Source organism: Balaenoptera borealis, assembly GCF_965194805.1.
Source record: "Balaenoptera borealis genome assembly, chromosome: 3".
Classification (NCBI taxonomy): domain Eukaryota; kingdom Metazoa; phylum Chordata; class Mammalia; order Artiodactyla; family Balaenopteridae; genus Balaenoptera; species Balaenoptera borealis.
The window spans coordinates 91,739,934-92,316,649 of record NC_138866.1 but is presented as its reverse complement, the minus strand read 5'-3'; the positions used below and the strand labels follow the sequence as shown (position 1 = coordinate 92,316,649).

The window sequence follows — 576,716 nt, the reverse complement described above, 5'->3', positions numbered from 1 at the left end:
TCAAAAGCTCACAGTAACTACAAACCAAAAATATATAATTGATATACACACAAAAAAGAAAAGGGAATCCAAACACAACAGTAAAGATAGTCACAAAATCACAAGATAAGAGAACAAAAGAGGAAAGGAAGAAAAAAGACCTACAAAAACAAATTTAAAACAATTAACAAAATGGCAATAAGAATATACATATTGATAATTACCTTAAATATAAATGAATTAAATGCTCCAACCAAAAGACACAGACTGGCTGAATGGATACAAAAACAAGACCCATATATATGCTGCCTACAAGAGACCCACTTCAGATCTAGAGACACATACAGACTGAAAGTGAGAGGATAGAAAAAGTTATTCCATGCAAATGGAAATCAAAAGAAAGCTGGAGTAGCAATACTCATATCACACAAAATAGACTTTAAGATAAAGACCATTACAAGAGACAAGGAAAGACACTTCATAATGATCAAGGGATCAATCCAAGAAGAAGATATAACAGTTGTAAATATATATGCACCCAACATAGGAGCACCTCAATATGTAAGTCAAATGTTAACAGACATGAAAGCAGAAATTGATAGTAACACAATAATAGTGGGGGACTTTAATACCCTCCCTACATCAATGGACACATCATCCGGACAGAAAATCAATAAGGAAACACAGGCCTGAAATGACACCTAAACCAGATGGGCTTAACTGATATTTATAGAGCATTCCATCCAAAAGCAGCAGAATACACATTCTTTTCAAGTGCACATGGAACATTCTCCAGAACTGATCACATGCTGGGTCACAAAGTGAACCTCAGTAAATTTAAGAAAATGGAAATTATATAAAGCATCTTTTCCAACCACAACACTACGAGATTAGAAATCAACTACAAGAAAAAAACTGCAAAACACACAAACAGGTGGAGGCTAAATAAATGGTACTAAACAACAAATGGATCACTGAAGAAATCAAAAAGGAAATTTAAAAAATACCTAGAGACAAATGAAAACGAATACATGATGATCTGAAACCTATGGGGAGCAGCAAAAGCAGTTCTAAGAGGAAAATTAACAGTGATACAAGCTTACCTCAGGAAACAAGAAAAATCTCAAATAAAAAGCATAACCTTACACCTAAAGCAACTAGAGAAAGAAGAAAAAACAAATCCCAAAGTTAGTAGAAGGAAAGAAATCATAAAGATCAAAGCAGAAATAAATGAAATAGAGAATAGAACAATAGAAAAGATCAATAAAACTAAAAGCTGGTTCTTTGAAAAGATAAACAAAATCAATTAACCTTTAGCAAGGCCCATCAAGGAAAAAAGGGAGAGGGCCCAAATCAATAAAATTAGAATGAAAAAGAAATTACAACCAACACCACAGAAATACAAAGGACCATAAGAAACTACTACAAGCAACTATATCCCAATAAAATGGATAACCTAGAAGAAATGGACAAATTCTTAGAAACGTACAATCTCCCAATAGAGAACCAGGAAAAAATAGGAAATATGAACGGACCAATTACAAGTACTGAAATTGAATCTGTGACTAAAAACCTCCCAACAAACAAAAGTCCAGGACCAGATGGCTTCACAGGTGAATTCTATCAAACATTTAGAGAAGAGTTAACACCTATCTTTCTGAAACTATTCCCAAAAAATTGCAGAGGAAGGAACATGTCCAAACTCATTCTATAAGGCCATCATTCCCCTGATACAAAAACCAGGCAAAGATACTAAAAAAAAAAGAAAATTACAGGCCAATATCACTGAAGAACACAGATGCAAAAATCCCCAACCAAATCCTAGCAAACTGAACTCAACAATACGTTAAAAGGATCAAACACCATGATCAAGTGGGATTTACCCCAGGGATGCAAGGATTTTTCAATATGGCACATCATCAATCAGTGTGACATACCACATTAAGAAATTGAAGAATAAAAACCATATGATCATCTCAATAGATGCAAAAAAAGCTTTTGATAAAATTCAACATCCATTTATGATAAAATCTCTTCCAGAATGTGAGCATAGAGGGAACCTACCTCAACATAATAAAGGCCATATATGACAAACCTACAGCTAACATCATACTCAATGGTGAAAACCTGTAAGCATTTTCTCTAGGATCAGAAACAAGACAAGGATGTCCAGTCTTGCCACTTTTATTCAACATAGTTCTGGAATTCCTAGCCATGGCAATCAGAGAAGAAAAAGAAATAAAAGGAAGCCAAACTGGAAAAGAAGTAGTAAAACTGTCACTTCTTGCAGATGACATGATACTATGCATAGAAAATCCTAAAGATGCTACCAGAAAAGTACTAGAGCTCATCAATGAATTTGGTAAAATTGCAGGATACAAAATTAGTACAAAATTAAATGAAATCTGTTGCATTTCTATACACTAACAATGAAAGATCAGAAAGAGAAATTAAGGAAACAGTCTCATTTACCATTGCATCAGAAAGAATAAAATATCTAGGAATAAACTGACCTAAGGAGACAAAACACCTGTACTCCAAAAATTATAAGACACTGATGAAAGAAACTGAAAATGACACAAAAAGATGGAAAGATATACTGTCTTCTTGGATTGGAAGAATCAATATTGCTAAAGTGACTATAATACCCAAGACAACCTACAGATTCAGCGCAATCCCTATCAAATCACCAATGGCATTTTTCACAGAACAAAAAAATTTTTAATTTCTATGGCAACACAAAAGACCCCGAATAACCAAAGCAATCCTGAGAAAGAAAAGCAAATCTGGTGGAATCAGGCTCCCTAACTTCAGACCATAATACAAAGCTGCAGTCATCAAAACATTATGGTGCTGGCACAAATACAGACATATAGATCAATGGACAGGATAGAAAGCCCAGAATTATACCCAGACACTTATAGCCAATTAATCTATGACAAAGGAGGCATGAATATACAATGGAGAAAAGACAGTCTCTTCAATAAGTGATGCTGGGAAAACTGGACAGCTACATGTAAAAGAATGAACTTAGAGCATTCTCTAACACCATACACAGAAATAAACTCAAAATGGATTAAAGACCTAAATGTAAGACTGGATACTGTAAAACTCTTAGAGGAAAACATAGGCAGAACATTCTTTGACATAAATCGCAGCAATATTGTTTTGCATCCCTCTCCCAAAGTAATGGAAATAAAAACAAAAATAAACAAATGGGACCTAATTAAACTCCACAGTTTTTTGCACAGCAAAGGAAACCATAAACAAATGAAAAGACAACCTACAGAATGGGAGGAAATATTTGCAAACTATGTGACTGACAAGGGCTTAATCTCCAAAATATACAAACAGCTCATGCAGCTCAATATCAATAAAAGCAAACAACCCAATCAAAAATGGGCAGAAGATCTAAGTAGACATTTCTCCAAGAAGACACACAGATGGCCAAAAAACTAAAAATAAAGCTACAATATGATCCTGCAATCTCACTCCTGGGCATATATCTGGAGAAAAACATGGTTCAAAAAGATACATGCACCACAATGTTCATTGCAGTGCTATTTACAATAGCCAAGACATGGAAGCAACCTAAGGGTCCATTGAGAGATGAATAGATAAAGAAAATGTGGTATATATACACAATTGAATATTACTCAGCCATAAAAAATAATGAAAGAATGCCATTTCAGCAACATGGATGGACCTAGAGATCATACTAAGTGAAGTAAGTCAGATGGAGAAAGATAAATATCATATGGTATCACTTATACGTGGATCTAAAGAAAAAAATTCAAATGAACTTATAATATTTACAAAACAGAAATAAAGCTATAGACATAGAAAACAAACTTTTGGTTACCAAAGGGGAAAGCATGGGAGGGATAAATTAGGAGTATGGGATTAACATATACACACTACTATATATAAAATAAATAACCAACAAGGACCTATTGTATAGCACAGGGAACTATACTCAATATTTTGTAATAATCAATAAGGGAAAAGAATCTGAAAAAGAATATATACATGTATATATATATACACACACACACACACACATATATATGAATCAGTTTCCTATATACTTGAAACTAACACAACATTATAAATCAACTATACTCCAATAAAAACAAACCAAAAGTAACATATATATATATATATATATATATATATATATATATATATATATATATTTACACATATATAAACAGCTCATACAACTCAACAGCAAAAAAACAACCCAATTTAAAAATGCATAGAAGACCTAAGTAGACATTTCTCCAAAGAAAACCTACAGATGGCCAACAGGCCATGTTAAAAGATGCTCAACATTGTTAATCATCAGAGAAATGCAAGTTAACACCTCAATGAGATTTCACCTCACACCTGTCATAATGGCTATCATCTTAAAGTCTACAAAGTCTACAAATAACAAATGTTGGCGAGGATGTGGAGAAAAGGAAACTCTGGTACAGTGTTGGTAGAAATGTAAATTGGTTCCACCACTGTGGAAAACAGTATGGAGGTTTCTCAAAAGCTAAAATAGAACTACCTTATGACCCATCAATTCTACTCCTGAGTTTATAACAAAAAACAAAAACAAAAAGCCCACCAATTCAATGAAATGCCATTTGCAGCAACATTGATGGACCTGGAGATTATTATACTAAGTGAAGTAAGTCAGACAGAGAAAGACAAATACATGATATCGCTTATATGCAGAATCAAAAAAAAAATGATGCAAATGAATTTATTTACAAGAACAGAAACAGACTCACACACTTAGAGAATGAACTTATGGTCATCAGGGGGAAAGGGTGGGGGGGAGGTATAGACTGGAAGCTTGTGATTGACATGTACACACTGCTATATTTAAAAGAGATAACCAACAAGGACCTATTGTAAAATAAATAAATAAATTAATTAATTAAATAAAAACCCCCACTAATTTGAATCCCCACTAATTTGAAAAGATACATGCATTCCAATGTTCACAGCAGCATTATTGACAATTGACAAGATATGGAAGCTACCTAAGTGTCCATCAACAGATGAAAGGATAAAGATGTGGTATATATGTATAATAGAATACTACTCAGCCATGAAAAAAAATGAAATTTTGGCATTTGCAACAACATGGATGGACTTGGACGGTATTATGTTAAGTAAAATAAGTCAGAGAGAGAAACACAAATGCTATATGATATCACTTACACATGGAATCTAAAAACTAAAACATACTAGTGAATATAACAAAAAAAGAAAGTGACTAACAGATATAGAGAACAAACCAGTGGCTACCAGTGGGAAGAGGGAAAGGGGGAAGGGCAAGATAGGGGTAGGCAATTTAGAGGTACACGCTACTATGTATAAAATAAGCTACAAGGATATATTGTACAACACAGGGAATATAGCCAATATTTTATAATAACTATAAATTCAGTATAACCTTTAAAATTGTGAATCACTATTACATACACCTGAGCCTTGTATAATACTATAAATCAACCATACCTCGATAAAAGAAAAAAAATCTCAGTTGAAAATTTGGGTATTTCATTGGCCTTTTCTACTTGAAGGGTTCTGAAATCCAGCTTTTATATCCTCAGCACCAAGGACTACTAAAATCTGTTTAGCATTTTAGCCTCTTGGTAACAGATTTCTGCTTTGAAGTTTTGGTCTCTTAACTTACAGACATATAGCTTAGAAGACTTAAAAATGCACCAAAACAAAAATTGCATACAGAAAGTCAGACTCATTTTTCTTCGGTTCCCTTTTCTCGAGAAACTTGCCTCAAATCCCGGATGTTTTGTCGCTCTGGCTTAGTGAGATTATCACAGCTCTAGGCCACCACTTTTTTCCTTATTTCCATGCCCCGTGATTTGAATTGAGAAATGCCCTGGGGGAAAAAGCAGTGTAATATACGAGACTCTCTTAATACATGCACCTACTGGCCCCTCAAGTTTTAGCGGTCTTAGTTGCTTTCTTATCTTTACAATCTATTGTCTAATGGTATTCTGTCCAGCTTTTATAATTGTTATCAATTACTCTCATAGTTAGAAATGTAAATGCATATACCCTCTGGAAGTACTGATTTTGAAATTTTGTATTTTGTTTAGAGAGAAAGTCCAATTATTTCTGTAAAAAACATGGTCCTGATGTCTAGTTTGAGCTCTAACTTAATAGCAACATAAATGATTCCTAGGATTATTTATCTAAACCTTACAAGTAGATCTCTTCTTTTAGTCTTTCATCTTTGAAGCTTGAGAATGGTTTTTGTACTAAATGGATCAGAGAAATATGTACTTAATCCTTTCTACCACAATCCTATTGTTCCTTTAAAGATGCTTATGTCTCTTTCCTGCTACATATAAGGAAGTGTATGACCTTCACCCTTGTCATCCTTACTCTTTTTTTTATCTAGCTTTAGACAACTGGAAAACAACTAGCCCACCTGGTACAAAATAAACACAAAACAAATGTTGATGAAGGGAAGAATAAATGAATAAAATTACTTCATTATGTGAAAAATAGTTGAGATAGTTCTTTGATTCTTCCCTTTCATTGTCAACCTCTCTCTTATTTTAATAAAAAGTCATCTAAAGTATTCAATAACTTGAGGCCACTCTCCCAGGCTCTATATTTAGTGAGATCCGAGGGACTGAATTTCCCAAATTTTTAATCCATATAAAGTTATGCCAACAAACTCACTTATTTATTCTGAATCATTTATTTGCTTGTCATTTAGGTGGTCATCCAGAAGTGATTTTTGACAAAAATCTCATTGTATACACTTAGCTAATCTTGACTAGTATAAACAGCTTTTGTCATGTGAATCTCTATTTGCGGATATGAGATAACTAGTGAGACATTGCTAGACTGTTCATTGCCTGGTCTCATTTTTAAAAGTACCTCTCTTACAGTAAATTTAGAAACAGGAACTCACTGTGTTATGGACTGAATGTCTGTCAGGGCCTGCTCTGTCATGTTTCTAGATCTTTGAGCATTTTTTCCTATGCCCTGAATGTTCTTCTCCCTTTTGCCTGTCTGGTGATCAGTGTCCAAAAAAGTTATCTCCTTTGTGAAGCTTTTCCAATATCCCAGCAACATTACATGCTTCCTCTTCTGGTTTCCCTGTTTCCTGGTTTTCATCATAGTAAATTACAGTTGACCCTTGAGCAACGTGGAGGTTAGGGGTGCCAACCATCTGCACAGTCAAAAATCCACATGTAACCTATAGTGGGCCCTCTCCATATGCAGTTCCTCACATCTGTGCTTCCTCTGTGTCTGCGGATTCAACCATGGATTGTGTAGTACTGTAGTATTTACTAGTGAAAAAACTCCATGTGTAAGTGGACCTTTGCAGTTCAAACCCAGGTTGTTTAAGGGTCAACTGTATTTATGTGTCTTGCTTCTTCACTAGACTCTCACAAGGGCATGGAGTGTGCCCAAAATAGCAACTGATACTTGCTAGATCCTCAGTAAAATTTTTTTTCTTAAAGATAAATCCACCCAATGTCAAATTCATCCTTTTAAAGTGCACAATTCAGTGTTTTTTAGATTATTCAAAGTTGTATAACCATTACCACTACATAATCTCGTAAGATTTCATCACGCCAAAGAGATCTCAACCCAATAGCAGTCACTCCCAATTTTACCCTCCTTTCAGTTCCTGGCAACCACTAATCTGTTTTCTGTCTCTATGGCTTTACCTATTCTGGACATTTCAAATAAATGAATTCATACAATGTGTGGCTTTTGTGTCTGACTTCTTTCACTTATCATAAAACTTTCACGGTTCTTCCATATGGTAGCATGAATCAGTACTTCATTGCTTTCATGAGTGAATAATATTCCTTTGTATGGATATAGCATATTGTGTTTATCCAGTCATCAATTGATAGGCATTAGGATTGTTTCCACTTTATGGCTATTATGAATAATGTCACTATGAATACTCATGTAAAAGTTTTTGTATGCATATGTGTTTTCAATTCCCTCGGATGCATAGGAATAACATTTCTGGTAACTCTATGTTTAACTTTGAGAAACTGCCAAACTGTTTTCCAAAGTTGCCATACCATTCTACATTCCTACCTATAGTGTATGTGGATTCCAATTTCTTAAGATCCTCTCCAGCACTTGTTACTGTCTGTCTTATTGATTATAGCTATCCTAGTGGATGTGAAGGGGATCTCATTGTGGTTTTGATTTGCATTTACATAATGAATAATAATGTTGAGCATCCTTTCATGTGCTTATTGCCCATTCATGTTTTCTTCGGATAAATTATTATTCAAATCATTTGTCCATTTAAAAATTTTGTTGTCTTTTTATTGTTGAGTATTATGAGAGTTCTTTATGTATTGTGGATACTAGACCCTTATTAGATGTGTAATTTGTAAATAGTCTATTGTTTGCTCCAAATGTTACCCACTGCTTCAGGCAGCCATAGCTACCTGTAATTGTTTTTGGCAAACACCCTTGGAAAAAGCTGTTTTCACTGGGCAAGCTCTGTGCCAGGTTAAATAAAGACAGCCTTGAAGTGGTGTCTTCCATGGAACCACTGAACAGGTCAAAACTTCTCTGGGAAGATAACTCTGGAGGAGCTCCAATCCCATTCTGTCTCCTCCAGTTACCGCCAAACTGTTGGTTTTTACCATGACTGTCAGCTGTAGGGCTTTAACGCTACCACAGAGTTGGAGCTGTGAGGGGTGGGGGTAGACTAGGGCACATTAAATCACCCCAAAGTTTGCTTTTCTTATCAGGATTTGGCCATTTTTCTTGAATAAATACTCCCCAGGTTGCTGTAAGCCTTTGATTAAATTCCAGAGTTCTAAAAAAACTGATTCTGATAATTTTTTGGGAGGGGGACAATGTTTATGTCACTTTCAAGGAAGAAAGGTTTTTTGGAGGCCCTTCCTCCATCATTTTTACTGACATCCTCAGGACATGTTTGTGCATAAGTGAATGAATAAATGAATTAATTACATGCATGCCCACTGAAATGCCCTTATACTCCCCAATTCAGCCAAGATATTCATTTTTTGAACTGATTAATCTGCTACAACCTGCAGACTTTGGGCTAATTGAGCCCTGGAGCTGACTGCTGTACCAGAAAGTGAGAGGGGATAGAAGTTGTTCTCAGTGTTGAGGCGATTCATATTGGTTGTCCAGATTTTTTGCTCTGGTATAGAGGGTACCACTTGCTGCATTTCCTGCAGGAAGTGTAATTACTTCCAGTTTCCTTTCTAAGGCTTTCAACCATGGTTTTTGATAATGTTTTGGTATTACATAGTTTTGGTTCTTTTGTTTTTGCCTTATTTGAGCAGCTATCTTGTCTTGAATTCAGATTCTGTGAAACCATTGCCTTATTAATCAATTTTTGTATTCATTATGTTTTTCCAGTGCAAATACCTTAATGAATTTTGAAGTTGAATCATCATCTTGTTTTAGTCTTTCTGATCCTTCTTGGCCATCAGCCTTTACATTTAGCTGGTCTCTTGCCTGACTACTAACCTTGTATTTTTGCGTTGGAGATGATGCTAAACCTTGTACCTCTTCTTAGTGATCCTTTGCCACCGATGCACCCTGCAATGATATCCCCTTAGCAAAATGTAAAATCTCTTAAGTGCTTAAGTCCTTTGGCCTAACACGTGAAAAATTATGTGACTAGCCTTTTGGAGATATACTAAGTCTTCCTGGCCACTAGGATCCAACACACTGAATGAGTACATTTTAAATATGTTGTTTTTAAAGCAAATATTTGTATATCAGATTGTAATATTCCCTCATTGAAATATATTCTAATTCTGAAGATCAGTTACCATAGATGGAAAAATAATTCTTGTGTTAAAAGATAAACTAAAGTACATTAAAATTTTGAAGAGTTTATTTGAGCAAACATTGATCTGAATTGATCAATGCCAAACCGAAAATGATAGGAATTCTCTAGCGGCAGGAGCTAAGGTAAAGGCTTTTATAGAGCAGACGCAGAAGCAAAGCAAGGAAGTTATCTGATTGGCTATTGCTTAATCTATTGCCTTATTTGGCAAAGTCTAGTCAGGTGTGATTGGTTGTCCTTAAGTTTCAATTTCTTAATCTTGAGGCATTTACAGTAATTGATTCTTGCTTACATTTCAGTTTGCTTACTTAGGCTGCCAAGGCATTAAAACCACCTTGGTCTAATAAGCTCTTTGCTTAATTACTTTAACACTTGCGTACATTTAAAATCATTAAAATTCCCTACTTTGGGATCCTTGAAAATGCTTTTTGTTCTGTTATTTTATTGTGTTAACTAAGATTATATATTTTTTCTTCTCTTTCTCCTCTCTAAGCTTCTCTTAGCTTCTGTGTCCAACCAAAAAGATGTATTAAATCTAATTAAATAAATTATTGCTTTGGAGTTTTTCTTTTAATTGACTAATTACTTTGCTTTTCAGTAGCTATGAAAGCATCAAGTAAACATAGTCTGTTGCCTTTAATTCACCTATGCAATAGAGTCTAATGGACTATTACTTATATAATCTTCATAGTCACGTTAAGAGTTCACATAGATTATCTACCAATTTCTTTATTAGGTACTTAATTAGTTCTCTTCATTCATTCTTTATGGGATTTAATATTGAAATAGCTAGATAAGCAATATAGTTTTGAGTTCTGAACCCCACTCCAAATCTGGGGAGAAAGGATGAATATCTCTATGGAGATGCTTTTATTAGACTTGACTCAAACATTCGTTACTGAATGTCTAGTATTTAAAAACACAGTTACCTCCTTGCTGAGGAAACTATTCTTGCTTTCATTCTAAAAGTCATCACCACAGTCACTTCAATTAAGTGTTTATTCTTGATAATTTTGGAAATTACTTGTAGATACTAACTCATTGCAAGTACTTTAAGAGAATAAAATGAGACCCCAGCTTGGTTCCTTTAAGGATTTATTTTTATTCCAGGAAAAGAGATTAGACCAGGAGACCTGGACAAAAAAAATCTATGGAACAAATTACTATCTTCATATCTTAAATTTGTATATAGTCCAAACTACGCTAAATACATAAAGTATAAAGCAAGATTGGTTTTTAGTGAAGATTCCCCATGCTACTCATAAATGAACAATTCCCTTCTCTTTTTCTTCTTCTTTTTTTTTTTTTTTCTTTAAACAGTATATAAATCAGACCCAGTTACTTACTTTAGGGGATAAGGATAAGCCATATTTTCCAGATGTTGATACTGGGGAGGCATGGAGAATTTGGACCAATCTCATTCTTTACAAGATAAAAGCAGGATAGAAAGGAACAGATGAGACAAGCATCCTCTCTATGTGTGTTCTCCAGAGATCTCACACAAGTACAACTTAAGATTTGTTACAGTTCATACTACTGTAGGAATTCAAGTTTTAGTCTTCTTCCAAATAAACAAACTTATTGCCGTGGGTGGTGGGCAGAAAAGTGACTTTTAAAAAATCAATGCATTTTATCCACTGTAGTTCTTATTTGAAAGTATTGCCAGACAAATTAAGTAAATGTCAAGTCTCTCTCAGGACCCCAGTGATAAAAAGGAATTTAAAGCCCCAGGTGCTACCACAAGTATTGAAACCTGTTTAGTTTGGATGCTACCAATTACAACATGGAACGTAGAAACTCTCCTAGCAAAGTCCTTCTTTAAGATCCTCAGAATGAATTAGAACATGATGAAGAGATATCAGAATTAGTGTCTCTTGTCTTTTGACTTTATGCCTTACAAAGTCAGACATAAATTTTGGGAAGGACCTCCCTGAGATCAGAGATTTGAACTAGTATTTTTCAAGGGAATGAAGAATAGATGCCAGTAATTGGCCTTCAATATTTGTGAAGATGTCTACAACATATTTAGAGACCAGCAATAAAATCTACCAGATTTGAGGCCTATCATCTAAAGAACGTAAAGAAATCATGATAGCTTCTTCCTTGGCTCAGATAGTTTATTAACTAAAAGAAAATATTACGAGTTTGTAATTTAATTTGATGAGTACTCCAAGAATTTTCAAATAGTACCAAGTGCCAAGAAGAGTCTATAGAGGTTTAAACAAAATACGAGACTCACCAGGGGAAACTTTTGCTACACAGATCATTAAATCTGTACACTTGTTTTTAAGTTGGAAATGAGTTGAACAAGGAGAGTTAAATGTGTTGGCTAAGCACTCTGAGACAGCATTGTTGGTTCACTTTTGACTTTCACCTAGGGTCACGGTTTTGATGAGAAACAAGATTATTTGATCATGATCCTACAGTTTTATGTAGAATCCTACCAAATATGCACCATAACCCTCTTGTCAGCTATCCTGGCAAGGGCATAGAAGTATGAAGCAATAAATGATATCCATTTGGTTCTTTTGGCTTAAGGAATTCACACAACTCACTTTGATATTGCCTATAGAAACTAAAGATGGCAACTAATCTTCCTACATTTTTAATGTGCTTTTGAGCCTTTAAATCTCTCACATCCTAGTCATGAGAATGTGGGCTTCATCTTCTGATATGGAAATAATCTTTAGACAAAAGTTATATCTAAATATCTGGTGTACATTCAAGTTTCCTGTAGTCTCAGGGTTCCAAATAATCCCATATCTCTCTTAAAGTTTTTCCTAACGTCACTGAGAATTGATTATTTCTACAGAAAACAGCCTATTTTACATAGAGTCAAAGTCATTGGTTGAGTTCTTTGAGTAGCACTCACTATCACCAGCCTGTACTCACTCCTCTATTTGTACTGAGTCCTTCTGAATATAGATTCCAGCTTTTTCATGATTCTCTTTCATACAGACACAACCCCAGACCTGTACTTGCTTTCCCCCTATAGACAAAAAAAGTAAGGGAAACTTTGGAGACAAACCAGCCTAAGTTAGAATATTTTACTGTGAGTCACAAGCAGGGGCAGGCTGCACTTAGTGGACCAGTGATAGCTCTGTGTTCTCTGGCTTGGAAACACTGGATTATCTGGCTACACAACCCATCAGCCACCAAGTAGTGGATGTATAAAGATCCCACTGTTGCTCCTGTCCCAGCCCTCCCACATAGCTTCACAGGTCTCCGTGAAACAATCACCCAAGCTGTCATCATTCAGAAGTAGTCACAGTTTGAATCAATTCAAGCTTGGAAATGATTCCAGAGTCATTTGGATCTGGAATAAGGATCTCATTAAATGAAAATCCAAACTGGTTCAAATATTGGACCAATTATAGTCTGATACAAACTACATGCGGAAATGGTTTCAGATTTGAATCCCTTCAGGCACTGAGCAGATTCAACCCAGTAAGAATATTAAGTATTATCAAAGTATCTGGGGAAAAACAAGAGCCATCTCTTACCAATCCTCCCCATTGCTCCATCTCACATTCCTATCTTTTATAAGCATTCAACATGATTGTGTTGTCTCAAGGATATACTCGAGCTAGGTTTCTTGGCTGATCTGGCCCAATCTCCAGGATATCAGCCACACCCTGCAACTAACAAGGCACAAGGAACCCCCATCATTCATTGGCTTTCACAAGCATCTCTTACTGGAAGGCATCAAATTGAAATTTGTATTTCCTTGGATACTTGTTTGTGTATTTTCAGAGGTTGACAGAATTGCAAGGCTTAAAGGACTACAGGGGTCAAGAAAAGACAGGGTCTTAGCCACTGGAAACTGAGCCAGTTCAAGAAACCCTGTTCTCCTTTGAGGTTCAGGCCTCCGAGAGGGATTGTCTCATTTACCTCACATTTGGAAGGTCTTTCTCATTTGAATCTACTCTTCTTGCTCCATTCTGTTCTCAGCTATCCTTCCAAGTGAAAAGTGTCTGTAAAGAAAAGCCAGTCAGATGGCTGATCTTGTGAAAACTCATGAGGTAGATAAAGGGTGCCTAAGGGTGGTGGTTCTTAAACTTTGTTGGCTCCATCCCAGGCTCACTGAGCCACAGTATCTTTGGATGGAGTCCTAGCATTTGTATTTTTTTTAAAGGTTCCCCCAAGTGATTCTAAGGTAGTTGTATGAACATTTGGGAAATGCTGATATAAGGCACACACTCTCTCCTTTCCTTAGCTTTCTCTCCTAATACCTTCTCACCACACAATACCAGGTCTTTAGTGCTGTCTCTGGTTTTCCAGACTACCCAGACTGTCATCATAACCATGAAAGATCTCTCTATTGCCTTCCCCAGCACCTCATACACATATACCCACCCAATATTCTCAGCCCTAATAGGGTGAGTATAAACAAATGAAATTATACTAAATTGCAACTGAATCCCAAACAAGCTTAATGTGCTAAATCTTCCAGGGGTAATTGTATTTTGAAAGAGGATAGAAAGTTTAGGGAGAACAAAGGGGGGATTGCGGATACTATCAGCGAGGGCAGCCTTCTTTAAGACCTATTCAGAGTTCCAGCGCAAAAATGACAGCAAAGGAAGACCCTGAACTCATCTCCTTCTATGGACACATGGAATCTACCTCTACATACAGAGGAATTCCCCCTGAAGAAGAACTGAGGGCTGACTGAAAATCATTTGCACAACAAATCAAAGAGGGACCACATAGAGATAGGTAGGAAAGATGGAGACACAGTACTGAAGGGACCCCCACCCCTGATGCAACAACATGCAGTAGGGCAGGACCTCACTGAGGGGGCCCATGCCATACTCACCTGCCCTGAGGCACAGAGGAAAAACAGCAGTTAAAGGGCACCTAGATTATGTATGAAGGAAATCCACTTACTAACACTAAAGCACCTGACAAATGGGTGGGGAAGGGTTGGAACTCTCTTCAAGGGTCAGAGGAACTAGAGAGCACCATATTTTGCATTCCCCCTCCATCTTGAAAGCACAAGTGAAACACATTCCAGGCACTCTAGCCCTGCCAAAGCCACCCCAATGTGCTTCAGGCCTCTGGGCCACAAAAGCTCCAGCTTTCTGCCCAAGGTAGCCCCAGTGCAGGGTACCCCAGGGCCCCCTGGCCTGTGCCCATTGCAGCTCTACCCAGTGTGCCAAAGCTGCCTGACACACACAGTCTACACAGAGGATGCTTCCACACAAGGCCACACCTTCAAGAATGGGAGAGGTAGCTGTTTTACCTAATTCATAGAAACAAACAAAGTCAAACAAACTGAGGAGACAGACAGACAGAGGAGACAAATGAAAGAAAAAGATAAAATCCCAGGAAAAGAAAACCCCTAATGAAACAGAGATAAATACTTTAACTGACTAAAAGTTTGAAGTAATAGTCATAAAAATGCTCACTGAACTCAGGAGAAGAATGGAGGAACACAGTGAGAATGTCAACAAAGAATTAGAAAATATAAGAAAGAACTAATCAGAGCTGAAGAATACAGTAACTGAAATGAAAAATACTATAGAGGGAATCAACAGCAGATTAGATGACACAGAAAAATAAGTCAGGAATCTGGAAGACAGAATAGTGGAAATCACCCAACCAGGACAGCAAAAACAAAAAAGAATTAAAAAAAAAAATGAGGATCGTTCACACAACCTCTGGGACACCACCAAGCATACTAACATACACATTAAAGGGGTCCCAGAGGAGAAGAGAGACATAAAGGGGCAGAAAACTTATTTGAAGAACTATGACTGAAAACTTCTTTAACCCGAGGAAGGAAACAGATATCCAGGTCCAAGAAGCACAGAGAGTCCAAAACAAGATGAACCCAAAGAGATCCACACCAAGACATATCATAATTAAAACGGAAAAAGTTAAAGACAGACAATTTTAAAGACATCAGGAGAAAAACAACTAGTCGCATAAAAGAAAATCTCCATTAGACTATCAGCTGATTTTTTTCACCAGAAACTTTGCAGACCAGAAGGGAGTGGCAGGATATATTTAAAGTGATGAAAGGAAAAAACCTACAACCTAGGATATTCTACCCAGCAAGGTTATCATTCAGAATTGAAGGAGAGAGAGTATTCCTGACAATGAAAAACAAAGAGTTCATCACCACTAAACTGGCCTTACAAGAAGTGTTAAAGGGTCTTCTTTAAGTGGAAAGGAAAAGGTCATAATTAAAAATAGGGAAATATATGGAAGAAAAAAATCTCACTGATAAAACCAAATATATAGTAAAGGCAGTGAATCAGCCACTTAAAAAGTTAGTATGAGGATTAGAAGACAAAAATAGTAAAATCAACTATAACTACAGTAAGTAGTTAAGGGATACACAAAATAGAAACACATCAAATTGAACATCAAAAACAAATGTGGCAGAGAGTAAAATGTAGAGCTTTCAGAATGCACTCAAACTTAAGTGACTGTCAGCTTAAAATAAACTGATACATATGAACTTCATGGTAACCACAACTCAAAATCTACAACAGATACAGGAAAAAATAAAAAAAAAGGAACCCAAACATAACACTAAAGAAAATCATCATACCATAGGGAAGAGATCAAGAGAAAAGAATGGAACAGAGAAGAACTACAAAAACCATGAGAAAATAGTTAACAAAACGGTAATAAGTACATACCTATTAATAGTCACTCTAAATGTAAATGGACTACATGCTCCAATCAAAAGACATGGGGTGGCTGAATGGATCAAAAACAATACCCATTTATATGCTGCCTACCAGAGACTCACTTCAGATCTAAATAAACACACAGACTGAAAGTGAAAGGATGGAAAAAGGTATTCCAGGCAAATGGAAACAAAAAGAAAGCTGTGATAGCAATACTCATATTACACACAAAATAGACTTTAAATGAAAACTAAAAAAAAAAAGACAAAGAATGGCATTACATAATGATTAATGGGTCAATCCAAGAGGAGGATATATTTATGCACCCAACACAGGCGCACCTAAACATATAAAGCAAATATTGACAGAGAGAGAAATGAACAGTAATACAATAATATTAGAGGACTTTAATACCCCACTTACATCAATGAATAGATCATCCAGACAGAAAAGTAATAAGAAAACACTGGCCTTAAATGACACATTAGGTCAAATTGACTTAATTGCTATATATAAAATATTTCATTCAAAAGCTGCAGAATACACATTCTTTTCAGTGCATGTGAAATATTCTCCTTTCTGCAGGAATGACTCTCACCTTCCAAATGGACAAGGTGGGCCCCAATCAATCATATTCAGGAAAGCCAAAACTGGCTCACTATAGTAACATGGAAAATAGAGACAGCTATGCTATTGCTCCTAATTAGCTCCAGACAGCACTGGGAAAGAATTCCACCTGCTAAGGTTGCCTAATGTTGCTCTGGCCAGTGGCTGTGGCATATTCAGCTGGGATGATGCCATTGCAGGGGTGGCGTCCTAAAGCATAGGCTTCTCTTTCTTGCTTTGCTTGCTAGCTGCCCCTGACTGCACTCCAAAGCCATGCTCAGTGCCCCCCTGGTTTGTGCATCTCAAGCCTCAGTTACCCCCACAGAAAAGGTTATGCAAATAACCTTTAATTGGCTACTATATAAAAAGCTGAAGAGACCTAGTAATTTATTTAAATGAAAAGAAAATGGAGTGTTCCTTGGGATCCGGAGAACAAGGTGTATTTATATTACTGGCCATGTTAAATGCCCTCTTGCCTTCTGGAACGTAACTGAAAAAGCAGCTGCATAATCTATGGAAAGTGATAGGCAAAGCAGAGACCCTTGTAGAGGGGTTTTCAGTCTTCATTGCTTCCATATCAGGAGCAGGGAGTCCAGTACCGTTGCCTTTTGATTTGCCCTTCTCACATAAGCCTCCCAAGGCCCTTACTGTTAGTTGAGATGCTGGTCTCCCAAGAACTAGAGAGAGTCCAGGGCTCAGCTCACCATAAACACAGGAAATTTAACTCATGCTAATGACCTGAACTAGACACGAGACTCAAGAAGCCAAAGGTTCCATGTCCTTCCACTATCCTCTGGAGTCATCTCCTCTCTGCCTTGCAGTTTCACTTGATGTTTCCCAAATAGTGATATACCATAGACTACAAAAAGTCTTCAGCCAAATTTCAAGATAAGACTGAGCTGGAAAAGGCTAGGTCAAATCTGACATTCTCTTCCCTCACCTATACTCTGTTCAGACTCCCTTCATATCTATCAATCTGTCTTTGCATTTATTTTACTTTCAGCTTATGGTGAGTGTTTTTCTAGAAAGAGCCAACTGGAGGCTTCTAAGCTCCTGAGATTGACTACAGCTGATGCCTTTATGTCTTAGTTCCCCGAACCCTGCTGAGCATCAGAAATGTTTTGTGATTCTTGGGCCCAATCTCAATGCTACTATATCAGAATCTCTGTGGTGGGGTCAGGTAACAGGGTCATTTTCAGTGTCCTAGGTAATTACATGGTAACGTGGTACTACACTCCCACTAGACTATTCACCCCTCTCCTGTTTCAGACTGAGATTGGGTCTCCTGACTTCTAACCCTTGATTTGCCACTATACGTGCTACATGACCTTGCCTAAGTCACTTAATCCTCATGGGCTTCAAGTTCCTTATCTAAGGGAGGCGAGGGTGGCTTGGGGAGCTAGGTCTTAGCAGTGATCATCAACGTGTTCACTTTTGGAGCTTTTGAAAATTTTGGATATGATGGTTCAGTTTTGTTTCTCTTTGTATCCTCCTCCAGCCCCCACCATCACACAACCATTCTGAGGCTTGGCACATTCTGAAACTAGGATGCACTCTTTTAGCATAATACATGGGAGCCACTCTTGTAGGACATTAATCTTGTCAAGGGAGGGTTAGCAAAATATATAACCTGAAGGGCCTTGGAAGAGAGGAAAAAGGAAAAAAGAAGACCCAAAGGAAAGGGGCTTCTTTGCTGATCACAGAATGGGTGGCATATGGGGGCCACCAGTGTTAAGACCTCAAATATACTGGAGGGGACAGGAATAGGGATATTCAGAATAGAGTGAGAAAATCCATTTGAGACTCTTCGCTGCTCTGTGCTATTGCATGTGTTGAAATATACCACTGAAATTCAAAGAGCCACAGTCTTCTGGATACTATGTAGGTGTGGTAAGATCTGAGATCTTAAGGTCTTTCGGTGTTGGAATGTACAATCCACCCATAAGTGCTAGGGTACATGGGTGGTCATTCTTGGAGATTCTGATATAATAGGTCTGGAGTGGTGCATAGTCATTCAGTGCATTTTTAAATAATGTACTTAAATGCTCAGATTTACTTTACAATTTTTATCTTTTGATTTGTCCAATTTCTTATTACTGTCCCTCTCACTGCCCCAAGTCTGTCCTGCCTTTGTGAGAAGAGATACCCCCTCCCCAAGTCAGACCCCTCCCTGCTCCAGATCAGGTTTGGCAGGCAGAGCACAAGCTAACTTCCCCCTGGACTAGGTGCCTTGTGTAGAGCACAACTTGCATACCTGTGACCAAAGGAGGAAAAAGAGCATTGGCTTTTAGAGATGGCAGATTTGTGTTTCAGTCACAGCTCCCACTTTCTAGCTGTCTGAACTTGGGCAAGTTGCTTAATCTCTTTGAACTTCAGTTTGATTATGTCAAAGAGGGATAAAGACACCTACTAAAATGACGGGATCCAATGGCAATAATAAATCTACCAAATCAATTCTGAGGCCTCAGAATTGAACCTATGAGCAGCATTTGACCCTTTTGATCATTTCTGTCTTCTTGAATCTCTTCCTCTGCTTAGCTTCTGGGCTATCACTCCCTCTTCGTTCCTTTCTTGCCTCCGTGACCATTCTTTCCCGGACTCTTTTGCTGAATTCTTTTTACCTTCCCAGCTTATAATCATTGGAGTACGTAGGACTCAGTCCTCAGACTTCTTTTCTCATCTGTTTACGCTGATTTCCTAGGTAATCTCATCCACTCCTTTGACTTTAAACATAATTTTTATGCTAATGACCTTCAAAAGGCTGTACCTCCAGACACAACTTGTCCCATTAATTCTAAACTCTTAAATCAAATTGCCTACTCAACAACTCCATTTGAATATATAATAGGTATCCCAAATTTAATACGTACAAACTCATTTTCTTCCCCAAACTTATTCTTCCTACAACCTTCCCAACCTCAGTATGTAGCCTTTTCATTTGTCCAATTTCTCAGGCCTAAGGCCTCTTTATGTCATGCCACACTTCCAATCCATCAGCAAATCTATTGGCTCTACCTTAAACTACATTCAGTACCTGGTCCCCACTGCTGTCATTCTAGTCTCATCTTCCATCATCTCTCTCCTCTCCTCGGTTATTGCAAGAAAGGAGTAAGTGGTTCCATCCATCCACGTTACTTCATCAAAGTCTATATTCCCCACAGCATCCAAATAAATCACTTCTCTAGTCAAAATCTTCCCATCCCTTCTCCTCTCACTGAGAATAAAATCACAAAGTTTTCCCATGGCCTTCCCATGAGGGTTTATATGACATTCTTCTATTATCTTTCTGACCACTTAGATCATTCAGCTTCTTGATCACTCCTCTCCAGACATACTGGCCTCCATGTTGGCCTTCAAACACGTGACATGTGTTCCCGCCAAGAGTCTTTGCACTCCTAGCCCTCTCTGTGGAACATTCTCTTTTGAGCTATCTATGGCCCATCAGCTTATTTCATTCAGGTCTTTGCTCAAAAGTCATTTTATCACAAAGTGCTTCCTTGGTCCTTAATCTAAAACAACATTATCCCAACTCCCATATCCTTTATTTTCTTATCCAGTTTTATTTTTCCTCATAGAATATATCACTACTTGACATATTTATATATATTTTTTGCTAATTTGTTTGTTGTCTGTCTCTCCTCCCTTGGAATTAAGCATGTAAGTGTAGCTGTATTCCCAGCGTCTAGAACAGTGCCTGGCACATAGTATAGGGCTCAATAAATATTTGTTAAGTGAATAAATACATGAAAAGATGTTAGTGATATAATAATTAAATGAGATAATGTATATGAAGGGTTTGGTACATGCCTGAAACTTATTAGATACTAACTAGTCATTTCCTCTCCACTTCCAGCTTTTGTCTCTCCCCCCGAAATAGTTATTGAGCCCCTCCTCTAAGCCACTCACCCTATTAGGTGATGGTGATAGAAAATGTCTCCACTATAAGAAACTCATGTTCTAGTTGCTACATATTGGTGGGAGAGACAGAGCTATAAAGAAATAACCACCAGACAATGTAATAAGCACTGCAAAAGAGACAGTATACTGTGAAAACACAGATGAGGGGGACAGTTAGGGAAGGCTCCAAAGAGCAGCGACATTTAAGCTGAGCCTTGAAGGATAAACAGGGATTTTGTGCAATAACGGGGAAGAACATTCCGTTCAGAGGAATCCCTGGGGGGGGCGCATAGAGACACAAAAATAACCCCCTCAAAGGGAACACAGTTTCTTAGCTCCTTAGTTTAAGAGAAAGAATAGCAAAGTGAAATGAAGCGAAAGTGTACCTATTAAAGCATAATTGTTGACATCACCAGCTGTCTCCTCACCTTGGTAAAGAACATATTTTTCAGAGTTCTTACACTATCTCTATTTCTTTTGGCTTAACAATATATCGGCAGGTAGTGATCTACTTATTACACAGCCAAAGAAACTAAGGCTCCAAGGCCACACAGAACACTAATGGAGGATCTAGGGCTAGAATTCAAGACTCCTGTCTGGCTGACGATTTCTAGCAATATGAAGTGAAAGGCAAAAGATTCTCTTCTCCAACTGGTTGAAAACATTTCTAGAACAGCTTTCTAGAGGTAAGCATGTCATGTTGCCTTTTAAAAAATTTTTTTTAAGCTGGCCACATCCAGCTGCCATTTACTGAGAACCTATCCTACTACACACTGTACTAAATTCACCACACATATCATTTCACTGCTTTTCACAATGACCCTGTGGCAGGTGATGTTGTTATAGTTATTTTATAAATGAGGAAACAATTGCTTTAGTAGATTTAAAGTGCTTAATTTGTCCAAAGATACTCAATAAAAAAGAGGCCGCACCAGGTTTTAGAATCTGGTTTGACACCAGTGCCATGTTCTTCCAGCTCTGTTACATTTCTGAAATGAAATCTAACCAAATGCACAAGTCCATCTTCTATCTGTGCTTCCTCTGAGTTATCTATATGGCAGGGTATGGCATTCTTGGCCTTCTACATGTAATGCAGAATTGTTTACTCACGGAAATTTCATCTTCCACTGTAATTTTATATTTATACATTTCTCTAGCCAAGTTATACCACATGTACTCATGAACTATTTTTCAGCTTTTGCTGTCATATAAGTGTGGCCATATGAATCATTCTCATGTATACAGTTATAACACTGCTAAATAGGAAAAAATGACCACCAATGGTAAAGTTAGCCTAGTCAATATGCTTAGCTTTTGTAAAACCATAAACAAAATCAGGAAGAAAAATTTTTTGAGCATTTTGCTGACAGCTTTTGCATAAGCCAGTAACCACAAGGAGAATATGGACATTTCCTTAACCTACATCTATCCTTCCTTAGATTAAAAAAATATTAAAATCCTATTAGCCATAGACTTGCCTCCAAAAAGGTCCAATTATGTCTCTATTTTTCAAGATTTCTTTTTTGTTCTTAACTTTGGAGATGTGGTGACTGGTTTTTCTACTGCCTCCAAAGACATTACTGATCAATAAATGTGTTGATGGTGTCCACAGAAAGCAATCAGATGCACTGTCCTTCTGTGAAGGAAGTATACCAAACTTCATCTATTAATTCCTTGTCCTGAGAGATGAGAAAATAAGCACACTTCAGTTTATCCCAACGTGCCTTTTCTCTAATTTCTGATTTTTGTCAGCTATATTATTTTTACAATTTAAAGATCTGTAACAGTTATATTTTTTCTGTAACCATATTTTCATAATTGTTTAGTCTTAATTCTAAATTTAAATCTATTTACTATGTACCACAGTTGGCTTTTAAACCACAGTTTCTTTATTCCCAAGTTTTAAATTTTAATTCATATCTTATTGGCCTGGTTTCATTTTCAAGAAGATTTTTCTTTTTTTCATGAACAAATTATGGGTGCTGTAGTCTGCGGGTTTTTGCATGCTTGAGAATGCCTCTTCCCTTTATAATTGAAAAGCAACTTATTTGGGCATAAAATTCGTACTTCCCTTAGATTTTTTCGAGACTGTTCCATTATTTTCTGGTATCAACAGTTGCTGTGGACAAGTTTGAGGAAAACGCAATTTTCCGCTTTAATGTTAAACTTCTTCTGCTTGGATGCCTATATTATTTCTTTACCCTTAAAGTTCAGTAACTTCATCAGAATGTGTCACAGCAACCTTTTGTATTAATTTTTCTTGGCACTGGGCATGATTTTTTTCCTACCTACAGATTCACATCTTTATTTCAGGAGGGTTCTTTCTGGTAGCTTTCTGAATCTTTCTTGTTGATTGTGTGTGTGTGTTCTTTAGGAACGTGGGGTATTTTGTATATTTTACCTGTCTATTGTCTTCTCTGTAAGTCACAGATATCTTTTTTTTTTCATTTTCTCTGTATACTCTTCCATAGGCTGTTTTATATTCTATGTGTCATTTAAAATTGTACTTATTCTATTTAATGTTTTTATTATTTCATTATGATTTTCCTCTAATGTAATATTTTTCTTTGCTCTTCCAACTTGCTCTATTAATTTCCTTATTATCCTTCGTTCTACACCTTCTTGTTATCTCTAATTGAGCCTTTTTAAGTTTCAAATTTCTTTGAAATTATAATGATTTGAATTAGTTATCTTTTTCTTTAATTAATTCTCTCTTTATCTTCCTTGTATTTGTCTCCCCTACCTTTCCCCACCTCCCCATCCTAATCTGTGTTTTATACTGATGCTTTTCTGGTGATTACATATCTGATTGGGGTCAGGTATTCTTAAAGAACATAAAGGGAAGAGATGGGAAATGAAGTTAGGAAGCCCATAGCTTCAGTTCAGTTTGTCCTACTGGAACTCGTCTCCAGAGCTCATCTTCCTTTTGCTCTTAAGGCCCATCTCACCTCAGCCTTAGCCACCTGGCCCATGGGAAAGCTTCCCTTTCTTCCTATGCTCTCCTGTACCTATTAATCTGTATCACTTAGGAGGAGGGACTACAGGAAAAAACTGGAAGGTCAGCGTGATTTTGCCTTCAGCTATCTTGTTGTACCAAGTAAGGTCTCTCTGGCAAGATCATCCCCTTCTCTTAGAGTTGGCACATGCCTGTGGATTTGATTGCTCTAACTGAAGGAATATTGGACAGATACTTTGAACCTTTAATGCTCACTTGTAGAAAAATCTGTGTCCTGCTGGAAGTCCGAGGGCAAAGATATTGGATATCAATGCCTTCCCTTATTGAAGTTTCGGTTGTAAGCGGGAATTGCCACTTTTTTCACGAAACAAAGACTGACAAACTGGGTCAGTTTGGGTTTTCAGACTTGCATATTTGGCAGCAATTTTAAAAAATGAATGAAGTAAGCATGTCACATCAAGGAAAACAACTGACAGTATTTGCTGACAACAATAAAATTCAAGCTTTCAAAATTAGAAGTTTTAAAATCTTCTATTCACCACTACAAACTTGATAGCTTCTCAATACATAAATACTTTTCTGATGATATTGGTGGTGATTTTAACAAATGTGATTTTTTCATATTGCATAATGAAATTGTGTTAACACTTGTAAGATGTGCATAACTCCATAAACCAGTATTTTCCAAACGGTCAATCATGTATGCTACAAAATATTCCATTCAAAGTGCAAGGGAAATCAATGGATTTTAATGTAACAGAGTAGTAAATGACTCATTGATATAGTTTCAGATTCTACATTGCAGTTAACCTTTAAGAAACTACCACTTATCGAGTTTTGGTGTAATATCAAAGAAGAATATCTAGAATTATCTGGAAATGCTTTTAAAATAATTTCCCTTTTATGACTGCAATCTGTTTGAGGCCAGAATTTTTCTTCAAATACTTTAACCAAAACAATATATAGCAATAGATGGAACACAGACTGAGAATCCAGCTGTCTTCTATTAAGCCAGACATCAAAGAGATTTGCAAAACTGGGAGACAGTGCCACACTTATTAAATTTTCTTGTTTTGGAAATTATAGCTATCTTTACTAAAATATGTTATTTATGTTAGCATGAAATGAGGTTGTTATTGTTATTTAAAAATAAAGTAATAAATAATTGCTTGAAAAATTTGTTTTAATTCCTAATACAGTAAATATAGGTATAATTCACATAAACAGAAGATTTTTGGAACCCTTAATAATTCTTAAGAACGTGAAGACATCCTTAGACCAGTAAGTTTGAGAATCTCTGTGTCAGATGTACAATGTAGTATAGCAGTAAGTGGTGCAGGAGTGCAAAAGTAGAAGAAACACTATGGGTTGGAATTGGCTTTGTTTCAGAGTGGGATGCAGACCATAGATTGTGAAGATTCAGATGTGAGAAGCAGAGAAGCAACAGTGTGAGAAAAGGTGTGGTGATAACAGTGAGGGTGGCTTTGCAGGACGTTGAGAGTCCCTCTCATGCTTCAAATCTCTCCTTCTTCCACCTCATCTTTCTGACCCTTCTTTTGTCAGCACATTCCCCCTCCTCTCTCTTTCATTCGCTTTTGCTCTGGCTCTTGCTCTCTCATCACAGCTGGAAAAGATTCTCTGCTTTTAAGGACTCATGATTATATTGGGTCCACCTGGAAAATTCACATTAATCTCCCCATCTCAAGGTATTTTACTTTCATCACATATACAAAGGCCCTTTTGCCATGTACGGTAACATTTACAGGTTCTGGGGATTAGAACATGGACGTCTTTTAGGGACCATTACTCTGCCCACCAGTCTTACTCGGTTCAAGAGGCTATAACAAAATACCATAGATTGGGTGAATTATAAACAACAGAAATTCATTTCTTACAGTTCTGAAGGCTGGGAAGTCCAAGATGAGGGTCCCAGCATGGTTCAGTTTTGGTAAGGGCTCACTTTCTGGTTCAGAGCCAGTGCCTTCTCGCTGTGTTCTTACGCGGTATAAAGGGGGAAGGGAGCTTTCTCAGGCCTCTTTTATAAGGGTACTAACCCCACCCATGAGGGCTCGTCCTTCAAGATCTAATCACCTCTTAAAGGCCCCATCTCCTAATACCATCACCTTGGGGATTAGGATTCAACATATGAATGGCGGGGATGGGGGGGAAGCACAAAATTCAGACAATAGCACTACCAAACCATGGGATATTTTTGAGCAAGTAAGTGGCATAATGACAGTGGTATTGAAGGAAAAAAGTTCCCCAATAATTATCCAGTATGGAACTGACCTGGTGCCAAGTTTGGGGCAGAGCTGTGAGCTGTGGAAAACAACTTCCATGTGTTTTTAATGCAATACAGATGACGTATCCAGGAGGACATCTGCTGACATCCTGGAGGGCAGATCACTTTCCCATTGCCTGTGCTACCCACATTTGTCATTCAGGTCACCAAGAGGACAATCCTCCATAGCTTCAAGAAGCAGCTTCTCCTCATTTCTTACCTCTGAAATATTCCATGAAAAGAAAGGACGCAGAATTGCCATACTGGATCTTAGAAACCAACATGTTAGCAGAGCAGGGAATTTTCCCCTCTCAGGACCTGGGGTCTTAGGGGTGACCTTTCACATGAAGCATTTAGTTAAATAGTGTGGTGGGGTTACTGAACCTTAAAGTCAGAGGCAACATCTGAATGGGTTTTGGGTTGCCACCAGTACTCTGAAGAAGGAACAATAAGCTTAAATGCTTTTGAGTAAGAATTTATCAGGAAGGCTAAATTATGAAAAAATGCTTGAATTAGACGAAAGAAACCCACAAGATGGATGTAGTTCAAATATTTTCTAACATAAGCTTCCTTTGGAAAGTAATTTAAGTGTTTGTTTGCCTTTCCATCGCATTTATGTGTGATATGTTGAGTAATTAACTAAGGAGGACAGAAAGGGAATCCCTGTGGTATAAATTCCAGGAACAATTGCAGACTCATCCAAAGGTCACTTATAAATCAGAACAAGCCCAAATTCATAAGCTAGCCTCAAACAGAATCAAGTATCCTATAAAAATAAGACAAAATTACAAGAACCATTATTTCCACCCTCTCAAAATATTTACAAGAAAACAGGACACTGTTTCTTCAGTCAGGCAAATAACTCATCCAGAGCATTCTTAACTATTGATGCTGCATATTACAGCATAAGAAGAACTTTGGCATTTTGCAACTTGCATTGTGCAAAGTATATTATCTGTTCAATTCTCTTGGGTGTGTGCAGTTGACTATTTTTGTCTATGCATATATTCTTGGGGAAAAGATGTCATAAAGTCAGGACTGTTCTTAAGCAGAACAGGCAATATTTGCTCTAAAACTTTCTCAATTCTCTCTTGCAAGATTTTCTTCTCCTGAGGAAGCTATCACAACCTTTCTCCCTGGAACCTACCCCAGGCAGCCATGACATTGTTACCTAGAGCTCTGCACTCTCCTATCCCTAGTCCTTTGACAAGTCTCTAAATTCTATCTTCTCCTTTTGGACCCAAGGTGTTGTCCAGCTAATTGCAGACAGATGTAATGGATTAGGTTCCCTTCTAGGCAGTGTAACATCTGTAGCCTATGGACACCCCCACTCCCACTTTAGTTTTTTTAGCTCATAATTTGGGTAGGTTTTTTGAATATGTGAATAAAAGGTGATACCCAAAAAGGGAGAGCCAGGGAAAAGTGCTAACTTTGGGGACCCTGGGAATCTAGTTGGGAGAATGCACATACTGAGGCTCCAGAAAGTAGGTGTGAGGAGGGTGGAGAGAGTTTCTAAAAGGAAAGTTTTAACATATTAAAGAAAAATTATGTCTACTTCATAGGTTTGCCCTTGCTTCTGGCCTGCCATTTTTTGTGGGCCTTTTCAGTGTCTATCAGTTGCACTGAGAAGGCAGTTAGGTTCAGCCATATGGCTAAATAGTTTGTGACCTACTATGGGAATCACTCATACTTGGCAATTTTGTTTGAACTCCCAATTTCATTTCGGAGTTCAAGAGGTAGAAACAATGAGCCTTGGGAGATGTGGGTTTATAGCATGCCACATCCTGATCAGCCAAGGGAAACCGCCTGTTATAACCCTCAGAATACTCTGCCTAACCTTGGAATGCAGAAATGGCATATCAGTGCCTCAAGCACTAACCTTGTTATAAACTGGACTCTGGGTTTGTTTGTCAGAGTCATCCTTCTCCGTTGTTTCACACAGAACTACATGCATTGCAGATGCCCCTTCTTAATACCAATTTATTTTGATTCTTCATGTATTAATACTCTTCGATGACTTAGAATGTGATTTATATATTTATTAGGGTTAAAATTTGGGTATTATAATATTATCATGTGGATTTGTGGTTTGGAGGGAACAGAACTGAACTAGGAGTCAGGAGACTTGGATTCTACTCTGTATTAGTTTAGATAATGCTATCTGCTGTAACTAACAATCCCCAAATCTATAAAGGCTTAAATGCAACGGAAGCTTATTTCTCACTCAAGAAAGGTCCAAATGTGTATTCTTGATTGATGTGCTGCTCTCTTCCAAGTGGTAATTCAGGGACCCAGGATCCTGCCATCTGGTGGCTCTTCCATCTTTAAGATGTGCTTTCCGAGGTTGCTACGTTCATCTGTATCAAGCTGAAAGAAAAGGAAAGAGCAATGAAGGATTTTTCAGTTTTTAAACTGAGTTTTTTCTTTTAATTAATTTTTATTGGAGTATGGTTGCTTTACCATGTTGTGTTAGCCTCCACTGCACAACATAATGAATCAGCCATACACATATGTTTATCCCCTCCCTTTTGGACTTCCCTCCCCTTAGGTCACCACAGCACATTAGGTAGAGCTCCCTATGCTATACAGTATGTTCCCATCAGTTGTCTATTTTATACATAGTATCAATAATGTATATGTGTCAATCCCAGTCTCCCGATTCCTCCCACCCCACCCCTCTCCCCCTTGGTATCCACACATTTGTTCTCTACGTCTGTGTCTCTATTTCTGCTTTGCAAATAAGATCATCTATACCATTTTTCTAGATTCCACATATATGCGTTATTATATGATATTTGTTTTCTCTAACTTACTTCACTCTGTATGACACTCTCTAGGTCCATCCATGTCTCTACAAATGACCCAATTTCATTCCTTTTTATGGCTGAGTAATATTCCATTGTATATATGTACCACAACTCCTTTATCCATTCGTCTGTCGATGGACATTTAGGTTGCTTCCATGACCTGGCTATTGTAAATAGTGCTGCAATGAACATTGGGGTGCATGTGTCTTTTTGAACTATGGTTTTCTCTGGGTATATGCCCAGTAGTGGGATTGCTGGGTCATATGGTAGTTCCATTTTTAATTTTTTATGGAACCTCCATACTGTTTTCCATAGTGGCTGTATCAATTTACATTCCCACCAACAGTGTATGAGGGTTCCATTTTCTCCACACCCTCTCCAATGTTTACTGTTTGTATGGGCCAGACATGAAATGGGTGCATAGCATTTCAACTTACCATTCTTTGACTAGAACTCAGTAATTTAGCCTCAGATAACTGCATGGGAGGCTGAGAAATTTAATCTAACACTGTATCAAGGATGAAAAGGAAACAGGTTGGATGACCAGCTAGCCAGTCTTTGCCACATAATCGTAGTACTGCCACTGTTTATTTGATCTCTCCCTTTAGATTGTTTTAATAGTAAGAACATTTTCTTACCCATTTTTCCAACTCCAGAATATTTAGAGAATTGCCTTACATATAGTACATGCTCATTACTGCATGCTTACCTGATAGACAAAAAATGAATAAATAGTGTTGAATAGTCAAAATTCTACCCTCTCTACAGCTCAGGACATTGGGTGTTATTCTAAAGGACTAAGAAATATTTTCCCTCAAGAAGTGAAAAAATATCTTTCTCAGGATCTCTTTGACTGTGGAGGAGACTAATATTAATGCTGCAGCCAGGACAGGACGGCTCGAGAGGAGAAACTGCTGTGAAGAGCTGAATATCAGAAGAAAATCTGATGAAAGAATCAGTAACTAATTAGGACCAGAAGGTGGACTCTCCAGTACTCTCTTCATGCTGTCCAGGTTCCCTGGGAGAACAGAAACTGGTCTAGGTGGGTTGCGGAGGACTCTGACCGGGCTTGGAGCTTTATCAACAAAGGAGGGCATGTGTGATGGTCATGAAAAGAACAGACCTATAAGGATGTCACAGCCTGGAGAAGAACTTGCAGCAGTCTGCATGGGAATAATTAAGCAATGATAGATCCCAGAACAAGAGGTGTCCTCTCCAAAAACTACAGGCGATGCTGGGGACATTGTGGGGGCCTGGGCTGGAATCATACTACTGTCTACACCTAGTACCTCTGTTCTATGAGTAGTTTGTAGCAAGCATGCTTAGCAGGGAACATTAATTTGGGAGTCGAAACATCTGGGTTGTATTTCCAGACCCATAACTAACGAGCTATGTGAGCTGGGCAAGTCAGTCTACCTTTCTCGGCATCATTTTCATATTTATGAGGAAGGGTTGGATTAGATGGGTGATGATCAATAATAATTTCTGCTGAAATTATTCAAAGTAGTCAATCCTAAACTTGCTTACCCTGGCTTGCCTGTTCCCTCCCACAAATCTTGCTCACAGTTCTCCCCTCTCTCACTCCCTCTTGCCCAACTTTGGTGCTTCCGATTCATGTGCTGAAGTCCTAACCTGACCCCCATGGCATCATATGCCCCCTTCTACTGGAATCTGTGAACATTACAAAGTGTCTTTTCAATGGCAGTCATCTCGTGATCTGTTGGCCTTACCATACCTAAGCAATAATAAAACCTATATTAAAACAACATAGGATGGAACCTACGTGTCCCCTGAAGCAGATATCTCTAGAGTCCTTCAACTTTGAGCAATCTTTTATCCTCTTATTTTAGATAGGAGAGTATTGTACTGTTTTAACAATAGATATTTCAGTTATAATAAGTTATTGATCTTCTGAAGTTACCCAGTCATTAATTCCAATTTTTTTCTGAATCAGGAATTACAAAAAGAGAAATTCCACAGAAAGTCTTGTGTAAAAGTCATTGCTTAAGTGGAGGCAGGGGAAAATGGGGTCCTGTTTTAGGAAACCTTTCATTTTGCTTTATTATAGTTGAAGGTAAATAATCATTCTGGTGTGCTTTTTTTGGACTTCTGTTAACTTTTTTTTACTTTCCTTAGCTCTTCTCTCTTCTTTGCTTTTGGGTCAGAGTAGTAGAAGCTCCCTCCTGATAGTATATGATGGGATAGGTTTGGAATGTATGCTGGGAAGAATCAGGAAAATATTGGGGTAAAATTATCCTTTTAAAAGGCATATGAACATAGTGCTTTGTATGCAGTGTGTCCTCAATAAATACTTTTAAATGAATCTATTAACAATAAATGAACATGTGCTTTTGCTATTATTTTATTACACAGTATCTGTATTGAATTGTATCCCCACTCTCAAATTCATATATTGAAGTCCCAACCCTGGTACCTCAGAATGTGATCCTATTTGGAGATAGGGTCTTTACAGAGGTAATAAACTTAAAATGAGGTCATTAGGGTGGGTCCTAATCCAATATGACTGATATCCTTATAAAAAAGGGAAATTTTGAAGGCAGACACGCATATAGGGAGAACACCCTGTGAACATCAAGGCAGAGATCAGAGTGATGCTTCTACAAGTCAGGGAACACCACAGATTGCCAGCAAACCACCAGAAGCTAGGGGAGAGGCCTGGAACAGAGTCTTCCTCACAACTCTCAGAAGGAACCAACACTGCTGACACCTTGATCTCAGATTTCAAGCCTCTAGAACTGTGAGACAATAAAATTTTTGTGTTTTTTAAAAAGGACATGAGTATAAGACGAAACACAAGAAATATATCCTAGTATATGAAGAACTAGATTACTAATGGGAATATTATGGAATATTTCCTGAATGAATGAACTAAGCTATAAACTAGTATAAACAGTGATTGACTGTGTAGTCTTAATCTATCACCTCATCCTTCTTTGCCTTTACTTTTTGTTTGAAAAACAACTATTCCAACCTCTCTCTAAATATACTTCATAGAGATGTTGTGAGGAATCATTTGACTTTCTGGAAGTTGCTTTCAGTTACTATAAATTTGCAGAGATAGACTATGTGTAAAGCAAAATTATGTAAGCATTTGTGTAAGGGAATAAACACAGAAGTGTTTTTCAGTTGAAGAATTAATACTTTGACTCAAGTTATGGCTAAAAGGTACCATAGTTATTGGAAATCAAGAAAACAATTTAGTCTTTCTTTCAGAAGTTCTGTGTGAATTTTCTACTTTTGTTATTTATTATGTTTGGTTTTGAAAATGCACCTATTCACAAAACCTCTGGGCAGTTGGACAAAACAGATGTATAATCCTCTGAAATGGGACAGGACTAAAATTAAAGTATGATTGGCTGAACATTTAAGAACACAATGAGGGAAAGGCTCACCTTTCTCCTCTATCTGAAGTTGCCAAGTGAAACCTTCCAAATATTCTAGAGAAAGAGGATGCCTCTGACTCATATTCTGTTTGCCTTCGAGTCTTGCTCAACTTTTTTTTCCAATGGAAAAAGTAAGGACGAAGGAAACAGAGTAAAAGTCAAGGAACTAATTTTGCGTGGGAGGAAAGTACAGCTGTGTAATCTCTGGGTTATGATTGTATAGAAAGAAAACTTTGTAAAAGAACCCAAATCTTAACTTATTCAATGCTTTAATTTGAAGACGAAGGTAAGATGTTAAAGAATGGTGGGACCGAGGTGCTCCTTCAGAATCATGGCCTTTCTCTGTGTCTCAAAGACACTTGAAAGATTGCAAAACTTTCCTCCAGAACCATTTCTAAGGCTGGAGAAACTGCCTCTTCTGCATACTTCAAATCTATCTGTCAATGGAAATTTAACACCCCCAAAAATGCTAGCTTCGGATATACAAGGATTGAAATGTTCACAGAACCCTCTAGGAGTGTATGAGTTTGGCTGGATTTATCTTGCTCTAAGGTCAATTGAATCCTGAAAATCCTAAAGTCCCTTCCCTCAAATAAGGAATCATAGGTTCAGGTGAACAGTACTCTCTCTTGCTACAAAAAATAAATTGATATCGTCTGTAGGACCAAGACTTCTGGGGCAAAAAGAACAAGTAAAAATTAAAATACTGGGTGTACCGTTTAGCCCAACTCTTTCATTTTGAAGATGATGCAGCGGAGGCTCAGAGATAGAAGTACGCACTGAAACATCCTGAGGTCCCTTCTGTAGGTCATGCGGAACTAGCCTCACCCCCAGGCCTCACTCCTGGTCTGCCCAACCTCTTGCTGCAGTGATGGGAGAACTGTAAATATCTCATCAGGTCTCAGTGAATCCTTGCCTGGTTGACTGAGTCAACTAGAGAGGAAGAGTTAGGGGTCCTTATGGCCACCCTTCCATCCGCACCCCTGCTCTCTAGATTCTGAAACAGTAGGGGTTCTGGGCGCAGGCCTTTGAGCAAGCTGCAGGGGTGGTAACTGAAAATGCCAGCGAGGAAGCAGGGTTAGCAAGGGAAAAACTAAGTGGTACGCATGGCCCTTGCATTTTCCACCTTTCCTTCAGTTTTTCTTTCCTTTGAAAATGTTTTCTTTTGAGCAAGACTAAAGGCAAACAGAATATGCATCAGAAGCATCTTTCTCTCAAGACTCTGGAAGGTCTCACTTGGTATCTTTAGATGGGGAAGGAAGGTAAGCCTTTTCCTCACTGACAATGTCTAGCCAACCGTTCTTCAGCTTGAATCCTGGCCCATTTCAGAGGCCCCTGGTTGTACATCCATTTTGCCTGACTGCCCAGTGGTTTTATGAATGGACATATTTTCAGACAAAATGACTTGTTTAGAATGGTGTTCAAATTTTAATATGCATAGACATCACCAGGAGGGCCTGTTGAAACACAGATTGCTGGGCCCCATGCCTAGTTTATAATTTAGGAGGTGTCTGGGTGGAACAAGTTCTAACAAGCTCCCAGGTGCTGCTGCTGCTAGTTCCAGCATTCAGGGCTAATGGGAACAATGGCCCCCAGGACCCAGCCTTAGACGTGCTCACCTTACCTGCTTCCACATCTCTGATAAGCCCCCTTTTTGTACTGACTCAGTGAGAAGCCATAGCTCATGTGAGAGGGAGACAGTGCCAATAATGAGCACTGTCATCTTCTCAGAGGAACCACCTTGCTGCTTTTATTCCTAACTCTTAAGGAACTCTTAGACTTCCTTTTAGGCTCTTTATTTATCTTACTCTTCACATATAAATGACCACAAAGTCCTAAAGATTCTGTATCCTAAGTATCTACAGAAGCTCTCCCCTACCTCTCCATCTCCTTTCTCACCTCCTTGACCCAGATGAACATGATCTTTCGCCCAGAATTCTGCAGCAGCTCCCTATTTGGTCTTCTCTTTCTCTCCACTATCAGAGCAAGGTTCCTAAAACAGAAATCTGATCCAAAAACTGGTCTGCTCAGAATTGCTCCAGTGTGTCCCCTTGGCTTTCAGGAGAAAGATAGAGGGGCAGCGATATCTTGGGGACATTTATTTTGCCTTTCCATCATCCTCTTCCTTCCTCCAATCATACCAACACTCATAGCATTCAAGATCACACTTGGCAGAAGGAGAAGAGGTTCAACTGGTAAACCTTCCACTTAAAACAGCTACCTTTCATTTTAGCTTAATGAGCATTTATAGCTACCTACTATCTGCAATGCCTGACACTTTTTGCTAATGCTCACAAAAATCAGGTGGGTTACTGGGAGGAAAGAATGAGACATAGAGTTAAGGAGCTCACTAAGGTTATATCGAGCTAGTTAGATGATAAATTTGGAAGAGAAAACAGGTCTCTTGTTGCCTATCCAGGTTTCTTGCTATTGAACCTCACAACAGCCTTCATTTGTTTTTCAAATGTATGAGTTAGGAAGTAGAGGGTAAATGAATAAGCCCTGGCTTCAGACACTCCAGATTAGAAAACTGGTTCTCTGATGAGGTAACCATGAGTACGTTTCTCACCTTTTTGAGCCTCCATTTCCTCATTCTGAATTAACCTTTGTTCATTTTTTATTATCCTTCTAATAATCCCCTTGTGGTAGCAGTACTCTAAGATGACCCCAGTGATCCCTGCCTCCTGGTATCCATGCCTTCATGAACCTTTCTCCTGTGGAATGTGGACAGGATATACAACTTGCTTCTAACTAATAGGATATGGTGATGGGCATGAGGTATCCCTCCCATAATTATGTTGTGTTACAGAAGGGATTTTGCAGATGAATGTAAATTCCTAAACAGTTTGACGTTGACTTAATTAAAAGGTGATTATCCTAGATGGGCCTGCCCAAATCAGGTAGTCCTTTAAAAGAGGGCTTCTTCTTTCCCTGAGCTCAGAGACTCCAGACAGCAGGGCTTCTCTTCCTCCTGCTGGCTCTGAGTTATACAGATGTAAGAAAATCAATTCTTCCAACATCCACATGAACTTGCAAGAGGACCCCTGAGTCTCAGGTGAGACTGCAGCCCCTTGAGTGCAGTCTTGTGAGACCCTAAGCAGAGGAGCCAGCTAAGCTTTGCCTAGACTCCTGACTCATGGAAACTGTGAGATAATAATTACATATTGTTTTAAGCTGCTAAATTTGCATTAACTTGTTATGCAGCAATAACTAACTAATACATCCCCCTTTCCCTGTAATTTCACCACCATCTCCCCCTCACCCCTCAAAAAAAGGGGTAGAAGGGGACAAAGATCAAAGAGCAGACTCTATGGACCGAGTGGAGCTGGTTTGAGAGCAATCCCATCTTTACTCACCTGTAACCCTAGTTAGACAGAATGGCTTTCAGAAGTGCTGCTCTGAGAAACCAGATGGTGTATGCTGATGGGGTATAGTCTACCGGGGACAGAGGAGTGTGGGGTTGGACTAGAGGACATTTGTCTTTACTTTTTCCATAGTTGTGCCTTTTTCTGGAACTCTAGGAGGGAAGAGTCATGCCAGGGAAGAGGGTAGAACTGGCTCTGGAAGGTTAAGTAACAAAGAAGGCCATATCAGATGACTGGCACAGCAATAATGCAGGAGGTTGAGAAATGGAGCTGGGTTTGAAGACACAACACCCACAAGTCATAGTCTGATTCTGTCACTAGTTGTTTTAGGACTACAGTTCCTCACTGCACCTCTTGGGATTTTGATTTCCTCAACTCTAACACAACAGAATTATATGTTTGGTAGTTTCTAATTTCTTCAGAAGTATACTGCCTTTCTCAATTCGCAAGTGAAATAGAGAAAAGAGATGAAAAGCAGAGCTGTTCTGGTTAAAGCAGAGGACCCAGCATAAAAACTACTGCAGGGGATGAGCCCCAGGCTCTCTTCTGACTCAGGTATCTCCTCATGATGCTATGGCTCTCTAGCAGAGGCTGGCCAGGATACAGGCTGGGAGGACGCATGCAGGTTTAAGCACCTTGCCACTTGCGCAGGGGCCGTACAAGTGTGGTAGGGCTGGTGGGGAGCCAGCTCGTGTACAAGAGCATGAGCCCTACTCCTGCAGGGCCTCCAAGGCTCACATCAAGAACAGACACAGCTGTCTTGCTTCTAGCCATTCCTTCACTGGGCTCACAGCTGGTCAGCTAAAACTTTCTCTGAGGTTCCAAAGACTGCTCTACTCTGAGTCCCAGTTAGAAAGGGTGAACAACATAAGTTTCATTCTCATTGCATGAACTGCTCCAGGAAAGTCAGTCTGTCCCTCAGAGACTCCAGACAGCAGGGCTTCTCTTCCTCCTGCTGGCTCTGAGTTCTACAGATGTAAGAAAAGCAATTCTTCCACCATCCACATGAACTTGCAAGAGGACCTGCATTTCAACTTCACATGGCATCAAGTAGAAACTCCCAGCCAACCCGTACTCCCATCTTCAATACTTGGTTTTGCAATTTGTCTGTTCCTATATTATACACATCTCCACCCCCACCAACCCTCAAAGCCAGCATTATAAACACAGACAGTAGAAGCAAACCTCTCTCCAGACCTTGTCATATGGCTCCAGCCAATTCCTTGTATAAGAGCTTGTGTGTCTGTAAGTTGTCTCAGATAGCTTCTTGTAGTGTGTAGAGAGAAGACTAAAGAATGAAAAGGATGTTCATGTTTTCATCCAGTGCATTTACTGAAAACCTACCATATGTCTGGTACCATTCCAGTCGCTGTGGATACAGCAGTGAACTAGATCGTTTCTACCTTCATGGAGCTTGCATTCTGTAGGGGGAGAGAAGAAATTTTAAAAAAAGTTGTGTAGGAGACATAAACAAACAAGAACATTTAGGGTAAATTAAGACCATTGAAAGAAATAAGCAAGGATCTGGGATAAATGGGTATCAAATGGGGTGGGGGAAATGACTTTGGTTATGGGCATTCCAGAAAGGCTTCCCTGAGGATGCAGCATTAAGCTGAAACTTTGAGGCTGAGAAGAAGCCAGTCAAGCCAAGATTCCAGGAAAACACTTCTAAGACACAGGTGACAGCAAAATCAAAGGCCCTGAGTCAGAAGAGAGCTCACCCTGTGTGAGGAACTGAAAGATCAGTCTGGAAGCAGTGTGGGAACATTGAGAAGGTGGCATGCCTTTCGAGTGGATCCAGCTCTCTTTTGAAAACCTTAGCTGGAGTGGAATGTGTGGGTTGAGCTCTGGCTTCGCCACTTGCTACCCATTAGCAGTCTGTAAGAGTCAATACAGGGAACTCTGCTCAATATTCTGTAACCACCTAATCGGGAAAAGAATTTGAAAAAGGATAGATACATGTATATGTATAACTGAATCACTTTGTTGTACACCTGAAACTAACACAACATTGTTAATCAACTATACTCCAATATAAAATAAAAAGTTAAAAAAAAAAAAAAGAGTCAATACATTTCCCCAAGTTCCTGAATCAGCCGCAGTGGCAATCACCTGACCCCAGATGGCGCAGGCTGGTTCTTCAGGCCACTGTAATGATTAGATTGAATTTCTTCAGTGTCTTAAGGTGAGTCCCCTGGGAGACAGACTCTGAGATGGAGATTTGTACGGATGAAGTAAATGGGGTGGCACACTTGAGAATAACTCCTGTGAGGGAGTTAGGAAAGCGAGATTTGGTAAAGCAGTTGCAGGAAAGGTCACAGCCGATCCCAAAGGGAAATCTGAAGCTGGAAGGCTTTTTAGAGTCATCTCAAACTGTGGTACAGACACCAGGCCTTTTGCCTCCATGTTGACCAGTCATCAGGTGCGGTCTATCCCTAGGTAGGGAATGTAACTGGGCCAGACAGCTCCCTTCGGCTACAGGAAAGGCCCAGAGAGGGACTCAGCTGTGAGTCATCAGCAGGCAAAACTCCGAGCCCTGGGAGAATGCGTGTGTCTGCCCTGCAGTGGGAATTGGGCGACACATCACAACGTTCGCTACACTAATAGATCTGCTGGCCGACCTGATAGCAACCAGCCATCACTGAGACTCAAATACCACTGGAATTTCTCCGTAGAGGAGACCCTAGCTATTGGGAGGAGACTATTTTGCTAGTCTCCATTTATTTTAAATATTTTCTGAGATTGCTTAGAAGTGTATTAAGGTCAATATTTTTAAGATGTTCTGTTAGGTAGGCCTCCAGGCAAATACCTTCTGTGAGGGTAAAGTATACAAACTGCAAAAGATACGTGTTCCTGGTCACTTATATGCTCTTCAGGATTTCTCAGAACTGGCCATACCCCTGGACCCCACTTTGCTGGATGGATTTCAGAGCAGGGACATCTGAAGTCCACAGAACCCAGTTCCTGGCCCTCAGAGAACAGATTAGTACAGCTCAAAGGAAAGGCTTCAGATTCACAGATGAGCTGTGTGGCAGCTCATGCTCCAGTGAGGTGGCTGTATGTCTCTGTGCAAATCCAATGGCAGGCCGTCACTGGGTATTGTGGTTGAGTACAAGACCAGCATCGGGGAATAGATGATGATGGGGGTGCCAGGTGCCATATTAGGGGAGGTCAGAAAGGCCTCTGGGATGAGAAAATGACATCTGAGTAAAGTGAGGAAGTGAGTTATGTAGATTTCTGGAGGTAGGAAGTTCCAGAGAAAGGAAAAAATGTGCCAGTGTGCTAAGGCTGAAGAATGTTCAACTCACAGTTAGAAGGTCAGTGCAGCTGGGCACAGTGGGCCAAAGGAGGAAAGGTCAGAGGGCTGCTGGGGGCTAGATCATGTGGGGTCAGGAAAGCAGGCCATGGGGAGGACTGGGGATTATTACTGTTTTTTTGTGTGTGAAATGGGAAGTCATTAGAGAGTTCTGAGGAAGGAGTGATATGATCTGACATTATGTTTTAAAAGGAACACTCAGAGAACAGACAGTAGGAGGGAAGGGTAGGCAGAGCACAAGTAGGAAGCTACTGTGGTAATTGGGACATGAGAATAAGACGGTTTAAACCAGGGTAACTGCGGAGGTGGTGAGAATTGATTGGGTGCTGGATAAACTTTGGAAATAGAATTTGCTGATGATTTGGCTATAGGTGTGTGAGAGAGAGGAATCAAGGATGACTCCAAGTTCAAGTGTCATTTCTGTGTACAGTCACTCTCCTCTCCCACCTCCACCCTCACTTTGTTTTACTACCCTCCTCTTCTAATCCTGAGGACTCACATTTCCTTACCCAAGCGCTTCAGTGTCACCTCACTCTCCCGCCCCAGGCCCGCCCTCTTTGATAGTTCCTCATACTCTGCTTCTAAATGCCTTTTTATATTCCAAACTTTTCTATACTGTGTCTTAGCCTATGAATTCCCTGCATAGTGACTGGTTAACTAGTTTGCAAAAGTAAATAAAGACCAAGGTGCTAGTTTGAAAATGTCATACACCCCTACCACCAACACCCCATACATTTCTATTTTTAGTGCATCACCCCTGCCTTATCTCACAGTCATGACCAATAAAGGAATTTTAGGCACTTGAGAGTCAATGGTGAGAGATGTGAGGCCTGGGGGCCTTTTCTAGAAGGAGCTACTTCATTTATATTATCCTCACAGCAATCTGATCAATATTTTTATTCCCATATTACTGAGCGAAGAACTGAGATTCCAAGGGCCTGGGCCCAAGACATGGCTGGTAAATAACAGAGTTGGGATCCAACCCAAACTGTCTGACTCCAGGGTCCAAGCTCTTCCCCTCCGTCCCAAGCCCTGCTGGGGCAGAAGGGTGTGCAAATGATTTCTGGGTTATAAGGACACCAAGAATGGGCCTGCTCTCGAGCTGTGGCACATTGCTGTTATTTCTGAGCTTCAGGCAGACAGGAGAGAACTCAAAATGCCACCTGGTAAATATTTCTAGTGTTTGTTTCTAGTGCTCAAGACAGTTTTACAAATGACTGTTACTTCAGAGCTATGCTCTGCCAATTCGTTAAAACTCCAAATTGCCTGCTTTAGAGTCTAGAAGCCCTACATGTGCTTTTGAGCACAAGCTCTGGTCATTTTCAGTCCTCTGGAACAGTCAGATAGTGGACAGTGGTAAAGTAAAATTATAGTTGGAGTTGGGATTTTTTTTTTTCTCACAGACACCTTGAAATGTGGTGTTTAGTATTTCCTGGCATGAGCTTGGGATCTACTCACATCTGTCTCACCACTTGTAATGTGACTGTAGCACATTAGGTGTATTCTGAATCTTTTTATCCTTCACCTCTATCTATAGGTTCAGAGAAAGAATGAACCATTAATGACCTCATCAATTTAATAGACTATGTCAACTTCTCTATCTAGTCCTATAAACAGAAAATCAGACTCGTGGTTTCCTGCTGCCCATCTGGATTTCCAAACTGCCTTTCAGCCATGAACTTTATTCTTCCTGATTAGAAACAGAGACATTATGGGGAAGGGGGATGGGGAGAGAGGAAGGAAATAGTAATGAATCTTATCAAGGCAACTTCCAACCCTGGGATTATGTCATTCAACTAGGATATGCTTTTGCAGGTAAGGATCCAGTTGGTATGTGTTCCCTTTCCTTGGAAAATCCTTTGTGTCAAACTATTTTTCATATAATACTGAAGTTTACTCATTAGCTTACATTGGCAGTCCATTTACCTTTTAGGAAAAGCTCACCACCACAGATCTATATTAAATTTTTTAGGTATTTAAAAGATAATCTTACGTTTTAGTAAGAGTAACTTTTATGAATGTTGCTGTTAAACTTTAGCAAACAATCAAATAGTCATACAGAAATGTAGCTGTAGCTTGATTAGGGACTATTAGCACTCAAATTAATTGATTTTAAATAGTAGTAATAAACTTTATAAGTATTACATAATATTTTTAAAGTAACAAATAAAACATCAATGTTTTTTTTTGTTTCCCTGGGCTAGCTACTTTTAAAAAGTAGCATTTAATGATCTTTGCTAATAAAGTAGAACAGTGGTCTAGCAAAAGGGAATTACCACGTATTCAACCATACCATCTGCTGTTACCATGTAAAACAAGACTAATTGATGTGCTAGGTATTTTACATATGTTGTCACAGTTAAATACCCGAATGACTAAATTCAGTGCCCTGAAAAGCTAATAATACCTTTGGACTACATTATATGGTAGAGGATCTGCAACAGTTAAATTTTAAATTTTATTTTGCTCAATTTTAAAATTGGTTTGCAATTCTGAGCATAGTTAATGCTTATAATGGGCTCATTGTCCTGAAGCTTAGAATTGTCATCTTTCATTTAGTCAATAAAGTGTTTATGGAGCAACTACAATGTAATAAAGTCTGGGGTGAATCAGATACAAATTTAATTCTAATAAAATTATAGTCAAATGCAATTTAAATCAAAACATTTCATGGAACAAGCTCTTTCATGGAACTTTTATAAGGTGACTCAAAAATTTTGATGGGGGCTTCTCTGGTGGCGCAGTGGTTGAGAATCTGCCTGCCAATGCAGGGGACACAGGTTCGAGCCCTGGTCTGGGAAGATCCCACATGCCGCGGAGCAACTGGGCCCGTGAGCCACAACTACTGAGCCTGCGCGTCTGGAGCCTGTGCTCCGCAACAAGAGAGGCCGCGATAGTGAGAGGCCCGCACACCGCGATGAAGAGCGGCCCCCGCTTGCCACAACTAGAGAAGGCCCTCGCACAGAACTGAAGACCCAACACAGTCAAAAAAATTTTTTTTGATGGAAAAGCAAATGGCCAATAATTGCCAGGATTATTTTGTAAAAATAGAACAAGGTAAGGAGTCTCCATCTACCAAATACCAGACTTATAATACAGACGGTGTGTATGGATACAGGGATGAATAAATAAACCAGTGCATCACAACAGAAATCCCAGAAAAAGACAGACATATATGAAAAAAATATATATATATATATACTTTAAACATCTTTAAAGTCCTATGAACTGGATCAAAACACTCAACTTTGGTGCAGCCATATGACTGAGTTCTGACCAACAGAATGTGGCAAGATGGCTCCTCCAGGCCTGGTCCATGAAACCTCCCTTGTATACTACATGTTCTTTTTTCCCTGGCCTTCTAGACAGATGTAGAAATTTTGGTGGAGCTCTCTGAGGACCAAAAATATGACAGAGCCACTACATGGAACAAGCCTGAATGACTGCATAGAGCAGAGACCCTGTGCCATCCTCTTTGTGTCCCCCCAGTGTATGGCAACATAACCAAGAAATAAACCTCTGCTGTGTTAAACCACTGAAATTTAACACTGCTTGTTTTAACAGTTAGCCTAGTTTGACTAATATACTCTATAATTACATTCATATTCCCGTCTCTTCCTACTAAACAATGAACTCTTTGAGGGCAAAAACACACAGTCCTTCATCCAATGTTGCTTAGCAAACAGATGATCAATAAATACTTACTGAATTAATAAATATTCAATTAAGCCAGGAGAAAGGACTAATATATTTTATAATGTTTCCTTGTACCTACTTCTCCTAAAGTGACTATTAAAACAACCATGCACAGAAAAAGAAATTTCTTAAGCATCAGAAAAATAAAATAACAAGTTAATCATATTTCACTATTTCTCAAGTATGCTAGTATCTGATACTTTGCTGCAGTAGAAAATAAGAGATTGATCTGGAGGTTTCCAAAAGACACAATCATGCATTCTTTAAAGCAATTAAAAAAAGAAAACTTTCCATCCACTATTCTCATGAGGAAAAGAACAAAATTTGCTGTATTCTGTAGGTCCAAGTTAATTCTGATCCCTAGGTTTGCATTTGAAACAAGAAAACTTTATGGAGTCACTTTCTCAAGGTTCTTTTGACTACACAGGCATTTCGACACATTTACTGGAGGCAGCCATTTGCCACAGTGTGGCAATAAATAATACACTAATAATAATAAATAATACACTAAGTCAAAGTGTATTAAAATGGCATTTAATGTACAACCTTCTCCCCCCTTTTTTTTAATTACTAAGAAATATTTGCAACACATTAACCCCAGGCAATCTTAGGAGACTTTCAATTTAAGAATATTAATATATGTGTTTTATTGAGTACTGAGAGAATCATTAAGTATAAATTAAGGATTCCCTATGGAGAGTGATGCTAATATTAATAGATGAAATTACTGCCCCAATATCCCCCCTTTCCCAAATACGATATATTTCAGGAAGCCCACAGAAAGTATACATGCCTATCTTCATTTTCAGATTTAAAAAGCCAGTTGTCACTATTAAGCAGAAGTTACATGTATTGATTTAAAATAAATTAGTATATGAAAAAAAAGATATATATATGTAGGTATTACTGAATCACTTTGCTGTACACCTGACATTAATACAACATTGTAAATCAACTATACTTCAATTAAAAAAAGAAGAAAGTGCTCCAAAAACTAAATAAGTAAAATAAAATAAATTAGTATGGCCATTATAGCTTTAAAAGAGAAATCAGAATTTGACACTTGAACCATTCACTCAATCATGTAAATTCTTAGAGAACAGACAGTTGCTTTAGTGAAGAATGACTGCATGGCCTTTTCGGAAATGAGCAAGTCTGGTAAATACATGTCTCTTGATTATGTGTACTGTGTCTGCTACATGATGTCTGGGGGTCTCCTCATCCCTACCCTACCTTACCCTTACCTTGTGCCTTACTAGTTTCTTTGCCAAGGGATGGGGTAAGGATATTTAATATTTAATATTTCTCAATATTAAAAGGAGTTGAAATTTTAATATGGTTTGTTTTGGGATTGTGTGAAAAAGTCCACACATCAAAATGGCTCCTTAAAAAGGCAACTGCAAAGTGCCATTTATCCCCTCTATCCTTTTCTGCCCAACTCCCACCATTTTGTCAACTTTTGTTTTGCCTGAATGGCTTCACGTCGAAGCAACTTCGGGTGCTCAGTTGGGTGATTTGGGTTTCTAATTGTTGAGCATCTTTTATCTCAGCACAAATAAAAGCACACATATTTTCTTAATATACTTCCATGTATGTTACTCATATTGTGAATGTTGTTTATGATTTGCATCTTGGTCAAAAAACAATCCTTGCTTCAATTATAAGGAAAGTTTTAATACGTTTCTTGGAAAAAAAGTAAGGAAAACATTTTGAATTGAAGTACCAAGAAAAAATTGAATGGCGAAGTATATCTACTATTCTGTTCAATGACATGTTTAAATTCATGTTAAACAACTCAATGTATTAAAATATACATTTTCAATTTTCTAATAATTCAAAACTAAGACATGAATTTTTAATATTTTTCCAGGTCAGCCAGTTTCATTATGAAAATACATCTGATTTGCAAGATGCTGGGCTATAGGTGTCATATATACACTCACAAAGGCACCAGTCCTGATCACAAAAGAGATAATGAAAGCAGGGAGAGATGGTTCTATAATTAGGAGCTTGAATTAGATGCTAGCGCAAGATGTAATGCGCTGAACTTAAAATGTCTGTAGAACCAAATCTGACTTTTAAAAGAAACAGCTTTACCACAGAAAGTCCAAATAGTGTCATCATTGTTCAAATCAAGAAGAAAGTAAAAAACCTCATAAAAGAGAAATAGCAGTGTTTTTTCAGAGCCATTTCATGTCTGCTCTTACAATGCTTACAAATGGAAATAAAGCACATTATGATTCAGAAGAAATGAAACAACAAATTAAATATTATCTAGTCACACTCCATCTCTGAGGGCTATATGCTCTGTTGTTTTTATGAGAAGGATTACTCTGTTCTGGATATCCCTATCCAGAAATGTCCCCAGGAAAATATGACAGGCTTTTACAGGATAGTGGAACAACTGTAATCCAAAACTAGTTGGACAGGGGCAGGAGGCATCAAGGAGTACGAGAGACTTCTCAGCATATTCCTTTGATGAGATGTGAAGACTGATGATGAACTGCTTTTACTATTTTCTCTCACAGTTTAGTTTTACAATTATGGAATGAAAAATGGCATTTTATGAGAAAACAATGTTGTCATGTTGATTAAGCAGAGTTATGAAAGAGAGGGAGGTCCCCTGAACAATTCAGCAGAATAATTATTCAGCTTTTCTCCTTTGTTCCTCTATAATCTCTCTCTATGACTCTATCAAAACCAAAATTTTCCCATCTTATGATGGCTCAAACTCTTTATTTACCCAGAATAGACTTCTATCTTGTTCTACAAACCCATGTATCCATATATCCCTTCCTACCTGACATTTTTTCCTCCTAAACATCCTCTAGGCACTTCAAACTCCACTCATTATCCTCACTGTAATTTGTGGTCATTCTGAGAAGTGTTGCAATTATTACTGCATTCTGAAATGCCTCACCCTTGACCTTCCCCATAAAGAATACACATCTCTGTATACAAAGAGACATAAACTGTTAATGATAGGTTTAGGTTGTTTCTCAAAGTGGTTCTTGTTCTTGCAGCAAAAAAATGGTATATTCCTCTACAGCCTTTACAAATATTAAAGAATAAAATGCTATAAATTCTTTTGATCTTGCTGGCAAAAACTATCTATGTGTTAAGGCTATCTTCTATTAAAGCAGCATTATTTTTGTAGATAGGTAGGTTGGTAGGCAGAGGATGGTTAGATAGACAGGCAGATAGAGGGGAAAAAATAGAGAAATAGAGAGGTATGGATATTGGTGTTTTATAAAATAAAGGAAAAAATGGATGAATGAGTCACTGATTCTCAGTGGGGTGGAAAGACATCCAGAATGTAGTGAGCCAATCTCTCTGCTGAGGGCTCTTTCTTGGTCATTACCTACATGGCTTGAGTTTTAGAGAACAATCTTATTTTCAAATATTTTGCTCCAGTATTATACCACCTGTATCAATTTTAGTCTTTAGGAAATTTGGTCACCAAATTTATAGTGGAAATTAATAAATGTGTCTCACATATTTTTGTTAGGGTCTTCAAATTTTTTCTTTAAGAGAAAATACATTAACTGTTCAGTTGTACGACGACTTCCATTTTTCAACTTTCCACTTTAGTCATTTCTCAGTTCTCCTCTTTCTTGACCTAACAGCAGCGTTCAATAAAGTTGATCCCTTCCTCCTTCTTGAATAGTTTCTTTACTTGGCTTTGGCACATCACTCTCTCTTAGTTCTCTCCTTACATCACTGGCTGCTCCTTCTCAGTCACCTTTGGCGACTCTTCCACAACTACTTGAACTCTAAACATGGTCCTGCCCCAGGGCTCAATCTTTGGATGTATTTATATATCTACAATTTCAAGTTGTTTCATGGCTTTAAATACCATTTATATACCACTAATGCTCAAAATTATAGTTCAGCCTGGACCTCTTACGTGAAGTCTTTTCTGTCTACTCAAAATCTCCACACAGATGTTTAATACAAATTTAAATTCAATGTGTTGAAAACAGAACTCTTGATTTTCCCCTCAGCTCTTATTCTCCTGCAGCTAGCCTTATCTCTACCAATAGCAATTCATCAATCCAGTCACTTGGGCCAAAACCCCTGCACTTTTCTGTGATTCCTCTGTTGTCCTCATACCCTACCATCAATCTTTTAGGAACTCTTGTTGGCTCCACCTTAAAAATACATCCATAATACTACCAATTCTCAGCATGTCTTTCTGTTCCAATTTTCTCACCCACATCCACTGCTATGATCTTGGTTAAGCTATTATCATCACAAACCTGGATTATTGCAATCATTTTCTAACTGTTTTTTTCCTTCCTGTTTCCCTATAGTCTATTCTCAACACAGCAGGCAGCGATCCTTTTAAAACTCAAGTCAGCTCATGTCCTTCTTCTGCTCAAAACTCTCCCATGGTTTCCTGTCTTTCCCAGAGTAAAAGCCTCTAAAACCTTAAGTGATCTGGCTCCCCAAGAGCTCTTCTGTCACTCTTCTTATTTGTTGTGTTCCAGCTATACTGACTTTCTTGCTTTTCCTTGAACACATGCCTAGCACTCTGCCACCTCAGGGCTTTTGCACTGGCTGTTCCCTCTGCCTAGAATAATCTTTCTTTAATACTTCCAAGTCTCACTGGATATTTTATTCAATTATCTGCTCAATTTTCACCTTATCAAAGAGACCTTCCCGGACCACGCTAATATAAAATAGTAACACCTCATTTTCTACCTCACTAATCATGGTTAATTTTCCTCTAAGGCACTTTAAAACCATCTGACATACTACATTTTGTGTTAGAGGGGACTCCCTGAACTGCATTATTGGATGTGGAGAAAATGTGGAATATTATAACAATGAGGAGGCAGAATCCTGGCAGGAATAAGGAGGACTGGACAGAGGCTCTGAGGAAGAAGATTGTGGTTTGTGAAAAAGAACTTTCTCTCTGTGGACAGAGCCTGGTGTTACCAGACAACCAGCTCTCATGGCCCCCAAATTGCCTTAATGACTCTGAAAGGGGTTAGTGGAAAGGTGGAGAGATTTGCAGGCTTGTATTTTTTTGCATATGAGATGCCAGAGGTGGAATCTTCAGTCATGGTTAGCATCACTTTCCTCCAGTCTTTGCCATGTTGAACTCTACCAATGCTCAAACTGCAGGGTTTCCCACAAGAGAGCAGGTATCCCAATGGCCTAGGGCAATTCCCTGATTAGGATGGCTCCCTCTTTTCTTATCCCCTTCTTCTGAGGCAATGGTTTCAATGGAAAGCAGTGAGTTGTAAATGCCATAAGACATCACAAGTCTGGGAGCTGGCGCTGGGCCCACCATGGCTTACCTCCAAATCCCTGGCTTCCCTAAAGCTGAATGCCTGGTTCTCAGCTTATCAAAGTAACACTCTGGCAGAGACCACTTTGAAAATCTGCACCCAAACTACAATTGCAGGGATTTGAGAAACCACACAACTAGCTTTTTCTTTCCATTTCTGTAAGTGGAGAAATGGAGGGTATTTTTTAAGGGTAAAGAGCTTTTCTGATTAAGTGGCTCCTTGACTAATCCTACTGCCACCAAAGCCGGTATTAACTGTCACAATCCCCAGACAGGATTGTAAAGTGGGAGAAGTGTGTTCTGTGTACCTTTCCACCCTGGAAACTCTCTCTCCAACTCTGTTCTCTCATCCTCAACCAAAAGGCCTCTTTAAGGCTATTTACTTCGTTCCCTCTCTGTGAAAGATGTTTTAGCTCTGCCGTAATATGAAGGCCACCATGAGTCACCAGAAGGATGGAAGTAAAACGTGGGGGCAAACTTAGGTCAGATGCTAAGAAGAGCAAGACACACAGGCCAAAACCTTGTCAGTGAAGCAAAACCAGGACGGGGGGCTGTGCTGGAGTCAGAGCAAGAAGCATTCGTCTGGGGAACTAGGATACACAAAAATGATTCATGGGCAAATAAATCCAAGATCACAGTGAGTAAAGGGTTGAATGACTTATGTTTTGGGGTAAGGCATAGGAAATAGGGCATGTACACAGTTGGTCTGAATGAATGCTCAGCTTTGTGTGTTTGTTTTGTGTGTGGGGGTGTGTGTCCTCTTTGGAAAACTAAAGACTCCTGTGTATTAGGTGCACTTCTACTGTTCTTATAGAGAGAACTAACATTTACCGCGCACTTTCTCTGTGACAGGCAAGGGCTTTACTTGCATTATTTTACTGAATTCTTGCAGCTATGGTGTAAGCGCTATGTTTACCCCCATCACTTGTTTAAACTTATAGAGTAATACATGTAGACTCTAGGCTTTGAATCCGACTCTGGCTGATTCTAGAGACAATGCCCACTCTAAACAGCCATTTGGCCTCCATATGGTCGAGTGTTGGATTAACAAACAGCCCGCATTTGACACACAGCTACACTCCCCAGGGTCTAAGTCAATAAACTGGGACTTCCTCAAAACCCTCCCTCATGTAATGCTGTTCCCCTGAAACTTTCAATGATCCTTCTAGTTCCCCAGGTTCTGTGATAATAATTTATCTGCTTTGATATCTCAGAATTTAATGAACTAGCCTTGGCCTGCAGGATCTGGTCTCTGGAATATTAGCTCTGATATGAAATCTAATATAACTTTTAATTCAATCCGATGTACCTAATAGAATCAGCCTTAAATAGGTATTACCATAAAGAAAACTATTACGAAGGCATAGGTGATGACAATTATATTATAAATTTTATCATCTCCTAATAACATGCCAGGCTGACCAAATTCTCCACTGGGATTCCTAAATCCCCTAAATCTGTGACCCAGAGGACACACTGCCCAAAGTCCCTGAAAGGATTTCTCCTAATAATTGGAGTACAATGCGTAACTTCATTTCTAATTCCCTAAACTCTATTCTGGAATACAGCAATATTGAATCAATGTTTGCCTTGGGTCTCCTCAGCCCAGGGACTCATGCATTATCACACCATTTATTGGCATCCATTCATTCAACACGGAATCACTGAGCATCTCTGGGCCATGCCTTGGGACTAAACAGTGAACAGGTCAGGCATTGTCCCTTGTGAAGCTTATGGTCCAAAGTGGGAGCTAAGTCATGTTGTAGTGTCGAGAGTACTAACCATGAAAGATTCCCATTCTACCTCCTAACAAGCTGCACTTTCCAGCCATATTTTTAATCTTAATAAAAATGCTATAAGGTCCTTCACTCAAGTTGATACTGCTCTGGGGTCTCACTGAGATGAAAACTACTCTTGAAAGACTTGAGCTTCCTGGCCATAATATACTCCATTTCAATAGAGAGTGAATTTATTCCTGCTTCTGTATATTCCTACTGTGTATACAATTTTCCCTTTCTGGAAAACTTTATCCTTCCACTTTGTTTATCTAATTCTTGCCTTCCTGAAAAGCCCAGCTCAGGTTCCCTTCTTTTCTGGAATATTCTGTGACATAAGGGAGTTCTTCACCTAAACTCCCAGGACCTTCATTATTTGTGCCACTTGTTATCATGACTCCTTAGATTACTTATCTTTTCTTATATCTACCCTCCAGGGGTTTTTTACCTTTTCATCTTGTATTCTGTTGTTTAGAAAATTGCCTAACACACAATAACCACTTTAGCCATTTCTGGGTAAAATGGTTATTGATGATAAAAACACATATTTCTCTATGAAACTGGTGATTACCAGGCCTAAAGAGTAAATCTTTCCAAGGTAAACACTTTATGACAATTAGCTTTTGGCCAGAAAGATTCACCCTTAGACTCAGGATCTGTATATTTCCTTTCAGGTATCTTTTCATGCCATAGGTCACGAGGTCAGCTTTTTCAGCACTGGTTTCATGTGTGCTGGTGTATTATAGAGAGGGAGCAAGAAAGAAGAAAGGAGAAACAAGGCTTATTGTTTACAAGACTGGCTATAGTAGCTGATACTCTGTGGGAAGTAGCTGGTTATTCGGTACCAGGGATTGTATAAGCACTATAAATAAGACTGAATAAAGAACTGAGTGAAAATCCCAGACGAGGCACTAGGAATTAGGAGAACAAGATACAACAATGAGTTCAAATACTCTTTGTCAAAGAAACATCAAGAACATAACAGAGAATAAGACAACTCATTTGATCAAAGACAGGGAAGTTATAAGTATCCAGACCACAGTCTAGGCAGGGAGGGAATGTGGAACCAAATCAAGTAAAGAATCTGAACAGCAAGGATCAGGAATTCAGGACAATAATTCTAAATGGTCTCTGTAGTAAGTGGTACTCAGTAAGTATTTGTTGAATAAGTGAATGAACAAAAAGGACACACTGGGACCTGACTGTAATCTAAACAAATCCATTTGCTCTCAGATGCATTCCCTGCCCTTGCCCCACTCCACTCCGTATCACAGGAAGATTGACCCCTGGGGGCTGCCATTTTCCAGGTGACTTCCTGTTGGGTTCAGCAGCACTGACAGGAGATTGGAGTGGCAGGGTAAAGCCAGGGTACTCTTCCCCTTCTATACGGCTCTGGTTGGCATTTCAAGCAACAGCTGTGTTTCCTTCCTGCCTCTAGTTCTCAATGGGTCAGACCACTGAGGTTCTGGACCCTGAGCTTTAGTAATGCTACCTACTACATTTCTCTCTCTAGCCCAACACCATCAAACATATATATAATGTAAGAACCATATATGTAAGTTTTAATTTTCTAATAGCCATATTTAAAAAGTCAAAATTAAAGGGTGAAATGAATTTAAATACTATATTTTATTTAACCCAACATATTCAACACATTTCTCTGTGTATTCAATATGAAAACTATTAATGAGCTATTTTTCATTCTTTTTTTCATATTAATTCTTCACAATCTGGCATGTATTTTACATTAAGAACACATCTTAGTTCAGACTAGCCACATTTCAAGTGCTCATCAACCAGGTGTGGCTGGCTACCATACTGGACAATACAGTTCTAGTCTACTGGTAAGAGGGGTTTCCTGCTACTGCTAATTTTGGGGTTGCTTCATCATTACTCCTTGTTTTGCTTTTAAGCTATGACATCACTTGTGTAACTAATTTCCTGAATTAAAACCCATTGTAAATACTTGAAGCAGTTTCTGGGTTTTTTAAGAGCCTGACTAAAACAGATTTACTAACAATACTAAAGAAAGAAATCAGATGGTCAGCCATGAAAGAGAGAAAAGGAGAGTCAAAAAATACTAAAATTCATATGGAACCACAAAAGACTCTGAATAAATAAAGCAATCTTGATCAAGCAGAACCAAACTGGAGGCATAACACTTCCTGATTTCAAATTATATTACAAAGCTATAGTAATCAAAACAGTATGGTACTGGCATAAAAACAGACACAGGAAAAAAAAAAAAAAACAGACACAGACCAATGGAACAGACTTGAGAGCCTAGAAATAAACCCATATATATATATGGTCAAATAATATTTGACATGGAAACCAAGAAGATTCAATGGAGAAAGGAAATCCTGCTATTTGTCACAACACAGATTAACACAAAGGATATTAGGCCCAGTGATATATAAGCCAGACAAAGAAAGACAAAGACTGCATGATCTCACTTATATGTGGAATCTAAAAAAAAAAAAAAAAAGTCAACTCATAGTAACAGAAAGTAGTATGGTGGTTACTAGGGGCTTGGGAGGGTAGAGGAAATAAGGAGGTGTTGGTCAAAGGGTACAAACTTTCAGTTATAAGATGAATAAGTTCTGGTGACCTAATGTACAGCATGGTGACTATAGATAATAATAATATTATGTATTGTATTATATTGTACACTTGAACTTTGCTAAGGGAGTAGTTCTCACCACAAAAATAAAGGGGGGTAATAACTATGTGAGGTGATAGATATGTTAATTTGCTTGATTGTGGTAATCATATCACAATGTATACATATATCAAGACATCAAATTTTACTACCTAAGTACAAACAATTTTTATCTGTCAATCATACTTCAAGAAAGCTGGGGGTGAGGGGGAAGGAAGGTCACAGAAGCAAACCTCAACAGTGATCACCATAGAGAGCAAGTTTTGCCAATCCCACTCTTAAAATTATGGTTAACAACATTATAGTCATGCTGGGAAGGGTGTTTCAAATTCTTTTAGCAAACACACGTTCTCATTCAAATATCATTCAACTTATCAAGAGACTCCTTTCCTTCCCCTGCTCCATTGCTGTAATTCCATGCACACTAAGCAATCCTCATTACAATTTGGCTTCCCATGCAGGCCTGCCTGTAAAATAGAAACCACAAGCTATGCAGATTTAAAAACTTGGTCTTTCTCTTCATGTCCTCACAGGATACTTACTTCAAGGTGTCTTCACCACACAGCATCCTGCTGCATGCACATGGCAGACCCTGGCAGGAGTCTGCTGTAGTGCTTCCAATCAGACATTTGACCTGGCAGGTCTTGGCTCTTTGGGCCTCCACCACCTCTTCTGTGAAAGAAGAGGAGATGGATTCAATTCAGCTTTTATAGCCATAGAGAGCTGGAAGGAACTGTAGTGTCTACTGGTCCAAACCCTTATTTTTTACAGATGGGGATAGTGAGGCCCACGGGGATTTAAAACATTGACCAAAGTAATGCAGCAAGTTAGTAGCAGAATGGAGATTATGACCCATATTTTCTGCTTCTTGGAACAGTGTTTTTTATACTGTGTCACATATTAGATTATTATCTTAGATCCTAGATAAAAATCTCAAAGTTATATTTGTCTAGCATTTAGATTCCCCAATGCAGAAACTCAAGTACTACTTGGCCTACTAACAAATGACAGTTTATTTGAAGTTTTATGTGTGGTATGTATTTGGGACATTGGGTTAGGATCTGAGATGCTACATTTAATATGATGGACATGAGCATAGTGCACCAGGTTGGTTAAAAGTGCATTGTTCTAACGTATGGACACCAAGGGGGGAAAGTGGCGAGGGGCGGTGGTGGTGGTGGGATGAATTGGGAGATTGAGATTGACATGTATACACTAATATGTATAAAATGGATAACTAATAAGAACCTGCTGTATAAAAAAATAAATAAAATAAAATTCAAAAAAAAGAAACAACTACTATTATATTTTTCAAAAGCTTCATAAGGCTACTTACTGCTTATTGAAGAAAATTGGGATTTCTTTCTCCAGTAATAAAAGTCCACAATGATACTTTCTGATTTATATATCTTGATGACCTTGCTGAATTAGTGACCATTTCTTCAATATGTCCTGTGGACTTTCTCCATTCCCTTTCTATATAACTATGGAAATTCCATCAATTCTTTAAAAAAAAATAAATGAGTAAAATAATTTTTTTTTAAAAAGTGCATGGTTCTCTCTCTCCTATTTTTTGCTGGATGATGCTGAGAATGGTAGTTTAAAAGTGGAAGGTGGGCTTCCCTGGTGGCGCAGTGGTTGAGAGTCTGCCTGCCAATGCGGGGGACACGGGTTCGAGCCCTGGTCTGGGAAGATCCCACATGCCGCGGAGCAACTGGGCCCGTGAGCCACAACTACTGAGCCTGCGCGTCTGGAGCCTGTGCTCCGCAACAAGAGAGGCCGCGATAGTGAGAGGCCCGCGCACTGCGATGAAGAGTGGTCCCCGCTTGCCACAACTAGAGAAGGCCCTCGCACAGAAACGAAGACCCAACACAGCCATAAATAAAAATAAATTAAAAAAAAAAAAAAAAAAAAAGTGGAAGGTAATTCATCTCAAATAATGAACTATTTTGCTTAGGTTTGAAAATAAAATATATAAAGATTCAAACTGACAAAATGCAATAGGATTCATTCATTCACTGGGTGTCTGTACTAATTCAAGGTCTTGACGATAAGGAGAAAACAATGAGCAAAAGAGAACAAATTTCTGCCCTTATGGAACTTAAAGGCTGGAGTAGAAGCCACATAATAAACAAGTGTCAGATAAAAAACAATTACAGACAGTGATAAATGTGAAGAAAATTGCAGGTTGCCATGATAGAGAATATCAGGGCATTTACTTTGGATAAGATGGCTAGGGAAGGCCTCTCTAAAATGATGATACTTAAGCTGAGTTTCAAACTGAAAGGCCAGAAAGAGAGGAGAGCATTCCATAAAGAGGAGAAATGTATAAAAGTGCTGAGGTGATAAGTTCCGGGCTTTTAACTATACATGATAAACTAGAAAATTTTGGAATGTAAGCAACTCTGTTTTGTAGTAAAATGCCATCAGTCTTAATTCAGATTTGTCTTACCAGATGAGGAGTGTAGACTCAATAGCATGTATGGACTTAAGGAACTGAGTCCATTCATAGCTCTGGCTCACATATGATTCCCAGAGACTTCCCATAGAGTGCCCAGGGGTTGCAACAGAGAACAAACAGACTAAAATAAAAAAGGCCCTGGATAAGGGTCCTGAAAATAAAAGGGAATATTCCCTCTTAATAAATAGCAGTTTGAGTTTGAGACTGTAGAGGGGAGGGCACTAATCATCTCCCCACCCTCTCTCTGATCCCTCAGAGAGGCCATTTTAATAGAGAAATTGCCAACAAAAAGCACAAAAATGTGAAAAACATCATACTAAATAGACTGCAAAAAGGACACTTGTTTATGGTATGAGAGCTGAAGTAAGAAGGCAGAGTGTTGCTTTACTCTACCTCAGCTGGGAACATGCCCATTGGGTGACAAATTTTTCTCCGCTATGAGCATGTCTGTGAATGATCGTGAAAGTGCCCTGAGTATTGATTTTGTGGCTATAAATAAATGTTAGCAAGTAGGCAGATTCACAGGTACAGACTCCATGAATAGTAAGGGCTGACTGTATATATATTGAGTATGTTTCAGGCTCTGTGCCAAGCACTTTATGTGTATCGCCCTATTTAATCCTCATAGGAACTCAATGAGATAGGCACTCCTTCTATAATAGTGTGCAAACTGAGATTAAGTAAATTTCCAGAAGTCACACAGTTTGTAAGCAGTGGAGCTAAGACTCCTACCCTGGGGTCTCTAAATCCAAAGCCCGTGTTCTTAACCATTATGCTGAATTGTCTCCATAAATATGATGCCTCCCATAAGATTTTCTTGCCTTGGTAGAGGCCAATGGATGAAGGGCATGTTCTATATATCCAAAAGGTCACTTCTTTAGAGGATGAGTGTAATCTAGAGCTGACTAATCCTGTCAATCACAGCACACTATCTTCTCAGCCTCTATGCCTAAAACACTAAAACACGGACTATCCGTAGGAAGAGTTGGCAAGATGTTCAACTCAGATATTTAAGTCTGAATTGTTCAATAAGGAGGATACTCAGTGCTACAAGAAAATTCTCTGAATTTAAGGCATAGGCTCCAAAGTTTAAATCCTTATAGTTTGAAGTTGTGGAATTGGATTTCCCGCCATCATTGAACCACAAGTATCAATTTTAACATGATAAGAAAGAAGAAACTCTGTTTTTAAAATATCAAAAATACATAACTATAAAAGGCGTCATTTATTGAAATCCTATTTAATGAGTGAATGAAAACACAATTAATGAGGCACTCACTGCTATGTGTAAGTGGTTTTGGATAAGCAATGAATGTTTTCAAAGCTTGCGAATACTTGGTTCTTTTTCCAAATAAACACTGTATGGATCTATATGCTCAATCCTTGACTGGCTCCCAAAATTTTCCTCCTATTGGCTTATTGATAAAGTGTTCTGTTTTTTTAATAGATTCTGCAATGAGCACTAGTTTCATGACTGAATGCAGAGCTTGTTAAACTTAGAATACTTGTCTCCAGCAATTCACAATCACTGATTGTTCTGTATTATTCTGTATCAAGTGTGTATGTCAGTCCCCACAGCATATAAATAGACCGTAATAATATTTAGCAATATAAAATGAGGACAATGACTATCTCTATCCTTCACTCCCTTTCTCATGAGGGTGTGGTGTTCATTGTTTATTGCTTGGAGAGATCTGCCAAGAACAATGGCTACTCAAGCCAGTATCATTTATTCCAGCTGCATCTTGAATTGATTAAAAACTATTTCTCCATGCAAAGAGTATTTTTCACCTTGAGCCAAAAGATGAGTGTGATTAAGGGATTTGATTGGATCATCAGAGAAACAATGACATGGAAACTGAGAGTAAAATCATAGTTGTGCTTGTCTTCTCAGTTACAATATGAACACATAACTATTTAGGTTTGACTGAACCAAATATCCAACTTTTAACTTAAATATGCAGGTATTACTTTTTCATTCATTGGGTTTTGATATTCAAGCAAAATCTGAATAAATAAATTGATGATAAAAATTAGGAGATTCATTTGGTAGAGACTGGGCACTCTGTGTTGTACTTTCAGTTTGTAACTGGTACACAAGTAAGGAATGTTCCATTTGGGTACAACTGGTAATACCCTGGGATAATTTAGGAAAATTATTAACAAATACAAAAGGAAATCCTAATTCTGAGGAATTGGGGTAGGAGAAAGGGTGAGTTGGCATCTTTGAAATAGTTCATTTATTCCAGGGAATGGGCAAGTGTTGAAGCTGAAGTAAGTTCCAAAGAAATAAAAACATCCCAGCTGGATTGGATGAGGAATAGATATGCTTCAATAATATTCATAAGCAGGAAAAGAGAAACTTTGGATAAAGATTTGCTTAACTACTCAGAATGGTTCTAACCAGTGACTAGAAAGTATATGAATTTAGAGGCCAATGCATAGATTAATTAGCAGAACACTGAGAAAAAAATCAAAGTAGGTATATTGGAAATTGTATGTTTTCACCTGCAAATGAAAACAGAAATTTTCTAATCCTCATGAGCACATTCCAAAGAGAACATTTTTTCCTGAAAAGTCTAGTTTAATCTAAGGACCTTTGCAAAGAAGGTAGGGAGATTTTGTCCAAAGAACAGGTAATTTAGAAAAAATATGAAGTTGCAATTGATTATTGAATACCAGTAGGCTAGCATTGCAACAGGGGAAGGGGGGTTGTTGAACAAAACATTAGAATTTTAGCTTAAACAATACTTAATGAATCTCACATGTTTCTAAACATATATCATCATGTAATACATATGCACTAGTGTTATAGGTGTAGTTTTTCTCTTACTAATGTTATGTGGCAAGACAGCACATTTGAGAGGTTATTTATGTATTATCTACCCTAAATCTCTCCTTTGAGGGACAGAGGGACAGGCCATTCTGACTCCCTGAAGACTGCCTTCAGCCAAGGAAGAACAGAGGCAGTTTTTAAAATATGTGGCACTCTTTTTTTCTGTTTTTATTAATATTTTCACTGCTCCCTCAAAATATATGTGAGCATTTCTTTGAGGAGCTTTAGGCTTGGATTCACTCTTTATAACTAATATTGTTCAAATTATTACATTTTATAGGAATATCTACTTGAGTCTACATGTAGATTCATGTGAAGTACTTAGTACATTCCAGGTTCAGTGTAAGAGCTGAATAAGCTTTAGCAAGCTACAGTTCACATATTTCATAAAAATAGCTATTAAGGTCTTTACTTGCTAGTTAGGAAGTGACAACATTGATCATTGAAAAAGTAAATATTTGTCAATTTTGTGATAATATTGCTGTCATTATCATCTTGTTCTTAGTTGATCATCAGTCAAATCTGTACTTAAACAGTTCATCTAAACTTCATAGGGGCTTCCCTGGTGGCACAGTGGTTAAGAATCTGCCTGCCAATGCAGGGGAAACGGGTTTGAGCCCTGGTCTGGGAAGATCACACATGCCGCAGAGCAACTAAGCCCGTGCGCCACAACTACTGAGCCTGCGCTCTAGAGCCCGTGAGCCACAACTACTGAGCCTGCGTGCCACAACTACTGAAGCCTGCGTGCCTAAAGCCCACGCTCCACAACAAGAGAAGCCACTGCAATGAGAAGCCCGCGCACCGCAATGAAGAGTAGCCCCCTCTCCACAACTAGAGAGCTCCCTCTCTCCACAACTAGAGAGGAAGCCTGCATGCAACAATGAAGACCCAATGCAGCCAAAAATAAATAAATAAAAATTTATAAAAATAAATAAATAAATAAATAAAATAAACTTCATAAAGAGTTATGACTTTAGCCTTAACATATGAAATAAATTCGTGCCTGTTTTCATCATGTATTTTATATACTTTTCTGCCTTTCTGTCACCAAAATGTACAACAGTAGACTCCTTGGAGAGACATAGGTAATTTTGAGTGCTTTATCCACCATGTCTTAGCTCCAAATATGTGACAAACTCTGAACTTGGTACTGGAGATGTCATGGAAGCTCTAACCTGGTGGAAAAGATAAACACAGTTGGATATTTGCATCACAATTACTGATAGAATGTGTGCCAAGTGCCATGAGAGCACAGAGAAGGGAATATCTAAGTGTGCCTGGGTTAGATGAGGGGATTGGTCTAGTGGGTCGAGGAATGCTTGAACTTGGTATTGAAAACAATAGAAATTGGGTAGGTAGACAATGGCTGAAGCACCTTCCAGGAAAAGGGAAAAACTTTACGTGAAATTAGGTCAGGTCATGAAGTATGTGAGGAGAAGTAGGAAGAGATGAGGCTGAGTTGAAACTTTATCCTATAGCTCGTTGAAGGAGACTCACTGAAAGGTTTCATGTCATAGTATGAAGGACAAGTTGTGAAGAATAAGAATGAAGACAGAAGAATCAGTTAGAAGCCTGTATTACAAAAAGTCCAGGTGATTGATAAGGTCCTGACGATAACAGGTATTTGAATTTATTTAACAAATATTTGCAGAGTACTTATGTATTAAGCCCTGGTCCAAGCATGTTATAAATATTAACTCACCCACTATAACTATAACATCCCTATGAAGTAAAGTACTATTATTATCATCCCTTTTTTTTTTTTTTTTTTTTTGACTGAGGAGACCAAGGCACTGAAAGGCTAAGAATTTTGTTCAAAGTCACACAGCTAATAAATGATAAATCCAGTATTTAAATCCAGGCAGTTTGGTTCCAGCATCCTTTCTTTTAATGATTATACCACAATGCTTTTTATAATCCAGATCAGGAGTTCATTCCACGGCTTGGGTAACTAGGTTGATGGTGGCACCATTTATGGAGACTGGGAAAACAGAAGGAGGAACAGATTTCTTTTGGACAAGTATAGCGCTAATATGTTCAGTTTTAGATATGTCAAGTTTGAGATCCTTCTGCCCAACACTTTGCTCAGGCCTAAATCACAATGGATAATTGTTGACTGTAGCCAATCATTTCTAGAGCCCTAGTAAGTGGGATAAGTGTCTATGTCAACAGTGGTGTGAAAGCTTCTTGGGGACTTGATGGTTTTTATGTAGGTTGAAAGTAGTGGTACACCAAGGAAATTGGTGGGACGTGTACTCATACTCCTGCTTCCCCTAAATTAGACCCCCAACACGGGGCAAACCACTGAGAGCTGTACTACTGTATATTTTTAGTGAAAGTTCAGGAATATGCAGTTCTTTTTCCTTCCCCTCAAATCCCATTGCAAAGATAAAAGACCTTTCATATATTATTTAGCACATTTTGAGCAACAGTCATAACCCAAAGGTCACTGAGTTAGGATCACTGTGACAAAAATTTCAAATGAATAAACATCTAGAAGATTTCACTGTAATTCATTTAAGACAAGGCAGTGAAAATAATATCTGCCTAAGAGAACTAAACTCAGCCAAAACTCTGCCCAAACCCTCAGATTCAACTTCCATTGCTGTCAGTTGGAATTATCCTGAAATACTTAAAAGAGGCAAGTCAGGTCTATGATACATTATTGTGCCAGGGCTTTTTGTCTGTTGCTTATTGTTAGTTTTATTTTTTCCACTTGCCAAGGCTTAAAAATGGGTACAAGATAAAACAAATTTTTGAAGCAGATTTCAAATCTTTGGTGGTTGTTGAATTCCATTCCTTAATATTCTTGCCTCAGGAGAAGAGGGAAATAAAACATTTCTCAACAAATAGGTAAGTCTTGACATATTGTCCTGTCATGCAACTAGAGGATGGGACAGGGAATGGCAAGTTGTTTTATATTTGAGCAAATGTTCTTTCATGTGCCGTGAGTCCTCTGGGAGTGTCTCTGAATTCGTTCTGTGACTCCTAGCTCTTCAAGGTGCATACAGTTTTCTCTAATTAAATTTTTGTGATGTAAGGGCTCATTCAATAGTTTGCTCATTGTCCTAGAGTGCAGTGAGTTCTCCCTTAATTTCTCCCAGAAGTTCATAAGTCAGGAAGTCAGCAAACCACTGTAGACAAACACTCCTAAGTTTTTGGCTGAGTTTCTAGATTATATTAGAGGTATCTCTCTCCAAGTACAGGCTGTACCCATAACAGAATGAAAGGCATGCCAAGGTACTCAAAATAGTCCTTCCAATACCAACACATGGGTCTGTATTAAAATACTATATTATTATCCTTGGAGAGAGTGAAGTAAATTTTTCTTTTAGATCCTGCTTATAAAAGTAATGAGTAGAATAAATTTTGTAGAATTGAAAAAAATAGCTTATAAATCCAATTTCATCTTTTCCTCTGGACTCATGACCAATATATTAGACTGCACACCAGACAGATTCACCAGGATGTCATAGATCCTCAGTCTCAACATGCCCAACATCTTCTCTGCAAGACATGTTCTTCCTATTAGAGTTTCTACTTCAGTTAGTGGCATTATCATGTACCCAAACCAGAAATCCAAGCGGACTTTTCAATTCCTCATTTTCCCTAGTTCTCCATATCAATCAACAGCCCTCACTTTGTGTATGATCTTCTGAATAGCTCTCAAGTACATTCTCTCTTTTCCATCACCACTGCCACAACCACTGCCTTATTTTAGGCCAACAACATCTCTCCTCTGGATGATTCTAATTGCCTCCAAACTAGGCTCAACTGTTTCCAGTTTCTATTCTCCCTCCACAAAGCCACAGAAGTGAAATTTCTAAATCACAATCGTATCACCCCCTTCTTAACTCTCTCTCTCACCCCTGCCTCAATGGCTCCTAAATTCTTACATAAGAAAGCCCAAGCTCCTTGGTATAGCACCTAAGGCCCTTCATGGCTTGGCTCCTTCAAACCATGTGCTCATTTTTGTTTCTCCTCCAGTAATGATGTCTCCAGTTCAGACAGGTCTCTGAACATTCCTAGGTTATTCATGCCTCCATCCCTATCCAGAATAAGTCAGTTCCCTCAACAGCTACTATTTAGGTAACATACAAAACCTCTATAAAGACCCCTCACAGCTATTTCTTTAGCTCTGGGAATTGTCCAAGTTTCCCTTATATCGGACTCCTTGATTGTCATCATATTTTACCCATATTTTCCATTATGATTTACTTTTACTCAGCTTCTCCTTAATATTTTCTGGTCTGTTTTTTTTTCCTTCCTGGTTCCAAGCAGGAAAGCCCTCAGGCAAGTGACACTCCATCCCTATATGTTACCCTAAGCCCTTCATACTAAATGCCAAAGGTCCATCTGGAGGGTGGGGTGAGTCTCTGCCTTTGTACAAGAATGCCTTCTCCCTCCTCTACTGATTATAATGCTTTTCATTGTCCTTCAAAACCTAGCTCAAATGTCCCCAACTTTAAAAGGACTCCCCTGTTATATCAATTAAGATAGTTGTACCTTCCTATTTGCAGCTCTATACCTTGTACAAGTTTCTATTTCATTTATCACTCTCTATTGAGTGATCTTGGGCAATATGTTTAAGGTTGTCGTGTGGCTGATCTATAAAAACAGGATAAATTAACTCTCAGGGTTGCCATCACATAGTAGATACTCAATAAGTGTTTACTAAGAACTGGTGGCAAGGATGCTTCTAACTAGGAACAGAAAGCCATATAAAGGCTGGGGATACATTCATGCCATGACTGTTTTAGGGATTAGGTGTAGCACTTCTGTAATTTTAAGTTCCTATTACCTATGTTTAAAAACTTATGGCCTGCAGATTTAATGTGACCCCTATCAAATTAACCATGACACTTTTCACAGAACTAAAATAAATAATCCTAAAATTTATATGGAACCATGAAAGACCCAGAATTGCCAAGGCAATCCTGAGGAAATAGAACAAAGCAGGAGGCATAACCCTCTCAGACTTCAGACAATACTACAAAGCCACAGTAATCAAAAGAGCATGGTACTGGCACAAAAACAGACAGATGGATCAATGGAACAGAATAGAGAGTCCAGACATAAACCCACACACCTACAGTCAATTAATCTTCAACAAAGGAGGCAAGAATACACAATGGAAAAAAGTCTCTTCAGCAAGTGGTGTTGGGAAAGTTGGACAGCTGCATGTAAATCAATGAAAATAGAACACACCTTCACACCATACACAAAAATAAACTCAAAATGGCTTAAAGACTTAAATATAAGACATGACACCATAAAACTCCTAGAAGAGAACATAGGCAAAACATTTTCTGACATAAATCGTACCAATGTTTTCTTAGGCCAATCTCCCAAGGCAATAGAAATAAAAGCAAAAATAAACAAATGGGACCTAATCAAACTTACAAGTTTCTGTACAGCAAAGGAAACCATAAACAAAACAAAAAGACAACCTAGGGACTGGGAGAAAATATTTGCAAATGATGTGACCAACAAGGGCTTAATTTCCAAAATATACAAACAGCTCATACAACTCAACAACAAAAAAACAAACAACCCAATCGAAAAATGGGCAGAAGACCTAAACAGATATTACTCCAAAGAAGTCATACATATGGTCAACAGGGACATGAAAAGATGCTCAATATCGCTAATTATTACAGAAATGAAAATCAAAGCTACAATGAGGTACTACCTCACCCCAGTCAGAATGGCCATCATTGAAAAGTCTACAAATAACAAATGCTGGAGATGGTGTGGAGAAAAGGGAACCCTCCTACACTGTTGGTAGGAATGTAAGTTGGTGCAGCCACTATGGAAACCAGTATGGAGGTGTCCTCAAAAAACTAAAAATAGAGTTGCCATGTGATACAGCAATCCCACTCCTGGGCATATATCAAGACAAAACTATAATTCAAAAAGATACATGCACCCCCACGTTCATAGCAGCACAATTTACAATAGCCAAGACATGGAAACAACCTAAATGTCCATCGACAGATGAATGGATAAAGAAGATGTGGTACATACATACAATGGAATACTACTCAGCCATCAAAAAGAATGAAATAATGCCATCTGCAGCAACACAGATGGACCTAGAGATAATCACACTAAGTGAAGTAAATCAGAAAGAGAAAGACAAATACCATATGACATCACTTATATGTGGAATCTAAAATATGACACAAATGAACTGATCTATGAAACAGAAACAGACTCAGAGACATAGAGAACAGACTTGTGGTTGCCAAGGGAGGGGGTGACGGAGGAAAGAACTGGGAGTTTGGGATTAGCAGATGCAAACTATTATATGTAGGATGGATAAACAACAAGGTCCTGTTGTATAGCACAGGGAACTATATTCAATATCCTGTGATAAACTATAATGGAAATGAATATATAAAAAGAATGTTTATATATATGTATATATATAAACATTCTTTTTATATATACAAAAGTTATATATATATAACTTATACATAACTTTATATATATATATATATATATATAACTGAATTAATTTGCTGTACAGCAGAAACTAACACAACATTGTAAATCAACTATACTTCAATCAAAAAAATAGGAGGAAAAAAAACAGGAAAAAAAAACACAAAAAACTTATGGCTCTGGACATGTAGAACTGATATAACTGGGTCCTCAATTTCACAAAATGCCTTTAGACAACCTTAGCAAAATTAGACAAAGAACATTAATGCTTGTGAACACAGATTATCTTTGTGTATCATTAGGAGTAAATGGTGTATTTATTCACACACTGGACTGCTTAAAATGAAGTTGTTCAATGAACTTATGAGTTGACTCCATTGGTAAAGTGGTCTCTGATCTGTGGTAAAGTGAGGACCTTAGATCCATTATTTATGGATAGTGTGTCTTTGTACAGACATACCCCAATATCAGGGCTTCCTATGTAACTGGAGAGAGTCATTTGAGGATTTCCCCAAGGATGGTTCTGTTCTCTAAATGGAAGGTATCCAAAAATCTGTTTTCTACCCTCATTAGATCATTTAATAGTCACTCAGTAGTCACCAACGATGACCTCCTCATGTTTTTCCTCAGTCTTTGTACTTCTTGCTCTCTTTGCACCTTTTGGCACTCTTGAAGCCCACCTTATTCCTTAAAATATTTTCCTCCTGGCTTCTACAATACTCAGCTATCCTGATCTTTTTCAAACCTTGCCTCTTCTGACTTTTATTTCTTCTGTCTAAAAATGTGAGTACTTTACCTGCTTTGATTCTAGGAATTCTGCTTTACCTTCTCTCTCTCTTCTCTCTGCTTCCCTTGGATGGATAGATGATACCAAAGCAATATCTTAAGCATTTCCTCTATCCCAAGACTCAGTTTGGAATTTCTTCTGTCTGCTGCACATTTCCACAAAGATGTCCTAATCATTACTTGAAACTCAATACCCTATGTCCAAAGCCAATAACTGTAATATCCCTCCCAAGAATGGATTTTCCTATCTCCGCTAATGATCCCTCCTGTTTCAGTTGTACAGATATTTGATTAATGAGCAAAAGTTACAGAAGCATTTGAAGTAATTTTTTTCTCCAGTCACTTGGAAGGCAGACAGGGACAGAGTCTGCACTTTTGCATAATTTTTACTTTTCAAAATTTCTATCATCAACAGGGTTAGGCTTATCCAGAAGAATATTCAACCAAAGAAATAGCTGCAAAAACCAATTTCTAAGAAAATATACCTATATTTTTTTCCTTTAAGGGGAAAATGGGAAATCAGGAGAAATAATGCATAAAAATTCTGTGCTCTTAAGTCAGCAATAGTATGTTACATATTTATTTTTTTCAAGCAATTTTCATTATCAGTTAGGATTTCTGAGTTTACTATGTCCCATTCTTAAGTAATAGCATTTTGGTTTCCAAGATCTTTAGTCAATGCTAATTTGTACATCAAAGTTTTCTAATGCAAGGATCTTGAGGATTCAGGTTTACAAAAATTTTAAATAACACATTTCCCTTGGATCTATACTAACTAAAAACAATCAAACTCTCATCACTTTCTCCATGGTACCTAACAATATCCTACAAAGCTACTGAAAAGAGAGAAACTCCTTTGTTGCCCCTGCTGGTAGAAGGTGAGTGGTCAGTTCTATTGTTCTTTAGGCCCATGAATATCATATGTTTAAATAAAACTCACAATTGGGTGAACCTTCTCATTCCATCATTTAAACCTCAACCAGGAGATGATTCAGACTGTGTTTATTCAACTGCTAACTATTTTCTGAACTCAACGTAGAAAATCAGTCAAGCCAGTTGTTGGGCTGCAAGTAGATAGAAAGGTCACAGGAAGTCTACAGAAAGCAGACAGGAAGAGGCAAGTTCTTTCTAGAAACCCAGAGACTTTTGTCTTTAGCTAGTTCCACGGAATAAAGCACGGAATTTAGCAAATTAATGGTTTTAGCATTACAAATGTAAAGGCCTTAAAATGCTAAGCAAAGATGCCAGGGTAATTGTTGAAGGTGATTATAGGCCTCATACAGAAAAATCTATTTTTCTTCCTTTTTAAAAAAAATTTTTTTGCTCCTGTTTTTCCCCTAATAATAAAAACAAAGGGGTCCAAAACATGTCAAAGAGTGATGAATGAAAGGAGACAATGCCATTTAGAGATCATTTAATGTTTGTGTGGTCGTTCTGCTTTAATAATATTCAGATGTTCAACCACTTTCTTTTTTTCCCCAGATTTTAAATATACAGCCATAAAAGATGTGAGAGGCCATTAGGAAATCTATCTAATGGTCAGAATTTAGGACAGCTACATTTGGTTCATTCTCCTCGCCCCCTCTTTTATTGGTCTCAGGACTCTTTAGAAATTTTCATAAAACAAATATTTTACAGTTGGGAAAAATTTTTTAGTACAGTTTTTCTGTGTAAATTGCCAGAAGTCCTTGGCTAGGCAAACTGCTGAACCAAACGTAGCAGTATAGACTGGGGCAGAATGTGGGTTACCATGAGAAAAGATCATCTACGTTGTCTGTGGTTTTGAATACTGCCTGAAATGGAGTTTGTGTTTGTTTGTTTATTTGTTTTTGCAATTCTGGATCCATATTTTATTTTCAGTCTAGGAAAGCATTCAGGGTGGGGAATTTTCTTGCTTTTACTTGATAACGTTCATGGCCATTTTACTAAGAAACACTGCTATTGGGCCATCTGAAGCAAATCCATCAACAGTTAGTGCCCATTTCAGGTATCAAAATAGCTTCTGATAAGGATTCTCTAAACATTACTAAACCTTTGCTTCTTATTAGAATCAAGAATATCACTGAATCATTTTCAAAAAGCTGCGTGAGAGGTCATTTTTGGTTACCTGTTTGGACATAGAGTTAATCACAAAAAGTTTGAGTCATTGACTTAGTTGTTTTTAATCCCTCAGGATACTCATGTATTTGGATGATTTTGTGGATTAGCCCACTATTTCTTCATCAAGCATTTGAAATTCATTAAGGCTTCAGGTAGTTTTTTTTTTTAAGTAAAGATGCCTGATAGAGGCAGTATATGGAAATGTGCTCTATTCAGATAAATAACGAAACTGACTTAGCAAACCATGTTCAGAACCAACTAATATTTGTTAAATCCTTCTAATATTTGTTTATTATAATGTACTGAGTTGGAGAATGAAATAGCTAACTAAATCGCTAACATAAAGCTATTGCTTTCTGTATTTGTTCATTCAGTGGATAAAAGATGCTTTGGACCATCAGTATATAATATATAAGAATGCAGGATATATGAGAATGGAATCTTCAAGGGTAAAGGAGTTTACATCACTGGGTTTTTTGCTTGTTTATCTTTTGTCTGGTATATGCTGTTATTATTTTGTTTATACACTACCATCTTCTAAATAAAGTCTTCAGTGAGTTTGGCAAGCAGGGGGAAAGAAATTGAGAGACAGTGATCTGATTTGAACCTGAAAAATTCAGAGTCTGGGAAAGTCATTAACGGTGTTTACCACTCATTAACCCCAGCAACTAAAGGAACCCCCCACTAACACTTAGGCATGGTAGGGTTGTCAGATTTAGCAAATAAAATTACAGGATGCCCTATTAAATTTGAATGTCAGATAAACAACAAATAAAATTTTAGTGTAGACAATCTCATTTCTACAAATGTAAATGAAGGATAAAAATATAAGCACCACTCTGAAATAAAGTGAATCATTCTGTCTGGGTAGAAACAGTTGCCAAATGGTGGTGTCTTTCTCCTGAACATACATAAGATACATTTAAAAACATTTTAATTTTTATTGAAGTAATTATTGTACGTAGTTTGAGAAATCAAATAGCAGTATAATGCTATCAGGGAGAAGAGAGGTCCCCTGCCATGTCATCCCCACTGTGGAATCCCACTTTCCAGAGGCAATCACTTTCAACACCTTTTGGTTTTTTCCTGGTGTTTATTTCCATATTTCTAAATTGTGTGCATAAATTGCTATTACTACTTTAGATAATATCTATTGATTTCTGGCTATGAAATATTAGGATACAGCTCTCTTGCACAGCCCAACTCCCCTCACCCCCCTGCCACGCACACACACACGCTAACACACACGCATACATTTTCTTTCTATGACCTCCCACCCATTATCGTAATATAATTACAATGCAGACTTTAGTTGAATAAAGAGTAACATTTACATCATTATCAAGATATGAATATGGTTTACAGTAGAATCACGTAGTGTGTATTGCATTTACTCTCTTGTACAACTTTTGTTTTCCCTGGAGTTAATAACAAATTAATTTTTCAATGATTACTTTTCTATGCACTAACTCTAATTTATCCTCAAGTCCTTTTAAGAGAATTCTAAAGTCCTTTTCAATATGGCAAACACAACCAAAAAAATTATAAGTTCCATATTATTTTTTCCTTAAGGTAGCCTCTCTGAAGCCCTCTGTCCTCTTGTTTTGAACTTGATTAGTAACGGTATAGTCCTGCTACCCAACACTGTCCTAGGATTTTTGTTCACTGTCATAATTGGACTTCCTCACGTCTACTGTATGGACATCATTATATCCTAGACCCTAGGTCTTCCTCTTTCTTGCTTTAATTTCTGTTGGTAGAGTACATTTTTTTAGGACGTTTTTAGGACTTTGGGAGGAAGAGCACATGGGTGGTACACAAAGACTCTTGACTACCACAGAGTTATATCATTCATTAAAAAAAACTCCATGGATCATAACATTTTTAGAGCAAGAAAAAATTTTTATACTTCATTTTACAAATGAAGAAACTGAGACTGAAATAGGTGAAGAAACTCTCATTTAAGTTACACTGCTATGAAATCTATGAGAGTCTATTCTTAAAAAGAAATTTTTAAAAATCTTCTTTGTTTAACTTTGAGAGGAAGCTTGTGATACTCTCAACTACCAGGTTAAATATGGACAGAGCTGAGAAAGAGGACAAATGTATCTATACTAAGGCAACTCTTACTAGCTCCTAATTGGTACAGGGTGCTGACTTATTAATAATGATCCTGAAATGAAATATATTTACTAATTACTGTTATAATTCGCTGACCTCCATTGACTAATAACCAAAGAGAGAAAGAGCTTAAGATTGATGGTGGCTCCATTAATCTCTTTGAAATCAATTAGAAAAGATTAAAAAAAAATACTATATTCTTTTGAGGATTCACATCCCAAAGTTTAAGGGACCTCAAAACTGTTCTCCTTTAAGCAATAAAAGACACTTTTTAACCCATAATGAGCCTGATTCAAGTAAAACTGTAGTATCCTACGATTTCTCCCAATATCTGGAATCTTTTAGTAAAACTGGAGACCAGTCATCTCTGAGGATCCCTTTATCTTTAAAAAGGAAAGCCCAGACATCCACAGCAATGAAAAGGATCTCTATCCCATGTAGGGAGCATAGAATAAGAATATTGTTTCAGTTGAGTCTAAAGAAAATAATTTTGGACAGTGCCTTTGTAATCCTTCAAATTACACTATGGACTGGGCTTGGGTTTGAAAGCAGAAGTTTTTTTTACCTTAAGGTAACAAAAGGCCTTTCATTGTTAAGCAATAACATCAAATTTAAATATCAAAGAGTTCCCAAAGTTGTCTAGTAAAACAGTCACAACTGATCCAGAGGGCTGTGCTATGGTTTACACCTAATTAATTAAAATAGAACCTGTGTTAGCAATATTAATTTTGGCCTGCACTGTTATAAAATCTTTTCATCAGTTCTCGAAGTTTTCCTGCATCCAAGGAACTTTTCCAGCTTCTGAAATCATGTGTCAAATCATTTGTAATCTGTTGAAAGATATTTGTGACCTTTCTTCAAGCTTAAAAAGAAATAACTTCATCTGTTGGCTACATCACCAGAGAATTCTGGACAGGGAGAAAGCTAAAAAGTAAAGAGAGAAGAAAGGCAGCCTTTTCTCCTGACCTTTGAAATTGTAATGTTATGTTAACTGAATCTGAATTTCTTGTTAGCAGCTATTTCATTGAACATTTCTGGGAACTGTATTAAGTCAAATGTTTATAGGAAAGCAGGTGTTTTCTCTCACATTTGTTTGTCTTCCTGTTTTCTACACAATATCCGTTTTCCCTTTTTCTCTCTGAGTAATTCATTCTCACAATGAGCTCCTGACTTTCTACCCTGTAAATCTTCCTTAGTGAGCAGTTCCTGTTTCACAAATATTTGGTAAAGAAATGAGTGATTAATAGTTGAAAATCATTGTATTCCCCAAAGTGAACACTATTTGTAGCTTTATCAGTAATCATTTGAGTCATAGGATAAATAATGAATTTTTGAGAGATCCCCATATAAATATGGTTTTTCATTTGCATCTTATTTTATGTTAAGATATATTAAGTCAGACAAAATCTATGCCTATATTTTTAAAAACTAAGGAAAAGTGCCTTTTATAGTTAGCCTATTTTAACTATTTCTTGGGATCTTCAATTCTTTGCATAAATTGGAGGGAAGAAAAGTAAGAAATGAGATAGAGAGAGAATGTCAGGTGGCCTGTACATTTCTATGATTTCTCAGCTGTCCTTGACTGTTGATTGGTAAATATTTTAACTCCTCTGTAAGCTTTCAACTCCCCTGCCCTCTGTGAAGGAGCATTTACGATCACAGACCCAGTGAATAGCACACCACTTCTGGGCCTCTGGGAACGAGGTAGGGTGATGTTGGAGAAGAGAAGAGCAGTACTGTGAAGGTTCTCAGAAAGACTGACCTTGTCTTGGGTCCATCAGATAAGTCAGTCATGCACAAGAGCTGCTGGCTGGAGGTCTTCAACAGCTTGCCTTAACAAGGACAGAGGTCCATTTGCAGAAGTTGAAACAGCATGTGGGAAGAAGATAACCAAAATGTAAATTTGGTATGATTTGTTGAACAGCAAACAGTAAGTGGAACCGATCTTCAGGGTCACTGATGACTTGGTTGCCACAAGTAAATCCTGTGAATTATCCTGAGGGCAGTGCCATAGGGCTCCAGAGATGAAGTGGTCCTCTGGAACATATTCGCTCTGATCAACTGGGATACTACAGGATAATCCAAGTTCAAGTTTTCCTATAGGTTTTCCTTTAAATACTCAGCCTCTCCTGGAGACTCTCAGTCTTAAGAAGCTCAAGTAGAGTCTCTTTATTTCTTCAGGAACCAGCCCTTGAGAATTCACAGGCCTCAAATGCAAGTGGGCATAACACTGAGCAGCCAGCAATGAAGGAAGTTTATTTCATCCCCACTGTCAATATTTCAGCGATCATCAAGGTCCATAATGACTCTCCCACTCGCCTCCATTTTTATTTCCACTACCTCCACCAAGAAATAAATAATAATTACATATACTTTGGGGAATTGTTGATAAACTGTTTCTGGAATCTTCCTGTAAACTAAATTTTCTTAGGCTGTTGTGTCATCTTGTAAAATAAATAAGATGTGATTACAACCTGGCATTTTTACAAAGCCAAGGGCTGGACTTACTGCTGCTCCCTTTTGTCTGATTTTAGTCTGCGCCTCAAAATGTTAGAAAATCCTGTCACAGATCTAAAACATGCTCTCACTTACTGTATACTACTTTGTACTTCCATTCCAGCATTTCTGATAACACAGAACATATTTTCTGCTCTTTTGGATGGTGCCCAAGCATTCTGACTTGATGTAGATATGTCTAGATCAGGCCTCTTGCAGGAAATGTCTTTCAAATCAGCCATCTTGTTCTGGGCTGAGATCAAGGGAGTATGAAAGCTATTAGTAGAAAGAAAATTAGAAATAACAGGAAGAATCAAATATTCTCTTCCTTTTAAAAGAAAGCACTTGAGAAACTAAAGTTTAGTTCAAGTACAGAGGATCAATATCAGCCAAGCTAAAGGCTTTTTAATGTTATCAGAAGTCAAAGCACTAGAATTAAATATGCAGTCTCTCAAAGACTGACTCTTCATTTTCCTTCATCCTCAGCTGAATATAACAAGACAGGGTTTTGGTTTTCTGTTTGGTTTTGGTTTTCTGTCAGTCTGGCAGGGGCTGATTTGCACTTTTTCCCAGCTCCTTGGTCAATGGAGCAATTTTCCATTGCCCATTTCAATCCCAAAGCAGGAGAATTATCCCAATTCTGTTTTATAGCCATAAACTTCTACCTAACAAACTGCCTAACTTCTGTCTTATAAATTCATGTTCTATGTCACAAAGTTAAACTCTTCCAGAGAGAAAGGAGATAATAGTAAGAATAAAGCCATCCCAATTTAAAAAGTCAACTCTATGTGCCTTACTGATGCTTGGTCAGGGCCATATTCATTTCATTTTGGTAAACACAGATCACCTGCTGTGTGCTGAATGTTGTGCCCGGTTCTATGAGGGATACCATGTCCTGCCCTCAAGGAGCTCAAAATCATGTGACAGGGATTGGGAAAGCATAATGAAAAATAAACACAAATAGCTATCATAGAAGACATGATGTGATAAATACCACAAAAAAGACATATAAAGAAAGACATGTATAAAAGAAATAAAAGATTAAGCCATCTCATGTTCGTTTCCTCAATGCTTTGTAATATATGTCTATATACGTCTGTGTACATAGAAGAAAACATACATGAGTAATATTATAATAGCTTTAAACTTTCCATTAACTTTTTACATGGTCTTTGACATACAAGAAAGTTAATTATCTTAGTTGGTAAAAAAGTTTCCCCTTATACTCCATATCCATATAGAGAAACCTAGGATATAAACAACTTATACAAATTCATATGACTTGGTTTTCCCAACCACAGTTCACTCCCTCTTCTCTCTTGGTGACATATCTCCCTCATCCTCTGTCATCTCTGTCTTCATTCACAAGGTCCCCATTACAAGGAGGTAGGTTATGTGCCAGATTGAATTGTCATTTCAACCTTCTGCCAACAGAATTCCACCCACCTTGTTCCTAAGGGATGGATCCAACATGAAGCTACCTTGACCCACAGCAGTTGGTACTTTGAGGATCTTACCAGAACTGGCTCTGTATGGTTCAGGAAATGTTCAAATGTCAAGTTGTCTGACAGTGACAACAGTGGAGAGTAAGAGTGCTGAATCTTCTCTACCCCACAACAAAAAGTAAGGACACTTCTAATGCGTGTTTTGGCTTCCCTATAACATGCATTCCAGCATGATAAGCACCTTACGTTCTCTACTAGATTATAGTGAGTATGTCTGGGGACGTGTATGCATTTAACGATCAAATGTTGTATCGTTAGTCAAGTTCCTTAGAAGCAGAAGCTGAGAAGGGGATTCCTGATCAAGTGATTTATTGGAGGAATGCTCTCAGGAGACGGGAAGTGAGAGAAGCCATATAGTGCAAAGGAACTAAGTAAAGCAAGAATAGCTTCCTGGGTGAGATGGCTTTTGCTGGGCTGAGAACAATTCTCTGGAAAAAGAAGTAGCAGTGAGTTGAGTTACTAGCATCTAGAGGATAGCTGTCCTGGCTGGTGAAGGGCATCTGTGCAGGGCACCAGCAGCATCCCCTTCATGATATGATTTCTAAAAGACTGTCACTTTTGGGTAAGAGAAAATTCACTTTGGGAAGTAGATGTCTGTAAAACCTGGTGAAAGTTGCTAAGCTGTAATTCAAATACACAGTGAATTGTCCTGGAAGGGTAATTGTTTTTTAAAATTTTTGCTTGAAAATTAATTACTTGGCCTTGTGTCTCCTCAGAAAGTCTAGTATGGTCTATAGGCTCTACTCAGTTAACAGATACTCAACTTATCAACATTTTATATGTAAAAATAGGATGTCTCCTGCTTTACAGAGGAGAGCATAGAGACCTTCTGGAATTTACTCATATTGATACACACAATATACCTACCTGATCATTGAGAATCAGTTATGATAATGGTCTAAAATGCTTTGTAAACAGTATATTACTTTAAAATGTAATACAGTTTTATGGTGCTTAATAGATGGATAAATAGGTGATAGATGACATAGATAGATAATTGGTTATAGGAAGAGGAATGGAAAAAAAATGGTTCCTTATATATATATTTACATTTATTTATGTGGTATATTATCTTATAACCACCTCACATCAAAAGATTTTGTTTTGTTTTGTTTATTTTGGGTTTTTGGCTAAACATAGTTAAGATAATCAGGGCCAGCTTTGTAAAAAAAAAAAAAAAAAAGGATTTTAGGCAAAGACTTCAACAATAGTGAGGGGTCAGTATCTTGAGCCAAAGAACCTGGCATCATCCTTGATGCCTCTCATTTTCTCACATCCAAAACCCAATTTGTCCGCAAATTCTTTGGCTCAATCTGTAAAATATATACATAATCCAACCACTTCTCTCCAAGTACATCTTTGTTGATACGCTGCTCCAAGATGTTGTCATCTCTCACCTAGATTTTTGCAATAGCATCTTTCTCTGCTTCCACCCTTGCCCACAACAGTGTATTCTGAACAGGGTAACCAGAGTAATCCTTTTAAAACTTGTCATGTAATGTCATTTCTCTGCTGAAAACCTCCAATGGCATTTTATTACATCTGAATGCAAGACAAGTTCCTTACAATGACCAACATCTTGCCTGACTTCGCTGACTGCATTTCCCCAAGGCTTTCTCCACTTCATGCTCTTTCTATCCCAGATATGCCCAGCACTATGATTGCAACGGATGGCTGTGTACAGGTTGTGCAGTACCCAACTGTAGAGAGCACCATTCACATTCATTGTCAACACAGATATGCATATTTACTACCACACATTTCTGTCAAGTGGCAATGAAGTGTTTTGGGAACGGAAGGCTATTTAGACTAGCAACAAAGCTGGTTCCATTTTAGGGTTCTGCAAAATTATTTCTTCAGTCTTGGAATTCACATCCAGTTATACATTTGGGGAACTCTCGTACCTCCTTTATGTCACTATTCAAATGATACCTTCTCAAGGTCTATCCTGACCATCCTATTTAATATGCAACCTGCACTACCCTCTAACACACATATACAATTCCTGAAACCCCTAAGCCTGCTCTATTTTTCCCAGAGCACTTGTCCCCTTCTAACATGCCATATTATTTACGACATTCACTGTTTTTTGTTTCTCTCCCCCCACTAGAATATATGCTCCCTGAGGACAAAGTTTTGGTTTATTTTATTTATTAATGTATCTGGAGTAACTAGAATAGTGTCTGCCATATAGTAATTTTTGTTTAATGAATGAATGTCTAATGACCAAGACATTACCTTACCTAAGTTCTCTTGGTTTCTGCTCATCTCTTACTGTTGAAGTGAGGATTCAGTGGTACCATAATGGTAACGTACGTGCTAAGCACACAGATGAAGCCCTTTTGATGTTATTTCTCAGTGTATATTCTGCTGGTGGTAAAAGCAAGTGATGACCTCCAGAAAAGAAAGTGTCCAGAGTGCTCAGACTCACATTCAAGACCAAGAAAGCATATTTGTTTTGAGATCAAAGGTGGAAAATTGTGAACTCCAGAACCGAAGCCACTCTCCTGGCAAGGTACTCATGTGTGCATGTGCTGCTCTCTTTCTATCCCTCTGTCTTTATCTCTTCCTAAAAAGCCTCTTTGTTGACGTTATCCTCAGGCAGCAAAGAGGGCCCCAGGATCTTCAGGTTTATTTGTCTGAATTTAGTACCTTAGAAAAAGAGAGAGTCTATGTTTCTCAGGGCCCATTTGAATCCCCCCAAAGAGGACTCTCTTGGTGCCTACCTGTGTCACATATGCAAGCCTGGATAAATCACTGTATCCAAGAGAATTGGCCAGTTCGGGACCTATTTACTCTTGATAGGGAAAAGTCAGGGCTATGTGATGAAACCCTAGCAATGGAAGAAGCATCAATTTTAAAAAAATGCTGAACAAGCAGAAAAATTAACAAGTATCTCAGAACTTAGAATAATGCCTGGATTATTGTGACACTCAATAAACGAACATGTGCATTATATTTTCATTATATTGGTCATGTCTGTCAGTAGTTTATTGGTCTTTTCAGGGAACTATCTGTTTTATTTATTATCCACTTTTAAAACTTTTCCCTACTTCATTAGTTGCTGATATTATCTTTATAAATTTCTTCCTTCTTTTTTCTTTTGGTTTTCTTTTGTTATTTTCTTTTTCAAAATTTCAATTGAATCTTAGTTCATTTAAATATTTTCCATCTTTTTTGTATTTTAATAAATATATGTATTGGTAGTATCCCATATGTTTTGATGTATTATGTATTCATTGTTATATTTTTAAATAGATTTATAAACAATCTAGTTTCCTCTTTAGCTCAAGGAGATTATTTGTTATTGAAATCTAAACATTCTGTTTTTTTGTAATTTCTAGTTTTATTATATTTTGGTCAGAGGATGTGGACCCTGAGATTTCTTCATTGGAGAATTTATTATGATTTAACTTATGACCTACTTGATCAAATTTTCTAAATGTTCCAAGAGTATCTGAACAGTCTAATCTCTGTTGTATATATCTATCATTGCTTATTTTTTCATTTACATCTTCAATAACTTCACTTTTTCCTGTCTACTTGATCCATCAGTTTCTGAAAAGAATATGTTCAAGGCTACTATGAAGATTAAGTTTCTATAAATGTCTTTGTGTTTCCAAAGATTTTTGTAATACATATTGTATGGTTATAATTTTTGTACATAAACACTTATGCTTAGTATATCTTCTTTGTTATAATTAATGATCTTTTAAAATTCTACTTTCTCTGATATTAATATTACTGTTTATGCTTTATTTGAGTTATCATTTGCTAAGTTCAACCTGGTCTACCCTTACTTTTCAAATTTCTGGAACTAAATTTGGAGTCAGTTACTAAGGCATAATAAGTTTGGCATAGGGCATAATTGGGGGTAGCAGACATCTCACTATAGATATCCAGAGTCTGACTGGAAGGAGATGCACTTCCCTTCACTCCTTTCCTCTTCTTCAGTCACTGACCAGCGACAGTTACAAGCTATCATTTGTACTCTTTTGTTTTGGAGCTCTTAACTCATTTCTACAGTGAAATGGTGGGGAGTAGAAGAGGAAAGACAGTGAGTTTAGCCTGAGTAGGTAAAGTGAACAAAGATGTCTTGGTGGTGGGGGGTGGGTAGGGGTGGAGGAGAAGTTATTCAGCTGTTCAAGGTAGTGGGCAGCACCTTGGAAGCACTGTGGTCTTGAGAAGTGATAAGAGCAAGAGTATCTCCTTCACAACAGCCTCTGAGCCCAACCCTGCACACGTTATCAATCATCTGCTCAAATACTGTGGGCTCCAGTTCTGTGAAGAGACACCAGTAATGTGGTCCTTAGATAGATGCAGACCCTGAACAAGCCAGAAGGTCTACCTACCACACCTCCTACAAAATATTTCCTCCTCCTTTTGGCCCCAGAGACAGACAGAGCATGTCTCTCAGTGCATTGGCAATTATGACATGTTTTACAACTATAAGAGCTAATATTTTAATGTCAAAATGGGGCACAGGGTGGAGGTGGGGCGAAGGGTCTGTTGCATCCCTCACTACTGCTTTCTGGTCTGGTGAGAGCCTCTAGGAAGGGCTCCAGAGGATTTTCAGGCACAAGGTGATAATAAAAAGCAGATGAACAACTTCAGTTGGCTTTATTATTTTTGAAAACTCTCTATAGAAAATGCATCCTTTATTGCCTGCACCTAGGGCAGACTGCTTCCACAGCTCCCCCACCCCCTCCTCTTGGGAAGCCACTGCTGGGTTCTCACATAGATCTCAAAAACTCACAATGCGGGTATCCCATAAAGTTCCACCATCCTTGTTTATTAAAAATTCCTCTCATAGACATGCCAGTTTTGTCTGCTATTTGAGGAAAGCTGAGAAATCTCATGTCTTCCTGCCTACAGGAGATTCCAGAGAGGAATGGGTACTGTTTCGTAGAAGATTAAGTAAGATTAGTCACGGAAAAGAGTTTAACCAAGAAGGCTTTGATCAAGGTCAGCAGAGTCCAAATGAGGCTTTCCCTCAATAATCATAGTATTTTCTTCATTTGATATCAAAAAGAGGGAATTATCTCTATTATCCTGAACAAATTATTAAAAAGTATGTACCTAAGGCTTCTCTTTTTAAAAGATGAGTCAATAATATCTGCCCTGTATTTCCCCAAAAGTTGTTCTGTAACAATAAGAAGATGACCCAAGAAAATCTGGGCAATGTGGCAACAAGAGTTGGACAGAACCTTTCCTGCCTATTACTCGCTGAGAAACAGGCCTCTTCGTCTGGACTTCTGGGCCTCCTATTCCAAAAGTAAAGAAATGACCTCTTACTAAAAGGTATCATCAACTGAAAAAGATACACAACCTAAAAGCTGAGAATTATGTTTTATTCAGCAGACTTCCTGAGGACTTAAGCCCAGAAGATTGCTTTGAGGGACTGCTCTGAAGAGGGAAGGGAGGAGGCAAGATATGTAGGAGTTTTTGCAACAAAAACCAGGCTGTCGGAACATCAAAAGATAACTGTTAATTAAAGAAAACCAGACATCTCAAGTTAATGAGTTTAGCACTTTTCTATATATGGGGAAATGCAAGAGTCTGGCTCACTGAAATCATTCCTTCGATATCCACCTTGGCTATCTAAGGCCAGTATCATGTTCTTTTCCATCCTGAATCCCCTCAGGGTGCACTGCTGGAGGTGGCTGCAGTGGCTGAGGGCTTGATGGCTGCAACATCCTTTGTTTACTGATATGGCAGGCGTCCACAGTATATTCCACATGCTCCTACTGGGTATACTCATTGTATATTATTATATTATATACTCACTGTCTATTATTGTATAGACATGGATTTACTGGTCTTTATTTTCTTTGTTCTAAGTACATTTTGAACCAACACGAGCCTGATACCTTTATTATCATTATTACTATTTATTTTTTTGAAATAAGACATACCTACATAAAATTATATAAATCATAAGGGTATAGGTCAATTATTTTTCACTAGTTAAGCATATCCATGTAATCAGCGCCCAAATAAGAAATAGAGCATGAGCAGCACCCCAGAAGTCTTCCCCGTGTCTCCTTCCAGTTACTGCCAACCCTTCCTCCTAAGGGTAACCACCATCCTGACTAACACAGCCATAAATTAGTTTTCCTGGCAGCTCTTTAACAGAAGACATGCCACTTCCATGTAGTTGCTGATAGCTCCCTCATTTTTGCTATATAAGCGTTTTATGATTTAATAAAGGACAGGGAAAAGGTGGGTAGAGTACAAGACAGATACAGAAGATAGGATCGGAAATTTATCTTCTCCATAAAATATTGTCGGTTAAGACCAGTGTGTCATTTCTAGCAGGCATGTGATCTTGTAAGATTTTTGGTAAAGGAAAGCTTAATGAAGTTGGAACTATTGTGTTTCTTTCGTCTCAGATAAATTGCAAAATACCATTTATAGAAATTTTTAAAGAGAAGGAAAGCATTTCTCTGTGGCTTAGCTTGATACTTGTCCAAACTTGGAAGAGTTAGAGATGTACCGTATAATATAACACTGTCATCTTAGTTTCTTTAAAGCCCTTTTACTGCGATATCCCCCAAAGTACAAACAGAAACCAAATACCAGATCTTGCCCAGATCACCAATATATTTCCTGGGTGAGGAGGAGAGAGTCGGGGGCAGGAGATGGGGGGAAGGGGAGGGACCAGGGACTTTGTGCCAACTGACTCAGGGCAGAAAACCTAGTTCCCTTTCCTTTCCCCCCCATATCAAATTCTCAACTGCATTCCACCGTCTGACTGGGCTGGCCACAGCTGTGGTTGTTTCCAAAATGAAGATGGAATCTAGCCACACTCAGATTTAGTATTCTCTAGAACTGCTGTTCTTCTGGGCATTATTTTTAGAAGTATCACATTGCATAGGTGCTTAATTTTTCTAACTGGCTTTTGGAAAATTTTGCAAATCCTTTTCCCCCCTAAATATAAAAGACTGATGTAAGAGGCTTCTGTTCATTATATTTTTCCTTTGGGATATCCTTACCCCAATGGAAAAAGACAACATGATTGCTTGACCCAGCTATCTGCCTAAAATAATGTTGCTGGGTTTTTTTTCCAGAGTGGATAAATTATAATAGCTCAACACAGCTGCATACTTGAGCATAAGTCTACAAAGTGAGAGACTGTATGGTGACTTCTTGTTACAGCTCTACCTGATTTAGATCAACCAACATTCTCTAAGAGTTTATGGTGTACCAGGCACAGTGACACAGATGACAAAATGACAAATAAGAATTTGTCCCTGCCCATAGGAGCTCACAGAGCAAGTAGCACAACAAACACAAAACCAATAATTACCATACAACAATTGCTTGTTAAAATGAAAGTACTATGTATAATATTTTGCAGAAGAAGAACTTATTAACTCTCACAGAATGTATGGTCTGGGACGAAGTCACAGAGGGGGTGTTACAGCAAAGACAAGGACCAGACATGCCAGAGAAAAGGAACAAAAAATGCAAAGGCCCAGAGGAATGGCATAGCCCACTGTTCTTCAGAAACTCAAAGGTGATGAAGATTGTCTCAGTGTAAGCTGAAGGGTAGCAGTTGGTGAGAATAAAGAGAGGGTGGGGGTCAGATCATGGAGGGACTTCATCTTCTAAAGAGTTTTAAGCAAAGGGCCAATATGGTTAGATTTGCAGTTTAAGGATTGACTCTGGCATAAAAGAAGCTCACTTAGAGGAGGATGAAAATGGAAGCAAGAAGCTCAATTAAGAAATAGTGTTGATCTCAGGCTTAAAATATGCCAAGCCTTTAGTTTCATGCACACTCTCATTCTCACCCTGGCCCATTCTCTTGCTTACTCCCTCTCTTTAATTTTTATTACTGCCTTTCTTTCTCCATACCCCTATAACCCTTCCTCATGCTTTATATAACACTGTAGAAATCTTAGGAAAAATCCTTAAAAATATCCCGCATCATCCCACAGCCAGTATACCCAAGAACTAAAAAGAACTTAGAAAAAGAAGAGAGAGGTTAGTATGACCCATTGATATAATACATCCTATTAATTTTTCCCATTATTATAAGTATGTTAGGGAAGGTACCCATTAAAAAATAGACTTGTCTGGTAGTCTATCTGCAGGCTTTATTTAAATGATGGCAGACTTGGTAGCAGAGCCAGATATGGTTTCACTACCATAACAAACAGCAAAGGAGAAAGTTTATCATTACTAGTGACCTGCTGGTATGCCTACCCTGCCCCAGAGCATCTGCTTGGCCTTTAGTCCTTGGCCAACCATCTCTGACCTGTCACTGGTTGTCCTCATGGGCTGTGACACAGGTGATTCCTCTGCATACTTCTGTATGGACTGGTTGGCATCTTTGTGTCCTGCTGCTATCTGGAAGGCATGGGTTTACAGGGGTAAAGGGAGGAGACCGTCTATGGTAGTGGAGCCTGCTCTATTTCTAGATATAGAGATGGGTCACAGTTTGACCAGTTAGGGTGAACAAGACTTTGAAGAAAACTAGAAGACTGCCAAAGTATCCCCAGATGAACAGGTATAGATGAATCTAGCAGGGAGAAATGATTTGCACTTTCAATATAAGGAGTGTATATGAATCTCAGGAGAGGGAAACATGGGGAATTTTTTTTAATCTAAAATTATTATTTAAAACTTTCTTTAAGTCAAAATGTTCATTTATTTAGAAAACGTAAATGTAGTAGAAGGAGAGTTTGGGATATTTGTATTTGTGAAAGCGGACCATGTTTATTTGTTGTTGTTTTTTCTTTTTTCTTTCTTTACTTTTTTTTAATACTGAGAAACACTGCTCTAACCTGCCTCTCTAATTCACCACGAATGGAAGAAAGCACAGTAGCGTGATCAGCCAGAAGAAAATAAAAGCTCAAATTCAACACCTGATTCAGTGGTTTAGTAGATTTCTTTCCTTCACTATGCTTCAGTTTTCCCTATAAAGCTAAGAAGTAACTCTTTGACTCCAAAAGGAGATGAATCCAGCTATTATCCTTTGCAAGAGATAGTCAGAAGGGCATGCCTTTAAAATTTGCATAAATATATGCAAAGCCTGTTTGCAATGAGCAATTTAATAAAATGTTTAAAGTGTATTCAAAGAACAAGGAAGACTTGTTCATTTCCTAAGTAGGTTTTGATATTTCCCTTTTAAGCAAAAATAAAATTTACTTGCTGCATAAAAATGAATTTATTAGGATCAAGAATTACATCACATAATACATAAGGGGTTTTTAGAGCTTTTAGAGATCCTGAATATTTCATTATGGCATAATGAAAAGAATACCAATTTATCAGTCAGAAAAATCTGGGTTCAAAATCCAACCTAAATTTCCACGGCTGGCCAAGATGGAGTAAGCCAACTACATCCTATCTCTCCTACTGATTACAGAACACTTGAGCAACACTATCAATCAACTTAACCTGCTTAACACTTAAAGGAAACTCCAACAACAGTAGAATATACATTTTTTTTCAAGTGCACATGGAAATTCATGATGATAGATCAAATCCTGGGCCACAATGCAAACCATAACAAATTCAAAATAATTGAACAATAATAATTTGTTCTCTGATCAAAAGGAATTAAATTGGAAATCAATAACAATTACTTTCTAGAAAATTTCCAAATGTTTGAAAATTAAATGGCACACTTTTAAATAATTCATGGGTCAAATAGGAAGTCTCAAAGAAAAGTGGAAATTATTTTGAACTGACTGAAAATGAAAAAACAACATATCAAAACTTGTGGGATGCAGCTACAGCAGTACTCAGAAGGAAATTTATAGCATTAAATGCTTATATTGGAAAAGAAGAAGGATCTGAAATCAATAATCTAAGTTTTAATGTGAAAATACCAGGAAAAAAAGCAAATTGAACTCAAAGTAAGCAAAAAAAAAAAAAAAAAAGGAAATGATAAATATAAAAGCATAAGTCAATAGAATTGGTTAAATAAAAAGTAGAGGAAATCCAGGTAAAAAAAGTTTATTCTTTGAAAGATCAATAAAATTGATAAACCACTACCTAGATTGATCAAGAAAAAACAGAAGACCATAAACCTTACAGACATTAAAAGGGTAATAAGAGAATCCTACAAGCAACTCACTGCCCATAAAATATACAACTCAGATGATTTGCCCCAATTCTTGAAAGGGATAAACTGTCAAAACTCATTCAAGAAAAAATAGTTAATTTTCCTATATCTATTCATTGAATTTCACTTATAAACTTTCCAAAAATGGAAAATTCCAGGCCTGGATGGTTTCATTGGTCAATTCTACCAAACATTTAATAAAGAAAGAATAAAAATCCATACAAGTTCTTTCATAAAACACAAGAGGAGGGAACACTTCCCAACTCATTTTAGGAAGCCAATATTACCCTGATATCTAAACTAGAGAAAGACAGAAAAGAAATAAAAAGCATACTTACTGGGAAGGAAGAAACAAAACAGTCTCTATTCACAGATGATAGAGCTGTCTATGTAGAAGCCCAAGAAACCTAAAAAAAAAAAAAGGTGAGTTTAGCAAATTCACAGGATAGAAGTCCAATACACAAAACAAAGCACATTTCTAAATACTAGCAATGAACATTTGGAAGTCAAAAAGTTTAAAAACAGTCACAAGCATAGTGTCATATAGAGGATGCTCAATAAATATTTGTTGAATAAGTGTTCAATTTAGCTTTCAAAGGTATTCTATTTTTGTTTTTCAATAAATTTACATTTCAAAATATGTTCTTCTGGGTGTTATTAACATGGTCTGATATCCTCCAAGGTATAACAATTACTCATGGACAGTAGCAGCTGAGAATAAGCTAGGTAGCTAGAAGATAGCTAGAAGCAGGCTTAAAACATTATAATGAATAGTGTACCTTAAGCTTCTAGTAGAATGCTAGTTTCCTGTAACTCATATGTAATATGCTCTGTACATTTGGGTCAATTAACGTATATCAGAAATACTGAAAAATTACATTCTATTTGCATCGTCTTAGTGATCTTACGTACATTGAATTTATTCATCTCTCAACACAAATAAGGAAGAAAAATTCTCAAGAATAACATTGCTAATAATAGCAGGAGATTAGGTCTTCAAATATTAGCATTATACATCCATTCCAACCCTCCAATTAGAATGAGAAACCACAGTATTTCTTGTTAGATAGGAATACATCTTTCATGAAGTAAACACATATTTATTGGTTATTTGTGATGAATTTTACTTTTGCATTATATTAAATATATAAAATATATAAAATTGCAGTTCTTTCTAATAGCTATAGCACATATTCTATTTTAGTGGGCGAAACAGAGAAGGTTTAAGGTCTTTCTTTGAGGCACCAAGACACAAACATCATTCATCTTAAAGCACTCAGTAATAAAACTATTAGTATCCAACTGTTCAAGCAGATAAATGGGCTATAAATCTATAAATGAAAAAAAATGAAATAAGAGCTTTAAAATGCTAAATATATAACCAGTTCATCTCTTGATATAGAGAAAACGGTTACTTTATATACAAAAATTGTACTTAAGATTTCTTTTTATTTCAGAAACGAAATTGAGTTATTTGTAGTGAGGTGGATGGACATAGAGTCTGTCATACAGAGTGAAGTAAGTCAGAAAGAGAAAAACAAATACCATATGCTAACACATATACATGGAATCTAAAAAAAAAAAAGTGGTTCTAATGAACCTAGGGGCAAGACAGGAATAAAGACACAGACGTAGAGAATGGACTTGAGGACATGGGGAGGGGGAAGGGTAAGCTGGGACGAAGTGAGAGAGTAGCATTGACATATATACACTACCAAATGTAAAATAGATAGCTTGTGGGAAGCAGCTGCATGGCACAGGGAGATCAGCTCCGTGCTTTGTGACCACCTAGAGGAGTGGGAGGGTGGGAGGGAGACGCAAGAGGGAGGGGATATGGGGATACACGTATGCACATAGCTGATTCACTTTGTTATACAGCAGAAACTAACACACCACTGAAAAGCAATTATATTCCAATAAAGATGTTTTTAAAAAGATTTCTTTTTATTTCAACACAAACACTTATTTGGCCTGTGGTTTATAATCAGAAGATATTCATCATAAATCACTATTGCACTGATTGGAAAATTTCAACTAGAAATAAGGAAGACTGTCAATGACTCACTTTGAAATCACCAACAGAAAAGCCTTAATTATGTTGAAATCTATGGTTTTTTATTTCCTTCCTTTACGTGGTTGCTTTTGTTTGCATAATTTTAGAGTGATTTTAAGTTAATACTGTCATTGTTCCATAGAATAAAACTGCTGTTATAGTGATAAATTGTTTGGAAGCATGTGAGCATTGGGGAGGTAAATTAATGTAGTCAATAAGCTTGAGCTTTTTTTAATCAGAAAGACTTAAGTTTAAATCCAAGTTCTCTCACTTATTTGCTATGTGACTTACACACTAAATTATTTAACCTCTTTGAGCTTTGTTTGGTTGTTTTTTCTAACCTTAAAATGAGAATAATACATAACATTGAGATGTATTAGAAGATACGTATTGTTGAGAAAATTAAAAGAGATAGTATGTAAAATTCCAGGTGCATGATTTCTCATTAGATGGCACTTTTTATTGTTATCTAGTCCGTCCTTAGATAATTATATAAACCCACGTATTTTAAAGAGTTCACATATTTTAGTTTTTACTCTTGGATCTCTTTTGTCGGGTGAGCCTCGTTACATCTTGTAGGGGAGAATCATTGGATGCAGCTATTCCTTTTTAACCAATTTTCAGAAGACCAGTGGGGATTGTGTATAGCAGACACAGCTGGCTATCTACTCAAGTGGCTTTCAAACTCTTTGATCTGTACTAAGAAATTCATTTTACATCATGACCGAATATACACACAGATAACTCATAAATTTTGTAAACCACGTTAGTGCCAAATAAGTATGATGAGCTTATTATTTCTACTTATTTTATTCCATTTTATTTAATTTTTTAATGTCAATTACTCTCCATTAAATTGGTTTCACGATCCACTAATGGGTTGTGATCTGAAATTTGAAAAATATTATTTTACCCAATACCCGTCCCCTTCCTCCTTACTTCTTTGCTTAAAAACTTCATTCAGAAGTGACTTCAAATAATGTATCCCTTCAATGAAGTCAATCCAGTTTAAAGGCAAATACTGATTGGGCTGCCCTTGCTGATGATTAGTTCAGGGTGTGCATATAGTATAGTTCTGACCAATGTGAGGAGAGTGAGGAGAGATTCTCTCTCTGGTTTCTTTTCTTATAAGGGCACGGAGTCCCATTCATGAGGATTCCACTCTCATGACCTAATCACCTCTGAGAGGCCCCCATTCCTAACACCATCACACTGGGGATCAGGATTTCAACGTATGAATTTGAGGGGAGCTGGGGGTGGGGACAGAAACATTCAATCCATTGCACCTTGGAAAAAAGATCTTAATATAGGTAGGTAGAAAAAGGAGCAACTCTCTATCCAACTAAAAAACTAGTTGGTTACCATTTAATTATGGTCAGTTGTCCACCAACCCATAAGTAAAATCTTTTATATAGAATGACATACAAACTATGCCATGCTTTTTAGTGAACTGAAATTTGAAATAGCAGATGTTTCTTGTTATTTCTAATATATGGTTATAAAAAGGTGATTGTCAGCAATTTGCAAATGCACTTCAATAAGCAATATGCTACTCATTATTTTTAAAGTGCACATTAAACATAAAGACCTAATGTTAGCAACCTTGGGGGTAAAAGCAATGATTAGTAAACCTTTGTTTTTCTTGTTTAGAGTAAAGGCTGTCAAGTATGGCTACTTTCATATACAACAGAATCACTGACTAGGCATTGAAAAAAATTCAGTCAGCTGTCTGGTTGATTAATATAGAGGATATGTGGTATCCAGTTAAACTATTTTCTATAGCTGCTTCAAGTGATGTTAGGTGGGTTTGCTGTTGTGGCTGCATTCAGCTGGTGGCTAAGCTGAGCGAGAAAGTTCAAGAAGGTCTCTCTCACGTGTCTGGGGCTTTGGTGTTATTGACTGGGGCATTTCAGTTATTCCCTGTGTAGCCTTTCTTTCCATGTAGTGCCCGCCTCCAAGGACCTGCCACATTTCTAGAAGGATAGCTTGGACTTCTCAAGATACCATGTTCCAGTTTTAAATATCTCTGTACATTGATTTCATCTGAGAAGTAAAATTAATTTACTTTTGGAATAGCTTCTCATTTATTTTCATTTCCCATTATGAAAATAAATTGAGGTGTCCAGACTTAAATTTGGAAAATACTTTTAACTTTACGTAAGTATTTTCCAAAAGTAACAAAGACTTCTGTTTTTTTTTTTTTTCAGTAAGGAAAGATTTATTCAAAAGGATTATGGGGCATGGAGGTGGGGGGTGGGAAGTATTGCATTAGGAGGAGAGAGATCTGTTACAAAAGGGAGAAACTCTGACCATAAGGTCTGCAAGCTTCTCAAGAGTTAGGCAAAAAAAGTTTTCCTCTCATAATGAGGGCTTAGCAAGGCTAGGAAGAACTATATGTGGGGAAATAGGATGAAAGGGTGGAGCGATCGGAGAGTAGATCAGAGAATGTTTGACTCTCAGGAAGAGCTGTCTGCTGCCAAAGTTCAGGAGCCTTAGAGAAGAAAAGAAGCTTGACCAAAGTTTGGTTAACAAACAGTTTGTTCCAAATGATCAGTGGGGACAGCATTTCAGCTAATCATCTACGAAGAAAAAAATGGGAGTTTGGAGAGTCTGTGTGTGCTTATCATTGGTAAACAATGGGAGCATCTGTAAGTCTTATCTAACGCATACAAAGAAGAGTGGTTCTTTGCAGTAAGCCATCTTTCCAGAACACAAGGGGGGATTTCTTAACCATCAGATAAAATTCAACATTGTCAGGATGGACTTGAGCTTTTGAGTCTGTGCTCTTTTCCTAAAGGAGGCCTGTTGTGGAACCAAATGTGCCCTGCCGGTGGAGGGACTCAGAGGAGGTTCTTTGCCAACAAGCATCCAGGAAACACATGCTACAGCAGAGCCTGCTCACCTGAAAGGGATGGCCGTGCTCAGGACATGTCCCCAGTCCAGTGCCCCACATGTGCTTAAGATGACAGATGAGCCCCATGTTAGGAGGAGCTCTCAGGTCACACTTCAGCTTCCCAACAGCCTTCTCCAGCCACTCTCCAGCCCTCCATCCTGCTACCTGGTGACCCATGCTCTCTGCTTCACTTCAGTTGACCTAAAACAGACTGCCAGTTATTTCTTCAGGTAAAAAAAAAAAAAAAGCGTTAATTTGGGATCAATAGAGAATTTCAGTTTGGGTTCTGCAACTGTGGTGAGCAACGTGCAAGTCCCCAGCAAAAGCAGAGAGGAGAACTCTTTTATAGAGGAGAAAAGGAAGTAAGACTTCTGTTTTTTAAATACAAAAAACATGTTCTCAGGGAAATGTGTCTTGAAAGGAGAAAAAGGAATTTTTTCCCCTAAGATTATAAAACATTAGGCTACTTGGTTCAATGTATTGTCTCCCCTTCCTTCCTTCCTTCCTTCTTTCCTTCCTTCCTTCTTTCCTTCCTTCCTTCCTTCCTTCCTTCCTTCCTTCCTTCCTTCCTTCCTTCCTTCTTTCCTCCCTTCCTTCCTTCCTAAGTGCTTTAAAATCAGAATTTATTGTGTGTTAAATTATTAAAAGTTTCTCTAGAGTTTCCTAAAGCATTTGTGAAATGTTTGCTTGAGAAACTGGAGGAAAAAATGGTTACAATAGCAAACATTTAATAACATATCACTGTGAAAAAAAAATCCACTATAGTAAGTGATAAAAAGATTAGATAATCTTCTCTGAGAATGGAAGAAATCTGGACTTTAAAAAATTCCATTATCTTTACAATCCATTATACTTAGACTTTAAAAAGCTCTGAAGTTAACAAAGCAATTTTTCTTTGGATTCAGTATAGTTATAAAATTCCAAATATGTAATCAATTAAAGAAAAAGGAGCCATCAATAATTAGAAAATTTGAGTCTATTTGCAGCATTGTCAAGGATATACATGTGTTAAAAGAAACCATTGCCCTTGATAATAAGATTGTAAACATTGTTATTGGTGTTCAAGAGGAAATAAGATAAATATTCTTTTATACATATTTGAGTTGCTTTTTGAACTCCCAGCAGAGAACCAGTTGGCATCAACACTTTCATACAGGATAATCAAACATAAATTCTTTCTTAAGCTAATAAATAGTTAGCTTTCACTCTAAAAATTTAACCAGAACTTTCACTCATGTTATTCTCTGCTTCATAAATTAACAGTTGTTTGTTAAATGCTCATGGATGCTTGTTATGACTGTACTGTATTACAATAACATAAATATTTATAATACATTTAATAACAAAACAGATATTACCTCTAAGTTTAACTTATATTCAAGTTTAAAAAAGTAGTATTAACTTTTCAAAGCTTTTTATGATGAGTCTAGAGAGGAAAGTAAAATATGTAGATGTCATCTCTTATAAACTCTTAGCACATCCAGAAGCCTATGAAGTATTCTCTACCATTTTTTATTCCCATCTTTATCAGCCAGAAAAATATTTTCAATGTCATAAATGATCTCGGGGCAAAGACAAAGGCCCAAAGTGCCAACAATAAAACATAGTCTCAGGGTTATAATAAATTAGAGGCTATAAGACGCTTTAAGATTTTAGAATGATGTCAAGCAATGCCTCATAGGCCCTGAAGGCTACAGAATAAATACTGTGGGCATTTTCTACAGCACTTGGATTCTCAGCCCAAGGTAGAAGGGGCCTGCCTAGAAGAGATTTATGGAAGTGGCTTTTGTCTAATGGGGTGGACTAATTTGCTAAATAAGGCTCACACAATTTTTAAGAAAATTATATTGATGAAGATACCATCAGTCAACTAAAAGAGCCAGAAGCAGTTCAAAAGGAAAAATCTAGTCCCCCCAATTCTCTACAGGTCTTTTCTTCTTAAGTCTTTTTCTCTTAAGCTCTCCTCTACAAACAAAAATATTGCTGTATCAGTTATCTATTACTACATTTAAAAAAAAAAATCCCATTTTCCAGCATTTAATGATTTCCTTACTGCCTTTTTCCACCCTCTACTAAGAGTTTGTTTACTATTCTTCAAGGCTAATAGCCTTTTAACCAACTGTATTATTATTTTTCTCCTGCTTGTGTAATATAACACCAAACTTAGCAGGCTTAACCAACACAAATTTATTATTATATAGTTCTGTAGGTTAGAAGCACAACACTGATCTCACAGGAATAAAATCAAGATGTTGGCTGAACAATATTCCTTTCTGGAGGCTCTTAGAGAGGAACATGTTCCCTTGCCTCTTCCAGCTTCTAGAGGCTGCCTACATTCCTTGGCTTGTGGTTCCCCTCGCCCATCTGCAAAGCCAGCAACAGAGTCCTAATTTCGTATCACTCTGACTTCCTCTTATGTATCCCTCTTCCACTTTAAGGACCCTTGTGTTTATATTGGCCCACCTGGATAACCCAAGGTAACCTCCACATCTCAAGATCCTTAATCACATCTGCAAAGTCCCTTTTACCACGTAAAGTAACATTCCATAGTTTCTGGGGATTAGGATGTGGATATCTTGAGGTAGGGGAGCATTAGTCTGTCTACCACACCGACCTTTCAGCCTCCACTAGCAGTCTTCTTGCCACTCTTCCAATCCCCAACCTGCTACCTAGTCTGAAAGCCAGTACCACATGTTTCTGCATTTTGTTAAGATTACATGCTACTCCAGATACCAATTTCTCTGTCTGTTGCTGAATAACAAATCACTCCAAAAAATGTAGTGTTTTAAAATAATAACAATCATTTATAAATTCTCTTAATTCTCTGTTTGACTGTTTATATTTTTTGCTCCCCATGTGTGCTGGGGTCACTTCTGCAGCTGCATGCAGCTGATCTCACTCAGTCACCAAATGTAGGAAGGGCAGGACTTGAAGCAAAGTGGCTCTCTGCAGTTGAGCTAGACTGTGAAGAAACTGGAAGCTGGAGGTTGCTGACTTCATTCCTTGCAGTTGGGCAGCAAGGTCTTTCTTGAAGATGAATCTGGGCAGCATATCTCTTTGCTTACCACAATCTACCCCTTGCTTCATATAGGTCTATTTCTCCATGTATGTTTAGGAAGCAGCTCCTACAAGAGTGAAGGGGCCTCTTTTCCTGAGGGGAACTTAGAAGATAGAGGTTAGTGGGACAAACTACAGTCCCAACTGCTGTAGTAATGCTGTAGAATACAATCAATACTTGTCATCTCCCCCCTCCACTATCAATTCTAGATTTCCCTCATCCTCCATTACCACCTCTGCTGCTGTTGTTGGCTTACCTGGTGTTGTGACCTAGACCCTTATTCCCTGAGGGGCCTGAGTTTCTGCCATCATGCATTTATCAGGATGGAGTTGCTATACCTTCTCCTTACAGTCACAATTTGTTAAGTGTATCACTTGGGCTCCATATTCACTCTTTTCTACCTTAATAGTGAGTGTAACAGGATCCCTATCTCCTTCTGATGATCAGAATCAATTATCCCTGGCAAGAAGGTGTCCCCTTTTCTTGCCTGCTGGTCTCTGGGCACAAGGAGCCCAAAGTACCCAGGTAGCAGCTGCAGCTTATATTTCAATGGAATTTTTGCTATATTTCTTAGAAGTGTATCCCCTTTAGGGACCAAGACCTCTCAATATGTGGAGTTCAGAGTTGTGAAGATAGGAAACATAAATAGCACTTTAAGGGTCATTAGAAGTGATTGTAAGGGCTAGGGACACTTCTGCTTTCACCCTTTGGCTTCTAGACCCATATTTTTTTTACTGAAGCACAGTGCCATATAAATATCTTTGATCCAATGCATATAATACATCTTGGAGTATGGCACCTCACTCTTTCGGAGTATTGCCTCTGAACTGGTATTCAGCTGTTACCTTCAGCAGGTTGCTCCGAGGCCCTATCAGGCTGGCAGTTTCTGGGTGGTGAGATATGTGACATTATCAGTGGATCCTGTGGATAAGGGTCCACTCCTGCACTTCCTTTTTTGCAAAACAGGTTCCCTGGTTTGATGTGACATTATGTGAGATCTCATGCTAGTGAATCTAATATTACATAAACACTCAGATGGTGGTACTGGCTGAGGCTGTTTGGGTAGGAAAAGCAACCCCATATCTGGAATATGTGTCTATTCCAGTAACAAGAAACAGGTGGTCACTCCAGGATGGAAGGGGCCTAACGTAGCCAACTTGACACTTGGTCTCAAGGAATAGTGTCATATCGGGAGCTCAGTGTTGCTCTCTATTGCTGGCAGTTTGGGCATTCAGCAGCAGCAGAAGCTAAATTAGCCTTGATCAGTTGAACCCACACTCTGTCTTCATCCCTTCTCCAGTGGACACTCCATTCATGTGCCCAAGGGCCAGCACCAGTTGGCCAATGACTGAGGCAGATGATGTCAACTGGGCAATTTATTCAGTCTTCTTTATTGTTTAGTGCCCCTTCAGTAGTGGATGCTCTCTGGTGGGTGTTACATGTGGTACAAAGACCTTCACTGTTCATGCTCACGCTCAGTGCCAATATGTCCATCCATAGGCCTCTATTCCAGACTTCCTGTGGTTGATCTTCCAATATTTCTTCTCCTAGGACAATTACCAGTTCAGCCACTCAGACTACTCAGTTCTGGACAAGCTTTGTGTGCAACTAAAGAGGCCCACTTTCTGTAGAGCATCAGTGGTACTTAGCCATCCAATTCTGTTATTCTTAAATCTATGAGTTCCTTCATGAGTCTCAAGTACTTGATATACTGCACTCACTAGTTCATTCTCTTCCACAGGTAAACTCTCTCATTTTACCACTGGTGAAAGCTGCCACCTTCAGCCAGGGGCTCTTTGTGTTCCATGTGCCACATGTGATGGATTCCTCACAGGCATCTTAGACCACTACTGGGACCAACTGTCACAGTTCGGTTCTCTGAAGATCCTGAGATGGAATTTGGGCTGCAAGATGTTTATCAGAGAACACTTGTCAAGGGAAGGGGAAGAAGCAGATTGTGCAGAGGGAGAAGTCAAGCTGCAAAGGAGGAAGCTCTGGAGTGAGTTTTGCCTGACATAATGTGATGCATTAGGCTGAAATGGCAAGGGTTTTACATCCCCATTGTGTTCGCTCCTCAGATCTAGGGAGGATGTGACCTCAGGTAAAGTGTTTTCTATAGCTGCTGCAGATGAAGTGCTGAGAGCTGGAGAATTTCTGTCCTCCACACTTCCTGAGGTTCATCAGCAAGTCTTTCCTGGAAGGATGATCAAGGCAGCACATCTCCATATCTATCAGAGCACCTAATCCATTTGCAAATCATATTTGGCTCTAACTTCAAATATATCCAGGATCTGACCATTCCTTACCACTCTTTTATTATCATGACTGCTCTTGTCCAAGCAAGTATCATCTTTCACATGGACTATTGAAATAGTATTCTAATTAATCTTCCTACTTAACTCCTTGCCCTCTTACAGTCTATTTTCCACAAAGGAATCAGAATAATCCTTTAAAAATATAAGTCAAATCTTGTCACTCCTTTGCTTAAACCCTCCAGTGGCTTCATATCTCACTCAGAGTAAAATCCAAGCATCTACCACGGTCTCCAAAGCATTAAAGATGTGACCCCTTATCCCTACTCCACTATGATCCTGTCTTCTACCACTTTTTCCCCTCCCACAAATTGGTCCAGCTAAACTGGCCTCCTTCCTATTTCCCAAACATGCCAAGTATATTGCTGCCTCAGGACCTCTGCACATACTTGTTCCCTTTTCTCAGAATGCTATTCTTTGTGTTATCTGCACGGCTCACTTTCTCTCCCTTCATTCAGGTCTCTGCTCGATTCCACCTTATTGAGGCTTTCCAAGATGACCTTATTTAAAATAACATCTCTTTCCTGCACCAGTCACTGTTTGTCTCTTATTCTGCTTTACTTTCCTTCTTAGCACTTATTACCTAATGTGCTGTATCCATTACCTAGAAAAGAATCTGGCACATAGTAGGCAACCAAAACTTTCTGTTGAATGGATGAATCCTGGGATTTCCCTTTGCTGCTTTCTTGATGCTCTCTCCTCCCTTCTGGTTTCTTCCTGCATTTTTAAGGCAAACATCCTCCAGTATCTTCCTAAACAACTTTACCTCAAGGATATATTGGACGTAAATTTTTTGAGACATAGTATGTCTCTAGTCTATACTCACACTTGATCGTATAACTGGAAACAGACACCAAATCGTTTTCACTTAAGAGTTCTGAAGTCATCACCCCAATGTTTTCTACTTTCCAATATTTTTGAGAAGTCCTATAACAACGTGATTCTTGACCTTTGTATGACCTATTTCTTCTCTTTGAAAACTTTGGTTATTTTCTGTGTTTCTGTGGTGTTCTGCAATTCCTTGATGCTAAGCCTTACTCTGCCTTTTCTTTCATTCTAAAGTGTGTCCTTCAGTTTTAGGATTTAAAAACATTTTTTTCCCCCACAATTCTCATTCTGTCTGTAACTCTTATTATCTAGATAAAGGGCCTCATGGAGTAGTCCCTAATTTTTTTTTCCTTCTATTTTTTGTTCCTTTGACTTTCTGGGAGAACTCCTCAAAGGGAAAAATAAACATCACTCTGAGTTTAGTAATGACCTTTAGAAAGAAAGTCAAAACAAAGTATTGTTTTTTGACTAGCTAGTTAGTCACTCGTTACAGTGGCAGATTTAGTGAATAAAGATACTGAGGTCATAGATACTAAATTAATCAGCAAAGTGTTGATGCGAACATTACAGCACAGGTGAGTAATTTTCTCCATCAAACACAATATTCTATAAAACTATGTAATGAGATAAATACTATTTATTATAACTACATATAAAGTAAGATTGCAATTGTCAGAATCTCAAGGGGATAATATAGAAACATCATGGTTAAAAATAATTTGGAGAGTAGTGCCTTGGTCCATCTCAGCAACCCAGCTAGAAACTCAATATGATTATAATATACAGTGTATGTGTTGATTAATAGATTAAAGCTATGAATAGACTCATTCCACCTGGCTAATACTCTATTTTTTGTTAAGTTAAGGTAACTGGTATACAAATAATCTCCAACTTTCTCCTTAACAACAAACGGTATTGGCTAGTATAAGCACTATTATCAGTGTCTTTCTCCTCAAGGTTTTTATTAAATACAACGTAACATGTAGCCTATAGTTTCAACTACAACTTTAAACTAAGGTTGGACTTTTTTTGGAAGTTATAATATTCTATTCATATGCTATATTTTCTCTTCCAACTCTTGTATTGATTTATTTCAGCGTTCACATTTTAATCTTTTTTTATTTTACATCTTACGGAAAAACGCGAACAAACTTTTTGACCAACCCAATAATTTACAGAATCTTTTTTCTTTTTTTTAACAACTTTATTGGAGTATAATTGCTTTACAATGGTGTGTTAGTTTCTGCTTTAAAACAAAGTGAATCAGCTATGAATATACATATATCCCCATATCTCCTCCCTCTTGCATCTCCCTCCCACCCTCCCTATCCCACCCCTCTAGGTGGTCACAAAGCACCGAGCTAATCTCCCTGTACTATGTGGCTGCTTCCCACTAGCTATCTATTTTACCTTTGGTAGTATATATAAGTCCATGCCACTCTCTCACTTCGTCCCAGCTTACCCTTCCCACTCCCCATATCCTCAAGCCCATTCTCTACTTCTGTGACTTTATTCCTGTCCTGCCCATAGGTTCTTCAGAGCCTTTTCTTTTTTTTTTAGATTCCATACATATGTGTTAGCATACGGTATTTATTGTTCTCTTTCTGACTTACTTCACTCTGCAGGACAGACTCTAGGTCCATCCACCTCACTACAAATAACTCAATTTCATTTCTTTTTATGGCTGAGTAATATTCCATTGTATATATGTGCCACATCTTCTTTATCCATTCATTTGTCGATGGACACTTAGGTGGTTTCCATGTCCTGGTTATTGTAAATAGAGCTGCAATGAACAATGTGGTACATGACTTTTTTGAATTATGGTTTTCTCAGGGTATATGCCTAGTAGTGGGATTGCTGAGTTGTATGGTAGTTCTATTTTTAGTTTTTTAAGGAACCTCCATACTGTTCTCCATAGTGGCTGGATAAGTTTACATTCCCACCAATAGTGCAAGAGGGTTCCCTTATCTCCACACCCTCTCCAGCATTTCTTGTTTGTAGATTTTTTGATGATGGCCATTGTGACTGGTGTGATGTGATATCTCATTGTAGTTTTGATTTTCATTTCTCTTATGATTAGTGATGTTGAGCATCCTTTCATGTGTTTGTTGGTAATCTGTATATCTTCTCTAGAGAAACGTCTATTTAGGTCTTCTGCCCATTTTTGGATTGGGTTGTTTGTTTTTTGATATTGAGCTGCATGAGCTGCTTGTAAATTTTGGAGATTAATCCTTTGTCAGTTGCTTCATATGCAAATATTTTCTCCCATTATGAGGGCTGTCTTTTCATCTTGTTTATGGTTTCCTTTGCTGTGCAAAAGTTTTAAGTTTCATTAGGTCCCATTTGTTTACTTTTTTTTTTTTATTTCCAATTCTCTAGGAGGTGGGTCAAAAAGGATCTTCCTGTGATTTATGACATAGAGTGTTCTGCCTATGTTTTCCTCTAAGAGTTTTGTAGTGTCTGGCCTTATATTTAAGTCTTTAATCCATTTTGAGTTTATTTTTCTGTACAGTGTTAGGTAGTGTTCTAATTTCATTTTTTTTATATGTGGCTGTCCAGTTTTCCCAGCATCACTTACTGAAGAGGCTATCTTTTGTCCATTGTATATTCTTGCCTCCTTTATCAAAGATAAGGTGACCATATGTGCATGGGTTTATCTCTGGGCTTTCTATCCTGCTCCATTGATCTATATTTCTGCTTTTGTGTCAGTACCATACTGTCTTGATAACTGTAGCTCTCTAGTATAGTCTGAAGTCAGGGAGCCTGATTCCTCCAGCTCCGTTTTTCTTTCTAAAGATTGCTTTGGGGGCTTCCCTGGTGGCGCAGTGGTTGAGAATCTGCCTGCAAATGCAGGGGACACGAGTTCGAGCCCTGGTCTGGGAAGATCCCACATGCCGCGGAGCAACTAGGCCCGTGAGCCACAACTACTGAGCCTGCACGTCTGGAGCCTGTGCTCCGCAACAAGAGAGGCCACGATAGTGAGAGGCCCGCACACCGTGATGAAGAGTGGCCCCCGCTTGCCACAACTAGAGAAAGCCCTTGCACAGAAACGAAGACCCAACACAGCCAAAAATAAAAATAAGTAAATAAATAAAATTAAAAAAAAAAAAGATTGCTTTGGCTATTCGGGGTCTTTTGTGTTTCCATACAAATTCTGAAATTTTTCATTCTAGTTCTGTGAAAAATGCCAGTGGTAGTTTGATAGGGATTGCATTGAATCTGTAGATTGCTTTGGGTAGTAGAGTCATTTTCACAATGTTGATTCTTCCAATCCAAGAACATGGTATACCTCTCCATCTTTTTGTGTCACCTTTAATTTCTTTCATCAGTGTCTTACAGTTTTTTGCATACAGGTCTTTTGTCTCCTTAAGTGGGTTTATTCCTAGGTATTTTATTGTTTTTGTTGCAATGGTAAATGGGAGTGTTTCCTTAATTTCTCTTTCAGATTTTTCATCATTAGTGTATAGGAATGCAAGAGATTTCTGTGCATTAATTTTGTATCTTGCTACTTTATCAAATTCATTGAATAGCTCTAGTAGTTTTCTGGTAGCATCTTTAGGATTCTCTATGTATAGTATCATGTCAACTGCAAACAGTGACAGCTTTACTTTTTTTTTCCCAATTTGGATTCCTTTTATTTCTTTTTTTCTCTTATTGCTGTGGCTAAAACTTCCAAAACTATGTTGAATAATAGTGGTGAGAGTGGACAACCTTGTCTTGGTCCTGATCTTAGAGGAAATGGTTTCATTTTCTCACCATTGAGAATGATGTTGGCTGTGGGTTTGTCATATGTGGCCTTTATTATGTTGAGGTAAGTTCCCTCTATGCCTATTTTCTGGAGGATTTTTATCATAAATGGGTGTTGAAGTTTGTCAAAAGCTTTTTCTGCATCTATTGAGATGATAATATGGTTTTCTCCTTCAATTTGTTAATATGGTCTATCACATTGATTGATTTGCGTATATTAAAGAATCCTTGCATTCCTGGGATAAACCCCACTAGATCATGGTGTATGATTCTTTTAATGAGCTTTTGGATTCTGTTTGCTGGTATTTTGTTGAGGATTTTTGGATCTATGTTCCTCAGTGAAATTGGCCTGTAGTTTTCTTTTTTGGTGACATCTTTATCTGGTTTTGGTATCAGGGTGATGGTGGCCTTGTAGAATGAGTTTGGGAGTGTTCCTCTGCTATATTTTGGAAGAGTTTGAGAAGGATAGGTGTTAGCTCTTCTCTAAATGTTTGATAGACTTCACCTGTGAAGACATCTGGTCCTGGGTTTTTGTTTGTTGGAAGATTTTTAATCACAGTCTCAATTTCAGTGCTTGTGATTGGTCTGTTTATATTTTCTATTTCTTCCTGGTTCAGTCTGAGAAGGTTGTACTTTTGTAAGAATTTCTCCATTTCTTTCAGGTTGTCCATTTTATTGGCATAGAGTTGCTTGTAGTAATCTCTCATGATCCTTTGTATTTCTGCAGTGTCAGTTGTTACTTCTCCTTTTTCATTTCTAATTCTGTTGATTTGAGTCTTCTCCATTTTTTTCTTGATGAGTCTGGCTAATGGTTTATCATTTTTTTTAATCTCTCAAACAACTAGCTTTTAGTTTTATTTATCTTGCTATCATTTCCTTCATTTCTTTTTTATTTATTTCTGATCTGATCTTTATCATTTCTTTCCTTCTGCTAACTTTAGGGTTTTTTTGTTCTTCTTTCTCTAATTGTTTAGGTGTAAGGTTAGGTTGTTTATTTGAGATGTTTCTTGTTTCTTGAGGTAGGATTGCATTGCTATAAACTTCCCTCTTAGAACTGCTTTTGCTGCATCCCATAGGTTTTGGGTCGTCGTGTTTTTATGGTCATTTGTTTCCAGGTATTTTTTGATTTCCTCTTTGATTTCTTCAGTGATCTCTTGGTTATTATGTACTGTATTGTTTAGCCTCCATGTGTTGTATTTTTTATAGATTTTTTTCCCTGCAATTGATATCTAGTATCATAGCATTGTGATCAAAAAAGATACTTGATACAATTTCAATTTTTTAAAATTTACCAAGGCTTGATTTGTGACCCAAGGTATGATCTATCCTGGAGAATGTTCCATGAGCACTTGTGAAGAAGGTCTATTCTGTTGTTTTTGAATGGAATGTCCTATAAATATCAATTAAGTCCATCTTGTTCAATGTGTCATTTAAAGCTTGTGTTGTCACTCCAGAGCCCACAAGCCACAACTACTAAAGCCCACATGCCAAGAGCCCGTGCTCCACAACAAGAGAAGCCCGCGCACCTCAACGAAGAGTAGCCCCCACTCACCACAACCAGAGAAAAGCCCGTGCATAGCAACAAAGACCCAACGCAGCCAAAAATAAAATAAATAAAATAAAATACATAAATTTTTAAAAAATAATAAAAAATAAAAAAAATAAAGCTTGTGTTGTCTTAGTTATTTTCATTTTGGATCATCTGTCCATTGGTGAAAGTGGGGTGTTAAAGTCCCCTACTATGATTGTGTTACTGTTGATTTCCCCTTTTATGGCTGTTAGCATTTGCCTTATGTTTGAGGTGCTCCTATGCTAGGTGCATATGTATTTACAATTGTTGTATCTTCTTCTTGGATTCATCCCTTGATCATTATATAGTGTCCTTCTTTGTCTCTTGTAATAGTCTTTATTTTAAAGTCTAATTTGTCTGATATGAGAATTTCTACTCCAGCTTTCTTCTGATTTCCATTTGCATGGAATATCTTTTTCCATCCCCTCATTTTCAGTCTGTATGTGTCCCTAGGTCTGAAGTGGGTCTCTTGTAGACAGCATATATTCAGGTCTTGTTTTTGTATCCATTCAGCCAGTCTATGTCTTTTGGTTGTAGCATTTAATCCATTTGCATTTAAGGTAATTATCAATATGTATGTTCCTATTACCGTTTTCTTGTTTTGGGTTTGTTATTGTAGGTCTTTTCCTTCTCTTGTGTTTTCTGCCTAGAGAAGTTCCTTTAGCATTTGTTGTAAAGCTGGTTTGGTGGTGCTGAATTCTCCTACCTTTTGCTTGTCTGTAAAGGTTTTAATTTCTCCGTCGAATCTGAATGAGATCCTTGCTGGGTAGAGTGATCTTGGTTGTAGGCTTTTCCCTTTCATCGCTTTAAAAATGTCCTGCCACTCCCTTCTGGCTTGCAGAGTTTCTGCTGAAAGATCAGCTGTTAACGTTATGGGGATTCCCTTGTGTTATTTGTTGCTTTTCCCTTGCTGTTTTTAATATTTTTTCTTTGTATTTAATTTTTGATACCTTGATTAATATGTGACTTGCATGTTTCTCCTTGGATTTATCCTGTATGGGACTCTCTGCGCTTCCTGGAGTTGATTGACTATTTCCTTTCCCATATTAGGGAAGTTTTCAAATATAATCTCTTCAAATATTTTCTCAGTCCCTTTCTTTTTCTTTTCTTATTCTGCAACCCCTATAATTCAAATGTTGGTGCGTTTAATGTTGTCCCAGAGGTCTCTATGACTGTCCTCAATTCTTTTTTTTCTTTATTCTGCTCTGCAGTAGTTATTTCCACTATTTTATCTTCCAGGTCACTTATTTGTTCTTCTGCCCCAGTTATTCTGCTATTGATTCCTTCTAGAGAATTTTTAATTTCATTTATTGTGTTTTTCATCATTGTTTCTTTGCTCTTTAGTTCTAGGTCCTTGTTAAACGTTTCTTGTATTTTCTCCATTGTATTTCCAAGATTTTGGATCATCTTTACTATCATTTTTCTGAAATCTTTTTCAGGTAGACTGCCTATTTCCTCTTCATTTGTTTGGTCTGGTGGGTTTTTACTTTGCTCCTTCATCTGCTGTTTGTCTTTCTTCTCATTTTGCTTAACTTACTGTCTTTGGGGTCTCCCTTTTGCAGGCTGCATGTTCATAGTTCCCGTTGTTTTTGGTGTCTGCCCCCAGTGGCTAAGGTTGGTTCAGTGGGTTGTGTAGGCTTCCTTTTGGAGGGGACTAGTGCCTGTGTTGTGGTGGATGAGGCTGGATCTTGTTTTTCTGGTGGGCAGGACTGGTCCGGTGGTGTGTTTTGGGGTGTCTGTGGGCTTATTATGATTTTAGGCAGCCTCTCTGCTAATGGGTGGGGTTGTGTTCCTGTCTTGCTAGTTGTTTGGCATAGGGTGTCCGGCACTGTAGCTTGCTGGTCATTGAGTGGAGTTGGGTCTTAGTGTTGAGATGGAGATCTCTGGGAGAGCTTTCGCCATTTGATATTAAATGGAGCCGGGAGGTCCCTGGTGGACCAATGTCTTGAACTCGGCTCTTCCACCTCAGAGGCACAGGCCTGACACCCGGTCAGAGCACCAAGACCCTTTTGGGAAGTCTGAGGTCTTCTGCCAGCATTCAGTAGGTGTTCTGTAGCAGTTGTTCCACATGTAGAGGTATTTCTGATGTATTTGTGGGGAGGAAGGTGGTCTCCACCTCTTACTCCTCCACCATCTTGAAGGCCTCCCCAGGATCTCTTGTCTAGTGCTTGTTCTTTTTCATACTATCCCATTCTTGTTTTGTGAATACAATATAGTTTCTTTTTTTTGAAGATATTTAGGTTTTTTTCCCCTTTCATTCTCTGCTTGTCTGTTTCCTTTGGATTTCCCCCCCTTTTTCTAATTTGGAGTCTTTCACCAAGTGTTTTTGATGGGTGGTGGTCTTCATTGCAGGCTCATTGAGTGTTTAGCCAAACTTTTCACTAGGGTCTTTTTTTTTTTTCCTATACAACCTTTTATTCAGGTGACCAAGTAGTTAATCACAGTTATAAATAATGTACAAATTAAGAATTTCCCTTACTCATGAACTTTATGGGTGAGTAAACTTTTTCTCCTTTGGGGGCTGTTGTTTTCTCTGCCTGGATTCAAGAAGTTTACAACTCTTAACAGCCTGTGTGCATTTAAATGTTTGCAGCTTCAGTGTGCTGTTTCTATCAATCACCCTAAAGAAAACACACACAGTTCTTTCCACTGAGGAGGTGGTAAGGGGCCACATTTTTTGTGACCCGGAGCCCTAACTTTTGAACCTGATGCTGAAGAAACCGTGTTGTGTCTGCAGCGCTGATGACTCAGGGAACATTTCAGTGAAGAGTTGTTCCTGGTTTATTGTACTGTTTTGTTTCTCTCTGTGGAGCTGGTTTCTATCATCCAGGATACTGGACACAGGGGGTTGTGGGTGGGTGGTTGAGACTGGTTAAGGGGCCCCCACACTAGGGTCTTTTAATTGCCAGTATTTGGAGGCAAAAGTGTGGTAAAATTATCACCTGCAGTAACATGGAAGACAGAAAATGTACCTAATACCTTCATGGCATTGGGTGAGATTTTGAGGCAGAATTTTGAAAGAATAAGCTGGCTGCTATTCACTGCAATTTATAAGGTACTCTAAGACAAGCTCAAAAATAAGGAAGTGGTAATACAAATATTATTGAGAGGGAATATAGAGCCTAGACTGGAAAATGAAATTGTTTTTCACCAAATCAAATGTTTGATCATTAAATATAACCTTAGGACAAAGAACAAATCCAGGGTATTGCCATTATGATGGCCTCAAGTAAAAGACCAAGTAAGGTCTAACTATACGCTCATTTTGTACAACCTCTGAAGGAGTTAAAGAGATGCCTTTCAGCTGAATCAAAGGGCTACTAGAAAGATTAAGGAAATTAGAAAAGCGATATATTCAATACATATACATTTCTACAAACTAAGCCATGAGTACTTTGAGTGTCTCGGGCCAAACTAGTTAGTGAATGTTTCTCTAATCCTCTTCTGCTGGTCTTCCAGACCTTTATTTCCCCAGCAACTTCCATATTTGGGTGAACCCCAATTCCTTTATTAAACCTCTTCATTCATGTATTACTTTAATGAATCTGCTTTCCTCACCAAATACAGACTAAACCACCTGGCTTCTCTAGAAAAGAGAGCCTCAGGCAAAAATTAAATCTATTACTTTATTAGAAGGGGCAATCCAGGCTGGTGAGAGTAAGGAAGTAAGGCTAGCAGAGACTGGGAGCAAATGCAAATTGATAAATTACTGTATAGCATTTGGTTTCTGTTTCATGAAAAGCCGTGAAGAGACACTGCTGCTAATTTGGTAAGTACAGTTGTTTAGCTACATGGTACATCTCTGGGCAGGAGGGTGAAAAACTATGCCTCAAAATAGTCCATGAGAAGGGAGAGGAATTTGTCTGATGGCTTCTTCTAGTCCATTGATCCAAGTTTTCCAGACAGTTAACTTCACTGCTCTTCCAGATTGCATCATCTAGCCCTTTTGATAATCACTGGGGAAACCCTGTGGCATGATGCTTCCTTGAGTCCAGAAGCGTTGGGATGGGCCAGAGATTCTGAGCACGTGGCTAGTTGACCTCAGGCAGAAGAATCACTCCAGCCTGCTAGTAGTGTGTCACTATGTAGGGTGGTAGCTATGGCAAAGTGGTTGGTGGTCTAGGAAACAGTGGGGCCAAGAATGTGAGAAGGCACTTGAGGAAGGTGTGTCTGATACTATATCCAAAGATGAGATATCTATGGGCACAATAATGCTGTATAATAATAGCTATAAAGCTTCAGAGGCATAACAATGGACATCCCTTGCTAACAAATCTGGAATCAGATAGGTGTCAGTTAGGTGGTTCTGCTGATCTTGGCTGGGATGGTTCACATACCTGGGGTTTGACTGGCTATCAGCCAATCGAAGACAGGATTTAGCTGGGGTGACCAGGGTAACCTGGCTCTGCTTCATGCATGTCTCACCCTCAAGGAGGCTAACCAAGACATGTATGTGTTTATGGTGACAGCAGTAGCACAAGAGTAAGTGGCAATACACCAGATGTTTGCAAATACATATGGCCCAGAAAGTACTTGAGAATGTACTTCAAAGGAGCATGAAAAAAAGAATACAGGGAGGAGTAAAAAACTACTGTCATTTTTACAGTCTTTCATACCAAAGAAAAACAAGACAAGTACAGACAATTCATTGTTCAAACAGGTATTATTATTACTTGGGGGGAAAAACTTAAGATTTTTCTGGCCTTAGTTATAAATTAGGCTCTTATGGAGCATATGGGTCATCTTTCTTAAGACAGCTGTAAGATAGGGGCAAATGAGTTCTTTTTTTCCCCCTCTCCCTTTTAACAATTATATTTTGTTGGTTTGGAGAGCCAGTTAAATGGCAATAGATTTTGGCTCAGGAAAGTTCAAATTTAGCCCAGAGAAATCCAACCCAACTTGAGCCCTGCTTAAATCAATTCAGGCCTTCTTCTGTTCCCAAGGTCAAGTTCTAAACATGAAGAAATCCATTTTAATTCCATTCTTGAAAAATAACTGCTAGCCAGTTATTGCCTATTAACTAATAGGCAAGTCAGCTTGTTTATTTGGCTAAGAGTATGGGACTAATAATGTTCAAACCTTATATAATCTATATTCCTTTTAACGAAAAGCATAATAAAATGGTGACCTCACTGAACCAAATCAGAAGTCCTAGATTCTAGATAAGGTTCTACCACTAATTAGTTGTGTGACCTTATAGGCAAGTTACTTAATCTCTTTAGGCCTCAACTGCCACATACATATTAATCAGGGACTGCTCTAAATTACAATGTTTCAAATGTTCTATTTCCACAGTATGTTAGCAGGCATTACTTATTCAAATAAGTTTAAGAAATACTAACTAAAATAAAGTTCAAAATGTTTATTTCAGGACTTTTCAGCACTTTCATTTTGTGCCTTTTGAATCTCTAACAGGGGAATATAAGGTGCAGCAAACAAATTTTACCAATAACTCATTTATTCATAAAAACACGTGTCCCACTGAGTATACTTTGGGAAATGTACTGTTATTTCTAGCACCCACATGGGTGAAATTTATCAGTCAGTGTCCCAGAAAGAGGGCAACTTCAAATGGGGACATTTGAGAAAAATATAATAAAATTACTATTTACAAAGGTAAAGGCAGGGTTTAGGAAAACCAGCAAGGTACACTGACCTACGCTGGGGCTATTAATACCCTGGATTCATTACGATATAAGTGAAAAGGGGTAAATGGAGGGAGCATGGGCCTGAAGTTAACTGGAATAACTGCTGGGAAAGGGATGCCTGATAGGATGACCTTCAGTCGAAGGACACACCCAACCCATGGTGACCTGGCAGGAAAGGAGCAAGGGAAATAAATAAACAATTTCATTTTCCTTTCAACCTCCAATCTCCTACGGTGCTTCCATTTGCTGATCCCAAGCAAAAGCCAGTGGTCAAGGGGACCTACCTCACAGAGCAGAGAGCAGAATGGGAAAGAGTGGAGGGTGGATCCAGAGGGCAAACAGAAGCTATTCAGCACAGTAGGGTTCCATTCACAAGCAGCTAGATTAGATGATTAAATGATGTCCTCAGGACTCAGTCTTTTTATCTCTCCACTCTGCTTTCTTTTGCTGGCTTCATTCTAAGGCAAGTTCTTGCCACCTGCAGCAGAGATGTCACCAGTAGCTCTAGGATTATATACATCATGCTTATTTCACAATTTCATAAAATAATAAAAAGAGTAAACACATTTATAGCACTTAGTATATGCCAGGTGCTGTTGAAAGCCCCTTAGATACATTAATTCAGTTAAACCTCACCATAATCCTAAAATAGCTACTGTATTACCATCTCTTCAGAAATGAAGAAACTGACAAATGACTGGTAGGTGAAAAAAGAAAGCTGAGACTTAGATTTAGACAGTCTAGCTCTAGAGTCTGTGCTTTTAACCACTGCTTTTTGAAAAATAAACCCTATCTCCTAGAGCATCCATATCACTTATCAAGAAGGATGTTGGGACATGTGCTCATCCCTGGATCAATCACTAGGCACTTTGCTTGCTAAACCGGGTCATATGTCCATCCCTATGATAGGACATGATTGCTAGCAATTTCTCCCTAAAAAAGATGCCAGGCAGATGAAAAAAGCAACAAATGTCCACCAGAGACAGTGTGGACTTAAGAAGAAATAGCCCTATGGGACTGGAGCTACATTTCTAGTTCTGCCCATGTTTGCCATTAACCTTAAACAAATTACTTGAGGAGATTCTGTGAGTATAGGTGGAAAGATATGAAGATCTCTAAACAAATATCTAATTATATCTAATTACATATATATAAATACAACACGTTATTATATTAAAATATGGTAATAAAATTGAGATATGCCAAATTTGAGCAAATAACTTCTGAAATGAATTTTTCGGTCAACACTATCTCTGAAAACTCCCTTAGAAATAACTTCATTTTAAAAAACATGAAGTAAAATAAATAAAACCTTATTTTTTCAAGTGGTCTTACAGACATTATACAGAAATATTTCCTAGGAATAAACAAAGCACAGTTATAATTTTATTGATTTTAGCAAAATAAAATTACATTAAGTGACTTCCTAAAAACTAATGGGTAAGTTTTCTTGTTTCCTTGCCTCCAGGGCATTTGGCATTCTTTACCAACTGGTGCATAAAAGAGTAGAAAAATAAAAGATTATCATATTGTCCTTTGTATTTCTCTTTTAAAATATCAGTATGATAATCTACCAGAAAGTAGTAAATGGCTTCAATTGTGGAAAGGAAGGTATCTGGCTTTCCTTTTTGATGGCGCCAAAAGCAAGTTTTTCTTGTTTTCAACTCAACTTGTAGCAACCCTGCCAAAAACAAATAAGAGAAGTATAAATATTTCCTGTTAACCACAGGATGTGGTACAATAATAATTTCCCTTAATTACTTTAAGGATTTTCTTTAAATTCCTTCAATCCCAATTCCAAATAGGATATTTTCTCAAATGCATTAAGGTATATACGGAAGCAATATAAAACACAGGATGAAATCTTATCCATGACAGTTATCTATAAGTCTTGGACCTGTAGCAAATGGGTTAAAAGTAGTTAACATTTAAGATGTTCAACTCTTTCTGTCTTCTACTTGCCAGTGTCTTTTTTGACTTTAATCTGTGACAGGACTAAATTCACCAATTTTCAGAAGAGTTTCATTTCCTTGATAAACTGACATTTAAAATATTGTTCTGAAATTCACTGAGACCAGGTAGGCAGGTTAATGGTCCTTAATACTGTTAAAACTACTTCTGGATTATCACTTTTTGGCTATATGTTCATGAACAGAGTACCTAGAGCTGTTTCATTAGCTGTCACATCTGTGTTTCAGAGACTCAATAACACAGTCAGCTAATGCCTTGCTCCTGTATATTTAAAGAGGAAGTGACTCATGAAATCATACAATAGTACTCTCATCTCTTACAACTCAGATGTCAACATACAAACCTAGAATGCTTTTAGTACCTTAGACCAATACTCAGACTCACATTATATTTAGTTTGCAAATACTTTCTAAAAATCGTATTTTATTTTAAAGTGAGAAAGAAAAGTGAAGAAGGTAATATCAAAATTGGCCCACTGACCCAGACTAGGAACCTCTGAGTCATCAATGATTTCCTACTATCACGCCTCACTTTAACCTAACAGCTACCTAAGAAATGTGGCAGAGAATGACAAGAAATAAATAATATAAAAACATACCAAGATATTAAGAGATATGAAGGATCAAATATATATCTAATAGGAGTTCTGTGGGAGACAGCAAAGAGAATGGAGGAGAGATAGCATTTAAAGAGATAATGCCTATGACTGTTTCAGAAACTATTTTAAAAAATGCAAAGTCACAGATACATGACATAATGTATCTCAAGGAGGATAAATACAAAGAAATCAGAGCAGAGATCCTTCTTATAGTAGTGTAACTGCAAAAGAGCAAGACTAAAGAGAATATTTTAAAAGTAGCCATTGAAAACAGACAGATCATATACCAAAGAAAGGTAATCAAAATGACAGGAGAGGGACTTCCCTGGTGGCACAGTGGTTGAGAGTCTGCCTGCCAATGCAGGGGACACAGGTTAGATCCCTGGCCCAGGAAGATCCCACATGCCGCGAAGCAACTAAGCCCGTGCGCCACAACTACTGAGACTGCGCTCTAGAGCCTGTGAGCCACAACTACTGAGCCCACGTGACACAACTACTGAGCCCATGCACCACACCTACTGAAGCCTGCACACCTACAGCCTGTGCTCTGTAACAAGAGAAGCCACTGCAGTGAGAAGCCCGCACACCACAACGAAGAGTAGCACCCGCTCACCGCCAACTAGAGAAAGCCCACTTGCAGCAACAAAGACCCAACACAGCCAAAAATAAAAATTAATTAGTTAAAAAAAAAAAATGACAGGAGACTTTTTATTAGGAACAATAAAATATTGAAGACTCTGGAATAAAATCTTCAAAGTGCCAAGAGGAAATAACTGGCAACCTAAAATTACCTACCCAGCAGAACTATACATCAAGAACAGGAGTGAAAAATATTAATAGACAAACAAAAATATGCCAATAAACATATGCCAACTGGAGATCCAATGGAAGGAATTTCTAGATGTATTTCAGAAAAAACAGTCTGAGTTATAAGAATGGTGAGCAAAGAAAATGGTAAACATCTATGCAAATCCAAAGAAATGATGCCAGTATTAAAGGAAAACAATAATAGTATCTAATTTGTGGCCTGAAAATAAATGACGGAACAAAAAATAATGAAGAAAATAACAATAACTAGGAGGGGGATGAATCAAGCTTAAGTGTATTAAGCCCTTACAGTGTTCAATAGGAGAGGTAAAATGTTGTTTGACTGAATTTTTTTAAGTTACATGTGCATAGTATAATTCCCTAAAAGAACAAAAATAGGAATATTAAAAAATGGAATATGAAAAATAAAAACTCAATCAATCAAAGAAAAGCCAGGAAAAGAAAAAAGTAGTAAAGAGCAAGACAAATAAAAATAAAATTAAGATGATAGAAATAGGTCCAAATAAATCAATACTCACAGCAAATATAAACTGACTAAACCTGCCATTTAAAAGACAATGATTATCAGATTGAAATACAACAGGGATGACCTCCACAAGGCTTCCATTCAATACTGCACTGGAGGTCTTAGTGAACACAGTAATACAAAAATAATAAATTAATTAGATGCACAAGAACTGAAAAGGAAGAAACACATCTGACATACACAGAAAATATTTTTTACATCTATGAACAAATTATTATAAATATCTTGGGGTAGAGAGGATTTTTAAAAGACACAAAAGTGGTAAACATGAAAGACTGATAAATTCTACACTAAGAATTTCAGTTCCTCAAAAGATAAAGAAATTTAAAAGAGGAGCCACAAACTGCAAGAAGATATTTCAAACATTATTATCTATACTCTAGAATATATAAAGAATTCACACAAATCAATAAGAAAAGAAAAACAAAACACTAGAAAGATGGACATAGATATTTCATAGAACAGGACATGTGTATGGCCAAATAAGCAAACAAAATGATGCTCAATCCAGTTAGTAATTAGAGAAAGGCAAATTATCAATACAATGAGATACCACTTTATACCCACTCTATTGGCAAAAATCAAACATTTGGCAAGACAATGGTAGGAGGGATTATGATCGATGGGAACTCTTACACATTAATTATGGGAGTATAAATTTGTATACCCACACTTTGGAAAACAGGTGGCATTGTCTCGGAAAACTGAACATTCTTATATGTAACAACAGAGCAATTCCACTTCTAGGTACGTTTCCTAGAGGAAGCTTGCACATGTGCAAGAATGTTCATAGTAGCACTGTGTGTAACAGCAAAAACTAGAAATAATTCAATTGTGTCACCAACAGGAGACTGAATAAACTGTAGTATATTCACACAATCAGATATTACAAAGCAGTGAAAATGAATAAACTATAGCTATAAATTTAGAAACAAGTTAAAAAAAAAAAAAATTAGAAACAAAATGGTAAGTTTACAATGTGAGTCCTGAGAAAACCACATACAGGTCAAAAAAAGCAAAACTAAATAATAATTTAATCTAAAAAGAGCAAATCTTTTTTTAATTGAAGTATGCCATATGATATTATATGTTACAAGTGTCCAATATTGTGATTCATAATTTTTAAAGGTTATACTCCATTTATAGTTATTATAAAATATTGGTTATATTCCCTGTGTTTTACAATATATCCTTGTAGCTTATTTTATACTTAATAGTTTGTATCTCTTACTCCCCTATCCCTCTATTGTCCCTCCCCCCCTTCCCTCTCCCCACTGGTAACCATCGGTTTGTTCTCTGAGTCTGCTTCTCTTTTGTTATACTCACTAGTTTGTTGTATTTTTTAGATTCCGCATATAAGTGATATCATACAGTATTTGTCTTTCCCTGTCTGCCTTATTTCCCTTAGCATAATGCCCTCCAAGTCCATCCATGTCACTGCAAATAGCAAAATTTCATTCTTTTTTATGGCTGAGTAGTAGTCTATTGTGTGTGTATGTTTGTGTGTGTTTATGTGTGTATATATATATATATATATATATATACATACATGCCACATATTCTTTATCCATTCATCTGTTGATGGACACTTGGGTTGCTTCCATATCTTGGCAATTGTAAATAATGCTGCTATGAACACTGGGGTGCATATGTCTTTCAATTAGTGTTTTTAGTTTTTTTAAAATATATACCCAGGAGTGGAATTGTTGGATCATATGGTAGTTCAATTTTTAGTTTTTTGAGAAACCTCCACTGTTTTCCATAGTGGCTGCACCAATTTACATTCCCACTAGCAGTGCACGAGGGTTCCCTTTTCTCCACATCCTCACCAACATTTGTTATTTGTGTTCTTTTTGATGATAGCCATTCTGACAGGTGTGAGGTGATATCTCATTGTGGTTTTGGTTTGTATTTCCCTAATGACTAGCATCACTTCATGTGCCTGTTGGCCATCTGTACTACCTCTTTGGAAAAATGTCCATTCAGTTCTTCCGTCCATTTTTTAATCAGATTATTTGCTTTTTCATGCGATGAGCTGTTTATATATGTTGGATATCACTCCCTTATCAGTCATATCATTTGCAAATATTTTCTTCCATTCAGTAGGTTGTCTTTTCATTTTGTTGATGGTTTCCTCTGTTGTATAAAACCTTTAAGTTTAATTATGTCCCATTTATTTATTTTTGCTTTTATTTCCTTTGCTTTAGGAGATGGATCCAAAAAAATATTGCTCTGATTTATGTCAAAGAGTGTTCTGCCTATGTTTTCCTTTATTAAAGTATCTGGTCTTACATTTAAGTCTTTAATCCATTTTGAGTTTATTTTTATATACGGTGTTAGAGGATGTTCTAATTTCATTCTTTTACATGTAGCTCTCCAGTTTTCTCAGCACCCCTTATTGAGTGATGAATGCTAGTTTTAACAATTTTGACTCCTTCTCCAACAAAAAGAAACCATCCTTCCCCACTGCATTCCCCCAAGCCTTTCTATGGTGGATCTTCAAGGATGTTACGCCATTTTTCACTTGTAGGCTTACATTTTATGATTAAATTAGGCACTCAAACTTCAAATGTTTTATTTTGACAGCAGTAAAACATCCACAGCTCTCTGTCTGTAAAGTCTGGCAAAACAGTATGTTACATTGTTAAGGGGATTCTTAATCTCAACATTCATAATAAGATAACAGAAACAAACATTCCAATACACTACATTTGAGGGTTTAAACTGAGGTTTAGAGTTGGTTTGTTCAGCTTAATCCTATCAAATGATAAAACGTTTTAAAACCTAATGGCAATGATTTATAACAAAAAAGGGCTGTTTCTTGTGGAAGTAACTTGGCTTATCTGGAAACTGGTATTTCACATATGTAGAGATTATAAATATGCCAAGCCCTAAATATTTCCTGTGGTGCAATGAGGAGCCAGAAGAGGCAGGGGGTGAAATAGGGCACGCAGAGAAGACTGACTCTAGAAATCCATTTACTTCATGATTTTGAAGGATTTAAGAAATCCCTTTTAAAATTCTGATGTAGCACAGAATTGAAATATATGATACTTTCTATGTGATCTGAGAAATAGAAATTTTTTGTACAAATGTGATTTGAAGCCTTAAGCACAACGGCTGGAAACATTTGAATTGTACCTCAATAGTTCCTTTTACAATTTTTTCAAGTGTTATCACTTATGTTCTTCACTTGACCTTTTCAATTACCATATAAAATAATTTAAAGGAAAGGCTCAGGAAAATCTTCAAACTGAGGAGTAACTTGCTGCTGTAACCATACAAGGTAACGTGGCAGGCAGTACTCCAAAGAGCGGGACTTTAGGGTTTCATCTATTAAACATTAGCAACAACGCTGCAAATCTTATGCTCGGTCATCTTTCTCTGTCTCTGTCTCTCTCTCATACACACACACACACACACACACACACACACACACACATTTCTTTGTCTCTACCTCTCTGCCTATCTGTCACACACACATACACCCAAGCACACAGAATTAGAATGACAAAGCAATCTTTCTAACATGTATGCTGTTTTCAAGAGGTATAAACTATATAAATTAAGCTAGTTAAATCCAGCATTGTCGCTCACTTTAGCTTGGGACTAATTATCACAGGATTCCAAAAAGTGTCATAAACTTTCTTTTCTAGAGGATGGATATTTTTAACAATTGCCTGGGAGAAGCTCTCCCAGTTTGAAACTGTTTTGGAAACTGCCTAATACCAACTGGGTAGCTCTTTTGCTTTCTAATCATACATGGTACACAAATAAAGCCATCAAAGAGCTAGAAATAAACCTAAAGTTTTTAGAGAAACTACTGAAAAAGACTGAAGAACTGAGTAAGGTGCAAGGGAACAAGACAAGTAATGTCCTTCATGTTACTAGTTGTGTTATTGGGCAAGTAAAGCAACTTTTTAAAAACATTATTATTAGACACTAAGCTTTTCACTCTAAGAGAAAAAGATACAAACATAAAACAAAAGAAAGTAATGTTAAATCTGAATTGGAACTATCCATGTGAACTCATAATATATATCTATTTATTTCTTTTGGCTCTGTCCACTGAAGCAATGACATCCAAGCAGTAATAAATTTACCAGATCTTGGTTTCTAATACCATTCCCCACTAAAAGGACCACAGCTCCTTCAAATAATTAATTCTAGATCTGGGGCAGGAAAAAAGTACAAGTGAACTTGGGCCATCCTGTTGTAACAGAAATACTAATGAGGCCATGCCACAAAGGACTTGAAGGGCTCCCAATAGCAAAATTTTAGACAATTTGGGCATCAAAAAGAATACAATCATGATACATTATAATACACTGAATTAAAAGGAAATCCATAAGACCACAGTGATCTCAAAAAGGGGTTGGGAGACAGAGAGAAAAAAAGAAGAGAGGGGAAAAAAGAAAAGCTCTTCTTTACATAAGAATGCCAGCTAACAAATGTAGAAGAAATAATAATATTAAAATTTCATCATTTTGTAATCCATAATGTAATTACTGATTTAGGCAACAGTCATCAATAAATACCAAAACCACTCAGTAAAAAGCAGTTGGGAAATAGTTCACAATCTTAAAGCATCACCCCACAGATTACTACTAATTTCAATGAAGAAAATAACCTTTATAATGGAGTAATTTGGCAATCACCACTTTAATCAAGGAATTAAAGTTATCAGCAGTAATGGAACAACTTACATTATATCCTCCTGATCTGATGTATACAACCTGAGCTATGAATAGGGTAACCATATAATTAATCAGCCAAACAGCTTCATTTCCGAGAGTGAAAGGGGATGCTATTAATAATTATATCAAAACAATAGATATAAACTGGAATTGTCATGGACAACCCTGTATTTATCCTTATCTGAAGTATCCTTGCAAAAATATTTAAACTGAATCCAATATTGAAACATTCAGACAATTGACCTATCCTCTTCACACAAGTCTAAGTCATGAAAAACAAAAACAGGGGACTGTTCTACATTAAAAGAGACTAAAGAGACATAATAACCAAATGCAATTTGAGTTTACATGCTGCATCAGAGGAAAAGAGCTACAACAGATATTTTGGGGTTAATTAGGGAAATATGAATATGGACTGCATATTAGATATCACAGAACTTTTGTTAATTTTCTTAGAGTGATAACGGTATAGTGATTATGCAATTATTCTTAAAAGTTGTACACTTAGGTATTCAAAGGTGATGTATTGCAAAGCCTGCAACTTACTTTCAAATGGTTCAACCACAAACATATATGATATCTAAGTACACAAACATACATATAACAGAGGAGGAAAAATAAAGCAAATGTGGCAAAATGTATGTGTATTCAATGCAACTCTTCTTGCAATACATCTGTAGGTTTGAAGTTCTTTGAAATGAAAGTTGGGGGACGGAACAATCAAAAACATGCAACATTCTTTTTCTTACCTTGCAGTCTCTCATCAGTGAATATTTTGTTTGTTTGGTTCCAGGTGCTATCTATGAATACAATTTTTTTCAGTGTTGTGTCTTTGCACTTGCTGTCATTCAAATCCTGTTCTTCAGTTTTCTTGCGTTTAATGAATGGCTTGTCAAGGTCATCATTTTTGCCTCCAACATTATTTTGAATCTTTTCTTGGAGATGAAAAGAAATTTCTTTCACTGAAACAGACTTAGGTCCAGGAAAAACAAGTGCAACCTAAAGCAAAGAAGCTTAAGTTAGTACTGTGCTATTATGATCTTTAAAATTAATAAATTCTGACTTAAAACTTTAAGAGGAAAACATATGTTGAGTATCTGAGAAACAAGCATTAGGTTCTATTATATGTGCCTCTTTAATATATATGGTAAATTTTTTGGCTCTTCCCTAGTAATTTGTAATCATAATATACTACCTAGAATTATTTCTGTACTTCAAAATAAGTTATTCACCTATTGAGAGAAGCTCAGTTAACTGTACCTTAAATCAAAAAACTAAATTCTATAATATTTCATAAGATAAAAGGCAAAGTATGGGGTACTTTGTAAAAGAACCATTGAAAAGTGCTCAATAATTAAATACCATTTTCAGCTATATAATAAGCAACGATAAAACAAATGATACAGCCAATGCTGGTGAGGAAATGGTGTAATAGGCCTTTACAGCCATTACTGACATCAGGTTTAAATAGTATAACTCTTTGTGAAAGCAATTTGGCAATTTAAGTCAAGAGTCTTGAAATGTTCATACCCTTTGGTCAAATAATTTCACATAGGGGAATTTATCTTAATAAAATAATTCTAAACACACACATACTCACAATACCCAGAATATTTGTTAAAGTATATTTATTACAGTGAAAAACTAAAACTAAAGAAATCTAACTTTCAAGGAATAATTCAGTAAATTATGGCACCTCCTTTCTTTCAGCATGTTTTTACTGAGACCTTATATACTGTACTGTATATCCAAAGTATAAAAACTCCTGCCACAAAGCAGGCATCCAGTAAATATCTGTTAAATGAACAAATGTTGATAGCATCACGGATGTTATCTTCCATACGTTTCTCTATTTCCCAAGTTTTCTTGAATGAAAATGTATCATTTTTAATACGAAAAAATAAATATTAAAATAAACTTTTAAATCTTGAATTTATAAACTTCGACATTATAAAAGTTTTTCAGACATTCACGATGCATGCCTACATTTCCCCCATACCCAGTAAGCAAAGTCCAGGGCTTCTTAGTTTTCTTGGACTATAAGCATGTCACATCTTTTTATATTACCTAGCACTGTGTTCTATTTAATTGACATAGATGATAACCTAGCTGACCAGAGAAGGAAATACAAATATATTCCTAGATCCGAAACTCATATATTATTTACAAACACAACTTTCTATAAACTCAACCAAAAAATATAAATATATTGATAGGAAAGGACAAACTTACCAAGTTCTTCCTTGAACAAATGAATGTATTTTTAATTTTGCTTCCAAATTAACCATACCAACAAATGTTCCCCCAAGAGACCTAAAAGGGTTTATGTGCTTCTTTCAGAAGTATTCAAGCCCTAGTTTTTTGAGATCTATTGCAACATCACTTTTCAACAAGACCAGTTGTCACTAACGTAACCATTTCAACTATGTGAAAACCCATTAAGAATCTAGAAATGAGCAACGAAGGCCTCTGAGTAGCCAAAAGAAATATTACAAAGGCCATGTACTAATGCTTTTAATTTAGAGAGAATTTCTAAAAATCCTTCTACCTTAGTCTGTCTCTTCTTCTTCTGGAGAAATTCCAACAACATTTGTAATCTGGTTTCTCAGTTTGTATCAAATTAGACTATCTATGTGTAGTATAGGCAGGAGAATGGAGAGGAGAGAAAAGTAAAAGCAGGCCTAGTAGTATTGGCAAAGAGTAAAAACCTGAAGAAATAATGCAGACAAACAATAAAAAGTAGAAAGACAGACTCAAAAAAGCTCAACATCTAGGATCATTTGATCTTTGAAGACAATGATGAAGTAAACTGTGCGTTGTTTACTGCTATATAAGATTTAACCCTAGATCACTAAACAAAATATTAAATTCTGTTCAAGTAAGTCCAGAAAGGCAATGGGGTTTAAAATTCATTTTTTGATTCAATGTGAAAAGTTGTAAAAAAAAAATAAGCTGCCTACTTCATGGTCCTTTTCTTCATATTCTGGAATACAAGGATATGTATAAATATTCACAAATTCAGGTGCTAAGAGTTTTGCATGTACAGCAGTGCTTTTGCCGTCTGTTTCATTTGGATGTTTAATGATGTCAATCTTCAATGGAAGCTAAAATTTAAAGAAAAAAGACAAATGAACAAAACAAATATAAAAATTCTAATTTTTACGTTAACAAAAATGGTCTTTAAAGCTTAAATAGCAAGCTCACACTAAGATCCTATAAATACACTTATGGATTGAAAAGTCATACTTTTCTATAACAAATACTAAGAATGGTAACAGTCATAAAGGAAACACAAATTTATTCCTCAATATTGTTAATCATGTACTAGAACAACTATTTTCAACTCATTTCACATAGAATCTTCTCTTATAGCAATGTTCCAATGTCACTTTCATTTAAATCACATTGGCACTGAGTCATATTCTTTGCATTTCAATATCTGTGCCAAGAACATTTTTTATAATTCCTATAAACTTTTAGGTCTATTAATTTTACAGTATATTAAAAGGAAACATAAGTTTGGGCAAAAGCTTTAGATCTAAAACTCAAGCTAAAATTTTGTTCCTTAAACATCTTCTGAGGTCAAAGGTATTATCTTTTATTTTAACATCATGATTCTCAGCATAATTAACAGCACAAGTGAAATTAATTATTAACTGGAAAAAACAGTAACAGAATGCTTCTAGGAGGTACACTCTTTATATAAGAAAGAACTCTCTTCAAAATCATTTTGCCTATTTTCCTTAAGATTTCATTATTTAATTACTATGAACTATGTCCTGTCTCTATGCAAAAATAATATTATCTGCAAATTTCTTGAGTTAGATTTTTCTATTATTTCACTGACTTGTTTGGTTTAGTTTTCTGTATAATGCTTGTACAAGTCCTGCATTCAGCCATGATTATGAAAATAGAAGACAAGTCATATCTCCATTATATATAAGAAACTCTCTGAGATGGATTCTTTGCTGTAGAAGTCAAATGACTTATTTGTTATGATAAGCATTCTTCCAGCTCCCATCCCACACTAAAAGGCAAGAATCTAGGCATTTACCCTGGGGCACATAGCTATTTTACCCCGGTTACAAAATAGTTACAAAACTATTTTTCTTGTTTTTCAAAACAGCTTTATTAAAGAGATAAAATTGATACAATAAACTAAACATATTTAAAGTGTACAATCTAATGAGTTTTAACATGTTACACCTTTGCACTCATCACCACAATGAAGATAATGAACAAATCCATCACCCCCAAAAGTCTTCCTGTGCCTCCCTCCTTCCCCTTTTCCCCATCAACTACCACCCACAGTCCTTAGACAACCATTGATCTGCTACCACTATAGGTTAGTTTGTATTTTCTAGAACTTTGTATAAATGAAATCATAAAATATGTACTCTTTTCATCTGCTTTCATTTAGAATAATTATTGTGAGATTCATCCATGCTGTGTGTATCATTAACTCCAGAACTATTTTTTAAAGGGGCAGTTGCTGTATGCTACTAGATGACCCCAACGGTACATAGTTTATCTTTCAGGATGATTATATGGAAAGAGGACAGTATATACCCTAGAAGGGCCATAAATATCCCAAATAGTTTTCAACCTAGGGTTTCAAACCCCATGTCTCCTACCCTCCCACTTAGGCCTAGTGATCATTTATAAGTTGGAGCCAATTGCTTCAAATCATCAAACCAACTTCTAGTTACAGAAAATCTGCCATCTAAGTAGGCAGTTCACAAACGATTTTACATCAGTCTACCTCTGGCTGAACTCTACATCAGACTTTCCTCATGATGCTCAGTCCCAGCTGATACTACATTCCCTTTCCCCAGTGTCTCTCAGTACCAGCTCAGCATTATCTTAGCCCAAGTAAGGTAGGAAAGAGGAAAGAAGAAAAAGAAAGCAGGTCATGACAAAGTATTCTAATACTAATGAAACTGACTTTCTAATACGGCTGATGAGGATAGCTGAAAATTCCAAAGGTAATCACCAACATTTCTGATCAGCTGGCTATCTCTGAAGGACATCATTTAAATCAAAAATGCAGGACTGAATGTTATTAATGTATTTTACAAATCATGAACCTAGCTATTATGGACTTAACATCTACAAGTTTAAAACAATTATGCAAAATTTGTGCTCAAGAAGTATTTCTGGGTGCCAGTCTAGGTATCTTTAGTTACCCCTGAGTAAGCCTGAGAGTTATGATACTATGAAACAAAAGGCCGGACACGGGTCAAATCATGGAAATAGGTAAATATATTTTTGTGCTCTAGTTCACACATTTTAAGGGAAGATACATCTTAAATAATGACAGGGTGCAGAGTAATACCACTAGAGTTGACCAGACTGAGTTCAAGTAGAGATGTTCTGTTTTCAAACATTTAAAGAAGATCAATCTGTTCTCTAACATCTATGTTTCCTATAAGAGATTTACCACAAATCTTTCTGCCCAAATTTATCAAAATGCCATTAGCAGAAAAACCTAAGCCTTTTTCCATGTGATTATCAACTTTCCCAAAGAGAGTCTTCTCAATTCTAGGACTCTAATAGAGCTGAAACTTTCTTTTATCTTATGGTTTTTTTTTCTCCTTTTTTAAAAAAAAACCAAGAGCACCTTTTACCTTTGCTTTGTCACGACATTTAAAAAATTATACTCTGCATTAAAAAGATACATATTTATGAATTTTATCCCTAGACTAAAATTTATAGCTTGGGAGGTACTTACTCATTATATAGTCATCTTCCCTTCCCAAGCAGGCTATCTAAAAGCAAATGCTAAACAATTTGTAAAAATAAAAATAAAGTAGAAATTAGAAAGAAAATTTTGTAGAGTTTTTATTACTACTAATAGTAATAGTATTTTAGTATTTATATTAACATACAAAATTTTATTTCTGGCAATGAAAATAAAACACTTCAGAAAACTCTGCACCATCCAGTAGGCCATTTAGAGTTGATCAAACTCTTGGCATAGTGTTTTGAGTCATTTTGATTAAATAGTGGACATCAGACCACTGATTTGAAAAATAATCCTCAATTATTAAATTCCTATGAAAACATTAGCTCTGCCAATATATTATTAACTTTTATTATTCTGATCTTCAATCCTTTTGAACAAAATATATCTTAAGATAAAACTTTTAATGGGATGTTTTCTATATGTGGCTATGACATAAATAGAAGATGAAATGATTCTGTGTATACCTCCAAAACTATACTTCAAAATGTAATATTCTTATAAGATAATGGCAACTTAAAAAGAATTATTGTCCTCAGGCTCTCAGTTTTTCTGAGGTAACTGTGAAGTTGATTGGATTCCATTCTTACTTATTCTTGCCAGTAAACTTTCCAATAGCCTATAAGAGTGATCTGAGACCCCTAAGCAGACCATGGACTTGCCAAGGTGACATGTAGGCTAAACTACAATTCAAGTAACAAAATATGAGTGTTAAAGTATTTTTCTTACTTGAAAATTTAAATGAACCTTAAAATCACTACATTAAATATCTTTAAATATAGTTACAACTTATTTTCTTACTGGCAAGTTCTAATGAGTCCATGTGTAGATTTGGTCTCTTTAAAGCCCTAACAGGCAGCAGTCAAATTTCATACACTATTTGATTTACTCCTAAAGTTCAGGTCACTGTTAGGCAAGTTAACATACACATAATAAATTTTTTGATTACGTAGACATGATGGTCTACAGACCTTTTATCTACTCAAAAATAGTCTTGGTAAGCAACAAGTATAAGGGAAGCAATCAATTCAAATCAATTTTTAAAATCTGGCTTAAAATCACAACAATTATAACACAGCCCAATGAGTAGGTCTTAGTCTTTTCAATTTTAGTTTTGTTTAGTTTTGGTCACTGACATGTGCTCCATCTCCACGTACAGGATGGGGCTAAACTCATGATTTTGCCTAAGCAAAAATCAACCCTAGTTCCTTCAGGATATGTTTTCTCAAAGGGTAGTCCAAGGCCCTTGAGGTAGTTTTTGAGGCTCCTTCATGCAGTCTGTAAACTTGTCTCTTGTAGTATTCAAGTTTATACCACGTTTTTTCCTATGTAGTAAATGAATTATAATCATTAATTTAAAAAAGTAACTGATTTCATTAAAAACAAGAGCATTCATCTCAGATTCAAGTGTTTTGGCAATGTGTGCCTCTTTTTCTAGAGACGAGGAAAAAAAATATAGGTTTACCAGTCTACAGGATTAAACTTGCTATTAATATAATTCATTTTCATAATGATATCATTTATCAAGCTTATCAGTTATATTAGAGTAGGTATACATAAGATGTGTTTTTAAAATCTATTTTCCTACGTCCAAACAATTAAATTTCTCACCAACCTTCACACGTGGTATCTGTTCAATAGGTACATTCTCAACTGGGACATAACACGTATAGCAGTAGAACATTCTTGAACCACCACACTTGAGACATTTTGATCTTCCATTTTGCTGAGCTTTTTGAAGAACTTCTTGAGATGCTAAGCATAAGTTTTGAAGAGGATCTTCTGCAGCTATGGATGTAGTTTGTGACTGTTGTATTTCCACAAATTTTGAATTATCTTCTTCCCTTTCTTTGAGAAATATAGGTGTGTTGAGAGACATTTTTCATTCAAACCAAAGTTTAACTTTTATTTCTAAAACACATATCATAGATGCACTGAAAAAAAAAGTGGGGGGCAAAATAAAAAACAGAAAACATTTTACTCACTGTTTCTACCAAAAAAAATTACTCAATTTAATTCACAACTGTGTGCTGTTTTTAGTATTTATTAACAAACGTTAATAAGTTTTTTAAACCACTAAATTAGCATGCTTTAAAATATAAAATTAAAAAGCAATAAATTCAAAACAATAAATTACCCTTTTAAGCTATTCCCTCCGTAAAAATAGGAAGGCTCTTGCCTAGAAAAATTATTTCAAATATAAAGTTTAGGTATGAACGATCTATTTTTCAGTGACTATTTTTGTTCCAGAAACAGTAATTTTGTTTATCAGGAATGTAATGTTTTAATGTTAGTATCAGCCAGGAGAGTATTCAACCCTGTAAGCTCTGACTTTCAATTAATATTACATGATATCACATCTCAGTCTGAATGCTAATGAAAATACAAGGTTCCAGTGAAATCAGTAAAATTTAGTTGGTTATGTTCTAAAAGATGTAGTCTTCTCCAACATAAATTAAAACACATAAAAATATAACTAAACATCCATTAAAATGAGAGGCATTCATTACCAATTATAACTTGTAAAATATCCCAAAAGGTGAAATAGATGACTATATATAAAGATATATGCATATATATAAAGATTAAAGTGTAATCTTATAAATGTTAAAATTTTACAGAGTAACATCAATGTTCACCCACTCTAAGAATTCACACTGCTTTTCAAAAATATATACCATTCAGATTCTTCAGTTCTAGAGGTAAAATAGTAATTTTCCCACTTAAATATTTCCTTCAAAGAAGGATGATGGCTGCCAAAACTGTTATTCAAATATTTTGTAAGCACAATATACTTCGAGGGAGAAAAGAGACTGGGGCCCTTTTGATTTGATATGCATTCCAAAGCTGTAAAATGATTCTCATATTCTAAAGCCTTATGGCATTGTGGTGTTTAACTATGAGACTCCAGGCACTTTGAGTACAAACACTGACAGGAGAAACGCTGTGACTGCAACAGAAAACTTTCTGTGGTCTCCCAAATAGAAAGTGAACAGAGTCCAGTGGAACATAATATACAACATAATTTACTGACAAGAAGTTAGTGATACTAATTTAATTAATCATCAGGAGCTTTTTATAGATTGTAAATCGCAGGGAGCTTAAGACCCAAATAAGGAAGTACAAAGAAAAAAGATGCTAGTCATCGAAGGAAAAGTAAAATATACTTGCCAAATTTACCCAAGGGGAAAGCCAAAATACAATAAATATTTTTGACGTGTACTGATTAGGTACAGGTTTACATTTTGGGTTGCTCAGAGAAAGTGATATTTGAAAATGATGATCCAACCCCTTCTCCTTGCCTCACAAATGGAAAACATTATCTGACCTCCACTCCAAATCATCTACCTAAAAATGGCTTTTATCTTTGTCAATATGCCCTCAATGACTGGGAAAGTGCAGGACATTAAGCTGCCACCTTTTCTTGAGGCTCAGATCCTTTTAACATTGCATGACAGTCTTCGACCTTATCTCTAGGAAAATGAACTTAGAGACACAATATTTTGCACACAATTTCAGGTGGTTTGCAGATTTCTAGAGTCCATCTACAAATCTGGGTAAAGAAATCTTGCCTAAGATCAAAAATTCATTCTAGGGCTTCCCTGGTGGCACGGTGGTTGAGAATCTGCCTGCTAATGCAGGGGACACGGGTTCGACCCCTGGTCTGGGAAGATCCCACATGCCGCGGAGCAACTGGGCCCGTGAGCCACAACTGCTGAGCCTATGCGTCTGGAGCCTGTGCTCCGCAACAAGAGAGGCCACGATAGTGAGAGGCCCGCGCACTGCGATGAAGAGTGGCCCCCGCTTGCCGCAACTAGAGGAAGCCCTAGCACAGAAACGAAGACCCAACACAGCCAAAAAAATAAATAAATAAAACTCTACCATGAATGTAATATTAAAAAAAAAAAAAAAAATCATTCTAAGGACAGGAGCAGCCTTAAAAGACTGGGAAGAGATCCTATTAGTCTCCAGAAATCGGAGCTACAAATCCTTTGTTGGCCAACAAAAGGTCAGCTCTCACAAGCCAACAGGTCTCATCACCACACTTAGGAAGTTAATTGATACCTAAATCCTCTTGGTTTGGGTTTGTTCTGGTGTTGCCTGAGGTTCTTAAAAACATTTTTAGGCTAAGTCTTGGGTTATCCAGGTCATGGGGCTCAACCTAAAAAAGAAATTGGAGTGGTCTAATTCAACCTGACTCCATTTCTCTGGGTATTCCAGTAGCTATGTAGGGGTTTGCATGTGCTGCCATACCAGGCCTACTGGGGAAGTATGCAGTCCCCAAGGGTGTCGTGAAAGTCAATGTGGTTGCCTGACATTCAATGAAAAACTGCTGGTGAGTTTTTCTAGAGCCCCAAAGTGCATTCCTCCTGAGATGCCTCAGAAATATCCCCCTATATTTCACTTGGACTTCCATCCATATAACTAAATGAATATCAGCAAAGCCTTATATGAAATGTCCTTCCTCTACAAAAATCAGACAACACAAATACCTTAAGACAGTGAAAGGGAAGTGCCTATGGCTCCCCGCCTTGCCCCGCCTACACACTCTCACCTATGGCTGAGGTGGCTACACAGAAGAGGCGGGCAGTTCCAAGTGAGGGAAGGTTCCCTCCAAAGGTCTCTAAAACCATATGACCAGGATATCTGTCCTGACCTAATCAACAGCCTGTCTCTAATTTGTACAAATCATTTGTTGCAAACATGATGATTCAGAACTTTCAAGACATACTTGTTAACATCAAATATGTGTGGGAAATACAAGTGAAGTGGTGGGGGTTACTGAGAAAACATTAAAAAACTTTATTCCTAAGAAATTAACAGATATTTTTACCTTGATGGTTCACCCATCATTCTGCAACCTGGGTTGAAAACAAATTAATTTTTTTCTCCTTCTACCCTCTTTACCCCCCAACTTAATTACTCTATCAAGTTGTATCAGTTCCACCTTGCACATAATCCTCTATTTTTAGTCTCAAAGTCAGGACTCTAGATGGCCCATGGCAATCTCTTACACCTCTTTACTTTCATGCACTTATTACTAGTTCCACATACTTAAGGAAAAATGTACTTTAATTTGGAGTTATCTTTTAGTGAAACTATCCCTCCTAGCAGTCAGCTCTCCAAGAGCAGAATTCTTTACGGATCTGTCCTATTCCTATGTCTTAGGGCAGCATGAGGAATTCAACAAATACTTGTTAACTAAATCAAAACCATTCTGAAAAAGAAGTATCCACTATGCACCTGCTACTGAAGTATCTGACAAACCTTTATGGGCCATCTGCAGCATGGCAGAATTAGCAGCCTGGCAGATTTTTTTTTTTTTTTTTTTCTAAAATAAAAATGGAAAAGGCTCCTAGCTACAAGTTGACTCACTTCCCAATGGAACATTATATAAAACTCCCCTATCCTGTACTTTGGACCAATTCAGTACTAGATAAAACCCACTTCAATGTTTTTCCCCCTATTTTTAAGAACCTGGTCACATATGTACAGGTCCAACATCCATGTTTAAAAACCCAAGGTACCAACTTTTTCATACAGGTTAACAGCACCCTCCATACACACCACCCAACATGTGGTAGAAAGACTGTCTTGCCTTACTTTTTCATGGTACATTGGGGCTCCGACAGAAGTAATTCTTAAAATATTGTGGTTTCGAGCAGCGATTTTATCATCCAACTTCGTGGAACTGGCAGCTTGCAGTGTTAATATACTTCCTGACTTATCCTACATTCCCCCCAAATAATTCAGACATAAGGAACAGCCTCTTTGCTTATTATGTAATCATAACCTTAAAATTTTAAATACATTGCATGGCACACTATGTCTGTACTAAGTTTCTCCTTCCCTGATAACCAATGCCCCACAAACCACTCCAAACACTAAAAAATAAAGAATAGGGTTCCTAGGGGACTAACTTTGCCTGGACAGACTTTTCTCGGGGTGGAATGCACTGAAAAAAAATTTTTTTAGGGAAAATTTGGGCACCCTTTTCCCAGAGGGCCCGCAAGATCTTAAAAATGCAAGCGCCCGCGCAGAAACCAGGTCCCCGCTCACAAAGCGACACCCGGCACGACCTCCGGCAGGGCCCGGCCAAGGAGCGTCCACTCCCGCAGCTGCCGGGCTCCGGCCAGACGGCTGGTCCCCACAGAGGCGAGGAGACCCAAACGAGGGATCTCGGTGGCACTCACACCTGCACAACCTGCGGGTCCTCGCACGGCTCCACGCGTCTTCCGCTCCGCCCAGGACCGCTGCGCGCGCACGGCCCTCGTCCCGCCGGGCGCGGCGGAGCGCTTTCCGGGCGACACCGGAGGGAGGAGCCCAGCCGTTGCTAAGGCCGTTGCTAGGGCCGGGCTCAGCGCGGGCCCCTTTGGCAAAGGTAACGGGCGGGGACGGAAAACGGTAACGGGGTTAGACGGAAAGTCCCGCCTCTGCGTCTCCAGTGGTCGCTGGTGTCGCCCTTTTCCGGAGAGACGGGATGGAAGACCAGGACCCCGCTCCGTGAGACTGACCCGGACCACTAAAGTGGGACGCGGTTCTCGAAACAAACTGTCAAGGTGCAGTTGCAGTGAGTTGTGAAAAATGCGGTTCCTACAGAACACTTCCCCATTTACCAATTCCCAAAATATTTTAGGCGTGAGAACTTTGTTCTATTACTTTTTTTAAGGCTATGTCAAGAGAAGTATTTCGTGCGCTGCATAGTAATGAAAGCTGTTAGAAAAATTATATCTTGATACTTTGGTTTGCTTTAAAACTACACGTGTAGAGTTGGGACTGCTTTGTGCACTTTTCCAGTTTGAAATTAAGTGTAATATGTGGATGGATTATTAAACCATTTGTCCTTGCCCCACCTCAAAGAAAATCCAAACAGAAGGAGTGCATGTTGACAATTGTGAGATTTAGAAACACAGTGACCGGATATTGAGCAATGGATTTATTGAATACTCTGAATTTAGCAAGTGAGAGATAAAAGACAGAACCTTACCCTAGAGGACCTTACGTATCAAGTTAAGCGTGGGTAGTACAGAAAATACAATATGACTAATAAATTATAGGACTTTCAAAAGAGTTCAGAGTGGTCAATGAAGTTTTATTGGCTGAACTTGAGAAAAACCTTGAAGAATGATTATGGTTTAGGGCAGTGTTATTCAAAGGGATGGTGTAGGTCCCATTGGTGGAGGTCCCATTTGTAAGCAAGGAAATCTATTTAGTCACAACTACACTTTTTAAAAAATGAAATGGTCTAGTGTGGAAATATCAGTGCATGGCACTTGGTAAAGTTAAGTTTTGCTTTATGGAGTTTTAAATTATGTATGTATGCATGTATGTGTGCATTAGGTCACGTTTATAAAATGTATTTCTCATTGTGTGTTTCTCTTAAAAAGTTTGAAAGCCACTGCTTTAGGGGGAAAGAAGAGTAGCAATAGCAAAGTCTCCAAGCCAATAATAAATAATTCACACCTTTATCTTTTTAAACTAATTTAGTTCAAGCACACAGATTAAAAAGCAAATGATTCTGTTTATTAATCAGAGTATTGGGTTACTATTGCTATGTGATAAATTACTCCAAAATATGGTGGCTTAAAACAACCATTTTATTATGTTCATGAATTTTGTGTTCAGTAGAACATAGAGGAACAGCTTTTTTCCTGATAACTCAGCTGTGAAAACTGAATGCTAGCAGAGCTCCAGTGTGTAGCCTCCCCATGTGGCCTGGGCTTCCCCACAGTATGGCAGTGGGGTAACCAGACTTCTTAGCCTAGGACCAGTGCTCCAAAGTCAAATGTTGCAATGAACAAGGCAGAAACTACATGTTCTTTTCTAACCTAGTCCCCAAAAGTAACACAGCATTACTTCTCTCACATTCTTTTTATTATAAGTGAGTTTCAGGGCATGTCTAGATTTTAGGTGAGGGGACGTAGATGCCACTTCTCAAAAGATTGTCAAGGAATTTGTGGCTGTTTTTTTTTAAAAACCAACACACTGAATTTACTGCTGTCACAGAAAACCCCCAAATTTCAGTGGTTTCATACGATAAATTTTTATTTCTCACAAGAAATCCATTGTGGCTATCACTAGTCAGATGAAATGTTAAACTTAAGAATGTAGGTTTCTTTTTATTTTTAGTGGTTGTGCTGTCTCCTACAACTTGGAGCCACAGCTTACCTGTCAAGAAAGCAAGCACGGTGAATCACACAAAAATTTTAGAGGTCAGCCCTAAAAATGGCGTATGTCACTTTGCCCACATTTCATTGGCCAGAATTTAATCCAAGTTCCGCTCTAACTGCAAGGGAGCCTCAGAAATGTAGAGAAACATACAGGTGTTGGTGAGCAATAACAGTTTGCCACATTCTAAGTTTTTAACCAAAACCCTGTAGTCCCCAACCTCTCCTCTTATCTCAATTCTTTTCTTGAAAGGAAAATTCTTTCAGGTATTTTAGATACTTCTGTTATTTACTCCATATGTCAAAATATACTGCAGTTTCTAGATTTTTCACTTTCTGAAAGAAGGCAGTGATAAAGCTCTTTTATAACACCACTCCCAGGTGTGTGAACATTCCTTCTCTCCCTACCCCTACACACTGTTATCTCCTCACCTCTCAATGCTGTAGTATCACAGTTTTTGTTTAAATTAACATTTGTAAGTATTAGTCAAGCGTGAGCCACATATGATCACATTAACATTTTTTTTGGCAGTCTCTTTTTTTTTTAACATCTTTATTGGAGTATAATTGCCTTACAATGGTGTGTTAGTTTCTGCATTATAACACAGTGAATCAGCTATACATATACATATACCCCATATCTCCTCCCTCTCACGTCTCCTTCCCACCCTCCCAATTCCACCCCTCTAGGTGGTGACAAAGCACCGACTGATCTCCCTGTGCTATGTGCCTGCTTCCCATTAGCTATCTATTTTACATTTGGTAGTGTATATATGTCCATGCCACTCTCTCATTTCATCCCAACTTACCCTTCCCCCTACCCATGTCCTCAAGTCCATTCTCTACGTCTGCATCTTTATTCCTGTCCTGCCCTGAGGTTCTTCAGAACCATTTTTTTTTTTTTTTTTTAGATTCCATATATATATGTTAGCATACGGTATTTGTTTTTCTCTTTCTAACTTCACTCTGTATGACAGACTCTAGGTCCATCCACCTCACTACGAATAACTCAATTTCGTTTCTTTTTATGGCTGAGTAATATTCCATTGTATATATGTGCCACATCTTCTTTATCCATTCCTCTGTCGATGGACACTTAGGTGGCTTCCATGTCCTGGCTATTGTAAATAGAGCTGCAATGAACAATGTGGTACATGACTCTTTTTCAATTATGGTTTTCTGAGGGTATATGCCCAGTACTGGGATTGCTGGGTCATATGGTAGTTCTATTTTTAGTTTTATAAAGAACCTCCATACTGTTCTCCATAGTGGCTGTATCAATTTACATTCCCACAAACAGTGCAAGAGGGTTCCCTTTTCTCCACACCCTCTCCAGCATTTATTGTTTGTAGATTTATTGATGATGGCCATTCTGACTGGTGTGAGGTGATACCTCATTTTAGTTTTGATTTTCATTTCTCTAATGATTAGTGATGTTCAGCATTCTTTCATGTGTTTGTTGGCAATCTGTATATCTTCTCTGGAGAAATGTCTATTTAGGTCTTCTGCCCATTTTTGGATTGGGTTGTTTTTTTGATATTGAGCTGCATGAGCTGCTTGTATACTTTGGAGATTAATCCTTTGTCAGTTGCTTCATTTGCAAATATTTTCTCCCATTCTGAGGGTTGTCTTTTTGTCTTGTTTATGTTTTCCTTTGCTGTGCAAAAGCTTTTAAGTTTCATTAGGTCCCATTTGTTTATTTTTGTTTTTACTTCCATTTCTCTAGGAGGTGGGTCAAAAAGGATCTTGCTGTGATATATGACATAGAGTGTTCTGCCTATGTTTTCCTCTAAGAGTTTTATAGTGTCTGGCCTTACATTTTGGTCTGTACTCCATTTTGAGTTTATTTTTGTGTATGGTGTTAGGGAGTGTTCTAATTTCATGCTTTTACATGTAGCTGTCCAGTTTTCCCAGCACCACTTATTGAAGAGGCTGTCTTTTCTCCATTGTATATTCTTGCTTCCTTTATCAAAAATAAGGTGACTATATGTGCGTGGGTTTAACTCTGGGTTTTCTATCCTATTCCATTGGTCTATATTTCTGTTTTTGTGCCAGTACCATACTGTCTTGATTACTGTAGCTTTGTAGTATAGTCTGAAGTCAGGGAGCCTGATTCCTCCAGCTCCGTTTTTCTTTCTCAAGATTGCTTTGGCTATTTGGGGCCTTTTGTGTTTCCATACAAATTGTGAAATTTTTCGTTCTAGTTCTGTGAAAAATGCCATTGGTAGTTTGATAGGGAGTGCATTGAATCTGTAGATTGCTTTGGGTAGTATAGTCATTTTCACAATATTGATTCTTCCAATCCAAGAACATGGTATACCTCTCCATCTGTTTATATCATCTTTAAATTCTTTCATCAGTGTCTTATAGTTTTCTGCATACAGGTCTTTTGTCTCCTTAGGTAGGTTTATTCCTAGGTATTTTATTCTTTTTGTTACAATGGTAAATGGAAGTGTTTCCTTAATTTCTCTTTCAGATTTTTCATCATTAGTATATAGGAATGCCAGAGATTCCTGTGCATTAATTTTGTATCCTGCTACTTTACCAAATTCATTGACTAGCTCTACTAGTCTTCTGGTAGCATCTTTAGGATTCTCTATGTATAGTATCATGTCATCTGCAAACAGTGACAGCTTTACTTCTTTTCCAATTTGGATTCCTTTTATTTCTTTTTCTTCTTTGATTTCTGTAGCAAAAACTTCCAAAACTATGTTGAATAATACTGGTGAGAGTGGACAACCTTGTCTTGTTCCTGATCTTAGAGGAAATGGGTTCAGTTTTTCACCATTGAGAACGATGTTGGCTGCGGGTTTGTCATATATGGCCTTTATTATGTTGAGGTGAGTTCCCTCTATGCCTGCTTTCTGTAGGGTTTTTATCATAAACGGGTGTTGAATTTTGTCAAAAGCTTTTTCTGCATCTGTTGAGATGATCATATGGTTTTTCTTCTTCAGTTTGTTAATATGGAGTGTCACATTGATTGATCTGTGTATATTGAAGGATCCTTGCATTCCTGGGATAAACCCCACTTGATCATGGTGTATGATCCTTTTAATGTGCTGTTGGATTCTGCTTGCTAGTATTTTGTTGAGAAATTTTGCATCTGTGCTCATCAGTGATATTGGCCTGTAGTTTTCTTTTTTGGAGACACCTTTGTCTGGTTTTGGATTTGGGGCGATGGTGACCTCGTCGAATGACTTTGGGAATGTTCCTCCCTCTGCTATATTTTGGAAGAGTTTGAGAAGGATTGGTGTTAGCTCTTCTCTACATGATAGAATTCACATGTGAAGCCATCTGGTCCTGGGCTTTTGTTTATTGGAAGATTTTTAATCACAGTTTCAATTTCAGTTATTGTAATTGGTCTGTTTATATTTTCTATTTCTTCCTGGTCAGTCTTGGAAGGTTGTGCTTTTCTAAGAATTTGTCCACTTCTTCCAGGTTGTCCATTTTATTGGCATATAGTTGCTTGTAGTAATCTGTCATGATCCTTTGTATTTCTGCAGTGTCAGTTGTTACTTCTCCTTTTTCATTTCTAATTCTATTGATTTGAGTCTTCTCTCTTTTTTCTTGATGAGTCTGGCTAATGGTTTATTAATTTTGTTTATCTCCTCAAAGAACCAGCTTTCAGTTTTATTGATCTTTGCTATTGTTTTCTTCATTTCTTTTTGATTTATTTCTGATCTGATCTTCATGATTTCTTTCCTTCTGCTAACTTTAGGCTTTTTTTTGTTCTTCTATCTCTAATTGCTTTAGGTGTAAGGTTAGGTTGTTTATTTGAGATGTTTCTTGTTTCTTTCGATAGGATTGTATTGCTATAAACTTCCCTCTTAGAACTGCTTTTGCTGCATTCCATAGGTTTTGGGTCATCGTGTCTCCATTGTCATTTGTTTCTAGGTATATTTTGATTTCCTCTTTGATTTCTTCAGTGATCTCTTGGTTATTTACTAGCATGTTGTTCAGCCTCCATGTGTTTGTATTTTTTACAGATTTTTTCCTGTAGTTGATACCTAGTCTCATAGCGTTGTGGTTGGAAAAGATACTTGATATGATTTCAGTTTTCTTAAATTTACCAAGGCTTGAATTGTGACTCAAGATATGATCTATCCTGGAGAATGTTCCATGAGCACTTGAGAAGAAAGTGGATTCTGTTGTTTTTGGAGGGAATGTCCTATAAATATCAGTTAAGTCCATCTTGTTTAATGTGTCATTTAAAGCTTCTGTTTCCTTATTTACTTTCATTTTGGATGATTTGTCCACTGGTGAAAGTGGGGTGTTAAAGTCCCTTACTATGATTGTGTTACTGTCGATTTCCTCTTATATGGCTGTTAGCAGTTGCCTTATGTATTGAGGTGCTCCTATGTTGTGTGCATAAATATTTATAATTGTTATATTTTCTTTTTGGATTGATCCCTTGATCATTATGTAGTGTCCTTCTTTGTCTCTTGTAATAGTCGTTATTTTAAAGTCTATTTTTGTCTGATATGAGAATTTCTACTCCAGCTTTCTTTTGATTTCATTTGCATGGGAATATCTTTTTCCATCCCCTCATTTTCAGTCTGTATGTGTCCCTAGGTCTGAAGTGCATCTCTTGTAAACAGCATATATATGGGTCTTGTTTTAGTATACATTCAGCCAGTCTATGTCTTTTGGTTGGAGCATTTAATCCATTTACATAAAAGGTAGTTATCAATATGTATGTTTCTATTACCATTTTCTTAATTGTTTTGGGTTTGTTATTGTAGGTCTTTTCCTTCTCTTGTGTTTTCTGCCTAGAGAAGTTCCTTTAGCATTTGTTGTAAAGCTGGTTTGGTGGTGCTGAGTTCTCTTAGTTTTTACTTGTCTATAAAGGTTTTAATTTCTCCGTTGAATCTGAATCAGATCCTTGCTGGGTAGGGTAATCTTGGTTGTAAACATGGCTCCCTTTCATCACTTTAAATATGTCCTGCCACTCCCTTCTGGCTTGCAGAGTTTCTGCTGAAAGATCATCTGTTAACCTTATGGGGATTCCCTTGTATGTTATTTGTTGCTTTTCCCTTGCTGCTTTTAATATTTTTTCTTTGTATTTAATTTTTGATAACTTGATTAATATGTGTCTTGGCATGTTTCTACTTGGATTTATCCTGTATGGGACTCTCTGCGCTTCCTGGAGTTGATTGACTATTTCCTTTCCCATATTAGGGAAGTTTTCCAATATAATCTCTTGAAATATTTTCTCAGTCCCTTTCTTTTTCTCTTTTTCTTCTGAGACCCCTATAATTCGAATGTTGGTGCATTTAATGTTGTCCCAGAGGTCTCTGAGACTGTCCTCAATTCTTTTCATTCTTTTTCTTTATTCTGCTCTGCAGTAGTTATTTCCACTATTTTATCTTCCAGGTCACTTATCTGTTCTTCTGCCTCAGTTATTCTGCTATTGATTCCTTCTAGAGAATTTTTAAGTTCATTTATTGTGTTGTTCATCATTGTTTCTTTGCTCTTTAGTTCTTCTAGGTCCTTGTTAAACGTTTCTTGTATTTTCTCCATTCTATTTCCAAGATTTTGGATCATCTTTACTATCATTACTCTGAATTCTTTTTTGGGTAGATTGTCTGTTTCCTCATTTGTTTGGTCTGGTGGGTTTTTACCTTGCTCCTTTATCTGCTGTGCATTTCTCTGTCTTCTCATTTTGCTTAACTTACTGTGTTTGGGGTCTCCTTTTTGCAGGCTGCAGGTTCGTAGTCCCCGTTGTTTTTGGTGTCTGTCCCCAGTGGCTACGCTTGGTTCAGTGGGTTGTGTAGGCTCCCTGGTGGAGGGGACTGGTGCCTGTGTTCTGGTGGATGAGGCTGGATCTTCTTTCTGGTGGGCAGGACTGTGTCTGGCGGTGTGTTTTGGGGTGCCTCTGACCTTATTGTGAATTTAGGCAGCCTCTCTGCTAATGGGTTTGGTTGTGTTCCTTTTTTGCTAGTTGTTTGGCATAGGGTGTCCAGCACTGTAGCTTGCTGGTCGTTGAGTGGAGCTGGGTCTTAGTGTTGAGTTGCAGATCTCTGGGAGAGCTTTTGCCGTTTGATATTACATGGAGCTGGAGGTCTCTAGTGGACCAATGTCCTGAACTTGGCTCTCTCACCTCAGAGGCACAGGCCTGACACTCGGCCAGAGCACCAAGACCCTGTCAGCCACATGGCTCAGAAGCAAGGGAGAAAAATATTTAAAAATAAAATAAAATAAAGTTATTAAAATGAAAAATTAAAAAATTATTTAAAATAAAAAAAATTAAAAAGTAATGAAAAAAAGAAAGAAAGAAAGAAGAGAACAAGTTAACCAAAAAACAAATCCGCCAATGACAACAAGTGCTAAGAACTATACAAAAAAAAAAAAGGACAGATAGAACCCTAGGACAAATGGTAAAAGCAAAGCTATACAGACAAAATCACACAAAGAAGCATACACATACACACACACAGAAAGAGAAAAAGGAAAAAAATATATATATCTATATATAAAAAAAAAGGAAAAGAGCAACCAAATCAATAAACAAATCTACCATTGATAATAAACTCTAAATACTAAACTAAGATAAACATAAAACCAGAAACAAATTAGATTTGCAGAAAGCAAACCTCAAGTCTACAGTTGCTCCCAAAATCTACTGCCTCAATTTTGGGATGATTCATTGTCTATTCAGGTATTCCAGGGATGCAGGGTACATCAAGTTGATTGTGGAGATTTAATCCACTGCTCCTGAAGCTGGGAGAAATTTCCCTTTCTCTTCTTTGTTCGCACAGCTCCTGGGATTCAGCTGTGGATTTGGCCCCGCCTCTGAGTGTAGGTTGCCTGAGGGCATCTGTTCCCACCCAGACAGGACGGGGTTAAACTAACAGCTGATTAGGGGGCTCTGGCTCACTCAGGCCAGGGGGAGGGAGGGGTACGGAATTCGGGGTGAGCCTGCAGCGGCAGAGGCCATGTGACATTGCAACAGCCTGAGGCAAGCCATGTGTTCTCCTGGGGAAGTTGTCCCCGGTTCACGGCACCCTGGCAGTGGCAGGCTGCACAAGCTCCTGGGAGGGGAGGTGTGGTTAGTGACCTGTGCTTGCACACAGCCTTCTTGGTGGCTGCAGCAACAGCCTTAGCATCTCATGCCCGTCTCTGGTGTCCGCGCTGATAGTCGTGGCTCACGCCCGTCTCTGAAGCTCATTTAGGTGGTGCTCTGAATCCCCTCTCCTCGTGCAACCCGAAACAATGGTCTCTTGCCTCTTAGGCAGTTCCAGACTTTTTCCCGGACTCCCTCCCAGCTAGCTGTGGCGCACTAGCCCCCTTCAGGCTCTGTTCACACAGCCAACCCCAGTCCTCTCCCTGGGATCTGAACTCCGAAGCCCGAGCCTCAGCTCCCAGCCCCCACCCGTCCCGACCGGTGGGTGAGCAGACAAGCCTCTCGGGCTGGTGAGTGCTGGTCAGCAGCGATCCTCTGTGTGGGAATCTCTCTGCTTTTCCCTCTGCACCCCTATTGCTGCGCTCTCCTCCGTGGCTCTGATGCTTCCCCCCTGCTACCCCCCCGTCTCTGCTAGTGAAGGGGCTTCCTAGTGTGTGGAAACCTTTCCTCCTTCACAGCTCCCTCCCAGAGGTGCATGTCCCATCCCTATTCTTTTGTCTGTGTTTTTCCTTTTTTCTTTTGCCTTACCCAGGTACGTGGAGAATTTCTTGCCTTTTGGGAAGTCTGAGGTCTTCTGCCAGTGTTCAGTAGGTGTTCTATAGGAGTTGTTCCACATGTAGATGTATTTCTGATGTATTTGTGGGGAGGAAGGTGATCTCCACGTCTTACTGCTCCACCATCTTGAAGGTCTCCCTCCACATTAACTTTTAATGCAGACTTTTATCTTCCTTTGTCTTAATTGCCATATTTTTATGTACTTATTAATCATCTGTCCTCAGAAACTCTGCCAAAGTGATAAAACATTACAAACACATCAATTAATCTAGCAGATTTTTTTTTTCCTTCCAGATATTCCCTCTAGAGCATTTCAACGTCTAGTTCATTCAGTATTAGTTTCTTTTACCAATCCGATAGTGCTCTCCTGTGTTGGATTCCTTGATTCCTTTTTCTTTATGGAATCCTTTGTTTTTCTGAAACATATCCTCTAGTAGCTTCCTGAGAAAAGGTAAATGTTGTAGACAGATAATAACTGCCCCCCCATCCCTGCCAAAGATGTCCACACCCTAATCTCCAGATCCTATGAATATGTTTTCTTATATGGCAGAAGGAACTTTGTGTATGTGATTAAGGATCCTGCAATGAGGAAATTGCTGGATTATCTAGGTGGGTCCAACATAATCACAAGCATCCCTGTAGGAGAGAGATAAGAGGTCAGAAAAGGAAGAAGATGCTACACTACTGGCTTTGAGTTTTGAAGAAGGAGCTAAGGAGCAAAGCAATGTAGGGGATTCCTAGAAGCTGGAAAAAGCAAGGAAGCAAATTCTCCCCTAGAGCTTCCAGAAGGAGTACTATAGCTCTGCAGATCCATTTCAGGCTTCTAAACTGCAGGGCTGTGAGATAAGGAAACCTGTGTTGATTTAAGCAACTAAGTTTTTGGTAATTTGTTACAGCAGCGATGTGAAACTAATACAGGGAGAAATGGTGATTTTTTTATATTTTAAAGTGGCTTGCAGATCTGAAATATGCCACGTACTTAATTGATGGGCTGTCTATATTTAAATTTCTAGGTTGAAAGTCATTTTCTGGAAATAATCATATTAGTTCTTATCTTTTTTCCTCTGATTCTTTTCTTTAACATTTTTTATTCTAGTTTCCAGAAGATTTCTTCAGCTATTTTCCCCCTACAAACTTTGTTGAATAATTAATTTATAGCATTATATTTGTACCTTAACTTTCTTTTCTTTCTTACCTCATAAAATGCTGTTTTGGTTTCACAGATGCATTATCTTATCATATCTCTCTAAGAATCTTAAAGATGTTTTAAAAGTTTCCTTCTGTTCCCCGTATTGTCTGTATCCTCTCAGATTTTATTTTGTTATCTGTTTGGATTTCTATTTTTTTATTTTTATCTTTTTTGAAATTTTACAGCTATTCCTTAAATATCTAGTAAGCCTAGGATTTCTGTTCGTATTGAAGAATAAAGATTAAAACAGTGATATAAAGCTCAAGCTCACTGTGTCTTCATAAGAGGATCAGATTTTTCCATTGGGAAATTCTCAAACATCTGTAGAATAAAGGCACTAATGAAGATAAGATCAGAAATCAATGAAATTGAAAACAAATGTGCACTATAGGAAGGCAACAAGGCCAAAATTAGTTCTTTGAAAGGATTAATAAAATTGAAAAGCCTTAGACTGACTAAGTAAAAAGAGAAAACTCAAATAGCAGGAGTGAAAGTGGAAACATCCTACAGATGGTAAAAATAATAAGAGGCTATTAAGAACAAATACTTATGTCAAAGTAATTGACATTTTTTGTTTCCCTTGAAAAACGCAATTTACCAAACTGATGAAAGAGGAAATAGACAATCTGAATGATTCTATAACAATATTGAGAAATTGCATCTATGTTAGTCTGCTCTAGCTGCCATAACAGAATACCACAGACTTGGTAACTTAAACAACAAAAATTTGTTTTCTCACAGTTGTGGAGGCCTGAAGTCCAAGACCAAGGTGCTGTTCGTGTTGGTTTCTGGTGAGACTTCTCTTTCTGGCTTGTAGATGGCTGCCTTCTCACTGTGTCCTCACATAGCCTTTGTGCATGCATGGAGAGAAAGATCCTTCTGGTGTCTCTTCCTCTTCTTATAAGGACAACACTCTTATTGGACTAGGGTCCCATCCTTATGACCTCATTTAAACTTAATTTCCTCCCCAAAGGCCCCATCTCCAAACACAGTCACATTGGGGCTTAGGGCTTCAACATAGCACCCAGGAAAAAAAAATAGAGTCTGAAATGAAGACTTCACTGGTTGCACTTAACGTTAATTATCCAAACTGAAGCACAGAGAAAAAAAGGTTGGAAAAAAAAAAACCAACAGGGGACTTCCTGGTGGTCCAGTGGTTAAGACTGTGACCTTCCAATGCAGGGGGCGTGGGTTTGATGCCTGGTCGGGGAATTAAGATCCTGCATGCCTCACTGCGTGGCCTAAGAAGAAAAACCCAACAGACTCAGTGACCTGTAGAACAATCTCAAGCTATCTAACATAGATGCAGTTGGAGTCCCAGAAGGAAAGATGGGCAGAAGAAAAAAACATTTGAATAAATAATGATGGATAATTATCCAAATTGATGAAAACTATAAAAGAACACATTCAGAAATTCAGCAAACCCAAACAGAATTAAGAAAGGAAGGACCAGGGGAAGGGAGGAAAAGGGAGGGAGGGAGGAAAGCAACCCCACTGACTGCTGAAAACCAGTGATAAAGATAATATTTGAAAAACAGCCAGAGGAAAAAGACACATTACATATAGGAGAACAAATATAAAATGATTAGAACATGTTCCCTTCTCCTTTATTTTCTGCAAGATTATGTATAAGATTTGTGTGATTGCTTTCTTAAATCTTGGATATAATATACTTGTGAAGCCATTTGATTCTGGAGTTTTTCTTTGTGAGATTTTTCATTACAAATTCCATTTCTTTAATTGTCATAAGGTATTTACCTTTGGTAGCCACCTACGAGGAATTAAAATGTATCCACAGACTTGTATGCAATTTTCATTGCAGCTTTTTTCCATAATAGCTCAAATCTTTAAACAAGGCAATGCACACACACACACACACACACAAAATGGAATACTACTCAGCAATAAAATGCAGTGATCTTGGATATTTCACAGAAAACTTATGTTGAGCAAAAAAAGCCAGATACAAAAGAGTGCATAATGTTATGATTCCATTCTTATGAAATTCTAGACCAGGCAAAGCTAATTTATAACTAACTAGTCTATAGTTACAGAAAGCAGATCAGTGTTGCCTAACGCCAATGGTGGGATATTTTTGCGTGGAGTTGTAGGGATCAACAATAAAGTAGCACAAGGAAACATTTTGGGAGTGATCTAAATATTACACATTTTAATTGTAATGGAGGTTACATGGATGTATGCATTTTTCAAAATTCTTTGAACTGTGACTTAAAATGGTAGTTTTTTTATGTAGTAATTACGTAGTAAATTATACCTCAATATAGCTGATTTAAATAGAAAAATCATTTATATTTCTATTTACTAGGAAGAAACAATAGAAAAGGACATGTTAAAAATACATTTGCAGTTTAAACATTTCAAACATACAATAGGAACAAAAATCATCAAGTATCCTGGGATAAATCTAATGAAAGATTGTCCAAGATCTCTAACAAACAGTACCAAATGAAATTTTAAAAGATCTAAATTAATGGAGAAATATACTATTTTCATGGGTTCAAAGATATAACATTGTAAAGATGTTAGTTACTCAAATTGATCAATATATGTCATCTAATCCTAATCAAAGTTCCAGTAGGTTTTTGCAGAATTTGACAATCTGATTCCTAAAACTTAAAGGGAAATGTAAAAGGATAAAAATAGTGATGAGCAAATCAAAGAGGAAAACAAAGCTGGAGTATGTAAACTATAACATATTAAGATTTAAAATAAAGGTACAGTTATTGAAACTGTATGGTATTGTCAAAAGAACAGAAAATTACACCAAAGGAACAGAACTGAGTGTCCAGAAACAGACCTACATCCTGACATATATAGCCACTTGAATATATGGCTAGGTGGTACTGAAATGTAGCAGGAAACACAATCTTTTAAAGTAATTGGTTCTGGATCAACTGGAAATTCATGTGGAAAAAAAAAAAACCCTCAATTTTTTAACCTCACCTAAAACACAAAAATCAATTCATAGACTTAAATGATCATAGACTTAAATGTGAAAGTAAAGAAGTATGACATTTAGAAGGTAAAATAAAAGACCATCTTTTTACTTTGGGGTAGGTTAAAAATTTCTTAGATAAGATAAAAATGCATAAATAATTGACTTTACTAAAATTAAAGCATCATAATAAAAAGCATTAAAATGGTGCACACTATTTTTTCTTATCTGACAAAGGCTCTACATCATAACAATAAAAAATTAATATGCCATCAAATCAATATCAATAAAATCAGTTAAAAATACCAACTCCCAAATAAAAATTGAGCAGAAGACTTGAACATTTGCTTCACAGAAGAATATATCCAGATTGCCAACAAGCAGTTGATCAACATCATTTTTCATCAAGGAAATGCAAATTAAAATCACAAGATACAACTACATGCCCACCAGAATTGCTACATTTAAAAGTATTGACAATACTAAATATACAGTAGTACTAAAGAATACTACATTCTTTAGTAAGAATGTGGAATTACTGGAACATTCATACACTTCTGTTCATAGTGAAAATAAGGACAACCACTTTGGAAAGCTACTTGACAATATCTACTAAAGCCGACCCAGCAATCCCACTCCCAGTTCTATATCAAGTATACCAAAAGACATTAAAAAAGCTTTCGTATTATCTTGATTTAATATATACAACATAATTTACACAAACAGAAAAGGACTCAAATGTCCATCAAAAGTAGAATGGATAAATTTTGGTATATGTTATACAATAGAATATTACACAGCAAAGAAAAAGCATTACTACTATATGTTGAAACAACATGGATGAATCTTACAGACACAGTGTCAAGTGAAGGAAGGTAGAAAGTGTACATATTGATTTTTCCATTCAAATGAAGTTCAAAAATAGGCAAAACTTATCTAGAGAGGTAGAAGTAGAATACTGTTTATATTGGGGAGGCAAATGACTGGAAAGGAGTAAGACATTACTCTGGGTTACTAGCAATGTTCTGTATGTTGATTTGTACATTGGTTATAGGGGTGTATAGATTTGTAAAAAAAAAAAAAATTATCGATCCATACACTTAAGAGCTGTGCAGTTTATGTGTTTTTTACTTTAACAAAAAGATTAAGAAACACAAATTAGTTGCACATATGACTTGGAAAAAACAAGCCATAATTATAACTATTATATTAATATTGGAACTGTAAATGAAGGCATAATTAAAGGTACTTTTTAAAGGAATTGTGATAAAATGGATATAAGAGATAAGGAAGGAGAAGGAAGAGTCTAAGATAATTCAGACTTCAAACCTGGATGATTGTGAAACCTCTATAATTAAAAATAAGAACAAGATTTACTGAGTAAGGACTTGTGCTTCAAGCAATGATCATGAATTGTGTTTTGAAAATACTAGGTTTGAATTTAAAATACCTAAATGTAAAATATTTATGCTCAAGTCTTCTATGAATCTTTAGAATAATGTGTCTTAAAAATCATTATTATGAATAAAAATCAGTTTTAAACAATCAATTACATAGAATTTTAAAATTCAGACATTAAAGATTACCACAAATCTCATAGCTTTGAATCCCACTCAACACTGATGATACATTAAAGACAATGTAAAGTTATTATAACTGATTTTGGAATTCCTGGGGTAAACTACACGTGAGCATGATATATACTTTTTATATCTGACTGGCCTCAAGTTGGTAGTAATTTGTTAAAGATTTTTGTATCTATGTTCTTGAGAGACATTTGGTCTATAATCCTTTTTTGTAATCTTGTAAGATTCTATTATCAAAGTTATTCTGGCTTTATAAAATGATTTAGGAAGTATTCCCTCCTCTATTTTTGAAAGTTACTATATCATCTTCTTTCAGTTTTGGTAATTTTTTTTTAAGGATTTGTCCATTTCATTTAGGTTGTCAAATTCATTGACATAAGTTTTCAATTATGTGCCGTTTAGTCATTTAATGTGTGCACATTCCCTAATGACATCCCCTTCATCATTCCTGGTATTGATCATTTATATTTTTTTGTTTTTTTAACTTCAGTCTATTAAGGTATCTTTTTTTTTTTGTCTTTTAAAAGACCAGATTTCAGTTTGTTGAGTTCTTTACTGGTTTTGTATTTTCATTTCATTGACTAACGCTCATATCTTTTTTATTCGTTTTTCTACTTATTTTTTAATTCTTCTCAGTTTTTTTAGCTTCCTAAGCGCTGTGTTTTCTTCTAAGCATAGATTTAGGTGCATCCCACAAATTTTAATACATTGTGTTTTCATTATCTTTCATTATCATTCAGTTAGAAAACTTTCTAATTTTTCTTATTATTTCCTCTTTGAGCTAGAAATGGATTATTTAATATTCAAGGATTTCCTAAATGTCTTTTTGTTACTATTTTCTATTGTTGTCAAAGAACACACTCTGAATGATTTCAGTTATTTGAAATTTTTGAGACTTGTCTTATGGTACAGCATAGGTCCATCTTGGTGAAGGTTCCATGTTCCATTACTTAAAAAGATTGTGGGACTTCCCTGGTGGCGCAGTGGTTAAGAATTCACCTGCCACAAGAATATACAGTGGAGAAAAGACAGCCTCTTCAATAAGTGGTGCTGGGAAAACTGGACAGCTACATGTAAAAGCATGAAATTAGAACACTCCCTAACACCATACACAAAAATAAACTCAAAATGGATTAAAGACCTAAATGTAAGGCCAGACACTATAAAACTCTTAGAGGAAAACATAGGCAGAACACTTTATGACATATATCACAGCAAGATCCTTTTTGACCCACCTCCTAGAGAAATGGAAATAAAAACAAAAATAAACAAATGGGACCTAATGAAACTTAAAAGCTTTTGCACAGCAAAGGAAACCATAAACAAGATGAAAAGACAACCCTCAGAATGGGAGAAAATATTTGCAAATGAAGCAACTGACAAAGGATTAATCTCCAAAATTTACAAGCAGCTCATGCAGCTCAATGTCAAAAAAACAAACAGCCCAATCCAAAAATGGGCAGAAGACCTCAATAGACATTTCTCCAAAGAAGATATACAGATTGCCAACAAACACATGGAAGGATGCTCAACATCATTAATATTAGAGAAATGCAAATCAAAACTACAATGAGATATCATCTCACACTGGTCAGAATAGCCATCATCAAAAAATCTACAAACAATAAATGCTGGAGAGGGTGTGGAGAAAAGGGAACCCTCTTGCACTGTTGGTGGGAATGTAAATTGACACAGCCACTATGGAGAACAGTATGGAGGTTCCTTAAAAAACTAAAAATAGAAATACCATATGACCCAGCAATCCCACTACTGGGCATATACCCTGAGAAAAGCATAATTCAAAAAGAGTCATGTACCACAATGTTCATTGCAGCTGTATTTACAATAGCCAGGACATGGAAGCAACCGAAGTGTCCATTGACAGATGAATGGATAAAGAAGATGTGGCACATATATACAATGGAATATTGCTCAGCCATAAAAAGAAACGAAATTGAGTTATTCATAGTGAGGTGGATGGACCTGGAGTCTGTCATACAGAGTGAAGTAAGTTAGAAAGAGGAAAAACAAATACCGTATGCTAACACATATGTATGGAATCTAAAAAAAGAAAAAAAAATGGTCATGAAGAACCTACGGGCAAGACAGGAATAAAGACACAGACCTACTAAAGAATGGACTTGAGGATACGGGGAGGGGGAAGGGTAAGCTGGGACAAAGTGAGAGAGTGGCATGGACATATATACACTACTAAATGTAAAATAGCTAGTGGGAAGCAGCCACATAGTACAGGGAGATCAGCTCGATGCTTTGTGACCACCTAGAGGGGTGGGATAGGGAGGGTGGGAGGGAGGGAGACGCAAGAGGGAAGAGATATGGGGATATATGTACATGTATAACAGATTCACTTTGTTATAAAGCAGGAACTAGCACACCATTGTAAAGCCATTATACTCCAATAAAGATGTTAAAAAAAAAAAAAAAATCCGCTTGCCAATGCAGGGGACATGGGTTCGAGCCCTGGTCTGGGAAGATCCCACATGCCATGGAGCAACTAAGCCCATGTGCCACAACTACTGAGCCCGCGTGCTGCAGCTACTGAAGCCCGTGTGCCCTAGAGCCCATGCTCTGCAACAAGAGAAGCCACCGCAATGAGAAGGCCGAGCACCGCAAGGAAGAGTAGCCCCCGCTCACTGCAACTAGAGAAAGCCCACACACAGCAACAAAATCCCAATGCAGCCAAAAATAAATAAAATAAATTAATTTAAAAAAAAAGATTGTGTATATTCTACAGTTGTGGGGTATAGTTATTCTATAAATGTTAATTAGGTTAAGTTCCTTGATAATGTTGTTCAGATCTTTTATCTCCTTACTGATTTGTGTGTGTGTGTACTTGATTCATTAGTTACTCAAAGAGATTTTAAAACCTATTGCCTATTATACGATCAGACCCCTCAAGATGGCTGCTCTCTTCCTCTTTATATATCCCCTGCTCGACCAGCCCCTTCCCCAGCCAGTTATTATTCTAATCCTTACACCAAAACAGCTCCACCTGCTAGTTTATCAAAGAGAAACATCTGCCCTCATTAACCGGAGGGGCTGTGAAGGACCCTCCTCTGCCGGTTTCCCAGGTAACTGATGAGCCAACCTGATGTTAATTGCCCCTATAAATAGTAGCCTCCTTTTCCCGGAGTAGCAAAGATTGTTGCTGTGTCCTCTCTGCTTTCGGAGGTGAGGTGTGGCTCCAGGCCTTTGGACTTGTAAGATTTCCTATCTATTAAACTATTGATGTCTCTGTCGCTGTTTTCAGGTTCTTTCTTCAGTCTTGCAACTGAGCAATTACAAGGCTTTCAGGCCTGTGAGGTGCAGCCCAACACCTATATTTCCCTTTAGTTTTATCAACTTCTGCTCTTTCTTTTGAAGCTCTCTTATTAGATGCAAATGCATTTGGCATTGGTATGACTTCTTAATGGAGTGACCTTTTATCAGTGTGAAATACCTTATTTATATCTGGTAATACTCCTTGTCTTAAAGTCTACTTTGATATTAATATAGACACAGTTTTCTTATGTTTCGTATTTGCATGGTTCTAGAAATCCCGTTCGCTTCTTTTTTAGAATTTGTTTCTCTTTAAATACTCCATGTCTTCATGCACTATAATCCAACCTATATTTTAAAATCTTTCATGTATTTATAATAGCTGTTTTTAAGTCCTTGATGCTAATTACAATCACTGGATTCTCAGTGAATTGGTTTCTATTGACTGCATTTTCTTTTGATTATGGATCCCATTTTCCTTCTTTGTACGTCTTGAAATTATATTGTGTATTAGACATTATGTGGAAAAAATTGTGGAGGCTGAAGTTTTAGTTTTGAGAGCGCAAGCCTTTTTTCTCTCCTTAGTACTTCAAGTGAGAGGCTGATTTTTTTTTTTTTTTTTTTTAATACTCCTAGATTTGAGTTGGGCTTTAGGGTTGGCTGCAGCTTTAATTAGATTGAGTTAACTTGTGACTAACCCAAATTCCAACCTCCCTCTTCACAGCCACCTGTTATATCTTGTCAATGTTAAGTTGGTACACGTGTGGAATGAAGTTTTAGATATTATTGGTTCACCTTTGTACTCAATTCTGTCTGGGCTTCTGGAACCCAAGTACTATAAGAATGTGTTGGCTTACATAAGTTCTGTATCTTTCCAGCCCCTCCTCTTCTACTGCTTTTCTAACAAAACTCGTAAGTAAGACTTGGGGGCCAGAGAAGGGATTGTTTGGTAGAGTCATTTATTCTTTCATTTGGGTATCTTTCAGACGCTGGTTCATTCCCCAGCTCATGCTGACTCTTGAGGCCCAGCTGATTTCTCTTCATCTCTTTGAAGTTACTGCCCCATGGCAGGCCAACTCTTCCCTCAGTGTATGTACAGAGCTCACTGTTGGGTAAGGAAGCTGCCACAGCTTTATGCTCACTTATGAAGGAGATGTTCCTCTCTGGATTTCAGGTCATCAAGGATTACAGGGAGGGCGGCTTCATGGGCTTGCAAGCTGTGCAGTTGCATAGGACCTACTGTTTAGAAGGACCCTATACTAGGTTTAATAGTCTGATGTTACCACCTTAAAATTCTTATTTTTTGAACAAGGGACTCTGAATTGTCACAAATTATGTAGTCCTGCTTACTGGCATCCACCACTTTTCACTAACCCCATAGAAAAGTAAGATTTTTATTTGGTCTGGGATTTTCATGTTGTTACCATGGAAGCATCGGTGTTTTTGCGTCCTTCTACATCCTACCAAGGTCATAAGTCTGTTTAATTTATGCCTCAGCTCCTTTTAACTTCCCCCCTAGAGAACTCTGGGATTGTGTATTGAAATTATCTGAAACTTTCCTATGCAAGTTTCACTTCTTCAATTCCTTTTTCTAATTCCCTTTAGTTGAAATGTGGGTGTTTTTAGGGCTTTGTACTAGAAGTGGTTTGACAGCCATTACAAAGGGGAAAAAAAGGTAACATTTAAATTGTTTTAAATCGGCTCCTTTGTATTCTGTGCATTTCAAAATATACTGATAGCTTTCTTCTAGTGAAATGGCTATACTCACTATCCCTGAAGATTATATTGTGAGCATTTTTTTTTGTCTCTAAGCATTCTGTGCACACCATCTCTTATTTCTTTTCTCAATTTGGCTAGGTCTAGAGCCCATGTTTTCCATAAAATTTCTTGACAGCTCTGTGCATCTTTGCTTCTGTACACTTGTTTTTTATAATGACTGTCACATATGCCCTTTATTTTATTATTGTATTATCTGTTATATATTTACTTATGTTCATCACATATTTTAAACAGTATTAAGACAGTGAAATATTGTATTCAACCTCAAATGTGTAGTTATTTTCGCAAAACATGGTATTGTGATTTGTAATCTTGATCATTTTATCTATTGATGTGAAATATGTTCTAGTAAATTAAACTATAATACAATCTTTTCAGACATGTCATCATCAGAGCATTAGGGTATTATATTAGGATATTCTGAATTCCTGTTATTTTTGCCTTCTTCTCACTGGTCTTTCATTCTCTAGAAATGGTTTTATTATTTTTTAAAATACCTACACATTTCTTTGACACTCGTCTTCTCATTTATTCATTAATTTATGCACATCACAGTATTTAATTATGCACTGACCATTGGCCAGTCAACACATGAAATTTTGACACTTCAGCAGTGATTACCCTACAGTTTTTGTCCTCATAGAGATACAAATCTGCTGTTGTTACTGTAAAGAATCTTTTGGGGGGCCAAGGAGGGCTTCCTAGAGAAAGCGACTTTTAATTTGATATTTGAAATAAAAGCTAAATAGGCCAAGAATGAATTGGAGGGAGAGGGTTTGGGACAGGGGAGCCTTCCAAGCATAAGGATGAATGTGCACACAGTCTCTAAGGCAAGGAATAGCAAGATGTCTTGATTAAAATTAATTTGTCTAATGAAAGAATACATTTTCAACTTACAAAGAAACTACTAACAAAAATGGGATTATTACTTACTACACTGAAACATTCAAAGATTTAAATTATTTTCACCAGGTCACCACTGTGCCTTTTAAAATATTTCATCAGTAAGAGGAGAATGTTATTATATTACTGGCTCTGAATTTATTGTAGACACCATTCAAGATAGCCCAAAATATCTTGGAACTCTTGTTGGAACTGGAAATGAGGATATTCAGCAGGATTCATATGGAGCTTTTCTCCAGGAGCAGTGTATGAGAGGGAGGCCTTTTACAGAATTTGGTTTGGAGGCTCAGAATTTAAACATTGATCTCTGTCCCTTTTCAAAGTGCAAAGACTTAACAAAAGTGAATATTTAACAATATCTTACAGCTCTGAAAATTATAACTTAAGTCCAGTATCATAATGTACTTAAATAAATTAGGTGTAAGCATCATATAAACAATCTGAATTTATGTTAATGAACAATATTGATTTTACTTCATTAGAAAATGCAAGAACCTCCAAAGAACATTGAAGAATTCTTAAAGCTTCAGAACTTGGTAAGTAGAATATCCTGTTTTATGGGACTTTGATATGTGACTGGTTCACACATCAGTCCTCTTCCTTTAGGAAAAAATAAAAATTCTTTTTGATTGCTTATAGAATTACTTTGTCAATTTAAAAAGAAATTGTTGAGAGTTTGATTAGAATTACAGTAGGCTTTTGAAATTACTTTTAGAAACTTAGTCCTTTTAAAAAATACATTCTAAAATTATATAATGTTAAAACTATAAAGACTTTATGTGCCACCCTCATCTATCTACCTCCTTAAATGTAATTTTTTATGTTTCAAAATTACCAATATGTTTTTTTTCTGATTATGACTAAGATAGTCATTTTAGAAAATTAAAAGAAAGAGATAAGCACTGAAAAGGATAAGCATCCTAATTTTATCATTTATAGATTAATCACATATATTTCACTATTTAAAGTAGGGAAATCATAATCTAATCAGGCTGGTAGAATTTCAAGATACTTTATTCACCTCATACTGTAATTCAGTATCTTGGACAAGAATTGTGATATCTCAAGTCTGGCATAAAGGCTACCTTTTTATGAACCTTTGTGCATATTGTAAAATCTGTTCAAATTCATTTCCATTTTAGCCTCTCCCCACTTTTCCCAAATTCATTTCCATTTTAGCCTCTCCCCACTTTCCCAGTGTCCCTAACGATAGCAACTGATGACCCATAACGTAAGGACTATGTTTTCAAATCTGGCTGTCATTCTAATTTGACAATGTTTGTCTCCAGGGAGTATATCTTGTGATCACATCTTATTTTTCTGAGATCTTTGTATTTTTGACACATCCAGATTTTAATGCTGGAAAACTTCCCCAGGTGGTTATGTGTTTTGTTTAAGATGTATGTTTATAGGATTTGGGAGAGGGCACTTATGTATCTAAGAAATATTCTCTTTTTCCAAAATGGCAGGGGCACCTAGATCCTGCTGGGAAACTTCTCCAGCATTAAAAGCTGGGTATTAATCAGGTACCTGTTATCATTAGAGAATACAGTGGGTTTAGGAAGCTTTTAAAGGAAGAAAAATGGAAGTAGAATAGACCAACACAGGTTTAAAATTTCTGATCTGCAGACTTCAGATTTATTCCCATTTAAGCTAAATTCTCAGAATATCTTACCCAAATTCCTCTTAAAGAGTTTCATCCTGTGAAAGTTCCTACTATTTCAGAAAGCATTCTCTTATTCACAAACCTTTAATTGTGTCAGCTGTATTTCTTTGTTTTGGTATTAAACAATTTTATTAAAAGATAAACTTAGATTCGCAAATATTAATATTGTGGTTCCCCTTTCCTTCCCTTCATTTCCCTTTCTTTTCTTCCCTTTCCTTGTTCTCCTTCCCTTCCTGAACAATGTAGTCCTAAGGCCATTTGGTGGCCAAAACAAGGCAGCATCCACATTGGCAGGGGGAGGGGAATGTTCTGTTGTCACCCAGAGTAGCCTTTCTGAACTCAGCCACCGTGGGGAAAGGTATCCATGTGATACCACAGGTGTCAGGGTCCAAGGGGGTGAGGATGGTATTCACATGTGGCCTCGGGTGGGGAGGTAGTTCAGGAAATGTGGAGGTAGGCTGTGGCCTGCTATGAGAAGTCAGAGCCTAAGCAGGATGAGAGGGGCATCCACATAGTGAAGTCTGGCAATGGATAGGAGAGATGGGCTACCTGAAAGGATTGATCAAATACGTACATATATTTAAGATAATGGCAGCTAGGTTTTTCACTGTTGGAGATGGTAATCATAATATGGAAAGAGAGAAAACTAGAATGTTTGGAACTGGAATTAGAGTTAGCAGTATGAACTTGTGGTTTTAATTACATAGACTGAGGAACTGTTGTAGACTGAAGGGGACTAAAGACATATGATGCTTAAACACAATGTGTGATACTGAACTAGAGCCTTTTGCTATAAAGAGCATTATTGATTTAGTTGATGAAACGAGTAAACTCAGAGAATTAGATAGGAACAATGTAACAATGCCAATTTCCTTATTCTGAGGGTTTGTTTTCAGAAAATAAATGCTAAAGTATTCAAGGATGATGGGGTCATCAGTCAAGTAAGCAACTTATTTTCAGATGATAAAAAAGGGTTTTGTAAAGCATCTGAAACTTCTAAAGTTTATGTTTTTTTTCACAAATTAAAAAATTGCATTTAATAAAAAATGCTATAGAATAAAGCCTCAATTTCAGCTCATTGATTTTTGAACTCTTCTATTTAAATTCATTTTAAAAAATGATTTAAGTTGTATTGTCTCATTTTTTGCAGGATCATTGGCCAAAGGAAATCCATTTTGGGGATAATGATAAATTGTTATGTACTCTGAAGAAAATAAAAGAAGATAGTTCATTTACTTCAATTTATACACATCTGTGGGGAAATGTCCCACGAGTACATGATGCAGCCATGGCCATGGAGTCAAGATTAGCAGAGTGTTCAATTCTTCTGAAAAACCATGTCTCTGAAATATTTGAGTGGAACAGAATAATTTCCAGGACAAGTAAACCTTATTTTTTATATGCGTAAAGTAATTGTCACTTGTGTGTGTGTCTATCACTGTGTGTGTGTATTCTCATACAGAATGAAATCCTAAGATATAAAATATCAAAACATAAACATAAATATATTCAATTTTAAAACCTCTTCATTTCAAAATGGTCCAATTTGGATTTTTAGTTGAAAATGAACATTTGCATTCAAAGAAAGTGTTGCTAGGATAAAGCCTAAAACAGTTCTGACCTTTGAGCTGGAGCAGAGGTAACCAAATATCAGGGAAACAGGGTTGCATCAACTAATACTGTTACCAGAGACAAGCAAGTCAGCAAGAGTCAGGAGATAAAAAAAGTTAGACCTACAACCCAAAGTAAAGGGAGTGAGACTTGAACTATATGAGCTAAGTTAACCTGTGAGAAGTACCTAGCATTCACTATTGGATAACTGCAGACTGAGTGAAAAGCGTATCTGTAAGTAATGATAATTCTTACTACTTTTCAGTATTTATATAACCTTTACCTAGTTGTGTTTATTAACACTTTCACAATAGTTTTAGATACTGATGGTGATTCTTATTCTATTCTTTATTTAACGGGCAAACTTGTAATATACGTCTTTTTTTTTTAACATCTTTATTGGGGTATTATTGCTTTACAATGTTGTGTTGGTTTCTGCTGTAAAACAAAGTGAATCAGCTATGTGCATACGTATATCCTCATATACCCGCCCTCTTGCATCTCCCTCCCACCCCTCTAGGTGGTCGCAAAGCACCGAGCTGATCTCCCTGTACCATGCACCTGCTTCCCACTAGCTATCTATTTTACATTTGGTAGTGTATATAAGTCCATGCCACTCTTTCACCTCGTCCCAGCTTACCCTTCCCCCTCCCCGTGTCCTCAACTCCATCCTCTACATCTGCTTCTTTATTCCTGTGTGCCCCTAGGTTCATCAGAACCATTTTTTTCTTTTTTTTTAGAGTCCATATATATGTGTTAGCATATTGTATTTGCTTTTCCCTTTCTGACTTACTTCACTCTGTATGACAGACTCTAGGTCCATCTGCCTCACTACAAATAACTCAATTTCGTTTCTTTTTATGGCTGAGTAATATTCCATTGTATATATGTGCCACATCTTCTTTATCCATTCGTCTGTCGATGGACTCTTAGGTTGCTTCCATGTGCTGACTATTGTAAATAGAGCTGCAATGAACATTGTGGTACATGTCTCTTTTCGAATTATGGTTTTCTCAGGGTATATGCCCAGTAGTGAGATTGCTGGGTCATATGGTAGTTCTGTTTTTAGTTTTTAAAGGAACCTCCATACTGTTCTCCATAGTGGCTGTATCAATTTACATTCCCATCAACAGTGCAAGAGGGTTCCCTTTTTCTCCACACCCTCTCCAGCATTTATTGTTTGTAGATTTTTTGATGATGGCCATTCTGACCAGTGTGAGGTAATACCTCATTGTAGGTTTGATTTGCATTTCTCTAATGTTAGTGATGTTGAGCATTCTTTCATGTGTTTGTTGGCAATCTGTATATCTTCTCTGGAGAAATGTCTATTTAGGTCTTCTGCCCATTTTTGGATTGGGTTGATTGTTTTTTTGATATTGAGCTGCATGAGCTGTTTGTATATTTTGGAGATTAATCCTTTGTCAGTTGCTTCGTTTGCAAATATTTTCTCCCATTCTGAGGGCTGTCTTTTCGTCTTGTTTATGGTTTCCTTTGCTGTGCAAAATCTTTTAAGTTTCATTAGGTCCCATTTGTTTATTTTTGTTTTTATTTCCATTTCTCTAGGAGGTGGATCAAAAAGGATCTTGCTGTGATTTATGTCATAGAGTGTTCTGCCTATGTTTTCCTCTAAGAGTTTTGTAGTGTCTGGCTTTACATTTAGGTCTTTAATCCATCTTGAGTTTATTTTTGTATGTGGTGTTAGGAAGTGTTCTAATTTCATTCTTTTATATGAAGCTGTCCTGTTTTCCCAGCACCACTTACTGAACAGGCTGTCTTTTGTCCATTGTATATTCTTGCCTCCTTTATCAAAGATAAACCCACGTACATATGGTCACCTTATCTCTGGGCTTTCTATCCTGTTCCATTGATCTATATTTCTGCTTTTGTGCCACTACCATACTGTCTTGATTACTGTAGCTTTGTAGTATAGTCTGACGTCAGGGAGCCTGATTCCTCCAGCTCTGTTTTTTTTCCCTCAAGACTGCTTTGGCTATTTGGGGTCTTTTGTGTTTCCATACAAATTGTGAAATTTTTGGTTCTATTTCTGTGAAAAGTGCCATTGGTAGTTTGATAGGGATTGCATTGAATCTGTAGATTGCTTTGGGTAGTATAGTCATTTTCACAATGTTGATTCTTCCAATCCAAGAACATGGTATATCTCTCCATCTATTTGTATCATCTTTAATTTCTTTCACCAGTGTCTTATAATTTTCTGCATACAGGTCTTTTGTCTCCTTAGGTAGGTTTATTCCTAGATATTTTATTCTTTTTGTTGCAATGGTAAATGGAAGTGTTTCCTTAATTTCTCTTTCAGATTTTTCAACATTAGTGTATAGGAATGCAAGAGATTTCTGTGCATTAATTCTGTATCCTGCTACTATAACAAATTCATTGATTAGCTCTAGTAGTTTCCTGATAGCATCTTTAGGATTCTCTATGTATAGTATCATGTCAGTTGCAAACAGTGACAGTTTTACTTCTTCTTTTCCAATTTGGATTCCTTTTATTTCTTTTTCTTCTCTGATTGGCTAAAACTTCCAAAACTATGTTGAATAATAGCAGTGGGAGTGGCCAACCTTGTCTTGTTCCTGATCTTAGTGGAAATGGTTTCAGTTTTTCACCATTGAGAATGATGTAGGCTGTGGGTTTGTCATATATGGCCTTTATTATGTTGAGTTAGGTTCCCTCTATGCCTACTCTGTTCAGGTTTTTTTTTTTTTATCATAAATTGGTGCTGAATTTTTTCAAAAGCATTTTCTGCATCTATTGAGATGATCATATGGTTTTTATCCTTCAATTTGTTAATCTGGTGTATCACATTGATTGATTTGAGTATATTGAAGAATCCTTGCATTTCTGGGATAAAACCCACTTGATCGTGGTGTATGATCCTTTTAATGTGCTGTTGGATTCTGTTGGCTAGTATTTTGTTGAGGATTTTTGCATCTATATTCATCAGTGTTATCGGCCTGTAGTTTTCTTTTTTTGTGATATCTTTCTCTGGTTTTGGATTCATGGTGATGGTCGCCTTGTAGAATGAGTTTGGGAATGTTCCTCCCTCTGCTATATTTTGGAAGAGTTTGAGAAGGATAGGTGTTAGTTCTTCTCTAAATGTTTGATAGAGTTCACCTGTGAAGCCATCTGGTCCTGGGCTTTTGTTTATTGGAAGATTTTTAATCACAGTCTCAATTTCAGTGCTTGTGATTGGTCTGTTTATATTTTCTATTTCTTCCTGGTTCAGTCTCAGAAGGTTGTGCTTTTCTAAGAATTTGTCCATTTCTTCCAGGTTGTCCATTTTATTGGCATATACTTGTCTGTAGTAATCTCTCATGATCCTTTGTATTTCTGCAGTGTCAGTTGTTACTTCTCCTTTTTCGTTTCTAATTCTGTTGATTTGAGTCTTCTCCCTTTTTTTCTTGATGAGTCTGGCTAATGGTTTATCAATTTTGTTTATCTTCTCAAAGAACCAGCTTTTAGTTTTTTTGATCTTTGCTGTTGTTTCCTTCATTTCTTTTTCATTTATTTCTGATCTGATCTTTATGATTTCTTTCCTTTTGCTAACTTCAGGGTTTTTTTGTTCTTCTTTCTCTAATAGCTTTAGGTGTAAGGATAGGTTGTTTTTTTGAGATTTTCCTTATTTCTGGAGGTAGGATTGTATTGCTATAAACTTCCCTCTTAGAACTGCTTTTGCTGCATTCCATAGGTTTTGGGTCATCATGTTTTCATTGTCATTTGTTTCTAGGTATTTTTAAATTCTTCTTTGATTTCTTCGGTTATGTCTTGGTTATTTAGTAGTGTATTGTTAAGCCTCCATGTGTTTGTATTTTTTACAGTTTTTTTCCTGTAATTGATATCTAGTTTCGTAGCATTGTGGCTGGAAAAGGTGCTTGATACAATTTCAATTTTCTTGAATTTACCAAGCTTTGATTTGTGACCCAAGATATGATCTCTCTTGGAGAATGTTCCATGAGCACTTGAGAAGGAAGTGTATTCTGTTGTTTTTGGAGGGAATGTCCTATAAATATCAATTAAGTCCGTCTTGTTCAATGTTTCATTTAAAGCTTCTGTTTCTTTATTTATTTTAATTCTGGATGATCTGTCCATTGGTGAAAGTGGCCTGTTAAAGTCCCCTACTCTGATTGTGTTACTGTAGATATCCCCTTTTATGGCTGTCAGCATTTGCCTTATGTATTGAGATGCTCCTATGTTGCGTGCATAAATGTTTACAATTGTTATGTCTTCTTCCTGGATTGATCCCTTGATCATTATGTAGTGTTCTTCTTTGTCTCTTGTAATAGTCTTTGTTTTAAAGTCTATTTTGTCTGATATGAGAATTGCTACTCCAGCTTTCTTTTGATTTCCATTTGCAAGGAATATCTTTTTCCCTCCCCTCACTTTCAGTCTGTGTGTGTCCCTAGGTCTGAAGTGGGTCTCTTGTAGACAGCATTTATACAGGTCTTGTTTTTGTATCCATTCAGCCAGTCTATGTCTTTTGGTTGGAGCATTAAACCATTTACATTTAAGGTAGTTATCAATATGTATGTTCCTATTACCATTTTCTTAATTGTTTTGGGTTTGTTATTGTAGGTCTTTTCCTTCTCTTGTGTTTCCTGCCTAGAGAAGTTCCATTAGCATTTGTTGTAAAGCTGGTTTGGTGGTGCTGAATTCTCTTAACTTTTGCTTGTCTGTAAAGGTTTTAATTTCTCCGTCAAATCTGAATGAGCTCCTTGCTGGGTAGAGTAATCTTGGTTGTAGGTTTTTCCCTTTCATCACTTTAAATATATCCTGCCACTCTCTTCTGGCTTGCAGAGTTTCTGCTGAAAAATCAGCTGTTAACCTCATGGGGATTCCCTTGTATGTTATTAGTTGTTTTTCCCTTGCTCCTTTTAATATTTTTTCTTTGTATTTAATTTTCAATAGTTTGATTAACATGTGTCTTTGTGTGTTTCTCCTTGGATTTATCCTGTATGGGACTCTCTGTGCTTCCTGTATGGGACTCTCTGTGCTCCTGGACTTGATTGACTATTTCCTTTCCCATGTTGGGGAAGTTTTCAACTATAATCTCTTCAAGTATTTTCTCAGTCCCTTTCTTTTTCTCTTCTTCTTCTGGGACCCCTATAATTCGAATGTTGGTGCATTTAATGTTTGTCCCAGAGGTCTCTGAGAGTGTCCTCATTTCTTTTCATTCTTTTTTCTTTATTCTGCTCTGCGGTAGTTATTTCCACTATTTTATCTTCCAGGTCACTTATTTGTTCTTCTGCCTCATTTATTCTGCTATTGATTCCTTCTAGAGGATTTTTAAGTTCATTTATTGTGTTGTTCATCATTGTTCGTTTGCTCTTTAGTTCTTCTAGGTCCTTGTTAATCATTTCTTGTATTTTCTCCATTGTATTTCCAAGATTTTGGATCATCTTTACTATCGTTACTCTGAATTCTTTCAGGTAGACTGCCTATTTCCTCGTCATTTGTTTGGTCTGGTGGGTTTTTACCTTGCTCCTTCATCTGCTGTGTTTCTCTGTCTTCTCATTTTGTTTAACTTACTGCATTTGGGGTCTCCTCTTCACAGGCTTCAGGTTCGTTGTTCCTGTTGTTTTTGGTGTCTGCTCTCAGTGGGTGAGGTTAGTTCAGTGGCTTGTGTAGGCTTCCTGGTGGAGGGGACTGGTGCCTGTGTTATGGTGGGTGGGGCTGGATCTTGTCTTTCTGGTGGGCAAGACCGTGTCCAGTGGTGTGTTTTGGGGTGTCTGTGACCTTATTATGATTTTAGGCAGCATCTCTGCTAATTGGTGGGGTTGTGTTCCTGTCTTGCTAGTTGTTTGGCATGGGGCCTCCAGCACTGGAGCTTGCTGGCCACTGGGTGGAGCTGGGTCTTAGCGTTGAGCTGGAGATCTCTGGGAGAGCCCTCACCAATTTATATTACGTGGGGCCCAGAGGTCTCTGTTGGTCCAGTGTCCTGAACTCGGCTCTCCCATCTCAGGGGCTCAGGCCTTCCATCAGGCCGCAGCACCAAGAACTTGTCAGCCACATGGCTCCAAAGTGACCTCTCTGTGATGCTCCCGAGGTTATAGTCATAGAGCTTTGTCAAAATGAGAATCACCTGTGATAAGAGGGTGCCCTTGGCTCCTGTGGCATCTCTGAGGTGCACAGTGAGGTTGGTTCTTTGAGTTGGAAAGACTGAAAACTGGATTAAACTGGCCGCTGCAGGAAGCACTCCTGCTGCCTAGATGAAGAAGCTTTGCTCCTCATATATGTCTTAAGAATGATACTGGTTGTACTTATAAAGTATTTTCTGTGTATTAAATAAATATAATAGTTATATAGCTATTTAATATCCTTTTTTGGACCTTGAGTTTTCAAAATCTGAGAATGTGTTTAAATACAATACTATTAAATTCACTACTGTTACAGTTTTCTTATTGAATTTTTTTTTTGACTGCGTTGGGTCTTCGTTGCTGTGTGTGAGCTTTCTCTAGTTGCGGCGAACGGGGGCTACTCTTTGTTGCATCGCAGTGGCTTCCCTTGTTGCGGAACATGGGCTCTAGGCGTGCAGGCTTCAGTAGTTGTGGCATGCAGGCTCAGTAGTTGTGGCATGCAGGCTCAGTAGTTGTGGCTTGCAGGCTCCAGACCGCAAGCTCAGTAGTTGTGCCACATAGGCTTAGCTGCTCTGCGGCATGTGGGATCCTCTTGGACCGGGGCTCCAAACTGTGTCCCCTGCATTGACAGGCAGATTCTCAAGCACTGTGCCACCAGGGAAGTCCCTTATTGAATTTTTAATTATTTTAATTTTAAAAAATATTTTTGAAATTATACAAGCTACATATATATAGTCGTGTGTGGCTATATAAACATATAGGGAGAGAGAGAGCACATGTGTATGCTTTTAAAAAATAATTTTCTATATATTCATTGTCCTCAATGTGTAAATATCAGAGCTTGGACTCAAGTCTAGGTTATCTGACTTCAAAGCCCCCCATAGTCTTTCACTGGGCCATGCTCTAAAGTACTGTACTGTATTGAATATAAGGTGACCGTGAAACAACCAAATGTAAGTGGCTCAGCTGTTTGAAAAACATGGGCTTGTTCAGTAGTAAAGGATTAAGGTAAAACTTTGGATATAGGAATAAGTACTAAAGATATATTAGTTGGAGCGTGACATTTCTAAATAGCAAAAGGAAACAGGAGATATAATTATTTAACTAAGACTGTGTGTGTCTAGCATTATGGTTGTCAAAATAGTTGATCTCATTGGTTTTATATATAATCTACTTAAAGTATTTAAATTTTTTCAATTTTAAAGGCTATTTATATATTTATATGTTGTGAATTCTCATTTTTTTAAAGGTTCTTATGGAAAATTGGAACAATATAAGGCATTTCTAAGGAATTACCGTAAGGAAAAGAAGATAATGGTATTGTATTTGTTTTCATCTTCCTTAAAAAATTATATTTTCACAGAAAATATAATCACTATAATTTCATAGATAAGTACTAATAACATTAAAAAATTTCCTTTTAGTCTTTTATCATCTATCTATCCCTGTGTTTTTAAAATATTTGGACTCATATTTTTCTTTACACACTCAATATGAGTGTTGGCATTTTCACATCACTACAAGTTATTTGAAGACTTATATTTCATCCTCTGGTTATTTAAAAATTTATGACATCTTAGGGATACAGGTCCTATATCAGTCATTTTCCTTTAGGAAAAAAATAAGTTATTTTTACTGCCTGTAGAATTACTTTGTTAATTTTTTTAAAAAATCTCTTTGAGAGTTTGATTAGAATTATATTTTGAATTATTTTGAGAAACTTAGTCCTTTTCAAAAATACATTCTCAAATTAAAGCTATAAAGACTTTAAGTGCTACCACTTGTCCATCCACCTCCTTAAATGTTTTTTAAATTTCAAAATTACTTTTTATGTTTTTTTCCTGATTATGACTAAGGTAGTCATTTTAGAAAATTAAAACAGATAAACACTAAAAAGGCAAGCATCTTAATTTTATCATTTATAAATAAATTACATATATCTCACTATTGTCATTTTCATTGTTCTTTAAAAATTTTTTAGAAAATTCAAATTAAACTGTATTTCTAATTCATTAAATGTTTTATGGAATTTTCATCATTAAATATCATTCTACATCATTTCAAAAATAAACTAATGTAATAGCCCTTTTGTTGGACATTTAGGTTAGTTTTCATTATTCATTATTATTTACAAAGGTGCTGTGAACATATTTGGAGCTAAAAATTGTACTTATGCATGATTATTTTCTTAATATAAATTTCAGAAGTGGAACCACATGGGAAAAATGTAAAAAGCTAAGTGTTTTGATACATACTGCCAAAATGTTTTCTAGAAAGGTGGCATCAATTTGTATTCGTAACAAAAGAGTTTGTGATTGATCCCTTACCCATCCCCTTGTCAATATTTAATATTATATTTTTTAATGTTTGCAAATTGATAGGCATAAATGTTATCAGTTGCATACATTTCACTAATGAAGTTGATTTTTTAGGTTTTTATTAGCTTTTGTGTTTCTATTATTATGAATTGCCTATTTATGAACTTTGGGCATTTTTTAGCTGTTCTATTTCTAAGAGCTGTTTATGCTTTAAAACTATTAACCCTTCTCAGTAGCATATGTTATACATACTTATATTACTTTCTTGGTTGACTTTTAACCCAAAAGTAGTTTTTCACTGTATAGAATTTTACATTTTCATGAATCTATAATTTTTATTGAAATCTTCTGCCTTTAGTGCCATAATATTAAGAAAGCTTTCTTCATTACAAGATCATACATATATTCACCTGTGTTCTGTTATATTGTTCTTACAGATTTATTTTTTTGTGTTTAACTCCAGTGTTTATTTTTGTGTAAGGGAGTAAAACATAAGGATGTTATTTTAGGTCTATCAGTAGATTTGTGTGCTTTTTTTAAGATTTATTTTTTTATTGAGGTAACATTGGTTTATAACATTATTTAAGTTTCGTGTGTACAACATTATATTTCTACTTCTGTATACCCTACAGCATGCTCACCACCAAAATACAGATTCTGCCTGTCACCACATATTTGATCTCCTTTACTCATTTAGCCCTCCCCACTACTCCTTCCCCTCTGGTAACCACTACTCTATTCTTTTTATATGTGTTAGTTTTTCGTTTGGTTTGGTTTGTTCATTTTTTTTGGTTTTTGCTTTTGTTTTTTGTTTTTATATTCCACATATACTCACGTAAAAACGTGTGATTTTCTTCATATAAGTTCTACACATTCCCTGTTAAATGTATTCCTAGGTATCTTAAATTTTTTATTACTAATGTCCATGAAATTAGTTTTCCATTATGTCATTAAATGGGTTATTGTTGGTATATAGGAAATTATTATTGGTATAGGTATATTACTCAACAATGTTACCAGTTTCTCATCTTGTCTGACTGACTCAGAAAGAATGCTAGTACTTTGCTATTAGGTACAACTTTAAATGTTTAGATAGCTTTTTTTTCAGATTAAAGAAATTTACATTTACTCCAAGTTTATTAAAGATATATGGATGTGGGTATAGATGTAGATTAAATATTAGATTTGAATATAGATATCACTGTGCACAAAAACTAAAAACATCTTCATGGTTTGAAATGGAGAGGAAAATAATCCACTGTGATGATAGCAAAAGCTATTTTAAGCCTTTCATGTGTGAATGTGGCCGATTACATTAACAGCTTTTCAGAAGTTGAACCATTCTTATATTAGGATATATTTTTCATGCATTACTGGATTTGGTTTGCTCTTTGGATTTTACATCTGTGTTTGATAAGTTATGATTATCTTTTTTGGTTTTGGTATAAAAATTATACAAACTTCAGAAAATGAGTTCCTTAGCTTCATCTCTTTAGTCTATAGATAGTTTGTTGAATGTAGGGATATCATTTGTTCTTGATGTTTGGCAAAAGTTGCTTGTGAACTTTTCTTGATTTTATTTATATTTTGCAGAGGGAATAGGTAGGTTGGTAGAAAAGCTGTCTGGAAGTTAACAGGCCCATAAATGCCAACTTGTGTAGATTGTCAAAACATGATATTCAGTGAGAAAAAGCAAGTTACCAAGTAATATGTACAGTTAATATCATTCCTTTAAATTTTAAAAACATACCAAAAGTCTGTATATTCTTTCTATATATATATACACATATATGTAAAAGTATTTTAATGGAATTGAGGGGGTGCAAACCAAACAAATGATAGTGACTATCTCAAGGAGGGGGGAACACACGGTTTGAACTAGAGATCATGGTAAAAAGGGATCTAATTTTATATTTTATTATATGTAAACTTCATATTTTATCTTAAATAGTCTTAAGCAAATACTAAAATAACAGTAATCCATTCTAGGTTGTGGGAACATGGGAACACTGGTAGTCACATTATTCATTGTGATTTCTGTATTAATTTTCAAAAGAATTTCAAAAATTCTAATGAATTTTATCAGATGACTTTCCAGGATCTATTGAAATGACCTTTAGATGAATTACACTAACAAAAGTTTTAATAATAATTTTTATTAAATATGTTTTTTGGCTGCATCGGGTCTTCGTTGCTTCACGTGGGCTTTTCTCTAGTTGCGGCAAGCAGGGGCTACTCTTCATTGCAGTGCACAGGCTTCTCATTGCAGTGGCTTCTCTTGTTGTGGAGTGTGGGCTCTAGGCACGTGGGCTGCAGTAGTTGTGGCTTGCGGGCTCTAGAGCGCAGGCTCAGTAGTTGTGGCGCATGGGCTTATTTGCTCCGTGGCATGTGGAATCTTCCCGGACCAGGGCTTGAACCTTTGTCCCCTGCATTGGCAGGCAGATTCTTAACCACTGTGCCACCAGGGAAATCCAAGATTTTAACATGAATTATTTATATTTTTGTGGTATCTTTTCCAGGTTGTATGACCAAGAACTAGTTCTGTGTTACTATTACTCTGTTCCTTGAAAAGTGTTTCTTTGCTTCCTGCAGAATAAAGCCAGGACTTTGAGATTAACATTAACATCTTTCTAAATCTGATGCCGTCTTTAATGACCAATTATATCTGTACCTGTCAAGCACACAGCCTTTTTTCTTATAATTGATCTCACTTTCCTTCTCTTTTTTATCCCTTTGCACATTTTTAAAAAATGCCAATAATGTGATCCTCTTTCATTTAGCAATCTGTAATCATCCTTTCAAATTGGTTTCCTATGTCTTCTCTTAAATAATATATGTATGTGTGTATGTGTATAAAATTTGCCTGTAAGCTTATGTATTTGGGGGAGGAAATGGGTATATGGAAAATAATAAACAATATATTAACATGTCGTCTAAATGATCAAAAACTAATTTATACAGAAGACTTCTTATTTTCTGTGTAAAGTAGTGCAGTGGACACAAAGATGTGCCTCCCAGATTCCCCTTCAAGGAAGGACCCGTTGCCCCAACTGCTAAGAGTGCTGTTAGGGGACACCCTTCAGCTGCAGCCCCTTCAAGGATTGCCTCTCACAGAGAGAATTTCCTCTCCCAAGTAAACGACCATCCAGGAGCCACTCACATACAATGACTAATCAAGTTGGAAACAGAAAGGCCTGGCAGTTTCAACCCAGTGCAGGACAACTACTATGGGTCCTTTCAATTCACAAGCTCTGCTTAGGGTCAGGGCTGTTAGACTTGCATCATAGCTGACTTCTCAATCTTCCCTCTCCTCTTGCCTTCCATAGATATTGATCCCAAAGGCACTCCCAATAAACATTCCGAACACTAAATTCCACCTCACAGTCTGTTTCCCAGTGGACCCAAACTGCAATAAGTAGTTTGTTTATATTCTATCATAGCCCTTATCTCTTTGTGTTTTGTATACGTATCTGATTCCTCTCTTGCCCTCTGACTAACTTGAGGGCAAGGAATATCTTTGCATTCCCAGCGTTCTAGGCCTCAGTAAGAGATGCATACACACACACACACACGTTAACTGAACAAAGTTACAAAGTATAAAAATTCTTAAATTTAGAATTTTAAAGATTTTATTTTAAATGTTTTCCAGCTTTCAGATGACATGGAGACAAAGAAGGATATAGAGGTATTTACAATTTCTGTTTTATGAGATTATATATCAAAAGTATTATGTGGATCTAAAAGAATGTTTACAATAAGATAGATATAGCTATAAATTTAGATAGGGTCCCCAGGAGAGAAAGTTGGAAACAAATACAGAAGCATTCTTTTTCTGCCTAGTCCATTTCTTTATGTGTAGTGTAGCTAAAATTCTTGGTAATTTGAGCTATGTCAAAATTAGTTCTGAAGTAATTGTTTTTACTTTTAGATTTGGCATATGAATATGTCAGTGCTCTTAATTTCATAGAAACAGATAATATGAAGATTTCTCTTAGGTGGGATAAATATATTTTACTTATTTTTAGTAAAAATATGTAAAATAATTATGTTAATGAATGATAGTTAAATATCTGTTTTCTGTAATCATATGAGACTACTATACTGAAAAGAATGAAGTAATTCCTGTTCTGTGGTATTTCCCTCTTTCTAGGGTTGCAACTTCCCAGGATTCAGAACAAATGAGCTTACTCAACTACCCAGACATTTGAATGCTGAACGAATTTATCTTTTTATTTTAAAAGCCCATAACTTTGAGGTATGTAAACATTATTTTATTTTTATTGTGTGATATATTTTGAGAATATGATTTAATGAATTAGACCTTAATTTAAAGCTATGACAGAGTAGGTGTTAAGCAAGATTTAATTCTTTTGGGCATTAAGTCTGGCAGGAAAGACCAGTGACATTTTTAACGCCCTAATCTCCAGAAGAGAATGTATTAGATTCTGTGTTACTGCCCCAGGAGTCTGAGGTTGCCCGTGTGCATTGGCTTGGCATGTGACTGTAACAGGTGTTTCACTCTCCCTCTTCCTGCTCTATAGCTCAGGATATGTTAGCCTGCTCATTTTGATCCCAAAATAATTTATGAGAGCCCTTCCCCACAACCCTACCTTTTGAACCTCCAAGTGTCTGGGGAATTTTTAAGAAATATCCCTACAGAGTAGCCAATTGATGAAAAACTGCAGGCATAGGAAGGTAACTAGATCATTGGACACTGATTGCCAGGGATAGGACGAGGGCTGAATGGTTACTGGTATTGATTTCCCACCCACTTAAATATTAAGCGGTCACCTAAAAAGGTTTCTGTTTCCTGGGGACTTGAACAGTGCTCCTTGTACCTCCAGGCAGATTCCTCTCGAGACAGTTCTCTAAGATGAACTTGGCCCCTAGTAGGCCCTCTTCCCATCCCTCACCCCCAGCTTTCCTGTGGCTCTTTCTTTCTCAACACAAAATCCCTGTTTTCTCTCCTGCTATAGTACTCTATAGTCCTTCAGAAGGAGTATAATCAACCATTAAATTTGGATGAATCAGCTCCAGCCATTATTTTCTGCCCATTTTTCCCTCTCTTCAAGATGGAAGAGAGTGTATTACTTTAGTGTTCCATCTTCAAGAGACAGTATTCCAAGAAATAATCTGATTAACCTGACTTGGGTCTCTTGTTTGCCCCTCAGTTAGGGAACCATAGAGCACCTCAGTTGAAAACTCCACCTAAAATGATTCAGTAATGACACTCTCTTTTATTTTCCATGCTAATACAGATGCTTTTCAATTCTCTTTTATGTTTTATGGGATTTGGGTGAGAGGGAAGGCTTAGTTTGCCATCTTGATCACCTGATACCATTTTTTTTAGAGAAAAACAATAGATGGTAATTGTTATGCCTGGATCATGAGCTTATTTGTTACTTTCTCTGACTATTTTTTCCAAAGCTTCCTCAGGGAAAAGGTTTGACTGTAAAAAGAAATTAATACAAAGTATTGTTAAAATAATCTTATAAATGTTCTAGACAATATAATCTTTTTAACTCTCACATTCTGTGTTCTAAAATGGGACTATATTTTAACTATGGATGCATGTACATCACAGTCATATAAACAAGGCATAGAAGTACAGCTATGATAAACATTTCATATGGTTAACTTGGAGGACGCTGGCATTATTGAAAGAAGTAAGAAAGTGAGGAGTGTAAGTAGGTATGGGTTTGGGGGAAGGGGTGCACAGGATATGACAAGCAGCTGTGTGTAGGATATTTTGAGTTTGTGTACCAGTGGTATATCTAGGTATATATAACCAGTGTTTTATTTGTTAATACCCCTCCCTGATTTCAAAAAAGAATTTAAATTGGCTTGCTAGAGCATGCACAATGCAATGGCATTGAGATAGATGATGACATTAAAGTGAAGAGAAAATAAGTGTAGGAAAATAATATCAGAGGGAAGGTTATTTCATAGAAATGCTTATTATAACATCTGAAACTTGGAAAAAGAAGGTTAAAGGGTTACTGTTACATGCTTGAAGGTGAGGGAATCCGTGGAATTGCCTGGATTCACGTAACCCCATCCAAATACATTCCTAAACGTATAGTCATAGATTAAGTTAAGATAAAGTATAAATTATCCCCTTTACCACCCAGAACGGACCCTTGGCTACAGATGATGCTCAGTAAAAATTTTATTGAATTGAGTGAAAAGGGGCCTATATTTTGAGAAAGCTGAGCCACAAAGATACAGATATACACAAACAGAAATTCAAGAGAACATTAGAAGTAGTTTTATCCAACCTAGGACCTGTATTAGGAGAAAAAGTTCCAAGTCAGATAATGTATAGGTTTTAAGGTATGTTTACATTTATTTGAATCAAAAAAGTATCACAAAAGGGTAGAGGGTGATGGAGGAAAGTACCATTTAACTTTTTAAGTTGGGTTTGGGGTTTTTTGGCTGATTTCTGTTTTTGGTTGTTTTGACTAAATACTGATATATTTTAAAGAATTTGGAATTTTCCTGAAAAAGAAAGTTAGTGATACTAAACATAACCAAAGCTTAGAATAGAAGCAATCATGCAGTTAGTTTACACTAAAAAGCATGTTTGCTTGAAATTTGCAAATAATTTCAACAAAAAATATTCAGATTTTCTCCTTTATTTTAATTTTCTACTTTTTTCTTTATGTACTTCTCATATGTTTTTGTAATTAAGAAGTGCTAAATAAGTTGAAACTGTTACCAATGCATATACTATACTTAGTGGCCTATGAAGGAGAAGTGCTCCCACAGTATGCATGACAAATAATCTCCTTGGTATAAACGTTTGCACGGTATCCTTTTTGTAGACTTGTACTTGAGGAACAGAAATTCATACCTATGGATTTCATTAAAAGAATTCTTGAACTCTACTGAATCTGGCATTACAAACTTTTAGTGAATAAAATAAAATGACTATTGAAGGTACCTATTTAAACCAAGACTTACAGTCTCTAGTAGTCATGGTAAATTAACTTTATGTGCCAATTTTGATGAATTGCTTAGAAAGAACACTATCTTTAGGGTCTAGACTTATGATGGGGCCCATTGGGTTAGAATCCCATGATTGTTGATACCTGTCTTCAGCATAAAAGGGAAATTGTTAACATATGTCTTGGATTTTTGCTATTCCTGGTCTAGCCTACACTGTCATTTCAGTGACTACTAATCAAATGTGATTATTGAGAATATGAAATATGCCCGGTGTGACTCAGCTGAATTTCTTTTTTATGAAGTATGGTTGTTTTACAGTGTTGTGTTAGTTTCTGGTATATAGCAAGGCAATTCAGTTATACATATATATATATTCTTTTTAAGGTTCTTTTCCATTATAGGTTATTACAAGGTATTGAATATAGTTCCCTATGCTATACAGTAGGACCTTGTTGTTTATCTATTCTATATATAGTAGAGTGTATCTGTTAATCCCAAACTCATAATTTATCCCTCTCCCCTACTTTCCCCTTTGGTAACCATAAGTTTGTTTTCTATGTCTGTGATCAGCTGAATTTTTAAATTTTATTTATTTTAATTATATATAAATTTTAAAATTAATACTTGATTCAGTTATTGAACAACTTTCAATTATGGTTGAAACAAAATTACAATCATATAGTTTACAAAATCTAATTATGACCTAGTATTTATGATGAAAATTTATGTTCAAATTGAGATGTGCTATAAGTATAAAATATACACTATATTTCAAAGACCTAGTACCCAAAAGAATGTAAAATATTTCATTAATAATTTAATAACAATTATGTATTAAAATATATTTTAAATATATTTGGTTAAACAAAATGTCACTAAAATTTCACCTTTTACTTTTACTTTTTTAAAATGTTTATTAGAAAATATATATATGGCTCACATTAAATTTCTATTAAGCAGTGGTAGTTTATAACTATTAAATACACACTCTTTATAAAGCCTATTTACAGTAACATGTCTTATAATATTATTAATTTGATCTCCATGTGTCTTTTTTCCATAGGGAAAAATTTTTAAAATCTGGAAGACTCATTTTCTCTCAGAAGCCTCTGTTGCTCTTTTGCATGATTCCTTTTGGTGGTGGTTTCTCCATAAATTTAAGGTATAATGATATTTTTTAAACTTCTTTTTTTTAAAGTTGATTTGCAGCATAATTAATTTTTCAGTAGAGGTAGCACTGGTACAAAAAATGTTTTTCTGATCCTGTCACAGAGCTTGGTTTTTTAGTATTCTGCACATGTTAGAAATCCTGTTTGAAATCTAGAGTTCTTTCAGAGAAGTTAAAACCTTAATATGGATTTCAAAGATCCAGAGTCTTTATTAATCAGAAAAAGATTAGTGAAATCAAACACTGTAGTGAGTAATAAAGTTGTAGCTTTACTCAATACTGTAACGTGCTGATGAACACGAAACAGAATATCCACTGCAAATCAGTGACATTGAGGGAGGTTTCACTTAGAAAACACTCTACAATATCAGATGGGGAGAGGGTCCTCACGTGATTCAGAAAGATAACAGCTCTGCTTAGGATTAAAAAGAGAAAGACGTGGGTATCTGGGAAGCAATAAGAGAATGGAAATAAGCAGTACCCGAGTCTTACATTAGAGAATGCGTGAGCCTGGAAAAAGTGGTGAATACCAATGACTGCCATGTGGCCTCTGGATCTAGAAGGATGGAAAGTAGGGTAACGCAGGGGATCGCAGTCTAAGCATTAAGAAGGTGTGCTACCCCATCAGGGGAGCCTAATAACAGGCTCAATTCTTCACCTCCCCACCTCAAATTACCCAAAGAAAACTGCTAATGGATTCTTTCATACCATGAAGGAATGGGTGTTACTAATTTTACATACAAACCATTTACATAGAGCTTCATGTTAGAATAATTAATGTAATTCTAGGTAAGATTATCTGTACTATGTTTCTATTATTGTTAGGAGTTGAATGAGGGATAGGAAGTGGTGTATCAGTTCTACAAAGGTAATTACATAGGGAAATTTGTGCAATCAGAGTTTCATTACCTTAAATTTCTTTCTCTAGATCTGAATCTCAAATTTATGTTTTTCCATGATAGAACATGAGAAGAAGCATTACTTTCCCACTTAAATCTGTTAGGATTATATATAGCAAGTTTTTGAAGGAAACATAATCTAGCAATGTTTCTAGTAACTTTGTCAAGCCATATAATATTATTTTGAACAAACAGATTTGACACAAAGATATTAATGACCCATTACATATATAGGATTATCCTTGGAATAAACAAGGATTAGAAATCTTTTCATCTTTAAGCAAGCTATTCTCTAGAAACTACTGGCTTCCTAAAATTAAAATGCAGTAATTAAGTAATAATTTTTTTGACATCTTTATTGGAGTATAATTACTTTACAATGTTGTGTTAGTTTCTGCTGTATAACAAAGTGAATCAGATATATGCATACATATATCCCTATATCCCCTCCCTCTTGCATCTCCCTCCCACCCTCCGTATTCCACCCCTCTAGGTCGTCACAAAGCACTGAGCTGATCTCCCTGTGCTATGTAGCTGCTTCCCACTAGCTAGCTATTTTACATTTGGTAGTGTATATGTATCAGTGGTACTCTCTCACTTTGTCCCAGCTTACTTTTCCCCCTCCTCATGTCCTCAAGTCCATTCTCTACGTCTGTGTCTTTATTCCTTTCCTACCCCTAGGTTCATCAGAACCATTTTTTTTTTTAGATTCCGTATATATGTGTTAGCATATGGTATTTGTTTTTCTGACTTACTTCACTCTGTATGACAGACTCTAGGTCCATCCACGTCACTACAAATAACTCAATTTCGTTTCTTTTTATGATTGAGTAATATTCCATTGTATATATGTGCCACATCTTCTTTATCCATTTGTCTATCGATGGACACTTAGGTTGCTTCCACGTCCAGGTTATAGTAAATAGTGTTGCAGTGAACATTGTGGTACATCACTCTTTTTAAATTATGGTTTTCTCAGGGTATATGCCGAGTAGTAGGATTGCTGGGTCATATGGTAGTTCTATTTTTAGTTTTTAAAGGAACCTCCATACTGTTCTCCATAGTGGATGTATCAATTTACATTCCCACCAACAGTGCATGAGGGTTCCCTTTTCTCCACACCCTCTACAACATTTATTGTTTGTAGATTTTTTGATGATGGCCATTCTGACCAGTGTGAGGTGATACCTCATTGTAGTTTTGATTTTCATTTCTCTAATGATTAGTGATGGTGAGCATCCTTTCATGTGTTTGTTGGCAATCTGTATATATTCTCTGGAGAAATGTCTGTTTAGGTCTTCAGCCCATTTTTGGATTGGGTTGTTTGTATTTTTGATATTGAGCTGCATGAGCTGTTTGTATATTTTGGAGATTAATCCTTTGTCAGTTGCTTCATTTGCAAATATTTTCTCCCATTGTGAGGGGTGTCTTTTCTTCTTGTTTACGGTTTCCTTTGCTGTGCAAAAGCTTTTAAGTTTCATTAGGTCCCATTTGTTTATTTTTGTTTTTATTTCCATTTCTCTAGGAGGTGGGTCAAAAAGGATCTTGCTGTGATATATGTCATAGAGTGTTCTGCCTATGTTTTCCTCTAAGAGTTTGATAGTGTCTGGCCTTACATTTAGGTCTTTGATCCATTTTAAGCTTATTTTTGTGTATGGTGTTAGGGTGTGTTCTAATTTCATTCTTTTACATGCAGCTGTCCAGTTTTCCCAGCACCACTTATTGAAGAGGCTGTCTTTTGTCCATTGTATAATCCTGCCTCCTTTATCAAAGATAAGGTGACCATATGTGCAAGGATTTATCTCTGGATTTTCTATCCTGTTCCATTGATCTACATTTCTGTTTTTGTGCCAGTACCATACTGTCTTGATTACTGTAGCTTTGTACTATAGTCTGAAGTCAGGGGGCCTGATTCCTCCGGTTCCGTTTTTCTTTGTCAAGATTGCTTTGGCTATTTGGGGTATTTTGTTTTTCCATACAAATTGTGAAATTTTTTGTTCTAGTTCTGTGAAAAATGCCACTGGTAGTTTGAAATGGATTGTATTGAATATGTAGATTGCTTTGGGTAGTATAGTTATTTTCACAGTGTTGATTCTTCCAATCCAAGAACATGGTATATCTCTCCATCCGTTTGTATCATCTTTAATTTCTTTCATCAGTGTCTTATAGTTTTCTGGATACAGGTCTTTTGTCTCCTTTGCTAGGTTTATTCCTAGGTATTTTATTCTTTTTGTTGCAATGGTAAATGGGAGTGTTTCCTTAATTTCTCCTTCAGATTTTTCATCACTAGTGTGTAGGAATGCAAGAGATTTCTGTGCATTAATTTTGTATCCAGCTACTCTACCAAATTCATTGATTAGCTCTAGTAGTTTTCTGGTAGCATCTTTAGGATGCTCTATGTATAGTATCATGTCATGTGCAAACAGTGACAGTTCTACTTCTTCTTTTACGATTTGGATTCCTTTTATTTCTTTTTCTTCTCTGATTGGCTAAAACTTCCAAAACTATGTTGAATAATAGTGGTGAGAGTGGGAAACCTTGTCTTGTTCCTGACCTTAGAGGACATGGTTTCAGTTTTTCACCATTGAGAATGATGTTGGCTGTTGGTTTGTCATATATGGCCTTTATTATGTTGAGGTAGGTTCCTTCTATGCCTACTTTGTGGGTGTTTTTTTTTTCTTATTATAAATGGGTGTTGAATTTTTTTGAAAGCTTTTTCTGCATCTATTGAGATTAGCATATGGTTTTTATCCTTCAATTTGTTAATATGGTGTATCACATTCATTGTTTTGCCTATATTGAAGAATCCTTGCATTCCTGGGATAAAGCCCACTTGATCGTGGTGTATGATCCTTTTAATGTGCTGTTGGATTCGGTTTCCTAGTATTTTGTTGAGGATTTTTGCATCAGTGTTCATTAGGGATATTGGCCTGTAGTTTTCTTTCTTTGTGACATCTTTGTCTGGTTTTGGTATCAGGGTGATGGTGGCCTCATAGAATGAGTTTGGGAATGTTCCTCCCTCTGCTATATTTTGGAAGAGTTTGAGATGGATAGGTGTTAGCTCTTCTCTAAATGTTTGCTAGAATTCGCCTGTGAAACCATCTGGTCCTTGGCTTTTGTTTGTTGGAAGATTTTTAATCACAGTCTAAATTTCAGTGCTTGTGATTGGTCTGTTTATGTATTCTATTTCTTCCTGGTTCAGTCTCAGAAGGTTGTGCTTTTCTAAGAATTTGTCTGTTTCTTACAGGTTGTCCATTTTGTTGGCATATATTTGTTTGTAGTAATCACTCATGATCCTTTGTATTTCTGCAGTGTCAATTGTTACTTCTCCTTTTTCATTTCTAATTCTGTTGATTTGAGTCTTCTCCCTTTTTTTTCTTGATGAGTCTATCTAATGGTTTATCAATTTTTTTATCTTCTCAAAGAACGAGCTTTTAGTTTTATTGATCTTTGCTGTTGTTTCCTTCATTTCTTTTTTATTTATTTCTGATCTGATCTTTATGATTTCTTTCCTTCTGCTAACTTTGCATTTTTTTTGTTCTTTCTCTATTGCTTTAGGTGTAAGGTTAGGTTGTTTATGTGAGATGTTTCTTGTTTCTTGAGGTAGGATTGTATTTCTGTAAACTTCCCTCTTAGAACTGCTTTTGCTGCATCCCATAGGTTTTGGATTGTCGTGTTTTCATTGTCATTTGTTTCTAGGTATTTTTTGGTTTCCTCTTTGATTTCTTCAGTGATCTCTTGGTTATTTAGTAGCGCATTGTTTAGCCTCCATGTGTTTGTATTTTTTACAGATTTTTTCCTGTAGTTGATATCTAGTATCATGGTGTTGTGGTCGGAAAAGATACTTGATATGATTTCAATTTTCTTGAATTTACCAAGGCTTGATTTGTGACCCAAGATATGATCTATCCTGGAAAATGTTCCATGAGCACTTGAGAAGAAAGTGTATTCTGTTGTTTTTGGATGGAATGTCCTATAAATATCAATTAAGTCCGTCTTGTCTAATGTGTCATTTAAGGCTTGTGTTTCCTTATTTATATTCATTTTGGATAATCTGTCCATTGGTGAAAGTGGGCTGTTAAAGTCCCCTACTATGATTGTGTTACTGTCGATTTCCCCTTTTATGGCTGTTAGCATTTGCCTTATGTATTGAGGTGCTCCTATGTTGGGTGCATAAATGTTTACAATTGTTATGCCTTCTTCTTGGATTGATCCCTTGATCATTATGTAGTGTCCTACTTTGTCTCTTGTAATAGTCTTTATTTTAAAGTCTATTTTGTCTCACATGAGAATTTCTACTCCAGCTTTCTTTTTATTTCCATTTGCATGGAATATCTTTTTCCATCCCTTCATTTTCAGTCTGTATGTGTCCCTAGGTTTGAAGTGGGTCTCTTGTAGACAGCATTTATACGGGTCTTGTTTTTGTATCCATTCAGCCAGTCTATGTCTTTTGGTTGGACCATTTAATCCATTTACATTTAAGGTAGTTATCGATATGTATGTTCTATTACCAATTGTTTTTGGTTTGTTATTGTAGGTCTTTTCCTTCTCTTGTGTTTTCTGCCTAGAGAAGTTCCTTTAGCATTTCTTGTAAAGCTGGTTTGGTGGTCCTGAATTCTCTTAACTTTTGCTTGTCTGTAAAGGTTTTAATTTCTCTGTCAAATCTGAATGAGATCTTTACTGGGTAGAGTAATCTTGGTTGTAGGTTTTTCCCTTTCATTACTTTAAATATGTCCTGCCACTCCCTTCTGGCTTGCAGAGTTTCTGCTGAAAGATCAGCTGTTAACCTTATGCGGATTCCCTTGTATGTTATTAGTTGTTTTTCCCTTGCTGCTTTTATTATTTTTTCTTTGTATTTAATTTTTGATAGTTTGATTAACATGTGTCTTGGTGTGTTTCTCCTTAGATTTACCCTTATGGGACTCTCTGCGCCTCCTGTACTTGATTGATTATTTCGTTTCCCATGTTAGGGAAGTTTTCAAATATAATCTCTTGAAATATTTTCTCAGACCCTTTCTTTTTCTCTTCTTCTTCTGGGACCCCTATAATTCGAATGTTGGTGCATTTAATGCTGTCCCAGGAGTCTCTGAGACTGTCCTCAATTCTTTTCATTCTTTTTTCTTTATTCTATCCCTGGCAGTTATTTCCACCATTTTATCTTCCAGCTCACTTATCTGTTCTTCTGCCTCAGTTATTCTGCTATTGATTCCTTCTAGAGTGTTTTTCTTTTCAATTATTAAGTTGTTCATCACTGTTTGTTTGCTCTTTAGTTCTCCTAGTTCCTTGTTAAATGTTTCTTTTATTTTCTCCATTATGTTTCTGAGATTTTGGATCATCTTTATCATTACTCTGAATTCTTTTTCAGATAGGTTGCCTATTTCTCTTCATTTATTTGGTGTTGTAAGTTTTTACCTTGCTCCTTTGTCTGTAAGATAATTTTTTGTCATTTCCTTTTTTTTTTTTCTTCTGATGGGTGGGGCTGTATTCTTGTCTTACTGGTTGTTTGGCCTGAGACATCCAGCACTGGAGTTTGCAAGCAGTTGGATAGAGCCAGGTCTTGGTGCTGAGATGAGCACCTCCGGGAGGCCTCACTCCGATTAATATTCCCTGGGGTCTGAGTTTTTCTGTTATTCCAGCTTTTTGGGCTCAGAGCTCCCATCACAGGAGTTCAGGCCCGACCTCCAGGCTGGGAACCAAAATCCTTCAAACTGCATGGCATGGCAAAAAAAAAAAAAAAGGTGCAGTACCATATCAAAGAATAAAAAACAAAATGTATTATGAAAAATAAAAATATAATTGAAACAACTGCAACACAGTAAAATAAAACCACAACAGAAAAAAAAGGGGGGAGGGGGAACAAGCTAAAAGGAGAGAACAATAACAGAGTATAAAGAATAAAAGAAAATTAGAAAAATAAAAGATTTATTAGGAAAAATAAATATGTAAATGAATCAACAAGGTAAAACAGAACCCCAATCTAAAAGAGGAAAAAAAAAAGCCTTGGCTATGGGGGTGTTTTGGTGGGGGTGGAACTAAAGCAGGAGTGGGGTTTTGTGTGTGGCGGGACTTAGGTGGGTGGGGGTTGACGTTTGAGTGTGGGGCAGGGCCTCTGCTTAGTACCTGCACAGAAGGGGAGAGGCAGTACATGGAAAGGAGGACCTGGAGTGTGGAGTTCCGGAGTTTGGAGTTAGGGCCCTGAGTGAGGATGTGTGGGTGGGGTTTAGGCCCAGCATTGGAGGGGGTCGCCAAGTGTAGAGGTAGGGCCTTGGGTGGGAGTGTAGGGGTGGGGCTTGGGCTCTGCACTGCAAGAGGGAGACTCCGAGGTCAGAGGGTTAGGCCCAGGAGCCCATCAGGCTTACTGGTGCCTAAGTAGACAGAGAAAGTGCTGGCCGCATTCCCTTCTGCTCCTCTGCACGCCACCACCACCGTCTCCCCAGGGTCTCCCCTGTCCCCGATGGACCCCTAACCGTGGGTGGGTTCTGCTGGGTGTAGGAACTCCTCCTCCCCCAGCCACCCCTCAGGGGTGCTGGTCCCGGAGGTCTGGCCTTTACTTTTGCTCCCCCTTCCCTCCCTCCCACTCCCTCAGGACCCGTGCACGGCTGGAGGGGGCCTCGGTGGGCAGAGGATCAGGCTCAGGATCTCAGCAGGCTCCCAGGGGCCCTAGTGGGCAGGGTAATCCTGGCCATGCTCCCTTTTGATCCCCTGCCCTCTCAGTGGTCCCCCAATTTACCCCTTTGGGCATGGGATCCCTTCCCCTCCTCCAGCTGCCCCTCAGGGGCGCCAGTCCCATCCTGCCTCCACTTCTCCTCCCCCTTCACTCCCCCCACGCTCCACGTTCTACCCGGTCACTGGGGGTTCCTCCTGTCCCCTTAGGTGTCTGTGGTCCCCCACCGGTGCCTGGTAGGTGCCCTAGTTGTGTGGAGACACAAATTCCGCATCCTCCTAGTCCGCCACCTTGACTCCACCCCCAGTAATAATTTTAAAATATTATAATTTAATAACATTTTCAGTATCAGTTAAGATTTCTGGTGTGTTTTGAGGAACAATATATGATTCAGCTGGATGAGTGTTCTGCTAGTGTTCTAGGGAACTGAAGGGATATCCAAGCCATATTGAAGCAACATTTCCATGATTTAACCAGAACAGCTCCTCTTTCATCTGTTCTGTTCATTACATTTCACCTATGGTTTTATTTCTAAGAGGATTCATTGTTAAATATAAATGTATTGAAGCCAGTGAACTAGATAAATAGCATGACCTCTTAGGTTCCTAAATCCACCAAATAAGTGTGGTGCATGCCCATACATTTTTACCAGCATTGTGTGGGAATATCTGTTTTGTTAGGTTAGCTCCTATTTCAAGTTGTACTACATTTTCAGGTGAGTACAAAACACATAAATTCTATCTATTTTTGAATCTACTTTATGAATAATAAATAATACTGACTTTATAACTGGAATAGAACCCTGAGCCACTTGTACAATTTAATTACCAACAGCATAATATGAAAAATATATATATAATCATACTCTAGAACATAGCATGGTTCAGTATGCTGGCTCTAAAACTTATTTCAGTAGTTTTTAGGTGACTAATATAATAGCAGATTTCCTTTATTGCCTATGATGTAGTGGTAGCTTGATCTAGTAGAAAAAGTGCTGCACTGGAATCCAGGAAATTAAAATTTTAAATCTGGCTCTCCCAGTAGTTAGTGTGAGACTTTGGGCTAGTCAGAAAATCACTCTGAGCTTCAGTTATGTCATCTCTCTAAAACAAAATAAAACAAAACAAACAAAAAACAGGTAAAAATAACATATACTTTCTTTTTTCCTAGAGTTGGTGTGTGTACTAAAAGTGACATGAATAAGATCCCTAGTAAACTGTGGAAATACTATATAAATGTAATATGAGATTCAATATAATAGAATTAAGATCTGGCTTTCAAAAACAAGTTTATCCACTTAGAAAATGATGTGACTTTGAATAGTTACTTACCTCTCTAAGTCTTTCATAAAATTTTAAAAAATTACCTACTTTATCTGTTTATCGGGAGTTACATTAGAAAATGCATGTTAAGTTGTTTGTTTACATGGAAGTAGGTGTATGGTAAGTGTTCAATGGTTACATCTATCATTATTATTTATTATCATATTGTTAGTGAGAATGCAGTGTTCTAAAAATTGCTGGCCAACGTGTAGGCTAATGATAAAAATTTCCTTGATGGTGTTTAACTAGAATAGTTCGAGTAATCATATACCCTTAATGTTTTCAAAATTGTCCTTGGAACATTGGCTCCCAAAAAGATTCAGGAGGCTGGAAAGTACATCAGTTCCACTCATAAAATAACAAAGACAAGCCATATATAACCCACAAAAGTCACAACTTTTTTGAACTCATTATACAGGGTAGCCTTCAAAGCAAAGAATATTACGGGGGAAAAAGAAAGTAATTGTATAATTATAAAGTAGTCAATACATCAATATGACATAACAATCATAAATATTTATGCACCTAATTAAAATGCTTTGAAACACATTTAATGAAAAAATTTTAATACTTAAAGAAGCAATAGACAAATCTATAAGTATAGTTAGGTATTTCAACACCTTATATTCAATAATTGGTCGAATGTGCAGAAAACCAGTTATTGATATAGAATGATGTAGATGACTTGAGCAATACTGTTAACCAACTTTATGGATCTAATTGATATTTCTTAAACATTCCTCATAACAACAGCAGAATACACATTTTTCTTATGTACCCATTAAACCTTTACCAACTATATTCTGGGCTAGGAAAACATCCTAATGAAATAAAAAGAATTCAAGTCATACAAAGTATGTTTTTAGACCAAAATGGAATTATATTATAAATGACTAACAGAAAGCTACCTGGAAAATCTTCAAATATTTGATAACTAAATAACACACTTCTCAGGAACTGTGGGTCTAACCAGAAATCAGTCGGCAAATTGAAAAGTATTTTGAACTTGATGAAAATGAAAATACAGATTAAAATTTGTGGGATGGACCTCAAACAGTATTTGGAAATTTAAAGCATTAAGATGTCTAGATTTGAAATAAGGAAAGTTCTCAAAAACCATGACCTCAACTTCTACTGTAGGAAACTAGACAAAGAAAAAGAAATGAAAACCAAAGTATGCAGAAGAAAGGAAATAATAAAGATCAGAGAGGAAACCAATAAAAGGAAAAACTGAAAAACAGAAGGAATTAGAGAAAATGAATTCAAAAGGTGGGTCTTCAAGAATTCTAAAAACAAGGCAATGCAGGAGGAATTTGAAGCCTCTGTTTAACTGAGAATAACCATAGCAAAAACAAAACCCAAATGGAGCTTAACATTTTACTTAGTTGACTCAGACCCCTAAAGGCTAACAAGAGAAGAGACATACCTATTCCCAAGCATAACTACTTTATACCTCAGGTTTTACTGTCCTATTGAAGATGTCCATCTCTCAAACAAGAATTGCAAGACACATAGAGAAGGAATGGAATTGCTGCATTGTTGGGTATGAAGATGTTCAACTTCACAAGGTAGTGCCAAGTTGTTTCCAAACTGGATGTACAAATTATTCTCACATTGTTGATGTATAAGAGTTCTTAAACAACCAATGATTCAAAGAATAAATCACAGGGGAAATTAGAAAATAACTTGAAACAAATGAAAGCAAAAAACACAATGTACCAAAACTCATAGGATAAAGCAAAAGCATTGCTAAAAGAGAAATTTAAAGTTTTAAATAAATCAAAAAACAATATATCAACAACCTAACTTTACATATTAAGGAACTAGAAAAAGAACAACAAAGAAGGAAGGAATTACTAAAGATTAGAGTGGAGATAAGTAAAATAGAGAATTGGTAAACAGTAGAGAAAATCAGTAAAACCAAAAGTTAGTCCTTTGAGATCAACAAAATTGACAAACCTCTAGCTAGACTAAGAAAAAAAGTGAGGACTTCCCTGTCAGTCCAGTGGTTAAGACTCCGTGCTTCCACTGCAGGGGGCATGGGTGCGATCCCTCGTCGGGGAACTAAGATCTCATATAAGATCTCATATGCCATTCAGTGCAGCCAAAAAAAAAAAAAAAAAAAGGACTCAAATTACTGAAGTCAGAAATGAAAGTGGAAACATTACTATTGTCAAAGAAATAACAAGGATTATTAGAGTACTGTGAACAAACATATAACAACAAATTGGATAGCCTGTATAAAATGGACAAATTCCTAGAAACATATAATTTTCCAAGAGGGAATAATGAAGAAATAGACAATCTGAATAGACCTATAACTAGTAAGGAGATTCAATCAGGTTTCCGTAATCAGAAACCTCCCAACAAAGAAAAGTTCTGGACTAGATGACTTCACTGATGAATTCTGCCAACATTAAAAGAAGAATTAACACCAGTCCTTCTCTAACTCTCCCAAAAAATTGAAGAGAAGGGAATAGTTTCCAGCTCATTTTATGAGACCAGCATTACCCTGATACCAAAGCCAAAGATATTACAACAAAAAGCATCTACAGACCAATATCCTCTTTGATGGATATTGATGCAAAAATCTTCAACAAAATACTAGCAAACTGAATTCAGCAGTATATTAAAAGGGTTATACAATCTGACCAATGAAATTTATTCCTGGAATGCAAGTATGATTTAACATATGTTAAATAGCTAGATCTAATGAACATATCAGTAACCTGAATATCCAAAAGCTGTAGGATACGTTTTCTTTTCAAGCATACCAAAACATGTATAAAAATTTACTGTACCATTTTGCTACTCAGTTTCCTGTGGAGGTATATATGTTGTGGACATTAGGTTGAATTGTATTAATCAAAGACATGTTCTGGAACTTTCTGTTTGGGTATTTCATCACACGTGTTAAGTGTAGATCATGTAACTGAAACATGCCAACTTTCTTTACTAGTAAATTATATATTATCTCATTTAATTCTCACACAACCCTAAGTCTTAGAACCACTGCCCATTATATAAATGATCAAGAATTGTTAACTATTAACATTATCATTATGATTTCTGCTACTATCTCCTCCCATAAACTTATTAAACAAGCATAAAAGCTGTATTGGGAGTTAGGAGACCTAGATTCTAGTCTGGCTTTCAGTTACTTAACTGTGTATAACCTTAAATAATTCTCTTAATCTTTCTGGGCATCAATGCAGTCATTAAAATAGAGGGGCTTAACCTAGGTGATATCTAACTTCCACTTTATGTCTAAGATCCTATGCATTTATGAATCCTAGCTCATATGGCATGCTAATTTCATAGAAAACTGCCACTAAATTTGATCATTTTTGATGTTTATTACCAAAACCTATTAATTCCAGCTTGTGCTTCTACTGTTGACATCATAAATGAATTTGGACTCTAATTCATCTTTATTGCTTAATTCATGGATTTGCACTCTAATTTATCTCTTCATTGCTTAATAGAGCAAGAATTCAAGGTGCTACCTTAGGACTTTAATATTGACATTATTATTATCTACAGATTTCTTCCTTCTTATGAAATTCTACTTACTTTGTTTTTAGTATAGTTCTCATGTCACAATTTTACTAGTTCTGGCTATGGCTGTCTCATTCCAGTAATTGCTTTGACTTTATACTGAGTTACTGATTATGAAAAATATGGAATGGTTATAGAATAATAGCAGGCAACTATGCCATTGATTGCCTTGTGCATGCCAACTACTATTCAAGAACCTTCATTAATTCATCAAATGTTGGTGTGCTTTCAGTGTGCCAGGCACCGTGCTGAGGGCTTGAAATACAAAGTCAAACAAAACATAATCCTTGTCCCTATTTAATTTTAAGATAATACTTTAAGGTATGTGATATTATCTATATTTGGCAGATAAGGAAACTAGGACTTAATTAACTTGCCTGGGATAGTGCAGCTAATGAATAATGGAGCCAGCATTCAAATACAGGTCTGCATGATGCCAAAAACCCATGCTCATTCCACTATAGCAACTGATCTGCCCTTTAAGAAGATAGAGTTACTGACATTATGTAAACAGATTCTAATTTTAAATTGTAGTATTAATGATTTTAATTCCATGTGTGTTTTATTTTTTAAGCCTGACAGAGAAAGTCAAGATTCCTTGTTTGATAGAATTTCAGAAAGTTATGTGTCACTTTTCATGAGCATACCTCTAAGTCGAAAGGATGCATTCTTTCAGGTAAATATAGAAATTAACTAATTATGCTAATTATTTTTATAGCAAGTGAAATATAAAAATAGTTATTTTATTTAAACACATATGAGAACATATTTTGTTACTTTGCAAGCAAAATTGCCTAAAGTAGAGTTAATAATGATAATATTTAAAAAGTCATGCCCTTCCACCCCAGAATATTGTATTCTACTGACTAAAAGCCTTACAGAATCTCCTCAGTGTGGTATATGTATTTGTTTGCATATTAATAATTTGAAAACTGTTGACTTGTTCTATGTACAGTCTTGGTTTTTTACCTAAAAATTATCATTTTTCTTTTACTTTATAAAGTATCTTTCGATCTAAGAGGACTTAACTTCTTGTGTTATGCCTAAGTACTAAGCACATGTTACAGTAAAGAACAATGGACAAATTTATGAATCAAATGTTTTACTATGTCTGTTATAGTAAAATAATTTGGTTAAAATAATTTATGTTCTTGAGTAATGTGAAATAAAGACATGTAGGAATTTCACTGAGTATTTTAAAATGTAAACATCTAGCATTTCAAAGCAGAAGCCACATTCAAATACTTTGTTGTACTGACATCTGTAAATCAGAAATACAGAAGTATTTTTGAGTCAGTCAATGTTTTCATGGGTAAAACCCAAAATAAAAATAAATGTCCTTCATGATGAAAACATAAACGAACTTAAATTGCCGAATATTTATGCTCAGTCTTGACTATCTCACAAACATATACATACAGTATTGTAGAAGGAAATCAGTAGTGGACTGGGCATAAGGAGACTTGGCTTCACATCTGGAATCTGCTCATAATTACCCAGGTGATCTTGGCAAGACATTCAGTCTCTCAGTTCCACAGCTGGTTGTCCATCAGATGAAGAGGTTGATCCATGATTCATAAATTGTTTATAGAACACTAATGTTCTGAAAGATAGACTAAGATTTTCTCTGCTAATATTAAATTTATTTTTCTTATTTGCAGGAAAATAATAGGTAATGGTTGGGATTTTTGGTCATTAAATTGTCTAGAGATGACAAAACCAGCTGTTTCTCCTATCCATAGGCTTTCACCTAGTCTATCCCTTTGTGGTGTTTCTAGCCTATACATGTGGCTTGATGAAATCAAGCATGCTTTAACACAGGGCTCTTAAGAAAAGAATAAAAGACCTATTTAATGTGAACAAAGGAGGTAGTGGCACCATTGCATATCCCTTATTCTGTAATTTCTGGTCTTACATTTATGGTCCAAATGTTCTCCCTTGGGATGGATGTGCCTTTTGGTAGATATTGTATTTATAACCCTTCTCAAATCATGACTTGATTTTTTTTCTAAGTCCCTATTTTCAGTGGCTTTTTCCAAGGAGAAATTAGAAGTTGTTTAACCAAGATTCAAAGCCTCACTTGAGAACAAATAACATGTACACCGTAATAATTTGACCCCTTGACCTTTGTTCAGTCATTTTATAATGTTCCCTCTCCCTGTCTCAGTGCTTGAGAACCACGCCACCTCCCTACAGGTATATTACCTCCACAGCTCTATAAGTAGAAATGGAGCCTCAACTCTCATTGACCAATTTCTATTATTTTTAACTCATTCAAATAAGAAGGTGTTTTGTTACTATTGGCTCATCTGATTTATCTTACCACAGAAAGAGAAAACTATTAATATTTAAGAATCAAAAAATTAGCTTCAGGTCTCACTATTCAGTACAAATTAACTAAATCTGAACATATTTAGTATAGCTTTTGCTTCAGTTTCTTCCAGTATCATACAATGATATTCCTTCAGAAATTTTCCCAACATCATTTGACACTTGATCTCTTTTTCCCCTAATCTCCTGAAGGTGAGATATTCACAGAAAACTTTTAAAAGTTCCTCTTACTTACCTTGTTCAACTTTTAAATTTTGATTATTAGTGTGATTTTATATACCACAATTATAATATGTGATTTTTCTGGTAGTAAAAATGTTCATGGTTCATTCAGTAAAATTAAATATATCAGTATTTTAAAGCATTCTTCCCTCTCCTCTTCTCCCCTACCCAAAAAAACTTATGGAGTTCTTCAAAGAATACCATCCATTACCAGCAGATTTTAGCACTACTGGATTAGGCGACTATATTAGTTTCCTATTGCTGATGTAAAAATTATCACAAAGTTAGTGGCTTAAAACAACAGAAATTCATTGTCTTACAGTTATATAGGTCAGAAGTCCAAAATGAGTCTTATAGGACTAAAATCAAGGTATCAACAGGGCTAGTTTCTTTAAGAGGCCCTAGGGGAGAAGCCATTCCTTGCCTCTTCTAGTTTCTGGTGTCTGCCAGCCTTCCAAAATAGTAGATAAAATATTTTAAATCTTTACTATAAAAATCTGGTATCTTCCTGTGTTTAGTCAGTCCCCGAGAGAAACTTAGTAGTCAAGCGAATTTAAGTCTAATAGAATACTGGTAGTACCATCTGTTTGTATGATACAAATATAAAATCTGATCATGATTTTACAGTCGTGGTTATAATATATTAACTCACCTAAACAGGCTTCAATTATTTAAAAACATGCTCTTAATTTTCACCACACACTCAAAGTGATAATTGTGTGACGTGATAGAGGTGTTAGCTAATGCTATGGTGGTAATCATATTGCAGTAAACAAATGTATCAACATGTTGTACACCTTAAACTTACATAGTATTACATGTCAAATATATTTCAATTAAAATATATATATATATATGCTTTTTATTATAATGACCTGAAAGACAGTATTCTTTTTCTGAAAGAGGGTATCAATCGCAAGGTTAAATGAAATAAATGTAGAATCATTAAAGTATCTTATCTTAATTGTAACTTCATCCTTTATCCAAATTAAATTTTTTTTCCCAAAATGCTAACAAATAGCCAAATTGACTGACTTTATTTTCAACTCTTCTTTGTTCATATTCCTCAGTTAGAAGTGCAAAGAAGTGCTAAATGGCCAAAAGCAAGCTATAAGAAAAAAGGGGCACGTATATTTCACAAATTTAGTAATTTCTTTGATAGTTGAGATATGTTAAATGAAATATGGAATTATTTTAATATGACTCTGTTTTTGGTAGGTGTATCCTGATTGTTTGGCACAAGCTATCTATGCAACATTCCAGGAAGCATTTCCAGAATCCAGTAATTTCTTTAATGATGAATTTAAAGAAGATCTAGGGAATAACATTTTTCTCTGGTTGTCAGGTACGAATGTCATTAAGTATTGATCATTATTGTGGTACCTAAAACTTTTGAATTGCAGCGTTTTGTTTACCCAGTCAAAAAAATTTGTAGTTCTTTGCCTTACAAAACATAGCATATTGATGTCTGTGTTTCAAAATAATAATGATTATTTATTTTATTCTGAAAATTCTGTTATACTAAAATTAATCAATTGTTTACTTTAGAAAGCCAAATAATTTTACAGGCAGTGGAATTATGTAGAAACCCAAATTGCCACAGAAAGAAAACCATACCATATATATTTTATATTTGTAAGAGAAATATTTTAAGCTGCTTTTGGAACACTGCTGGCATTTTTATAGCAAATAATATTGGGTAAATTCTAGAGCTAATTGAGTTCCTTGTAGAACATAAAATCATTAATCAAGGAAAACTTATTTTTTGAATCATGGTGTGTGTGTGTGTGTGTGTGTGTGTGTGTGTGTGTGTGTGTGTGTGTGTGTGTGTAGGTAGGAGTGGTAGGACTCAAAGGCTGAAGGGAAGTAAGATTCCATCCTAGAGTACTTAGCTAGAGATTTAGGCACTTGGGTTTAAAACTAAGCTATTGTTTCATATTCCTGGAAGGACCTCCCCAACATTGTTTCCTAAGACAACTATACTATTAAGGACTACCAGAAGCTATTGACTGTTTTCAAGTCCTTCTTATAAATCTGTCCAAATTTTGACTAATTTTTTAGAACTGTTTTGTGTCAATTCTTAGTAACCAAACCATTTCTTTAAGAAAATGTTTCATATTTTAAGGAGGGAGTCCTTGGGAGGTACATGCTAGAAAACAACCCTGAGGACCACCCACCTCCATCAATACACATAGGACAGGAGTCTCCTAATTATAGAGAAAAATCCAACTAATTCAAATATAAGAAGCAAAAAGAGAATGAGCACAGCATTCATACAAAAATACTATAAGAAAAAAAATGTGAAGAACAGAACAACTTTCCTACAGACCTGTTGTAGAATGAATTGTGTCTCCCGAAAATTCATATTGATTTCTGTGTGAAATTTTATAAGTCACTGTCTTACTTAATCCTTTTATTCAAGTTAGGGTCTTGATTGACTATTGATTGTCTAGGGTTTTCTATGCATATCATCTGCAAATATAGTTTTCATATTTCTTTTATGATTCTTATGCTTTTAACTAGTTTCTATTATGTAATTAAAGAAGAATGTATATAACATATTTAGATGAGCAATAGCAATGAGCTAGGAGATTTATAAGGAAAGGTTTTAAAGTCCTCTGGTAAATCCAGTGGGGGGTGTCTACTTCACCCTCTTCTTATGGGTCTTCAAAGCATTCCACATGCAAACTGCCTGAAGTAAAGGCAAGAACACTAATATAAATACCTTATCCTATTTAAATATCAGAATGGATAGTTTTAACTGAAGTAAACAAAAATTTTCTTGTTCAGGAAGTTTTATAGGCTATGACTGGTAGAATTAATCTGAAGGTTGAAAATTCAGCAATTTCTATTATTCTATTTTCCAGTTTACTAATTCTTTCTTCTGTCCCCTCCATTCTGCTGTTAAACCCATTCTTGATTTTTTTTAAAAATTTGGTTATTGTGCATTTCAGTTATAAAAGTTACATTTGGTTCTTTTTTATATCTTCTGTTTCTTCACTGAGACTTTGTTCTCTCATTTGTTTCAAGTGTGTTCATTATTGTTTAAGCATTTTTATGATAACTGCTTGAAAAATCCTTGTCAGGTGATTCTAACATCTGTGTCATCTAGATGCTGGCAATTGTCTTTTCTCATTCAAGTTGAGTTTCCTAGTTTTTTTATATGACAATTAAAACCTGGACATTTTGGGTATTATAAGACTCTGAATCTTATCTAAATTTTGTGTTTCAACAGGCCTCCTCTGACACTGCTCTAGTTGGGGGAGAAGGGCACTGTCAGGTGGGGAATGAAAGTCCAGGTTACCCACTTGGTCTCTATTGACATAGCGGTGGGAGGAGGGTTTGTTATAGCTCCCAGCAGACCTCTACTGATACCACCCTGGCTTTTAGGGACAGGGATGCCTTGTTACTGCTCCCCAAGTGGCTTCCACTGACACTATAAGGGGGAGGGTAGCCTTGTTATATCTGGGCAGTGGTCACAGTCTCCACTAGGCCTCCTCTGACACCACTTTCCATAGGGAGAGGAAAGTGCACCTCATTCCAGTCCTGTGGGAATAAAAGTCTTCGGTCTCTGCTCAGCCTCCTCTGATACTACCTTAGTGAGAGTGGAAGCTGAGGCTCTCCAACCACCCTTTTCTGGCAGTGGTGGATTTGGAGCAGCAGATTTTCCTGTTGTGTTTGGCTGGAGTAAGCAGTCATTGTCTAAAAGTTTTCTGTCCTACTAGGCAGCCCTTTTCCTGGTCCTTGGGCTAGAGAGAGGAGGATTTTCTTGAGACTTCTTTTATCTTTGCCTGTTACCATTTCTGGATTCTGGTTTCTCTAGCACCCAGTTTGAAATATGAGTCAAAAAGAAAACCCAAGGACTTCACTGTTGTGTTGTACCTTGGGTCCTGAGGTTCCTAGTTAGTCTGCCTTCTTGTCTCCACCTTTTAGAGTCTTCTAATGTGTGTTTATAAACACATCCACTGAAACTGGTGTTATTTCATATTGGGTTACCTCAGAATACCTTATGAGAAGGTAATATTGATCAGAGACTCAAAGGAAGTGAGAGAATGAACTATGTCGATATCTGGAATGAAAACTTTTCAGGTAGAAGGAACAGCATATGAAAAGGCCATGATGCAGGTAGAAGATTAGCATATTTGCAATGCAGCAAGGAAGCCAATGTAGCTGAGGTAAAATGAGAAAGGAATTGAAAAGTAGAAAGATGAGGTCAGAGATATGTCTGTAGGTTAGGGCATCTCATAATTTATAGGCAGTTATAAGGACTGTTTCATTATGAGTGAAATGGAAAAGCACTGGATGATTTTAAGCAAATAATACTTGTAACCTAAAATATGTTTATAAGGGATCACTCTAGCTTTTGGGAGAACAAGAGACCATAGAGGGGACAAGGGTGGAATCAGGAATGCAGTTGGAGATACTGCAGTAATAAAAGTGAGACATGGTGATTGGTTAGAACAAGTTGGTTAAAGGATGAGGAGCTGGCAAGTTATATTAGATAAGTCTGCTGGCAGAGTCCATTGGATTTATTGATATATAGAAGTTGAAAGTGGAACAAATAAAAGAGTCGTGGATGATGCCAAGAATTTTAGCCTGAGCAACTAGACAACTACTGAAATGGTGAAGACTGTAAGAGAAGGTTGTGGTGGCAGGATTTTATGGAATCAGGATTTAAGTTTGAGATGTAATATTCGTCAACATTTGCATTTTTTATAACAAAATCTCAAATTTTTAGTGATTATTTTAAAATATAACAAGGAGATGACTGTGCCCTAAATGGTGTCTACACTATAGGAGAATTACAAGAAAGAAATAGTAAACCCTAAAAGCATTTGAAAGCAAAGGAAGAAAAAGTACAGTGATAATTAAGGTAAACTTCATAGCCTGACTCAAGAATATAAGTAGACATTGAAGGAACAGCAGAACTATGCTAGATGAATGGATGCTGGACTCAGACTTGGGCAAGAATCTAGACATGACAAGTGGTCTCCATTTGTACCTATAGAAAGAGGGTTAAATCCACAGCAAAGTCAACAGCAAGCTGAGCAAGAGAAATCCACATTTTACATAAAAAATCCCACTTAAGCCTCAAAAATCCTTATTATAACAATATGCTATTATTCCTTTACAAAAGGGAAAACCAAGGTTAAGAGAATTTGTCCACAGTTACTACTAAGTAACAGAACCAGGATTTCAGCTTAAGCCTGTCAGACTCCAGTGTCTGAACTCTTATGAATAATGGATTATTGCCCCCTGAGGTGAATAAAATAAAAACACCAGTATTTAATTTATGAAAAACTGTTGCAGAGAAGGAAAAGGGAAATTTTTTCTGAAGACTTAGAGGAAGCAAGCCCTCCCTAATCCTCCCAGTGTTTCCCAGCAACTAGTTGGGCTTTATTATTCATATGCTAAAACACGTACTTGATTAACACCCTAGGATTCACAAAAGGTGGAATGATCTCAGTTTTATTATAAAACCATCTACACAGGCACAAAATTGGTCTATCTTTAGTAAACTTCATTGCTCACTTCTAGTCTGAATACGGCTGTTTATGAATGCATATCCTTCCAACATAGGCTAGTCATCCCTGTTGAACACTTGTTTCAATAATTCTCTGTGGGCTACTTCACCTTAGTAGAAAACGTTTCTGTAACAAAAGGATCATCTATTGTTTCCTCGCCTATTAACTTCACATCAGGCAGAAAAAATGGTTTAAAGTGGAGGGTAGGTGTGGCTAAAATGGGAAACTCGAGGAATCCTTGTGATGGAACCGTTCCATATCCTGACTATATCATTGTCTATATCCTGGTTGTGATACAGTATTATAGTTTTACAAGGTGTTAGTTACCATTGTGGGAAACTAAATAGAGGGTATGGGGATCTCTCTGTATTATTTCTTGCAAGTGCATGTAAATCTACACTTATCTCAAACAGAGTTAAAAAAATTCAAACCTGCATTTTCTTAAAATAAAAGGCAGCCATGCTGGTGGGAGTGTACAATCAGTATCTACTAAAGCTGAACATGTGCGAGTTTGGACCAGCATATCTATGACTCCTAGGTACATAACCTACAGAAATGTACATATTTCTGTACACCAAAAGCACAAAATGTTCTTAGCAGCACTATTTATATAATAATCAAAACAAACTGTCCAAATGCCCATCAATAATATGAAATTTAGATAAACTGTGGAATATTTATATAATGAAATACTACCAGCAATGAGAATGAACACACTATAATTATATACAATAGTATGAACAAATCACAGAAACAAGGTTGAGGGGGGAAAAAAGCCAGACACAAAAGAGTAGATCCTGTATGAATCCACTGATACAAAGTTCAAAATCTGGCAAAACTAATCTATAATTTTAGAAGTAAAGATAATGTTTATTCTTGGGAATTGGTCCTGGCTAGAAAGGAGGGCACCTGGAGTGCTGAATATTTTGTTTCTGAGGGCTGGTAACATGGACACCATATATTAAATTTGTGAAGATTCATTGAGCTGTACATGATTGTTCATTTTAATTTTTATGCATCGATAAAAATTTAAGTTGAAAACAAAGGCAGTAGTGGTAGCTGCACTAGAGCCTCTGTGGTTTATTTAATCATGAATATGTTTGTACAGATTTCTCTCGCAATGCATTTCTCACATTGCATACCTATCAAGAGTCACATGTTTTCTGAGTCTGTGCTCATAAACGACCTTTTCAACTTTTAGTAAGATTTCATCTCTCAGTTGTGATTAATTATTTTGTATTGGCTAGAGCACTTGTTGAAAGAATTTTATAAGACATGTTTTTCTTATTTCTTTGTTGAGGAGATGTTTATAGCGTAGATCTAAAATACTTGATTCAATTTCTCCTTATTAAAAACAATTCCTTTTTATCAGGATGAAGTAATCACTTTATTAGGTTATTTACATTATATTCAGTTTGATTTCTTACATTGTCATTTGGCTTTCATTTTTGGTTCGTTTTTCACAAACAAAATTTTTGTTACCAGAGTTCCTTATACACAATTCTTAGAGCACCAGAGACTGTGTTAGTTTCCTATTGCTACTATAGAAAATTACTACTTAGTTTAAAACAACATAAATGTGTTATAGTTCTGGAAATCAGAAGTCCAAAATGAGTTTCACTAGGCTAAAATGAAGATGTTTGGCAGGGCTGTGTTCTTCTAGAGGTTCTAGGGGAGAATCTGTTTCTTTGCAACTTTTCTGCAGCTGTTTTCATTCTTTGCCTCATGGCCCTCTTTCATTATCAAAGTCAGCAATGGATAGTTAGTCTTTCTCATATTGCATCACTCTGATACTGACTCCTCTACCTTCCTTTTCCATATTTAAGGACCCTTCTGATTACATTGGGCTCACCTGGACAAGCCTGCATACTTACCCTATTTTAAGGTTAGCCAATTTAGAAACTTAATTCCATCTGCTCCCTTCATTCCCCTTTGCCATGTAACATAACATATTCACAATTTGGGAAGATTAGGATGTGGAAGACTTTGGAGGCTACTTCTCTAGAGTAGAGACACATTAAGATTTTGTATGATTGGCTAGATTTTGGCACAAGCCTTATGACTGAATCCCACATGGCAGCCTTACAATGAGCAAGATTAAAATTTGTGCCATGACTTCTGGCTTCTGCTTAGGATGTAGAAAACTAAAATGATATTACTTCCACCCTTCCACCAAAAAACACTGGACTGTCTGCAAATTCAAAACTTTCCTTGAACCCATCAGAGATTACAGAGCAGTCAACCCAAAATCTAAAGAAGGGTGCCTCCAAGGAGAGACCAGATGCAAGCACTTGCTCATCGGGGGCAGATGCAGCCAGATACCATAAAAGCCAGTAAGAAGAATTCAACCAAAAAAAATTTTTTTTTTGTCTGCACCACGTGGTTTGCAGGATCTCAGTTCCCCGACCAGGGATTGAACCCTAGACCCCTGAAGTGGAAGCACGGAGTCCCAACCGCTGGACCACCAGGGAATTCCCTTAGCCAAAATTTTTAATGAATTGCTTAAAGCTGAGTATGGTCTAGTGTGAGAATATAGAACCCTTAGTAGCTACATAAAACGAGGGAGAAGTTGCCCTCACTTACAAGCTTCTCTCCACACATCTTACAAGAAATATTGAGGGTGGAATAACAGTCTTGAGAAAGCCTGGGGGAATGTAATAGAAGACACTGCAAAAAAGGCATAAAGCCTTGCCTGGACCCTTCTATCTCCTCTATGTTAACAACAACAACAAGCTTTAAGCCACAGCAGGAGGAGGGGGAAAGGTTGGGGAGGAGGAAGGGCAACAAATGCAGTTTCCCTTAGGGAAGAAGTGGAGACACAACTCACCTGGGAAACAGAGAAAACTACCTCTACACCAGAGGCCAGGAATACACACTGGGCCAAGAACAAGTTTGCTACAGCTGGGGCAAGGCTGGATTACTGAGAAGACCCTATCCCAAGACCCAGGAACAAAACCCAACGCTGATGCTGATTCAGAACAGAGAATACCTACCACTACCAGGCTAACAAACATCAACTGACAGGTAACAGCAGTCTACTGCTGGGAGAGGGGCACAAGTGTGGAAAAGAGCATTTCTGAGGAGACACAAAAGATCTAAAACTAAGAGTGGAGCAGATGCTGATGTGGAAGTAAACTAACAGAAAACAAAAACCTCTGGCAAGGCAGTTTACATCGTAAGAGGAATTTGAAGCATGTAGAGTACTAAAGGTAATCATAGTAACAACAAAACCCAAACACAGCCCAACTCTCAGTTCCCTTCCAGACTGACTTAATTACCCATGCTTAAGGCCAAACAGAAAAACAAAAAGCCCATTTCAAGGCCTGAAAACTATTTACTTCATCTTTACTGCATTACACAATATGTCTGACTTTCAACAAAAATTATGAAGTCTACAAAAAAGCAATGGAAAAAATAAACACACTATCAAGAGACAAAGAAATCATCAGAACCAGTTTTAGATATGACACAGATATTAGAATATCAGACAGGAAATTTTAAGTAACTATGATTAATGTAGTAAATGCTCTAGTGGAAAAGATGGATAGATAACATGTATGATCAGATATGTAATTTGAGCAAGACATGGAAACTATAGGAAAGAAGACAACATAGGCCAATGGAACAAAATTGAGAGCCCAGAAATAAACCCTCACAAACACAGTCAAGTAATATTTGACAAGGGAGCCAAGAATACTCGATGGGAAAAGGATAGTCTCTTCAATAAATGGTGTTGGGAGAACTGGATCACCACAGGTAGAATAATGAAATTGGACTCCTATCTTATACCACTCACAAAAATTAACTTGAAATGGAGGAAAGAACTGAAACCATAAAACTCTTAAGAAGAAAACATAGTGGAAAATCTCCTTGACATATGTCTTGGCAACAATTTTTTGGGTATGGTATCAAAAGCACAAGCAACAAAAGCAAAAATTAGTAAGTGGGACTATATCAAACTAAAGAGCTTTTGCATAGTAGAAAACAACAAAATGAAAAGACAACTTACGGAATATACTTGCAAATCATATCTGATAAGAGGTTAATATCCAAAAGATAAAAGGAACTCAGTTCAATAGCAAAAAGGAAACAATCTGATTTTAAAAATAGGCAGAGGAACCGAATAGATATTTTTCCAAAGAAGACATACAGATGTCCAACAGGTACATGAAAGGATGTTCAACATCACTAATCACCAGGGAAATGCTAGTCAAAACCACAATGAGATATCACCTCACATCTGTTAGAATGGCTATTATCAAAGCGACTACAAATAAAAAATGTTGGCAAGGATGTAGAGAAAAGAGAACCCTTGTGCACTGTTGGTGGGAATGTAAATTGGTGCAGCCACTATGGAAAACAGTATGGAAGTCCCTCAAAAAATTGAAAATAGAACTCCCGTGTGATTCAGCAATCCCACTTCTGTCAGGTAGACCGAATCTTTCCCCTGATCTCCTGCCAGGCTGTAGTGTGGAGTGAGGGGCACTGGGCATTTGCCCCTTCAAATTGGGAAGTGTGACAAGGGGCAGCCATCAGTGCAAGTCTCTCTCTGCTCTGATTGTTGGCAAGCCAGCACACGCGCACTCCTCACAATTAGAGTCTAGGCTTCTCCAGCTCTTCTGTCTCAGTGGATTTCCCAACAGGCATGGGGGTTCCCCAGGGCAAGGGTCCACCTGTGTGGACCTTCTCTTCCTTACAGACCCCTCCAGGGGTGCTGGTCCCAACCCGATGCCTTTTCCCCCCACCAAGTCTACCCAGTTACGTGGAGATCTTCCTTGCAGTTTTGGTTTTATAGGAGATACTCGGCCGGTTTCCAATTAGTTTTCTTTGAGTAATCTTCCACATGTAGATGTATTTTTGATGTGTTTGTGAGGGGAAGTGAGCTCCATGTCTTCCTACTCTGACATTGATCCCCCTCTCAATAAAAAAAACTGTCTTTTAATCTCCTGATCTGTTAGCCTTACTATACCCCAGATTTTCCACGAATACACTATATATTTTAAAACATAGACAATCTATTGAGAAACATTCAAATGAGCAACACTTCAGGCTTCTGAATATTTTATCTAGTGGCAACTAATGTGAAATAGACGATAACCAAATCTAAAAACACTTAGAAAATTCCAATTTGATATCAAAATATAGCAAATAATCCTCATTGAATACTCACTACTGAGAAAATACTGGCTATGTTTATGAGTATATCAATGTATATTAATAATGATAATATTAGCTCATATTTCCCATTTACTGAACACTTTAACATATACTGTCTCAACCATCAGAATAAACATATGGAGTACACAAAGGAATTTATATTGTTCTCATTTTTATTGCTGAGAATATAAATGTTTAGTGTGGTTAAATCAATTATTCAACCCTATACAGCTTTTGGAACAAAAATGGAACTTTTTAAATGGAATTTATTTTTATTTCTTTTAGGGTACTATAATTGATTCATAAACGTTATTTTAAAAATAATAGGAGCTACAGATAGGGAAATTTTTAAAACAATAATCACCTATGCTGAGAGGAAATCATGTTAATATTTAAGCGATAGTCACACATATGCATACGGTAAAATTGTCCTTCACATAAAAACATACTATGATTGCCTTTATATGTTAACAAATACTTACAAGGTAACTTTTAATGGATACTTCATGATCCACTGTATGGATGTACTGTTGTTGGATATTTAGGTCCTTTCCAAGTTTTCACAATATTAATCTCCCCTTATGTCCGTTTATGAACTTAGCTTATGTCTATGAGTTAGAAAGGTATGTATCAAGCTTATCTCTTTTCTAATTCTCAGTCTTATATGGTAAGACATTAACATTTCTATGTAGAGATTCCCTCTTTTGAAACTTGAGACTGACAATCCTCACAGGAGTGTTGTGAGAATGAAATGCATAATGCTCCTAAAACGGCTTTGACAAAAGATATTTTTAAAATCCTAATTTCTTTGGCTAAATATACATATTTGTATCAACAGGTTTAAAACCTAAAAAAGACTTTTGGACCCACTGGAAGCTGAACGAACTCTCCACAACAACCATTCATGGTAGCAAGAAAACACCTTCAGAATCTATAAAGGACAGGATTGCAAGAAGTCAAGAATGCATATCAACTTGTAAGTAAATTTATTATATACTGCCGATTGAAATAGCCAAAATCAAGTGTATCATTATTTTTTTGTCAGAATTTTCTAATGATTTATTTTCTGGTGAGGGTCTTAAAATAACATTTGATTTATAGATGGGTATTATAGTAATTTGAATATTGCTTTATATTTTAGTTTTTCATTATAAAAATGGCATGTGCTTAAATCCTTTTCTCATTTGCATGTTATTATGTTTTTATATTGATTTGCGGGAACTTCTCAGGTTTGTAAGAACGCCACAAATATTCTTACTTTTTAGCTGTATTGCTATCTGGTTAATAATGTGTTTTACCAATAGATAAGTTTAAAGTTTTTATTCAGTAAATTTAAATAATGTCTTTTGTAGTTTCAGTTTTGTGGCATGTTTGTCAGAACTTTCTTACCTAATATTATAAAAAAAAAAAAACTACCTGTTCTTTTTTTTTAGTACTTTTTTATTTCCATGTTTTATTAAATTCTTTAATCCACTTGGGGTTTATTTTGTTATAAAGGAAGGTAGTTGTATTCCAGTATTTTGTTTTTTCCAAATGCTTACTTATTAAATAGTCCACTTACAGACTACTTGAAATAGCAATTCACATGGATATATTTTTGTATTCTCTTCTACCTCCCAAATTCCTGTCCAGGACCAAACTTCTCAGTAACTCTACATTAATTAGCACTTTAAAGCAAGTTTATTTTTCTCTAATTTATACTATATTTCAATACTAAACATAGGTCTGGTGCTCAGGCCTCATTTCTGACCAATTAAATAAGAATCTGAGGCTCAGTATTTTTTAAAGCTACCCAGATGATTTCAGTGTGCAGGCAAAGTTAAGAACCACTAGTGTAGAGGGCAATACCTTTCCATCATACTTCTTGATATAAGCCAGGGGAAAGAGGGACTAACCTACTCAACCTACTCTTCTGAAAGCTGCTCGTCAGTTAATTTCTGATTCTAAAATTGTTTAATTAGTTAATTACTGCTCTTCTGATTAGTACTTTGATTTTTCTCCACTCTTATCTCCATAGATATCATCCTGTCTGATTTCTATCTTTTAGTAGTTATGTGAAATTTCTTATTTGCTAATGTCACCCTGGTTTTTACAGAACTTCATGCATATTTGTAATTTTAGATGGAAAGAGAGATAATCCACTGTCTTGACCCAATCTTATCTCTTTTTGTTTCTCAGTTTCACATGTGAATAACAACTTGGCTGAATATAAAATTAAGGAGGTTAGGGGAGCTTTCTATTTTTTTTAAATTTTAACTTACAGAAAAGTGTTGAAAATAGTATAAGGAACTCCCATATATCCTTTATCCACCAAATGTTTGAATTTATCCTATTTGTTTTATTGTTTTCTCTCTCCCTCTTTTATATAAACATTTAAAGCTATAAATTTTCCTAATTCCTGTTTCAGCTACATTCTGCAAATTTTGGTATGTTATATTTTCGTTATAATTTAATCCAAAATATTTTCTAATATCCAGTATAATTTCTCTTTTGACCCATGGGTTATTTAGAGATGTATTATTTACTTTTTAAATACTTAGAGCTTTTCTAGATACCTTAAAATTACTGATTTCTAATTTTTTTTTTTTTAAAGAAGGGTGAAGTTTTTTGTTTTATTTATTTATTTATTTATTTATTTATTTATTTATTTATTTATTTATGGCTGTGTTGGGTCTTCGTTTCTGCGAGGGCTTTCTCTAGTTGTGGCAAATGGGGCCACTCTTCATTGCGGTGCGCGGGCCTCTCACTATCGCGGCCTCTCCTGTTGAGGAGCACAGGCTCCAGACGCGCAGGCTCAGCAATTGTGGCTCACGGGCCTAGTTGCTCCACGGCATGTGGGATCTTCCCAGATCAGGGCTCGAACCCGTGTCCCCTGCATTGGCAGGCAGACTCTCAACCACTGCGCCACCAGGGAAGCCCTGATTTCTAATTTTAAATATACTGTGGTCTGAGAATATACCCTACAATCTTTTGAAGTGTATTGAGACTTGTTTTATGGTACAGTACATGGTCTGTCTTGGTGAACATTCAATGAGCACGTGAGAAGAGTGTGTATTTTGCAATTATTTTGTAAATCTCAATTAGATCAAGGTGGTTGATAGTGATATTCAGATCTTCAATATCAAGATTCAGCAAACTACAGCCTGTGGACCAAATCTGGCCTGCAGCCTATTTTTATACATCCTATGAGTTAAGAATGATTTTTACATTTTTAAGGGTTGTAAAAAAAAAAAACAATAAAGAATATACCACAGAGGGACTTTCCTGGTGGCACAGTGGTTAAGAATCTGCCTGCCAATGCAGGGCACACGGGTTCAAGCCCTGGTCCGGGAAGATCCCACATGCTGCGGAGCAACTAAGCCCATGCACCACAAGTACTGAGCCTGTGCTCTAGAGCCCGCGAGCCACAACTACTGAAGCCTGTGCGCCTAGAGCCCGTGCTCCACAACAAGATAAGCCACTGCAATGAGAAGCCTGCTCACTGCAACAAAGAGTAGCCCCCGCTCGCCACAACTAGAGAAAGCTGGCGCGCAGTGACAAAGACCCACTGCAGCCCAAAATAAATAAATTAAAAAAAAAAGAATATACCACACAGGTCATATGTGGCCCACAAAGCCTAAAATATTGGACTGTCTGACCCTTAATAGAAAAAGTTTGCTAACTCTGGTTCTGTATCTTTACGATATTTAATTGTTCTATTAATTACTGAGAAGGGGGTGTTAAAATCTCCCACTGCAATTGTGGAATTATCTATTTCTCCCCTTAATTCTACTGATTTTTGCTTTATGCATTTTTAAGTTACTGGGCACATACACAATTATTATGTTTTCCCTTTAATCATTATGAAATGTTTCTTCATATCTATGATAATTCTCCTAGGGGAATTATCTATTTATCTAATTATCTATGAGTTCTATTTTGTCTGATATTAATATAGCCACTTGAGCTTTCTTATGCTTGTGGTTTGCATAGTGTATCTTTTCCCATCATTTTACTTACAACCTCTTTGTTTTTTCATGTTTAAAGGTCGTCTTGCAAACAACCTATAGTTGAATCTTGGTTTTTTATTTAGTCTTACAATTTCTTCCTTTTAATTGGAGTGATTACTTCATTTACATTCAGCATAACTATTGACATGATTAGGTTTGTTTTTTACCATGTTCCTGTTTGTTTTCAGTTTTATCTCACCTGTTTTTTGTTCTTCAATTCCCCTTCCCTATCTTCATTTGGTTAAGCAAATATTTTTAGTATTCCATTTTAATTCTTCTATTGGCTGTTTGCCTGTACCTTCTTGAATTTTTTGCAATTGCCTTAGTGATTTCAAAATGCATCCTTAAATTATTAAAATACTACTTAAAGTTAATGTTGTCCTACTTCACTAAAAATGTAGGAACTTGGAGAAGGATAGCTACACATACTCCCCTTTGTCCTTTGTGCTGTTGTTGTCATATATATTAGAAGATCTACATGAATAATGGCCTCACATTATACAGTGTTAGGATTTTTGCTTCAAATAACTGCATGGTTTATTTCAGCTTTATTGAGGTCTAATTGATGTACAATAAACCACACACATTTAGAATATAAAATTTCACAATTAGACATATGTATAAACTCATAAAACTGTCACAGCTTTCAAGAGGAAACATATCCACCATTCCAGAAAGTTCCTCAGACTTTTTTGTAGTTCCTCCCTCCTTCTCAATCCCCAGGCAATTACTCATGTGATTTTTGTCACTACAGGTTAGTTTGCATTTTCTAGAATTTTATGTAAATGGAATCATAGAGTATGTGCTATCTTTTGTCTGGCATTTTCTACTCTGCATAATTATTTTCAGATTCATTCATCTTGACATATGTTTGAATAGTTTGTTCCCCTGTATTGCTGAGTAATAGTCCATGGTAAGGATATACAACAATTTGTTTATCCATTCACATGTTGGTAGACATTTGCATTGTTTCTAGTATTTAACTATTATAAATAAAGCTGCTGTGAATATTCATGTACAAGTCTTTGTGTAAACATAGGATTTCATTTATCTTTGGTAAACATCTAGTAGTGGAAGGCTGAGTAGTATGGTAAGTGTATTATAACATTTTAAGAAATTGCCAAATTTATCCAAAATTTTACATTCCTATCAGTGTACAAGTTATAGTTTACTTCCTCACTAACGCTTCGTACAGTCTTCTTAATTTTAGCCATTCTTGTGGCTTATGTACTGGTATTTAGTTAGGTTTTATTTTAATTTCTCTAATGACTAATTATGATGAGCTCTTTTCATGTGCTTATTTGCCATCTGTATATCTTCTTTGCTGAAGTATCTGTTTCAATCTTTTCGCTATTTTTATTGGGGTTGTTTGTCCTATTTTAATTCTGTTATAACAGTTCTTTATATATTCTAGACACAAATCCTTTAACAGATATATGTTTTACAAATATTCTTTTCTAGTCTGTAGTTGCCTTTTCATTTTATAATAGTGTCTTTTGAAAGGCAAAAGTTTATAATATGGTAAAATCAAATTTATCATTTTTTCGAGTAGGGTATGTGCTTTTTTGTGTCATATTCAAGAATTTTTTTGTGAAACCCAATTTCACCAAGATTTTCTCCCATATTTTCTTCTAGAAATTTTATAGTATATAATTTTATAGCTTATAATTGTAGCTCCTATTATACACTTAGGTCTCTAATTCATTTTGAGTATTTTTTGCAAATTATGTGAAGTAAGCAGTGAGGATCATTTCTTTGCATATTATTCTAGCACCATATGTTGAAAAGATTATCCTTTGCCCATTGAATTATCTTGGAATCTTTGTCAAAAAAACATTTGATCATATGTGTATTGCTCTATGCATGTACTCTGAATTCTGTTTCACTGATGCCAATACCAAACTACCTTTATAACCGTAATTTTATAACGTGTCTTGGAGTCACGTACTATAAGTCCTCCAACTTTGTTCTTCTTTTAAAAAATTATTTTACTATCTAGATTCTTCTCATTTCTATATAATTTTTTAACTGCTTATCAGTATTTAAAGTATATACTCTGGAATTTTCATTGGAATTAGGTTGAATCTATCAACTTAAGAAGCATTGACATCTTAACAATATTGATTTTCCAATCCATGAACATAGAATATTTCCACATTTATTTAGGACTTCTTTCTATCTCAACAATACTTTCTAGTTTTTTCTTTATAGATGCTGCACATATCTCTCAAATTATATTGCATATGGTGTTTTTAATTTCAATTCCTGATTGTTCACTGATAATATATAAAAAATACTATAGAAAAATACTTTTGTGTTGATCTTATATCCTACAATCTTACTAAACTTGCTTATTAGTTCTAGTAGCCTTTTTAGATTTCTTAGGATTTTTTCTTCATGGATACTCATGTCATCTGAGAGTAAAGAGCATTTTACTTTATTTTCAATCTATATGCCTTTTATTTATTTTACTTGCCTATGGCTAGGATCTTTAAGAAGATGTTGACTAAAAGTGGTGAGAGTGGACATGCTTGCCTCATTCCTGATCTTAGAGGGAAAATGTTAGGTTACCTTTAAATAGATTTAGGCTGAAGGCTTTTATAGATATCTTTTATCAGGTTGAGGTAGTTTCATTCCCTTCCTAGTTTGCTGAGAGGTTTTTGTTGTTGTTTGTTTTTTAACAAATAGATGTAGGATTTTAGCATTTGTTGAGATGAACATATTGGTTTTCTATTTTAGTCTTTTAATACAGTGAATTACATTGATTGATTTTTCAAGTGTTACCTAACCTTGCATTCCTGGGATAAATCCCATTTGGCAATTGTGTATTAACCTTTTCATGTATACTACTGAATTCAGTTTGCTAAAATTTTGTTTTCTTTTCCTGTACTGTCCTGTCACATTTTAGTAATAAGTGTAATGTTCACCCCTCTTCTCTTTTCTAAGGGTTAGTGTAAACTTGGTATTTGTTCTTCTTTACGTATTTGGTAGAATTCACCAATGAAGCAATCTGGGCCTAGAAATTCCTCTGTGGTAAGGTTTTTGACTAAAAATTCATTTCTCTAATAGATATAGTGCTATTCAAATGATCAGTTTCTTCTTGAGTAAATTTTGTAGTTTTGTGTAAATTTTTATTTTATTCCTTTAAATATTTTTGAGTTTTTTTCTGAGATGTGATCTTGTTATTTAGAAATATTTTGGTCTACTTGGGGCTTTATTTTAAGCTTCATTAGGTGGAACCAGAGAACTCTTTTGTTTAGGCCTAACATGCTTCCCCTACTGAGGCAGTACCCTTCTTAGTATTCTACCCCATGCTCTGTGTATAACAGATTTCCCATCTGGCTGTCTGGAACATGAGCTTTCTGTGAGCCCCAAGCATTGTTCTGCCTGCTCCTTCCTGTGTTTCTTTTTTATAAATCAACCTTAGGCAAAAATTCAAGGATAACCTTCTGAAGAGCTCCAGAATGCTCTCTGTGTGCATCTGTCTCCTCTATATTATGCTGACCTGTGAATTTTAACTTGCCTTGACCTTCCTGAATGCTAAATTTTATTTTTCAGCTCAGTTCTGCTTGGATTCCCACCACTTAGACTGTGGCCTCAAAATTTCTTTTTTAGAGACAATAAGATGAGACAACTGAAAGCCCTCATTAGGTTTTTTTCTCTTGGCTGGAGCGGGGGTGATTACTGTCCTGTGCTGCCTGTTGTCCAACACATGAAAACCATTGTTTCATATATTTTCTCCAATTTTTTACTTGTTTAAGAAAGAAGAGCAATCCAGTTCCTGTTACTCCATCATAGCAAGAAGTAGAAGTGATTATATGTATTTTAAAAGATTAAGAGAAGACTTAAAAATAGTCTTCTATATTTATTCACATATTTGCCATTCCTGGATCTTCATTCCATCCTATAAATTTGAGTTTCCATCTGGTGTCATTTCCCTTCAGCTTGAAAAAAAACTACCTTTTGGCAGTTCTTATAGTTCAGTTCTGCCAGTAATAAATTTTCTCAAGTTTATTTATCTAAAAATAATGTTCATTTTGCCTTTATTTTTGAAGGATATTTTTGCTAGATTTAGAATTCTAGGTTCACTTTTCTTTTGCCTTTCATCAAGATATTGTTCCATTGGGTTCTGGTTTGGTATTTTTTTTTTAATCCACTCTTTTCTATATTATTTTCCCATATAGGGCATTACAGAGTATTGAGTAGAGTTCCCTGTGCTATACAACAGGTTATTATTAGTTATCTATTCTATATATAGTAATGTGTACATGTCAATTCCAATCTCCCAATTTATCCCTCTCCCGCCTTTCCCCCTTGGTAAACGTAAGTTTGTTTTCTACATCTGTGACTCTACTTCTGTTTTGTAAACAGGTTCATTTGTACCATTTTTTTTAGATTCCACATATAAGCAATATCATATGATATTTGTTTTTCTCTGTCTGACTTACCTCACTCGGTATGACAATCTCTAGGTCCGTCCATATCACTGCAAATGGCATTATTTCATTCTTTTTTATGGCTGCGTAATATTTCATTGTATACATGTACCACATCTTCTTTATCCATTCCTTGGTTGATGGACATTTAGGTTGCATCCATGTCCTGGCTATTGTAAATAGTGCTGCAATGACCTTGGGGTGCAGGTATCGTTTTGAATTATGATTTTCTCTGTATATGTGCCCAGGAGTGGGATTGCTGGATCATATGGTAGCTTTATTTTTAGTTTTTTAAGGAACCTCCATACCGTTCTCCATAGTGGCTCTACCAATTTACCTTCCCACCAACAGTGTATGAGGGTTCCCTTTTCTCCACACCCTCTCCAGCATTTATGGTTTGTAGATTTTTTGATGATGGCCATTCTGACCAGTGAGGTGATACCTTATTGTCGTTTTGATTTGGATTTCTTTAATTTAGTGATGTTGAGCATCTTTTCATGTGCTTCTTGGCCGTCTATATGTCTACTTTGGAGAAATGTCTATTTAGATATTCCACCCATTTTTTGATTGGGGTTTTTTTGTTTTTGTTTTTGTTTTTGGTATTGAGCTGCATGAGCTGTTTGTATATTTTGGAGATTAATCCCTTGTCAGTTGCTTCATTTGCAAATAGGTTCTGCCATTCTGTAGGTTGTCTTTTTGTTTTGTTTATGGTTCCCTTTGCTGTGCAGAAGCTTTTAAGTTTAATTAGGTTCCATTTATTTTTGTTTTTATTTTCTTTACTCTAGGAGGTGGATCAAAAAAGATCAAGCTGAGATTTATGTCAGAGAGTGTTCTGCCTATGTTTTCCTCTAAGAAGTTTGTAGTATCTGGTCTTACATTTAGGTCTTTAATCCATTTTGAGTTTACTTTTGTATATAGTGTTAGAGAATGTTCTAATTTCATTCTTTTACATGTAGCTGTCCAGTATTCCCAGCACGACTTATTGAAGAGACTGTCTTTTCTCCATTGTATATTCTTGCCTGCTTTGTCGTATATTAGGTGACCATAGGTGCATGGGTTTATCTCTGGACTTTCTATCCTGTTCCAATGATCTGTATTTCTGTTTTTGTGCCAGTACCATACTGTTTTGATGACTGTAGCTTTGTAGTATAGTCTGAAGTCAGGGAGCCTGATTCCTCTAGCTCTGTTTTTCTTTCTCAAGATTGCCTTGGCTATTCAGGGTGTTTTGTGTTTCCATACAAATTGTAAAATTTTTTGTTCTAATTCTGTGAAAAATGCCATTGGTAGTTTGATAGGGATTGCATTGAATCTGTAGATTACTTTGGGTAGTATAGTCATTTTCACAATACTGATTCTTCCAATCCAAGAACATAGTATATCTTTTCATCTGTTTGTGTCATCTTTTATTTCTTTCATCAGTATCTTATAGTTTTTGGAGTACAAATCTTTTGCCTCCTTAGGTAGGTTTATTCCTAGGTATTTTATTCTTTTTGATACAATGGTAAATGGGACAGTTTTCTTAATTTCTCTTTTTTATCTTTCACTGTTAATGTATAGGAATGTAAGAGATTTCTGTGTATTAATTTTGTATCCTGCAACTTTACCAAATTCATTGATGAGCTCTAGTTTTCTGGTAGCATCTTTAGAATTTTGTATGTGTAGTATCATATCATCTGCAAACAGTGCCAGTTTTACTTCTTCTTTTCCAATTTGGATTCCTTTTATTTCTTTTTCTTCTCTGATTGCTGTGGGTAGGACTTCCAAAACTATGTTGGATAAAAGTAGCAAGGGTGGACATCCTTGTCTTGTTCCTGATCTTAGAGGAAATGCTTTTAGTTTTTCACCATTGAGAATGATGTTTACTGTGGATTTACCATACATGGCCTTTATTATGTTGAAGTATGTTGCCTCTATGCCCACTTTCTGGAGAGTTTTTATCATAAATGGGTGTTGAATTTTGTCAAAAGCTTTTTCTGCATCTATTGAGATGATCATATGGTTTTTATTCTTCAGTTTGTTAGTGTAGTGTATCACATTGATTGATTTATGTATGTTGAAAAATCTTTGCATCCCTGGGATAAATCCCACTTGATCATGGTATATGATTCTTTTAATGTGTTGTTGGATTGGATTTGCTAGTATTTTGTTGAAGATTTTTGCTTTTATATTCATCAGTGATACTGGCCTGTAATTTTCTTTTTTTGTGATATCTTTGGTTTTGGTATCAGGGTGATCGTGGCCTCATGGAATGAACTTTGGAGTGTTCCTTCCTCAGCAATTTTTTGGAATAGTTTGAGAAGGATAGGTGTTAACTCTTCTCTAAATGTTTGATAGAATTTGCCTGTGAATCCATCTGGTCCCAGACAGTTGTTTGCTGGAAGTTTTTAAATCACAGTTTCAGTTTCAGTACTTGTGATTGATCTGTCCATATTTTCTATTTCTTCCTGGTACAGTCTTGGAAGGTTGTACCTTTCTAAGAATTTGTCCATTTCTTCTAGGTTGTCCATTTTATTGCCATATAGTTGCTTGTATTAGTCTCTTATGATCCTTTGTATTTGTATGGTGTCAGTTGTAACTTCTCCTTTTTCATTTCTAATTTTATTGATTTGAGTCCTCTGCCTTTTTTTCTTGATGAGAACCCTACAGGTTCCATTTTAGAAGGCTCAACTCCCCTCCAGTTTCTACCTGCTTTTAGTCATTCCTTGGTATCTTCAAGTGATTAATGTCCTTTTTTTAACACTTTCAAGAATTCATAACTTTTATCTATGGGAGAGTCAGACTGATGTAAATTAAATATTTAAATATTGAGTTTATTTTCCAATTTAAATATCAAATTGTCAAATCACATTTTCCTATAAAACTAGATACTGCTTCATTATCTTCTGTTATTTAGTCTAGTAGAGAAGTCTAAACCAGCCTATGTTTTCTTCCTTTACAGTTAATTTATAAAATTTAGTTTTTACTTTTACTTATTTAGATGTTTCCAAGATTTTTTAATTTGTCTTTAAATTTGGAAAATGTCACTAGAACATGTCTTGATGATTTTCATAAGTTTTCACAATGCCAAAATTTATTTAAAATTCTTGGATTTTCTTAAGCTCTGTGGTAGACCTAGTAAAGAACTTAGCCAAATATTTCAAGTGAGACATAGAAACTTATATGGCCAGACTGAAGAGGGAGAGAAGGTGACACTGTTGCAGATATTTAAGGAAAAATTTCATTTCACCATTGGAGAGTATCCCTGACATTGAGGAAATAAAATCTCCAGAGAAAGGCTTCATATCCTGTTTTCACGTGGTATGCTATGACATACTAAATGTTGTCTTGTTATCTCATAAAAAATGAAAATATATAGGGATCAGTTTTTTAAAAATAGGATAAAGGCCACTACAAGCTACTCATTTGGCAGATGTGTAAACCAAGAACAGTCTTTTATTAGGGAGTGACAACTGAAAGGTCTTTGGAGGTGAGGCTGAAAGGAAAAAATCAAGTCCCTCAAAAGACCACGATTTTCAACATCATGTTTTAGCCAGTCATGGGCTTACCATTCTACCCGGTGCCCCTGGACTGTAGAGGCAAAAGTGACCTTGAGTAAGGGGCTTCTCATTGGATTCCCAAATAAACATCTCATTTCAGTGGAGCTTTTGCTTTTCTGAGTAAGTTTCTGCCAATGTGGATGAGGATCTGTCAAGACCTCCTGATGTGTACTTTCCCATCATGTGGTAAAGTATATTTATTATCAAAAACACTTTAAAATTTGGTCCCATTTCATGGACTTCAGATATAATATCAGTTTTTGTATTTACTTTCTGGTGCTGATGCAGATTTTCCTATTTGTAAGTTGTGTAGTTGTTTTACTTAGAGTTGAGAGATAGATCAAAGTGGTTATGTTTATCCCAATTTTTTACATGGGTTTCCTTTTAGATTTGTTTTTATTATTATATTTTATTTAAACATGCAGGAAAGTATAGAAAATATTTCCCACACATAACAAATATTTGCATTTTGCCATATTTGCTTTTCAAGCCTTTTATTTACATATCTTTTGTACCATTCCTAAATCTGTCCCTTCCTCCCTAGAGGTAATGACTATATGGGTATTTGTAGGCATTCTTCCTTTCTATAATATATATAACATTGTTTTTTATGTTCTTTACATAAATAATATGTATGAAACTGTTTCAATACTTCAACATTTAACCATAATCAACATTCAAAAATTAAAAATAATCAACAGATATTGACCAATATTTTTGGCCACCAAGAGAATACAGTTACGTTATTCCATAGTTTATAGAGACCATCAAAAATGTTTTTCTTTTATTAGAGCAAATACTGCTTATGAGCTTTTATCTCAATTACTTTTGTTCCAAATATTTTTTATATGTTGCTTCATGATAGTCCTGGTTTTTTCAGACGTTATTATTTTTGCAGTATCCATTTTATGCGATCTAAAATAAAGAATTGCTCTGGGTGGTGAACTACCATGCTTTAAAGAGGTTTTATACTGTATTTCTAATGAAATGATCATTTTAATTTGGAAAAATGTAAAAATTGTATTTGTTTCAAACACCCTTGATTTTCATATTAATGGAAAATCTTTATAAAACGCATCATATATTTTATTTACCCATAAATATTTGAAAAGTACTTTTTATATTACATTCTAAAACATCACTAGATTTTTCTGTTTCTGTATAAGATCATCTAAGTCCGGGGTATTATGGTAGGTTAGAGGTTTAATTAGGGCTTCTTTTCATATACTGCTCAAAATTAAATTTTAATAATTTATATTCAACTTGGGGAAATCTTCAATTTGAACTATGTACTTGATAAAGTGTGTTAACTTATTAGGGCTTTATTAGTAATATTCTTATGTAGTAGGTTGCTTTTATTATCAGTTATAAAATGAGGAAACTGAAACATGAGGGAATTAAATAACTTGCTCAAGGTCACATCACTCATAAATGGTGGAATATGAATTCAAATTCAGGAAATTCTGGCCTTAGAATCTGAACTCTTTAAGCACTTCACATACTGCCTCTCAGACATTTAATTTTACAAGCTTGTAAGTATGTTAAGGCTTAAAATTGTCATCATAGGATAAGAGTTTTAACTTAGGAGAATTACCATAGCCTTATTCCCTCATTCATGACTAATGTGAATGAGTGTTTATATCCTTTTCTGGGATCAAGTTTTAATATGTGAGAAGGAAGGAGGAAAGCTGTTAGAAGAGCCAAAGTGGGATGCAGAAGACTGGGGGAAAATCTCACTTGTTTCCCGATTTTGTATACGGATGCCTCTAGAAATAGCAAGCAATTGTTTGGAGAATGGAAAACCCACACTGTGGGGCCAAAGTGGTCCAGAGGTACAGTGACAGCAAAGAGTTGGAATTGCTAATCCTCTGAAAGAAGCTGAGCCTCCACTGGGGAAGCACGGGTCTAGTCTACACACCACTGTTTTTTTTTTTGTAGGGGAACTAAAAGGGCAGATGTACCACTTCAAAAAGGCAAGGATTGCATAAAGAAGTAGTCTTATTTTTCTATAAAGTAATTTTTTCTGTAGACTTCGACTTAGACTGTGACTACTAGGAAATCTGTTCAAGGTAGAATTTTGTTCAAATCTTTGTTTTTATTTGAACTTTGAGCCTTTTATATTTCTGTAGAACCTTAACCTACATTTAAAGCTGTCTTATGAGAATTCATATTAGTTAGTGATCAGTGAGTGCCTCTCCTCCACATAGTGATTCAGAGATCCAGGCTGCTTCCACCTTCTGGGGTCACCATCCTATAGAACTTCACAGTCAATAAAATTAATCTGTATCAGGAGAATAAAAGAGGAATAGACACACACTCATAAAAGTCTTGGCTCAGAAGTTACCCATATCACTTCCAATCATATACCATTAGTGAGAACAAACCATGGCTACACCTAGGTGTAAGGAGGGCTGACAAATAAAAACTCTGGTTGGGAAAGTGCTATCTAGTAATAGCTACATACTATGGAAGGGGGAGCATAGAGTTTGCAGGACAGGAAGTGTCTCATCTACAGGAATTAAAGAATAGTGCAGTAATCCTTATGTATGGAGTGCTTTTGCTATGGCCAATAATAAAATTTGAGCTTTCCAGTACTGATGAACCTAGTGGCAGGGCAGGAATAAAGACGCAGACATAGAGAACATACTTGAGGACACAGTGGGGGAAGGGGAAGCTGGGACGAAGTGAGAGAGTAGCATTGACATATATATACTACCAAATGTAAAATAGATAGCTAGTGGGAAGCTGCTGCATAGCACAGGGAGATCAGCTCAGTGCTTTGTGACGACCTAGAGGGGTGGGAGGGAGACACAAGAGGGAGGAGATATGGGGATATATGTATACATATAGCTGATTCACTTTGTTGTCCAGTAGAAACTAACACAACATTGTAAAGCAATTATACTCCAATAAAGATATAAACAAAAAAGAAATTTAAAAATGAAAATAATAAAAATTTTGAGCTTTCAAACAAATATTTTGAAGAACTTGCATCCACTATCATTATCTTGACAGTTTTCCAATACTTAAAGACCTCTGGTAATTCAGTGGTGATATTAATGTGATTTTTTTTTACTATAAAAAAATGTATCAACATTTAGAATATCGGCATAACTCACTGAACCAACATTTTGCAAATGACTAATGCATTATATTTTTTTAAATTATACATAGATTTTAAAAAGTGTGACAGACCAATGGATTTTAACACAACAGAGTACACAAAGCACAGTTATGTGTTTTCAGATTCCACATTGCAACCCACCATTAAGAAACTAGAACTTGTCACATTTGGGTATAGTATTCAAAGAATATGCACAGCTATTAAAATACTCCTCCTCTTTTTGACTAATCTATGTGATACTGGATTTTCTTAATATGCTTTAATATATAAATATATACTTCAAAAAATATATCACAGTAGAAGAAATGCAGAAGTAAATATTAGAATCCAGCTGTCTTCTACTAAGCCAGTTGTTAGAGATCTTTTAAATGTGAAACAATGTTACTCTTCTCAAATTTTTTTCTTGAATATAGTTATCTTTTTCAAAAAAGATGCCATTTATGTTAATGTGAAATGGGTTTATTACTGTTATTTTTAATGAAATAATAAATACATGTTTAAGATTTCTCAGTTTTAATATCTAATATAGGAAATACTAATAGATACAAAAACCCATATAAACAAAAGTTCTTGTTGTGTTCAGTTATTCTTAAGAGTATAAAGTGGCCCTGAGACTAAAATTTTGAGGACCACTCTCCTATAGGAAATCACTGCAAAGGGGCTTGGCCCATGGCATCTGAGAGCTACCATATTCTGCTTATAGTTTTATAGTTTCTGTGTTGCTTATCCCCAAGCTGGACTCAGTCGTAACTGTGGAGAATCCTCTAAACATAAGACTCAGATAATTTATTTACTAAGGACATAAGCATGTTTTGATTTGGAGACTTCTCTACAGTTTCTAATGTTTCCTCAGCTCTGATGTATTTAACTTGCACATAAAAGACTTGAATGTCCTTGAGTATGTCATATAATACCTCTCAGCCTTACTTTTCCACCTGAAAAAAATGAGGTGATTAGAATAGATTATTTCTATAGTTCCCTTTTCTAACATTTCATTACTCTTTGCCTTCTATCCATAGGTACTGAATAAACTCCCAAAGTGCTTGTTGAATGTTGAGGTGAAATTAGCAGTAGAGACTGGTGGCTTAGATTTATTATTTTGGAACTCTTTCCCCTCAACAGTTCTATCTCTGTGTGTGTGTGTGTGTCTTTGTGTGTATTACTTCCTTAATCTGTGTGCTGGAGAAATGCTGAGGCAGGTCAAGAGCTGAACTGGGGTAAAACATGAGTATATACATATGCATGTGTGTGTATATATGACTGTCAAGGAATGCAATAATCTGGGCTCCATGTATGCTGCTGTCTCAGAATTGCTTCTAATCTAAAACATTTTTAAAACATAATTTCTTCTTCTTGACATTTTAGATGCTTATTGTCATATGGGGTTAACTTTTCTCCAGAATTTTAAACTAAAAGCACTTTCCCTTTTTGTTTTTAATGAGTTAAACAGGCAGCAGGTAGTTAAAATTTGCCTTCTAAACAAAATGGCATATCTCCCTTTTTAGGACTGGAATGTAAGAAGTTACAGAATTTCAGTATCTGGAAGGACTCAGGATTTACAAGCCAGCTCCCCTTAACCAGTATATTGTTAGATTATTTACAAGACTAAAGTTTTAATGGTCATTTCTCTTATTGTGGTACCACACCATATAACCTTTTAAACTCAGATGAAGATAGTTTTTGAAAAACAATCTTTACACACCCCCCCCTAATTTTTAAGCCCAAATTTTCCTCTTTATCTGAACTTTAAGGTTAAAGCATTAACATACTTTATGGTTTTTTATAGACTATTGTTTAAACCACAAGTGATAAAAATATTTCTTATATTCAGTTAACATGTAACTTTTAAGTACCTCTGTGCACATCACTGTACTTAGTGACGTGAGAAGGCGAAAATTTTTTTTAAAAGTTACTCATACACAAGCACTAGTTGATATTTAGCAAATGACATGTTCCAAAAATGCTTCAAGTAATAGCCAGATGGATTAGCTACTTGAACTTTAATTTGCACCTTTGTCATTTTGCCATGTCTTCACTGTCAGCAATGCTTAGGGACAATAAAGACAGAACCCTTCAAACTTGAAAATAAGATAGCCCTCTGAGAATTAAGCCAGTAAAATCTCAACATTGTGCTTTTCAATATACATCATTAAAGAAAACCAGGAAATTTACATGGCTAAAGAGTGAGGAAACCCCCAAAACAGTAATAGGATGGCCAGAGATATAAACTCCCAAAGTGGCAATAATTTCAATAAGTTGTATTATTGTACTATTATTGGTTAAATTTTTAAAATTTTTATTGGGGTATAATTGATTTACAATGTTGTATTAGTTTCAGGTGTACAGCAAAGTGAATTGCTATACAAATACATATATCCACTCTTTTTTAGATTCTTTCCCCTTATAGGACAGAGTATTGAGTAGAGTTCCCTGTGCTATACAGTAGGTCTTCATTAGTTATCTGTTTTATTTATAGTAGTATGTATATGTCAATCCCAATCTTCCAATTTATCCCTCCCCTCCCTTACCCCCTGGTAACCATAAATTTATTTTCTACGTCTGTAACTCTATTTCAAAGATATAAGTTTTTGTAGATAATTTCATTTGTAGCCTTTTTTTTAGATTCCACATATAAGCAATATCATATATTTGTCTTTCTCTGTCTGACTTACTTCACTCAGTATGAGAATCTCTGGGTCCATCCATGTTGCTGCAAATGGAGTTATTTTATTCTTTTTTATGGCTGAGTAATATTCCATTGTATGTATGTACCACATCTTCTGTATCCATTCCTCTGTAGATGGGCATTTAGGTTGCTTCCATGTCCTGGCTATGGTGAATTGTGCTACAATGAACATTGGGGTACATGTATCTTTTTGACTTATGGTTTTCTCCATATGTACACCCAGGAGTGGGATTGCTGGATCATATGGTAGCTCAATTTTCAGTTTTTTAAGGAACTTCCATACTGTTCTCCATAGTGGCTGTTCCAGTTTTCATTCCCATCACCCTCTCCAGCATTTATTATTTGTAGACTTTCTGATGATGGCCATTCTGACCGGTGTGAGGTGATACCTCATTCTAGTTTTGATTTGCATTTCTCTAATTATTAGTGATTTTGAGCATCTTTTCACATGCTTTTTAATCTTCTGTATGTCTTCTTTGGAGAAATGTCTGTTTAGATTTTCTGCCCATTTTTTAATTGGGTTGTTTGTTTTTTTTTGGCTTTTATACTATGTGAAGAAAGACTATGTGAACAGAAGTGGGGTAAACAATATGTAGCATAGAATAGTTGTAGCCCAAAGAACCAGAAACTAGTAGTGTTTTTACAGAACTATCCAAATTTGATTGTTGTGAATTAGACTTCATAATAACTTGGATAATATATCTTTTGAAATCATTTATCCTCCCTTTGCTGGGATGCAACTTCTTAATTACTAATTTAGCTTCCAAGATAATTTTCCATGGTCTGCCATAGGGTGACTTGCGAATGCACCCCCCCCCCGGTACATTGGTCTGTAGATGGGTAGCAGTGGTCAGAGGTGCTGGTTAGTGTAAAAAGCAGCAGGTTCTTATCGTATTATTAAATGCATTAACATACTCCAGTGAGTGATGTGGAAATATCATGCTAAGGAGAAGTGAATAGCAAGAATTTGAATACTTCTTTTTTTTAATATTTATTTGTTTATTTGGCTGTGCTGGGTCTTAGTTACAACACACGGGATCTTCCTTGCCACGTGTGGGATCTTCGTTGTGGCAAGTGAGATCTAGCTCCCTGACAAGGGATCAAACCTGGGCCCCTGCATTGGGAGTGCGGAGTCTTAACCACTGGACCACCAGGGAAGTCCCAAGAATTTGAATATTTCTAAGAGATTAAGTCACTAGGTTGAACAAAACAAGGTGGTATGTTTCTTTTTTATTGAAGTATAGTTGATTTACAATGTTATATCAGTTTCAGGTGTACAACATATTGCTTCAACATTTTTATAGGTTATACTCCATTTAAATTTATTATAAAATATTGGCTATATTCCCTGTGCATTACATCCTTGTATCTTATTTATTTTCTACCTAGTAGTTTGTACCTCTTAATCCCATTCACCTATCCTGCCTCTCCCCCCACCCATTGCCCCACTTGTAACCACTAGTTTATTCTCGGTATCTGTGAGTCTGTTTTTGTTTTGTTATATTCATTCGTTTTATTTTTTAGATTCCACATATAGGTGAAAATGTGCATATTTGTCTTTCTCTGTCTGACTTATTTCACTAAGCATAATACCCTACAGGCCCATCCATGTTACTGCAAATGGCAATTTTTCATTCTTTTTTATGGCTGAGTAACAGTCCATTGTGTATATGTATGTTTGTATGTATATGTGTGGGTGTGTGTGTGTGTATATATATATATATATATATATATATATATATATATATACATACACACACACATACACATCTTATTTTTTTATACACATCTTCTTTATCCATTCATCTGTTGATAGACACTTAGGTCGATTTCATGTTATGGCTATTGTAAATAATGCTGCTATGAACATAGGAGAGCATTAATCCTTTCAAATTAGTGTTTTTGTTTTCTTTGGATATATAACCAGGAGTGGAATTTCTGGATCATATGGTAGATCTAATTTTAATTTTTTGAGGAACCTCCATACTCTTTTCCATAATGGCTATACTAATGTACATTCTCACCAACAGTGCACAAGAGTTCCTTTACTCCGCATCCTTGCCAACATTTATTTTTTGTTGTCTATTTGATGATAGTCATTCTGACAGGTTGGAGGTGATATCTCATTGTGGTTTTGATTTGCATTTCTCTGATGGTTAGTGATGTTGAGCATCTTTTCATGTGCCTGTTGGTCCTCTTTGAAAAAAATTCTATTCAGTTCTTCTGCCCATTTTTTAATCAGGTTGTTTGTTTTTTTGACAATGAGCTGTATGAGCTCTTTATATATTTTGGATATTTACTCTTAACAGACATACCATTTGCAAATATCTTTCCTCATTGAGTATGTTGTCTTTTTGTTTTGTTGATGGTTTCCTTTGCTGTGCAAAAGCTTTTAGTTTAATTAGGTTCATTTGTAATTTTTGCTTTTGTTTCTCTTGCCTGAGGAGAAAGATGCAAAAAAATCTTGTTAAGATTTACATCAAAAGTATATGCCTACGTTTTCTTCTAGAGTTATAGTTTTTAGTCTTAAATTTAGGTTTTTAATCCATTTTGAGTTTGTTTTTATATATGGTGTGAGAAAATGTTCTAATCTCATTCTTTTACATGTAGGTTTTCAGTTTTCCCAACAGTGCTTATTGAAGAGACTGTCTTTCCTCATTATGTACTTCTACCTCCTTTGTCCTAGATTAATTGACCATATGTGTGTGGGTTTATTTCTGGGCTCTCTATTCTGTGCCATTGGTCTATGTGTCTGTTGTTATGCCAGTACCATGCTGTTTTGATTACTATAGCTGTGTAGGGTAGTCTGGAGTCAGGGAACATGACATCTCCAGCTTTGTTCTTTTTTCTCAAGATTGCTTTGAGTATTCAGGGTCTTTTGTGGTTTCATAAAAATTTTAGGATTATTTGTTCTAGTTCTATGAAAAAAGTCATGGGTATTTTGATAGGGCTTGCATTAAATCTGTAGATTGCTTTGGGTAGTATGGAAATTTTAATAATGTTCTTCTAATCCATGACCATGGGATACCTTTCAATTTCTTTGTATCAGCTTCACTTGCCTTCATTAATGTCTTATAGTTTTCAGAGTATAGTTAAGTTTATTCACAGGTATTTTATCCTTTTTGATACAAGTGTAAAATGGAATTGTTTTCTTGTTTTCTTTTTCCAATAGTTCATTATTAGTGTACAGAAAAGCAACCCATTTCTGTATATTGATCTTGTATCTCACAACTTTACTGAATTCATTTATTAGTTCTAATAGTTTTTTGGTGGAGACTTTAGGGTTTTCTAAATATAGTATCATGTCATCTGCAAATAGTGATAGTTTTACTTCTTCCTTTCCAATTTGGATGCCTTTTATTTCTTTTTCTTGTCTGATTGCTGTGGCTAGGACTTCCAATACTATGTTAGATAGAAATGGTGAGAGTGGTCATCCTTGCCTTGTTCATGATTTTAGAGGAAAACCTTTCAATTTTTCACCATTGAGTACAATGTTAGCTGTGGATTTGTCATAAATGGCCTTTATATTGAGATATTTTCCTTCTAAATTAACTGCTCTGTGGCATGTGGGGTCTTCCCAGACCAGGGCTCGAACCCGTGTCCCCTGCATTGGCAGGCAGATTCTTAACAACTGTGCCACCAGGGAAGTCCTAAACTAACTTTTTTGAGAGTTTTTATCATGAATGGGTGTTGAATTTTATCAAATGCTTGTTCTACATCTATTGAGATGATCATGTAATTTTTATTTTTCATTTTGTTAATGTGGTATATCACATTGATTTGTGGATATGGAACTATCCTTTCATCCCTGGAATAAATCCCACTTGATCATGGTGTATGATCCATTTTATATGTTGCTGAATTTGGTTTGCTAATATTTTATTGAGGATTTTTGCATCTATATTCATCAGAAATATTTACCTGTAATTTTCTTCTTTGTAATGTCTTTGCCTGGTTTGGGTATCATGGTGGCTTTAAAGAATGAATTTGGATGTGTTTCCTTCTCTTCGATTTTTTGGAATAGTTTGAGAAGGATAGGAGGATAGGGGAGTTTTCTGATTACTGATTTAATTTTAATACTAGTAGTCAGTCTGTTCAGATTATTTCTTCCTGCTTCAGTCTTGGAAGATTGTATGTTTCTAGGAATTTATCCATTTCTTCTAGTCTGTCCAACTTGTTGGCATATATCTGCTCATAGTACTATCTTATGATTGTATTTTTGTGATATCAGTTATAGCTTCTCCTCTTTCATTTCTTATTCTATTTGTGTCCTCTCTCTTTTTTTCTTAATGAGCCTGGATAAAGGCTTACCAATTTTATTTATCTTTTCAAAAACCAGCTCTTGGTTTTATTGATTTTTTCTATTATTTTTGGGGGGGTCTCTTTTATTTATTTCCACTCTGATCTTTTTATTTCCTTTCTTCTGCTGACTTTGGACTTTGTTCTTCTTCTAATTCCTCTAGATGGTTGGTTAGGTTTTTTATTAGAGATTTTTCTTATTTTGTGAGGTATGCCTATATTGCTATAAACTTCCCTCTTAGAACTGCTTTAGCTGCATCCCATACATTTTGGAAAGTTGTGTTTTTATTTTCATTTTCATTTGTCTCAAGGTATTTTCTGATTTCCTTTGATTTCTTTGTTGACCTATTGGTTTTTTAGTAGCATGTTGTTTAGTCTCCATGTGTTTGTGTTTTTCCCATTTTTCTTCCGGTAATTAACTTCTACTTTCATACCACTGTGGTTGGAAAAAATACCTTAACTGTTTATTGTAGTTATAGTTGATTTTATAATTTTTGTCTTTTAATCTTCATACTAGCTTATTTAAGTGGTTGATTCACAGCCTTTACTATATATTTGCCTTTACCAATGGGATTTTTCCCTTCTTTTAAGTTCTTATTTCTTGTTATAGCCTTTTCTTTTTCACGTAAAGAAGACCCTTTAACACTTCTTGTACAGTCAGTTTAGTATTATGAACTCTTTTAATTTTTGCTTATCTGAGAATCTCTATATCTCTCCTTCAGTGCTGAATGACAACCTTGATGGGTAGAGTATCCTAAGTTGTAGACTTTTTCCTTTCAGCACATTAAATGTATCATGCCGCTCCCTTATGGCCTGCAAAGTTTCTGCTGAAAAATCAGCTTATAGCCTTATGGGGGTTCCCTTGTATGTAACTTTTTTTTTCTCTTGCTGCCTTTAGAATTCTCTCTTTAAGTTTTGCTATTTTAACTATGATATGTCTTGGTGTGGGTCTCTTTGTTTTCGTTTTCTTTGGGACTCTCTGTGATTCCTGTACCTAGATATCTCTTTCCTTCATGTTTGTGAAGTTTTCAGCCATTATTTCATCAAATACATTTCTACCCCTTTCTCTCTTCTCCTTCTGGGACCCCTGTAATGTGAATGTTAGTACACTTGATATTGTCCAGAGGTTCCCTTAAACTATTCTCATTTTTTAAATTTGTTTTTCTTTTTGCTATTCTGATTGTGTAATTTCTATTATTCTATCTTCCAGATAGCTCATGCATTCTTCTGTTATCACCTAATCTGCTGTTAATTCCTATATTGTATTTTTCAATTCAGTTATTGAATTCTTCAGCTCTGACTGGTTCTTTTTTCCATTTTCTAGTTCTTTCTTAAAATTCTCATGGTGTTCATCTATTTTTTTCCCCAAGTTCAGGTAGCCTTCTTATTACTATTGCTTCGAGCTCTTTATCAGGTAAATTGTTTATATCTGTTTCATTGGAGTTTTTTCAGGGGTGGTTTCTTGTTCTTTTGTTTGAAACATATTCTTCTGTCTTCTCATTTTGTTTAAATTTCTCTGTCTCTATGAAATTAGGTGAAACAGTTACCTATTCTGATCTTGAGGGTGTGTCCTTGTGTGGGAGTGTCCCTATGCAGTTTTCTTGTGCCCAGAGGCTTTGTTAGGTGGCTATACCTGAAATGAGCAAGGGCCAGGTCTTTCCCTGAGGTGTGCTGGCAGCCAACACCTTGGTGGGAAGTAAGGCTGAAGCCAGAGCCAGGTGCAAGCTGGGACTTCTCCTTTGCTCAGTGTCCATCACTGCTCTATCAGGGGTGGGGTCCGGGTCCAAGAGGTTGGAACAGGAGCCCTGAGGGAGTTGGGTTTCTCCAGGGTTTCTCCACCTTGGTTTAGGGGTGGCTGGGGCCTGAGGGCTTGGGGCTGCACTTCTGTGCTGGTTTCACTTTTCCCTAGTGCGCTTGCCTCGGTTAGACGTTGGGTCAGGCCAGAAGGGTTGGTGCTACACTAATGAGCTGGCTCACTCAGTGTGGGAAGGGACACATGCTCGAGTGTGATAATTGTCTCTGCCCTGGAGCTAGTCTCACTCCCTCCCAAGTCTGTGCACCAAGGTGCATGCTGGTATGCTGGCAATGGCTGCCAATACCCTGATCAGAGTGAAACTGCACCCCTTCAGATGTGACTTGAACCCAGCCACACTTCAGATGGGACTTGAACCCACAGCCTCTGACTTAGGAGAGGACTCAAACCCATTTGCACCTCAGCTGGGACTCGAACCCACAATCTTCTAACTGAAACAATGCAACCCATCTCAGGACTTAATGAAGTTCAGGTTCTTTATGTCTCCATGCAGAAGGAATTCAGTGAGAGGCAAAGTGATAGGCAAGAAGTAGATTTATTAACATCCTTTGTAAAGAATTTGCAGGAAAACGGGACATGAGAGGATGGTCATGTCCCAGGTCTTGGGTGAGTCCCTGGGATGGGCCCGCCAAGTGAGGGTCTTTGGCTCCACACAGAAAGAATTCAAGAGCGAGCCATAGTAAAGTGAAAGCAGAGATACACATTCCATAGACAGAATGCTGGCCATCTCAGAAGGCGAGAGCAGCCCTAGGAGAAACACACTCCAAAGACAGAGCGTAGGCCATCTCAGAAGGTGAGAGAGGCCCCGAAAGACGGGGTAGTTAGTTTTCACGGGCTGGGTAATTTCATAGGCTAATAAGTGGGAGGGTTATTCCAACTATTTTGAGGAAGTGGTGGGGATTTCGAGGAATTGGGCCACTGCTCACTTTTTGCCCTTTTATGGTTGGCCTCGGGACTGTCATGGCACCTGTGGGTGTGTCATTTAGCACGCTAATGTATTACAATGGGCGTATAATGAGGCTCAAGGTCTACTGGAAGTCAGATTTTCTGCCACCTTGGGCCTAATTGGTTCTAACCAGTTTATGTAGTATCCTCAACAGCTATGTCATTCTTTTAAAGGTTGTGCCCTGACCCGTTCCCTTCTGTCTCAAAACCCCTCACTCCCCAGGAAGGATCCCTGAGCCTGTGAAATAGCCCCCTCCTCTTCTGTGTCCTCTGCTAGGGATGCAGGTCCTGACCAGATCACCTCTCCCTTCCTACCAGATTGTGTGTGAATCTTTCCTCACAGCGTTGGTTGTAGAGGAGCCTTCCTGCTAGTTCCCAGTGAGAGTCATTCTATATGTAGTTGTAGCTTTGATGTTTTCGTGAGGGGAGGTGAGTCCAGCATCCTCCTATTCCATCACCTTGAGCCCACCCCACCTCAAGGTGTGGGTTCCGTCACCTTGAACCCACATTTCTATTCATTTGCAACAGCTACATTTATATATTGCTTAAATATTGGAATAATGCTTTGTAATGAGGTGTGCTCATTATTCTGTCACTGAATTGGAATTGATTTATCAATTGAATGAATATTTGCTGACTGCTTATTCTGTGCCAGACACTGTTAAAGGTGCTTGGGATATGTAAGTGAACAAAATAGATGAGATCCATTTTTTTAAATTAAGGACTAGAGAGGAGAAAAAGACAATGGGATAAACACAGTGGACTAAGGGAACTCTAAGGTTTATGGTGAGCAGTGAGAAGATTGGACAGATAAAGTAGAGCCAATTGTTTGACAGCTTTGGATGCTATTTTAAAGAATTTAAATTAAATCCAATAGGCAGTAAGCAGCTAACATGGATTCTTTAACTGACAACTGACATCGTCAAAGTAGTATTTCAGGAAGATTAAGGAAATAGGTAGTATTTGAGATGGGCAGGAACTTGAGACAGAAGAATGATTAGGGAACAATTGCTAAACTCTAGACATGAGGTAATGAGGTTGTAAAGGACCAAGAAAGACATACATCTGAGATGTTGAAAAAGAAGAGGCTAGCTAGGTTTTGGTGATAACAGATAGTCAAAGAGAAGTAGAGGTAAGAATAAAGCTGACTAAATTTTGAGCATAAATTTTAGGGAAAATGTTTATCCATTCCCATGTACAGAGGGTTGGAATATATATTGGAGAAAAGCTTTTTGAAAATCAAATTTGCAATTTACATTTTTAAAGGATTTAAAAATTATTGGTCTAATAATTCTGTTTCTTATAATTATCTTAATAAGATAATCAGAAATATAAAGGAGTATGTACAAAAAAATCATATTTATGTTAGTGAAAAATTTGAAACAGCCAAAATAACCAACAATAGATCAGTTAAGTCTCACCCAGCCTAGCTGGATCCATTAATTGGTTGATTAATAGAAAAATTTTTAAGTGGAGACTCATTAAATTGATATGTACATATGCCTTAAGTATTTTCTTTACTTCAAACATAACTGTGTACATTCATGTGTCAATTTTTTATATGGGACTATTGTCTTTTCCATATCAATGGGCATATCATGCCATTAAAATATTGTCTACAGTGTACAGTTAGAGTTTCTTTAAAATGGCATGAGAATTCAGTGATATCTGCCAAACAATCTGAGTGCATAATTCTAGACTTTTATTACTTTTTTTCCTGTTTTTTTCCCCATACCTAATTTAACATTTAAGTTTTTAATCACATTTTTCCATTGCCCCTCCATAGGCCACTCTAAGGACTTTGGCTTTTATTCTACTATGGAAAACAGCTGCAGTTTTGAATAGAGAAATTGCATTATCTGAGATATGATATAACAGAATCACTCTGGCTGCTCTGTTTGAGAATGGACTATGGTGTGTGTGTGGCAGGTGTTGGGAGTAGGGAGAAGGTGTCCTTTGTGCACTTTATACTCCATAATTGTTTCATTGCAAAAACAACTGTGGCTCTCTTTCCAGTGTTTGCATTTCCTTTTAGCCCCAATATGAATAACAAAATATGGAGACAATAGGAAAACCAGGGATCCAAGAAGCACTGCAGACTTTAGAACCATCTTAGAAAATATGGAATTAGGTGGGAAGCAACGTAAGGCTTTTCAGGGTGTTTAAGGAAGAAACAAAGATAAAGAATCAGGTATAATTCCTAAAAAGTCCTCTCCACCCCTGCTGCCATCATTTAGGTCATTGGTTCTCAAATGCATAGGCCCATTAGAATCTCCTGGAGAGCTTTAAAAATACCAGTGCCTGGGCCCCATCCCAGATATACTGATGCAGTTGGTCTGGGGTGGGGCCTAGGTCTCATTATATATGTATATAAAAAAATCCCAGGTGATTCCAATGTGCAGCTTGCATTAAAATAAATTGTTTTTCAAGTCTGTTTAGGTCTTATCCTCATATGATCTTGGGTAACTTGTGACTGATTACCTCCACCATCTAGGACAAAACTCTATGGCTTGAGGAATTTCAACTGGCGTTTATGATCTTATTCTCTTGAGGTAGGGTGGTGGAGGGGAAGGTTATCTTCATGTTGTGTCTGAAGGCAGGGTCATTTCCTTCATGTAGAGGCAAAGTGATGTTAGTTTTCCACCTACATTAGGAGATCTAAGGAGGCGCAACTCAAGCTAATAGGCAGTGCACACTGTGGTTCAAACCTTTTCTCAGTTATCCTATGTGGCATTGTACCATAAAGTATCCCTCAGGGAAGGATCAAATATGTTGCCACAGAGGATATACCTACTTCGTCTTTCTCTGCTGAATGGCTCACCACACCACTGAAAGCCATGAATTACTTGTTATTAGGCCCTAAAGAATCCTGTCTTTGTGGCAGTGGCCTTAAAAATATTGTTTCTGACTTGTGTTAGTCAGCCTTTAAGATGGCCTCCAGTGATTCCTGCTTTCTGGTTTGTATGCCTTTGTTAATTCCCTCCCCTTGAGTACAGGCAGAAGTGACAAGACACTTCTGAAGATTAGGCTATGAAATACTGTGACTTCTGTTTTGAGCACTCTTTTTCATTCTCTCTGATTCCTTGCTCTGTGGGAAACAAACTGCCATGTTGTAAGTGGAGCTATGGAGAGGCTCAAGTGGCGAAGAAGTGGTATTTCAAACCCACAACCAGTGAGGATCTAAGGTCGATCCCTCTCTGAGTTGAGCATTGAGGTAACAGATAACTGCAGTTCTGGCCAACACCTTGATTGCAGCCTTATAAAAGATTCTAGCTAGAGACACCTAGCTAAACCATGCCCAGGTCCCTAACCGCATTAACTATGAGATAATGAAAACTTGCTGTTTAAGCCATTAAGTTTTAGGATAATTTGTTACACAACAATAGATAACTAATACGTGTCTGGCTGGATTTATCAAGAGAAAGGCCTTCCATCTTCAAGCTAAATGTTATTATTCATTTCACATTTCAATTATTAGACTAAAAGTTCTATTCATATGAAAAGAAAATAAATTTTTATCATCTCATAAATTCAATTTGAGGATTTGGAAACTCCTGAAATTGAAGAGACTAGGACTTTCTCTGTTGCTTTCTGGCAAATCTTCTCAACTCAGGAGAAAGTAAGGAGGACCTTCAAGATGGTGGAGGAGTAAGACATGGAGATCACCTTCCTCCCCACAAATACATCAAAAATACATCTACATATAGAACAACTCCTACAGAACACCTACTGAATGCTGGCATAAGTCCTCAGACTTCCCAAAAGGCAGGAAACTCCCCTGGGTAGGGCAAAAGAAAAAACAGAGACAAAAGAATAGGGACGGGACCTGCACCTCTGGGAGGGAGCTGTGAAGGAGGAAAAGTTACCACACACTAGGAAGCCCTGTCTCTGGTGGAAATGGGGGGGTGCGTGGGGGGCAAGCTTCAGAGCCACAGAGGAGAGTGCAGCAACAGGGGTGCAGAGAGCAAAGCGAAGAGATTCCCGCACAGAGGATCAGTGCCGACCAGCACTCACCAGCCTGAAAGGCTTCTCTGCTCGCCCACCGGGGCGGGTGGGGGCTGGGAGCTGAGGCTCGGGCTTTGGAGTTCAGATCCCAGGGAGAGGACTGGGGTTGGCTGCGTGAACACAACCTGAAGGGGGCTAGTGAGCCACAGCTAACCTGTGGGGAGTCCGGGAAAAAATCTGAAACTGCCTAAGACTCAAGAGACCATTGTTTCGGGGTGTGCGAGGAGATTCAGAACACCGCCTAAACGAGCTTCACAGACGGTGCGAGCCACGGCTATCAGCGCAGATGCCAGAGACGGGCATGAAACACTAAGGCTGCTGCTGCAGCAACCAAGAAGGCTGTGTCTAATTGGTAATTACCATTACTATTAATTGATATTTATTGGACATTCCATCCAAAAACAACAGAATACACTTTCTCCTGAAGTGTTCATGGAACATTCTCCAGGATAGATCATATCTTGGGTCACAAATCAAGCCTTGGTGAGTTTAAAAAAATTGAAATCATATCAAGCACCTTTTCTGACCACAGCGCTATGAGACTAGATATCAATAACAGGAAAAAAACTGTAAAAATACAAATACATGGAGTCTAAACAATACACTACTAAATAACCAAGAGATCACTGAAGAATTCAAGAGGAAACCAAAAAATACCTAGAAACAAATGACAATGAAAACACAACGACCCAAAACCTATGGGATGCAGCAAAAGAAGTTCTAAGAGGGAAGTTTATAGCAATACAATCCTACCTCAAGAAAGAAGAAACATCTCACATAAACAACCTAACTTTAAACCTAAAGCAATTAGAGAAAGTACAAAAAAGAAAAAATCCAGAGTTAGCAGAAGGAAAGAAATCATAAAGATCAGATCAGAAATAAATGAAAAAGAAATGAAGGAAACGATAGCAAAGATCAATAAAACTAAAAGCTGGTTCCTTGAGAAGATAAACAAAATTGATAAACCTTTAGCCAGACTCATCAAGAAAAAAAGGGAGAAGACTCAAACAGAATTAGAAATGAAAAAGAAGTAACAACTGACACTGCAGAAATACAAAGGATCATGAGACATTACTACAAACAACTAAATGCCAACAAAATGGACAACCTGGAAGAAATGGACAAATTCTTAGAAAAGCACAACCTTCTGAGCCTGAACCAGGAAGAAATAGAAAATATAAACAGACCAATCACAAGCACTGAAATTGAAACTGTGATTAAAAATCTTCCAACAAACAAAAGCCCAGGACCAGATGGCTTCACAGGCGAATTCTATCAAACATTTAGAGAAGAGCTAACACCTATCCTTCTCAAACTCTTCCAAAATATAGCAGAGGGTGGAACATTCCCAAACTCATTCTACAAGGCCACCATCACCCTGATACCAAAACCAGACAAAGATGTCACAGAAAAAGGAAACTACAGGCCAATTTTGCATCTATGTGTATCGATACACATAGATGCGAAAATCCTCAACAAAATACTAGCAAACAGAATCCAACAGCACATTAAAAGGATCATACACCATGATCAAGTGGGGTTTATCCCAGGAATGCAAGGATTCTTCAATATATGCAAGTCAATCAATGTGATACTCCATATTAACAAACTGAAGGATAAAAACCATTGATCATCTCAAATAAATGCAGAAAAAGCTTTCAACAAAATTCAACACCCATTTATGATAAAAACCCTCCAGAAAGTAGGCATAGAGGGAACTTACCTCAACATAATAAAGGCCATATATGACAAACCCACAGCCAACATCGTTCTCAATGGTGAAAAGCTGAAACCATTTCCTCTAAGATCAGGAGCAAGACAAGGTTGTCCACTCTCACCACTGTTATTCAACATAGTTTTGGTAGTTTTAGCCACAGCTATCAGAGAAGAAAAAGTAATAAAAGGAATCCAAATAGAAAAAGAAGAAGTAAAGCTGTCACTGTTTGCAGATGACATGATAGTATACAAAGAAATCCTAAAGATGCTACCAAAAAACTACTAGAGCTAATCAATGAATTTGGTAAAGTAGCAGGATACAAAATTAATGCACAGAAATCTCTTGCATTCCTACACACTAATGATGAAAAATCTGAAAGAGAAATTAAGGAAACAATCCCATTTACCATTGCAACAAAAGAATAAAATACCTAGGAATAAACCTACCTAAGGAGACAAAAGACCTGTGCAGAAAACTATAAGACACTGATGAGAGAAATTAAAGATGATACAAACAGATAGAGAGATATACCATGTTCTTAGATTGGAAGAATCAACATTGTGAAAATGACTGTACTACTCAAAGCAATCTACAGATTCAATGCAATCCCTATTAAACTACCAATGGCATTTTTCACAGAACTAGAACAAAAAATTTCACAATTTGTGTGGTAACACAAAAGACCTCAAATAGCCAAAGCAATCTTGAGAAAGAAAAATGGAGCTGGAGGAATCAGGCTCCCGACCTCAGACTATACTACAAAGCTACAGTAATCAAGACAGTATGGTACTGGCACAAATCAGAAATAAAGATCAATGGAACAGGATAGAAAGCCCAGAGATAAACCCACGTACATATGGTCACCTTATTTTTGATGAAGGTGGCAAGAATATACAATGGAGAAAAGACAGCCTCTTCAATAAGTGGTGCTGGGAAAACTGGACAGCTACATGTAAAGGAATGAAATTAGAACCCTCCCTAATACCATACATGAAAATAAACTGAAAATGGATTACAGACCTAAATGTAAGGCCAGACACTATCAAACTCTTAGAGGAAAACATAGGCAGAACACTCTATGACATAAATCACAGCAAGATCCTTTTTGACCCACCTCCTAGAGAAATGGAAATAAAAACAAAAATAAACAAATGGGACCTAATGGAACTTAAAATCTTTTGTACAGCAAATGAAACCATAAACAAGACAAAAAGACAACTCTCAGAATGGGAGAAAATATTTGCAAATGAAGCAACTGAAAAAGGATTAATCTCCAAAATTTACAAGTGCAGCTCAATATCCAAAAACAAACAACCCAATCCAAAAATGGGCAGAAGACCTAAATAGACATTTCTCTAAAGAAGATATACAGATAGCCAACAAACACGTGAAAGGATGCTCAACATCACTAGTCATTAGAGAAATGCAAATCAAAACTAAAGCGAGGTATCACCTCACACCAGTCAGAATGGCCGTCATCAAAAAATCTACAAACAAGAAATGCTGGAGAGGGTGTGGAGATAAGGGAACCCTCTTGTGCTATTGGTGGGAATGTAAACTTATCCAGCCACTATGGAGAACAGTATGGAGGTTCCTTAAAAAACTAAAAATAGAAGTACCATACGACCCAGCAATTCCACTACTAGGCATATACCCTGAGAAAACCATAATTCAAAAAGAGTCATGTACCACAATATTCTTTGCAGCACTATTTACAATAGCCAGGACATGGACACAACCTAAGTGTCCATCGACAGATGGATGGATAAAGAAGATGTGGCACATATATACAATGGAATATTACTCAGCCATAAAAAGAAATGAAATTGAGTTATTTGTAGTGAGGTGGATGGACCTAGAGTCTGTCATTGACAGTGAAGTAAGTCAGAAAGAGAAAAACAAATACCATATGCTAACACATATATATGGAATCTAAAAAGAAAAAAAATGGTTCTGACGAGCCTAGGGGCAGGACAGGAATAAAGATGCAGACGTAGAAAATGGACTTGAGGACATGGGGAGGGGAAAGGGTAAACTGGGACGAAATGAGAGCATGGCATGGACATATATACACTACCAAATGTCAAATAGATAGCTAGTGGGAAGCAGCTGCATAGCACAGGGAGATCAGCTCAGTGCTTTGTGACCACCTAGAGGGGTGGGATAGGGAGGGTGGGAGGGAGATGCAAGAGGGAGGGGATATGGGGATATATGTATACGTATTGCTGATTCACTTTGTTATACAGCAGAAACTAACACCATTGTAAGGCAATTATACTCCAATAAAGGTGTTTAAAAAAAAAAGTACGTTTTCTTGGCAAACCATTCGAAGTTAGAGGATGAGTGGAAGCATATGTGGGCCGGAAGGTACATCACCTTCATTGAAAGCAGCCGCTCTGCTGTATGAATATAGAAGTGGAAAAAAGAGTAGCCTGGGGGTGGGGCAATATAGGGGTAGGAAATTGAGGTACAAACTATTATGTTTAAAATAAGCTACAAGGATATATTGTACAACACAGGGAATATAGCCAATATAATATCTATAAATGGAATATAACCTTCAAAAAGTGTGAATCACTATATTGGACACCTATAACTTACCTAATATTGTATATCAGCTCTCTATCAATTAAAAATAGTAAAGCTTAAAATAAAGAGTAGCCTGGCAACAGTGTTGAAATAGGCATGAAGGTTTAATGAACTATGTCATATTAAGATATGCATTAAGAACTCAAATCAGAGAGACCAATTAATAGATATTCTCTAAAAACTTTTAAGGTGATCATAGAAATGGTCAAGGCTGATAATCATCAGATACCCACAAGTTAGTCACAGTGGCCTGAATCTATTCTAATAGAGCAGTGGTATATTCTAATTGACCAGTAACCACTCATACTCATCATTGAATATTTTTAATGTCACTCTGGTTCATAGTAAACTTTTACAAAAACTTTTGGTTTTCTTTAGCCATGTGTCACCTGCGTGTAAAGTTGAAGTATGAGAGGTACAGGATCTCTTGTGTCTTATTTATGCCCAAGTATATGGCAGTGGGATAGTAGTGTAAATGAAGCCACATGATAAAGCTTACATATCTTTCTGATGCATCACTTTTTCTCACTGGTGTGAATTTTATGCTAAAGCAAACATAAATATATTGTGGAATAAAATGCAAAAATCACATGTGTTTTAAGAGAATGATTTTCAAGAAAATCTGTGTCTTTGGTGGGCTACCTTTGCATTATTCCTTAGACTCTCATTCTCTACCTCTACTACTATTAGTATTTCAGTAGAAAATTGTGAGAGGCTCTGATTTAGGATATTTGTGGATACAGAATTGCTTTTACTATAGCCGGTCCCATAGTCCATCTCTATGTTATTTGTCACTTTAGAGAATCAGAAGGGCAAACTCTAAGAGATGGGAACTAAGAATTTATCTCCAGCATCCCTTCTCTTCTGTCATTAAGTTGAATTTTAGCCAACTCAAAGGCTGATAATTTATATTATAGCATTTTTTATGTAACAATGTTTTAGTTCACTAATTGCATTGAAAGTATCTTTTTTATTACTTCTTTTGTTAACATTTTATATTCTTCTGTTTAATTTTTTCCTTCCTAATTCTTGGCAACCAATGTATTTAACCAATTTTCTCTTTCAAAGAACATTTAGAAAAGGTTACTCTGTTTATCTGGCTATTTTGCACAGTGCTTTCCATTTGTAAGTAAAGAGGTGCATTTAAAAGTTGAATAGGAGTCAGAATTAGAAATTTCATCATTTTTTTCCTCCTTTTGAGTCAAATATGACAGTATAGACTATTATATATGAAGTGAAGTGCCAAAACATGTCACATTTGCATGCAAATATAAAGGTTATATGTCAATAGGAATAATTTTTTTAAAAGACCACTAACTAATAATCCTAATCATCCAAGAGCAGGAAGTACATGCTGAATGACCTAGACTCTTGTGGCGGCTCTGAACCTAACCAGCTATGTGATTTGGGATCTGTTACAATCTCAATTTCCTGGTCTACAAATGAATAGTAAGGACTAAGGCCACTTGCAGTTTTTAGATTCTTGAATTCTAAGTGTATGTAACTAGTGAAGATTTTATTTTCTAAAATTTTCATGTTAAGTGTAAAAAAAAGGGGGGGAGGGAGGATAAAGAATTATAAGTAAGTGTTTCTAGAAACACTACTGGATTGGACTTACTGCTAAATGTTGGTTAATTCAGCGTTGCTTTGTAATTTGTTCATAACTATAACTCTATAGTCAGAGTATTTGGTCCTAATATAGCTCATATCTTATATACATACACACTGTTTCTGTTTAAATTTCCATATAATCATGTTTGCACCCTAACTTTTTAAAATAAAGTACGGTTAGTCTCATTATGAATTTTCTTTGATACTCAAACATTGAGTGAATTCATATAAAAAATTGATTATGGACAGACACTCTGCTAGACACTAAGGAAACAAATATGAAAAACATAGGTCCTCAAAAAAAAAAAAAAAAACCACATAGGTCCTCTTCTGCTCTCAGTATGTTCACAAGACACCAGTAACAGAAGCCTGATCTAGGAACCTAGGCTAGCAAGGCCCTTGAATCATACAACAGTTAATATCATTCATGGCATTTCCCCAGAGTATATCTGAGGAAGGGCAATTCTTTCTAGCTTCCTGCAGCCTCATCATGTAGGTTGAGTCACAAGAAAATCAAATGAACCTGTTATTTCTGTTAACTTAGCCTTTTCATGTAACTCTCTCTTATAAATGTATTATCAGATAATATTTGTATAAAATAAAGGGACTAAAAAGGCAAATACTTTGAAATTAAAACCACCCTTATTAGCATACCACCAATTTAATTTAGATAAATGTTGGCCTTCTACTGATGAACAATAAAGTGCTAACAAGATCTGCCAATGCCAGAATTATGAAGTAGAAATTTATCTTTCCAATAAGTCCATTATCTGTAGCCTGGCCTCAAGCCTTCATTGCTATTCAGGGCCTCAAATCCCTAAGTATAGACTCTACTTTGAGCATTGTGCTCTTGCCATTGAACAGGAAAACAACTTTCAATGCTGCCATATTTTGAATGGCAGAGATTTCTAGAGATTAGAAAAACTACTAACTTTAAATATGCATATTTTTTAAATGTTGTACTATTCTACTCATGAACTCAAATATAGTTTAACTTTAAAATCCTGTAAGTTCTTTTATCTACAGTGATTTTACTTATAAGATCCAATTTAGTTGACAAGAGTATGTGGCAAAACATATTTCACATTTTTGTATTGTTCCCTGTGAGACGTCTATTGTAAGAATTGCTGCAGGCTGTCATTTTTGTCTGCTGTCCAGGATTTGCTGGCCTGAGTACTGTGTACTAGACTTGGTGTTGCTCATGAGGGGGAGGGGGAACTTGCAATTGAGCCAGACGGTTTTGTTATTGCTTTAGAATTAAAAGCATATGAAACAGATACAGCTTATTAAGGTTTTTTTTTTTTTATAAATAACATAAACTTAAATAACAAAACAGTAAAGTTCAAATACAACTTAAAATAGAGTTTAATGCAGTAACCACAGGAAAAAAGCATGATTATTTGTGGGAAGAACATTATTAAAAGCCATATTCCCGAATATGAATTATACAAAAGATAGATTATGTTACTTGAAAAAAACATAAAAGATTTTTGAATTTTACTTTTAGGGATTATAAAATGTTATTTTGTGGTGAGTGAGATGAAGTACAGTATTATCATCATTATTGCTATTTTATATACAAGATTTTTGAAAACATCCTTTAAGCAATACCCTTTCAATTGGGAGCAGCATTAGGAATTTTGTTCTTGTTAATAGGTACAAGCATGTTCTAATCTTATACTCTTGTAAAACTACCTCTTTGATTCATTTCCATAATAGAATTTTTGAGAATATTCCTTCTTTTCTGATTAGAATTTAAGTGGTTCATAATTTTTCACTAGAAATCATTCAGATACTGCTCATCTTCCATGGTTAGTGTTGGCTTGATTATCTGACAAATCATTCCAGCAGCTTTTAGGTCTGACACATCTTATATAACATCATCTGCATTATTATTATTATAGCAGCCATTTTATAAGCAGATAGGAATATTTAAATAATCATTATCAGATAATCAAATCTAACATAGTCTTAAGGGTAAATTAATTTAAGAAAAAAACATTACTATTACTGACATCATGATTGTACAACCAGTTTTACAATTTTTTACAACTTTTAGTTACTAAATCTGATTTTTGTGTATATTTTTTCAAATCTTTCTTTAATGCAGTCTCTTAAAATAAACATAAATGCGCAAGTCCAGCTTGATCAGTTTTTCAGTAGTTTTCCAGCCTTTCTTGGTTACTTAAAAAAAAAAAAAAAAAGAAAAGAAAAAAAGGAAGAAAACAGTCCACTTAAAGAAATCTCCCTGCTGGAACTGGTTTCTTATATGCCATATATGATTAGGTTATTGCCATAGGAAGAAAGTGGGCTGTTTTTTGTTCTTTCTTCGTTTTTTTCCCTCTTACAGGAACCCCCTTTTGATTTAAGGCAACAAACATTTCTCCTCCACTGTGTGTCCATTTAGCTGATGCATATGTGTTGTAGTGGTTTTCCAGAATTAATTCTTTGAAGTTACAATCTTCATTGCATTCTTTCTGCAAAGAACAACAAACAAACAACATTATCCAAATGATTTTTGGAGGGACTCAATTAGACAAAGAATAAGCAGTAATCTTTGGTAGAATTAAAACATACATGACTTTTTTTGAGCAGGCATAATGCAGTTTATTATACATACTTAGCATATTTGAAAAAGGATTAAATTTTTTAAAAGATAAAATGATACACATTTAGTTATGCAACATAGTTTCAAACATGTAGCTTTTTGGCAGTCAGTTGCTACTTTTCTTAAGTATTAAGAGTTATTTCCCCCTAATTAGCAGCTCTCATATTACTATGCCCAAGTCACTCTTTCCCTAACACTGACATTTTGATACAACTAGCAGAGCCTCTGCCTCCCTCAGCTGAAGGACATATTTCACAACTTTTTTTCATTTACTATTACACTGCCTGTGATAGTGATGGAAAATAAAAAGTTAATTTGTTCATCCATCCAACTATTCATTCATTCACTTAAACCTGTATTTTTATGTAGTCTGTGCCAGGAATACAAAGGAAAGTCAATTATACTTTGTTATAGTGGGATAAACTGTTGCATATTTCATGTTATAATAAAGTGGGAACAATGGGAATGCTTACAGTTCAAAGCCCGTGATTGTGAGATTGATGTTGATAAACAAACGTCTGGATTTTTTTTCCCCAAGAATTTTCATGTCAGCAAAGTGCACATTGGGTGAACTTTAACAAAAAGAGCTTTAATACTGACAGATGGACATTTTAGATTTTTAGAATCTAAAGTACAAATGGAATTTTAGAGCTGGAAGGATCCTTAGAGGTCAGTTAATCTGACTTGTTTTACAGATGAAGAAACCAAAGTCCAGAGAACTTAAGCAAATTGTCCAAGATCACACAGAAAATTTAATTCTTAAGTATAAAATATTTTAATGAAATCATTGAATTATGTAGTTTGAGAGGAATTAATTTCATTTTTACTTTTCAGAAAGGGAAGATATTTTTGACAAAAATAAGTTTGAGAAATTAAGTCTAAGCTATCAATTATCAATACCTTTGCATAGAGTTTTCCTTCCTTGTTCATTGCAAGATAATATTCACTTTCCACTCCTTTGATTGCTACAATTCCAACGGCCACTGTCCTGATTTCCATGATGTCTGCAAGGAATCACAGAAAGATATGTCAGTTATTCACTCAGCTTTGCAGATTATCCAAGAATGACCATTTGTCCTTATTTCTGTTTCATTTGGAAGTTAAGATTATTAATGTGATTATTTACTCAGCCTGAGACCCCCATCCACCCATAACATGTACACACAAACACCAGATTAGTCCTTATTAAATGTGGGAAGTGCGAACTATTGATTTTTTATTTTGTAGAAAAAGATGTTTGAATTCAAAAAAAAGAGTTACATATTTGAATTTAGCTTTTTCTTCTCTAGAATTACAGTTCTAATTTACTATAATAATAATAATAACATCAATAATACCTAATGTTTACTGAATTTATACCACATGCAAAGGATTGTTTTAGCACTCATGTATTAATACATGTACTTATCACCAAGACTATAAGGCAAGTACTCATATTATCTCCAGTTTACAGATCAAGAAACTCAGGTACAAAGAAGTAATTTGCCCAAATTCTAAGCTTGTAAGTGGCAGAAGTGGAATTTGAACCCAAAAGGTCTGGCTCTTAATCATTATATAATGCTATGAAAGTATATAATTAGCTAACATCTTTAATTTTCTACTTAAACTTTATATTAATAATTAGCGCTGACAGAATATTTCTTGAATATACTAAAAATGAATAAAATTCCGATTAAAGCAATTGTAAATGATGGTAAACAACCAACTACCTTTAAAAAATTAAATATTTTATTTTGATTTACTTTTTAAAATTTTTATTAGAGTACGGTTGATTTACAATGTTGTATTAGTTTCAGGTGTATAACAAAGTGAATCAGTTATACATATACATATATCCACTCTTTTTTAGATTCTTTTCCCATATAGGCCATTACAGAGTACTGAGTAGAGTTCTCTGTTCTATACAGTAGGTCCTTATTAGTTATCTATTTTATATATAGTAGTGTGTATATGTCAATCCAGTCTACCAATTTATCCCTCCCCTCCCTTACCCCCTGGTAACTATAAGTTTGTTTTCTACATCTGTAATTCTGTTTCTGTTTTGTACATAAGTTCATTTGTACCCTAAAAAATATTAAATATTTTAAACTGATAGTGAGTTTTTTGATAATGAAAACACAGTCTAAAACCAAATTATGAGTCCTGCTCATATAATATTTTATAACTTTACACCATTTAATTAATTTTTTAACCATTATTGAAATTGCCACAAGAATGTTAACTTACTGTTTCATTATATATCATTTCCTAAAGTGCTGTATTTTAATGACTCTAACTACTGTAAAAAACTCTCAATTTTTTTAAATGGTGTAGAAATTAAAAGTTTAGTGAACCATTTTATGTAACTACTGTTAATTATACTTTCAACTTGAGACATTCTCTTTCTTGCGCTTAACATAATGCAAAGAAAATTCCAAGTGAAAATTATCTGCATAAATCAAGTTTCCAGAAGCTGTTTTCTAAAATATTCACTTAAGTGGAGGAAATTCTAATTTTTTATTCCATGCCTTCACTTCATCCTCTTATTTATTCTTCTGGCTTCAGTTTTCCTATCTGGAGAATAAAATTTTTACCCATTTCATCAGGATTAATGTAGCCTAGTTAATATGTGTTATCTGTTTCCAATATATGCTGCATATAGAAACCATTTTCCCACTATACTATGCTTAGCACTAGTCAGAGCTCATCCAATTGAGAGTTCTACAGCTGCTCATCTAGAAATTGAGGTCTATGAAGAAAATGCAAAGGAATGGATATTTATCTTTTAAAGTATTTATGAAGCATTGTCAGAATGCATAGAACTGTATGGTAATTTTAGGATACAAATTAAGAAAAACAGCACTGGTTTCTGAACTAGAAGTTAAAATCTAGTATAAACAGCAAAACATATATGTCAACACACACATAGATACACCTTAATTAAAAGAAAAGTAAACTTCTGGAGACACAGCCCTGAAGGAGAGGCTAAGGGAAATGTTAACAATTGCTTACAAGCATGTGAAGGATGTGTTGCTGATGCATTCATGCAAAATTCAACAAATCTTCAGTGAGAGCCAGTTCTGTGCTAGGCTCAATTCAGAGACAAACCCTGCCCTCTTGGAGCACTTTATGTGGCAGCTAACTCTTCTTGTTCAGCAAAGGAAGATCAAAGGGAAATAATTTATTACGCAGCAGAATCCAAATAGGTTAAGTTTATATCAATACAATGAAGAATACTAAAGAAATTCACTGATTCAACCAATTTGCAATACCTTCAAAATTGAGTAAATATATCTATTTAAAAACACACAGAATAGTTGATTTCTAAAGATCTTACCACTGTAAAATGTTTTGAAGTCAGTTTTTTCCTTCTAGTCCCTTTCTCCTGCTATTTCCCTCTTTATTCAATATTTTCTCTTAGAAAGGAGAGTACTGATGCATAGGCTTAGGGTATCTTTCATGCTCAGTTTTAATTAGGGAATGAAATCTGTCATGTTTGCTGGCTTTTTCGTTTATAGACCAACTGTCTACAAAATATAACTATAGAATGATAGAGGTATTGTTGATTATGCTATGTGGACACTTTCCCTTCAGGCTCAGTCATGACAATATATTCATATTGTCCCATCTCTAAACCCTTTTCCTCTATCCCCTGCCTGCCCGTTGCCCACCATATTTTTGTTACACTCTGACACTCAACAGGTGATAAACATTGTTAATCTTATCCCTCCACACATTGGGGTTAAGGACATCAAAAAATCTTTAGATTTTTAACAACCCAATTAAAAAACGGGCAAATTGTCTGAACAGATACCTTACCAAAGTAGATACACAGTTGGCAAATAAGCATATGAACAGATGTTCAATCTTTAAAGATTCTACTTTTAACCAGGATGAGGACAGACTTGAAAATGGCAAGGTTCCTGACACAGTAATATTCTATATTGTTTGATGTATTTAAAAAATCATTTCACTAGGAAATCAACAGACCTAAAAATATATTGCTTGGAAGAGCATTAAGTAGTACTGGCAGAATTAATACACTATCAATCCTGACTTTCTGGTCTGTTTTGCCCCGTGTGCTGTGCCCTTTTTTATTCAAGAAAACCCAAGAATGAAGAAACTAAAGTTATCATTCTTTCATTTAAGTACAGAGTAGGAAGTAGTGTTCCTACAGATTTTAAAGTGTTTTAACTTTCCTGTTTTCAAAAAAAGTTTTTATTAAGAATTTATTTTTTAGAGAAGTTTTAGGTTCACAGCAAAATTGAAGGGAAGGTACAGAGATTTCCCATCTACCCCCTGCTCCCACACATGCATAGCCTCCCCGGTTATCACATCCCCCACCAGAGTGGTACAGCTGTTATAATTAATGAACCTACATTGACCATCATTATCAACCACAGCCCATAGTTTACTTTATGGTTTACTCTTGGTGTTTGGACACGTATCATCATTTTTGTATCATACAGAGTATTTTTACTGCCCTAAGAGTCCTCTGTTCTCGGCCTGTTCATTTCTCTCCCTTACCCGCAACTCTTGGAGACCACTGATCTTTTCACTGTCTCCATGGTTTTGCTTTTTCCAGAATGTTATATAGTTGGAATCATAGAGTATGTAGCCTTTTCAGGTTGGCTTCTTTCACTTAGTAATATGCATTTAAGGTTCCTCCATGTCTTTTCATGAGTTAGCAGAAAAAAAATTCTTAGTGTTTGATCACGTAAAAATCCACCAATCCCAGCTCCTTCAATATTTCTTTTCCCTGAACCTTTTAAGATTTATATTTAAAAGTTTTGGGGGGCCATATATTAATATAGATGTTCTAGCATGATAACTAAGAATTATTTTAAAGTTGAAAATAAGTGGAAACAGTGGCTTAATGTTTATTAGGCCACTCAGAACATTTAATTTTGTCCTCGACCAAATATACTTTCTTGGGCACGTTAAAACTAAGAATTGGTACCAAAAAAGAAAAACATTTTAATGTTAAATGACTTTTATGATTTTCTGTCAAGCTGGGATTGTTAGATGGAAAATCTTCACCGTTATATATTTATATTACATTCAAGGCTATAGATTCCATTCATTTTTATATCATAGAAGTACATCCAAATACATACATACATGTACACAAAAAATACATCTCGTATTTCCAAAATAAAGAACTCTTAAAACTCAACAATAAACAAATAAGCAACCCAGTTAAAAAGTGGGCAAAAGGTCTGAACAGATGTCTCATCAAAGAAAATACACAGATGGCAAATAAGCATATGAAAATATGCTCAACATTATATGTCATTAGGGACTTACAGAATAAAACAACGAGATACCACTACACAACTATTAGAATGACTGAAATTTTTTAAGATACCATGTGCAGACAAGGATGCAGAGCAACTGGAACTGCCATTCATTGCTAGTGGGAATGTAAAGTGGTACAGCCACTTTGGAAAACAGTTTGGTTTCTTACTGAATGCTAAATATACTCTTATCATACAATCCATCAATCCTGCCATAAGTGTTTATACAATTGAGCTTAAAACTTAAGTCCACAACAGAGTTTTATTCTAAACCATCAAAACTAGAAGCAACCAAAATGCCCTTTAGCATATGAATGGATAAGCTACGGTACATATGCGCTTTGGAATATTTTTCAGCGATAAAAGGAAATGAGCTATCAAGACACAAAAAGATACAGAGGAACCTTCAGTGCATATTGCTAACTGAAAGAAGTCAGTCTGAAAGACTCCATACTGTGTGATTCCAGTTGTATGACACTCTGGAAAAGGCTAAACTATAGAGACAGTAAAATGATTAGTTGTTGCCAGGGACTTGGGAAGAGGGCAGTAGGATGAAAATGTGAAGCATGGGATTGTTAAGGCAGTGAAACTGTTTTATATGATACTGTAATAGTGGATACATGATATTATACATTTGTCAAAACACATAGAACTATACAAGGCAAAGAGTGAACTTTAGTGTAGACTATGGAGTTTAGTTAACAATATGTAATTACTGATTCATTAATTGTAACAGATATACCACACTAATGCAAAATGTTAACAGTAGAGGGACTGTGTGGGGAAGTGGTAGTGGTATGTAGGGACTCTACTATCTACTCATTTTTTCCTGTAAATCTAAAACTGTTCTAAAGAAAAGTCTATTAATTTAAAAAATACAGTCTAGATTTTAATTAATAATATTATATGATTGAGTATATAAGAAACTATAGAGTTGACGCTTAAACATAGCAGGAATTAGGGCACCGACCCTGACAGAGTAGAAAATCCATGTATCAGAGTCGGCCCTCTGTATCTGTAGGTTCCGCATCCACAGGTTCAACCAACCGCAGATCATGTACTACCTTAGTACATATTTATTGGAAAAAAAAATCATTTATAAGTGGACTAACACAGTTCAAACCCATTTTGTTCAAGAGTCAACTGTAGTGGAACTTTTTATGATTTATTCTTATCCCAAATATGTAGTACTTCTGGGGTTTGTTATTAATTACTACTAATAATGTCTTTGGTGATGGATTAAGAACTGCTTACCACGTTAATGACTTCTCTTTGTGAAATATGGACAGTTACAAGGAGTAAGTTTACAATGCAAACACACTTTGGGAAGTGTAGGAAATACAAATATTCTATATACAGACCACTACTACACTCGTGTGTGATATCTCTCAGGTGTATTGGGGTAGAAAAATAACTGAGGTCCAGGAATATTTTAGAAACCTGATCTGGTGACTTTAATTGTGATGTCATCAAAATATCTGGATATTAATAAAATACATATCAAAATTCAGTTAGTATTTCCTCCTACAGAAAACAAAAATGAATGATACCCAGCAGTATATGCCAAATGCTAAAAAGAACAGGATGGAAAATCAATTCAACCATTATTCAGAAGAAAGAGGTGTTACATATCCTAGGTGGTCAAGGAAGGATTTGAGGAACAGATAGAACTTGAATTACATCTTAAAGGATAGATAAGGTTGACATAGGTAGAATGGAAACGTCATGCTAATTGATAAATAAAAGTATATGTAAGATAGTAGAGTCAACGATTCGTAAGTTATTTTCAGAAGATTGAAATTAGAGCTATCTGTCTGGAGTAGGAAACGTATCAAAGAGATAGAAAAAGGTGGAAAAGGAGTTAGGATGAGATTGTTGAGGGCCTTGATTGCCAATTTAAGGAATTTTGACTTTTGTTTGTAGACAATGAGGAGTCATCGAAGGTTTGAAATTTGAAAAATGTCAGGATATAAATTGTGTTTTAGAAAAATTAATTGGATGTGCAGAGTAGTTAGAGAAAATTACTAGACTTGTATAAGCCTGATTTTCTTCCTCTGCTAATAGTATGAGTTGACCCATAATGGGCTATTGTTGTGATTTTTAAGTTAATAGATAAATATTTTCAAAATGTCTCAGTTTAACTTCGAATACAGGAAGTATCAGTAGTTATAACCCATATGAACAGAAGCTCTTTGGTGTCCTCAATAATTTTTATGAGTGTTAAGTTGTCTCAAGTCTAAAAAGTTTGAAAACACCTTTTCTAAATTAATTTTATTTCTCCTGGTCTGTTTAGTTGCAGTTTGTACTTTGTATATTGTACCCTTATTATTGTAGGTTAAATAGTTTTGGCCACTTCATATATCTTTCTACATACATAGGTTTATAAATAAAATCTCCATGGCACATGCATACAGAAATGCTCAATATATTCCAAAATGTCTGGAGAATTTCTTAATGATATTTTAAAACATCAAGTTGCAAATTATAATTAAATTATGTAAGTAAATAGTAAAACATGTAAAACATTTGTTTGATCACCTTGGTTACTAGTTTAATGTTAGTATGGTTTTAATTAAAGAGTAAGGCTAAGAAATGTATTTACACTGCTCTGATTTTTGTACACTGTTACAATTACAAGAACAGGAAAGAATTTTTCTAAATATGTGTTGTGTATTTGACACATTAAAATCCTGTATCTTAGTGTTATATTTTTTACATATCCTGCATGTGATTGCTCCAATTGTTATTAAACTTGTGTGTGTGCATACACACGCAATATTGTAAATTCAAAAGAATTGACTTCAAAGAACAATAGACTCTTGATTCTGTATACTGTGTCTCTCTTGGACATCTTCAGTCCCTCCCTTCATTGCCTTTTGATTACAAAAATCCACTTTCCAAATTTTTCTCTCAATAAGGCTGTTTTAAGATATTCATAGACCCTAAGTACTACTATTTCCCAAGACCACCCTATACCAATCTAACATTAAAATACATCCATATTTCTCATTAGATACAATATTTTATAACTTTTAAAGTTTTATACAAATTTTCTTTTGAAATTACTTGGCCGAAAGTAACTCATTTTATTTATCATTTGCTATCAACTTTCTGCAAATATTGTACATTCTAGGGAGTTCTTGCAAAGTGAAAAAAAATTATCAAATTGTTTTCAAATGTTATGAAAAATATTGATAAATTTAATAAATAATGAAGTTGGCTTGATATATTTTATAAGTTAAATATTTGCTAATCTCTTTTTATTTTTTTGTCAAATTTTACTGTCAATATCTAAATTTCAAAGGTTTAAATATATTTGTAAGCTTGATGTTTTCACAGGCTCTAGGCTCTGTGCCTATGGGCCAAATGAATAAAATGTCCCTGCCCTTAACTCTGAAATCTTTTCAAAAGACTATCCCGCTTCCTTTTCACTAGCACCGAATTTCTTGAACGTGTAGACTATATCTGCTCACTTTTCCTCAATTTAACACTTGCATTCTAACTTTTAATCTGTTTAATGGCTTTATCTCTTCAAGGCCATCAATGACCTCCTCAGCGCCAAATTCAAGAGTTTTTCTGTAGTCATAAATTTCTTCTCTGCATCTTTTGGCACTCTCAACATCCCTAGTTCTATTCCTAATTCTCACTGTTTCTCTAATCCTGCACTACCTTGATCTATTAATTTATTTTAAAATGGTTAATTTTTGTGTAGCCATATCTATGTATCTTTTTCGATAATTTATTGTATTTTTTTATGCTTAAAAGTATTTTTTACATTCCACTATCTGAAATACATTTTATTCTAGCTTTTGTAATTTAAGTTTTAAATATATCTCTTAAATTCATCTGGAATTAATTTTGGGATATGATGTGAGATGAAACTCTAAACTGATATTTTATTCCTGCAAATAGCTAGCTAATTTTTTCAATATTAGTTATTAAATATGTCATTACATTTTTTACTGATGCAATGCCTCTCTTTTACCTTACATTGGCTATCTTGTTTTGTCCCATTGATGTATGTATCTGTCTGCTATGTACCCACACTAATTTATTGTAGGTTACCAATTCTGAAGTGACTCATTACATTTATAGGTAGCTCTGATCCTAGGTGTTACTAAATACTCTCAGATATATCCTCTAAAGCTATGCAGAATAAATCAAAACCTTTTCCACATAACACCCCTTCAAAGAGATGAAGACATTGGTCATGCCCCTCCATCAGGCAAAGCATCTGTAGTTTCTTCAGCCATACCTTATACTGCATGGATTCCAGACTCTTCACCAGTTACATTACTTACTTAAAACCAGTTTCTCAGCAAGAACTAGATCTATATAGATAGCCCAAGACAGAATACTGTTCATTATTTCCCTTAATATAGACCATAAACTACAGTAATATAATCTCACCATCTTCCTTAAGAATATTTTTAATCATTTCATTAATTTGGAGTACTGATATAATAAAAAGTGTGCATATCAAAAAGAAATTTTATTTCAGATTAGCATATTTTCAAGGTTATTTTATAAAGTTTAAGTAAAATAATAATTCATATTTTATATATAAAGACAAATATCAGATATCCCTTTTAACACGATTTATTTCTTTATTTTTAAAGCATGCTTTGAGGAAAAAAAATTTCAAAATGATCTTATGTGGTATGTGCAGAATTGAAATGTATTAAATTAAATGTAGATTAAAATATGAATGTCATAGTGTTAAAGGTGACAAAATACACTTTGCTACTCCGATCTGATTAATAGAATACTTCTATGCTTTTAAAAGATTAGGTCATTTATTTTTACAATTTCATCTAGTTTTTAAATGGTGAGGTAGGAGAAATAGTGTAGTAGTGCTCCACAAATAGAGTACTGCAGATAGAGAGAGTCATTATACCCCCAAAATAGTGAAGCCAACTCCAGTATGATTGTCACAGTATTTTCTGCAACATACGAAATTATAGCAAATATTCATTGAGTGTTTACTATTGCCAGACCCCATTCTAGGCACTGGGATTTTACCGATCTAGAGAAGAGTATCTAAAAGTGAATTGTGGAGTTATCTTTATGCTTCTTATTAGCTTATATTTAACTCATCCTTTATGCTTCCTATTATTAACTGACAGCCTGTTAAGGTTATAAATTTATCACCGTATGACAATGAGTGAACATATTTATATAATAGTGAAAACCATCATGATTTGATTATGTAGTGAAAGGATTAGTTAACTAAGTCATGAGCAAATTTGTCTCATCTCTGTAATTGCCAGGCATCTATATTTGATATGTCTGTGTAGGCACTCAAACCATTCTTTTCTAAAGTAGAAAAATATAAAATTGATTTTTTACAAAAATATATAGAAGTTGGGAGAAGATTATGCCTTTAGTTAACTTAATCTGCCAAGCACCTTGGAAACTGCTGGGTGATATACTTAAAATCACTGGAGAAATGATTAGTTGAATTTTTTAATTCAACCTAAGATTATGTTAACTATTTTAGAAGCAGTGACACATTGATGGCTTATATTGAGGTTGTAAAGTGCACAAGACTTTATTCATGTAAGTAAATCACATCGCCATTTTGTCATCATGTGATTTTTTTTTACTAAAGTTCAGGTCTTTATATTTCTGTCTAATATTCAATATCCCTGTCTGTCAGATGTTTAAAGTTTTAATTCAGCCACCTTAAATCCTATTTGTAAATTGATACGGAATAATTACAAGTAAATGATACATGAGTATATTAGAAAAGTATGATACCCGACATATTAGCTATTCCTTTCATTTATTTGTCATCAGCAAATTTGAGAGATGTCTTCATCTCTAATGTGCAATGTTATGTAGCTCTTTTCCATCTTCTATTAATCATTGCACTTTGCGCTTTTTTACACCCATTAGAAGTTATAAGTTTTGATCCTAGCTCTTTTCTCTTGAGGCATACTGGGCTTCCTATTCTCTCCTTGTCATATCTGCAGTCCTTAAATATTCATGCTATGACGGCATGGTGTCATTCATTCATTCATTCAATCATACGCAGGCATTTTTCTCCCCCACTTTCTGAGCAAAGACTATTTATTATTCCCCTATTTCCATTCTCCTCTTTTTCCACAGCTGTAGAATTTTTAGCTGGCTGCACATAATGAACATTACATTTCCCAGTCTCCCTTGCAGTTCAGTTTGGCCATGTGACCAAGTTCTAGCTGATGCAATGTAAGTGGAGTGAAATATCCCATGGCAACTCCCAGAAATCTTCCATAAGGGGTAGCCAGCAGGAACCCCTTATACCCACTTTTTCTTCCTTTGTTCCATTCTCCTGCTGGAATATGGATTCTACCCTAGATTATGAGAACAAAGTGATTGTGTAACTGTGAGCTGACTGGAGCCTGTTAACTCTCAGATGATTTTATGGAGCAGAGTTGTCACTTCTCTAGGTGTTCATTGGATGGAGAAATAAATGATTTTGTTTAAGCCAAACCAAATCTTTAACTAATACACATCAATTTCATTTTCCCATCAGACACATTCTTCACAAAATGCACATAAAAATACAGGAGCCCATTTTTTCAGTTATTCTAAGCCACCAGCCAGAAAGGGAAGTTCTGTATTCAAAGGGAAGTCCTATTAACTATTGTTAATAGTCAGGTACTTACTTTCATAGTTTTTTTCTTTTCCACTTCTGAAGTCAGGAATTTAAACTAGACGAAGGAATGAAAACAGGACCTGTGCTCTCATGCCCTTCATTTTCCTATTCAGAACTTCAGTATCGCTAGAGATTCCAAGTTTCTTCTGGTGCAGTCATTCATTCCTACACGTGTCAGCATTCAGTTAGCTTGATGAATCTTCACCAGTCCTTCTTTACATTGATACACCCATCAGGAATACCCTGCCCCCACGCCACAGTGAGTTATGTCAAGCATGTGTTCATTTGCTTCTTAGGTAGCAAATGACCTAATTTCAGCTAGCTTTTCTTTTCTTTTTTTTTTCATAAATGTATTTATTTTATTTATTTATTTTTGACTGTGTTGGGTCTTTGTTGCTGTGCGTGGGCTCTCTCTAGTTGCAGTGAGCAGTGGCCTTTCTTGTTGCGGAGCATGGGCTCTAGGCGCACGGGCTTCAGTAGTTGTGGCTTGCAGGCTCTAGAGCGCAGGCTCTGTATTTGTGGCACACAGGCTTAGTTGCCCTGTGGCATGTGGGATCTTCCCAGACCAGGGATCGAACCCGTGTCCTCTGCATTGGCAGGCAGATCCTTAACCACTGTGCCACCAGGGAAGCTTTTCTGACTGTTTCTTATTGTGACATAAAGCATGAGATGCTGTTGCCAATCTTTCAGAAAGACCTGATTCACCATTCTTGGTTAGAACAGCGTAACTGTTCATTTGTGAAAAAAACAATTTATTGGGTACTTAACTATGTTCAGTATTCTGCATATATGTTCTCTTTCTCATCTATATTTATTTCATTTGCCATATTCTTAATGATAGTTTAGATCCCCTAGCCTCTTTAGTTTTTTTCTTCTTGGCTTCCTCCGTGAATTAGTTTTTTTTTTTAAACCCACTCTAAAAATTCTTCTCTAATAAGCTGGAGCATAGAAAAGAGAATCTCAAGCCTTTTCACTATCACATCTAGCCAAGAAAAACAGCTTATATTTCTATTACACATGATTGGTGGCCGTCTCAGACACAAGGACAAACACAACAGTTACATCCCAAGTCACTCCCAATAGTTCACTGATGTCCTTACATCCTGGGATTTCTCCTGGCTAGTCGTTGAGTTCCTGGAAACATTTCTTTTCATTCTTTCTGGATGGTTCCCTTGTCATTGCCTGTATACTTTGTTAATCTTCTAGGAAGTGGAGCATAATACTGGAATGAACCACCTTGATGTTAAACCTAGCTTCTTTCAGTAAGTATGATAAAACACAAATACTCAACATATTCTTGACAACAGTGGTTCAAATTATTTCTATCCCATTTACTCATTCCTCTTGCTGTGCCCATTTCCTCAGCTTCTAGGCCCAATGGATGTTGAGGCTAAGACATAAGAATAGGGAATTAGAGAAGTCAAGGATCATTTTAAACCTGGCTAATTTTGAGAATGAGTACCTGAGAAGAAGTTGGGGTGGGACTAATAATGTGTTGAGTTTTATGAAGATGCTGAGTTTGAAGCAATGGCACTTTTCTGTATCTTGTTCCTAAATTTTGCATAAGCAAATTACTCTGTGATATAAATCCACAATTAAATTCTAGCTGTGCTAGATGTATAAGGTTAACAGAATTGTTTGTTAGCAATAAAAAATAATTATGTGTAGCACCAAAAGTTTTCAGGTGTTATTGGACTTTTAAAAATATGGCGATAATGTTAGTGTTTTTAAAATTTTTAATATTTACCCAGCATTCCCGATATTCACAGTGTTAAAGGGGAATATCTGTAGCCTTACATACACTCCTCTAAGCCTGCTTCCCCCTTTAATCTGTAATCTACAATCACATCCTGGAATTTCATCATTTTCCATGCTCTGATCACAATACTGAGGTCTTCAAAAGATGAAGTAAATCAAAATGTCCCAGTTTGATTATCACTGCATGCAGGGCTTAAATTTTACTAGTGGGAATGATATTGAGACATGTATTGAAGCATAACTACTCTTTCTATTTAATACCTTCCTCCATTGATAAAATGGAATCATTGAACTCTTTAATTATACTATGGAAATGAGAATTCTTTGGTTTGAAGTGACTAGATAGTTCCTCAGCTCTTTCCTTGCCATTATTTTTCATTTTGAATTTGTTTTTTTATTATTATAACTTCCTGGAGTCATAAAATATTGAAAGATAATGGCAATATATTTTAGCCAGTAGCTTCTCAATCATATTATTGCTATTATCAACCACTTTTAAAGGCATAGCTTAGTTGTGACAAGATCTTTGTAATTAAGATTAGTTTATTCACTGATGCCAGTAGTTGTTATAAATGAGCTCCTCAACTACTTTTAGTCTGCTGTTTAGTGAAATCAGGATCTTTAAGTAAATAGTTTGTTGAATTCTCAGTGACAACTAGTAATTTAATCCATAAGTCACTGTTTTGGCTTTGACTACAAAAAGAAAGCTGTTTGTACTGTTCTGACTCTAAGAAAGGGAATAAAAAGTGTTGTGCCATTAAAAGCCAAATGATTTGTTGGTCTGAGATTTAGAATGAAATAAAATAATGTTTATAAATTGTATATAATTATGAGAACTGAATATAAAATATTTTGATGATTAAACGAATTTTAATGCTCCACACCCTTCAAATAGAATTATGTTTAATTTTAAAAGTATCTCTGAAAGAAGTAGCACTTTTGTTTATAGATGGTACTCAGTGAAATGAATGATACATTTACCTCTAATCAAGGAATGATTCTTTAAAGCAAATGTGTTCGAAAGCAGAGTAACATAAATCATATATTGACCATTGTAGATAAATTGCTTATAGGAAGATAAAAGACTCATGTACTACTTTAAATCTGTTTCAGTCTTCAATTTATTTTTCAGATAGTTTATGAGTCATTTATTTTCTTTTAAACAACTTACGCCTGGAACTTCTATCATGAACCAAGTTTTATCAGAATGTGAAAATTGCTTAAGAACGTGTAGCTGCCAGTATTTTGTTTCAAGGTGTCAACCTGAAACACAAGCAGGTGACCTTTAGTAATGTATGCATGTTATTCAAAATTGACTTCCTCAAAAGTTATAGTAAAACAGACAAACACCAAATTATCTTAGTTTGAAATAAATTTGTTCCATCAGGTAAGCAAAGTGACTGCTTAACGTGAAAGGCAAATTTTATTTTCAGGCTAGTGTTGGTTTAGGACCAGCAGGTGGATATGCTACGCACACACTGACTTTGCTGTCCAGAGGCAATAATTCAGGGTCTGAGTTGGGAAAGAAGTGAATTCGCTTTCCCTGCATTTCTTTATTGGCTTCCACTTGGAGTAGGTGACATAAAGGACTTTGTGGAGGTAGTGACCTCCAGCAGGTTCCAGTTTCTCTTACTTTGCCCACGAACCCCAGAATCCACTGTTGTAAGATAACACAATTGATACATGTGGGTGATAATGCTAATCTTGTCTTTGGATCACTTTACCCTAAAAAGGCATGCCCTGTAACTGTTAAATAACAGATCTAAGACAGAACTTTGGAATACACTAAAAGAAATTAGAAAACTGATCAAATCAAAACCAGCATAAAAGAAACACAAATAGATAAATTATTACCGAAACCCAGAAAGTGTAATTCCCATCAAACCAGCATGAAACTCAAAACAGTTCCACATGATTGCATAATTGCCGGTATCAAATGTAACTGAAATGTTCTGCAACAAGAGAATTGATTCCACACTGTCATCATCACTGGGGGGTAAATCAATTATGGTTCTTATCAATCCTATATCTATTCTATAATGATGTCAAAAAGCACTTAAATGACTTGTCAGGTTAGGTAAAAAGAATCATGTCGCTCATTCAGGGATTTATTAAGAAAATAAATGAAACATTAGAAAAAAACTTTAGAAAGTACATTGGCTTGTGGTACAGTGATGGCAGTGTTTTGTTTTGCAAGAATTTAAGTTGCAACAGCTTGTTTCAGCAGGGTTAGAACTATGCCAGAATTAGAAGCAACTATTCAGTTGTGCAACAAAGAGGATGATTCCAGTGGCATATTACTGAATAATATCATGGGGACATCATTGAACTGTATTACACAGAATTAAATTTCTATACCAATTTACTGACCTTTCCTTATCATTTATGGCCTCTTTGGAACATAAGGGGGCCAATTTTCCCCTTTGGGCCAGGGAAAGCATGTTCCCTGAATCAGACAGGAAGAAATACTCTTTGTCCTGTTATCTCTGTAGGTTCTATACTTTTATTCAGAAAGAATTCTTTACCTGATCATGTAAAGTATTTACATCTGCTAAATACAACACTTTACTGTCCTTAAAATGGCTCCAAAATTATCAGAATAGGTACAGATACCATATCAGTAGATGTGAGATAAATATCAGATTTGTATGTGAAAGAGAAATAATCTCTTCCTACTACCTAGAAAATCTCTCCCATATTCTGACTTTTCCTCAAGTCTAAGATACCTCCAAGAGGGAACCAAGTTTTTTATTACATAGGACTAGAGATAAGGCTCAAAAATATATATACCTTGGATGCGTAAAACATAGACATAAATGCGTACTACGTTGTAAGTGACTATATCTTCTCTGACAGCAGAATTTGATTGTGCTAGAAGGGAATGAGTATAAGGACACCAAGAATGAAACTGAAAGGGGAAATGGTCATAAAAGGAAGAAGTTATGGAAACTCTCATTCACACTTTGCATACATCTAGCTCTAGGAGTCAACACATCTGTAGGCTTCATCTAATTCATAGAGACACCAGCTTAGAAGATAAACCACACATCCACTTCATCCCTCTATTTTAACTTTAATATGTCCTGTGAAGTTTTGCTGTCTGGCAGATATATAATGTAATCTATCCTCTTTCCCTCTTTAATTTATATTTAAATATTCTGCCACCCAGGCAATAAAATAATTCTAAACACTTTGCTTTTCAGATCATGATGGTAATCAGCATTGAAAAATTAAATCATGATTTAAAGCCATTTTGGTCCTTGGCTTTTAGTAAGTTTTAGGCACACGTTCTTTGCTAGCAGTCTAAATGAAGAGTTTAATACAGATTAGTTATGTTTTCAACAACTGAAAATGAAAAGAAAAAGAAATAAAAAATATGAGTTTACTGAGGAAGATAGTACAAATATTAAAAAGGAGATCCAGACACCCCAAACTCTTACCAGAAACTATCACATTTGCCCTTTCTGTATTACCAAATGTGTATCTAGTACTTCTCTTCCGCTTCCATTGCCATCACTTTAGTCCAGGCCTTCGTTATTTGTAACTAAACTATTATTATAGTTTTTAAACTAGATCACTACCTCCAGCCTCTCTGACTTTATATTTACCCTTTTTGTATTCATAAAGGACATGTTGTAAAGTTTACTCTTCTGCTCCCAAACTTTCAGTGGTATACTCTGCTGTAAAGCAAAATAAAATAAAACCTCCTTTCCTTGGAATTCAAAGCCCTCCAAAATCTGACTCCAGCCTACTTTTACAATTTTCTTCCATTGTTCCTCTACGACGTACATGAGCCTTCAGCTCCAAACTGACTTACTCATTGTCTTCCTCTCCCGTACAAATTGCCAGAAACTTTTCTTGCATCTGCCCACCAGTTCCCGTAATTACATTGCATCTCTATTTCAGTATTTCCCAAACATTGCCTCATGGACTGGCTGCATGGAATCACATGATGAACTCTTTTAAAAATTTCAAACGCCCAGTTCCTACTCCTCAGAAAGTCTTATCCAATAGATTTGAGGTGAGGCTTGGGAATCGTTACTTTAACAGCTTCCATTTAGCGACACATTTCTTTCAAAGCCAAATAGAAATTCAAGTTTCTCCAGAACGTTTTACAGTTTTCCAATCTGTCATCTATTTTACTTTAAGAACACACTGCTATACTATGAATTAGCAATCACCTCTGTTCTTCTATTGTTCCTCAATTTTAGCTTATTTTTCTTCGTCTAAATCACAAGCTGTTTGAGATTATCTTATAATTCTGCAAATCCCTAGTACTTAGTATAAGGCTTTGTACTTGGCAGGCTCTCATTAAATGCTGAAGTGTAGATAGAATAATACATAAATCCCATATTAACTAGTGTGTCATATTATAAATCAGCAAATATAAATCAGTAATATTCCAGGGTTAAAGAATTAATGAGTGTCTTAATCATACTAAACATCAGAAGAACCTAAGGGTGAAGATTGATTAACCAGAAGTATTTGTTAAATTTCCTTTTAATTTTCGTTACATTTTTTGAGTTTATCTAATTAGATAAGAAGCACAAAATTCCATGGTTAATTCAAACTATAGTTCATCTCAGATTATATTTTATGATGCCAACTCAAAAAAGTTGAGAGATTCCAAACATCTCTAGTTATCTAACCAGTTATAGGTTTTGGCTAAACCTCTCTTGAACCTATTTATATTTTTAGCATACAGTACTTGTGTGTGTAACAACTTCCATATGTTTTCTGTTTGCTGTGTAATATAGCACATCTATTTTTCTGTCTTGCTCCTAGCACATCAAGGCTTTAAGAAGTACATGCTAGTTCTAGTACTTCATGACCTGACTAGCAAGTCTCTATTCTGCTTATCCACGTTGTTATGATTTTATAGACATAGAATATAGTCCATCTTAATATTCATCTTAATAAACATTTATTTTTCTAGATCATAGCCCAAATTTTTTAGCCTATGCCATGGATGTCTTATATCATTCATTCATTCATTCTAGTTCTAGGATGCTTCCATTGTACTGTGTAGTCCTTATTAGTACTAAGCAAAGAGGACGACATCTGTATTCCAGACGTAGATATACCATGTTGTTTACACAGAACTATTATAATATGTTCTGTTTTATGTCTTACTTTCTTCCCAATGATGCCCATTACTTTATTGGTCTTTTGGGTACAAGTACACATATCTTTAGGGAAAACATCCAGAGTGATTTCTTGATGCTTTTTTTGGTGAGGAAGTTACTGTTCAGAGCCCTTTATCATATAAATATAAATTAAATTTTACTGAAAATTATAAGCTCATCTGCCAGTTTTCTGCTTACCTATATACATATGTTCTCTCTTGCAGAATTTTATCATCATTAGCATATTTTACTAATTTAAAGATGTTAGCATAATCTGCAAACTTGGAATTTTCACCATATATTCTCACTGTTAGAAAATTGTGACTAAGTTGGATCATTTTACTGATCCCTGAGGAATCTCACTGTTATATATTTTCAAAGTATTCATTCAGACTAATTCTTTATTTTGAATTTGTTCCTTTTTCTTTAACCAGTGTTCTCAGAATGATGGGCTGGGAGTTGGGGTGGGGGCAGGTGTTGTTGAGCAAAGAACATCCTTCAGGGAAAAAGGTTTCAGAATTACTGGGAATTTTTAAAACTGCACACATTTCATGGAGATTCTGATACTTCCTCCGCATCCTTGAAAAGCCATGTTCTGCCCAACCCATCCCTTATGGGACTTATCACTGTAATTAGCCAGTAATACTGATAAAAGTATTCTCTATACAACAGGTATTTGAGGGTTGAACAAAGTTACAATCTATTCAAAGACAGGTTTTAAAAAGTATCTCCCCAATAAAAAGGATCAGCTTTGTCTTAGCATCATAATAGTAACTTCTTTTTAAAAAAAACTTGTTTTTGAACCACGTCAGATAATTTTGAAGATCAACAAAATGATGTCGACATGCTTATTTCCTCAGAGAGCTATAGTAAATAGGCACAATTTTCCTCTTACAGAAACTGTCTTGCCTTTCCTCAACATCTATTCTACAAACATCATAATATTTTGTAGCAACATAGTAGTGAGATAGGGCAAATTAGGCAAAAGGAACTATATGAGAAAAACACAAATTATAAACTACAGTGGCATTTTGGGGTTACTTTGCTGTGCTTGTAGCATATACAAGGTGGACTGCCAAGAGAAAAAACAATGAAAATAGCAAGGGCCAGATCATGAAGAACCTTATGTGGCTAGATGAGTTTGGGTTTTTATTTTGTAGGAGATGGGGAGCCACTGAAAGTTTTAGAAAGATGCTTCTATTCATAGTGTAGGAGATGGATTGCCAAGAGGCAAGACCAGTGAGGAGATGACAGCTCTGGTCTAGACAAAAGCTGATGAAGGCCTGCTCCAAGGCAAGGGTGATAGGGGTTGGGGATTGGAGGTGAGTGTACTTGTTTCCTCAATACATTACACTTGCATAAATGGTTAATACAGATTCTCAATCCTATTTTGAGTGATTTAAGACATAACCTCTTAAAAGACCTCAAAGTATTGTTGATACTTAGAGAATCCGATAATGTTATAGCTACCACAGCACAGCTCCAGTATGCCAAAACTGAATGTTTAAATGCCCAAGTTAGTATCTAAAGAAGAAAATTTTATTACTTGTTTTCAATGTAAGATCAAGTTTATAATGTATCAATAACCTTCAAGAATAGTCATCCCCTTTGTACATTCCAAAATCTTCACTAGTCTAAGCTACATTCATATTATGATATCTCACTTGTTTATCTTTCAAAGTTATGTTTTAAATTAATTGGAAGCAAAATAAATTAAACAGGAGAAGGAGGAGAGAGCAGTCATATAATCTGTGAATAAAGGTAAATTAGCTTTCCTCCTCCTGGTAAGAGTCACTGTGACCTGCCTTTACCTTCCTTCCCCGTGCTTTCCAGTTGTGTGCCATTGAGAGTGGATCACACACGAGGAATTAGGAGATACCGAGAATAGAATAGAATGATGAGAGAGTTGTAAGCTATATTTGCCCGTGCTAGAAAAGTGAATTGTGGGACTAGATTAAAGATATTTATGGATGAAAGCTGGATTTCTAGGCAGTGTAAGGAAAGAAAGGATTGCAGAACAACCCCATATTAAGAAACCTCATTTGAGAACATCTAAATTTAGTAGACATATATATTAGGAGCTTACTATTCATCCTGAAAAATACTTTCTTTGGAAAGGATTTCTGACAAAGTATTTTAAATAATAGGATCCTTTTTTATGCATTCAGATGTGATTAGGTATAAAAAACACAATAATCAATTTTTCAAAGTTATGTCTATTACATAAATCAGGGTGCCTATTAACCATATACAGATAGTGAGCTCTCAGCTGTTTAAGTTAAATCAATATAATTAGCATAAGGAAATTCAGCTCAATTTTCTGTGATATCTCTTCTGTGATGATGTTTTAATTGAGTATCAAAATTTTTCCTTAAAAAAATCAGGAATTGCCCTTACTTTTTTGATGCCTTGAGAATATGTGTACTCTATCTGCACTACCTAGATGCACAGTGTGCAGACTAATCTAGCCAATGTATTGCAGGGATCAACCTCATATGATCAAGTTAAACAAGAGTGCATGGTTCTTTCACAGAGAGACAAGACATCCAGTACTAAGAGTGGAGAAGTGCCAGAGCGTGAAGTATGCAGTTTTTCAAATCAGCTAAAGTTTGCATTGAAAAATAGACCTGATGTCAAATAAGCCACTGTTCTTTTTATAACTGTAGTAATGACCAAGGAGTATGTCTATTTAATAGTTTTCAAATCAAAATAAAATGAAGCAAAGTCTTGACTGTGTACCTGCCCTATGTCTAGAATTGTACATGGATCCATTGTGTAGAGTGTGGGAAACACACACACAGAAATAAGTTGATAGCTCTCTATCTTTGAGAAACGAATTGTCTTTGGGAAATAAAGAGACCTACAGTTAACCCACGTGACAAGAAAGACTTTCAGTGGCAAAGTAGTAAAGAAGAGAAAAGATCAGTGTCAGTGGTCCAGTAAGGAAGGACTTCTGAAGACAGGACAGCCTTGAAGAAGTCCCATCAGGATGGGAAATATTTGAATCAGGGAGAAACAGACTAGAAGGAAAGAGACTAAGACAAATGGCAGAGGTAGGGCAAGGGCAGTGTGTGCAGGGGAAAGCCGGCCTCCCTAGATTAGATAGCGTTTCTCCTTTGTGGCGTGTGGATGCCAGCTATCCACACTGGACTCTGACATAGTAGAATTTGCCTTGGACACGATTCCTTCAAGAAAGAAAAACTAAAAATCAAACAATTTATTAAAACAACAAGCAAAACAAAAAAGAAACACACAACTCTCTTCTTTGCTATTTACTTAACACACAGAGACCATACAGCTTTGACCTCTAATATGTCTCTGCTCAGTACAGGAAATTATATTGCCAAGACAGAGAAGCTGCACAATTTTTACAAGTGCTAGAGGGGTTCCAGAATTGTTTAATCATTAATATACATGACTGTGGTTTTTTTTTAAGACTATAATGAGTACAATGTGTGGGGGTTAAAATATTTGTTTTATGACTTGGCTGTTGTTAGAACATTTTTGGAATTCGCTAATACTCCCACCTCGAATACTTGGTAATAATTGCCTAGACTGTGAAGAAATGTCAAAATATAAGTAGTAAAAACAAAGGAATCTTGGTACTACTGATTTAGAATTTGAGCTAATTTGATTACATGTGTTCCAGACCCTGCAATGCAGTCAGAGATTATATGTGGACACCCAGTACATACCCAAAACATGTAAATTATATTTCATTCCACTAAAAATCAAACTTCACCTTTCATAAGCATAACTATATGTGTGTCTCAGCATATTGTTATCCGTGTGTGTATCAGTGATTATGTATGATGTAACTAAGTGTGCAGTTTATCCATGTCTAGGCGCAATGAGTTTTGGGGGCTTTTTTTTGGTGGGGGGCGGGAGACCTTCAGAAGTAACTTCAGTAGGTACCAGGGAAAGGATATCGCTTTTCTTCCTCTCTTCAGAGTCCAGGGCCTGCCTCTTGCATGGTACTTGATGTTTGGGTCTGACTTTCCATGTACAGGTTGCCATAGCACTAACAAAATGTGAAGTCTGTTTTTGGTAGAGACGAACGCGTCAAGTGGTGAGGTATGGTGCCAAGGGAGGAAGGTGATAGCTGTGGAAACTTCCACAGGCAGTGGGTGTGCTGGTAAACATCTAACAACTGGCTCTCCAGAAGTAAAGAACAAGGTCTGATTTGTAGTCTTTGCCAATTCCCATGGTGTAAATACTCCCACATGTCCAATTTCATACCCTTATCAAGCTACCAACATGGTTTAAGAGATAAATGTGGGGTCGGAAAAAGATGCACACTGTTGGCTCTCAGGAGCCAAGGTGGGCTGGCTCCAGTGCACTACTGCCTTCAGGCTTCAGGCACAGTTTGTGCTGTGAACCATAGCCTGGCCTTGGTCCCTGAAAATGTGTAAGATCATTTTTTAAAAGCATAAAATAATAATATACAGCATTATACAAATATTAGTTGTAACTATGCTCCATATCCTATGAAGTTACATAAGAACAAAATTTACAAAATAATTAAAGCAATGTAAAAGAAAACAAGAGGACTCTAAGGTATAGTAATTAAAGATATAGGAAACTGTAGCGCCTTTATCAGATGGAAAAGGAGAAGCATTAAATATGATGCTGAAATGCAGGTTAATTTTTTAAAATCACTTTTCACTCTCTTCTATCTCAAAAAAAAAGAAAACCACACTACAAGAATGTACAACACATGGATGAGGAGGTTCAGAAAACGCACTAAATAGATTTACTAAAAATAGGTATTCTAGTTCTAAAAGAGTTTTTGAGGTTTTGAGTTTTGAGTTTTCAGTTAAATATATATAACTGAGTCACTGTGCTGTACACCTGAAACTAACACAACTTTGTAAATCAACTCTACTTCAATAAAAATAAACAAATCGAAAATAAAAAAGAAACTTCCCAGGAAACTTATAAGATACTCTGTAATGTTTGTATCCATATCACCAAAGGACAGGACATGGTCAAGTATTAATTACACGAGAGTAGTCTTTTAAAAAAAATAAATAAATAGGAAATAAGGATAATCAAAGGAATTGTCTTACTGAACTGGATAGCAGATCAATATTTTTACAATCAGTGGTAACTTTTATCAAATAGCTTAATAAAAATAAATTGATCACTTATAATTAAAGAGCAGACGTTGGGCAGCCTAGTAAAAAAATAAACAAAATACTTGTGCAGGAAAAAAGCTTTGAATTTATCTGTAAGGCTTATTTTTTGGTCTATTAATTAAATTTATAGAATAACTTTTTAAAAGACAAAATTTTAGGAACTTCAAAAGTATCCACAACTGTAACTAATCCCATTGCTTTTATGAAACATTATCATGAAGTTGATTTTGAGTTTTGTTGTCTGGGGCATTACATTTTCACTGTGTATGAGAGTCAGAAAGTATGGGAACATAAAGTTCACTCTGATTTCTATAAAGACAAGAGCTTGGCAATGGTAAAAAGCAATTTCTAGTCATCGCGTTCTTAAAGAGTTTTTTCTAGTGAGTATTATTTTAAAATGCATGAAGTGTGTTGAATCTTAAATTGGGAAACAGGGAACAGGAAAATCTTGGATGAAAAATAATCCAAATAAAACTGAAACCTCTAAATGATAATTAGAAACACAAGTTAACTAGGCTGGAAGTGCATGTTTATGAGTTTAAATGACCTTTAAATATGACTCAAAGCCAAATAATAGCTTATTTGTGGATTATGACTATTTAAATGTCCTATTTTCTTTTGTTCTTTTTACCCAGGGAGTTAACAGTTTATGTTAGTAATTATAAATACCTTGACTTATTCATCTTATCAAGCTGAAGTCCTACCTTAGCACCCTTCACTAAATTTTCAGAAATTCTTTACATGTTTTATCTCATTTGCTCTTCCCAACAGCACTTTTGCTATGAAGTGGATATTGTGATGGAAAAAAATTAATCAAGGAAGTATTATTTAACAAAGAAAAATAATATCAGTAATAGATGTAATACGTTTACTGCTAACATTAGCACAAAATTAATTAGATTATTTTAATTGTTTGATTTTTTTTTTAAACTGTAATAAACCCTTTCCAAAAATACACCATTTAATTGAGGACTACGAAAACTCCTAGATTTCTTTAATGTAATGCATTCACAACCTCCCTTAATTTTAAATAATATAATAAGTAAAGCCTCAACACTTGCCTTCTGTTTTCTAAATACTGAATTACTAATGCATTGGCAATCTATTGTCATTGGTGCCTTGGGACCACTTCTGGGATTCTGAAGGAGATCACACTCATCCTATAAACTCATTTTCCAAGTCCGCACTCTGTGGTTTCTCTCCTCTTGAAAAATGAAAATGGTAAACTTTCTGTTGTTTGAGGAATTTTGACAATCCATTCATTCCTATAAAACTATTGTTTGATAGTGTCTGGCCTTACATTTAGGTCTTTAATCCATTTTGAGTTTATTTTTGTGTATGGTGTTAAGAAGTGTTCTAATTTCATTCTTGTACATGTAGCTGTCCAGTTTTCCCAGCACATTTTGCAAAATGAAGCAACTGACAAAGGATTAATCTCCAAAATTTACAAGCAGCTCATGCAGCTCAATATCCAAAAAAGCAAACAACCAAATCCAAAAATGGGCAGAAGACCTAAATAGACATTTCTCCAGAGAAGATATACAGATTGCCAACAAACACATGGAAGGATGCTCAACATCATTAATCATTAGAGAAATGCAAATCAAAACTACAATGAGATATCATCTCACACCAGTCAGAATGGCCATCATCAAAAAATCTACCAACAATAAATGCTGGAGAGGCTGTGGAGAAAAGGGAAGCCTCTTGCACTGTTGGTGGGAATGTAAATTGATACAGCCACTATGGAGAACAGTATGGAGGTTCCTTAAAAAACTAAAAATAGAACTACCATACGACCCAGCAATCCCACTACTGGCCATATACCCTGAGAAAACCATAATTCAAAAAGAGTCATGTACCAAAATGTTCATTGCAGCTCTATTTACAATAGCCAGGACATGGAAGCCACCTAAGTGTCCATCGACAGATGAATGGATAAAGAAGATGTGGCACATATATACAATGGAATATTACTCAGCCATAAAACGAAATGAAATTGAGTTATTTGTAGTGAGGTGGATGGACCTAGAGTCTGTCATACAGAGTGAAGTAAGTCAGAAAGAGAAAAACAAATACCGTATGCTAACACATATATATATGGAATCTAAAAAAAAAAAAAAAAAAAGGTCATGAAGAACCTAGGGGCAAGACGGGAATAAAGACACAGACCTACTAGAGAATGGACTTGAGGACACGGGGAGGGGGAAGGGTAAGCTGGGACAAAGTGAGAGAGTGGCATGGACATATATACACTACCAAATGTAAAATAGATAGCTAGTGGGAAGCAGCTGCATAGCACAGGGAGATCAGCTTGGTGCTTTGTGACCAGCTAGAGGGGTGGGATAGGGAGGGTGGGAGGGAGGGAGATGCAAGAGGGAAGAGATATGGGGACATATGTATATGTATAACTGATTCACTTTGTTATAAAGCAGAAACTAACACACCATTGTAAAGCAATTATACTCCAAGAAAGATGTTTTAAAAAAAAAAAACTTGTTATAGATTTTTAAAAATTGACACAATTAGTAATATTTTACCAAATTTCAAGTTTAATACTCTTGATTTTCGTGTTTTATTTAACGGCATCACAATTTTCCAAATCATCCAGTTTATAAAGTTAAATGCTTTTTTAAAAATTCTTATTTCTCATCTGCTGCATTTAATTACCACTTTCTACGAATTCCATCTATGGGATAGTTTGCCCATTTTTTCCATTTCTATTACCAACACCATTGTTACCGCACTTGGAATGTTATAGTATCAACTGGACTATCTCTCTTACCCTACTCATTCCCCACTCCAATTCACCCAATAAATGGCTTCCTGCTTTCCTAAAGAAATGACACTGTTTATAAGTTTTTAATAGTTCCCCAAGATCCATGAAATGAAATGCAAAGTCCTTGCCTTGCATTATAGTCTTCATATTTCAGTACCATGGTGTACTAGTAAAAAACAATATTGGCTTTGGGACATGGCTTTAAATCTGGATTCCTCTAATCAATAGCTCTGTGCTCTTAGCAAGGTAACTAACTTTTCCAATTCTGAGTTTTCTTCCCTGAAATATAGGGACAATCCTATCAATTTTTAAAATTAGATTAAATTACATGTAATACACTTAATGCAGTGCCAAACACATTGTGGGAAGTCATATATCCTTTTCCAATCTTATCACCCATCAACAAAGTTAGACTGCCACTGATCCTCACAACTCTAAATCTTTTGCTCACTCAGAGTACAAAGTGACCTTCTACCCTGTGTTCGTGTGTCAACATTTTGTTCATCTCTCAAAGCTAAGCTCAGGTGCTTGATCCTCCCCCATTTTGCCCTTTTCAGAAATTCTGAAAATACATCTCTCACTCCTTTGAGAAAGAACACTTATATTATCCTGCCTTATTTTAGAGTTACTTGTGTAGTTACATTATCTTTCCTTTTAGAGCATTAACTTCTTGAGGTGGGAGAAGCCAGCCATATGTATATAAATGCTTGCGCATGGTAGAAATGCTACGTTTGTGAATGAATGGGAATATAATTTTTGAGAAATTTTACTCCAAACATGTTACCTACGCAGCATTACATTTTACATTAACCTTTCTTAACCCTGTCAAGTAATTTTAATTGACAGAAACAACCTGTCATGTAAGATGCTGTCCAGCTGCTTTCTCTTTCCATTATTTCTTTCAACTTTTAAATATAATTCTCTACTTCTTACTTCTTTCACAAAGGGTGCTATTATGATCATCAAACATTTTATGGGAATTTTGGTAATAATTTGGGTCTCAGAGTGAAATAGGGTAAAAAATAAAACTCTGAAAAATTAACTCTAGAATATAATGTTTCTGGAATAAGAACTGAAAACATATCAATAAAAGGTGATTAACAAAAATAGAATTCTCTAATATGGAGTCTAGCCTTACTTTAAAATTTTAGAATGTCTCTCGAGAGTAGTTATAAAAGGCAGAAACACATTAAAGCATGTAACAGCATGTTGAGCCAGGTCTTATTTATGTTAATGGAAGCTCTTCCAGAGTTTTCCTGATATTCCCCTTCACAACATAATTCCCATTCCAGAGCAGTTTCCAACACATTTTTAGTTGTACAGTGAAAATTGAAGAAGCGTATTTCTGGGTACCAAAAGAAAAGAATAAAGCTGTGCTTTAATAATACCCAACAGTGACATGATGGCATACTTGAGACAAACCGAAAATTTTCCCCTATGGACTATACCCAAAGTAGAGCAGTTTTCCTAAGAGTGTATTTTCTTACTTCTCCTACTTTGAGGAAGAAAATAGCATGCTTATCTACTTAAAACACCAAAAGCATTTATTTTTCTAAACACTGCCATTTAAAATGTATATGTGTAGAAGTAAGAGATGTTTGGTAAGAAATTAAGTTGTTAAAATATTTCTTACAGGACTTTTCTATAAATTCTTTTTATAACTGATGGTGGGTCTAACCATAAATTCAGTAAAAAAAAAAAAAAAAATTTGTCTTATGTATCTCAGAGTGCTGCATTTAAGCACTTATATGGTATAGCAAGCACTAACTGCTTTACCATGCACTTACTACATTTGCATTTCTTAAGAGAATACAGAAATTGTTTTGAAAAATACTGACTCTTGATGCACTGTTTTTGCACATGGTGTTCATCAAAAAATAGATATTTAACAAATGAAATCAACATAGAAATATAGGTTGACTTTGCTTTTCAAGCTAGATGAATTCATGGTAAGTATAACCTCTATACATTAGGGATACCATGTCGGCCTAGTTAACCTTGTGTATTCAGCACCTAGCACAGTAATGGCACATCGATGAACAGGAATGTCACCTAGACTTAAGGTGCTTAATCTTTCGCATACATAAAAATCACCTGAGAAACCTAATAACAGAGACTTTGACTCAGTGGGTGAGGATTGAGACATAGGGAACATACTTTTAACAAGTAAAATTGGTGACCCTAATACAGATGGTCCCCAAACTATAGTTTAAATTGTACTGCTCTGTAGGGACACGGTCCTTGCTTTCTATTCCAGCTCTCTAAAAATCCCTGGAATTGGCTGATGGAGGATGATGAGGCTGAAGGCCTGTATAGAGTGCTTTAGGGGTACAGTTGTTGTGGGAATATCTAGATCTTCAAGATCTCATCTCTATTAAAAGTATGTATAGATAAATTGAGTGGAACCAATACTCTCATTAATAGGGAATTTCACAGACGAACTGAATTTATTTGAGGATATGCTGATAAGTAAATATATTCTATATTCAAAGCAGGGACTCAATAAATATTGGCTATCATTACTATTACCAGGATTTTTACATAGGTTAATATTTGTGTTTCTTCCCCCACTCTATCTGTATATACTGTTTTTCTGGGATTCAACTGGAAATGGGAAAAAGAGGAGGAAATACTACATGGGCAAGACCTCACAAGTAGTGGACCTTTGGGTGATCTGTGATATGTTTCAGGGGTTCCAAGGCAATGTATTCAGTCCTTATTTCTGAGGATAACATGCTAATTCTACTTCAGTGTGACATGCTGGCATGCACTCTATTTTTTTTTTTTTTTTTTGTAAAAGTATACCCTAGATATATTTTGTCTCCTTACTCAATAGACAAAGAAAGGGAGAAAGATCAGCCAATGGAAGTACACAGAAGTGTGAAAAATCCTGGTGTATTTGAGTCACGGCAAGCAGCAGTGTATAGCTAGAACAAAAGAAAGAGGGGAATAGCAAGTGAGGTTGGAGCTGGATGTTTGAATTTGATCCTGTAGGCATTGTAAAACCATCAAATTTTGCACATTATAAGTAGGAATATAGTAATCAAATTTGGTTTTAGAAAGACACATAGTGACAGTCTGAAGGATGGATTCTAAGCTGAGAAAATGGAACAATGTAAATTATTTAAGAGATTAGTGCAGTGAACTGCTGTAAGGGGGGGGGGGGGTTGTTGGTGGTGATGAGAGCCTTAACTAAATCAGTTTCAATGGGAATGGCTTGGTAGTGGAAGAAGAGAGGAAAGGGGAAGGAATTAGTGTTTACTGATAATCGCCTGTTATATATACATTATATAGTTTAAACTTTGTACAGCTCATTTTTCAAGTGAAGAATTGAGGCTTGAGAACATTAAATTTACAGCTCTAAATTATACATGAACTATGGGTAAAGCAGAATTTCAAACCAAGGCCTGTGTGACACATCTTTTTTATTATACCACACTGCCTCTCCAGCCAAATCAATTTCCTAGGAGATCTGAGGATCCAATCTGAGAAATACTTAAGCAGTAGGAGGACTCAGTGACTGAAAATGGGAATTAAAGGAGAGGAAGAATGCAGGGCTTCCAGCTAGGTCAACTGAGTGGATGATGGCATAACTCATATCTAAGTAATAGAAGACAAGAGCAGGTTTGAGGAAGATTATGTGTTCATTTGGGAACATAGTGAACTTGAAGTGCCTGGAGGCTCTCAGGAGAATTATCTAGTAACCATTTAGATATATGGACCAAGAGCTCAAGAAAAGAAAGAGGGATGGAATTTCAGATTTCAGGGTAATCAACTTACGAGTCATAAGCAAAGTCATGGGTATAGATACAATCACTCAGGACTATATGAATAGAAAAAGACAATTACCATAATACAGAATATAAAATGGGGACCAAGCATGCTATAACTTTTCATGTACCTGGATGCAGTATTTTAGGATGATTATCCAAGATGGTTTATAAAAACCACATTTCCAGTTTTAAGAGACAGGAGAAAAGTCAGCATTATATTAACAGCACAATTTTTAACAAGAGCAACATTTTAATGAATTTGGACCATCTGGAAGGAAAACCAGTTTAAAATGATAAAAATCCTGACTTTAGTATATTTAAAATATATTTTTAATTTAGCTTTGTCATCTTTTTGTCCATATCATAGTAAGTTAGGCATTTAACAGTCAACATTTGTTGGGTGCTTATATATATTATACCCTTTGCTGTGTTTAACATATAGTCATTATTTTAATACCCTCATAATCCTGTAAATTAGATATTATTATCTCTGTTACTCTAATGAAGAAGAAACCAAGATTCAGAGAGATTATGTAATTTGCCCATGGCTAATAATGTTTGTGTTTTAGCTTGGATTTGAATCCAAACTAGGATCTCTTTATTATACTTCCTAAAAGATCATATCCAAGAACCTCTCTTTAATGTAGTTGCTTGAATGAAAAAACAATGGCCTGGAACTGCATGATAATTCTATGTAGACATTTCCCTCAAGTGACAGAAAATAATATTTTGGTTTCTCTAATAGCTTATTTTCACTTATTTATTTGTTTACCAAACATCCTTTTTCACAGATAGTATAGAAGTAAATGTCAACTAGGGTTCATTTTAATTTTCACATATCTGAATTAGTAAGGTAACTAATGTTCAAAACTCTGACTAGTATTATCAAATCAAATTTTGAATCTATGTCAGGTAGTAAAGTAAGATATCATATTGCCAGAAAGTTTTGTCAAATACATTTTTTCTCTAATTATTAAACCCAGTCTCTAAAATTCTGAAAGAATCCTGGATTCTGGACTCTTGAACCACCAGTTGCAAATGGAAGAACTACTTATAAAATAAGTCATTGCCTAAGAGATTGCAAATATGTCTTAGTTTGTTCTCCTAGGCAAAGGATTTACTGAATTTCTATTGACTGATATTTAAGTATGACTTGAAAAACTTGGTCAGCAAATAATTTTAAATAGGTACGTTAATAGCATAGACTGATGATGGTGTCACATCAAGTTATCTCCAAACTTACCAAGCTTACCAAGTTACATACACTGAATATGTACATGTTTTTCTATGTCAGTCATGCCTCAATAAAGTGATTTTTAAAAATTAGGAGTATCAATCCTCAATAAGGCCTTCAAAGCTAGAAGATATTTTTCATGATTTGAGATATACTTAAAAATTAAAATTAGGTTGGACTTATGATTGTGTTTCATTTCACATTCACTCAGAATATCAATGTAAATGAATCTATTGAATATTCAGTACAGATAAAGGTGAATTGTAGAAGAGACCTAACAGGATGTGGGAAAAAATTACAACATAAAGACTAAAATTTCAGTAAAATTAAGATTTCAGAATTTATATAGTTATAGTTGACATACATAGTTCATATAGTTGTTATGGTTATAGTTATGCAGTGGTTCGGCCTTTGAAAATTTTATTAAACTTTATTTCCAACAGTGAATAGACTTCTAATTTTACTGTTGCATAAAAAACATTTACTATTTACTTGTTTCAACACTTCACAGAAAAAAAAAACTTCATCCCTGTAATACTAATTTTGTGCCTAATAATACTTTTTAAATTTTTATAATTCTCTCACAAAATATTAGGTTCTTTGATACATAAGTATATTAAGACATCATTTTCAATGTTAGATAATTATGGTAGTTGTCAAAATTTTAATAGAAATTGGCAAAATCTAAATTGCTTAGAATTCAATGAGGTAATATTCATTTCACGTATAAGTAGCCACATTCTTAGTATTTTAGAATCAAACACATGTAAATTTTACAGAAAATTGTTTTCTGATATACTTTTTCTAGGTCGTGGGATTTATATCTGACTCGAAATTTTGGTGGGATTAAACTGTCTCTTAAAAAACAATTTTGTAGAAGTTGAATTTTTCCCCCCACATGTAGATGGCACTGAACAGGACAATACATTTTCTTGGTCCATTCAGAAAAGTTGATTATCTGTAGATGTGCTAACTACATCTCTAGACTAGTTGTGTTTTCCAAACAGGCTCAGTCCACATGTGAGAAAGAATAACTAGGCAGCTCCAGAGAACCTAAGCTATCCAATTGCCTGTAACAGATTTTACAGAAAAATAAGATGAGGTTCATTTTCAAATGCTTTATTATAACAAGTTCAACTTAACAAATTTTTGGTTGAATTGGATTTAAAGATCAAGAAAGTAATTGAAAACCTATGGTGTGGGAATCAAGAGGCATAAGGAAAGTTTTTCTCCAAAACACATATTTTATCCGTACTCTTGCTTGCTACCTCCCTGAAATTGTACCATTGGAAACTAATTGCTCTACATTAAACATCATATCCCCAGGGGCCACAACTAAACTAAGGGCAAATATTCCTGAGGAAGTTTACACATTGAGCTATTAGCCATTATAACATCAATTTATAAGATTGATTTCTAATGGCATGGTTGGCTGAGGGGAGGGCCCTTGAAAACATGGCATTCAGGAAAGTCTTGAAGGATCAGAGCAAGGGAAAGAAATCTGTAACAACATAACTAGAGACAAAGGCCCAGAGCAAGGAGCTCTGGGTAGTCAGGAGCACAATGAAAGTTCCAAGATTTGGAGGAAAGAGAGAGCCTGTAATAAGAGAAAACTGCTGAAAGGTGATAAGGAGAGCAATGAACATACACTACATCAATTACTCAGTTAATGTCTCCTGTCAGCTCTGAGTCTTGATGTATACACTAAATTCACTTTCTGGTATTCTAATTCCATTACGGGTTTCTTCCTAGTGAATTGCCCTCTAAGAAGGCACATAAATCCTACAACTTTATGTTTTTCATTTGTTTCTCATATGGACTTATACAACTTTGGCACGTGCATTGCTGTTCCTCTCCCTATGGGTCCATGCAACTATATTTGCATGAATGTACAATGTCACAGTCTAGTTTGTGATTGAGCATGACATTGTCCTCTTTTCATAAGTCTGTGATGTGTTTCTTCCATGTGTTTCTAAAAGCCTGTTTCCCAACTCAAGAATTATAATACTCAAAATGCCCAGGATGACAATATCTCTAAAGTTAAGTAATCCCAAGGAGTATCTGCCCTCTTCACATGTAACTTTTTTTTTTTTTTTAATAATTGACTAGAATGTTGAGATGAAGCCAACAAGCTACAGTTTAAGAAAGATAGTGTCAAGGTGCTATAAATACAGGTTCAAAACAGCAATTGCACAAGTACAGAAGCAGAGCAGACCTGACTTGGCAACAAGTCATTTGAAAGAGACATGGAACTTTTAGTACACAAGCTTAAGATGAGCCAACAGTATAGTACATCTGCTCCAAAATATATTAATTGCAAACTTTGGCTGCCTTAATAGAAGTTTAGTGTTGCTGAGGAAGCAGTTTGTCCTGCTGTTCTTGGCCTCACCCTGCTCAGTTTGGAGCATTGTGTTCTGGGTACCTCATTTTAGATGATGTCCCTAGAGGACTAATGGATGGTAAGAGGTTAGGAAATTGCATTTAAAGGTAATGGTTGAGGGAATTTACATTGTTTAGCCTAGAAAAGATACGCTTAAATAGAAATACAACTCTCTTTATATACTAATATCACTGTCTTATAGAGAATGATTTAGAGGTAAAGGAGTAAAAAACATTTACTAATTCATGGTCTTATTTTAGATTATGGATAGATCTATTTCATGGTAGTTCTATTCCATATAGAAATAAGTAGCAATAAGTATTAGAAGCTCACTATGAGCATGTGTAGATGGAAATTACTTAGAGTAGCAAGAAAAGGTTGCACTTGGTAATACAGTCTGACACAGTGCTGCAAAGAGTAGACAATTCTCTGCAGACTGGAAGCATTATTCAAGTCTCTATTCACAGATCTATCTCTTAGCCAGCCCAGCATTTTAAATAGACAAATACCACTTAAAATTGTTATGGGATTTTTAGAGCTGAATGAGATCTAGCGATCACCTGGTTTAATCTTATAAAGAATAGAGGCTGAGAAAAATTAAACAATTTGCAGTGTTCCTAATACAAGTCACAGGTAGATCAGGAACCAAAACTCTGGCCTACCGATTCCTAGTTCAGCTGTCAAGTTTGTTCATTACACTAGCTAAGTAATTATTTAAATGATATTAGGGACGTCATTTCCTCTTTGTTGTATAAAATATTAGTTCTAGAAATTCCTCACTTATTTTGAAGTCATTTACCAAACCACTTCAATTATAGAGAGTATAACCAGAAAGTAAGCGTAAAGCCTTCTAAAGCACAAAAATAGAAGTCCTAAAAACTTGCAAACTGAACTCATTAACTCTATGCATATTTGAAGCCTCCCTCAGGTTGTTTATTCAGACATTAGTTCTATTCAAAGTTACTCAATCCTTCTGTTCCTTTATTTACTCATTCCTAAAGGAAAAATAATAATTCCTGTTTCGTTCAATTATTTTGAAGATTAAATTAGCTGTCACATGTGACTTGCTTAGCTTTGTGCCTTACACACAGAAGAGTTCCAAAAATGTCAGGCATTATTACTCTTCAGTAGTCATGTATTGAAGATGTGATATGGTGCTCCTGGCTTCTACAAGAGAAAAGGAATGGACCTATCTAAAAAGGAGGTCCAGAACCAAGTGAGGATCTATAACTAGTTTGTGGCCAGCTATCACCCTGTCCAAACAGTGGACAGTGATCTTTGCTCCTATAAGCCAGAAATGAAAGTACCTTCTAACCTCAAAATTACTCTATGAAACAGAGATCTACTCATAGAAGAAGGATAAGAAAGGATTCAGGTCTAGCCTAATCCTTACACCCCCCTGTCCCTTGTTTCTTGAAGTAGCTTTTGAATATTTACCAGCTGTCCCTCCCCCCAAATACATACACACATTCCTAAACCTAAAATTAATTCATACAACGTCTGTGACCTCATATTGGTATGGCAGTATACCTCAGGAACAAAATGTCTGCACAACGCATAGGCCATACGTTTTATTTATTTAACCACAACTAAGCCTATTATTTTGCTATGGTAAAATTATAGGGAAATTATATATTGGTCACGGATGAAATGATTTAATTCAAAGAGCAACATCAAACTTGTGAAAAATTAGCAATAATATTTTGAAAAGTTATAGCTGTTTTTTATTTTCTAAGCTACTTTCCAAAGCGTGTCTTTTTTATTTCCAAAAGGCTTTTTCCCGTATCACTTTTTCAGAACGTGTTATTCTGTACATGGTTACAGTGGAATAGGCACTGCCTTGGAATGCCAGAGCAATGGATGGATTCTGATCCTGGCTCTGCCACCAATGACCTTAAGCAAGACGGAACTTAACTATCATATTTCCCTCTGCGGCTAACTCAGACTCTTCAATGGTTTGAATTCTTATTGTTTCCTTAGAAAGGAAAACCATGCTTTCCCCTCAAAGCTCTAATTTTAGTCGGATAATATAACTTCTAAGAAAGGCACAATTACTTCTCCCATCAAACCCCCGCTTGTTAGCAGCACCACAGCAGCACTGGTTTAGTGTGTCATCTCTGGGATCAGACAGCTTGTATTTGAATCCTGGCCTTGCCAACTACCGCCTCTCTGACCTTGGATACATTTGTTAACCACTTTGTGTTTGTGGTAGTTGTTTTGAGGGTTAAATTGGTAACTGTACCTGTGAAGCACTGAGCAGAATTCTTGGCACATAATAAAGGATCTATAAATATTACCTCATATTATTATTACTGTTATTAGATAATAATTACTGTTATTATTACTGTTATTAATTTAGTCATCCACCTACTCAATGATTCAATGAATATTTATTAAATGCTTGTAAGTCATTCTGTGCCAAGAATATGCAGTTGTAGAAAAAGTACTGCCGTTTCTTTGACTGTTGTAACTCTGACAGTCTAGATGAGAATGCAACTTAGGATGTTTTATAAAGTTTCAGATTTTAAATCCCCCATACTCCATTTTAATATTTGAAATCCTATTTTTATTACTATCTTTTTATTCTAGAGATTTTTCTAAAGGGAAAATAGACATTTTTGCAAAGATTTTAATGTTTCCAGAATAATTAAAAGTTGGTTATTTAAGAACTCTTACAAGCCAGAATGATTCTGATATTAGTTACAGATCAGAGTAATTTGAATGTGCTAAGATAAAAATCTGAAAGACCAGTTGATCTTCTAAGTCATCTAACGTCCCTGAATTCAGGCACACACACAAAACACAGTGTTTAAAATAAAACTCAACATTGAGTCATTTTTAAGTTCATCTATTCATAATTCCCTCCATCTTGCGTTCAGTTTTCCCATGACAAATTTCTGCATTTTTATTTACTTAGTTATTTTCCTCCACAGTCAAAGAAGAGTAACATTTTCTTTGTTCTCCTTTCTATCCCCAGTGCTTGGTCCAGTGCCTGACAAGTAGTCAATAAATATTTATGGAATTCATCCATTCATCCCCTCAGGATATATTTATCGAGCACCTACTATGTTTCAGGAACAACTCTAGGTACTGGGTATATAACATAGCAGTGAACAAAACTCCTTCTCACTCTAATCAGAGAAACAGTTTACACACAAGACAAAAAAAAATAATATATAGTATGTTAGTGATAAACGCTAAGGGGAAAAATAAAAGGAGAGGATAGGAAGTATGTGTTTGGGGAGAGGAGACAGGGAAGATCTCAGTGAAAAGATGACATTTCAGTAAAGACTAAGAAGAAGTAAGGGAGTGAACCACCCAAACATCTGGGGAAGGAAATATTTCAGGTAGAGAAACATACAAAGGATATGATTCAGGAACTTACTTGACTTTGTCCTAGGAGCAGCAGGAGACCAGTGTGAATGAAGTAACATAAGCAAGGGAGATAACGCTGAGAGCTGGTGGTGAGAGGTGCAGCTCTTCTGGGCTTTGTAGGTCTTTGTAAAGATCTTAGATTTTACTCTGAGTAAATTGGGAAAACATTGGAGAGCTTTGAGCAGAAAGTGACATGACCTGATTTATATTTTGAAAGAACCACTCTGATTCTGTATTATGAGTAGAGTTAGGAGTGCAAAGGTGGAAGCAGGGAGACCAGATAGAAGGCTATTGCAATCATCTAGGCAACAGATGATAGTAGCTTGGACTACAGCAGTGGAGGTGGCAAGAAGTGGTCAGGTATGGATATGTTTTGGAGATGGAGACAGTAGGATTTATTAACAGATTGAATGTAGAATGTGAAAGAAAGAGGTAAGTCAGGGATGATTGCAGAGTTTGGGACCCAATTAACAGGAAGACTGGCATTGTCATTACCATTTTCAAGAGGCATGGAGGAAGGGGGGATCCTGAGTTCTGTTTTGGACATGTAAGCTTGAGAAGCCTAATAGCCACTCAGTAGAGATGAATTTATGGTCTGGAGTTCAGGAGAGAGGTCTAGGCTAGAGACATAAATTTAGTGGCCATTCACCATGAGACTAGATGAAATCATCAAGGAATGATTATAGACAGAGAAGATATGTATTATTTCTCTAAGTGTATGAAAGTGTTTTATTAGTCATGTCAATCTATTACTTATACACAGAGAAAAAGAACATGATGAAGGGCTTAACTTAAAGCAGAGGTAATTTCCCTAAATATGAGAAAGTGTTCCAGCTGTTTGGGTAATATAATACTGGAATTGATTATGAGAGGCTCCATTCTTAGAGAGCTTCAAGAAAAGGTTTGATAGTTATAGGTCTTGGATTTCTTAGACTACCGGAGGTTGGGGGAGCCTTTCTCATCCTATCAGAGTGTGACTGAAAGAGGAAAATGAGAGCCACATGTGTAAAAAGCAACATAGTTTATTATAATTAAATGTAAAAGTATAAATATATGCATATATGTTTATGTTCATCAAAAAATTAATATATGCTCGTCAAAGAATATTTGGAAATCACTAAAAAAAAGTAAAGAGAATCACCTGAACATATCACTCTTATAATCTAATATATTTATTTTCAGTCATTTTCCTGTCCATTTTGATAAAGTTGTAATTATAAGTAGGTTTTTTAATGTGATAAATGTAAATTATTCTTTTTAAATTGCTTTTTAAATTCAAGTATAGGGAATTTACTCATTCATCTTAACGAATATTTAATATGTACTTCAGTTCTATGTTGTGTCTAGTTAAAGCAAAGAAATGGAGAAAAGAAGCTAAAAGTTAGGAAGAAAGGAGAGAGAAAAGAAAGAGGAAGGAGAGGAAAGCAGGGAGGAAAAGGGAGTAGAAAGGAAGAGGAGACAGGAGATATGGGGAGAAAGAGAAGAGTTGGGGAAATATCAGTAGTGAGATGCCAAGGAGAAGGTTGAAAAGAAAAGGCTTAGTAATTTGTGAAAGTTCCTGAGATCATCTCCATTCATCTGGCCCTCCAACACCATAGCTGTAAACAGGAGCATAATGTGTTGCTTCGAATTTCTGCCCTTTGAACTTCAGATTAGATAATGGTTTGTTAGATAATGGTTATAGTTCTTTGTCTACTCTTCTGCCTTAAAATAACCAAAAACACTCAAATCACTAGAGCAGCCTATAAGTGGGGAAGACTCTTCTGATTGCAGAAGCCAAAGCTAAATCACTGAAAGACAAGAGCTTGAGAGTTCTACCTCTGCCTAGGATGTTAATCTGCATGGAAAGCAAAAGGCAAACCAGCTGTTTAGTCAATATATTCCTCCTCTGTGAATCTTTGATTCTGTTTTCTCCATCATGTTGGTGATAATTTAGCTAAACTAGTTTGGAGTCAAGAGTAATGAAGACAAAGTCATTCCACATAAAAATATTCTTATGCATTAACAGTTTTCCATGGACAGACTTCAGTTTTACCCAAATCAGCTTCCTCAACAGTTACTAATTGTTTGGAAATCTATCAAGTTGCATGAAATTATCACTATTACCAGAAAATCCACCCCAAGTAAATATATCATTGATGATGAACATTTATTTTAAGCATAGTGAACATGAGTGCATTTGCTACCAAGATGTACTTAATTACAAATAAAAATGTATGTATTTCCCATCAACTTTTATATTGCTCACACACAAAATGCTAATGTGAATCATGTATCTAAATCCTGTTTTTAAAAAATTAATTTCAAAGAAACATACAAATCTAGCTATAATACTTAAGTGTAAATAAATCACTGAAATAAAATGGCTGGTATATTTGAAAGAACTGGCCAAAATTTCAGAGATTTCTACCTCAGTATTGGTTTATGCAGCAAGTAATAAATATGAACTTGTTTCCACAAGTACAAAATGAAAATATTCAAGAAGATTTCAGTAAATGCAGAGGCTGCTAACCTGTACTAGGTCATTAAAGATAATAGGGGATTCTGAGATGCTGATCTAACCTTGAAGATGACATAATGAGGACCACTCAGTCTCCTCAGAAAACTGTGAAATTGTCTGAGACAGGATGAGCCACCTCACTATTGCTTTTCTTTTAATTTTATAACAACTTTCTTATTCCTGTAATAAGGGCCTTCAAATTTATAATATGAGAAAGACGTTTTTTGTGATAATGTTAACATAGTCAACAAAATGTAGAATCTTGGCTGTCTGAAGAGAAATGATCTTCTATGTATGATATCATACATTTTGTTTGAATGCACTCCAGGAAAATAGATGGTGTTTCATCTTTTACTCTAAAAGTGGGCAGGGTTTCCTACTGGGCAGTATTTTATTTTGAATTAGACTGCGACTTGAAGGGTAAGGGTGGAGTTTCTTTTTTTTTTTTTTTTTTTTATTTATTTTATTTTTGTCTGTGTTGGGTCTTCATTGCCGTGCGTGGGCTCTCTCTGGTTGCGGTGAGCGGGGGCTACTCTGCTCTTCGTTGTGGTGTGCAGGCTTCTCATTGCGGTGGCTTCTCTTGTTGCGGAGCACAAGCTCTAGGCGTGCGGGCTTCAGTAGTTGTGGCACGGGGGCTCAGTAGTTGTGGCTTGCAGGCTCTAGAGCGCAGCCTCAGTAGTTGTGGCACACGGGCTTAGTTGCTCCGTGGCCTGTGGGATCTTCCCGGACCAGGGCTCGAACCCATGTCCCCTGCACTGGCAGGCAGATTCTTAACCACTGTGCCACCAGGGAAGCCCTGGAGTTTCTTAAATTAACAATAGGCATTAATTTCTTTCATTTGCACACTTAGCACATTTCCTTTTGTTTCTTATCTTAAAAACTATAAGAAGTTTATAACTGTATATTTTTATATCTGTAAGTGGAATGTGATATTTTTACTACAATTAAATTTTTTAAAGTAAATAGTTCTTCCTTCAGACAAATGCCAAAAATCGAGTTCAGATTCACAAATAGAGGAGGATATATTTCTTGAGAAGTTGTGCTTGATTCCTTAGATTTTAATCTTAGAATATCTCAAAGAAATTTCTCTCATACTTACAAGTACTAATTACCACAGTGAATAAGATTATATTTCAAGAACATTTTTGTATGTGACACCCCTGAAACAAAATTTGTTTACAAGATTGAGAAGCTCTTGTGTTAACATATGATTTCTTTGCTAGTTGTTATATTTTTCTCTTTGAACTTTTTAATGCGTCTCTGGATACCTAGCAATCTAGGTTCCAATCCTGCTCTCCCACTGACTAGCTTTGCAACTTTGGCTTACTTCTTAACCTTATAGAAGCTCAAAATATATTTACCCCCTAAGCAAAGCTCCAAGTGTTTTGCCAGCAACGTACAAAAAGAATTTCCTAGTTAATATTCTCAGGTTCTTAAACTTGTCAAAAGAAATAACAATACAATGCAAGATTATTTACAATTATTTACCATGGACCAGGTGACTTGTCTCCATAAATTGAATACAGGGATGAATTTGTGAAAGCCTTACGTCAGAGTAGGAAACCGCAGGCTTGCATATCTGACCTTTAGCATGATTTCATTGAGTAATTAGGGTAATATTAGTCGAATCACAGTCTATTTATCCAAGAAGACAAGCCCCCATGCCCTCTACCTCTGGTGAGTACGCTGGTTACATCTGTCAAAATCTCTGTGGACTTCAGGACTTCCAGAGCGTCCCTCTGCCTTTTGTCTTTCCTTTCTTGATGTATCTGTGTATTCCTTTTCCCTCTTTCTCCCTACTTCTTCCCCTGCTTGTCTTTCTCTATTTACTTCCTCACATCCGTCCTTTAATTCTATCTCCCCCCTCACTGACCGTCACCCTCTTTTTCTGCTCTCCTATCTTCTCTTTTCATACTATGAAGTTAAAATATGTTTTGAAGCATTTTGCCCAAAGTAGCTCTGTGTTGCTACTTTCCATGCACCATACTCTCCAGTTAGCCAGGACAGGACTCACCATTCTTCAAAATTCCCCTACTGTACCCATACCCTTGTGCATACTTTGTTCGTGACTTGGAAAGCTCTTCACTCTGTCAGAATCCTTCAACCAGTCCCCCTTCTGTTCAAATGCACTTTATCCAGGATAATTTTCTTTTCCTAATTCTTCTACTCTGTCCCTTTCACCTCTTTTGGCTCACCGAGAAGTCTCTCCCTTCTTCATGTGAAACGTGTTAGTAACTTTCAGAACTTACCAAATTATTTCCTTTGAAAGCACAGTAAAGACAAAAGTTATTCTCTTCATAGCCTTTATTATACATATACATAGCCTTCATTATACAATGTCACCTTGTACATTAAACGTACTCTATAAATATGGAATTGAATTGCATTCTCAATTTAAATCCTAATGACCTAGATCAAATTGCCTTTTAACTTCACGTGACATTTAGTTAAAATAGTCCATGAATAGTGGCTCTTGACTTTAAAAGTGTTCCCATTTTAATCAGAAGTCTTCTCCAGTGAAATTGTTGCCAGCCTACTCCCAATAATAATATACTAATTACTTCATCATTATTTTAAAAATAATAAATAAGATAAATTAATAAAACATCAGTATTTATAGTGGGAAGCAGCCGCATAGCACAGGGAGATCAGCTCCGTGCTTTGTGACCACCTAGAGGGGTGGGATAGGGAGGGTGGGAGGGAGGGAGACACAACAGGGAAGAGATATGGGAACATATGTATAACTGATTCACTTTGTTATAAAGCAGAAACTAACACACCATTGAAAAGCAATTATACTCCAATAAAGATGTTTAAAAGAAAAATCAGTATTTAGAAATATACCATAGCTTTAATGTAAAAGAAAATTTAAACTGAAAATAATATCTTTATCCAGCAAGTGAAAATTTTGGAAATTTATGTAAAATTATAATACATAAATCTATGTAAAATTATAATATGTATGGGGAAATCTATACTATATTATTGTATTCTCCTAGGCTTTAAGATCAGGAGTTTAAAATGTTATACTTCTTTACATCTATTATATCAACTCTTCTCCAAATCCCTTCTCACCACCTCCCCTTTCCTTATGCCTCACCTCCCACCTCGCTGTTAGATTAGTGCTTTGCATAGAGTACTTACAAATCACCATATTCAATGTCCGTTATAGTTGCCTACCTTTATAAAGCTGTGTGTAAAGGCAATCCACTAAGATAGTTACTGAAGCATTCCACAGAAAACAACTCAGTTCCAAGTCGTTGCTCTTTATACTAGACAATTCAAAACTCCCACCATTTTCTGTTCTTCTTTTTAAAATGATACCCTGTTTTGGCTTCTAAACGGCACCTGTATCTCTACTCAGTTCTTGCCATCCACCAGTTATGTGCTGCCCAAACAACTCAACAGGTTTGTCAAGGAAAAGAGATTGAATATGACAGAGGCAGATAGGGAGGACTGCTAGAAACGGTGTGAGGGCAGAAATTGTTTCTATCTTGAATTCTATTATATTGCATCCCCAACAACTAGCACAGTTCCTGGCATATATTGCATGCTTAAAAATATCTATTAAATGAATGAATTAATATTTGGGGTCAGTCTTTGGATTTATATTATATATGACCAACTATAATCTATTTGCTTATCTCTTTTTCCTATCCATAAACACTGGGTTTTCACATTATAAATACTTTGGAGCAATATTCTTCCCCTCTGATGACTCTTACTTATATGAAACATACCAATGTTTTAACAGTTGGTAGGGGGACAAAAGGGAAAATGATCCTAGTAATAGAGGTGTGTAACTGGAAATCAGCTAAGCCTTTGCTTTTACAAACCAGAGTAACAATGAATATTGCATACACAGTGATGTAACTAAAATAATACTGAACTAAAAACCAGAAGACTCCAATTCTAGTCCAAACAACCACTGCCACTAATTCATGACATGATTTTGAAAAGTTCTCTTACTTCTTTGTGTCTCAGATCCCTCATCAATAAAAGATGAGCATGATGGACTATATTGGTGCTTCTTAAACTTTTTTTGGAAACGGGTACCTTTGAGAATCTGATGAAAGCTTTGAATCCACTCCTCAATATTTTGTGTATAATTTTTCCTTACCAATTTCCATGTCAAATTCCATGTCAAGATCTTTGGACTAGATGATCTCAAGGGTTCCTTCCAGCCCTATAACTCCAGAATGGAGCTGTCTTTGTCTCATACGACCACTGTGTGTGCTTTCAAGTAAGCAAATAATCCAATTTCTTTCTCAGCGCGACAAGGTGGGGTACTAACAAATGCTATAAGGTTTCCTCTCAGTCTGCAGTAAGGGAAGAGAGTCACACATGCCTCCTAAGGAGACATTCAGCCAAATTAGCAGCTTCTATAAGGGGAGTTATCTGTTCCTCAGGCTCATTTCACAAACGTGTTGCTCTGCTCCTTCTGTTGATTCCCAACTTGACTAAAAGGTCTGCAGATGCAGAAACCATAAGTGGTAGCCAGCCTTAGTTTGGCCTCTAATTATGCCCACCGCTTAATATTCACACCCTTGTGTGGTTCGCTTCCACATTTCACGAGGGCCTTTCTTTGTGACCAATGAAATAATGCAGAAGTAATGGTGTGTCACACCTCGGTTTCCATCTTGGAGGTGTGCTCATTTTTTCCTTCTCTCCCTCTGCCCCTCCCTCTCACCACTCAGTCTGGGGGAGGCCAGTGACCGTGTCATGAAGACACTGAGGAAGCCTATCGAAAGACTCACGTGGTGCAAAGGAAGTCTCTGACTGACAGCCTGCCAGTTACCTTGTAAGAGCTCTTGGAAGCAGGTCCTTCGGCTCCAGTCAAGTCCTGGAAGCCTGCAGCCCGGGTGACAGCTGACTGCAACCTTATGAGAGACCCTTAGCTAGAACCACTCAGCCTAGCTGCTCCCAGATTCCTGACCCTCTGACATTATGAGATAATAAATATTATTTTCAGCTGCTAAATTTGGGGTAATTTATTATGCAGCATTTATAGCTAATACACCTTCTCTCTCTCTCCCTACCTCCCTCAGTTGCTTAGTACTATTGGTAACATTTTACAATTGAAATCTATTGAAGCAATCTGCTCTAACCTCCCCCCCCCCTTTTTTTTTTTTTTAACTGAACATAGGCTTCTTTTTTTTTTTTCTAACATCTTTTTGGAGTATAATTGCTTCACAATGGTGTGTTAGTTTCTGCTTTATAACATAGTGAATCAGCTATACATCTACATATATCCCCATATCTCCTCCCTCTTTCGTCTCCCTCCCACCCTCCCTATCCCACCCCTTTAGGTGGTCACTGAGACCCACAATAGTTAAGTACTTGCCCAAGGTCAATTAATTACTGGAAGAAAAAAGATTAAAACCCTAATATGATATTATTTCCACATCCCTATCCTGCTTCAGACTTTATAATCAATTCAGTGTACTCCTAGGTGTTAAATAACAAGTATTAATGTTTAGACTAAAAGAGCACTATGAAAATTAAAATCTACATACTGTCTTTGCACTAACTTATTTTTATTCCCTTTCTCTTGCCTCTTTTAATTGGGAAAAGTCCTAAAAGGATTAGAAATAAATTGAGAACATAGTAATTGTAGACAAAAGAAAGAACCAATTTGCCAATATACTATTTCTTTTTCAACCTATCTTTCAGAAGTGCTTGTTAGAAAAACTCTCTGTGACTTCTTTCATTTGTTTTTGTGTTTGTTCCTTTTGGATTTAGTGGCCTTTAGAGAGGGGAACTATGTGGCTGTACTCCTAAAATTGACTGATTTACTCTCTGAAATTAAACAGTATATATGTATGTATTCTGTAATTATGAAGGCACTTACTAATGAACAGAAGTATACATAGTTTTAACAAATGTCAAAAATGTGTTTAAAATACAACCAAATCAAATTTTGCAACGTCTTTAGCAATTTGTAAGCAAAATAAACTGAAGGTTTCCATGCCAACTCAAGGGGAAGACAAATGGAGATGTTTTGTACAAGAAAAGTTGGAGCAGAGTTTTTATTTAATAATAAGAAAATGCCAAGTGCTCATTAGGGCATATTACAGAGAAGAAAATTGCAGCTGTTTATAGTTCTTCAGATGCAAATTATCCAACTGCATGATGCAAATTAATGTGTGATATTTTAGTCACACCAGAGACAGTATAGTGATACATATGTTAATAACAAAAATTATGCTTTAAAGTTAAACCTACTTGAGTTCATATCCCAACTCTGGCAGTTACTAGCTATGGAACCTAGAGCAAGCTACCTACCTCTGTGTTGCCTCATCTGCAAAATGAGCATAACTCTGCCAGGCACACAGTAACTACTCAGTAAGTTTACCTCTTATAGTAATTATTATGATCCTAAAATAATATTATTGACCTGTGTTATCATTATGGGGGAAAAGTGTAAATTTAAAATACCTCACTTCTTCCCCTTCAAAGTCTCTTAGTATCTTGTGTTGACTATAAGGAAACTGGACGTTTTAAAGTAATATTCTGAATATGAACTTCTTGATCTTTAATATATAATGATATTAGTCACACAGTGAATTTATCAGGCCTATTATTCAATATCTACTCTTTGTAAGTTAAGTGAATACCCAAATATTTCCAGAAAACAATCAATTATTGCACACAGAGGTTTTTGATATGATCATTTCAATCATCAGCTTATTTTAAACACCAGTCTTACTTAATTAAAAGGAACAACACCTAAATAGGAGACAAAGCCAGCCTCTGTATTTTTTATTGAGGTATAGTTGATTTACAATATTGTATTAGCTTCAGGTATACAACATAGTGATTCAAAATTTTTATAGATTATACTCCATTTAGAGTTATTATACAATATTGGCTATATTCCCTGTGCTGTACAATGTATCTTTGTAGCTTATTTATTTTACACATAGTAGTTTGTACCTCTAAATCTCCTATCCATGTCTTGGCTCTCCTCCTTCTCTCTTCCTACTGGTAACCACTAGTTTGTTCTCTATATCTGTGAGTCTGTTCCTTTTTTGTTATATTCACATTTGTTTTATTTTTGGATTCCACATATAATTGATAACCTACAGTATTTATCTTTCTCTGTCTGACTTATTTAACTAAGAATAATACCCTCCAGGTCCATCCATATTGTTGGAAATGGCAAAATTTTGTGCTTTTTCATGGCTGAGTAGTATTCCATCTTCATTCATTCATTCATTCATTCATGTGTTGACAGACACTTAGATTGCTTTTGTATCTTGGCTATTGTAAATAATGCTGCTATGAACATTGGGGTGCAGTGTCTTTTTGAATTAATGTTTTCATTTTCTTTGGATATATACCCAGGAGTGGAATTGCTGGCTTATATGATAGTTCTATTTTTAGATTTTTTGAGGACCCTCCACAGTGGCTGCACCAATTTACATTCCCACCAATAGTGTACAGGGCTCCCTTTCTCTACATCCTTTCCAGCATTTGTTATTTTTGGTCCTTTTGATGATAGCCATTCTGAGAGCTGTGAGGTGATATCTCATCATGGTAGCCTATGTATAATTTTAAAACTAGAACTTGTATACTAGCAAACTTATCAAGCTGGCCAATTCCTGAGGGTTTTTTCTTTCTTCTTGTAAAGTGGACTAATAGTGTGATTGCAATCTTACAACAAAGAGGTATTTTGAGGATGAATTAGAATGGAATGAAGTGTTCTGCACCAATTTCAGTACTGGCATGTGTATTTTTAAAGAATTAACATCATTTTAGTAATCTACTTATATTTAGTCACTCAATAAACATGTTCCCAGTTGTACATTGTGCAATTTTGTGTAGACTAAATTAGAAGATTTATGACAACAGTAACAAACAAAATTTATTTCTACACAGTGCAGTAATTTTAATAGTAATATTAATGTGAACACCCGATAAAATATTAAATAGTACCTTAAAACATGACAAATTTTAGGTCCAAGTACAAACTTAACAACCATGATGTAGATTTATTTATGCTCATCTTCTTTGGGATGAATTTTTATTCAATATCTGATCAGCTTCAAGCCAATTAAGAGAAAATTAGAAGACCAAATTAGGGCAGAATCTTCGCAGAGTTGAGAGCACCTCTCTATGTCTATTAAACAGACAACATTATCTTATAATGTATTATTTGTACAGGAAGGGAGTTGAACACAATTTCTCAGAAACAGGGACACATCAGTAGACTTATCTAAGTGGGAAAACACCTCACCTCATTGCCTACTTCAGGATTTAGAGGGAGTAAATGTGCACAGCTGCTTGACTACCGGGTGTCCTGGTTAAATAGCTGAAGCAGGTGCTGCAACTCTAATAGTAATAAAAGTTGTCTTATCTTAAAGAATGTGGCAGATAACTTCCATAATTTTGTCTTTAAAGGCTAAGAAGAAGCTTCAAAACCATTGTTTCTCTCACTATTTAGGAACTGCTGTGGGGAAGAAAATCCTCCATAATCATAAGGTACCGTGATCATTACTGAACAGCTCACTTAAGCAGATTACAATTATGATCAAAGATTCAAATTACATTAAAAAGAGAAAAATATTCAGTTATCCAGAGAAACAATATTATTCCAATTAGCAGAACTTAAATTATGCCTTTAAAAGAACTTTTCCTTTAAAGGAAATAGACATTTTTAGTAAGCAGAGCAATTAGACAAAGTCGGAAAATTGATAAAGGGCAAATGTTCTCATATTTTTTAATAGAAAAAAGAAGGTTTACCTTAGTGAGCTTAACATTGATAACTGGAAACGTATTAAATCGCTTTCCGTTTCCCAGCCTTGCAATACTTTCTTACTACCAAGCATGTAGAAAAAATATTTCCCCTGAAAGTAATATATTCGTCTTCTCTCTTTCATCGTGCTCATCCTTCAGGTCATTTTCTCCCAGAAAAGACCTCCATGCCCACCTCCTCAAGTTGAGTTAGGCAACACCCGAATGTGCTCTAAACTTTCCCCCTCTGACTTGTAGTTCACCCTCCACCCCCAACTAATCTGTTAATTCTCTAAGTGCATGGACTATGGACTTTTAATTACGGTAGCCTCGATCTGGCATAGAGAAGGCATCAATGACTGTCGAATTAACAAAGAATGAAAAAAGAAATCACCAGTCTTGTTTTGTGTGATGTCTTCATCATTCAAGCAAGCAAGGGAGGAAACTTTTCACTGCCTATGGTGAGCTCCCATGAGAGCTGCCTCAATATGAACCCCACTAACCAGGCCTGTGGTCAGAAGTACAGTTAGAGACATCATAAATCACCGAAAGACTGTCTGAGGATCAGGCTACTGGCACTAAAACAAATTGAGAGTACATTCACCAGCTTTGTACTTCTCCCCAGCTGTCTCTTCCTATACACACGTCCTCTCCTCTCTTCGACCTTGCCCAAGATCAGTTTTATAAGTGCTGCTAGAAAGTAGGCAGATCTCTACCTAAATATTATCAGCCCACTGCTTGTTTTCACTAGTATAGCTCATTTAATTTTTAAAGACTTTTCCCCTCTGTGTATCCTTTTAGTGCAGATACTCCTTAAGCCAATATAAACAATGAATTTTTTTCTGCATATAGTTTTTCACATGTAGGGATTAGCTGACAGTCAGATGAAAATAAGAATGAGTGCTGAGGAAGGCTACTGCTTTTCCAGGATTGGTCTTCACCATGCCCTGCCAATCACCCTTTCAGTGTCACCAGTGGTACCTGTGCCTGCTTAGATTATTGACCTCTACAATAAAACTTTGCCACTCCTCCCTTAAAATTACCTAGAAAAACATTAAGTCAAAGGGGTTCTGGAGACCAACATTTTCTTAATAATAGAGAAAAAAAAAAGTGAAGTGTACTTCTGTTTTATTTTAGCAAGATTTTTCATTCTTGTCCACATTAAATTTTCATGATAATTTACTAATCTATTTCTTACCTATAGTTAATTTTAAATGTATAAAAACTTAACAGAGAAATATGAGTGATTGTCAGTTTGTCTTCCCTTCTTCCACCCTTTGCATTGAGCTATCTGCCATTGGGAGACAAAAGGGAGAGTAAGACATGATACTTATCTTTCCAGAACTGACATTCTAGTGGCATTGCCAAATGCAAACAGAAAAAAACCATAAGACAAGCAAATGTGTTGTATATGACTAGAAAAGCAGTTCTATTTAAAATCTCAAATAAGTGACTTTTTCAAAGGGTATGAAATTAATTTATTAAATTTGCAGTCCTCCCTTCTGTTTAGGTTAAATTTCAAATTTCTAAATAGTTTTTGGCCAGTAAATGAAACTTGTTCTTTATTGATATAATTGAAATAACTTCAACTTTTACTCAAACGGCTTTTTTGAAAAGTAAAACAAAGTTTATTGATTTTAGGTATATAAGATAAGAATTCTTCAATCATGTTGGAATGCTAAAACATTTTTAGATTACTGCATGGGAAATGTTTTTGTCAGTTTCTAGATTGCTCAAATGATAGCTGTTGGGCATCATTTCAGATTAGGAGAAGGGTTCTTTAAAGCTTCTCAGAAGTCAGAAGGAGCTTCAAACTAGGCTTAAATCTCACTGCAAATCTCTGGATTTCAGTACAGCATTTATACCCCAAATACTACCCTAAGAGTCCAAAATTATATGCAGGCTCCTGACTTTGGCACACATTTTTGGTTCAAGGTCACTCTTAAAACACTGGTTCAAGTCCATTTTTATAGCCTTTTTATTTGAACCTAACAACGGAGTGGAAGCTTGGTTTTCGTTCTTCACTACACCAAAGATAGATTCCCTAGGCAGTAGCTCCCTAGTTTCCATTTAGAAATTTAAATGTTTTACCCAAATCAGGGATGAGAGTAGGGAGGGTAGTGGGGGTGGAGGGTATACTCTGCTGTCAGATAAGTTTGGGAAACCATATATAGTCTTCTCCTAGAGTTTTGCAATTCATACTAGTGTAGTATAGGCTTGGAGAATTTTCTGCTGTGAAAAAAACTTGTTCAGCTTTATTTAACCTAATATTTTCCAATGAGCCACAGAAACTGTGCTGCAGGAAACACCATTAATATCTCAAAGGACACTAGTGTTCTAAGAAACAAAGTTTGTAATTGCTGCTGTAAGAAAAATCTGAGGCAGGCTGAGGTGATTCTGAATTTGATCTCAAATCATTTTCTCAGCATTATCTACAATTACATGTGAAGTTCAAATAGGCAAATGAAATGGAAAATATTACAGTAGCGTTTAATGGAACATGATAAATATGCTATTTAAGGATGTTGAAATATGCCTCATTTCTCCTTTCTCGTATTAATCAGAAAAATAAACTCAGTTTCAGAATAGTCTGGATAAATAAGCAAAGATTATTATAGCTAAAAGCACAAATTTTCAAACCTCCTATATGAGTAACATATGCAATAATCTATTATCATTTCAACCCCTCTGTACACTATTTTGTTTTTATTTTTGTTTGTTTCCATCTCAAAAATCCTTCCTCTACTATATTATCAATTCATTGCATTCAATTTCCTTTATTCCGTAAGGGCATCAAAAAGTAAGTGGAATATTGTACGTCAGCTATACTTCAATTTTTTAAAAAATTTAGTAGAGCTATATTTTATGAGAATCTTTTGTATTTAAGTCCTCCCTAAACTTAAAATACAAAATTCATTAATTTTTATATAAAGTCCTTTTTTCCTTTCCTCTCTCACCTTTTTCTCTCCTGTTCACAGACAAAAGATATTTTCTTCCTTTTTATTCTTAGGACACTAGCCAATGGCCCTATCAAGTACTTGTGGCCACACCAGTAGAAGTGATTACATTCTTCTGCAGGAAAGTTGACTGGAGCAACTGAAGAATCTCTAGAGACAATTCTCCCCAATATACATCAAACTTTTTTTCTCTGAGAAGGATGTTGTCTGCCTAAAAGACATGTTCTACCTGGACATGGATATTGGATAATTCTCCTCTCTCCTTCCCCACCCTAATCCCTTTTGTCTTTATATATTTCTACACAAACCCAACTAGCTGAATAACTTTAATGACGTTTTCCTTGTTAGTAAATTTGGTATGGCTTCTCTACCTAAGTCAGGTGCAGATATCATCTCAAATACAGATGTGAATCTTGATCAAGAAACAGTCAAATGTTCAGTGATTCTTTAATGTGGTTTTCAGAACCATGTGAAAGGCAGACAATTTTATTTTCCAACCTATTTTGCTTGCAGAAAGATTGGATATGAACCAGGAGGACATTATGTTAAGTGAAATAGGCTGGATACAGAAAGGCAAATACTACATGATACAACTTACAGGAAGAATCTAAAATATTAGTTTTAAAGTTGTTAAAATAAAATAAAAATTAGTTTTCTCTTATAGAAGCAGAGTAGAATAATGGTTGCTAGGGGCTGGAGGGTGGGGGAAACAAGGAGATATTAGTCAAAGGGTACTAAGTTTCAGTTTTGCAAGGTGAATAAATCCAAGAGATATACTGTACAGTGTAGTGTCTATAGTTTACAATATTGTAACTTATACTTAAATATTTGCTAAGACGATAGATCTTATGTTAAGTACTTTTATCACAAATAATAATAATAATAATTAATAAAAAAGGGCAGGAGGAAACTTTTGGAAGTGATGGGTACGTTTATGGCATAGAATATAGTGATGTATTATCTCTGAATTTATCAAGTTGTATACGTTAAATAAGTACAGCTTTTTATATGTCAATCATACCTCAATAAATTTTTTAAAGAAAGATTGGATATGGTTTAGGAAAAGGAGGAATTCATATGGAAGATCTTTTCATTTAATATTAATTTTTCTCAGTATTCCTTAGATATACACAATTCCTGCCTCTTCTTCTATGTGCCATATGTGAAATTAAAACATAGACAAATATTGTATTCCAGTAGTGATGAAAAAGAAGTTACTCTGCTACCATAAATTCTTTGATACAGACGAAGAAAGCTGGAATCTTTAGAAAAGAAAGAAAGCTTTGCCTTAATCCCCAACTTACAAAGAGAACAAACTGCTAGGTTCGTAGCCTTTCACTAATCTGGATAGACCCTCTAGGCTTATGGTTTCTTCCCTGTTGGATTTTCTAGACTGGAGTTTGTCTCTTTAAATCACTGCTTTCGTGAGGTGGTCATAGGAGGGGAAACTCTAATTTGGGGACATCTGGGTTCATAATCATAAGTGGCTCATTTAAGTGCCTTGTAAGCTGGCATTGATGCCTGTTCTCCAGGTTCCCTACTGCAGCACCACTTGAAAGTGTCAGAAGGGAGTCAGACCTGCCTGTCATTTTGAAACTGTGGCACCAGACCTATTTTTCCCCAGCAATGAACTCATTCACAGAAGATGCCTCCTTAAATAGTAGCTTCAGGCTGTCATCACGTGCATTTCCAAGCCAGTTCACCAAATGTTGGAGCCACTAAGATTTGTCAGAAAGGTCGAATGGACCCAGAAGAATTTCCTTGATGCAAAATTCAGAGATTGATTCCTGATAAGCCCATTTCAAAATCTCCCAGGGTAGAGGTTAACTCAGGAGCCCTCTAAAGGTTCCAAAACATTCCCAGGACACCCGAGGGAATCCTGCTGAATTAGAAGCCTTGTCTCATTAACTAGTGGTTTTCAGCCTTAGCTGCCCATTAGACTCACTGGAGAGCTTTAAACAAACACTGATGCCTGGGTCCTTCCTGCCTTCACAAGATTCTGATTTAACTGAGCTCTGGTTTCCCCAGTAATCTAATGTGATCCCCTTAGGCTCAGTTTTGGAGCCAGCCATGCCAGAATTATCTGGGGAGCTTTTAAAATTCCTGATGCCCAGGCTGCACCCCAAATACATTTAATGAGAATCTTTGTGGGTGGAACCTGGTATCAGTATTTTTTAAAGTTTCTCAGCTGATTACAATATTTAGCCAAGGCTGAGAAATAGAAAAGTCTAGAAAAGGAACCCCTTCCATATATCTAAAAGCTGGCTTCTTGCATACTCTTCAATTCACTTGGGTCTCTGAAAGCTCTAAAACTATAGGCTGAAGAGTTGTAATACAACTAAGTCACAAGGTTAAATACATGATCAGATGCTCTGGATTAATATAGAAATGAAAGTGATGGCCAGTTCAGATGACAATTTACAAAATAAATAAGAGATGCACCTGTGGCAATAAGTTGTTATTAGCACTTAATAAGTGCCAGGCACTGGTGTTAGCCTAAAAAAAGAGGAAGACCATAAAATGAAAAATTATTCTTAACGTTAAAGTTTTCAAAGAATAGCTAATATTTCCAAATCTAGCTATTTCCAAATTGCTAGTATTTCCAAATCTTCCATAATTTACAGCCTTGACAACTTAAAGAAGAGAGTAAGGTCACCAGTTCTACAGGATTCCATTTTGTCAGTAATTCTACGATTTTGGTTCAGTTCCATAGATATGTTCCTCTTTGTCTATTTCTTTTTAGAGATGTGGTTGTCGTGATTTTCTTATTTTGTATTTTGACAGTGTGAATTATTGTTCTTTTAGATAACCTGCTAAGAACTCTTTGGAGAATAAGCAAGTTTACTGTCTTTGTATTTAGGGGTGATATGTGTATTTGTTAGCTACTAGGAGAGATTCTTGTTGAGCAGGAGCTTATCCAAAGAATTGTTGACAATTGAGTCACTGAAGATTTTGTGGTCAAATCAGATCCAACAGCAGTGTGTTTATTTGCTTTTTGCCAATTGTTAGGCCATATCCAGTCACAGTCTAACAATCCAAAAGACAATATTGCCAAATCATTGGCCAGTTTTCAGAATGGCTAACCCTTTTCTTGCTATGGAACTTAACAATGCTCAATAATAACAAGTGAGGCATACTTTTTCTTGAGTCAATGGCTTATGGCAATTAAGGATTTCCTCTCAAAAGGAATGGGAACCAAAAAACTTTTTAGTAATTGGATGCCGAAAGCAAGAAAATCATCCTGAGGGACTGAGTTTTCAGAGTCCACATCTGTCTCTCAGGGCAGTTGTTGGTTGCCCAGTGCACTGCTGCTGTCTCTCAGTCACCACCTCAACTTCCAGCTTAAACAGCAGTGTTATTTGTGTCAGGTGTGGAGTGATTGCCTCTGTCTGCTGATGAGTTGCCTGGTCCAATTATCTAAATTCACCCTCTGGCCTTAGTTCCCCCAGGGGAAACTCTGACAACAGCAGTGGAAGTATTGACCATCCATTGCCAGTCCTTTTGTGATATTATTAATGTTCTCCTCTGCAGAGAATGTGGATATTTATTTCATTCTGAAGGCGCATTTTATGCTTTTATTATTCTTTTTATTAGTTCAGGTTAAGTTCTAGTTTCATCGCTTAGAAACCTACTAAAAGGCTAAATGTGGTGCCACCAGAGAACAAGTTGAGAGGAGAGGCTTCCTTGCCTCCAGGGTAAGAATAGCGTGCGATCTCAGGACCCGTTCTCCAGTGATAGCTTCTCTCCCCTCCAGAGTCAGAAATGCAGTTCAGCATCTCTTGGCCTCTTATGAATTCCTACTTTTACATAGTCAGGTCTTGCTTATATGGCTACTAATACAAGTCTTGTTTCTGTTGGGTTACTTGGTGCATTTTTTCTGACATTTACTCATTCTTATCTAGATTTAAAATACTTCACAAGACAACACTATGATTAACACTGAAGTGAGACCCTTACAACCCAAGGTAGCTCAAGTAATTTTTTAATTCCCTAAAGATGTGAGACATGAGCCATCATATCCACCTCCTTATCACTCCTGTTCTCTTCCTCCAGGCCCTCCATTTGCCTGCCCCAGCCCAACACCTTCTGGAAGGAGAATTATACACCCAGGTTTTTCACCTCACCTACCTACTTCAATCCATTGCCTTAGCAATATTTTATAAGCCACATTCCTATGAGGGAGCAGTGCTTCTGCTGGTGAAGTAAGCAGTCCTTCAAGATCCATTAACATCTTCAGGTCACTTTCCCTTTCATTCAAAGCAAAGCCATTAGAACGGACTGGGGACTTTCGTTTGGTAACCCAGAGAAAAACTGTTTCATGCAGCTGGCATCTAACTTTTCATGCAAATTTTTATCATCTAAGACATTTAAATCTATACCATCTTAAAAGGCCTCCAAAGAAGGATGTTTAACAACCAGTGAATGAACTTAAGGCATCAGAACATTGAAAACGAAATTCAAAGTTTAATTTTCATCTTTACCAGTTTCTGAACTCTGTTGAGTTTCAATGTAGTAGACAATCCAATTACCTTTTACTTTCTCATCTTAATGTAAATAGGAAGGAAACATCTTTTGTTCATTTGTTCATTAATTCAATTAAGGATTGAGGAATGTAAACAATCTACAAGTTTTATAATTTCAATTTTTTTGTTTTCTTTGACTTTTTAAAATTCTGTTGAGCACTCTCTTTGTACCTGGATTTCTTTGTACCTGGATACAGTAGCTTCAACTTTACATGTGACAATTTGCATGTTTTATGTATGAGGCATTCAATTTTAAAATTGAATAATAGGAAATGACTATCAGAATTCTGTTCTATGTTATTCTCCATATATTTTTCAATGGAGTGCCTTAGGATTTCCTATAGCCCCTCTTTATGGAGAAGCCTGGCAGGCTTCTTCTTCAATAGGATAGCAGCACAACTTGACAACAATTTTGGAGTTACTGAAATGATCCCGATGTAAGTTTCCCTTTCCAGGAAAATTTATCATATCAAGAAAGTATATAGACTAGATATACAGTCTATGGAAAAGCTTATAGAAGTGAAGATTATTTACATATATCATGTCTTTTAGTACATTGGTATTGTGACATTCTAATTTATAATGATATAAAATGACTTTCTTTCCTTCCTTCCTTCCTTCTTTCTTCCTTCTCTCCTTCCTTCTTTCCTTCCTCCCTTTTTCTTCCTTTCTTTTTTTTACTGTAAAATTAGAGTTAGAATAGAAATTATCTGCCAAATTGGCTTTGTGGTTACTCAAGGTCAGCGCTAAATTGTGTTTCAAACTATAAAAAACTTCAGCATTTTGTGTATGTTTTAAAATACCTGAGTTTCATGGTTTCAAGAAATTTTAATATAAAATAAAACGTATATATCTGAATGCATTCCAATCGTAGATATTCCAATTGATCCCAAATAATTATGAATATTATTCACTTTCACTGGATTTTACATCTAATTTTTCACTTTTTCATTACTTGGTAAAAGCATTCAAAAGGAATTAGCATATGGAAGAATTCTATAGTGTTTAGGTTCAGTAACCTTATTGTTACAATTTGAAATTAGTTCTGACAGCTCAACTTATCATTGAGATAACATTCACTTTCATCTCATTCAATGTTTATGGTAATTATATGAGTACTTAGATTGTTCACATTTATGTTATGTATTCTGAGGTTTAGAATAAAATAGACTGTAAGAACTAGAAGGTGTATTGGAGATCATCTGTACATATCCCACATCTTACAGATAAAAAAAATGAGAATTGGAAAAAGTAAGAAATTGTTCCAGAGTCATTCATAGGCAGGCATTGGACCTATCTGTCATAATTTCCACCTGGGCTCTGTTTTCTCCACCAGGTTCTGTTATCCATTATAAATCTCAATAACTTTTAAATAAATTTATTTATTGATGTGAGCCAAATTCTGTTGCTCACAGAGAAGTAGCTATCCACAAAACTTTCCTCCAAGTAGTTATTTCCTTACCTAAACTTCAGTATAATCAGAACAATATTCTAGAACTAGCGCATTAACATTATTAATAGAGGTAATAATAAAACCATACTGTTAGCAATCCATTTAAATGGCCTTAACATTCTATATCAATTATAGTTTAAAAAGTGGATTCTCTCATTTTCATATTGGAAACGTAATTCCCCATATTCCCATATTGGTTCATTAGTTTGGAAGCCTAAAAGCCATTTATTAAACAAGCAGCAAAAGTTTTAAATATTCACTATAATCCTAGCACTGTGCTAGGCAACTGTTTACACCATCACCCCATGCATTCTTTTCCAATTGACTTTAACATACATAATATTATAAAATGATATGATAATAACATTGTTCAAGTACTAGTAATACAAACAAAATTTCCTTTCACTCAGAGATTTTAAATTCTTAATGTTCAGGTATGTTCAGGTATATATTGATATTTTACCCCATAAAACTTAATACTTTTGAAATTGGTTATTAATCATAACTGCTAAATGATAAATCCAACCCTGACATATCAACATGAAAAGAATAACTGATTCTTGAGGAAAATGTAATTATTTACATTTAAATCATGGAATTAACATCTCTTCCAACTCACTTTTATTTCCTCCTTCACATTCACATTTCTCTTAAGGTAACATGGAACTTTTATGGCACAGAATATTTAGATAAAGAAAATGTTAGAAGGAACCTATTTTTGTGCCTAGGTAAATAATTAAGCAATCAAATACAAGCTCTTTATGATATGAACAGATGAGGATACCACAGATTCCCTTCTGTTTTAAAACTATACACAATTGCACAAGTCACTGAAGGCATATTTTCAGTATTTCACACCACGGAAATATTTTTTCAAGGGAAATCAAATTATTTTAAAAAATTATCTGTTCCTCAAACTAATGGTAAGTCATTTTTGGTGAGCATTTACTGAGTACTCTATTAGAGTTCCTAATGACTTTTGCTAGAAGACAATAAATCACATTTCAGTATGAATAATAGCATTTACATTTTGCTTAACATATGAGCATTTTGAGCTTAGGACATGGAGAATATATTTTCAAATTGGCTTGAGTGATCAGCTCCAACTATAGTATTAGTAGATTTCCCCTACCCCAGGAGATGGTTTTAGGAACATAGTTTAACTATCCCGATTTAGAGCCAATAGAAAATTATATTTTTTTTTCAAAAGAGACTGAGAAAACTTGTCACTTGAAAATTGATCCTTTCACAGATTGTTAAGGTTCATAAGCTGTGCTGTAAATAAAAAACATTACTTACTGTAATTATTCTTCATCTCTTGGGTCCCTTTGACTTTGCCTCGTTTATCAATCCTCAGATACCACTGTGTTCGACAGAAGAGTCTTCTCACTCTTATATCCCCTCCTTCCATGTAATCATAACTTCTTGTATGTCGCTCGGGGCTGGAACAGTTCACATTTGTAGCCATTTGCTCTGGAGTCATGTCATTGCAAGCTAAAGATATAGTGCCCACTAGACAGATAATGTGGAAGCATGATCTGTAGAGCAAACTTGGCAGGATCCATGTCAGTATCCATTTGCGCATTATAGTATAGTGCCCCGGGTGTTCATGAATAACATAATGAAAATTAAATCTTGAGTTGATTGTTGTTCCTAGGTCATTGACCTCGTCCTATCTGTGAACTGTAGATTGATTTAAGAAAGAGTAGTTGCACTCTCCAAGTTGTTAGCCTTATCCTTTTAGTTCCTGATAACAATATAGAATTCCTCCTTAAATAACTCTCTGTCAGTATATCCTTATAAAAACAGGTTGTAATAAGCTCAGTTGCTGCGTTGCTGTTTGCTACTTGACTTCTGTTTGCAATGAGAGATTAAGAATGGGGAGGGAGGAGAGAGAGGAAGATGAAAAATTATATGTATAAATTTCAGTGTGTAAATACTATTATAACATACTGTGTAATTCATACTGTGAAGGTACATTTAAAACAGCTTTCACAGAGGATGTCAGTGTCTTTACCACTCTGTATGTAGATTTACAAAAGTTATGCATTAGTAGAGACAAATCAGAATATGATTGTATCATTCATTCCAGTTCGTACTTGGTAAGAAACATCCTGCAATTAGAGCTGTTGATTTAAATTAAGTTCTAAAATTACTATTAACAAAATATAAATGCTTTTCCCTAGATTTCTTTATTATATTCTTTTACGTTTGTGGTTTGTCAGTTATTTTCTCCTGAACTGCCCACATTTCTCAAGTTAAATGTCAGGATTGCTCTGGAGAATTTCAACCTTATCTTTATGTAAGTTCTACAACAGAATTACTATAGATAATCTCACAGCTCAAAAATCTGGTAACTTTACTTTTCCCCTCAGTACTAAAACCAGAAAAAGAGATAAACTACTAACAAATATTCAGCATTATTTTTAAAGACAAATAACAGTCACTTACTTGTTCTGTTGATAACAGCTGGATACACAAGAATTCCATGTCTGTTGTCTGCCCTGTGCAACTTGAGCCTCTCTACTGTAGCTACAAACTATTTCTCAGCTGAGAAATTCTCCAGCAGAATCATAATTGTTTCCATAAATCAACAGGCAAGAGGATTTTCTCTGTGTATGTGAGCGCGTGTGAGCTTGTGTGTGTGTGTGTGGAGCCTTTTATTCAGGGCTTTTCGATAAATACCTTTGCTGACCTCATTGGAAGCAATTAAAACTTAACCAGTGAGCTGTTAGTTGAATACAACAGCGAGAATAAAGGAGGCTTGTATAGTATTCATTCAATGGTCATGAGAGGGAGCTATGAACATGGTTTATGCTCAGATCTACAACTGGGTACCTACTTTGTAGAAACAAATCTCTGATTCTGAAGCAGTTAGAAGGGGAAAGGGAATTTTTTAGATTGTCTTATAACATAGCAGTTGTATATAAGTTGAAAATATTCCTTGGAACATGTATGTAAAAGGGATTTTTTTAATTTAAAATCTTTTACATAGCTTTATGATGCATGCATTTCTACTATTATTCCTTTGTGTTCAGAATGTTAGAATGAAACTACTAATGTGTATTAATTCACATCTTACTGTCTCCAAGAACTATATAGCTGAGTTAAGGGTATATCTCTTCATACAGAGATATTTCAGCATTGCATATGAGTATAATTTTATATCTTATGTTACTAGACTGAAAGTAAGAATAACAACATTCTTATTTGAGTTGGGCCACTAATTACCAGTATGACCTGGACAAGTCACCTGAAGTTTCTGAATCTCAGCTGCTACATTTGTAAAATTAGTCTAGATGATTCTATTGTGCCTTGTATTTTTAAAGTTCTGTGACTTGTTACTAACACTAACTACTAAGATAAGGAAGAAGATACATACTCTTAAAATTATTATTCTTAAAAATAAAAAATAAAAAAATTTTTATATGGTTTCATATTGGTTATCAATGTTTGCCTCTTGCCCTTAATAAGAACATAAATGCAATAAATAAATGTTAATTTAGGGATGGAATTTTAAGAGATATAGCTCATGCAAATAAGAGAATGCTACTTTGCTTTCCAACATGAGTTATTCTCCCCTTTATTTCCTGTTCTAACGTGTATATAGTAGCGTTCTAGTGTTTTATTAGATATTTGTTGCAAAATAATTGCATTGTTAACATAAAACAATATTTAGGAATACATATTAAAATTCTCTTTCCCATATTAAATACCCCCAACACACACGTACACACACACACACACACACACACACACACACAAACACTGCATTTGAAATGCACTACTTTACCACCAGGTGGTGCATGTAGACCAAATAGGAAAAGAAAATTAAGTACGTTCAGTTGTATTATAATTTATGTGATTTCCCTTTGTGTCTATGCTTTTGGGGAACAGAATCAATAGCACAGCATAGTTTAAACATACTCAGTTATTCTTAAGGCACCAAATATGACATTTCTAAGTTAATTAGAGCAGAAGAGGATGGCCCTTCCTTAATTGCCTCTGTTGAAAGCTAGATAGCTACAAAATGTTCCATCATGTATTTCTCTAGAAGGGGGAAAAAGAAAAAAAAAAAAAAGTATGATGCTACTGTGATCTGAATCATACCTCCATTAGTTTTGTAGGCAACAATACTGAGCAGGGTCAGAACTCCTAGGACTTGGATATTTCTTCTAAAGAAATGAAAATTATTAACAGTTAATTCACATGTAAAGATATTCAAGAGCTACTAAATTCATCTGTTCCAAATTGACCCTACAGATTTTATACTAAGAAATCAATAGATCAGAGGTCAAAAATTGCTAATAAAATGCTCAAGACTTAAATTTAAAAATGGATTGTCTTAAAAGGACTGAGAAAATATTTGAAGAGAATATAGTTGAAACCTTTCCTAACATGGGAAAGGAAATAATCAATCAAGTCCAGGAAGCACTGAGAGTCCCATTCAGGATAAATCCAAGGAGAAACACGCCAAGACACATATTAATCAAACTATCAAAAATTAAATACAAAGAAAAAATATTAAAAACAGCAAGGGAAAAACAACAAATAACATACAATGGAATCTCCATGAGGTTAACAGCTGATCTTTCAGCAGAAACTCTGCAAGCCAGGAGGGAGTGGTAGGACATATTTAAAGTGATGAAAGGGAAATACCTACAACCAAGATTACTCTACCCAGCAAGGATCTCATTCAGATTCAATGGAGAAATTAAAACCTGTACAGACAAGCAAAAGCTGAGAGAGTTCAGCACCACCAAACCAGCTTTACAACAAATGCTAAAGGAACTTCTGTAGGCAGAAAACACAAGAGAAGGAAAAGAGCTACAATAACAAACCCAAAACAATTAAGAAAATGGTAATAGGAACATACATAGCGATAACTACCTTAAATGTAAATGGATTAAATGCTCCAACCAAAAGACATAGACTGGCTGAATGGATACAAAAACAAGACCTGTATATATGCTGTCTACAGGAGACCCACTTCAGACCTAGGGACACATACAGACTGAAAGTAAGGGGATGGAAAAAGATATTCCATGCAAATGGAAATCAAAAGAATGCTGGAGTAGCAATTCTCATATCAGACAAAATAGACTTTAAAATAAAGACTATTACAAGAGACAAAGAAGGACACTATATAATGATCAAGGGATCGATCCAAGAGGAAGGTATAACAATTGTAAATATTTATGCACCCAACATAGGAGCACCTCAATACATAAGGCAAATACTAACAGCCATAAAAGGGGAAATCGACAGCAACACAATCATAGTAGGGGACTTTAACACCCCACTTTCACCAATGGACAGATCATCCAAAATGAAAATAAATAAGGAAACACAAGCTTTAAATGATACATTAAACAAGATGGACTTAATTGATATTTATAGGACATTCCACCCAAAAACAACAGAATACACATTTTTCTCAAGTGCTCATGGAACATTCTCCAGGATAGATCATATCTTGGGTCACAAATCAAGCCTTGGTAAATTTAAGAAAATTGAAATCGTATCAAGTATCTTTTCCGACCACAACGCTATGAGACTAGATATCAATTACAGGGAAAAATCTGTAAAAAATACAAATACATGGAGGCTAAACAATACACTACTTAGTAACCAAGCAATCACTGAAGAAATTAAACAGGAAATCAAAAAATACCTGGAAACAAATGACGATGAAAACACGATGACCCAATACCTATGGGAGGCAGCAAAAGCAGTTCTAAGAGGGAAGTTTATAGCAATACAGTCCTACCTTAAGAAACAAGAAACATCTCAAATAAACAACCTAACCTTACACCTAAAACAATTAGAGAAACAAGAACAAAAAAACCCGCAGTTAGCAGAAGGAAAGAAATCATAAAGATCAGATCAGAAATAAATGAAAAAGAAATGAAGGCAATGATAGCAAAGATCAATAAAACTAAAAGCTGGTTCTTTGAGAAGATAAACAAAATTGATAAACCATTAGCCAGACTCATCAAGAAAAAAAGGGAGAATACTCAAGTCAGTAGAATTAGAAATGAAAAAGGAGAAGTAACAACTGACACTGCAAAAGTACAAAGGATCATGAGAGATTACTACAATCAACTATATGCCATTAAAATGGACAACCTGGAAGAAATGGGCAAATTCTTAGAAATGCACAAACTGCCAAGACTGAACCAGGAAGAAATAGAAAATATGAACAGACCAATCACAAGAACTGAAATTGAAACTGTGATTAAAAATCTTCCAACAAACAAAAGCCCAGGACCAGATGGCTTCACAGGCGAATTCTATCAAACATTTAGAGAAGAGCTAACACCTATCCTTCTCAACCTCTTCCAAAATATAGCAGAGGGAGGAACACTCCCAAACTCATTCTACGAGGCCACCATCACCCTGATACCAAAACCAGACAAAGTTGTCACAAAGAAAGAAAACTGCAGGCCAATTTCACTGATGAACATAGATGCAAAAATCCTCAACAAAATACTAGCAAACAGAATCCAACAGCACATCAAAAGGATCATACACCATGATCAGGTGGGAATTATCCCAGGAATGCAAGAATTCTTCAATATACGGAAATCAATCAATGTGATACACCATATTAACAAATCGAAGGAGAAAAACCATATGATCATCTCAATAGATACAGAAAAAACTTTTGACAAAATTCAACACCCATTTATGATAAAAACTCTCCAGAAAGTGGGCATAGAGGGAACCTACCTCAACATAATAAAAGCCATCTATGACAAACCCACAGCAAACATCATTCTCAATGGTGAAAAACTGAAAGCATTTCCACTAAGATCAGGAACAAGACAAGGTTGCCCACTCTCACCACTATTATTCAACATAGTTTTGGAAGTTTTAGCCACAGCAATCAGAGAAGAAAAAAAAATAAAAGGAATCCAAATTGGAAAAGAAGAAGTAAAGCTGTCACTGTTTGCAGATGACATGATACTATACAGAGAACCCTAAAGATGCTACCAGAAAACTACTAGAGATAATCAATGAATTTGGTAAAGTAGCAGGATACAAAATTAATGCACAGAAATCTCTTGCTTTCCTATACACTAATGATGAAAAATCTGAAAGTGAAATTAAGAAAACACTCCCATTTACCATTGCAACAAAAAGAATAAAATATCTAGGAATAAACCTACCTAAGGAGACAAAAGACCTGTATGCAGAAAATTATAAGACACTGATGAAAGAAATTAAAGATGATAGAAACAGATGGAGAGATATACCGTGTTCTTGGATTGGAAGAATCAACATTGTGAAAATGACTCTACTACCCAAAGCAATCTACAGATTCAATGCAATCCTATCAAACTACCACTGGCATCTTTCACAGAACTAGAACAAAAAATCTCACAATTTGTATGGAGACACAAGAGACCCCGAATAGCCAAAGCAATATTGAGAAAGGAAAACGGAGCTGTAGGAATCAGGCTCCCTGACTTCAGACTATACTACAAAGCTACAGTAATCAAGACAGTATGGTACTGGCACAAAAACAGAATTATAGATCAATGGAACAGGATAGAAAGCCCAGAGATAAACCCATGCACATATGGTCACCTTATCTTTGATAAAGGTGGCAAGAATATACAGTGGAGAAAAGACAGCCTCTTGAATAAGTGGTGCTGGGAAAACTGGACAGCTACATGTAAAGGAATGAAATTAGAACACTCCCTAACACCATACACAAAAATAAGCTTAAAATGGATCAAAGACCTAAATATAAGGCCAGACACTATCAAACTCTTAGAGGGAAACATAGGCAGAACACTCTATGACATAAATCACAGCAAGATCCTTTTTGACCCACCTCCTAGAGAAATGGAAATAAAAATAAGAATAAACAAATGGGACCTAATGAAACTTAAAAGCTTTTGCACAGCAAAGGAAACTATAAGCAAGATGAAAAGACAACCCTCAGAAAGTATTTGCAAATGCAGCAACTGACAAAGGATTAATCTCCAAAATTTACAAGCAGCTTATGTAGCTCAATATACAAAAAAACAACCCAATCCAAAAATGGGCAGAAGACCTAAATAGACATTTCTCCAGAGAAGATATACAGATTGCCAACAAACACATGGAAGGATGCTCAACATCATTAATATTAGAGAAATGCAAATCAAAACTACAATGAGATATCATCTCACACTGGTCAGAATGGCCATCATCAAAAAATCTACCAACAATAAATGCTGGAGCAGGTGTGGAGAAAAGGGAGCCCTCTTGCACTGTTGGTGGGAATGTAAATTGATACAGCCACTATGGAGAACAGCATGGAGGTTCCTTAAAAAACTAAAAATAGAACTATCGTACGACCCAGCAATCCCACTACTGGGCATATACCCTGAGAAAACCATAATTCAAAAAGAGTCATGTACCACAATGTTCATTGCAGCTGTATTTACAATAGCCAGGACATGGAAGCAACCGAAGTGTCCATCACCAAATGAATAGATAAAGAAGATGTGGCACACATATACAATGGAATATTACTCAGCCATAAAAAGAAATGAAATTGAGTTATTTGTAGTGAGGTGGATGGACCTAGAGACTGTCAAACAGAGTGAAGTAAGTCAGAAAAACAAATACCATATGCTAACGCATATATATGGAATCTAAAAAACAACAACAAAAAATGGTTCTGAAGAACCTAGGGGCAAGATAGGAATAGACTAAAGATGCAGACGTAGAGAATGGACTAGAAGACATGGAGAGGGGGAAGGGTAAGCTGGGACGAAGTGAGAGAGTGGCATGGACATATATACGCTACCAAATGTAAAATAGAAAGCTAGTGGGAAGCAGCCACATAGCACAGGGAGATCAGCTCAGTGCTTTGTGTCCACCTAGAGGGGTGGGATAGGGAGAGTGGGAGGGAGACACAAGAGGGAGGAAATATGGGGATATATGTATATGTAAAGCTGATTCATTTTGTTATACAGCAGGAAGTAACACCATTTTAAAGTAATTATACTCCAATAAAGATGTTAAAAAAATAAAATAAAAAATAAAATAAAGAGAAGTCCACAGTCTAATTAGGGAAAGAAAACGTGAAAAGTAAATAACAATAAATTTATAATTTGTAATTCAAGACAATAATAGAACGATTATCAAAAGGCTGCACAAAGTGATCTCTTCAAAGAATTAGGGAATAACTGTTAGGACAGTTTAGAGAAGTACAGCTGGTAAGTAGGCTGGGACGAGAATATTCTAGTTCATGCAATATTTACAAGTGCAAGTAATGAGATACATGAGCAGTGTAAAATTTTTACTAAAGAGAATAATTTAAGAAAGAGGTTGGGGAGAGTCTAGAAGGAATGCAGGCAAGAGAATGGAGGGTTCAAATCATTCAGGACCATAAATAACAAGCCAAATCATCTCACCTCAACTGGGAAGCAATTAGGAGCTATGAAGTATTTTGGAAATGGATAGTAATAGGTTCATTTATCTTGTGATGGTATAAAGGATGGTTTGGGGAGCAGAAAACTAGCATGGAGACAAATCAAGACGCTATTACAGTAGGTTCTAGTGTGCGATGATAACTTCCAGAATCAACAGATTGGCAGTGGGAAGAGAAAGAAAAGCTATTTTGAAGCCAGTAATTTCATTTACTACGAAAGAAGAAGAAAAAGGGGGAGTCAAAGATGATCCTAAGGCTCTTTTGAGTTGAGAAGATGATAGAGCTCTTTAGATGCCAGCTTTGGAAAGCCATTTTAGAGGAAATTATGAATACAGTTTAAAAAAAATATTCAGTCATACATATGCATGTAGTTTACACATAAAGTCTGGAGTTTAAGAGAGAAAAAAAAAAACTGTGCTAAATTCCCTGAAAAGAAGTGAAACATAAAAGTGCCTTTGAGAGGCATCCCAGAGAAGGTGGAGTCCATAGAACAGGCAGCATAGAGAAAAGTCTATTTGGGAAACCTAGCTCTACATTTCTGGTAACTCCACAGCACACAGCAGAAGCAGCAAAACTCCAAAGTGTAAAGCCTGCCCATGTGTCTAAACAGACTGGCTCATAAGCACCCCTCATAAAGATTTCCCATGTTTTAAAAGATGTTTTAAAAGAAATCTGGAAGAGCAGAGAACTCAGACCTGAAGGAACTGTGTGAGCAGAGTCAGTGAACACCCAGAAGTAACCAGAGTAGACAAATGACTCAACAACCAGAAGTCCTTGCCTTGGCCCTGAATAAACCCCTTGAATTCTATCTCATCTTGAAGCAGAAGAGGGGAACCCAAGAATAATTGACATAAGTTTTCTACTAACTGGGGGTGGGAGGTAAGGGGGGTTGAAATTCTCAAAGTTGAAGCTAGGTTGATTTATAAACGTAAAGTTGTATGTTATCCCTTGCATATTTGAGATTGTGGTCCAAGATTTATTTCCACTACATTCCCACCACCATCACCACACTATGGATTTATCTTCATCTTTTCTTCTGTCAGTCCCATTTCATAAATTCAGTCTCAACTTTGAATCATGCCATACAACCAACATTTCTCACTTCCTTGATTCATTCACTTAACAAATATTTATCAAATACCTACTGGGTGCCAGATGTTGTCTTGGACTTTTCGTGATACAATGGTGAGTATTCTAGAAGTGGTCTTTGCACTTAAAGAGTATGCATCCCAGTGGGAGAACATAAACGCGCTGATCTTTGGCATTTGTGTGTGGCAGAGGCAGGGTGGGTGTGGATGGGATACAAAGAAGGTATTCAAGAAGATAGGAGGCAGAGAGGTAAATGGGTAGAGGGACCTACTTTAAGTAAGAAGGGCCCACCTGAGGAGGTAAATTTTGAGACGCCTGGAACAAGACTGACCTTGGTGTGTTCCAAGAACTGAAAGAAGGCCAATATTAATGAAGTACATGAGCAATGGGAAAAGGAGTGAGAGATTAGTGAAACTGGAAAAGCAGACAGGAGCCAGATCATAAAGAACTTTGAAGGTCATGGTAATAGGAGTTTGGGTTTATTCTAAGTGTAATAGGAAGCCGGAGTACAGGCATGTCTACTTATAGACCTTATAGACCTGGTCGAAGACAGTAGTTTAAACTCTGGAGTAAAATCCCAAAAGTAATTGAGCAAGCCTGGGGTTCCTATAAATCTTCAGTTATGCAAACTTTATGCTTACTCTTGTGCCCTAACATTTAAAAACTAACTGTATATAAGATACAAAGTCTGAGTCATATGCTCAAAATTGTGGTGTGCCTGTGACTCAACTATATAAATACCTCAGTTTACAAATGTATCTAGACTCTTTGCATCTCTGAGTATATACAAATTTGTTTTATTTCATTTTATATTTATAAAAAGTTATCTAAAATGCTAATCTAGAATTCAAGCTCTTGAAATTATGTTTTTAACTTACTAAACAACTTTGGACCTGGAGCAAGATCTCTAGAGTCTCTAGCTGTTCTTTTTTCTGTATAATGAAGTTACATTATATAATTTACTCTTCATTGCCTTGACACCCTTTAAATTAATGCTTAACTTTAGCAAAGACTCAGTCTCCTTGATTCAGGGCAATACATTAGTGCCTGTTTTTGACAGCCTAGTGCCACTCTAACAGTTGGAAATTGTTATAATGGCTATGGAGAGAGTTTTGCTTCACCCCTAGGAAAACATTATGAAAAACAACAAATACTCTGTGCAGTTAGGGTTATTACATTCTTTGCTTTAAATTGTCATTCTTTGGTTCCATATGCATTGCCTACATAGCAAAATGAGGAGTAAAACTAGCAATTTTTTTAATGTCGTGGATGTCAGTGTGTTAATTACAAAATTGTTTTAATTTTTCATTCATTAGCTTTAAAACCATGACTTTTCAGCACTAGATGAACTTTTCAAAAGTAGAAGTAGGAGATAGAATAGAGATAATTATGGTAGTAAAGAAGAAGAAAGTTATGGAGTCCAACATCCTTAGTATAAAGATACACTCACAGAAAGCCAGGCATCTGGTAAAATATAGGTCCATGTAAAACTGGCAGCTAACAAAATAACTCATGCATAAGAGAAAGGAGGTTCATACTTCTCCCTGGCTTTCTTTTCAAACTAAACCTTCTTGCTATCTTTAAATATTACTCATATTTTCCCTTCAATTGTATTTAATATTAACTCAGTCATAATGAGTTCTCCCGCTAATCAATTCCAAAAATTATCAATTCTACCACCACAATTTCTTCAACACCTGTTTCTTCCTATCGGTTGTTACCTTCACATCCTAAGTCAAGTAATTGTTACCTTTCATGTCAGTCCTATCCTAACCCATCTCCTTTCATCTCCTCTCTCCAACCTCCAATCCATTTTATGTGTTGCTATCAAGTTAATCTTTCTAAAGCACAGTTGTAATCATGTTATTTTTCTGCTCAAAAGTATTCAGTAACACCTCCATTTTTCCTGAATAAAATTCTAGTCTTCTTTTTCTAACATGGGAACTTCTGTTCCAACATCCTCTGTGATGATCAACACTTCCAAAACACCTGTCTCACTAGATTTAGGGTAACGGGAGATTCACCTGCTCCTCACGTCTCTTGGTAGGGAAGGGAACTAACAGAGAAGAAATCCTCCTCACAAATTGTCTCTCTCCTTCTCCCTCTCCCTACTTTCTCTGCCTCCACTCTCCTCTCTTTCTTTCTTCTCTCTTATATCTTCAGTCTGGTGAGGAACCCAAGAGTCATGTAAGCAATTATCAGATATTTCCTTTGAAATTTTACATATTGAGTTTTCAATGATGCAATAAAATCTTTGTCCCTTGATGAACTCAGCTACTTGCTTCAAATCAACCTTTACTGTGTATTTAGGTAGTATGCAATATGATAGAGATATACTGTTCGGTAAGATAAGCAAGGTCCCTGACTTCATGGAGCTTAAATCATGGAGGAGGGGACAGATTATGAACATATAAAAGAATTCTGATTATATTGCAGGAAGAAATAAATAGGAACTATGGTAACAAATAACTTGAAGGAGAAGGGATGGTTTAAATCTGGTCACAAAAGACCTTTCTAACACCTACAATAACAAACCCAAAACATTTAAGAAAATGGGAATAGGAACATACATATCGATAATTACCTTGAATGTAAATGGATTAAATGCTCCCACCAAAAGACACAGGCTGGCTGAATGGATACAAAAACAAGACCCATATATATGCTGTCTACAAGAGACCCACTTCAGACCTAGAGACACATACAGACTGAAAGTGAGGGGATGGAAAAAGATATTCCATGCAAATGGAAATCAAAAGAAAGCTGGAGTAGCAATTCTCATATCAGACAAAATAGACTTTAAAATAAAGACTATTACAAGAGACAAAGAAGGACACTATATAATGATCAAGGGATCGATCCAAGAGGAAGGTATAACAATTGTAAATATTTATGCACCCAACATAGGAGCACCTCAATACATAAGGCAAATACTAACAGCCATAAAAGGGGAAATCGACAGCAACACAATCATAGTAGGGGACTTTAACACCCCACTTTCACCAATGGACAGATCATCCAAAATGAAAATAAATAAGGAAACACAAGCTTTAAATGATACATTAAACAAGATGGACTTAATTGATATTTATAGGACATTCCACCCAAAAACAACAGAATACACATTTTTCTCAAGTGCTCATGGAACATTCTCCAGGATAGATCATATCTTGGGTCACAAATCAAGCCTTGGTAAATTTAAGAAAATTGAAATCGTATCAAGTATCTTTTCCGACCACAACGCTATGAGACTAGATATCAATTACAGGAAAAGATCTGTAAAAAATACAAACACATGGAGGCTACACAGTACATACACTACTTAATAACGAAGTGATCACTGAAGAAATCAAAGGGGAAATCAAAAAATACCTAGAAACAAATGACAATGGAGATACGACGACCCAAAACCTATGGGACGCAGCAAAAGCAGTGCTAAGAGGGAAGTTTCTAGCAATACAAGCCTACCTCAAGAAATAGGAAACATCTCGAATAAACAACCTAACCTTGCACCTAAAGCAATTAGAGAAAGAAGGACAAAAATACCCCAAAGCCAGCAGAAGGAAAGAAATCATAAAGATTAGGTCAGAAATAAATGAAAAAGAAATGAAGGAAACAATAGCAAAAATCAGTGAAACTAAAAGCTGGTTCTTTGAGAAGATAAACAAAATTGATAAACCATTAGCCAGACTCTTCAAGAGAAAAAGGGAGAAGACTCAAATCAATAGAATTAGAAATGAAAAAGGAGAAGTAACCACTGACACTGCAGAAATACAAAAGATCATGAGAGATTACTACAAGCAACTCTATGCCAATAAAATGGACAACCTGGAAGAAATGGACAGATTCTTACAAATGCACAAACTGCCAAGACTGAACCAGGAAGAAATAGAAAATATGAACAGACCAATCACAAGCACTGAAATTGAAACTGTGATTAAAAACCTTCCAACAAACAAAAGCCCAGGACCAGATGGCTTCACAGGTGAATTCTATCAAACATTTAGAGAAGAGCTAACACCTATCCTTCTCAAACTCTTCCAAAATATTGCAGAGGGAGGAACACTCCCAAACTCATTCTACGAGGCCACCATCACCCTGATACCAAAACCAGACAAAGATGTCACAAAGAAAGAAAACTACAGGCCAATATCACTGATGAACATAGATGCAAAAATCCTCAACAAAATACTAGCAAACAGAATCCAACAGCACATTAAAAGGATCATACACCATGATCAAGTGGGTTTATCCCAGGAATGCAAGGATTCTTCAACATACGCAAATCAATCAATGTGATACACCATATTAACAAATTGAAGGAGAAAAACCATATGATCATCTCAATAGATGCAGAGAAAGCTTTCGACAAAATTCAACACCCATTTATGATAAAAGCCCTGCAGAAAGTAGGCATAGAGGGAACTTTCCTCAACATAATAAAGGCCATATATGACAAACCCACAGCCAACATTGTCCTCAATGGTGAAAAACTGAAACCATTTCCACTAAGATCAGGAACAAGACAAGGTTGCCCACTCTCACCACTATTATTCAACATAGTTTTGGAAGTGTTAGCCACAGCAATCAGAGAAGACAAAGAAATAAAAGGAATCCAAATCGGAAAAGAAGAAGTAAAGCTGTCACTATTTGCAGATGACATGATACTATACATAGAGAATCCTAAAGATGCTACCAGAAAACTCCTAGAGCTAATCAATGAATTTGGTAAAGTAGCAGGATACAAAATTAATGCACAGAAATCTCTTGCATTTCTATACACTAATGACGAAAAATCTGAAAGTGAAATTAAGAAAACACTCCCGTTTACCATTGCAACAAAAAGAATAAAATATCTAGGAATAAACCTACCTAAGGAGACAAAAGACCTGTATGCAGAAAATTTTAAGACACTGATGAAAGAAATTAAAGATGATACAAATAGATGGAGAGATATACCATGTTCCTGGATTGGAAGAGTCAACATTGTGAAAATGACTCTACTACCCAAAGCAATCTACAGATTCAATGCAATCCCTATCAAACTACCACTGGCATTTTTCACAGAACTAGAACAAAAAATTTCACAATTTGTATGGAAACACAAAAGACCCCGAATAGCCAAAGCAATCTTGAGAACGAAAAATGGAGCTGGGGGAATCAGGCTCCCTGACTTCAGACTATATTACAAAGCTTCAGTAATCAAGACAGTTTGGTACTGGCACAAAAACAGAAATATAGATCAATAGAACAGGATAGAAAGCCCAGAGATAAACCCACACACATATGGTCACCTTATCTTTGATAAAGGAGGCAAGCATATACAGTGGAGAAAAGACAGCCTCTTCAATAAGTGGTGCTGGGAAAATTGGACAGGTACATGTAAAAGTATGAAATTAGAACACTCCCTGACACCATGCACAAAAATAAACTCAAAATGGATTAAAGACCTAAGTGTAAAGGCAGACACTATCAAACTCTTAGAGGAAAACATAGGCAGAACACTCTATGACATACATCACAGCAAGATTCTTTTTGACCCAGCTCCCAGAGAAATGGAAATAAGAACACAAATAAACAAATGGGACCTAATGAAACTTAAAAGCTTTTGCACAGCAAAGGAAACCATAAACAAGACCAAAAGACAACCATCAGAATGGGAGAAAATATTTGCAAATGAAGCAACTGACAAAGGATTAATCTCAAATATTTACAAGCAGCTCATGCAGCTCAATAACAAAAAAACGAACAACCCAATCCAAAAATGGGCAGAAGACCTAAATAGACATTTCTCCAAAGAAGATATACAGATGGCCTACAGACACATGAAAGAATGCTCAACATCATTAATCATTAGAGAAATGCAAATCAAAACTACAATGAGGTATCATCTCACACCGGTCAGAATGGCCATCATCAAAAAATCTAGAAACAATAAATGCTGGAGAGGGTGTGGAGGAAAGGGAACACTCTTGCACTGTTGGTGGGAATGTAAATTGATACAGCCACTATGGAGAACAGTATGGAGGTTCCTTAAAAAACTACAAATAGAACTACCATACGACCCAGCAATCCCACTACTGGGCATATACCCTGAGAAGACCATAGGTCAAAAAGAGTCATGTACCAAAATGTTCATTGCAGCTCTATTTACAATAGCCAGGACATGGAAGCAACCTAAATGTCCATCGACAGATGAATGGATAAAGAAGATGTGGCACATATATACAATGGAATATTACTCAACCATAAAAAGAAATGAAATGGAGGTATTTGTAATGAGGTGGATGGAGTTAGAGTCTGTCATACAGAGTGAAGTAAGTCAGAAAGAGAAAAACAAATACAGTATGCTAACACATATATACGGAATCTAAGGAAAAAAAAAAAAAAAGCCATGAAGAACCTAGTGGCAAGACGGGAATAAAGACACAGACCTACTAGAGAATGGACTTGAGGATATGCGGAGGGGGTGGGGTGAGATGTGACAGGGTAAGAGAGTGTCATGGACATATATACACTACCAAATGTAAAATAGATAACTAGTGGGAAGCAGCCGCATAGCACAGGGAGATCAGCTCGGTGCTTTGTGACCACCTAGAGGGGTGGGATGGGGAGGGTGGGAGGGAGGGAGATGCAAGAGGGAAGAGAAATGGGAACATATTGTATATGTATAACTGATTCACTTTGTTATAAAGCAGACACTAACACACCATTGTAAGGCAATTATACTTCAATAAAGATGTTTTAAAAAAAAAAAAAAAAAAAAAAAAGACCTTTCTGAGGAGGTGACATTTAAGCTGAGATCTGAAGGATAAGAAGAAATCAGAAGTGGAGGTAATGCATTCCAGGCAAAGGTAACAGGGAAAACAAAGGCTCTGAGGTGAAAATGAGCTTGGTGTGTTTCAGAAACTAAATGACAGTATAACTGGAACAGAGTTAACAAGGGGAAAGTTAGGTGATTTGAAAGCAACGTGTGTAGGATCTTGATATCAACAATGGGGACTTTGGATTTGATTCTAAGTATAATGGATAATAATCAATGAGTAATGTGATCGTCATGAAAACTTTGTGAGAATGGTTTGGAGGATGGCAAAAGTTGAAGTAAGGAGACCAGTTAGGAGGCCAGTTATAATCCACTTTGGAGATGATGATTCCTTAGACTAGGATCATGGCAGGGAGAGGGAAAGAAGCGGGTAGAGAAATTTTGGAGACAAATCTTGGTGATAGATTCAATGTGAGAGACAAGGAGGAGTCAAGGTTAAATTCCGGATGTCTGACATTTGTAACAGGATAAATAGTGGTGTCATTTGTAGAGATAAGAAAGACTGGAAGAAGACCAGCATTGGAGGGGAAAATCAGGCAGTTGGAAAGTTTAGGTGAGAGGAATGCTATAACCCCAAACCCTACTCATTCTGGATCAGAGGGATCTGGACCTGTTACTCCCTTAAAATGAGAACCAGTAAGCATCTTGCAAATCAGTTAACACGAAGTGTGGAATTAGAATCTCTTTTTAAGGTGCTCTGGTGCAAAAAGAAAACTTTTCTCATAGCAGTATTAAGTATGTATTTTGACAAAAATGTTAAATGAGGGCTATCCTCCCTCATTTCCCTAATTAAGAATATTTCTGACAACCAGAATATCAAAGACCCCAGTATTATAACACATGAAATTATCAGAAGGCAAGCTATGTTATGAGACCTTATTATAAAAACCTAAAGCAGTTTCATTTTTTGGTTTCAGCCATAAATGGGTTTCAAAGTTGTCCAAATATAGGTTAATGTACAGTTCAGTCAATTCTTGTGACACTGAGAAAGAAGTTTTTAACTAACAATGTTGGCAATTTAAAAAGAAATCAATACTTAATACTCTCTCTGAGTATTTTACCTAAAAGAAAATTGCTTTTATATTCTAGAGGAATGTTGTAGTAGAGTAGTTCATATCAGCATATAATGCCACAGTGAATTATACAACAACAAAAAAATCAGAAACTAAACTTTCGTATATCTAATGCCAAGAGAAATTAGTGAAGTTAAAAAAAAAAGACAGTTATATCAGTCATTTGATAGTAGCCAGAAGAACAACAAGACTGCCAGATTTTTTTCTAATAGAATTTTTTGGCTGCACATGATTGTAGCTTTGATTTCCTAGCCTAAGAAGCTTGGAAGTTGGAAGCATAGTTTCATGACTTTAGAGAATTGCTGAATTAGTAAAAATCAAAAATTATAGTATATTTTAAAAGAAATACTGTTTATTAATGCCAAGAACTATATGTGTAATAAATCAAACTGTCACCTGGCTTAATTGAATCAATAAGAAAAATATGGAAATAGCTTATTAACTTATTTGCAAATGTGAATGTGAAAGTACTGAAAGATGTTTGAAAGTTGCTTTCTCTCTTAAATATTTTAAAATCTCCCCTGACAACTGATTTATCCTACTAATTTGTACTATCTTGGAAATATCTGCAAAGCAAAAAGATAAACTTCAATGCAAACTCAATTTGAATGGTAACAAATTCTGAATTAAGGGACTCCAAATGAATGAAGTTTTACTATATTTTAAATTATTCTAAGGATAATAGAATAGCATTCACTTTATTATTTTTGCCTTGGATAAATAAAATTAAAGAGAATAACACTAGTTTTTAGTATAATGAAAGGGATAATTAAAGACTAATTCAAAAATGGTAATGAAATTACGTATGGTGTACTCCTCCCTTCCCTTGATTGCCTTTACGCCTTCCATTCCGTTTATTCCACTCAGCATGTTGACATATTGTAGTAATAAGTATACTTATTTCTAAGTATATGTATATACTTAGAAGTATAAGTATATGTATTTCTAATATAATCGAAAATAAAACCAAGAAGCAAATTCAGAGCATCAAAAACATTATTGTTCTTTTCATCCCTCTAAAAATGTGGAAGAGAAGGGGTGAAAAATATAAAATTTCTGGATCATTTTATCACACCCAGAGTGTGTCATATTTTAAATTTAAAGGGGGCTCTTTTTTTTCTTTCAACAATAGTCCTCATCTTTTTCATATTTAATTTATTCCTTTTAGACTGAAAGACCATCTTGTCCCTGTTTTTTCCTTTTTCACTTTTTTGGTCCATAGGTAAAAATTCAATTATGCTATTTTCTTGGTGATACCAAATATTTATCAAGATTTAAGAGGTTTTTTTCTTCTGTTTTGAATTCTGAAACTGTTTCTTATCTTATCCTATTCATTCTCCTTCCCTTTCTTCTCTGCATTTTTCTCCTTTATTTTTTTATTCTTCTCTCTCTCTCTCTCTCTCTCTCTCTCACACACACACACACATCACACACACACCGACACACGCACACTTTTTCTATTATACCCATGCTTCAAGTTTCTAGAAACCTCCTTAGGTCATTCTTATATTAATTTTCTACTTGTTTGTCATTTTTTTCACTCTAGTATTGAAAAACACATCTGGTTTCTATTTTAATCAGTATTCCTATGAGAATAACTTCATATTATAGAAGACAAACAATTCTCAAATAACCCATAATGATGCAACCTCTGGTAATTTAAACTCTTATCCAGTGATTTTAAAAGAGCTATTTATGTACTCTAGCTTGGCAGGCTTTTATTTTTAATTTAAGATAAAGTTTATGGATGTGGGGTTTGTATGTGTAATCATTTAAAGCAAGTTAATATTTGGAAACCTATTTTTTCAAAATGAGAAATCTTGGAAACTAAACATGGAAAATGATTCACTCTTCTTGTTAGCAATTCATTTTTGAGAGTTCACAAGTTAAATGACACATACAAAGTGTTATGGGAGCAAGAAGATAGCAAAGCCTATGTACTGAATAAAAAAGACAAAAAATTGGAACCACTAAGAAACAGTAAATAAATAAGTGAGAAATTAAGTGAGAAATTACTAAAAACTACTAGCTATGTACAGTATGAGAGGATATGGTGTTTAGAGGTAATATGGAACAACTGGCCTGTGAAGGGTTTTCAGGATTCAGATGATATCTTTGCAGTCAGACATACCTGGATTTGAATGACTGTTCTTCTCACTGACTGAAAAAAAAAAAAAGCACAACGTGAGAATTGTGAGTTAAGTTTTATTTGGGGCCAAATAAGGACTGTAGCATGGGAGACAACATCTCAGATAGCTCTGAGAAACTGCTCCCTAGAGGTTGGGGCGGGGGTCAGTATATATATGATATTAGTGAAGGGGGGGTACATGCAGTCAAGCACACATTTTGGCAGAAGGTTGCTGCTAGTCATGAGGAGCAGATGTCCCCATTAATGATTTTAGTGCTTGTCTAGATATGAGAAGATACAAGAAATTGGGCTCATAAAATTTTCTCCTGAAAATATCTAACTATGTAAAGGCCTGTTCTGCCAGTTTTTCCCAGAGCACAGAGTGCCTCATTCCTGATCTCTGCCCTGAACTCCTTTCAGAGTGTGTTGAGGGTCAGCGACTGCAGTGACTTTATTCTTGTAGAACCAGATGGCCAGCAATAATTTGTAGTGACAGCGCCCCCTCATGGTCATAAATTCGACCATGGTTTGGGAGGCATTTCGTGACCATTTTGTCCCACAGTGCTAGGAATGCTCACTCCTAGGTCAGGCAAGGATTTCGTTGGTAGGCCACTCAGTGTGACTGGACTAGTTCCTATTAACAGTAGCCAAAGGTCTCTGGACCACCTGTCTTACTAGTCTGTTATGGTCCAGAAAATGGTTCCCTCTTGTTGCTTCTTACCATATCTAGAGTTACACTATTACAATCACTGGTCTTATATAGAACTATATAACTGATTACTTGCTTCAAGTAACCTAGTCATCATTTTATCAAAGGCTCAGTCACACATTTAGTAATGCAAGAAACAGCAATCTTGTAAAATAGGCAGTATACAGGTAATATAGCTACTAGTATGAGTAAGGTCATAAGTAAGAATTTAAGTCAAGAACTTCCATTAGGTGTGGCACAGTATATCACCAGGTCTTCTGACGTAGTCTGTGCTGTAACAATTCTTATCTTTAAGGGAAATGATACACAGGCACTGTGCATAAGGCACCCAGTCCAATTTCTTAGTGTTATTAGGCCGGTTATCCTTAGTATGGTTTGACTGTTCCCAACGTAAGGGGGGCCTTAAACTTAAGTGATCATAGCCTCGTGTTAGCCATATAAAGCCATCCCACAACGGAGGGAGGTTATATTTTTTGGCCGAAATTTTGCTTGTTGCTCTGATTGAGATTGAGTAACTTTAAGAGAAAATTTGTATTTATGGCGATGGTCAGAGCAAGTATAATTGATAGACCAAGTGAGGGAGTCTCATCTAGTAATATCAATAGTGGCCCAAACAAAACTATACTTCTTTCTTCTAGAATAAATTTCCCAAGAGCCATCCAGTTAGAGCCTTGGAGAGGACAAATCCACCAAGGTAAACCAGAAGTTCCAGACATGACTTTGTGTCAGGTAATTGACCACAAACCCGACGACTGGATTGATTGATTGATTGATTGATGGCTGCATTGGGTCTTCGTTGCTGCATGCAGGCTTTCTCTAGTTGCAGTGAGCAGGGGCTACTCTTCCTTGCGGTGCATGGGCATCTCATTGCGGTGGCTTCTCTAGTTGCAGAGCATGGACTCCAGATGCATGGGCTTCAGTAGTTGTGGCATGCAGGCTCAGAAGTTGTGGCTCGTGGGCTCTAGAGTGCAGGCTCTGTAGTTGTGGCACACAGGCTTAGTTGTTCTGAGGCATGTGAGATCTTCCTGGACCAGGGATCGAACCCATGTCGCCTGCATTGGCAGGTGGATTCTTAACCACTGCGCCACCAGTGAAGCCCCAATTGGATTGATTTTTAAAACTAGCATAGGATCAGGCCCATGATGGAAAAATGTTTTATCCATATGCAAAGTTCCAAGAAGTAAAAAAAAAAAAAAAAAAAAAACACTACAAATGATCATATGGGTCAGGTCTGGCATCTTGGGACATCTGTCTATTTCTGATGTCATCGTCTTCTCGTCCTGGTGTAAGTGTAGTTTCTCCTCTGTTTGAGTGTCTTTTTAAGGTGAGTTTGTGTTGGTAGTCATCTCTATAGCCAGTCCAGTGCAGGGGCCCTTTCTAACTGGGAAGTATTAATCCAAGAGTCAATTCCCTTCACTTTTGCTGTACATGAGCTAGTTAAGAGTATCTGATGAGGTAGCCTTGGAAGTAACCTTCCATTTAGGTTAGAGATAGTTCTTTAAATGATGTCTTTTCCAGTATGCATAATCTCCTGGTTGCAGGTCATGGAGCATCCAATCTTCATCTAAAGTTAGATTACTGAGATAAGCTTCAGAAACAAGCTTAGAGTGTCCTTTTAATCATTCAATTAAACTTCACAGTAATAAAACAGTGAGGAGCTATCTGGGAAGTGAGACTTCGTAAATACAGACCATAATTAACTAAACTAGAATTTAATATTCACTGAAACGTAATCTTTTTCTCTCTATAATTACCCTCATTTCTACCAAATATAGCCAGATTAAGACTAATTTGTTTGCAAAATAAGTCTGGTTTCAATAAACATGGCCTGATGATTTGCATAAGTGTAATTGATTATACAGGCTCTTTTCAAACTGGCTTAGCTGGAACTTTTTAATACGGAGTCTCAGATTGAATTTTTTAAATGCCTCTCAAGGCCAGGAAAACCACAGCAAGGGCTTGTCACAGATTTTGTGGGTGATATCTGTAGATTTGGGTGAATTCCTCCTTTTTTGAGGTTTCCAAAATACCTTGAGATTCCTGCACCTGTTCGGAGGTGGTCTTCCTAATTTACCTAATAAAGCTTCTGGGAACCCAAGAGTTTCCAATCTCTGGAGGGATCAGGTAGTGAGAAAGGATAAATGTTTCAGTACTGCTTACAAAGATATAATTTACCAAATCGCTGTAAGTCATAATTAGGAGATAAGTTTCCTTATATCTGGAAAACACAGATTAAAAGCCAGTAATACTTCAGAGAGAAACCATAAAAATTATATCCGTATTCACCAGTTCACTCAATCCTATGTAAAAAATCCTTTTTTTTTCTTTTGGCCACCCACGTGGCATGCAGGATCTTAGTTCCCCAACCAGAGATCGAACCTTCACCCCCTGCAGTGGAAACGTGGAGTCTTAACCACTGGACTGCCAGAGAAGTCCCACAATTCCTTTTTGTTAACTGTTTTATGAAGCCATCAGGTTTTCCTGTAAAATTCTTTAATTTTTCACCCAGTTCAGCGTATGATCTGAAAGTTATCAGAACCTGTACTTGTCATAAAGTTCTTGCTATGAATCTTCTTGAAGAGGAAGAATTTTTGCAAAGACATCAGAGTAAAACAATAGCTATCTATGAATGATAAAAGACTTAAGGCACGGTTGAAGACCTGTTTACAATGCAATTGACAAAGAAACTTGGTTACTCCTGTGACATACAGCATTTTAAGGTAATAACTGGAATTATGACTGATAACATTTTACCAAGACATACCATATTTTTAGGAATTCCATATAATTCCTAGAATACTTAAATATTAATAACATTTACCCATACAACATAAGAAGATTTATTACTCATTGGACAATGCTAATCCCATGTAATTTAACACTCCAAATGAACCTAATTAGTTTAATCAGGTTTAATTAGACATCTCTTTGGGATGTCTCGGGGCCCTTTGAAGCATCTCAAAGTTAGCTAGAGATCAAAGGAACTTCACTAGATTTTGATTTGGGAAGTTTCTCCAAAAATATAAAAAAGGTTTTAAAATACTTGGTCAAATAGGATCATAGGTCACTGTTAAACAATACTTCTTCACTTAACCAAAGGGACAATAAAAGATTTCAAAAGCAAATATGGAATAGATCACTTAAAAGGTAAAGAAACTTAAAATCTGTTATCAAATGCAGATTGACCGTTCAAGAAAACTTTGTCCTCTTAACAGAGAGAAAAACAAAATTCAGGTTTTGTACCAGCTTATGTTAAAATTTATTTACTCAATTAAATTTATCCTAAATTTAGCCAAACCTGACCAGGCACAAAACTGTTTTCTCAGGGTTCCTTTTCGATAAACCTTCCATAATTTTCTGTACTCAAATTAGTTTGTCCCTTTATTTTTCCCATCCAGGAACAATCAACTCCAGAAAAAAATTACTTTCTTTTCCCTTAACAAAGCGCAATTCAACTCCTCGTACCTTCTTTTACTAAAAACACACATCCTACTTTGCTACTGTATACTAAAACGTTTCCCTTATTATTTCTTCTGATCATTTTTTTATTGGGTTGTTTGTTTTTTTGATATTGAGCTGTATGAGCTGCTTATATGTTTTGGAGATTAATCCCTTGTTGGGTGCAGTGTTTGCAAATATTTTCTCCCATACTGTGGGTTATCTTTTTGTTTTGTTTATGGTTTACTTTGCTATATTAAAGCTTTTAAGTTTAATTAGGTCTAATTTGTTTTTGTTGTTGTCATTGTTCTTATTTCCATTACTCTAGGAGATGGATCCAAAAAGATATTGCTGCAATTTATGTCAAAGAATGTCCTGCCTAGGTTTTCCTCTAGGAGTTTTGTAGTATCCAGTCTTACATTTAGGTCTTTAATCCATTTTGAGTTTATGTTTGTGTATAGTGTTACAGAATATTCTAGTTCCATTCTTTTACATGCAGTTGTCTAGTTTTCCCAGCACCACTTATTCAAGAGGCTGTCTTTCCTCCATTGTATATTCTTGATTCCTTTGTCATAGATTAATTAACCATAATTGTATGGGTATACTTCTGGGCTTTCTGTCCTCTTCCATTGATCTATATTTCTGTTTTTGTACCAGTACGATACTGTTTTGATCACTGTAGCTTTGTAGTATAGTCTGAAATCAGGGAGCCTGATTCCTCCAGCTCCATTTTTCATTCTCAAGGTTGCTTTGGCTATTCAGGGTCTTTCATGTTTCCATACAAAGTTTAAGATTTTTTATCCTAGTTCTGTGAAAAAATGCCATTGGTAATTTGATAGGGATTACATTAAATCTGTAGATTGCCTTGGGTAATACAGTCATTATGACAATGTTGGTTCTTCCAATCCAAAAACATGGTATATCTTTTCATCTGTTTGTGTCATCTTTGATTTCTTTCATCAGCATCTTACAGTTTTCAGAGTACAGGTCTTTGGCCTCCTCAGGTAGGTTTATTCCTAGGTATTTTATTCTTTTTGATGTGATGGTAAATGGGATTGTTTCCATAATTTCTCTTTCTGATCTTTCATTGTTAGTGTATAGAAATGCAACAGATTTCTGCATTAATTTTACATATTAATGCAAATTTATAATGCAAAATTCTGCATATTAATTTTGTATCCTGCAACATTACCAAATTCATTGATGAGCTCTAGCAGTTTTCTGATAGTGTCTTTAGGATTTTCTATGTATAGTGTCATGTCATCTGCAAACAGTGCCAGTTTTACTTCTTCTTTTCCAGTTTGGATTCCTTTTATTTCTTTTTCTTCTCTGATTACTGTGGTTAGGACTTCCAATGCTATGTTGAATAAAAGTGGTGAGAGTGAGTGAACATCCTCGCCTTGTTCCTGACATGAGAGGAAAATGCTTTCAGCTTTTCACCATTGAGTATGATGTTAGCTGTGAGATTGTCATATTGTCATATGACATATGTCATATTGTCATATGGCCTTTATTATGTTGAGGTATGTCTCCTCTATGCCCACTTTCTGGAGAGTTTTTATCATAAACGGATGTTGAATTTTATCAAAAGCTTTTTCTGCATCTACTGAGATTATCGTATGGTTTTTATTCTTCAGTTTGTTAATGTGGTGTTTCACTTTGATTGATTTGTGGATATTGAAAAGTCCTTGCATCCCTGGGATAAATCCCACTTGATCATCGTGTATAATCCTTTTAATGTATTGTTGGAATAGGTTTGCTAGTATTTTGTTGAGGATTTTTGTGGCTATGTTCATCAGTGATATTGTCCTATAATTTTTTGTGTGTGGTATCTTTCTCTGCTTTTGGTATCAGGGAATGGTGGCCTCATAGAATGAGTTCAGAAGTGTCCCTTCCTCTGCAATTTTTTAGAATAGTGTCAGAAGGATAGGTGTTAACTCTTCTTTAAATGTTTGATGGAATTGTCCTGTAAAGCCATCTGGTCCTGGACTTTTGTCTCTTGGAAGTTTTTAAATCACAGGTTCAATTTCAGTTCTTGCAATTGGTCTGTTCATATTTTCTATTTCTTCCTGGTTCAGTCTTGGGAGATTGTACCTTTCTAAGAATTTGTCCATTTCTTCCAGGTTGTCCATTTTATTGGCATATAGTTGCTTGTAGTAGTCTCTTAAGATCCTTTGTATTTCTGTGGTGTCTGTTGTAACATCTCTTTTTTCATTTCTAATTTTATTAATTTGAGCCATTTCTCTTTTGTTTCTTGATGAGTCTGGTTAAACGTTTATCAATTTTGTTTATCTTTTCAAACAACCAGGTTTTGGTTTCATTGATCTTTTCTATTGTTTTCTTAGTCTATATTTCATTTATTTCTGCTCTGATCTTTATGATGTCTTTCCTTCTACTAACTTTGGGTTTTGTTTGTTCTTCTTTCTCTAGTTGCTTTAGGTGTAAGGTTAGGTTGTTTATTTGAGATTTTTCTTGTTTCCTGAGGTAAGCTTGTATTGCTATAAATGTTCCTGTTAGAACTACTTTTGCTGCCTCTCATAGGTTTTGGATCATCGTCTTTTCATTTTCATTTGTCTCTAGGTATTTTTTGATTTCCTCTTTAATTTCTTCAGTGACCCATTGGCTCTTTACTAGCATAGTTTTTAGCCTCTGCCTGTTTGTGTTTTTTGCAGTTTTTCTCTTGGAGATGATTTCTAGTCTCATAGCGTTGCAGCTGGAAAAGATACTTGATATGATTTCAACTTTCTTAAATTTACCAAAACCTGCTTTGTGGCCCAGCATGTGATCAATCCTAGAGAATCTTCCATGTGCACTTGAAAAAGTGTATTCTGCTACTTTCAGATAAAATGCTCTATAAATATCAATTAAGTCCATGTGGTCTAATGTGTCATTTAAGGCCTTTGTTTCCTTTTTGATCTTCTGTCTGGATAATCTCTCCATTGATGTAATGTGGTGTTAAAGTCCCCCACTATTATTGTGTTACTGTCAACTTCTCCTTTTATGTCTGTTAACAATTACGTTTTATATTGAGATGCTCCTGTGTTGGGTGCATATAAATTTACAGTTGTTATATCTTCTTCTTGGATTGATCCCCTGATCATTATGTAGTATCCTTTTTGTCTCTTGTCATAGTCTTTATTTTAAAGTCTATTTTGTCTGATATGAGCATTGCTACTCCAGCTTTCTTTTGATTTCCATTTGCATGTAATAACTTTTTCCATCCCCTCACCTTTAGGCTGTATGTGTCTCTAGATGTGAAGTGGGGCTTTTGTAGACAGCATATATATGGTCTTGTTTTTTATCCATTCAGCCAATATATGTCTTTTGGTTGGAGCATTTAATCCATTTACATTTAAGGTAATTATCAATATGTATGTTCTCACTGAAATTTTATTAATTGTTTTGGATTTATTTTTGTCAGCCTTTTTTTCTTCCTTTCCTCTTTTTTTCTCTTCTCTTTTGATTTGATGACTTCCGTTAATGTTGTGTTTGGATTCCTTTTTCTTATTTGTGTTATATCTATTATAGATTTTTGGTTTGTGGTTACCATGAGGTTTTGATATAGCAGTCTATATCTATCTATCTGTCTGTCTGTCTATCTATCTATCTATCTATCTATCTATAGCAGTCTCTCTCTCTCTCTCTCCCTCTCTCTCTCTCTCTCTCTCTCTCTCTATATATATATATATATATATATAAATTTGTGTTAAGTTGTTGATCTCTTAATTTCAAATGCATTTCAAATATCCTGCATTTGTACTCTCCTTCTCTCATGATTATTGGCTTAGATATCATTTTTGTATGTGGATGATTTCCTATCTTTACTGTATATTTGCCTTTACTGGTGAGCTTTCCCATTTCATAATTTTCTTGTATCTAGTTATGGTCTTTTCTTTTCAGCCTAGAGAAGTTGCTTTAGCATTTGTTGTAAAGCTGGTTTGGTGGTGCTGAATTCTTTTAGCTTTTGCTTGTCTGTAAAGCGCTTGATTTCTCCTTCGAATCTGAATGAGAACCTTGCTGGGTAGAGTATTCTTGGTTGTAGTTTCTTCCCTTTCATCACTTTAAATATATCGTGCCACTCCCTTCTGGCCTGCTGAGTTTTTCCTGAAAATTCAACTTATAATCTTACAGGGATTCCCTTTTATGTTATTTGTTGCTTTTCCCTTGTTGCTTTTAATATTTTCTCTTTGTCTTCAATTTTTGTCAATTTGATTATTATATGTCTCAGCATGTTCCTCCTTAGGTTTATCTAGGGAACTCTCTGTGCTTCTTGGACTCGGGTGACTGTTTCCTTTCCCACGTTAGGGAAGTTTTCAGCTATTATCTCTTCAAATATTTTGTCAGGCCCTTTCTGAGTTACAAGACGTTTTTAGCAAAGAGTTAGAAAATATAAAGAATAACCAAGCAGAGCTGATGAATACAGTAACTGAAATGAAAAATACACTAGAATAAATCAGTAGCAGAATAAATGAGGTAGAAGACTGAATCAATGAGCCGGAAGACAGAGTGGTGGAAATTACTGCCATGGAACAGAATAAAGAAAAAAATAATGAAAGGAAATAAGGACAGTTTAAGAGACCTCTGGGGCAATGTCAAATGCACCAACATTTGCATTATAGGGGTCCCAGAAGGAGCAGATGGAGAGATTATTTTTAAGTAGACACTTCTAAAACATAATTATTCCTAAAGATTCCACCCAAAAGCTCTTATCTCACTTACATATAATTTACTTATTAAAAATTTAATCATACCAGGCTTCCCTGGTGGCGCAGTGGTTGAGAATCTGCCTGCCAATGCAGGAGACACGGGTTCGAGCCCTGGTCTGGGAAGATCCCACATGCTGTGGAGCAGCTGGGCCCGTGAGCCACAATTACTGAGCCTGCGCTTCTGGAGCCTGTGCTCCACAACAAGAGAGGCCGCGATAATGAGAGACCCACGCACCGCGATGAAGAGTGGCCCCCGCTTGCCGCAACTAGAGAAAGCCCTTGCACAGAAACGAAGACCCAACACAGCCATAAATAAATAAATAAAATAAAACCCAAAAAAGTTAAAAAAAAAAAAATCATACCAAGTTATTTTTCTTGCCGACAAATTTGCAACAGACATAATATCTTATTTGACTTCTATTAAACCTAGGTACAAAGAAAGTATTACACTTAATGTTGATGACTCTAAAGATGTGTCTATATTAATTAAATTGATAAACTTAAAAGAACTTTAATAACCTTAATAACTTTAAATCAGTTTAGTACTGAGTGTCTCCCAGTTCACAGGAACCTGAAATTCATTTGGGTTAGTTTCTCTATATTTCTGAGAAATTTTATAAGTGCTAATTTCCTTTAAGCCAATTAAGTAGAGCTCATTTACAAATTAATTTTGATAGTACCATCCAAAGGTAGAGAAATATATTTATAATGCACACATAGACATATAGACAGACACAACCAGATATCTAATATCTTCATTTTAAAACTTAGTCATGAATCAGGTGTTACAATATTAAAATCACTAGAAGTGACCCTTGGGAAAGAGATAATCCAGGAAATATAAAATATCTATTTCAAATTCTAAATATATTTTTTATACTCACTTACTTAACAAATATTTACTGAACACCCATTATCTATCAGACACTGGTTTGTGGTACAAAATGCCATGGTAATGAAACACACTCCCATCCAAAAACAAAAAAAACCATGATATCTGCCCCATGGAGCTCACTTGAAATTACATTGCATCATAAAAAAAAGCACAATCTGACAAGAAAATGGAGCTGATAAAAAATAGTTCTTAGGAATCGAGAATATGATGGATGAGTAAATATCTTAGCAGAATGGTTAAGCAATAGACCGAATATGGATAAAAAACAAACAATTAGGAAGATCACAGCATTCAAAAATAGAACAAAAATACAGAAAGGTAAAAAATAGAGAAATGTTATGATATGGAAGATGAATTCAGATAGTCCATTCTTCACTACAAAAGGAATTCCAGAGAGAATATGAAGGAAAAGAGAGAGAGCAAAGAACACTTCACAAAGTTGAATGAAAATTCAAGCCTTCAGACTGAAATGGCCCACCAAGGGCCATGAATGAATGAATGAATCAAGACCCACGGCTTAGTGAAACCTGTGAACTCAAAAGACTGAGAAAACTCTGAAAGTTTCAAAATATAAAAGTTACACAAACAGTTTATAAAGGGACTAGAAATCAGATTGGCATCAGATACATCATTTGGTGGCACTTGGTCCTAGAAGAAAGTGCAGAAATACCTACAAAAGTCTGAGTGTAATGACATTAAACCAAAATATATACCAGTCAAAATATCATTCACATGCAGGTTTAAATAAAAATATCTTGGCACAAGCAAGAACTTCAAAGGTCTACTGGCTACAGACTCTCTCTGAAAGAATTACTGCAGTAAAATAAGAAAGGTGTCCAGAGGAAAGTGTGAGATATAAAAAAATTGATTAAATACTACTCAACAATAGGGAGAAACAAGTTACTAATATGCACAACATATGCATGAATCTCAAATCATTATTCTAAGTGAAAGAAGCCAGACCCAAAGTCTACGTATGGTATGGTTCCATTCATATGGCATTCTGAAAAAGGCAAGAACTATAGGTACAGAAAACAAATCAGTGGTTGCCAGTGACTGCAGTGAGAGGAAGGGTTGACTACATCGAGGCACAAGAGGATTATCTGGATAATGGAACTGTTCTATATCTTGATTGTGGTGCTGATTATACAACCATATTCTTTTGTCAAAATTCATAAGACTGGACTTTTCTGGTGGCGCAGTTGTTAAGAATCCGCCTGCCAATGCAGGGGACACGGGTTCAAGCCCTGGTCCGGGAAGATCCCACATGCCGTGGAGCAGCTAAGCCCGTGCACCACAGCTATTGAGCCTATGCTCTAAAGCCCACGAGCCACAACTACTGAGCCCGTGCACCACAACTATTGAAGCCCACGTGCCTGGAGCCTGTGCTCCGCAACAAGAGAAGCTACCGCAATGAGAAGCCCTCACACTGCAACAAAAAGTAGCCCCCACTTGCCACAACTAGAGAAAGCCCATGCGCAGCAGCGAAGACCCAACACAGCCAAAAATAAATAAATAAAATAAATTAATTTTAAAAAAATTCATAGGACTATATACCAAAAAGGGCAAAAAATAAAGCACTATGTAAATTATGCCTCATAAATAAATAAGTACATGCATATAAACACGAATACATTAGTGCTAATAAGGGGGGGAACAGTGAAGACTAAGAAAACTGGTTAAGTGTATATTTAAATCTCAATGTTAAAAAATTTAAAAGCAGTCTTGAACTAAAATCTTTAATGATTACAACATTGGAGGTGGTGGGAGGTAAAAGTTTAGCAAGAATAAAAGTAATTTACTGAGACTATTCCTTTATTTACATGGAGAATAGAGATATAAATATATTCTAAATGTTGATGAAAAATATGCTGCATATTTTTAGATTAACCCCTAGAAGAATAGAAATGAAGTTTATAACTTCCAAAGCCAATAAAGAAAAGAGTAATAGAAAACAATCTAATAAGAAAGTAAAATAGAAATAACTGAAAAGTTTGGTTAAAAGAGGAAAACTAAAATAAAATTGTAAGAATTTCAAACACATTAGTCATCATAATAAATAAGGATACGTTAAATTTTCATATTATAAGACAGACCCTAAGAACTGATTAGAATTAAACATAAATGTTCACAAGTAAAGATCCAGCTATATGCTGCTTGCAAAAGATAGACCTAAAATTAAATGACACAATATGATCATCTTGTGAGATACAAAAAAATATAATAGTTAATGTGATTTAATATTCATTTTTAATAGAAGATGAAGTAAATTTAGTTTGGTGAGACTTAGAGGAAAGCTTCATTAATTTGATAGAGGGCAATACCACAAACCTGTAGAACATCCTCCTTAATGGTGATACACTAAAAATAGAGTCACTGCTCAATTCAATATTGTTATTGCAGGTTTTAGTCAATATAAGAAGAGAAAAAAAAGAGAAAATTTTATATGATGACACCTGTAGAGCTAAAGGTGACAGCTAATCTCAGTCTAATACTTGCTTCTATCAAGATTCTCTTTGCCTATTAAATGTCTTTTTATTTCAATAATTGCATAAGTGCATTGTTCTAAACAGGTTTCTTCCTGACTTCTTGTTCACATGTGTTAAATTAGCTGTTGAAAATCGATTGGTGCTCACTACACATCAGCCTGCCTTCCATCAGCCAGCAACTGTATCTTGGTTGAATGGCTGCCAGAACTCACTTTGCCCACATGTGGAGGGCCAGAATTAATACCCTCTGAGGGTAATTCCTTAACTGATGACTGATGAGAGAGAGTTAATAAATGCCACAACTTCCCTCCACTCCCCATCCTTGGCTGGGATAATTCAGAGGCATGTATTTTGCACTTTTTTCCAGAGTTTGTTTCCCTAGGGGATTATGACCCAGTCACCCACTGTGGTAGCTGGCTTGATACTGCATCTTTCATTGGCTATTTTACTTTCCCTGTATCATTTCCCTCTCTAACCCATGTTCCTTGTTTCTCCCAATAACCTGCTTACACTGGAATCCTTGGTACAGAGTCTGCTCCTGGGGAATGTGAGCTATGCATAGGCATAAATGATAATAATCATTGATATTTAAATGCTTTTTATTTTCTTCACTTTTTTAATGCTAGCAGAGTCTGCAACTTATTTTCAAAATGATTTAGCTGAATAAATAGAGAAAGCAAATGTGGCAAAATGTTGAAAAGGCATAGAGTTATTCCATTTTGATAGTTTTACAACATTTCTTAAGTTTTTAATTTTTCAAGATAAAAAGTTGGAGAACATGCTGGATGACTTCTGGTTTGAAGATGGCAGCATAAAAGTGGCATTTCCCTCTTCATGGAAGTCATCCAAAATCAACAAGAAGAAGAACAAGCAATTGAAATTTCACTTTCAGTAGACAAATCGGGAGATAAACAAAATTCAATACCACAAAACAGGTAGAAGGACTTCCCAAAAGAAGAAGAAAAATAAGGAGGGAGGGGCAAAGGAACAGGAAAAACAAATGGCAGATGAAGGACATTCTCCAGAGGAATGATACAGTGGAATAGGAGTAAAATATAACTAAATGTTTTACTACCCATTTCAAACCTTACTGATGTGCTTCTGTGAATGAAAACCACAGAGAATAAAAGCAAAAGCTTAGTGAAGAGTCATACTGAAAAAATGTGAAAAAGAAAGCCATCAAGAGATATGAAGGTGAAATTGGACGAAATCCAAGAGAGAATAAGACACTGATGAAAAAAAGATAGTAAGGATAGAAGGAAAGGAGAAAATGAGCAAAATGGAAATCAAGAAAAAGTTTTAAATGTTAGAGAAAATGATAGTTAAAATAGGCAAAGAAACTCTATAAAGTTGAAGCCCCCAAAGAATCAAAACCAAAAGAATGAAAAGAAACAAACATTTTAAAATATAATTTTATTTTTAAATATAGTTTTCAAAAATAGTTTTCAGAATGGAACTTCTCTAGACTCTTTTCATTTGTAGAGTCTAAAGTGCAATGAGGATTGATAGGAATTTCTGTTTCAGTTGCACCTGAAAAAGGATTGTCTTCTTTTTTAAAATAAAGCTACCAGAGTAAGTACATCAAGGGAAGGCTATGAAACCAACCAGGACCCTGTGGAGCCATCCCAGGGACAGACACCCCACGCTCTGACCCCTGTGTTCCCTGCCTCTTGTTTCAGGAAAGCTTTAGCCTCCTAGGCCTTCCCTGTGTTTCAAAGAGCAAATTTAATCAGAGAAGTAAGAAAATGCAGAAACAAAGGAAAGCAGTCAAACAAGACAAAATAATGATAGTTTAACCATAAAACAAAGTTAAGGACCTTTAGTTCCTCCTTAAGGCCTATAGATAACATCCTGAACCATATCCTTGGGTAGTTTTGCAGATACTAAAACTCCCACCAGGTGGAAGAAGTTAATTGCATGCTGACCACAAGCACATAGACCCCAGATGGGTTGGGACCAGAAGGTTGATGATGTTAACTCCAGAAATACCACCCTATTACCTCACAACCAACCAATCAGAAGAATGTCCGCAAGCTGATCAGGCACCCTACAACACTCACCCCTAATGTTGCCTTTAAAAACCCTTCCCTGAAAACCACCAGGGAATTCAGGTCTTTTGAGCATAAGCTGCCCATCCTCCTTGCTTGGTCCTGCAATAAATGTCATACTTTTGTTCACCACAACCTGGTGTCAGCAGATTGGTTTTGCTGTGTGTCAGGCATTCAGACCCAAGTTTGGTTCAGTAACAACTGTGAGGAATTTCACAAAATACATCATGATATTATAGACAAAAGAGAAATAAGGACTGGGTAGTTGTGGATTTGTAACAACTGAGTAACAATGTCCAAAGTTTGCTGTTTAACATATCATTGTTTTCTAGTGGTGAACCACAGGTTTATGTCCCTGCTACTCTTCTGTTCTGTACATTTCTTATTTTAATAAGGATATGGATTATATGTAAAAGAGACTAACCATCAACATAAAGCTGGAAGAGATAAGCCAACACAACAGAAAACAGAATCAGGAACCAAGAAGATCTCAACAATCAGCTGACTCAGACAAGATGAAATGTAATAGGAGTAAATGTGAAGCCCTGCAGGTGGATTCAAAATTCCAGCTATAAAGATAAACTTTGGAAGACATATGGCTACATAGTAACACACTTTTTAAAGACCCAATTAATTAATTGCAAGCACAATATGAATCAGTTTATGATTACCAAATAGCTAATGAAATCTTAAGGGCTGTATTTTAATAGGTGCAGCATGTCTAGGACACAAGAAGTAACCACTCAATGTGCTTGTTGAACAACACCTGGAACATCGTGTTCAAATAAGGACAAAAATAGTAAATGGACTATAAACCTAGCTATCATAATAATGACTATCTCTCTGTGGAGATGGAGTTTACTAAGCATTTTCACTATTACACTAAAGTTTCGTAGTTTGCTCTAAGATTGATAGAATTGTTATCCCTGTTTTACAAATGAAGACCTTAAGAGGTTAAGTAACTTGTCATTTTCTCACAATTAGTAAGTAATGGTGTTGAGACTTGAGATATAACAAGAACAATATAAAAAATTCAAACATACTGAATGCTCTGTCCTTTTGATGTCTGAAAATGTCTATTTCACTTTCACATTTAGCACATTTTTGCAGGTCACATATTTCTATGTTGGCAGTGAGTTTTATTTTTGGTTTTGTTTTTTGTCATTTAAAATTTTCATTTAGTATCCATTGTTTCTGTTAATAAAATCTTATTATTTCTCCTTTGAAGGTAATGTATCTTTTTTCTCTGGTTGTTTTAAGATTTTTCCCTTCATCTCTAGTTTTTAGCAGTCTGAGTGTAATGTGCTTATGTGTGGTTTTATTTGTACTCTTTGGAATTTTCTAAATCTTTAAAAATCTGTGAGTTGATCTCTCTTATCAGTTTGGGGAAATTCTCCATCATTATCTCTTCAAATGCTGCTCTGCCCCAATCTTGCTGTCCTCTCCTTCAGAATTCCCATACCCTATGTCTCTTATACAGTTTTGTTTTTTCCATTCTGTGTGCGTGCGTGTGTGCGTGCACGCATGTGTGTGTGTGTTTCGGTTTGGATATTTTCTTTGGACTTCCTTTAACTTCATTAATCTTGTCTTCTCTTAAAAACATTCAATGAATTTTTAATTCCAGACATTGTATTTATGAGTTCCAGAATGCATCCTTTATTCATTTCACAGATCCTGATTATTGGTGAAATTTTTATCTATTTTGTTCATCTTTTCTTTTAATTTCTTGAGCGTATTTATAATATTATTTTAAAGCCCTTTGTCTCTTAACTCCAATTTGTGGATCATCTGTGTGTCTGTTTCTATCATGCACTTGACTTGATTGCAGTCTTTTATTGTACACTAAGCATTGGGTATTAAGTAACTGTAGAGCTTTAGATGGTATTATTGTCCACCAGAGATGGTTCTCCCTTTTTCCATTTATCATGAGGGACTGAATACCATGACTTAATCAGTGATTGAACTGGATCTCAGCTGGATTACAGTTTTGGTAAGATTAGCCTACCTCTAGTTCGGGCATGGTCTTCGTGGGTTTTTAGTTAAGAACCTAGGAAGTCTCTATATCCTCAGCCATGAAATAGGAAGGGAGAGTTAATTCTGTGCTTTGAATGTTTTGAGCTTAACTCTTTAACCTCCAATAACACACATCTTCAAAATCTGACATATTGTCCCGAGGGGAAGACCAGCCAGCTATTTGTGAGATGTTGTCTCCTAGTCACTGTTTAAGAACTATAAGAGACTTTGTGCAGCCTTTTAGAAGTTTCTGGTCCAGCCCTGCCCCAGCCTTCCATACCACCGCAGAACTCTATAAATATCCCACAGTAAAAATTGGCTGCCATGTACATGGGGCTTGTCTTGATTTTACACCAGCCTACATGACTGTTAAAGCTCTGATGGTTCATGTCTTCTCTAGTAGAGTACTTCTGCCTATGCCAAGCCTGATTCTCAGTAGTACCCCAAATCAGTAAATGCTTTCAAGGGATGAAGATAAGTGGAGATTGTCAGCTCACAAAGGAAAGGCTTTTCCCTCTATGGAATTTTCACTTGTTCCCATTGTTTCCAATATCCTTAAAAATATCATTTTTGTAATTAAGAATAGCATTTTGTAATTTACCCAGTTTTTTCTAGTTATTAAAGTGGAAAGATTGGCCTGTAAGACCTACTACATCCTACTCAGAGCAAAAGCCTCAAATAGATTATTTTAAAAGCATCTTTATTCTTCTCACACACACACAAAAAGAAATACCCAAAACAAAACCTCCTAGAAAGGTTAAAAATGAAACACTGGAAAAGGTTAATAATGGAAGGAGATATTCACCAAAAGAAAGCTGATATAGTAATATTCGTATCAGACAAATTAAAGGAATAAAGCATTAAAAGGAATAGACTACCTACTGATAAACAATCCAACAGAAGGTATAATAAGTGTGAAGATGTATGTACCAAAAACATTGCCTAGAAATATATAAAGCAAAAATGTTCAGACGATCTCAAGGGCAAACTCACAGTTTTTCATTTAAAATCCATAATACTTTAATCCTCCCTTCTTAGATAATAATAGCTAAATCTGACAAAAAGAATTAGCAGATAATATCAGGAAAACATTAGTGATTATGACGTGTGTGTGTGTGTGTGTGTATGTGTGGGAGAGAGAGAGACAGAGAGAGGGTGCATGCAACAAATCAAGACTTTACATTCAAGTGTAGGTACACATGGAACATTTCCAAAAATTTTCCACATGCTAAGTCAAAAATGAAATCTCAACAATATTTAGGTCCTATTAACTTTTCCACTGTCCCTCACCCCACTGATGTCCTTTCTTCCCTTCTTACCTAACTAAATACTGTGGTCAATAGTTATAGTTACTTCTTTGCATTCATCTTCAACTCCTTTTACAATTTGCCAAGTAACTAATTAAAAGTAATTAAAATAATTAAAAATAATTCTCCACCTTTCCCACATCTGAAAGTGTGCAGCTAAATTTACATAGAGAAAGCATTCAACCATGCTAACTAGTCTCATTTTTAATTCATAAGTACATAACTCAAACTGACCTTCTGTCAGGCAAACAGTTTTCCCTAGTCCTTTATTTCTACCACTCACGAAGACAACTATTTCCACCTTTTTTCTCTTCATATCTCCAACACAACTTCCCCTATCCTCAATCTCAGATAGTGATTTTGCTTCCTACCTCAATGAGAAAATTAAAGCAATGAGAACTTCCACGAACTCCCACCACTACATCTACCCAAATACCAACATAATTTCCCGTATCCTCTGCTTTCCCTTCTGTGCTCCTTTCTAAGGTGAACTTTGCCAAGCACTTCACAAACATAATTTCACTTACTCCTCTAGTGATTCCTATGAGATTGGTGTTCATGGTACCACTTTACAGCTGAGAACACAGGTTCAAAGTCACATAATTAGTAATTGTTGCAGCACTATGTTACCTATGTTATGTTACCTTATTACTCAAAAGACAACTCCATGGATCATGGTGTAGCATCACCAACACCTGTGATGTTGTTAGGCCCCAGACCTAATAACAAATCAAAATCTGCATTTGTAAAAGTTTCCCAGGTGTTTCTTATTTCCTTCAATATTTGAAGAACACTGCTATGTAGGCCATTCTGTTCTTTCCCATGGACTTTCCACTGTAATATAGTGGTATCAATTACTTCAAAATACAATTAGTTCTTAGACCATATTGTAGTAGCACTCAGTCTTTCTCTCTAAGAAAATTTTATTAAGAATGACAGGTCTTCCCAAGGTACTAACTAATTCAAACCTTCCATAAATTCTATTAGTGTTTTGTGGTCTTAAAATGAAACTTCTGATAGTGTCCCTTCTTTTGGTATGATTGATTTGATTAAGTTTGGATTCAGTTAGTCTCAGCAGTCAGGATAGGAGCTTAGTGGTAGCAGATCAAAGAATTTGGGATTACCAGCCTTAGAAGAGCCAGTTATTATTCTAATCATTCATTTTAACTATTAATTTCTCATTCACAGAGAAATCTTGGTTTAATTAAAAGCAGAACTAAATTTTGCAAATTTGATCTTGCAATATGAACTTACTTTAAGGTGTATTGTTAGTGGTGAATATTGAGAATCCACCCATGGAAGAGGTTTGAGAGCCTAGAATTTTTTTTTTTTTTAATAATGGAATAAAATGCTAGTTTCTTTGTTTAGTACAGAAGTCTAACTTACAGTAACTATTCTGATGGAAAGATTTTGGTGAAAGGGTGGGTAACTGACACTGCGTCACTGATACTTCTGCTAGCATTTTTCCCATTAGAGCACAATGGCTCCAAACAAAGAGGAAATGATATGGGTGAACCACAGCACCCTTCATTTAACATGTACACTAAGAGGAAAACACAATGAGCTCTTGCAAAAGTTTTCTCCCTGCTACATTTGACCTCTCCACCCACATTTTGAAAGAAGCATATGTATCTCATATGTCATACATAACACTGACCTCACCAAAGTGTGAATTCTTTACCACTTTGATTTTATTATTTCAATGTGTTGAATTTTTAACTAACAATACTGTACTTTATTCCTTTATGGTAACAGGTAACAGTGCATTCCTTGGCTTCTCTTTTCTCCATGATTTTCATACTGGTAGTGTTGGTTGTTTCATTCCTGGTTCATTTATGAAATTTATGATAATTTGAAATAATTAGGTTCATTAACAAGTTTATGACTTAAGGGGTAAAACCACATCACTCACATCATTTGTTAAGCAACTATAATATTTAAATGAACTCATAATTACCCATCAATTATTTCAGTCATCCTCAAAGATTTGAGTTCAATGTATTACTTCCTGACAGACACATAGTAAAAATCTGCTTACACTAGCATAACCACTTCATCTTAATCTCCGTTGTTCTTTTTCTTCTTCGTATGCTTAAAACATTCCCTAAGGTAACCCTTTCCTGCAACCAGGGTGGTCTTCTCAAGGTCCTGCTCAAATGCCTTGTTAGCCAACCTCACCCCTATGTACACTCCATTGGCCTGAATTCTTTTTCCATGTCTGAACTCCTGAAAATCTGATCAGTTTTTAAGTGAGCCTTCTCTGATTACCTCATCCCACAAACAGTCTCGGTTTCATCCTTAAAGTTTTATTTCTGATACAATCTATTTGCCTCTTTATCTTGTATTAACTTTTCAATGGATGTTAGATTGTTCACAAGTATTACCTGCATATGTTTTATCAACCTATCTGATTATAATTGGTTACTAAAGTCAGCCACTGTATCCTTTCAACCTCTCTTGAAATTTGTAGTGTTTTTCACAGTCTGCAAAAAATATTTCTTGAAGCAATGCATGAATAAATGGAAAATAGATTTAGGTTTAAGAAATCACATTTTTTCCCACTTTATGGAGATAGATTAATCTATCCTTTCATGCCTTAATTCATGTAATTTAAAATAGGAAACATAATTTGAACAAACTAAAAAATGTCTTAAAGACCTCACTTAAACAAATAAGGAAGTTTAGACTCAACTGGAACGTGGGTCACTGGAGATTTCATATACAGTTGTAGTCAAATTCATTATTTCATTGCCCAGAGCAAGCTGCAAATTCCATAATTATCTTCAAAGAGGGTAGATATTTAGTCCTACCATGAGCCTTGAAAGGATGAAAAGGTGAATACTTCTGAACAGCTCAATTAACATGCTCTCCCTAGAGAAGCTCTGTGTAATGCAATGAATGATGTTGATATAGTAACCAACCATATTTGAGTCTATAACATTGCACTATGTTGACCAAGGGTATGAAGACAAAGTATAATCTGGTAAAAATGGATCTACAAGTGGCCAAGAAAATTCAGTTCTAATACATATCTCTTTGTTGCTCTACCTCAATTCAAGAATATGTCTGATTTTCTAAAGGAATAGATAAAACTCAATCACTCCTCAATATTTTCAGTATTTTCTCTCAACAAAGCTTTTACAAGAATGAAGTAATAGTGAGTTTGAATTTATACTCCTTAAGAAGTGATGTTAATAACAATATAGTCTAAATTTACATAACCTTTACAGAATGCCAGGTACTGTGATTTACATATATGATCTCATTTTTATCCAGTTAACAAGTCTATAAGTTAATCATTATTATCATCTCCAAATTATATTTGAAGAAACTGAAACTTAAATTAATTTGCCCAAGGTCACTTAGTCTGCAAATGGCAGAGCTGGTGTTTAAATCTGTGTCCATCTGACTCCAAGGCTTAACTAATACACTACTCTGCTTCAGGAATGTAGATTAAGTTCACATGCACGTACTTTAAACTATTGGTCAAGTGGGAGTTAGATCCACTCTTCTAGTGAATAGGAGGGGAGAATACCTTGAGAAGTCTCCCAAATTCCGACTGGAATTGTCTTGGGACATACCTGCAGAGATGGCTTAAATACTTTTAGAGCAACTTTTGGAGGAAGGTCAGGGTCTTGAAATTCTCTGCCATTGGTAGAATATTCACCATGAGTATAGCTGTGATATTTTTAAAATAAACACAAGAGCCGTGGTCCAAAAAGTAGAAAAATATTTATAGAATAATACATGTAAAATATTGTCCTAATAAAGGTGTATTCCAATAAATAAAAAACATCCTATGGAGAGCAGCCAAGATGGCACAATAAAAAGACCCTGAACTCAGCTCCTCTCACAAGCACACCAAAATCACAACTATCTGCAGAACAACCATCAGTGAAAAAGACTAGAACTTACCAGAAAAGATCTTCTACAGCTAAAAACATAAAGAAGGAACCACAATGTGACTGATAGGAAGGGTGAACATGCAATATAATCAAATACCCTACCTCCTGGATGGGTGACCCACAGACTGGAGAATAATTAAATTGCAATGGTTCTCCCACAAGAGCAAGAGTTCTGAGCCCTACATCAGACTACCCAGTCAAGGGGTCTGGCACTGGGAAGATGAGCCCCCAGATTATTTGGCTTTGAAGGCCAGTGGGGATTAATTGCAGGAGCCCCACAGGACTGTGGAAAAATAAAGACTTCACTCTTAAAGGGAACACACAATATCTCATGCACAACAGGACTCAAGGGAAAAGGAGTAATTTGATAGGAGCCTGGGCCAGACCTACCTGCTGGTCTTGGAGAGTCTCCTGGGGAAGTGGGGGTGGGGAGGGCAGCTGTGTCTCACCCTGGGTACATAGACACTGGTGGCAGACATATTGAGGAGCATTATTGGTAACTGATAGCTTGGCTCATTAGCTTGAAGACCTGGCCCCACGCAGCAGCCTGCAGGCTCCAGAGCTGGGATGCCTCAAGCCAAACAACTAACTAGGCAGGGACACAGCCCCACCCATCAGCAAATAGGCTGCCTAAAGACCATGGAGCCCAGAACTTCTTCTGCACCTGCCCCTAGACACTGCCCAGTCCACCAGAGGGTCTTGGCCCGTGGGTAGACCCAGCGCTACCTACCAGTGAACAGGCACCAGCCCCTCCCACTAGGAAGCTAAACCAAGCCTCTAGACCAGGCTCATCCACCAGGGGACAGACACCAGCAACAAGAAAACTACAATCCCACAACACAGTTCAGACCCTTCCCTGGGACCAGCTGGAAACTGGCCCATCCCACTAGCAAACCAGCACAACCTTCAGGACACTTCAGACCCCATACCCCAACTGTGTCAGGGGCCAACACCTCCATCCCACCAATGATCTGAAATGAGCTCTGGGATCCTTGGGCTCTGCAGCCAGAGTCCAGAAACCAGCTCTGCCTGCCGATAGACCAGGAGTAGCCCAGGATCTAGCTATACCTGCCAGGAGGTGGGCAACAGCCCCAGAGTCTTCAGGACCCTGATTCTGCGTATCAGTGAGCCACCACTAGCTCCAGGGACCCCTAGAATTCCACAACCAGCCACCTCATGAACAGGCCTTGCTAAAGAGCAGCCAGCAGCATCCCAACAAGGCAGGTCCTGGCAACCAACCAGACTAACGGCCTGCCAAACCACCCACATAGTTATCCCATCACAACAGAAGGACCCATGTAGCCCTCTTAGGTTGAACCCTTAGAGCATATAGCTTGGGTGACAAGAGGGGAGTGCACTGCTGGGATACATAGGATGCCTCCTACAGAGGGCCTCTTCTGCAAGGTCAAGAAACATAACCTACCACATACATAAAAATACAAATAGCAACTTAGACAAAATGAGGCAGCATAGGAATGTTTCAGATGAAGGAAAAAGATAAAACCCCAGAAGAAGAACTAAGTGAAGTGAAGATAGGCAATCTACCTGAGAAAGAGTTCAGTATAATGATCATAAAGATGAGCAAAGAACTTGGGAGGAGAATGGATGCAGAGAGCAAGAAGTTAGAAATTTTTAACAAAGAGTTAGAAAATATAAAGAACAACCAAACAGAGATGAAGAATACAATAACTGAAATGAAAAACACACTAGAAGGAATAAATCGTAGACTAAATGATTTAGAAGAAAGGATCAGTGAGCTGGAAGACAGAGTAGTGGAAATCACTGCTGCTGAAGAGAAAAAAGACAAAAGAATGAAAAGAAATGAGGACAGCTTAAGAGACCTATGGAACAACATCAAGTGCACTAATATGTGCATTATAGGGGTCTGAGAAGGAGAAGAGATAGAGAACAGGCCAGAGAAAATATTTGAAGAGGTAATAGCTGAAAATCTCCCTAACCTTGGAAAGGAAATAGTCACCCAAATCCAGGAAGCCCACAGAGCCCCATACAGGATTAATGCAAAGAGGAATGCACCAAGACACATTGTAATCAAAATGAAAAAAAAAATTAAAGGGAGAATACTAAAAGCAACAAGGGAAAAGCAACAAATAATATACAAGGCAATCTCCATAAGGTTATCACCTAATTTTTCAGCAGAAACTCTGCAGGCCGGAAGGGAGTGGCACAATATATTTAAAGTGATAAAAGGGAAAACCTACGACCAAGAATACTCTACACAGCAAAGCTCTCATTCAGATTCTTTTTTTATTAATTTATTTTATTTAATTTATTTATTGGCTGTGTTGGGTCTTTGTTGCTGCGCACGGGTTTTCTCTCATTGCTGCGAGCTGGGGCTACTCTTCATTGCATTGCACAGGCTTCTGATTGTGGTGGCTTCTCTTGTTGTGGAGCATGGACTCTAGGCGTGCAGGCTTCAGTAGCTGTGGCGCATGGGCTCAGTAGTAGTGGCTCATGGGCTCTAGAGCTCAGGCTCAGTAGTTGTGGTGCATGGGCTTAGTTGCTCCGTGGCATGTGGGATCTTCCTGGACCAGGGCTCGAACCCATGTCCGCTGCATTGGCAGGCAGATTCTTAACCACTGTGCCATCAGGGAAGGCCCTCTCATTCAGATTTGATGGAGAAATCAAAAGGTTTACTGACAAGCAAAAGTTAAAAGAATTCAGCACCACCAAACCAGTTTTACAACAAATGTTAAAGGAAATTCTCTGGGTAAAATAGAAAAGGCATCAAATAGAAATAAGAAAATTACAAAACGTAAAAGCTCACCAGTAAAAGCAAACATACAGTAAAGGTAGGAAATCATCCACAAAGAAAGCTAATAGGGAGGATAAAAGACAAAAGTAGTAAAATCATCTGTATCCACAATAAGCAGTTAAGGGATACACAAAACAATGACATGTAAAATATGATAATAAAAACAGAAATTGTGAGGAGAGGAGAGTACAAGTGCAAGGTATTTAAAATGTATTGGAAATTAAGAGATCAGCAACTTAGAATGATCACGTATATATATAGACTGCTCTACAAGAGCCTCAGGGTAAGTGCAAACCAAAAATCTATAATAGATATATACACAAAAAAAGAAAGAGAAATCCAAACAAAACACTAAAGATAGTCATCAAACCAGAAGAGAAGAGAAGAAGAAAGGGAAAAAAGACCTAAAAAAAATCCAAAACAACAAAATGGCAATAAGAAAATACATATGGATAATTTCCTTAAATGTAAACGGACTAAATGATCCAACCAAAAGACGCAGACTGACTGAATGGATACAAAAACAAGACTTGCATATTTGCTGCCTACAGGAGACTCACTTCAGATCTAGAGACACATACAGACTGAAAGTGAGGGGATGCAAAAAGGCATTCCACACAAATGGAAATCAAAAGAAAGCTGGAGTAGCAATACTTATATCAGACAAAGTACACTTTAAAATAAAGACTGTTACAAGAGACAAAGAAGGATATTACCTAAGGATGAAGGGATCAATCCAAGAAGAAGATATAACAACTATAAATATATATGCACCCAACATAGGAGCACCTCAATATATAAGGCAAATATTAACAGACATAAAAGGACAAATTTACAGCAACACAATAATAGTGGGGGACTTTAACACCCACTTACCTCAGTGGACAGATCATCCAGACAGAAAATCAATAAGGAAACACAGGCCTTAAATAACACATTAGACCAAACGGACTAAAGAATATTTATAGAGCAATACACCCCAAAACAGCTGAATACATATCCTTTTCAAGTTCACATGGAGCATTGTCCAGGATAGATCACATGCTGGGCCACAAAAAAGCCTTGGTAAATTTAAGAAAATTGAAATCATATCAAGCATATTTTCCAACCCCAATGCTTTGAGACTAGAAATCAACTACAAGAAAAAAAAACTGCAAAAAACACGTGGAGGCTAAAAAATGTGCTACTAAACAATCAATGGATCACTGAAGAAATCTAAGAGTAAATCAAAAAATACCTAGAGACAAATTAAAATGAAAACATGATGATCCAAAACCTATGGAACACAGCAAAAGCAGTTCTAAGAGAGAAGTTTATAGCAATACAGTCTTACATCAGGAAACAATAAAAATCTCAAATAAACAACCTAACCTTACACCTAAAGCAACTAGAGAAAAATAGCAAGCAAAACCCAAAGTTTCATAGAAGGAAAGAGATCATAAAGATCAGAGCAGAAATAAATGAAATAGAGACAAAAAATAATAGAGAAGATGAATGAAACTAAAAGCTGGTTCTTTTAAAAGATAAATAAAATTGATAAAACTTTAGTCAGACTCATCAAGAAAAAAAGGGAGAGGGCCCAAATCAATAAAATTTGAAATGAAAAAGGAGAAGTTACAACTGACACCACAGAAATACAAAGGATTATAAGAGACTACTACAAGCAACTATATGCCAATAAAATGGACAACCTGGAAGAAATGGACAAATTCTTAGAAAGGTACAACCTCCTAAAACTGAACCAGGAAGAAATAGAAAATATTAGTAGACCAATTACCAGTTCTGAAATTTAATTAGTAATTTTAAAACTCCCAAAAACAAAAGACCAGATGGCTTCACAGGCGAATTCTATCAAACATTTAAAGAAGAGTTAATACCCATTCTTCTGAAACTATTTCAAAACATGGAGAGGAAGGAACACTTCTGAACTCATTCTGTGAGGCCACCATCACCCTGATACCAAAATCAGACAAAGATACCACAAAAAAAGAAAATTACAGGCAATATCACTGATGAACATAGATGCAAAAATCTTCAATGGAATACTAGCAAACTGAATCCAACAGTACATTAAAAGGATCATACTCCATTATCAAGTGGGATTTATCCCAGGGATGCAAGGACTTTTCAATATCCACAAATCAATCAATGTGAAACACCACATTAACAAACTGAAGAATAAAAAACGTATGATCATCTCAATAGATGCAAAAAAAGCTTTTGATAAAATTCAACATCCGTTTATGATAAAAACTCTCCAGAAAGTGGGTGTAGAGGGAACATACCTCAACATAATAAACGCCATATATGACAAACTCACAACTAACATCATACTCAGTGGTGAACAGCTGAAAGCATTTCCTCTAACGTCAGGAACAAAGTGAGGATGTTCACTCTCACCACTTTTATTCAACATAGTATTGGAAGTCCTAGCCATGGCAATCAGAGAAGAAAAAGAAATAAAAGGAATCCAAATTGGAAAAGAAAAAATAAAACTGGCACTGTTTGCAGATGACATGATACTATACATAGAAAATCCTAAAGATGCTATCAGAAAACTACTAGAGCTCATCAATGAATTTGGTAACGTTGCAGGATACAAAACTAATAGACAGAAATCTGTTGCATTTCTATACACTAACAATGAAAGACCCGAAAGAGAAATTAAAGAAACAATCTCACTTACCATCACATCAAAAAGAATAAAATACCTAAGAATAAACCTACCTAAGGAGGCAAAAGACCTGTACTCTGAAAACTGTAAGATGCTGACGAAAGAAATTGAAGACCACACAAACAGATGAAAGGTACACCATGTTCTTGGATTGGAAGAATCAATGTTAAAATGACCATACTACCCAAGGCAATCTACACATTCAGTACAATCCCTATCAAATTACCAATGGCATTTTTCACAGAACTAGAACAAAAAAGTTTTTAATTTGTATGGAAACACAAAAGACCCCAAATAGCCAAAATAATCTTGAGAAAGAAAAACGAAGCTGGAGGAATCAGGCTCCCTGACTTCAGACTATACTACAAAGCTACAGTCATCGAAACAATATGGTACTGGTACAAAAACAGAAATATAGATCAATGGAACAGGATAGATAGCACAGAGATAAACCCATGCACTTATTGTCAATTAATCTATGACAAAGGAGGCAAGAATATACAATGGAGAAAAGGCAGCCTCTTCAATAAGTGGTGCTGCGAAAACTGGACAACTGCATGTAAAAGAATGAAATTAGAACATTCTCTAACACCATGCAAAAAAATAAACTCAAAATGGATCAAAGACCTAAATGTAATGCCAGACACTATAAAACTCTTAGAGGCAAACATAGGCAGAACACTCTTTGACATAAATCACAGCAATATCTTTTTTGATCCACCTCCTAGAGTAATGACAATAAAAACAAAAATAAACAAATGGGACCTAATTAAACTTAAAAGCTTTTGCACAGAAAAGGAAACCATAAACAAAACAAAAAGACAATGCAGAGAATGGGAGAAAATACTTGCAAATGAAGTGACTGACAAGGGATTAATCTCCAAAATATGCAGACAGCTCATGCAGCTCTGTATCAAAAAAACGAACTACCTAATCAAAAACTGGGCAGAAAATCTACATAGACATTTCTCCAAAGAAGAATTTGACGTACAGAAGAATCTGACATACAAATGATCAAGCCCATGAAAAGATGCTCAGCATCACTAATTATCAGAGAAATGCAAATCAAAACTACAATGAGGTATCACCTCACACCGGTCAGAATGGCTGTCATCAAAAAGTCTACAAGCAATAAATGCTGGAAAGGGTGTGGAGAAAAGGGAACCCTCCTACACGGTTGGTGGGAATGTAAATTGATACAGCCACTATGGAGAACAGTATGGAGTTTCCTTAAAAAACTAAAAATATAACTATCATATGATCCAGCAATCCCACTACTGGGCGTATGTCCGGAGAAAACTCTAATTTGAAAAGATGCATGCACCCCAATGTTCACTGTAGCACTTTACAATACCCAAGACTTGGAAGCAACCTAAATCTCCATTGACAGATGAATGGATAAAGCAGATGTGTGTGTGTGTGTGTGTGTGTGTGTGTGTGTGTGTGTGTGTGTTTGTGTATAATGGAATATTAGTCAGCCGTCAAAAAGAATGAAATAATGCCATTTGCAGCAACATGGATGCACCTAGAGTTTATCATACTAAATGAAGTAAGTCAGAGAAAGACAAATATCATGTGATATCACTTATATGATAAGTCTAAAAAAATGATACAAATCAACTTATTTACAAAGCAGAAATAGACTCACAGACATAGAAAACAAACTTATGGTTACCAAAGGAGAAAAATGGGGGAGGATAAATTTGGAATTTGGGAATAATAGATGATGCACACTACTATATATAAAATAGATAAGCAACAAGGACCTACTGTATAGCACAGGGAACTATATTTAATATCTTATAATAACCTATAATGCAAAAGAATCTGGAAAAACTTGATATATATACATATATATGTATGTATAACTGAATCACTTTGCTGTACTCCTGAAACATTGTAAATCAACTATACTTCAATAAAAAAAAAATTAAAGGAAAATCCTTTCAAAGTAACTATAGAGTTTGTATAAAACACAAGAAAATTAAATAAGAAAGATTTAAGAAAAATATTAACCCTTCAATATGTATTATTATCTTATTGTTTTAAATCTTGTATCCACAACCTAAACTATTATTAGTCAGAGCAGAACAGTTTAAAAGGCATCTTTATACCACAGTTTCTTTACACCGCAGTTTCCTTATACTTTCCTTATACTTTGAGTTTTGGAATAAACACAAGGCCAATCTGGTGTAATGTGACTGTTCAAGTAATTCAGCAGGTGGGAAACAAAAAAAAGTTTCCCAATTCTTTGGAATTCCCAGTTGATCTGCAACTGAGAGGATAGCTGTGTTCTTGTGGCATTTCCATCTTTTCTTCTACTATACCACTATCACATTGCATTGCAATTCCATGACAATGTCTCAGACTTATTTCCACCTCGGCTGCTTAGTGAGCCCTGTCTTTTTTCATCTTTGTATCCCAGGCATCAAATATGTAATTTAAACTCAGTGGACATTTGTGAAATGAATGAATATGGGTAAGATAAGTGATAATTTTAGTATGTAGTAGTTTTTGCTAACTGTGCCCAATCCAAGTAAACTACCCTTGAGAAACTGAGGACTTAATACAAGTGTCCTAGTCAAAGTGCTTTCGGTTGTAACACAAATCCAATCAAACTATGTAATGGAATGTTAAAATGAGACTGTTTCTGTCTTCATTTCCTCTGAGGTCATAAAGGCTGATGACATCAGTAGGTACATCCCAAAGAAAGGTCATGGACTATCTTGCAGGACATGAGCCTACCTTCAGCCTATTATAAAAGATGGTGAGGAAGAAATGTTGAAGAAACAAAAGAATTTCCTAGGACGAAAGTATTGGAGTACTTCTCTTCCCCTCCAGTCCAGTGAGGAAGAGGTTGTGGAGTTAAAGAGACCAAGAAACAGAGGTTGCCACCCCCTCATTCAAATCCAGATGTCCCCTGGATTTGGAGGAGTGTGGTAACTAGTAGGGAAGACTATGGCCTGTCATTAGCACATAAGATTACATATGAGTTAACAACATTGTGCATTGTCATTCTTTTTCTTTCTTTTTTTCAATTAAAAAAAGGATATATCAGTGGTGTTTTAATTTCTTTGTTTACTGACAAAATTGAACTTTTAAAAAATATTTATTTGTTTATTTATTTATTTGGCTGCGTTGGGTCTTACTTGCAGCATGTAGGATCTTCTTTGCCGCATGCGAGATCTTCGTTGCGGTATGCGGAATCTTTAGTTGTGGCAGGCGAACTCTAAGTTGCAGCATGTGGGATCTAGTTCCCTGACCAGGGATCAAACCCGGGCCCCCTGCATTGGGCGTGTGGAGTCTTAGCCACTGGACCACCAGGGATGTCCCTGAACTTTTTAAAGAAAGATTACCTGCCAATTTTATTCTGTTTTGTGATTTACCTCTTATGTCCTTCATCCAGTTTTCTACTGAGGTTTTTGTTTCATCTGTCATTCTATTAGAAAAAGGTCTCCCAGCTTTTCATTTGTGGTACTTTTTAGCTAGCAGGAGCTTTGAATTTTTACACAATAAAATATATTAGTTTTTTTATTCAATAATCTCTTCTTTTGTAGCCTTCTATACCACTTATCCTTATATTTTCTTCTTGTTCATTTTGGCTGTTTTATATTCCACATTTAACTGAATCCTTCAACAGTTTTTTTGTTGGAGTGCTCAAATTACATAATAATGGAATCCTTCAAAGTGCTTGAGCTGAATGATGCTTTGCTATTCGTTGTGTTTAGTGTGAACCTAAGATTGCTATTTTTAAAGGTTGTGAATCTCCTTATCCTTATGATAAAGGTATCCTCAAAACTTCTATCAACTGCTTCATAGAGTGGGTTTTTCTGCAAGGCCTCCATAAAAAAGACAGCGCCATCTGACCCGAGTGCCAAGAAGAGCTGGAAATCTTCACAGAAATTGTTCTTTTTTATCTCGTGGACTCTGTGAAGAGTGTGAATAGGATGTCCTTTGTTAAGTTGGCTGTTAAATGTTAAATAATTGTCCACTGTGTGCGTGTATTACAATTTCTATATCCATTTATCCATCAACATACACTTAGGTTGTTCCCATACCTTGACTACTGTGAATAATTTTGCAGTGACATGGGAGTGCAGATATCTTTTTGAGGTAATGATTTCATTTCTTTTGGATATATACCCAGAAGAGGAATTGCTGGATTATATGAAAGTGGTTTTTTTGGTGGGGGTCGTGGGGGAACCTCCATACTGTTTTCCAAAGCCTGAACCAATGTACATTCCCACCAAGGTACAAGAGTTCCCTTTACTCCACATGCTCACCAACACTTGTTATCTTTTTGAGAATGGCTATCTGAACAAGTGTGAGTTGATATCTCATTGTGGTTCTGATTTGCGTTTACTGATAATTGGTGATGTTGAGCACGTTTTCATATGCCTGTTGGCCATTTGTATGTCTTCGTTAAAAAAATATCTACTTTGGTCCTTTGCCCATTTTTTAATTGGATTTTCTTGTCGCTATTGATTTGTAGGAATTATTTATATATTCTGGACATTAAACCCTTATTAGATGTATGGTTTGTAGATATTTTCTTTCAACCCGTAAGTTGCCTTTTCATTTAATTAACTGCTTCCCTTTCTGTGCAGGAGCTTTTTTTGATATAGTCCCACTTGTTTATTTTTGCTTTTGTTGCTTAGCTTTTATTGTCATATCCAAAAAATTCATTGCCAAGGCCATTATTAAGAAGCTTTTTTCCTATGTTTTCTTCTAAGAGTTTTACAGTTTTGAGTCTTACGTTTAAGTCTTAAATTCATTTTCAGTTGACTTTCATATATGGTGTAAGATAAAGGTCGAATCTCATTCTTTTGCATGTGGCTATCCAGCCATTCCAACACCATTTTTTGAACAGACTATCTTTTCTCCATTGTGTATTCTTGGTGTGTTTGTCAAAAATTAGTTAACTACATATTATTGGGTTTATTTTGGGGCTCTCTGTTCTGTTCCATCAGTCTATATATCTGTTTTAAATCCAGTACCATACTGTTTTGATTACTATAGCTTTGTAATATAATTTGAAATCAGGAAATGTGGTGATGCCTCCAACTTTGTTCTTTCCCAAGAATGCTTTGGCTGTTTGGAGTCTTTTGTGATTCCATAAGAATTTTAGAATTATTTTTTCTATTTCTGTTGAGGAAATTTCCTTCTATACCTGTTTATGAGAGTTTTTATTGTGAATAAATGTTGAACTTTGTCAAATACTTTCTCAGCGTCTATTGAGATGATTGTGTGGTTTTTATCTTTAATTCTGCTCATGTGGTATAACACATTAATTGATTTGCTTATAATAAGCCAAACTTGCGTCACAGGTACGGATCTCACTTGATGATGGTGTCTAGTCTTTTTGATGTGTTGTTGAACTTTGTTTGCTAGTATTTTATTTAGAAATTTTGCATCTAGGTCCATCAGAGATATTGGCTTATAGTTTTCTTCTGTTGTCTTTGTCTGGCTTTGGTATCAGGGTAATGCTGACCTCATAAAATGAGGTTGAAAGTGTTCCCTCTTCTTCTACCTTTTGGAAGACTTTTAAAGGATTGTTATAAATTTTCATTTAATGTTTGGTAGTATTCAGCCATGACATTATCTCGTCCTATGCTTTCCTTTGTTGGGAGATTTTTTAAATTACCACTTTAATCTCCTAATTTGCTATTGGTCTTTTCAGGCTATCTAGTTCTTCTTAAAGCAGTCTTGGTAGTTGTAGGTTTTTAGGAAATTATTGTTTTCTTTTAGGTTATCTAATTTGTTGGCATTTGTTGTTCATAGTAGTGTTTTATGATTCTTTGTATTTCTATGGTACCAGTTATAACATCTCTTTCATTTCTGACTTGAGTTCTCTCTGTTTTTTTCTTAGTCAATTTTGTTTACCTTTTCAAAAAAACAGCTCTTAGTTTCATTGATCTTTTTTATTGTCTTTTTAGTCTCTATTTCCATTATTTACACTGTGATCTTTATTTCCTTCCTTCTACTAACTTTGGGATTAGTTTCTTCTTCTTTTTCTTGTTTCTTGAGGTGTAAGTTAATTTTGCTTATTTGAGATTCTTCTTGTTCCTTAAGGTAGGCATTTATTGCTATGAATTTCCCTCTTAGAACTGCTTTTGCTACATCGCATATGTTGTGGTTTGTTGTATTTCCATTTTCATCTGTCTCAATATATTTTTTATTTCTCTTTTTATGTCTTCTTTGACCCATTTGTTGTTCAGTAGCATGTTGTTTAATCTCCACATATTTATGAAATTTCTAGTTTTCTTCTTGTAATTGATTTCTAGTTTCACACCATTGTGATCAGAAAAGATGTTTGATATGATTTCAATCTTCTTACATTTATTAAGACATGTTTTGTGGCCTAATATATGATCTATCCTGGAGAGTGTTCCATGTGTGCCTTAGAAGAATGTGTACTTTATTGCTTTTGGATAGAATGTTCTATGTATGTCTGTTAAGTCCCTCTGTTCTAATGTGTAGTTTAGGTGAACGTTTCCTTACTGATTTTCTGTCTGACTGATCTATCCATTGATGAAAGTGGGGTATTAAAGTCCCCTACTATTATTGGATTGCTGTCCATTTCTCCCTTTAAGTCCATTAATATTTGCTTTATATATTTAGGTGAGCCTATGTTAAGAACATAAATATTTACAAATGCTATATCCTCTTGTTAAAATGACTCCTTTATCATATAATGACCTTCTTTATTTCTTAGAGTCTTTGCCCTAAAGTCTATTTTCCCTGATAAAAGTGTAGGTATCCAAGTTTCTTTTTGTTTCCATTTGCATGGAATATCTATTTCCATGCCTTCACTTTATCTGTGTGTTTCCTTACATGTGAAGTGAATCTCTTGTAGGCAATGTATAGATTGGTCTTGGTTTTTTTGTTTTGTTTTGTTTTGTTTTTAATCCGTTTAGCCACTCTGTGTCTTTTGATTGGGGAACTTAGTCCATTTACATTTAAAGTAATTAGTGATATGTATGTACTCTTTACCATTTTGTTAATTGTTTTCTGGCTGTTTTTAAATTCCTTTGTTCCGGCCCTGTGAAGACACAGCCAAAAGACAGCTGTTTATAAACCAGACATCAAATTTGCTGGCGCCGTGATCTTAGACTTTCCAGCCTCCAGAACTGTAAGAAATAAATGCTTGCTGTTTAAGCCACCCAGTTGATGGTATTTTTGTTGTAGCAGCCCAAGTGGATTAAGACTGGATGTTACAGAGATTAACCAAGATGGCGGAGTAGAAGGACGTGCTCTCACTCCCTCTTGCGAGAGCACCAGAATCACAACTGGCTGCTGGACAATCATTGACAGGAAGACCCTGGACTTCACCAAGGAGGATACCCCACGTCCAAGGACAGAGGAGAAGCCACAGTGAGACGGTAGGAGGGGCGCAATCAGAGTAAAATCAAATCCCATAACTGCTGGGTGGGTGACTCACAAACTGGCGAACACTTATACCACAGAAGTCCACCCACTGGAGTAAAGGTTCTGAGCCCTACGTCAGGCTTCCCAACCTGGGGGTCAGGCAACGGGAGAAGGAATTCCTAGAGAATCAGACTTTGAAGCCTAGTGGGAATTGGATTGCAGGACTTTGACGGGACTGGGGGAAACAGAGACCCCACTCTTGGAGGGCACACACAAAGTAATGTGTGCATCGGGACCCAGGGGAAGGAGCAGTGACCCTGGGGGAGACTGAACCAGACCTACCTGCTGGTGTTGGGGGGTCTCCTGCAGAGGCGAGTGGTGGCTCTGTTTCACCGTGGGGATAAGGACACTGGCAGCAGAGGTTCTGGGAAGTTCTCCTTGGCGTGAGCCCTCCCAGAGTCTGCCATTAACCCCACCAAAGAGCACGGGTAGGCTCCAGTGTTGGGTTGCCTCAGGCAAAACAGCCAACAGGGAGGGAACCCAGCCCCACCCATCAACAGTCAAGTGGATTAAGGTTTTACTGAGCTCTGACCGCCACAGCAACAGTCAGCTCTACCCACCACCAGAGCCTCCCATCAAGCCTCTTAGATATCCTCAACCACCAGAGGGCAGACAACAGAAGCAAGAAAAACTATAATCCTGCAGCCTGTGGACCAAAAACCACAGTTACAGAAAGATAGAGAAGATGAAAAGGCAGAGGGCTATGTACCAGATGAAGGAACAAGAAAAAACCCCAGAAAAACAACTAAATGAAGTGGAGATAGGCAACCTTCCAGAAAAAGAATTCAGAATAATGATAGTGAAGATGATCCAGGACCTTGGAATAAGAATGGAGGCAAAGATTGAGAAGATGCAAGAAATGATTAACAAAGACCTAGAAGAATTAAAGAACAAACAAACAGAGATGACCAATACAATAACTGAAATGAAAACTACACTAGAAGGAATCAATAGCAGAATAACTGAGGCAGAAGAACGGATAAGTGACCTGGAAGACAGAATGGTGGAATTCACTGCTGCGGAACAGACTAAAGAAAAAAGAATGAAAAGAAATGAAGACAGCCTAAGAGACCTCTGGGACAACATTAAACGCAACAACATTCGCATTATAGGGGTCCCAGAAGGAGAAGAGAGAGAGAAAGGACCAGAGAAAATATTTGAAGAGATTATAGTCGAAAACTTCCCTAACATGGGAAAGGAAATAGCCACCCAAGTCCAGGAAGCACAGAGAGTCCCATACAGGATAAACCCAAGGAGAAACACGCCGAGACACATAGTAATCAAAGTGGCAAAAATTAAAGACAAAGAAAAATTATTGAAAGCAGCAAGGGAAAAACGACAAATAACATACAAGGGAACTCCCATAAGGTTAACAGCTGATTTCTCAGCAGAAACTCTGCAAGCCAGAAGGGAGTGGCATGATATACTTAAAGTGATGAAAGGGAAGAACCTACAACCAAGATTACTCTACCCGGAAAGGATCTCATTTAGATTTGATGGAGAAATCAAAAGCTTTACAGACAAGCAAAAGCTAAGAGAATTCAGCACCACCAAACCAGCTCTACAGCAAATGCTAAAGGAACTTCTCTAGGTGGGAAACACAAGAGAAGAAAAGGACCTACAAAAACAAACCCAAAACAATTAAGAAAATGGTCATAGGAACATACATATCGATTATTACCTTAAATGTGAATGGATTAAATGCCCCAACCAAAAGACATAGACTGGCTGAATGGATACAAAAACAAGACCCATATATATGCTGTCTACAAGAGACCCACTTTAGACCTAGGGACACATACAGACTGAAAGTGAGGGGATGGAAAAAGATATTCCATGCAAATGGAAATCAAAAGAAAGCTGGAGTAGCTATACTCATATCAGATAAAATAGACTTTAAAATAAAGAATGTTACAAGAGACAAGGAAGGACACTACATAATGATCCAGGGATCAATCCAAGAAGAAGATATAACAATTATAAATATATATGCACCCAACATAGGAGCACCTCAATACATAAGGCAACTGCTAACAGCTATAAAAGAGGAAATCGACAGTAACACAATAATAGTGGGGGACTTTAACATCTCACTTACACCAATGGACAGATCATCCAAAATGAAAATAAATAAGGAAACAGAAGCTTTAAATGACACAATAGACCAGATAGATTTAATTGATATATATCGGACATTCCATCCAAAAACAGCAGATTACACGTTCTTCTCAAGTGCGCACGGAACATTCTCCAAGATAGATCACATCTTGGGTCACAAATCAAGCCTCAGTAAATTTAAGAAAATTGAAATCATATCAAGCATCTTTTCTGACCACAACGCTATGAGATTAGAAATGAATTACAGGGAAAAAAACGTAAAAAGGACAAACACATGGAGGCTAAACAATACGTTACTAAATAACCAAGAGATCACTGAAGAAATCAAAGAGGAAATCAAAAAATACCTAGAGACAAATGACAATGAAAACACGACGACCCAAAACCTATGGGATGCAGCAAAAGCGGTTCTAAGAGGGAAGTTTATAGCTATACAAGCCTACCTAAAGAAACAAGAAAAAGCTCAAGTAAACAATCTAACCTTACACCTAAAGAAACTAGAGAAAGAAGAACAAACAAAACCCAAAGTTAGCAGAAGGAAAGAAATCATAAAGATCAGAGCAGAAATAAATGAAATAGAAACAAAGAAAACAATAGCAAAGATCAATAAAACTAAAAGTTGGTTCTTTGAGAAGATAAACAAAATTGATAAGCCGTTAGCCAGACTCATCAAGAAAAAGAGGGAGAGGACTCAAATCAATAAAATCAGAAATGAAAAAGGAGAAGTTACAACAGACACTGCAGAAATACAAAGCATCCTAAGAGACTACTACAAGCAACTTTATGCCAATAAAATGGACAACCTGGAAGAAATGGACAAATTCTTAGAAAGGTATAACCTTCCAAGACTGAACCAGGAAGAAACAGAAAATATGAACAGACCAATCACAAGTAATGAAATTGAAACTGTGATTAAAAATCTTCCAACAAACAAAAGTCCAGGACCAGATGGCTTCACAGGTGAATTCTATCAAACATTTAGAGAAGAGCTAACACCCATCCTTCTCAAACTCTTCCAAAAAATTGCAGAGGAAGGAACACTCCCAAACTCATTCTATGAGGCCACCATCACCCTGATACCAAAACCAGACAAAGACACTACAAAAAAAGAAAATTACAGACCAATATCACTGATGAATATAGATGCAAAAATCCTCAACAAAATACTAGCAAACAGAATCCAACAACACATTAAAAGGATCATACACCACGATCAAGTGGGATTTATCCCAGGGATGCAAGGATTCTTCAGTATACGCAAATAAATCAATGTGATACACCATATTAACAAATTGAAGAATAAAAACCATATGATCATCTCAATAGATGCAGAAAAAGCTTTTGACAAAATTCAACACCCATTTCTGATAAAAACTCTCCAGAAAGTGGGCATAGAGGGAACCTACCTCAACATAATAAAGGCCATATATGACAAACCCACAGCAAACATCATTCTCAATGGTGAAAAACTGAAAGCATTTCCTCTAAGATCAGGAACGAGACAAGGATGTCCACTCTCACCACTATTATTCAACATAGTTTTGGAAGTCCTAGCCACGGCAATCAGAGAAGAAAAAGAAATAAAAGGAATACAAATTGGAAAAGAAGAAGTAAAACTGTCACTGTTTGCGGATGACATGATACTATACATAGAGAATCCTAAAACTGCCACCAGAAAACTGCTAGAGCTAATTAATGAATATGGTAAAGTTGCAGGATACAAAATTAATGCACAGAAATCTCTTGCATTCCTATACACTAATGATGAAAAATCTGAAAGAGAAATTATGGAAACACTCCCATTTACCATTGCAACAAAAAGAATAAAATACCTAGGAATAAACCTACCTAGGGAGACAAAAGACCTGTATGCAGAAAACTATAAGACACTGAAGAAAGAAATTAAAGATGATACCAACAGATGGAGAGATATACCATGTTCTTGGATTGGAAGAATCAACATTGTGAAAATGAGTATACTACCCAAAGCAATCTACAGATTCAATGCAATCCCTATCAAATTACCAATGGCATTTTTTATGGAGCTAGAACAAATCATCTTAAAATTTGTATGGAGACACAAAAGACCCCGAATAGGCAAAGCAGTCTTGAGGCAAAAAAATGGAGCTGGAGGAATCAGACTCCCTGACTTCAGACTATACTACAAAGCTACAGTAATCAAGACAATATGGTACTGGCACAAAAACAGAAACATAGATCAATGGAACAAGATAGAAAGCCCGGAGATTAACCCACGCACCTATGGTCAACTAATCTATGACAAAGGAGGCAAAGATATACAATGGAGAAAAGACAGTCTCTTCAATAAATGGTGCTGGGAAAACTGGACAGCTACATGTAAAAGAATGAAATTAGAATACTCCCTAACACCATACACAAAAATAAACTCAAAATGGATTAGAGACCTAAATATAAGACTGGACACTATAAAACTCTTAGAGGAAAACATAGGAAGAACACTCTTTGACATAAATCACAGCAAGATCTTTTTTGATCCACCTCCTAGAGTAATGGAAATAAAAACAAAAATAAACAAGTGGGACCTAATGAAACTTAAAAGATTTTGCACAGCAAAGGAAACCATAAACAAGACGAAAAGACAACCCTCAGAATGGGAGAAAATATTTGCAAATGAATCAACGGATAAAGGATTAATCTCCAAAATATATAAACAGCTCATTCAGCTCAATATCAAAGAAACAAACACCCCAATCCAAAAATGGGCAGAAGACCTAAATAGACATTTCTCCAAAGAAGACATACAGACGGCCACGAAGCACATGAAAAGATGCTCAACATCACTAATTATTAGAGAAATGCAAATCAAAACTACAATGAGGTATCACCTCACTCCTGTTAGAATGGGCATCATCAGAAAATCTACAAACAACAAATGCTGGAGAGGGTGTGGTGAAAAGGGAACCCTCTTGCACTGTTGGTGGGAATGTAAATTGATACAGCCACTATGGAGAACAATCTGGAGGTTCCTTAAAAAACTAAAAATAGAATTACCATATGACCCAGCAATCCCACTACTGGGCATATACCCAGAGAAAACCGTAATTCAAAAAGACACATGCACCCGAATGTTCATTGCAGCACTATTTACAATAGCCAGGTCATGGAAGCAACCTAAATGCCCATCAACAGACGAATGGATAAAGAAGATGTGGTACATATATACAATGGAATATTACTCAGCCATAAAAAGGAACGAAATTGAGTCATTTGTTGAGACGTGGATGGATCTAGAGACTGTCATACAGAGTGAAGTAAGTCAGAAAGAGAAAAACAAATATCGTATATTAATGCATGTATGCGGAACCTAGAAAAATGGTACAGATGAGCCAGTTTTCAGGGCAGAAGTTGAGACACAGATGTAGAGAATGGACATATGGACACCAAGGGGGGAAAACTGCGGTGGGGTGGGGATGGTGGTGTGCTGAATTGGGCGATTGGGATTGACATGTATACACTGATGTGTATAAAACTGATGCCTAATAAGAACCTGCAGTATAAAAAAAACAAACAAAACAACTCATACTAAACTTTCATTGGGTTATTTGTATGGAAATATGTTAATATAAATGTTTCAGACATTACATGAAATTTCTAAAAATCTTATATTTGTATTTGTATGGAAATATGTATGGAAATATGTTAATATAAATGTTTCAGACATTACATGAAATTTCTAAAAATCATATTTGTATTTGTATGGAAATATGTATGGAAATATGTTAATATAAATGTTTCAGACATTACATGAAATTTCTAAAAATCTTATATTTGTACTTGTATGGAAATATGTATGGAAATATGTTAATATAAATGTTTCAGACATTACATGAAATTTCTAAAAATCTTATATGTTCTGGTATAATGTTATAAGTCATAATCCTAGTTATTACTTTAAAATGTATATCTCAGAAATAACTAATTTTCTTGTCAACTGCATTATTATGAACTTTCATCAAATCTTTAACCATGGTCATTTTTAAGTCTTTTGTCATTTACAGACAGTTCTGGGTGTACTCTGATGATTTTGCAAATATGTTCCTATAAAAGGGTTTCATCTTCAAGAAATTCATGGAAAAGACTCTGACAAGTACAGGTTTCTGGTAACGGACTGTACTGCTGAACTGAATGAATAAGCATTTTCAGAACTCTAATGAAAAACTGATGAACTCATAAAAGTGCTAACAAAAGATCAAGATGAAAAAAAAAATTAATTACATGGGACTGAGTGAACTGATGAGGATGAGTATAATTTTTGTGACTTTCTGTCTGAATGTAAAAAAAAAAAAAAAATCCCACAAGGACTCAGAGGCAAAGAATATACAAATCAATTTTCACTGCAAAGTAAAGGAGCTGTTACAGTGGAGGATTACTGGACTGAATGTCAATATTATGACATAGTATGAGTGTGTTTCATGTTTCGTAATTGCAATCATTGTTGCTTTTGTTGTGGTCATCCATGTACAATGCTTGGTGGCAGTCGATTTATCTCTTGTAAAAATAAAATACAGTGTGTGTGTGTGAAAAAAAAAAAATTCCTTTGTTCCTTTCTTCTTCTCTTGCTCTCTTCCTTTGTGATTTGGTGATAATCTTTAGTGGCACGCTTAGATTCCTTTCTCTTTATCTTTTATGTATCTACTATAATGTTTTGCTTTGTGATTACCATGAGGCTTACGTAAAATAACATATTTATAACAGTCTATTTTAAGTTGACAAGTTAAGTTCAAACACATTCTAAAGCTCTACATTTTTACTCCTCCCCCTTGTTTAGTTTTTGATGTCACAGTTTCTTTTTATCTTGCATATTCATTAACAAATTATAGTAGTTATAGTTATTTTTACTACTTTTTTCTTTTAACCTTTGTACTAGAATTATAAGTGATTAACTCATCACCTTTATAACATTAGATTTTTCTGAATTTTACTATATGTTTACCTTTACCAGTGAGATTTGTACTTTCATATGTTTTTCTATTTCTGATTAGCACTTTCATTTCAGCTTAAAGAAGTCCCTTCAGCATTTCTCGGAAGGCCAGTTTAGTGGTCATAAATTCCTTCACCTTTTGCTTGTCTGGAAAACTATTTGAAAACTATTTATCTCTCCTTCAATTCTGTAGGACAACTTGTCTGAGTAGAGAATTCTTGGTTAGTAGGTTTTGTTTGTTTGTTTGTTTTGTCTTGTTTTGTTTTCAACACTTTGAATATATTATGCCACTTCCTTCTGACCTGCAAAGTTTCTGCTGAAAATCCTGCTGATAGTCTTATGGAGGGTTCCTTTCCACATAACAAGTTGTTTTTCTCTTGCTGCTTTTAAGATTCTCTCCTTGTCTTTAAGTTATGACAGTTTAATTATAATGTGTCTTGGTGTGGGTCTCTTTGGCTCATCTTACTTGGAACTCTCTAGGCTTCCTAGATCTGGATGTCTATTTCCTTCCCCAGTTTAGGGAAGTTTTCAGCTATTATTTCTTCAAATAAATGTTCTGCCCCTTTCTCTATCTCTTCTCCTTCTAGGACCCCTATAATGCAAATGTTGGTCTGTTTAATGTTGTCCCACAAGTCACTGAAGCTATCTTCACTTTTTAAATCTTTTTTTCTTTTTACTTCTTTGATTGGATGAATTCCATTGCCTTGTGTTTGAGTTTGCTAATTCTTTTTTCTGGCTTCTTCTAACCTGCTGTTGATCCCCTGTAATGTATTTTTCAGTGCAGGTATTCTTCAGCTCTGTGATTTCTGTTTGGTACTTTCTTGTATTTTCTATTTCTGTTGAAACTATCATTCTGTTCATGCATTGTTCTCCTGACCTCAGTGAGCATCTTTTTTTTTTAATTTAATTTTTTAACTAATTAACATTTTTTCTGTTTCTGTAGTTTATTGATATATAATATTATATATGGCCTGCATGAACTTTAATTTTGCTAAGATATATGAGTTTTTTGCATCTCAGAAAGACTATTAGAATAAAAACTACGAAAGTGGATAAAGGTAACCATACTTACTTGCATAAGTGTCTCCCTTTTAAGAGATGTAATATCCCTAAAATAAAAAGGGGATAATTATGAAAATGAAATTTTTCCAGCATCGGTGTAGTAAGACTGGAATATTTTGTCACTAGTGAAATTTCTAAAGACTTAATAAGAACAGTTGAGACATACTTTCTCATAGTTTTATCAAGTAGAGTCAATATCGGTGTTTCCGATGACCTTCCCTAGCATTCAGAGATGCTGAGAACAGAGGAGATACAAAAACTATAATCAGGGACAAAATTAATATTTTTACCTAAAATAAATCAACAAACTAGAGGAATGCAGGGGGAGAAAAGCTAGTAAATTCAGTGATTTTAAGGTTACTTATTACTCTTATCATATCAGGGTGGGGTTTTTCCTTTATGTAGGGTTTTTTTCTTTGACTCTTTCACTTCTAAAATTTCTTTGCTTTGTGTTTTTCATTAATCTCTTACTTTTTATGTCTATTGCTGTTACTCCAAGCCTAGAATCTTTGCCTGATATTAGTCTGTTGACAGTAATTTTACAACAAAGTTCAAGCAATCTTCTAAGGCTTTTATTGTGGGTATGGTATACATGAAGTAGAGGTCCTTTTGTCATTAGTAGCATATCTGTTCATAGTGACTAGAAGTTAAGTAATAGCACCTAAATATGTATTTAAGAATGATTCAAAATTGAGCATGTTTTGTTTTTAATCATTCCTCCCAAAGAGAATATTTTTATTCATTTCTTATTTATCTTTTCAGTGTTTCTTTATACAAATGAAGGCAAATACAATAGATATTTGCCTTATTTTTATTCTTTCCCTTTTACACTGAATGTAGTATATTGTATACATCGTATACATTCTTTCCCATTTACACTGAGTAGTATATTTTATATATTGTATATATTCAATCAAGTAATATACTCTCTTCACTGTTCTGCAACTTGCTTTCCTCACTTTATGATATGACCTGTAGATATCTTCACATCTGTATGGAGATCTTGCTCATTTTTTTTTTTTTTTTTTACAGCTTATAGTATTCCATCAAATAGGAGTGCCATAGTTTTTTCAACCAGTACTTGACTGCTAAATGCATAGGTTGTTTATAATCTCTAAATTTTACAAATTATGCTATAATCATTAAACCTGTACATATATTTTTTGTGCTTATGTAGGAGATTTTGTAGAATATATTCTCAGGAGAGGGATTGCTGAGTCAAAGAAAAATGTCTGTATTATTGGTAGATATTGTCAGATTCTTCTCCATAATGGGTTGTATGCTTTTGAGCAAGTTTTAAAGTAGAGAAATTATATGGTTCATTACCTTTCTTGCCATTCTAACTCCCAACTCAATCTAACTTTGGTTCCACTCAAAATTTTAAAATACAGGTTCCTTGCTAACTAGTTCTTTCATCTCTGCCAGAGATAAATGCCTATTTGCCTCAAGTATTTCAGGCTAGTATCTAATATCTTTTAATGGGTAATGTCAAAAATTAATTCAAGTGACTTTCTTCAACTCTTCTAGGTTTGTCATCAACATCACAATCTGTAGATCTGATTTGTCTACCTGGTAACTGGTAATAATTGTCAGTGCCAGAATCTAGTACAAACTTCTCAGATCACCTGTTTTCTCTGCTCTACATTAAGATATCCTTAATAATTAGCATATGCTTTTAGGCTGACTGACATGGCTGATTAAATCATATAGTTCTCCTTTAAGACAAGACTCCCTGGGTACCCTCATGCATATTTACACTGGTTGCAATGAAAAATTACCAAGTCTTTCCTTATCTGGGTATGTTGTCAGTATATGGAAAAGGTAGACTCTAACATGCAGAGACCAAAGCCTCCTATTGCATTTAACTAGAGGGTCATGGAAAGAGCTCTGAAATCAGAAGCAAAAGACCTAGGTCTGCATCCTCTTCCTGTACTGTTTTTTTTTTTTAATTATAGCTTTATTGATATAGTTCATATACCATACAATTCACCCATTTAAAGAATACAATTCAGTGGTTTTTATAGATTCAGAGATGTGAACAACTATCACCTTAGAGCAAGACTTACTCTTAGAAAAAGTCATAGAGTTTCCTTAACCTTAGTTTTCTAATCTATAAATTGTGGGAAATGTTACTTAGCTCATAAAATGGTTTGTGAGGATGATGTGAAATAGTGTACATGAATGAATTTGAAAACTCTAAAGCCCTGTTGGGTAAAATGAGATGGAATATTCATTTCCTCTGACTGGGGCAAGCTATAACAATATCCTAACCTTCTCTCATACATTTTTACCTCTCTGCATGTTTAAGATGCATTGCTAGGAAAAAGAAGGGATATCATGCCTTTTGTGAAGAAAGAAAGAATTTAAGAAAATATTTTATTTTCTGTTTTAGATATAGACTTCAATATGACAAAAATTTTAAAGAACCCAGAAGGATATACAATGCCCGCATCCAAGGAAGAATCAAGATTATCAGGACTACCAACAAAGGTTTGGAGTATAATAATTATAAAAAATGTCCTTCTTTAATTTCCAGTTTAATTAATTGAACAGTTTCACATGGACAATGTTGGTTATTACACTCTTGATATATATTTTAGAAAAAAATTAATAATCAGAAGAGATTTATTGGAGAGGTTAATCTTAATATTAAAGTCATATTTATTTCTGAAACTATCCTCATCTCTAAGGAAAATGAATAGCGTTTATCTTTTCCTCATACTTCTGGCACTGCTTCTCCTTGGGTTGACATACAGACATGGCTCTGATCTCAATAAGAGTCAAAGTTGCAGAGAAAACTTCAATGGCGTTTTCAACAGTGGTTGACCTGTCCCCGCCTCTTAAACCATGGTCCCGGAATAAATGACCATATGTAGGTACTCTTGATCTTAAGTCTTGAATACTTGCTTTCTCCACATTTTTGAAGGTGCCTCCCAAACAGAGGTCCTATGGATTTGCCACCTTGTGTTGCTTTAGCCAAGATTTGATGAGACCGTTGGCTTGAACTTCTGAATTTGATCTCTTAACTTGTTAGCCAATTGGGTTTTAAATCTGTTGCAGTCTTTTTTGTTAAAATTTTGTCTGAATTATCTAGTCAAGGCTGACCGTTATTTTAAATTTTATATTATGCCTATACAAAAACCACTTTCTGAAAGTCAGTATTCATATATTTCCTGGTCTTTAATAATCCAGGTATATAGACTCTCTTCCAACCTTCACAGTGCTGCCAAGGATGTCCGTACTTAGGATAGAAATTGGCGACTCTGGGAGTCCATTTGGGGTAGATGGCAATATTGCACCATCTTGGCTGCAGGGGGCGGGAGGCAGGGGAGTGCATGGGAGCAGAGGAGGAGGGTAAGGTTGCTAAATTTAGAAATCAAGGAAATGTAATAGAAATTGTATATCTGATCTTCAGCAAGCACTAAAAATGGTCTTTTATAGTTTGTTTACAAGTTGAAGAAATATGGACAGATGGATTTGTAACTGACAATAACTTTTTTCAGATATCGCTATTAAAAGATAGAAAGCAAATTGCAGATATGTCTTTGGCAGTACACCGTATTGCTGCATCATTGGCCCTGTCTCATGCACAATATTTTATCAACAACTTTGATAAAAATATGCTTGCCATTTTTCATTAGCCATGTAGAAGTCATAAAACCTGGAAGAACTATGAATATATTGGATGACCAAAAGTTTACAACAGGCTGGGGTAACAGGCCTGATCTTAGAAGATAAACTATTACTGTGGAAAAAGTATAGAGGTCCAAAATTACAACTGCATAAGTATAGGTTAATAAAGCCTTGCCTTGGAGGCCTCTGAAAAGATTTGGGAATCACTTTTAACAGTAAGCTCTGTATATGTCAAAAGTAGAATGTTGTTGACACCAAAATCTACTGTATTCGTGGGCTGTTTAAACATGTGGAATCTACTCTGTGCTGATTAGACAATAATTGTGTATTACGTTCATTCTGGAGCCCTGCTTTCAATCTGCTCTTGCCTGATTGAACTACGCTTAAAAAAAAAACAATCATGGTTTCTCATAGAGGAAGAAGGATCTGTGTACTGTGGTTTTCTTAGTTTAAAAACTCGTAACTGCAGAAAAAGAACAGGAATGTCTGTTCCTAAAACTTCAGTAAGATAGAGTTTCTATCTTATAATACACCAGGCAAAAGCCAGGAAAATGCTTGGTGCGGTTTTGCATGCAAGTTTTAAGATCAGGCTAGGTATATAACCTGATGTGAATTGTCATGGGAGACTATGGAGAAGTAAATGATTTACATTACAGAAAAAACAGCTGATATTGACATCAAGTTTTCACCATCAAAGAACTGCTTTTGATTACAATATTACCACTATTTGAAATAATTTTGGAGCAGCTATGAATGAATACAATGAAAAATTGACCATAAGCAAACAAAACACAAGAGAATTTTACATATTAGTAAAAACAAATGAGAATAAAATCTTACTTCCCCACAAGAAGTGGAATCAACAATAAATCTCTCATCTAGGCGTTATAAAAATTGAGGAAAGACTTAACATATGAGTAGTTGCTATACTTGCATCCCACAAGAAGTCAATAGTAGAATATTGGAGCAATTATAATTATGGTGGTTGTTTCCTTGACACAGAATTCGTGGTCAAAGTTTTTTTCATCAGCACTGTGATGGGCTTCTAGCCTCTTTGTTCTGATGAGAAATCACCTTGTTAACCTTATTTGGGTTCTCTTATATGTTGTTTTTCTCTCGCTGCTTTTGAGATTTTTCTTTTTGTCTTCGTCTTTCAGCACTTTGACTATGACGCATCTAGACGTGAATTTATCCTACTTGGAGTTAAGCTTCTTGGATGTGTTTTTCGTAAAACTTGGAAAGTTTCAGTCATTATTTCTTCATATTTTTTCCTGCCCCTTTTTCTGGGGCTCTGCTCATTCTTTTCTCTTTCTGTTCTTCAGATAGAATGATCTCTATTGGCCTGTCTTCATGGTAAAAGACTAGCAGAGCCTTACTGCACATACTCATAGTCTCATACTTTAGTAAATTAATTAAGATGCCTTGCAGAATTTCCCTTTATTTGTTTTAATATACCAGATAATAATTGTATTTATGGTTATAATGCAGTTATATTTTATTTACAGTTCTTTAAAAAGACACAAAAGTAATAATTGATTCGTTGTTTTTTTTTTTCCTACCCCTTACAGTCCCATTATAGCAGTAGTGGCCCAGAGTTTAACCGTGTTCTCTTCAATTTTGGAGGTCAGAGTCCACTGATTTTATATTATCTTAAGATGCATGAGCTAGCTGGTATTTCCAAAGCCCCTAGACAAGTCAAGATTAAACTCACTGAAATAGTGAAAGAACCATATCCTTTTTTAAGCTTTGCTTTAATATGATGTTTCCAAAATATTCAAAACTTTTAACTTCTTTTAATGTCTCAGTTAAGAAAAAAATTTTAATGCATTTTGTAACTAATGCTTTACTTAGCATTTAATTACATTCAAAACTTTTCATAGCATGTTTGGCTAAAAGTATTTTCTCTTTTAGTTATAAGTCTGTGATTTTACATGTAAGAAAAATAAAACAAACATAAAACCCAGGAACTTAAAAAACCAGTATATTTAGCTCTTTAGTAAAAGACTATTTTTACAACTTTACTGTTCGGTGTTCAGTTTCAAACATTTGTCAGAACTGTGGGTCATGGACTTCTAAGTTTCTCCAGAAGAAAGTTTCAAATGTGCCTTAGCTATGTAATACTTTGTTCTAATGAAAATTTATTAGAAAGCTTAATGTATAAAATATAATATAAAATGAAATTGGAGCTCTTTGGTTGTAGCAGGGGTATCTGTTTACATTCTTGTGCCCCCTCCCTGCATAACCCATCCTGGCCCAGGTCTCACTAGGGACTTGGATGAACCCTAAGAGATCCAGTACAGTGGTCTCCAAACTGGGGTATACACAGCTCTGGGTGGAATATATATATATATATATATTTCTATCTTTAAAAATAAAAAAGAAGTTGCACTTTACTAATATTTAGTAGACAGGTACCCTCACTCAGTTGATATTTCAGTCTGCACTCTACTCTGTTGAGGGATAGTAATAACATGTTTGCTCTTGTGTTGTCTGAGTTCCACAACATATTGCTGTTTTCTTTGGGTGGTTAAGCAGATTTATAGATTATATCATTTGGTTTAACTAAATTGACACTTACTAATAGACCAATAGCTTTAAAAGTTTCCTGAAAAGAAATATTACTCAGCCATAAAAAAGAACAAAATAATGCCATTTGCAGCCACATGGATGGATCTAGAGATTGTCGTATTGAGTGAAGTAAGTCAGACAGAGAAAGACAAATATCATATGATATTGCTTATATGTGGAATCTAAAAAAATGGTACAAATGAACTTTTTTACAAAACAGAAATAGAGTCACAGATGTAGAAAAGAAACTTATAGTTACCAAGGGGAAAAGGGGGGTGGGATAAATTGGGAGATTGGGATTGACATATACACACTACTATATGTAAAATAGATAACTGATAAGAACCTACTGTATAGCACAGGGAACTCTATACTTTGTAATGACCTATATGGGAAAAGAATCTAAAAGAGAGTGGGTATCTGTATATGTATAACTGATTCACTTTGCTGTGTAGCAGAAACTAACACAACATTGTAAATCAACTATACTCCAATAAAAATTAATTTAAAAAATTAAAAATAAAAAGCATTTGATGTTCCAAAAAAAAAAAAATGATGTGGTATATATACACAATGGAATACTACTCAACCGTAACAAAGAATGAAATAATGCCATTTGCAACAACATGGAGGGACCTAGAGATGATCATACTAAGTGTAGTAAGTCAGACAGAGAAAGACAAATATCATATGATATCACTTACCTGTGGAATCTGAAAAATGATACAAATGAACTTATTTACACAACAGAAATAGACTCACAGACATAGAAAACAAACTTATGGTTACCAAAGGGGAAAAGTGGGGGATCATGAATTAGGAGTTTGGGATTAACATATACACATTTCTATATATAAAATAGTAAACAACAAAGACCTACTGTATAGCACAGGGAACTATACTCAATATTTTGTAATAACGTATAATGGAAAAGAATCTAAAAAAGAATACATATGTGTGTGTGTGTGCGTGTGTGTATGTGTGTGTGTTTGTATCTGAATCACTTTGCTGTACACCTAAAACTAACACAATATTGTAAATCAACTATATTTCAATAAAAGTTTTTTTAAAAAGGAAAAAAAAAAGTTTCCTGAAAAGAAACTTTGATGATAATATTTATAATGCAAGAATAAATTTTTTTTAAAAACACAGAAGGATATTTCCTCTATTCCTTGAAGGAGCTCTTTTTCAGCTACACTAAGAGACAAAATTAGTGGTGATCCAATCAGTTCTGCCAAGATATAGGCCAAAAAAAATTAAAATTTTCAAAAATATCAATTGAAATATGGACATACATCATTATTATAAACAGTGAACCTAGCCCTAAGTGTATGTTATACTTTTCAACATTAGCAAATGATAGTATGATGCCAGTTTAGTTTGCACAGCATTTATAAACCAACTATCTAGACATCCATACAAATCTCTATAATTTGAGGATAAAAGGTTTGGTGTACCAAAAATAAATGTAGTGTTAAATTTTATTTTTAAAATATTTTATTTCATCTCACTGTTTTCTATCCATAGACTGCATATCTTTTATAATATGCATAATATATAAATGCAGATTGATATGTATATAATTTATAAATTTAAAATTATATCTGTCAGGGAGTGTGCTCACATAGCTTTTACTCATGGGATACATGATCCAGGAAGTGTGGAGAACACTGCCCTAGCAGATTCTCAAAATTCTTCCCAGGGCACTTCTCCCATATTTCAATCAAGACAACCTCCAGAGTCTCACTGACCACAGGCACATGGAATTAACTTGGGTGGCTCTGGAACACAAGGAGAAAGCAAACTACAGAACTAAATCAGTCTGTTCTGAGACTTGTAACTTAAGGATTCTCATCAGCCTTGGATTATTCAAACAAATGGTTAAATACAAAATTTTTAGATGTCTAGAAGTGAAATTTGAAAGGTATGAAAACCATTCATAATAGATTACTTTTATTTTTAGCTAATTTTTATTGTGATTATAAAAATATCAGTCTTTGTGTTTATATTTCTGATGGGCATGGATTTGTCCACCAACAATACAAGGATTCATAACACCAGTTCACTGAGAATGTGGGAAGAGTATGAGTATATGTGGGGGTCGGGAAAGGAGGAATTGGATATCTAGAGCATGAAATCTTTTAGGAGAGTATTTCATTCCATAAAGATCGGAAAGAAATCACCACTTAGAAAGAAAGTAATGGGTCTGGACAAAACTATAATTCAAAAAGATAAATGCACTATTATGTTCATAGCAACACTATTCACAATAGCCAAGACATGGAAACAACCTAGATGTCCATCGACAAATGAATAGATAAAGAAGATGTGGTACATATATACAATGGAATGCTACTCAGCCATAAAAAGAATGAAATAATGCCATTTGCAGCAACTTAGATAGACGTAGAGATTATCATACTAAGTGAAGTAAGCAGAAAGAGAAAGACAAATGACATATGATATCACTTATATGTGGAATCTAAAATATGACACAAGTGAACTTATCTATGAAACAGGAACAGACTCACAGACATAGAGAACAGACTTGTGGTTGCTGGGGGTGGGGGGGTGCTGGAGGGAGGGATGGATTGGGAGTTTGGGATTAGCAGATGTAAACTATATATTATATATAGAATGGATAAACAACAAGGTGCTACTGTATAGCACAGGGAACTATATTCATTATGCTGTGATTAAACCATAATGGAAAAGAATATGAAAAATAATGTGTATATATGTATAACTGAATCACTTTGCTGTGCAGCACAAATTAACACAACATTGTAAATCAACTACACTTCAAAAAAGAAATTTAAAAAAAGAAAGAAAGAAAGTAATGGGGCTTTCCATGATGCTTTCTGAGCTTGTAAAATGTAATGCCTGCTGATAAGAAAAAATATTCCTAGATCTAATGATGAACAAAGTGATAATGATGCCTCACATTCATCAGCATTTTACAATTTTTCAAAACATTTATTGAATCTTCCTATGTATCATTGCGAGAAATGACACGACTCCTGGGACAGTGGACAGAGCAGGCACCCATCACAGCCACTTTACAGATGAGGGAACCAAAGCTCAAAGAGGGTGAGTAGCTTACCCAAGTGATTCATGCAGCAGAGCTGGCAACAGAGTCTACCATTCCCTGAGCCATGCATACTTTTCTGACATGACGATCCAGGCTAGAATTCTCCTTGAGCGTGATATTAGTGGTTGGTGGCAGAGCCCGGTAATGTTTTCTCCAACACCTTTTTTCTAAAATATTTTTTCTGTTTTTTAATTTATTTTTTATTGAAGTATAGTTGATTTACAATGTTGTGTTAATTCCAAGAACTTGATAGCTGATAATGAAATTTGTGTCCAGAGTTCCCATAATTATCTATGATGACTGTATGATCACTGAATTTATCTTTCTCACTGAAATTTTACATTGAAGCTATTCAGAATATAGAACATTTTTATTAGTTTTTCTCAGGGCTTACTGGAGTCCTCTGGCTTTCCTGAAGTGGAAAAATAACACTTTTTAGCTAATGCATCTATGCAGAGTGAAGGAGTAGGAGAAAATAGAGAAAGTGGAGGAGTTAAATAACAAAAAAGACAAATATAATTCATCATATTTGGGGTTGGCAGACTCTAAAATGGTCCTCAATGATCCCTGCCTTCTGGTTCATGCCCTTGTGTAATTCCCTCCCATTGGGTATGGGCTGAACCTATGACTTGCTTCTAACAAATAGGATATGGCAAACATAATGGAATGTCACTTCTGAGATTCAGCTACAGAAAGACTGACATCAGTCCTGCTCGACCTTTGTTGCTTGCTCTTTCGGAGCCTTCCAGCTACCAAGTTGTGAGCTGCCCTGTGGAAAGCCCACGTGGCAGGGAAGGGAGGAAGTCCTCCAGCCAACAGCCAGTAAGAAACTGAGACCCTTAGTCCAACAACCGATGAGAAAGTAAATCTTGCCAACAACCACATGAGTGAGCCTAGAAGCAGAGCCTCCTTCATTTGATCCTTGAGATCACTGCAGCCCCTGCCTGTATCTTGATTGCAGCCTGTGAGAGGGACCCTGAGTCAGAAGTATCCAGCTGAGCTGTGCCCTGATTCCTGACCTGCAGAAGCTATGCAGTAATAAATGTTTGTTCTTTTAAGCTGCCAAGTTTCAGGATAATTTTACATGTATAGATAACTCACAATGTTTGAGCAAAAGTCTGATTTAGACAATCTCTTCAATACTTTTATAGCCCCTATATACCTCAGTCCAAATATTTATTACATTGTAATGTAACCATTTCTTTTTACTTGTTTTTCTCACCCAATAGAGAACAAAGAATCATCTGCCTCTATATCCCTGCCACCAGAAAAAAGTATCTAGCTTAAAATAGGTATTAAATAAATGTCTGATGGGTGGATATATCCCAGTTTTATATAAAGATAAGACCAAATTTCATTTTATTTTTCAACAAAATTTGACATTATTGTTAAAATTAAGAAAACTAGATGATAGGGATAGAGATAGAAATTTGGGAGTCATTGGTACAAAGTTAATCTTTGAAGCCATCATTATCAAAATGATGTTTTTAAAAATGTATTAAAGAGTTACTGTGTACCAAGCACTGTTTCTAAGTACTTTACATTTATTAACTCATTTAATTATCATGTGAACTTCTGAGATAATTACTATTATTGTCTCTCATTTACAGATAAGGAAACTGAGGCACAGGAAAGTTAGGTAACTTGCCTGAGGACACCTGAGTAAGTGATAGCACTTGGAGTCTATCCTTGACAGTCTGGTTTCAGAGCCAATGCACTCAAACATTCTGGTACTTAATTGTTTACCCAGGGGGATGTATAGTTCCAGAAGCAGATAAAAGTGTATTCTAGACTCACAGACTTAGAGAACGAACTTACAGTTACCAGGGGGGAAGGGTGGGGAGGAGGGATAGACTGGGAGTTTGGGATTGACATGTACACACTGCTATATTTAAAATAGATAACCAACAAGGACCTACTGTATAGCACAGGGAATGCTACTCAATATTCTGTAATAACCTAAATGGGAAAAGAATTTGAAAAAGAGTAGATACCTGCTTATGTATAACTGAATCACTTTGCTGTACAACCGAAACTAACACAGCATTATTAATCAACTGTGCTCCAATATAAAATAAAAATTTTAAAAAAACATATTCTAGGCTTTTAGGGATAATCACAATTACGGTTTGGGGTAGGGGTGGTAAGAGGCAGAGAAGTCAACAGAAGAGAAGAAGGAATGCCATGGTAATGTTCCTCATATTTGAGGAAAATAGTTAATTAAAATTTCTACGGCTGGTCCTGCATTAAATAATAACTTTAGTAGTTTTTCCTTCAGACATTTAAGATTGCATGATCATGCACATTCTATTTCAAAATCCTTTATTCATTTAAAAAGAGATTCTTCATCAACTCTAGAACTTGGAATTTCACATCATTCTGATCTTAACCCAGTGTCTTTCCAAACTGAATATTGGCTAAGACTGGGCCATACTAATGAATAACACTTTCTCCTTATGTAGAAGTGAGTTGTAAGAACCGGTGCAATTGTGTTGTTCCATCCACTTGCATGCTTATCCCACAGTTCCCGCACAATATTTTTTTTCCCAAAGACATGGAGAATGTTGTAGTATAATAGAGGAAATAAACAGAGCATTCTCAAGTGACCGGTTTATTCATTTTAGGAGATAGTACATTTAATGAAATGCATTTTTGCTCAGAAATGAAAAGGGTCCTCTCTGCTATTGTCAAAATTGTTTTTGTAAACTCCTATTTTATATTTTATTTTGGTATATCAGTCTTAAGTACTTTATTGTCAGGTCTTCATTGGCAGACCCCTTCCCTGTGACAGTACAGTGTGTACTCAATTTTGGAGCATGGAAAATATATGCACTTGTTTTGTACCTGTAGTTTGGATATATAATTGACATCTTTGTGCTTTGGTGTTTCAAAAATATTAAGGCTGTAATGAGGAGTCACATTTACAATCATCAATATATTCTCTACAATGAATATGCTCCCTTAATTAAATCACGATGCTGGAAAAACACACCAAATTAATTAGTTTTTTATTTTATTTAATTAATTAATGATTCTTTTTTTCTACTTGTTAAATATCAGTTTTATTAAGACTCCCAGAAAGATTTATCCTGTCATACTTTCAAATGGAGATCTGGAACACATTCCTAATTATTCTTCCAGCCAGTTTTTGTAGACTGCATTTTTTTCTTTTTAATGAGAATGTTCATAAATTTTTTTTTAACATCTTTATTGGAGTATAATTGCTTTACAATGGTGTGTTAGTTTCTGCTGTATAACAAAGTGAATACGTATACATATATCCCCATATCCCTTCCCTCTTGTGCCTCCCTCCCTCCCACCCTCCCTATCCCACCCCTCTAGGTAGTCACAAAGCATTGAGCTGATCTCCCTGTGCTATGCGGCTGCTCCCCACTAGCTATCTATTTTACGTTTGGTAGCGTATATATGTCCATGCCACTCTCTCACTTTATCCCAGGTTACCCTTCCCCCTCCCCGTATCCTCAAGTCCATTCTCTAGTAGGTCTGTGTCTTTATTCCCATCTTGGCCCTAGGTTCTTCATGACCTTTTTTTTTTTTTTTTTAGATTCCATATATATGTGTTAGCATATGGTATTTGTTTTTCTCTTTCTGACTTACTTCCCTTGTAGACTGCATTTTAATGGAGGTTCATACATGGCAATCATACCCATTTTTTTTATTATTTAGTCTTTTTTTTTTATTGAAGTAGAGTTGATTTACAATGTTGTGTTAGTTTCAGGTATACAGCAAAATGATTCAGTTTTACATATACATTCATTTTTTTCAGATTCTTTTCCCTCATAGGTTATTACAAAAGAGATTCTTATGACCCAGTTTCTTAAACTCAAATTCAGAACAATATCATACTTGATCACTATGCAATTTTTATATCAGTCTTGTGGAACAGATACATTCAAAAATAAATTTAACATCATAGGTAATATTTCTTTTGATTTGCCAAAGTCATAAGAGGGAAGATGAAGATTGCTTTCTTGTCAGTGTTTCAGGATCCACATATAAACACTGAGAAGACTGGAGATGTGTGTAGAGAGGGAGGCGGGGAGTAAATGCAATCATACTTCACAGGGAACTCGTGATTCTGACAGGACTTTTAACGTATACTTATAAGGAAAATAATGAACTTTTTTACTAGATAATGTACATTAAATCATTATTAATAGAAAATTTGAATTTTTTAATGAATAGTCTTTGAATTTCTTTTTTTAAAACTTGATTACTTAGTACTAGAGTTATGAGTAAAACTAAAAAGAGAAACTGACTTCTAGGACCCAGAGCTGAATGTATAGTGTGTTTTTAAACTGGGAAGAATCTTGTGCAAAATATATTTGGAGCTCCTAAGTTTCCCATCTTACATTGCCTGCATTTTTGTAAACTACCTCAACTCCTTTATGTATTGAGAGTAAACTAACAAATACCCAAAAGTCTATTAATTATTTTACATGTTTCACAAATTATTTATTTAAAAAAAAAAAAGGAAAACTCAGGAATAAAATGTTGGGTCTCATTAAAAAGTAAAGTTTATAGGCTGTATCTGTATTTCTAACTTGAGTTTAGAATGTTCGTTCACTTTTTTTTTGCAGTTTGGGAAAAATCTGAACTTAAGGCAGTGTCACAATGAGGCTATTGTGTTACTGTAAACACATGCTCCCACCATCACACATATATACAGACTTTTTAACATGTAAAAACTGTCCAGAGTCAGATAATTCAACTCTACAATTAAAAATAATATGGGATATATCAACATTTATCCCAGCATAAAAATAAAAGCTATACGAAGAAACCATCTGTTGTGAATTATCTGTGATGTGGGAGAAGCAAATAGTCAACAGGGAAAAAAGGAAAAGAAAGAAACCCTGAGACTCATATAAGGTCACCAGCTCTGTATAACACTCCGTCTTCACACAGAATCTAGTGGGAAACTCTTTAGAGCCATGTGCAACTTCCTTTCACTTTTATTTATAAAAAGATTTCCAATAATCTTTGTCACACATGCATATATAGATTTTTTTCTCACTAATATGTGAATAACAACTTGTGAGCTGTTACTAAAAGTTACTATGAATGGTATTTTTCATTTCAAGTCAGTTACATTTCAAGTTAATTAACATATACTAAGGATTTGGTAATCAGATTTTTAAAAGGATACATTAGCTAAAAGACAGATGTCTGAAAAAAAACTTCTAATCCAGAACCATTTTATCTAGTGTTTTTTCCAGTAAAGACAGGATAAAATACTTTTTTCCCTCAATCCTAAAATTCTCAGGATGAAATGAATAGGAAAGCCTACACTGCCAGAAAGTTTGTTCCATTATTTATGAGATTGTACCCCCAAAATCTAACGCTCACTTTCCTCAGCTTCAAAATAGGGATATGGACATTATAATATCATCTGTTAATGAGACCTTTCAGATAATAGAAACCAGATGTTAGCTTCCTGGAGTGGGAGGTCTTTTTAAAATACTTTTTGTTGAAAACACGCAGCCCTAAAAACCCTGTGGCAACACAGACTCCCTCTACCAAAACACGAGGGAGGACTGATACTTCCTCTAGTTGTCTGCAAAGAGGAAAAACAGGCTGGGGAGCAGAGGAGAATGAAGAGGGGATATGAGAAAGTAGAGAGGAAACCTAAAAACCTTAGTTGCATGGAAGAGACCCCTTCAGCAGTATAGGGAAAAAATTTAATTTGAGCCCAGATTTGAGCCTATATTCTCCATGTGTATCAAGCAGATGGATTGGGCTATATAAGTTTCAAGTCCTTTTGAATCCTGAGATTTGTGATTCTGTTGGAGGAATTTGACTTTCCACACCATTGGTGGTTGAATTGGTAAATAGCTCAAATTTTCGCTGAAATGACAACCTTCTCATTTTGTCAGGTCACTGTAGAACCATGTTCTTCTGAGGCTACAGTAAGAAAAAGAATGCATAGGCACCATTTTTCCCATTCACAGCTGTCAGTTCCCCTAAAGGACCACCAGAATAACCTGTTGACCAAGTAAAGCTAAGTTTAATAGACGTATTGTAGTAAAAGAGAACAACAATTTAACAGAGCTTTAGTAGTGTCTCAAAATGGATAAATTCAGGGATGACATTTGTAGGGTTTTAGGACCTAAGTTGGATGATTTTGAGGCAGGTTGTGCAAGGTGAGAAACTGCTTAGGATTGGGCAGAGTTTAATATTATAATTTTGGACTAGTGGGCCCAGTGAAGCAAGGGTCTTGAAGTAAGCTTTGATGTGCAAGCTATTTTAGCTGGTTCAAAGTCTTATCTTTCAGGAAAAAGCATTTTCCGGAGCAAGTTGTAGGTTATTTTTGCTTATTCTCAGTGTTGTTAAACACAGAGACAGGAAAAAGTATGCATGGCCCCCCATTTTTTAACACAGGGACAGGAGTGACATCATCATGGCTGAATAAGACATCATGTCGCCCCTCAATGACAACAATTTGGCATACAACCACGGACAAAAATGCCCTTGTGGGAGTTGTGGGATCCATTACCATTCGCCAAGGCATCTGAGAGGAGGATCACCCACATGTGCATCATGTAATAGGCATGCAGATTTTGGTCCTAGCTGTGGAACTTGTAGTGGCCTATGAACCAATTCTAGCCCCTCTCGATCACAGTCCAAGAACCCCTGGAAAACACTGTCATAGGCAATCACCTATAGATGAGACAGCCCCTGTGGAAGTCCAGGCTTCCAGAAGAGAAATTTCAGCACACCACTGAAACAAAAAAATACAAGTGTAGATGCATGGGAAAGGATAACAGGAACAGTTTAACTTCACCTCTCTCCCAAGACAGCACAGCTTAGGGCCAAGAGAGATCTTCTCAGCCCGTGATTTCTTGTGTGGGGGAAAGTGAGAGTGAATTAGTGCCCACCTGGCTTCCCAAGCAGTGTGATTGCTGCCAAAGAGGCTTGTTTCTCTCTTCCCCATCCAGAGTACTGAATGATGAGCTTCATGACTTAGGGGTTGGAAAGAGGCTGGGAGAATTGTAGGTAGAACTCTCAGAGGGCATTAAAGGGATGCAGATTCTACTAACCATGTCATAGACTCTACCAAGAAGCCTGCCCATGAGCCCCTGAGGACACCTCACCCATAGATACCCCCAGCTAGCCCATAGACACCCCCAGTGCTCCATGAACCCCACCCACATACATTCTCACCCTGTGACCAGCTCCCTGTGCACACTCCCAATAGCAACAGCAAAAGCGAGCTTTGGCAGACAGCTAGTGAGTATACACAGAAAGCCTGTGCCAGCCCAAATCTGTGGGCCAGGGAGAGACCACAAACTTGAACTTATATGCCACCTTTGGGAAAGCAAAAGGAAGGCTGTCAGCACTTGGCCTGGTGTGTTAACAGGGTAGAGAGATGGCATAAAAGCTTTAAAATTCTGCCACTAAAGGGAGCAAGAAGTGTGAAACAGATGTATCCATAGAAGGTCTGAAAAGCCTCAGAATCCCTAGCAGAAGGTATTTATCTCCCAAAGGAAGTTAGCAAAGACTAGAGGAGGTGACTGCTATTTCAAATGTGAAGACAGCAACACAGAACTTCAAAGAACATAAAAAAATTTAAGGAAACATGACACCACCAATAGATCACAATGATCCTCCAGTAACTGATCCCAAAGATATGGAGATCTCAATTTACCTGATAAAGAATTCAAAAGAACTGTTTTAATGAAACTCAGTGAACTACAAAAAAGCACAGAAAGATAATTCGGAATCAGGAAACAGTGCAAATCATGAACAAAATGAGAAGTTTAACAAAAATATAAAAATTATAAAAAAGAACCAAACAGAAATTCTTGAGCTGAAGAATACAATGAATGAGATGAAAAAAAAAAAAAATGTGATGGAGAACATCAATAGCAGAATGGGTCAAGCAAAGAAAGAATCTGTGAGTTAGAAGACAGGAACTTTAAAATTACCCAGTCAGAGGAGAGCAAAGAAGAAGGAATTAAAAAGAGTGAAGAAAGCTTGCTTGATCTGTGGGATCCCATCAAAAGAAATAATCTACAAATTATTTGAGTTCCAAAAGAAGAGAGGGAGAATGGAGCACAGATCTTAATTAATAATGGCTGAGAACTTCTCAAATCTGGGGAGATGTTTAGATATCCAAGTTCATGAAGCCCATAGGCCACCAAACAAATTCAACTTAAAGAAATCTTTGCCAAAGCACATCATAATAAAACTGTCAAAAACAAAAACAAAGGGAGAATCTCCATTTTTTAGTCTGCTTCCCCAAAAACCCAGCCCAGGATAGTATATTTGTTACCAGTATTATTTAACAAAGGGACAACAATGTTGGTTTCATTTCTCACCATTATAGAGAAAACAATCCACTGATTTCTCACTGCTTTTCTTGTGGATCCCTGATAGTCAACTAAATGGAAGCAGAGAAGAAAATGTATGGGAATTACATTTTTTAAAAATTCAACATTGTACTGTGGATCTCACTTGCCACCATGAAATGGGGCTACCTGCTCCAAGAGTTTGGGCAGAATTGGCCAGATGGCTTCCCACATCTTTTAGAGTTCATGATCTAGAAGCAGGAGTGTTAAGTACTGAATTAGACTAACAATCCCATATCTAGTAGTCATTTTTGTGTTTAGGAGACATTTAAAACTCTAAATTTTGTATTCATTTAGAACCACTCATTGTGGCTTTAAGTAAATACACTGTGCCTATGTAGTTCTTGTTTCTCCACTCTGTGAGTTCAAACAGATGCAAAGAAGGCTAACAAAATATGATCTACACAATGGATAGTTTCTAAGTAAGAAGCAGAAGAACCTATAAAAAAGAGCCATTCTTTTTTATGGCTGAGTAGTATTCCATTGTGTGTATATGTGTGTGTGTGTGTGTGCGCATGCCACATCTTCTTTATCCATTCATCTGTTGATGGACACTTAGGTTGCTTCCATATCTTGGCCATTGTAAATAATGCTGCTATGAACATTGGGGTGCTTGTATCTTTTTGAATTAGGGTGATTTTTTATTTAGGACATATACCCAAGAGTGGAATTGCTGGGTCATATGGTAGCTGCATTTTTAGTTTTTTGAGAAAATGCCATACTATTTTTCACAGTGGCTGCACCAATTTACATTCCCACCAACAGTGTGCAAGTGTTCCCTTTTCTCCACATCCTCACCAACACTTGTTATTTCTGTTCTTTTTGATGATAGCCATTCTGAAGGATATCTCATTGTGGTTTTGGTTTGCATTTCCCTGCTGATTAGTGATGTTGAGCATCTTTTCATGTGCCTGTTGGCCATCTGCATTTCCTTTTGGGAAAAATGTCTATTCAGTTCTTCTGCCCATTTTTTAATTAGCTTGTTTGTTTTTTTGATGTTGAGTTTTATGAGCTGTTCATATGTGTTGGATATTAACCCCTTATCAGTCATTTGCAAATATTTTCAACCATTCAGTAGGTTGTCTTTTTGTTTTGTCAGTAGTTTCCTTTTCTGTACAAAAGCTTTTAAGTTGAATTAGGTCCCATTTTTTTATTTTTGCTTTTATTTCCTTTGCTTTAGGAGACAGATCCAAAAAAAATATTACTACAATTTATGTCAAAGGGTGTTCTGCCTGTTTTCCTCTAGAAGTTTTATGGTTTCTGGTCTTACATTTAGGTCTTTAATCCATTTTGAGTTTATTTTTGTATATGGTGTTATAAAATGTTCTAATTTTATTCTTTTACTTGTAGCTGTTCAGTTTTCCCAGGACCACTTATTGAAAAGACTGTCTTTTCTCCATTGTATATTCTTGCCTCCTTTGTCATAGATTAATTGAGTGTAGGTGTGTGGATTTCTGGGCTCTCTATTCTGTGCCATTGGTCTATGTGTCTGTTTTTGTGCCAGTAACATGCTGTTTTGATTACTGTAGCTTTGTAGTATTGTCTGAAGTCAGGGAGCATGATTCTCAAGGTTGTTTTGGCTATTCGGGGTCTTTGTGTTTCCATACAAATTTTAAAATTATTTGTTCATGTTCTGTGAAGTATCCTCTCAGCATTTTTGTAAGGATTGCTTTGAATCTGTAGATTGCATTGGGTAGTATGGTCATTTTGATGATATTAATTCTTCCAATCCAAGAACACAGTATATCTTTCCATCTGTTTTTTTTGTCTTCAATTTTTTTCATCAGTGTCTATGGTTTTCTGAATATAGGTCTTTTACCTCCTTAGGTAGGTTTATTCCTTGGTATTTTATTCTTTTTGATGCACTGGTAAATGGGATTATTTCCTTAATTCCTCTTTGTTATCGTTGTTGGTAGTATATACAAATGCAGCAGGTTTCTGTATGTTAATTTTGTATCCTGCAACTTTACCAAATTCATTGATGATCCATAGTAGTTTTCTGGTGGCTTTGTTAGGATAGTCTCTGTATAGTATCATGCCATCTGCAAACAGTGACAGCTTTACTTCTTCCTTGCCAGTTCGGATTCCTTTTATTTCTATTTTTTGTCTGATTGCTGTGGCTATACAATACTTATGCTATGTTGAATAATAGTGGTGAGAGTGGACATCCTTGTCTTGTTCCTGCTCTTAGAGGAAATGCTTTCAGTTTTTCACCATTGAGTATGATGTTAGCTGTGGGTTTGTCATATATGGCCTTTATTATGTTGTGATAGGCTCCCTCTATGCCCACTTTCTGGAGAGTTTTTATCATGAATGGATGTTGAATTTTGTCAAAAGCTTTTTCTGCATCTATTGAGATGATCATATGGTTTTTATCCTTCAATTTGTTAATTTGGTATATCACACTGATTGATTTGTGGATATTGAAAAATCCTTGCATCCCTGGGAGAAATCCCACTTGATCATGGTGTATGATCCTTTTAGTGTATTGTTGGATTCAGTTTGCTAATATTTTGTTGAGGATTGGGTCTATGTTCATCGTATTGGCCTATAATATTCTTTTTTTGTGTGGTATTTTTGTCTGATTTTCGTGTAAGGGTGATTCTGGCCTCATAGAATGAGTTCAGAAGTGTTCCTTCCTCTGCAATTTTTGGAATTGTGTGTATATTAAATAGCCATGTGTGACTATTTAAACTTATACTTAAATTAATAAAATCAAAGATAAGTAAAAATTCAGTTCATCACTTACACTAGTCACATTTTAAGTGCTCACTAGCCGTGTGTGACTGTTGTCCAGTACAGATATCAAACATGTCCATCATCACAAAAAAGTTCTATGGACAGCACTCTCTTGAATAAGAGGAAAAGTTTAATCCATTCACAGAACTTGAGATATCATCTTTGGATATCAGACAGCCAGCACATATAGAACTTTCTTTTACCTTGCCACTTACAGCTTTCTAATTTTAGAAGTTTCGTGGCCTAAGATTATATATTATCTTGTTCATCCATTCTTTAATCCAACAAAATTACCAACCAAGTTAATTTCCCATATGAGTTCTTAAATTTCCAGTCACACATTTTGCTTTTTTTAGTTGGATTTTTTTTCCTTTTACCCTAGTTTCATTTTATTTGATTTTTGTTTGTTTTTGCTCCAGGGTAAACTACTTTTGTCATCACGCAGATATTTGCTCCATGCAACATGGCTTCAATCCATAGTAGAAAGTGTGCTACTCTCTGTATAAGCCTTCAGCTAAACAACTTCATAAGTAGCCTAGATCTGTATAAAATTCTGATTGCCTTTTTGTATAGTCATATTTTTGATCCATGGACTCCCTTTACTTAATTCACATTGGTACTAATTTATATCAGTTACCTAAAATAACCTACAAACTCTCCTGCTAGGCTCTTAACGATTCCTTAAAGGATAAGATTTTTAATTTTTAAAAATATATTTAAGATTTATTTAATAGAGCATTTTATAAGCAGAGAAATATCATGGAGTCATAGTAGGATAAAGGATACATCAGGTATTTAAATTTTGCTCTTCAAAAAGAAAAGGAGGTTTTATTTATAGTTTTAGGTAACTTTTCAAATGGAAAACTATTCTAGACTTTGCTGAGTAGGTTGCTAAGTTTCTTCTTTTCATGAACTCTGCCAATTAAGAACAGGGGCCAAGTTAAGAAAGGTTGGGGGGAGAAGGAACATCATACTTTTTTTTTAAAAGAACTTGAGGAACAATGAGGTTTTGTTTTACGTGAGTGAGTATGTGCATGTGTGTTGTAAGCATGTTGCAGCCACCTTGAGCCAGAGACAATTACAGACTTGCTTGTAAGATCCAGCCCTTTTTTCTTACAGATTCAGTTTAAATTCTAGTTAGGGTTTTTTCTTTTCTTTTCTTTTAATAAAATACACAAGACCCAAACCACAATTCAGCAAACTTGTTATTAAACTAAATAATGAAAGCTTTAGTTGCCTTAGGTAATCAGGTTCCAGGGAGTGGGTTGTATCAATTCTTTTTAGCCAAAATTTGGACTTTACATTATAAACATGGTTCAATTGAAAAAATAAGAGGGGGAGCAGGAGGAGTTTTCATCTCGGAGATTTAGTAAGATTTCAGGTTTTTTGGGTTTGTTTTTAGTGTAAATATGGTAAAGCCCAATTTGTAACAAATAAGAGAAGAAAACTTCATTTTCAGATACTTTAAATGATCTTAAGACATTGAAAAAAACAGATATTCTTGCTATACATGTTATTGGTCAATAAAAAAATCAGATGGAAAAGTCATAGCTTCTTGAATGCTTAGAATTTAAGACTAAAAAGTAATATCTCAAGTAAATATTAAAAATTGACTAAATTATAATTTTGTGTTTACTTAACTCTTTCTCCTCCTAGGAGTTAGGCAGGCAAAGGAGAAAATCTACTCTGTTACTACACATTCACCCCATAAAAATCACTGCCATTTTATGGCTCCAAGTGATTCTGCAAGATGTTCCAGGATTTCAGAAAATAGAAACCCTATCCTAGCTTAGAGCTGGAGTCCTATGTATTTAAGGAAAAATCACATTGGCTCCTTTAGGTGGTTGCCTCATATGTATTTGTTCTCTGTTTTATTCCATTTTGGTCTGTGGGAAGTGGGGACTCGAGAATTTCTCTTTTTATAGGAAGGACTTAGATATTCAGTCCAGTTACAAGCAGGGGGGTAGAGAACCTGTACTTACTAAGCAAACCCAAAATTTGTGTGTTCATTTGGAATAGCTTTCTCAGGGGAGTAGGGGTTGATGGAAATAATGGGGATGGCTAAAATTCCTCCAAACAACCCTTGGAACTGTCTCTGTTCAAGGGTGTAACTTATAAAAATGGTAGAATCTCCATAAATCAGCAACTCGTTTATCCAGCCTTATCAGGGAGTGAACTGTTACCCATAACTAAATTTTCCAGATACCTACAGCCAAGCATTTGAAGCACCAAAACTTTTTTTAACTATTTTAATGAAAATTTTCCTTAAAGATATTTCATACTTCCCTTACTTAATATAGCAAAAAGTAACTTTATCATGATGACTAGGCTTCTCAAGATGAAATCTGTAATAAATAAATAAATAAAAGTTAAACATACGCCTAAAAAAAATGATGAAATCTGTGACTCACCTGCACTGAGATATCAATAAGAATACTTGTTCAGTAGATGATGAATACCTATTACATACCAGGACTAGTACTAGCGAAGGTGCTAAGTAATCCAACAGCAAAGACAGAAACTGTGTCATCAGTGACAGAAGCCTGCGAAGATGCTGTAGTAGCACAAAGGAGCTCCCTCATCCAATTTGAGACAGTGCTGCACTAAAGGAAAACAGGTTGCTAGGCTTTAATAGTCTTTGTGCCTAATTTTTATAGTTCTTCTGTCTCCTACTTCAAAAACTGCCGGTCGTCCCTTCTCACTCCTATTAACTCCTTAAAGCCAAACACCATGAGAAACAAACTCATCTTTGTTTCTTAAAGTGGGGTAAACGTCCTGGCAAGTTTGTTGAATGCTTTTAGTTAAATCTGTGTTAATATTTCCAGTAGTCCTGTTCCTTCAATGTTCTAGACTATGCTACGAAAACCTGCTGCTAATAATGTATTAAGTAATGAAACTTACTAAAACAGTAACCCTATTTTACACATCATTCCACGCCATATAGAATCTGGATGAGATTCCCACAGTGGTACCATCTCCTGTAGAATAAGGCACATGTGCTTAGTAATAACATTTTTTGAGTCTTTTTTTTTTTCTTTACTTGACTATATCGTGAATGTTTGACACTTTTGCAAATGCAGCATTAGAATATTTGAAGTATAAAAAAGGTAAACATTAAGCAGAAGATAACTGCTCTAAGATCAGTTTAGGCCACACGCTGGTAAGTTATACAATAATTTAGTTTTTAGGATTAAGAATCAAATGAATTCTAGTGTATAGAGGAGATTATGGTCACTGCTTGCTGCTTACCTTCCTTTTGCTTCTTATACAGTAGCATTATGTGTAGAATGAGCACTTGAACCTGGGAATCTCAGGAGCATTCTGAGAATACTCCCAGAAGTGTCTCTAAGGGATATGAAGAAAACAGCAAAGCTTCCTGCAACCTCATCCTAGGACATTATTTTTGACAGATAGGAGCAAAATTTGCCCTTGAGCCATTCTTTTTCTAAGTCACACACACCCAAGCTCTCAGACAGGGTACTTCCCTTCAAGAAGCCTCAGTTTCTGCATGTATACTATAATCAAATTGGACCCTATGATTTCTAAGGCCCATTATTTCTCTAATACTCTGTGATTCTAAAGGGAGATCAAAGACCCCAGAGAATGAATGGAGGCCTCTAGGATGTCTCTATGTCTTTGTTTGTCACAACCCAACCACAGCTGTTGCAAAGTCCCAGAATAGGATCATTTTTATTTGTACCCAAATGGCTCCTTCTCCATTTAGTGTCTTGCCATGTAACCTCCACGTAGCAGTGCACAAGAAAATGAAGTGTGAGATCAATTCAGACAGTGGGATTGGAAAACATGCTGCCACAGTCATCCTGAAGGACTAGAATATAGCCATTCTTCATAATTTATAAGCTTTAAGTACTGTTTTTCTACAACTGGGGAAAAACGATGGCTTTAAGTATCTGAAGAGAATAAAAATTAGGATATTCATTAACAAATATTAACAGAAGTCTACTGAAAACCATCACCACGGAGTAGTGCAGGAAAATGCTACAGTCTTAGCACCAACTCCTTACACAACACGAATATAAAATTATGACCAAATTTTGTGGGCAATGAGAATGACTTTATAAAGAATGTATACCCAGTTCATTTCAATAATGACATATGTTCAAAATTAATAATTTATAAGAAATAAAACAGTTCTTTGTCTCAATACTAATAGTTTATAATGAATGTGCAAAGCAAAGAAAATTCAGTTAGTTCAGAGTGAGAAACACCATCTTGCTCCCAAATACGTCATCATGGAACTCATACTCAAGGGCACAATATAAGTTTGTAGAAGGATAAAATCTTTGAAATTCTAACAGCACTCTGAAGGAGAAATTACAGGCAAAACCCATTTTTTTGCACTTCATGGATATTGCATTTTCTACAAATTGAAGATTCATGGCAACCCTGCTATGAGTGTGTCTGTCAGCCCCATTTTTCCAAGAGCATTTGCTCACTTCATGTCTCTGTGCCACATTTTGGTAATTCTCACAATATTCCTAACTTTTTCATTATTATTATTATATTTGTTATGGTGATTTGTGATCAGTGATCTTTGATGTTACTATCTTAAGGTTTTGGGGCACCAGGTACCACACCCATATAAGATGGCAAACTTAATAAATGTGTGTTCTAACTGCTCCACCAACTAGCCATTCCCCAACCCCTCTCCCTCTCCTCAGGCCTCCCTATTCCCTGAGACACAATATTGAAATTAGGCCAATTAATATCCCTATAATGGAGGGATAAGGAAGTGAAAGGAAGAGTTGCACGTCTCTCGCTTAAAATCGAAAGCTAGAAATGATTAAGCTTAGTGAGGAAGGCATGTCAAAACCCCGAGATAGGCCAAAAGCTAGGCCTTTTGTGCCAAACAGCCATGTTGTGAAGGCAAAGGAAAAGTTCTTAAAGGAAATGAAAAGCCCTACTCCAGTGAATACATGAATGATAAGAAAGCAAAACAGCCTTATTGCTGATATGGAGAAAGTTTTAGTGCTCTGGATAGACGAAAGCAGCCACAATGTTCCCTTCAGCCAAAGATGAACCTGCAATATTGCTGAGGTATGCCTGTAAATATTAGCAGAAAGTAGCTAACTGAACATGCCCATTTTATTTTTAACATCTTTATTGGAGTATAATTGCTTTACAATGGTGTGTTAGTTTCTGCTTTATAACAAAGTGAATCAGCTATACATATACATATATCCCCATATCCCCTCCCTCTTATGTCTCCCTTCCACCCCTCTAGGTGGTCACAAAGCACCGAGCTGATCTCCCTGTGCTATACAGCTGCTTCCCACTAGCTATCTATTTTACATTTGGTGGTTGTACATATGTCCATGCCACTCTCTCACTTCGTCCCAGCTTACATTTCCCCCTCCCCGTGTCCTCAAGTACATTCTCTACGTCGTTGTCTTTATTCCTGTCCTGCCCCTAGGTTCTTCATAACCTTTTTTTTTTAGATTCCATATATATGTGTTAGCATACGGTATTTGTTTTTCTCTTTCTGACTTACTTCACTCTGTATGACAGACTCTAGGTCCATCCACCTCACTACAAATAACTCAATTTCGTTTCTTTTTATGGCTGAGTAATATTCCATTGTATATATGTGCCACATCTTCTTTATCCATTCATCTGTCAGTGGACACTTAGCTTGCTTCCATGTCCAGGCTGTTGTAAATAGAGCTGCAGTGAACATTGTCATAAATGACTCTTTTTGAATTATGGTTTTCTCAGGGTATATGCCCAGTAGTGGATTGCTGGGTCTTATGGTAAGAACATGCCCTTTTTTTTTTTTTTATTTTTCAATTTTATTTTATTTATTTTTTTATACAGCAAGTTCTTATTAGTCATCAATTTTATACACATCAGTGTATACATGTCAATCCCAATCGCCCAATTCATCACACCACCACCCCCACCCCCCGCTGCTTTCCCCCCTTGGTGTCCATACGTTTGTTCTCTACATCTGTGTCTCAATTTCTGCTCTGCATACCGGTTCATCTGTACCATTTTTCTAGGTTCCACATATATGCGTTAATATACGATATTTGTTTTTCACTTTCTGACTTACTTCACTCTGTATGACAGTCTCTAGATCCATCCACGTCTCTACAAATGACCCAATTTCGTTCCTTTCTATGGCTGAGTAATATCCCACTGTATATATGTACCACATCTTCTTTATCTATTTGTCTGTCGATGGGCATTTAGGTTGCCTCCATGACCTGGCTATTGTAAATAGTGCTGCAATGAACATTGGGGTGCATGTGTCTTTTTGAATTATGGTTTTCTCTGTGTATATGCCCAATAGTGGGATTGCTGGGTCATATGGTAATTCTATTTTTAGTTTTTTAAGGAAACTCCATACTGTTCTCCATAGTGGCTGTATCAATTTACATTCCCACCAACAGTGCAAGAGGGTTCCCTTTTCTCCACACCCTCTCCAGCATTTGTTGTTTGTAGATTTTCTGATGATGCCCGTTTTAACTGGTGTGAGGTGATAACTCAATAAGTTTTGATTTGCATTACTCTAATAATTAGTGATGTTGAGCAGCTTTTCATGTGCTTCTTGGCCATCTGTATGTCTTCTTTGGAGAAACGTTGATTTAGGTCTTCTGCCCATTTTTGGATTGGGTTGTTTGTTTTTTTAATATTGAGCTGCATGAGCTGTTCATATATTTTGGAGATAAATCCTTTCTCCGTTGATTCGTTTCCAAATATTTTCTCCCATTCTCAGGGTCGTCTTTTCATCTTCTTTATGGTTTCCTTTGCTGTGCAAAAGCTTTGAAGTTTCATTAGGTTCCATTTGTTTATTTTTGTTTTTATTTCCATTACTCTAGGAGGTGGATCAAAAAAGATCTTGCTGTGATTTATGTCAAAGAGTGTTCTTCCTATGCTTTCCTCTAAGAGTTTTACAGTGTCCGGTCTTACATTTAGGTCTCTAATCCATTTTGAGTTTATTTTTGTGTGTGGTGTTAGGGAGTGTTCTAATTTCATCCTTTTACATGTAGCTGTCCAGTGCTCCCAGCACCACTTATTGAAGAGACTGTCTTTTCTCTGTTGTATATCCTTGCCTCCTTTGTCATAGATTAGTTGACCATAGGTGCATGGGTTTATCTCTGGGCTTTCTATCCTGTTCCATTGATCTACATTTCTGTTTTTGTGCCAGTAGCATATTGCCTTGATTACTGTAGCTTTGTAGTATAGTCTGAAGTCAGGGAGTCTAATTCCTCCAGCTCCATTTTTTTTTTTTTTTCCCTCAAGACTGCTTTGGCTATTCGGGGTCTTTTTTGTCTCCATACAAATTTTAAGATTTTTTGTTCTAGTTTGGTAAAAAATGCCATTGGTAATTTGATAAGGATTGCATTGAATCTGTAGATTTCTTTGGGTAGTATAGTCATTTTCACAATATTGATTCTTCCAACCCAAGTACATGGTATATCTCTCCATCTGTTCGTATCATCTTTACTTTCTTTCATCAGTGTCTTATAGTTTTCTGCATACAGGTCTTTTGTCTCCCTAGGTAGGTTTATTCCTAGGTATTTTATTCTTTTTGTTGCAATGGTAAATGGGAGTGTTTCCTTAATTTCTCTTTCCGATTTTTCATCATTAGTGTATAGGAATGCAAGAGATTTCTGTGCATTAATTTTGTATCCTGCAACTTTACCAAATTCATTGATTAGCTCTAGTAGTTTTCTGGTGGCATCTTTAGGATTCTCTATGTATAGTATCATGTCATCTGCAAACAGTGACAGTTTTACTTCTTCTTTTCCAATTTGTATTGATTTCATTTCTTTTTCTTCTCTGATTGCCATGGCTAGAACTTACAAAACTATGTTGAATAATAGTGAGTGGACATCCTTGTCTTGTTCCTGATCTTAGAGGAAATGCCTTCAGTTTTTCACCATTGAGAATGATATTTGCTGTGGGTTTGTCATATATGGCCTTTATTATGTTGAAGTAGGTTCCCTCTATGCCCACTTTCTGGAGAGTTTTTATCATAAATGGGTGTTGAATTTTGTCAAAAGCTTTTTCTGCATCTGTTGAGATGATCATATGGTTTTTATTCTTCAATTTGTTAATATGGTTTATCACAGTTATTGATTTACATATATTGAAGAATCCTTGCATCCCTGGGGTAAATCCCACTTGATCATGGTGTATGATCCTTTTAATGTGTTGTTGAATTCTGTTTGCTAGTATTTTGTTGAGGATTTTTGCATCTATATTCATCAGTGATATTGGTCTGTAATTTTCTTTTTTTGTAGTATCTTTGTCTGGTTTTGGTATCAGGGTGATGGTGGCCTCATAGAATGAGTTTGGGAGTGTTCCTTCCTCCGCAATTTTTTGGAAGAGTTTGAGAAGGATGGGTGTTAGCTCTTCTCTAAATGTTTGATAGAATTCACCTCTGAAGCCATCTGGTCCTGGATTTTTGTTTGTTGGAAGATTTTTAATCAAAGTTTCAATTTCCTTACTTGTGATTCATCTGTTCATATTTTCTATTTCTTCCTGGTTCAGTCTTGGAAGGTTATACCTTTCTAAGAATTTGTCCATTTCTTCCAGGTTGTCCATTTTATTGGCATAGAGTTGCTTGTAGTAGTCTCGTAGGATGCTTTGTATTTCTGCAGTGTCTGTTGTAACTTCTCCTTTTTCATTTCTAATTTTATTGATTTGAGTCCTCTCCCTCTTTTCCTTGATGAGTCTGGCTAATGGTTTATCAATTTTGTTTATCTTCTCAAAAACCAGCTTTTAGTTTTATTGATCTTTGCTATAGTTTTCTTTGTTTCTATTTCATTTATTTCTGCTCTGATGTTTATGATATCTTTCCTTCTGCTAACTTTGTGTTTTGTTTGTTCTTCTTACTCTAGTTCCTGTAGGTGTAAGGTTAGATTGTTTTTTTGAGATTTTTCTTATTTCTTGAGGTAGGCTTGTATAGCTATAAAATTCCCTCTTAGAACTGCTTTTGCTGCATCCCATAGGTTTTGGATCGTCGTGTTTTCATTGTCATTTGTCTCTAGGTATTTTTTGATTTCCTCTTTGATTTCTTCAGTGATCTCTTGGTTATTTAGTAACGTATTGTTTAGTCTCCATGTGTTTGTGTTTTTTACGTTTTTTCCCCAGTAATTGATTTCTAATCTCATAGCGTTGTGGTCAGAAAAGGTGCTTGATATGACTTCAATTTTCTTAAATTTACTGTGTCTTACTTGGTGACCCAAGATGTGATCTATCCTGGAGAATGTTCTGTGCACACTTGAGAAGAAAGTGTAATCTGCTGTTTTTGGATGGAATGTCCTGTAAATATCAATTAAATCTATCTGGTCTATTGTGTCATTTAAAGTTTCTGTTTCCTTATTTATTTTCATTTTGGATGATCTGTCCATGGGTATAAGTGAGGTGTTAAAGTTCCCCAGTATTGTTGTGTTACTGTCAATTTCCTCTTTTATAGCTGTTAGCAGTTGCCTTATGTGTTGAGGTGCTCCTATGTTAGTTGGGTGCATATATATTTATAATTGTTATATCTTTTTCTTGGTTTGATCCCTTGATCATTATGGAGTGCCCTTCCTTATCTCTTGTAACATTCTTTATTTTAAAGTCTATTTTATCTGATATGAGTATTGCTACTCCAGCTTTCTTTTGATTTCCATTTGCGTGGAATATCTTTTTCCATCCCCTCACTCTCAGTGTTTATGTGTCCCTAGGTCTGAAGTGGGTCTCTTGTAGACAGCATATATATGGGTCTTGTTTTTGTATCCATTCAGCAAGCCTGTGTCTTTTGGTGGGAACATTTAATCCATTCACCTTTAAGGTAATTATCGATATATATGTTCCTATGACCATTTTCTGAATTGTTTTGGGTTTGTTTTTGTAGGTCATTTTCTTCTCTTGTTTCCCACTTAGAGAAGTTCCTTTAGCATTTGTTGTAGAGCTGGTTTGGTGGTGCTGAACTCTTTTAGCTTTTGCTTGTCTGTAAAGCTTTTGATTTCTCCGTCGAATATGAATGAGATCCTTGCTGGGTAGAGTAATCTTGGTTGTAGGTTCTTCCCTTTCATCACTTTAATTATATCATGGCACTCCCTTCTGGCTTGTAGAGTTTCTGCTGAGAGATCAGCTGTTAACCTGGGAGTTCCCTTGTATGTTATTTGTCGTTTTTCCCTTGCCGCTTTCAATAATTTTTCTTTGTCTTTAATTTTTGCCAGTTTGATTACTATGTGTCTTGGCGTGTTTCTCCTTGGGTTTATCCTGTATGGGACTCGCTGTACTTCCTGGACTTGGGTGGCTATATCCTTTCCCGTGTTAGGGAAGTTTTCAACTATAATCTCTTCAAAGATTTTCTCGGGTCCTTTGTCTCTCTCTTTTCCTTCTGGGACCCCTATAATGCGAATGTTGTTGCGTTTAAGGTTGTCCCAGAGGTCTCTTAGGCTATCTTCATTTCTTTTCATTCTTTTTTCTTTAGTCTGTTCTGCAGCAGTGAATTCCACCATTCTGTCTTCCAGGTCACTTATCCATTCTTCTGCCTCAGTTATTCTGCTATTGATTCCTTCTAGTGTAGTTTTCATTTCAGTTATTGTATTGTTCACCTCTGTTTGTTTGTTCTTTAATTCTTCTAGGTCTTTGTTAAACATTTCTTGCATCTTCTAGATCTTTGCCTCCATTCTTTTTCCAAGGTCCTGGATCATCTTCACTATCATTATTCTGAATTCTTTTTCTGGAAGGTTGCCTATCTCCACTACATTTAGTTGTTTTCCTGTGGTTTTATCTTGTACCTTCATCTGCTACATAGCCCTCTGCCTTTTCATCTTGTCTATCTTTCTCTGAATGTGGTTTTTGTTCCACTGGCTGCAGGATTGTAGTTCCTCTTGCTTCTGCTGTCTGCCCTCTAGTGGATGAGGCTATCTAAGAGGCTTGTGCAAGTTTCCTAATGGGAGGGACTGGTGGTGGGTAGAGCTGACTGTTGCTCTGGTGGGCAGAGCTCAGTAAAACTTTAATCCACTTGACTGCTGATGGGTGGGGCTGAGTTCCCTCCCTGTTGGTTGTTTGGCCTGAGGCAAGCCAACACTGGAGCCTACCCGGGCTGTTTGGTGGGGCTAATGGTGGACTCTGGGAGGGCTCATGCCAAGGAGTACTTCCCAGAACTTCTGCTGCCAGTGTCCTTGTCCCCACGGTGAGCCACAGCCACTGCCCACCTCTGCAGGAGACCCTCCAGTACTAGCAGGTAGGTCTGGTTCAGTCTCCCCTGGGGTCACTGCTTCCCCTGGGTCCCGATGCACACACTACTTTGTGTGTGCCCTCCAAGAGTGGAGTCTCTGTTTCCGCCAGTCCTGTCGAAGTCCTGCAATCAAATCCCACTATCCTTCAAAGTCTGATTCTCTAGGAATTCCTCCTCCCGTTGCCAGACCCCTGGTTGGGAACCTGACGTGGGGCTCAGAACCTTCACTACAGTGGGTGGACTTCTGTGGTATAAGTGTTCTCCAGTCTGTGGGTCACCCACCCAGCAGTAATGGGATTCGATTTTAGTGTGATTGCACCCCTCCTGCCATCTCATTTTGCCTTCACCTTTGTCTTTGGATGTGGGGTATCATTTTTGGTGAGTTCCAGTGTCTTCCTGTCGATGATTGTCCAGCAGCTAGTTGTGATTCTGGTGTTCTCTCAAGAGGGAGTGAGAGCACGTCCTTCTGCTCTGCCATCTTGGTTCCTGTCATTCCTTGTTCTGAGTGCCCCCAAATTAAACAGCTGATGCTGAGTTCTGCTATCTAGTCTCATGCCCATTTTTAAAATACCTTCTCATCCCCTATAATACAACCTTCAAATTGACAATCTTCCCAATTTCTATAAAGTGATTCCATCATTATCCTTGCCATAGTTGATCCTTCCTTCTCCCTATCTCTTATCCAGCCCCCATATCTAAATAGTAAACAGAGTCTCTCCTATATTCCTTTGCAAAAATCTCAAATTCCACCCCACTCTCTCCAAGCCTTTTGCCATTACCCCAGTGGTAGGTCGGAACTTAAATAGGCTCATTTTCTACCTCTAATAGAGGTAGAAAATTTTTATGATAGAAAATCATAACAGGATGAGAGCTACAAAACCATGAAGCTCAACCCTCATACTTTACAGATAAGGAAAAGGAGGGCCAACCCTGTCAACTACCTTGGCTACCATGGCCCTAGGTGGCAAGTGCTGACCATAGTGGGAGAACTAGAGCTGAATCTCCAGCATGGCACTCTATAATCTGTGGGAAATGTGGCCTGTTAATGCCAACCAAGGAGCAATGAAGAACTAAGAGGGTACTAAAAGAAGAGCATCGAGAGGGAAGATGAGTGAAAGGCACCAAAGACACACACTCTGTTGACTTCCCAATTTTGCTTCATGCTGGCCCCGAAGAGGGCTATTTCTTGAATGTGTCCTTGAAGGCAATAATGAGAGCATTCTCATTGCTCATGTGTACATGCAGTTGTCCCTATTGGTCTGCCTCCTGGGAAGGCCAGATGCTATCACTACACTGATGTGATTTTCACCTACATAATGCAAATAAACTTTTCATTAAATTATAAGTTTAAGAAACATATACCGTTGTGACATTAAACAGTAAAGTCAGGCTTATCTCTTTTTTTATGGAAGTATAGTTGATTTACAATATTGTGTTAGTTTCAGGTGTACAGCAAAGTAATTCACTTTTATATATATTATATATATATATATTTTATATATTTTTTCAGATTATTTTTCATTGTAGCTTATTACAAGATCATGAATATAGTTCCCTGAGCTATATAGTAAATCCTTGTTGCTTATCTTTTTTATGTATAGTAGAATGTATCTGTTAATTTCCCATACTCCTATTTTATAACTCCCCCACTCCCTTTCCCCTTTGTTAACCGTAAGTTTGTTTTCTATGTCTGTGAGTCTGTTTCTGTTTAATACATACATTCATCTGTATTATTTTTTAGATTCCACATATAAGTGATATTATATATTTGTCTTTGTCTGACTTACTTCACATAGTATAATATTATCTAGGTCCATCCATGTTGCTACAAATGGCAATATTTCATTCTTTTTTATAATGCTGAGTAATACTCTATTACATATATATATTTGATCCTTCAAATATATATATGTGTGTATATATATATATATATATATATATATATATATATATACACATATTTATATATACTTATACACACACACACACACACACACATATATATACCACTTCTTCTTGAACCTGTTGGCATTTGGGTTGGTTCCATGTCTTGACTATTGTACATAGTGCTGCTATGAACAGAGGGATGTGTGTATCTTTTTGAATTAGAGTTTTCATTGTCTCAATATGTATGCCCAGGAGTGGGATTCCTGGGTCATGTGGTAGTTCTATTTTTAGTTTTTTAAGGAATCTCCATACTGTCTTCCATAGTGGCTGCACCAATTTACATTCCCACCAACAGTGTAGGAGGGTTCCCTTTTTTCCACACCCAATCCAGCATTTATTATTTGTAGACTTTTTTTTTATAAAGCTTTTTTTTTTTTTTTTTTTTGGCTCTGTTGGGTCTTCGTTGCTGCATGCGGGCTTTCTCTAGTTGCTGTGAGCAGGGGCTACTCTTCATTGCAGTGCGCGGTCTTCTCATTGTGGTGGCTTCTCTTGTTGTGGAGCACAGGCTCTAGGCACGTGGGCTTCAGTAGTTGCAGTGCGTGGGCTCAGTAGTTGTGGCTCAAGGACTCTAAGCACAGGCTCAGTAGTTGTGGTGCATGGGCTTAGTTGCTCTGCGGCATGTGAGATCTTCCTGGACCAGGGCTCGAACCCATGTCCCCTGCATTGGCAGGCAGATTCTTAACCACTGTGCCACCAGGGATGTCCCTATTTGTAGACTTTTTGATGATAGCTGTTCTGACTGGTGTGAGGTAATACCTCATTGTGGTTTTGATTTGCTTTTCTCTAATAATTAACGATGTTGAGCATCTTTTCATGTGCCTCTTGGTCATCTGTATGTCTTCTTTCGAGAAATGTCTATTTAGGTTTTCTGCCCATTTTTTGATGGAGTGGTTTGGTTTTTCAATATTGAGTTGTATGAGCTGCTTGTATATTTTAGATATTAACCCCTTGTTGGTTGCATCGTTTGCAAATATTTTCTCCCATTCAGTAGGTTGTCTTTTTGTTTTGTTGATTGTTTCCTTTGCTGTGCAAAAGCTTTTAAGTTTGATTAGGTCCCATTTGTTTATTTTTGCTTTTATTTCTTTTGCCTTGAGAAACTGATTTAAGAAAATATTGCTACAACTTATGTCCAAGAATGTTTTGCCTGTGTTCTCTTCTGTTTTATGGTGTCATGTCTTATATTTAGATCATTTAACCATTTTGAGTTTATTTTTGTATATGGTGTGAGGGAATGTTCTATTTCATTGATTTACGTGTAGCTGTCTAGCTTTCCCAGCACCACTTGTTGACAAGACTGTATTTACTCCATTGTATACTCTAAGTAGATTAATTGATTGTATGTGTGTGAGTTTATTTCTGGGCTCTATAAGTCTGTTCCATTGATCCATATATCTCTTTTTTGCCAATACCATGATGTTCTGATTACTGTAGCTTTGTAGTATTGTCTAAAATCTGGAAGGGTTGTGCCTCCAGCTTTGCTCTTTTTCCTCAGGATTGCTTTGGCAATTCTAAGTCTTTTGTGGTTCCATATAAATTTTAGGATTATTTGTTCTAGTTCTGAGAAAAATGTCATGGGTATTTTGATACGGATTGCATTAAATTTGTAGATTGCTTCAGGCAGTATGACCAATTTGATAATATTAATTTTTCTAATCCAAGAGCATAGGATATCTTTCCATTTCTTTGAATCTTCTTAAGTTTCTTTTGTTAGTGTTTTATAGTTTTTAGCAAATAGTTCTTTCACCTCCTTGGTTAAGCTTATTCCTAGTTACTTTTTTTGGACACAATTTAAACGGATTTTTTTTTTTACTTTCTCTTTCTGATACTTCATTGTAGTGTAAAGAAATGAAACAGATTTCTGTATATTAATCTTGTATTCTGCTACCTTGCTGAATTCATGTATTAGATCTGATACTTTTTGTGTGGAGACTTTAGGTTTCTCTATATAGAGTTTCATGTCATCTACAAATGGTGACAGTTTTACTTCTTCCTTTCCAATTTGGATACCTTTTATTCCTTTTTCTTACTTGATTGCTGTGACTACAGCTTCCAATATGATGTTGAATAGCAGTGGAGAGGGTGGGCATCCTTGTCTTGTTCCTGAATTTAGCAGGAAGGCCTTCAGCTTTTCACCGTCGAGTATTAGGTTGGCTGTGGGTTTGTTGTAAATGCCTTTATTATGTTGAGATATGTTCCCTCTGTACCCATTTTGGTGAGAGTTTTTGTCATGAATGGATGTTGACTTTGGTCAAATGCTTTTTCTGTGTCTATTGAGATGATCACGTGTTTTTTGCCTTTCCTTTTCTTAATATGGTGTATCACATTGATTTATTTGTGTATGTTGAACCATCCTTACAACCCTGGGATAAATCCAACTTGATCATGATGTAGGTCTTTTTATGTATTGTTGGGTTCAGTTTGCTAACATTTTGTTGAGGATTTTTGCATCTATATTCATCAAAGATATTGTCCTGTAACTTTCTTTTCTGGTAGTGTCTTTGTCTGGTTTTGGTATCAGGGTGATGGCTTCACAGAATGAATTTGAGAGTGTTCCTTCCTCTTCAGTTTTTTTTTTTTTTTTTTTTGAATAGTTTGAGAAGGATAGGTATAAGTTCTTTGTATGTTTGGTAGAATTCCCCAGTGAAGCCATCTGGTTCTGGATTTTTGTTTGCAGGGAGTTTTTTTTTTAAATTATTGCAGATTCTATTTTACATCTAGTGATCAGTCTGCTCAAATCATCTGTTTCTTCTTAACTCAATTTTGGCAGGCTGTTTCTAAAAACGTGTCCATTTCTAGGTTGTCCAATTTATTGGCATATAACTGTTCATAGTATTCTCTTATGATTTTTTGTACTTCTGCAGTATCCGTTGTTATTTCTCCACTTTCATTTCTTATTTTGTTTATTTGGGTCCTCTTTCTTTTCTTCTTGGTGAGCCTGGCTAGAGGTTTGTCGATTTTGTTTCTCTTTTCCAAAAAACATCTCTTGGTTTCATTGATGCTTTCAATTGCTATTCTGTTTTCTACTTAATTTATTTTCTCTCTGATCTTTATTATTTCAGTCCTTCTGCTGACTTTGAGTTTTGTTCTTCTTTTTCTGATTTTTTAAGTGGTAGGTTAGGTTTTTTGAGATTTTTCTTGTTCCTTGAAGAAGGCCTGTATTACTATGAACTTCCCTTCTAGAACTGCTTTTGCTGCATCCCATAGTTTTTGTAAAGTTGTGTTTTAATTGTCAATTGTCTTGAAGTATTTTCTGATTTCATTATTGACCCATTGGTTTTTTAATAGCATCTTGTTTAGTCTCCATGTGTTCTTTTCCCATTTTTCTTCTTGTGGTTGATTTCTAGTTTCATACCATTGTGGTTAGAAAAGATACTTGAAATAATTTCTAGCCTCTTAAATTTGTTGAGGCTTGTTTTGTGACCTAATATGTGGTCTATCCTAGAGAATGTTCCATGCACACTTGGCAAGAATGTGTACTCTGGGTGTTTTGGATGTAGGGTCCTGTAGATACCAAATAAGTCCACTTTGTCTGTTATATCATTTAGGACCTCTGTTGCCTTATTGGTTTTCTGTCTAGAATATCTGTCCATTGATGTCAGTGGGGTTTTAAAGACTCCTACGGTTGTATTCCTGTTAAGTTCTCCCTTTATGTCTGTTAGTATTTGTTTTATATCTTTCGGTGCTCCTATATTGGGTGCACACACATTAATGAGTGTAATATCCTCTTCTTGTATTGGTCCCTTTTTCATAATATAAAGTCCTTCTTTGTCCCTCCTTATGGACTTTGTTTTAAAGTCTATTTTGTTTGATATGAGTATTGCTACCCCTGCTTTCTTGTCATTTCCATTTGCATGAAATCTTTTTCCATCTTCTTACTTTCAGTCTGTGTGTGTCTTTCACCTTCAAGTGTCTCTCTTGTAAGTGACATATTGTAGGTTCTTGTTTTCTTATCCAATCTGCTGCTCTGTGTCTTTTGATCAGAGCATTTGTTCCATTGACATTTAAAGTAATTATTGATAGGTATGTACTTATTGCCATTTTAAACCTTGTTTTCCTGTCAATATTGTAGTTCTTTGTTTCTTCTTTCTGTTTTTCCTTTTGTGCTTTGATGGTTCTTTTGTATAATGCTTGAGTTCCTTTCTTTTTGGTATCTGTGAACCTATGGTATGTTCTTGATTTGTGGTTACCCTGGTTTTCAAGTATGTTGACCCCTAACTATATCTATTTGCTTTAAACTGATAGTCATACAAGCTTAAACACACTCTAAACAATCCACATTTTTATAGTTCGCTCCCCCACATTCTTTGATTTTGATGTCCTATTTTACATCTTACCCTTTTGCTGCTAATTGTTGTTATAATCACTTTTACAAAAAATTTTTGATTGTTTTTTAATCTATGTACTAGCTTAGGTGATCTCAGTCCTTTTATATATTTGCCTTTTCTATTGTGACTGTCCCTTTTCTATAGATTCTTGTTTCTTTTCTGTTTAGAGAAGACCCTTCAATATATCTTCTAGGATAGGTTTAGTATTGCTGAATTCTTTTGGGTTTTGCTTGTCTGAGAAATTCTTTATCTGTCCTTCTATTCTAAATGATAATCTTGCTGGGTAGAGTATTCTAGGTTTCAGGTTTTCCCTTTCAGGACTTTGAATATATCATGCCACTCCCTTCTGGCCTGCAAAGTTTCTGCAGAGAAATCAGCTGATAGCCTTATGGGGGTTCTCATGTAACTGACTCTTTGTTTTCTCTTGCTTTTAGAATCCTCTCTTTATCTTTAACTTTTGCCATTTTAATTATGATACGTGTTGGTGTGCATCTGTTTGGGTTCATCTTGTTTGGGATCCTCTGTGCTTCTTGTACTTGGATATCTGTTTCCTTCTTTAGGTTTGGGAAGTTTTCAGCAATAATTTCTCCAAATACACTTTCAATCTCCTTTTCTCTCTCTTTTCCTTCTGGAACCCAGCTTATGCATAGTTTGGCATGCTTTATATTATCCTATAGATTTTGTATGCTGCTTTCATTTTTTTCATTTGTCTTTCTGTCTGCTCTTCTGATTGGGTGATTTCCATTAATATGTCCTCCAGATCACATATTCATTCTTCTGTGTTATTTAGTCTGCTATTCATTGCTTCTAGATTGGTTTTTATCTCACTAACTGAGTTGTCTAATTTTGATTTGATATTTTCTAGTTCCTTACTACAGTGATCTGCATTTCTATCAATCTTTTAATTCCTTTAGCATTTTTATTACCTCCTTTTTTGAACTCAGGGTATAGTAGACTGGTGAGGTCTGTTTCATTATTTGTTCTTTCAGGGGGTTTCTTTTATTTTAATTTGGAGTAGTTTCTCTGCTTTTTCATTTTACTTAACTTTCTCTGTCTCTATGAATTTAGGAGAAACAGTTATCTACTGTGGTCTTGAAGGGGTATTTTTATTTGGAAGCATCCCCGTGTAGACTGTGAATCCAATATTCTGGTGCGAGGGCTGGTTTCAGTATGGGTACCAGCCACATCTTTCCTCAGAGTGTGCTGGTTGTTATCCCCTTGATAGGGGAGTAACTGGTGTGGTGTCCAGAGCCTACGCTGGATGTTGGGTGGGGCCTCCTCCTTGCTCTGTGGCTGTTACAGCCCTGTCAGCAGTGGTGTCTGCTCCCCAGTTGTCAGAGTAAAAGCCCTGAGAGTCAGGTTCACTCAGGCTCCTTTGAACTTGAGTGCATGACCTGCTCCAAAGGAGGTGACTGCTGAAGCAAGTGAGGCCCGTGTCATCACAGTGAATCTATGCATTACCCATGCAGACATGGGCGGTTCTGTCTAGAAGCAGCCAAATGCCACATCTCTTTTCCTGTTGTGTTCATCCCAGACCTAGTGCTAGGCTGTGGTGTGGAATGGGCTGGTGCTGGGGGCTGGGGCTTTGTGGCTGCAGGAATCAAGGTGGTTGTGCTGCTGCCTGAGACCTAGGCTGCCTCTGTGCCAGACCTCTCCCAGGACCTGTCCGTGCCAGATGCTGCTCCAAGTTGCGGTGTGGGGTGGGCAGAGCCAGTGAACTCCCTTTGGGAAGCCAACCACTGCATACTCCTACCCAGGGGCTCTCCATCTGAGACTCAGCACCCCCTGAGCATCTCTGTAGCATCACCCTTTGCAGGCGCCGACAAAATCCACCACAGCTGGACCCGCCCCTGCCATGCAAGCAGTGACAAAGAGCTCTGCAGTCTGGCCTGGACTATACCCCAGGCCCTCCAAGCTATCTCCACTAAGCTAGATCAAGTCCTCTCCCAGGGTCTGTCTGCCAGAGATTCAACGCTTAGCCATTGCACGTATTTGTAGCCCTGCCCGGTGCACACCTGATATTGGGAAGTGTGGCAAGCCAGCTGCCAGTCTCTCTCTGTCCTGATTGTCAGCAAGCCAGCACACATGCACTCCTCACAAGTAGAGTCTGGGCTTCTCCAGCCCCTCTATCTGTCCCAGCGGATTTCCCAGCAGGCAAGGGGGCTCCCCAGGGTCTGCCCACGTAGACCTTTTCTCCTTTATAGATCCCTCCCAGGGACACCAGTCCTGTCCTGATTCCTTTTTTTCCATCCTACTCAGTTATGTGGAGATCTTTCTTGCAGCTTTGGTTATATAGGAGATCTTCTGCCAGTCTCCAGCTGGTTTTCTGTGAGAAATGTTCCACATGTAGATGTATTTTTGATGTGTTTGTGGGGGAAGGTGAGCTCCACATGCTCCCCTCCACCATCTTGATCCCCCTCCAGGCGTATCTCTTTCTTTAAGGAAAACCATACTCTAAAACCTAGCTGTGATGAAGGGGTTAAAGTAAACTTGGAATGCATCATAAAGAGCAGCGGACTTCTCTGTAAAATCTATTTCAGAGAGTTCCTATCCTATTCAGGATAACATAATCATCCAGACCCTCGCAAACTCTGTGCTTAGTAGGATGGAGTATGGTCTGCTGTCAACACTGCTTCCCAGCAACTTAGTGATGCTGTTAAGGAACCTTCTTAAACAGGTTCTATGGCTGGCAGAGAGAATTTATCACCTTGGCATTGCTGAGAAAGTCATCTGGAGTACACAGAAAACAAATGTTCTTTTCCTTGATTCTAAGACCTTAATATTCAAAGTATAAGTGATTGAAGATACTTTCTGAGTAGTTTAGAGTGTCATAGGAAAGACATAAATTTTATTCAAGTTTATTGTGAGAATCTTTGTTGTGGAGCCATTCATGTTTTTCCTTCTGGTTATCTCAACTGAGATACAATACTCAGGAAATTAAGTTCATAAGGTTAAGTGCCTATGTGGTCTTGTCCCAGGGACCAGATCCACTGAGCTTTTCCTAACATTCTTATACCAGATGATTAAGATTAAAATGAGCATCAAGGACATCCTTGAAGGGAGCAAAAATGTGTTTTAAATGAGCAAATTGCATTCAGAGAAAGATGGAGGTAATACTGAAGTGTGGTTCAGGTTGGAGAGTGGGACCATGGGAGGACAGACTCATTCCCTGCATCTTGGTGACTGCAGAGGTTTAAGAGCTCCTAGTTTACCAATGAGGCTAAGGTCTTAACACAAGATGAGGGCTGCCTCCTTGAGTCATTTACCAATTGCTACTTCAGAGGGAAGCGTCTGCCTTCCAGACACAGACATGGGTTAAGACCAGCGTTAGGGACACAGCCACAGGCTGTACCAGAAACAGACAGTAGAAGAGCCGCAGCCACATTAGCAGAACATTTATATCTTCTGCTTATCATCCTTTCCCATGCACTTAGCAGAGGTCGGGCTAACTGAGGCAGCCAACATATGCTGCCAGTCACCTCCAGAGCCCTTCAGAAGTCAAGAGACTTTGAAGTCCTCAGTATATGTAGAAATGAAGAAATGTCTAAACAGAGTTACCAAATGTACATTTTTAATATTACATTTAACAAATCACCGCCTGTAAAGCACACCAAAAAAACATGAAAATAGTAATTACGGGATTTATGAAACTACTACTAAGTCCTTGTGCGCTATGGATGGTGTGGTCCAGATAATGGGATATAAGTTTAAAGTAGTCTGATGGGTATTGTCTCCTTTTGGTCCTTTCAGTGCAACGCCAGACATAATATTCGTGTTTATACTCGAGACCCTTCATGACTGGGAAGCCCAGGCAAGATGGCTCCCTGAGTCCCCCTGTGAAGGATACTGTTAACCTCTCCCAAGTTTTCCTAGTTGAAAATCTTTCCTTAACCATAAGCCTATCACACCACCTGCTCCAACTTACTGTGATATTCTAAAGGAGGCAAAAAGACAATTTGCAAACAACCAAAAGGATTTTAGAATGTAAGTTGACTCCATACTATTGATAAATATAAAATCATAGAATCCTTTAGAGCTGTAAGCAATCATAGAAATTATCTACAACTAAGCTTCTTATTTTACTGACAAGGAGAGTCGCCTCTGAGCATCTTAACAGACTCGGAGATTCTTTTCAGGTAAGTGTCAAGGATGTATGTTGTAACCATGGAGACACGGCACATGTCAGGGATTGAAAAAAGGAAGGACGCTTTCCTGTGGTCTGGGTGGGAGGATGCACCCCAACGTGGAGAGACCAGGAGAGAGTTCCCAGGAAGAGAGATTGGAGTATTGTTCATTTACAAAGATAAGCCCTGGAAGAAGAAAAGAAAGGTTGTCTGTAATAGAAGGAGTTCCTTGTAGCTGGGGTGGCAGCAGGGGTGATATGGAGGAAAGCAAGACAAGGAGGTCTTTTCGGAAACGTTTTCCTGGGGAAACATTTTAAGTTTTTTGTGCTTAACTAAAATGATTACTCTTGGCCAGTTATGGTATTCTTATGTGCCAGGAAGCGAGAAATGGCTTAATGAGGATGCCCATCGATTTTTATGAGGACAGATTGGCAGGGTCCAATTCTTCTGTCTATGATATCAAGGTCACTGCCTAGTTGTCTTATTGCCTTAAAGGGGAGAAAGGATGGGCATCCCACCCTTTGGGTACCTGATGCTGTTCCGGAAACAAATCAAAGAGAGGTAAACAGAAGAGCAGCCAGCCTTGTCCTATCCAGCAGGCAGGACAGAAGTCTGAGCCTCTACTTTCCCCAGGGCCCCATTCCCCTCCCACTGACATACACACATGTGCATGCACGCACACAGACACACACACAGAGCCCTTAGATTTCCTATTTTCAGTGGGAAGAACAGGGATGGGCACCTTGTAAGAGGGCCCATGTGGGAACAGCAAGGTGGAGTCCAGGCTGTACTCAGCTGACATGGGTGATGCCTTTGGCACATGTTTATAAGGGGCAGTGTGCTGGGGGATTCCTCATACCAAGTGGTGCATTGGGAGGGGATGCTGAAGAACTGTTTTGTAATGGACCTTTACTGATATGTGGAAGGCAGCAAATTGTTGATTTATTCTTTCTCAATGAGAATTGCCTGCTTTATTTTAAAATTTAACTCCAAACTTTGACTTTATAGAGAAAAGCACATAATTAGTGAAGAAATAAAACTCCTAAGACAGCGACAGGAAAGAGTTGACAAGGAGCTTCATAGGTTTGTTTCTTATTCAAATCATAGTGCTTAAAAACATTTTAATTGAACAAATGTGTTACATAAACCACAATGGGTTTAATATGTAAAAATTCATTAACTGGAATATCTGCAGAAGTTTTCTACTCCGTAGTTCATCTAGAGTAACACTAACTTTGTTATCCACATAATCACTCTAATTTAATTAATTGCTAAACATTATCATCTCCTTTTACTCTACCAGATATAGGACTTAAGCTGAGGGCCTTTTAAATATAGACTCATAACCATGGGAAGATGTAAACTAGAAAAACAACCTATTTAGCTGGTCTCAGGCTAGTTCTTTGTCCCTTTCTGCCCCTGCTGCTTCCCCTATACATACAAACATTGTACCCCACTGAAACAAGGAAAGTTGGGCATATTTGTTTATTTTATGACAGTGTAAAAAAGAAAACTATAAAGTGTTGGGACTAACCCACTTCTTCCAGTACATCCACATAGGCAAGAATAAATGTCAGATGAGTACAGCCCTTCAAATAAACCCCTATGGGAAACCACAATTTTGTGCCAGTCATGCTGCCATACTTCTAATTGCTATTTTGGAACTTATAAAGCTAGTCTCCCAGTCACATGAGAAAATTCAACTCATTACTTTAAAATCTTACTTCATTTTTCACTAAAAATTTTATCACCCAGCTTTCCCCTTCACAACACATAAGATCTGATTCCAGATGACTTTTACAAGTTCCCAAAAATCACATCTATAGAGGACAGGATTTCTCACCACTCAAGATATGCAAAAGGATGCAGACTGGTTTTCAGAGCAACTCACAAGAAGCACTCAAATATGTTTTATGCGATGGCACATAGCTGGAGAAAGTGAAGGGGAAAATACTCATTTGGGTATATAACTCCCACGTGCCTGTTAAATTTATAGGCACAGTGTCCAAGTTTCTATCTGTAATCTTAAAAAAAAGATAGTCATGGAAAGGAAAGATAGAAAGATGGGAGATTGGGTAGTGGTGACACTTGCAAAACTTTGTGAATATACTAAAACCTACTGAATTTTATACTTTGAAAGGGTGGATTTTAGGTTATATAACATATCACAAAGCTGTTATTAAAAAAAAAGAAGAAGGGAACTGTAAATTAAAGTGAGTTGGAAAATGTAAAATAGATAGCTAGTGGGAAGCAGCCGCACAGCACAGGGAGATCAGCTCGGTGCTTTGTGACCACCTAGAGGGGTGAGATAGGGAGGGTGGGAGGGAGACGCAAGAGGGAGGAGATATGGGGATATGTGTATATGTATAGCTGATTCACTTTGTTATAAAGCAGAAACTAACACACCATTGTAAAGCAATTATACTCCAATAAAGATGTTTAAAAACATGATACAATAAAAAAAATACAATTACTATAAAAAAAGAAAAGTAGGTTGGAAGATGGATTGATTTTCACAAAGTGAGATGAACCAGTCTCAGGGTGACTTGAAGTCAAGAAGATTCTAAGAGTGTGTTACTGAAAAAAGGGCACCAGGGATATTTAAATATGACTATGAGAAAGAGACTCAGAGCCAGATTTTAGAAAAGCAGGGAAGAATAGTCCAAAAGAGTAGTAAGAAGTGAGGAGAAAACCTAGGTTAAGGAGATAAAATTGGCAGAGATAAAGTAGAGAAAGAGTAAGGGAGTATTTGTTAGTCAGAGAATACTAATGCAAGAGGCCCCTCAGAGGTAGCCCTACTGGGTGCCCTCAGGGGACCCCCTAGGCTATATGCTAGAGAAACCTAGAGCAGGCCTTATAGGGGTTTAGCTAATCCAAAGTTCATGCTTCAGCAAAGTGTATTTGGAATTTTTAGAAAATTTCACTTCCTACAGATTTCACAGAATAATTTCAAATGTTTCACTTGAAAATCGCCAGTGAAATCAATAGCCTTATACCATTTTTCATTTTTCTTTCTCTCATCTGTGTTTCTCTTGCTGTCTCTCCCTTGTCCCAAGTTCCTATCGTTCCTTGCCTGGCCTACCTCTGCTTCTGTCTTTATCCGTAGATCTCTGGAAAGTTTCCTGCTGCCTCCTCAATTCAACTATTCAACTCCTTAAAAATATTTCTTGAATGAGTACATGGTGACAGAAATCATGATAGATTCCTGGATCCCCACCCTTGATGAGCTTACAGTCTAGTAAGCGCCCCCCTCACCCTTTATCCTTTTCCATCTCTCTTTCTCTCTCTCCCCCAGATCTTTCCCGGGCCAGTCCCTTTTACTCTTCCCTCCCCAGTGACTCATCTTAAAATCTGCACTGGAGCCCAGTGAGTGGAATTAGTTGAGGGAATACTTACTGTGTGAACCATCTCACTGAAGAGGATGCTTCACTGCTGGGATGCAGTGTCACACAGTGGTTAGAATAGAGGGTGCAAGTCACACTGCTTGGGTTCAAATCCTCTATTACTTGCTAGCTGTATGACTGTGGACAGGTTAGTTAACCTATCTGAGCCTCTTTCCTCATCTATAACATAGGATAATAGTAGTACCTACTTCCTAAGATTGTTGTCAGAGTAACTAAATTAATATATGTAAAGTGGTGGCAAATGCCCAGCATATTAAACTCTTCGTAAATCGTGGCTCTTAGTTGGTGTCAGTATGAAAACAATTAGTTTGGTTACCAATTTTCTTTCTTTCATGATTAGGCTCCAAGCAAAGGCTACCAAGAAACCTTACGAAGTTAAGAATGATTTTGAGAATTTCCTACAAAAACTGGTAAGTTTTTTTCTGAAAATAATTGAGAATTCTCTCTCTAGCTTCTCTTATATAGACTGGAAAATACTTAATAAGCAATGTATGGTTTCACATCCAAGTTACAGTGGCAGGATGGAATACATTCTTGTTATTTAATCATCCACATGCACATTTAGGGTAATCTGTCTCTCATGTATTAGTGACAACCTCATGCTCACTCATCCCCATCCCTTGCTTCTGACCAGAAGCATTTTATGCAACTGAAAACCTCCAAATGCAGAATTTCAAACTAATAGAAAATTATTGGTATTTGAAGTCATATTTTATTTCCCATTAATAATTCAACAAAAATATATTGGATTCCAACTACTGTGTTAGATGAATGATTCTTGCCCTCAGTTAACAGAAACGTAAGAAATGATAAGGTTCTAAACAGTACTCAAGTGTAAGAAAGAAAGAAAAGGAAGGACATGGCCCCATCTTTCCAGTTTTCTTTGTCCCCTTCCCTTCTGCTCCACCTTAACTTACAGGCAGTCCTATTAAATCTAAAGGTCCTTCCTCCCTTCCAACAAGAAAGAACATGTAGAAAATAGTGTACAATAAAACTGAAGGTTGGACAATCTGCGGTCAGGAATAAGAGAGAGCTTTTCATTTTCAGTATGTCAGGCTTCCATGCAAAAATCTAGAGCAGTTCTCATTGGCTACTGATGTAATGTCAAAAACAGGGGTCAAATAATCTAACCAAATTCCTATGAGCCAGAAAGGTAATGGAAAGGGGTAATATTGTTGGGTGTTTAATATTAAAGAAATATTGGGTGTTTAATATTAAATAAATAGTACTATTCTTTATTCCACAAAAAAAATTATTTCTCCCTTTTTTTTCATGGTCTCTCTTAACTGCTACTGCTAGAGACATGGGTACAGAGAAATATTTATTTAGTATGAGAAAACTGTGCAAGTGTACTGGTAAAGGGCAAGTGACCTCAGCTGGTAAATAGTAAATGGCCTGAGTCTTAGAGAAACTACAGGAGCTATGGACACCGTAGCACACTGGAGAGTCTGTGCCTCAGCGAAACAAGGCAACTACTTCCTCACCTCTAGTTCATTGTGGCTCTGCAGGAATAGAGGCCAAAGTGTTATCAGATCTTCCACCATTTGTAATCCAAATTCTTCTGTAAAATTCCTGTTTAGGACTCAAGTTTTTAAATACCCCTAGAGGCCAAACTAAATAAATCTGCAGACCAGACGAGGCCTATGGGCTGCTGGTTTGCAACCCCTGGTCTAAATGCTGGACTTGGAGCTCTTCAAAAGCTGGCTCCAGCCAGTATAGCCAATCTTATTCTCCACTATATCCCAAGGCAAACCCTTCACTCCCATTGAGTCTTCCCAACATACCATGTTTACCCATAATCATATACTTTGCTTATCTGCCATGCCTACTCCCCAGCTTTCAAATTCTATTCATCCTTTAAGGCCCTGCTCAAATTGCATCTTCTACATGAAGCTTTTTTCCAGTGGCCCTAGCCCCATCCTTTCCAGGCAAGTTCGATATCTCTCATAATTTCTAGAATAACACTTGGTGATGGTTTCATTGGAAAATAGTTCTTTTCTTCAAGCCAGACATCAAGACAAATATGGGAGTAGATTCTGGCTTAGAACGACTATGTCCTCCAAAGCAGAGTGTGCACTAGAAATTTTTACTTACCTATTTTGTAAAGAAGGTATCTCACGGTGAAAAATTTAAAGGCAAGTGGCTTTTTTTTTTTTTTATAGTAATCCAGGCATCTTCAAAGAATTATATATCAATCAACCACAGATCTTCTGTGGAAAATGGAAAGGTTTTAAAAAGCAAAGGGTTATCATTTTAAATCAATTTTTAAAATTCAAAATTAACAAATTTGACTTAAGCTTTCTCAAGTACTTACCTTTCTGCTAAGAATGAAAATGCACCAGAACTTTATTTTAGAATAGAATAATGGATTTCCTAGTACTTCATATGACTGCTGTCCTTCAAGAAATGTAACAACCAGCTTTGCCTCAGCTTCTCTGAAACTGAGATTCAAGATGATGATGTCCAGTCTTTTTGCTCATTAATGTGCAACTCAATCACAGAATAATAGAAAATTGTGCTGAACTTCTGGATAATTCATGCCATATGACTGCTGGTCTCTCAATTATCTGACTATGTCAGAAAAATGCTTTTCGTTCTAAATCTTCATATAATTCAGGAAAGCCTTCCTGTAGTCTATCCGTGAGAGAGAGCCACTCATTTACCATCACCACGTGGCCAAACTTTCTGTCCATTTTGATAAACATATACAGGCACCCACCAATACCCCTACCCAATCCCAGAACCCATGCTCAGCCTTTTCATACTTTCACCCTCATGCCTCACACCTGCCCTACATTGGTCCACATATACAAACAAGCTTTGCTAGACACACAGCGAAGATGCAAGTCACAGATGGGTTTTCCTAGAATAGTAAACATGCCTCCTGGATTAGAGAGGCATTTGAGAAAAGGTAGGATAGAGTGGGAAGAAAGTAAATTCCATGAACAAATTGAATTATCTGAATTAACATCCAGATAATTGTCTATCTCAATGTGAATAGAGATAAAAACTTGAAGTGGCTTTTATCTAAGCTTCTCTATTATGACAGAAAGCTCAGGGCCAAAAGAATTGAAAGTGACTGTTTATATGATATCACATGGTTAAAAAAAAAATTAAATGAGCCTGGGATTTTCTTCCTAAATCCATCTTTAAAAAAAAAAAAATTTAAGTGATCCTCTTCATCTTGATAACTGGGAGAATCTCACTTTCAAGTATACAATATCCAGGAAAATCTGTGAATCCTTAATAACGTATTATTTTAATAGCGTTCTGAAGCCCGAACTGAGAGAAAATTTCTGGCATCACTATCATCATCATCATCAACAACAGAAGACTTCAACCTTGAGGAAGAAGAATGCCAAGAGAAACCAGAAATAAACTGTACTTAAGAATGTATGTTTAATTCAAGTACAATCCATGAGGTCAGTATTGATGGTCTTTTACCATTTGTTTTTAAAAATCTTGAAATCAATAAATCCAGTAAATTATCTTAAGAGATCTGTCCAAGCATAATTTTGGCTCTTATTGGTAGAAAACATATTTTAAGATGGAAAAATAATCATTATGAAGCATAGGGAGCTTTCAACCATTTCTTTGGAAATACATCTTGATAATAGCAACTGTTCATCATAATACAAAACAGAAAGAGGATTAATTTGCTGTGGCATAGAAGTCCTGCCAGTTCCTAAATGCTCTAAATAGTTTCTTGGAGATTTTTTACATTGTTTAGGCCTCAAGGAAAACCAAAGCTCCACCTCCAGGTTTGGTAGCAAACAAACTCTGCTTCTCAGGCACTAAGCTTAGATTGCTCCTCTGGTAATAAGCTTCGTGCACATTTGCTAGGAAGCTGGGCAGCTTGTCAGCAGGTACTATCGATACTGTGCAGCCTCCCCAGCCTGCTCCAGTAAGTCGTGATCCTTGAGCCCCAAATTTCCTAAAACAATGAGAAAAAAAAATTAGAATCTGCAAATGAAAATGAGAGTGATTTTCCTGGTGCTTTAGAACAGACAGCATCTCCAAGAACTAAGAAGAGATTATGTAGTGTGTTTTGTGGGGTTTTTTTCAGTACTGTCAAACATTTTAGGACATTAAGAAATTATTTATACTATTGTTTGAAGGTGATTTGAAATTTAATTGTATCTAAAACTAGCCCCCAGTTTTGGCTCTTAAGTAGTAAAAGTCAGTAGTACTCCTGTTTGTTTCATAAGGGTTGGCAATAACCCACTGTAGTATTGATTCCATAAAGCCACCACTTGAAGAGTTGTATAGCAAGCCTATAGGTGATCAGGAAGAGGGAGTAAAAAGAAAGCAGGCAATGGACATGATCAACATGATGAATCAGAAGGTTGCTCCATATGAGGGCAAATCAAACTTTAAAGTGCAAGTCTTATATATACAAGTGAGAGCTTCCTCTGGGGGCTATTTAAGCTGCATTCGGTCCCCTAGAACAGACAGCCTAGATTTGTGCTGAATAAATTTATCAACAAAGAACATGTTACTAAACTCTAAATTAGTTCGTCTGTTCAATCTCTAAAGGGAAATTATGCAGACCTTTCCACAAAGAGGATAGTGGCTTCTGCAGGTCCATCCCCATTTTCCCTGCACCTTCAGGAGCTGGCTGGTCTGACAAATGGACTCGGAATTTATCATCAGACAAAACGTGTGATTGAGATGGAAACTACTATATAAGCCACCACACAGCAAGGGGTAATTTTAGTCACCATCAACCAGGCACAGTTTCAAGCCTTGTACAAAAGTGAAAGGCCCTACACAAAGTACAACGATCACTCATCTTTAAAAGATGCAATTTATCCTGACAATAAAAGTTAATGTATCGACAGGAAGACACTGGAAATCACCAAAAAAGATAACCCACATCCAAAGACAAAGGAGAAGCCACAATGAGACGGTAGGAGGGGCGCAATCACACTAAAATCAAATCCCATAACTGCTGGGTGGGTGACTCACAAACCGGAGAACACTTATACCACAGAAGTCCACCCACTGTAGTGAAGGTTCTGAGCCCCACGTCAGGCTTCCCAACCTGGGGGTCTGGCAACGGAGGGAGGAATTCCTAGAGAATCAGAATTTGAAGGCTAGTGGGATTTGACTGTAGGACTTCAACAGGACTGGGGGAAACAGAGACTACATTCTTGGAGGGCACACACAAAGTAGTGTGCTCATCAGGACCCAGGGGAAGGAGCAGCGACCCCGTAGGAGACAGAATCAGACGTACCTGCTAGTGTTGGAGGGTCTCCTGCAGAGGCGGGGAGTGGCTGTGTCTCACCGTGAGGACAAGGACACTGGCAGCAGAAGTTCTGGGAAGTACTCCTTGGCGTGAGCCCTCCCAGAGTCCACCATTAGCCCCACCAAAGAGCCCGGGTAGGCTCCAGTGTTGGGTCGCCTCAGGCCAAACAACCAACAAGGAGGGAACCCAGCCCCACCCATCAGCAGACAAGCAGATTAAAGTTTTACTGAGCTCTTCCCCAGGGCAACAGCCAGCTCTACCCACCACCAGTCCCTCCCATTAGGAAACTTGCACAAGCCTCTTAGATAGCCACATCCACCAGAGGGCAGACAGCAGAAGCAAGAAGAACTACAATCCTGCAGCCTGTGGAACAAAAACCACATTCACAGAAAGACAAGATGAAAAGGCAGAGGGCTATGCAGCAGATGAAGGTACAAGATAAAACCCCAGAAAAACAACTAAATGAAGTGGAGATAGGCAACCTTCCAGAAAAAGAATTCAGAATAATGATAGTGAAGATGATCCAGGACCTCAGAAAAAGAATGGAGGCAAAGATCTAGAAGATGCAAGAAATGTTTAACAAAGACCTAGAAGAATTAAAGAACAAACAAACAGAGGTGAACAATACAATAACTGAAATGAAAACTACACTAGAAGGAAGCAATAGCAGAATAACTGAGGCAGAAGAATGGATAAGTGACCTGGAAGACAGAATGGTGAAATTCACTGCTGTGGAACAGAATAAAGGAAAAAGAGAGAAAAAAAATGAAGACAGCCTAAGAGACCTCTGGGACAACATTAAACACAAAAACATTCGCACTATAGGGGTCCCAGAAGGAGAAGAGAGAGAGAAAGGACCCGAGAAAATATGCGAAGAGATTATAGTCGAAAACTTCCCTAACATGGGAAAGGAAATAGCCACCCAAGTCCAGGTAGCACAGAGTCCCATACAGGATAAACCCAAGGAGAAACACGCCAAGACACATAGTAATCAAACTGGCAAAAATTAAAGACAAAGAAAAATTATTGAAAGCAGCAAGGGAAAAACGACAAATAACATACAAGGGAACTCCCATAAGGTTAACAGCTGATTTCTCAGCAGAAACTCTGCAAGCCAGAAGGGAGTGGCATGATATACTTAAAGTGATGAAAGGGAAGAACCTACAACCAAGATTACTCTACCCAGAAAGGATCTCATTTAGATTCGATGGAGAAATCAAAAGTTTTACAGACAAGCAAAAGCTAAGAGAATTCAGCACCACTAAACCAGCTCTACAACAAATGCTAAAGGAACTTCTCTAAGTGGGAAACACAAGAGAAGAAAAGGACCTACAAATACAAACCCAAAACAATTCAGAAAATGGTCATAGGAACATACATATCAATAATTACCTTAAACGTGAAAGGATTAAATGCTCCAACCAAAAGACGCAGGCTTGCTGAATGGATACAAAAACAAGACTCATATATATGCTGTCTACAAGAGACCCACTTCAGACCTAGGGACACATACACACTGAAAGTGAGGGGATAGAAAAAGATAATCCATGCAAATGGAAATCAAAAGAAAGCTGGAATAGCAATACTCATATCAGATAAAATAGACTTTAAAGAACGTTACAAGAGACAAGGAAGAACACTACATAATGATCAAGGGATGGATCCAAGAAGAAGATACAACAATTATAAATATATATGCAGCCAACATAGGAGCACCTCAACACATAAGGCAACTGCTAACAGCTATAAAAGAGCTAATCGACAATAACACAATAATAGTGGGGGATATTAACACCTCACTTACACCAATGGACAGATCATCCAAACAGAAAATTAATAAGGAAACACAAGCTTTAGATGACAAAATAGACCAGATAGATTTAATTGATATTTATAGGACATTCCATCCAAAAACAGCAGATTACACTTTCTTCTCAAGTGCGCACGGAACATTCTCCAGGATAGATCACATCTTGGGTCACAAATCAAGCCTCAGTAAATTTAAGAAAATTGAAGTCATATAAAGTATCTTTTCTGACCACAACACTATGAGATTAGAAATCAATTACTGGGGGAAAAAATGTAAAAAACAGAAACACATAGAGGCTAAACAATTCGTTACTAAATTACCAAGAGATCACTGAAGAAATCAAAGAGGAAATCAAACAATACCTAGAGACAAATGACAATGAAAACACGACGATCCAAAACCTATGTGATGCAGCAAAAGCAGTTCTAAGAGGGAAGTTTATAGCTATACAATGCTACCTCAAGAAACAACAAACATCTCAAATAAACAATCTAACCTTACACCTAAAAGAACTAGAAAAAGAAGAACAAACAAAACCCAAAGTTAGTAGAAGGGACGAAATCATAATGATCAGAGCAGAAATAAATGAAATAGAAACAAAGAAAACAATAGCAAAGATCAATAAAACTAAAAGCTTGTTCTTTGAGAAGATAAACAAAATTGATAACCCATTAGCCAGACTCATCAAGAAAAAGAGGGAGAGGACTCAAATCAATAAAATTAGAAATGAAAAAGGAGAAGTTACAACAGACACCACAGAAATACAAAGCATCCTAAGAGACTACTACAAGCAACTCTATGCCAATAAAATGGACAACCTGGAAGAAATGGACAAATTCTTAGAAAGGTATAACCTTCCAAGACTGAACCAGGAAGAAATAGAAAATATGAACAGACAAATCACAAGTAATGAAATTGAAACTGTGACTGAAAATCTTCCAACAAACAAAAGTCCAGGACCAGAGGGCTTCTCAGGTGAATTCTATCAGACATTTAGAGAAGAGCTAACACCCATCCTTCTCAAACTCTTCCAAAACATTGCAGAGGAAGGAACACTCCCAAACTCATTCTATGAGGCCACCATCACCCTGATACCAAAACCAGACAAAGATACTACAAAAAAAGAAAATTACAGAGCAGTATCACTCATGAATATAAATGCAAAAATCCTAAACAAAATACTAGCAAACAGAATCCAACAGCACATTAAAAGGATTATATACCATGATCAAGTGGGATTTATCCCAGGGATGCAAGGATTCTTCAATATACTCAAATCGATCAATGTGATACGCTATATTAACAATTTGAAGAAGAAAACCGGTATGGTCATCTCAGTAGATGCAGAAAACGCTTTTGACACAATTCAACACCCATTTATGATAAAAACTCTCCAGAAAGTGGGCATAGAGGAAACCTACTTCAACATTTTATTATGTTGCCATATACGACAAACCCACAGCAAACATCATTCTCAATGGTGAAAAACTGAAAGCATTTCCTCTAAGATCAGGAACAAGACAAGGTTGCCCACTCTCGCCACTATTATTCAACATAGTTTTGGAAGTCCTAGCCACGGCAATCAGAGAAGAAAAAGAAATGAAAGCAATACAAATTGGAAAAGAAGAAGTAAAACTGTCACTGTTTGCAGATGACATGATACTATACATAGAGAATCCTAAAGATGCCACCAGAAAACTATTAGAGCTAATCAATGAATTTGGTAAAGTTGCAGGATACAAAATTAATGCATTCCTATAGACTAATGATGAAATCTCTTGCATTCCTATAGACTAATGATGAAAAATCTGAAAGAGAAATAAAGGAAACACTACCACTTACCATTGCAACAAAAAAGAATAAAATACCTAGGAATAAACCTACCTAGGGAGACAAAAGGCCTGTATGCAGAAAACTATAAGACACTGATGAAAGAAATTAAAGATGAAACAAACAGATGTAGAGGTATACAATGTTCTTGGATTGGATGAATCAATATTGTGAAAATGACTATACTACCCAAAACAATCTACAGATTCAATGCAATCCCTATCAAATTACCAATGGCATTTTTTACAGAACTAGAACAAAAAATCTTAAAATTTGTATGGAGACACAAAAGACCCCGAATAGCCAAAGTGGTCTTGAGGGAAAAAAATGGAGCTGAAGGAATCAGGCTCCCAGTCTTCAGACTATACTATGAAGCTACAGTAATCAAGATAATATGGTACTGGCACAAAAACAGAAATATAGATCAATGGAACAGGATAGAAAGCCCAGAGATAAACCCACGCACCTATGGTCAACTAATCTATGACAAAGGAGGCAAGGATATACAACAGAGAAAAGACAGTCTCTTCAATAAGTGGTGCTGGGAGCACTGGACAGCTACATGTAAAAGGATGAAATTAGAACACTCCCTAACACCATACACAAAAATAAACACAAAATGGATTTGAGACCTAAATGTAAGACCGGACACTATAAAACTCTTAGGGGAAAACATAGGAAGAACACTCTTTGACATCAATCACAGCAAGATCTTTTTTGATCCACCTCCTAGAGTAATGGAAATAAAAACAAAAATAAACAAATGGGACCTAATGAAACTTCAAAGCTTTTGCACAGCAAAGGAAACCATAAACAAGACAAAAAGACAACCCTCGGAATGGGAGAAAATATTTGCAAACGAATCAACGGAAGAAGGGTTAATCTCCAAGATATATAAACAGCTCATGCAGCTCAATATTAAAAAAACAAACAACCCAATCCAAAAATGGGCAGAAGACCTAAATAGACATTTCTCCAAAGAAGACATACAGATGGCCAAGAAGCACATGAAAAGCTGCTCAACATCACTAATTATTAGAGCAATGCAAATCAAAACTACAATGAGGTATCACCTCACACCAGTTAGAATGGGCATCATCAGAAAATGTACAAACAACAAATGCTGGAAAGGGTGTGGAGAAAAGGGAACCCTCTTGCACTGTTGGTGGGAATGTAAATTGATACAGCCACTATGGAGAACAGTATGGAGGTTCCTTAAAAAACTAAAAATAGAATTACCATATGACCCAGCAATCCCACTACTGGGCATATACCCAGGGAAAACCATAATTCAAAAAGATACATGCACCCCAATGTTCCTTGCAGCACTATTTACAATAGCCAGGTCATGGAAGCAACCTAAATGCCCATTGACAGATGAATGGATAAAGAAGATGTGGTACATATATACAATGGAATATTACTCAGCCATGAAAAGGAACGAAATTGGGTCATTTGTAGAGACGTGGATGGATCTAGAGACTGTCATACAGAGTGAAGTAAGTCAGAAAGAGAAAAACAAATATTGTATATTAACGCATATATGTGGAACCTAGAAAAATGGTACAGAGAACTGGTTTGCAGGGCAGAAATTGAGACACAGATGTAGAAAACAAACGTATGGACACCAAGGGGGGAAAGTGGTGGGGGGGGCTGGGGGTGGTGTGATGAATGGGGAGGTTGGGATTGACATGTATACACATGTGTACAAAATGGATAACTAATAAGAACCTGTTGTATAAAAAAATTTTAAAAATTAAAAAAAAAAAGTTAACGTGTACTTCCAATTCTTCCTAATAAAATTTACTCCAAATTCATAGCAGGTTAAAAACTCCATAATTAATTTAGCACAGTTTTGTCCCTTTTTTCTATCTAAATGAGTTACTTTATTTCCTGGAAAATATCAATAGACTATTACCCCTACTCTGGGACATCAGAATTACTGCACATCAGTAATTCATTTTCCCCCCAATGATTTTCTCTACTGATTTTTTTTCATCATCTGTTTTATTCATTAAAATAGGTTTTTCATATGAAAGTAGATGTTTAAGGAAGAAAACAAAAATGCTTTCAAACAAATAAAGATTACTCATCTCTTCCTGCCCTTCAAACATTCAGCTTATGGCCCAGTAGCTGAACTGAGCCCAAACTCCTATGGTCCAGGCTGAAAAGTTTCTCTGACCCTGGGATTCTAGGATTATCCTGAGTTCTTAGGCTGGCAACGGGCTAGTTTGTAATTTGGTAATTAATAAAAAACAAAAAAACAAAAAACTGTCATGCAGCCATGTCAAACTATCTCTTCTTGTGGAAAATGCTGAGAAAAATGGAGGTGTCCCTGAAGTATATCTGAAAGACACTAAAATCTGGGCATCAAAGCTAACGTGGCATGGTTTAGAGAAGAACAGTATGCCCTTGTATTTGATTTTCTAAGACCCAAACTATGCCATTTTTCTGGACTCAAGTCAACCAGGTCTCTTATGGTCTTCAATGAACTTCTAGGCATATTTTCTTACACTTTCTGATTTGTACAGTTTTTGAAAACTGTGGTTTCAAAATTGAACCTAAAGCAAACTGAAAGTGTTTCTAACTGGCTGCAAAACCCATAGGAATTGTGCCAGGAGGCCTAGTTTCCTGACTATCTTGCCAGTTTCCAGAGGGCAGACACTAGAAGTCTTTCTAGGTAAATGCATTCACTTTTAAGTCCCCAGAGCTGTTATGTCACCACCCTGCCTGCTACAAATGAAAATGAACTGGATTGTATCAACCACATGGTCTGAAATCATCAGGGCTCAAATTTCCCCAATAGAGAACAATAAGTGCTATTATAAGTAGTCCTCTGCCCCTGAGTAAGTGGTACTTGCGATCACAAATCGGGGGCTGCCCCAGCAGCTGGTCAGCAGCCTGCCCATCTATACACACTCACAAAGGCAGAAAGATCCTGACTGCAGTGTGCCCCACTGGTGCTTAATATGCCCTTTGGTATGTGCCATAGAAATTGTGAGAGAGAGCCAGAAGTTAGGAAACCAATAAGCTATAAATTAAGAAAGAAAAATAGGTGAGCTAAGAGTGTTTAGTGAACTTTTCACATTGGCATTTTTTTCCTAGAACAGTAAGACATTAAAAATATGTCTCCTGAGCTACTGCACATCAGAGAGGCAACACAAAAGTTATGAAGACCAAACCCCTAAAATCCCAAAGATCACTTTGATGATTGTGGTCACTTGATTGGGAATAACCTGGAAGGGTTGGTCAAAACAACAAAAGCAGCGTCAGCCTTATAAAGCATGATCTACAAAACAAAGGCTAGAGCAGACAAGAGATGGAGATTATAAGGAATGTTCCCTTTGATCCTTTTTATCACTGAAAAGTGTATTCCTATAACCAACTTTCCAGGCACCTAAGTATAGCCTGAGTAAAATTTCCTGCTTTTAAATGAACTGAGTTGACCATAAAGCACTTACTAAGGTAAGGCACAGATCAAAGGTGGTGTTGATGGAGGAGGAGGGAGAGATCCAGTAAGACCCAACTATGCCACAAATCGCAAAGAGGGAAAAGCAAGGAATTGTGCCTTGTATTTTAATTCAATTTTATTTATTTCAAGATAAATATTGATATACAAATGGATATCAAATTATTTCAGAAAATCTTGAATTTAGGGACAGGTTATTATCTATCTCTCTAATTTCAGGCCAGCATAATTCCAGGCATTTCGTATATTCTAATAAGTGGCTGCTGGATCATTATATTTGTTTTAAAATATGAAAATGTATACTGTTTATTTTTAATTAAATTAATGTTAAAAACTTCAATTATGTGAAACAAAGTAAAATAATAAAGGAAAATGATGATGCTTGCCCAGTTATAAAATAACTCTTAAATGAACAAAATGTAAATTGTAAGAAATGGCTAAATTTTAAAGAAAAATATATTGAGTAATATAAAACACTTTTGAAAGCATATATATATATGCAGTCAGTAATATACTCTTTTTCTGGAAAGACTTCTAGCTTCTGCTCTAAGCCTAGAATTTTCCAATTAGAATCTCAGGAAAACACAGCTTCCAGAACAATTTCTATGATTTTTACAGCCAGATTAGAAACACTTTCAGACTGCTTTAGATTCAAGAAACCACAGGCTTCAAATACTGTTCGAATGAGAAAGTATAAGAAAATATAACTGCATGTCTATTTTAGAAATTTAAGCCACAAAGGTCATTGAAGACCAGTTGGTTTGGTTCCAGCAAATGGCATACATACTGGGGGGGCGGGGCAGGGAGGGGCAGGGGGACAATAAATAGAAGACAGAAGCCCAAAGACCAGCGGGTCCCTAAGGCAGCTGAAATGGCTCTCTCCCTTTTTCTTGACAGAGTGTCAGATTAGCCCATAAGATCATGAGGAAAAGAGCACACACATGTGGATTTGCACTTCATTCTTCCCCATTCCGACCTGCTCAGGAGAATGACTGCCAGAAGCTGAGCAGCATGGCCAGCCATGGAATGAATAAAACGGTGGGAAGACTGCTGAGGAAGACAGCAAATTAACTTTGGTAATCTTTGTTGGTCTCTTAAAATTTGTCATTTATCTTCCTTAATAGCTTGGGCAATAACGCAGCAATGAGTCCTCTCTAATTCCAACAAGTGTCAAAACGAAGATAAAGGCCATTAACTATTTTTTCTTAAGTATAACCAGGGAAACCGATAAAGAATGAGCTGTCTCACATATAACTGACTTGGTTTCAAAATTGTTTTGTGTTCCTCAGTAAATCCTACTTTAAAGTTTAGCCATTTCTTAAAATTTACATTTAGTTCATTTAAAAGAAGTATTTTATAATTGGGCAAGCTTCATCTATTTCCTTCATTATTAAACTTTATTTCACATAATTGAGATTTTCTAACATTAATTAAAACAAAAAAAGTAGTCTAACTGTATAAGTATAGTTTCCTTCTCCCTCCCCGGCCCTTTCTTTGGATTCTAAACTGATTTTCTCTTGAAGAGCAGCAAAAGGTTCAGCTGAAAAAATGCAAGCATTGGTGATCTCTTCTATGCTTTTTCCCCCCTTCTCTCTACTTGGGTCATAAAGTAGCTTCCTATACGTTGTCCTATAGACAAGCTACCTAGAGACGCCTTTTGAATATGGTCTAGCTCAGATCACATTAAGATTTGTAGATAGAGCCCTGAGTATTCTAGGCATCGAATCCTTCATTCATTCAATCAATTAGTTGTTTTCTCAAGCAAATAGTTTCTAAGCAGGCCTTCAGAAAAACTAAAGGAATTTGAAGTGCCACAAGTGGGCCAGGGAGCGTGATCTAAAGAGGGTCTTTGGGGGCTTCCCTGGTGGCACAGTGGTTAAGAATCCACCTGCCAATGCAGGGGACACGGGTTTGAGCCCTGGTCTGGGAAGATCCCACATGCCGTGGAGCAACTAAGCCCGTGCACCACAACTACTGAGCCTGCGCTCTAGAGCCCGCAAGACACAACTACTGAGCCCATGAGCCACAACTACTGAGCCCACGAGCCACAACTACTGAGCCCGTGTGACACAACTACTGAAGCCCACACGCCTAGAGCCCGTGCTCCGCAACAAAGAGAAGCCAGCGCAATGAGAAGCCCACACACCGCAACAAAGAGTAGCCCCTGCTCGCTGCAACTAGAGAAAGCCCACATGCAGCAACGAAGACCCAATGCAGCCTAAATAAATAAATTTATAAAAAAATAAAAAATAAAGAGCGTCTTTGCTGGTGCTCCTCCTTGAAGCCTCTTCAGCTTCCCTCCTCCCTCTTCTGGTCTACCCAAGGCAACCAAGCTTCTCAGGCTGCCCGGTCTTAGTCACAACTTGCCCATTGGTGTTAACTTTTCTTTTAGGGGACAGGGAAGTGTGGAGGTGGTGGTGATTCTTATACAAAACAACACTCTACCAGAGGTTGAGTTTATGGCACAGTGGCCCACACCAGGCCTTGCCAGGGTCCTTCCCCTCCACCACTTGCCTGGCCCACTAAGATAGTCATAAAGCTTCAGAAGGCACTAGGGCTTAAAAGTGTTGCCATTTTTCATTTAAACCTCTCCCTGCATTTACCATTTACTACTCTCCTACTGTCTTTCTCTCACCGGTTTTTAACCATTCTGTTTTACCACTATCTTGCATTCTTCTGCATTCCTCTCTTTTTTCCCCATACATCCACACGAAAGAAAGTGCCAGACCTTTTGAAAATGGAGTTTAGACTACAATTTCCCATGGGACACAAATAGCCTACTGAAAAGTATTTGCTGACTGAGGAAGGAATGGCATCAATGACTATATCTACTTAATTCTCCTGGGCTGTCCTCTTCTGAGGTTGCTCTACCACTCAGGACCTTTTAGTAACTAGCAACCAACTGGAATATTTGGAGAATATTACCTACTGGTCACAGTGACAGCAAAGAAAGAATTAATTATATAAAGAAGCTTAGGGACCAGACAACTATTCTGGCCAATATTTCCAACATGCCAAAAGATAATCTTTCAACATGTGAAACTCGTTCCTTATATGGTTATGGAATAAGTAGAAATTAATTTTGATACTTAGCAATTCCAGACAAAAAAAACCTTAAAAAAGGGAATGAGCTCCTTATGCTAGACACAACTGAATTTTCCTCAGAAAAGCAATACAGCAAATGAAAATGGGCTAAACAGAGACACTTTAGCTTCCATTAAGAAAAGGCAAATAAACAAATAAATGAAAAAAAACAAAAGGTGTGCTCTTCCAAACCCTTTTAAGACACAGCCACTAAATCTTTCACTAGAACCACATTTTTAAAAAATATATAGACCTATAGACTGCTAGAACAGAAAAACACAGTGGAGATCATAAAGCAAGGCAACAGTCCAAAGTCACAGAGCTCAGAATGAAAAGAGGCAGAGCTAGAACTCTACCTTCCTAACTTCCTGCCCAGTTTTCATCCTTCTCCACACACCACCTTCCCTGCTCAACGTGACAACCAAAGTCTCTAGCATGAAAGCTTTAAAGCTGGAAAAGGAAAGTAGGTAAAAAATGACCCACATTAAAATATAATCACATCTCAGTATGACCCAAGGAGAGAGAAACACGTAAGGCAAAAAACACTGGATCGGGAGATAGGCTTTCCCACTGATGCATTATGTTACCTTGTTCAAATCTCTTAACCTCTTAGTGGTCTCTTGATCTCTAAGGCCTCTTCCTGCTTTCATATCGTATGGTACTAGAAGATAATTCTGACCCAGAAATGTGAAGCCTGGGCTTCGGAAACAAGGAAATTTTCTCAGGCCGAAAACCCGTGAGTCATCTTGATTCCTCCCTTTCACCCATATGGCAATTGTCTTGACTCTTCCTTCAAGGCATATCTGGCCTAGAATCATTTCACACCTCCACTGCCACCTTCTTCTACTCAAAGTCAGAGTGCTTCCAATGGCTGACAGGGCCCAGGGGTATGACTCCCCACTACCTCTCTTACTTCATCAACTACTACTCTCTCCTTCCTGAACTGCCCTCCAAGCACACTGGTCCTCCTGCTGTTCCTCACATGTGACAGCCATGTACCTACGTCAAGACCTCTCTACTTGCTGTTCTCGTTACTTCACTTCCTTCAGGTCTTTGCTCAAATATCATCTCCTCAGAGAGGCCTTCTTCAGCCACTCAGTATATCAGCCACTCAATATAAAGTACTAGTACACACCCCTAGTACTCTCCATCCCTTCTATTTTTTTTTCATAACACTTATCACTACCACTCAATTTACTTTTAATTGTCATTTCCCTCTTTATCCATGAGAATGTAAGCTTCATAAGGACAAGAGCTGGTTGACCATCCCAGAACAAGCAAGTTCATTAGAGAATTCCAGGAGGCTGGCAAATGCCCCTCCGCTGCTTTTCAGGTGGGATTCAAACTACCCCACTATCTTCTTAGCAAAGATGCTTCTTCCTAATTTCTGCACAAATCATTCCACTTCCTCTTATTTCCAGAACTGAACAATATCTGTCCCTTCCATTCACTGGGCCCTTGCTATTTTCAGAAATGAGCACTTACAATGAAACAAGCCCTTGGAAGGCTTTTTGGCAACTAGTGAGCAAACACTGACATCAGCAGAGTGATTCTCATCAATGCTATGTTCAAGTCTCTCGACGAGTTGGGTTACATATGCCATTTGTGATCACTGGAGCTACTTGGTTTAAACTTTTCGGGCTGGGAATGTGGCAATGAGTGAGGCAAGCCACAGGTGCCAAGTGGTTAATTATATTTTCATTGCTAATTGCAGGCAGTTTTGTATGATTTTCTCACAGTGGAAATAACATCTAACCATTTGAGAGTTCTCCCAATTTCCCTTTCTGTTCTCCAAGGTCAGTGAGCTCCTTCTGGGTAAAGGAACCATTTTACTCTTTTATCCATTCTCTAGCAATTATAAGGAAGTTGTTCTCAGGCTTTGTGAAAGAGTTTCCCTCTTTACATTTCTGTCTCAACCGACCATTCATAAACTGGACTTTCTTCAGTCCTTTTCCCAAATTGCCTAACCTAAACCTGGAAGACAGGAAATGCTGACTCTCTGAGCAATTCCTTCAGCAACCTCTCCCCTGAAAATACACTTCTATCAGGCCTGAGGTCCTCTTTCCTTTTTCTCCCCTCTTTTGAATAAAAGTATTAAACTTAGGACACCAAACAGGAGATGCTGGTAGAGCTGCAGTGTAGTGGGAAACACTGCTTAAAATATCCTGAGAAGAAAGTAACAACAGGGTCTGTGTCTGAGCAAACCTCCCTGAAACACTTAATCATCCAAAGACGGAAAAGTCTTTTTTGTGATGTTGTGAAGAACTGACTCCAAACCTGGAGCTTCGTAAAGCCATGGAGTCAAGTCTCCAATCTTTCATGCTGCAGATTTTTAGGAGGGAACAAGTCTAGCTCTATGTCACAGACAACCCCTCTTATAGGAAGCGGGAAAGGATCTTCCTTCACTTAGAAGACTACAAAAATGCTGCTTTTTTTCCATTAATTTAAACAGTTTCCTTGGGCCGCACCCTGCAGCCCCTGCCACACTGCTCTTTCAGCCTCACCGACAGATGTCCACCAGCTGGTCCAGCTCAGGGCAGCTACACTCGTACATGTCCCGGCAGCTCACGTGGCTCTGGTTCATTAACTCCCCCAGCAGCTGGACCGTGTTGTCAGGTGCTTCTTCACATATCTTCTTAAACTGGAGCACTCTCGCAGCCTCGCTGTACACGTGCTTTGCCCGCTGGTAGAGTTTGAAGCTGAGCACTTAGGAAGGAAGGGGATGGTGAACAAGGTTAGAGATAGTTACTGGCCAAAAGGAAAGAAAGAAAGAAAGGAAGGAAGGGAGGGAGGAAGGAAGGAAGGAAGGAAGAAATTTTTAAAAAAAAGAAATAGTTACTGAACAATTCAGTGCAAAGAAAAATACAGTTATTGAGAACGTCCATTTCTGTCTTTATTATCAGTACCTTAGACTTTAAATAGGTCTTTCTTTCACTGAAAGAATTCTTTATAGTCTAAACTGGTCTCTTTTCAAGTCCATTTTACTTTAAGTTCACACATCCGAAAGTGGCAGAAGCAGAACACGTCAGGACGTCTGACCCCAGAGCCACATTCTTTCCACTGTGATCCACCAGAAAGAACCACTAAAAATGCTTATGCTAGCAATTTTATTTATAAAAATGTTTCCTATAGCTAAGCACAGTTACTTATATATTTGTATGTGTAAAAAAAGCACAATTATTTATATATGTGTATATAGCATAGCATTATTTATCATAGCAGAAAATAATCAATTCAAATGTCTAATAACAGAAAATATTTTTTAAATTATGCTACCTCTATTAAAAATATTATTGCTACTGAAACAGATTCTAAGATAATTTACTACATGGAGAATTGTTCATTATTAAGTGAAAAAACAAGGTACAAAACTATGTGTATACATTTAATTTTTAAAAATTATAAGAAGGCACCAAAATGTTAACAGTCGTCATCTCTCTGTGGTACATTATGGATGATTTTATTTTCTCCTTGACATATTTCTGTACTTTACAGATTATCTACCATGACTCTAACTTCAGTTACAGAAACATGTCCTACTGCAACAGCTGTGTCTATAGTGCTTATGTATTCCCTTGAATAACAACTGAGACCTTACCATTCATTTTCAACCGTGCTGAACAGTGGCTGAGCTGGTGCAGTGGGTCTGGGAAAAATTTGGAAAATAAATGGAAGCTAAGCTACCTGGCCTGCTGGAAAGAGCCTGGGCTGAGAATCCAGAGGTCTGTCATTTGTTCTCATCTGTGTGACAACTCGCTGTACCCAAGTCGCTACTTCTACAGGGCTCCAAAATGAGGCTGAAAATTATTTCTCAGGATCCTTCCTGCGCTAACATTTTATGATTCTATGAAGAACTTCCTCCAAGAATCCCCCTCATATTGTTGTATTTTGGAAACAGGATGATAACTGTGACCACTGCCTTCTGTTTGCATCCCCAGTTCTACTCTCTGCCCTTCGCTACCCCGCTGTCTGCCCCAGAAGGCTGACCTGGATGGATTACACCAGTGGGTTCCCTTGCCTCTAGATTGGAGAAAGGGAGAAGATCAGCAAGAGATGGGAGGGAATTATATCCTTCCTGCTCACTGGGTGGTGATATGGGCGAGCAGACGCAAACACAGTTCATTATATCAATAGCATGATCCCTGTTTAACTCAAACACATGAGACCTGCGACAAATTTTTATACTTGACTTAAATCCCTCAAACCTCCCCCTTATAGGACTCGTACTAGCCACAGCCAGAAAATCAGCCTAATTTGGACTTCATCCCTGACTCCCCTCAGCAATAGAGGGCCCCACCCCTGTATCAGCCTTACGCCACTCAAGCACGATAGTCGTGGCAGGAGTCTTCCTACTTATTCAATTTTACCCTTTAACAGAAAACAACAAACGTATTCAAGCAATAGCTCTATGATTAGGAGCCCTTACCACCCTATTCACAGCAATATGCGCTGTCACCCAAAATGACATTAAAAAAATTGTCGCTTTCTCCACTTCAAGCCAATTAGGCCTAATGATGGTAACAATTGGCATCAACCAACCCTGTCTAGCTTTCTTACACGTATCTGCACACATGCTTTTTTTTAAGGCCATACTATTCACATGCTCCGGGTCCATTATTCACAGCCTGAATGACGAACAAGATAATTTGAAAAATAGGGGGCCTATTCAAGCCTTTACCCTTCACCACAACAGCCCTTATTATCGGATGTCTGGCACTGACAGGAATGCCTTTCCTCACCGGCTTCTATTGTAAAGACCTTATCATTGAAGCCACTAACACATCTTATACCAATGCCTGAGCCCTATTAATAACTCTAATTGCCGCCTCCCTCACAGCTGTCTATAGTACCCGCTTTATCTTCTTCGCACTACTAGGACAAACTTGCTTCTCTCCCTTAACCCATCAGTGAAAACAACCCCTTCCTAATTAACTCCATCAAACACCTGCTAATTGGAAGTGTCTTTGCCGGATTCATTATCTCCAACAACAGTCCCCCTAATAACTGTATCCCTACACCTAAAACTAACTGCCCTTGCAGTAACCATCCTGGGCTTTGTATTGACACTTGAAATTAACCTTAACACACAAAACTTAAAATTTATTTACCCCTCAAATACCCTTAAATTCTCTAGTCTCTTAGGATATTTCCCCACCATCATGCATCGTCTACCTCCTTATCTAAACCTATCAATAAGCCAAAAATCAGCATCCTCCCTCTTGGACTTAATCTGACTAGAAAACATTTTACCAAAAACCACACCCCTCATTCAACTAAAGTTCTCCACGCTAATCTCAAGCCAAAAAGGCCTTATCAAACTATACTTCCTATCATTCCTTATTACTCTCACCCTTAGCATGCTTTTATTTAATTACCACGAGTGATCTCCATAATAACCACAACACCAATAAGCAGCGACCAGCCAGTAACAATCACCAACCAGGTACCATAGCTACATAACGCCGCAATCCCCACAGCCTCCTCACTAAAAAGCCAGTCACCAGAGTCACTCAGTCTCCCAACCCACTGAACTTAAACACAACTTCCACCTCCTCATCCTTTAAAATATATAATACCATCAAAAACTCTTATTATCAACCCTGAAAGAAATGCCCCCAAAACAATCTTATTAGAAACCCAAACCTCAGGATACTGCTCAGTGGCCATAGCCGTTGTATAGCCAAACACAACTAATATCCCCCCTAAATAAAAGACACTATCAAACCTAAAAATGAACCACCAAAATTCAACACAATCCCACACCCAACACCACCACTCACAATCAACCCAAAACCCCCATAAATAGGTGAAGGTTTTGAAGAAATCCCCACAAAACTGATCACAAAAATAATACTTAAATACAATATATGTCATCATCATTCTCACATGGATTCCAACCATGACTAATGATATGAACAATCATCGTTGTCATTCAACTATAAGAACACCAACGACCAACATCCGAAAAACACACCCGCTAATAGAAATCATCAGCAATGCATCCATTAACCTCTCAACCCCATCAAACATTTCATCATGATGAAATTTTGGCTCTCTACCAGACATTTGCTTGATCCTACTAATCCTAACAGGCTTATTCCTAGCAATACACTACACACCAGACACAGCAACTGCTTTCTCGTGGTAGCACACATCTGTCGAGACGTTAATTACAGATGAATCACTTGATACATACATGCAAACGGAGCTTCCATATTCTTTATCTGCCTTTACATTCACGTAGGGCATGGCCTATATTATGGATCCTGTGCCTTTCTAGAAACATGAACATCGGGATTATTTTTCTACTTACAGTTATAGCCACTGCATTTATAGGCTACGTGCTACCATGAGGACAAATGTCATTCTGAGGGGCAACAGTCATTACAAACCTGCTCTCAGCAATCCCATATATTGGCACCACTCTTGTCGAATGGATCGGAAGGATTTTTTCCAATCCATTCGACAAGAGTGGTCATAGGACCACTCTTAAGGTGGTACTAGGATTTTCCCCCCAGCTCCCTCCTTGCAGAGCTGCCTGGAGCTGGCTCTCTTCCCCCACCGAAGGACACTGAACATACTTTCAAGGTAGACTTTTCTACATGACTCTCTCCTCCAGGGTCTGCCTACAGGTTCCTCCCCTAGACTATTACTACTTTTTCAGAAGTCTTTTACGTTCCACTTATGAACCAATAAGTTATATTAAAGTTTCAGGTTGCATTTTTTTCCCCTCCACAGCACCGCCCTCCTAATTGTTGGAGATGGATAAAAAGGCAGCCAAGGTTAGAGGAGGGGAATAGCCATTCTTAGGATTTGTGTAAAAGTTTAGTAATTATAAGGGTGGGGCTAACTTTCCTACAAGTTAATAAAGAAAGTTTTCTTTCAAGGTTTCTCAACTGAGTCATGTAAGATATATTAAACTCACGGTTAACAACTTGCATCAATGGAATGATACAAGTTCATGTGAATCATCCTATTCTATTTCAAACAGGACCTAAATTTAGTCATCAATTCTAATTGTTTCTTCCTTCACAATGTGTCTTGTAATCATCCCTCCCTTCTAGTCCCACTGTCATTCCCCAAATTTACACTATTATTCCCTTTCCTACTTGAACTATCCTGCAGTGATCTCCAAACTGATATTCCTGTCTTAATCTCTCATTCCTGCAACCTACCTTGAGGTTGGTGCCATCGGATTGAGCTCCTAACACACAGCTTGACTCATGTTACTAACCAGAACATTTCCTGCTTCCCCAGTGTTTACTATAATCCAAATTCCTGCACGCAACAAGCTTGGTCCCAATAGGATCTCTTCCCTTCAGCCAAAATGGCCTATTTGTAGTTACCCAAACACTCCTTGCTCCTGGATATACTCATTAATCCATACAGAAATAGTTTCTTGCCCTTTCTCTCCCTGTCAAAATTTTACCTCTTTCTGAAGGTTCCATTTAAACTTTATGCTCCGTGAAACCATGACGGACCCAGCTGGAAACAATCTCTTGACTCTGAATTTATACCACACTTGCAGTCCATGGCACACGTTTGGTGCTTGTCATATACTTTCCGTGGTAATCGTCTCTCCTGTCTTCACAAAGTTTGCCAACTGCTGAAGACAGAAACCAGGTCTTCTGGTTCCATGCATTTGATACTCTGCAACCCTTCACCCCATAGCACCTTCACCAGTGCCTTACATGACAGGTGCTCAATGGGTGTTCACTGTTGATGATGATATGATTAGGACTATTTTTTAACCCCAGTTCAAAATCAAGATACCTCCATTTAGGCATTGTTGTAAAAACAAACAAAAAAAAAAGTGAGGTGTCAGTACTCACAGCTTACTAAAAATGTTGAGGCTGAGGAAAGGGGACAGCCAGATTCCCTTTGGTATTGAATCTACAACTACTGATACCAAGTAGGTTGAAAAATAAGAAAAAGAGAACTTACAAGTTAAATGTAGGTGGGAATAAAAATACAGCAACATGTTTTGTTCCATCAGTAGCCAGGTCATGTGAATCAGCACACACTGTAATGTGAATTTGTTATTTCCATCAATAACTTCAGTGGAAATGGGAATATTATATATTACTGGGAATTATTATATATGAAAATATATTATTTTAGGGTCTGGGTAGCAAAATATCCCAAGGTAAGAAAGTCGTACCAATACCCAGTACTGGCACATACCATCTGCAACAACACTGAAGAAATAACAGAGGTAGATCTAATAAGAACTCCTCCTCAAAAGCCCTGAATAGAGAAGGGAAAAGATGGGCCATTGATAGGCATGTATGTATGTGAGACAGTGCCAATAATTTTATGCATGTTAATATAATCCAGGTTATAGAATACACATTTTGAAAGGAAGTAAAATGACTTTGGTAACTGTAGTTTAAGATTGTTCTTTCTAAAAATTGAGGTTGAAACAAAATGTTTAAAATTCTAGCTTTAGGATTCCATATGTTTCAGTTTTACTTTTGAACTACGTCACCTCCCCTAATCATGGGCCAAGTTACAAAATCAGAGCATGGGGGTGGGGTGGGGGGGTGTGTGTAAGAAGAAAGTATTGGTTCATTTCTACTGTAATGTCCCATTTATGAAAAACTCATCTAGTTTCCAGGTCCACTGATATTTATGGCTGCAGCACAAAAGGCACGATAAAGTGACATCCACTAAGATCACAAAATAGTGCTATTTAGCTGACAAACCACTGTGCTATGTCCCAGTTTGCAAAGACTTTTTTTAAACTTTGAATTATAAAACTTCTCAAATATACAGGACAGTAGAGAAGGTACAGTAGCAAATTCCACAAGCCCATCACCTAGACTGAACAGTTAATAACTTTTTGCCATATTTGCTTCAAGTGATATTTTGCCAGTGTTTTAAAATAAATTATAGATGTGACATTTGCTCCCTACATATTTCAGTGTGCAACTCTATAAAATAAGGATATTTTCTTACATAACTCCATATCATTATCACATCTAACAAAATTACCAATGATTCCTTAATATCATCTCATATTTAGTCCATATTTAAAGTTTCCCAGTTGTTTAAATTTCAGCCAATTTACAGCAGAATCCAAGCGAAGTGCACACATTATATTCAGTCTTATGTCTAACAAGTCTCTTTTAATCAAGAATTTACAGTGATTTTTGATACTCTGGATTGCCAATGTCATATATATAAAATACAAGTATATTTTAGGGCCACATCCTGTAATAAAATTCAATATAGTCCATAAGCAACAGTATGCTTTGGTTTTCCTTAGGATTACATAGTCCTTTAAGATTAAATATTTTCCTTTAGGATTAAATATTCTCAAGTAGAAACTGTTCAGAGAGATGTGTTTTTTCATATTAAACCTTAGGACTGGTGTTTTGATTTGTGACAAGAAACATTCAGAACGCACTGGGCAGATTACCAGAACCTCACAAACCTGGCACCTCCTTGTGTCTACTCTCTATTGCAGAGTGTTTCACAGCCAGACTTCAGGATAGAAACGCCTAATGAGGACTCTTCTTGGGCGTTCTGAAGATGTGTGAGAGATTGCCATTGCTCACACCCACTGAACGGTAGTTAACTCAGATGACAAAGGAAAGGGCAGAAAGGGCATCTGTTTTCAATTGTGCTATAAAAATCTTGACAAAGGCTACAACAAATTTGGAGACCACCCTTTAGGAGGGAAACCAGTTCTGTGTTGTCTGGTCATCACAAATGCTCTCTGGATCCAGGGTTCTGGCTTGTTATATGCTGGCAACTCAACAGGTCTCTGTTGTGCAGATACCAAAAAGTCCAAGAAAATCTGAAACTTTGTCTATGGACAAAGCTTTCTTCCCTATCCAGTTAACTTTAAAATGGATGCCCCATCTCTTTATAAACTCTTATAATCCTTGACAGCAATTATTATATTAAAGGATAAAGGAATTGTGTCTTACTGCATGAATGCTCATTGCTGCATGACTACTTCCAAAGCAAATTCAGTTTAAGAATATAACACCAAGACTTCCCTGGTGGCGCAGTGGTTAAGAATCCGCCTGCCAATGCAGGGGACACGGGTTCGAGCCCTGGTCCGGGACGATCCCACATGCCATGGAGCAACTAAGCCCATATGCCACAACTACTGAGCCTGCACTCTAGAGCCCACGAGCCACAACTACTGAGTCTGTGTGCCACAACTACTGAAGCCCACGCACCTAGAGCCCGTGCTCCGCAACAAAGAGAAGCCACCGCAATGAGAAGCCCGTGCACCACAACGAAGAGTAGCCCCCGCTCACCGCAACAAGAGAAAGCCCGAGCGCAGCAATGAAAACCCAATGCAGCCAAAAATAAATAAATTAAAAAAAAAAAAGAATATAACGCCAGGTGCCATTTTCCTAAAATACTGCTAGTGTCCTATCCCATCCATGGGAAATCTGAGGCTTCAAAGCAGGATATATATCACATGGATTTTGAAACAATGACTTTCTCCTACATGAATCTTAGGTAATTTCTGAATCTAATCCTAAAGTCATGACAGAGATTCTGAGATATAAATGATCACAGCCATAAACATTTAAACTGCAACAGCTGTAAAATAAATTCACTTGAATAATTATGTATTTGCTAGCTCTAAACTCTCCTTTCCCTCTGACTTCCTTGCTGAACCTCCAGTACACCACACAGGCTCCTGCCTCGGGCCCACTGCCGCAGCTGTTTTGTTAGCCTGGAATGCTCTTCCCCCTGATCTTGACCTGGCTGGCCCCTCCTTGTCATTCAAGTCTCAGCTGTCACAGCTTCAAGAAGATTTTCCCTCAACTCCAATCTAGAGTAACTCCCTCACATACACATTCTTTCCATCCTGTTTTATTCTCCCAAAACTATTTTATTTATTCTCCCAAACACCATCCAATTTTCTTGTGTGTTCATTTGTTCAATGGTCTGTGGTTATCTCTCACCACTAGAAGTTCAGCTTCAGGAGAGCAAGGGCCTTGTCTAATCTCTTCACTTTTGTATCTTTAGCAGCTAAAATAGGGTGTGGCACCACAGGAGGGTCTCAATAAATGTTTATTGAAAGAATGGTTCAGTTCCTAATCTTTGTACAAAACTGCACCAAAACACAGAAAAATAAACAATAGGGAATATGAGGGAGACCTACTAATTTGGCAGCTATTGCTTACTAGCACCTTCATCAAAAAGTGGGGGAAATTTTCTAAAAGAAGGTTTGGAGATAACTGGTAAACTCCAGTGTCCAAAGTATACCTAATGCCCAATATCACATTTGACTGAGAATCGTTTATCCTGTATTTTGTTTCACAGATGTGGGAGAAAAGAGATTTCTACAACAACCAAAATGTGTTTCAAATAAAAGGGAAGGAATAGAAAATAGATCATCATAACCAGTTAAAATAAAAGTTTTTTTTTTCTTTTAGACAATTGTTGTAGCAAAATTGTGCCTACTTACTTCTACCGTAAAAAGATGGCTATGTAGCTTATGATCAGAGGCCATCTCTAATCAAGGGATCTAAACCAGGGCACAAATAATTGGTTATCTTGTTATATCTTTGGTGGGAAAGGATGAGAAAAAGCCTGTGACAGAAGAAACACACTGGGCACCATTTTCCTCATAAAACCTCTGAGAGCACCAGGTCAGCAGTAGATGGAGGACATGCTCATTCAATCTCTGAAAGAGCCCCACTGATTTAAATTTTTTCACTGATTTAATTTTAAATTCTGCACTCAAGAGCTGGTAGCCTCCCCTTTATTACCTCATCTTCTACTAAGAGTGAGGCCAGAAGCGCTGAGTAAGATGACCATCCAACGACAGTCAACCAAATAGTTCTTAGTGAGGCCTGGCCGTGTGCCCCACTCTACGCTCCAAATGACAGGAAAGACATGTGAAATAGAAAACCTTGCTATGAGGAACTTACAGCTCAGTTACACAAATAAGACAGGCTATGAGACCACTGGAGAGTGACCAACCACAGCAGATATCCAGGGGCTGTAAATGCTAGAGGCGCACCAAGAAGACAGGGTTTGGTGAGGGAAGAGCTGTAGTGGGAAGTGTCATAGGAGAAGTGCCTGAGCTACAGAGCTTCCTTGCTGTGAGGACAGGATGGCCAAAGGCCCAAGCTGAGAACAGGCAGAGCGTGTTGATGGGCTGAAGGGGGCAAACTGACCAGAACGGGGGGCAGCCTCTTGAGGAGGCTGTCCTCACATCTGACGCTTTAACATCCTCTGCTACACATGTTACACAAAGCTTGCAAACTCACAACCCGTGGTCCATAGCCAACGACAGTGATGCTTTTTTTTTTTTTTAACATTTTTATTGGAGTATAACTGCTTTACAATGGTGTGATAGTTTCTGCTGTATAATAAAGTGAATCAGCTATATGTATACATATATCCCCATATCTCCTCCCTCTTGCTTCTCCCTCCCACCCTCCCTATCCCATCCCTCTAGGTGGTCACAAAGCACCGAGCTGATCTCCCTGTGCTATGCGGCTGCTTCCCACTAGCTATCTATTTTACATTTGGTAGTGTATATATGTCCATGCCACTCTCTCACTTCATCCCAGCTTACCCTTCTCCCTCCCCGTGTCCTCAAGTCTATTCTCTACGTCTGCGTCTTTATTCCTGTCCTGCCCCTAGGTTCTTCAGAACAATTTTTTTTTTTTTTTTTAGATTCCACATATATGTGTTAGCATACGGTATTTGTTTTTCTCTTTCTGACTTACTTCACTCTGTATGACAGACTCTAGGTCCATCCACCTCACTACAAATAACTCAATTTCATTTCTTTTTATGACTGAGTAATATTCCATTGTATATACGTGCCACATCTTCTTTATCCATTCATCTGTCGATGGACACTTAGGTTGCTTCCACGTCCTGGCTATTGTAAATACAGCTGCAATGAACATTGTGGTACATGACTCTTTTTGAATTATGGTTTTCTCAGGGTACATGTCCAGTAGTGGATTACTGGGTCGTATGGTAGTTCTATTTTTAGTTTTTTGTTTTTTTGTTTTTTTTTAATTAATTTATTTATTTATGGCTGTGTTGGGTCTTCGTTTCTGTGCGAGGGCTTTCTCTAGTTGTGGCAAGCGGGGGCCACTCTTCATCGCGGTGCGTGGGCCTCTCACTATCACAGCCTCTCTTGTTGTGGAGCACAGGCTCCAGACACGCAGGCTCAGTAATTGTGGCTCACGGGCCCAGCTGTTCCGTGGCATGTGGGATCTTCCCAGACCAGGGCTCGAACCCGTGTCCCCTGCATTGGCAGGCAGATTCTCAACCACTGCGCCACCAGGGAAGCCCTATTTTTAGTTTTTTAAGGAACCTCCATACTGTTCTCCATAGTGGCTGTATCAATTTACATTCCCACCAACAGTGCAAGAGGGTTCCCTTTTCTCCACACCCTCTCCAGCATTTATTGTTGGTAGATTTTTTGATGATGGCCATTCTGACTGGTATGAGGTGATACCTCATTGTAGTTTTGATTTGCATTTCTCTAATGATTAGTGATGTTGAGCATCCTTTCATGTGTTTGTTGGCAATCTGTATATCTTTTTTGGAGAAATGTCTGTTTAGGTCTTCTTGTCCATTTTTGGATTGGGTTGTTTGTTTTTTTGATATTGAGCTGCATAAGCTGCTTGTAAATTTTGGAGATTAATCCTTTTTCAGTTGCTTCATTTGCAAATATTTTCTCCCATTCTGAGGGTTGTCTTTTGGTCTTGTTTATGGCTTCCTTTGCTGTGCAAAAGCTTTTAAGTTTCACTAGGTCCCATTTGTTTATTTTTGTTTTTATGTCCATTCCTCTAGGAGGTAGGTCAAAAAGGATCTTGCTGTGATTTATGTCATGGAGTATTCTACCTCTTCAATAACTGGTACTGGGAAAACTGGACAGCTGCATGTAAAAGAATGAAATTTGAACACTTCCTAACACCCTACACAAGAATAAACTCAAAATGGATTAAAGACCTAAATGTAAGGCCAGACACTATAAAACTCTTAGAGGAAAACATAGGCACAGTGATGCTTTCTTGACCCACATACTGTTTTTTTGACTGGGAAATTTTACATAAGAATCTGGATTTCTGCTTTCCCTTGAAAAACTGAAAGGCCTGGCAGCACTGAACCTACATTCTTGCACAACAACTGTTGGCTGGAGCTGGGGAGCAGCTAGCCCATTTGGACAGGGCATGCACTTTATTTCCATGCAGTTCCCGCCATTCCCAATTATCTGATGCCTAGACGGCCTCACTAGTTTACATGTCTGCCTGATCCCTGTAGGCAACTGTGTGTGGGACTCTTTTTCCATAAAACTGTCTACTACAGGAATTCTTGGCTAGAGAGAGGGAAGAGTGGACAAACCAAGTGAGTCATCATGCCATAATGAGCCACTGTTACTGTTACTAATGAATCTCCCCTCCCTTAGGTGCATTGACAGTTCCATATGGAACAAATGTCCATCTTCTCGTAAATTCTACTCTTTGGTCTTAGTTCTGCTCCCCAGACATTTGTAAACACTTGACAGCCCTTGAGAGATCTGCAGAAAGCTCTCATGCCTTATGTTTTTTACACATGGATGAGGATCCACTTTGTGCCGGTTTTAATACTGAGGGAAAAAACAACGAATAAGATAAGCTCTTTACTCTCAAGAAGTAAGTCTAGGGGACTTCCCTGGTGGTCCAGTGGTAAAGAATCCACCTTACAATGCAGGGGGCGCAGGTTTGATCCCTGGTCAGGGGACTAAGATCCCACATGCCGCGGGGCAACTAAGCCTGCACACCACAACTACTGAGCTCACTTGCCTCAACTAGAGAGCCAGCGTGCTGCAAACTACAGAGCCCACGCGTTCTGGGACCTGCATGCCACAACTAGAGAGAAGCCCGTGCACATCAACAAAGAGCCCCCGCGCCGCAACGAAAGATCCCGCATGCCTCAACGAAGATCCCACGTGCTGCAACTAAAACCTGACACAGCCAAAAATAAAAATAAAATAAATAAATAAATAATAAAAATAAATCTTAAAAAAAAAAAAAGAAGTAGGTCCAACAAAAGACAAGTGTTGGTGAGGATGTGGAGAAACTGGAACCCTTGCACGTCATTGCTGGGAATGCAAACTGGTGCAGCCTCTATGAAAAACAGTACAAAGGTTCCTCAAAAAATTAAAAATAGAACTACCTTATGATCCAGCAATCTCACTTCTGGGTATATCCAAAAGTATTGAAATCAGGATCTCAAAGAGTTATTACCACTTCCATGTTCACTGCAGCTCTATTCACAATAGCTAAGCTGTGGAAGCAAACTAAATATCTATCAATGAATGAATGGATTTAAAGAATGATATACACATTATTATTATTTAGAATATTATTAAGCCTTAAACATGAAAGAAATTCTGCAATATGCAACAACATGGATGGACCTCTTGAGGACAATATGCTAAGTGAAATAAGCCAGACACAGGAAAACAACTATTGCATGATTCCATCTATATGAGATAGATAGAATCATCACATTCATAAAATTGAAGGCCAGAATGGTGGTTACTAGAGACTAGGGGAGCAAAAAGTGGAGAGTTATTTATCAACAGACAGAAAGTTTCACCTAAGTAAGATGAATGAGCTCTAGAGATTTACTGTACATTTACCTATAGTTAACAATAATGTATTGTACACTTAAAATTTGTTATGAGGATAGATTTCATATCAAGTGTTCTTACCACAATAAAAAATAAAATAAAATAAATTTTTAATAGAAAAGAAGTAATAGTCTACTAGAGAGAAATTGTTAGATATGAACAATAAAGGGTAACAGATGGTAAGGCAGCTCCTCACAGCTAAAGTAGAGGCAGAAAGTCAAGAGGGTGTCCTCATCTGGAAGCAGAACCTGAGACAAAAACTTGGGTGGAGGTAGTAGAAATCCAGGAAGCAGGAGGACAGGAATAAGGCAAGTGAGACAGGAAAGAAGAAAAGCAAATAAAAGGTGCTTAATATGCAGGTCACCACTGTGAACAACCACGGCCTAATTGCTTGGGGGCCTCTCCAAAGAACCATGTAGTATGTGTCCCAGAATTGGCCCACCTGTGGATGGGAAGGCTGGGGCATTTATCCATGGACACTCCCATTGTTGCCCCCAGAGGGGTTAACTTCTCCACAAAGATGTGCCTGGACAGCACATCTTCAGTGACTACCTTCAGTGACTTTGGAGAATGCCCAGGACAGCAAAGAGACACTCGTGCCAGCTGCTAGCTTGACAGGGGCTGCTGGCAATGCTGAAAGCAGGTGGGCCGAGGGGATGGGGAATAGTGACCATGACCTTCACAGTCCTCCCGTGAAAAGGTGAAACGAGCCAAGTCTAAAAGATGAGTAGGTGTCCAGCAAACCAACTAAAAGCTAGGGTGAGAAGCAAAGAAAAAGAATGTGAATTTAAGACAGATGGAAACTTCATGAACAAAGACATGGAGATTAAAAACCATGAAGTGCTTTTAGAGAATCCATAGTACTTGGATCTGATCGGAGCATAGGAAGAGGATGAAGACCAGAAGCAACCAGAAACACAGTAAAAGAGAAAAATGGAAGCAGTAGGCAGAGGTCAGACCACAAGGGCTTTATATTATGCTAAGTAAGGTGTTTACATTGTATCCTGTACATAAGTGTTTCTTGGCCTTTTCAGGGTTATAGAGCCTTCTGAGAATCAAATAAAAGCTATGGACCTTCTCCCCCATCTGAGTGCATAAATATCTGAAATTCTACACATAGTACAACATACAGATTCCATAACACAATCCTTTGATCCAGCTTAAGAATTCCAGCTGGAAATAAGAAAACATTACTGGGTCTTTAGCAACTATATAGTCAGGATTATTGTTTGTAAACAACAGAAACCTACATGAACTAACTTAATCAAAAGGAATTAATTTTAAAGTTATTAGGGAGCTCACAAAATCTATTATGATTACAGATTCCTATTCTCTATTAGAACTCGAGAACCCAGGCGGGGATGGGTCAGACGTCAAGGGAAACAGGCAGTGAGGACCATTGCCGAAGTCTCTCCACAAGTCTGGATATGACATTGGACTCTAGATACTTTGTCAATGAACCCTGTGGCTATTAGACTCAAAGCCCGAGACATAAGCATGTGCCAGGACACAGGATGAACTGAGGACCCTTGCTCACACTCAGGTGACAAGTGACCTGTGAGAGGCAAATCTGACCCCTCAGTTTCCACCATAGGAGGCAAGACCTCTCACCAGTGTGCATACAGCAGCAGATTTCCCCAGGAAAGGGGCCTGGATGCCAAGTAGTTAAACTATGGCATCTTCCCCGGCAGCAGTGAAATACCACAGCTCTGTTAGCATTTAAGTGTTTTCTCCGGACCAACCACCCAGTTTCTCTCACGATTGGATTTCAAGCCTCCTTCACTGATTATTTCTCTGAACACACGTTAGTCTGTGTATGCCCTTCTTAAAAGTGGTTCCCCCCGTTGGTCTGAGCAGTGCAAAGTAGAGCTGGACCATCATCTTCCTCATTCTCAACACAGTGAGTTTCTTCATGTAGCCTCGCAGCGGCAAACTGCATAAAGATTGTGTGGCGATGGAAGAACGCAGAGCACTGGTTTTCAAGTTAAAAAGTGATAAATATTTTGGGAATCAGACTTAACTTGGATAAAGACTTCATCTCAGGATAATTAATCAAAACAAAATAAATAAATATGCTGGTCTGAGAGAACTGGAAATCTTATCATGTAATTGTATAATTAATCTTTCTGAGACTCTCATACCCCAAAATACTTTCCCACTGTTTGGGTGGGGGGCTAAAAGCAGTTGTGGTTTTAGCTGTCTTTGCACAGTCATGGAGCTGCACGCTACAGGCCAATTTCTCTCCAAACACAAAGCTCCACTGGGCTAAACTAAGAGCCGGTTTCCAAGGACAGCCATCCAGAGGTGGATGGGGGAAACCACTTCAGAATCCACTCCAGAGTCCTCTGTTTTCCTATGTAGCACAGTTATACAAGTCCCAGCTCTGAGGCATAGAATCTTTGGAGTATTTAAGCAGTAGAATGGAAAAACACTATACAGTCCTCATGGAAGTTGGACTGTGGTTTCAAATTTATTTTCCTAGTAATAATATTTTTCATAAATGTGAAGTTTCTGAAATGGTCAAACCCACAAAAAATAAACTGCTGTTTTCAGCCACATTAATGTCCCATTCCCATGCTGCAAAGACTAAATTAAATTAGCATTTTACATTTAAGGGGAAGAAAAGCTTTAACTACCTGCTTTTAAAAAGCAAAAACACGGATGAAAAAAATATATATGCACTTTCAACACAAACCGCATTAATCCACGGAAAGCTACATTCCAAGAGGCACTTGTGAATATTTCCAAATCCACAGCATAATGCCATCTTGTCTGTACACAGTAACAGTACCCGCACGTGTTTATGGCTTCACTTTCTCAGATCTCCAGGAGCAGCAGAAGCCAGCGCTGTCTGTGTCATAATAAATTCTACTCCTGTATCTTGAAACCTTTGCTTCACTCTGCTGTGGTCACCGTCACCTGCATTCTGCTCTCTGGCAATACAGTAAGCTCCTGTTAACCCCTGGGCCACTCAGATGACGAGACAGAATCCATCGCTCCCTTCCTTTTCATCCTATACTCTACCTTCCTAGTTCAGATTCTTATCATCCCAGGCCTGAACAAATACTCTACCTTCTCACTGGTCTCCCTCTCACCTCCTATCAACATGTATACAGCTGCCATAATAAACTTCCCAAATCACCGTTTTGTTGGGGTGTTCCCCAATATTTCATTGCATCAAGTGCTGCATGATTTTTTCATTCTCCAATAAATGAGGGCACACACATTCCAATCCAGCAGGACACACCGAGCCTTCTGAATGTGCCCAATCCTTTCCTACCTCTTACAGTGTGTTTGTGTCACTTCCTGCTTGCAATACCACACTCCATCCCTGCCTGTCCAACAGGGGAGGCTCCGCATTGGTACTGTACCCAGACTAGTTCTGTAATCCCCGAATCTCAATGTCAGCAGAAATGCCCCTCCTCCATGAGGCTCTCCCAGAACATTCCAGTCACTGATTACTGTGTGTTCCCTTCTAATTATAATTAGCACACACTACTTTATGAGGGCAAAGACTGTGCCATCTTCATCTTTATAGCGCAACCTAATAGAGTGTCTTGAATAGAGCAGGTTCTCAATAAATGTCACCTCCCATCCCATCAGCAAAGGAAGAACCTGAGGTTGCTTGCTGGATGAGCTGCATTTTTATGTTCCCCTCTCTTTCTTGAGGAAACTATACTTTCCAATTAACTTTCCAGAACTGCCCTAAGACTTTGTTTTTGAAAAACGTGAAAGGAGCAGACAATCTCAAGTCAACTGAAAAGGAGCTCAGGGAGTTGGGAAGGAATCTTGGTCAGAGCTGAATGAAGGACTATGGAAAACAATGGTCACACTTGCCTAGAGCTGGCCTGTCCTGGTATTTTAACATAAAAGGGAATGAGTTCTTGTCTTTGTTTTCTCCTATGAATTGAATTACAGGGGGGGAAATGTAAGAGACAAAAAAGATGAAGGAGAAGCAAAGGAGAAATCAGTGCTTATCTGAGAAATAAGTAGTGTATTTCCACCAGAACACTTTAATGATTACTTTATTGTTGTCTTCCCACAAAATGATAAATAAATGAAAGCAAGGACTATCTGGCCTTGCTGATTGCTAATGCATCATCTCTAGCACGGTGCTTGAATAGTTGCCCTCAACTGAGTATTTGTTGAGCAGAGGAATAAAAATTTGCTTCTGGTTTCTTATAGTATTCAATATGGTCAAAAAGTAGTAGTTTACAACAAAATACAACAACAGTTTAAGCAAGTGAGAAGCTATGTTATGTGCCATGAAAAAGACCCAACAAGACTACACAGGATGTTGCCCAGAGTTTGCTGTTGAGCAGCGTGCACTTGAGCAGACCAGGAAGGTGACATGGGCACTGGATGAGGGGGCACTGGGAGTGAGGGCGCTCTGACTCGTTTTAAATGTGGCCCTCTTCTTAATTTCCTCATGGCAAGTATTGAAGATAATATACCTACACTACACCCAGACTTTCCAAAATGCAGTGTAGTATTAGGGAAGATAAAAATGTTTCAATTTCACAAACATCTAATGAGCTGTCCCTATTCTCAAGGTACTTGCAACATAACTGGTGATATCCTGAAGAGATAAATGAGGATGCTGCTATTTCACAGAAGCCCATGATTGCAAATGTGTTTATGCAGCTCTCTGGGGACCAGGGTGAGAAGTGAATGCACACAGCCATGAGTTTGTTTGCGGTTTCTCTGTGTTTGTGTTCATGTGCTTCTTCATAAACAAGCCGTGTGTACATGTCAGTCTCTCCCCTTCATCAGATTCAATTTCGCTTTATTTTTGTCCATATGACTCTTTCCCTTTTGATCTTCATCTCTCTGTCCCCTTCCCCCATAAGTCTAAAATACAGAAATGAAGCATCTTGTGTTAATTGAGTAGAATTTTACATTCCTTGTTCTTGGAACAAGTTATAGTTTCCCATTAAAAGAATAAACATATTGCTTTCCTATGCAGGTGGTCTCTGGTTGTTTTTTAATGTTGCATCAGTGGTCCTTGACAGAAGAAAGGCTTTCTAACATTAGAGGGGTCTAATGGACTGAGGGGGTGCTCATTCTTGTGGTCTCTCCTACCCCATTCCCTCCTAAAGACAATAAGAGGAATCATCTACCTCAGACTTTTAAAAAAAAAAACTATGCAATGTCTCTGCCCTTAACATAGAGTGGTGCCCTGTCATGTTTTCATCTGGAACTTACAGCATGAGTGATGATCAATTGATGTTTCATGTGGTTAAATCTATGAATGTCTAATTTTTCCAGAGAGGAAGTGCAGATGGCCAACAGGCACATGAAAAGATGTTCAACATCGCTAACCGTCAGGGAAATGAAAATCAAAACCACAATGAGATATCACCTCACACCTGTCAGAATGGCTATCATTAAAAAGAACACAAATAACAAATGTTGGTGAGGATGTGGAGAAAAGTGAGCCTTTGTACACTGTTGGTGGGAATGTAAATTGGTGCAGTCACTATGGAAAACAGTAGGGAGACTCCTCAAAAAAGTAAAAATGGAACTACCATATGATCCAGTAATTCCTCTCCTGGGTAGACAGCCAAAAAAAACCAAAAACACTAATGCAAAAAGATACAAGCACCCCAATATTCATAGCAGCATTATTTACAATTGCCAAGATATGGAAGCAACCTAAGTGTCCATCAACAGATGAATGGATAAAGAAGATGTGAGAATACAGACACACACACACACACACACACACACACACAATGGAATACTACTCAGCCATAAAAAAGAATGAAATTTTGCCATTTGCAGCAACATGGATGGACTTGGAGGGCATTATACTAAGCAAAATAAGTCAGACAGAGAAAGACAAATACTGTATGATATCACTTATATGTAGAATCTAAAAAATACAACAAACTAGTAGATTTAACAACAACAAAAAAAAGCAGACTCACAGATATAGAGAACAAACTAATGGTTACCAGTGGGGAGAGGGAAAAGAGGAGGGGCAATATAGAGGTGGGGGAGTAAGAGGTACAAACTATTAGGTATAAAATAAGCTACAAGGGTATATTGTACTACATGAGAAATATAGCCAATATTTTATAATAACTATAAATGGAGTATAACCTTTAAAAATTGTGAATCACTATGCTATATACCTGTAATATATAATATTTTACAGCAACTACACTTCAATTTAAAAAACTGTGAATGTCTATACAGATACAATGGATAATAGTTTTTGTTGTCATTACAATTGATATTTGGCAATAATCTGCAAAAATCACTAGATACATGGATAGTAACTCACCTCTGCTGACTTGCATGGAAACAAGTTGGGAACATATTTACATGAGTAGGAAGAGGTACACAGTTTCTAATTAAGAAGTTCTTATTAGGAAACTTTCTTACACCTGCAGCTAGGTACTTTGAAAAATAACAAAGGATAGGAAGTAAATAACTAATAACGAACAGCAGGAGATGTTTTCCTGGACCATGCCCTAAGATTCTAGAATGACAGCTTCTGGAAAATAGACTGAGTGAACACCACAAGACAGGGAAGAAAATGATAAACCACCAGGACTAAGAAGGCTTTCACCAGAAAAAGTGCAGATAAAATGCCAGTATGAGAGAAATGTGCAACTTCAAAACATGTCACAGTAAGTCTAATTATTAAGTGAAAATAATTTAGAATTTGGTCAAGAACAATATCTGTCATCCCAGATGGCTGGAAAGAAATGTCAACTTCATATTTTTATATGAGAAAGTAAACTGATTTTCACTGGTATCCCACATCTGCTGGCATGCAGCAGCGGCCAGGTCCATGGCACCTCCAGGCCCCACTGGCCCTTCCTTCAGCTTCTCCTACTCTTGGACCAGGTACATGCTTGGCTTCTGCTGCAGGACACCGGTATCATCAAAGTGGGAGACGTGGAGGTGCTGAGAGTCTGACCCTGGCTCCAGTCCACCTTCATGGGCTCTGGCTTGTCCTTGCTCTCCCCCACTTCACATCCATCATCACTTCCTGCCCGTCTTTCCTACTGGCTTCAGGCTTCAGCACCAGATGCAAAGATATAGCCTTATGGAGACTGTTCAAACAGCTTTCACAATTGCATGTGGTCAAATCTATATAACAAATCCCTTTCTCTGATAGAACCCTGACTGACACCCTCATGTCACATAATGGTTAAGACTGTAGAGGGAGGTCTCTGGGGTTAGACTACATGGGTTTGAATCCCAACTCTGCTACTTTTAGCTGCGTGAGCTTGGGCAAGTTACTTAATTGTTCTGTGCCTTGGTTTCCTCATCTGTAAAGTAGCAAAATATCGGAACCTACCTTATGGGATGTTCCTAGCATCAAAACCATCCGAAGCTAGTCCTTATCCCTTAGGTTCCTCTAAATTAAATCTATGTAACCTGTGCTATATTTCACTTACATAGATTTGAAATGTTTTAAGGAAAAGCCCATATGTGAATTAGAAGACCACTGTCAAAAGCACTGAGATGCAAGACGGAATGTTCTGTTGGCTGGAAAACCTTGGTAACATTCTCTGTTTACAGAACAAAAAAGGAATATTCGTCAGTATTAACAGTTATGTCACAGAACACAAACCTAATTAGTATTGTAATGGCCAAATGCATTTGCTTTTGTCTTTTAAGCAGAATTTCAAACAAACAAAAACAACACCTACCAAAAAATTCCTTATTCACTAGAGGAAGTTTGACTATCACATCTCAACAGTGTGAACAGATGAGGAGAGTTGGGGAGAGCGGGGAGAAGGAGCTGGGAATGCATCAGTATTGAAATGTGTGTGTCCGAACATGTTTATGACACAGTTTGCAGCCTTGGAAAGAACTATTTCATGTAGGTACTCTGAACGTGAGGAACACGAGGACCATATTAACAAACAAGCATAGCAAATGCTTTAAAAGTACTTAGAATAGTGCTTGTCACATAGGTTAGTGTTCAATGTTAGTTATTGTTAATAATATCATTAACGTACATGAAGAGATTTTCTTAAAGGCTAGATATAACCACTCTCTAGCTGGACTTTGAGTGCATTCTTGAATTGGCCTCCTACCCATTACTTCTCCATATGAATAGAAGAAAATTAATTTAACACATTTATTCATTTAGCAAACATTTGCTAGGTACCACAGGAATACATAAATGCACAAAACAAGGACCCTTTTTCAAGGATACAAATGTTGTTGGAGGATGGTGCCTCATGACTCACATTTAGCTGCTGTGACTCTTTCAGGATTTATTTCTGGGAAATGTCATTAGGGCAACTATTGTATGTGAATTTCATGTGACGCTACAAGAGCTGTTTCCAGCTTGCTTTCATAGCTGTAGGTCACCAGAGTCTATGGGGTTGCTGTTATTAGGAGAGTAGATGTCCCCTTCCTCCTGTCCTGAAGCATGCACGGTCTCCCTGAAGCTGATGGTCAATACACAAGGATGACCTTCCTAGAGGGAGGAAAATTTTCTTCTTTGGGAAAGATGATCAGAGTGTTTGACAGAGGAAGATGTTTAGTCTCGTTGGTCTAACTCTCTACCACATCTTCTACTGTTGGTCCTGCCCAAATCACATTAACTCAGGAAACTTGGGGAACTCAAGGGTTTGAAGGTACAGAGTATGAAGAGGCCATCAAGCTCATAGGTTCATTCTGGGCCTGCCTCAGTCTAAGATGACCAAGTGTATTTAAGACTACTGCAGGGGTCAACTTGTCTTCAGAATGTACCTGCAGAATTTGTTTCATTTTAGCTCTTTTAAAACTCTCACACAAGTGAATGAAAATTCCAGAATTCTCTGGCTTTTGTGGCTCCAGAATGGCCTCAGGAGCCAGAAACAAGGCTCTGTGGGATAAGAGGGAGATTCTGAGCTCTGGCCTACCCGTCAGTGGCTCAGGCACCAACCAGTACACAGCACATATCACAGCTGCGTATGTGATTCCTACACACTGGTACTGTTCTGCTGTTCCTACAGAAGTTGGGTTTTTAAGATGCTATGTCTTTAAAATCATACTTAATAGAGTATGTTTGCATTGCATTTTCAGTTCCTTAAATATCTGAAGAGGCAAGGTGAACCAGTGAATAGGGGTATATAATGCACACATCTGAAAGAGGAAGAGGAGAACCTAGGAAGGAAGCCTCACCCCCAAGTAATTTGGGGTAACAGTTCAGCCCATTTCTTCCTAGAAATTAAAGAAGCTTTACTCCTGGCATGATCCTGCCCTCTGTGGCCAGACAGCTGAGAAGGCAACAGGAGCTGAGGAGCAAAAAGGAGAGACTAGGCAGAGGGGGAATGGAAAAAGACCTAAGTGAAAGCAAATTTTCCCCATACTTGTCTTCCAAAACAACTAAAGCATATCTTTTGTGCATAACAAAAATAGTTATTTGATTTATTCTTTTATACTTTGTTTCATAAGAATCTATTACCTTGTAAAAATGAAAACAAAAGACAAAACTAAAGGACTCATTTTTATTTGGCCTTATTAGAAGTCCATCACACAGATTTTAAGGATCTCTGCTCAACCAGTATCTGTAAACTCTAGAAAGGTCCTTTGGAGTTTCTTCTAGGCTCTTTACAGAAAACTTTTCTTCAAAATTCTTATAAGAACAACAATTGAATGTGTTGAAATCATAGAATTTAGTACCTGATATCTTACGAGCTATTTTTAAATCAATTTCCTTGATATTGAGAACGCAACAGGAAATTGAAATTACTGACTGACTCCAAGTACCTTTATACTTCTCCATTAGATAAAAAATAAACAACTCTTCTTAGACTTAACTGAGATAATCCATGAGGACTACACTTTCATCAAACGAGAAAATTCCACAGCACTTCTCATGGCTCTTCTGTAACAGAAGAGCTCACGCACATTCTGGCCAAGTTGAGTTTGCTCCTTAGATTAAGCAAGCTACTGGATGCCACATGGCTTTACATCTTCTAAGGCAAAAGTACCAGAATGGGAAATAGCCAAAAGGAAACTCTTTAACCACAAGGTAACCTATCTTCATCACCTCTCTTTAGCTTCAAGAGAAAACCATAGCCAAGAAAAATCAAAACTTTATATTACCTTCCTTACTTGGTACAGGATTGCTAAAGCCAGCTGATTAATACCCTGAGATAAAAAGTAATGGCAGCAAGAGTGTTGGATTAAATCAAAAGACTGGGATTTGGGATCTGGCTCCAGCACTTACTACCTCTCTAGTTTTGTAACTACATGTAACTCTATGACCTCAGCTTCCTCATCTGTGAAATGAGGATAACCATGTGCCCCAGGGTTATTGTGAGATTCAAATCAGATAATGCAGGTAAAGAGTAATGTATAAACCATAAACTAAATAAATAAGTTGTTTTTTTTTTTTTTTTTTTTTTTTTACTCTGTATGTCTTCCTAAAGAGCAGTCTATGCCAGTGCCTTATACGTGCTCAAAAGCCATGATTATCACTCGTGACTTTGGAAATCACAGGATCCAAACAAATTAGTCAGCAACTGGACAGCACTCTGTCAGCATATGGTCATAGGCAAAGTTGGTAATCCAAGCAAGGAGATTCGTGTCCATCCCAGCAGAATGCATCTAAGCAGCAGGGCCACCCAACCCGGAGCACAGGCTGAGCAGTCCCAAAAGGAATGCTCCCAGTAAATTCTCCCTTTCTCAAACCAGCACCCAAACCACCTGACCCATTCTCTACCTCAGTTTCCATTTACTCCCTCATGGACTCCTCTGTTTAACCTCCAGTGTGTGTCCTTGACTTCGCTCCCATGGTAGATACATGTGCCCATCTCTCCTGGTTCTGACCACAGCTCCACCTTTTCCTCTGGGGTCACACCTTAGGAAACACCCTTCCCAAATCACCCTGGCCCCGAGCTTCTAGAAACCCAAACATTATGCCACACCCTTAGATAATTTCTATCTGTGAGCAAGGCCTGACAAATAATCCTTAAATTTTTTCCTAACCAATAATACTTAAATTTTTCCCTACCAGTCCTTAGTGATGGCTTATAGCCATTCTAAACAATGTCTAAAGGATTTGAGAATTTTGCTTTGTGTGTGTGTGAGTGTTTAACTTTAATGGTCTCTAAGGATTTCTAAATCTAATTATTAGAGATTTGGAAAAAGAAAATAACATGGGCCTTTGGAACGCTGGCTAGTTTAGCAGAGGCTGCAAACCACAGTTTGACTGTAAACATCTCTCCTTGTACTCTCACCTCAAGGTCAGCATCTCCCAACTCACACTCATATCCAGGTAAAGAAACAAAGGAATTTTGGCAGAAAGAGAACATTGGATTTCATATCCCTTTGAGAAAGGCGTGGATTTCCATGATGGGAAAATCAGTCCAAGTCAAAACTAAGCATGTTAAAGTGTAGGCATCTGGAATAAAGCAGTGGTGGCACTCTCCAGAGTCCCCTGCTGGGGGCACACGTCATCTGTGCCTCCACTCCTACAGTCTAAGGACAGTGCCACATTCAATAAGAATCATATTTTCTAAAGGGGTAATAGAAGCATTCAGTTAAGGTCTTAGACCAACCAAAGCACAAACTCAGAAGGAACAAGGCAAAGATACAGACGGATTTTGATTTCTAAAGTTAAAGCTGTGTGCCAAGAGAATTCAGCAGGAAATTTGGCTGAGGTTAGATGGCTGGATTCAGAGAGTAAATCAAGTGACATTAATCTAGGAGACTCTAGAATCCCACAGACTGATTTATGTTCAGTTTTTTTTAAACTTACTTATTATGAAACCAAAAGGGGGAATCCTTTGAGGATGATAGAATTACAAAATGGATTCATTCTATCAACATAGGTTTTGTTTGCACTCAATAAACCTAAGTAAATTATAGAAAGTCATGTAAGTGGGCCAGTAGGAAAGTTATTTTAGATAAAGAGGTAAGATTAAGTATTCATCATTTTTACAAAAACAATGAAATCATTATTCTTTAGGGGGATAAAACTTAAATATATACATAAATAGCAATGCATATCCTATGATTAGCAAATTATCCTTTGTGTTTTCCAAGGTTTTCTGAGAAATTAACTTATTCCCAGAAATGCTTATTCAAAAGAGGGGTGGAGGGTGGGGGAGACAGGCAGATGCAGAGAAAAAGGAACACTGGTAAAGAGAAAAAGGAACAGGGATACAGAGAAAGAACAGGCTTCAGACAGAGAAGGATACAGATAAGAATTCTACTGAGTTTATATGATAGGTAGGAACTGTTTCAGAAAAGAGGAAAGGGCAGTGATGTTTAGGATTAAAGGTCCAGAAGGAAGACCAAGAGGCAATTAGTGAGTGGAATGGTTAAGCCAGGACAACACTGTCCAAATGGGCATGTATGGGCTCAAACAGGAGACAGGACAGAACAGAGTTAAGGCCAAATTGAGGAGAAATTTAATATCCCCGTTAAAGAGTTTAGGCAATGAGGTAATGATGGGCCTCTAAAGGTTTCTGAACTAAAAAGTAACACCATGAAAAGACTGCTTTAAGAAGATCATTTGACAGTGAATATTCTCAATATCTGTTAAGGTTTCTTTGCCTCTTAACCAAAAATTCCAAAATCTAATTATATAGTTTGGGTCTTTATTTGCTCTATATCTTTGTTTAGATGCCTTACCATATCACCAGAAACTCATCACCTTGCCTCCAAAATCATTTCCCATACTACTTTCCCTAACTTTCCCAGCATCCATACGTCAGCCTTCCTTATCTTCTATTCCTTTTCTTCTTCTGTATCTCTCCTCCCTCCTTCCCTTCCTTTCTAGACACAGGCAATCATCAATTCCAACTGAACTCTCCTTTATAGTCTTGAGAATCTACTCATTGAGATATCCACCAACAATCCCCCATTTCAGGCATTTCTGCAATGGAGAGTAGAACTGGCATCCCTTTAGCCAGTATTTTTGGCATCCAACTCATACTGCACACAATGCCTCTTGACACATGTTTTCAAATACCCCACACCTCATGTTTCTGTCTTCCAGGCTCTACTCTTTGCCTGGAATGGCCGGTCGCCTCTCTCAGCCTGGGAAGGCCATAACTTTCTTTTCAGATCCAGCTTAAATTCAAGGCACATTCTCTAGGCATTTAGTCACTCTCTCCTCCATACTCTCAGGACTCCTGATAAATACTTTTATTAACAGTGGGTATTATTTACTGTGACTGTTCTGTGGCACTCTCCCCAGCTGGACACTAGGTCACTATAAGGTAGAGATCATGTCCTGCTTATCTGTATCCCAACATCCAGCATAACACCCAGCCCAGTGAAGTTAACACATACATTTGCTGAATTAAAGAAACTGGATGATGTCTTAAGTCAAAAAATAAAGACTATTCCCCTGGAAGCTCTCCCTATCCAAAGACCTACCCAACTTCGTCACTCAATAAACATTTTATTAAAACACTTATACACAGTATTTAACAAGGTGTTGGTGATCTGGGCCTATCTACAAACTCAACCTGATACATCACTCACCACTATGTACATTGTTTTCAAGAACCACTCAACTATCTGTAGTTCTCTGGACATCCTCTCTTACTCCTCCCTGCCTCTATACCTGCTGTTTTGTCTGCTTGGGAGTCTTTCTGACTGCCTGTCTACCTAGGAAATTTCTATTTATTCAACTTTTGTCTGGCTGTTGTCTCCTTAGTAAAACCGGCTCTGACTTCTTTCTTTTCTGATCTCCCTAGACCCAAGAGTACCTCCCTCACTGCACTCATTACTTTATGCTGGATCAGTATTTTTCTTTATCTGTTTCCACTACTATTTTGTAAACTCCTTGAGTATCAAACCCTGTTGTGTTTATCTCTGTGTTCCCAATGCTCAGCCTCAAGGCCTAGAGGAGGGGAAGGAGAGGGAAGAGAAATAACAGAAGTAGCTGACATTTAAAAGCACCTACATTACCAAGCATTGTTCCTAGCACGTTACACTGACTACTTCTTTAAGTACTTCTTCCTATTATGCCTATTTCATGGTAAAACTAAGACAACAGAAAGGTTAAGAATTTGGAAATCTAGTCCCAAACGTAGTAAGTAAAGAAGCTGGAGATCTTAATCCAGGTGGTATGGCTATCCTTTGGTCTATTGCCTTTCTGGAATGGTGTCAGTGAACTTTCTCCGCCAAGGACCAGATAGCAAATATTTTAGGTTTTGTGAGCTATTTAGACTACCACAACTAACTCAACTCTTCTGTTGCAGTGCAAAAGTAGCCATAGCCCATATATGGCTGTATTCCAGCAAGAGGCTATTTTACAAAAACAGGTGGTAAGTCTGATTAGGGCTGTAGGCCAGTTTGTTCATCTAGAAATTCAATAAATGTTCATCGAATTAAATTGGATCTAATGATGTCGGAAACCAAAACCTTCTCCCTGCGCTCAAAGAAAACTTTTCCCCTTACCTTATCCTAAAGCTCTCAGCAGGTGCAGCCTTTAAGACTTTACTTGGCAGGCAAATCCACTGTAGGCACTCAGAAACCAGCTTCAGAACTGAAGTCAATGGGATGCACATGGGGCCCTGATCTTTGTGCTAAGCTCCCACCCCTGAACTCCACCTCAAGAGACTATTGGATCTTAGCCAGATGTCCCTGCCCCCAGCAATGAAGTCTCACAAATAGATAACCTTTACTTCTGAGAAGCCACTCCAAGGCTCTAGCCTGCACCTCCAACCCTTACCTGGCCTCCATCTGAGGTTTCTCATGTTATCAGTATAAATACAATATTACTGGAAACAGTAGGCAAACAGAAAAAACTTCCACACTTAAGTGGGCCACAAGTTTCAACCCTAAGCAGTGAAGACTTCTTGGTGTTCCAGAATGTTGTTCCACAGCAGTCATGAGCACTGCTCTAACCTAGATCTTTTTATGTAAGTAGTATAAAAATCAGAAAAGTAAGTATGAAAAAAAAAAGAGGAGCTTATTGAATTGTAAATTTCTTTTTTTTTTTTTTCACTTCACCTCAGTGACATAAACCCCACCCTACAAAAGAACCATTTGAATTGACATATACACACTATTATATATAAAAGGTAACTAATGAGAACCTACTGTATAGCCCAGGGAACTCTATTCAGTGCTCTGTAATGACCTATAGGGGAATGGAGTCTAGAAGAGAGTGGATATATGTATATGTATGGCTGATTCACTTTGCTGTACAGCAGAAACTAACACAACATTGTAAATCAAGTATACTCCAATAAAAAACATTCATTTGAAAAAAAGAACCATTTGCTTTATATTTCACAATATTTTGACATCCTATTGGAACTGAGCAGAACCCTGCAGTACCCTCCTCCCCCCCATTACAAAACCAAGAAGTTAATGACTAGGACGATAGAGTCAGAGACTCAGTGTCTGATGTACATTCCTGAGTTGTTTCACAAATACTATAACTGTCACCAGAGAAAACAGCTAACTGCATGGTGACCAGCTGTAGCCATGACATAAGCTACTCCAACTTGAGCAGTACTGAATCTATGGCTAGCACAATTCCAAGAACTGGCCTCAAGAGAATGGGATTAACATTATTGCTCATACTAATCTATATCTTTGTGGGCATCAAAATAATTGTGGTTTGCTCTGCCTGTATATGTAAGCGGACAACTAAAATTGTCAGCAAAGAGATGCTATAGACCCATGATGACACCTTCCACTCTGAGAATACAGCACCCTATGTCAGCATGAAGAGGGTACAGAAGATAGACCTTCACCCCTAATCCCGCAGAAATGGAATGATGTTCTGGTAAGTGGGGATATGTAAGCAGCTCTTTGCAGGAAACCACCCACAGCAGGAAGCCCCTGTCCTTGTCACTTTAGCAAAGTTATATTGTAACTAACTTTTAAAGCAGGCACCCCCATGCTCTACTCATCTCCGGCCCAAGCACACCCTTCAAATCTTTTAATCACACAAAACCCTGCCTAACTTGTTGGTTCTTTCCGGCGATCAAAGTAGAAATGAAGAATAAGTAATTAACAGATGACCAGATCTCTTCCCTAGCTTCCCCTTCAGTAATCTCCTGATCAAACTGCGTGCACAAGATAACATCTAGAGGAAGAGCACGAGGAGCCGACAAGCCTGCACGCAGTGAGGGATGGCAACAACTCTGACCCCCTATCTCAGTGATTAACTGGGATTACTCTTCTGTTTCCCTTTAAAAGCTTTCATGGCCTAGCAGAATCTTCGGAGATGGTTTTTGAGGGACGCTGAGTCCACCATTTCCCCAGATTGCCGGCATTCTGATTAAAGGCACCTTTCCTTTCTACCAGCACTTGTGAGTACATAATTGATTTTGTAAGCAGCGAGCAGTGGGACCCCATTCGCTCCATAACACTATGAAGTACATGTCCTGTTATCCATTATCTTCAAAACAGGCAATCACAGAACTAGAAACAAAGTATACCAACTGCATGACAAGGATCATATATGCTGCTCATGGACACTCAGATCCAGAGAGGTTAGTATAATATCCTGATTTAATTCTAGTGAGAAATACTTCGTTGTTGAAATTCACCAAAGAAGGTAACATAATTTGTCCTAGGTGCTACAAGATGCTTCCCACCAGAAAAAAAAAATTTTAAACAGCAAAATAAACTATAAATGTACATTTAAAATATTATTAGATCATCATTTTGGTTTTTGACCCCTAAACTGAGTTGGGCTCACATTTGGAAAAGTGCATGATGCTGCCAGTGAATTTCCCCTACCCACTGTAATTCTGTGGTTGGCATAGGCCAGAGAGGGAGAATTACAATGGTGAATTACGAACTTCTTGAGGGCAGGAAGTATGTATTACTCACCTTTGCCTCGCCAGAAAATCTGGCATATAGCAAACCAGGAAATGTTTGTTAATAAATGAATGAATGAATTTAATGAAGCCAAGAATCTAGATAATTAAGTTTGCCGAAACACACATGTTCTCCAAATTCCCTCAAGCATGCTTCAAAATCAGTATAATCCATGGGGACATCGGAAACTTTCCATCTGTGAGTGGGGAAACAACCCATGCCCTTATTTTCTCCAGCAGACTCACCGTCTTGAGTGTTTGGACTCAGGATTTGGGTCTTGAGTTCCTGCAGGCTAATTCCCAGACACCTGCAGATCTCCTCAGGGCTATAGGGTTCAGAGTGAAGGGCATCTTCTGTGATCAACAACATTTCTTCCAGACTGACCCCCAGCTTGGCCTGCACCTCCTCCAGCCGCAATACTTCCTCCCATGGCAAGCATTTGTGCTTAGCTAGGAGCTGCAATTTCAAACCAAGATAATGGTCAGTTTTCATTTCAGATATTGATATGCACGATTTTAATGAGCCAGATTCAACTTTAAGCTTTTTTGTTTCCATTCAACCTATCCACAATTCCCACCATTGCTTGAAAATGCACACTCGGTTCAGATGTTTGAAATTAAACATGCTTGTGTGACACTCACAGGCTAGTTGAGTATTTTTCCTAAAAAAACTAATCCCCCACTGATTTTTTTGCCTGTCACCACTTTCCCTCAGGGCTATTTCTTTGAATAATTTTGTCCTTTTGTCCCTATTCAGTTTATACCCAGTACACCACTCTCCATAAAGTCTACAGAAAACTATTCAAATCTCACATGATCTGGGTCCTGAGGTGGGCACTGCATGCCCGATTTCATCTGAGCACTTCCTGTTTACAACATGCCTCTTTGAAATGGCTAATGAATTTAAGTATCTGGGCGTTTGGAGTCAAGTCCCAGATTTTAAATGAAAACCTCATTGGTGACCTTACGAAACACCACTGCATTAGGTCATTGGTGGTAGTAGAGCTGTATGTTTCTCCACCCTCAAGAAAAGAGTTTGGCTTCCAGTTGCGCCCTGAGGCACCCCCTCAATCTACTGCAGAGGGTGAGATATAAACCAAACCTTTGTAACCTGGTCCACTCAAGGGAACCGCACTCCAGAATGTGTGTCCCTCATTTTCCCCAAACCACCCTTCAGGAGCAGGTGAAAATCAAAACAGCAGTGAAGGTATCTCTCACCCTGGGGTCTACAAAATTCATTCCCCAGGTGTGAGGACCACAGGTGCAGACTGCACAAACGGCAAAAAGGAGCAAACAAAAGAAGGGTAAATGTGCATCTGATTTACTCTTCTATTATGCTGATGATTTGATTTTCTTTCTTTTTGACAGGAAGCAGATTTACCAAAAGACCATTGTACTTGGTTAAGGCCACTCACTTCTGAAGAATGTTAATAACAGTAGTTCTTATATTTATTAATCCTCTTTTTAAAACTCTGGCTCATACATTTGAAAGGAGTTAATGATTTTAAGGCAGAACTGGTGAAAAAGACAATAGAATTACATTTTTCTGTTCAGTTATTTCACAGAACATGGTGCCATTTTTAAAGCAAGGATACAAGCTAAGACCTTTCTTCTGACCTTGTTTGCTTAGCATATTTAATGTTTATTAGCAGTGCTAGATTGACACCTCCATAGACTAACTCATTCATTCATTCAACTCATTCATTCATGGTCTCTATTCCAGTGTATTCCAAAAATAATTTCAGAAAACTTATAGACATACATAAAACAAAAGAAAAACATACAATATATTTATTTTATACAGAAAAAGAGCTGAAGTGTATGATCTCCTAGAATTACACTTCCTCGAAACACAGATCCAAATCCAACTGAGGTATACAATGAAGTTAACAGAAATAATTCACACTTGTATAATGCTGTATGATTTAAATGTGCTTTCTATTTCTTTTCAGCTTTGACAGCTCTGTGATACAGGTATTATTACCCTATTTAAGAGATGAGAGTGACTTGCCCAAAGTCACCTAGCTAGTAAGAACAGAGTTGGAAATTTAACCCGTGTCCTGTACCTCTTTCTTGCTTCCCCAAGGCCACATTCTCAATGGGCTATGCTTGATATCTATGTCACACTACTCATTTTAGCTCAAATCACCACTCAAGTTTTAGAAATGGTTTCTAAATACAAACTAAGTTTTGTGTTAGAAGTGAACATTCCAGTGATTTAAAACACTTTGATAGATGGGTTCCTTCTAAAATAAGAAGGAAATGGAAAAAAAATCAAAGAACGACCCCCAAGTGATGAGAATGGGCTCTTCCTAAGAACCTTGCGGTAAACACCATCTCCAAGTTCCCAACCCTGACCTCACGTGAACAAGTCACTTTGCCTCAGGCACTTGATCCCAGGAAACTGGCCCAGGACCGTGTGGGGAGAAAGTCTTTGAGGGTTGCCTGCTGCCTACAAAGCTGTTTTCAAAGGCAGCCTCCCAATGCACTTTTGTTCCACAAGCAGAGGCAGTAACATTCACTCTAGCAATATCCCAGTTTGCTGTTCGGCCTGCTTAGCTCTCAGCTGGAGGGTCCACATGGCCAATTGGGTGTGTATTTCAATTAAGAATGAAACCTACCACATGCCCTCAAGGACAGCTGCACAGCCATGAGTCGCTGAGTAGTGCACTACATTGTGGGAGTAAAATCGGAAAGCTGCTTAAGCCCTTTAAAATTTGGCCCAGGAAACAGAAAGATGACTTGCACATGAGGGAAGTGGGTGGGTAAGATCTGTTGCCCAAGACAGAACTTCATGAGGGAATTTGCCACTCACAGCCCTGTCGCCTGGCCCTACTTCACATTTGTGAAGCAGGGCTATGGGTCATTTTGTGACAAGTTCCTCACTCAGCAGCAGGGTGGGGATATAAGTGAAAGCAGTTCTTTGTCAACATCTACCATTTTCTTTTCACCACTACAAACATTAGGTGTTTATTTCCAATTCCATTCCTGGGAGGTTCCTGAGCCTGGCTGACAAGAAAGCAGGACAAGGAATATTTTGTCCACAGTCACGGAAAGAGGTAGATAAATAGCACTAGGACCCTGTCTTAGGTTGGTTTCTCTCGGAAGCAGGCCCTGAGACAAGAATTTAGGGGGAGAGGGTGATACAGAGAAGTGCTGGTAGAGGAGTGGAAAATGAGACAGGAAGAGAAGCCAAGATGAAGTTCAGTGATGTGAGAGGTGAAGCGGGGCCTGCTGAACCCTCTGGGACCTGTATGTATAAACCTCGGATGTGTCCTACGCATAGACAAGAAAGCTCAGATATTTACCCGCTAACTCTCATCCACCATTGATTGAGGGCTGATTCCAAGGGTGTTAGCTCCCCAGGCTTCCAGGCTGTCTCTTGTGCAAACTCAGTGCTCTCCTGCAGCTGGAAGACATCCTCAGTCTGAGAGGGTCTCTGGGGCTTCTATTAAGAGGGTGTGGCAGGAGAGTGCTAAGATACAGACTCTAACTCAGGAGCCTGTCTGTCAGAACCCACCTCTCTCGGACGTTCTCACTGCATTTTGCAGTATTAACAAGTCAACGGAAAAGTGTCAAGTCTTTCTCCTCACCAGGTCAGCAAAGGATAATATTTCAAATCCCTTCTCTGACAAGTTGTTTTCCACACAACAAAAGCAGCTGTGTTGTTGTTGGTTTGGGTTCTATAAATCATCCATGCTTATTTTTAAAATTTGAAGAAACACATAACAATTTGAAGTTTACAAAAATTACAAAGTATAAAATAAATCACCTGTAATCATCCCAATAAGATAACCACCAATCTCCCATCTGATATCCTATGATACATTTTTTATGCATACTTCTTACATACGTACACACATATAGTTTGACATAAATGGGATCATACATAACTGTTTTGTGGATACTTTTTTTTTTTTTTTTTTTTTTTGCTTATCTCCCCCTCACCCTCTTCCAACTTCATGGAAGCCATTCCACAGTGACTTCCGTGCCCATGTTCCGCTCATAACCATCATGAACACATTCACAATGTTGACCTTCCCCAGTGTTGGTCATCCCCACTCTCCACGTTCTCCGTATTAGTTTGCAGGCCACAGAATAAATCTGAAGAAATCTGCACAACGGTGCAGAATGACTCTACTACAATCCTCACCGCGCCCTCAGCACAGCCTGTCTTTTTTCTAAGGCATCCCTAAGCATGGTGCTCCGGATTTCATGCACACCTAACTCCTAAGGGGCACAATGGAAAGAGCAGGGCTAAAGGTAGACCTGGACTCCTGCACTTAACTTAAAACAAGTCACAGCCTACCTTGGCTGGAAATTCCCAGTTTGTAAAATGGGACACCTAATGGCTACCGCACAAGCTACAGTGAAGATTAAATAAGATAATGCCTCTGTAGCTAGTTCTTTCCCACATGACACTTCTCCTATGCCTTCAAACGTATACAGGTGTTTCCTGTCATAAAATTCTTATTCCTAAAGCTACTGCTCTTAATTCCTCCTTCTCTTTTACTGTCCGACAACTAGAATCAGTGACCCATAGTCACTGCTTCTGGGTCCTCAGTGGCCACTCTAACTATTGAATATGGCCTCCCAAAGGTCTTTCTTATCTCCAGAACCACTTCCAAAGCCATGGGATTTCTCTCAGTCCTCTTATTCCTTATGAATCACTGGCTGCCAGCACTCTTCACTACCTAGCTTCTTCAGATTCCCTGTTGTACTGGCCTGTGTAGCCCTGAATTTTCCCGGTTTCCCTCTCACCTCTCTGGTCCTTACATTTCCACCCATGACTCAGTTTTCTCCTTTCATTATTATTGAAGCCATCTCCCAAATTTAACCCCCAGCCCTCTGCTCTTCTCTTGCCACATTCTCTCCCTCAGCAAACTGAACTCAGTCCTTGGTTTCAACTATTCTCTCAAAATAGTTGAAAGACTATTGTCCAAGCCAAGAGAAACATTCCAACCTCAAATTTCTAACCACTTATAAGAAAATTCCATGGGGATGTATCATCACCTCCCACTTTCATATCACCTTCCATCCTACCTTCCCCATATCTATGAGGGGCAGCACTATGCTTTCCACCCATCATTTCAGCTTAAAACTACAGCCCTTTTCGACCCAATACTTAGTCTTCACGTGCGCATGTCTGCATGCCATGCGTGTTTACTGCAGTGTAGGAAGCACTCACGGCTCCTGACTGCACGGGGCTCAGAGTCAACCCGAGGAGACAGGCATCAATTAATAATTATAGAGTGAAGAACTTACTCCATTTGTGATAAACTACTATAATGGAAAAATACAGGATGTCGCAAGCGCATATAAAAGGGCATTTAACATAATGGAAGTGGGGAGGGTGCTCATTCCTCAAAGTCATGGCATTTAAGCCAAAAGGAAGACAGAAACCCAGTCACAGAGAGCCTTATACCCGACCCTTTACTAGGTGCAGTCAGAGCTTCTTTCGTATCCCTCTCTTGTTATCCCATCCCCACTGACACTTTAAGACCCACTTCTCTTCAACCAAACAAAAGCTCCTGCTGCCAGCTTAACATTTCTAGAATACCTTGCTAACATTTGCACTTCCAGGACCAAGCCTGGGTGATCCTCAGCACAGCACTCAAGGTCCTGCTACACCTGGTTCCACTAAACACATCAACCCTACTCCCCAGTGTGTGCGTGCAGCCAGGACTCACCGTCCTGGGATACTCCACGCCAGCATCCTGGCAGAGTGAGCTCAACTCAATCAATAGGCTGCATGAAACTGGCTACGTTCCTGGGTGTTTGGTTTTCCCCCACTCAAATTCAAGAAAACTGCAGAAGCCCTGAGAATATTATACCCACTTCTCCTCACCCGACAAAGAATAAGCTCCATATTGACCACTAAGTGGCAGGAGCTAAAAAAAAAAAAAAAAAAAAAAAAAAAAACTGGATGAGTGATGGCCGCTGACCAGACACGCTCTGTAAAAAATCACACTGTAAATTTTCCTTGAAGCGTCAAAGGACCACATGAAACCCTCTCCTTCGTTGCTTCACGTGTTGCCACAAGGAGCTCAGGGTATGCAAAATGCAACAGCATAATTTCCCTTCCCTTTTTGACTTCCCATAATACTTATTATCAGCATCACACATTTTATCCCTCAATATAATTAAGGGATACTCTTTTTTATCGACATAAGGCAATTCTGGAAAAGTTTTTTTTTTTTTAATTTGTTAATTTTTGGCTGCGTTGGGTCTTCGTTGCTGTGCGTGGGCTTTCTCTAGTTGTGGCGAGCGGGGGCTACTCTTCGTTGTGGTGTACGGACTTCTCATTGCGGTGGCTTCCCTTGTTGCGGAGCACGGTCTCTAGGCGCGTGGGCTTCAGTAGTTGTGGCACGTGGGCTCAGTAGCTGTGGCTCGCAGGCTCTAGAGCACAGGCTCAGTAGTTGTGGCGCACGGGGTTGGTTGCTCCGTGGCATCTGGGATCCTCCCAGACCAGGGCTCCAAACCTCTCTCCTGCATTGGCAGGCAGATTCCTAACCACTGTGCCACCAGGGAAGTCCCCCAATTCTGGAAAAGTTTAAGCCACTGAATATGTATAAAATATGAAAAATGTTGTGCTCATTAAAGATTTCTGGCTCCTTTTTAATTTAAGAACATAAAAATGTGCTTCACTTAAAAGAATCATTTGGTGGTGTGATGAACTGGGAGACTGGGATTGACATGTATACACTAATATGTATAAAATGGATAACTAATAAGAACCTGCTGTAGAAAAAAATAAATAAAATAAATTTCAAAAAAAGAGAATCATTTACGCAAATAATAATTATAAATCTCTATTGTGTTTGCCTTGAAATGTTTTAAATTTTAGTTCAAATGCCTCTGTAAGACTCTGACTTTTAATGAATCTGCATTAATTAGTTTGGGGAAACTGTTAGAGAGGAGCAGGGAGGAAGAGAGAGAGAGAGGGAGAGAAAGGAGACTTAAGAACAGAAGAAATTATCAACATTAAAGCAAAACAAAGAAAAATCATCTTCATTGGTTTAGTGTACTTCCCTGTGCTAAGTAGATACAAAAGGTACTCATTTTTCAAAAAGGTACCTTGGGGAAATAGGAGGAGAGGAAAAATAAGTGTTATTTATTACAATTTTGCCACGTGGAGCTCTACTTAATCAGAATCATTTTCAAAACTATCCTGGGGGCTTCCCTGGTGGCGCAGTGGTTGAAAATCTGCCTGCCAATTCAGGGGACACGGTTTCGAGCCCTGGTCTGGGAAGATCCCACATGCCGCCGAGCAACTGGGCCCGTGAGCCACAATTACTGAGCCTGCGCGTCTGGAGCCTGTGCTCCGCAACAAGAGAGGCCGCGATAGTGAGAGGCCCGCGCACCGCGATGAAGAGTGGCCCCTGCTTGCCACAACTAGAGAAAGCCCTCGCACAGAAACGAAGACCCAACATAGCCATAAATAAATAAATAAATAAATAAAAATAAAATGACTAATACTCTTAAAAAAAAAACTATCCTGATCTGTCATTTCTCCACTAACACTTCATTTTTATTGTCTGAAAGCAACAAGTTTATTCAGATTAAGACAAGCTTCTTTACTTTTTTACATGAGAGTTTATTTCCTGATTTAATGAGACCATTTCCAAACAAAAATTATATTCATTCACACGTTGCTGAAAACGGAAGAATGGCACCATACTGTAATTAAAATAAGCTTAGCAGAATTCCAGCCTATATTCCCTAGGCAAGAGCATATTCTTGGCATCAAGATCTATCTGCAGAGCCTATATTAGCAGTTTTATCTATATTTCCCTTTTGTATATAACCTTGGATTCTCATGATTTGCAGCACAACATAATTTAGAAAACATTCTGCATCTTGATAAAGCCTTTCAATTTTCTCTCTTCCATATTTCAAAAGAGAGAAAAATTCAGAGTACTTAAAATAATGTGTTTTATCTACATCAACTGGGAGGAGTGTATGGCAAAAAGCCAATTTCACTGACCAAAGTACCTCTAAAATGCACATGGAGTTATACAGTTAAACTCAGAAGACAGCCTCAAGAACAAAAGGTTCTGCAGCGGATTAAGGTTTTCAGCTACTGCTCCAGAAAGAGAAGCCCTTTTTCTAGTTCACTCCCAATAGACACCTCCCTCTCCCATCCTGACAACTTTCACTACAGAGCTTCAGCACCACAATTTTATTTCTCATTTTCTTCTTGCATCTTTGGAAAAGCGTCGTTACAGTATGAACCCATTTCACACATCTCATACTTGTTTTGGCTCACCTATGGGTCTCATAGATGATATCTAATTTCGTGATAAAACTCTGAAAACACTGTTGTGTATGTTTGAGGTCTCCTCAGGAAGGCAGCACTTACTCATATACCTCAAAATAAAAAGTCAACAAGAATAAGCCCTTAAACAAATAAGACACTAATTTCTTCCATCTCCTGAAAGAAGTTTGCCCTAAGAGGGAAAAAAATTCACTGAAGCCTTTGACATTGAAAAGTTTACTGCACTACTTCTTCTCATATATGCACTGATCAGAAGAGTTTAATATTGAAACATTTCTTTCACAGAATTTTTAGAAATTATCTGAATAAGTAAATTGCATATTTAAAACACTTAAATCATGATTTAAAAAAAATGTTTAACACTAAAATTTTCCAGAAAAAAAAAAAACTTTTATTTTCCGGCTCATCCATTCCCAACTTCACAACTTCAGGGGATGGGAGTAAGGGACAAAGTGGTATGTCAGCCCAAGGGATAACTGCACCTTACACAGCTCCATGGTATCTAGTCCAGTGCTAGGCACACCCTATGCACTTGTAAAAAATTGTGAAATTGAGCAAAATAAATATGACAGGGCAGGTAACCCAGGGAATAGTTATTCATTTATTCAACACATGTTTACCCTGTGCCTACTTCAGCCTAAGCACTATACCAGGCCTTGGGGATATAAGAGTTAACAAGATGGACAGTCTTGGCCCTCAGGTAAAATCAAGTCAGAAAGAAGAGATGGACATCAAACAACTGTGATAAATATCATACCCTTAGTCCCACCTTAGTCTGGGAGTAAGGAAGTCAAGGAAGGCTTTCCTGAGGGACACTTAGGCTGAGACTTCCTAGAGGGCTGCGGGGAGAGCATTCTGGGCATGTACAAAGTCCCTGCGGTGAGAATGAGCATCATGGCTAGAGTGTGATGGGACTGAGGGATGCTAAGAGAGGAAGAGGATGAGGTACACATCGGATCTTGCAGTTCTCTCCAGGAAGTGATAAGGACTTTTGACTTTATTCCCATGAAATGGAAAGCTTTTGAAAGGTGTTAAGCAGGGGAACTACCTGATCAGATTTAAATTTGTAAACCATCATGCTACCTGCTATTTGAAGGATGACTGGGAGAAAGCATGGTAGAGCTCCTGACCAAGATTCTACTCCCCAGCTCCCAGCCTCAGTTCTCTCCAACTTTTAAATCATAACATGTGCCATTCTAGATCTTACATAACATTTAATTTCTGTGCCACTTTTTAGAGCACCTGTTTACATACCACCTGATCAAATACTAACCATTTCCTGTTTCAAATCCCCCTAACCTTTACTCTCTACTCTATTCTTATGTCCTGTATCCTTTTGTATATCTTCATGCTAAGTGCACAACAGGTATTCAGTGAATACTTCCTAAGTAGATTTAAGGCTTGACTAGCAAGTGTCTTTTAAGCTGTGGAACAGAGAACTGTCAAGACTCCCTTCTGGTGTGCGTTTCCCTAGTAGACACCAAGCCTGCATTTTTAGAGGGAACAGTGATGGCCAATGGTGCATGTGAGAGGACGGAGGGTTGAGGCTATCATCACTTTTGTCGAAGAAACAAGATTAGTTATGGTCACCTCCCATCAATCACCTCCAACTATCTTTCTCCACCTGTAGACCTAACCCATGGCCTGTACTACACAGATATAAGTTGAGCTGTCCTCTTCTCCCCATTGCCACCCTAGAAGACTCAACTGTGAAGTTCACATACTTTCCAAATAGCTAGAGGTTGCAAGGCACACCTATACGTTTATTTATCTCCTGAGTTTGAAATCAAATTTCTCTGTACGAAAAAACTTCAGTTAGAACACTGCTGCAGTCAGAATGTTGCCCTACATTTTAGGGAAAGAGACAAAATAATAGGGAACAAAGAGAAAAAGAACAAGAGAAAGCCTACTTCAAGTTTCACTAGTTTGCCAAGTTCATACCTTTGCAGCCAGCCGACACTCCATCACCCTGATATTGAAATGAGAAGTTGCTGCTTTATTCATTTCCACACAACTGTTGGCAATCACAAACACTGCTCCACTTGGGAGTTTCACATCAGTTGCCCTCAGAGGACTAAATTCTATCAACTTGGCCTATTGAGAAAAAAAAATGACAGGTGAGATATAATGTATTAGAATTCAGAAAATGTTTAACCATTTATGTATTTATTTATCTTAGTAAAAATTTTTCCCAAAAATGCATTCATTTATTCATTCAAATATTATTTACTGACTTCCAGGCACTGTACTAGGCACTGGAGATACAAAAGTGAACAAGACAGACACTGTTCCTGCCCTCATAGAGATTACAATCTAGTGGGAAAGGCAGTCAAGTAGTCAAATACACTGCCAGGTTGTGTTACAAGGGTAGCAAAGCACAGGGCACTATATAGAAACACAGTTGTAGCACCTGATCAGATATAGCCTAGTGTAGGCGCCTCTGAAAAAAAGGGAAATCTAAACTGAGACTTAAAGGATAAGCAAAAGTAGGACAGACAGAGGGTTTCTTTACCCAAATAGGATGTCAAGAAGAGGGAAGAGTATAAGCAAGTTCACAGGCAAAAAATAATATGAGGTGTTAATAGAGCTTTGGGTATTGCAATTTAGCTGGAGCTTAGTGTTTGAGGGATGAGGCATGGTGAGAGGATAGAACTGAGCGGAGGGCAGGTAAAGCAGGGGTCAGACCATGAAGTACTTTGCAAGCCCAAAGAATTTGGACTTTTTTCAGACTCTACAGCTAACTTATGTTAACAACAGGACTCTTGCCATCATGTCTGCTTGTCAGGTCTCATCCAAAAGACCCACAGTATTTTCTTAGCATTAAACCAAATTTCCTCATGCCTCCTGTCGTTGGCTTAGGGGAATCAACAACAAATACTCTTAATAAGAAGAAATCCAGGTATTCTTGGAAAATAGCCAAGCCTGTAGGAATCTGATGGAAAACTAAGAAAAGATTTTAAAGAAATGTCTGTTTCTATTTTGGAAATGGTCAGTTTATGGCAACTATGAAAACCTCTGCTCTGTCTATGGGAGTTGATAACCAAGGGGAAGTGGTATTGGCTAAGGAATTCATTCCTGGCTTCCTGTCAGCATTCTTTTCCCTACCACTAAAGCCCCAAAAATGTTGACAGAGAAAAATGATACCATAGAGTAAATTACAAAAAAGAGGACTAGTGAATATATGTGGTAAGAGAACTAACATTTGGGTTTAAAACCAACAGGAGATTATGAAAATGCCATGAGATGAAATGATTTGGGACAAGAGCGAGAAAAGAGGTCCCAATAACTAGGGAGTTGAGAAATCGCATACTAACAATGAATTAGAAGGAGGGGGAAAAAAAGAAACCTAGACACCTGAGGTATGATTCTGGAAGCTTAAGGGAGAGGTGATCAACATGAAACAGAGCCAGTGAACTGGTGACAGCCTTGAATTACAAAGCAGTTGAGAAATACCATCCTACAATAGAGCCTAATAGAATAGGCTGCCCAGAAAAAAAAGCAAAGCACTCTGAGGATCTCAAGGCCTTCCTCTCTGGGTGAACATTCCCTGGTGGATATTTCCAAATAGCTCAATGCCACCTACAGTTCCTTCTTCTGCAAGAAATGATATGGACTGGTCCATCCCTCCTCCTTCAGTGCCAATGTAATGCTCACTCTTGGCGCAGATTTCTGCAAGTTCCACCTGGAAAAGTAAAAATTGATTTGCACTGTGAGTATATCATAATCTATTGCTCATTCATTTCCTACTCCAGACATGACATATGGGTTTGAATTCCAGTGCAGCTCTGATCAACTGATGGTAGCTGCCTGCAGCATTGGGTTAACAAGAACTCCAAGACTACTATTAAGCTCAATAGGAAAACATACAAAGATCAATTAATGTCTGCTATGAGTTGGAATGAGATATTGACTGTGCACGTTGTGTACAGTCTCGTCCCGCAGTACCCATAGGAGATTCGTTCCAGGACCCCACAGGATACCAAAATCTGAGGATGCTCAAGTTCCGTATATAATATGGCAAAGTACTTGCACATAACCTATGCACATCCTCTCATACACTTTAGATAATCTCTAGATTACTTATAATACTTAATACAATGTAAATACTATGTAAATAGTTGTAAATACAATGTGAATGCCGCGTAAATAGTTGCCAGTGTGCAGCAAATTCAAGTTTTGCTTTTTGGAACTTTCTGGACTTTTTTTTGGAATATTTTTGATCTATGGTTGGTTGAATCTGCAGATGCAGAACCTGAAGATATAAGGAGGGCCGACTGTATTTGCTATCCCTAAAAGACTCCACAGGGCAAGCAGTTTCTCCCATCTTTCTATTTGCTCCATCCCTCTCTAGACTGGCATCACCAAAAATCTCATATGGGCACTCATTCATTTCTGCCTCAGCTCTCTTTGTCTCCCAACAGTGGACTACTCCACAGTCTCCCCACAGCCAAAGTGAGGTCATCCAACCTTATTTCCCGGTCCAAAAGTAATGCTGCCTCTGTGGCTTTTCCATTAAATGTAAGAATCAGAACTAGTGTCATCTCATCAGACACACCTTCCTCCAATCAAGATGAAGAGGCCCAATACATGAACACATTTCTAACCCAAACTGAAAATGTCAAAATATCTATTTAAGAATCTTCTATGGCTTCCTATTCCTTCTATGGCTTCTTATTTCCTAGAAATAAGTTCAAATTCCTCAACCTGGCATTTCAAAGCTTTCCAAAAGGTGCAACCAGTTTACACATGAAATCATATTATCTACCACTCTTTTCCAATTATACTTGTCTCCATGACCATCTCACACATTTAGGTAACCTGGTATTATTTCCTGTCTTCTCTCATATAAATCCTATTGCCATTCAATATCCGGCTTACTGGCTACCTACTATGGGCAAGTCCACTCAAATCTTCCTCCATCACAGAGTCTTCCTCAAATACTGTTCCCACCATGGCATCCTGCTTCTCTAAACCCTCACAAAACTAACAGTATCATCCACTTACCCTACTATTCATTCATTCATTTTCTTTTTCTTCTAAGACTCGATTCAAGCCTTTACTTCTTACCTGTTTTACTAGAAGATCCCCCTAGAGTGATCATTCTGAAGCACTGATATAATCATCTCTTGCTTGCTTGGTTGCCAATGCCTTGACGATCATACTTCTCACTGTGGTACACAACATCTCTAATGACTTATCCCTTGCTCACACCTCCATCCTGCTCTCCCACCACTAACCCCGTAAACCCTAGGCTCAGACCACCGGAAAAATGCTGTTCCTCGTCACCTCCAGGCTCTCTCAGTGCCTTTAAAACTGTGAAATCCTGTCCTCCTCACTCAGTACTCCTCTCTCCAGCATCCCCCACTCGTCATCAGGATTAAGCCAAGTGTCACCTCTCCCTTGGAGCCCTCACCACCACCCAAAGGCACACACACTCCACATAATCCCTCTTCTGTGCTCCCTGTATAAAACTCTATGCTCATTTAACAAACCATGCTTTAAGTGTGGCCTTCCTTGTGTGTTTACCCATCAGTCTATGAGAGCCCATGCAGTGCCCAGACCAGAGCCCACTTAACTAATAAGATTGAATCACATGGTGTTCATTATTGCTCTTTAATAGTGTCAGGTTTCAATCACATCTATTTACCCCAGAAAATCGTCAGTCCTGTGAGAGACAGATAAAATTGGTGTTTCTTTTGTGCCCCCTACCTCACACAATGCCGAGCACATAGTAAATACTCAATAAACACCCGCTGCTTTCACTTTCTGAGAATAGCTGCCCAAACATCATTTGATAGATCCTGTAAGTGTCATATTCCTTGTTGGATTCACTAACATTAATTTTGCCTCATGACACGAGGTAAGCTTGGTATTTTGACGTAATGGGCATTGTGCGTGGCCTAATGAACGCACCAGAACCGGCAACCTTCCATAATAGGCACATTAAAAATAAATTAGTAACCAAAAGGTCAAAACACTTGGATTTTAAAATGTAAAGAAACAATACACCCAGGAGAAGAAGTCCACGCACAATTCATGAGGAATGAGGAGACCTGGGTCCCTACATAACTGTGACAGTGGCCAGTGTGAAAAGTCACCTCCCCACAACAGCAGTAACAGTCATACTTACATGCTAAGTACCTGGCATTATCTCTCCTTTAGGCCTCCAAACAACTCTCTGCTTATCCTTATTATACAGATGAGGGAAATGGGACTTGGAGACATAAACAGTGGAGAAGCCAGGATTTTAACCTCATCTGCCTGACTCCAAAGTTTGTGTTCTTTTCACACTGGACTTTTATTACTCCCCTACCCACCGCCAAATAATATAACCAAATAACATAGCCTATTTTTTTCACTACCTCCGAGGGGTGTGAAATGACAAATGAGATCACCAAAATTTAAGTATTCTCCCTCTTAAGAGGAAAGAAACTAAGGCATCGAGAAGTATATGCTTATTAATTGTTTTTAAAAGCCTCTGAATGTGTGGCAACAACTGTATACTTTAACAGAAATATGTTAATTTTTCCAGACTACCTATCTCCACGAAATTCAGAGGGACCCCAGGAGTCCCCAGCATCTCTGTGTCAAGGAGAGTCCATCTGCAGGGCTGCAGACATCCCTATACTTTGCTGATACCTCTCATGCTGAATTCTGACATGTGGATCTCATTACTGGATAGACAATAACCATGAGTTTTAAATGGAGGAAACAAAAAGAAAATGAAGATAAGAAAGTTGAAAGATGAAAGAAAGGATGACTCATTGTACAGTCCCCCCGGAATGCATGAGGAATTCAGTGGTAAATATAGAGGAAAGAAACTAGTACCAGAAGCTTCCAAATCTTGATTAAAGCCCCAACCCTCCTGCCAACTAGCTAGGTGACTTTAGATAGATTGCTTAACTTTTCTGAGTTTCCATTTCTTCATATACTATTAATAACAATAATAGTTTTCACAGTTAGAATTTATTGACTACTTACTATATGCCAGGTACTGTTCCAATTGCTTTGTATGAATTAATCATTTACTTCTCACAATGACCCTATAAGATAGGTATCTCCTCCTCATTTTACAGACAAGGAAACTGAGTGGGTTTATTAGCTGAGACTAGGCTAGTAATTACTAAAGCTGAAATTCAAACTCCACTTGTCTAACCCCAGAGCCCATACTCTTAATCACCAGGCTATATTACCTCCCGTCCATAATATGGAGAAAAATACCTACCTCCCTGGCTACGGGATTATTGTGATGATCCAGTGAATTAGATAAAAACATCCCATAAACTCTAAAGAAGTACACAATTTTAAATTTTATTATTTTTACAGAATGAATAAGGAATCATCTGATTTATACAAGTAAGTAGCTAAATCCCAAGCCAAATGTAAAAACAGGTTTAATTAATCTGGAACTCAGGACCATTTTTTGAACTGTTCAGGGGGAGTTCCCTGGTGGCCTAGTGGTTAGGATTCCAGGCTTTCACTCTCATGGCCCTGGGTTCATGGCCCTGGGTTCAATCCCTGTTTGGGGAACTAAGATCCCACAAGCCTCGAGGTGCAGCCCAAAAAAAAAAAAAATTTTTTTTTAAAACTGTTCAGGGAAAGAGAGAACTTAAAAGATTCTGGGTGTCGCTAAGAGAACCAATTCAACAATAAAGTGTAATGGAGCTTGAGACAAACAGGAGAATGTGTGTTCCATTTAAAGCATCCGAGCCTAAATTTGGGGGTGGGGGGAAGGGGCGTGGAGGGGGGAGTCCCTGCCTGCCAAACAAAACATGCCTGTAGTATAAACTTCAACTGCAGGCCCACAGGCAGCTTCCCCAGTGGCCCTAGCCCTTCACCCCCATACTAAAAGGAAAAAGGTCAAATCCTAAATGGTTATGAGATGTGAAGAAACTAGACACAAAAGATTTTTTTTTAATTTCAAATCTTGTTTAAGGAAAAACTTGCATGCCTCCGACAATAAGCAAAAATCAGTGCTAGGCCCATAGCCTTAGCCAGGGATGGCATGACCTGAACTCAGAGAACCATTAATGGAGGGGCCTTAACAGCAGGGGATGTAAACGGGAGGGAGCAGAGAATGCCTATCATTCTGGGTGATGTGAAGGAGACATGTGAGCCTCCCTCACCCTTTCTTTCCTTAGGGACACTGGAAATAGAACCGTAAAATGTGCTCCAAGAGTTATAATCAGGCAGAGTGACCTGCAAAGACACTAAATACTCCATACACACTTGAATTATGTAAAATATCAAGAGATTTCATGAGAATAAGAAGGAGCTGTCAAAAACACATTAACAAAAGTGTATGGAAAGAAGCCTATAGGAAGTTAACTTCCAGAACAAACCGAATCATGCTTTGTGACCACCTAGAGGGGTGGGATAGGGAGGGTGGGAGGGAGGGAGACGCAAGAGGGAGGAGATATGGGAATATATGTACACGTATAGCTGATTCACTTTGTTATACAGCAGAAACTAACACACCATTGTAAAGCAATTATACTCCAATAAAGATGTTAAAAAAATCAATAAATAAAAAATAAAAAATTATTAGGCAAACATCATAGTAACAATTCTTACAGGCAAGATACACTAATGGATAAATGGATGAAAGTTTGAAGAGAAACAGAACAGTTACAGAAATTACTCCAAAATACTTATGATTACAAAAGGAAAAATAGTGGAGAAATCTATCGGGCAGCAAGTCAACTAAATGATAAAGTTTAAAATCACTAGTAATAAGATATATCAACATCGTGATAGAATGCATAAAGAAGGACACATCACTTCTGTGATATTCTTGCCAAAAAATGCATAACCTCAATCTAATCATGACAAAAAAATCTGACAAACCCAAATTGATAGATATGAAGGTACTAAATAACTGACTGCAAAATAACTGAGCAGGACTTATCATAGTATCAGGGTCATGGAAGACAAAGAATGAGGAACTGCCACAGATTGGAAAAGCTTAAGGAGAGACCATTAAATGCAATGTAGAATCCTGGATTAGATCCTGGAACAGAAAAAGAACATTAGGAGGAAAACTGGCGGTTTGAATGAGGTCTATAGTATAGTTAATAGTATTGTATCAATGTTAATTTCCTGGTTTTGAAAATTGTACTATGGATATATAAGTTGTTAACATTAGGGAAAATGAGGTGACGTGTGTACCTGAACTCTATTATTTTTTAACAGCTTTTTTGTGGTAGAAGTGACATACACATATTTAGTATAAATTTTAATAAGCTTGACATATGTATTCACCCATCAAAGCATCACCACAAGATAGTGAACACCTATCCATCACCTCTAAAAGTTTCCTAATGGCCTTTTGTGCTCCCTCGTTCCTGCATTACAGCCTGGGCTCCCCAGCCCACTTATCCCTGGCACTGACCTGCTTTCTGTCACCATAGATCAGCTTGCATTATCTAGAGTTCTGTGTAAATGAAAAAAATGTGTTCTTTTGTGTCTGAGTTCTTTCATGCAGCATAATTCTTTCTGAGATCCATCCATGTCATTTGTAGTTCATCCCTTCATACTGCTGGTAGTATTCCATTGTATGCCTATACCACAGTTTGTTTGTTCATTTGCCGTTTGACGGACATTTGGGTTGTTTTTAGCTTTTGGCTATTGCAGATAGAGCTGCTGTGAGCATTGGTGTATAACAACAACAAAAAAAAGAACAAACCGAATCAAATTTGAGGACCGGATCCCTGATGCCTGAGGGATTCTGAGGCCCACCCACTTCACCTATCCCCCAAGCCCCTCCCCCCCCCCAACACAGGCAATCTGAGAACCCTCAGGCAAAAACAGCAAAGCTCTAATGAAGAAGGGACTCATTCCCCTCCCACCAATGTATCAATATTTTCTTCTGTCCTTACACCTGAGCATGTCAAGAACCCCAGGCGCCTCCAATCTCCAGATTGTCAGAAGACAATCTGACTACATGAGAAATTTTTCCGAAGTTTGTAGCCAATAAACTCATTTCTATTTTGACTCCTGCCCTCTGGACAGTTAGGAGAACCCTGGCATTATTCATGGATCTTCTTTTAAAGCTACTGAAGATAGTTAATGAGGCTAATTTAGCCCTTTGTGTGGGCCCTTTGCTTCCCTTGACGCCGCTGCAGCCTGGGAAAGAACCAAAAATCACATGGCCTCCCAAATTAAACAGTGTACCCATCTGCTGACCAGTGGGGATCCAGTAATAACAGAAATAACAGGGTTAGGTTTAATAGTCACTGAGAAGGGCTAAAGATTCATAAATGTGTTGCCTAGCTAAAACTGGACATTAATAAAGACAATAAAAATATTACAAAGACAATAAAAATACAAAAGACTTCAAGATATCAATACAGTAAACTTTATTTTTGTTTAGCAGTTTTACTAATGAGATTGTTAAAAGTAGAATAATTATGTAGACAGAAAATGTTAATCTTTTCCTATGGGAAGCCTTGCTGTTAAGAACACAGACCCTAACCGAGACAGCATCGTGCAGCTATTGTAGGTCACCGACAAGTGCAAGAGAAAAGAAGGAAATGAACAGCCCCATTCATTCACTCAACAGTCATTTAAATACTAGCATCCTACAGATAAGTGGACAGGTCACTCAGTGCCTTCCCTCAAGGAGCTCACAATATTGATAATGTCTTCAGGTGAACAAGTCTTTCAAAAGAAAGTGTATAACTAGTGTGCCAGACAATGATTTGCCCCCTAGATGTGCTGTCCACCCACCTCCGTCCTACTATCTGCCCAGGAGGCTGCCCAGTATGAACTATATCGAGAGGCTCCTGTGCACTCTGCTTCCCACTGGGTTTTTTCAACAGAGGACTCTGGCAGGAAATGGGGAATGAGGGAGGGGGGAGTGAGGTCACGCTGCCAAGATCACCTTCAGACCCAAGGGCATGACAGCTCAGCTACAGCTAGTCCTCATTACCTACTACACCTTTGGAAATAGTTCGCTATGAAATAAATTGCCCTTGATTAATGAGTGTGCTGTCTATTTCTTGTCATGACCCTGGCTGATATATCTAGATAAGGTGAAAATGTTAATGGCTCCTCTGACTTTTCTTTGCCTCAAATATTTTCTCAAGTTTCTCCCCCTGCAATCCTTCTCCACCTTAACTTTCAAAATGCCTGGGTTCTTACTTGGGGCTATTTTCAAATTCTTCCCCAAATTGGCAAACCTGTTAGGTAGACCCCAGCCAAGTAGGAGAAACTTCATGAAACAGCACCAAGGTAAATCTAAAAAAGACTGATATAGACTTGCTTTGTTTTGTAACATGGCTGATGACCAAACTCTAACTTGTGGACACTTTGGAGTGTTCTAAGGGGGGAAAAAAGTAGGCTTGCTTTAATTAGAAAAAGAAGAAGAAGGAGGTTATTATTTCTTCTTCACATCTCTAACTCAAAGAGATTAGTAACTTTCATATTTTTTATTTCAAGAAAAGTTGCCCGAGGACAATGACAGCCAGTTCCCAAATGAACATAGCAGATGCAACTGACTCTGATGGTTCAGGCTGAAAAGTTCCAGTAAATAATGCAGGAAAGGAAAAAGGAGGAGTTCAAATATTAAAAAAATCAGCAACCACAAAGAAACAACACTGAAGAGGATTCTCAAAAGTAAATCTGAAAAACCTGCTAAAATCTAGAACCATCAAAGAGTATGCACTCACAAGTGTATATCACACACACAAAAAAAGAACAAAAGTGGACTCCTCCATCCGTGTACACTGAAGAGAACATAATCTAATGAATCTGGAGAAGGCTAGTAATTGGGCAATGTGGCTCTCAAAATATCTGGGGTGCTTAGTGAGGGCAGAAGCACAGTCTTCAAGTCATCTCCCTTCAAACTGTAAAGAAAGAACAAGGACCACTTCCCTAACCTAACTGACCTGCAACCTTGAGTCATGGAGGGGCCCAGATTCTGAGAGGAGACCTTCAACAAGGCAGGAACACTGCATTTTATGTGAAACAGTTTGGGATTCCAGGTCCATGGGGAACATGAGAAAATGTCTACGATAGGTTTCTTCTAGATCTCAACCATTGCTACCTGTATTGGATGAGGAAGAACCTTCATAGGTGCCTGTAACATACAACCTTGAATAAATGACGATCCTGGATGTGCAGATATGTGTGGTAAGACTATTAAAATGCTAACATGAATCCAACAGGTAATAATGAGATGCAAAGGGAGGAAAGAAAACAGTACCCTCTGTGGTCCTCTAAGTGAGGGCCTCAGACAAAGCAATGGTGTCACTGGGGGACAGATTAGAAGTACAGACTCGGGCCTCACCCCAGACCTGCTGAATCAGAATCTGTAGCTTAACAAGAGCCCCAGGTGATTTGTAGTCACATTAAATTTGAAAGCACTCCTCTAAAAAAATTTCCTACACTGGGGATTTTTTTTTTTTTTTTTTTGGCTGCACCACGCGGTATGTGGAACTTCCCTGACCAGGGATCGAACTTGCACTCCCTGCAGTGGAAGCGCGGTGTCTTATCCACTGGACCACCAGGGGAGTCCTCACTGGGGCTTTCTTAATAAATTAAGCAGACAGGAAAGAATAGGAAGAAAAAAGGGAAGGAAGCTAACAAATGTCACGTGTCTTCTAAGGCAAGATACTATGAGGATATTTCATATGTGCTATCTTATTAAGTCTCCAAAATGACTCTGAAATGTCAAAATTATAATTGCTACTTTATACAGAAGGAAACTGAGGCTCGGAAAGATCAATAAAGTAACCTAAGCTAAGAGTCAAAGCCTGACAGGGTTGGCTCCAAAGTCCACCAGGTCACCTTATCCCCCTGCCCCAAAAAATGGAGGCTGTGCCTAGACAGTGGGCCCCGGTAAGCACACGGAGCAAAATGTATCCATCCCGGAACTGAATATTCCTCCTGTAAAAATGAACAACGGAGTTGACCAAAGGGCCCTAGGATGCAGATATTTCTGAGTCATCACAATTTCACTCCATCTTATCCCCAGGTTAGAAAGAAAAAAAATCCACCTTGCTGGACAGTTTGGGGCTTGAAGTGCTTTCCCGTTATCCGTCTCCAAATACAATCCCACACACCTCCCTCCCAAACAGCCACAACCCAGAGGGATCTCAATATAAGGCTGACATTTTGGTAAGATTTCTGCAGCCTAATAATAGTAATAGCAGCTAATACACTGAGTCAGACATTGTTCTAAGCACTTTTCATGAACTGTAACATTTCAAATCCATGAGGGAAGTTTTCATTAATAAACGCATTTTGTAATGCAGAAACTGAAGCATAGAGAGGTTAAGTTGCCCAAGATCATTCAACTAGTAAGGGGCAGAGTCAGGATTTGAACTCAGAATCTTGGCTCTAAGGTTTCGACCACAATACTATTCTTTACCCCTAAGGGGAATGGAGTTTCAAGGGTGAGCCAGGAACCCAAAATTCAGAAGCCCCCAAAAGCCTTCTGTGTATACTTTTATCTCTCACTAGCGCAATTAATTCAATCCCTTTCATTGTTTAAATTCGAAAGAAAGAAAGAAAGGCCAGCAAACACATACCAAGGTAACTATTATTAGGAAGAGGGGAGGAGGTGAGACAGAATTGAAAAAACAAAAAAAAAGTTGTTGTGGGAAGACAGCAGGAGGCAGAGGCCTGGCCAGATTGATGGACTCAGACAAGAACATGACCCAAGTCACTGCTACTAAATACCAAGGGGCCTACACACGCCTGTGGTAAAGGCTGGTGTCACTCGCTTGGCTAGCAGACCATTTGTTTTGGCTCTGACCTTTGAAGAATGTGAAATAATGATGATAATAATGGATGGGCAGCAGGCCTGCAATCTCTGTGGTTTGGCAAGTGTGTCCTGGAACGGCACATCCCTGCCCATGGTCAGAGGGAGGCTCCCACTCCTTGGCGGGGGAGGGTTCTTCATGCGGAGTTTTGAGCGGCACTGTCCTGTCCCACCCTCAAGGTCCGGACTGCAGGAAATCTGATTGTAAGCCAATCTGGACTCTCCGGGAGAAGGTAAAGAGTGGGGGGAGCATTAGATAATTAACTATTCTTTTTCCCCCAGCACAACTGTTCAAATTAACACCTGTTAATTTTCCTCATATGACTCCAATTGTACAGAAATGGACCCAACCCAAAGAGAAAAAAATAACTCCCATGAATCATCATCTAGATTGACCAAATCCATAACTCGGCAGACACGTTTGCCTGGGAGAAAAGATTTTACGTGTACAGTATTCAATTCACAAAGACTTTAACATGAAGTGGGAAGAATCTTTAGGGTCAGGAAATGGTGAAGAGTGTTAAAAGAGTTGTTACAAGGGAAATTTGAGCTGTGCTCAAACGTTATGTCAAGAGCATCTACTATAGGTCATTGTAAGAAACAGTCACATGAACATCATTTTTGCATTTGTTTTCAGACTGCTGGAGTGGTCATTTTCATTATGCTTTGTGTGCTGTAAAGAATCCATGTGAGAAATGCATTTTAGAATTTAGTACCTCCAGAGAAAACATTGCCTCCTCTGAAGAACCGGAATGGTTTCTCTATTCTGATCACAAGACCTATATAAATTACTATGTTTCCCTTTTTACCTTGGCTTCCAGTAATCTCAGTAAATACAGTTAAACAAAACAATTATACTTAGTAATTAACAGTTGGTGTGCTTTCATTCTTCTTTCCTTTGCCCTGGTTTTTAATTTCTAAGTTATTAACCTTATAGAATAAATATTCTTGGTCGTATAATTCCTAGAATTTTTTTCAAAAGAAAGTAAATAGGCACTTGGTACAAGTAAAAGAAAAAATTGAGACATAACAGGCGTCAGGTGGATAGTCATGTTAAGTAGGGCAATGAAAATGATAGAGTACATTCTAACAAGGGAGACTAAGAATGGCAAGGAGGTCCTGTGACCATATTCCAGAAGGAACTGGTGAAAGAATAGTAGATGTGTGAGGAGCCAGGAGAGCTTCCTTAAACTTTGAAACACTCTAATAGCAACAGAAGGAGAAAATTGGGGATTGAGATAGAAAGAGTAGGTTGTGATTAAATATAAGAAAAATTTCTCCAATGACTAAAATGGTCCAAGAATGAGAAGAGTTAATTTGTGAAGCAATGAGATTACTGGGGATATTCAAGTGGAGGCTAAAAAACTGTCTTCTATGAATGTTGAAGAGCAGAAGTTTGCTTGGGTTGGGAGGTGACTACAATAAGTAGCACATAGGGAGAGGGCCCCTGAGATATGGGCTTCAGACACAGGAACCCCTTAACTTCAACTGCTGTGTAAACTATAGATTTCCTTGCCTTCCCCAAGATGGGAAATATTATAAATATTATATTCAACAAAAGATGAAGATAAAAATAGAAGCCCTAGAGACAAAAGGATCAGTACAGCTCTGACTTAGGGAACTCCTGCTTGCTTCAAAACATATTTCCAAAAAAGAGAGGGTTCCCTGCCCTTTTTGGGGTGGGAGAGGGAAGTAAAAAAACTTCATGAAACAGTAAGGAATATCCATTCTGGCCTATCTCCCAAAATGTGGATTCTCAGACACGTCTCTAGTCCCCATCCTTCATCTTCATGAGGCTCCTTCAGTCACACGCCAACTTGGGGCTACCACAGCAGCTTACATCCACCTTCCATGCAATCTACTAGGTCCCCCCCTGCACCACATGACATATCCCATGCAAGGGCAGCTAGAGACAGATTCATGTGATCTTTTACACAGCATTTTGGACATGTATTCAGAGCTCTATACCACACAGTGTGGTAATAGAGAGAACACACTGTTCTCTCACAGTGTAGAGAACCAAACGTAGTGCCAAGACCCAATATCTGGTTTCATGAATGGACGATCTTATTGCCAATCTAGAATCTAATCCAAAAGGCAGAAAAACTGACCAAGAAAACTTGTCCTTTGGAAAATAAATGTCTGATTGCAATTTCTTTCTCTAGATTTTCATTCCTTGTTGAGTCCCAACACATAACCATTCCTGACACTCCCCAAAGTTATAAATGTCAGAAATACTGTGTTCAACAAAAGACTAAGATGAAAATAGAAACAAACACTCTCCCAGATGTAAATACAGAAATGCCAGCCAATAGTTTAGCAAACCATTGGCAGAAGGTTTCAAAGAAGGGTAAATAATTTCTAATGGAACAGAAACTAACCTAGACCAGGAGATGTACCCAACTGGTAAGGTAATTTGTCACAAAACACATCCACTTTACACACTGTCAAAACATGGAACAAGAGACACTAACATTGTCTAAAAGGGGGTGGTAGGAAAGAAGGGGAGAAAAAGACAATGATCGTTTCCAAGAGATACCAGTAAGGATGGTCCTTGGCTGCTTTGCAAGGTGGATAATGGACTCTCCACTACTGGACCAAACAGCAGCCTGCAACATTAGCGACTATCCTGACCACCGGTGCATTGGATGGCAGCTCTGCTCACTTTCCCTCCTCACTTCATGAGTCTTTCCTTCCACTTATTTTGGAAGGATATACTACTTATTCCTACAGCTGAAGTTTTAGCTCTCCAAAGCATTCTGGAATACTTTGTGCCTATGACAACATATGACATAGTTACTTTGAAAAATAAGTCATTTTTGCCTGACACCTCCAACTCAGCTTTCACATCTCAACTTACTCCACGAGGTCTTCCCTAAAAGCTATCCCTCCCCATATAAATTGGGTTTTTCCTGTTTTTCTTTCTCATAGTCTATTTCCTTCACAGCATTTATCACAATCTGTATATAGATATCTGTGTATGTCTGTTTAACATTGGTCTCTCCCATTTGTCTAAGCCTGTTCACCTCTGTATTTCTAGTATCTACCCTATCTGATGAAAATGAATGAATAAATGAACAAATGAATATATGACGTCAACATCTTGTTCTACTAATCTACCATATTCAAGAAAAAAATCTGCACCTAAGAAATGAATATGTACCAAATAAAAACCCTGAAACTGCTCAGTCACTACTCAGTCATGTGATGACATTGGCACATCTTGGAGAGTGAAATATCACTTTCTCTCTTTTGCTTCATTTAGAGTTCATTCTTCCTTACACTTCTGTGTGCTGCCATTATTGAAGGGATTGGTGTTTCCCTATCTTGAACTGAGACCCTGGTACAGAAGACTTTTACTCCTTAACTTTGCTCCTATACCTCTCCTCCATACTGGTTTTTAGCTCATCATAATTTTAGGAAACCACTTAGAGCAATGTTTTCAAACAATTGGTAGCAACCCATTACCTAATTATGAAATCAATTTGGTGGTTCAAAATATGCTTTTTAAATAAAAGGGAAGGGAATGGAATGAAAGGTAATGGAATGGAAAGTACTGCAGGTAGAAAGGGTAAGTATTGTTTTGTGAAACTTTTCAGAGTATGTTTGCCCATGTGTATTATATATTACATTGCAATGTACAACATGTTTTACATGAGTCATGGTCCAAAATTTTTAGAAACTTTAACTTACAGTAATAAACTAATAGTAGGGGAAATCTCAGATAGCAATCTACAGATAGGTAATTTATAGGCCAATGTTTATTTACGAATCCAGCTTTCCTCCTTTTATTAAATATTAACAAGTTGCTTACAATTTGCGTAGAAAAATCTGATTCCTAATACCTTCAGCCTGAAACTATGCTGGGATTCTCTAGTCCTTTCTAATGAGGCTAAAAATCTAACCCATCAGAGTCAGGCCAAAGCAGTCATGTCTTCAGTTACAGGAATGTCTGAAGGCCCTTGCTTCTTGTGGATTCGTCCCACTTCCTCTTTAATCCCTATCTTTGCCAGAAAAAGCCCTTCTCAATTCCCCCCATCTGGTGAACGGATCTACTTTTTCTTCCTAGCCACCCTTTGCAGCCCCTCCAACTGTGATTGAATCCTACTTCTTTCTTTGCACTCTCAGGTCTCCTCTCCCTACCCCCAACTTATCCTTTGTGATATAATAAAAAATAAATATTTGATTTTTTGTTCTAGTTCCTGGCACACAAAGCCTAAAGCTCTTGGAATCTCTGGAGTGATGAGTGTCTTTTATATGCTAGAGAGATGACTGGTGGCTAAGGGCTCCCAGATAGCTTCGGAATGGGGGCTGGTCCCCAGAAAGACCAAGGCATGGACTAGAGTATTGGGGGTCTCAGCCCCCACCCCTGCCCCACCCCCACTGTCACCTCCAGGGAGGGGAGGGGCCTAGAATTGAATCAATAACCAACAGCCCATGATTTAATCAATAGTGCTTACAGAATGAAACCTCCATAAAAACCCCTAAACAACAGGGTTCAGAGAATTTTGATTTGGTGAACACATCGAGGCACTGGCAGGTGGCACACGTGAACAAGGCATAGAAGTTCTGTGCATCTCCCTTACCCAATACCTTCTCCTATGCACCTCTTCCATTTGGCTCTTCCTGAGTTGTAATGTTTGTAATAAACCAAGCTCAGTAGCAAGTGTAGAGCTTTCCTGAGTTCTGTGAGTCATTCTAGAAAATGATTGAACCTGAGGAGGGAGTTGTGGGAACCCCCAACTTTATAGCTGGTTGATCAGAAGAACAGGTGACAACCTGAGACTTGCAACTGGCATCTGAAGTGGGGTCAGTCTTGTGGGACTGAGTCCTTAACTTGTAGGATCTGACACTAACTCCAGGGACTGATAAAATTGAATTGAATTGAATGGATTGTAGAACACCCAGTTGGTATCTGGAGAGTTAGAGAATTGGTTGGTGTCAGAAAAATCCCACACATTTGGTATCAGAAGTGTTATAAAAATGTTATAAAAATAGGTCATATCCCTCTTGTTCCAAGGTCCCAGCCACTACTCTCAGGCCCCTGAAGTTACTACATTATTTATAAAACTGACTGTAGTGGGCCCTTATGAGAAGTATGTCTAGCCATCCCCTCTTCATCTCAACTGTTTTCTGGGGGCACTGCCCTTTCCCCTCTTTCTCATTCCCCCCCTACCCAACTATCCCAAGGTTATAGCAATGTAGATCTTGAATGCCAGCTTCACACACTATAATCTGCCATTTCTCACCCACCTATACAAGCACCCAACCCACCCACCCCACTACAGGTCATAGATCCAGGGGTGGGTACTGTACCAAAGGCAAACTAACCAGATTCCCTTCTAGATTCCCTTCTCCAAGGGAATCTTCCCAATGGGGAAAGAAAGAATCAGTTTGGCGGGGGGGGGGGGGGGGCTAATTTGGATCTGTTCATATGATCTTAGAAGTTGTCAGCAGTCGTGTTTTTTACTGTGTACCAGAAAAGTAGAGGAAGCTGGTCTGAAAATAGAGAGGAATGAAACAGACAAGGAAAAAGAGAGCAAGGCAAGTGACGGAGGCAAACCTAACACTTAAGTTTCTGTCCATCCTTGAAATCCAGCTCTAACCACTATCTTAGACTGCAAAATGGCCACAAATCCTTCCCCTCCCTGTTTCTATTCCCTAGCCTGAGCTAGCCTGGTGGATGATGAGAGACATGTGGCCCAGTTGCTTCTATCATCCCAGCTGACAAGCAGCCAACCCAGAAGCAGTACTGCCTAGCTAACCAGCAGCTGAGAGCAGATGTGTGAATGAGCCCAGCCAAGACAAGCAAAAGCGCTATCAAGTTGAATCCAGTCCAAATGGTTGTTGTTTTAAATCACTACATTTTGGGAGGGTTTATTACACAGCAAAGGCTAACTGATTTACTCACCTTTGCATTCCAGGACCTATCCCTTGAGTGGGCTGTTTTTCCTTGCATGCAAGAGTCTTAATAACTCACATTTGCACTCAAAAATATTTTATCTTCACGGAAACCCAAAGAATATTCAAACATTCAAACAATTTTAAACATTCTGTTTCATAGTTTTATATATGTATATATATATATATATATATATATATAGAGAGAGAGAGAGAGAGAGAGAGAGAGAGAGAGAGAACTATTCACACAATTACATTTTCTCCTCCCCCAGGCTCCAAGACCATCTCCTCCATAGCTTATCAATTTTTAGTATATATGTGCTGCCAAAATACATCACTGCCTTTTCATAAAAACAGATTTATGATCTGACCCCTGCTTATTTCTTCTAACATAAGCTACTGCTGCTTTTAACACATAGTTCATGCTCCTGTCAAACTAATTTCAGTTTTCTGAATATCCCATGTGCTCTATGCCTCTTTGCAAATGCTGTTCCACCTTCATTCATTCAACAAACATTTACTGAGTGCCAACTGTCGGCAAGGTACTATTACAGGTTCTGGGGATAAAGCAGGGGGATAAATGAGACCAGAATTCTATACTCTTCTCACTTTCATAACTGTGGCCGATTGCTCTTTCACTGAGACTAAATTCAAGCAGCAACTCCTCTGGGAAATTTTCATGGCCTCCTAGAATCGAGTTACATACTCTTACTCTCTGCTCTATCATAGCACTTATCAGTATAACACAGTGGTTAAAGCATGTAAGTTTCCTCATCTGCAAAATGGGAGTTATAATAATTACTCATTTCATTGGGTTGTTGCAAAGATTTTAAAAACCTAGAATACAGATAGTGCAAAATAAATGTTGACCATAATTATTAGCCAACCAGAAATCAATATCCCACACCACTCCAGGTTCTTTCCACCTACCATTCCCTCAGCCTGGAATGCTCTTGCTCTGAAATCTCTGCTCAAATGTCACCTCATCAGACACTTTCCCCCATCCCCCTAAAATATATTAATACCCCCTACCACTCTCCATCTCATACCTTGCTTTCTTTCTTCAAGGCTTTTACCATCTTATGTTACCTTTTCATTTATTTTCTGTCTCCCCCCTATCAAATGTAAACTCCATGAGGGAAAGCACTTTGTTTTAGTGCCTAGAAGAGTGCCTGGTACAAAGCAGACATTCTATAAAATTTTGCTAATTGGATCAACACATGCACTAAATGTAGGTTCCTTGAACTGTAATATTTTCATAAGATTTTATTTTCATCACAGTACTCAAGATGACAATGAGTCCAATCTTTGGTTGTTAAGATTATAGGTTATTTTTTAATTTTAACTTTAACATACTTTTAAATTTCCCAGTGTTCTATAAGGAAAATACATTGCTTTTATAATAAGAAAACTAAATTTCAAGGAATCCATAATCATTCTTGATGAAATCACAAAAAAACTGGAGTTATTAAAAATACATTTTCACCCATTTGAGACAGTGGCCGCTTCCCACTTCTGTTTATAGCTCTAGGAACCCCCAACTCATCAACTAGCTCTCAAGACTGAAACTCACACTTAAAAACTGTTCATATTCTCATTTCCATTACTTTTAGTCAATACTTATATATTTTAACTATAACACACTACAATTAGAAAATATTTAATTGATCTTAAATTTCTGGTCAACAAGCAAAAACTCCCACTTTACTACTTTATAACTATATATAAAGGCTATATAATACCCATCTCCTTTCTCCAGTGGAGAGGAAATTAGGAAGCAGAAAATAAAACTAAGAGAGCGTGAGACTTTACACAAGTATGAAGAATACAGCTGGGGATAAAACAGACGTTTCCACATCCATAAAAAGAAATTCACACCTTTAGAAACACCTCTATTTTGGGTAGCCAATTATGTAGTATAGGAATAGGCCCAGTTTCATTGCCTGTTTTGCTCCTTGAACACCTCCCTATGTAATAACTCCTTCACCTGAAAATGTAAGAGGCAGGGGATAAAATTCATAAAGTTCAAGCTGGGTCCCAAGAGGGACAGTCTTTACTAGTACCATAACTATGACAACTCTGCTAATTCACATGCTTAGATTTATGGGACATGCTTTCATATATGTATATGACAGACAAAGACTATTAGCAACTAAGCAACGTAGCACCTAGCACAAATGCCTGGAACCAGGAATTACAGTCACATTTTTAACAACCAGTGTGGCACAGATTCCATCTCCTCAGAATGGGTATCAGCCATAGGAGAGGAAAGAGAACTATTTGGTAGATCAGTCCTACCTGGAAGATAATAACTCTTCAATAAACACAGATAAATGAATAAATCCTCTGGATTAAGTTTAGTTGCAAAATTGATAAGACTCTCAAGTGATTATACTAAATAAAAAGCCCAAATAATTATTTACATTATCACCAGCAAATTAGCACGTTGCAAATGAGATCACATTTTTTTTCTTAATTCAGTTAGGCACCAGACTGCACACTGGGGATCCAAAGAGTAAAAAAAGGATAGTCTCTACAACATGGGGAATATAGTCAATGTTTTATAATAACTATAAATGGAGTATAACCTTTTAAAACTGTGAATCACTATGTTGCATACCTGCAACTTATACAATATTGTTCAGCAACTATACTTCAGTTTTAAAAAAAGGGAGGGTATAGCCTCTGTGCTTGAAGACCTCACCAGAGTCTAGAGGGAAACATCTTGCAATACAAAGTAAGAAGCCCAGTAGTGCAGTTAGAGGTTATACTGTGGTCAGAAAGGCCAGGGAGCTTTAAATCTAGGTCTGATGGGAAGTGGGGGGAGGGCGTCCCTTAAACAGTTTTACGACTACAGACTTAACCCACAGTTCCAGATGGCCATCCCACAGAAGCATGCCAACTGACACGGTGGTACTGAGCGAGCAAACGCGTGAATGGTTCGGTAGCCAGCAGTACAACCACCCGTCTGCCTCCTGCAAGTGAGGCACCAGCCTTACAAGCAAAGGGCAGCACTGTTTATCTTTTCTCTCCTATAATGTACCAACTAATGACTAGAGAATCCTAAAAGATCAAATGACCACTCTGACTTCTATCAACACCACCCACCTGGGAAGGAAGAAAAGGTTAATACACACAAGACAGCATGCACCTGACAGGCAGCCGTCTGCCCATGTCAGGGCTCTTGAGTCCACCTGTTCTCTGCAGAAGCTCTGGCTTAAAATGACATTTATCGAGACGGGCTTCAGTATCATTTTTACAGTTAGATATACTACTAATTAACCTCTTTTACTCTACCATAAAGCTTTAAAGAATTAAGCCTGTGTAGCATAAACCCCTTAAAAGATTACAATAATTAGAGATATGGAGACATGTAAATATTTGTTAGTCAAACCAAATTCGTGTTGCCTGGTATTTTCTTTGGAGCCTGCCCATGTCATTACACTGAAATGTGATATATACAAACCCTGAGTGACTGCAAGTGAAATAATGTGACCCTATATAAACAGTGACAGTTTAAAATTACATTTGCTTGGGTTATTTTTATGCTAGACCTCTCAAATAGTTATTCCAAGCTTAGTACATTTTGTTTCCTAAACAAAACAATGAAAGAGAACATAAAAATACGTAAATAGCAGTGCAAAAATGAAGGACTTTAATTCTTTGACAAAGCTGAGAATTTGTGATTTTTAAGTCATCAGTATTTTCATTCATTCAACAGATATGCATTGAGTGTTATAGTTATTCAAACACATAATAGAAGACTAACTAAATATGTTACAATATCTATTTTCACCTTTAAAGGGCTTTAAAAACTATTTTTAACTATTATTAACAAAAAAAATCCATCTTTATAAAAAAGAGAATTTATGTCACATACCTAAACTAAGGCATTCTTTTGGATAGGCAGCAGATCTCTACTTATCTCTATGTATTAAAAAAAAACTTAAGTATAATGGGATAAACTGGTATCATATGATGTGATTCACTGAGAAGGACATCATCTACATATTTCTGGGGGAAAAAAGTGAATCTTGACCTAATAATAAGGCAACTATCTTGACACACCCAAACTGAGGAAGCTTGACCAAAAAAAAAAAAAAAAAGTCTGGACTCTTCAAAAATGTCAATATCATGAAAAACTAAAAAAAACTGGGGAATTGTTCTACAATAAAGAAAACTAAAGAAACATGACAGTTAAATGCAATGACTGGATCAGAAAAAAATAAGAAAGAAAGAAAAGAAAAAACAGAGGAAAAGCTGTGAAGGACATTATTATTGGTGCAATTGGGAAATATGAATACAAAATAATATGCATATTAGGTAACAGTATTATATCTATGTGATAATTATATTTGGTTATGTTGAACGATGCCTTGTTCTTAGGAGATGAAGTATTTAGGGGCTATGTCTGCAATTAACTCTCAAATGGTACAGGAAAAAAGTAGAGAAAAAGATAAAACAAATGTGGCAAAATGTTTATAAGGACTGAGGTGAAAGACAGGCATGTTCATTGCCTATTCATGCACTTTTTCTATACATTTGGAAATTTTCTCATAATAAAAAGTTGAGAAGTCTCACAGACATAGAGAACAGACTCGCGGTTGCCAAGGGGAAGGGGGGCATTGGGGAAGGATGGACTGGGAGTTTGGGGTTAGTAGATGCAAACTATTACACATAGAATGGATAAACAACAAGGTCCTACTATATAGCACAAGGAACTATATTCAATATCCTGGAATAAACCATAATGGAAAAGAATATAAACAAGAATGTATTTATGTGTATAACTGAGTCACTTTGCTGTACAGCAGAAATTAACACATTGTAAATCAACTATACTTCAATTTAAAAAATAAATTTTAATTAATTAAAAGTTGAGAAAAAATTTTAAGCGCTATGTTAACAATCCATCTAGGAATTCCCTGGTGGTCTAGTGGTTAGGATTAGGCACTTTCACTGCCATGGCCTGGATTCAATCCCTGGTTGGGAAACTGAGATTCCGCAAGCTGCACAGCACGGCCAAAACAACAACAACAAAAAACAATCCATCTAACTATATGTGTGATATTTAACTTTGTTGTCAACAAGTAATAATGTATCATACTTTACAATGTTATGCAAAAAATTTTAAGCAAATCAATGAAAACTTCTAAATATAAAGGCATCCTGCATTAAAACATAGGTTTCTGTGAATTATTCCTAAAGGAAACTTACATTTAAATTTTTTTCTGAAAAAAATTTTGGCTTTATTGCCAAATTTTCCTTTCCTGACCACAGCAAGCTTATTTGAAAAATTAAAATATTTATAAAAACTGACAATTAAATATTTTGTCATAAAAATGAACATAAATAAAACAAATTATAAAAATAAAAACAAGCACTTTCTTTTTACAGTGTAGAATTCTTTACAGCACGTAGAATTTTAAATATTTTTAATTTTAGATTTCACTGATTGAATTTTTTGCATGTATTTTACAAAGCAATAACACAATTTTATAAGAAGAAACATTAATCAGATATTCTCTGGATGTCCTTGTAACCACAGGAGTCATGACCAGTTTTACCTTCCCTGTAACTTACTTAAATTATAGGAGATTATGGGCTTTGATGACCACACATAAAGTTCGATGGGGCCCTGCTCCTACTTGATTTAAATAAACACAGTCAAAATGAACAGCTGGTTAATAGCCCAGAATGTCTTCTTACGTGGGATGTTACCCAAGATCTTTGAAACAATTATATTTTATTTGCATGCTTAAAATAATTAAATCAACATATTGGTCAAAGAGTAACCTGGGTGGCACTCATTAAAATGTATCATTTGAAAGTGATACCCAAAAAAGCCAAACTCCTCTTATGTTGTCCTTAGTAAGACCATGCTGGTGCTGATACAGAGCAGGGCACCGGAGTATTAACAGCACAACCTGGATTTCTAGAAGATGAATTTAAAGAACTTTCCCTGTTCGTAATAAGAAATGAAATGAAATGGGATTCCCCACTCCTGCTCCCACTATTGCCCCAAAGAAGTTATGATATTCCATGAGAAATAATTTAATTACAGGGTAAATTACTTTAACATGTCAAATTGCCAAACTGGCAGTTGAATAGTCTACATGTGTGAAATGAAACTTTAGCAAATGTCAACTTTGCCATTCAGACACCCAAAAAAACAAATCCACCTCCTTCTCTGAAAAATTTTACTCTTTGAAAGATTTTTTTTTGAAGATATTTAAAAAGAAAAACAATAGGAACTCCAGCTTTTACATTACTCATTTTAATCACTTATTGTGGGATCTCTTATCATATAACAGTGAAATAATAACCAGAGAAATATGATGAAGTTGTAATATAAGGGTAAAAAGCATAAAGTATACCACACTGGACAACAGAATAGGATTGATAATAAAAATTAAGTACCAAGGCAACCAGCAGTATTTACAACATCTAACTCTAACCAGTGTCAGAGGTCTGGGACTTTCTTAGGCCAGCTTCAGAAGAATAGCTTCACAGTCCAGTGTTTTATATTTTATAGCAAGGCAAGATCTTTGAAATACTAAGCAATAATTTGATTAGAAATTCTATAGGTACAGTTTTACCTCTTTTTGTTTTTTCCCTGAATGTTAAGGCTATAATCTAATAATGACCATCTATGATTCCCTAGACAGAGTGACGCAAATGGTACTCCTGTCCCCTGTGTTCAGCTCCAACTGGAACTCCCACAAAAAAATGGGAAAGGAGATTCATCAAAGCAAAGTTTGGAAATCCACTAGAACATCCCAATTCAGAAACATACAAGGCTGCCCTTGAGGAACACCTACTGACTCTACTTTCACCTAACCTTAGACATCCCACAGAAGTGGGAGAGAAGCCTACCTGCCAGGGCCCTGAAGTACCTTACTCTACCATGGCTCCCACTCTACCATGGCTCTCTGCACTTACAGATGGCTCCTTATTGGCAGAATCAGCAAGACTGCATCCAAAGAGTACTACCAATTTCCTCAAGAGGAAAATTTTGCAAACCAACAGGGTAGACTTTATCCAGAGAAGAAAGGTTCAAAATAGCTAATAATTAAAATAATAAATAAAATGTTTAATAATATGTTTCAGCTTAAATGTCACTCCCTACATCATGAAGTCATTGCTACCCACAATAAAACTCAGTTTTACTGACAACTGGTAATTGTTTTAATTGGTAATTTTTTCTCTTCCTCACTTCCCTTACTTTAATTCTTTGTACTAATCACATAACCAAAAGTAGCCTTTCTCCAGTCATTCTCCATCATTGCTAAATTTCATTCTCCTTATAGAAATTAATGCCATATGAAAGTATCTTGGCTGTTTATTTGTTTCTTATATCTGTCTCTCCCTTCTAGAATATTAGCTCCTTGCCTACCTTATTGCTCTGGCCCCAATTCTAGTAAGTGACTGGTTCAATAAACATTGTTGAATAAAGAAATGAAAAGTAATGTTCTTTTTACTATCCTAATCTATTTGGGGTTCATGGTACCCTGCATCTTAGAATCAGAAGGAAAATAAAAAGGCTTCCAGTAAAATTAGCCCTAATCATTCTCTAGTGACCCAGAGTGCCTCACCTGCAGAGAAAATATACCTTTTGTTAATTGGAATGAGAATTATAAGTTATTATTACATGATTATCATCATCTTTATAATGTGGTGATGATAACAGTAATGATCATTACCACTTATGAGTTAGACTCTGTATTTATACACATTAATCTTCGCAACAACTTTACTGGGTAAATATTACTACCCCAATTTTACATACAAATAAACAGGTTCAGAGGTTAAGTAATGTACCAAGGTCACACAGCTCTTGAGGGTATAAGCTAGGAATCCAAGGTCTGGTTGACTCCATAGGCCATGCTCTTCCCACCATACCATGCTGTGAGATGCTGAGCTGAAATCATCTTCTTTTAATTCCACCCTTAGTTTTCATGATCAGGCCAAGTTACTTTCCTGTCTTCTGGTCCCTTACCAATCCTGCTACTATTAAAATTAAGAAATTATATCCATTCATTCAAATTCTAAATAATCTCCAATAGTACTTCTAAAGCATCTGGTATACTCAGTCACCAAGGAAAATGTAATTTGTAAAATATTTTTTTCCTTGGTTATTTATTTGGGGGATACCTGGATAAAATATTATTAAATTATTTTTATACACCTGCATTATTCACTGCCTACTGACTTCGGTAAAATGTTCCATAAATATACTATTTTTCTAGTCTTACTCCTAGCATTTTCATCTAGGTTTGAACCCCAACCTCTAGCTTTTATAATCATCAAAGGACTTCGAATAATTAAGTTGCAAAAAAGTCACAATAGTCTTGCTAAAATGCACCAAACTCTGAAACAGTAAAACTTATAAATTGCTCAATGTGTTTCTAAGAGAGTGAACTACTAAAAATTTAATAGGGAAAGATACTCAAAAAAGAAAATAAAAATTATGTCTATAAAGACTAACTCTAAAAATCAAATTTGAGAAATAGGAAAACTTGATAAATGAAACTTTCTTATGAGTTTTCATTAAATTTTTCAAAGATACAAAATTAAACACAATCACTTCAAGGGGTGTGGGTATTTGCAAATTAGGTCAATGTACTTAGTTTTAATGGCAGGAAATACATAGTGCAACTTTGAAATGCTTCACAATGATTTATGGTGTATCTGAATCTTTCCTCAGAGCCATGGGAAGCTGTATTTCACTCTCAGCTCTCACCCTCACTTTTTTGTTGTTCCTTTCTTTTTATTTTCCTTTTTCACTTATTCATTTATTTTAATTAAAACTAAGAGCATCTACCCAGAAGTAAAAATGTGTGTGGTCAATCAGGAGCTTGGTTACCCCAGTATCTCCATCTAGTGGGCACTGAAATTATAAAGTTTATTTTATCCAACAAATTCCCAATTGGCAAGTTTATTAAGCAAAGTAATTGTGAGAAAGAGAAAAAGGAAATGCAGCAGGTATTTTCATGGGGATAGAAACATCAATCAGCAATACCAGGAGTGTCATGTTACATCATTACACTATAACAAGTACCTTAAGCCACGGTGTTCCAATACTGCTAGGATTTGAGAGCTTTCCAGTGGTTTTTTTTCCAATAATGATTTGTTACTAAACTCTAGAATCTTAAAAAATCCACTAGAAGATTTGGATCATACAAGCATGAGTTTAATTGTTATTAGGCAACTCTTCAAAAAATCATAGTCTTAAGAATTGATTTACCTCTTAGATCACAGAATCTTGGTGCTAAAGGGTCCTCAAAGATTTAGGGGTCTAAATTCACTTATTTTGCCAGTGAGGAAACTGAGACCCAGAGACAGAGACTTTTAGTTATAAAACTGGAGAGTAGCAGCAGCCAGAATCAGACCCAGGTCTGTTTTTTAGTCCCATACTCTCAGAGTAAAAATAAATGCATTCTCCTAGGAGAAGATACTGCTTTCTTTGGAACAAAGTATTCATGTTATGTTTTTCTTTAACTCATTCAAATATAATACTAATAACAGGGGAAAATGGCTACTTAGCAGATGATGGTAGTGATAATAATTCACGAATTTAATCCAATCCAATTAATTGCCTTCTTTATGCCACAACTTCAGGGAGAAAAATTTTTAAGGTTTACTTTTTGCCAGACTGGGTACACTTCTTTTATTCTTAACAGATTTATATGTCCTTCAATACTAAAAAGGCATCTACATTTGTCAATTACCAGTGCCTCACCCAAGCCCTAGAAGGGCTGAATGAACCTGGGTTCATCCACCCAATGACTATGCCCTCCAAACAATATTGTATTGTTGCTGCTGTTGTTGTTGTTTGGTGTTTTTAGACCTTACAGGGAAGTAAAGGCAACAATAACATGTTATAAAAGTAAAATCTGCCATACCTTTTTGATATACCATAAAGTGTCAAGTAAATAATCCTGTAGCTAGGCTCCAAGAAGTCTCTGAGAGAGAGGTAGGACTATGGTCTAAGAGGCTGGCAGTCAGACCTTATTTTATAGAGTTAAGTGGCCTGGCATATGGATCATTGTAAAGTTCTTTCAATTTCTCCAAGTGCTAAACAGATGCTAAGTTGCATTATTCATGATTCAAAAGTACATATCTTACTATCAGGAAAATATTCCTACTTACAATACAAATCAGTAACAATTTTAGTTCCCTTGAGTAAGCTTCTAAAGATACAAGGTCAAACATGTGATAGACCAGAGCCCTGGGGTTCATTTAATGAAGCAGGTGGCTTATTCCTGAGAAACTGTAAAAAAAATCCTGAGTCTGTCAGGCTATTTTGTGTCCAAGTGCTTTATTTTAAAATGAAATTAAAGGGTGTAGAGTATTTTCAACTCAAGGAAGATAAAATTGAATGTACATACAATGATCTCATCCTATGTGTCTGTTTAAATATGACTACAGTGACTTTCACCCCAGAATTATTAGTTTAAAAGAAGTCAAACAGAAAACTAGTTTGAAAAGGGATGGTATGTACAACATATAATATATTAATGCTTAATCTATATAGAAAGAGTTCTTATGGAATAATAATAAGATGATTAATGAATACTCCAGGAGAAAATGAGCTGAGTAGACATATAACAGAGTCAAAAAAAATGCAAGTGACCAATAAAAGACATGGAAATGTTATTTAATCCATCTAATAATCAAAGATATACCCATGACAGCATTTATCAGACTGGAGGAAAAAATTAAAAGATTGATAGAGTGTTAGTAAGGCTGTGGGGAAATGGACTCTCATGCAATGTTGCTGCATATTACAATTGGTCCTTGAACAACATGGGTTTGAACTGCATGGGCCCACTTATACATGGATATTTTTCAATAGTAAATACTACACTACTACATAGTCTGTCCATAGTTGGTTGAATCCATGGATGTGAAGGAAATGGGGATAGGGAGTGTCAATTATAAGTTATACGCTGATTAACCACTGTGTCGTTCAAGGGTCAGCTATAGTTGATAAAATCTTTCTAGATGACAATTTGACAATGAATTTCAAAATTTAAAGTGATCGGGAACAAGGCAAGGATGTCCCCTCTCACCACTGCTTTTCAACATCATACTGAAGTCCTAGTGAATGCAGTAAGACAAGAAAAGGAAATGAAAACTATACAGATTAGGAAGGAAGAAATAAAACTGTCTTAGTTCACAGATGACATGATTATCTAGGTAGAAAATCAAAAAAAAAAAAAAAAATCAACCCAATAACTCCTGGAACTAACAAGCAATTACAACAAGGCTGTAGGATACAAGATTAATATACGAAAGTCAATCACTTTCCTATATATCAGCAATGAACAACTAGAATTTGAAATTTAAAACACAATACCATTTACATTAGCACACCAAAAAAACAATGAAATACTTAACCACAAATTGAATAAAATATGTACAAGATCAATACAAGGAAAACTATAAAACTCTGAAGAACAAAATAAAAGAACTAAATAACTGGAGAGATAGTCCATGTTCATGGATAGGAAGACTCAACATTGCCAAGACATTAGTTCTTCCCAATTTGATCTACAGATTCAATGCAATCCCAGTCAAAATCCCAGCAAGTTAGTTTGTGGTTATTAACAGATTCTAAAGTTTATATGGAGAGGCAAGAGACCCAGAATAGCCAACACAATATTGCAGGAGAGGAATAAAATTGGAGGACTGACACTATCCAACTTCAAGGCTTACTATAAAGCTACAGTAATTAAGACAATGTGGTATTGGCAAAAGAACAGTGAATTCAATCAGTGGAACAGACTAGAGAGCCCAGAAATAGACTCACATAAATATAGTCAAGTGATCTTTTGATAAAGGAGCAAAGCAATATAATGGAGCAAAAATAGTCTTTTCAACAAATGATGCTGGAACAACTGGACATCCATATGCAAAAAAAAATGAATCTAAACACACACCTTACACCTTTACAAAAACTAACTCAAAATGGATCACAGACCTAAATGTACAGCATAAAAACTATAAAACTCCTAGAAGATAACACAGGAGAAAACCTAGATGACTTAGGATCTGGCAATGACTTTTTAGATACAACACTAAAAGCACAATCCATGAAAGAAAGAATTAATTACCTGGAGTTTATTAAAATTAAATATTTCTGCTCCATGAAACACAATGTCAAGAGAATAAAAAGAGAAGCCACATATTGGGAGAAAATATTTGCAAAAGAAATATCTGATAAAGGACTATTATCCAAAATATACAACAAACTCTTAAAACTCAACAATATGAAACAAATAGTCTGATTAAAAAATAGTCCTTACAGACTCCTCATCAAAGAAGATACACAGATGACAAATAAGCATATGAAAACATGTTCCACATCACATATCACTGGGGAAATGCAAATTAAAACAGCAATGAAATACCTATATGCAGCTATTAAAAAGGCCAAAATCCAGAATTCCAAATGCTGGCAAGGTTGTGGAGCAACAGGAACACTCATTCATTGATGGTGAAAATGCAAAGTGGTACAGCTACTTTGGAAGACAGTTTGGCCATTTCTTTCAAAATTAAGCATACTCTTAACATACATTCCAGCAATCGCACTCTTTGGAATTTATCCAAAGGAGTTAAAAACTTATGTCTACACAAAAACTGGCACATGGATTTTATAGGAGCTTTATTCATAACTGACAAAACTTGGAAGCAACCATGGTGTCCTTCAGTAGGTAAAGGGATAAACTGTGTCTATCTACTAACAGACAATGGACTATTACTCAGCACTAAAAAGAAATGAGTTATCAAGATATGAAAAGACATGGAGGGAACTTAAGTGCATATCACCAAATGAAAGAAGCCAATCAAAAAAGGTTACATACTGTATGATTGTAACTGTATGACATTCTGGAAAGGACAAAACTATGGAGACAGTAAAAAAGATCAATTGTCACCAGGGATTAGGGAGGAGAGAGGGAGGAACAGGCAGAACATAGAGGATTTTTAGGGCTATGAAACTACTCTGTATGATGGTAGATACATGTCATTATATAAATTTGTCCAAACCCATAGACTGTACAACATCAAGAGTGAACCATAATATAAAAGGTGATTATAATGTGTCAATGTAGGTTCATCAGTTGTAACTAATGTACCTCTGATGGAGGATGTTGATAATGAGAGAGGCTATGCATGTGTGGAGGCAAGGGGTATATGGAAAATCTCTGTACCTTCTGGTCAATTTTGCTGTGAAGCCAAAACTGCTCTAAAAAATAAAGTTTATTTATTATTAAAATGAGAATGTCTTTAACCCAATAATTCTATGTCCTGGGATTTATGCTAACGAAAGAACTGATCAAGTGTGAAAAAAAATTGTGTGCATGAATATGCATGAGTCTTTTTTATAATAGTGGAAAATTGGAAGCAACCTAAATTTCCATCATAGAAGTCTAGTTAAATAAATTATAGTATATCCTTGTAAAGAAATATTATTAAGTATTAAAATGTGTCCAATTATAAGGCCAAATGAATTATGGTATAACCATATAATATTAAACAAGAAAGCCATTAAAAAGACTCTACATTAAAAAGATTATGTTTGTATGCTGATGTGGAATAATTCTCAATTTATATTTTCAAATAAAAGCAAATATATATATATTTTTTTCCCCCTGTAGTTACACACATAAAATGTTCCTATGTATATCCCCAAAAGGGAAAACATATGTATATATTACAGTGGATAGAGTATTTCTGGAGGATTCATAAAAAAATCTTTAACAGTGGTTGGTTCTGAGATTGAAGGAAGTCTTACTTTTTTTTTTAAAGTATAAGACACAGAGAAAAGTACATAAAGCATAAAATAAAGCTCAATAATCTGTCACAGAGAATGCCCATATAACAACCAGCAAGGTCAAGAAAGGAGTATTGCCAGCACTCTAGAGAGTCCCTTCATGTCCCCACCTAATCATTTCTCTTCCCTAATTCCCAAAGGTAGCCACCATACTGAATTCTATTTCTAATTTGCTGAAGGTTTTTTTTTAATCATGAACAAATGTTAAATTTTATCAAATGCTTTCCTTTATCAAGATTACCACATTTTATTCTGTCACATGGTAAATTACATCAATTTCAGTTAATAAATCAAACTTGAAATTCTTGGAATAAACTCAACTTGGCCATGATATATTATCCTATTATATTACTGGATTAAATTTGCTAATAATATTGTTTAGAATTGTTTGCATCTAAGTTCATGGGAAAGATTGACCTGTACTTTCCTTTTCTTGTAATGTCCTTGTCTGATTTGGTATCAAGGTAGCACATTTGCTTTGATCTCAAGGTTATATTGGCCTTATAAAAGAAGTTGGGAAATGTTCTCTCTTTTCATATTCTTTGGAAGAATTTGTATATGCTACTTTTGTGTGATGTTCCTATTTTTATGTTAATCCAATATCCCCAACTGAATTGTAAACGAATTAAATCTAAGGACTATACCTAGGGTTTTCTGTATCCTAAGCATCCAACCCTTCACTTTGGATATAGCAGGATTTGAGAGAATAATCATTATCTTGCCAAAGAGTATAAAATCTGTCAACCTATAGAAAAACATTCAATTCACACTATTAGGCATAAACATGAAAAATTATAATTCACTTCCATCTATTTTAGGACACCAGAAAGATCACAGAATGTTAGGGCTGGACCCGTCTCCTGTGTGCTCCCTATGTCTGCAATACTGATTACATTACACCATAGGTAACAGCATGGCTGAGTGGAAAATGCATCTACTTTGAATCAAATCTACCTGAGCTGGAATGCAGATAATAACTCCATTCACAAGCAATTTGTCTTTGGTCACATTATATAAATTCTCTGAGCCTCAATATTTTCCTCTGCAAAACTGAAATAATAAAACTTGATTTACAAAGCAAGGTTAGAGATGATGTATATAAGACATCTAGGTACTTCACACAAATTCTAGCACAACTTTAAGTCCATATTTTTCTGTAGCAACCTCCAAATCTTTGTGTCTCCAGAACATGCCTTAAATAGTCTTCATTAGTTAACCTTTTCCCTTGAGTTACTTTGCGTTTGTCTATGATAGATACAGTTTGTATCTACAGATACAGCTTGTCTCCTTACTGCTCCCATGACCACCAATACACTTTAAAAAACTCCATGCAGTTACAAACTGTTCCCTGACTAATTTATTTTCCTACCTTACCTATTTTCTTGCTAAACTCTTCCCCTAAACTTTTCCAAAATATCCTATCAGGAAGGTCAGAGAACTGGAAGTCTTTGGCAAATGTAACTGATTCACCCCCGTGAATTTAAAGAAACAGCTGCTCTTACTCTCATTTTAGAAACAGAAATTGAGACATGGGGGTGTTCATCCAAGTTACAGAGCAAATTGGTCCCAAAGAGGGACAAGGTCTAGAGAGCTTTTCATTGTCCTGCTTACTCTACCAAATATTAGTCTGGGGGTCAACATAGGGTTAAATGTTGATCAATTGGCTACTATCATCTATATGAAACATAAATGCATGGAAATAGATGACAAACCCCTCTGAATTGGGGGGATTATTTACCCTTGTATTTTTATTGTTTATCTTTTAACTGCATATAATAAAGGTAGAAGGTAAGGGCTATGCACATACGTGGTGTATTAATACACCTGCATTGGTCCAGTTAATTCTTAAAATACTGAATAATGTTTAACTCACTGCTGTGAGTGCAGTGTGCAAGCCAAAGTTTGGAGGCATCAAAACATGGTGACCTAATAATGATAAGAATCTAAGAATCACAACAAAATTTCATAACACAACCAGGCATGCATATGAATTTTCAGCAATAATGGTTTCATTTGAAACCACTCGGAAACAGTGACCCATATTCCTCCAAACTGCTTCCCCCTAATTAGTCTTGTTTGCCTTCGTTTATGCTAAAGGTAAACATGCATTTAGCCTAAGAAAGGAAATGGAAAAAAAACAGAGGTGACCTAAACAACCTCTGTGAAGCAAGGCTTCTAATCTGCAATCAAACAGCTTAGTCACATCATCCAAGTGAAGCCAAATCACTCAAAATCGTTAAATAAAAGATTCCATTTCCAGTCCTATTCCTAAAAAAGAATATAACCAGAGATACAAACACCATCCCCCATAACTGAAAGGAACTTGGTTCTTGTTTATTGATAATACCATGTGAATGGTTTTATATTCACTAATTAATGACAGTAACTTAAAATTTCAAACATTTTTAAACACAGGCCACCCAGTACTCACACTAAGCCCTCCTGGTTTTTGTACCAGTGAGCACGTGTCTTCAGTCCATGTTCAACACCTAATTAAGAGATTCTTTTCGAAGACTGTACTCTGGATTTACCATCTTCTCAGAGGCCAGGCTGCTGCAGTTCATTAGCAGTCAACATCTGGCTGAAATGTTTTAAACTACTATTTTTCTTAACCATTATATGGATGAGGTTTCGTTATTCTAAGCAAACTGAAACAATGTCTTTGTATGGACTTCTAAACGTAATAATTAGTGACAGTGCAAATTGTTTTCTGATTTTTCTTATACTGTGTAGCAAAGTGCCATTAAAAATCTTTACATCATAGTTTAAACCTTTGTATAATTGCGAGAGTCTTTTCATTTTGTAATGTAGGCCATGCCTTTACTTTTTAAGCACAAGGTCTCTTTCTGAAGGCCAAGAAATATTTAACTCAAATATAGCTATATGCAAAGAAAAATTATCTTTAAACTTTCTCAAGGAAACAGGCCTTATAAACTTATAAAATAAAAACTTGGACATATTTGGCACAGAACTTTGGACATTCCAGTTACTCTGCTTCTGAACCTCAAAGGTCCCTTGCACAGTATGGATTTCAAACTTCAAAAACCCTCCTCTGAAAATAGTATCAACCCATGTCTACACAACTAATTTGCCCCTGAAATTAAGTTAACTGAATCTGTTCAGGGACTTAAGCAACTAGAAACATCCCTGTAGTCAAATAAGTTTTTAAAAGGAATTTCATGAGGCTGCATAAGAATTTCTAGGCCTCAGCTGACACATATTTATAAGTCTGGCTCAGAGAACTGTTATAATGCACTTATGGGTTCACTCTGCCTGAAATGCCCTTGGGCCCCTCCCAGTACTTTGTGTCAAGACATAGCCTTCCTTTCCTTTAAAATTTTTTTAGTACTCACCACTTACTTAAAATCTTCCTCGTTTAACTTTACCAAGGAGCCACTCTTACAACCCTATTTCCCATTTAAGTATAAAATATTTTGCACCTTGGATGAGATAGATACTTAAGTTATTAAGTCTTCCGTTAGTATTCCACTATGTGTATTTATGTTCCATAATGGCACTGACCATTCCTTTTCTTTTCTTTTTCTTTTTTAAAAACTTGTTTCCTCCCTTGCCAGGATAACGTAGAGTGTGGCAGTCCCAGCTGAAAGAACTGAAATCAATGTAAATCCTATCTTGCTATCTTCAGCTGAGACCCCTCCAAAGGCTTCGTTAGGCTTGGAATGAAATCCAAAGAAGACTCTGCACAATGTGGCCTCTGACCACCACTCTCAGCTCACCTTCCACCACTCTGCCCTCTCCCCACCTCACCACATCCCATCCTCACAGGCCTCTGCTATTCCTGGAACGTGACAAGCAGCCTTTCACCTTAGGTCTCTGGCATTTACTGTTCCTTCTGCCTCCCTTCTCTGCTCGCTCCCTCAGGTCTCTCTTCAAATGTCTCCTCCTTAGAGAGGACTTCTCCTACCTCCCCATCTAAAATAGTTTCCCCTTTCCACAGCCTGTTTTTCTTCCTAGCTCTAGCAGATATCATCTTATATATTTATGTGTAGAGCTGTTCATTATCTCCCACCATCACCACAACCACCAGCAGGTAAGTTCCATGAAAGCAGGGGCTTTGCAGATTTTATTCACAGTTGGTGCCTAGAACAATACCTGGCATGTGGTAGGTGTTCAGTAAATGTCACTGAATGGCTGCTTCCAAGATCCCAGCAGAGGGAAGAATTTGTGGGTAGAAGCCAACCAAACACACTTTCCTATCCAAGGCTAGCCTTTAGAGTTGCAACCTGTTTCCCAAGCCAGCCAGCTGTCTCTAAGATCCGTAAGAGGAATTTGGTCCTTTCTTCTTGGCCTCCAAGGACAACTCCAAGAACACAGAGAAGCAACACATAAGTCTACAGCAACCTGAATCCTGAACTAGTGAAGTAGGGGCATACCTTACAGAATGCCTCCCCAACTAACATTTTGCTGATAGAACATCTCTTGGGTTTTGATACTCAGACTGCATAGACTTTATATATCTCTCAGTACAATACTTTTTGAAAGGTGTTTATTTAAGAAAAAAAATATACTTATATCCCGAAACCTAAATACAACTGTTGGGCTGCGCCCCACAGGCCTACAAGGCCTGTGCTTGCCCAGATTCAAGACTGAAGAAACAGCCCAGAGTCAGCAACAGAGACATCAATGGTTTAATGGATGGGGGAGCTTACAAGTCTGAAGCAGGGTCCTGGAGCGACACCCTACCGTGTGCAGGGGATGGTGGCAGCAGTCTTCGCTCCCGGGGTGGGGCGGGGCAGGGAAGGGGAGACTACAAGTTATAGGGGAATTGATGTCAGGTGGGCTCATTAGTCACCGGGGAAACCAGTAGACGGGCAAGCCCCTCACCACTCCTTTGATAACAACAATCATCAGCTGGGGTGTGGGGCATGTATGTAGGAAGGTCAGTCATGTGCAGGAAGGTCAGTCATGTGGGTTTAGGTGAAGCAGGGACTGGTCGGGCAGGGGACGTACAGAGAACAAGAGAACAGCCATCTTGAGTGGCCTGACCATACAACATTGGTAATAAAATAGTGTGTGCAATACTGGGATACCAGGAGTCCACAGAGAAGACACAGTGCACTACTATGCAAACTTGTTAACAACCATATTAATTGTTTGATGTTCAAGAAAACTGTTTTAAGTATTTTTCATTGTATTTCTAAGTTACTTATTTAGTGGAATTTTTTACTGTGTTTTTGTAAGACTGTAGGACATTAGAGGTTCTGAGTTGAAGAGCAATGCATTATAATTTTTCCTATTTAAAATAATAAGAAATAGGCCTCCACTTAATAATTTTGTGCAGAACATCTAATTTTTGGAATGGATTCCTGCCATTAAGTGAAAGATGCCTGTATTTTCTTGGATTCTTAGATTCACCCAAAACCCATCAACAAGCCTCTCCCCAGGCCTTTCTGATTTGGTCAAACTCCAGCAGCTCATCTGTTCTCAATCTCTAACTTTGACTCATTGAATCTCTTCTCATGTCTTCATCTTCCAGTTCCCCCGAAGGCAGTCATTCGGGTCATCCACTGCCCCTTTTACCTTTCATTTCATTCACCCCTTCTCTCTGTCCTTTTCTTAATATTTACCAAAAGAATATATGCACATAATTTAAAAGATCAAAGGAGCTAAAAGGCTGATATCAACAAAAGCAATCCCTAGCTCTCACCCTCATCCCCAATGCAGTGTGCCAAGAGTCAAACACTTTCAACTAGCTCTTGCTTTAAATTATCAAATAATCTGAGTAAAATACTATCTCCTAGGTATCCCATGTTAAATTTCACCTACTGCCTTCTTATTATGGTAAAGGAGAATTTTAACTGTCTTACACTCACCTTTCACCCAATCTTTCTCCACAAATTTATGCTGAAACAGTTTGGTTAAATCCATATTCAACACATTCAAACATGTCAGATTTATCAATTCTTTATTTTCCTGATAAGATTTATCAATTCCATTTTTTCCCTCCCTCTTCGGGTTCTAATCTGCACAGAGTGTTTTCTAAGCTTCTGGGTGTCATGAATGTTATGTTGCGATTTCTCATCACCAGTGTTCTATAAATACCCAACTGCTCTCTGCTGTATTAGATTTCCCATCTCCAAGTTCCCATGTCATCTTCTTTCTTGGTTTACTTCCTAGTTTTGGTGGATTATGTGCTGTAGACTTTTCGATTTTGCATGTTTGAGATTATTTTATTCTATCCTTAAACTTGATCAATTCATTTATTCTAAGCTAAAATTCATTCATATTTTGAAGACATTACTTTGTTGCCTTCTATCTTCCAAAGCTATTTTTAATAAAGTAATTTTCATTCCTGTTCCTTTGATTGTGATCTCTCCCTTCTTTTCTTGTGCTCTCTCAATCAGCTTTTAGTGTTTTCTACTAATATTCAAGTTTCAAAATTCCCAGATGATATACTTTGGGTTGTTTTATTTTTTTTTTTTAATTAAATTTTTTTGATTTTTAAAATTTTTTTCTTTTTTTAAATTAAAAAAATTTTTTAACTGAGGTATAATTTGGTTTGGTTTTTTTTCATTATTATGCTGAATACCCAATGAGCACCTTTCAAACTGAGAACACATGTTTTCATTTTGGCAAAATGTTATTCTAAAAAATAATTTTCTGGGAATTCCCTGGCAGTCCAGTAGTTAGGACTTGGCGCTTTCACTGCCGTGGTCTGGGTTCAATCCCTGGTCGGGGAACTAAGATCCCACAAGCCGAGGCAAAAATAATAATAATAATATTATTATTATTATATAATTAATATAATAATGTTATTATTACTCTAATGACTGTTTACTCTGTTTCTCCTTGTATTTCTGGAATTTATCTATAAGTTTTCCTACCTTTCTCTCTCTTACTGTCCATCTCTTTTTTTTCCTACTTTATCAGCATTCTTCCTATCTTTTTACTGAACTTTTTATTTAAGCTATCGTATTTTTAATATCCAAAAGTTCTTCTTATTGTTTGTTCCTTTTTTTAAAGCAACATTCTTTTTTCAACATTTCCTTTTATCTCTCTGAGGACACCATGACTTCTTTGAAGGATTTTTCTGCTCTCAGCATTGTCTGTTTCCTCTGAGTTCCTTTTTTCTTTGTTTACTTCATGTTGGAGGCTTTTTTCCAAAGTCCGACTATCTTTTGATGCCCTATCATCTTTAAGAGTGAGTCACTAAAAAGCTGATTAAAAGCTTTGTAAATGGGCTTCTGATATGGTCATAGGGTAGCTGGAGAATTTTTGTGGAAGGGGGTCACCAAACATCAGTATCTATAGGTCTTTTCTCTAGGATGGTTCAATTTCCTCTGAGAAGGATCTTCCAATATTCCTGGTGGGGTGTGCAGTGGTGAGGCTGCCAGTATGCTAGAGCTGACCAGAGGAAGGGAGTTGCACTGTTCAGATGCAGAATGCCCTTTAATCCCCCAGTTTTCAATTCTATTCTGGTCCTGCCTTTCTCAGGGCTCAGTGTCCCCAAGTCCAGATAATCTTTGTTTCTCCAGAGACTCCTGCAAAGATGGGGGGGAAAGGTCTCCTTATTTAGCCAGGTAAGAGTGGACTCTGAGGGTCTAACTGCTCCTCATAAAGAGTTTCAAATAAATTCCCACCCCCCATGTCACCCTGCTTCCTATGATACCCAGTGCCTCTAATTCCTAAGCTTTTCCAGAGAGCTGTGAGTCAGCTTGCTTTCCATCTGCACCTCCCTCCACAGGCACTTGGCTCTGATCTTTCTACTCTGCGAAGTCATGCACCATCCTTCCACCCACTTTCCATCTTTGTATCGTGTGGTTTAGGGTTATTTATGTCTCCTTGATTTATCAAAAATGGAGCTTCTTTTCTTGTTTTCCCTATTGTTTGGGGATGATTTTTTGAGAAAAGAACAATGAATGAGAGGTAAAGAAAGAGTAGATATGTCTTTATTCTGTCATTTTGAAACCAGAAGTCTCTAGTTTTTTCTATTTCATAGGTCTTTTATCACATCATACTCTTCTGTCAGTTACATTTTGATTCATAATTTGTCTTCCAGACTTTCTGGGTAACTAGCCATCTTATTTTACTGGTTTCAGACATGCAACATTTAGTTTATTAGTAAATTAACAAGATCCACATCTATTTATCATATCCCATTTGCAGTAATTGTTGTCTGCAATTGAATTGGGTACTGAATTTACATATAATTGGGAGGGGATTATTTATCATTTGGAAGGGCATTAGTTACCAATGTCTCGCAGGACATTTTCTTATCAGATAGGCGGGCTATTCTCTGCTTGCCTTCCTGTCCCTCCATTCTCACACTTCTCTGTACCCCAGGAGACTGACTTCTGTGAACAACTCTCCTAGCCCATCGCCATTCGCTGCCATTCCCACCCATCTAACTCTCCCTACCTCAATGCATTTCTGGCAACATCACTCTATAGCCGCAGCTCCTGAAGTATAATGGCTTCTGGCTTAGAAAGTGAACTCTTCCTAGTTGGTTCTCTTGATCCTGGCCACACCTCTGTAAATAGTCTATTAAACTCCTTTCAGTTATACCCTGTGTGCCATTTGTTTCCTATGGAGACACTGACTGATACTGTACATCAGCAAAAAAAAAAAAAAAAAGATTTTGAACTAGCTCATCTCTAAAGTCCCTTGAGTCTCGTGTTTTATGATTTTTATGAGTCAAGTATACAGTTGGCACTTAACTAAAGACTTTGGACAAATTAGGGGCTTCCTTTCAGTCAAGATTCCATCTTACTACAGCAAAGAAACTCTCCAAACAATTATGCTCAGCCCCTAGAAAATATAAGAATTGTCAGTACAACTTAGACTAGCATGGAAAACTAGGATATACATATTGTTCCCTTTAGGCAATGGAGTCAGATAGTTCTGGTAAAGTACATTTGTTTTTGTTTTTGTTTTTTTAATTTCTAAAAAATTGAGGTATAATTGGCATATATTATATTAGTTTTAGGTGTATGACATAATGATTCAATATTTGTGTATATTATGAAATGAAATCACCACAAGTTTGGTTAATATCCATCACCATACATGGTTACACAATTTTCTTTTCTTGTGAGGAGAACTTTTAAGTTTTACTCTCTTAGAAACTTTCAAATATGCAATACAGTACTATTAACTATAGTTACCATGCTATACATTACATCCCCATAACTTATTTATTTCATAACTGGAAGTTTGTACCTTTTGACTCCCTTCACCCTTTTCGCCCACCCCTCATCCCACACCTCTGGCAACCACTAATCTGTTCTCTGTATCTATGAGCTTGGTTTATTTATTTTTATTTAGATACCACATAAAAGTGAAATCATACAATATTTGTCTTTCTCTGTCTGGCTTATTTCACTTAGCATAATGCCCTCAAGGCCCATCCATGTTGTCACAAATGGCAAGATTTCATTCTTTTTAATGGCTAAATAATATTCCATTGTATATATATACACCACATCATCTTTACCCATTCATCCATCAATGCTCATAGGCCATTTCCCTATCTTGGTTGTTGTAAAAAAGGTTGCAGTGTACATGGAGATGCATATATCTTTTTGAGTCAGTGTTTTCGTTTTCTTCAAATAAATACAATGATCAGAATTGGAATTGCTGGATCATATGACAGTTCTATTTTTAATTTTTTTGAGGAACCTCCATACTGTTTTCACAGTGGCTGTATACAAATTTACATTCCCACCAACAGTGTGTAAGGGTTCCCTTTTCTCCACATCCTCACCAACACTTATTATTTCTTGTCCTTTTTATCATAGCCATTCTAACAGATATGAGGTGATACTGCATTGTGGTTTTGATTTGCATTTCCCTGATGATTAGTGAGTTTGAGTATCTTTTCATGTGCCTTTTGGCCATCTGTATGTCTTCTTGGGGAAACTATCTATTCAGATCCTCTGCCCATTTGTTAATTGGATTATTTGGGTTTTTTGCTATTGAGTTGTATGTGTCTTTATATATTTTAGATATTGACCCCTCGTCAGATATATTATTTACAAATATTTTCTCCATTCAGTAGCTTGCCTTTCCATTTTGTTGATGGTTTCCTTTGCTGTGCAGAAGCTTTTAAGCTTGATTTCATTCTATTTGTTTTTTGTTTGTTTGTTTTTGTTTTGTCTTGTTTGCTTTTTTTGTCTTTGCTTTTGGTGTCAAATCCAAAAACAATCATCACCAAGACCAATGTCAAGGAGATTACCACCTACGTTTTCTTCTGATTATGGTTTCAGGTCTTACATTCACCTCTTTAATGCATTTTGATTTAATTTTTGTGTATGGTATAGGATAGTGGTCCAGTTTTGTTCTTCTGAATGTGACATCCAGTTTTTCCAACACCATTTACTGAAGAGACTGTCCTTTACCCATTATGTATTCTTGGCTCCTCTGTTGTAAATTAATTGACTGTATATGCATGGGTTTATTTCTGGGCTCTCTATTCTGTTCCATTGATCTATGTGTCTGTTTTTATATCCAATACATTTGCTATTTTTGACTTTGAAACACAGAGATAGCCAGAATTAATTCCAAAGGTTCAATGTTTCTTTTTCTTCATCTTTTCTTCTTTTCCCTTAGATATTCTACCATCAGAAAGCCAGAAAAATGCAAAAAATAAGTCTCACCAATCCTCCCTTTAAAAAGAGATGAATTCCTTGACCTTAGCCCCAACCACAAACACCAGATTATCTCTTTTTCCAGGCGTATCTAGAGTTTTTGTATCCACTGAAATTTTCTACTTTCTCACCTCTCATAAACCCTTCAATCCATTCCTATTTTAAACTGCTCTTGCCAAAGTTTTCTTCAACTTCTTTGATGCTGAATTCAATGGATATTTCTTATCCTCATCTTACTTAACCTCTCAGCAGCATTTGACACCACTGCTACTCCTTTCATGAAATATTCTTTTGTCTCTGCTGTTGCCCATCCTTTCTAGTTTTCCTCCTATCTGATTACTCCTCGGTCTCTTCAGGTAGACATCTCTTCCTCTGTCCATCCCTCAAATGTTCATGCTTGTGGAACTTGTCTTATTCTTCCTTATCTTTGTGCCTACATTCTTCCACTGGATGTTCTCCTCCACTCCTATGGCTTCAAAAATCATTTATATACTAATGACTCTCAAATGGACCATCTCAAGTCCAAATATTACTCCTGGCTTTCAGAGATATTGTTTGTAACTAAATAGTATAACTCCATCAGTGTGCCCACAAATTCCTCATATTCAACATTTTGCCTTCCCCTCAAACCTATTTTTTCATCTACATTCCTTATCCCAGTGAATCACACCAAGCCAGAGACCTGGGTATAGTCCTTGACTCTTTGCTGTCTCACATCCAATCAACAATCAAGTCTTATTGATTCTGTCTGAGATGTACCTTAAATCTATCATCTAATTCTCTCCCCATTATCACTGCCACTTCCCTAGAAGTGGCATCTCTCTACTGCTAATACAGTTACCCTCAAGTCTAAATTTTATAATAGAGCCAGGGTGGTCTTTTTAAAATATAGATATGATTGTGTTATCCTCTTCCTGAAAGCTGCAATGGTTTTACAAACTGCTATCCAGATAAAGCCCAAATTCCTCAACACTGGTTTACAAGGCCCAGCATCTGGTCTCCTACCCTGTCATTCAAATTAGTATATGCTTCAGCTAAATTAAGCCTCATACTTCCTCCAACAAGCCATGATCACTCTTACTCTAGATATTTTCACATGATATTTCCTCCGCCTGAAACATGCCTATCCAATGTTATCAGTGTTATCATGCTATCAGTATTTCTTGACTAACATCTATTAATCCCTGTCTCAGCTTAGATGTCCTATGTTCTCTAAATGTGGATTAGATCTGCTCCCATAGCACACGACTTATCCACTTATCACACTCTCTTACAGTTGCCTATTGACTTGTCTCTATTCCCCTCTTTAGATCATAAGTACTATGAGGGTTAAAACTATACCTATTATATCACCAATGCCTTGAACATTAGCTGGCACAAAGTAGTCACTAGATAAGTAATGGCTGAATGATGAACAAATGAATAAACAAATAAACCATCAGATTAAACACAGTGCCAGTGGAAGCAGATTTTACATAAGGACTTATTTTCCCTTACTTTCTCTCTTCTCAAAAAACAAATAACAACAAGTAAGGTAACCTACCTCCAAATGAGCCATTGCTTACAAAGGACTAATTCCTGTATAGTTACACATGACAGCTAAAGAGAATTCTATCTGAGCCTTTGCTTTCTCCTTCATTTTTCTTTTCTCTTACATACAAAATTTTCAAAGTGAAAGTTTAAGCAGTCTGAAGACTAAAGCATGTGGGTGACTTTCTCTTGATCTGCCTGATGCCCAGTCTATATTCCTAAACCATCTGTAAACTTGGTAGTGTATGTACATGAGATAAAAAAGAACCTATGATAATATTTTATTTGAACCAGAACTCCAAAACATTAATTAAAGCTGAGCACACCTGCTCTGAACTGCAAAGTCGGAGATTTATGTGAACTTGTAAAGTTAAGGCTTTCTGACCTATTGTAGGATTTATGTCTTCTTTAAATAAGTATTTCCTCTTTGCAATGCAATATTTTTTTTAAAAGTTTGTTTCAGTGACTAAGCTGCTGGCATAAACAGATATGCTGTTCAGTTCCTTTATTTCCTGGTCTTTACCCTTTTTACCCACTGCTTGTCAAGTATTTACCTGAAGGTTCTGGGTGAAAATAAGTAGGCCCAATTATGAAGCCTAGAATTTCTTTCTCTAAAGTTAATTTGTTAATGAGGTGATCTAAAAAGATAACCAGGGGCTTCCCTGGTGGCACAGTGGTTGGGAATCTGCCTGCCAATGCAGGGGACACGGGTTCAAGCCCTGGTCTGGGAAGATCCCACATGCCGCGGAGCAACTGGGCCCATGAGCCACAGCTACTGAGCCTGCGCGTCTGGAGCCTGTGCTCCGCAACAAGAGAGGCCGCGATAGTGAGAGGCCCGTGCACCGCGATGAAGAGTGGCCCCCGCTTGCCGCAACTAGAGAAAGCCCTCGCACAGAAACGAAGACCCAACACAGCCAAAAATAATAAATAAATAAATAAATAAATAAATAAATAAATAAATAAATAAATAAATTTTTAAAAAGATAAACATGCATTCAATCTCCCTAGTTAATCTAAGAGCATTTTGATACAGCTCTTCACATATTTGCTTACTCTTTGGAAGGTATCAACTACCTTGTGGTTTATCACAAGCAGAACTTAAGTTACAATGCATGCCCATGTGTGCAGTCCTTTCAGGTAAGACAAAGTTTTTCAATTAAAGAAAGGTGTTCTAATTTTGAGATTTGGACGCTAATACTTTAGAAAGAAAGGGTTCTGTCAGGCTAACTCATTCAAATTGGTTACCTTGGATAGGTTCATGCCCAGCACTGTGAGTGTCACCAAGCCAGCGCAACAGACCAAAGCACTGGAGCTGGAGAGGCCAGAACTCGGTGGGATGTTTCCATCTACCAAGCAATTCATTCCAGTCACGTCACTAAGACCAAAGTGTTCCTAAGAATAGAAGGAAAAATAGCACTAGTAACTTTGGTTGGATTCAAGGAGTAGCGGAAAGTTCTTTCATTCCTCAGAGAGCAAAAGTCTATCAATGGACTTATTATGCTACTTATAGAAACAACTTGTGCAATTCAATCTAGCTGAGTCCATACATGAATGACATTTTATTTAATGGCTCTTGGTCACAGGGCACTATAATCGGAAGATTAATTTTTACTTTGTTGAACAAAAAGCTACTGATCCATTTCCTAAAATTGCTTTGAATGATCTTTTTCATGAATATTAATTGATTTGAACAAATATGTAAAAATATTAAACAATTATAATTCAAGTAGCAAGACAAGAAATACACAATTATTAGTGAGGCAGGTTAAATCTCTGTGTAGCACATCCCAACACTCTGTCATTGTAAAAGTCTAACACTAAGCCGTGGTTTGTTTCTATGGAGTATTTTATGGAATACTTTTCTTCAGAGGACCTTCCAAACTTTCTCAGTTCTGTTTTACTTATGGAAAAACCTAGGCACCAGCAGATTAAGAGACCTTCTCAAGATCACATATAGGGAGCTGGAAGTAAGATCCAGGTCTCTGATTTCTGGTTGAGAACTTCTCACTGTGGTCAGAAACCCGGGCCAGCATATTGTCACTGTGATTTAATGTAAATCAGTTATATGAGGAAATCCAGATTTTTACTAGGGTTTATAGATACAAATTAGCCATATGGTAGCTTTCAAGACAGCCAAATTAGAACTCAGCCACAAATGAGAATGCAGACTCCAAACAAAGCAGGGAAACTCTATTTCTACAAATAGGAAAGTCCAAAGAAATAATCAGACTCTGATCTCAAGATGGAAAGCTCTAGGATACTTAGATGAATACCTAGGATGAGGACACTTAGGATGATATCATATCATATCCTTTGTAGTTTAGGATTAAAAATAAATTCAAAAAATTAAAAAATTAAAAAATTAAAATAAATTCAAGGTCATCTCCTCCTCAAGAAAAAGTACCATCATGTTTACAAATTACTCAAACGGCTCAAGACCAAAGTAAAAATACTATTATATTACATAATTATGCATTTCATCATACATATTATTCTTCAGAGAAACTTCAATAAACTAGTTAGAATAGCCACAGTAACAACAAAACTCTGCAAATAAAAGACTGGTTTTTTCCTTTTTATTTTTTTTGTCTTTTTTTCCCTAAGCTGGCAAAACTCATCCACCACAAAAGAAGAGATTCAGTTGGATGTACTTCTCTTCTTGATTTCAAACCACCTAAAAATTTCCTTTCCAGAAATACAAACAAATTATAAACTAAAATACCGCTGCTGCCAATGCCCTTTCGTACAGAACATCTGACAGCTTGTTTAAAAAAAGTCCTTGGAGAACGCTATATATTTAACCATGAACTGATCCACAGGGTGTCTTGAATGTGAATCATACTTACAAACTTATCACGCAATGTTTAAATTACAATGTACAACAGATTCAAAATGCAAATGGGTTTTGCCAAATTCAGTAATAGTGCTATCCCAAAAGGATAACATGTTCAATTTAATATAAACAGATTATCCTCTGGAACTTTCTCATATTTGAATTTGAAGGTTTCTGAACAGGCTAACATTTAAATTACTTCTCTGCCAAACATTTATTAAACAGACCTGCTTTTGCACATAAGTTGTCAAATCGAAAAGGAAGGCTGTAAGACCTGAAATTCTCAAATACAACACAAAGCAACATTTGTTCTTTAGGTCACTTTATCCATATGCTACAAAAGGCATGTTGCTATAAGGAATATGAAATTGCATTTGCCAAGCAAATGCTTCCAAATACTGTAATTCCCACTAATGCATGTGACAAGCCAAATGATTTGAAAATTTAAAACCTGCCAATAACTTTTCCTGTAAGTTGTTACCATGTGTCTGGGAGAAAGAAAGGAAGGAAGGAGGGGGTGGGTAGGAAGGAAGGAAGAAAGGAAGGAAGGAAGGAAGTCTAAGACCAGAACAACGATAATTAGAGTACAGGACTATACATCAGAAATAAATGTGATGCATATCTGTAATGGATATGCCAATGAGTCCTAGGCTACTCATAACAAAGTTTCAAATAGGACCACCAGGCAGTAAGGAACACAAGCTCTGTAAAACATGAATTTTAACAAACAAATCAAATTGACTTAGCAAATCAATTTTCTTTTTGTCCTTCATACTTTTTTAATTAGGAGAGAAAGTGGAAATTTTTCATCTTCTTGTTCTTGTACATGACATTAGAGATGTTCAAAGTAATTATTCAGTGTTTCTAGGAAATACTTATTCTAATAATTTCCACTACATCTTTTTTTTAACCCCATCTGAAATAGTAATAACAACACTAAGTTGCCATTTATTTAATGCCTACTATGTGTCAAGCACTGTGTAATCCTTGCAACAATTCTTTGTTGGGATAATAATAACATCATTTCACAGATAACAAATCTGAGGCTTAAGAAGTTAAATCAACACAGCAAGGTACAGCCCAGATTCAAACCCAGGGCTGTCCAGTTCTAAATCCTATTACAGTATACACCTATACATCCCTAGAACAAAATGTAAATAATATTACTAGAATGTATCTTTCGAAAGAAAATTTGAACAAAGATTTGAAAACTAGAAAGGTATCTGTCAGATGCACCTGCACCTGCCTTATGAACAGTCACTACAGCCCCCTATGAACACCACCCAGAAACAGTCACATCTACCCAATTCCCTGAAATACATTATTTAGCAAAATAGAACAGAAACATCAGTTAGCATTAAAAGGAGACAAAAATGATAGAGTAAATAAAATGTCTTGATATAATACACATCATAACCTCAACTGCTAGTAGGTGCCTTATAAACTGATTTACCTGAATTCCTTTAAATCCACATAAGAAATAGTTGTGCCACAGAGGCTTGGTTTTGTCAATCTGGATGTTATTAGCACTAGTACTGAAGTCCCTGCAAAAGCAAAAGACACCGTTAATTCTAGAGGCTTTGCGCTACAGAATCGATGGCTGACTGCTGCCATCTTGTGCCAAGACAATGACACTGAAATTTCATTTTCCATTTACTTCCCATATTCGTACTTCACAGTCTACAAAAACAACAAACATCTCCAGCTGCTAAAAATTAAGAGAAGTTGTAGTGACCTTAATAACTAAACTACTTTCAACTGACCCTTTTTATTTCCTGAAAGGGAGAGGACCCAATATATTTTAGCATAATCTACACCACTTTTTATTTCATGATGGTCCTTATTAAGTTGGTGTAAACCACATAAATGCTTATCCTTTGGGCCTGCTGTTTGGCACACCTCTTACTAGAACAGAAGTACTCAAAGCCTCCTTTCCCCACACTTTCTACCACCCATCAGATTTTACATCTGCACAGTTTAAGAAGGAACAAACAAAACAAATAATGATTCTAATGGATCATAACTCATTGAATAAAATAAGATTCCATGAATCTACACTGATATAAAATAACAAATGAATAAACAGCTAAATGAAGAAGAAGGGAAAGCTATTCCTTAGAGCAAAATGTCAACTAATAGAAGAAATGATGGAAATGGAAAAATCACTATTTGGCAAACTCCATAATTGTTTCAGGAAAGAATCATCAAAGGATGCTAAAATTATTGAGTAAAAATTTGATGAGAAACAAGATATTTATATAAATTTGAAGTATTTCCCCACCAGATACTAACTGCAAAGGGAAAAAAATAGTAACTTTATGGTAATCTGGCAGACAACTCAACCAAATGATCAAAATTAACAACAGTTAAAGGAACATCATGTGCCTCCTTGATATGATGCCCTGAGGACACATCAGTTGACATGTGGGAATTCTTTATACTATTTCTGTGACTTCCTTGAAAGTCAAAAGTTATTTCAAAATGAAAGATAATAGGCTTCTAAATCAGCCAAAGGACAAAATATGTGAAATGGGGGGAAAATCAATTTAAATGTGAGGAAATAAGTAACATTCCCCATATTGACTGAGTGCTCTTCATATAGTTTACTAAATACCTACTATGTGCCAGTCACTGTGGTAGGTGCCTTCCATGCGTTATCTTAATAACATGGACATATCATCTCCTAAGAAAAATATTGAATGACCACTTAAGTGTGCGAGGCATTCACAGGAATATAAAGGTAAAAGGCAAAGGGCTTATCTTTTAAGCATCTGTAATCTAGCCGAGACAGCATGAACACAAATCATGATCACATACCACTGTCATGTGATGGTGTATAATATGAGGTGGGATGCAAGGCCAAGAGGGTATCTTTTGGGCTGCACCCCGCAGGCCTGCAAACCTTGTAGTTGCCCAGCCTTGAGACCGAAGAAAGAGCCTGGAGACAGTGACAGAGACATCAATGGTTTATTGGATAGGGCATCTTATAGGTCTGCAGCAAAACATCCTGCAGCAACACCCCATTGTGTACAGCAGACAGAAGGCAAGACATGGCAGCAATCTTTGCTACTTGGGGAGAAGGAGGCTACCATTTATAGGTGGAATTGAGGTCAGGCTGGCTCATCAGTTACCAGGGAATCCAGCAGCTGGGGTAGGGGGCAAGCACACGGGTAGTAACTGATTAAGCTCTATAATTAGGGTACAGGTGAAGCAGGGACTGGTAGAGAAGTGGAAGTACAGAGAGCAAGAGAACAGCCATCTTGAATGACCTGACCATACAGCAATTTCTATAGTCAGCACACTAGGGTGGAAAGGGGAGGATTTCCTGGAGGCTCAGAGAGGTTTAGTGACTCTCCAGCGACACACACAGTCTGACTCCAGCTCACAAGCACTTTAATATCACCCACAGGAGTTAAAATTTATTGCCTAGAGTCAACAAGAAGTCACAGAATTTGGAAAGTAGAAAAGGTTATGTTAGCAAAACTAAATGAGTTCTGTTCCTAGATAAGCAGATCTTGGAAGTCACCACAAAGAAAAGAAAACCAGGAACGAGTTGGGGGACAGGGGTGGTGGTATACTAGGAAAAGTAGAGGAGGGAATTTGCACAAATGTAGGAAGCTAGATGAGAAACATCAAAGCAAAAGCTAAAAAGTGCCAGCTCCTTCAGAATTAGAAACATAGCTTAAAAACCACAACATGACGCTAATACACATTTATGAGAGTGGATATAATTTAACAAGACATGTTAGCAAAGATGTGAAGCAACTGGAACTCTCATACACTGGTGGCAGGAATGTAAAATTATACAACCACTTTGAAAAACAGGCAAATTCTTAAAAAGATAACCCGACAGTCCACTCCTGGGTATTTACCAAACGAAACATGTGTCCACACATAGATTTGTATACAAATATTCACAGCAGAATTATTCATAATAGCCAAAAGCTGGAAATGATCTAAATGTCCATCAATGATGAATAAAGAAATTATGCAATGCATGCTAGACAATATGTGGACAATTCTGGGAGGCATGCTGCATTCTTCCTAGGGGTCCTGGTGGAATGAAGCTCCTTACCTACAGCAGGAGCTACCTGCCTTGATAATTCACCTCTGCTTCCCTAACTCAGTCTCCATCCTCTTTTAATACTGCTCCTGGGATCATTTCCCAAACACCTCCTTCCAAGTCTGTTGCAGGCTCTGCTTTTGTGAAAAAAAATGGAATGCCCACATTCACCATGGTGGGAATGTTAAGTGAATCTGAGTAAATCAATATGACAAATTATGGTACCCAGTTTTAAAGGTTTACAATGACACAAAATTATATTTGAGATAATGTAAGGTTTTCTTTAAAGGGTCTGAAATGTACATAAGATATATTCTCAATCATGCAAAATAAATAGAAAAAAAGATCTTTTACAATAAGTTTCATATAAAAGTCAGGAATTTCTATTACCTTGCACAACTTGGTATACACACACATAAAATACTTGCTGAATGAATGAATATTATTGCAGGCAAACAGTCCAATGAACAGTAAGACAAAAATATAATGTACCAATTATATGCCAAGATCTTTTTTTATAATTAACAAATCAAATCCATCATAATATATTATAAGCGAGTAGGCCTTATCCCAGGAATGCAAAGACAGTTCAACATTAGAAAATCCATTGGTGGGGGAAAGTGGCAGTGGGGGTGGGGTAGGGGGGATGTGGGATGAATTGGGATATTGGGATTGACATGTACGCATTAATATGTATAAAATGGATAACTATTAAGAACCTGCTGTATAAAAAAATAAATAAATTTTTTTTAAAAAAGAAAATCTGTTGGTGTAATTCTTAATTTTTTTTAACTGATCTTCAATGCTGAATAGACATTAATAAAATCCAATACCCATTAATGATTTTTTTTAATCTTAACAAACCAAGAATTAAAAAACAACAACAAAAAAGTATGTCCTTAACTTGATAAAGCATATGTACTAGAAACATACATCTATTATGTTCCAGACACTATGTATGACACTGAGAGTAGAGCATTGGAGAGGCAACAGTACCTGAAGTCACAGAGCTTACAATCTACTGGGGGATACAGGCAAGTAAGCAGATAATGACAATACAGCATGTTAAGATGCTATGATGAGAGAATTAGAGGGAGCCCTAGTAATATAAGAAAGGCCCCAGCCCTGACTTTGCTAGAGATAGTTAACCTCAATAGATGATAAATACCTTCTGGGTAAAGACAGAGTTATTTTCATCTTTTTTTTGACCCAGTACCTAAAATAGTGTCAGACACAGAGTAAGTCTTCAGTAAATGTTTCTTAAATAAATGAGTAAATGAACAAAATGAACAAATATTAAATAGGGAAACAGATTCTTTTGGAAGTCAGATACAAATTATCAATAAATTAAGTGATTTATTATAAATTTGATATCTCCTAAAGAATTCATTAGGGGGCTTCCCTGGTGGCGCAGTGGTTGGGAATCTGCCTGCTAATGCAGGGGACACGGGTTCGAGCCCTGGTCTGGGAAGATCCCACATGCCGCGGAGCAACTAGGCCCGTGAGCCACAACTACTGCGCCTGCACGTCTGGAGCCTGTGCTCTGCAACAAGAGACGCTGCGATAGTGAGAGGCCCACGCACCGCGATGAAGAGTGGCCCCCGCTCGCCGCAACTGGAGAAAGCCCTCGCACAGAAACGAAGACCCAACACAGCCAAAAATAAATAAATAAACAAATAAATTTATTTAAAAAAAAAAAAAGAATTCATTAGGGTACAAATACAAACACACATACACTCACACACACAGGCACACACCCCATTACACACAGTAGCAATTCTAAATACTCACAGGTACAAGGGATTGGTATTGGCCAGCTGGAGAACGTGTGTTTTCACAGGTTCCACAGCTATTAACATATCTTGTTCTACAGCCATAGGAAGAACAGAATATCCACAGTAATCTATATGCTCTCCTAGAATAAAGAGAACGCATTTTTTATCATTGCTAGCATGTGAATCTCAAGTAAGTTGACATACAAGAAAAACTGGACCACAAGGCAGGATTTAACAGAAAATAAAAATACTAAGGGCAGAAAGTGATACAATTTGCTTTCTCTCACTAACATCTGAGCCAGAAACTTTTGCTAGAATAAGTATTATATATTAGTTATTAGTTTCTGTTAATTTTTCAACTTCTTTAAATATTCACAAATTTTTTCCACTTTCTAATTCATAGTAATCATCTTTGAATATTTATGTTTAGTGACTAGTTATGTGGAGCATCAAGAAAAGCACTGTCTCCTTTCTCTGTTGCTCATTTGTATTAACTTTTTAAATATGAACAATGGAAGCCATTAGCACCCTCTCACTTATAATAACATTATGTGAGTCCCACTCTTTTCCTTACTAGCCAATGAACTCAGTAAAGGTGAAGTCTTTATTTATCTTTGTGGCCTAACCAAATGCCTAACATATTAGCTTGGCACTGATTAGCTGTGTTAAATGTGCAAGACATAGCTAGGATAAAGAAAAAGCTAGAAAAAAATTTAACCTGCACTATTTTACATATAATAAGCAAATATAGAAAACAAACTATTCTCTTCTCCTTTTCATTCTAATTCCTCTATGAATCACCAGCAGGAATTTTTTTTGCCTATTATACCACAATGTTTTCTCCAAAATACCATTTAAACTCAAGGTTGTTATTCATCAGATTTAAAAACAAAATAACAATTCAAGAAAGATGGGCTAAGCAAGCTCACATATTTCCCCAAGACAGGTTTGTATATCTGATTGTTCTATGGCAGACATTGAGCAACTAAGAAACATAAAATGAATAAAAGACAATTCAACTGCCTAATTACATTTTTAAATAAATATTATTCTACATATTATTACAAGTAGCAAGTCTTTTGTTTCTATATTGATGTGTCCTTTAAAATAAGAAATTAGGGTTTTTTTTTTTAATGGATTGACAATGACAGATGGAGAAGTGGTTTTCAAAATTGTCTCTCCCGAACTTCCTTCAAAAAGCCAATAATATAAAACAGTGGTTCACAAGTAGAAAACACATATTTAAATTAGCAGAACTGAAATCAAAGAGGAAATCAAGAAATACCTAGAAACAAATGACAATGAAAACATGACGACCCAAAACCTATGGGAGGCAGCAAAAGCGGTTCTAAGAGGGAAGTTTATAGCAATACAATCCTACTTCAAGAAACAAGAAACATCTCAAATAAACAACCTAACCTTACACCTAAAGCAATTAGAAAAAGAAGAACAAAAAAACCCCAAAGTTAGCAGAAGGAAAGAAATCATAAACATCAGATCAGAAATAAATGAAAAAGAAATGAAGGAAACAACAGCAAAGATCAATAAAACTAAAAGCTGGTTCTTTGAGAAGATAAACAAAATTGATAAACCATTAGCCAGACTCATCAAGAAAAAAAAGGGAGAAGACTCAAATCAATAGAATTAGAAATGAAAAAGGAGAAGTAACAACGGACACTGCAGAAATACAAAGAATCATGAGGGATTACACTACAAGCAACTATATGCCAATAAAATGGACAACCTGTAAGAAATGAACAAATTCTTAGAAAAGCACAACCTTCTGAGACTGAACCAGGAAGAAATAGAAAATATAAACAGACCAATCACAAGCACTGAAATTGAAACTGTGATTAAAAATCTTCCAACAAACAAAAGCCCAGGACCAGATGGCTTCCCAGGCGAATTCTGTCAAACATTCAGAGAAGATCTAACACCTATCCTTCCCAAACTCTCCCAAAATATAGCAAAGGGAGGAACACTCCCAAACTAATTCTATGAGGCCACCATCACCCTGATACCAAAATCAGACAAAGATGTCACAAAAAAAGAAAACTATAGACCAATATCATTGATGAACATAAATGCAAAAATGCTCAACAAAATACTAGCAAACAGAATCCAACAGCACATTAAAAGGATCATACACCATGATCAAATGGGGTTTATCCCAGGAGCGAGGATTCTTCAATATACGCAAATCAATCAATGTGATACACCATATTAACAAACTGTAGGACAAAAAACATATGACCATCTCAACAGATGCAGAAAAAGCTTTCGACTAAATTCAACACCCATTTATAATAAAAACCCTCCAGAAAGCAGGCATAGAGGGAACTTACCTCAACATAATAAAGGTCATATATGACAAACCCACAGTCAACATAGTTCCCAATGGTGAAAAACTGAAACCATTTCCACTAAGATCAGGAAAAAGACAAGGTTGCCCACTCTCACCACTATTATTCAACATAGTTTTCGAAGTTTTAGCCACAACAATCAGAGAAGAAAAAGAAATAAAAGGAATCCAAATCATAAAAGAAGAAGTAAAACTGTCACAGTTGCAGATGACATGATACTATACATAGAGAATCCTAAAACTGCCACCAGAAAACTACTAGAGCTAATCAATGAATTTGGTAAAGTAGCAGGATAAAAACTTAATGCACAGAAATCTCTTGCATTCCTATACACTAATGATGAAAAATATGAAAGAGAAATTAAGGAAACACACCCATTTACCACCGCAACAAAAAGAATAAAACACCTAGGAATAAACCTACCTAAGGAGACAAAAGACCTGTATGCAGAAAACTATAAGACACTGATGAAAGAAATTAAAGATGATACAAACAGAGGGAGAGATATACCATGTTCTTGGATTGGAAGAATCAACATTGTGAATATGACTCTACTACCCAAAGCAATCTACAGATTCAGTGCACTCCCTATCAAACTACCAATGGCAATTTTCACAAACCCAGAACAATAAATTTCACAATTTGTATGGAAACACAAAAGACCTCAAATAGCCAAAGCAATCTTGAGAAAGAAAAACGGAGCTGCAGGAATCAGGCTCCCCGACTTCAGACTATACTACAAAGCTACAGTAATCAAGACAGTATGGTACTGGAACAAAACAGAAATATAGGTCAATGGAACATGATAGAAAGCCCAGAGATAAACCCATGCACATATGGTCACCTTATCTTTGATAAAGGAGGCAGGAATATACAAGGGAGAAAAGACACCCTCTTCAATAAGTTGTGCTGGGAAAACTGGACAGCTTCATGTAAAAGAATGAAATTAGAACACTCCCTAACACCATACACAAGAATAAACTCAAAATGGATTAAAGACCTAAATGTAAGGCCAGACACTATTAAACTCTTAGAGGAAAACATAGGCAGAACACTCTATGACATAAATCACAGCAAGATCCTTTTTGACCCACCTCCTAGAGAAATGGAAATAAAAACAAAGATAAACAAATGGGACCTAATGAAACTTAAAACTTTTGCCCAGCAAAGGAAACCATAAACAAGACAAAAAGACAACCCTCAGAATGGGAGAAAATATTTGCAAATGAAGCAACTGACAAAGGATTAATCTCCAAAATTTACAAGCAGCTCGTGCAGCTCAATATCAAAAAAACAAACAACCCAATCCAAAAATGGGCAGAAGACCTAAATAGACATTTCTCCAAAGAAGATATACAGATGGCCAACAGACACATGAAAGAATGCTCAACATCCTTAATCATTAGAGAAATGCAAATCAAAACTACAATGAGGTATCACCTCACACCATTCAGAATGGCCATCATCAAAAAATCTACAAACAATAAATGCTGGAGAGGGTGTGGAGGAAAGGGAACCCTCTTGCACTGTTGGTGGGAATGTAAACTGATACAGCCACGATGGAGAACAGTATGGAGGTTCCTCAAAAAACTAAAAATAGAACTACCATATGACCTAGAAATCCCACTACTGGGCATATACCCTGAGAAAACCATAATTCAAAAAGAGTCATGTATCACAATGTTCACTGCAGCTCTATTTACAATCACCAGGACATGGAAGCAACCTAAGTGTCCATCAACAGACGAATGGATAAAGAAGATGTGGCACATATATACAATGGAATATCACTCAGCCATAAAAAGAAACGAAATTGAATTTTTTGTAGTGAGGTGGATGGACCTAGAGTCCATCATACAGAGTGAAGTAAGTCAGAAAAACAAATACCATATGCTAACACAAATATATGGAATCTAAAAAAAAAAAAATGGTTTTGAAGAACCTAGGGACAGGACAGGAATAAAGACGCAGACGTGGAGAATGGACTTGAGGACATGGGGAGGGGGAAGGGTAAGCTGGGACGAAGTGAGAGAGTGGCATGGACTTATATATACTACCAAATGTAAAATAGATAGCTAGTGGGAAGCAGCCGCATAGCACAGGGAGATCAGTTTAGTGCTCTGTGTCCACCTAGAGGGGTGGGACAGGGAGGGTGGGAGGGAGACGAAAGAGGGAGAAGATATGGGGATATATGTATATGTATAGCTGATTCGCTTTGTTATACAGCAGAAACTAACACACAATTGTAAAGTAATTATACTCCAATAAAGATGTTAAAAAAATTTAAAAATTAAAATAAATAAATAAGTAAGCAGAACTCTATGGAGCCACCAGATTCTGTTGGGAAGGCTACAGTGTGAATGACAGCCTTCTGAGAATGAAGATTCCTCCCTCTGTGAAAACTGATGGAAACATCCTGGGTGAGGGGCAGGGAGGGAGCATGAACTACTGGCAAGTAAGGATAACAACCATGATTACATTTTGGATATTTTAACAGAAAATATAATAATGCTTTTAATAAAGACTGAAATTCATTTCATCCCAAGCACTAACTAATTAACTACCTTGGAACATAATCCCCCCTTTTTTAAAATCAGAAAATAGTCAATACATTTCCTAGAATAAGAATTATGTATTCAGGAAATACCTTAGTTTGGAAGGCTTACTCCCAAAACTAAGTGAAACTTGGCTCTCTCCTCTGAGGATATTGCTTCTTTGCAGTCCTCTCACAATAGCAAGGAGTTCTTGATGACCTCCTCCCACTCTGTTGTTTCCAGGATTTCTTCCTGTCCTCTTCCTCAGAGGCTCATACCACATTCTCTCGTCTTCATCACTTTCATTTCTGACTCTCAGACATCTGCTGCTCACTGAAGACCTTTGCATCTCATTCCACTCTCTCCATCCCAGTCCTGCAATGCCTGGATAACATCCAAGTAAACAACCCAGCCCAAGGCCCCAGCTTCCTTATCCCTTCACCTCTGGAAAACTTGACCTCCTCTCTGCTTCAGCTATCTACTTCCGTGGACTTGACAAATCCAGTAATGACCACAGACCTTCTTATCACCTGGAACTTTTCTACCTGTGAAATTTTTGTTTCAAACATCAAATTGTTTACTAAAACTTCCCATCCTGCCATTTCTCTTACTCCGTTTATCCTATCACCTGTTCCTCAGAGTCAGTTCTTTGCCCTTTCTACCCTATAGGTTCCCTCCTACCTTTCTTTCCTTTTCTACCTAGCATAGGTTCCAGGGTTCATTACTTCACCTACCCTTCTGACAATATCGGTGAATTCTTGATGTCATTCTCTTGTAACCTCCATCCAAAACAAAACCCCAAACCTAGATCAAACACAGGCAACTTAGACTAGTTGAGGGGGAAAAATGAACAACTTTGCAGATTGGTACTGCTACAATTCTATGGTCTCCTGCTCTAACCAGATCTCAGTGTTACCCAGCAAACTTTTTTTTTCCCAGTCCTCTCCTTCTCTCATCCTTGACAAAGCTGTTTCAAACTTTCTGTCATCTCCTTAAACTTCCAGCACCTCCAACTCTCCCCCAAAAGAACTCCCTCAACCTTCTATACCAAAATTATACGTTTACCTGCATCAACCTGCATCCTTTTCTTCCCTGCCTTCTGTTAAAAAAGAGTCAAAGTGGCCCTCTTCCTATGCCATAGACACCAGCCCTTCTTGCCTTCTTGGGAATCCTGCTCCATCAGTTCCTTTCTTTTCAGATATCTTTGATCTGTCTCTCTCCACTGATTTTACTCAGTTCCCCCTCCCCACCTCATTTAACCACACTCAAACATCTCATATTTTTAAAATCCTCCATTATTTACTTCAAAATAAGACTGCCTGAGTTGATAATAATTGAAGCTACATTTTGGGTACAGGGGAGTTCATTATATTATTCCAACTACTTTTTTATATGTTTACACTTTCCAGTACAGAAAGTTTTCTTTTTAATCCTCCTTTGATTTGGATTTTTCTCAGTTCCCCATCCCATTTTCTCTTGATAAAACGTATTCATTCTTCAGGTCACCACACTTTTAAAAGCAAGGAATTATTCGGTTTTCCTGTATTCTTCTAATCCAATGAGTAAATGTAAAACCATCAAAATTACTCACTGCAGTCTAAAAACTTAACCTGCAGCACAGAAAAATCTGTCCATCTCTCATGAAAAGAATGTAAATAACTGGGTCTCAACAAATTTCTAAATTTTAAAAATGAATGGACAAAATTAACATAATAACATGGATTGGGAAAGATGAAAATATAGTGTTCCTTATGCAAAACTTATCTTGCTATAGCAGATGTATGTGAAACATTCTGTTTTTTCAGTTCTCCCGATGTATTGACAAAAATTTGGATCTTACCAAAGGAAGAAAAAATTAAGAGAAGGAACTTTCGAAATACCTATGATATTGACTCTTCCTGGTGCTCGAACATAAAACTTGGGAACGGATCCAAACTTAGAATTAAACATCTCTTTTAGCTTCAGCAATCTGAAAACAAGAGTAGAATATTTCAGAATATCCAGATAATAGAAAAACCCATAAGATACACACACACACACATTTCATATACCTACCACCATTAATTATCTTTAAAAATAATAAAAGCAAACTCTTTTACTGACATACTTCCTTGAAAATCCCAGGATGAAACAATACTGTAACCCGCTAAGTGACACAAGAGTATAGCTAAGCACACAGGAGAGTAAAAAATTTCATACTGATGTACACAACAGAAAAAAAAATTCTTTGCTTCAACAGAATTAACTTTCTGGATAATTTCTCAATGATATTCAGAGAAGAATCTCTTTCTACTAAAAAACAGTAGCATGGAGTAGTGTATCAGTTTCCTAGAGCTGCCATAATAAAGTATCAAAAACTGGGTAACTTAAAACAACAGAAGTTTATTGTCTCTGAGTTGTAGAGGCAAAATCAGAGTGTTGGCAGGACCATGCACCTCTGAAACCTAAAGGGGAAAATCCTTCCTTGCCTCTTTTTAGTTTCTGATGGTGACCATCCATCCTTGGCATTCCTTGGCTTGCTGCTGTATCACTCCAATCTCTGCCTATGTCATCACGTGGAATTCTCTCTGTGTGTCTCTATCTGTGACTCTGTTTTTCCTTCTTGTAAGGACATCGGGCTTATTGGATTAGGGCCCACTTTAATTCAGTATGACTTCATCTTAACTCGATTACATATGTAAAGATGCTAGTTCAAATAATATTACATTCTGAGGGGGCTTCCCTGGTGGCGCAGTGGTTGAGAGTCTGCCTGCCAATGCAGGGGACATGGGTTCGGGCCCTGGTCTGGGAGGATCCCACATGCCGCGGAGTAACTAGGCCCGTGAGCCACAATTACTGAGCCTGCGCGTCTGGAGCCTGTGCTCCGCAACAAGAGAGGCCGCGATAGTGAGAGGCCCGCGCACCGCGATGAAGAGTGGCCCCCGCTTGCCGCAACTAGAGAAAGCCCTCGCACAGAAACGAAGACCCAACACAGCCATAAATAAATAAAATTTAAAAAAATAAATAATACCTAGCATATATATTAAAAAAAAAAAATTACATTCTGAGGTTCCAGGTGGGCATGAATTAGGAGGGATGCTATTCAACCCAGTACAGTCTAATGAAAACTAGACTGGATATCAGGAAACTACAGTTCTAATTCCAATGGGGGTTCTAATTCGATGCTAAAGTTTGGCAAATCATTTTCCCTTGGACCCTCTTCTGTAAAATTAGAGCATTTGAACAAGATATTCCTCATAGGTCCCTTCCAGGTCAAAAATGCTTATAATATATTTAATAATTTTACACTGTTAAATCATCTCAAGTCACTTCTATAAATACCCCCCACTGTTTGTAGTCCCACAATATATTGTATCTGAGTAATAACACCAAGAGAGTAAATATTTGTTAGACTTACTATATTCAAGACATTCATTAATTAAATGATAGATCTTAAAGATCAGTTACAAGAAACATAAAATCACACCCAAAAAATTTAAGAAAAAAGGAAATTTATTATAATGATAGAAAGATACATTGAATATTCTTGGAAGTTATTCAGGATGACCTCCTAGGACTGTGACAGCCATCAGAAACTCTAATTACTGATGGGTGGGGTTGTGTTACCATCCTGTTTGTTGTCTCGCCTGAGGTGTCCCCACACTGGAGCCTACAGACTTTTGGGTGGGGCTGATGGAGGCTTTTGGGAGGGCTCACGCCAGTGAGTACTCCCCAGAATTGCTGTTGCCAGTGTCCTTGTCCCCACCGTGAGCTGCAGCCACCCCCCTGACTCTGCAGGAGACCCTCCAACACTAGCAGGTAGGTCTGGCCCAGTCTCTTATGGGGTCACTGCTTTGTTCCCCTGGGTCCTGGTGCGCACGAGACCTTGTGTGTGCTCTCCAAGAGTGAAGTTTCTGTTTCCCTCGGTCCTGTGGAATTCCTGTGATCAAACCCTTCTGGCCTTCAAAGCCAGGTTCTCTGGGGGCTCCTTCTCCCATTGCCGGAAGCCCACACTGGGAAGCCTGATGTGGGGCTCAGAACTTTCACTCCTGTGGGAGAATTTCTGTGGTATAATTATTTCCCAGTTTGTGGGTCGCCCACCCAGCAGGTATGGGATTAGATTTTATTGCAATTGTGCCCCTTCTATCATCTTGTTGTGGCTTCTTCTTTGTCTTTGGATGTAGGGTATCTTTTTTGGTAGGTTCCACTATTTTCTTGTCAATGGTTGTTCAGCAGTTAGTTGTGATTTTGGTGTTCTCGTAAGAAGGGATGAGTTCACATCCTTCTACTCCGTTACCTTGAGCTCTCCAGGAAGCCAGAGCTGATGTTATAGTGGAATTTTCTTCATCAGCATTCTACATCCAGCCAGATGCTAATGTCTTGTATTTGTCATACAAACATGAAGAGTCTTAGTTGGCAGGGTAGCTCCACTCCAGATGGTCATTTAAGGATCCAGATTGCTTCCTTCTCATTGCTTCACTATTTCAGACTGTTGTCCATTTCTGCATGCTCAAAATTGGATTGTAGGCATGTCCATGCTCTAGGTCAGATGAACCATTCTTTTTTTTTTTTCCTCAGTGGCTGCCTCTCCCCCTCGACACACCAGTGCAGTGGTCGTGCTCTGCCCCCCAAAACTCTATTTAAATTGTGTGTTTGCCTCTCTCTTTCCTGTCTCATTCTTTCATCCCTCCAAAAACACCATCACCATTTCCCTCTGCTCAATGCTCTTCACATTCCAGTCGCCTCTGTGAGCCTCTGAGTTTTTGCTCTTCCATCCCTTCAGTTTTCATGACACTGTGGCCTCAAGTCTAGAAGATTCAACAGCTTCAACGTCCTATACTATCTGATTAAGTCTCTGTGCCCCTAATTCAAATTCTCAAAAAGATAATCTGGTTGACAGCATATAGGTCCTGTATCCATCCTGGTCCAATTACTTTTGGCCAAAAAGGAAAAGCTATTTGATATAAACAAGGTCAATTGCTTTAGTTACAAATATGATCACCTGGGTCCACTCCTTCAGCAGAGGTTGTGGATGACAACAGAAGATGTGGAGAGGGAGATGATAATAGATATCTCTAGCACATCATTCAAGATAGATTTACTGGACTCCCAGTAGATGTGGATAATGATAGCTGCCTAAATCTGATTTTCCCCATATATCCTCCAAAACAATTTAGAACAAGAACAAATAAGTGATATTTTTATTTCTTTATTATAACTAGACAACTGTACCTTTATTATAAGTAGAAGAGAATGCATAAATTTAAATGAAAGGAAGAAAGAGGCAAAACACTGCGAGCCACTGGAAAAAGAAACTGAGTAAAAAGAGCAAACTAAGATTAATCTAAAACCACCACTAGGGCTTCCCTGGTGGTGCAGTGGTTGAGTATCTGCCTGCTAATGCAAGGGACACAGGTTCGAGCCCTGGTCTGGGAAGATCCCACATGCCGCGGAGCAACTGGGCCCGTGAGCCACAACTACTGAGCCTGCACGTCTGGAGCCTGTGCTCCACGACAAGAGAGGCCACGATAGTGAGGGGCCCGCACACCGTGATGAAGAGTGGCCCCTACTTGCCACAACTAGTGAAAGCCCTCACACAGAAACGAAGACCCAATACAGCCAAAAATAAATTAATTAATTAAAAAAATAAAAATAAAAATAAATAAAACCACCACTAGAAAGAAAAAGTACAACCATTTAAAAATGAGAGGTGTAAAAGAAGAAAAGATGAAAATAAACTCATTGATTGCTACATAGGCAATCAAAAACTTAAAGGATACCATTAAGCATGACAAAGCAACAAATTTTTTTTAAGTTATGACACAGGCATATGAAAAAGTATTATTAAACTCCTAGAAAAATAGTGCCCCAGAGAGACTGTGACCTGCGTAGTCAGGTAGACCTGGGCTCAAACCCCTTCTCGACCATGTGATGAAATTCCTTAACCTCATTCACCTTTATATGGGGTGGAAATATGAATTGAGTTATTTGGAAGATTAAATAAGGTATTGTAGGAACAGTGTCTAGCCTAGGGCTGGCATGAAGTACTTGTTCAGTAAATGGCAGTTATTATAATCTCCTGATTCCTTGGTTCAGTACTGTTTCTACTCTGCAGCATATGAATAAGAATCCACTAGAAGCAATGAAAGATGGTAGGCAATTAAATGTTTAGTTTACATCAGGACTGGAAGCGCTATTAGAGCACTAGGGTGATTTTTATGATGCTATTGATAAATCTTGATGCTCTCTGCCTTGTATCTTCCATTTTATTGAGAGGGTTGAAACAACTTAGGTTATTTGTCCATCAGATTCTAGATAGAATTATTGAAAAGGTTCGTGTTTTTCAATGAAAAAAATAAACTGACAAAGCAGATAGTAAAAGGTTAAGTAAGAAAAGTCCCCTGCTTTTTCAGGGCATTAAAAAGATACATAAATACAAAAGTAACCAACAGAACAATAATATCAATCTTCCTAACTACCAAAGAAATTTCAAAAACAGACAGATAAACCAGTAAATAAACACAGGAACTACATTATAACACATAATTATAAAATAAAATGACTAAGTTGAAATCAAATATATCAGTCACATCAATAAAAGAAAGCGCAAGGAAAGACTCAAAAAGACAAAAGTAGAAAGTAATGATATGGGGAGTAGAAAAACAGTAGACCTGGTTAACAAATTAAACCCTGGGTTTTTAGGGGAAAAATTAACAAAATAGACAAACCACTAGCTAATGAATTAAGAAAATGGGGGCTGATAAAGCATAAATAAACAAAATAAGAAATAACAAGGATGAGATAACATTAAACAAAAGAAATTTTAAAAGTCATAAGAGACTACTTTGTAGACCTCTATCCAAACAAATATAAACTGTAATAAAGAAACTGACTCCATTTTTTGATGTTTACTTACAGCTTTTGAGCTTCAATTCTCCCTCTTTCCCCTTCTGCCTCATATCAAGCAAGTGGATAAAAGAGCCCAAGTGCTCTCTCTTTTGTCACCAACCAAACCACAGCACACCAGCTCCATCTCCTAACCACTACAAAAACCTCAAGCTAGTCTCCTTTCCTTACTCTCTCAAGCCGTTTTTGGCCAGCTTGGGTGGCCTGCTCTGCCCTGCCCAGAAAGCCTCATTATGTGAGTAATAAGCCTTTCATACCCTCTTGTTCATGTGGTATTATCAGTCTCAACATCCAAACCAAATTTTTGGGTGGGGGTCCATCCTATTTCTGTGGTATGGCCACAACAGAAATCCTAAAGAAATGGATAATTTCCTAAGGAAATACAATTTATAAAAACAGATCCATTTCCATAGAAGAAATAAAGTCATCAAAGAACCACCTACACATATGCATTAAGCCCAGATGTTTTACAAGAGAGTTCTACCCAAGCATGAACATCAGATAGCCCATATACTCCATAAGTTGTTCCAGAGCATTGAAAAATAAAGAAAAGTGGTCTAATTCTTGTTATGAAGCAAGTGTAACATTGATACCTAAACCAGATAAAGATAGTCCAAGAAAATACAACTACAGACTAATGTCACTCTTGAATATTAATGCAAAAGTACTTAATAAAATATTAGTAAACATAAGGCAGCACCATATTAAGAAAATAATTCATATCAAGTGGCATTAACTCCAGGAATGCAAAGTTGAAAATATTAAGATAATCCATTAAAATAATGTATCATTAAATCTAAGGAGAAAAAAATTATAGGACTACTTCCATAGGTGTTAAAAAGCTCCCAATAAAATTTATTCCCAAAGGTGTTTATCTTAACATGATTACATATATTTCAGTCTTAAATCCAAAGCTAATTAATGAGGAAATTCTAGAGATATTTCCACTAAGAACAAAAAAAAGACAAAAAGTTCTACTATCTCTGCATCTAATCCACACAATACTGGAGGTATCAGCCAATGCAATTAGACAAGAGAAATCAAGAATCAAAAAAGAAGTAAAACTATCTCTACTTGGAGATAATATAGTAGGATGCCTAGAGAGTCCCAGAGAATCAATTATAAAACCAACTTAGGGACTTCCCTGGTGGCACAGTGGTTAAGAATCCGCCTGCCAATGCAGGGGACATGGGTTCAATCCCTGGTCCAGGAAGATCCCACATGCCATGGAGCAACTAAGCTGGTGTGCCACAACTACTGAGCCTGCGCTCTAGAGCCTGTGAGCCACAACTACTGAGCCCGTGTGCCACAACTACTGAAGCCCGTGTGCCTAGAGCCCATGCTCTGCAACAAGAGAAGCCACCACAATGAGAAGCCCACACACCGCAACGTAGGGTAGCCCCCACTCACCTCAACTAGAGAAAGCCATGCACAGCAACAAAGACCCAACGCAGCCAAAAATAAAATAAATACATAAATAAATTTTTTTAAAAATAAAAATAAAAGATAGCTCATCCATGATACTGCTGGGAATTGATTTTCACATTCTTTAAAATAAATAAATAAAACCAACTTAAATAATAAAGAATTCACAAATATAGCAGAATATAAAATGAATACTCAAACATGAATACCCTTCATGTGTAAAAACAATGACCAATTAGGGCTATCATGGTAGAGCAAACCTTGCTCATAGCAACAAGAAAAGACTAAATATTTAGGAATAAATTTAACAAGAAATGTGCAAAATGCATTTAAGTAAAGCTTTAAACACTCTTGAAAGACATAGAATAGACTCAAAGAAATGGAAAGACATCCCTTGTTCTTGGATAAGATGACCCAACATCATAAGGATAGTTACTCCCAAGTTAATTTATAAATTTAATGCAACCACCCCCAAAAAATACCCACAAGGTTTTCTTATAGAGGTAGACAAGTTGATACAAAAAATCATGTGGAAAACAAATATGCAGGAATAGTGGGGAAAACATTAAAAAAGAACAACTGTGAGGACGGAGTAACCCTACCAAACATTAAAACATACTATAAAGCCTCTGTAATGACAACAGTGAGGTACCAGCACATATATAGACAAGCAGACTTCAGTAGGATAAAAGGTTCAGAAATAGATACAAGTATATACAGAAACTTAGTATATGAGGAAAGTGGCATCTCAAATCACGACGCAAAGATGAACTTTTTAATAAACAGTGGTAGTACAACTGCTTAAACTTTTGGGAAAGATAAAATTAGGACCATCTCTTACACAAGAATAAACTCCAAATGGATCAGGCACTAGAAGAAAACAAATGAATTTCAGTATAACTCAGCATAGGGGAGAGGTTTTCTAACTATGACTCAGAATTCTGAGGCAATTTTTTTAACTTGACAAATTTGACTATATAAAGATTTTTTAAAACATTTACATGGCAGAAAATGTTATAATCAAAGTCAAAAGAAAACTAGCAAACTAAGAGAAAATATTTACAACATATTACAGATATATTCTTTAAATTAAAAAAAACCTCTGAAACCATAACACTCCTAGAACAGAACACAGGCAGAACATTCTTTGACATAAATTGTAGCAATATTGTTTTGAATCTGTCTCCTAAGGCAAAGGAAATAAAAGCAAAAATAAACAAACGGAACCTGTTAAACTTCAATGCTTTGGCACAGCAAAAGAAACCATCAATAAAATGAAAAGATAACCTACTTTCATAGCAGCATTATTTACAATAGTCAAGATATGGGAGCAACCTAAGGGTCCATCAACTGAGGAATATGATGGATAACGATGAGGTGATATATACATATACCTATATATATATATATGTATATATATACATACACACAAACATACATACACACACAACGGACTACTCAGCCAGAAAAAGAATGGAAATCTGCCATTTGCAACAATGTGGATAGACCTAGAGAAATTATGCTCAGTGAAATAAGTCAGAGAAAGACAAATACTTTCACTTACATGTGGAATCTAAAAAGTAAAACAAATGAATATATATAACAAAACAGAAACAGACTCACAGATATAGAGAACAAATGATTGGTTACCAGTGGGGAAAGGGGAGGGCAAGATAGAGCTATGGGATTAAGAGATACAGACTACTAAGTATAAAATAGATAAGCAACAAGGATATATTGTACAGCACAGGGAAATATAGCCATTATTTTGTAGTAACTTTAAATGGAATATAATCTATAAAAATATTGAATCGCTATGTTGTACACCTGAAACTCATATAATATTGTAAATCAACTATACTTCAACTTAAAAAACTCAAAAACTGAGTGAAAAATGACCAAAAACCAGATAGAAAAATGTGCAAAAGATATGAACAGAAAATCCATACTAAGAGTAGTTCATAAATGGACCTTAAACACATGAAATTAGAGAAATGCAAATTAAAACTACACCAAGATACTATAAGAATGGTGAAAATTAAAAAGTAACAACACATTCTGTTGGTGAGGTTCTGTGGAAACAGGCACTTTTCTACATTGGGTTGGGAATGCAAATCAGTACAACACATTTGGAGGGGAATTGGGCAATATCTAACAAAAATACATTGGCACTAATTTTTTTTTTAATAAATTTATTTTATTTATTTATTTTTGGCTGTGTTGGGTCTTCGTTGCTGCGCACGGGCTTTCTCCAGTTGTGGTCAGCGGGGGCTACTCTTCTTTGCTGTGTGTGGGCTTCTCATTGTAGTGGCTTCTCTCGTTGCGGAGCACGGGCTTTAGGCTCACAGGCTTCGGTAATTGTGGTGCGCGGGCTCAGTAGTTGTGGCTCACAGGCTCGGTAGTTGTGGTGCATGGGCTTAGTTGCTCCGCGGCATGTGGGATCTTCCCAGACCAGGGCTTGAACCCATGTCCCCCGCATTGGCAGGTGGATTATGAACCACTGCACCACTTGGGAAGCCCCCATTGGCACTAATTTTTACCCAACAATCCTATGTCTGAGAATTTACTCTGAAGGTATTCTCCAGCAATATGAAAATACATATTCATGAGATTATTCATTGCAGAATTGTTCGCAATTGCAAAACACTAGAAACAACCTAAACACTCTTACAAAGAAGAATGTTTGAATAAGGTACGGACTATTTACAAAATGAAGTAATATGAAACTATTAAAAAAGAATATAGTTTCTAGAAATTTTTCTCAAGTGATTTCCAGAAATATTTTGTTATAAGAAATATGCAAAGTGAAACGTTGAGATGGCCTAGAAGCATTAACATCCCAGTAGCAATGAGCATCCCTAGTGCTCAGATCTTGGTTTCAAAAGAAATCAGAACTCTTTGCAGAAATAATGCCAGAGCTGGAGCAGAGAGGGTATAATACAATCCTGGAACATATTGCTGTGCCAGAAAGTAAAGAAGTGCTCAGAAAATGACAGTAACATGTCCGAAGGACACAGGAGCCCACATAAGTAAGCTCCCACTGCCCAAATTGAGGGATTAAAATTCCCCCTCCCCCATCGATTTTGACAGGACAGAAAAACAGAAAAAAGAAGCATAAAACGTCGTTGGAAATAATCCACTTAACAAGGCCCAGAAAATATTATGAGTTAGTTCTGTAAGACCTTAAAAACAATGATTTTTTTTTTTCATAAATGGTTCTAACAATAGAAGCTGTGGAAAGCCTTCCCATCTCATTTTGGGAATAGTATAAGCCAGATGCTAACACATAACAAGAATAGCTCCCAAGGGCTTCCCTGGTGGCACAGTGGTTAAGAATCCACCTGCCAGTGCAGGGGACACAGGTTCGAGCCCTGGTCTGGAAGATCCCACATGCCGTGTAGCAACTAAGTCCATGTGCCACAACTACTGAGCCTGCATTCTAGAGTCCCTGAGCCACAACTACTGAGCCCACATGCCGCAACTACTAAAGCCCGCACGCTGGAGCCCGTGCTCTGCAACGAGAAGGCACCGCAATAAGAAGCCCGCATACCGCAACAAAGAGTAGCCCGCATTCACTGCAACTAGAGAAAGCCCACGTGCAGCAGTGAAGACCCAACGCAGCCAAAAATAAGTAAATAAATAAAAATAAATAAATTTTTTTTTAAAATGGCCCCCCAAAGCAAACTATAGGCTACTTTCACTTGTAAAAATAGGTACAAAAACTCTAAATAAAATATTGGTAAATTTAATCCAACATACATTATTTTATAATATATGTGACCAGAGCTTATTCCAGGAACATAAAGAGAGTACCAGGAAATATGCTGATTAAATGCACTATTCTATCAGAATAAAAGGGAAAACTCTATAACTCCATGATCCTCTCAAAATATGCATATATATGTGTATATATATATTAAAGAGCCATTCCTGATTTTTTAATAAAATTTTAAATTAAAAAAAAGCTTTTAACATGCTAGAAGAAAATGTCCTTAATTTAATAAAGGATACTTGCCAGAAATAGCAAACACCATATTTGATGACAAAAATATTAGAAGTTTTCCCATTAATATCAGAATCAAGACAAGGGTGCTATCATTCAACACTGTAACATACTACATAAAATATAAACTGTCTATACAACAAAAAACATCATAAAGTCAAAGGAAAATTGCTAAACTGGGAATAATATATATAATATACATAAAACAACAAATGAGTTTATCCAAAAATATATACACTCATACAAAAAATACATACATAAAGAGTTCCTAAAAACTAACAAGAAATAAACAATCTAATAACATCTTTTTTTTTTTTCAGGGCCATTTGGCAGCAACTATTAAAATTTTATTTTTATTTTTTGAAACTATCAAAATTTTAAATGTGCATTACCTTTGACATAGATTCCATTTTCATGAACGAGCTTAAAGAAACATAAAAAATGTTCAAGGATAAATGTATAAAGAGTTTTACTGCAGCATTGTTTGTGAGTGAAAAATTGGCAACTTAAATGTACACTCTAATAATTGAGTGGTTAAATAATGATATTCATACTATTAAATACTCTCAGCCCTTAAAAAGTAAAATATATCTGTATGGAGTGATATACCAGAATCTCTAAGAAATATTATTAAGTGAAAAAAAGTAAATTACAGAAAACCAAATACGATTCCACTTATATGAATATAATACAACTTTTATAAAAAAAATGTTAACAATGGGACTTCCCTAGTGGTCCAGTGATTAAGACTCTGCGCTCCCAATGCAGGGGGCACAGGTTCCATCCCTGGTCAGGGAACTAAGAACCCACACACAAAAAAATGTTAACAGTGATATTATAAAGATACAATGACATAAAGCAGAAACTAACACACCATTGTGAAGCAATTATACTCCAATAAAGATGTTAAAAAAAAGAAAAAAGCTTGGCTCGTAGTATGAGCTCGGTCACGAATTCATTGGTAGAATGCATCTTCTTTAGAATTATGATATCTTAATTCTCTTATTTGAAAAAGTTCTATTAAAACAGTATACTTTTTATGAAAAATTTTTAAAAAAAAAGATACAATGACACCAAAAGAATACAATGATATTACAAGGATACAAAACAAACCAAACTTCTAAGAAGGGAAGTGAGAATTGGCAGCACAGGATAAGAATCAGATTATGAGAAAAAGAACTGTGCGATTCTCAGGCTTTATTGAATATACTTTTAAATAATCCAAATCTTTCGTATTAAGAATGTGTTTATACAGCACCATTAGTCATAAAGCCAAAAGGTGGAAACGACCCAAATGCCCATCAATTGATGAATGGATAAACAAAATGTAGTATATCAATACAGTGGAATATTATTCAACCATAAAAAGGAATGAATACTGATAACATGTTACAACATGGATGAACCTTGAAAACATTATATTAAGTGAAAGAAGACAGTCACAAAAAAAATACATTATATGATTCCATTTATTTGAAATGTCCAGAATAAGCAAATCTACAGAGACCAAAAGTACATTAGCAGTTGCTTAGGGCTTTCGGGGGATTGGGGAGGTGATAGCTTAAGGGATGTTGGGTTCTTTGGTGCGGGGTGGTGGGGGGGGGGCGGGGGCGGGCTGTGAAAATGTTCTAACTTTGATTATGGTGATGGTTGCACAAACCTGTGAATATACCAAAAAACATTTAATTGTAAAATCTAAACAAGTAAACTGTATGGTACGTGAATTATATATTAATAAAGCTGTTACCGAAAAAATAATAATAATCCAACAGTTTAAAACTTAACCCCAAAGAGAAGGAAGAGAATGCAAAGAAATTTAGAACAGTGGTTCTAAATGCAAAGAAATGTTACGAATGCAAAGAATGCTAAGAATGCAAAGAAAGAACAGTGGAATCTGAAGTAGTCTTACAGTACAGGGTGCAAGCAAGATTGGGATGCAGAAAAAAATTAGAGTTTCTATTTCTATTTGATTTTTAAAAATGAATGAAAAAGAAATTAAATTTCCTAAATAAAATATATAACGTGGTTGACTAGTCCCTTTACTCAGAGGGTCATGTGTCCTGTGAAGCTGAAGAAGCATTGACAACTAAAAATTGGCACTTGCCATCTACCTCTACAAGGATTAAATCACAAGCTGCTGTGACTGCTGACCTTCAACACATCCTGAAAGGAGTTCAGGGTGGAGATCAGGAATGAGGCACTCTGTGCTCTGGGAAAACCCAGCAGAACAGGCCTTCAGATAGTTAGATATTATCAGGAGAAGATTTTAAGAGCCCAATTCTTGCATCTCCTCATATCTAGAAAAGCACTAAAATCCTTCATGGTGACATCTGCTCCTTGTGACTATCAGCAACCTTCTGCAAAAATGTGTGCTTGACTGCATGTATCCCCCTTCACCAAAATCACGTATATACAGATCTTCCCCCCTACCTCTTCAGAGCAGTTCCTCAGAGCTATCTGAAATGCTGCTTCCCAGGCTATAGTCCTCATTTTGCCCCAAATAAAACTTATTTTAACATTATGTCTTTTTAAATTATTTATTTAGTTATTATTTGTTTGCTTGGTTGCATTGGGTCTTTGTTGCTGCACGTGGGCTTTCTCTAGTTGCGGCGAGTGGGGGTTACTCTTTGTTGTGGTGTGCGGGCTTCTCATTGCGGTGGCTTCTCTTGTTGTGGAGCACAAGCTCTAGGTGTGCAGGCTTCAGTAGTTGCAGCATGTGGGCTCAGTAGTTGCAGCATGTGGGCCCTAGAGCACGTGGGCTTCAGTAGTTGCAGCGCGTTGGCTCAGCAGTTGTGGCTCACAGACTCTAGGGCTCAGGCTCAGTAGTCGTGGCACACGGGCTTAGTTGCTCCGCAGCATGTGGGATCTTCCTGGACCAGGGATTGAACCTGTGTCCCCTGCACTGGCAGGCAGATTCTTAACCATTGAGCCACCAGGGAAGTCCCCCAAATAAAACTTAACTCACAACTCTCACGTTGTGTATTTTTTTCAGTCGACAGCATCCTGCAGAAAGAGCAGGAGTTCCAAAAAAGACAGTCTGATCTTGGGGCCCTCATGCATTTTTTTTCCCTTTCAGCATATTGCAGCATCTGACAAGTAAGGTGGGTTTATAGATATACTATCTAGATTTAACTGAACTCACCCCTGATAAAATGAATAAGTGGCTGAAACATTGCTTGAAGTTAATAACTGTATTAAGTGAAAAAAAAGAAAATGGCAAAGTGCACACTTACCTGACTATTACATGAGCTCTTCTGTAGCTAGCACAGAACACTAAATATTAACAATAAATATTTGTTGCAGGAATAAATACTGTAAAGGTCCTTAAAGGAAAGAAGCAACTCTAAGGAAATTAAGTAAACAATTCTTCACTTTTAGTACATGTTGCCATCATCCCCCTTCTCACAGGGTAACTATAGAAATATTGAGCATTATGACTAAAATGGCATAAAATGGAAACAGAAGAATATATGACATTCATGAGTAGTCTAAGGCCGTGCTGGTCTCCATAATCAAAAATTACATTTCTTTCTGGTAACTAAAGACCCACTGTTTGCTGGCTCAAGGATGAAAAAGCATTTGCAAGTTTCAGTAAGCTGTAATATTGTCGACTGTCACATGACAGTTATAAACCAGGAAGTAGGAAGAACTTTAGGACAACTTTAGAGAAAGAAGTTAACAGGGAAAAAAACTTAGAAACAGCAAAGGGGGAGCAAAGCCAACCTTAGAAAAGCTATAGGGCTAATACACAGCAGGTGGAGGCTTCATTCTATGAGATTTCTGTCCTATGTCAGAAAGAAGTACTTCCACGAAGTATTTGCAAGATGCCCTCAAATGAAAATATCCTCCACTTGGTATCACTTAAGCTGTTTGTTATTCCGTAGCTAGGTACTGGCAGCAGATTAATTCCCTAAGTGACAAGGCATAGATTCCATGATTTGTTTAAAAGGATGCAGAGACCAAAGGGGTTTTTTCGTTTGGGGGTCGTTTTTTGTTTGTTTTTGTTTTGGCGTATTTGATTGTATTCAATGAATATTTTAGAAAGGGGACTTTAAAAAGCACTATCGGCTAGCAGGCAAAACAAAGAAGAGATTCAAAGTTAATTTGGGTTTTTCTGCTAAAGCCCAGCAGAAAGAGTGTCCCACCCTTCTGCAAGAAAAAGGTAAAAGAAGGATCTGCATGGATGAAGCAAGACACACAAGGTTGAACAGTGTTTGCGGCGCGGTCTTCTTGCAAGTCCAGCCAAGTGGCCTTATAATATCCCAAAGATTCTGTCTGCTCCCGTGGGCAAAAGCTGCGCCTCAGTGAAGGGCCCAACAGGCCTGACACCATCTACATCTATCCAACCCAAGCGATCCCAAAGCGCGGCATCTCCTCTCCCCCACCTGGGATGTTCTGCCACCTGGACTCGACGCACGGCAGGGCCCTCCGTAGCCATATTTCGCTAATCTTTCTTTATTTCTGCAGTTTCAACCGGCGATGCAAGGCTTCCGAGGTAATCACGAGACATCTGCAGCAGGAGCCTTTTCTTCCGGGCGACACCGGCACTTACTCCGCGGAAATCCTGCCTCTTCGCTGAGGTGGCTGCTTCCAGTCGGCCCCGCCCGTGGCTCCTCCTCCCTGGGTTCAGGCTCGGAGCCCTCCCAGCCTCTGTCAGGTACGGCCACCGTGCTGCTCTGAGCCCCCGGGGATCCGGGGCGCGCAGGAGCCCCTGATCCGAGCAAAGCCGAGGTTTTCTGCGCCCTGTGCCCTGGGCACGTCTGAGCACAGAATTACAGCCTGGCACCTCAGTTTGCCTTTTTTTCTTTTTTTTTTTTAAATTAAGTTAGGGGTCTTTTTTTTTCTTTAATGACCAGCAGCAACTCCCCCCAATAACAGTTAAAATATTTAGTTATTGCTTCTTAAATGGATTATTTCAAAAATCAGGCAATATAAAATTGATGCAGCACTTGATTTAAACACGTTTGCATTTATTTCCATAATAGAGGAATTGGTGGGCCTTCCTAGAACATAAGTAATAGTGAAAAGAAGAAAATACATGTCTTTCAAACTGCAAGATACTCTTAGCATCCAGTTCAACACCTTGATTTTTCAGTTGCCTAGAGAAATCCCAGATACCCTATCTCAAGAAGCACACCACCTCCACCCACCTCATCACTCTACCATATTACTGTTGTCTTTCCTTCATTGTTCTCACAAGTTCTGCATATTTATTTTATGTATTTATTGTCTGTCTCACCACTTCCACCATCACTACCACTAGAAGGTAAGCAATTTGAGAGTAGGAACTGTGTATCCCCAGCACCTAGAACAGTACTTGGCACACTGGTTTTTAATCAATAGGTAAGATGAACTGAATGAATGACTGAAAGGTAAAATGACTCACCTAAGGTCGCACGGTTAATTGGTAGCAAAACTTGAATTAAATTTCAGGTCTATTAACTCTCTAGTGTACTTTGTACCTCAGAATGCTGAGATTAAACCTAAGTGACGCCAGCTACCAATACACCTATCCCAAGGTTTCCTAGTTGAGGAAGTTTAGGCCAACATGCCCAAGACACTAAGGGTACAGGCATACCCCAGAGACATTCAACAAGTTGCCACTGCAGAACTTCTATATGTGTATGCTGGGGAAGGGGAAAGGGGAAATGAAGGCTAAAGTGTCAATTGACAGTAGCAAAGGTAAGCTAAAAGGGTTGCAGCCCGTTGGCACAGCCCTGAGTTATTACTGTAAATGAAACAACACGGAAGCAACGTTACTCTGGTCTCAGGGCTACTTTCTCACTATTATTTCAGTCCCTCCTTATCACTTTCAAATGAAGCGATTATATCTCCTCTTTTTGAACCCCAATAAATCCCAGTAGGATGCTTATTGTGGTTTATTCTTGAGTAAGAGGAGACATCATTGTCACTTCTGTAAATAGGTTTGAATGTGGAGAGAACTTAAGTGAGAAAATATGTAAAACTTTTAGGAACATCAGTAAATATGGAAAAGGAAAGATCATTTTTTATTCAGATGTATTTCTAACATACCTTTTATGGTCATGGAAAAATAAGTAAATTTTGAAGCTCTGAAAGTACTGTTTTGTTTTGTTTTTTTTTTAAATCGTCCCAAACAAGCTCATTTCACACGGCTTGTTTGTTCCCGAGGCTTGCAGGATCTTAGATCTTAGTTCCCTGACCAGGAATTGAACCCAGGCCCATCAGTGAAAGCACCGAGTCCTAACCACGGGACCGCCAGGTAATTCCTTTCCGGCGCTTTCACTGCCGGGGGCCTAGGTTTAGGGTTCAATCCCTGGTTGGGGAACTAAGATCCTGCAAGCTGTGCTGCACAGCGAAAATAAATAAATTAATTAATTAATTAACTAACTAACTAATTAATTAATTTAAAAAGAAAGAAAACAGTGACTATGAACACTCTGATTCATAAAAGAATATTTTCTATTAAATGTGTATTTGATGGCCAAATATTAACTTTGCTAAATGAAACCTGACAGCAAATCATTAATTTGGATCTTGTATCTATTTCTATTGCAGTCTCAGCAAAACTGATACAGACTAGAAAGCACCTTATAGAGCAACTAGTAAACTCTCTTTTTTGAAATGATGGACTCAAAGTGAAAAAGTAAGGGCTGGAATCAAAACCCAGGTCCTAGACTCCTAGCCCAGCCTACTCTGAATGTGTGACCTCTGATGAGACCCCAGTGAAGTATGCTTAAAAAAAATTATTGAAACAATTAGTACTTTTTGTCCACAAATTAAAATGTATACACTGTAATTTTAATAAAACACTGCTCTTAAAATAACCTATTCTCAAACTACTAGAGAACCCCAAATAGAAACCAAAAGCTAAAATTGACATTACTTTCTTATACTATCTTCCTTATGCCAGGCTTCCTTATACGTAAGTAAGCACTTCACATATATTATTATCTCTTTAAATCTTCCCAGCAACCCTTATGAAGTGAAAAAGTATTGTTCTTTTGCCAATTTTAAAATACTACTTTGGTTTTTATTAGATATATCTGATAGTGAAAATGTTTAATGTCTAAATTTTACAGAATTTTTATTTTCACAAATCTTGAACCTCTCAGTTCTTTATTTTTTGCATATGGGCACACTTACAATAAGGTTTAGAGTCTAAATTATAAACTAACATAGTATTTCATGATAGATTCCCTTTTTTTTAATATTTATTTATTTATTTGGCTGATAGATTCTTAAACAGAAACCTAATTAACAAACTTGATATTGTTTCTCCTCAACTGACATTAGTTTCTGTTCAGATAAAATATTGTAGCAAACAAAATAAAACATACACCAAAATGAAACAAAACAAAAACTTGATCCAAAGTAAAAGTAGGAGACTTACCTGGCAGTCAGTGGTTAAGACACCATGCTCCCAAGGCAGGGGGCTCGGTTTCAATCCCTGATCCCTGGTTGGGGAACTAAGATCCCACATGCTGCAAGGCGCGGCCTAAAAAAAAAAAAAGTAAAAGTGTGAGTGTTAGAGGTCCACAGACCTAGCTAACTCCCACATATGTTTACGTCTCAGCTTCAAAATCACTTCCTCCAGGAATTTTTTCCTATCCCCTGTCCCTTCCTCTACCTTCAAAACAGTCTCGGGCTTCCCTGGTGGCACAGTGGTTAATAATCTGCCTGCCAATGCAGGGGACACAGGTTCGAGCCCTGGTCCAGGAAGATCCCACATGCCGCGGAGCAACTAAGCCCGTGCGCCACAACTACTGAGCTTGCACTCTAGAGCCCGCGAGCCACTACTACTGAGCCCGTGCGCCACAACTACTGAAGCCTGTGTGCCTAGAGCCCGTGCTCTGCAACAAGAGAAGCCACCACAATGAGAAGCCTGTGCACCTCAATGAAGAGTTGTCCCCGCTCACTGCAACTAGAGAAAGCCCACACGCAGCAATGAAGACCCAATGCGGCCAAAAATAAATAATAAAATAAAATAAATAAATTTATTTTTAAAAAAAACTAAGTCTCTAAGATCACAGATCATTTATCTGAAAAAAATGTTATTTCTGTGGTTTAGTCTGTACAACTTCTGTAAAATACTATCTTGATTTACATATAATCAAAAAATATTGTTCACAATTGGGAGAATCTACTTCAGTAACCTATTTTGGGTATTTTCTCATTACGGTAAATATTATACTTATTTAATGTCTTATTTATAATGATGCTGTATGTTCCTTATTCATCTGTATATACAATAGATACATCTCTCTAGCATATAATCATTTAAATAAAGGCAAAAGATACACTCATGATTCAGAGAAATATATATTTATGTAGTTAAATATAGCATGCTGATCTTTTATAAAGCAATATAAAAGGAACAGAAAGTGTGCAAAAATGGTTTAACAGAATATAGGCTGTTTTGCAGAGTGAAAAACAACAACAATGCCTCTAGGCACCTTTATTGCCCAGTCATAGCATTTATCCTACCAGGACTGTTATTACTTGTGTGTTTCCTTATCTATCTGGTCTAGAGCCTTGCTACTCAAAGTGTAGTCCTCAGCTTCAGCATCACCTGGAGCTTATTAGAAATGCAGAATCTGGGGCCCAGGCCTACTCAATCAGAATCTACAATACAAATATGGCATTTTAAATTTCTATAAGCCATTTTAAAAAGAGTAAAGCTAAATGAATTTTAATAATATATTCTACCCAATATGTCCAAATATTATTTCAAAATATAATCAATATAAAAAGTTATTGATATTTTACTTTTTCATAGGAATTCTCTCTGAAATCCAGTGTATATTTTACACTTACAGCACATCTCAATTCCAACTAGAAAGAAGTGGATGCTGTATTAGACAGCACACATCTAGACTATAAGCTCCTTGAAGGCAGGAACTGTTTTATTCTGGTTTTATACACTCTGGTTCAGTGTCTAACAGGCACTCAAGGAATGTTTAATGAAGGAATACATTAATGAACTTGGATTAAAGTGGTTCAACCACTTACTAACTTTGTGACCCTGGGCAAGTCTGAAAGTTTTCCTCCATAAAGGGGAGATAAAAATACCTACTTCATGGAGTTGTTATGAAGATTTTAAAAACCATCCCAACCTTCCCTCCAGTCGTTCTCTGTTCCCTAAATCTGGTTTGTTGTCGTCATGGCTATCTGAAATTACATTAATTATTTATTGATGTTTGTATCTATTATGTCTCCACCATTAGACTTTACATTCCATGTTTCATCCATTGTTCTATCAGCATTCATTCACTTAACAAATGTTTATCAGGTGCTACTATGTTCTAAGCACTATTCCAGGCGCTCAGGATACAACAATAAACATAAACAAAAAGGTCCTGTTATTATGACAAATCAAAATTTAATAAAAGAATTTACTATAAAAATTGATACAAACTCTGCATATAATACACATTCCAACAAGAAAATGAAATCTGATGAGCAAAAATTTAGATTAACTTGATTTTGAAATTAGAAGTTTGCATTTCAAGCTTAAAGTATACATTAGACGGGCCAAATTGAAGATAAATTGCCCCAAATTAAAACTATATGTATGGGAATTTCCTGGTGGTCCAGTGGTTAGGACCTGGTGCTTTCACTGCCATGGCCCACTTTCAATCCCTGGTTGGGGAACTAAAAAACAAAAAACAAACAAAAACGCAGAGTGTGGTCAAGAAAAACTATATGTTGTTTTTGCTTTTCACTGTCTTGACCCAGAAACTAAATATAGTACCAAGGCTGTTCAAACTTGACAATATTTTCTATATATTATCTCGTCATAACCATTCAGTGTTGCCCAACTCAATAAGTTATGATTATTATCTTAAGTGATTTTTTTCTTTTTTAAGAATATGTTTGGAAGGGATCTCAGGCGACTGGCATAATTCAAGAATTTATTTTTCTAGGAAAAAACTGAGCTAGTCAAAACAACCTATAACATCTAAGCCTGTTGCATTCTTTTTTTTTTAATTTTTTTTATTTTTTGGCCGTGCCATGTGGTATGGAGGATCTTAGTTCCCCAACCAGGGATCGAACCTGTACCCCCTGCAGTGGAAGCTCGGAGTCTTAACCACTGGACCGCCAGGGAAGTCCCAAGCATGTTGCATTATAATGAGAAACAGCTTTTTTTTTTTTAATTTTGATTCTCCGATCAATCCATAAAACTAAATCTAAGCCATAATGCAGCAGTAATAGTATTAATAACTCATACGGAATCCAGAACGCTGAGGTCTCAAACTAAGTCCCCAGTTGAGGGTAGGAATGAGAGTAGGGATGAAAGATTGGGGTAGAGAAAAGATAGGTACAGATTCTGAGAAGTAGGAAAAAGCTGAAGGAAATAGGGGAAAGCTCTGGTTTAAAAGAAGTCAAAAACGATAAACAGGAAATCTCTGGAATCTGAGATAGTCAAAACAACCTATAACATCTAAGCATGTAGATGACTTATGTCAATTGTCAATTGAAGACTGTGTTGCTTTAGCTCACAGGGGAATCACAGGAGGATTAATGCAAAACATACTGAAAGAACTTACTGATTTCAGTAAAGAAAAGAAACAAAAACAATTTTGGAATTACATTATAATTGTGTCAGCTCCCTACTTGGCCTCCGCACCACACGTCTTGCTGAAAAGGGCGCTCAGGGACTTCCCTGGCGGTCCAGTGGTTAAGACTCCTCGCTTCCTGGACTTCCCTGGTGGCGCAGTGGTTAAGAATCCACCTGCCACATAGCACAGGGAGATCAGCTTGGTGCTTTGTGACCACCTAGAGGGGTGGAATAGGGCGGGTGGGAGGGAGACGCAAGAGGGAGGAGATAGGGGGATATATGTATATGTATAGCTGATTCACTTTGTTATAAAGCAGAAACTAACACACCATTGTAAAGCAATTATACTCCAATAAAGATGTTAAAAAAAAAAAAAAAAGAATCCGCCTGCCAATGCAGGGGACATGGGTTCCAGCCCTGGTCCGGGAAGATCACACATGCCGCAGAGCAACTAAGCTGGCGTGCCACAACTACTGAGCCTGTGCTCTAGAGCCGCGAGCCACAACTACTGAGCCCGCATGCCACAACTACTGAAGCCCGCGCGCCTAGAGCCCGTGCTCTGCAACAAGAGAAGCCACCACGATAAGTCCGCGCACCACAACGTAGGGTAGTCCCCGCTCGCCACAACTAGAGAAAGCCATGCGCAGCAACGAAGACTCAACGCAGCCAAAAATTAATTAATTAATTATTTTAAAAAAAAAAAAAACACTCCATGCTTCCACTGCAGAGGATACAGGTTCCAGCCCCGGTTGGGGAAGTAATAAGATCCCTCATATGGTGCAGCCCAAAAAAAAAAAAAAGTGTGTTCATTTCACAAAACTAGGGAGGTATGGTCACCATTTTGGATGGGAATAAAAATGAGTAGGGGGCTTTCCTGGTGGCGCAGTGGTTGAGAGTCTGCCTGCTAATGCAGGGGACACGGGTTCGAGCCCTGGTCTGGGAAGATCCCACATGCCGCGGAGCGGCTGGGCCCATGAGCCACAATTACTGAGCCTGCGCGTCTGGAGCCTGTGCTCCGCAACAAGAGAGGCCGCGATAGTGAGAGGCCCGCGCACCGCGATGAAGAGTGGCCCCTGCTTGCCACAACTAGAGAAAGCCCTCGCACAGAAACGAAGACCCAACACAGCTATAAATAAAATTAAAAAAAAAAAAATGAGTAGGCATTAGAGATACAAAAATGGCAAATAACTTTGCTAAAATTGTGTAAGTGCATTTTACAAGAGACATTTTTCCAAGGCCAAAGTCAATGTAAAAAATGGGAACTCCTAGCCTGCCTACTTATCCTTTACTTGCTTTATCCTTTAATTGCCATAATTCCCACTACACAATTTTAGAGATGGAAGATGTAATTGTAGTGTAGAGCATTCTGAAGGAATACTATGAGTAGTTGATTGAGTTAAAAATGATACATGTACTGAGTACTTTGTAAACACCATGTAGTTACATACATCATTTTATTTAATCTGAAGAGACTGAAGCAGATTAAAGGGACAACTAACAAGGCAAGGGCATCAATCTATAAGGTGGATATGTAATGAGATCATGCAAACTGTATTTATCAGAGCTCCTCTCAGGAAAGAGTGGGTATTAAATGTAGGTGGAAATAACATTTTGATAAGCCACTTAGGTTGGTTGGTAAAATCAAGGGATGTGCTCCAACAACAGCACATAGTCGGCAATTTGCCTTTTAAGGAGAGAAAGTTCCTTCCCTGAGTGAAGTATGTAATTTATGCTACAGCTGATTGCATGACACAATGCTGTACTGTTTACTCCTCATTTGACTTCTTTTTTTTTTTAATATTTATTGATTTATTTGGCTGTGCCGGGTCTTAGTTGCGGCATGCGAGATCTTTAGTTGCGGCATGTGAACTCTTAGTTACTGCATGTGGGAGCTAGTTCCCTGACCAGGGATCAAGCCTGGGTCCCCTGCACTGGGAGCATGGAGTCTTAGCCACTGGACCACCAGAGAAGTCCCCCCATTTGACTTCTGGATCCATTTTTCACCCTTCTCTACCCTCCCGGAAGCTGATCTCCAAGGACTGTACCTGGACTCCTTTACCCTCTGGCTTCTGGTTGGGGTTAGTCACTGGCAGGATATTAGAGGATGGTAAAACAGAGAAGTTGAGATATTTATCACTCCCCCCACACACACGAGTTCACACACCCTACCACAACTTTGCCATAGTTGTGACAGTAGCTATGTTTCCCTATAACCACAGCTGCTGTTGGAGGGTGCATCCTCTAGGGCTCCCACTCTTGCTGGGCTCTGGTAAAACCATTTCTTCCCTTTGCCCCTTCAAGCCTTCAAGAAATTGGATTTCCAGCCTGTTGCTAGTCCCTGTGTGTTTCACCATCCTTGTGGGTTCCCTCAACCCTACCCCATCTCTGTAAATAGTTTCTTCAGAAACTCTTTTCAGTTAACGTCCCCACCCCCGCTCCAGTATGCCATGAGTTTCCTGTCCAGATCTTGACTAACACAAAAGGAGTCCTCCTTTTCTGCCCTTCTAACATACGATGTTCAGCCTAAGTAAATGTAGTAAAAAAAAAAAAAAAAAAAAAAAAATGTTTTAAGGTAATTGCTCTGAAAGGCTGCCAAATCCTGAGCCTGTTTGGGGTAACCATATGTCTCAATCCAGCACCGGGGAGTCATGAACGCTAGAGCATGCTTAAATATACCATGCTTTCACTGAGCATGCTGACTTTCAGAGGTAAGTAAGATAATTGTGTCCTCAAGGAGCTTTCAGCTTAATAAAGAATAAATACAAAATAATCATAATACAGGATAACATAAAATTATCAAAAATATACTTTTAAAGGGTCAAATTCTGTTGGGAATTAAATTATCTTTCACAAAACTGCCAAGACAATTCAATAGAGAAAGGATCATTTTTTTTGACAAATAATGCTGGAACAATTTGTTATCCATATGCAGAAAAATATAAACCTCTACATTTACCTCACAGTATATACAAAAATTAAATGAACTATATCATAGATCTGAATGTAAGAATTAAAACTACATAAAACTTCTAGAAGAAAACAAAAGAGAAAAATCTTAGTGCCCTTGGGTATGGCAAATATTATTTAAATATAACAAAAAGTATAAAGAACACTTACAACTCAATGGTAGTAAGACAACCCAATTTAAAAATGGGCAAAAGGGTGCCTGCTTCAGCAGCACATATACTAAAGCAACCTAAATGTTCATCAACAGAGGAATAGATAAAGAAGATGTGGTACATATTACAATGGAATATCACCCAGTCATAAAAAAAGAACAAAATAATGCCATTTGCAGCAACATGGATGGACCTAGAGACTGTCATACTGAGTGAAGAAAGCAGACACAGAAAGACGAATATCATATAATATCGCTTATATGTGGCATCTTAAAAAAACGGTACAAATGAACTTATTTACAAAACAGAAGTAGAGTCACGGATGTAGAAAACAAACTTATGGTTACCGGGGGATAAGGGGGAGAGATAAATTGGGAGATTGGGACTGATGTATACACACTACTATATATAAAATAGATAACTAATAACCTGTTGTATAGCACAGGGAACTCTACTCAATACTCTGTAATGGCCTATATGGGAAAAGAATCTAAAAAAAAAAAGAGTGGATATATGTATAACTGATTCACTTTCCTGTACACCTGAAACATAACATTGTAAATCAACTATACGCCAATAAAAAATTTTAAAATTATTTTAAAAAACACAAAAACAAAAACAAATGATTACTAAAAAATCCAGGGACTTCCCTGACGCTCCCAATTCAGGGAGCATGGGTTGATCCCTGGTCGGGGAACTAAGATTCCGCATTCCGCAGGAACAAGCAAACAAAAAAAAGCAGTTACTGAGTAACTGCCAAAATGGAAAAAAAAAAAAAAAAAAACAATCCAGTCTGCAATTCCTCTTCCTGGACTTTTTCCTAAGAAAAAATAAAGTGACAATGATACTCGCTCCAGAATTGTTTAAAATGGTGGTACTGTTGCAATATTCAAAATGTGTAACAATAATAGCATGCTTAAGTAAATTACGGTACATTGGTACGTTCAACCAAGGGCTTATTATGCCGCCATTAAAATAATCATTGTCAACAATATATTGCATACATTGTCCTATGCTGTTACATAACTAGGTGCAGAAAGAATCCGAAATTATATCTGTGATATAGCTATATAAAATTTGTGAATTCAAGTGGACAAAACTGGAAGTTTATATGGAAAATGCTGTTTGAAAAGCAGTTTTTTCCCCTTCATTTCATTTTTTTATTTCGAATTCTACTAATGATGTTGTGCAACAATAAAGTATTTTTTAAAAAAAACAGTCCTTAGCTGTTACCTTAATTCGGTCCCACGGGCAGTAAAGGTTAGTTTATAATTCGCTGAACAACTGAATAAGACTTCAGATGCCTCCATTGATTGATACTTTACTAATTTGGGATATCCACAGAGTCGTTTTGCCGACTACAAATATAACAAACATTACGTGTAAATCGTGCTGCTGAAAGGTTTCCAAACATCACATGACCACCCACCAAAATGTGTGGGCTAAATGCACATCGATAATCATGGCAAAAATAACTACCTGTCACATAGGATGGGCATGTCAGACTTTTATCCGCGAAAGGCTGCTGGTCCCAAGCTGCCTCTTACTTTCACCAGAATGAAATGGTTCCAGAATCCCAGGCAAGGGAGGATACTGTTCCCTTGCCCAGGAGGCTGGAAACTGCGCGTTGTGAGCGCAAGGTTTCCAAGGCCCCTCAGCCGAGATCCGCAACACTCGAGGATTCCCTAGTTGCTAGGTTTAGTTGCTAAGGCACCAACCGTCGCACAGGAAGAGGGGACGGTGCAATCGCTTTTGGCGTCGGAGCGAATCCTCTGGACACCGAGCTCATTTGTTCCGGGAGGAAACATTCAGCTCCTCTAAGTGCGACGGGAAGGCGAGGAGAAGCTGGGAGTGACGCCTCTGAGCCGCGGAGGATTGTGGGAGGAGGTTGTCTCCAATTTCTCCTCCCCCGCTCCCCCCCGTCCCAGCCAAGATGTCTGACATGGAGGATGATTTCATGTGCGATGATGAGGAGGACTACGACCTGGTGAGGCGCAGGGAACAGAACTCTGGGGCCGGAGGTGGCTTCTGGCTTTAGGGGCCGGGGCGGCCGCGGCCTTTCCCCGTTGAACATGTGCTCCTTCCAGCCTCTCCCGGTGCAGTGACAGGACGAGTTTACCTCCTCCCCCTTCCCGCACCGGGCCCGGGCCCTGCCTCTCCAGCATGGGGGAAGGGAGGGTAAAGGAGGCAGCGAAGGGGGTCCCGAGCATTGCGCTCCAAGTCCGAGCGCCTCCTCCGTTTACCCCTGGCCTCCAGCGTCCGGTTCTCTATGCCTCCTCCCTCTTCCCTACCGCGCGAGCCGCCTTGGGGACCGTGCAGTGGTCTAGGCCCCGGCGATGCCCTTTCGGGCCCGGCATTCTCGGCCCCTCTTATTCACACTTGAATTGAGCGGGTGCGAAATGCTGGGAGAGGGGTCCGAAAACTAGGAGGCCTTACTGCTCCCAGGCCTGACAGCGAAAAGCCACTTGTGAGTCTCCTGGAAACAGAGCTTAATTAGTCTTGTCCAGGGTCCGTTTTGGTTTAAGGTAAAGGTGCAGTGGAGAACTGAGAGCAAGGCTAGCTTTAAAAAAAAGTAGTTTAACTACTTGTTTAAAGAGAAAAGCTGGTGAGGAGGTTTTGCTTTTTGTTTGCTTGGGGTTTGGCGGGTGGGGTGGTATAAGGGGATTGACACATTGGCTTTTATCTTGACTTAGTAATTTCCCCATATTCAAAGTTAAAAATATCAACAGTGTAGAACTAAACGAATTTCTGTAGCTGAATGGTGATTTTTAAAGATTCAAGGTTTAATTTATGAACAGATTTACAGGTTTTTAAAACTTCACTAACATTTCAAGTTGATATTCAAAAACATTACCTGTGTGGGAACTAAGAAAGATTATCTGGACCAAGAATTAGCGTCAACTTGGCTTTGCTTTTTATTTGGGGGTGTTTTTGTGCATGGTTCTTGTATATTATGGTGATGCTGCATTATCGTAAAGTTATGAAATAGATGCTTAGGGAAGTCTGTCTCATATTTTAAGTGCCGGAGAGTTATCAAGATATTAATATATCATTTTGAATTAGTGTAAATCTTTGTATAGTCGTTTCCAATTAATCTTTCCCTTTTAAAAGAAGGCATATTTGCAAAAGGGAGAGGGAAATGCTTGTTATTACCTGAAATTTATAGTAGAGGTGTTGATAATTCTTAAACGCAGAGTTTTGCTAGTAGTTAAGATTTCTACCTTCCATTTTGGTTTCTTCAGATCAAGCCAGTTTTAGGCAGTGCCCTAAGTCCATTAAGAATATGTTACTTGTAATATTTTGTGCATTTTTATTTATTACATGTTTACTTATATTACAGGTATTTTTTAACTACGGAAGTGTTTCTTTTAACTGTTTTAACTAGTGTTTTTACATGTTTGTGCCTATCTGTTTTCTAAGCAATAGTTTTTTGAATGCATGACTTATTAGCACTATGAGTGAGACTCTAATGTAAGAATGACAATGAGAATCTTACTGTCCCATGAAGTACTCAGTTCATTTTCGCAAGGATTTTAATTAAACATACATGATTTAACTTGGCTATGTTTCTCCAGCCTTTGAGGGCCTACAGTACATGTACAATATAAAATTGAACATGTAGATTTAACCTTTTTTTAAAATTTCTTAACCAAAAAAAGTAAGATTTTACACTACCACATGCAATTAAATAATAATTCCCCGCTCCAGCATTCTGTTAAATAGTCCTCCCCCCATATATCTCTTACATAGATATCATATTTATTTTTTACTTTTTTTACTTCCCTAGTTTTTTTCCTTAAGCCACTATGTTTAAAAAAAAAAGATTAAGAGGGCTGGTTGCCATTTCATGCTTACATGTTGCCAAAAGAAAAGTTGTTGTTGTTTTTGTTTTTTAATAGTTATTTGCCTGGGTCTTTTCTGTTTGTTTGTTTCTTAGAATTTAAAGAGTCAGAATTGACTTGCTGTTTTAGGGAAACTTCTTTTTTATTAAAAAAGGTATTGTTTGTTGGAAAGTTTGCCATCACCTCATTTTAGTCAAAATGTTAACAAGAGCCATGAGTATCCTAACTACAGATATGTTCAGTATATATTTTATAAGTTGTCTGTTGATAAATTTTAATACCCTAAATCACTTCTTGTTCTTGCCCAATCTAGTAGAAATAGGTAGTTAGGATACCACTGGAAAAGGTAAAAATTTGTTTCTAAAACTATACTGTTTTATCAAAAAAAGTAAATAATGATTTGTGCCCAAGAGCTAAACGAGAATTAAGTTGGTTAAAAAAAGAAGAAACAAACATGAAATCAATTCAATATGCTTGATCTCTTAATTTCTAAGATCTTTTTGACTTTTATTTGAGGCAGAAGCAGGCATTTTCTAAGCATAGGAGTTAATGGAGAAGTAGAAGACGGTACTGGTAAATGTCTTTTAATCCAATGGTAATTTTACAGATTTATATACGATAGTGTTAATAGTAACAATTAATAATAATAAGTAATAACTATAGTGCCATTCATTAAGTTAATAAGGCCCTTGATAGATAAGTTAACTGTATTGTAATTCCACAGTTCAGCCCTTCTAGCATGAAGTTGATTAGTACTTCTAATAATCTTTTAGAAAGGATTTAAGACAGACTGATTTCATATCAAAAATTATTCTTTAGTAGTTCCTGTTATAGGTATTGTATATTTGAACTTAAATGTTATTATTAGAAAAAAAAATGTTGAAAAGGTAGACTAATTCTACTTGGTTAGGTATATTACTGAAATGTGAGCCTCATTATAATCACCTAGTCAGGTTTATAGTTGTGATTTGTGAATGAATGTTTACTAGTATTGTTATTCTTGTCTTAATAAATAGCTGTTTTAATGCCCTAGAAGTTTACTTCTTTTTTTCTGCTTTTTGGGGGGAGAGAGAAGAGTCTTAGCCATAGGATATCTTACAGAATCTCTTATTCGTCACAACTTTAACAAGATCAGACAAATGTCATGTATGTTATAAAGAACCTTAGAACATGGTTTAGCAAATTAAAATATAACACTTCCATTTTTTAAAAAGATTTTTGAATTGACATGAATAGAATATACACTTTGAAAAAGAAGTAGTAGATTAATATAGGACAGGGGCAAAAAATAGCTTCAGGGATTTGTGTGTTTAATATTAAGACATTCACTTGTCACTCATTGTACATATAAGGAACTTGGAGGTTATAGCTTATTTTATTCTGAGACTGTTGTCTCAGTCACTTACAAGCTTGACAAACAAAATGTTGGGGATCTTTAAGAACAGATTTTCAAACAATATACTTTTTGTGGTCTGGGCCATTGTTTTTTATGCTGTACACACATTGGGAATTCTGCATGTAGTCTTCACAAAGATGAAGTTTGATTATACAGTTGAGGCTTAAAAGAAACATGACAGGGAATTCCCTGGCAGTCCAGTGGTTAGAACTTGGAGGTTTCTTTGCCGTGGGCCCAGGTTTGATCCCTGGTCGCGGAATTAAGATCTCACAAGCCTCTCAGAGTGGCCAAAAAAAAAAAAAACATGTTTAATTGTAAATAATTGGAAACACCCCCTGAATTATCAATAGTACGGGAATACTATTAATACTAATAAGGTAATAATAAATTATGATATATCCATGTGATGGAAAGTATGTCAGCATTTCAAACCATGCTTCCAAAGAATATCCAGTGATATGAAAAACTTGATAAATTAGTCAATACTCTTGGGTGTAAGGGAGGACAGGAATACATGTCACACTAGCTTAAACTAAAAAGAGTGTGTATTGGCTCACGTCACCAGGAAGTGTAAATATGGCTGGATTCATGGCTCAGATAATGATGCTGAGTCTTGTTCTGTTTCTGTCTCTCTTCCTGGGCTGCTTTCCTCACTGTATTGGCTTAACTGCCTTCACATTATATCACAAGATCTTGTGATATAATGTGTTATCTTCCTAGTATTATAACCCCAAAGGCAAAAGAGTCTTCCTTGCTAGCTCTAACAGTGAAACCCTAGGAAGAACTTTTATTGATTCGCCCTAGGCCTGCATCGCCCTCTTCGAACCACTCAGTCACTGTAGAGAGGGAGGATAGGTTGCTTGCCCTGCCCTGTGGGAGGAGCACTATAATTGAAAACCCTCACCTAGGAGAGGAAGAGTCGGTCACCATTGCTGTGCACATAGTGAACACATGTCCACTATAAATATGTAATCCATATTATGATTTTATTGGGTGGGGCTAAAATTTATTTTGCTGGGTGGGAAAAATATAGAAAAAATGTCTGGAAAATATGAAAAGTGTCAGGAAAATTAAAATGTGTTTCTTTCTTGCAAACCTTTCACAGTGAACCTGCATTTTATTGCTGGGGGGAGAGGGGATGGTTTACAGGGTACAAATGAACAGAAATCTTACTTTGATCTTGGCAGGGGGGGTGGGGCACCAAACAGTGATTTTTGTCATTGCTCAAAATTTTTTAGAGTTCTTCAGAACCTGAAGCATCTAGCTTTTTAAAATAGGTAATACATGCACATGGTTCAAAAACATGAAATGTTAAAATAAAATTTCCATTTTTGTTCCCTATTTGCCCAGTTCCCATTCCTCCCCATAGGTAACCAAATACACATTTTTATCCCACTCCCCTTTTTTAAACCAAGATGTAGCATATTATATATATTGTCCTACACTTGGTTTTTTAATTTATCTTGGAGATTATTTCATAGAACTATGCAGAGAGATTACTTATTTCTTTTTATAGCTGCACTGATTGCGTGGATGTACCATACTTTATTTAACCAATTCTCTATTGATGAGAATTTGGCCTGTTTCCTTTTGCTGTTGTAAACAGTGTGCAGCTTCTTTTTTTTTTTTTTTTTAAACTTGAGCTATAGCCAAGTTTTCTCCATTTTATAGGTGTCAAAAATTGTGAGTCGGGTTTGATAAATAAGTTGGGCCCTCAAACTGGATGATGCTGTTTTAGGTTGGAAACATCTAACTTAAGAATTTCAGAAGTGTTACTTAATAATCCATGTCAGTATAATTGGAATAATGTACCAGTAATTTACCACCTCTTAAAGTTACTACTTTAAAGAACATTGGTTTGAAATACAAGTTTGGGTGTATTTTCTAAAAGGCCTGTTGCATTACCTCATAGGTGTATCCTATATAATGAAATCAGAGAGGTTCAAACAAGGATAACTAATGATAAGGATGTCATTATAAGATCTCCCATAAGTAATGAGAGACAGCTCTTATGTGCTAACAATGAGATAAATTTTTTCACCCCTAATGTAAATCTGTAAAGTATGACTATCCAACAGAGTAAATTTGTACTTGTGTACTATGTCCCAAAATGAACACATGGATCTCAGCAAGAATTAGAGATCAACCCCCATAATTGACAGGAGAGGAACTGAAACATCCAGTGTAAGTGACTTACCTAAATTTACGTGACAAATTAGTGGCCAAGTCAAAACTAGAGCCCAAGTCTAATGACTTTAATGATGTCTTGTTGGAAAATTTAATTTGAAGACTGAAAGTTTAGGACAGATAAAAGAATGTTCTCATTTATACCATTGACAAATTAGGATCCGTTACCTTGAGTGAAATTTTTAAAAGTTTGGTTAATTTTATGAATGGCTAAACCACAGTTGGCTACCTAGGGCTTGGATTAAATCTCATCCTTAAGGATAATGAGACTTTGCTCTTTGCCCTAGATGCCCAACATCTAGTATAGCTGTCTAAACATGGTCAAGCCTTGGGAAGCATTGTTGATGGTGAGTCTTGTTTTCCTAGAGCACATTTCTTAAGACCTCTATTGGCAAGAGACACAAGTACATGAACTATGAAACTGACCCTGTTCAGCAGTGGCTACATTCCAACATAGAGTCAAAATTGTCCCTGCCTATTGTGTGTTGTGTTATTTTGGAACATACACCCACTTTTCATTTCAATTAAGCAAACACTTACTGAGCATTTTGTAATATACCAGGCTCTGGGGATACCAAGATGAGTAAAAGTAAGTTCTTGCTTTTGAGAAGCTCATGGTGGGGCAGGTGAGGGGAGAGGGGAGGTGGGAACAGCAAACACACAAGACTCCGTCTTAGAGACATGCATGTCATGTAGAAGCATGACTGAGGAGAAAATTTATTTTGCTAAGAAGAGTTGGAGAAAGAATCACAAGGTAAGCCTTGATGAATACCTTTCTCAGGAGTGTTAGGGGTGGGGAGCATCATAGGAGAAAATTGGGAAGTTTGTTGGAAGGGGCGGTGGATTAGAATTCCTAGCAGAGAGACCAGTGTATGCCAAAGCAGAGATGTTGAAGTGCATGGCATATTTGGGGGGAAGAAAGAATAGATTTGGTTGGTGTAGATGGGTACGTAATTGCTTTGGGAAGATGTCAGGACATGAGTTATTATGTAAGTGGGTTGGAACTATTATGAACTTCAGTGGATTTTTTTAAATCCCTTTAACACTGTTCAAGTGCTTGCTTTTTCATATATTGCTTAAATTCTTTGTTTTTTTTAAAGCATTCTTAATATGTAGGTTAAAATTTCAGTTTCTCTTTTAAAAACATTTCATTTATACTTCTATAAATTATAGTTATCACCTCTTCATCTGACATAAGGGAATTCAGTTAGCAATATTTATTTAATACTTTTCCTATATTCCCTATTTTGACTAATGGTACTGTGTGTAACCAAGTCAGCAATAGTCTTTAGAGATAACTTTTCCCCTTTCTTATGTCCATATGATGTGTCCTTTTTATTTTACATCCTTAACATCGCATATATTTATTCTATCCCCTTCCTCTTCTCCCTGTTCTACTACTTGGATCAGACCTTCATCATGTCTTGGCCAGACTGTTGTAAGAGTATCCAGTGGGCTACTTCATTACTACCAGAATGCTCTTCCTAAAACACAGGTCTAATTCCCTATAAAACATTTTAGTGCGTCTCCATTTGATCTAAACTCCTGCTAGACTTGTACAGTTCTACTGTCTGATCCAGTTTATCTCTTATCAGCTCTACACACATCCTGTGTTTCAGCCCAGTCAGACTATTGATGGTTCTTCCAAATATGCGATGCCATTTCAAGCTTCCATGCTTTTGCATAGTTAATTGTTTTATTTCCGGTGCCTTTTCTCATCCCTGGGAACTTCTGTTCCTACTTTTAGACCTGGTTCAGGTAACTTTTCCCTCTTCTAACTCATTCAAGAGTAGTTGATTACTCCTCTTCTGAGCTGCCACTGTGCCTAGTATGTGTCTCTGTTACTGCTTTTATTGTGTTATATTGATGTTTCATTTGCATATCTGTCTCAGACCATGAATAGCTTGATGGGAAAGACTTAATTTGCATTCGTTGAGCAACATTTAATTGCTGGTTTATACTAAAGATCATTATCATCGAGTGTAAATAATAGATATAAATAATATATAATAGATATTCTACACAAAAGAATTATTCTAAAGACTTCTCAAAATATCTTCAGTGTAAAAATCATGCCAGTGTAGTAAGTGAATAGTTTGCTGTAGCGTAGTTTGTATTGATGGTGTGATTCACTGAGCTGCAAATGACAGGTTAGTGATGTCATGGAGGCTGCAACATGGTGTTGCAGATCATAACACAGGACTGCCTAATTACAAGAAACCAATCAGTAACGTATCAGCTGTGCCAATTCTCATGTATTTATACATTTCAGCAGTAACACTTAAGAATTGAATTGCAATTATTTAAAAAATATTATACATTTTACTTCTTAACCCATGTAATATGAAAAACCAAAAGAACATATTCACAAAATGCTGAGGGCTGGATTAAGTCTTACCTCAATTGCAGTGATTTGGGGGAGTTATGTAGAAGTTAGAAATATCATTAGCTGGAGCCAGTCAGTTCCCAGAAGTTGCAGGTAGTCAGTCTTGTACTACAAGAGACATTCAGACATGGTAGGAAATGTAAAGGTTCCTGCCTTCAACAATGTTATAATCAGTTCAGTAATTTCCAGTAATTGAAGTTAACCTTCTGGCAACTCCGTGTCCTACTCGTGTGTGCCTCTCAGCTTCTACTTACCTCATATCCTAGTCAGTTTTTTTTCCTAATCCGTTATGGGCCAAGAAACCAAAAATAAATGGGCTTTGAGTAAGAGTCCAGATTCTTAGACTTGGTGATAGATGTAAATCAAAGATATTTTGCTTCCAAGTTGAGGGGTACATTCTGAAGATTTGGGTTGCAGAAAAGTCATTTTCTGGTTCTAGCTATTCCCATATATTATTGAACAGTTACTAGAGAATAACTGAGAAGAACTGATTTCCAAAGGTGTAGAGTAGGTTTTATAGCTATGATTCTTTACTCCCAAGTCTTCCCTGAGGAGGTGATGCTTAAGCTGTAATGATATGCAGTGATTAATGGGATGAAGAGAGGTAGAAAGAAAAAGGAATGGCATGTAAAGGTGAGAACACGTTTGGCAACTTGTGAGGTAAGGCCAGGGTGGCTGCAGCAGAGTGAATGAGGGAGAGCTTGACAGGAGATATGGTTGGGTGCATAATCGAGTCACATTTTGGTGATTTTTGAACTTGATTTTAAGAGCAATGGGAAACCATTTTTGAGAAGAGGAATGAGATAATTTACATGTTATGAAGATTATTCTAGCTGCTTACCCTAAGAAGATTGGAATTTGAAAGTTAAAAAGGAGAATGGGAAGGTTATAGTCTGTGGAGAGATGAAAGTGGCGTGGTAGACTAGGGTGGTGGCGGGGTGGGGGGGGGAGTGGATGGACTTGGGATTCATGTTCAAGGTAGAATCAGTAAGGGCTTTTTATGTTCCAGCGGTATGATTGCTTTTAGCTGTTTAGCTGCCTCCCGTTACAGTTTCGTGTCTGCTGTTCTCTTTTCCCCTTTCTTGTTTTGTCCAGCATGCAAACTCCCATTTATCTTTCACAACCTGGCTCAGAAGCCATTACTCTCATAACATGATTTGATGTATACACTTGGCTTGTTCATTATTTATTAATTGCTTTTTTAGTTTAATCAGTTTTATTGTAGTCAAACCTAAATTACAGGGTTAGGAAGTGAATGAGTGATTATGAACTTTACGCACTACTCAGAATTTGATCCCAACTCTAAGAGAAGTGTTCCAGAGAATTTTCATATGTTGAGCATAACTGAATTCCTGATCTTACATTTGTGAGACAGAGTGCCAGTGTTTCACAGGAAGTATCTTTATACAAGGAAATAATTATCCTCCAGAGGGCGCACATTACAAAGCCATTGTGGTCAGCTAAAACTGATTCTATACTAAGATCAAACACCTCCCTCCATCTACTGGTCATAGGAAAAATTTGTCTTGTGTTTACATATTTTTGAGCTTTCTAACACTACACTCATGCACCTTTTTTCTTTCATGTGCCTTTATGAGACAATACAAAATTTCTCATAAGTATCTGCAAAAAAAGTTTACCTGTACTTGGATTTAGAAATAGCTGTTCTTGTCTTTTTCTGTTTACTTTCAGGCACAATTCTGAATTTGGCATAAACTTGCCCTTTGTAATGACTCTTAGCTGAAGGAAATAATCTCTCTTCCTAAAATAATAGTTTTTACTACACTAATTTATGTATATTTTATAATCCTCATCATTAAATTGAATATCATATCCTGGAACTATTTTTGATTTGTTATAAAACTAAAGTATGTTAATATAACTAAACAGCTGTTGAGTAATGTGGAATGCACATAAAGCAAATATTCTTATAAACATAGTTATATTTAGTAATAGACTGCTCTGCTATATATAGATTACCATCCTGAGTAGTTAGGCCATGTTAGAATAATGAAATTTAGACTTAGGGAGTAGCAAAAACTAGATTATGGAACTAAAGATGAATAGTTAACATTTACATAATGATTAGTATTTACAGTGATTTTTCTCAGGTTCCATTATCAACAAAAGGTTAACCACCTCAGAATTGAAGATCATAACCAATATTTCTTTACAATTTGCTTTTGTGTTGATTCTATGGAAATCATAGTTTTGACCTGAAGGAAAGAAATGATTCTACAGTAGTTCAAGACCCCCGGTGGTTGCCTGAAACCGAGGACAGTACTAAACCATATATATGCTATGTTTTTTCCTATACATACATACCTATAATATAGTTTAATTTATAAATTAGGCACAGTAATAGATTAACAAGAATAATAAAATAGAACAATTATAACAATATACTGTAATAAAAGTTGTACGAATGTGGTCTCTGTCCTTAATCAACTCCTTCAACTTTGCCAGAAATGTGACAATGACTTCTTCATTAGCAGATGTAGCCTCTCCAGTAATTTTTATATTTTTCAGTCCAAACCTGTTCCTGAAACTATGCAACCATCCCTTACTTGCAGTAAATGGCTTGGTGTCACTCATTTCAGGGAACCCTTTGCTGAAGTCTTTGTATAGGCTCAATGTTTTCTGGCATAATACATTACCATCAGTCAGAACATGTTTTCTGTTCACGTCCTTCACCCACAAATTTAATGCCTTCTTCATCTTAACTAAGTACTTTTCACACACTTTGGCCGTAACTTCTGCAACAGCAAAGCTAGCACAAATTTCTTTTTTCCTTCACAATTTCATGGATAGAAGATTCGTTCTTACCATGGATCTTAGCAACCTCAGCATACATTTTTTTTCTTTTCCTTAAGTTGAGAACTGTCACCTTTCCAATTTAAAGAAGCACTTTAGGGCCTCTCTTTGGCATATGTGAATTTCTACGTTTGAGCTTTGGGGCCATTATTAAGTACAGTAAGGGTAACTTGAACACAAGCACTGTGATACCACAATAGTGGATCTGATAACTGAGCCTGCTGTTAAGTGACTCACAGGTGGGATATGCTGGACAAAGGGATGATTCACATTCAGGGTGGAACAGAGAGAGATGGCAAGAGATGTTTTCGTGCTACTCAGAATGACTCACAATTTAAAACTTATGAATTGTTTATTTCTGGAATTTTCCAGTTTCCATACCTCAACTGATGGAGCAACTGAAACCATAGAAAGTGAAACCACGGATAAGGAGGGACTACTGTATTCTGCTATCCACTTGATTTTGGGTTTTCCCCTTGTTATTTAAATAATGGTTAAATATCAATGGGATTTCACCTATGTAATTAAATTGTTTTGTTTTTTATAAATGTGCGGATTTTCTCTTAACAGTATTCACATTTTAGCAATGTGTGAGTTTCTTTTCTTTTTTTCCTTCATTTTAATATCTCTTTCTAATACACAGGAATACTCTGAAGATAGTAACTCTGAGCCAAATGTGGATTTGGAAAATCAGTACTATAATTCCAAAGCATTAAAAGAAGATGACCCAAAAGCAGCATTAAGCAGTTTCCAAAAGGTTCATATTTTTTCTGGCTGATTCTGTGTCTTATATTTTTCTAAATGATGTCTTAAGTAAATTCCAAGTGATTTTATCTCAGTAATATGTTTGGATACTTAGTGATAATCCTGTAAAATAAGTTTGCATTATGCAGCAAAAGCAAATATTTCAAAAGGGCTATCCTTTTGTTTTTTCCAGTCAGGTTATCTATAAAGCAGGGCCATTGTCCTGAAAAGCTAGTATGGTTCTGGCAGAAAGAGAACCAACATGCTGGTCAATAGTTATTATCCCTGCACTCGTGGTCCTTTGTCTTTTGGTGACAAATCACACAGGTGTGGTTTCATTATTAAATAGTGTGATTTCTTTACTATTGATAAACTTTTGGGTTATTCTTACCAGCGGATTATTCAGAGGAATAAAAAGTACTTCTCGGATTGTATAATCAAGAAGTAGTTCTTATTTAATCTTTTGTTGAAGAAACTTCAAAATAAGCTCACTTATCCTTAAGTAAGCATTTTAAGGCTGGTTTCTTTTCTTAAACCTATTAAAAATGACATTGAGAACTAGAGTTCTTGGGGCAGTCAGTGTTTTTCATGCATATAATGTAAAATTAGTTTACAACTTCAATATTGAGTGTCATTAGAAAATAACGGTATTAAATTATACTGGAAGTTTCTTCTTTTTTTAGGTTTTGGAACTTGAAGGTGAAAAAGGAGAATGGGGATTTAAAGCACTGAAACAAATGATTAAGATTAACTTCAAGTTGGTAAGATTTGTTTTGAGAGGAATTAAACTGTTAATGAAATTCTGTACTTAAAAACCTCATGGCAACAAAATGTCATTATATCTATTTCTCTAAAATAATTCTGTTGATATGTTTCCATATTTAGCCTACTTTTCATTTGTGACTACAGTAGTACTAAATTTTAAAAATTCTGCATAGGATACAAAGTTTTCTGTTTAAGAAAACTTATCTTTTCGATACATGGGCAGTGTTTAGCTGCATTATCAATAGAATGACTTTTCGCTGCCAGGCTAGCTCAGTCAGTAGAGCATGAGACTCTTAATAGAGTGACTTTTCAACAAACTATTAGTGTTTATTTAGGAGTTCTGAGGTTCTACTTTTTATTACAAAACGTTCCTCTTCCACTGATTAGGGCCAAAACCTAAAGAAATCTACTATCTTAACATACTAGCAGTCGTTTATAGTTTTTGAGCCCGTTTAAATGTATGCCACCCGTAGGATTTGATTTTTACCACTTTACCTTGAGCCAAGATGGGAAGCAAGTGAAAGGAGAGGATTATTTGTATTTTGTGTTATTTTGCCTACCTTCCTTCTCTACCCTTTATTTGCTGTAGTAGCATCTCTGAATAAGTTGTGGTTTACAAGGGTAGTTTCAGCTTCCATCCCTGCCGCCTCGTTTTTGAGTTAGATTCAAAGTCAGACTCATGTTTCTGTGTAGTCCTCTTGGGCAGTAAAAAGTTGGAAAGGTTTGTTGTCAACTGCTCTGTTCGTTCACCACTGCAAATAAAAACCAGTAAACCTAATCGTCCCTCGATCTTTCATTACAGTAACATAATTTTTGAAAAATTAGCTTTAAAGTTATTGTGGCATAAGGAAATGAAGTCAAAACTAACTTTTTGCTAAAATCCTATTTCAGTATCAAGATATAATCTAAAAGTTGGGACAGTCATATTTCTGATTCCCATTTTGCTAGGAGATACGTTCTGTAACTTGGGTTTTAGTGGCTCATTGAGAGGGTGTTACCTATTATTTACCCCCATGTGGTGCTGGTATACTTGGAAATGAAAGTAGTTTGATGTATATTGCTAAAGCTTTTCTCATTGTTCTGTTTTTTCTCACCTACCGCTACTGGTTTTCTTTTTTGTAATTCACTTGCTTAGAACGTTTCAGGGAGTCTTCTCATGTTTTTCTTTTCTTGTCCTTCATGCTATATACCAGGGCAGAACATAGTCATAAGCAGAAAAATTACAGTGTCATTAGTTTATTCTTGACCCTAATAAATTTACATGTTCTGTTATTCAAGAAAAAAAGCATTATATCTGCCATTGCTCCACCTCTGTGATTAAAAGTAGAGTATATTGTTAATCCCAATAAAAAGAGGGATTAACAGCACTTGGAGATTGTGGGGACTGTGGATGTAGGTTATAAGGTTAGACTCATAAGTTGACTTATATGATATGCTCTGAGGGATGATAGAACCCTCTGCCAAAATATTTAAGTGCTGGAAATTTCACTAATAGTCCTTTATTTCCTCAGATCTTTCATGTTTCCTGGAATAACCACAGTAATGCAAATAGTCCTGCAAGGAATAGCAACATCTGCTATTGAGTAGAGCCTTAGGTGGGAGGACTTTTCCCCTTTTTAGGGGTTGGGAGGACTTTTCTTGATAGTGGGATGAGTACCTGGGCTTGAAGAGATTCTTTCACTTCACATTTTAATATAAGAGCCTGCCAGTAATAGGGAGAGAAGAAATACATAACTATTGTCAGAGAGCTTCCTGATGAAGGGGTAAATTTTTAGGAAAGAATATTTGAAAAGTAGGACTTATTTCTATCTTTTGGTTTATGAATATTTTAGTAGTTTTTGTGATTTAAGTAAATGTGCTTGTTGTGCCGTGAGGAACAATATCTGAAATTTGGAAAATCTATAAGTGGTACTTTTTCAAAGCCTAACTTCAAAAAATTGATTCATTTACTGAGTAATCTAGTAATTTCAAATTTAAGCTAAAATGTTTATAATGTTTCTGTCATATAGTTTCTCTATTATTGAAAAACTATTATTTTTCAATTAGCTAGTAATATGTACTATAATCTTAATCATGTGTATATATCTTAGTAAATAAATATGTACCTAGTAATGCATTTTTCTTCCCTCACAGACAAACTTTCCAGAAATGATGAACAGATATAAACAACTATTGACCTATATTCGGAGTGCGGTCACAAGAAATTATTCTGAAAAATCCATTAATTCTATTCTTGATTATATCTCCACTTCTAAGCAGGTTAGATTCTGTTTTTCCCTCTTAGTACTTATCAATATGTTTATCATTTATACTAAGGGCTTTGTTTTTAAGGCCTAGAGGTTTTATTTAAGCAGTTATGCTCGTTTTTATTTTTAGTATGCTTTAAAAATAATGTGTATTTTATTCTTGATTACAGTACTAATTGTATAATATTAAAAGATTATAACCCTAGCTTAATCTCTTTAAATATCATCTTCAGATACTAACAATCTGCACACAACTTTTGCAGGCTTATATTAGACTCCCATACAGTTACTATCACAGTTCCTTCTAATAAACTTCATCAGCACTTCAGCTAGCCACCCTGAGCCGTGAGTCATAGGTGGTTTGTGTAGATTTGATTAGATAAAGATCCTTGTGAGGAGAACCTGTACTCATATCCATTAGTAATCGGCATTACTCATTAGGTGTTCAATTCAATAAGTGCTACTATTACAAAGAATAAGTGGATGATGGATGATGAAACTACAGTGGGTATGGGGAATGATAGTGCTTTCATTATTCTAGTCTTTGATTATTAAGAAAAGCAATGATTATTTTATTGCTGAGGTAATTTTTAATTGGACTGTTTGTTCATATTCTTTTAAGCAACATAGTCCTAAGTTTCAGCTTTCTTATGCTATGATATTTGAGCACAAGAAGTATTTTCTCTATCACTTAGCATTTCTTAGAACGTTTGATAACTTTCCGTACTCAAAAAATGTTCATCTCAGAATCAGCGTCTTTCATTCTGTCTTTTCTGCTAGATGTTGTTTTTATTTCTTGAGGCAGTTTATTTTTACTGTTTATATCTAAAATATATGTAATGGAAATAGAGGAAGATAAACTTATGTTCAGAACATTAACACTTAATGGCACTAATTCTAGAGTTCTTAAATATCAGGGGGCTTTTCTTAAGTGGAAAAATATTTTCTGAGTTTTACAAACGAGTGTTATCAAAACATTTATTTGTACATTATTCATAAATGGTATGCCAGATATTGGGGGGGGATTAAGTAATTTAAAACTTTAAGATTGTGTGTTGCTTCATGCTATTATATGGAAGCTTTTTGTCTTTTTGAAAGTAAGTATAGATAATGGTTGGGCAACACTTGACTTACTGTGCGATCGGCAGTCGTGAATAAACAGGCAACCTTTTCTGAAAGTATCAAGCTTTCATGTTCTCATGGCCCTCTTACCTCTTGATCCTGTTAAGTAGAGACCTAGAGAATCAGGTATTCAAACAAAGGTAGAGCCAGAAGCGGGGGGGGGGGGGGGGGGGGACCGAGGAGCTTATCATAATGCAAAAGAAACAGCAATTTCCATTAAAAAAGTCGGACTTATGAACTGATGGTGTTAGACTCAGCTAAAATTGTGCTAGACTTTTCCCTCCACTCAACTCCAAGAGTTTACCAGTAACTTAAAAGCTTATAGTCCAGTTAATTGATTAGTGGCATTTATAGAAGAATTTTTGAGGGAAGAGGCTTATTCTTTGTTTCTTTAACAACTTACTTAGCGTTTGCCATATAGTAGGCACCAAGTAAGAGTTGAGTGCATAAGATATACACTATTAATAATAAACAGCACACCTAGTTCTATGTTCATGTCATTTACTTTGCTAATATAGAACAAGTTATTAGATTGAAAAGGACAAACCTATACTACTAGAGCATTAGACATTTTCTGGGTTTTATTTTTTTTAACGCATAAAAACACATCTTGGCACTTTTTGTAAATTTGGTCTGTACTCTGCTAAGGTTTTGTTAATTTTGTGGACTGTCACAGACATTCAGTAAGATACAGATAGTGTATCTTATGTATATTAAAGTTCAAAGATGCACTTTTAGTTTGCTCAAATTAACTTTATTAACAGGTACAAATTTGCTGTTTACAATTATAGAATTCTGATTTTTTATGTCAGATGGATTTACTGCAGGAATTCTATGAAACAACACTGGAAGCTTTGAAAGATGCTAAGAATGACAGACTGTGGTTTAAGACAAATACAAAGGTAACAATTATAATTACATTTTTTTCTTTTGAAGAGTGGGCGGGTATCCTTGATAAACTCTATAAAGATGCACCTTCTGTTGAAACCTTTTAATTTTAATAATTTTATTTTTTTTACAGCTGGGGAAATTATATTTAGAACGAGAGGAATATGGAAAGCTTCAAAAAATTTTACGCCAGTTACATCAGTCCTGCCAGGTAGCATTCTTTTATTTTTTCTTAATATTTCTTCATAATAAAAAAGCATAAGAAAAAATTGAATTTGAAACATTGTTTAGGGATGTTTTTGTTCAAGCATCATTGCAAAAATAAAATTTGGAAAATAAGTTACCAGAAAGCTAATTTTTTCTGAGAATTACATTTCTTCCTCCTAGTCCTAATTTCAATCCTTATCTTTGTAGAATGAGGCATAGGTATCAATAAATGAACAGACCAGTCATTAATACTAAGAATAACCCTTTCATATTTAATTATGTACCCTATGAAAATTGGAAAGGATATTATAGACATACATCATAAAGATATTTTATATTCTAGTTTTCATGTATGAATCCTCTGTAACACCACTGTCCCATAGAACTTCATGTGATGTTAGGAACATTCTGTATCTGCGCTCTCCAATATGGTAGCATCAGGTACATGTCATCAAGCACTTGAAACGTGACTAGTGAGATGAAGGTACTGAGTTTTTAATTTAATTTAAATTTGGATAACCATGTGGTCTGGACAGTACACCTGTATAACTTTCTAAGTGTGAGCTGTAATTTTGTATTTCCGTTTTTGTCTTGATCAATAAGTTACTTGATATTAGTTTAAATATTATGTAGAAATACTGTTTTAAATATTTTTATGCTCTTTCAATGCCATGTACTCTTATTTTAATTATATATTTTATTTCTGTGAATGGGTAAAAAGTTAATCAGAAAAGTGTTCTAAATCATCTGCAGATATTTTCATTTAATAATTTTACCTTTTTTTAGTTTTTAAGAACAGGAAAATGTTTTATATTTCATAATAGGTTTGGTTTATAAGGCAGATCAGTCATTTATGGATTGTTTCTTATCTATACATTCTTAAGGAAAGCTTAGTCTGATGCATAACCAGCTGTGTGTTCACTTCCACATGAAATGAAAATGGTTGAGAAGGCATTTCTAATTTTAAAAAGTCTTACAATATATACATAAGGAATATGAAAAAGCCCTCTGGGGAAGTTTTTGCTTGGTTTATTTCAGAACATAAGGAAAATGCCATCTGGATTGTAAATAACATTAAAGCATAGAGAGATGCATAATAATCTGAACGTACAGATTGTCTTACATATCATATTTTTTAGTCTGGTTGTGACTCGTTAATGAATAACAAATAAAGGGAAGTTTTAAGTTGGAAGACCCAGTAAATAATAAATTTTGGCTTTGTGTATGTCAGTGCTTGATATTATGATTATCTGACTGTTGACCATATTCTGTTTTTCATGGCCTGTGTTTTGTGGGGTGTTGGTCATCTTTCAAAGTCGAACTCAAATCTCCCCACCTTTGTTATTCCTTTGACATCCCCCAAGAGAATTAGTCCTTTCTCTTCCATTCTTGGCACTTGGTTCATACTTAACTAGAGTTATTATCATTTATATTATAATTTATCTGTTGACAGATTGGTCTTCTAGGTTGTGAACTTTTTGAGATCAGGAACATTGGCTTATTTAAATTTGTATTTCCCCAAGGTAGACCCAGTACCTGGCACTAGGAAGGCACTTGGGAAGTGTTTTTGATTGAATCAGTGGATCTAAAGTAGTTGTGAAGATTTGGAGAAGACCATTCATAATCTCCTAGATAAAACAAAACATTGCAACTTTTATACATAAAAAAATACCTCTGGCCACTTTTTTCCTATTGAATGACTAGGAAATACAAAAATGACTAGAAAATGGGTTCCTTTTTGGCCATTGAAGGTCATGTTCTTAGTAATCTAGGTCCCAATTGAAATTTGTAATGCATTTTCCCACAGAATTAGTATTATAAGTGTAAGGTTCTCAGGGTAACTCAAGTAAAAATCACTAGGTTGACTCTGAATTCTGTCTTGACTAAATGTTCATTATTTGCTTTCCTAGACTGATGATGGAGAAGATGACCTGAAAAAAGGCACACAGTTATTAGAAATATATGCTTTGGAAATTCAGATGTACACGGCACAGAAAAATAACAAAAAACTTAAAGCACTCTATGAACAGTCACTTCACATCAAGTCTGCCATCCCTCATCCACTGATCATGGGAGTCATCAGAGGCAAGTTTGGTTTGGAAAGGGTGGGCAGTGTCATGGGAAGATATCAAGGTGTCCTTACGTATGATTGAATGACTCTGAAGGTGGTTTGTTTTAGTGAAAATAAAAGGCAAAGTAGTGAAGTCAAAGAAATGATCTAGTCTTAGAAGGGAATTAGGATGAATTTTTGTCTGTGTAAAAGTTACATCAGTAAAGATATTATTAAAAAAAATTCACCATCAGAAGTTCTATTGTTGAATTGTAATGATATATATATATATAATTACTTTCTTTTTTAATGATTTATTTATTTTTTATTGAAGTATAGTTGATTTATAATGTGTTAATTTCTGCTGTACAGCAAAATGACTCAGTTATACATATATGTACATTCTTTTTTATATTCTTTTCCATTACGATTTATCACAGGATATTGAATATAGTGTGCTGTGCTGTACAATAGGACCTTGTTATTTATCCATTCTATATGTAATAGTTTTCTATTAACCCCAAACTTCCAGTCCATTCCTCCTTCCCCGCTCCCCCTTGGCAACCACAAGTATGTTCTCTATGTCTGTGAGTCTGTTTCTGTTTTGTAGATATGTTCATTTTTGGCTTTATTTTATATGAGTGATATCATATGGGATTTGTCTTTCTCTTTCTGACTTACTTCACTTAGTATGATAATCTCTAGTTGCATCCATGTTGCTGCAAATGGCATTATTTCATTCTTTTTTATGGCCAGGTAGTATTCCATTGTGTATATGTACCACATCTTCTTTATCTATTCATCTGTCGATGAACATTTGAGTTGTTTCCGTGTCTTGGCTACTGTGAACTGCTGTGAACATAGGGATACATGTATTTTTTTGAATTATAAGTTTCTCTGGATATATGCCCAGGAGTGGGATTGCTGGATCATATATGGTAATTCTATTTTTAGTTTTCTGAGGAACCTCCATACTATTTTCCATAGTGACTGCACCAACTTAACATTCCCACCAACAGTGTAGGAGGGTTCTTGCCTTTCCTCCACACCCTCTCCAGCATTTGCTATTTGTAGACTTTTTAATCATGGCCATTCTGATTGGTGTGAGGTGGTACCTCATTGTAGTTTTGATAAAATTACTTTCTACTTCAACTGAGAATAAAGATTTGCAAATGCTTGTTTGGCTGATGTTTAATGAAGAGCTTGCTTTTAAGAATTAAAGTATGTGCCCTTTACACACTTCAGGAGCTATTTCAAGATATAGAATTAAAAGACTGGAAACATTGAAATAGTTTTCATTTGATTTTTATAAAGTGTTCAATCTTGTTATTACAGAACTGAAAATGTCCTCTTTTCTCTGTTTTATTCTTTACAGAATGTGGTGGTAAAATGCACTTGAGAGAAGGTGAATTTGAAAAGGCACACACTGATTTTTTTGAAGCCTTCAAGAATTATGATGAATCGGGAAGTCCAAGACGAACCACTTGCTTAAAATATTTGGTCTTAGCAAATATGCTAATGAAATCGGGAATAAATCCATTTGACTCACAGGAGGTATGTTTGTGCTCTAATTCTTCATTTCTATCAGCTATCCCTTGTGAAAATAAATGTATTCTTTCTTTGTACATACATAGTTAATTCTTCTTCTTTTTTTTTTTTAACTGTTTAGGCCAAACCTTACAAAAATGATCCAGAAATTCTAGCAATGACGAATTTAGTAAGGTAAGCTTCAATATTTCAGTTAAGGTAAATTACCTTAAAGCAGTGAATAAATAGGAGAGAGGAGAGAACTTTTCAGAATTCAGTTAATACTCAATGTTTGCTCTCTTGTGTTTTGTCTTGAAGTATACCAAAGTTGATGACATTTTTGAAGTCATTTATTTTACTGTTTCTGTTAGTCACGAGATTTTATAAGTATTCATTATCTGTGTGAGTGTGTACACACACTGTTCTTCAGTAGAAAGCTGTAGAGGTTTTAAAACAATTTCACAGTGTTACAGTTTCTACCTGCCTTAATCCGAAATGAAATTATGAATTGGTCTACATTAGTCAAGAATTTTCAGTAAGACAGTTTCTTTACTTGTATATTTTCTTAATTGACAAGATTAAAAATCACTTTAAATAAATTTGCCTCAGCTAAATTTCTGACGTAAGGAGCAGCAGAGGTGTCATACTGGTAAGAAATCTAAGGATTTATTGTTGCCTTTTGTGGAGAAAGATATGACTAATTATAGCTAATGACTGAAAAACCTGCCATAATCAATTAATATTAAACAAAATTAAAGAAAATGAAACCAAGCAAAGAGCCTAGAAAAGACCTGTTTTGGTAAAAGAAATCAATGAGCAAGAAAAATTTTCCTCTGGGCCAGGAATAGATGGAGCCTAGGCTTTAATGGGCTTTCTTTATAGAAAACTGAGGAACTTATTAAGTTTCAAGTCCATTGTTTAGATTGTACGGCTGAGTACCAAGACAGGAAGAATGTAGTTAGGGACATGGGGCAAGGTTGGGTTTTTTTGTTTGTTTGAAACCTTACCTTGTTTGAAACATGTACCTACAGGTACATGTAGGTAATTTAGATGACCAGACATTCTCTTAATAGTCTTTTTTTAATTTAAAAAAGTACTGTTAGGCTATAAATTATGAGTCACCTACATAGAAGTTTTATATACCTGGAGAGAATAGCTTATTTCATAATACTGTTTAAGCTTCTATGTAAAATGTCCTCATTTACTTTGTTTTTATTTGGCTATGACTTTTACAAGTTACTGGGCTTTTTGTTTGTTTGAAACCTTAATTTTAGCTGTAAAAGATAAGAAAGATTTTATTTTAAGGGGACTACGAATGGTTAGGGGGTAAAAATCCTAAACTGCAACCTTAAAAAATCAGTTTCTTTTTTATTGTTTACTTCTTTAGTTTATCTTAATATATATTTGTTGAATTAAGTTGATTTTAGTTATGAAAGGAGGCTTCTCCATCTTTATTTCAAATAGTTTATTCTACCTACATTTGGCCACATTAAGAGATTATTCGTTTAGAGGTTAGCTTCATAATACTTTAAAAAAATGTTTATTAAGTTAAATTGCTAAGCAACAGTTTAACTTTTAAAACTCTTAAAGAAATATTGAGGGAAAGTTTTGCCCTAGACATTAATATTTTGTTCAAATTAAATTGGTTAAATGCATTAAATAGATTAAAGTACTGATTTATCAGACCTTTAAAAAGTAATGGCTATATTTGTATATTTATTACGTCTTACAATTTACTCTAGTGAAGCGTCTGTATTGGAACGCTAAAACTTATTTTAATGATAAATTTTGAAAGAAGTGGCCTGTGGTGTCCCACATTTTGTGTAAGATTATTTTTTTAAGCCACTTAAATAGTGGAAGAATGTCTTTTGGTTAAAATATATGTGTGTGCAAGTGTTTTCACTATTTGAATATATCCTCCTATAGTATTATATATTACAATAATATATTTGGGGTAGGTAAGAAAAGTAATGCTTCCTAATTTTATCTTCCTAGTCAGTTGCCAGCAGAATAGAGGAAAATAATTCCTGTTGAAGCACTTGAATCACCTGTCCCTAACATGAAGTTACATTGCGACCCAACAGATGGAAGCACAGCAGAGGGCGTGCAGAATGGCTGATGATATGTCTTACATATAAAGCAGACAGTGGTGCCATATCCAGAAGGTTGGCTTCTTCCTTCTCAGCACCTTTAGCAATCCCCATAGTGCCTCCGAGAGTAGATAGTAGACATCTCAGAGAATCATGAATGTAAATCAGCCTTTGGCCTTCTGCAGCAGTGTCCATCACTCTCTACTTTGTGTGTGTATCCCATTTGGCACTAAGTATCTGCCACCAATCTTTCTGCTGTATAGCTCAGTGGAATTTTAAGGCTAGAGAGAATTGAGAATCACATGTTCCCTTTAAGAAGTTTTGGCAGTTGCTGGTACCTTTCTAGAAGATAAAAATTAGGAAGCTGCATTTCTGAATAACCTTCAGAGAGGATATTCTGTCTTATATCCAAACTCCTCCATACAGTAGTATGCATGAAACCTGGTTTCTTAGGGATTAAACGCACAATTTAACCTAAAAGCATCAAGCATTAAACAGTTATTAAACTGTTGTCAATTCTTAGCAATACCAAGATTTAGAGAAGATTTTAATTAGCTATGTATAAATATAATATTATAACCCCAGAAGATATAATTTATCTTTCCTTTATAAAACCAAAAGCATTAAAAAGGAAATTCATTTTATTTTCAGGAGGATACGTGTGTGTTTAATTCCAATTTCCATGACAGAAACTATAATATAATTTAGATTTTTGCATATAAAAATTGAGAAATAGGCTCTTTGGATTATCTGATTTAATATATGACTTCTTCATGTTTGACAAAATTTATGCTTTTCTTTTTCTGTTAGTGCCTATCAGAATAATGACATCACTGAATTTGAAAAGATTCTAAAAACAAATCACAGCAACATCATGGATGATCCTTTCATAAGGGAACACATTGAAGGTATATTCTTTCTGCTGAAATTGTTACTTTCTTTGTCGCTGTCAAACAGTACTTCTTAATGGAGCTACATGGAATTAAGCTGTTTTTCTTCTGTTTATTGCAAAACATAGAAATGTTTCTAAATGCTGTCACGGAATGGAATATTCCTTAAAATTATAAAGCTGTTTTAAAGAAATCACTAGCCAATTTCATTTATTAATGTAATCAAGTTCTTATATGATGTCCATTTCATTTAAGGTGACTGTCCCTTTTACCTTCCTATTCTAATTTAGATACTGTTGCGTGTTTATTACTGATGTTGAAGTTCAAAGTTAATTTTTAGGATTTATTTTTGACAACAAAAGCTTTGAAAACAGCCTGTTACTGGTAATGCTGAGATGCTCTTACTTTGAAAACGTAGGCTAACACTGTACCAGCAAACGTATGAGATTTTTAATAAGTTCTGATTAACAAAGATAAAAGTCGTCTCTTTGTTCTGGAACCACTTAATACCTCCAGTGTTCCTACCTGTTATGGAGCTATTTGAGGGTTTTTAATAACCATTTGGAACAACTTATTCAAATTCTTAAATTCCAGATGCATTAAGAAAATCCAAAGATTAGAAGTAATGTTCTTTTGTTCCTCACCTTCCTTTCTCTTTCATTCAACAGACATTTTTAAAGTTCTTATTTGGACTTAGAATAATACTATATTTTGTGGGCATAGAAAATGTAGGAGTCTTGTGCATGAACTCCTATCTATTTTTTTTAAAGGACACTTACATGAAGAATTAGGGAAAATTGTAAAATCATTGTATAAAATGTAGTGCTCTAGGTTTTGAGAGAGCATAAAATAAGGAAGCTTGGCGGGTATAAATTAGAGCTTCTTGAAAGAGGAAACTGTAGAGGAAATGATGAGCAGTAAAGTATTATTGAGAAGGCAAGAGGATATTTTAAGTAGTATCACAACATGAGCAAAATCAGGGAGGTGGGAACAAGAAAAAATTATGTGAAAGGCAGCCTTTAATCGTACTGTGCATCTGTTGAACCCAGATGTTTTTAGACACAAATACCTTATGTTCTTGCTAGAAAGAAAGATGTATTTTGAGAAGATAAATGATATAGTTAATTAATAGAACTTAGAAGTACATAGTGATTCATAAAGATATACAAACTAGTAAATACAAATGTGTTATTTTAACTTTTTTCTTTCAGAGCTTTTGCGAAACATCAGAACACAAGTGCTTATAAAATTAATTAAGCCTTACACAAGAATACATATTCCTTTTATTTCTAAGGTACTTTTATTCATTGATTTTAATATTTATAATTTGTAGTTACAAATGCAGTATACCTATCTTCTACTTAAAAGAGTAATTCTTGTTAACATTTTGTAATACTACTTTTTAAAATACAGCATAACTTAAGGTTTTTCCTTTTAGTTTGAATTTTTCTGTTTTCCTGGCATAAATTGAGTTAAAAGAAAAGAGAAATAAGGAATCATTAAGTTTCATTTTAAAGATTCCTCCAGCCTCAGAGAAAATTGTAGGAGAGAAAGTGGTTAAAATATATAATGGATGTATGGCTAACCCCAACCACAATAAAATTATAGCAGGGGTATACTTTTAAAGTTAACAAGTTGGATTTTATCAGACCTGTGTTCTCAGAAGTATTTTGAACAGATAATGAAATTTGTTTTAAATTTTCTTTTTTAAGTGGTAGAAATGAATTTAAAATCAGAATAATTATATAAAATCATAAAGTCTTTCAAAAAGTTAATTAGTAGAATTATAATGAGTCTCTTGTCTTAGGAGTTAAACATAGATGTAGCTGATGTGGAGAGCTTGCTGGTGCAGTGCATATTGGATAAGTAAGTACTTGACTGTTTTGTACCACAAAATGTTTAGGACATAAAGTTTGAATAATGATGGCAAAGGTAACAGTTGAATTCTTGATTTTCCATAAAACTCTCTGGCTATGGTTTTCTATTAAAAGAGATATATGTGTGTGATGTCTTTTTATAAATGAATGATCATATTAAGCACATGATCTTTGAAAAAGTTCTCAAAGACTTTTCAAAAGGTTTCTCATTCAGTATATGGCCCATATACAGCTAGAGAATTATTTAATGGATAGTATTATTTTGTTTTTAAAGTTTAAGGTGTGATATATAATAGTTTGGGAATTGTATCTTTCTTAAAGGCAGTATGTTATTTAAAGCTTCACAAATTACATTTGCTCTTGATTAATTGGGTAAGTATATGCCTGTTGGTTCTTTCAATGAAATTGGTGAAAGGTAGCTGAAATCTGGTTTCTGTCTAAAGTTTGAATAAGGTAGTGAATGTTAAATTAATGCTGAACTCAACCATTCAGTGTAGACAGCAGCTTTTTTCTTTTGCATTTATTGATATTGTGACTATTTTATGAAGTCCAGAAGATATGTTTAGTGAAAATGGTTTGTAGACATATCTTCTTTTATTTATTTATTTCCAGCACTATTCATGGCCGAATTGATCAAGTCAACCAACTCCTTGAATTGGATCATCAGAAGAGGGGTGGTGCCCGATATACTGCACTAGATAAATGGACCAACCAACTAAATTCTCTCAACCAGGCTGTAGTCAGTAAACTGGCTTAACAGAGAACAAGCTTTTACAGACATACTTAAGGCAACAGTGCAGAGATGTAACCCTTAAAAGAACTGGGAATGGCAAAACTACTGTCGGTTGATGTGTCCCGAAAATTATTGGAGTTATGGCAGAAGTGCTTTTTTTGATCAACTGGTTTGTGTTTTGCTGCTGCATTTATCCCAAGAAAAACAGCTTTAATCTCCAGAAGAAAACCAAAATGCCGTGGGATTTATGCTGTATTGACATCTTGCCCTAAAACATACAACATCATAGTAATTTGTCATGGGCAACATGACCAGAGAGAAGATTTTTGTCATGATTTTAAATACACTGACACGCTACTGTTGGTTAAATTTAAACATGTTTTACCTGCAGAAATTCTCTCACAAATAACCTGCAATAACTTGAAATGCATACCCTTTTGAACACTTCCTTTTCTCATGTATAAATTAAAATGTTTGCTGCATTTTGCAAAATGTCAGTTCTCCAAAAATGTGTCCGTATATTTCTGTACCTGCAGTGTAGTAAAGGTTTAGATGAAACCCCATAATTATAGTGGCATACTGTCACTTAGGTTTCAAGCAGCAAAATAAACAGTGCAGCTCAGAAATTGTAGTTTGGTTCTTGATGCGTTTTTATTACATGTGGGGTTTTTGTTTTGTTTTTTAGTACCTTAGAAATGTCAAATTATTTTTCTTCAGTTAATGATAAAAAGCCTGGGAGCAAATAAGTTGGTTATTTGCTTTCAAGTTTTTAAGGAGAATTAGTTTCTAACAAAACATTTGCATAGTACTTAACTTTGAAAGTGATACTTTAAAGGAATAAAATCCTTTTTTTTTTTTTTAAGAATGATACTCCTTTTTAAAAGATTCTAACTCTCAGAATGTTCACTTTAAACAAATACGCCAGAATATAGACAGCTAAATGAATGTTACCCTGCATCGTGACCATGCTGGAAAATTGTTTCCGAATTCCAGCAATCTACCATTGCTCAAAACCTTTTGGGTTTTGCTCTTTGACAGTTGCATTCAGAGCTAATTTAAGTCACACACACTATTAACTTTATGATTGCATATTGTTAAAAAAAAAAAAAAAGTATTACCCAACTTGATTGTTTTATAGTTACCATTTTTGGGCACCAAATGTCTTTTGACTGTTTCCAAAAATTAAATCTCTTTGAGGTAGCAGTAGGAAGTATGCAACTGTCTTTGAAGGCGATCGCAAAAGAGTTTTAAAGGTATTTTGAGCAGTGGTAGCGAAGTTAGGAGAATGAACTGTGGCCTTCCAAGGTGACTACCTTAAAGGAGACGCAGCTCATTTGAATGTATTGAGTTTTGGATGTATTCGTTTCATTTAAAAAACAAAGTTCACATTATTTTATAGAATCGAAAGGAAGAACTAAGATTAAGATAATTTCTTTGGTTTTTCTATTGCTTGTTACTATGTAAAAAGAAGTGAGTGGCAGTTCAGAAGGAAGACTCTTGTAACTGAAGAATGACAACTAAGAACTTTTGATCATTAAATCAGATTTTATAAACAGTGGAAGGAGCATGGACTTAAACACAAGGCAGGCTTATTTGGTTTTGTCAAAATTTTATGAAAATATGTGATATATATTTATACTAAAACTATATAATCCTTAGATTTAGGAGAGCAATCAGTTAATGTCTTTAGCAGATTAAAGCAGTATTAAATACAGGTGCAACTTGAAAATGTAGAAAACTGAAAGAAAATGAAAGACAAAATTAATGTCTCTGGTAGGGAATAAAAAAGTTTAAGATATTATAAAATTATGTGTATTTTTTTCTCTTCTGCATAAATCATTTGTGAAAAATGTGCTAAATTTTTTTTTACAGGAGTAGTAATAATTAGGATTTATTTTTCAACATAATTTAGAGACTCTTGTTACCCAAATAAAAATGACAAGTTTCTGTGCCTATATTCAACTATGTATGCATGTGATATAACTGGAAAAAGGGTTTGCTTATATTTAAATTGATGGAATTAGAATTCAAGGGATTTGAATGACGTGGTTTAACTGTTACTCTCCAACTCTTAACCTGCCCAGTTCTCCTGTGGTATCTTTGCTGCGTGCAGTAGTGCATCTTCCAGTTTCTAGGGAAAGCATGCACTTGTTATTTTTTGAGAAGCTAGGCTTAGTGTCTAACAACATCCAAAGTTATACCATAATCTTCAGTTTACTGTAATTGTACGTATCGCATAGACTTTGTTTAATATTCCCCAGATATGGGTTTGTTCTTTTTTTTAAAGTCATTTGCCACATTTGTTCTTGAACACAGATTTTTGATAAATCCTAACAGCCTGGTGAACTTAAAAATGTTTGTTTTTATTTTTTCCCTTTGAACATTTTCTGTGTTTTTTGCATCAAACCTTTTAGAGGTGAACTCTTAGAGATTGCTTATCAAAATATAACTAAATTTAAGAAAAGTAAAAAATTGATTGGCAAATTCTTAGCATTTAAATTGCTCATTAAATCTTGCCCTCTTTTGTGAAAACTGTAGTAACAAGTAGTTTACACCATATTTCTTTTTACCCTAAACCTGGATAAACTCACTTCACAGTAATCTTTGGCTGCCACAAATAGATACTATCTGTTGCAAGAACTGGATTTCCATTACTCATTCTAGCTCTTAAACTAATTTTTAAGCTGTTGAGTAAATATTTTTCTCCACATCTTATGTAACATAACTTTTTTTGTTCTTTAAGTTGAGATGAGATGTGTATGTGTGTACTAAGAGTTGCTTTCGTTACAGGAGTCCCTTCTAACTAAAGGTTGGTAGTGTAGCCTTCAAGACTACTAAGGATCTGATTTCACATGAGGGTACAGTTTTAGTGAAGCCTATTTTAAATGGGCTACACTGTGGGCAGTGTAGTATTTTTTTATTACCTTATAATTAGATACCGGTTTGTCACTGACTGAGAAACAGCTGCTCTTTTTATTTAATATATCCATGATATATTAAATAATAAAAATTTATAAAGGAATTTTCTTTTTTAATCAGTAGTCTTCATAATTCTTCAGTAAACTCAGGTAAGTACACTTTTCTTTTGGGTTGTGCTTGGGAGTGAAAGTGTCCAGTTAGCATATGAAGCAGATTATGCTGGTATAGAACACCAGTTTACTCAAGGATAAAAAGGTATTTGCCTGGTGTTTCCCTCTTACATTTTTTAAGGGACTCAGAGATACTCTAAAACATTTATTTACCAAGCCTGCTTTTTAAAAATAATAATATTTTAGTGCTGCTTTAAATAAACCCGAGAAGTTTTCATTTGATTTAGGTCATTAAAGCAAAACTTGAGCGTGCAAATCTCTAGTAAAGCTAGCAGTTTCATTCTTTATATGGGATTTATTCATCTTTTATATAGGATTTATAACATTTTGAAGGAGATAAACATCATTTTGAACTGAGATATGTAACAAAAAATAAAGAAAGAATTGGCTTTTGGGTTTTTTTGGTTTTGTTTTTGTTTTGAGACATAATGGACATAGAACATTTTAAGGAATTGACTTTTAACTATTTTGTTTCAAAGTGTTAATACTATCCAGGGACTTAGAACAAGAGCCTGGCTGTCAGGTCCCAGAGCTTGAAGCCCAAGGAGTTTGGTTTTCATTTGTGTGACCAAAATTCAAAATTTGTCTCCTTTCCTTTTTTTTTTGGAGTTTTACTTGTTTTTGTTGTCTTTGTATTAGGTTTTCTTCCCCTCCTCCCCAGGCAGTATCCTATATTTGTTTTGATACAATTATAAGTAGGAATAATTTATAAGAACTTTCTTAATGTAGGCATACCAGAGAGTCTTAACTTTCTAAATGTAAGTATATCAGGCTCTGTTTAACTCAAGATTATTAAATTTTACTACGTATCTTCTAGCTAGTGTGTGCCCTTAATGGCATGGATTAACCAGTGGTTGAAAAATTGTGTTTACTTCACTTTGAATCGCTAGATGAGATTTGAAAAGGTTTAACTTGGGGAATTTCAAGGCAAGTTAAAATAGTAATGCTGTTTGGAGAATGTATGTTTAATGATAGTAGGCACCACAAAACAACTGTGTCAGTAATTCTAAATATTCCTCAAAAAGTTAAAATTTAGTATCACTCAGTTTGCTTTTGAATCTTGAAAAGATTTGTTTAACTTAGGTAATGTCCCAGAAGAAGCCAATGTGTGGTTCTCTAAATTTTTACTTCTTTAGTGTCATGTGTTAGTTTTAAACCTGCTGGAATAATTAAAAACCAGTCTTATGCCATCAAATCTTATGACATCAAAGGTAGATGCCAACTCTACCTTAAAACCCTGTGATAGGGAAGAAAAAAATTATTTCTTAAATACTTACCTTACTGTTTGGGGCCAACTTTGTTTCTCCTTGGCCAGGATTTTATGTTGTAAACTCGATTAGAATAACCACGCTAATGTCTGGCCAGTACTATTTTTTGTAGGCACGTGTGTGCGTGTGTGTGTGTGTATACATACTTGTGGGAGTACAAAATTCACTCCCCAGTCCATCACAGTAATTTTTTTTCCAGTTTCCATTATTAATATCATTTGTTTCTTACTCAGGCATATGTCATTGAAAGAATTGCCAGTGTACCAGCAACTTCTTTGTTTGACTTAGGTTTTGTGTGGAAGACAGTGTCCAGATTTAATCCAGAGGTATTAGGTTGGTTTTTTTGTTGTTTTTTAAGTCTGAAATAGGGCATTTTTAAATCAGTGGATAAAAGTTGGTTTTTTGGACATTATTTATCTTGTGAGTTTATGGAGTTAAAGTAATCTATAAGTTTTAATCATCCCATGAAGTTGTCAAAAGTTTGCATGCTTACTGTATTAGTAACATATTAATGCTGTGTTGAATATCTAATTTTTGTTAAAATGTTTGCCTATCTCCTACTATTTAGTAAAATACTAAGTTTTTATGCATCTATTTTAAATAACACTGAGGATAATTAAAATAAATTTTCAACTGTACGTCAACAAAGAAATGGAATGATGTTATGGAAAATGCAAAGTTGTTTGATTTTGCAATTTGTTACATAGTTGTTTACATTATGAGTTTTCTCAATTTTCTTATTCTTAAGCTAGTGTTAAAAATGACACAAATTCCTTGAGCTCACTAACTAGGTGGTAGGAAGCAGGTGACTAGGAGCGTGGCAGGGGATGTCTACCTGAAATTGGAAGTCCCACAAATTAATACTTGAGAATCAAGTGATATGTGCAGGATGAGTCACAAGATGCTTTAAGACTTAGGTACTCAATGGTTTTTGACTGGAAGTACACATTCTTTATCAGTAATAAAAATTACATAATCTACCTCTTAAATATTTACTGTGTAAATATTAATCTCAATTAGCACAAGACCAGCACAATGGCTTTAAATAGTACACTTTATATATTTGATCAAATAATTCAATGTATACTTTAATAAAATAGCCTTTGAATATTTTAAGTATGTTTCTCAGAAAACAGTACTGAAAGTCTTACTCATTTGTTTTGGAAATCAGGGTTTAAGTATTTTCCACTTTTAAGATTACCTTGTTCTGCTTTGCAGCATTCACGGAGGAGTTGGCCTCTCCTGAACCCTGTTTAATGGTCTGTTATGGAACAATTCATGTTGCAAGCAAATGTCTCAGGAATTAAGCCTTCAGTATAAAATTAAACATTTCTAAGCAGGAAATTAAGTCAAGAGGAGGAAGAAATGTACTCTCCCAAATCCCTATTATGGTGCTCTAAAATGAATACTTCAAGGGCTGCAATGTCGTAAGAAACCACTTGTGAATTTTTTTGTATATAAAAATAATATTGTTCTCAGGTGTAACCTTCAGCCTAGTAGAATGGGCCAACTCTGACCTCAAAGTACAATAATGCAATCAGTCAGCTTTTGAAAGTCAAAAAAACTTACAGATTAATAGCCCTATGGTCAAGGTTCCAATGTAAATGTATAAAACCAATGCCACTGCATATTGTAAATCCTTTGGCCTTCCAAGTTGCGGAAGTTGGAGAAAAAGTGAGGCAGTTTAACTATTGCCTACTTCAGCAGCATTTCAAACAGCAGTGGAAGGTCATGTGTTGATAGTAGTATCCCAACAAGGAACTGCATAAGCAATATACATCTAATATTTTGAGTTGTGTTTTTATTTGTTGTACTTCATAGTTTTACAGTCCCAACTCAATTTTAGAGTAATGAATGGAAATTTATAGTTTTCTTTCTAGAAACCTATTTTAAGTTTTGTTGTTATGATTGATCTTCCGTAGGTTAATGGCCTTCAACCGAAGGAGGGTTACCTATCTTGGACCTTTTAAAAGTGAGTTATATTGTGAAAGAATATAGACCACAAACTGATATACTTTATTGAGTAGGGTAGAGTTGATATTTAAAACCTGATCTTTCCCCTTTCTCATAATCGTTGTCTTCACCACCAAGAGACAGGAAAGAAATCTAAAAGTGCTTAGAATACTAAAGGAACATGCCCTTTTTATAACCACCTCATCTGTTTATTTAACATATATATTGTGTGCCTACTATGTGCTAGGGACTGTGTGCTATATCCTAAGGTTGAAGGATATTGTAAGGAACAAATCATGCCTGTGCTCAAAGAGCTTAGTTCTATAGGGAGAAGCAGATAAATAAGATAATTTCAGATAGAGAAAAATTCAATCAGTAAAGATGGGGCAGGCATCTCTGAGGATATGAAAGTTGGTTTCACACAGAAATGAGGAATGGAGTTGGCCATGCAGATCTACAGGAAGAGAAGTCCAGGCAGAGAGGTTAAGTCCATCTGAGATGGGACGGGTATATTAAATTCAAGCAAAGTAGAGTGTGATATTAAACAAGATGAGAGAGCCAGTCAGGGACCAGATTATGGGTAGTCTTATAATTTGAGATAATGAGTTGAGATTTTATTCTAAATACAATGGGAAGCCACTGGAAATTTAAATTCTGATATTTTAAAAGATGACTCTGGCTATTGTGTGGAGAAATGATTATTTGGGGCAATAATGTGACCAGGAGACCAGGAGGAGCCCATTGCAGAAGTCTGGGACATATAATAGAGGCTTTTGAAAGCGACTAGGATTTGGAAAGAGCACAGAATTGGGATAGGCAATGGGATTTGCTTATGAATTGGAATTGAGGGTTGTAAAGAAAGAGACAACAAGAATGGCTCCCAGGTTTCTTACTGAGCAACTGGTAGATAATGGTATCATTAAATGAAATGGGAAGACTGGAAGCACAGTTTTGTCAAGAGGCAGAGCCAGCCAGCAAAAGAAACAAAAGTGAACTAGGAGCTTGGAAATAGAGTAGTATAAAAGAAACTAGAAATTTCACAACAGAGTGATCAACTGTGAATGCTGCCGAGAGGTTAAATAGGATGAGGGCAGAGAAGGGGCCTCGGATTTAGCAAAATACAAGTCTTTGGGCATGCTAATGAGCATCTTCAGTGGAGTGATAAGGGTGTTCCAGCTCTTCAATTGGACTGTGAGAAACTTCTTTAAATAGTCGCTGTCCTTAGTTTCTCATTATAAATTGAAGATTAAAAAAACAATAGTCCATCTTTTTTATATCTTCTGAATGGTAAGCAGCATAACTTGGGGAAATTTGCAGTACAGCAGACCATAACTCCAGACGTTAATAACAAACAGCCTTCTAAAGTGTCTCTTCCTATAGAATATTTTAAAACCTGTTTTTCCCCCTTTCCGACACCGTATATTTATAAGCATTTAATTTAAAATTTTTCTTTGATGCCTGTTAACTATGAAATTGTATGAAATCCATGGCTTTACCTAACATTTTTATATCCCTACAAAAGCTGTCAAACCTAGTGTTTATGAAGAATGGATTCGTTATATATGTAAACAAAGCCCTTTCAGCTTATCGACTTTCGTTATATCTGGGGATATCAAGATAGCTGAATGTTAACGTCACCAAAATCATGAATTCTTGAAATGTTGGATTCATCTTCAAGGAACTAGTTCAAACATAAACAATGCTGTAACAATTAAGCTTTGGTATTTTGATTAACCTCAAATTGACAGTGGAACAATATGTCTTATCCTAAAATTATTGTGTTTTATCTGAAAGTATACATTTGCTTACATACTTGAATGCCCATGAAGCAATTAGAATAATTAAATTTACAGGTCATTATATCTCAGAATTATAGTAGTCATTTTCTGCCATCAAAAATCAGGAAACAATTAACAAGTGAGATTGTGCTTCTGAGGACAAAATATGTGAACTCTCAGGCAGGTTTCCATCTTAAAGATGCATTTTGCAGCTTCCCAGGGGAGAGGAGTGTGGTAAAGTAGAAAGATCTGAGGAGTGGAGACCTGCATTCTTCAGCTGGCCATGAATTGAGACCTTGTCACTTAACTTCTCTGATATCCAGTTTCCTTAGTTGAATGATTCTTTTTAACCTCAAGTATTCAAAATTAAGATCATAATCCTTGGCATATGTTTTTTCAGCTTACTTTCCATGTGTTTATTTAGGTATGTGTATATCTTAAAAAAATAATATGCATATGTCTATTTTTAGTTTCCATAAATGATATAAATTTATTTGTTATTTGTTTTTATTTGTTATTTTTTTAACTTTTTTTAATAGATTTAATTTATTTTTGGCTACGTTGGGGTCTTTATTGCTGCACGTGGGCTTTCTCTAGTTGTGGCGAGTGGGGGCTACTCTTCATTGCAGTGCACGGGCTTCTCATTACGGTGGCTTCTCTTGTTGCAGAGCATGGGCTCTAGGCACGCAGGCTTCAGTAGTTGTGGCTCGCGGGCTTCAGTAGTTGTGGCTCGCGGGCTCTAGAGCACAGGCTCAGTAGTTGTGGCACACAGGCTTAGTTGCTCTGCGGCATGTGGGATCTTCCCGGACCAGGGCTCGAACCCTTGTCCCCTGCATTGGCAGGCAGATTCCTAACCACTGTGCCACCAGGGAAGTCCCTTATTTGTTACTTTTAAATCTAGTTCACTACTCCTGTTTTATCTCTCCCATCTTGTACATATGGCATAATTTACCTTTTCATTTCTCTAGTGATAGATATCTGTGTTCTTTCCATATCCTTACTACAGTAAATACTTCTGTGATAAATATTTTGTACCTATCTCCTTATGGACTTGTGCAAAAATTACTCTGGGGTATGTAACTGGAAATACTGGTTGGGTCTTGGGGCATAATACTTAATTTTACTAAATACTACCAGATTACTCATCAAAATGGCTCCACCATTTATGCTCCAACCAGTAGGGCATGAGGGTTTTGGTTTTCTCCTATCCTTGACAGCCCTTAATAATATCTGACTTTCTAAAGTGATATTTTACTGTTAATTTTAACTTACATTTTTGTAATTACTAACCTTGAACATCTCTTCATACACTTACTAGCCATTCAGGTTTCCCTTTCTATGGACTACTCTTTTTTTTCCTGTGTTTCTTTGTTTTGTTTTGTTTTTTGTTTTTTTATGGACTACTCTTCACCTTCTGTTATTGGCTTCCTAATTTTTTAACTGATTTGTGGGAGTCATTGTATATTCTACATAGTAACTCCTTATCTGTCTTCTTTTAGATTTGCAGATATTCTCTGAAGTATTGTCTCTGGCTTCCTTCATTGAACAGAAATGTTTCATTTTGATGTTAAATCTATCCTTTTTTTTCTCCCTATTGCCCATACTTTTCTGGATCTTGTTTAAGAAGTCCTTTCTTATACCACGAAAACATTCTTTTATATTTAACCCCTTTATATTCAGTCCTTTATTTGGAGTTTTTGTGAATGATTTGACGTGGGAATCAAGCTTTATTTTTTCTGTGTAATGAGCTAATTTTCTCAGTACTATCTGCTAAATTAGTATTCTTTACTGATTAGTGATGTCACCTTTTTCAACTACCAAGTTTCCACATATGCAAGGGATATATTTCTGGGCTCTCTAATCTGCTTAACTGTTCTACTTGTTCCTTTAGCAGTATTTTATTCACCTTGTGTTTTTATTACTGAGCTGAGTATTGTCTTAATAACAGGAGACTTTCCCCACCCAATTTTGAAAATCATTTTAGTATTCATGCACCTTCATTTTTCTATATCAATTTTGGAATCAGTTTGTCAAGTTCCCTTAAAGTCCTGTAGAGTTTTAATTGGAATTGTATTGAATTTAGAGAATAATTTGTTTCTTTTTATGTCATCTTAGACAGTTTTTAGTTTTTCTCTATAAACATCTTAAGCATTCTTTGTTATATTAATTTCTATATCTTTCTAGTTTATTTTCTCTTATTTCCTAAAATATTATTATTTGGTTATTTTGGGGACAAAAGAGTGATATTGATATTTGCATACTGATTTTTTTTACTCAGACTTGCTGAACCTTATTCTATTAATAGTTGATCTGTTGATTATCTGTGTTTTCTATGTAGATAATCATATTATCAAGAAAATAATTATATTTTTATCCATTTCCTTCCATCCCTATACCTCTTATTTCTTTGTCTTATCTTCATTGCTCGGGGTCTCCAATAACACATGGAACAATAGTGATAACAGCCAGCATTCCTGTCTCAAAGAAAAAGTGCCTTCAGTTTCTCCATTAGGTATGAAGTTTATGGTCAGTTTAGGGGTAGGGGAGTTAGCATTCAATAAGTAAAGTTTCTTTCTATTTCTTTTCTCCTGAGAGGTTGCGTGTGTGTGTGTTTTTGTTTTTTGTTTTTAAATCACAAGTAGGTTTTGAGATTTATTAAGTGTCTCTGGACCTAATAAGATGAACATGTGATTTTTCTCTTTTTGTCCATTCATGTAGTGAATTACACTCATAGATTTTCTAATGTTAACTCATTCCTACATTCTAGCATAAACTCACACTGATTATATATTCTTTTTCCATACAGTGTTGGACTTACCAGCCAGCAATTTATGTAGCAGTTTTCCATCATGTTTTTAGGTGAAATTGGCCTATAATTTTCTATTTTTGGATTATCCTTAATCAGTTATCAAGGTTATTTTATATCATAAAATGAATAGGCACCTTTCACTATATTTCTGTTTTTTTAGAACAATGCATATAATATGAGCATACTCTGTTCTTTGGAAAAGCTGAGTTGTAATGCTGTTTGGACAGACTTTTTAGAAACAGTAAGATTTTTAAATTATTATTTCAATTCCTTTAATCTTCATCCTTTCATATATGATTACTCATCTGTACAACTGTTCTGCTTCATCTTTTGCTATTTTAACATTATATTTGTTTGCAGAAATATGGGACTTCCCTGGTGGTCCAGTGGGTAGGACTCCATGCTCCCAATGCAGGGGGCCTGGGTTCAATCC

General features: G+C 36.8%; 5 protein-coding genes across 28 annotated transcripts; 2 read left to right on the top strand and 3 right to left on the bottom strand.

Annotated features, from left to right (window-relative positions):
• Positions 1 to 101,000: 101,000 nt before the first annotated feature.
• DTWD1 (DTW domain containing 1) lies at positions 101,001 to 126,144 on the bottom strand. Of its 3 annotated transcripts, none has more exons than XM_082387979.1 (6): positions 126,027 to 126,144; positions 121,446 to 121,764; positions 117,048 to 117,191; positions 114,837 to 115,086; positions 107,042 to 107,148; positions 101,001 to 105,945 (listed from the first exon to the last, which is right to left on the bottom strand). In XM_082387979.1, exons 2-6 carry the CDS (start codon positions 121,707 to 121,709, stop codon positions 105,889 to 105,891), a joined length of 822 nt encoding a protein of 273 aa, XP_082244105.1. In that variant the 5' UTR covers positions 121,710 to 121,764; positions 126,027 to 126,144; the 3' UTR covers positions 101,001 to 105,888. The 3 variants fall into 3 exon arrangements, with proteins under 3 accessions (XP_082244105.1, XP_082244104.1, XP_082244103.1); XM_082387978.1 differs by lacking the exon at positions 126,027 to 126,144 and adding an exon at positions 125,435 to 126,018; XM_082387977.1 differs by lacking the exon at positions 126,027 to 126,144 and adding an exon at positions 125,435 to 126,018 and having other exon boundaries at positions 101,001 to 107,148.
• Positions 126,145 to 126,250: 106 nt separating this feature from the next.
• FAM227B (family with sequence similarity 227 member B) lies at positions 126,251 to 434,875 on the top strand. 7 transcript variants are annotated; one of them, XM_082387967.1, is made up of 18 exons: positions 146,369 to 147,904; positions 150,185 to 150,416; positions 157,984 to 158,051; positions 162,702 to 162,737; positions 163,203 to 163,307; positions 167,064 to 167,162; positions 180,186 to 180,287; positions 183,383 to 183,509; positions 193,685 to 193,822; positions 353,319 to 353,416; positions 356,128 to 356,277; positions 392,709 to 392,794; positions 396,679 to 396,748; positions 399,605 to 399,760; positions 409,593 to 409,771; positions 415,275 to 415,501; positions 421,249 to 421,351; positions 425,577 to 434,875. In XM_082387967.1, exons 1-14 carry the CDS (start codon positions 147,854 to 147,856, stop codon positions 399,725 to 399,727), a joined length of 1,485 nt encoding a protein of 494 aa, XP_082244093.1. In that variant the 5' UTR covers positions 146,369 to 147,853; the 3' UTR covers positions 399,728 to 399,760; positions 409,593 to 409,771; positions 415,275 to 415,501; positions 421,249 to 421,351; positions 425,577 to 434,875. The 7 variants fall into 7 exon arrangements, with proteins under 7 accessions (XP_082244088.1, XP_082244087.1, XP_082244092.1 ...); XM_082387962.1 differs by lacking the exons at positions 392,709 to 392,794; positions 396,679 to 396,748; positions 399,605 to 399,760; ... (2 more) ...; positions 421,249 to 421,351; positions 425,577 to 434,875 and adding exons at positions 126,251 to 126,390; positions 137,607 to 137,656 and having other exon boundaries at positions 147,851 to 147,904; positions 356,128 to 359,089; XM_082387963.1 differs by lacking the exons at positions 392,709 to 392,794; positions 396,679 to 396,748; positions 399,605 to 399,760; ... (2 more) ...; positions 421,249 to 421,351; positions 425,577 to 434,875 and adding exons at positions 126,298 to 126,401; positions 137,607 to 137,656 and having other exon boundaries at positions 147,851 to 147,904; positions 356,128 to 359,089.
• Positions 228,778 to 291,027, bottom strand: FGF7 (fibroblast growth factor 7). The gene is made up of 4 exons (XM_082387982.1): positions 290,304 to 291,027; positions 289,152 to 289,706; positions 231,105 to 231,208; positions 228,778 to 230,073 (listed from the first exon to the last, which is right to left on the bottom strand). Exons 2-4 carry the CDS (start codon positions 289,435 to 289,437, stop codon positions 229,879 to 229,881), a joined length of 585 nt encoding a protein of 194 aa, XP_082244108.1. The 5' UTR covers positions 289,438 to 289,706; positions 290,304 to 291,027; the 3' UTR covers positions 228,778 to 229,878.
• GALK2 (galactokinase 2) lies at positions 399,714 to 539,435 on the bottom strand. Of its 14 annotated transcripts, none has more exons than XM_082387939.1 (11): positions 539,341 to 539,435; positions 531,336 to 531,440; positions 513,531 to 513,619; positions 511,764 to 512,034; positions 506,770 to 506,893; positions 499,328 to 499,474; positions 456,023 to 456,121; positions 454,381 to 454,533; positions 444,408 to 444,618; positions 414,284 to 414,485; positions 399,714 to 400,272 (listed from the first exon to the last, which is right to left on the bottom strand). In XM_082387939.1, the coding sequence occupies exons 3-11, from the start codon at positions 513,598 to 513,600 to the stop codon at positions 400,065 to 400,067; spliced, it is 1,485 nt and encodes a 494-aa protein (XP_082244065.1). In that variant the 5' UTR covers positions 513,601 to 513,619; positions 531,336 to 531,440; positions 539,341 to 539,435; the 3' UTR covers positions 399,714 to 400,064. The 14 variants fall into 14 exon arrangements, with proteins under 14 accessions (XP_082244065.1, XP_082244069.1, XP_082244070.1 ...); XM_082387943.1 differs by lacking the exons at positions 511,764 to 512,034; positions 539,341 to 539,435 and adding exons at positions 502,369 to 502,459; positions 539,102 to 539,339; XM_082387944.1 differs by lacking the exons at positions 511,764 to 512,034; positions 539,341 to 539,435 and adding exons at positions 512,385 to 512,454; positions 539,102 to 539,317.
• Positions 539,436 to 539,455: 20 nt separating this feature from the next.
• Positions 539,456 to 566,017, top strand: COPS2 (COP9 signalosome subunit 2). Of its 3 annotated transcripts, XM_082387960.1 has the most exons (14): positions 539,541 to 539,609; positions 545,335 to 545,394; positions 550,891 to 551,004; positions 551,675 to 551,752; positions 553,890 to 554,015; positions 555,916 to 556,026; positions 556,146 to 556,223; positions 558,130 to 558,304; positions 559,645 to 559,823; positions 559,939 to 559,991; positions 562,697 to 562,794; positions 563,988 to 564,070; positions 564,584 to 564,642; positions 565,266 to 566,017. In XM_082387960.1, exons 2-14 carry the CDS (start codon positions 545,365 to 545,367, stop codon positions 565,408 to 565,410), a joined length of 1,329 nt encoding a protein of 442 aa, XP_082244086.1. In that variant the 5' UTR covers positions 539,541 to 539,609; positions 545,335 to 545,364; the 3' UTR covers positions 565,411 to 566,017. The 3 variants fall into 3 exon arrangements, with proteins under 3 accessions (XP_082244085.1, XP_082244084.1, XP_082244086.1); XM_082387959.1 differs by lacking the exon at positions 545,335 to 545,394 and having other exon boundaries at positions 539,456 to 539,609; positions 555,937 to 556,026; XM_082387958.1 differs by lacking the exon at positions 545,335 to 545,394 and having other exon boundaries at positions 539,456 to 539,609.
• The last annotated feature ends 10,699 nt before the right edge of the window (positions 566,018 to 576,716 follow it).

Bases quoted from the DNA above. Each gene is read 5' to 3' on its own strand.
- DTWD1 (XM_082387977.1), bottom strand. From the start codon at position 121,709: ATGTCTCTCAACACACCTATATTTCTCAAAGAAAGGGAAGAAGATAAT. The intron at 117,192-121,445 runs GTTGGTGAGAAA...TTTAAATTTTAG, and splicing joins AACAGATACCACGTGTGAAG to CTTCCATTGAAGATTGACAT. The intron at 115,087-117,047 runs GTAGGCAGCTTA...TCTTTGCTTTAG, and splicing joins ATGAAGAAAAGGACCATGAA to GTTGCACTTGTTTTTCCTGG.
- GALK2 (XM_082387932.1), bottom strand. From the start codon at position 528,401: ATGGCTACGGAGGGCCCTGCCGTGCGTCGAGTCCAGGTGGCAGAACAT. The intron at 513,620-528,348 runs GTGGGGGAGAGG...TCTTGTTTTCAG, and splicing joins CAGGTGGCAGAACATCCCAG to ATTGCTGAAGCTAAAAGAGA. The intron at 454,534-456,022 runs GTAGGTGGCATT...TTTTCTCAATAG, and splicing joins TTCTTGCAGAAGAAGGAACT to GCCAAGTTGATAGAATTTAG.
- COPS2 (XM_082387958.1), top strand. From the start codon at position 539,556: ATGTCTGACATGGAGGATGATTTCATGTGCGATGATGAGGAGGACTAC. The intron at 559,992-562,696 runs GTAAGCTTCAAT...TTTTTCTGTTAG, and splicing joins GCAATGACGAATTTAGTAAG to TGCCTATCAGAATAATGACA. The intron at 562,795-563,987 runs GTATATTCTTTC...TTTTTCTTTCAG, and splicing joins CATAAGGGAACACATTGAAG to AGCTTTTGCGAAACATCAGA.
- FGF7 (XM_082387982.1), bottom strand. From the start codon at position 289,437: ATGCGCAAATGGATACTGACATGGATCCTGCCAAGTTTGCTCTACAGA. The intron at 231,209-289,151 runs GTAAGTAATGTT...GATTCCTTGCAG, and splicing joins AGAGATGAAGAATAATTACA to ACATCATGGAAATCAGGACA. The intron at 230,074-231,104 runs GTATTGATAATT...TGTTCTTTGCAG, and splicing joins AAGGAAAACTCTATGCAAAG to AAAGAATGCAATGAAGATTG.
- FAM227B (XM_082387967.1), top strand. From the start codon at position 147,854: ATGCAAGAACCTCCAAAGAACATTGAAGAATTCTTAAAGCTTCAGAAC. The intron at 150,417-157,983 runs GTAAACCTTATT...ATTTTTTTAAAG, and splicing joins CAGAATAATTTCCAGGACAA to GTTCTTATGGAAAATTGGAA. The intron at 180,288-183,382 runs GTAAATATAGAA...TGTTTTTGGTAG, and splicing joins GAAAGGATGCATTCTTTCAG to GTGTATCCTGATTGTTTGGC.